We start from the raw sequence: 559,067 nt of genomic DNA, 5'->3' as shown, positions 1-559,067 counted from the left end.
TTATTTATTGTTTTGGGTCAACGATTACTACATTCATGCAAGCACGCACATATTATCAGTTGGTTTGGTTCCCTGGTTGTTCCAGTTGATGATACTATCTTACTTGTTCAACTTTTTTTCCCCACTTAATTGACTTAGAATACGATAAATAATTGGAATTATTGGTTCTCAGTACAGAAACATGAAACATTACACTCAATATTTTTTTTACACGGTTGGTATTCTTCGATTTCTTGGTCAACCTGAACATTCATAGCTTTTAAAATACCATTTGAATTTTCTTTGAGTTTTTGTGAATTTTTTCGTGGGGTTAATTCATATTTTTATTGTTGCTAAAGGTCTTAATCGACTAAAACCCAACCGTGTGAAGAAAAGCTGGGTGTATCACATAAGGCGGATCACGGAAGGCAGAAACACGAAAGACAAAATCACGAAAGGAGCCATTCAAAAATTTTAGCGGTTGAAATCTCCATGTTTTGTGTGACGTACTTTACGCATCTTCTCCAAGTCAAAATTGCATGAGGACGTGTGATCTACTGGTTGAAAATACCCGCCCAAGCCTATGTCAAAACTCTGAATTTGATCGTTTTTTCTATACGCATTTCAAATTTTGGCATGGAGTTGTATCCTAAAAAAATGTATCAATCATCACAGTTTGTGAACCTATGCAGAAACGGCGAGGTGTATTGTAATGGCTGTGATTATTTTTTTATATGAAGACATTTTTCAAATCTCTGTAATACTTATATTTTTTCTACTCATTCACTTAAGCAAATATTTAAACAATAATTCAAAGCCTTACTTACCTACTGTTCTACTCAGAAGCCTTGCTCTCCTCCAATTTGACCGCCACCGGTTGGGGAGCTGTTCTCCATCCGTCACTGTATCTGTCCAGCCGATTCTTAAGGATTTCCACCTCACGATTCCGTTTTCGAGTCATTTTTTTGACAGCATGCAATCTGCAAATATTCCGCAATGTGGGTAGTACTTTCATTCGGCACTACAAAGTGGACAACTTTTCAACTCACCGATGCACAATCCGTTCGTTGTTCTTCTGGATTGCTTTGCACCTTTCCTGCAGCATTTTGACCCCACGCCGGTACTGTTCGTTCTTCTCCGTTTCGTTGAACAGCTGCCGGTGGCCGTTTTCGCTATGAGGGTGACTAACGTTCGGCTTGGAAGGTTTACCACTGGTCATGGTAAGAATAGTCACTATTTTCTGGATTAAATAGCACAAACTTTTAGAGCGGTAGACGAAAGAGTTGTTTGCTGTTGGTTTATTTTTGTTTGTGCAATCAGCTGAGATTGACAGCGGAGAAAAATCCAAAAAAAAATGAGAGAGGCGCCGTATTCGGTCGTGAGCGACGTCTCTTGTCTTGTGAACTGTATGCCAAATGTGAAACGTGTAGCGTACAATGCTGAACAAGCATGCGCCTTTAAACATTGCGCGCCAAGGGGCCGTTCAAAATTACGTCCAAGATTTGAGGGGGGAGGGGGTTCCGAGTTTTGTGACAGGGGGAGGGTGGGGGTTCGTCTTATGTGACGTCCATGCACAAGAAAAAATCCTGAAAGTATTTTAGGAACAATTTTCATTTTAAAAACACATTCAAACTGTTACACTACTAAAAATCCACACATATTTATTGGCAAAAATCCATATATTTAACTCATGATGTATATCAGCGCACACATAACCATTCTACACGCGAACTGCTAATAAAATATATATCAAAATAAACTTTATGTGTGGTCTCGAATTAGCAATTATTTAATTTATGTATCGATTATATTAGGATGGAGCTATTGCAAAAACTTATAACCGTGACACATATATCTTATATAGATATTTTTGGCAGTGTAGTAAGGGACATAACTCATTATGTTATTGTAAAAATATTGTACGAAAAAGAAAAACCAAAATAATCTCCAAAATAAAAATGACACATGTACGTACAGGGGGAGGGGGGAGTCAATGATTTGTGACAGTTTGTGACAAAAGGGGGGGAGGGGGGTTGAAAATGCCGAAAAACGATGGACGTAATTTTTGAACGATCCCCAAGCATGTGTTTCCGCTTTTGGCTTCCGAAAACGATGTGTAAGAATTGAATTTCCTGGTTGAAAATTATTGTTTTGTAAGTAGGGGAGAGACGTTCAATATGCGCCCCCTAAGCAAATCTTCGAATTTAACGATGATAATGGTCGAAATTATGTACTTCCAATGTGTTTACCACTAATTTAACTTACCATCTATGATACGGAATAAAAATTATATTCCGGGAAAACGATTTTATTTCGAAGCGCTGCATTTTCGTGCAATTTCAAACCATGCGGGTTGAAACGCCCCACCCCGAGGCTAAAACGCGCCAGCCTAAAAATGTAAACAGAAAGCATAGAACTGATAAGAAAATTATTTTGAGCTTTTAGTGGAATGTTTCACCTGTCATAAGACGAGTTTGAACAATCCCATTGAATTCCACCACTTAATTGTATCCTGACAGATACGTATTTCGACCTCAACAGTAAGGCCGTCTTCAGTGTCTTGTACTTGACTCGACGTCGAGTCAAGTACAAGACACTGAAGACGGCCTTACTGTTGAGGTCGAAATACGTATCTGTCAGGATACAATTAAGTGGTGGAATTCAATGGGATTGTTCAAACTCGTCTTATGACAGGAGCATAGAACTGACAGAAGAATCAAGTATCAATTTATGAAAAGTCCTATTCTCGTTTCCACTGCAATGAAATGTAAATTAATTTTTTTGCTAAATTTTTTGCAAATAGTTGATGTGCATACAAGATATGTTTATTCTTCAATTTATTTGGTGGGCGCATGTGACCATGTGGCCAAATCACGATGTTCTGTGCACGGTACATGTATCACACTTCCAAGAAGTGAGATCTTACGGTCTACATGAGTAACCAACGATCTATCGAACTGCTTCGAATGTGATATATGCCCTTTGTGATACGTAGAATAGAACGTGTTCACATCATAGGTTCTTGATAGTCCAAGAAATCTCTGGATTAAGGCTATAAAGTCTATAGAAGCAACAAAAAATCGATCGGACGGTTTTAAACATGGTACATGCCCTTTATGACACATAGAATAGAATGCGTACCCAGCATAGGTTCTTGGTCATCCAAGAAATCCCTGGAATAGGCCTTTCGGTCTACACGCGGAACCAAAGATTACTTGGATGCGAAGTGGTATTACCTGTTGTCATGGGTTGTAGGTAGTCTACGAACTCCATACATTCAAGGTCTGTTGATTAACCTTCGTATTGGAGGCAGATATTGAAGAATAAACAAGTTGTGTGACCCCTTCTTGGTATATGTTTGTATTCCAAGTAGTTCTTGATGTTGTCACTGAATCCAGGTAGTCTACGAACACCATAGATTCAGGGCCTGGGGATCAACCTACATAATGGAGGCAGTTATTGAAAAATGAACAAGTTGTGTGACACCTCCATGGTATATGTTAGTATTCCAAGTAGCTCTTGTTGTTGTCGTGGGCTCCAGGTAGTCTACGAGCTCCATAGAGTCAAGGTATGTTGATCAACCTCCGTAATGGAGGCAGCTATTGGAGAATAAACAAGTTGTTTGACCCCTTCTAGGTATACGTTTGTATTCCAAGTAGTTCTTGTTGTTGTCATTAGTGCCAGGTAGTCGACGAACTCCATAGAGTCAAGGCCAGTGGATCAATCTCCGTAATGGAGGCAGTTATTGAAAAATAAACAAGTTGTATGACCCCTAGTTAGTATATGTTTGTATTTCAAGTAGTTCTTGTTGTTGTCGTGGGCTCCAGATAGTCTATGAACTCCATGGAGTCAAGGTCCATGGGTCAACCTCCGCAATGGAGGCAGTTATTGGAGAATAAACAAGTTGTGTGACCCTTCTTGAAATATGTTTGTATTCCAAGTAGTTCTTTTTGTTGTCGTGGGCTCCAGAAAGTCTTCGAACTCCATAGAGTCAAGGTATGTAGATCAACCTCCGTAATGGAGGCAGTTATTGAAAAATAAACAAGTTATGTGACCCCTTATTGGTATATGTTTGTATTCCAGTAGTTCTTGATGTTGTCGTGGGCTTCAGGTAGTCTACGAACTCCATAGAATCAAGGTCCATGGGTCAACCTCCGTAATGGAGGCAGCTATTGGAGAAAAACAAGTTGTGTGACCTCTTTTTGAAATATGTTTGTATTCCAAGTAGTTTTTGTTGTTGTCATTGGTGCCAGGTAGTCTACAAACTCCATAGAGTCAAGGCTTGTGGATCAACCTCCGTAATGGAGGCAGTTATTGGAAAATAAACAAGTTGTGTGACCCCTTATTGGTATATGTTTGTATTCCAAGTAGTTCTTGCTGTTGTCCTGGGCTTCAGGTAATCTACGAACTTCATAGAGTCAAGATCCATGGGTCAACCTCTGTAATGGAGGCAGCTATTGAAGAATAAACAAGTTGTGTGACCCCTTTTTGGTATATGTTTGTACTCCAAGTAGTTTTTGTTTTTGTCATTGGTGCCAGGTAGTCTACGAACTTCATTGGGTCAAGGCCTGTGAATCAACCTCCGTAACGGAGGCAGTTATTAATTGTTATTTATTGAAAAATAAACAAGTTGTGTAACCCCTTCTTGGTATATGTTAGTATTTCAAGTAGTTCTTGTTGTTGTCGTGGGCTCCAGGTAGTCTTCAACAGTGCCACAAAGGGGTTGTTCCAATTTTGAAACAAGCCAAAAGAGCTCTGGTTACGCGTGTAGATCTCAGCATCTATTCCAGAGTTTTCCTGGATCACCGTGAACCTATGCAATGGACGCATTCTATTAGTTGTACCACAAAGGGGTTGTACCACTTTTTGAAACTAGTCGAAAGGTCTCTGGCTACGCGTGTAGATCGTAAGGGCTATTCCGGAGTTTTATTGGATGACCATGAACATATGCAATGGAGGCATTTCATTCTATGTACCGCAAAGGGCCTGAACCACTTTTGAAACAAGCCGAAAGAGCTCTGGTTACGCGTGTAGATCTTAAGGCCTATTCCAGGGTTTTTTTTGGATGACCTTGAACCTATGCAATGAACGCATTCTATTATATGTGCCACAAAGGGGTTGTACCACTTTTGAAACAAGTCGAAAGATCTCTGGTTACGCGTGTAGATCTTAAGGCATATTCCAGAGTTTTCTTGGATCACCGTGAACCTATGCAATGAACGCATTCTATCCTATGTACCACAAAGGGGTTGTACCACTTTTAGAACAAGCTGAAAGAGCTCTGGTTACGCGTGTAGATCTTAGGGTCTATTCCAGAGTTTTCTTGGATCACCGTGAACCTATGAAATGGACGCATTCATTCTATGTACCACAAAGGAGTTGTACCACTTTTGAAACAAGCAGAAAGACCTCTGCTTACGCGTGTAGATCTTAAGGCCTATTCCAGGGTTTTCTCGGATGACCATGAACCTATGCAATGGACGCATTCCATTCTATGTACCACAAAGGGGTTGTACCACTTTCTACACAAGACGAAAGATCTCTGGTTACGCGTGTAGATCTTAAGGCCTTTTTCAGAGTTTTCTTGGATCACCGTGAACCTATGCAATGGACGCATTCTATTCTATGTACCACAAAGGGGTTGTACCACTTTTGAAACAAGCCGAAAGAGCTCTGGTTACGCGTGTAGATCTTAAGGCCTTTTCCAGAGTTTTCTTGGATGACCATGAACATATGCAATGGTTGCATTCTATCCAATGTATCACAAAACAAAGGTCCAAGCTCCAGGAGGTTCTCGAAAAACTTTAAAGCCTTGAAAATGATAATGAACGTCTTACTGTGCGTCATCAAGGATCTTTACCATTTATGACTTCTTGATTTCTTGGCGTACCAAGAACATCTTAAGGCCTCAGCCTTCAAACAATGGGACGACCATGATAACGAAAACAATTTGGACGACCCTAATACCGAAATAGGTAAAAGACACATCTTAAGACTAAAAGTGTGTTAAATATCAAACTTTGCTTACCTTAAAGATTGCAAACTTTTTTTACGCTCCAAATTCCAAATAGCGCTCCCTCCTTTTACGCACAAAATCACAAATAACGCTCCCTCTTCTTACGCCCTAAATTCGAAATAACGCTCCCTTTTTTTACGCTCTGATTCAATTTACGCTCTCCCGTTTTGGGCGCCAAATTAGGTTTTGCAGTACTAGATTTAAAATAGTCCGATAAATCTTAAAGTGACGGGTGTAGATCTTAAGGCCTAACTTCAGGGGTTTCTTGAATGACCCAGAATCTCTTACGATGGCTCATTCTATTCTAACCATCCATAAGGATGGTGTTACGCGTGTAGATCAGAGGACCTAACTCCAGGGATTTCTTGGGTGACCGCAAACCTCTGCCGTTGACTTATTCTATTCTTCACATCCAAAAGGGCATGTACCACATTTAAAACAGTCCGATTGATCTTTAGTTACGCTTGTAGATCTGAGGACCTAACTCCATGGATTTCTTGGATGACCGAAAACCTCTGCCGTTGACTTATAATATTCTACATCTACACATCCAAAAGGATTTATTGGATGCCCAAAAATCTATGCTGAAAAAAACTCGCATCTATTCTTGCTTTTTTTCTCTATTCTTCAATTTCACTCCTTGTACCTTGCACCTCTCGTTTCTCACTTCTCACATCACATTTATCAATTATCATATTCCTCTTAATGCTTTTTTACTCATTTCTCACAAAGTATCTCGCTTACTACTTCTCCCCTTCTACAACTTGCTTCTCGCTTTTCACTGATCACATCTTATTTCGCACTTTTTACTGCTTGCCTTTCGCTTCTCACTTCTCAATTCTCATTCTTTTTTCTTGCTTCTCCCACCTCACTCCTCAGTTCTCATATCCCAAATCCAGCTTACAATTCACGATTGATTATAAAACTATTTAGGGCTTTTTAGTCGAATTCTGAATTCCTACTTTTCACTTGTTGTTTCTCACTTCTCACTTCTCATCACTCATAACTTCTCACTCATCACTTTTGACTTTTATTTTATCACTTTTCAATTTTTACTTTTTTACTTTTTAATTGATAATATTTTAAAAATAAATTATTATCGGCACACGCCTTTCTCAAACTATGACATCCATAGTCAAGCACATTAGATGGGCGCGTTTTATCCTGCATGCAGAGGTTTTAATAAAATGTGTGTTTTTCTATGAAAAATGTAGTAAAGTTAACTTTTCAGTAACTTGGCACAATCTTTACTAATTTGTTTTTCCAGACATGTGCAAAGATTATTGATAAAATGTTTTTATCTAGTGGAAAATCCTTAAGGGAACGGAAGCTTAAATTTTATCAAAAGGCGGAAAAAAACAAATTTATTTTTAAAAATTTTATTATAGATGTCTTGACTATTATTTTTAATTTGTTGATCTAAAACATGTTTAGGCGTCAGCTGCCATCGGTTTTGTAACTTAATTTAGCCTATTAACCCAGAAAATGCAATGGCTCGTATTAGCTGACTGGCGCATTTTAAACCTAGTTCCCTATTCTTTGAGCGTGATTGCGACATTTTTTTTCTTCGGTTTCGTTGTGATGACGAGCGTTAGGGAAGAGCGCCGATAAAAAAAATGATTTGTTTTCTTATCGGTTTCGACTTGTGATGTCGAAGACGCTCTGGAAGCGCGTCGGATTAAATGATTTGGTCATCGGTTTCGACTTGTAATGTCGAAGATGCTCTCGAAGAGCGTCGGACTGAATGATTTGGTCATCGGTTTCGACTTGTACACGCTTAAAGTAAATTACATTATCGCATGAATAATTTCCACACATGACGACGATGACACGAGAGAATGGCAATCTGTGTGAAAATTATGTGTAAGACATGCACAGTCGCTGTGTAATGTCTTTTATTCTTTTAATATGTGTAAGAAACTTTGCTTCGAACTGTCAAGTCCATTTTGATCGCCATGATGACGGTTGCGTCCGGCATGCATCGCAAGGAAAATGACTTTTTGTGGATTTTCGTTATGTTTCGATACGATACAACTAGAATGTGCGATTATAAACATCGCACTTTAGTTTGGTCATATCGGAACAAATGGGGACTCCTCTGACAAATAGTATAAAAATGTTGCGATAATTTTCAATTCACATGAAAAATATAATTGAGGTTAGGTCCGTTTTCCGACCGCTCTCTCACTGTGTGAAATGAACTCATCGGAAATCGTTAACCGTCAATAACACTAAAATGAGTAACATGGCAGATACTCATAATATGTGTTGTTCCAGGTTAGGCCCGTTTTGTGTGAACGAAACACAAAATTGTGTGAATGACTTTAAGCGTGTATTGTCGAAGACGCTCTGATGGAAGAGCGTCGGATTAAATGATTTGGTCATCGGTTTCGACTTGTGGTGTCGAAGACGCTCTGGAAGAGCGTCGGATTAAATGATTTGTTCAACGGTTTCGACTTTTTTTTATTATTATTGTTGAATGGGAAAAGCCCGTTGAAGTGAACTCTTTTCGAGTTACTTCTTCAATAGGCATAAAACCCATTTTTCCTTTATTTTTTCCTCTTTCAGTTTACAAAAGTATTCAGCACTTTCCAGTGAGTTAAACTCTTTTAAGGAAGAGTGCTAATTTTGCAGATACATACAAACAAATTCATTCAAGTTATCAATCTTATTATTAGTTGTGTTGTGGTGTTGATGGTGCTAAGCGGCAGGCGATTGGCGATTGGTGGCGCAGATTGGCGGTGGGAGGCGATGATTGGTGGTGGGCGTGGCGTGGTGGGTGGTTGTAGGCGGCGGGTGGCTAGTGACGGTAGCTTGGAGGAAACAGAAAATAAAATTGTTTCAGCGGTGGAAGAGTCAATTTAAATAACGAGGAATGTTTTGTTTATAAGATGTCTTCAACAATTTCTTGAAAATCTTGGTACTATCGGATTTATACGACGTAGGCAGGGTGTTGTATAGTGGCGTTGTATACTGGCCTCAAAGGAAACTTGTTCTTTCCCATCTCTGTCCTTGGCCTGGCTAGATTAGCGGTTGCTAGTTTGTCTATAGAAGCGCGAATGTTGTTGGCAGTTCTTAATGTCATATTATGTTGTAAGGTGTCTGATATTGATACCTTCTTAAGAGTCATAAACTGTATTCTATATAACGCTCTTACTGGCAGAACTAGACCTGTGCGCCGAAGTATTTGTGAACGGCGGCGGCGTAAGGCCATTTTTACACCGGCGGCGGCGTCACGCCGTAAGCAATGTTCGGCGGCGGCGTGAATCGGCGTGAAGAATTTTGAGCTGATAAAAAAATCACACAGCAAGGTATATTATGCTTGTTATGAATTTTAGGGTTTTTGTGCAATTGCCAGCTACAGTCAGACTTATGGGGGAAACATCCTAATAGCTATAGCTTGTATCTTCATAACAAAAGCGTACATTGCATCATCCACTAGAACATTTCCGCATCTCTTCGGATATAAATCCAGAAATTCGTGTGGACATTCCTCAAGATATTCCTCAGAAAATTCAAGAAAGGAATTCCAAGAAATAATTTAGAATTTCCCTAATGAATTCCTTCAGAATTTCCACCAAGAATTTCCTTGAAAATTCTTTTTGAAATTTCTCCAAAAGTTCCTTCATGAATTTCCTTCTACTTTAGGGATTGCTTCGGAAATTCCTTTACGGAGTCTTTTGGGAATTTCTTAAGTAATTCATTCAAAACTATTCTTAAGAATTCCTTTGAAAATTCCTTTAAGAATTCCTTAGAAAATATCCATAGAAAACCCTTCAAAAAGTTCTATAAGAATACCTACAGACACTGTTTTAGGAATACATTCGAAAATCCATTTAGGAGAAAAACTTCGGAATTTGATTTAGTAGGAAAACAGTTCGCCACTTCATCTCATAGCTCCTATTTCCATCCCATCAAAAACAAAGCAATGGAAAGGAATTTGGGTTGTTTATTATTTTGTGATTTTTTTCAACAGTGAGCACGCATGTTGACAAGAAGAAGCGATGAATTTGGTGCCGTATTCCTTTGTTTAGCGATGAGATGGATAATAGGGTGGTTCAAAAAATCGATTTTGCTCCACAGTGCTCATCTGATTCTTTACCATGTTCTGATCTCCGAAAATTTGAGCTCATTTGAGTAAAAACTGATTTAGCACAAGTCGTTTCAAGTTTGGATGTAAATTAGTATAGGAAATTTATTTTTCATTATACTGTTAATGACGCTTCACAATCAAGCGCATGTTAAAAGAAAACCTACATAGCTAAAAGGAATACTCAACAGCTTTCACTCAGTGAAAACCGCATCTCAATTAATCGTTCCAATAATTAGTAATCGAATTAAATCTATACCGTGGTTTTCTGGAGCTAATTTAATAACTCATCAACAGGCAACATTGCTGCTCGTGGCGCGAAAGATTGCACACCCAAATTCAGGCTACTATGTTGCACTGCACATTTCAGTGATGCCCTCAAAGAAGTTTAACGATCATGACTAAAGATTCGCAACCTGTATTAAAATCGATTACTAATTATTGGGGCGATTAATCAACATGCGGTTTTCGTTGGGTGAAAGCTGTTGAGTATCCTTTTTAGCTATGTAGGTTTTCTTTTAACCTGCGCTTAATGGGGAAGCGTCATTAACAGTATAATGAAAAAATAAATTTCCCCATACTAATTTGCATGCAAACTTGAAACGGCTTGTGCTAAATCAGTTTTAATCCAAATAAGCTCAAATTTTCAGAGGACACTCAGAACATGGTAAAGAATCAGATGAGCACTGTGGAGCAAAATCGATTTTTTGAACCACCCTAATGGATATATGTACAGTGGGATGAAGATCGGAACAGTTCCCTATTTCTTTTTAGAAATTTCTTCAGGAATTTCTAATAGAAAATCTTCCAGTAATTCCTCAATTTTTTTTTCGGAAACTCTAGGAATATATTTTTAGTATTCTTTCGAAATTTCCCTCTGGAATTTATTTAGAACTTTCTTCAGGACTTCTTTCCGAATTTCGTATAGTAATCCCTTCGGACATTCCTCCGGATATTCCTTTAGCAACTCTTCCAGAAATTCCTGTAGACCTTCGAAAATTTCCTTTTTAATTACTTTAAGAATTCTTTCGGGAATCTCTTCAGAAATTCTATTGGAAAATCTTCGGAAATTTTGTTTGTAAATTCCTTCATTTGTTTCGAAAATTCGATTAGAAATTTCTCTAAATTCGATTTTTTTCCGGAACTATTCCTGCATTAATTTTGTATGGTTTACTCAAGGAATTTTCTAAAGGCTTCCTAGAAAAATTTCTGAAAATAAGTACATATTACAAATGCCTTTCCGGAAGAATTTCTGAAGAAAGCACTGGATGAATGTCCAAACTAATTCCTGGTGGCTTTTCTGGAGAGATTTTTGAAGAAATTCCTTGATGAATTGCCGACTCAATTGTTGAAGGCAGTGATGGGAAATGTCAAAAAAATGTCATGGCATTGCTATTACTAATTTTCTAATAACTTTTTCCAAAAGTCATTTACAGTTCGGATTTTTTGATTGACATGAAGTATTTAAAGGGTCCTAGAACTTTGTCGAACAGATCATTGTTCTGAATACAAAGTGTGAGTCATGAGAGCGAGATTAAAAAAATGTCACGGAATGTCATGACATTAATGTCATTTGACACTAATTCGACTCTTACGTCGCCAATATCATGTTTAGAGAAATTACCTGTTAGAAAAAGTTTTCGGGTCCTTTGAGGGCTACATGTTTACATGTAAAACCTAATTGTAAATAACTTGTGAAAAAAGTTATTAGCAAATTAGTCCCATGACATCGAAATGACATTTCCGTCACTGGTTGAAGGAATAACCAGAAAAGAACCTAAAAAGATTTTCGAAAAGGATTTTTAAATGAGTTTTCCCAAACAGCTATTGAAATTTACATAGAAATGTTTTTTTCTCCAGGAATTTCTTAAAAATCCGAACAGTAGTAAAACAAACTCAGTTTTGACTCTAGAAGCAAAACTACATGCCAAGAAAAACTCTCAAAGTATCGTGATTGCGGATATTCGAATATTCTCAAAAATTCCATGGCTGTAATGGATTTGACGCGCCCTTCCTAAAAAAAGCTAAAAAAAGATTGCGAATCTATTTATTAGTCTGTTGGATTACACTGTTGAAAGGAGATTCTCTCTATTCCGCGGGCTTCGCGCAAGTGTCTCTGCTTACGGGCCCACCACCTCCGTTTTTTGCCCTTCATACCGCAGTGCATTGAAAGCATAATGGTACTTAATTGAATTCGACTGTAATATTGGATGGAGCCGTATGCAGAGCAAGACTCAAGTCAGGATGGGTTATCCATAAATATTTACACACCAACTTTTAAAAATTTCTACATAATTCCTTCTAACATTATTTTAACAATTCCACTGGATTTTTTCCAGGTAAGACATTCCATTCCCTCGTAAATTCATATATGTAGTAGTTCTTTAAGAATTGGCAAAACATACTTTTGCATATAAACGATAAAGACGGATCCATAGAAAACTGGAAAACGATCCAAAAATAACATCTGAATGTTCCTTAAAATGCTACCATAAATCCAAAAAATAGTTCAGGAGATTCCATAAAAAATAATTTTTCGATCCATAACTACGCTGAAATTTAGCAATCAATTGGGAAATATGTTCCATTAACATGGTCAAGAAAAACAATACAATTCTTGCTATTTTCCCATGAACATATGACAAATGATCCATAAATCTTTGAAAAAGATCCATAAAAAACTATATTTTGATCCATAAAACTTCAAATTTGCGCATTTTTTTATCGTGATGATGATCCATAATTTCAGTATTATGATCCATAATTTTAGTCATATGATCCATAATTCTGGCCATTTGATCCATAACTTTGTTCAAATGATCCATATTTTTGGTGATATGATCCATACATTTTGATAAATGATCCATAGATTTTATAAAATGTGTGGATCAATTAATATAGTTTCATTGGCCTTCTTTCCAAGCATTATGGATCACATTATCAAAATTATGGATCATATGACCAAAATTATGGATCATATGGCTGAAATTATGGATCATCATCAGGACAAAAATTGCGCAAATTTGAAATTTCATGGATCAAAATCTTGTTTTTATGGATCATTTTTCAAAGTTTTATGGATTATAAAAATATTCTTTATGGGATCTCCCGAATATATATAATAAAATAGGATTTATGGTAGCATTCAGATGTTATTTACGGATCGGTTTCCATTTTTTTATGGATCGTGTTTACATATTTAGCGGTACAAAGTCAGGGCTGCCTTAAGAATTTCCTCCGCCATTTCCTTCCAAAATTCTAGGACGAATTTTCAGATATCTCCGTTCGTTCAGTTCCTACAGAGATTTAAAAAAAAAAACTCCTGTAGGAATTACCGATAGCTTAAATTTCTTAAAGAATTTCTTAGGACATTCCTCCAAGAATTCCTTCGGAATTTTCTCCAGGAATTACTTCAGAAAATCTTCCAACGGAGATAAATTCAGAAATTCCTCAAGATTCTAGGAATTTTCTTCAGGTATTCCTTCAGAACTTCCTCCTGGACTTCCTTCGGACATTATTTCAGGAAAACCAAGAAATTTCTTTGGGAATTCACTTGTCATAAGACGAGTTTGTACAATCCCATTTAATTCCACCACCTAATTACTGTTGAGCTTGAGCTTGAGCTTGATTGACTGCTCGTAGTTGCAACTCCATTATGACCAGATCAGCTGTTCTTGCACAGGGAACCAACAGATGTTTGCTTGGGACTAGCACACATCTTCAATGTACAAGTACTGCTGATCTCACTTGTTAAGTCATACTGGTGCCTGCCACGTCAGAATGCAAGTCAATGTAGGGAAGGAAGGAAATGATGATGCAATCACTCGCCGAATATATGTACCTCTGCACTTGCCTCGAGTTCATGCGAAATTTGTTGGAATTTTTTGGGTTAGGCTCGAGAGGCAGAGGTCCGTCTTGGTTAACGAGCTGCCAATGTGATAGATAGGAGAAAGCAACTGATGGAATTTCTAATTGGATGTAGGAAACGAGCTTTAATTCTAACAGATTACTGCTAAAATACTCAAGTTGAAGGTATAGGAATAGTAATGGAAACGGTATGGAAGTCCATTTCCAGTTCTAGCGATTGCTAGAACATGAGAAATATAGAGAAAGATACAAAGTAGGAGAATGGAACGGACCTGGGATTGAACCCACGACCTCCTGCGTATGAGGCAGAAGCAGTAGCCATCAGAGCATGAAATATTCATCTTCATGAAGCAACTTCGGTTCGAATTTTGACAAACGTCGCATGAATATTCAAAACATAGAATGACATAGTCAGACGACTACTCCACAAACTCATTCATTCGACTGTCACTAAGTGCGCTTACTATGTGCAGAAAAAACATAATTAGCACTGTTTATGTTGTTGTTTACCGTTGAAAGTGCCTCACGGATGAAAATCGGATTCAGTTCTATGTGATACAATACTTTACTCGTTTGAAACGTGTTCAAATTTCAGATAATTTATCAATGTGTAAAATGTGCATAAATATTCAATGACTAATATTCAACTGAATATTGACAGTCCAGAGCTGACTATGAATGTGTCTGGAAGTGAGCTGACAAGTGAAGAAAGATGGAGTTCACCAAAAAATTACGATTATTTTACACTCTGGTAGCCATATGACTGCCAAGCCCGCTACCATCACCTAATTACTGTTGAGGTCGAAATACGTATCTGACAAGGTACAATTAAATGGTGGAATTAAATAGGATTGTACAAACTCGTCTTATGACAAGTGAAGACATTCCACTAAAAAGCTCAAAATAATTTTCTTAACTTTGGGAATTGTTTATCAAAATAAATCAAAACCGTTATTTTAAGAACAATTCTGGCTATTTAAGTACAAGGAGAGTGAAGAAAATGTTCAATTTGGTGGGTGACGTACCCCATCGTGCTCCAGCTTCAGAAGCGATGTTACCATTATTGCATCTATAGCCAAGAAAGGACCCTCCTTAGCCGTGCGGCAAGACGCGCGGCTACAAAGCAAGACCATGTTGAGGGTGGCTGGGATCGATTCCCGGTGCCGGGATTCCCAGTGTGGGGATGCAATGCCAATCATAAGAAGAATCCAAGAAGATATTGCATGATCTAACAATTAACGCGCCAATGGCGGGTTAAAGCGACAGAAATAAAAGCAAACAAATCTGCTAAAGGTATTAATAGCTATTTAATTAATGACTGATAGGCCTTGGTTTGACAGATGCAAATGCACTGCATGCCGTGCTTTTGTGTTGGCCAATCATCGGCGTGAAGTACGAAGTTCGGCGGCGTGGAGCCAACCGGCGTATGGCGCGCCGCCGACACCTTGACCGGCGTCGGCGTACGTCAATAAGGGTCGGCGACGGCGGCGTGGCGCGGCGGCGCACAGTTCTAGGCAGAACAGAATTATTTGGGTCATCGTAGAGTAAAGCAGATAGAAAAAGATAAGGCTTCTTGAGTACCGTTTTGAGACATCGATCTTGCAGCACTTGTAGTTTTTTCAGGCGAAATTTGCTGGCGGTACACCATGTTGCAACCAGATATTGGACTCTGGAGTTGAAGAAAGCAAAGTATAGCTTCATTAACCAGTTCTTCGGAACAAACGGTGAAATTTTCCTTAATGATCTACACAAGTAACTTAGTTTTGCTTTGAGGTTGATGATGTGGGAAGACCAGCTCACGGTGGAGTCAAGAGCCAGTCCTAGGAAAGAATACGCTTTCACTTCTTATATTACTCGTCCATGTACTTCCAAAGGATCATTGGGAGGCAATCGTCGTCGAGAAGAATGCAGCATAATATATTTACTTTTACTTAGGTTTAACGACAGTAAATTCCTATTGAAATAGTTCTCCAGCACCTATGACATTAGGTGATTTGTACTTTGACGGCTTCACTAGTTGAACCTTGGTAAAAAACGGATGTATCATCGGCGAAGAGACGTATTTTCCCTTTTAGTGGCAACTGAGATATGTCGTTGATGAAAAGTAGAAATAAGACAGGTCCTAGGTTGCTGCCTTGTGGTACCCCCGTAGATACATAATTAAGATCACTTTTGTTTTCTCCGATTGCGACGTATTGTTGCCGATTGCTGAGGTAGCTATGTATAAGGTCTTTTGAAATGCCTCTAATGCCAAGAAGTTCCAGTTTTTGTAATAAAATTCGATGGTCGATTGTGTCGAAGGCTTTCTTTAAATCTATAAACAGAGTTCCAGCTATTTTCCCGTTATCCAAAGAATCATAGATGTCCTCCACAAGGTCACAGGTGGCAGTTAATGTACTAGATCCTTCCCGGAATCCATATTGATGGGTGTACAATAAGTTGCAGTGGCTAACATAGTTGTTGATCCTTTTCACCAGCAATTTTTCTATTATCTTGTTAATAACAGAAAGGCAAGAGATTGGTCGATAGTTGCTTAGGTTTTTCGGATCACCGGCCTTGAAAATTGGGACTACGCGGGCAATTTTTAAGCAATCTGGATAATGACCTGTTTGTATGATTTCATTAAATACATCCGTCAAAAGCATTGCGAAGAAAAGGTCATCCTTCACGAACAATGGACTTATCAAATCTGGCCCACAAGATTTGTTGAAGTCAAGATTGCTTATCAAAGTGATGGTTTCATTCACTGTCGCGGGGCGCATGTACATCGATGTGATTGTTCGAAGCGCTGGGGATTGACGCTGCTAAATTACTTCCCACCTGACAGAAGATGTCGTTAAATGCCGAACAAATCTCGTTCATGTCACATAACATTCGGTCTCCATAATTGATAGCTATTGTCCTGGTTCGGTGTTGATCTTTCCCCAGTTTATTGTTAACGATTTTCCATGCATCTCTGAGACCGCTTCTTGATAGTAAATTTTGGTAATAATTACGTTTTGCTTGCTTGCCTTTTACTGCACAGCAAACTAAACACGTGTGCTAATAATTCTCTAGTGTCGGTGTCGTCTGGAGTCCGCCTGTTCTTTTTCAAAAGATTCTCTTTTATGCGTATCAGCTTCCATATATCTAAAGTCATCCAAGGGCAATTTCCTTTGACTCTAGCGTTCATACGTACAGTTTTAGTGCATTGCGCTAAAAGCGTAATATACTTGTGATGTCGAAGACGCTCTTGAAGAGCATCGGATTATAGGGTTTGGTCCTCGGTTTCGACTTGTATTGTCGAAGACGCTCTGGAAGAGCGTCGGATTAAATGATTTGGTCATCGGTTTCGACTTGTGATGTCGAAGACGTTCTGGAAGAGCGTCGGATTAAATGATTTGGTCATCGGTTTCGACTTGTGATGTCGAAGACGCTCTGGAAGAGCGTCGGATTAAATGATTTGGTCATCGGTTTCGACTTGTGATGTCGAAGACGCTCTGAAAGAGCGTCGGATTAAATGATTTGGTCAATGGTTTCGACTTGTAGTATCGAAGACGCCCTGGATGAGCATTGGATTAAATGATTCGCTCATCGGTTTCGACTCTTGATTTCGAAGACGTTCTGAAAGAGCGTCGGATTGAATGATTTTCTCATCGGTTTCGACTTGTAATGTCGAAGACGCTCTCGAAGAGCGCCGGATTGAATGAATTGCTTATCGGTTTCGACTTGTGATTGAATGATTTTTCCATCGGTTTTGATTTTTGATGTCGAAGACGCTTTGAATGGCGTCGGATTGAATGATTTGCTCATCAGTGTCGACTGGGGATGTCGAAGACGCTCTGGAAAAGCGTCGGATTGAATGATTCGCTCATCGGTTTTGGTTTGTGATGTTGTGGATGGGAAAGTGGTGGATTGAAAGATGTGTTGTTTCTCAACTTTTTTGTCTTAAAAAGTCAAGCGACAGCGTAAATGATTTGATTTCTCATCGGTTTCGATATGTGATGTCAAAGTTGCTGTTGTAGAGCGCCGGATTGAATGACTTGCCCATCAGTTTAGGCTTGTGACGTGATTTGTTTTCTCATTGGTTTGACTTAATCAAGCTAAGATGTCGAAAGAACTCTGGAGTAGTGCCAAAGCAAATGATTCGTATTCTTATCGGTTTTCACTTGTTATGTCGAAGGTACTCGATTGAATGATTTGTTGTTCTTATGGGTTTCGAGTTAGCATGATTTGTTTTCGAAATCAATGATTTGTTTCTCTCAGCGGTTTTCTGCTTGTGTTGTCGAAGGTGCTCTTGAAGAGTATCGAATTGTTGCAGCTTTCGATGGTAAAGGTTGTGTAGACGAGGGGCGGATTGGTCGTGTAAAAGAAACGTTAAGGCGGTGAACCAGCAGAAAGCAACGATTCAAATTGGGAATTGAGTACGGATATTGGATTGTATAATTCGACTTGGCTGCAATTTAAAAAAAATTAGATGTAAATAGTTTATGAAAACCCCAAGTCAATGTTTTTTTCCTCTTTTTTGGTGAGAGAAGAAAGGGAATGTGAGGGTGAGATATATTAGAAAATGGATAATCCACTTCCAGCGTGCATTGATGACAGAATGCAAATATCAATCGTATAACGGTTCGGTTGCTAACATTGACTAGTGAATAGCAGGCCATGACTTTGCCTCCTTCCTCGTCGGACAACGAACGGAGTTACACGCTCAATAAAACAGCACACCAGCGATCACACCAACGGATAGCTCGTTCGGCGGAATTGGGCCACACAGTATAGACACGAATAAAGTAAGACAAGAGGAGGGTATAATATACTTGAGCTTTTCACAGTTGTTACTCGCTTGGATTTTATCCAAATCCATTATTATTTCATTTCGTGTTTCATTATGGATTTATCACCAGCTATGATATAAGTTTTTCATCTAATCCCATTTGAGATAGGGAAAAACGGCTTTGGCAGGTTTTGGTCTATTATTGGCAGTGGGGTTTTGTCGACCGAATTTTATGAAATTTGGCCACAATATTCTTTGATATGCAAAGAATGTTTAGGCTAAATTTGAGCCTAATCAGTCATAAAAAACCCCCGCCAATAATAGAACAAAACATGCCAAAGCCGTCATTCCCCAACTTAATTTAGGTGTTTTCTGTAAAATACAATTATCGGTGTACAAAACCCTTCATTGCCTTAGGCAACCACAAATACCACTCGTTGAGAAGGGAACAAGTGTCTCGTCTGCAGTTTTCTATCGCCTTATCGAAGGCGATACATTCAATCCAATGTTTAACCACACTCGCACTCGGTAAATACAATTGTTGTATCCTCATGGCCACTATGTTGTTCCAAACCACGAAGCAAGACTATGACAAGACTCATGTAAGTGCACTTTCTCGGTAAGTAAATCAATTTCGGAAGAACCATATAACATTGATAACGAGATCCCTGGGAAGCTTACCAGACTGATCAAAGCAACGGTGGATGGTGTGCAAAACTGTGTGAAGATTTCGGGCGAACACTCCAGTTCGTTCGAATCGCGCCGGGGACTAAGACAAGGTGATGGACTTTCGTGCCTGTTGTTCAACATTGCGCTAGAAGGTGTCATGCGGAGAGCCGGGTGTAACAGCCGGGGTACGATTTTCAACAGATCCAGTCAATTTATTTGCTTCGCGGATGACATGGACATTGTCGGCCGAACATTTGCAAAGGTGGCAGAACTGTACACCCGCCTGAAACGTGAAGCAACAAAAGTTGGACTGGTGGTGAATGCGTCAAAGACAAAGTACATGCTTGTGGGCGGAACCGAGCGCGACAGGGCCCGCCTGGGAAGCAGTGTTACGATAGACGGGGATACCTTCGAGGTGGTCGAGGAATTCGTCTACCTCGGATCCTTGCTAACGGCTGACAACAACGTTAGTCGTGAAATACGAAGGCGCATCATCTGTGGAAGTCGGGCCTACTACGGGCTCCAGAAGAAACTGCGGTCGAAAAAGATTCGCCACCGCACCAAATGTGTCATGTACAAGACGTTAATAAGACCGGTAGTCCTCTACGGACATGAAACATGGACAATGCTCGAGGAGGACTTGCAAGCACTCGGAGTATTCGAGAGACGGGTGCTTAGGACCATCTTTGGCGGTGTGCAAGAAGACGGTGTGTGGCGGCGAAGAATGAACCATGAGCTCGCCCAACTCTACGGCGAACCCAGTATCCAGAAGGTGGCTAAAGCCGGAAGGGTACGATGGGCAGGACATGTTGCAAGAATGCCGGACAGCAACCCTGCAAAGATGGTGTTCGCTTCCGATCCGGCAGGTACGAGACGGCGTGGAGCGCAGCGAGCGAGATGGGCAGACCAGGTGCAGAACGACTTGGCGAGCGTGGGGCGTATCCGAGGATGGAGAGATGCGGCCTCGAACCGTGCATTGTGGCGTCAAATTGTTGATTCAGTGTTATCTGTTTAGATGTTAACTAAATAAATGAAATGAAAATGAATGAATGATAACGAGATCATTATTTGACGTATAAAAATGAACGAGCTCAATTCAAATTATTTCGGCACCTTACAAACGTCAAAAGAATTAAACCATTGCACATTTGCTCATATTCTCCTTAACCTTACCCTTCTTGCGTTGCATAATTTACCAATGAACTTTTCCTCCCGTAGGAAGTTTATGACACATCGAAATATGACACAGAAAACAGAGTAGACCCCAATCAACCAACAAACGACTCGCATATTCTTTCAGCAACGTTGTCAATGGTTTCCAACTATAAATAGTATATGCAAGAAAAAGCAAAGTTTATCTACCTCAGTCTTGCCCCAGAAGTCTCGTACAGTGTCATCACCTTGAGCCATTGCAATCCATCCGGCCAGTCAGTGTAGCATCCAAAGCTCTCTGCATTCCAGAATCAATGTACTTATATAGGGAGCTGCAGCCAACACCGAGACAACAGGAAAAAATGTGATCGACTATCTCGATGTACATGTACCAAAATTTGAATGGCGCCAAAAGTATGCTCATATATCTATAATGCATTGAAAAGTGTTCAATCAAAATTGTCCCATTGTTGGCTACTCTACCGTATGTAATACACACCAACTAACAGGAAAAGCTGTTTGGAAGTGGCTCAAAGCGCTCCTTAGTTGGCTGAAAGTAAAATCTCCGAGAGGCAGAAAAATAACAGTTTTCTCACTCCGCCAATTGTACTCTATCCTGAAGGCATTCTTTTTCTTTGCCATTTCGTGAAGGGTTCCTTCAACGCACCCGTTCACGTACATTCCACTTTCGTACTGTAGTCCACGTGGCGGCGGAACCCGTGAACCGTATAAAGCCTTGCCGTGATTCATTGTTATGCATTTCCGTTTTTTCACATGGTTGCGGTTGAACTGGCGGTTTGTTTGCTGTTTGCTGCCAGCTGCTGCGGTGTACTCAAAAAAATGTGTAAAGTGCGCGGCTCGGAAGCGATTCCACTGTTGTTTTTACTTTGATAACTAATGTTTATTTTTCTTCAAGAAATACAAAAGAGATGCACAGTTTGCAGACTCTTTTCTGTAATTAGAAACACAGTTATGTTAGAAGTAAACATAGTTATGACTCGTCAAGGACGAGATACTGTATATGGCCTTACTGTTGATGTCAAAATACGTATCTGTAAATCGGTATACCAAGCGGTGGAATTAATATTTATAAATTTTATAACCTAATTGGGTACAAGTGTCCCAATAGCTGCTTGATTGGAGAGCATGCAACGAATCCCGAGCACTCCCTTGCACTCACCAAAGTGTTCATGTAATGTTTTCATCCCGGTCAAACGATAGACCTAAGATGTTCTCATCCTGGGAGGAGTGGTTCATCCTTGTTTTGGATCCATGGAAAGTATGCTGCATCTGCAAAAGAATAACTTGTTTCTTAAGTAATAATTCTGTTTAGTTGTTTGTGAAAAATATTAGTACGCTCTGTTTAGTTGAATAAGGTTTAGTCAGTTTTGTGAATATTTTTCAGACGAATAGAAGCAAGAAAAAAGTTACGAAATCCTAATAGGAAAAAATATCAGCCTTATCAATCTAAGTCGTACCATTTCGGTTCATATTCCACACAAGAATCTAAATATTTTAATAAACCAATAGCTTCCATCCGGTAACGAAAAAGAAGAACCTTCATTTAAGGGCTTGATAATCATATTTTATTGGTTGTAACTATCAATAATGAATGATTTTATTCTACCAAACGTTGTCTAAAATTCCGAACACCACCTTAAATGTCCTAAAATGCAAAATTTGAAAGTTATCTCATTGTTGCAATTTCAATTTAAAACGGTGTCACATCGTATTTATTATCCTAATAGTTTGCAATTCATGATGATAAAATCTTTTTTACTGTTTATCTTTGAGCAATAAAACGGCCTACTTTTCCATACCAACGAAATGGGTGCTTTAATGACCATTATACAACTCAAACGGGGTTGCATAAAATCCATTATAGCACTCATTTGGCTGCTATAATGAAAAACCAAAATCTGCACAGTAGTTACATGACAACATTTTGCTGTATTAGCTTGAGTAAGTATACAAATAGTGCATGCTCTTCGTCGCGTAATAAATGAAATAGTTTGATAGAGGGAAACTGTTCCGTTTTCCATCCCACTGAATATATATTCATCTCATCGCAAAACAAAGAAATACAGCACCAATCTCGTCGCTTCTTTTTGTTAACACGCGTGTTTACTGTTAAAAAAAAAATCACAAAAATAAGAAACCAACCAAATTCCTTTTCATTGCTTTGTTTTTGATGGGATGGAAATAGGAGCTATGAGATGAGGGTGGGGAGGGATGGAGTAAATTGGACTGTAAAATATGGTTCAGATTTAACATATTAAATCCCATTTTTCATCATTGCAAAAAATAGCGTGTACAACACGTTGCAAAACTCGATTTTTTTCCTTGACCTTTTGTGTAATAGTTGCAAAATAATAGAACTAGGGGTAAAAGGAGCAATAATTTAGCTTCTTTAGTCGTACGGTGGACAAAAATAACTCGTAACTGGTAAGCAAATAAGGAATATGAGAAAGTGGGGTAAAATCTGCAAGATCTCAATTCCCAATATCGTGCAGTAGACAGATCTCACATAACACGATTTTTGAGATCAAATGTGTCATGTTTTGTCGATTATTTGTAACTCCGAACTTGACGAATCACAAGATGTATTAAGGTAAAACGTGGTCTTGCAGCTTCGTACAGTGAACTAAACCACCTTTGCACGATTCCCTAGAAAGTTCTACGATTTGTGTTAAAATTTCAGCGCAATCCGTCAATACCGAACCGAGATATTGAATTTATTCGCGATATGGACATTTTTTTTCCATTTTGCAATGTGGATAGCCTTCTCGACATTGAGTGAAGTCATGACAGAGGTTTTAGAGACAAACTTGTTCCGTCTGAGGACGTCGGTAACTCGGGTCAGTTGGTCCACAATCGATCGACCGCGTCGATAACCAAACCGTCCTCGAACAAGATGTTGCGATGTTCGGCAGACTCAAGAAACCGACGGTGAATCATCTTTCACAGCTTGGATAACCATGAGAGAAAGGCTTATGGGATGATAACTTTTGTGAGAGGAAGGATCCTTCAAGGCTTCCAGATGGGTATCCCTTTTCTGACTTCCAGGACAATGGGAAGTAGCTGAGACGCAGACACTGTTTGAAGATCAGCAAAGGTGTTCGAAAAACGAGTGTGTTCGATATTCAGGATGTTGTTGAAGCCTATGGTCTTCATTGTTTTCGATGATTTGATGTAGGCCGTCAATTCGCCAGCTAAGATCTTCAACTCATCGTAGAACGCGTTAAACGTTAGATTGATGTTGCTACTATGCTCGATAATTTGATACTGCGTCCGCCCTCGTGGCCTCAGACGAGTGCTCAATCTACTATGAACGCCTCAGATTAGCGATTTTGTATTTTCTGCTGTGTCCGCGTTCATAGACGCAGGCCGGCCCTGTCACGCTCGGTTCCGCCCACAAGCATGTACTTAGTCTTTGACGCATTCACCACCAGTTCAACTTTTGTTGCTTCACGTTTCAGGCGGGTATACAGTTCTGTCACCTTTGCAAATGTTCGGCCGATAATGTCTATGTCATCCGCGAAACAAATAAATTGACTGGATCTGTTGATAATCGTACCCCGGCTGTTACACCCGGCTCTCCGCACAACACCTTCTAACACAATGTTGAACAACAGGCACGAAAGTCCATCACCTTGTCTTAGTCCCCGGCGTGATTCGAACAAACTGGAGTGTTCGCCCGAAATCTTCACACAGTATTGAACGCCATCCACCGTTGCTTTGATTAGTTTGGTAAGCTTCCCAGGAAAGCTGTTCTCGTACATAATTTTCCATAGCTCTATGCGGTCTATACTATCGTATGCCGACTTGAAATCAATGAACAGATGGTGCGTTGGTGGTGATGGTGCGTTCACGGCATTTATGAAGGATTTGCCGTACAGTAAAAATTTGGTTTGTTGGCGGCCGTCACCGAAGCCGGCTTGATAATTCCCACGAACTCATTCACTAATGGTGACAGACGACGGAAGATGAGCTGGGATATGTAGGCGGCATTAAGGCATGATCGCTCGAAAGTTCTCACACTCCAGCTTGTCGTCTTTCTTGTAGATGGGGCATGTAACCCCTTCCTTCCACTCCTCCGGTAGCTGTTCAGTATCCCAGATTCTGACTATCCGTTTGTGCAGGCAAGTAGTTAGCTTTTCCGGGCCCATCTTGATGAGCTCAGCTCCGATACCATCCTTACCAGCTGCTTTATTGGTATTTAGCTGTTGAATGGCATCCTTAACTTCCCTGAAGGTGGGGGCTGGTTAGCTTCCATCGTCCGCTGAACTGATGTAGACATCTCCTCCGCTGCCTTGAATTTCACTGCCTGTACTCTCAGCGAAATTCAAATGTTCCTCGTAGTGCTGCTTCCACCTTTCGATCACCACACGTTCGTCCGTCAAGATGCTCCCATCCTTATCCCTGCACATTTCGGCTCGCGGCACGGAGCCTTTGCGGGATGCGTTGAGCTTCTGATAGAACTTGCGTGTTTCTTGAGAACGGCACAGCTATTGCATCTCCTCGCACTCCACTTCTTTCAGGCGGCGTTTCTTCTCCTAAAAAAAGGTGGGTCTGCCGTCTCCGCTTCCATCTATAACGTTCCACGTTCTGCCGGGTACTTTGCCGCAGCGCAACCACTCACGCTGCGTCCTTCTCCTCCAGAATCTGTCTAGACTCTTCGTCGAACCAATCGTTCTACCGACTTCGTCCCACATACCCGACGTTGCTTTCTGCTGTATCGTTAATGGCTGCTTTGACTGTACTCCAGCAGTCCTCAAGAGGGGCCCCATCGATCTCACCCTCTTCCGGCAACGTTGCCTCTGCCACTGCAACGCGAATGCAGTGGCGTAGCCACGGGGGTGGTTTTGGACATAACCCCCCCCCCAGAGACAAACATTTTAGAAGAAATTTTTTTTTTCGAAAAAAAAAATGTTCGGGAACCCCTCCCCCCCCCAGACCAATTTTCTGGCAACGCCACAGCAGTGGCGACATCAGGTTGCTTCAGTTGCTCTAGGTCGTACCGCGGCGGTCGTCGGTACGGAACATTGCTGATGACGGATAAATTTGGGCGCAGTTTAACCATCACCAGATAGTGGTCAGAGTAAAGTTCGATCCACTTAGTATTTGGCCGTTTCTTTCCAATTACTGTGGCGTCTCTGGTGGTTGTATCGAGAAGTAAAATAAATAACATCGTGGCGAAAAGTTTGTTTAATTTATGGTGAAAGTTTCGTCACTATTGATGCACACGTTCAAAAGTTATCGAAAATGGAACGCGAGAAATAGGAACAAATGTTGCACACTCACGTTGGAAATCCAACATGGTCGGGAGGAATGATTTCAAAGTATCTAAAATTACAGAAATTTACTGTAAAAACTGTCAAACGTTATCGGGAAACACTATTGCTGGATCGCGTAGAACAAAACAATCGTAGAAATGGACATACGACCAGAAACTACTAGTGAAAGTCTGCAGAGCAATTCGGAACCATTTTGGGATTTCCTTGCGTGATTTAGAGAAAAGTTCACAGCACAGCTCAAATAATCTGTTGGCGCGAAGGTTTCAAGTCGTATGATGTCAGTATGTGTCCCAACAGGACCCTGGAACAGATCCTGGTTGCCAAACATTGCAAACGAGCAAGTTCTGACGAAAAAATACAATTGATGTATTTTGATAAGCGATGAAACTAATTTTAAAATTGTCTTTCAAATCCCGAGATACAAGTTTTACCTTGCCAAACGGAAGAGAAATACCCAAGAAAAATTCAAATATGTCGAGGCGAGATTGCTCACAAATTGATGGTATGTCAAAGCATCTGCAGTTGTGGAAAGAAAACTAAAGTTTTCATCACTGGAGCGACCATAAATGGGCAAATATTGCCATCCATTCAATCACACGACTGTCCGGTGTTGCTTTGGCCTGACTTAACAAGCTGCCATTATAGACGGGATGTAATGGAATGGTATGAACCGAATGAAAATGACGTTATTGAAAAAACTATCAACCCACCAAAATGCCCAAATTTTCGAAAAATATTAGGCAATTATCATATGGAAACTTGAGAAATGGTGCAAAACAATCAGAAAACCATGTTATATGGAGAAGTGGTTTGAAAAATTGGCAGATAAAATTGACTGTTCTACTGTGCAAAAAATAACGAGTGGTATTAAGAGAAAAGTCCGAGAATTCATCCGAAATGCCAATGAATAATTTTTCGATATTTTTTCCTTCAAAATTTACTAAATTCCCTGTATAATAAAACCTGAACCATCTTTTCATGTACTTCTTTGACAAAGAAATGTCTAATTTTGTGCGGCCAAATACTAAGTGGATCAAGCTTTAGATGTTAGCGTCACGATATGTCCTGACGTCGATAATGTCGGAGAAGTGCCGTCCATCAATCAGAACTGTCTGCAGTGGGATCTCCAGGTGTACCGATACGGAAGGCCGTGTTGGAAGTGCAGCACCTACCATATTCTGGCCATATTCTTGGAGGCGGCGAAATCAATTAATTAGTCGATCCTTAGAGCCATTGTTGTCCAATGGGATCAAAGGTGGACTGGGCGGAGGCTTAGATTTTAATATTTTGATTAATCTCTAGAACGGCATAACACAGTCTGGAGGGCGTGGATCATATTGGAGAAATCATTATTTGTTGCTTACCTGATGAGCTGTCGGTGCATGCTACTCCCGGGCCACCGACATCACCTGTTCGATGGAGCGTCTCAATAGCGCAAAACAACCCTGATTTCATGTGAGTGTTGATTGATTATGCGACGTACACAATAGGTTTGAAGCAAGCAAGGTGGATCGATCAGGTGGAAGATGATTTGCGAACCCTTCGTAGACTGCATGCCTGACGACGGGTAACCATAAACGAGGCAAACCAAAGAAATCTTTTGTGTTGTTTATTCAGTCATAATTGAAAGCTTGTCTTTGCCCGCGAAGCGAGCCCTTCGTATCCTCTGGAGTGGCCTCAGCCATCTCCAGCTCCTGTGGATGTGATATGTGACGGAGAGTAAACGACTCAATGAGCTCTACCTTAACTCTACTTTATTGAGTACTTACATACTATATGATCAGGTAACTATCGAGAGGTAAATATTCATAACTATTTACCTATATACGATAAGCTGTCTTGTTTTCATTGTCCTGATCTACCTTGACGGGTAGATGCTTTGAGACAATGTAGTGGAGTGGTAGATCACCACACCCGTCATTACATGAGTATATGTGTTGGAGACCCCTGTGACAGTAGCCACTAGGTTGAGCATTATGTGTAGTATCTTCGCATTAGATGGTGTTATCACTTATCAGGCGTAACATATTTTATTTATTAACAGACTAAGGCCGGAGTGGCTTGTGCTGTGTATGTATGTGTATGTATGTAGTTAGCCACCATCCTGGCTAGAGTCTTGCTCTGCATGCGGTTCCACTTGACAGTAAGGTCAAATTTCAATATGATTTTGCATTCAACATACTGCTGTATGAAGGGCCAAAATGGGGTGGTGGACCTGTAAGCAGAGACACTTACACGAAATCCACGGGAAAATGAGAATCTCCTTCCAGCAGAATGATCCAACAAAACGAATAATGAAATTTGCAATACTTGTCAAGCTTTCCACGGGATGGTTTGTTTGAAGAAGGGCGCGTCAACTGGTTAACAACTGTTGGAGATAAAAGTAATAGACGCGAACGACTTATACTTTCCTTCCTTGACTCCGATTGGCTACCACTTCATTGTCCAGTTGTAACTTCATTGATGCCCTGATGCACCCTCCCAACCCCATCTCATATATTTACAGTAAAACCAAAAATATTGTAGTTTAGGAAATTTAGGCATGTGTAGAGAATATATGAAATATTGATCTGGCAAAAAATCCTGGAAAGCTACTGTGCTCCAACACTTTAGACTGAAATATCCATTTCATCGTAAATTCAGGTTAAAACTACTTCCTGTAAGCACGACGTAATACGGTGGAGTTTTAGTTGAAGAGTACCGCTATCACTGGACTTCGGGCCTGTATCGAATAATCCCTGACGGCATACAAAGTCGTAAATCCACTGAAAAAATTTTTAATTGATGCCTACATACAACGAATAATATAGCATATGTATTATAACTAAAATAAAATATAAAATAATAATAAAATAAATGTATGTAATGTAAATGTATTATTTGGAATATAATGTATTCAATATATTTGCGAGCAAAAACATAAAATGACCATTCTAATGAGTTTGATTGTTGGTCCTTTGTTTGATTTTACAATTAATTGTATGTCAGTGAAAAATATGAATAATACAAATCATCTGATGAAGCAAAATAAATATGTATATGATTAAATATTATTTGTTGCTCTTCGTATCCAGTCAGAAATGTATTTGGAAGCTAAAAATGAAGGTAGTATGGTCGAGTTTTTGTTAAATCACATTAAGTACCGACAAAAACAACGCAAGTTTTCAAGCAGTAGTTTTTGTTAATCGCAATTGTTTTTCAACTCAGTAATAGCCTATTCAGATTACGAGCATTTACGAGATACATTTCGAGATTTTATATGAAATAAAATTAAGATAAGTGACATCAAGCTACTCTTTATCATGTCATTAAGCTCTTGATCTGAATAGGCTATAAAAGAAGACACTTCTATAAAAGATTTAAACATGAAAAGATATCAATATCACAAGTGAATCATAAAGGCGTTTGTTACGGTTTCGCAAAACCCATACCATACTTTATTTATGTTATATTTTTTTGTATGGTAGGGTTTGCTTTGTTAAGTATTAGCTGGTCAACGCGTCGAATCCTTATTAACTGTGAAGAAAATATTCCTTTGCAACTTCGGAATGCTTTTTTCCTCAGTCCTTTTTTCCAACCCAATAATATATCTATATTTATTTATATGTATGTCTAAATATAATAGAGTGCAATATAATGAACAATGTAAAATATTATTATCGATTATCTAGAGTGATGAATTATTATATATACAATATATAGTTTTAAATATTTTATAATTGTTTTGTTTTCTAGTTGTTGTTTGGTAATAATAATATAAAGATACGAGAAATAATTTAATAAATATTCATTCATTCATTTATTTAGTTAACATCTAAACAGATAACACTGAATCAACAATTTGACGCCACAATGCACGGTTCGAGGCCGCATCTCTCCATCCTCGGATACGCCCCACGCTCGCCAAGTCGTTCTGCACCTGGTCTGACCATCTCGCTCGCTGCGCTCCACGCCGTCTCGTACCTGCCGGATCGGAAGCGAACACCATCTTTGCAGGGTTGCTGTCCGGCATTCTTGCAACATGTCCTGCCCATCGTACCCTTCCGGCTTTAGCTACCTTCTGGATACTGGGTTCGCCGTAGAGTTGGGTGAGCTCATGGTTCATTCTTCGCCGCCACACACCGTCTTCTTGCACACCGCCAAAGATGGTCCTAAGCACCCGTCTCTCGAATACCTGAGTGCTTGCAAGTCCTCCTCGAGCGTTGTCCATGTTTCATGTCCGTAGAGGACAACCGGTCTTATAAGTGTCTTGTACATGACACATTTGGTGCGGTGGCGAAGGATTCTATAAGCATTTTCGACAAGAAAAAACTGGTACCGTTCACGCATTTTGCCTTTCCAATGCATAAAATGATTCATATTTGTGAAATGGAATAAAAAATTTAAAATATTTTTTTTACCGATTTTGTCACATACCCTGTTTTATCACCCCAAAATTCACCAGGGGGGTGATAAAATCGGGATATTACTGTAATACTACCAGCTGAATTGCAATGCCAAAACTGTCGACGTGTTGTTTGCTTGTTGAAAGCAGAAGATGAGAAGCACATTTATGAAACTGAGTCTACATTGCATGTATTTCCTTTAAAAGTTCGAGAAAATTATATCGCAAAATTTTACATTATTGTAAATATCTCGATATCATTCTACCACGTGTCCCTGAGTCCCTTAAAACAGAAAAAAAAATGATGTCGTTATGTTACTTATTCTATCGAAGCCAAACACTATGCATATTTGTAAGTGTCAAATAAGTAAGTTTTTCATAGCGATTCCCCATGATAACATGAATTCGTGGCTGCTGATAAATTTGCGAGAAGGTTATTAACTCGTCGAGGATGCAAATTGATGGTCTCAAAGCGCATATGGATAAATTCCTGATGATACGGGCTTCAGCATTTATTCGTCAGCACAAGATCATTTGTCAGCAAAGTATTGTTGTCCCATAGACAACAACTCTATGTTGGTGCCGATCTACCGAACAGACGTTAATGCGAAAGCCTCCGATATCATTGAAACCGGTGAAATGTAGAAAATATTGTACAAGTCTGTACTTGAAATATGGACACAAAGACATGTATACAATATAGAGTCAGCCCTTGCAATCACCGAGCGGCAACATACGTACTGCATACACCATTCACACAATGTCATATAAACAATCTCCTAAGAACAGGGCGCTCACAAAAAATAGAAAAAAAATTTGCAAAACAGGTAAATAATTTTTCAATTTACAATAAAAAAACATATTTCGTTACTGAATAGCAATATTAAGATGATCTTACTTGAATAGTCCAATTGTAGCCGTCCACTCCTTGAACCATGGTGTAGACTTGCATGGGATTCAAACAGCATCACTTCGCTTCACTGTCGGCTGCTCTTGAATAAGGCGACTCTGTTCTACAACGTAGAATCCCGATGGATGCCTCCTTAACCTTTCCCAGTACGTACATGTATCATCAATTTTGCTGAATCTTGTGCTGCATGAAATTCTTGAAACAGGTCCCCAGGGTGAGCTGATCCTTGTCTCCCATCGTTCAAAACAAATGTCGCTCGTCGCTATACTTTGGATTGAAATTGTCCAATTATGCTTTTTTTAAATTTATTTCACTTCATTTATTTTCTGACGTGAGGATAAAGTTTTGTAAGGCCGGAGTGGCCTGTGCTTAGAGATGTCGTAAAATTCCGATTAATCGATTAGTAACTAATCGATTACTCTCGATCCTTGTCGATTATTGAATCGATTAATCGTTGGAAAGTAATCGATTCAAAATTAATCGATTATCACAACGATGAATCGATCAATCGAGGTAATCAATCCTATTGCGACATCCTTATGATGTCGTAAAATCCTGATTAATCGATTAGTAACTAATCGATTACTCTCGATTCCTCTCGATTATTGAATCGATTAATCGTTTGGTAATAATCGATTCAAAATTAATCGATTATCGCATCGATGAATCGATTTATCGAAGTAATCGATTAATTTGCGACATCTCTACCTGTGCTGCACATAAAAGTTTTCTCCATTCAGCTCGGTCCATGGCTCCTCTCTCGAGACTCTTGAGGCTCTTCCTATCATGTACTTCGTCTTCGACGTATTGATGACTAGTCCAATCCGTTTAGCTTCGCTTTTCAGTCTGATGTAGGCTTCCTCCATCCTCTCAAAGTTACGTGCCATGATATCAATATCGTCAGCGAAACCAAATAACTGGACTGACTTAGTTAAAATCGTACCACTCGTGTCAATCCCTGCCCTTCGTATTACACCTTCAGAGCGATGTTGAATAGCAGATACGAAAGACCATCACCTTGCCGTAACCTCTATGCGTTACGAAGGGACTCAAGAATGCCCCTGAAACTCGAACTACGCACATCACCCGATCCATCGTCGCCGTGATCAACCGTATCAGTTTATCCGGAAATCCGTTTTCGTGCATTAGCTGCCATAGCTGGTCCCGATCGATTGTATCATATGCGGCTTTGAAGTCGATAAATAGATGATGTGTGGGCACGTTGTATTCGCGGCATTTATGCAATACCTGACGTATGAACGCCTGGTCTGTGGTAAAGCGTTCGCCTAGATATCCCGCCTGGTACTGCCCCACGAACTTTCTTGCAATTGGTGTTAGTCGGCGGCATAAAATTTGGGCGAGTAGCTTGTAGGCTTGTTCAGCAATATGATTGCGCGGGAGTTGCTACAATCCAGCTTATCGCCCTTTTGTAGATGGGACACACGACACCTTCCCTCCACCCCTGCGGCAGAACCTCATCCTCCCAAACCTTGGTAATCACCCAGTGCAGCGCTCTAGCCAGTGATTCACCACCGTGTTTAAACAGCTCTCCTGGTAGTTGGTCAACTCCAGGGGCTTTGTTGTTTTTCAGCCGGCTGATCTCCTCCTGGATTTCCTGGAGATTCGGAGCCGGAAGTCGCATGTCCTGCGCGCGTGCTCCTAGGTTCATTACCATACCCCCACCGTTGTCTGCAACATCGCCATTTAGGTGCTCTGCCGCCACCTTTGGATCACCTCACGCTTGTTTGTAAGAAGGTTCCCATTTATGTTCTTCCACATATCGGGCTGTGACACGTGGCCTTTACGTGAACGGTTCAACTTCTCATAGAACTTTCGTGCGTTATTATTAAGCGTAACATATCGAGTGCGCTTTATATTGATTTGTTCAAAAAGTTGTGTTATTGTTATATAAAGCCGTTGAAAAAAAAAGTTTGGTTCCTTTATCATAGCGACTTTATATAGGTTACCTTACTAGCTAATCAACTACTTCTTTTCATTGCTCGTATGAAGATGCAAAGATTGCCTCGGTCTCTCGTAGCAATTAGTGTAGAACTAGTTTAGCTCTTTTAATTTTAAATAGACTTTGAGGATGCGGTCAGCACAGTAGTTGGGTTTGAATTGATGAAACTCCAGAGCATGTACTGTACAGTGATAAGAACTAGCAACTACGAAGCGTACAGTCAATCAAACTAACTGTTAGAAAGATTTTTTTTATCCACGAGAATAAACATTCACACCTGCTCTGCCTTCGACAGAATAGTCGAAAATATAACAATCATTTCTATCTGATGTAATTGATTTCAACAAAGCCATTAGCTTTTAAATAGATTTTTGCCTCCCTCTCTAACTATAAATAACATGGAAAATGAATATGAAAATACCAAACTATATGAGCTGTATTATTTAGGTTCGACGAATATTCGTTCGGGAGCAAACCACTATGCGAAATAGCAACCATGGGCAGGGCGGTCTTCGTGAAACTAAGCTAATTTGATTTATTTTATTTCGGTAATCCCGTTCTGCTCCAGGAGTTCGAATGGCAAGTTCGATCGATTCATCCATTTGCAAAACACAAATATGAACAAAGGAATTTCCATAATTTCTCGTCGAACCCATTCGTTTGATCTGAAGTGTATCATCCCTTGTGGCGATACATTCCATATTTCATCCGTCTAACAGCCTACTTACGTTACAACAAACATCCTCCCAAATCTCTGCCATAATCGTCTACCAGTCCTTAAAGACTTAACCCATATCTCTCGTGACAAATCGATATCTAATGTATGAGAGATAACACACTCCGCACAGCCCACCAGCAACATCCCCACGCTTTCCCCCCTACAGCGAACGGAAAGATGCATCGTCGTGACAAGCAGTGCCACTTTGTGCTTTCTGTCTAGCGCAGCAACATCGAACACATAAATATGGGACAAACCGAGCATCGGCGATGAAGATGCCGACGACCGGCGAATACAATGATCATGATGTGATGGCATGTTATGCCCCCCATTCACATATTCACATGAAGGAAGACAGTCATATCGCTTGCCGTAACGTTTTATTTTTGCAGCCAAAGACCTTCTTCCATATCAGTCTGGGCAGGGAAGCGAGTGACGAGTCCTATAGGACAAAAGGGTGCATCAATTGGGGAATTAGTTGCCAGGCTTTGGAAGTCAACCTGGTATGAATTCAAATTGGGACAAACCTAGCGTTGGCGATATATATTAGGAATAAATCTTACACGCAAATGAAGGAAAACAGTTGCTATGAATTTGTGCAGAGCACAATTATGCTAAGGATCGATATTATATATTTAAGCATATGGAAATAATAGATGGATAGCCGTCAAGAATTTTGGAATTTTATACAAAATGAAACGCCCTAGCAGGACGCTCGATGATTTTTATGGTTATCATCACTATCTTTGCTTTGGGCTGATGGCGACTAGCGTTATATTATTCAAACCTTTTCTTTCTGATGATTCTTTCCCAAGAGGCATCAACACTTTCCTCAATCCTAAAGAGTGACGAGGAAAAAAATCCTTCGGGCGATGGATAGATGGGTGGATTTATGCTATAACATTTCTCCAGCAAGTTTCCCATCGGGGTTTTAAACGCCGTTGTTCAGAGCAATGGTTCTCAAACCATACGTAATAACAATAGAAGGTAGAATTATATCAGAACTAATCATCCCAGTAACAAATTGATTGCAATTTTTTTAATTGTATATTGTTAAAATCACACAGATTTCAAAGCAAATTTTAACAATTTTCACAACACTCTGTTAAGAAAATTATTTTGAGCATTACACTCTGACTCTGTTGTTCTTACTAAAACAAACTCAGCGTCATAAACTCGCCAGTTGAAGCAGGACTATAGAAATGGAGTATTGAACTTTTCCTATATGACTCTTCTCGTTTTCATGATGGTTGAATGTACATGTAAGATAGGTTATACATGCCGAAAAGTGTATACCAAGCTTAAAACGTCTGTTTTTTAACGGATCAAGATTGTGCAAGATTTTCATTCCGGATTTTAAAATATACACATCAAATGCTTGTTCTCCAATACGAAATTTTAACAAATGCTAGAAAACATAGAAGATCCCACAAATTATTTCCAGAATTTTGGATTTCTTTTAAAGTATTTTTCAATATTAAATACTAGTCGACCCGTCAGACGTTGTCCTGCATAGTAGGCGAAAATGCCCATGCAAAATTTCGATACGAATCTTAATTTTAGTTTTTCACGATTTACTCAACCTTACTCGTGATTTTCGCATGAGAAAATATCATATAAACCCGTCGGAAACGATAACGCACATATTTGCTGTAGGAATGGAGAAAATCAATTCAGCCGCACTTGCAACTCGTATGGCCATTAGCCGGAACACACTTTTCAGCTTTTCTCGGTTCCGCTTGGTTTGCAGTGCATTGCCCCAGGCAGGAACCCCATACTGCAGTATCGATGACAAGACACTAACTAGCAGATGCCTGCTGTTTCGTGGGCCGCCAACGTTTGGCATGATCCTCGCTATTGCATTCATTGCCTTCGCCGACTTTTCACAGGCGTAGTCAACATGGCTGTTGAAATTTAGCCGGTCGTCGATCATCACTCCTAGGTGCTTCAGTGATCCCTTCGAAGCAATCGCATGTCCTCCGACGATGATTTCCATCCGCTGAATCTCCTTGCAGTTGCTGACTAAAAGCACCTCCGTTTTGTGGTGAGCTATCTGTAGCTTAACTCCATTCATCCAGCTCTCGACGTTTTCTCAGCACTCTCGAGCACTGTCCGAATTGCATCCACTGTCGATACTTCTTTGCATGCATGTTTAACAGTCCACGCTCACCCTCCATACACTTCGTCAGCCTGTTTAGGATGCTCCTCTCCAGAAGTTTCCTAACTGTGTCTATCAGGCATATAGGCCTGGTTTGTACTGGAAAAAATTTTACCATTGGAGATTGCTTATGATGCCCAAGATCCCTACCCTCCTAACTTAAGGGTCCTTTGGACATCTTGTAGTACATGTACAAAGCTCTGCCATGAAACGAAACATATCAGCAAAAACAATCCTTCCAAATTCTGAGAAATTTATCATGAATTTTGAACTTTTTGTGGAAACTTTAAAGAATTTTATGTGAAATTTCCAAAGAATTTTCTATGGGAATCACCAAGGTTTCCCGTTGAAATCCAAAAAAAATATGGCATTAGGCAGAACGAACCATTAGGTCAAAACTGATCTGGCTGAAAATCATTTGACCGAGAAGTCGTCTGGCCCAATTGCCAAACAAGCTGAATAGCCCAAATTGTCTTTTATCAGAAAGGGCTATTTGGCCTAAATGTCATTAAGCCGTTATGAACATACAGTCGAAGGAGCAATTTACCCAAATGGGTAACTATTTTGTATGGCATTATATCCCCACTGGGACATTGTCGCCTCGCTGCTTAGTGTTCGTTCACCACTTCCACAGTTATTAACCGCGAGGTTTCTTAGCCAAGTTACCATTTTTTGCATTTGTATATCATGAGGCTAACACGATGATACTCCTATGCCCAGGGAAGTCGAGACAATTTCCAAACCGAAAATTTCCTAGACCGGGCTAGGGCTAACGGCGTTTTCGGCCAAAATACCAGTTCGGTCGTGTGTCGCTTTCGTCCAAATGATATTTTTCGCCAAATTGATTTCGACCTTTTAACAGTTTCGGCCAAACGTTCAATTCGCCAAATGGCATTCGGCCAAATGGCTTTCCACCGAATGACTTTCGGCTCAATGACTTAAATTTTTTTTCTAAACATATTCATGTGGAATTTCAAAGAATTTTACATGGAATAAACTGTAGAAATCCAAAGAACTTCCTTCAGATTCCGAAAAATCATGTTGAGACTTTTTTTTATGAAACTTAAAAGTTTCACGTAAACGTTCTGAAGAAGTGAAATGGAAATTCTGAAGAAAAAAACATGAAGAAATTCCGAAGTATTTCCCATGGATATTAAAAAAATCCGTGCAAGCTCCGAAGGACTTTCCAATGGAAATTCTGAAGACAAATTTTCATTGGAACTTCTGATCAATTTCCTGTGTTCACTCTTAAAATAGTCTTTTGTAATATTTTCAAAAAAATATAATGGAAAATCAAAAAAGCCTCCTTTCAAGAGGCTCGGAAGCCTCCTTTCAAGAGGCTCGGAAGCCTCCTTTCAAGAGGCTCGGAAGCCTCCTTTCAAGAGGCTCGGAAGCCTCCTTTCAAGAGGCCTGGAAGCCTCCTTTCAAGAGGCCCGGAAGCCTCCTTTCAAGAGGCTCTGGAAGCCTCCTTCAAGAGGCCCGGAAGCCTCCTTCAAGAGGCCTGGAAGCCTCCTTTCAAGAGGCTCAGAAGCCTCCCTTTCAAGAGGCCTGGAAGCCTCCTTTCAAGAGGCCTCGGAAGCCTCCTTTCAAGAGGCTCAGAAGCCTCCTTTCAAAAGGCCTGGAAGTCTCCTTCAAGAGGCCCGGAAGCCTCCTTTCAAGAGGCTCGCAAGCCTCCTTTCAAGAGGCTCGGAAGCCTCCTTTCAAGAGGCTTGGAAGCCTCCTTTCAAGAGGCTCGGAAGCCTCCTTTCAAGAGGCCTGGAAGCCTCCTTTCAAGAGGCCTGGAAGCCTCCTTTCAAGAGGCCTGGAAGCCTCCTTTCAAGTAGCTCGGAAGCCTCCTTTCAAGAGGCTCGGAAGCCTTCTTTCAAGAGGCCCGGAAGCCTCCTTTCAAGAGGCCCGGAAGCCTCCTTTCAAGAGGCTCGGAAGCCTCCTTTCAAGAGGCTCGGAAGCCTCCTTTCAAGAGGCTCGGAAGCCTCCTTTCAAGAGGCTCGGAAGCCTCCTTTCAAGAGGCTCGGTACCAGCTTCTGGGTCTTCCACATTTCTGGAAATTAACCCTCGTCTAGGCACTTCTGGAGTACCGTTTTGAACATATCCGGATATGCCAAAATTGCAGCTTTCAGGACCACGTTTGGTATTCCATCTGGACCGGGTGCTTTCTTCATTTTCAAACGCTTCGCAGCATCTGCCAGCTCATCATTAGACACTTGCCGACCCTCGGAATTTGCTTCTTCTTCTTCGGGAAGAGACCCTCCACGACTTCCTTCAGTATGACTGGGCACATTTCAGCTGGCGTCGACGGGCCTTTAATCTTACAACTCGGTACGCGTCACCCCAGGGATTGGCGTAAGTTTCTCGGCATAGCTCTTTTTAGCAATCTGACTTGCTGATCTTGATTACCCGTTTCAATGCGGTTCTAGTTTCCCGGAATGCCGCCTTGCGCTCCTCTCTCTCTCTGGTTCCGTCCTCACTCTCTGTGCCCGCCTCCTGGATCTAAGACAAGCAGCGCGTAGTGCACTGAGCCTCTCGTTCCACCAGTAGGCTGGACGCCGATTGCTCCTAGGCTCCAGTTTTCGCTGCATTGCGGCATCACAAGCCGCTACCATCCTTCTTATCAGTTCGGCCGCATCGTCCTTGTCGAAGGCTTTCGTCTTCCACTTCTGCTCAACGGCCATTCTTCTCCGTGTTATTGCATGGTTTCGTTGCCCAATACAATAGCGAATCGCCTGGTGATCGCTATGGGTGTACTATCGCTATGGGTGTACGCTAACTGTTCAGTTCATGTTCGCCATCAACGAAGGACTGCTGAACGTGACATCGATAATAGACTCCCTCCCGTCTCTCCGAAATGTGCTTACGGAGCCTTCATTGCACAGTCGTACATCTAGCTTCGCCACAGCTTCCTGGAGAATATACCCTTTCGTATTGGTGACTCTGCTGCCCCACTCCACAGCCCAGGCATTGAAATCACCTCCCATAATTCCCGGTCTTCGTCCGATCAACTTATCGGTTAACTGATCCAATATCTGGCTGAACGGTCCACCTTGGAGATGCATAGCAGCTGCATATAAAGACGCCGTTGATTTTGGCTAGCATGAACTCTCCACCACTTCTTGAATAGGGAATTTGACCATAACTTGTATTGCAGCAATTCCCGTTCTATCAGCCACCCAGTTGCCGTTATCAGGAGGAACTCGATACGGATCTGCAATTATTGCTTCGTCACGATGTTTCTGTTGTTGACTGCCATAACAGTTGCTGTGCGGTATCGCAGTGTTTCAGATTAATCTGAATTATATCCACAACTGCTGGCCTGCGATCTCCTTCTTATATGCAGGGCATTTGTAGCCACCCGTCTGATAGTCATTTCCGTCCTCTGGTGTGCATAGCATGCACTTGGGTCTTTGCGTGCAGTCTTTCGCAGAATGACCTGTTTCGCCGTATTTCCAACACTTGATGGATCTGTCCGGACCAGGGTTGTTAACGTTGATCAACGATTAACGCCGTTAACGTTATTTTATGAGCATCTAACGTCAACGGCGTTGCGTTGAATTCTCAGCAAATAAACGTCAACGTAAACGAAGCATCGTTGAATCAACGTCAACGCCAACGATGATCACATCGTTGATTTTCGCTCAGGAGTGAAAAAATTTCGGAGGCGTTGTCATGGCCAACGGGTTTGTCAACAGGTGAAAACTTCACGGGTACACATAAGGCAAATTAAACTTATTCTAAATTTGTGGGGAATACCGCTACCAAGAAAGTGTTTTAGCATAAAAAATAAGCTGCTGGATATCATCAAGGTAAAAGTCGTGGAATTCATGAACTTGAAGTAGTGCAAAACCACTAAAAGGTTGATTCCCTCTGGTCAACGGGAAAATCAACGCTGGACGTTAACGTTAATTAGCGAGCTACGTTTACGTTGTCGCTAACCAAGGGATTCAACGCTCGAACGGAGTTTCCGTTGAACGTTAAAGTTAACGTCAACGATTCAACGTAACGCCGTTAATCGTTGATTAACGTTAACAACCTTGGTCCGGACCTTTACAAGCTCCTGCCCGGTGTCCGAAGCCCAAACATTTGAAGCATCTCTCCATTTGTTTGTTCACTGGCGGGGCATTTTGACCATCCAACAGTCAATTTGCCTACCTTCAGAACTTTGTTAGCAGCGGTTACTGGCAGACGAATCATCGCTGTTTGTGTGCCTCCGTATGCTTTCCTGATTCGGATAGTCATTTGCACCTCACCCAGATTACACTGTGACTTTAGTGCATCTTTGAGCTCCTCTTCCGACGTGATCTCGTCTAGATCCCTGCACAATATTACCATCTCTGGAGTCAGGGATTTAACTTCCGCCTTTGCGCCCAGCGATTTTGCAATGCGCTCTTGCCTAATCGAGCTATCAACCGTAGGGTCCTCCTTTAGCTCGAAGAGCATCTCTCCGGTTTGTGTGCGCCTGGTTCTTACTACGTTCTCGCCTAAGTCCCTCAGCTCCGGATCCTCTCTAACCTTCTTCAGGAGCGCTGCATACGTCGTAGTGTCTCTGGCCTTGACGAGTACGGCTTGTCCTTTAGACGGTTTCTGACGCAGTGGAGGCTTTTGTTTCTTGTACTGCTCCATTTTCCCACATAGTTGCATTCTTTAAATCCTGTAAATGAATATGATCGATATCTCCATCCTAAGCGATGTCCAGCTATCGCTTTAACCTGTTGGCAGGTTAGATTTTGGTCGACTTCTTTTATTTATCTATTGAGGCTTCGCCGCTATCCAGGCCTCTGGATCTGCCTGTGCTGCGATGTCCCGCTGGGTTCCAGTCTAATGCTTGTTTACAGATATCGTTTCCGCCCCTACGTAGAGTGTGGCCGACCCAGCCCCACTTCCGATACCGAATTTCTGTTGTTATCGGCCTCTGGTAACAACGACGATGGAGCTCGTTGTTTGAGATCTAGTTGAGAGGCCACCAGGGCCGAATAATATACCGCATGCATCTGTTGATGAACACCTGCAGCCGTTGAGTGTTCTCCACTGATACACACCACGTTTTGCTAGCATACAACAGCACAGATTTTCGTTAGAGTTTAAAATTCGTATTTTAGTGCGTTCACTTATCTGCCTGTTTTTCCAGCAATTTCTTAAACTTGCAAAGGCAGCCCTTGCTTTCTTGACCCGTGCACCTATGTCGATCTTGGTACCGCCGTCTGACGCCATTTGGCTACCAAAATATTGGAAGCTTTCAACGTTCTCCACAGATTGACCGGCTTTGTGGGCAGCAGGGACTATGTCCAAGGGCTTGACGATCCCTCCCCAGGCCATCTGCGAGTTGTGGCGCCTGCCTAGGATGTGGTGGGGTTTGACAGTGGGCCCTGTTAAACCTCTATAAAAAGCTGCATGTATCCGCAAGTAGGCTCCGCCAAAGCGACCGTGTGCCGCTCAAAGCGCACAAGCCCAAGTCCTGGTGTTAGGTGGGACGCTAAACAGCAATGACACGACGGCCCTCCGACGAGACAGGAGGTTTGCGCAGGCCCAATAAGCCGCTTTTAAAAACAACTATTACGAACGACATAGAAGATAATACGACTCGATACAATCGGCAACGACCTAGGCGACGAATAAAGGATCACGATTGGAAGCTTGGAACATGGAACTGCAAGTCGCTAGGCTTGGCAGGTTGCGATAGGATAATCTACGATGAATTACATCCCCGCAACTTCGATGTCGTAGCGCTGCAGGAAATCTGCTGGACAGGACAGAAAGTGTGGAAAAGCGGGCATCGAGCGGCTACCTTCTACCTAAGCTGTGGCACCACCAACGAGCTGGGAACCGGCTTCATAGTGCTGGGAAAGATGCGCCAACGCGTGATTGGGTGGCAGCCAATCGACGCAAGGATGTGCAAGCTGAGGATAAAAGGCCGTTTCTTCAACTATAGCATCATCAACGTGCACTGCCCACACGAAGGGAGATCCGACGACGAGAAAGAAGCGTTCTATGCGCAGCTGGAGCAGACATACGATGGATGCCCACTGCGGGACGTCAAAATCGTCATCGGTGACATGAACGCTCAGGTAGGAAGGGAGGAAATGTATAGACCGGTCATCGGACCGGATAGTCTGCATACCGTATCGAACGACAACGGCCAACGATGCATAAACTTTGCAGCCTCCCGCGGAATGGTAGTCCGAAGCACTTTCTTCCCCGTAAGAATATCCACAAGGCCACATGGAAATCACCTAATCAAGTAACGGAAAACCAAATCGACCACGTTCTAATCGACGGTAAATTCTTCTCCGACATCACGAACGTACGCACTTACCGCAGTGCGAATATTGAATCCGACCACTACCTCGTCGCAGTATGTCTGCGCTCAAAACTCTCGACGGTGATCAACACGCGTCGGAGTCGTCCGCCGCGGCTTAACATTGGGCGGCTACAAGACGGTAGACTAGCCCAAGACTACGCGCAGCAGCTGGAAGTGGCACTCCCAACGGAAGAGCAGCTATGCGCAGCATCTCTTGAAGATGGCTGGAGAGATATTCGATCCGCCATTGGAAGCACCGCAACCGCTGCACTAGGCACGGTGGCTCCGGATCAGAGAAACGACTGGTATGACGGCGAATGTGAGCAGTTAGTTGAGGAGAAGAATGCAGCATGGGCGAGATTGCTGCAACACCGCACGAGGGCGAACGAGGCACGATACAAACGGGGGCGGAACAGACAAAACTCGATTTTCCGGAGGAAAAAGCGCCAGCAGGAAGATCGAGACCGTGAAGAGATGGAGGAACTGTACCGCGCTAATAACGCACGAAAGTTCTATGAGAAGTTGAACCGTTCACGTAAGAACCACGTGCCACAGCCCGATATGTGTAAGGACATAAACGGGAACCTTCTTACGAACGAGCGTGAGGTGATCCAAAGGTGGCGGCAGCACTACGAAGAGCACCTGAATGGCGATATGGCAGACAACGGTGGCGGTATGGTAATGAACCTAGGAGCACGCGCGCAGGACATGCGACTTCCGGCTCCGAATCTCCAGGAAATCCAGGAGGAGATCGGCCGGCTGAAAAACAACAAAGCCCCTGGAGTTGACCAACTACCAGGAGAGCTGTTTAAACACGGTGGTGAAGCACTGGCTAGAGCGCTGCATTGGGTGATTACCAAGGTTTGGGAGGATGAGGTTCTGCCGCAGGAGTGGATGGAAGGTGTCGTGTGTCCCATCTACAAAAAGGGCGATAAGCTGGATTGTAGCAACTACCGCGCAATCACATTGCTGAACGCCGCCTACAAGGTACTCTCCCAAATTTTATGCCGTCGACTAACACCAATTGCAAGAGAGTTCGCTCTACCACAGACCAGGTGTTCGCCATACGTCAGGTATTGCAGAAATGCCGCGAATACAACGTGCCCACACATCATCTATTTATCGACTTCAAAGCCGCATATGATACAATCGATCGGGACCAGCTATGGCAGCTAATGCACGAAAACGGATTTCCGGATAAACTGAACGGATAAAGCTAAACGGATTGAACTAGTCATCAACACGTCGAAGACGAAGTACATGATAGGAAGAGGCTCAAGAGAGGTCAATGTGAGCCACCCACCACGAGTTTCTATCGGTGGTGACGAAATCGAGGTGGTTGAAGAATTCGTGTACTTGGGCTCACTGGTGACCGCCGATAACGATACCAGCAGAGAAATTCGGAGACGCATAGTGGCTGGAAATCGTACGTACTTTGGACTCCGCAAGACGCTTCGATCGAATAGAGTTCGCCGCCGTACCAAACTGACTATCTACAAAACGCTTATAAGACCGGTAGTTCTCTACGGACACGAGACCTGGACGATGCTCGTGGAGGACCAACGCGCACTGGGAGTTTTCGAAAGGAAAGTGTTGCGTACCATCTATGGTGGGGTGCAGATGGCGGACGGTACGTGGAGGAGGCGAATGAACCACGAGTTGCATCAGCTGTTGGGAGAACCATCCATCGTTCACACCGCGAAAATCGGAAGACTGCGGTGGGCCGGGCACGTAGCCAGAATGTCGGACAGTAACCCGGTGAAAATGGTTCTCGACAACGATCCGACGGGAACAAGAAGGCGAGGTGCACAGCGGGCAAGGTGGATCGATCAGGTGGAGGACGACTTGCGGACCCTCCGCAGACTGCGTGGTTGGCGAAGTGCAGCCATGAACCGAGCAGAATGGAGAAGTCTTTTATGTGCAGCACAGGCCACTCCGGCCTTAGTCTGATGATAAATAGATTGACCGGCTACTGTGAAACTGGAAGGGGTCACCGTGTTTACATCCAACGCAACGATTTGGTTTTGTTGACGTTGATGACAAAACCTGCCGAAGAGAATTCATAAGACATTCTAGATGTAAAACCAATAAACATTTCAAAAACTATCCATTTATTTGGGCACCCCTGCCTCTAATGCGATTTGGAGTTTCAGATATCGCTGTTCGGGAGATTTTTTTTGTTCTTGGTAGGGTTTGATTGCTTTTATCCATCCCTTGTCGCGCGCGTGGAAGCTTGTTTCGGAGGGCATCAAGTTTTATGAACCAGATTTTGCGACAACAGTTTCTCTTTCCCTGCGGTTGTTGTTCGTAACTAAGCGTAAGGGTTTCATTTTTGATTCCTCTGCGAGATCCATAATGGTTATTTAGCGAAACCCAAATGTCCGTCCTGATGCTGAACTGGCCATCGATGACCGAATGGACAATTCGATTGCTAATGGACCGACCACGAGAGAGCAATAAATTTGATTTACTTGAGAATCAGTTTTGCTCAAGCGGGATGTAATGGGGATAGAAAATTACCAATTATGTCCACCAAGAAAGAACAAACTTCAGATGACAGTTATTTTGCGGATAAATAAGTTTTCTCAAAGTGCATCGAGGGTGGCAATAAAACTTGTTGCGCGCCAATTTGCCAGCGTGACACAGCAGTCGGAGAACAACAAGCCAGGGCAAATATTTAACTGGTTCTGCAATTCAATCATTCAAACTGCTATGAATTTTTTAGTAACTTTTAACAAGTTTTTTAATAGTCTGCAAGCAGCCCGGCGGCGCACATTCCGGTGAAGTTGCAGAATATCCTTTTTCTGTGTCATCATCGTTGTACCTATTTCTACACATAATTCACGAGATGCTGTCTCCTTCGGAAGGATAGAGGTGGCTCGGACCGGTACATTACTGGCACTCCATCAATTCAACGCTTGACAAAAATTACACGGAAACACCAGTGGCGATGGGTTGGCAAAGTTTTTCAATCTTTCTCCGAAGTTGATCAACGTGAAAGCATGTTTCCTGCGGGACAGCCTCAGTGAATGGATCTTATTACTGCTGTGATTTTAATCTACATTGAAGATTAATAATGTAGCACAACCCGTTACTGAGGAATTGTGTCAAGAGTGCAGTCGAAAATCAAAGTCAAAGGTGATTGTTCCTCCCCAAAATAAAATTACATTCCAATTTCCACATTTTAAATCAATGTTTCGCTATTCATATAATGAGAATCAAAGAGGCCAAACATTTTTTTCAAACAATGCCCTGTTTCAGTTTATTATCTAGTTGATAGATCATATATCCAATGGATATTATCCATCCATGATTGTTACAGCAGTGAGCGCACATGTTAGCGAACCGATGAAATCGGTGCCTAATTCCTTTCTTGAGAGATGAGGTGGATTTGTTTTAGGAGTTGAAAAATGGAAAAAAATATCCCAATAATTGATTATAGTAAATTTAATTATGTTTTAATGGGTTATGATGCTCGAGGTAAAACAAATATTTACTCGGGACCTCACTTAACCTTAACAAACGCATTCAAAAATATTCTGCAGTACTGCATACATCCACACATAGAGTCTACTTGTTTGCTAAAACAACCAGCCGAAAGTCAAATATTTGTTTTTCCAGCAGCACTTAGTAAGGCGCCACCCGTCTGCCGACCGCACTTCCGACTTCAAAGATCAGAAGATACAAATGGGCTTTAATTTACATCAGATAACGAGAGCTTACCCATTCGATGTTTCTCCTTTTGGGTAAAGTTGCACTCGCTCAGATATAACGGTCTTACTGTTTGCGGAGTATACCACAGAAAGCCAATGAATTTGTTTATTTTTTTCCCGACCCATGGAGTGAGGGTGAATATTGCCAACGAGGAAGGAAGTGGCAACCGTTCGCTGTGTTTGCCATAGGGCATAATCGTGGTCATTTTAAAAGAAACTAATTGTATCAAAAACGTGCACATCTTTTGCACGCTTGCCGGATGTGGAGCACGGTGCCCATGCCCAGGCAGCAGAAAAACGAAAAAAAAAATCCAAACTGCGGTTGGGCTAGACCGACTGGCGAAAGGACTGTATAATGACGGCTACGGTTTCCCGCGGCAAGGAGCTTATCAGAAATTAAATAACACTACTAAGCAAAGAGGGTGGCCGAGAATTTGTGGATGAATGCCGTTTTTGCTATGCGTTGCAGTGGAAACTTTTAGCGGAATTCTTCTTTTACTGGCATCGCATCCCACATCTGAGACATTGCCGCTTTACAGCTTAGCATTCAAAAGGTGCTTCCGAGATTATTAATTCCGAATATTCTAAGCTTAATTACCATCATTTAAAAATTCGTTGCGTTCAAGAAGACTCGAGGAAATCTCCTAAACTAAGACGAGATACGAACCCAGCTTCGTTTAGAGAAATATGTTTGTAGCATCACGGTTTACCAGTGAGTTATGATAGACTCCGCGAGTTGGCCGTTTATAAGGCCACCTATTAGTTGTTTCGAATGTGACTGACTATCGTTGTTGTTGGAAATAGAAAAGTATTTCACTGTCGATCATGGTTTACCGAACTCGCTATCAATTAACTTTTGTCATTAAAATTATTTATTCGCACTATCGATTCATAAACTTATTTAAGGTCAACTTCCCCAAAACCCTGGGGTTGACCAACTACCATGAGATCTGCTTAAATAAGGTGGTGAGGCACTGACTAGAGCGCTGCACGAGGTTCTGTGCAAAAGTGGATGGATGGTGTCGGTTGTCTCATCTACAAAAAGAGCGATAAGCTGGATTCTTGCAACTACTGCACAATCATATTGCTGAACGCCGCCTACAAGTTACTCTCTCAAATTTTATGCCGCCGACTAACACTAATTTTGTAATTCTGTGAGAGTTCGTGGGGCAGTACCAGGCGGGATTTATGGGTGAACGCTCTACCACAGACCATGTGTTCGCCATACGTCAGGTATTGCAGAAATGCCGCGAATACAACGTGCCCACACATCATCTATTCATCGACTTCAAAGTCGCATATGATACAATCGATCGAGATTAGCTGAGAAAACTAATGTACGAACAGGGATTTCCGAATTAACTGATATGGTAGATCAAACGCGACGATGGATCGGGTGATGTGCGTTCGAGTTTCAGGAGCATTCTCGAGTCCCTTTCGTGCCTGCTATTCAACATCACTTTGAAGGGGGTAATACTAAAGGCAGAGTTTGGCACGGATGGTAAGATTTTCACGATAACGATATTATGGAACTTCACTTTGAGAAGAATGAGGAAGTCTACATCAGACTGAAAAGGGGAGCTTAGCTGGTTCGGACTAGTCATCAACGGGTCCGCGACGTTAGGCATAAGTACGTTAGGCATAATGGACGTTAGGCATAACGGACGATAGGCATAATGTATGTTAGGCAGGGAATCAATTTTTCTTGGATGCACATGCAAAACGAGCGACAAAAGGGAACCAACGACAAAGCTTTGTTTTTGTCGGAGATAATAATGACAAAGACCCGATTTTTTTTGTCAGCAAGAAAAAGAAGACAATCTTGTTGCTAAACTTTTCATCTCATTATTTTGCTTTTATTTCTAGAGAAATTTCGGTTTTATGCTGTCACAGTTTCTGGTTTTATGGAAATATTCGAGATTCGAACAATGATTACTAAATTAGCATCGTATTTTCGGAAATATCAGAGCGCGCAAGGCAAATGATTCTTGTCATATTGTGCTCGGGTTCGGATAAAGGTTTGTCGCTAGGTGCGTTTGTCAGTAACAAACTCTGTTGATGACAAAGAGTATATTGTTAGGCGTTGCTCGAATATTGATTCCCTGATGTTAGGCATTATGGACGTTTGGCATAATTTTGCCTCCTTTATGTCATGGGCTGTTCTTTGGGTCATTTTATGCCTAACGTTATGTCTAACGGCCATTACGCCTAACGTACTTATGCCTAACGGGGTATACCCGTTATCAACTCGTCATCACATGATAGGAAGAGGCTCCAGAGAGGACAATGTAAGCCACCTACCACGAGCCTGCATCGATGGTGACGAAATCGACGTGGTTGAAGAATTCGTCTACTTGGGCGCACTGGTGCCCTCCGATAACAATACCAACAGATAATTTCGGAGACGAATCATGGCAGGAAGTCGTACGCCTCGATCAAATAGAGTTTTTCGCCGTGCGGATTTGACAATCTACAAAACGCTCATTAGATCGTTAATCCTCTACCGACACGAGACCTGGACGATGCTCGTGGAGAACCAACGCGCACTTGGAGTTTTCGAGAGAAAAGTGTTGCGTAACTGTCTATGACGGGGTCGGATGGAGATGGGAGTCGGTAGGTATATTGAAGGTGAATGAATCACTAGTTGCAATAACTGTAAGGAGAACCATCCATCGTTCACACCGTGAAAATCGGAATACTGCGGTGGGCCGGGTACTTGGCCAGAATTTTGGACAGTAGCCCGATGAAAATGGTTCTCGATAACGATCCGACAGGCACTACTACAATTTTGAAACAAAAATATGAAAAATTGCTGCAATTTAAGTTTTGCTTGACATTCTACCGATTTTGGACCAAATTTCAAAACGCTTAAAGGCCCAAAATATGTTTTTTTGATTAATAGGTGAACTTTTAAAAATCACAATAGAACATTTGTAAATTTTCCATGAAAATCTCTTTTTATTCAAAAGAATAAAATAAAAGCGATTTCAAAATTTCTTTTACTGTTGAGCTTAGAATCATTCGATTTACTTGCAGTATGTTGCTATTGAATATAACTCGATCAGTTTTTTTGACGTAAACTACGTCTAAGGGGAAGACTCGGATACAGGGTGACAAATGAAAATTTCCAAATTCGAGACCGTCACGAAATCATGTAAGATTTTGAACTTTAATAGCGCCTTCATCTTCCTATGGATTTTTGAGATTTATATATCAATCGACTCGGAAATTCTCTACCAATTTGTCAATAATATTGAAACTTTGGGTCATGAACGTTATAATAGGGTATCGGATCATTTTGGCAGCACCCTCTTTTTTTGTCCGCAAGAGTCTCGTTTCGGCCGTCGCCGTTCAGTGCGGTTGGCTTTTGGACTGTGCTTTTGTGCGGTGTTTCGCACAAAAGGTAGAACAATGGAGCCGGAGCAGTGACCGCGGTCGAAACAAATATAACAAAAATGCGTAATGTAGTACATGGTGTATAAAAAGTGATTCAAATAGGGGCATTTGTGTAGGCATGAGACGATCAATTGTTATCAATGCCAATGTCCTTGCTAGTAATGCAATCATCGCAATGTAATTGCACAAACATGTTTATGTTAAAAAACGACTTTGGAAAAATGTTGAGGTTTTTTTGGAAACTGAAAACTAATAAGGCTGTTACACATATTTATTAAAAATTATGGTCTACGCAAGGTCAAGGTCTACTGATCTCCGCAAAGTCAAGGGGGAGGGGGTAATCTTCTTCTTCTTCTTCTTCTACTGAATCGAGCGGCGTTTGAATGCAGAGGTTTTTGGGGCCGGGGAAGGTTCTTAAGATGGTTCGAGACCCCTCTTCTCTTTGAAACCTGGCTCCTATACAAATGAAACACCAATTTCATCATAACTCGAGATCAAGCAAATGGAAACAAATCTGGCGTGTGGAGGTTTTGGAAGGGGAGATATCCCAAGCAACCAAAAGTTCAGATTTTACTTAAATTTGTCCCTAACCGAACCAATTGGTTCACTTTTGGTTCACATTGAGTTCCTAGCTCCTTAACGGAACTTCAAAGTTCACTATTGCGCTCCCACCATACAAAAAATTACTTAAAATGTGAGCTGATTAAGCCAAAACATTCCGTCTTATCCGAACTTTTGGTTGCTTGGGATGTTTCTGTGGTGGTTTGCAACGCCTCCCCCTTCTGAAAAGGAGAGAATAAATCAATTTTAGGCAAAACAAAGTTCGTCGGCTCTGCTAGTAAAAAATAAATATTAAAATGGGAAACAAAAAATATAAAAAAAACTTCTCGGATTTGTTAAAGAATGTTTTGAAAGTTCTCAAAATTTACTGGATTTTTTTTGTTGCCCCTCAAATTGGTATTTTTGAGCAAAACAATCCGAAGGGGAGGGGAGACATATTTTAAAAAAATATTTATATCGGCCCAATAATAATTTGTCCGATTAAATGCGCGCCTGAATCAGAAAGATTTAACTTTGATTCAGGAAGTGTGAATGCACTTAAGATATTTTTATAATACGTGGGTGCAAACATGCGGTACTTATTGTACACGACAAAAAGCTTCGGAACGCATACGTTCTTGAAACGGGCTATATGAGTTACAATAGAGCTATCACCTCTTGCTCCCTGATTCAAAAGTCTTGCAATGATATTAATAAAATGGTTGCACGAATATTTTATCCATGGTGACATTCAGTGTTGGTAAAATCAAACTCAAATCTGAATCATCGAGGTTTCATGCACGAGCTAACTCGCCTGCGATTCTGTAGGAGGAGCATCGCGTTTGAGTTTCTCGGCCAGAATCGCATCGCTTCGCTTACTCCCCGAAAAATTATTTCGTAAAAAGCGTCAAAACGCAATCGAGGCGTATGTTTTGTTTATATATGCAATTATTAGTCATTGTTTTAGACAAAACACAGTTAATTCAATGCATTCAACAATGAAGAACACATGCAATGATGCAAATTGTGATTCGAATCATGAGCAAATCTCTGGTCCATGATTCTGATGGAATTTGACTCACGCATGATTTGAATCGCCGATGCAATTTGAGATTTTGAGATTTTACCAACACTGGTGACACTGCCAGACAGTGAGAGTTAGATTGTAATAACACACACACCCTAATTTCCTGTCCGCAACGTTTACTACTCGCGCGCATCACAACCAAAATAATTTGGTTTTGGTACATGATTGACATTTTATGATTTCTAGTGATGCACGAAAAACAAGATATGCCAATGATTGGAATATTTCTGAATAACAAATGTTGCAAACGGAAAAGAGGATGCTCTCCTATAGCTTCTTCTATTGAAATATTTCATCAAATGCTTCAAAACCCAAATGTAGGCAATTCGGATCCAAGAAAGGCATTATTACCACTGAGGAATAAATTTGGGTTTTCATAGTAAATTTTTAAAACAATTGTCGCATCCAACAATTTTAATATCTTAAGATATGCTAGTTCTGTTCGAACCCAGTGACACAAGTAATCAAATAAATTTTCTAAAAATTTTCATGCATGGTGGTACTACAATCCTTAATGAACAAAACTGCCTTACGTAGTTTACGTTGGGCGGTTGTGTCTTGTACATAACCCTTCTGATTTTTAATACGCCCCGGAGTTGTTGAAGAGTTGTTGTTACAATTTTGTACAAAGGGCCGACTTGGAAGACCTCTATTCGGAGCAAATTCCAGCTATCCAAGTTGGTAGCCAAGTTAGATTATGGTCAACTTCTTTTATTTCTTTATGGAGGCTACGCCGCCATGATGCTGGGTCATTAGTCTGAATGGTCACTAGGCCGAATGAAAAGTAAGAAGCGATATGTGAGAAGTAAGAAGAGAGAAGTGAGAAATGAGAAGTCAGAAGTGAGATCTAAGAAGTGAGATTTGAGCTGTGAGAAGTTAGAAATGATAAGTGAAAAATGATAAATGAGAAATGAAAAATGAAAATAAGAAGTGAGAAATGAGAAGTGAGAGGTGAAAAATAAATGAGAAGTGAGAAGTGATAACTGAAAAGTGAGAAGTGGGAAGTGAAAAGTGAGAAAGAGGGAAGTGAAAAATGAGAAGTGGGAAGGAAGACAAGTGAAGCAAGAAGGAAGGAAAAAGAAAAAAGAAGAAACAAAGCTTCAACTCTACGACCTCAGGGCGGATCGGAGATCAATGTATAAATTGGCACTTACCTGTATACTTGAAACCTCACAATCGTAGTCATTAATCTTCCTTTTTAAATAAAAGTTATTCAGCTGATGATGCAAGATTAGTTTATTAGGAAGATAAAAAATATGAAACGGGCAAGATGAAAACTTGGTTTGTACTTTCTATTTAAACTCAAACTAACAAAAAACCATGCGCAGAAAAAAATCGTTGGCTAGCATAGATGCGGCCGATCGTTGGGCGCCTTTGCAGGTCCCTCGTCGACTGGTCGGCCGTCAGGAGATTTCAAGGGAATAGAGCGTTGGGCTATATAGCTATCCACGTACCTGTGTGGTGTTCTCGTAGGTACAGAGCCAGAGAGGCAGCGTTCGGCTTTCTGATATGGATGTGGAGAGTCGATCGTTGTCTGGTAGCACTGGCAGCGGAATAGTCCGTTCGATGGATGAGGAGATAGTAGCGGCGATCCGCGGCCGAGGTAAGTCGAGAGTCTACCACGGCACACACGGTAAGATATGCAACTTTGTTGATGTACAAGAGGCGGCTCCAGTGTGGGTGAGGCTGGTTTCACTGCACTGTATCGCAGCGGTTGGGTATCGCCCGAGACGAGATGGACAGCGGCGATCCGCGATTCGTATAGGAATCACCACGGCACACACGGGGAGAAATTCCGTTTGACGTCCCTAGCAACACATATGTTCCACATATATCGGTTACTGCAACTCATATGTGACCAAATTTAGTCACATTCAAGTTGCTGCAACCATTTTTGTCTGACTTGTGCTGCTCGGGGTTCCTTGTGTATTGGGGAGAGCGATGTTGGACGTATCTGAGTAATCCCGAAAACTGTTGACGAAACGAGATGGTAGACACACTTGGTGCCAAATCACGCGGTTTCATCCACCAAAACGGGGTGGGTATCGTTCTTCGAAATGACTATTCGCCGAAGGGTGCTTCTCCGGGAGTGACGATTCGACCCTCGGGGGACTAGGCCGTATGGAGACGGACGGCTTGGAATCCGGAAGTCTTTGAATCCGGTTTGTTAGATCACTTTCACCACTTCAAGTGTGCCGTTTGGTATCTCGGCTTTTCTATCCAAAATGGATAAGCAAAAAACTTGACTTTTCTCGATCTTTAATTACCGGCGAACAACCCCCGATCCACATGTCCTCAAGCCTTCTATACTCCACTTGCTCCAGATTTTACGAGTCCCCTTGGACTCTAGCCGTTTGTTCATTACGGCCGTAAACTCATATGCCATGTTTCAGCACTCCCAATACCGCAGCCGTTTGTAGATCGCTGATGACTTCGAATTGACGGTTAGTTAGCCGTTAGTTAGTTAGTTAGTTAGTAGCTGACCTGTCTAGGGGATTAGTTTTAGAAACCTGGGTCGGCGCTTTTGTTAGTAGTCCTAGCTAGAATAAAAATTAATAGATAATTTACGGTGTGCCCTTCATCGCCATCTTTTCTTCGAACAGATATTAATTTCTGTTTAATATTAATTTTAGATTTCACTATGTTACTTAATGATGCCCTGTAATGATAAGAAAACCAAAAGCACCACTCTCACAGTAGTACTAACCATATATTGACTGAGATTCGAACCCTCTACCATCGAACACTCAGTAAGAGACCGGGAACGAACCGCATGAATAAGCCGGCAACATCATATGCCTGTGTTAGAGTAGCGTACATATGAGTAGGACTATAAATGAAATTTAAAAAAATTCAACAGTTCATAGTTATTTTGGGCTTCAGCTAAACAGATTGTGACCCATTGGTTACACGATTTTTGAAATTAAATTCAAAGTTTATCACTGGAAAAAAGGAGAAATGAAGAAGAAGCAAGGAAGAAGAAGAAGAATGGATAAGGAGAAAGGAAGAAGAAAGAAGGAAGACAGAAGGAGGGAGAGGTAAGATGGAAGAACGAAGAATGTATGAAGGAACAAAGAAATGGAAGATTCAGAGAGGAAGAAGAATTGAGGAAAAATAAAAAATATAAAAGGGAAAAATAAAAAAAGTGAAAGAAAACGAAATAACAAATTAAAAACTCTTATTTATCCACCTAGCGGTAATTGTGCCTTTGTCGCGCATTAGATATACTGATATACCGATATACTGATATACTGTTGTATCAAAATCGTATTGTGGCCATAACTCCCATAATCCAATCTGCTCAAATTTATATTCAAGTCGATTGGAATATTACACTACAGGTCTCCAGACCTTCTATCACAAAATGAGTGAGTATATAGCCTTTTCGTTACACCTTGGTGTACGAGAAAGGCAAAAAAGGAAGAAGAAGAAAAAGGAATAAGAAAGAAAGAAGAAGGAGAAACGAAGGAGGAAGAAGGAAGAATTATGAAGAAAAAAAGGGAGAAGGATGAAGTAAAAAAGGGGAAAGCAGAAGGATGAAGGAAAAGTTAAAAATAAAAACCCAGATTAATCCACCTAGCGGTGATGGCGCCTTTCTCGCGTAAAAGGTAATAAATGTAGCCTTTACGCTTACACCTCGATGATGTACAAGAAAGGCAAAACAGTTACACCGTCTAATGTTATGATAGAAAATTTACACTAGTAGACGACAGATGGCGCTGCCAAAAGTTTCTCGAATCTCCTATGTTCGAATTTTGACTTTCGGACAATTTAGTACTATGTACATAGTACTATGAAACTGAACGAAGAGCATACTTACGTCTAAATGCGTGCAACACGAGCATCTTTATAGTACGATGAAACTCTTAATGGGAAGCCACGGATAAAATATTCATAGATGCAAGGCATTTTTCATAACTCATTATTGTTCTATGTTACTATGTCTCATGACTGTTTTAATATTATCTATTTTTGCAATTTGCAATTATTATGAAATTCAATAGTGATCAACAGCGTTTTAGTCTCTGTCGGATGCAACTTGTTGCAAGAAAATCGATTAAGAGTTTCTATGTGAAAATTTGGCTAATGTTTTTTATGGCATTTTGTGCACACACACACGCACACACATACACACACACACACACACGCACACACGGACAGACAGACATTTGTTCAGCTCATCGAGCTGAGTCGAATGGTATATAACACTATGGGTCTCCGGGACTTCTATCAAAAGTTCGATTTTGGAGTGAAATGATAGCCTTTCGGTACAACTTAGTTGTACGAGAAAGGCAAAAATATACAAAAAAGTAAGAAAAAGCAAAGAAGGGAGAAGGATAAATTAAAATGAAAAAAAGAAGAAGGAAGTAGATAATCGGCAAAAAGATAAATGAAAATGGAAATAGCATGAAGAAAAAGACAAAAAGGAGGGTTGAAGGAAGATGAAAGAAACAATAAGTTAGAGGAAGGTAGAAAGAGAAAATAAGAAGGAAGTAGAAAGAAGGAGAAAGGAATAACTGACTTCTCAATTCCCACCTTTTACATTTCGTTTGGCCTAATGCCTTTTCGGCCTAATGGCCGTCCGGCCAAATGACTGTTCGGCCTTTTGGCCATTAGGCCTAATGACCTGACCCCCGGCCTGCTGCCACTGGAGAGTCGAATTGATCTTCTCCTAAAACCGTACTAGTATTTTTTGCCTTTCTCGTATACTAGGTATACGGTAAAGGCTATATGATCGCTCCAAAAACAAACTTTTTATAGAAGGCCCGGAGACCCATAGTGTTATATACCAATCGACTCAGTTCGACGAATCGAGGTGATGTCTGTGTGTGTGTGTGTGTGTGTGTGTGTATGTGTGTGTGTATGTGTGTGTGTGTGTGTGCGCAAAACTACTCAAAAAATGTCACTCATTTTTCGGGCACTTATCCTCAACCGATTTGCTCACAACAAGTTGCATTCGACGCAGAATCCTGTCCCATTGTTTCCTATTTGAAATTGGCCAGATCGGACTATGGGATCAGAAGTTATGGCCAAAATACAAATTCATACGAAAAAATCGCGTAAAAAATGTCACTCATTTTTCGGGCACTTATCCTCAACCGATTTGCTCGCAACAAGTTGCATTCGACGCAAAATCCTGTCCCATTGTTTCCTATTTGAAATTGGTCAGATCGGACTATGGGATCAGAAGTTATGGCCAAAATACAAATTCATATGAAAAATCGCGTAAAAAATGTCACTCATTTTTCGGGCACTTATCCTCAACCGATTTGCTCGCAACAAGTTGCATTCAACGCAGAATCCTGTCCCATTGTAACCTATTTAAAATTGGTCAGATCGGACTATGGGATCAGAAGTAATGGCCAAAATACAAATTCATACGAAAAAATCGCGTAAAAAATGTCACTCATTTTTCGGGCACTTATCCTCAACCGATTTGCTCGCAACAAGTTGCATTCGACGCAGAATCCTGTCCCATTGTTTCCTATTTGAAATTGGCCAGATCGGACTATGGAATCAGAAGTTATGGCCAAAATACAAATTCATACGAAAAAATCGCGTAAAAAATGTCACTCATTTTCCGGGCACTTATCCTCAACCGATTTGCTCACAACAAGTTGCATTCGACGTAGAATCCTGTCCCATTGTTTTCTATTCGAAATTGGTCAGATCGGACTATGGGATCAGAAGTTATGGCCAAAATACAAATTCATACGAAAAAATCGCGTAAAAATGTCACTCATTTTTCGGGCACTTATCCTCAACCGATTTGCTCGCAACAAGTTGCATTCAACGCAGAATCCTGTCCCATTGTTTCCTATTTGATATTGGCCAGATCGGACTATGGGATCAGAAGTTATGGCCAAAATACAAATTCATACGAAAAAATCGCGTACAAAATGTACCTCATTTTTCGGGCACTTATCCTCAACTGATTTGCTCGCAACAAGTTGCATTCAACGCAGAATCCTGTCTCATTGTTTCCTATTTGAAATTGGTCAGATCGGACTATGGGATCAGAAGTTATGGCCAAAATACAAATTTATACGAAAAAATCGCGTAAAAATGTCACTCATTTTTCGGGCACTTATCCTCAACCGGTTTGCTCGCAACAAGTTGCATTCGACGCAGAATCCTGTCCCATTGTTTTCTATTTGAAATTGGCCAGATCGGACAATGGGATCAGGAGTTATGGCCAAAATACAAATTCATACGAAAAAATCGCGTAAAAAATGTCACTCATTTTTCGGGCCCTTATCCTCAACCGATTTGCTCGCAACAAGTTGCATTCGACGTAGAATCCTGTCCCGTTGTTTTCCATTCGAAGTTGGTCAGATCGGACTATGGGATCAGAAGTTATGGCCAAAATACAAATTCATACGAAAAAATCGCGTAAAAAATGTCACTCATTTTTCGGGCACTTATCCTCAACCGATTTGGCTCGCAACAAGTTGCATTCGACGCAAAATCCAGTCCCATTGTTTCCTATTTGAAATTGGCTAGATCGGACTATGGAATCAGAAGTAATGGCCAAAATACAAATTCATATGAAAAAATCGCGTAAAAATGTCACTCATTTTTCGGGCACTTATCCTCAACCGATTTGCTCGCAACAAGTTGCATTCGACGCAGAATCCTGTCCCATTGTTTCCTATTTGAAATTGGCCAGATCGGACTATGGGATCAGAAGTTATGGCCAAAATACAAATTCATACGAAAAATCGCGTAAAAAATGTCACTCATTTTTCGGGCACTTATCCTCAACCGATTTGCTCGCAACAAGTTGCATTCGACGCAGAATCCTGTCCCATTGTTTCCTATTTGAAATTGGTCAGATCGGACTATGGAATCAGAAGTTATGGCCAAAATACAAATTCATATGAAAAAATCGCGTAAAAAATGTCACTCATTTTTCGGGCACTTATCCTCAACCGATTTGCTCGCAACAAGTTGCATTCGACGCAGAATCCTGTCCCATTGTTTCCTATTTGAAATTGGCCAGATCGGACTATGGGATCAGAAGTTATGGCCAAAATACAAATTCATACGAAAAAATCGCGTAAAAATGTCACTCATTTTTCGGGCACTTATCCTCAACCGATTTGCTCGCAACAAGTTGCATTCGACGCAGAATCCTGTCCCATTGTTTCCTATTTGAAATTGGTCAGATCGGACTATGGAATCAGAAGTTATGGTCAAAATACAAACTCATATGAAAAATCGCGTAAAAATGTCACTCATTTTTCGGGCATTTATCCTCAACCGATTTGCTCGCAACAAGTTGCATTCGACGCAGAATCCTGTCCCATTGTTTCCCTATTTGAAATTGGCCAGATCGGACTATGGGATCAGAAGTTATGGCCAAAATACAAATTCATACGAAAAATCGCGTAAAAAATGTCACTCATTTTCGGGCACTTATCCTCAACCGATTTGCTCGCAACAAGTTGCATTCGACGCAAAATCCAGTCCCATTGTTTCCCTATTTGAAATTGGTCAGATCGGACTATGGGATCAGAAGTTATGGCCAAAATACAAATTCATACGAAAAAATCGCGTAAAAAATGTCACTCATTTTTCGGGAAATTATCCTCAACCGATTTGCTCGCAACAAGTTGCATTCGACGCAGAATCCTGTCCCATTGTTTCCTATTTGAAATTGGCCAGATTGGACTATGGGATCAGAAGTTATGGCCAAAATACAAATTCATACGAAAAATCGCGTAAAAATGTCACTCATTTTCCGGGCACTTATCCTCAACCGATTTGCTCACAACAAGTTGCATTCGACGTAGAATCCTGTCCCATTGTTTTCTATTCGAAGTTGTCAGATCGGACTATGGGATCAGAAGTTATGGCCAAAATACAAATTCATGCGAAAAAATCGCGTAAAAATGTCACTCATTTTCCGGGCACTTATCCTCAATCGATTTGCTCACAACAAGTTGCATTCGACGTAGAATCCTGTCCCGTTGTTTCCTATTGAAAACAGGCCAGATCGGACTATGGGATCGAAAATAATACCATTTTGCCTTTCTCGTATACAAAGTATACGTAAAGGCTGTATGTTCGCTCCAAAACGAACTTTTTATAGGAGGCCCGGAGACCCATAGTGTTATATACCGATCGACTCAGCTCGACGAATTGGAGTGATGTCTGTGTGTGCGTATGTGTGTGTGTGCGCAAAAAGTCTAGCTCACTTTTTGGGCACTTATCCTCAACCGATTTGCTCGCAATAAGTTGCATTCGACGCAGAACCCTGTCCCATTGTTTCCTATTGAAAACTGACCCAATAGGACTATGGGCTTAGAAGTTATGGCCAAAATACTTTTTTTTTCATGAAAAAGCACATCAAAAAGTCTAGCTCACTTTTTGAGCACTTATCCTCAACCGATTTGCTCGCAATAAAATGCATTCGACGCAGAACCCTGTCCCAATGTTTCCTATTGAAAATTGACCCGATCGGATTATGGGCTTAGAAGTAATGGCCAAAATACTTTTTGCCTTTCTCGTATACAAAGTATACGTAAAGGCTATATGTTCGCTCCAAAAACGAACTTTTTATAGGAGGCCCGGAAACCCATAGTGTTATATAACGATCGACTCAGCTCGACGAATTGGAGTGATGTCTGTGTGTGTATGTGTGTGTGCGCAAAAAGTCTAGCTCACTTTTTGGGCACTTATCCTCAACCGATTTGCTCGCAACAAGTTGCATTCGACGCAAAATCCTGTCCCATTGTTTCCTATTGAAAATTTAGCCGATCGGACTATGGGCTAAGAAGTTATGGCCAAAATACTTGGTTTCATAAAAAAAGCACATTAAAAAGTCTAGCTCACTTTTTGGGAATTTATTCTCAACCGATTTGCTCGCAACAAGTTGCATTCCATGCAGAATCCTGTCCCATTGTTTCGTATTGAAAATTGACCCGATCGGACTATGGGCTTAGAAGCTATGACCAAAATTCTTTTTGCCTTTCTTGTATACAAAGTATACTTAAAGGCTATATGTTCGCTCATAATGTTATATATTGATCGACTCATTTCGACGAATTAAAGTGATGTCTGTGTGTGTATGTATGTGCGCAAAATAATCTCACTGATTTTTCAGGCACTTATCCTTAACCATTTCATTTCTTAGGTATTTATCCTCAACCGATTTGCTCGCAGCAAGATGCATTCGACGCGGAATCTTATCCCATTGTTTCGTATCGAAAACCGGCCCCGTCGGACTATGGGTTTCGGAGTTATGGCCAGTTTTTACAAGAAAAATTCTTTTTCTCTATTTAGGCATTTACTCTCGGCCGATTTACTCGCAACATTTGACCCAGAATCATGTCCGATTGTTTCCTATTAAAAATTGGCCGGATCGGACTATGGGCTTAGAAGTTATGGCCAAAATACTTTTTTTCATACCAAAAGCGCGAAGAAATTACTCACTCACAAGAAACGAAAAAGCACTATCACCGCTAGGTGGATTAATCTGGGTTTTTTATGGAAAAATCGCTAAAAAAATGTCACTCATTTTTCAGGCACTTTTCCTCAACCGATTTGCAATTGCATTCGACGCGACGAAATTTTGTTATGCCTATGAACAAATATGAAAAATAAGACCAATCCACATATTGGTGTTATTTTAGATTATTTCAAACCTTTTGAACGAACGAGAAAGGCACCATCACCGCTAGGTGGATTAACCTGGGGTTTTTTATAAAACTTCCAGAACGGTCCACAGCAATAATGTCTCGCCAGTTATGGCATATATTCACCCGAGCAGCAAAAGTCAGACAAAAATTGTTGCAGCAACTTGATTGTGACTGAATCCGATCACATATAAGTTGCAGTAGCATATGCAGAACATGTGTGCTGCTAGATCAGGTCACCCTTTTTGGGCACATTCACTAAGATACCCTGCATCAAGTCGACCAGGAAATTTGCTGTGACCCAGATATCACGAAATAATCGATTCAATATTTGATTCATGGCTTTGAGCATCTTAGCTGATATGCGATCGACCCCAGGGGCTTTGTTCGATTTCATGTTTTGGATGGCCATTTGGATCACTAGCAGTGATGAGGCCTGGGTATTAAAGCATGTTATACGCCGGCCCCTAGGCAGATCATGTCAAGATGATGATGGCCTGGTCGGAAACTTGTAAAAAGGCCTTCCACGCGGCCGCTTCTCGGATTATGTACAGCGCCAATCTTCAGATCTTCAACGGCGTAAGTTGAACCGTCGTCCAACTCTTTATCTTCGTGCCAACAAATCCGCGCAACGTGTAGGCAAATTTTGTATCACAAGAGCCGTGATGGAACACACCCATCCAACATTATCCTCGGATGTCATCCAGGACTACGGATCATCGTAATACTTCGGCCGATCCGCGTTTCCAATATCGAGATCCTCTTCAGGAATACGGTCATCCCATCGCTAGTACAAATACAGGTCAATTTACAGATCCACCACAAGTACGCTACGAAGAGAATTCGTTTTCATCAAAAGAGCAGCCAGGGGTTCTCAACACACAGCAGATAGCGGCGCGGCAGGTTGTGGGAAAGGGTCTGCCCATGTTCAACGGAAATCCAACAGATTGGCCGATGTTCATCAACAGTTTTAAACAGTCTACCGTTGCGTGCGGATATTCGAACGCGGAAAATCTCGTACGCCTACAAAGATGCCTCACAGGGCATGCTCGGGAGGCCGTACATAACCGACTTCTTCTTGCTGTCAACACGCTTCGGATCCTCTACGGGCGCCCTGAGCTGCTAATTAAGTCTCTTCACGAAAGAATAAGGAGAACTCCGGGTCCTAGACAAGATTGGCCTGAAACCATTCTTGAGTATGGACTGGCAGTCCAAAATTTCGTCGACCACCTGCAGGCAGCCCATCAACAGGAACATCTTTCAAACCCGATGCTAATGCAAGAGCTGGTGGAGAAGTTGCCCGGTTCCATGCGAATGGACTGGGCGGTATTTAAAGGAACGCAACCGCGAGCTACTGTTGTAACATTCGGCGAGTTTATGTCGAAGCTCGTAAGCTAAGCGCGGCTAGTGAAGTAAGTTTCGAGCTACCTGGGCTTCTAAAAAGCCAGAACGACGGGAAGCAACAGCGTTTAGCAAAAATGCAGGAGAGAGCGCGAATCCAGACACATTCCACTGAGGAGAATCCTCGTGTCCAACCAACGAGTGCAAACACACGAAAATTTCCGAAACCTTGCGCTGTTTGCGATCGCGAAGGGTATAGAGTAGCTGAATGTTCGAAGTTTAAGCATCTGAGTGTAGATGAGCGTTGGAAGACAATACAATGCAAAGGTTTGTGCAGGACGTGTCTACATAAACAACCATGGAAAGTGGCCCTGTAAGTCGTGGCGGGGATGCGGGGTTGAAGGATGTCAGTTAAAACATCACACCCTGTTGCATTCGTCATCTGTTTCAGCCAGTCCGACTCATTCGGTGAACATTTCCTCGACCCCGTTTCCATTCGGCCAAAATCAAACACTGTTCAGGATCATCCCGGTTGTTCTTTATGGAATCAAGAAGAGTGTTACCATATTTGCATTAGAGATGAAGGATCACAGATCACAATGTTGGAGGAAAAGGTAGCCAAGGAGCTTGGAGTCACAGGCCCTATAAGACCACTCACCCTACAGTGGACGGGGAACGTGAAGCGCAACGAGTGGCCTTCACAGGAAGTGTGCATGCAAATAGCAGGAAAAAATAGCAACAAACGTTTCGAACTTCGACAGGCTCGAACGGTGAGCTGTTTAGTCTTGCCCACACAACAGTTGAACTACCGTGAAATAAGCGATCGTTTTCCACATCTAAAAGGGCTACCGGTTGAAGGATATGATTATGTTCGGCCAAAACTGCTAATCGGTTTGGATAATCTTCGCCTTGGTGTACCGTTAAGACTACGTGAAGGGGGACCGCACGACCCAATCGCGGCAAAGTGTCGTCTTGGATGGAGTATCTACGGAAGTACATCAACCAATCCAGCAGCGACAGTTGCAGTCGACTTCCATACTGCCGCTGTAGCAAAATCTGAAGAGTTATTGACCGAGCAGTTACGAGATTACTTCACCTTGGAAAACTGTGGAGTAGTCGCTCCCACCGACAAACTTGAATCCGAAGAGTACAAAAGAGCGAGGCGGATACTCGAAGAGACAACACGACGTATTGAAACCGGATTTGAAACCGGACTTGAAACCGAACTTGAAACTTGAAACCGGGAGACCTATCCCATGGCCCTACGTCGTATGAAATCACTGGAGAAAAAGTTGCAGAAGGATCCAACAATGATGCAGCGTGTACAAGACTAGATGAGCGGTTTCGAACAGAAGGGTTGCATACACAAGATTAGCGATGCAGAGTGGGCTATACCGTCGATCGGCGGAGAGCCTGGTTTCTTCCTCTGGGAATTGTCACAACACCGAAAAAACCTGGTAAAATCAGATTGATTTGGGACGCCGCAGCTAAAGTCGAAGGCGTTTCATTCAACTCTTATTTGTTGAAAGGGCCCGATCTCCTAACACCTCTGCCGAGGGTTCTCAGCGGCTTTCGACTATTTCCAGTAGCTATTTCTGGGGATATAAGGGAGATGTTTCTCCAAATTAAGCTACAGCCGGCGGACAGAGATGCACAATTGTTCCTGTTCCGCCCCAGCCCTGACGAAGCGGTGCAGACCTACGCAATTGACGTCACGATCTTCGGCGCAATTCGTCAAAAACGTGAACGCCGAACAGTTTTCCGAATACTATCCTCGAGCTACAGTCGCCATCAGAGAACACCATTATGTCGACGACTATCTTGATAGCTTTAGAACAGTCAACGGTAAACGACGTCAAGTACGTTCACTCTAGAGGCGGTACAGATGGTAAACGACGTCAAGTACGTTCACTCTAGAGGCGGCTTCGAGATACGAAACTTCTTATCCAACAGAGCCGAAGTGCTGAGACGAACTGGGGAGATCGAACCAGAACCGTCAAAGGACTGCGCTCTCGTGCGAGCAGAAATCATCGAATCTGTGCTAGGAATGAAATGGCTGCCAGAGGACGATGTTTTCACCTACACGCTAGCATTGCGAAACAATCTGCAACCGATTCTGAACGAACAACACGTTCCCTCGAAACGAGAAGTTCTCAAGGTGGTCATGAGCTTGTTTGACCCTTTGGGCTTTGTGTCATTATTTCTGGTGCACGGTAAGGTATTGATGCAAGATGTTTGGGCATCCGGTATTGCCTGGGATGAGAAAATCGGCGAAGAACTTTTTCAACGTTGGCGCCAGTGGGTATCTTATTTCCCCCAGTTGGATACATTACGTATTTCCCGATGCTATTTCCAGGATCCATTCCCTGCAAGTTTCGATCGGCTCGAATTACACGTCTTCGTCGATGCGAGCGACTCGGCATATGCTTGTGTTGCGTATTACCGAAACGGAAAACGGAACAAGAGTAGCACTTATTGGCGCTAAAACCAAAGTGGCTCCACCAAAGGTGTTATCCATTCCGCGCTTGGAACTGAGGGCCGCCATTCTAGGAGTCCGAATTCTGGAGACCGTTCAAGGCTTTCATACTTATCCCATAAGTCGCAGGTTTCTCTGGAGCGATTCTAGTACTGTACTGGCCTGGATACGGTCAGATCATCGTCGATTCAACAAATTTGTTGCTGTACGAATTGGGGAGATACTTTCAGTAACCGATGCACAGGAATGGAGATGGGTTTCTTCTGGAATAAATTCCGCTGACTTGGCCACAAAGTGGAAAGCCGGTCCTGATTTCTTCTCAAATAATTCGTGGTTCACTGGACCACGATTTCCTTTTTTGAATCAGAACTACTAACTACCAACTAAATCTTATTATAACAGTGATTAAAACCTAAATTTCTTAAATTTAATATACGGCTAGATCAACAAAAATCCACGGCATATGTTGCCTATAGATTAGTGATTACCGTAACTAGATCTTAGATTAATAGCGTGAAATATTCTTAAAGGTATGTCATGCAGTAGTTGAATTGAATTATATTAGTTAAAACGAAATTATACTTACAATCTAGGATACCTACTCTCTATCTTAAGCTAAACCTACATTGCCTCTGGATTTGGTGAAGTTAGGTGTCTATAAGACCAATTGAAATCGTGAGTAGCTCATTCAGTTATAATAGCCTATGATAATAATATGTTCTATGCAGAGTAAACAAAACATAAACGGCATCGAGAAGTGATACGATTCTTGATATCGTAGGTCACCAAATTTGTGAGTAATGAAAAATTAAATTGAGCATTAAGAAACCGTTTTGAATAAAATATATTTTGTTGCTAAAAGCTTACCAAAGCAAAATCTGCGGTCTGCTATACGGATTTGGAAACCCCCACAACAGGCTCGATGAATACTACTCGGAAAATGACGTATAGGTCACTTTTTCAGATTACGGCAGTTTAGCGACGACCATGACGTGAAATTTTAGAGCTTCAGACAATGTGTGCGCAACTCTTTGAACCCGCCACGGAGACAAATCTTACACCTGGACTTAATATATATCGAAGCCATCAACATGGACCTTGACCTATGGTTGTATTTCCTATTCGAGGAAAGGCATTAGAGTTTGAGGAAAAACGTGAAGGCTAGATCATTTAGAAATGGGGCATATGGTTTGATCGAAAAACGTTCTAAGAATAAAATAAAAATTATAGTATTTTATTTCATATGAATAGCTGAAACGAATCATGCATCGTTATTTCGAAAAATTTGCGCACTTTTATTGCCAGTCGGCGCACACCTTTTTCAGTCAGGCTAGCTGATTCCACCAATTCTTCATGAGGCCAATGTCAATGGTGACTGTTCCTTTCATCTTTAGTTTCTTGTTTATAATCACCCAAAATTAATCTATTGTATGAAACTGAGGACAATTTGATGGATTCAATGCTTTTGAAAATGATCTGGACCCCACTACCGTTGTACCAATGTAGCTCTTCCTTGCTATAATGCCAGCTAGCTAAATTTGGCCAAAACGTGAACGGGTCATCATGGTGCTGAATGAAGGGTAAAATCTGGTTTTTGACGCAGATTTATTTTGCAGGACTGTGCACAATTATTTTTCTTCTTTCTCAATGCATGGTGAATATCTTGAAACCACGTTAGTAATAAACTTAAAAAAAGTAATATACTGAGGAGATCTGTTTACAAATAATAAAACGCTGTGAAAAACGTGCAGATGCGACCATTTAGAACGCCAGTATCTCTAAAATGAAGTGCCCTATATCTAAACGATTTAGTCTTTACGTCTGATATATTTATTCGCATTCATTTGTTCAGAATCTTGACGTGCACGTACAGAGTAGCTGTGTAAAAAATGTGGTGAAGATATCCTTCCATGGGATACTTTCACGTATTGTGCAAAGGTGTGTTCAAACATTGTAATTAATGCCCACACCGTACCGGGTGGTCAATACCTGGAATATAGGCAATTAACATTGATTGAACTTCACAGTTTGTTTGATCCGAATTAATTAATAGACGCTAATTAAATGAGGTTGGTTTGTTTTTCTCAAAGTTAGTATTACTTGATTCACCTTCATGCACTTCAACTGTTCTTTATTGCTTTAAGTTGCTGTCATGAAGTCTAGCTTTTGAACATGAAATTAAAATGTTTGCCTGGCGTTAAACTTCTTGTAACAGAATGTGTTTTTTGCTTGCTCACACTCTCCACAATGAAGAGGGAAGGCAAATCCTACCGGAGCAATAAATAAAGTTGAAAGCGAGATATCAGCTCTTTTGCCCAACAAAGTCAGCACCTAAATTGGCTGCCGTTCACCTTCCAATGCTTATTTGTTGTACATATCTAAGTTTCCATGACGGACTTCTGATGTGAAAGTTTCAGCTTTTTCACCAGCTTGGTAAACTTTGACCTCAGCTGGGAAAGTGTTTCCCAAGTCTGCAGATCGAATAAAAAGCTTGATTTATCCACCTACTAATGACACTGCGTTAGGGTACGTATAGACAGAAGTTTGAATGGAATGGAATCGGTTGTAATCAAATTCAAGAGCTAGCAAATGGGACAACTTTTTCCGTATAACATATGTTCCCAATGAACATAAAATCACATATTTTAGCAAAAATGTGTACTAAGTACAGGCCTCCGTTTAACCAAAGAGCAATAATGCACATTCCTTACCAGGTTATTGCGGTGAAGTCGAACAATTTGAAAGATATGTGACATGGCGAAGTGTTCATACACTCATATGAAATCGAACTGGTAATGAAACTACGAGTAAGTAGCCCGGTTCGAATTTATAACCTTTCAGTACAAACGGTTTTGTATGAGAAAGGTGAAACCAGAACAAATGCATCTAATGCTCTTTCAGATAAAGTTACGTGTCGGCAGGAAAATGTTCTACGATTTAATCCGACAGATGGGAACCATTGCAAACCGAGCCAGGCTTCCGGGTTTCAGTAATTTGAAAGAGAGAACACCGTTAGTAACCAGGTAGATAAAGTTTAAAATTGCAGTTTTCTATATACATGGAAAAGTTGACAGGTTTATTGTGGATACCAACTGGGACATTCAGAAAGGCAATTGTTTGATGCAGTGATGCGCGATGATGAGGTCCAGGAAATATAACTTGGACTAGTTTTAGGGATTAAACGGTTTTCTTATGTTATGCTATCAAAGTTAAAATGTGCAGATTAGGCTTGAGAACAACAAAATAAATGTAATGCTTTATTGCAGTTCTTGATAATCACATACATGACTTGATTATGTCCAATTTCCTCAACCTGTTGTAGTGGCACACCCGAACAGGGATAAAAATCTGTTTCCAGGATAGATGTCGGTCGACTTCTATGATTGATTTATGAAGGCTGTGATCCTAACTGAACGGCAAATTCCGTGATTAGTCCCTTGGAAACGCAATGATGATGTTATGACACCCAACTTCAAAAAGATGGAGTATATACACACACTAAGAAAAATCGACAATATTTATCGAAGACTGTATAATAAATCTTTTGAATATCAACATATTCACTGATCCGTTGACCATGGCGGTGTCATTGACCCAATTTATTAACCCGCCTCTAAAAGCCGTATGATCATCATTCTCATGCATCAGGATAAATTATGCATGCACAGTGCTTCACTTATCCTGCCAGACACAAATTGCCAATTCAGACTGGATACATTATTTAGGTTCTGCTCAGACGATGTGATTTCATCGTCTTTTCCCGCCACAGCTTCATCGGTTCATTCGATGGCCTAGAATTAGTCAACCGATGGTCTATTCGTCCCTTCCTGAAAACATGCGCATATGGAGATGTACAACATAAACCGGGCAGAGTCGCCGACAGCAACCAATTTTCCATTGTTGTGCTCTGGTTAACTTTATCCTCAACTTCGAGGCAAAGGTAGATATATGTACGTATGCCACGGAAAAGTACAATCGCAATAAAATCATTTTCGTTCGGTTCTGCTTTGTATGCAAGCAATCGCCGACGAAATGCGAAACCGCTTCCCTAGGAAGTGATAACTTTTCGACAAACTTGGCATTGATTCTGTGACACTCCACTGCCTCAGTTGAGGACAGAGATGCCAAAAAAAAACAGTTGATATGTTGAGGACATCTGATTTTTATTGCTTGATTAATTTTCAGGATATGATCGGGATTTTTGGTAAGCGTTGCGAGCTAAAGCGTGGGATTGCCAATTAGATTGCCAATCTTGAACTTGATATCTTTATCATTTTCTATAAAAGTATGGCTGTTATAGCTGAACTACAATTTTTATTTTGATATTATTTTAAATATTTACTGCCTATTCAATTGAAATTATTAGAATGGCATCTCTTCTTATTTAAAAAGTTAAATCACAATATGACTATTGAAATATGTTGGCACCATTCGAGCTTCCTGCCGGTTCATAAACTGTTAGACATTTCTTCGCGTGAACTTGGCTGTTTCTCGACTAAAAGTGTTTCATTGTATTCCTACTCGACAGCCCCCTAGTTGGAGTTGAAGACGTTTCGTACTTCACGTATCCGCTATTTGACTGCACAACAAAGTTCTTAGTTTACCTTTCCGGACTAGTTCGTTCAGGCAGGCAGCACACGATGAGGGGTTCTTCTGCTTCTGGCGACTCCACCTGGGCTATCATCTATGCGCAATCGGCGCTAGAAGGTTGAGAACAGATTCTAATCTATATTCTTCTTGGTCGGAATAAGTGCGACGCCGCACCGCAATCTCACTCATGTAGGGCATGCGGAGAACGAAAAAAAATGTATGTACATATTTGAGAGCTATCTGCTGCGTGGAAGCGGTTTCTAATTATCATAAAGCAAATATCGACTATATATTGGTCTCCGTGGCTAAATCCAGTGACAGTGGCTTACCGGGTGCGCTCAGTACTTGAGGATCTTCCGTTGTGGTGACAACGCAGCACTGATCGTGGATCTTTAGATCCTTGTGAAGTTTAATATTCAGTCCGCTTGGTGAGCATCAGTGAGCATTATAATAGTGAATAATAGTGACAAAGTTTCAAAGACTGCAGTATAAAAGTGTCTATATCTATATATCAAATATATGATTGATTGTGCAGAAACAAAATTATCGACAGAGTACGCTATAGTACAAAAGAGTATCTTCAAAAACAGTGGAAATATCTGGATAAATCACCTAAAATATGTTAATGTGGCTTCGGATTCCTTTTCCACACATGCTGAATGATGTTATTTAAACATCGTCGTTCCCTGCTGGAGGTATCTATCTATATTTTAAATGAACAACGGTTGTGATGTCTGGCTTTCCTTTACACAATGGCATATTACACAAACAAAAATTGTAAGCAATTTAAAAGAGTGTGATAATTAAAAAAATTAAACTTTTTAGGCGTGCACAAATTTCTGTCAGAAAATGCAAAAGATCTTTAAACCTATAGACAATAATTTCAATAAATTCTTCTCCTTCTCCATTCACTAAGCCAAAGTGACGGTCGAAAACTAGTTACATCTGAAAATCAAAAAGTGACGCTTATCGTTTGGCGATTGAATCAAAAAAGAGTTCGTATGTTTTTGGAAGAATTAATATTTGACTAACTCAGATTAATCCTAACTACAGGGTGAGTAGGGTTGTTTATCAGTAAAGTAAATGTACATAAAATTGTAACGCAAGCTTCAAAATGATCAATCTTTGATATTAGTCAAAGATTATTCATTACAACTTGTAACTTTGGGCTGAAGGGAATTTTTATTTTTTAGCGGACACATACCCTTAAACTTTTTTTTTTTTAAGAGGAGCTGGCACGCACGATGCTGATTTCTAATATTTTTCAACTTTTTTAATTTTTTGCGTAAATCATATTTAGAGGTTAACAGCTCCAGTCTATTCGATATGCTGCCGCTAAGTTATATTTTTAGGTGTGTGGTCTGAAATATTTAATAACCATTTTTATTGAATAACCATTATTTTGGTTGAATCAAAAGCAAACTCATAAAAAATCACCAGCAATAATTGTATAAAACATAACTGTATAAAAAATGTTATAAACATAACTTGAGAATATTAAAAAACTCATTATTTTCAAACACGGTGGGCGTCTTCACTTCACACTGTCGCCGTAGTGCCGTGACGAGCTCTTCGACTTCTGTGATCTCGTCCAGGTTAAACCCTTAGATTCACCTCCGTCGTGAGTGCCCTCACCTTGACCGTCTCGCCTAGGACGTCCTCCACCAACTTCTTGAAGGCGGAGCCCCACTTCAGCTCGAGGATCATCTCGCCCGTCCGGGTAAGTCTTATTCGACGTACGTAGCTTGACGTCACTCCTCATCGCCTTCAAGACGACCGAGTACTTAGCCTCGTCCGTCGTGATGACTAGGGCATCGCCCCTGGAGCGATTGGCGCCTACCCTAGACTTCTTGCTACCCGCATTCGCCTGGGCCTTCTTTTCGGCCCTTGACGTCTTCGGTTTCCTCTTGTTCTTGACCAGGGTCCAGGAGGCGTCATCCCCCTCTATTTCCCTGGTCTGGTGCGGCTGAGAGTTCTCAGCCTGCCGTAACCCCTTACCACCGTCTTTCCTGGGTGGACGGACCTTTCCAGGTCCTTTCTCCCCCGGTTTTGGAGGTACCTGGCCGGGGTTCAGCTTCCCATCCCCATTTCTCGTGTTCGGGGTAGTAACCCTCCGCGTTTTGGGGCGGCCCCAGGGAGCTCATCTCCTAGAGACTGTCTCTCCTGTTTTTGTGTCTGCTCCGTTGGAGGTCGGTTCGGCCTTCCCGAGTCCTTCCGCGAATCCTTGGGCCTCAGTCTGGGTAGATCTCGATTCCACGATTTCACGAGTTTACACTTGGCCGTCCCGACCGCCCTCTCCAGCTTGGCGTCCAACAACGACTTTCGAAGTTTCAGTAAGCTCCTTTTGAGGTCCTTACTGATATTATGCTTCGATTATGCAAAGTCGATGATGGTGTCCAGCTGTTCCGTTGCCACCTCGAAGGCCAACAGTCCATCGCGTTTGCGGTTCATCGTCCCCACAAGCCATGGGCCGTCAATAACCTCTACCGGCGTAGTCGAGGAGAAGGTTAAGTGACCCACGCTAGCGCTGCGCACTGAGCTGCCGACTATTGCCTCTGGCCTCCTAGGCGGAGACCTGAACAACCCACCTCTTGCGAAGGGGTTGTCGCCTACACTACTACCACTAATTGAAGAACTGACTTGGTTTTGATCCCACGAGTTGCTCGGGAAAAGAGGTCCACCACGCCAGAGCCCAGCATGACGCGGTAAGGGACAATTACTGTGGACGGTGCCCATGTACCCCACATGCTCCGTTAAAGGCCTAGCTTATTATTTCCCTCGGCACGGGTCGCTTAACGCCTTGGCATTAGGGGTTAGGGACGATGTTCCCGTTGGTCGCACCCACTCACTCTTGCTGATGTCAGAAGGACAACAGTGCCCAGGCTGCACTACCAGCTAAGTACAAAACCCTTAGCTGGCGGTCGATTGTCATCGGAAGACCCGTGGAAGCGTGAGATTGGAACTTGTGAGGACCAGAGCTGTGTAGGTCGCTCCTTCCCAGATGTCAACTCACCATTTCGCAGTGATGTCTGTGTGTATGTGTGTGTATGCTGTGCGCACCTACCCAGCAAAATGAAGTAAAAGTGTCAACAATATGCATTCTACGCAGAATTTTGCCCCATTGCTTCCTATTAAAAATTGGCCCGATCTGACTATGGGCTCGGAAATTATGGCCAAAATGCTATTTTTCATTTTATATGATTGCGTAAAAAATGTCATTAATTTTTCAGGCACATACCCTTAACCGATTTGCTTGTAACAAATTGCATTTGAAGCAGAATACTCTCCAATTATTTCCTATTGAAAATTGGCCACATCGGTTTGGCTCAAAAATTTCAAAATTACTCCAGAAGCACCAGGTTCTCCAAATAGATATGGAGTTCAGATCAATAAGTCTACTATGACAAAAACATTCTGTACAACACCGCCGTCAACCCATCAGGCCCACACAAGTTCTAGAGCCTTAAGATATAAATTGCAATTCATTCATTCCTGAGCCAGGCATTCTAAGTTTTCGAAACTGTTCCGGAGTTCAGATAAATTAGTCTACCAGGTCAACTACGATCTTTACCACATTCAACAGCGCTGTCCAAGGATGTTTTCGATCATTTAGTAATCTGCGTTCGATCATTTAGTAGTTTGTCAATAACTCATTCCAAAGGCTTAATTTCAAAATGTGTTGTATGGTGGACTTTTAGTGCGAAGGTTTTTCTACAACTCTACTTAACAGGTCGATGTTCGAATTCCACTGCTAAAGGAGTTACGCTGCTAGTTGCTATACTTCTACTAAATGATAACAAAATATGCAATCATTTAGTCTAAGTTACTGCTACTAGCGCTATAGCTCCGTTATTAGTGAAATTGAAACAACGAACTGTTAGGCAGAGTTGTAGATAAACCTTTGCACTAGAAGTCCACCATACAACACATTTTGAAATTTAGCCTCTGGAATGAGTTATTGAAAAACTACTAAATGATCGAAGGCAGATTACTAAATGATCGATAACATCCTTGGCGCTGTCGGTAGATTTCCAAACTCTTAGCTACATCAAGTTTCCACGGGGAAGAGACATTTCTTAAGTCTCTAATATTTGATGCCCTAATTGCGTGATTTTTTTTCTCTTGGCATAAGACGAAGTTTGTACAATCCCACTTAATTCCACCACTTAATGGTACCTTGATTTTTCTTATAAACATGCTCTGCTACCTTAGATCTAAATTCGTAATGCAACCCCTTATCGTTTTCTCTCTTCGTCTCTGTTCCTCGAACATTACATCTAATGATCTTTTTTGTTTGGCCTACATAGTTTTTTCACATTGGGAACAACTTATTTTAAAAACGCCTGTCTTATTCAACATTTTTTTTTCAATGGATCCAAGAAAGGTAGTTTACCTTCTTTTTCCTCCTCGAAGGTAAATTTTATGTTCTTATGCACGTTGTTTATATTGCTTCCAAAATACTCGGTAGATCCTTTCGGTTGATGATGCAGAAGATGTCGTCGACGTATCTCCACCATTTCTCGGTACCGCCATCGGGGGTGACAATGGGTCTGGGGGGTGAGAATGGGTCATCGCTCTCACCGGCAGCCTGGAGGTCGGATAGCAAAATCGTTCAAAAAGGTCTCTTATATTTTAGTCTTCTTGCCCTCAGATACATTCAATCTATTCTACAAACATTCTAAGTAGTTGAAACAGTGACCCATTCTCACCCCCATTTGACCCATTGTCACCCCCGACGACGGTAGTATTCCTTGTTTCTGTAGGTTGTTCTCCTAATTCGCCATGAACAGTTCTAGTCTAGTCTAGTCTAGTCTACCCATACACATCTCCTAATTCGCCATGAACAGTTCGCACAAAAACTCGTGATAGCGGTGATAGCGGATTTCCCATCAGTGCTTCCTTCGTCTGTTTGTAGTGTAGTTGCTACGAAATGTGAAGTAGTTCTCCGTCATGCATAGCCTTAACAGATTTAGGTATATCTTAACCTTTCCTCGCCATGTTGTTTCCGTCCTTTGTAGTAGTAGCCAATCCTCTAGAAGATTCAGAGCATCTTTCAATGGAACGCTAGGGAACAATGCCGCTGCGTCGAATGATATCACTATGTCCTCTTCTTCGATGTGTCCTGATTCCAACAGCTTCTGGGTGAACTCCTGGGTGTTGATGACTTACCTCCACCCCAAATAAAATGCCTCGGTTGCTGCTTTGTCTGACCGTGTGTGAAGTTGTTTGAACAACCATTTGACAGTTGGCGGCTCGGTTGAAAAAATCAAAGCGGTTTTATTTTGATTTGAGCTGTTGGGGCAGATTCAAAGTTCGCCGAACATGTTTGAGCATTTGTATTGAAGTCGCACAAACCCCCATACAGTTGGCGCATCGGTCGTTCGTGTGTGATATTGTTGGTCGAATGAACGAATGGTCGATTCTTGACTAAACGAGGGGTGGAGTTAATGTTCGTCAAATTGCTGAACCGTGTGTACGTACCATTAGAATCCTCCTCTAATCAAAACTCAGTAATAAATTTAAAATATTTTTTTCTCAAACAAGGTTTTCTCAGTTCTCCAAACTGTTCCGGAGCTTAGATCAATTGCTCGTCATCCCATCTGGCCCGCACATGTCTTGTCGAGTGCTTATCAGCTTCAGACCGCTTTTGGCAAACCGAGTTCTTTAACCAGCATAGGCAGGAAGCAGCAAAGAAATTTTCGAAAGCATTCTCGGAGGAATTTTTGGAGTACTTGCCGTAGGAAATCGCTGAGGAATTTCTGAAGGAAATCCCAGAGGAATTCCTGAAGAAAATCCCAGAGGAATTCCCGAAAGAAATCCCGTAGGAAAACCCGGAAGAATTTTAGAAGGAATTCCCGAAGGACTTCCTGAAGGAAATTTAAGAAATTTTCGAAGGAAATCCCGGAGGAATTCCTGAAGGAAATCCCAGAGGAAAGAATTCCTGTAGAAAATTCCGGATGAATTTTCGAAGGAATTCCCGGAGGACTTCCCAAAGGACAAGGAATTTTCAGAGGAACTGAACAAACAAATAAAGAAGTAAAATATGAAATATTTTTAGAAATATAAACATGATATTCTAATTACAATGTTCAATTGCTAATATAAGCAAAATCCCATTACAAATTAAGTTTTATGTCATCGGAAATTTTTACTGGTTCATTTTCGGATGAAAACACACAAAAAAAATTAAGTCCAACAAGAAAAAGTTTTTGTTTGACTGTACTTGCTTAACGACTGAAGGTTGTTTAGCTTTAGGAATTTCGTTTAGCCTTAGCAGTCTGTAAAAGAAGCTAATACGAGTTTTCCTTTACATCCAACGGTTTCGGTTTTATATTAAGCCTTTTTCAAGGAAACTAGCCTCTATTCCTTCAAAAAGGTTTAATATGAAACCGAAACCGTCGATTGTAAAGGCAAACTCGTTTTAGCTCCTTTTACAGACTGCCAAGGCTGAAAATAATTCCTAAAGTGGCAGCAAATTTCCATGAAAAATTAGAAATTTTCCATAAACAATTAGGAAATTGCCAATAAAGAAATCAAGGTATGAGCAATAAATAAATTTAAAATTTCCACAAATAAAACAAAATTTCCATAAACAATTAAGAATTTTCCACAAAACAAAAATAAATAAGTATTTATACAATATTTCCATAAATAAATAAATATTAATTCATATATGTTCTACCAAAAGCGGCATCGTTTTTACGGTCATTATAAGGGAAGGATTGATAGTTCGACCTTTGTTGCCTCTAGACAGTCTTGCAAAATGTCGTGACCATCACCAGATGATCAGATATGAAAACAAAAACCACCACGCTTTTCAACGATGTTCTTTACTGACAATCACTGCAAGCGCATCGTGACATGTAGAAGCTGACACGTGAGTACCTTCGGTAAGCGTGACACCCAGATTGACAACCACAAGCTGAGAGCCATAAAGAGCATCAGGTCGGTCAGCTGTCAAAAGTGCAGGTGAGCACCGTTATTGATTGATTTTGATGTCGTTTGATTGGACTGACGTCGTTTGATAAATAGATAAATCAATAGTTAAATTAAGGGTTCATTCACAAATTACATAACGCTAAAATGGACCCTCTCGTAACGTATTTTGTATGGGAGGGTTCTGAAATTTGTATGGGCCGTATTTGTGAATGGCTCTAACTAAGTTTTTACCAATTTGATCCAGACTATCTTTTGAAAAGGCCAAATTTTTTATTGATTTTTTCAAATGGATACAATCAAAAACGACGCATCCTACAAAAAATGTTATATGGGTGACTATCGCAAAATCAGTCAAAGTTTCTAATAAAGATATCGGAAACAATTCAAATTGAGCCCTACACTGAAAAAAATCAGTTTCAACAGTTTCAAAAATTAAAACTCGATTTGCGAAAAACGCTTTTTTGATTTGTATGAAATTGTGTCTCAAGATAGGTGATTATGTTCCCTACCAACCGTCCATACATCGCAAGCTGGGCACTTTGAAGGAAAAAAGTTTTTCTAACAAAACTTTTTCTTGTCGAAATTATTTTCAGTGTATTTTTATCCGTTGCGATTAGTTACGACCTAAATATTGTACTCTGCTTGACTGTACAGGAATATTTAAATATAGGTATGTATATGTAAAATCCACTGGCACTCCTTGACACTGAGAAAAAAAATCAATTCCGACAAGAAAATTTTTTTGTTAAAAAAAATTTTTCCCTTAAAAGTGTCAAGCTTGCGATGTATGGACGGTTGGTAGGGAACATAATCACCTATCTTGAGACACAATTTCATACAAATCAAAAAAAGCGTTTTTTCGCAAATCGAGTTTTAATTTTTGAAACTGTTGAAACTGATTTTTTTCAGTGTAGGGCTCAATTTGAATTGTTTCCGATATCTTTATTAGAAACTTTGACTGATTTTGCGATAGTCACCCATACAACATTTTTTTGTAGGATGCGTCGTTTTTTAATTGTATCCATTTGAAAAAATCAATAAAAAAAATTTGGCCTTTTTCAAAAGATAGTCTGGATCAAATTTGGAAAAACTATGTATGTACTTTTCTTTTTACAGCACCTCTTAAAATATTGAGCTTGAGTTTGAGCTTGATTGACTGCTCGTAGTTGCTACTCCATTATGACCAGATCAGCTGTTCTTGCACAGGGAACCAACAGATGTTTGCTTGGGACTAGCACTCATCTTCAATGTACAAGTACTGGTGATCTCATTTGTTAGGTCATACTGGCGCCTGCCACGTCAGAATGCAAGTCAATGTAGGGAAGGGGGAGGAAATGATGATGCAATCGCCCACTGCAAGCCGAATATACCTCTGCACTTGCCACGAGTTCATGCGGAATTTGTTGGAATTTCTGGGTTAGGTTGGAGAGCCAGAGGTCTGTCTTGGTTAACGAGCTGCCAATGTGATATATAGGAGAAGGTAACTGATGGAATTTCTAATTGGATGTAGGAAACGAGCTCTATAGTTCATTTCCAATTCTAGCAGATTACTGTTAGAATACTCAAGTTGAAGGTATAGTAATAAAAATGGAAACGGTATGAAAGTCCATTTCCAGTTCCAGCGATTGCTAGAACATGAGAAATATAGAGGAAGATACAAAGTAGGAGAATGGAACGGACCTGGGATTGAACCCACGACCTCCTGCGTATGAGGCAGAAGCAGTAGCCATATGACTACCAAGCCCGCAGTCCTACGTCAACTCGCGGTTATGTTGAAAACATTACCCATTGCTCGTTTTAAGCCGAAGTGAACCCCAATGCAGTATTATATAGCCCACAAAATTCAGGAAAAGTTGCTTCCTGTCATAAATATCAATTGAATAATGCAGTCGTACGCATGTTAGGCCGGGAATGGGGTAAGAAACCCTACTTGTCCACTGTAATCATATTAAAACCCACCAATCAATTTGTACAACACTCAATATTTTTTCCACACGCGTAGTGTTCCAGCTTGGCCCAGTTTCTGCATAAAAAGCTTTTTACATCTCCTTGTATGAATCATTGAGAATTAATTTTGCCTTACATTTACTGAAACATTCTTAATAGCACCTCTTAAAATATTGCACAAAAAGTCAATATAAACAATAAGAACACTTAAATGTTCCCAAAAATTCTATTTTGGCTTCATGCATTTTATCACAGCAAACATCCATTAATTCCGCTAAGTGGATTATTCCATTGCTGTCGAGCGTTGATTTCGAACCAAACACCGCATAGGTCAAGTGATCATCACGATAGTCAAGATGACAAGGATATAACAAAAACAACATCAGGAAAATTTTCCTATCATTCATGCTGGTGATCACAGGCAGAAGAAGTGAAGACATGGTGAGTGACCAAGCGCTAGTTGCTAAAATGTCACTTTCATGGTGATCGTTACACCAAGCATGTGAGATCCACATTGAGCATCACAATTGAGTACTTGACACATGACCTGGATTTTGTTATTGTCACGCTTTGCGTGACTTGTACGGTGACACTTTGCAGCACTGCACAGTGTTTTCTAACCCAGGAATTCGTGATCGAAAATGTTTTGGCTATGAAAAGTTGATTTTAGAGGCTCAGTGACTTCGGAGAAAAGTTTCAGTATGTTAAGTTCCATATTTTGGAAAACATTTTTTTAATTAATCCCCCTAAAAGCCAGATGGAAATTCTCTTTCCTCCAATTGTGAAGATACATCATTTGTGTCTTCGAGAAAGTTGCTACGAACAATTTTGCTTCATAAACTTTAGTTCTATCTGCTAGTCGAGATATGGGTCGTTATTTATGAACCACCCCAAAATCAGATTTTTCACGATACTTCGTCTATATTTTTTAGATTTTTCAAATGTTCTACAAAGTTGTCCTACGCGATAAAAAAATGAACCTGTCTAAGACAGTTTCTTCTTATTTTCAATATTGACGAAGTTATTGACGATTTTTTGTTCAAAAATGAGCATTTTGACATTAACTGCATACATGTAGGGGCAAAATGGGGCAGAATTTTAATTAGGAGATTGAAAGTATAACTCAAGCACTAACGGTTGCATGGTAACATATATGTGACTTGGCTTTCCGTAAGTACCGTATGGATATGTTTTCTTCTTCTTCTTGTTATATATAAATAATGAATTGGTCTCTATTCCGCATAACTAAGAAACGGCTGGGTTCAAATTTCTTCATCACAATTTCCGATGGGTTTACATAATATTTTCTTATGTAAAAGTCACGACTTAAGCTGAAAAAATATAAAAAATTCAAATTAGAATTTGTATGGGTATTTTGTATAGGCACATCACAACACGCATTCTCACCTACTGTGAAAGATAACGTCTGCCGGGTCATCTAGTTCATGATAATAACACTTACGCCAGACCTATGTCTTGTCTTAATGTTCAAATTTTGAAAATCATTATCGAATCGACGGATATTTTACAGAGAAATACCACTATATCGGGATATTGTATTTCCAGAGAATTCTAAATGAAAAAAAAACTGAAATTTTTGGAACACTTTTCTGTTGACCTGTTTTGCAATATTGTGATGTTTTAGACGTAGCAAACCGGCTTTTTATTATTCCGGGATATTTCGAAAAGTAATCGATTGTCATTTTCAACCAATCAGCAACCGGTACGATTCTGACAGAAAATCGGTACGATTTTTAATGACTACTTGGCACATCCTATCCTAGGGTAAAACAAGTACCTTCGAATTGTTTACATAAAATTATATTTAAGCTTATGATGTTTGAGGCGTCATTAACCATAGCTTCCATTCAATAAAGAATACTGATTTACCCGATACTGCAGTTCCTCTCATCAACATTCCTGGCTGTATGGTGATTTCTAAAATAATACAATTTGCCCAAATACACTGGGGTCGCTTTTTACGTTACTTTTTGATGATTTTTTTTAATTACGCGTTGTTTCTTCCCGCGGAATTTGAAATTCATGTCAGTTCTGTAAAACATAATCATTTAGAAAATTTTGTATTTGGATAAATCATAGATCTGGCGTAAGTGTAAAGACTAAAGATGACCCTGTAGACGATGTCCTGCACAGTAGGCGAGAATGCGTGTTGTGATCTACCTTTTTAAAATTTCCATACAAATTTTATTTTCAATTTTTCATATTTTTTCCAATTTTAGTCGAGATTTTTACATGAGAAAATATTCGGTAAATCCGTCGGACATGTTGATAAGCAAATTTGCCGAAGAAATGAAGAAAATCTATCCAGCTGTTTCTTAGTTATGCACAATACAGACTAATTTATTTTTATATATAACAAGAAGAAGAAAAAGATGTTCATACGGCACTTATGTCAAGCTATGTCACATATATGTTGCAATGCAACCATTAGTGCATGAGTTATACTTTCCATCAACTAAATAAAATTCTGCCCCATTTTGCCCCTACATGTATGCAGTTAATGTCAAAATGCTCATTTTTGAACCGAAAATTGTCAATAACTTCGTCAATATTGAAAATAAGAAGAAACTGTCTTCGAAAGGTTCATGTTTTTTATCGCGACGGAGATCTTTGTAGAACATTTGAAAAATCTAAAAAATATATTGACGAAAGTATCGTGAAAAACCTGATTTTTGGTGGTCGTTCATAAATAACGACCCATATCTCGACTTCTATAGCAGATAGAAATAAAGTTTATATAGCAAAATTTTTCGTAGAAACTTTTTCTACAACTTTCTCAAAGACACCAATGATGTATCTTCATAATTGGAGGAAAGAGAATTTCCATCTCACTTTTAGGGGGATTAGTCAAAAAAAAAATTTTTCTAAAATATGGAGCTTGACATACTGAAACTTTTCTCCGAAGTCACTGAGACTCTAAAATCAACTTTTCATGCCCAAATCATTTTCGATCACGAATTCCTGGGTTAGAAAACACTGTGCACTGCCTCTAGATATCGAGATCTCCTCTGCATCTCCAAGTTTGTTCAAAGGTATATTGATTTTTTTGAAACCATTTTTTTCCAAAATACGCAGATATTCCGACTTGCTGTGCGTATTCATGAACGATTTTTGACATGGAATTCGACAACGTATGCAATCTTGGGATTCGGGGAGACTTGATCCGTTTTCTATGACATCTACTTAATAAAAAGCTTTTCGAGTCAACCCTTCATCAAATATATCAAATCTACATAAGAATAGCTGCCTGAGAATAAATTTATATCTCTTTGATTTATGTTTCGCCAAATTTTTGTATGCGTGACAAACGAGGAAATCAAGAGTAATCATATAGAGGCAACAACTTAAACTCCAAATATCCTAAAATTGTGATGGAATGTTGGAATTTTGACCAGTACAGATCATTACCATATTTTTGGTTTTGTTCTTTGAAAAAAATATAGCATTTGGTCAAAATTAGGAGAATTTGTTCAATTTTTGCGTGGCTACTTAAAGAATCTTTAGGAGGGTAAATAACACACCGTCCTGCAGAATCAATAAGCTTATCAATCTAAAATATAACTCACTACATAACGATCATTTGTCTAGACTCTAGAGGATCTATACTATAGTATAGATCCTTTAGACATATAATCGATGCTATACTAAAGAATACGCTAGAACAAAACTACTTTAGTTCTCTGTAAAACAGTTGGGTGCAAGTTTGCCTACCTTCCCATACAGACAGTTAGGTTCCATACCCGGGGGCTACTTTTGGATTTTTGATTTTCTAAAAACTAGAAGAAAAAATGCCAAATTTAAAACAGAAAGTTGCCATCCAAATATCAATAAGACATCTGAATGGTGGAAATAACAATTTGTGAGTAGTTTACGTTATAATTCTTGTTTCAAAATGTCCAAAGTAGCCCCTGATTTGTCAAAAGAAGCCCCGCATGACTGTACCAAATGACATTTAAGCAACAATAGTGCTTCAATCATTACAACCCATTTAAAAATAAAGCTATTGTAATACACGGTGTAAAAAATTGGATTATTATCGAAGTTTAATGTACCTCTGTTTTTTTTCATAGAAAGTTTCACAAAAAGTCAATTGATAACCCAACAACGGATCAATCATTATAATTTACCCTCAAAATTGATTATATACACATTTTCAGTCTTTTTGCCTTTCTCGTATCTATATGGATAACCTATCTTGACCTATCTTGATCTTGAATAAAATTCTGAAAACATTTTTAAAGTTCAAGCGTTTCCAAAGTATTTTTAGTGTTATTTTTTATGTTTTGAAATCTTAGCTGAAACAATAATCTATCTCTGGCATCAATATTGTTCTCTCATGAATATTGTTTTTGTATTTCTATCTTCTGACATTTTTACTGGATGACCTGCCCACTGAAGTGTGCCGTATTTTATGAGATTCAGAATGTTTTCTCCTTTGATGATGGATTTTGCTTGTAATTCATGCGAATGAGCCACATGTCTTTTTTTGGCCTCTCGCCGAGTATTGTACGTAGCATCTTCCGCTAGAAAAAACTGAAAGTATCCTAGGCTGCTTTTAACGTTTCATGTAATTTTCCACCCGAAGAATTGAGGAATTATAAAAAGCGATTCTCGTTTCCATCTGAGTTCTTTTTCTTCACCTGTACAGTACGAGATCTAACTTAGACCTAAAACTGGTTATGTACGCCAGAGGTGACTCTTTTTAAAGCAGACAATATTCATAGGAAACGTCATTGCCAGTGTTTACAGCATTGTTAGTGTTTGTCAGCATTTCGAAGGTAAATTTTGTTTATACAGCTTCAAACATATCCTCTTTACTTTCTTAGCACAAACAACACTAAGCTTATCTCTGTTTCTGCATGTAATTATGTAAGGTACCCTGGGCAAGTGAAAATACGGGGTAAGTGGGTACTATAGCTGCCGATTAGTCGGTGAACGTTTTTAATGGTAACAATATTCTAGAAAGAAGAAGCAGAATTATCAACGATGTCGCCTGACACAAAAAAAAATTGAAATCAAAATCATTTGCGGCACCATACTAATGGTATTGTTTAATCATGACTTCAAGCTACTGGCAAAATCTATTACTATTATTTTAATTCAATGGATTTCCAACAAAATAGTCGTTTATAAATTCATCATTGATGTGGAAAGTGAAAAATTTGAGCAATTAAATAATTGTGTGACATCGAAAACGATTTAAAAGTTTTGATTAACACCAAAATCTGCAGTTTTCACGTGCCCTTAAGTTTTAACATACATGGGGCAAGTGGGACATATTTGAAAAACATTTTCGATAGAGCCATTTTACCTGTTTTAGATTGTTTTCTAGTTAAAAATAACTTCGACACTCATATATCACATAGATCTGAATCAAATGCAGTTGATATCGTTGGTTTCGTTGTTAAGAAGTAGTGTACAGTTGATTTACCGAAAGTGTATTTTACTTTCTGGAAATTATCTTCCTCGTGGAAAAGAGCAATGGTTATAATTATGCGAAATTTTTCGTTTACAGTGAAAACAATCTATTTATTCTACAATAGATCAATAGGTTTTTTCTTGTGTTTTGTTATTTTTTAAAATCGCATCAGTTTAACAGATTTTTAGATAAATAAAGTGCATAAATTGGCCATTTCGTTCTATTACAAATTTACTACACTGCGCATCGCTTGAATAAAAACGTTCCTTTTGAATTTCTAATTTATGGAATAATTTATATTCTAAACAGAGAAACATTCATTCGAAAAGTGAACAAAGATTTGCTCATCTCTTCCATCTAACACATTTGGCAAGAAAGTAAGCTAATGGAAAGCCAGACAATAACCAATTGAACAGTAAACCGGCCGTTGTCTTGTTTTTATATTTGCTAACATTGTAATCCCTTTCTTTTTGCAAAAACAAAAGTCTGACAAGCAATAAACCTCCATCCATGATCTGAAATACTACGACTCAGAAATTACATGAACATTATATCTACATTCTTCAAATTAGTTTCGTTCGACAGTATAAAACAGAATAGGTCCCACTTGCCCCGTTTGGAGGGGTAAGTGGGTCCCACAGGTAAATTTATTTATGTCACCATCAATATTTCTGGAACTGAATAAATGGCTAACAACACGTCTACACTTCAACAACGGCAGCATATAATGATGTATCCGTGGTTAATGTCCTGAAATACCCTGTTTTCTAAGTATACGTTAATGATTTTGCTGAACTAGCGATTTTTAGGTCCCACTTGCCCCGGGGTACCTTACTTCATCTTGGCAGAGCTTATTCACACTACCAGTATGAAGTACATTGTTACGGATAGAAATAGAAATAAGAGAATGTACGTACAGGAGATGATTAGAGGCGTTGAAGGAATAGTTCAAATTGGAATGCTTGTGAAATGGGACAACGATCCCTAGTAACATCGTTGTACTGATGTATAATGGTTTCATAGCACACCTGAAGAGTAAATCGCTATCTTCAAAAACATTATAAAATCATAATTATTACTTGGGTGCAAAACGGTTTTTTACAGCTTACCAGATTACTGCTCATAAAAGTATGAATGACCCACACAAATATGGAATCATTCAAATGTAAGACAGTTGTACTTGTAGCAACAATATAGCTTCCGTAACACTCCATCCAATAGCCTATTTCGGACATGAAGCGTGGTAATTATAAGAAGCTAGAAGCAAACCAGTAAGGTTTTAAGGTTTTCAAGCAAAATGTGCTGCGAACAATGTTCGGTAAGGTTATTGTACATGGTATGCATCCCACAAATGATGAGTCACTGTATCTAGAGGAAAATATGAACCCTTTAAAATATGGCAGACTGACAATGGGCTGGTCTCATAGTGCGAATGTCGGAAGAAAGAAATGTGAATACAACATTCAATAGAGAACCATATTTGGGCTGGATAATTTCTTAAAAAATGAAAATAACGCAAAAAAATAATAAATACATAGTTTAGCAAATCTTGAATTACAGAAATTGATATTTTTCAAATATTTAGATCTATTTCAAGATAGGTTTTCTACTCAAAAAAGTCTACAAATGTGTACATTTTCAATTTTGAGAATTAATTTCAATGATTGATCCGTTGTTGGGTTATCAATTGACTTTTTGTAAGGTATTTTAGGAAAAAAAAAACTATAAAATCACTTTTTAAAAAAAATCGCCGAAAAAATTTTAAAACACCCTGTACCTCATTTCTAATGAACTTGTCTAACTTTATGTTAGAAAAAAACAGAGGTACACGAAACTTCGATAATAATCCATTTTTACACCGTGATAAGTTTTTGGTAAATAAATCGCACCTTAAAGAAAGACTCAATTAATTTCTGATTATTATGTTGAATTAGATTAATTTAAATCGTCATCGTCACTAGAATTAGGGTCGAATCCCAGGAATTTTTCATATGAAAATTCATTGACGTATGCCGTTCTCAGCATTTTAAGGTCGATCATTGTGCAGGATACTGTTAGATCATTTTCACGTTACTATAAGGGATGATTCAATTATGACGTCCACTACTTTTTGGGATTTCTAGACCCCCCTCCCCCCTCTGTCACGCTTTTTGGTATACCTAATATATGTAGTGTCACAAAATCTCAGACCCCTCCCTCCCTAAAACCGCTGACATCATTTTTGAATGAATAATGCTAATGCCAAACTACAGTAAAGTGACAATAAATATAAGCGCCCAAGGGGAGCATAATAAAGTAAGTCACATAATAAATTGTGATTTTCGACCACAAATGCTTACCACAGTTTTTGTATTAAACCTTCAAAATGTTCGTTATGCTTCTCGACTGCTCCCTTCCCTCTGAAAGCTTGACATATTTTGTGAATGCCCCCAAGACACAGAAATGAACAGAATACATGCCTAAAGTTCTATCGGCACCACCTTGATAAAAACATGAACCGTTAATACTGCCTGGTTTTGGCATGTGGTTGCTTTGACGGAAAACGAGTGGATTAACTTCATATGAGTCCCGTAGCATTTTTGAAAAAAATGTTTTGATAAATTTCGTATTAAATTTTATCGATGTATTTAATAGTATCGAAAACATTATAATTTTTAATGTCATACCGAAAAAAATCAAAAACAAGCGTGTTAAATGATCATGCTTAAGGTTTCCAATTTGTGCTTTCAACCGCTGTTTCCTGACCTTGATAGTTTTGCAAATAGGACTTCTACTATGTACTTTATTATCTTGTTGAAACCATAGTCTCTTAAAACTCGTGTTTAGGGGGGTAATAAGGAAACCGTAAGGATCATGTCATTACTTCGTATTAAATCATAAATAAACAGAATGAGTTTTACACAAGCTCAAGTACCATCGATTCGGTGCGATAAGAGAATGTAGCGCGCAAAAAAACTGAGTGGGCGTGTCTCGAAGTATGTTTCATGAGACTCATGAAGTCGGGTTGGGGTGCTCGGGAGGTCTTTGAGGGAACATACGAGGGCTAACAGGCTAGCGATATCATTAGCTAAGGCGTCTCAGATACTAGAAACGATTCCATAGCTGCAGCGGGAAACGTCAAACTTCGGACTCCGGCAAATCACATGCGAAGGTGGGAACAGATCTGTAGATCCATATGGCTGGGCATATCGTTCCAGAGTGCTTCCCGTCTTCCATAGCTGCGTGGAATTAGAAGCCACTGGTCTTTTCTGACGGTTTTCGTCTGACTGACGAAGCGTTTTGGTTAAGTTGACCCTGGTACGACATTGACTTTAACGGAATAGAAATGAGACAGAAAGGTGAGACCTCGGTGCATGGAGCCGCCGAGTACTCAGTAAACCACATGTCGTATAACAAACTGCAAACAAAGTAGCATTTGGGTCTGTCAAAAATCAATTTCTCATTACAGAGGATACTTTAAAAAGTTGTTGGAAAAAGTTGTATTGTATGCATATATGATGGTTTTACTGTAGTGAAAATTATTCGTTATTGAGTCAATTTTAGCTTTTCTCAACTTGTACTCTTTGTAGTGCCCAGACGAAACAATTTCAGTTCAAAATGGCATAAAGAAGTTTCAAGCAGCGGAAAAAGATTCAATCGCTTCTCCACATCTCGATATTGAAGGGATTAATGAGATAAGGAGAGATCGAGAAATGGAAGGAAAATTGAAATGGGTACTAGATGAAAAAAAGAATGAAAAAGAATGTTTCCCACCCGAAAACATTCTAGGCAGGACAGAGAATCCAACTCACCTTCTCCGGGTTGGCAATCCTACGCAGTTGCTTGCAAGGCTAACTGGAGACCCGCTGTTACATTCCTTGGCTTTTCACAATGCCCCGGGATCCAGGCGAAGGTTGTCGGTTTTTGTATGTATGTTGACAAGAATGGCTTGAATCTATGGCATGGGCGTCTTGGGGGTTTCAGTCGAAGAAACGTTGCATTGTTTGGGAAAGCTATCCGACACCGTTAGGTTACCACCTGTGAGTCCTAAGCCAGTCCCTAGATGAATAACTTTGTTGCTGGTCCTGTGGGAACGGAAATGAGATAGAAAGGTGAGACCTAGGTCCATGGAGCCGCCGAGTACCCAGTTAACCACATATCGTATAACAAAGTCGCATTTGGGTCTCTCAAAAATCAATTTCTCATTACAGACGATACTTAAAAAAAATGATTGTTGGAAAAAGTTGTATCATACGTATCATATACGATGGTTTTACTGTACCATCGTCGGAGGTGACAATGGGTCAAATGTGGGTGAGAACGGGTCACTGTTTCAATTACTTAGAATGATTGTAGAATAGATTGAATGTATCTGAAGACAAAAAGACGAACATATAAGACCTTTTTGAACGATTTTGCTCTACGACCTCCATACTGCCGGTGAGAGCGATGACTCATTCTCATCCCCCAGAACCATTGTCACCCTCGATGGCGGTACTGAAAATTAATCGTTATTGAGTCAATTTCAGCTTTTATAAACTATAATCTTTGTAGTGCCCAGACGAAACAATTTCAGTTAAAGAAGTTTCAAGCAGCGGAAAAGATTCAGTAGTTTCTCCACATCTCGATATTGAAGGCGCCATCAACATAAGAAGAGATCAAGAAATGGAAGGAAAATTGAAATGGGTACTAGATGAAAAAACCTCGTTGCTACGAAAAATGACAACAAAACAAATGTCATCTCAACGTCACAGAGAGAGAGAGAACCTTGAGCAAATATATGACCAGAACGATTCTATCACAAACGCCCGAATGGCATAGACCCGAATTTCATTCGCCCAAATGACAAACGCCCGAATGTAACATATGCCCGAATTTCATTCGCCTGAAAAGACCGTTTGCCCGAAAGGACCATACGCCCGAATTTATTATAATTAGAAATACAGTCGAACAAATGAATCTATACAATTTCGTCGAAAGACATTTCGTCGAATGACATTTGGTCAAAAAGACATTACGTCGAATGGACATTTGGTCGAAAAGACATTTAGTCGAAAATGTATTTTTAATCCACTAGATACGCAGGACATTTGGCCGAATGACGTTTGGTGGAAAGGACACTACGTCGAAAGGACAATTGGTCGAATTGACATTAAGTCGAAATCTGATTTAAGTATGAAAAATCTTCGTACATTTGGTCGAATGACGTTTGGTCGAAAGCGAGTTTTCGATATATTGGTAAATTTAGTCTAACAATGTTCCGTCGAATGGCTATTTGAAAGAAAAGAACTTTAGTCAATAACAATAAAAAAAAATGATTTATTCGGGTTTTCTGAAAGTCGCATAATTATTGCTTCACTATTGACCAAAGAATGATGGGTCCATAAAAACAATAAATAATACGAAAACGGTGAATATCCCGAGAATATTTCCGACTACGATGAATCTATACCACCTGGTCAAAAGAAATTCAGTCACAATTTCACCAGAAATTCATATGACCATTTGGTCGGAATTAAATTGTCGGATAATAATAAACGAATTATGGTTGGAAGACAATTTCATTCTGAACTAATTATTGTATAAATATTGAGTGAAGGAAAGAGTTTCAATGAAAAGAATAAGAAAACCATTTTCATTCGACCAAATGTCCTTTCGACTAAACGTCCTTTCGACGAAATGTCATTTGACCAGCTGTCAATCAACGAAATGTTCCAAAGCCGACTACGATGAAGAAGTAACATTGATATCATTGGTTTTTGGCTATGTGCCGGAAATGGAATGGAGGCTATTTCACCATCAGTACCTAATATTTTGCTATTTCTGTAGGTTTTCAATTTTTCTATAATACACCAGTTTCCAGAAGTTTCTTTAGCTCAGGATATACGTTTCTTCCGCTCTTTCGCACTTCCGCTGAACTTCCTCACGTCGACTGAATTCCTCTTATCAGTTTATCCATGAATCTTGTGGATTATTTATTCAAATTCAACCAAAAATCTATTGACGAATTATCCATTTAACTAATTACCTATTACCGACTAAACACTTCCAACATTCGACTAAATTTCCATTTGACTAAATTTCCATTCGACTAAATGTCCCTTCGACCAAATGTAAATGTCTAAAAATGTCATGACTAAATGTCATTCGACTAAACGTCATTCGAGGAAATGTCATTCGACGAACTGTCCCAAAGCCGATAAAAATTGTTTTATAAGTATGATTTCCCTCTGAAGTTAATGATCCATAACTCGATAACTAATCAGAGAACAAATCAATTTCAGGCGAAACAAAGCTCGTCGGGTCTGCTAGTGATTAACAAGGAAGAAAAAATATTCTCTTAGAAAAAATATTCTCTTAAATATACATGCTTTAAAAGAAGATGTCGAACATGTGTCAAAAGGTTGATAGGACAAAAGGCTGAAAGTACAAAATGGCAAAAGTCGAAATGACAATATTTCGAAATTCCAAAAAAATACTGGGACGCATGTCGAAAGTACGAAAAAATAATATATTCTATGATCACCTTGATGAAAATGTTTTTTATCAAAGTAGATCTTTATCTGCATAATGCCGATCGGCATGAAAGCATAATGATGCTTTCTTTATGGCTTAGGCTGTTCTTTAGTGACGTCTATTATGCCTAACGACGTATACCATAAATTCGACGTATACCATAAATAAATATTCGGCTAAAATTGAATTAAATCGCATATCCAGAGAGTGAACCCAAACTTATGACCGGTGCACCATATAGTGGATGAACCCAAACTTTTAGATGATGCATACCATGCACTTGAGTTGAACATTTTGATTTTTAAAAATAAATATTTTTTTGCGCCGAAATTTTATCAATGCATCTTAAAGATGACTAAAATTGGGCTCCGTTTCACTTTTTATTTCGAAATTTTGTGGGCTCAATTTTGAGAAAAATCAACATATTTCTACAACATAAATATAAGAAAAAGGTGTATCTTAATGTAATATTTTAGCACAAAAAAAAAATTGAAAATTGTTAGTTTAAAAAACCTACGATGCTAGATCTACTTATATTCTTTGTATTGAGCTAACAATACCCGAAATCGGATGCAAGACGGCGAAAATACGGCAAAAACTTTTGCCCATATTTTCCGAACCCAATCTTCTGGCCGGTAGTGTATGTGCGTGCCATAAAAGAAAGAACCAATCTATCATGTGCTTTATTCCGGACAAATGCGAATTAAGATAGAATAAGTAAGTAATTACACCCGATTCTTTTTTACACGGGGGATGCGTTCCGTGTAAAAAAAGTTTTCAGTTCAAAATTTGAAAATCCGTGTAAAAAAAGTTTTATGATTTCTCGACGAATCATGGAAAATGGAGCAACTTTGCAAACATTTTGTATGGGATGTTTTTTACGCGGCCTTCTAAAAAAAAACCAGTGTAAAAACAGAATCCGGTGTATTCACGCTTTGTATGATGTTAATTAAAGAACAACTCAGCGTGACTAAATGATTGGTACGGGCATTTGATACATTCGGTTCAATAGTCCATTCGGGCAAATGGTCCATTCGGGCACATGATCCATTCGAGCAAATGGTCTTTTCGGGTGTTTGATCTTTTCGAGCATCTGGTCTATTTGGGCGAATGGAATTCGGGTTTATGTCATTCGGGCATTTGTGATAGAACCACGTTTATTCCGTACATCAAGAAGGCTCCGTTTCCATTTTTGGCTGGTGCATACGAGGTATATTTGATTTTCTGTAAAGCCGCCACGAGAGGGAGACCCACGCCCACGTGACCTCGTGAACCGATCGATGACGGAAGAGCGATCCCCCGATCAGCATGAGCATAACGTTACGATCAAACGAGCATGACGCCACGATGAAAACATTAAGGTGTGTGACAAAAAGACATACCCAGCCTTGCTTTCGCTCATCTACAGATGCCACTATCTATAGTCGCCATTAACAATCGCAAAATTCTGGATAGACCCTTGCAGCTCTTGCCATACATATTTTTGTTTTGAAAAATTTAAAAAATATAGAAATTAATTTGTAATAAATAACATACATGGAAGGGAGGGGATGGGGGTTTCGAAAAATCCAGAAAAATATCTAACTTAATTAATGTACGGCCCCAAGATTGGGTTGTGTAATTTTATAGATGGATGGTAGATGAACTGATTAATTTCGTACTTACCACGATACAAGTTTGATGAAATTTTAAATAGCCTGAAACCACATGCAGTCAGCTAAAAAATGGCATAGTCGAACAAACCTAATATGCGCACCATAGATTCTAGTCTGTCTCCACACCCTATCGGTGCATTGATTTCCTCCAGTAAAGTTGCATAAGGAAACATTTTCCAACAACTCTGCCATCGGGCAGTATGTTTCGTGAGCTTTCCACTTACATAACCTTGACCAAGTTTGCGATAAATGGTCTTGAGCTAGAATAAATATCGTTTAAACAGTAGTGGAGGGTAACACGCGATGTTCATGTTGGCAGAAGTGCAATTCCTGCTATAGCAGCCCAGCAGCAGTGACAGAAATACAGCATGTGTGGAAATTGGCTGGTGGAACCGTTTTAGAAAGTGGTTTCTAATGGACGACTAAAGACCAGATTTTGACCGCATCCGTCGTGGCCGTGGGGGGTTGTTCGATTGAATTTTAAAAACTTTCTAAAAGAATCACCCGTTGCGAGACCATAATACCGAGGCGAAAAGAAAGAATCACATTGGCTGGTGAGTTTTCAGAAAGGACAGCGAGCGTACTAAATGGGTTTCAATTTCTGGACTGCTTATTGGATTACCGTAAATTGAATCCGGGAGACTGTGAACGTAAAGTAAGTGAGAGACGATGCCGCTGCTGGGACAGCTGAAAATGTTACATAATTGTGAAAAATGAGTGGGTTTCGAGACAAAAAGTGATTTTTTGTGCTGCTGATCACCAAGTTCTGATAGTGGTTTTAGCTTCGGTGTGAGGGCGAGTGGTGTGACAAAAATCTCGATAAAGAGCGCTTTTGCGGTGTGTAAACTAAAATAGATTTTGGCTGGGGTGAAAGTGATTGTGACAAAAGGATTTAATCTGATTAGTGTTCGGTGGAAACAGTTAGCCCGTGAACAGCGGACATCATGGATGCCAGGATAAGAGGATTGCTGCTGCTCATTTGTTGTGTGGAATTTGTTCGATCGGAAGGTAAGTTTGTGGTATTTGAAGGCAGATAGTTTAGGTATTAAGCGAATGAACTTTAATTGTGATCATAATATGATTATCATATATCATGTTTACCTTTGGGATGCGGAGGGCAAGTTGCTGTGGCACAGCCGGTGGGCTTGGGAGTATTTAAATTGTATCTATTATTATCTACTAAAATAGGTGTTCAATTATTTAGCTACATCGTCCGTAGATGTATTAGATCCTTCATTATAATTTGCTAGTGTCCCAGTTTGTGCTTTCCAGTACCAGTACCTACTGCTTTCTGAACCTTTTTCAGCCTGGGTTTAATATTTGACCATCATTGTTGATGGAACGTTTGTTCTCATCTACTTTACCGCAGGCCTTCAAACGTAGAGGGGAAAATGCAGAATTTGTTGCTCTTATTATTTCAACAGACTACTGCTTTAAGGATGATGTGTTAACATTTTCAGATAATTGCTCATGTACCTAACCATTGCATTGCGAACATTTCCACATGTCCTATACAGGTAATCTAATTTTTGTCTTTATTTGAGAGTTCTTTAATTTAAAAATTAAGTTCAACGCTAAGGCAATCTATTAGAATTTGAATTTCAATAGTTTACCTATAGTGTGCGATCTAATACATGATTTTAAATGCTACGCAATAGTGTTGAGAAGCAATAAAGTTTATATATTTCACATTTAAACCTTCATGCAACACTGTCGAATGTTCTCACTATATCAAGAATTATCAAAATTTAGACTTTGCTTAGAAATAAATTGGATTTCTCTGTAATTGAGATTATTTCTGCTTCACATATTTTTTTTTGTATACACTCCTATGTTGGACGTTTCATTCGTTATTTGATGTTATTTCAAACCAGGAGGAGAAAGGCGTATTCAAAGCCTATTAAACTAATAATTTCAAACCCAGGTAGATTTAATGGAATTGTAACCACAAATCCTGTTTTAATTGTGGAGAATTATGGAACAACAACTAATATACCGCTCTAACATATACTGGCTATACAACACTAATAAAGCATTGATGCGTGTTAAATGTGGCTCATCCTCGTGTCCACATGGTCTCTCTTGCAAAGTTGAAACTCGACCGTTTGGTCGGCGATCGCATAGCGAATTTTAATTTTCTCCTTATTATGACCCATTTAGCAATTATTAATGAGAATGTTTAAATTATTCATGAGTGTTACAGTTCATGAATGATGTTGGCTGCTGACCGGAAGCGGGCCTTGTCCGAAATCCTGTGTCAGCCTCAAACTCGACCTGTCGCCAACATCCCAACTGCCATGGGAACACTCCAATCTGCCTAATCGAGGTAAACCTCACCGCCGCCGAGCATTCCGGGATCCGCGTGCTGAAATTCTAATACTGTTGCCGTATAATTAATGTCGGTTGTCTCGGGCGCAGCTGTTTGAATTTGACTCCGCAGTCGGCACACAATAAGGCCTGTCAGAGATTTCGGTGTGGCAAAATTAAACAAGGGTCAGTTTCAGCTGGCATGAAATAGGGCACCAACAAACTGATCGAGTGCGAATTCGGCATATTGTGGCACTTCGCGCTCCATTAGTTTACTTTTTAGGCAACTGCTTGGCGGTTCAATATTTGGTTAAACTTTTCGGACTATCCGACGGAAACCGTACACAGTTTATGTCAAAGTTTTTATTTGTTCACCAGTTGGGGTGGCGAATTTATGAAAATAATTATTTCAGCTTGGAGTGATTTATTATTTGTATTATTTATGTATGATGTATAGCAGCAGTGATAAAAAGGTTTTGCTAAGGTTTTCGTTAGATTTTCTGATTAAAAATGTTCATAACAGATTAAAAATTCTTCTTTTGTACACTATGTGTGCTTGGAGGCTATATAGGATCACTCCAAAACGAACTTTTAATAAGGGCCTAGAGACCCATAGTTAGGCTGACCATACGTACCGTATTTAACGGGACAGTCCCGTTTTTTAGACCTTGTTGTGCTGTCCCGTCGTAATCTAAAAAATCCTCAATTTGTCCCGTTTTTTCATTGATTCTTTCAAAGAGCTACAAAATATTATTCAAACAAATTCAATATTTAGGCAGGAATCTAAAATCAGGTAAATAGGAAGTGTTTTTTCTGTGTTTTTATTAGAGAGATTTGCAGCTCTCGGCTGACTCATCTCGCAACAAAGAAGGTAGATGAAACCCATGAAAAAATGTGAGATGTTATGTTATTAGTGTGGTTTTTAAAAGAATGAAATTCTTCCGAATTTCTAATGTTTTTAGTTTTACGAAAAGCTTTTCGATTTTTCAACGAAAATTGTATGGAATTTTCAGAAAAAGTCGATTCAAGTACGAGACACTGAAAACGACTCTAACTGTTGAGGTCAAAATACGTGTCTAGATACAATTAAGTGGTGGAATTAGATGGGATGGTACAAACTCGTCTTATGACAAGTGAAGACATTCCACTAAAAAGCTCAAATAATTTTCTTAAGAAAGATAGCTTTTTCACGAGAAATCCTCTGGAGTTTCAACGGGGTTGCCATAAACTGTCGGCGGCGATGACATAGGGGAATTGTGGGTAAAATGAACAGGGGGAGGGATAATATGAACAGTTTATCGTTTTACGAAAATTTTGGTTAAATTCGGTACAAAATATAGGAGCACCCTTCTGTCTATGTATTTCTAACTATTTGAACCACCCTACAGCGATGGAGAACTGTCAAATGTGAAAAAATAAACAAAAACACAATACAGCCAGCCGGTAATAAGCGCAATGTAAAATTTTACTGACAGAAAGTAATGTGTTTGGGCTACTTCCAAGTGAAATAACATTCAAAGTGTTAAGAAAATTATTTTGAGCTTTTTAGTGGAATGTTTTTCACCTTTCATAAGACGAGTTTAAACAATCCATTGATTCCACCACTTAATTGTATCCTGACAGATACGTATTTCGACCTCAACAATAAGGCCGTCTTCAGTGTCTCGTACTTGACTGAGTCGAGTCAAGTACGAGACACTGAAGACGGCCTTACTGTTGAGGTCGAAATACGTATCTGTCAGGATACAATTAAGTGGTGGAATTCAATGGGATTGTTTAAACTCGTCTTATGAAAGATTCAAAGTGTGTTAAACCGTGCAATCTGAGCTATTTTAAGGATATAACGTGAACAGTAAGTTTTTAAATAACAAATACTTCCTATATTAGTATTTCAACCTAGTTGTTGAGTTGGGGTAAAATGAACAGCTATTGATGGGGTAATATGAACACCGTGAATCATTTAATTACAGCGATTTATTTTATCTTCAGATGCCACGTGTTTACAAACGAAAAACCGAGAGGCAGAGTTGGACGGAAAGCCAAATGATCGAGGCGTACGGTTGATTGTGGTGTCTCGGCACGAGCTGCTGGCAAAACATATCAGATTCCAAGAATCACTCTGGCCCGGTGGGTTAAGCGCCCAGTGGTGAAGAAATGCTTGGGGTCGAAAAAAAAACGTCTTTACGGAAAGCCAGGAAACTGAACTGGTACAACATTTGTTAGATTTGGAGTCCAGGTTCTACGGGGTTACGATGCGAGACGTGCAGAAGCTGGCTTACGAACTAGCCGAGAAAAACTCACTGCAGCATCCGTTCAATCACAAACGCAAAATGGCAGGAAGAAACTGGTTGGATGCTTTTCTGAAACGTAATCCGATACTTTCTTTCCGGAAGCCGGAAGCAACATCTGCGGCTCGTGCAAGAGGGTTTAATAAACCATCGGTAAATGCCTTTTTTGATCTTCTTCAAAGAACATTTCAAAAGACGCAGTTCCCGGCGTCACGCATATTTAACGCTGACGAGACTGGAATCAGTACGGTAATTAAGCTTTTAAAATTTTGCTACTAAGTAAAAACACGTTTATATTTTAACAGGTACCACCGAAAAAGCTCAAGGTTGCTGCTATGAAGGGCAAGAAACAAGTAGGATCAATCACCTCTGGCGAAAGAGGAGCACTGACTACGGCCATAATGTGCATGTCGGCTACAGGACAACATCTTCCACCGTTTATGATTTTCCCCGTGTTCGCATGCATGGCGGTCTCAAAAAGGAGCACCGAATGGAACAAAGTTTTGCTGCAGTCAATCCGGCTACGTGAACAGTGAAATCCTTGGTTGGATCACTTCATCGTACACGTCAGCCCATCGAAGAAAAATCCTGCGCTCCTCATAATAGGGCTCCCATACGAAAAATTTGACGTTTTCTGCAAGAGCTCGTGCAAATTTCATCGACATTCTCGTGTTACCACCCCACTGCAGCAACAAAATGCAGCCATTAGATGTGGCGTTCATGGGGCCTTTCAAATCCTACTACGCACAAGCATCAGAGGAGTTCATGCGTCGTTTTCCGGGACGAGTAATCACCCTTTACGATGTCTCTGAACTGATGGGAGAAGCTTTTCTAAAAGCCGCTTCTGCTAGTGTGGCAGTAAGCGGTTTTCGGAAGACTGGAATTTGGCCGTTTAACAGGCAAATCTTCAGCGACCAGGACTTTGCCCCCTCAGAAGTTACAGATCAACCAGAAACTGTAACTGTTACGTTGATTACTGTAACGAACCCGATGATAGTTGACGCATCTACAGTGCAACATGTTGCAATTCCGGTTGATTCGGCCAACGCAACTGGTCTTACTAGGAGCCAAGCTGATCCAGATGGGCTTTCAATGATTCAAGCAAATATAGAAGAAGCTGATGCAGATTTGGTTACACCGGTGTGTGACACTTCTGTAAACTCAACATTCATTACCGTTTCATCTCAGGATCCAGAGCTCGTCGATGAAGACCCGGCTTGCGAAATGTTTCCGATCTCATCGTTTGATGTAACACCGGCGCAAATTTTACCTTTGCCAAAAATGTCTTTTCCTAGGGTAACGAAGCGGAAGCGCAAATCGGAAAAGGCAGTCGAAATAACTACAGATGAATATCAACAAGGATTAGCCACATCTGAAGCAGCAAAAGCTATAAAATCGATTACTAAGGGCAAACAATCATCGAAAAAACGCACTAAGAAGGATCAGTCTGAGGAAATACTCGAAGACACCTTACGTTAACTATGCGGTGCTTGCTTTTCCAGATCGGTCGACGGTTTTGGATGGATCAAGTGCCTGCGCTGTTTGCTATGGTTCCATGCCAATTGCAGCAAAGATGATATTTTGGATTGCCGCTTGTGTATTTAATTGATTATTTACGATTCGTAGTATACACTGATTGACAGAAATGTTTTTTTAAATTTAATTGTTTTTGTTCATTAGTCAAACAATGAATTGTTATTGTTATTTCAATTTTATGAATCAATAAAGGCCATGGTAATGTTACACTAAAGTTTTTTATTACCCTTTCCTAAATTTTATATGAGACGATTATATAAGTCCTCGTTCCCTACACTTTGAACTTTTTCCTTCAAATATATCTATTAAGGAAGGGTATAATTTCATGGCTAATTACATCCAAAATATCCCTTATGACACATAAGCTGTATAATAAGCATATTAAAACCAGTTATCTAACACTGCTAACACAATAATTTTAAATAGTGTTCATTTTACCCCCAGTATCTGTTCGTATTACCCCCTTGGTATGTTAATTTTACCCCCACTGTGCATGTCCATACTACCCCTCCTATTTGTTCATTTTACCCACATGTTTGAGATTGCATCCATCGAGGATGACTTTTGAAATAAGATAAAAATCAATATTTTATACTTTATATCACACAATTAGGCATCGTTCTTCATGAAAAATTAATCCTATTTTGATTGTGTGACACTAATTATGTACTAAATTGATTCTAAAAGTAAAAAATAACAAAATTGCTTATGGTGTTCATATTCCCCCAATTCCCCTACACCTCTAACTACGGATGACCCACCTTGCTATCTGCGCACCTCGCCTTCTTGTCCCTCCGGATCCCTATCAGGAACCATTTTCACCGGTTTATTGCCCGACATTCTGAACATTGTGTCACCTTAGCCACTGAGTGATTCTTTTGAAAATGAAAATATTCATTTCATCATTAGGAAATATCCATTAATTACGTAACACATTTTCAATCTCCCTCCCCTATGTCACACTTTTTGTATGAGGTATCAAAAAACTGTATGGATTGTCACACTTTAGGAAACCTCCCTCCCTCTCTAGAACTGGTGTTTTAATCCATACAAAGACCACCGTTGGTGAAATAATTATTTTTCATATAAATATTGAGGCTGTTTACAAACTACGTAACGCTGGAAGGAAAGGGAGAGGTCAGTCCGTGCGTTACGATTCATACAAACCAATTAAACCTTCCATATAAAAAGCGTTACGAGGGAGAGGATGCAGGACCGAAATCTTCAAATTTAGCGTTACGTTATTTGTGAATGAATTCATTCTGGATATTCCTAAGGACCATTTGGTGGCATCCCGAGCAGAGGAAAATAGCTCAATAATATCAAATTTTGATAAGATAGCAAAACTAGATATGGATTTGATTGATATAAGAGATAAAAGATCAGACGACAATATCAAAATTTTGCACTAAAATATCACAAGGAAATCATGTTATCACCTGTCATAAGACGAGTTTATACAATCCCATTGAATTCCACCACTTAATTGTATCCTGACAGATACGTATTTCGACCTCAACAGTAAGGCCGTCTTCAGTGTCTCGTACTTAACTTGACTTGAAGAAAATGATCGCAGCTTACACTATTTATACTATGCGTAGGTATAATAATTTATCTAGGTACTTATCTTACTACGGTGCTTATTTCTACTCGCTTGATGCGTATAAACTTGAAAAGCCAGGAGCTACCATTTCCTTGATCTTTATTCAACAACCGCGTTTGTACCTGTCGGTAGATTTCCAAGCTCTCAGCAACATCAAGTTTCCACGGAGAAGAGACATTTCTTAAAATTTTAATGTTTGATGTCGTAATTGAATGATTTTCCTGATATACATGTTCAGCTACCTTAGACCTAAAATCATAATTTAATCCCTTATCAGTTTCCCTCTTAGCCTTACTTACTTCTGCAATATATTCTTTGAACCTTACATCTAACGATCTTTTTGTTTGACCTACATATACTTTATCACACTGTGAACAATTAATTTGATAAACCCCGGCCTTATTTAACATTTCTACTCTATCCTTTGTGGAGCCCAACAGTGTCTATGTCCAGTATATGATAATTTTGATACCTCACCATCCCTCTCGTAACTTATGGAAGGTTTATTTTTGTTGTACGGATCGTAATGCTTGGGGCTTGGTCTGACTTCCCTTATTTATTTACATAATTTGTGAACAGTCCATTAGGAAAGCGAGAAAGTCACTATCATTACTACAGGTGTCTTGCACATATTGGATACATAACGGATACACATATTTCTATTTTTGTTAGATGGATAAAATATTACTCGATTATCCGAGCCATTTTCTCCGGTTAATCGAGCCCCGGATAATCGAGTTCGGCCTGTACTGCATATAATTGAATGTGAATTGATGAATATTAATGTCCTAATGTGTTATTATGACCTTTCAAATGCAATATTTTATGTACATTTCATAGTGAACGAAAATGGCATCATCACAGCTATGTGGGGTATTCTAGTTTTTTCTAATTTTAGAAGGAACATCGACCATATTTTGGAGTTCATGTGGGAAAATCTTTGAATTGTCCTTAGGAAATTCAACGGAAACTCCATATTTTTAAATTTCTCTTACAAATAATTTGGATTTTCCTGCAAGGTTCAATGAAATTTCCATGTTAAATTCTTTAAAACTTTTGCGAAAAAACTGAAATTTCAGGGCGATTATTTTGAAACTATTAAGAAATTCTGCAGAAGTTTCATAAGAAATTATTCAATAAACTTGCTGCTATTTTCACGGATTATCCTCGCAGTTTCCCCGAGTAATCATACATTTTCTAGAATAGCTTAGGAAAATTTTCATGAAATTCCACTTTAATTACCAGTAGATATTATGAGAATATCTCCGGAATTACCATTGAAAATGCATTGAAATTTGTTTTTGAAATACCGCCATCAGGGGTGACAATGGGTCTGGGGTTAGAAAGGGTCATCGCTCTCACCGGCAGTCAGGAGGTCGTAGACCAAAATTGTTCAAAAAGGTCTCTTATATTTTATTCTTCTTGCCCTCAGATACATTCAATTTATTCTATATGATTTCTAAGTAGTTGAAACAGTGACCCATTCTCACCCCCTGCCCCTCCATTAGACCCATTGTCACCCCCGGCCACGGTGCCGAAGACTTCCCATGGAAGAGTTATTCATGGGCCCTTCACACTTATTTGGAAATATGTTCCGTGTAACGTTATTGTTTTTTCTCACTTTCATTCCATACTCTGGTGTGACGCAAGCTTAATCACTTCAGTTTGCTTAAGCGACTTCGCAAACTGTGCTATAGTTTGTTAGCAATTGTACCTTCCAAGCGTACTTTTGAAAATACCTTCAGGATCGATTTATTAACCTTCCTGAAAAGACCCTCTTTTGAAGAAAAAGAAATTCATGGTTTCATTCATGAGCCGATTGGTCTCACCGTAGAGCCAGTAGTCCTCCGTCTACAGATGAACCATGTTGCCCATGTTGGTTGCTGTAGTAACATAAATACTGCCAAAGATGTGGTTGATCGCCACAAGATCACCATGAGTTGTTGGTGAACTAAACCAAAGTCAAGGTACGTTTGGTTATGGACGATAAGGAAATGGTAATAAATGTGCACAATTTGTCTGAAAACGTAGGGTAAAGTGCCCAATAGTGACCCTCCAACCGTTTTTGCATTTTTAAAGCATAATGTAAAGATTTTACTATGAAACTCCATCGGGAGAACCAACGGTCCTATGATTTGATTACATGCATTGGAAATGCTATGGAAAGTAAAATTAGATGATTTTTTACGATTCTATAAAAATAAACACGAAAGTGTTCATTATAGGAATATTTTGGGGGTCCATAATACGGGAGAAGAAAGTCCCGAAACGGAACATGAAAATCAAATGAAGTGTCTGGGAAGCAATTTCCTATTATGGATCTTCGGGGTCTACTATAGGTGAATGCAGTTATACTTTGAAATGTCAATGTCCCAATAATTCTCAGGGCCATCGAAGGTATGTACGGACAAGATTTAGTACCTCAGTCATGTGGCGTAAGTCAAGCATGCCACCATAAGCCCCAGCCCACCAATCGGCCACATCAGCTATACTAACTTTACTAACCCTATTCAAATGAACTGAAACTAACATGAGCTTTCAAGTGCATGACTGTCCGTTGGTCCTTAAAGGTCTTCCTCAGTCCGCTTCGTGGTTGAAAGTGTGTCCCTTCTAGCCGGTTAAGCGTCGACCCTGATAATAAGAGGTGAGCTAGTTAGGGGCCTAAGGACGTCCACTGCCCAGACGTAGGGACCTTTTGTCCTTTTCGTTTTTTGTCCCTAACCCGGAACTGTATCCACTGTATTTCATCCAGGAAGCACGTGCACCGAAAATAAAAAGCGTTGGGATAAAAGACTGAACTCAACAATAGGTTAAAAGCAGCACAACGTAAATCCAGCTACGCTAGTGTGTTAAATCAGCCTGCTGGTGAAGCACAGTTCGTAGGTTTAAACCCTCAACAGCTGAATCAACTCCTTCAACAAGAACACAAACTGTGAAAGATCCAGTGTATCCACCCAGTCTTCCAGCTCCACTGTTTGATCACCTCCAAATACGGACAAACAAACGGATGGATGAAAAAGCGGGAACAGCAGATACCAGGAATATAATACTACGGTCTTTGACTGCTGATGTTGATGCTGCCCTGAAAATGGACCGCCGATCGTCACCGTTGTTGCTACTGATGCTGGATACTCTATCGTTTCAGAAGCGGATGCAATACAATGGAGGAACAAGGTGCTGGACATGCTAGTTATTTAGGTCCTGTTTGTTCACTCACGAGCTGGAATAAGCAGTTACTCCTTCTGCATGAAGGCCTCTTGGTTGAACGCTGGATACTTCGGTTGAAGGTTCGGTTCTTAAAACATGAAACTGTTTACTGTGAACATGTTTATTTTTCCTTATGTGTCTTGAGCAATGAATGAACGCATGAACTCAGAGAGGGCCATGGTTTTAATGGGTTTTTGGGCGTGGCTTTTCTGGATGTTGTAACGTGTCTGCTGTTTGTAGGTTCAAATAATAATGTTGGGTGCAGGGAAGAGGTTTTTGTTAGTTGGCAAGTGTGAGCCGGGGTATACTTGTAGTGGCTCGAGGTTATTAGAAGAGCAAATAATAACCAAATTGCCAAAACTACCGTGATATTGCCGACATTGTACAGCTTCACAAAGATACAGGGTATCAATAATCTTTATTTGCAGTCTGCAAATGACACGGGCAGATGACACGGGCATTGGATGCTTTTCCACTTACTTGCAAAATGGAATATTTCTCCGAATGCTTCCAAAACTCAGCTTATAATTTTCCGACATAAGCCGAGAGCTACTGATTTGAAATCTTCTAGAAAACATATTGTCACTATGACTGGGGTCCAATTAATTGGTATAGGAAAATTATATAGGACTTCTACTAGATCAAAAATTAACTTTCAAAATCAAGTGAAGGCATTCAACCGAATGTAACAAATATTTGAAGTGTCTAGACACCTTGGAACAAAAATCAAAGCTTTATTTTAAGAACAAATTTTGATTTATAAACAAATGTTTAGACCAGCCAGAGGATCGAAGTGTGCCGCGCTAGAAATCAGACTTGATTTTTTTTGTTGTTAGGCTAAATTGTTTTTCTTCATAGTTTAAAAAAAAGAGGTTTACCAGGCTTGGAAAAAAGTACCTACCAAATGAACTTCTCACAACATCCGGAACGCGTGTGATGTGATTGACCAGTGACTGAAGTGTGAAAAACTACCACATCTAGAGGCAGTTTCAACCAAGGCCACTCATTGACAAGCCAGTCCTGGAAGTGTTTTCTCTGGCTCAGTTACATTACACAAAAAGAATTAAATTGGTGAGATTGTTTCATCATATTTAGGGAGGAGGTTCGGTTATGGGCACCCCTACGTATCTTTTGGCAGATAACAGGTGCTGTCATGCTGACAACCGTTATTAGTTTGCTATTGTAACATGATGTTTTGTGCTCAATATCAAACCGGAAGGGGATCTCTACTTTGAACTCGGAACAACTATTTTTTTTACGAATAAAAACAACACGAAAGTTTTTTTGGCCTTTTTCGAAGTGTCATAAATTGAAGTGATTTAATTCAAAAAGTGAGTTCCAATGCATATTTATACAGTAAATTTAATCTATTTTGAGGCTCAATAACAATTGCCATTAAAATTTTAGAGCGAATTTCTTTCTTCATTTTCCAAAAAGGCTGCGAAATTCGGTTGTGGGCACCTTTATTGGTTCGGTTATGGGCACCCTTATTTTATTGACAAATCATTCAATATCGTTTTAGTTGTCCCCTAACTTATTTCAAATGACGTTTTAATGCAGTTTTTATACTTATTATTTAGACATAACTGACTGAAATAATGAGTTAAATTCATATTTTTGTTCTTTTGGTAGTTAGGCCGTTACAAATATTTAATTTAAATTATGTCCTACTGGTCTCCGAAAGGTATAGGGGGGGGGGAGGATAATAAAAAATAAATATTAAAATGAAAAAAAAAATCAAGAAATCCTCAGATTTGTTAAAGAATGTTTTGAATACCCTCAAAATTAACCAAATTTTTTTTCGTTGCCCCCTCAAAATATTATTTTTGGGCAAAAAAATTCGAAGGGAGGGGGGACATAATTGTTTTTAAATATTTGTATCGGCCTTTTATATCCACACTTTTTGGAACAAATCGTTGACCGATTTGCTTGCAACAAGTTGCATTTGCATTTAAGGGCAGCAGGGACTATGTCCAAGAGCTTGACGATCCCTCTTCAGCCCTACTACGAGTTGTGATGCCTTCCTAAGATGTGGTGAGGTTTGACAGTGGGCTCTGTTGAACTTTTATTAAAAACTGCATGTATCCGCAAGCAGGCTCCGCCAAAGCGACCGTGTGCCACTCAAAGCGCACAAGCCCAAGTCCTGGTGTTAGGTGGGCCGCTAAACAGCCCTGACACGATGGCCCTCCGACGAGACAGGAGGTTTGCGCAGGCCCAATAAGCCGTCTGGAAAACCATAATTACGAGCAGTATAAGAGATAATACGACTCGATATAATCGGCAAAGACCCAGGCGACGAATAAAGGATCACGATTGGAAGCTTGGAACATGGAACTGCAAGTCGCTAGGTTTCGCAGGTTGCTACAGGATGATCTACGATGAATCACATTCCCGCAACTTCGACGTCGTAGCGCTGCAGGAGATTTGCTGGACAGGACAGAAAGTGTGGAAAAGCGGGCATCGAGCGGCTACCTTCTACCAAAGCTGTGGCTCCACCAACGAGCTGGGAACCGACTTCAAAGTGCTGGGTAAGATGTACCAACGCGTGATTGGGTGGCAGGCAATCAACGCAAGGATGTGCAAGCTGAGGATTAAAGGCCGTTTCTTCAACTATAGCATCATCAACGTGCACTGCCCACACGAAGGGAGACCCGACGACGAGAAAGAAGCGTTCTACGCACAGCTGGAGCAGACATACGATGAATGCCCACTGCGGGACGTCAAAATCGTCGTTGGTGACACGCAGGTAGGAAGGGAGGAAATGTATAGACCAATCATCGGACCGGATAGTCTGCACACCGTATCGAATGACAACGGCCAACTATCCATAAACTTCGCAGCCTCCCGCGGAATGATTGTCCAGAGCACCCCGCAAAAATATCCACAAGGCCACATGGAGATCACCTAACCAAGAAACGGAAAACCAAATGGACCACGTTCTAATCGATGTTAAATTCTTCTCCGACATCACGAACGTCCGCACTTACCGCAGTGTGAATATTGGATCCGACCACTACCTCGTTGCAGTATGCCTGCGATCAAATCTCTCGACGGTATACAACACGCGCCAAAGTCGGACGCCGCGGCTTAATATTGGGCGGCTACAAGACGGTAGACTAGCCCAAGAATACGCGCAGCAGCTGGAAGTGGCACTCCCAACGGAAGAGCAGCTAGGCGCAGCGTCTCTTGAAGATGGCTGGAGAGATATTCGATCCGCCATTGGTAGCACCGCAATCGCTGCACTTGGCACGGTGCCTCCGGATTAGAGAAACGGCTGGTATGACGGCGAATGTGAGCAGTTGGTAGAAGAGAAGAATGCAGCATGGGCGAGATTGCTGCAACACCGCACGAGGACGAACGAGGCACGATATAAACAGGCGCGGAACAGACAAAACTCGATTTTCCGGAGGAAAAAGCGTCAGCAGGAAGATCGAGACCGTGAAGAGACGGAGCAACTGTACCGCGCTAATAACACACGAAAGTTCTATGAGAAGTTGAACCGTTCACGTAAGGGCCACGTGCCACAGCCTGACATGTGTAAGGACATAAACGGGAACCTTCTTACGAACGAGCGTGAGGTGATCCAAAGGTGGCGGCAGCACTACGAAGAGCACCTGAATGGCGATGTGGCAGACGAAGATGGCGGTATGGTGATGGACTTGGGGGAACGCACGCAGGACACAATTCTACCGACTCCGGATCTCCAAGAAATCCAGGAAGAGATTGGCCGGCTGAAAAACAACAAGCCCTTGGGGTTGACCAACTACCAGGAGAGCTGTTTAAACACGGTGGTGAGGCACTGGCTAGAGCGCTGCACTGGGTAATTACCAAGGTTTGGTTCGCCGCAGGGGTGGATGGAAGGTGTCGTGTGTCCCATCTACAAAAAGAGCGATAAGCTGGATTGTAGCAACTACCGCGCAATCACATTGCTGAACGCCGCCTACAAGGTACTCTCCCAAATTTTATGCCGTCGACTAGCACCAATTGCAAGGGAGTTCATGGGGCAGTACCAGGCGGGTTTTATGGGCGAACGCTCCACCACGGACCAGGTGTTCGCCATTCGCCAAGTACTGCAGAAATGCGCGAATACGACGTGCCCACACATCATCTATGCATCGACTTCAAAGCCGCATATGATACAATCGATCGGGACCAGCTATGGCAGCTTATGCACGAAAGCGGATTTCCGGATAAACTGACACGGTTGATCAAAGCGACGATGGATCGGGTGATGTGCGTAGTTCGAGTTTCAGGGGCATTCTCGAGTCCCTTCGAAACCCGCAGAGGGTTACGGCAAAGTGAGCCTGCTATTCAACATCGCTTTGGAAGGGGTAATACGAAGAGCAAGGATTAACACGAGTGGTACAATTTTCAATAAGTCCGTCCAGCTATTTGGCTTCGCCGACGACATAGATATTATGGCACGTAACTTTGAGAAGATGGAGGAAGCCTACATCATACTGAAGAGGGAAGCCAAGCGGATCGGACTAGTCATCAACACGTCGAAGACGAAGTACATGATAGGAAGAGGTTCAAGAGAAGACAATGTGAGCCACCCACCGCGAGTTTCTATCGGTGGTGACGAAATCGAGGTGGTAGAAGAATTTGTGTACTTGGGCTCACTGGTGACTGCCGAAAATGATACCAGCAGAGAAATTTGGAGACGCATAGTGGCTGGAAATCGTACATACTTTGGACTCCGCAAGACGCTCCGATCGAATAGAGTTCGCCGCCGTAACAAACTGAAAATCTGAATCAAAACGCTCATTAGACCGGTAGTTCTCTACGGACCCGAGACCTGGACGATGCTCGTGGAGGACCAACGCGCACTTGGAGTTTTCGAAAGGAAAGTGCTGCGTACCATCTATGATGGGGTGCAGATGGCGAACGGTACGTGGAGGAGGCGAATGAATCACGAGTTGCATGAGCTGCTGAGAGAACCATCCATCGTTCACACCGCGAAAATCGGAAGACTGTGGTGGGCCTGGCACGTAGCGAGAATGTCGGACAGTAACCCGGGGAAAATGGTTCTCGACAACGGTCCAACGGGCGCAAGGAGGCGGGGTGCGCAGCGGGCAAGGTGGATCGATCAGGTGGAAGATGACTTGCGGACCGAGACGAATGGAGAAGACTTTTAGCGTTTAGCGTCATTTAGCTATTTATCGCCAGGATTTTTGTAATCATAAAAATGACTGATCACGACCCTCAGTACGCTAGACTGACTAAGCTACGAAGGACCTCCGTCGGCCTACGCAACTTATTGGCTACTGAATGATCCCGAGATTCCCAAATTGGACGCATAGTCGAATCACTCACAGTCCATTTTTCAAGCCAACCCTTCCACATGTGTATAGTACACGTTGAGATTAGAGGAGCGTGAGTATGTATTTATAATGTCTGGTGGCTACACACATTCTTCATCAGCAATTGTACTGATCAAATGGCGTTGTGTGTGCTATTTGCCAGTCGGTCGTCAAGCTCAGACCCAACCGCCTTGCGTAGACAAGAGTACGCAACTCAGGCTATCCAGGTTTTTACGCTAGCCATAAATTACCAAGGGGTGAATCAAATTTGACGTATGCCGTGAACTGAATTTTAAAAATGATATCTTGGTAGCCATGAATCAGAGTCTGAAGATCTGTCATGTTTACTTCCACCAAAACATGTTATGAAAATCGAGTTCAAGTTTTCGAGGATAGATTTGTATTTCGTATGGTTTTAAATATGAAACTAATTTCATTATATCTAGGGAAATTGCAGAACTGAATATAGAATACGAAGGTTGCAATCTGGAAACTGCATTTAGGAAATCCGAGAAAGGAAACTGCGAGGAAATACGAGAAAGCAAGAACGGAACATTATACATATCTGTTCCACCGGCTCGTTTGAATGACCACTTCAACAGATGAAAACCGTTAACCAGCACGGTTGGCTCGATGGTGGAATGAGTTTAAGTTGTTTTTGGGTTATGTAATCAATTGTCGCAAGCACTAAACAAATAAAGTCCAGATTGTTTCGCATTGGCCAATACACTATTATGAGACCTCGAATTTTCTCTGTTTGATCTGGATGTGAAATGCGAAGTTTTCTTAGAATCACGAATCATGTGATGAGCCATGCCTCTTCTGTGCATGCGTGATTAGTATCCCCATGTGACATTATCCTTGGTTAATCTTATTTAATATGGCTATCAATTAATACCTAATAACCCATTTTTCTTGTGTAATTGTTCCCGTACTAACTGTCTCATTCAATTCAATAAAATGAGTGCATCTGCACTAGTTCAATAAATTATGTTCCGGCAGTAGAATGATCTTCGCAAACTTGCTATTAATATTGATTACCAATCGATTATCAACAAATCAAATTTAAATAAAATTGTTACAAAATATGCAGTCATCCTGTGAAAACACACAATGAAAGAACAAAATAAATTACGTTGTACAAATGATGTAGCAGCAATAGAATGTGATGGTGTTATATTATTGAAATTGTTGCCGAGATGACCAATGATTGAAAAACATGGGAAAACATTATGATTTTTACTCCAGAAACATGCCAAGTTTATTTTTATGGACACCTAAAATGAGTAGAAGAATTGAAAATATGTTTTAATGGAACAATTGATTGAAAGATCAAACCATTTTCTGGGACTCGTTCGAATTGTGAACAAAATTATGACAGTTGTAATATTTTCATTGAAAATTTTAACTAGTCACAGATTGCTAAGATCCATTTATAAAAATTATAGTGGACACAGCATATGTCAAAAGGGGTGATTCAAAGCATTATGGCACTTTCGCGTAAAAAGCATGACTATCGCTTCTGCCTCATACGAAGGAGGTCATGAGTCCAATCCTAGGCTTGTCCCCTACTTTGTATCTTTCTCTATATTTCTCATGTTCTAACAATCGTCAGAACAGGAAATGGACTACCACACTGCTAGAATTCGGAAATGAACGGAAAAGCTCGTTTCCAATATCCAATTAGAATTCTATCAATTGCTTTCTCCAATCACATTGACAACTTGTTAATCAAGACGAACCTTTGCCCGTCAACCTCACCCGAAAATTCAAATAACAATCCGCATAAACTCGCAAGTGCAGAGGTATATTCGGCTTGCAGTGGGCGTGTGATTGTATCATCATTTCCTCCCCTTCCCTGCATTGACTTGCATTCTGACGTGGCAGGCGCCAGTGTGACCTAATAAATAAGATCACCAGTACTTGTACATTGAAGATGAGTGCAAGTCCCAATCCAAGCAAACATCTGTTGATTCTCTGTGTAAGAACAGCTTTTCATTTATTTTTTCGGGCAGGGGGAAAAGCCCTGGTCAAAATGGAGTAGCAACTACCGGCAGTCAATCAAGCTCAAGCTCAAAACTCAAGCTCAACACGGAACACCTAGTCTAAGAGATTAATGCATGTATGTAATATATAATTAAACAATAAAATTAGTTTAAACAAATAATATTTGCTGTCATTATGCTATGTCCATCTGCTCGGGATTGTATAGGGTACCTAATTCTTTGTTTTGGCTATAAAAATACAGTGGTAAAAAAGAAGTAAAAATATGTGTCATTAGCTGTGTACATAGAAATAGTTTGAGATATTAAAATCGACCATCAACATGTACCTAAAGCGTTAATTACGTACATACAAGTATATGTTCATGTTGTTTAAAACGTCCGTTGTGATTGACGGTGACATCGTTAAAACAATTCACATGACAATGGTAACGAACTTTGTCACAAAATCAAAACCTGTTCCGGATTTATGGAATCATTCACGATCTGTACTATGTGCAGTGCACCAGCTGTCAGCGTGAAACCACAGAGAAAAATGTGTTAATTGGCCGGGCAGAGTTTGGTTGTCGGTCGAATTTTCATTCCTATATGGTGATAAACTGTCGATTTTGCGGCGGAATGGTTGAAATTACTTTTTGCCTCTCTATACCCTCGATTACCGGAAACAAAAAGAAATCTACCATACCATGCATCAGCCGGCATGGATTAATAAATTTTTGCAAGGTTTGTGATGCTCCACAATTACGGCCCCGTCATCCTTCTGATGGTGATAGGCGAGTGAGGGATGATATACCAAAATGATACTTGAGGATAAACCTATAAGGAACAGACAATTTGGGTTTTTTTTTTACAAAAGAGCCTTGAAGGGGTTGTGTTTAAACACCCAACCAATCTATATAAGAATTGGGTGTATGTGAAATTGTTAAATTCTTCCTTTCTGTTCATTTTTGCCCTGAGCTATTAGCAATTACATGTAAAGCTGAAAATAAGTTTCCCTGTTTTTGAATTATTTCAAGAGTATCGTTGCATTTATATCCACGGCAGTGGCGTAGCCAGAAAATTAGTCTGGGGGTTTTCTGAACATTTTTTTCGAAAAAAATTTTCTTCCAAAAGTTTTGTCTCTGGGGGTTTTATACCCAAAACCACCCCGTGGCTACGCCACTGATCCACGGTAATAGTTGATCGACGTTCCAAAAATCATACAACCTAATTTTTTAAATTTATATCATAATTCGGTAAATCTTTAATTCTGTAGAGATCTTTTTTAGCCATATTTTCCTTATTATGTGTATCCAGGGCATTCAACCTTCATCTCCCCCTTATTCAGCAGTCATGTGGCGCTGTTCACGTTCGGAGTTCTTGTTGGCAATAAATTTTACATCAACAATTTGCCCGTTGTAACGCGGCGAGTGGCCCCAGCCAATTAATTCTTCATTCGATATGGTAATTTCGGCCGGCGTGCTGGTAGCAGTCAATTGGATTACAGGCGAGACTGGGTGAATTATGCGAGGATTCGGTTATCGACACATACACGCGATATGCGTTCGGCAGTGCTTGAGTTTTTTGTTGTGTTGCTCAAAGGATCTTCGCATTAGTATCAATTATCGCTTTTATCGCCACATAATTCAGCTCATATGTATTCAACAACAGTACTAGGAGGATGTGGTAATTCTCTTCTCATTAAAAACTCTTCTGTAAGCTCTTCCAACGCCTTCATCGGCATAAAATATGGTTTTGTTATCCATTAAATCGTAAATGCTGTCAAACAGTGTATGATGCTTTTGTTTTTGGCACTCCGCAAATAAAAAAATCCATTTTATGTCTACATCCATTTTCAAAAGTCGTAATACTTTTTACGGATCTATTTTATCGCCTTCCAATTTGCAGGAAACTGAGCATTGTTGCACAATATACACTCCTTCAATAAAATTGGTGCCCTGATGACATTCTTCGCTGTTCGAAATCGAATCGGATCGGAGAAAAGCTTACTCAGGTCACTACCGCTCGCTAACAGATGAGGTAGCACAATAGAACAACACTGTTTTATTACAATCCAATTTCCACTCTCTATCATCCATCCGTGGCAGTGTTTATTCGTTGGTGAGATGGAACTGATGATGCAATGATGGGAGTGTCTAATAGTATTTTATTATTCTTCCTGTTTCCACCGTGTAGGGTTATGCGCTAATTCGTCCATGGCGCTAGCATTCGTCATATCAAATTCTAAATCACTAAATACTCGCGAATCGTAAACGGAAATAATGAACTAATCATCTGACGAGATAGGAAAAAGTGTACACTACGATCTGCATTCATTTAAATTACATTCCGGTGTTACTTACTTGAAATACAGTTAAATTTAACTTTGCGGCAGTGACTTTTTCACAATTTCCTACGTTATCCGTGCGACGAAGGAAAATCCAGTTCGTTCACTGCTGTAGAAGACGTGCAACACCGTCACCAAAATCAACGTAATTCACTGATTTTCACCGCACTTTTTCACATAAATTTCTCACTGCGCACTAAATAAAAGCAATGTTTATTGCTGAAGTGAAAACTAATTGAAAAATAACTACCGGAAGGCGTTCAAATGATCTGTTTTTTCAAACTTTAGAGCGTTTGAAATTTATTTTCTTCGTCGCCTTGTTTATAGTCGAAAAACGCGTTGCCAAACTGGCGGTTTGAACTGAAATAATCTTATGTTACACATCTGATAATACATCATGCAGTCAATAAAAGTAGGTTTTTCAATTATTTTCCGCTAGTGTAATAAAAGAAAAGTCTTCCAAATAAATATTTTTCATACACACTCGTCATTCACACTAAAATTTTCCACTATTCCAAAAGTTTGAAACACGAGAAATAATTTCATAACAGAAATCTGTTGGCAGCACTACCCACGTACATGTGTGTTGGTTGTTTGACAGGCTGAGGCATTTAACTGAATGGCAGCACAATCGAAACCATTTTTATGCGGTCGAAATGGGATTGCACTAGGAAATTTTTGTTAACTGGAACCGAAATAAACTTTCAAATTTGACTCTCAAAATGGACCGAAATGATAGTTATTCTGCATAAAGTCACAAATAAGTCGTCCAGTTATCCAAGAAATGGCTTGAGCTCAGGAACAAAGATTTGCAGTCCTGTTTTAAGTATGGTACATGCTCCTTGTGGTACAGAGAAAGGATACGTAGATGATAAATTTTCCGGTTTCAAATATGGTACATGCTCTCTGTAGTACAAAGAACAGAATGCGTTCACTGCATATGTTCTTGGTCATCCAAGAAATCCCTGAAGTAAGGCCTTTCGATCTACACGCGTAACTGAAGATCAATTTTCCGGTTTCAAATATGGTACATGCTCTCTGTAGTACAAAGAACAGAATGCGTTCACTGCATATATTCTTGGTCATCCAAGAAATCCCTGGAGTAAGGCCTTTCGATCTACACGCGTAACTGAAGATCAATTTTCCGGTTTCAAATATGGTACATGCTCTCTGTAGTACAAAAAACAGAATGCGTTCACTGCATATGTTCTTGGTCATCCAAGAAATCCCTGGAGTAAGGCCTTTCGATCTACACGCGTAACTGAAGATCAATTTTCCGGTTTCAAATATGGTACATGCTCTCTGTAGTACAAAGAACAGAATGCGTTCACTGCATATGTTCTTGGTCATTCAAGAAATCCCTGAAGTAAGGCCGTCCGATCTACACGCGTAACTGAAGATCAATTTTCCGGTTTCAAATATGGTACATGCTCTCTGTACTACAAAGAACAGAATGCGTTCACTGCATATGTTCTTGGTCATCCAAGAAATCCCTGGAGTAAGGCCTTTCGATCTACACGCGTAACTGAAGATCAATTTTCCGGTTTCAAATATGGTACATGCTCTCTGTACTACAAAGAACAGAATGCGTTCACTGCATATGTTCTTGGTCATCCAAGAAATCCCTGGAGTAAGGCCTTTCGATCTACACGCGTAACTGAAGATCAATTTTCCGGTTTCACATATGGTTCTTGCTCTCTGTAGTACAAAGAACAGGATGCGTTCACTGCATATGTTCTTGGTCATCCAAGAAATCCCTGGAGTAAGGCCTTTCGATCTATACGCGTAACTGAATATCAATTTTCCGGTTTAAAATATGGTGCATGCTCTCTGTAGTGCAAAGAACAGAATGCGTTCACTGCATATGTTCTTGGTCATCCAAGAAATCCCTGGAGTAAGGCCTTCCGATCTACACGCGTAACTGAAGATCAATTTTCCGGTTTCAAATATGGTACATGCTCTCTGTAGTACAAAGAACAGAATGCGTTCACTGCATATGTTCTTGGTCATCCAAGAAATCCCTGAAGTAAGGCCTTTCGATCTACACGCGTAACTGAAGATCAATTTTCCGGTTTCAAATATGGTACATGCTCTCTGTAGTACAAAGAACAGAATGCGTTCACTGCATATGTTCTTGGTCATCCAAGAAATCCCTGGAGTAAGGCCTTTCGATCTACACGCGTAACTGAAGATCAATTTTCCGGTTTCAAATATGGTACAGGCTCTCTGTAGTACAAAGAACAGAATGCGTTCACTGCATATGCTCTTGATCATCCAAGAAATCCCTGGCGTAAGGCCTCCCGATCTACACGCGTAACTGAAGATCAATTTTCCGGTTTCAAATATGATACGTGCTCTGTAGTACAAAGAACAGAATGCGTTCACTGCATATGTTTTTGGTCATCCAAGAAATTCCTGAAGTAAGGCCTTTCGATCTACACGCGTAACTGAATATCAATTTTCCGGTTTCAAATATGGTACATGCTCTCTGTAGTACAAAGAACAGAATGCGTTCACTGCATATGTTCTTGGTCATCCAAGAAATCCCTGAAGTAAGGCCTTTCGATCTACACGTGTAACTGAAGATCAATTTTCCGGTTTCAAATATGGTACATGCTCTCTGTAGTACAAAGAACAGAATGCGTTCACTGCATATGTTCTTGGTCATCCAAGAAATCCCTGAAGTAAGGCCTTTCGATCTACACACGTAACTGAAGATCAATTTTCCTGTTTCAAATATGGTACATGCTCTTTGTAGTACAAAGAACAGAATGCGTTCACTGCATATGTTCTTGGTCATCCAAGAAATCCCTGAAGTAAGGCCTTTCGATCTACACGCGTAACTGGAGATCAATTTTCCGGTTTCAAATATGGTACATGCTCTCTGTAGTACAAAGAACAGAATGCGTTCACTGCATATGTTCTTGGTCATCCAAGAAATCCCTGGAGTAAGGCCTTTCGATCTACACGCGTAACTGAAGATCAATTTTCCGGTTTCAAATATTTTCTGATTATAAAAATTTGATTCTATCATATGTACCACAATGGATATATTACATTTACAAAATAGGCCTGTAGATCATTGGTTACGCGTGTAGACCTGGAGGCCTTCACTTCAGGGATTTCTTGGATAACCGTAAAGATCTTCCATACGCAGATTCTGTTATATGTACCACAATGGGTACATTACATAACAAAATAGGCCTGTAGATCATTGGTTACGCGTGTAGATCTGAAAGCCTTCACTTCACGGTTTTCTTGGATAACCGCGAACGTCTTTGACACGCAGATTCGGTTATATGTACTACAATGGGTACATAACATTTAAAAAACAGACCTGTAGGTCATTGGTTACGCGTGTAAACCTGAAGGCCTTCACTTCAGGGATTTCTTGGATAACCGTGAAGATCTTCCATACGCAGATTCTATCATATGTACCACAATGGGTATATTACATTTACAAAACAGGCCTGTAGATCATTGGTTACACGCGCAGATCTGAAGACCTCGACTTCAGGTATTTCTTGGATATCCACGAACGTCTTCGATATGCAGATTATGTTATATGTACTACAATGGGTACATAACATTCAAAAAACAAGCCTGTAGATTATTGGTTACGCGTGTAGACCTGAAGGCCTTCACTTCAGGGATTTCTTGGATAACCGTGAAGATCTTCCATACGCAGATTCTATCATATGTACCACAATGGGTATATTACATTTACAAAACAGGCCTGTAGATCATTGGTTACGCGTGTAGATCTGAAGGCATGCACTTCAGGTATTTCTTGGATAACCGCGAACGTCTTCGATACGCAGATTCTGTTATATGTACTACAATGGATACATTACATTAACAAAACAGGCCTGTAGATCATTGGTTACGCGTGTAGACCTGAAGGCCTTCACTTCACGGTTTTCTTGGATAACCGTGAAGATCTTCCATACGCAGATTCTATCATATGTACCCCAATGGATATATTACATTTACAAAACAGGCCTGTAGATCATTGGTTACGCGTGTAGACCTGAAGGCCTTCACTTCAGGGATTTCTTGGATAACCGTGAAGATCTTCCATACGCAGATTCTATCATATGTACCACAATGGGTATATTACATTTACAAAACAGGCCTGTAGATCATTGGTTACACGCGTAGATCTGAAGACCTCGACTTCAGGTATTTCTTGGATATCCGCGAACGTCTTCGATACGCAGATTCTGTTATATGTACTACAATGGGTACATAACATTTAAAAAACAGACCTGTAGGTCATTGGTTACGCGTGTAAACCTGAAGGCCTTCACTTCAGGGATTTCTTGGATAACCGTGAAGATCTTCCATACGCAGATTCTATCATATGTACCACAATGGGTATATTACATTTACAAAACAGGCCTGTAGATCATTGGTTACACGCGTAGATCTGAAGACCTCGACTTCAGGTATTTCTTGGATATCCGCGAACGTCTTCGATACGCAGATTCTGTTATATGTACTACAATGGGTACATAACATTTAAAAAACAGACCTGTAGGTCATTGGTTACGCGTGTAAACCTGAAGGCCTTCACTTCAGGGATTTCTTGGATAACCGTGAAGATCTTCCATACGCAGATTCTATCATATGTACCACAATGGGTATATTACATTTACAAAACAGGCCTGTAGATCATTGGTTACGCGTGTAGATCTGAAGGCATGCACTTCAGGTATTTCTTGGATAACCGCGAACGTCTTCGATACGCAGATTCTGTTATATGTACTACAATGGATACATTACATTAACAAAACAGGCCTGTAGATCATTGGTTACGCGTGTAGACCTGAAGGCCTTCACTTCACGGTTTTCTTGGATAACCGTGAAGATCTTCCATACGCAGATTCTATCATATGTACCACAATGGGTATATTACATTTACAAAACAGGCCTGTAGATCATTGGTTACGCGTGTAGATCTGAAGGCATGCACTTCAGGTATTTCTTGGATAAGCGCGAACGTCTTCGATACGCAGATTCTGTTATATGTACTACAATGGGTACATTACATTAACAAAACAGGCCTTTAGATCATTGGTTACGCGTGTAGACCTAAAGGTCTTCACTTCAGGGATTTCTTGGATAACCGTGAAGATCTTCCATACGCAGATTATATCATATGTACCACAATGGATATATTACATTTACAAAACAGGCCTGTAGATCATTGGTTACGCGTGTAGACCTGAAGGCCTTCACTTCAGGGATTTCTTGGATAACCGTGAAGATCTTCCATACGCAGATTCTGTTATATGTACCATAATGGGTATATTACATTTACAAAACAGGCCTGTAGATCATTGGTTACGCGTGTAGATCTGAAGACCTCCACTTCTGGTATTTCTTGGATAACCGCGAACGTCTTCGATACGCAGACTTTGTTATATGTACTACAATGGATACATTACATTAACAAAACAGGCCTGTAGATCATTGGTTACGCGTGTAGACCTGAAGGCCTTCACTTCACGGTTTTCTTGGATAACCGTGAAGATCTTCCATACGCAGATTCTATCATATGTACCCCAATGGATATATTACATTTACAAAACAGGCCTGTAGATCATTGGTTACGCGTGTAGACCTGAAGGCCTTCACTTCAGGGATTTCTTGGATAACCGTGAAGATCTTCCATACGCAGATTCTATCATATGTACCACAATGGATATATTACATTTACAAAACAGGCCTGTAGATCATTGGTTACGCGTGTAGATCTGAAGACCTCCACTTCTGGTATTTCTTGGATAACCGCGAACGTCTTCGATACGCATATTCTGTTATATGTACCACAATGGGTACATTACATTAACAAAATAGGCCTGTAGATCATTGGTTACGCGTGTAGATCTGAAGGCTTTCACTTCCGGTATTTCTTGGATAACCGCGAACGTCTTCCATACGCCGATTCTGTTATATGTACTACAATGGGTACATAACATATATATGTTATATGTACTACAATGGGTACAAAAAAACAGGCCTGTAGATCATTGGTTACGCGTGTAGACCTGAAGACCTCCACTTCAGGTATTTCTTGGATAGCCGCGAACATCCTCCATACTCATATTCTATTCAATGTTTCACAATGTACACATATCATATTCAGAACAGGCCAATATTAATTGAATTTATGTTATTTTTATTTAACACGGTATGATACCGCATAAAAACTAATTTGGTGTACTTGTAGAAATCGCACACCAATACCAACAGATTTATTTGATAGCAATCCATCGAGTTTCAGACTGGACGAATGGAAATTCTCATGGACGTAAACAGATTTTCATAAGACAAATTTGAAAAATTTGAAGGGTATTTTGATTGCCGATTCTCAATAAACTATGATTTGTTCAATGCGCTAATAGTACACAATGAAAACTAGGAACTCTAAAATACGTGTTACATACAACTTAGTTAGAGTAAGTAGTTGGGTTGGCGTATAAATTAGATTTGAAAACCAAGCACTACCTACTACGACGGGAATTAGCTCACTACCCTAGTAGTGGCGCATCAAACATGTTATGCAGCAGCAGCAAGGTGGGAAATGTTCGTTATTCTGAAATTGAATCACATGGTTCCGTATTACTATGAATATTGCTGTTCAGCACTATATGCTGTTCCACACGAAACGTGTCGGTGAAGTTTGTTTCATTATTAACTGAAAATGTGAGTTCCTAATCCTTATCAAACTATTTTTTTATTAGCAAATAAATCAAAAATTCTATTTGTTCTCATTTGTCTGACAACATTCTCAAATAAAACAAAAAGAACGAATATCAACAGAATGGATGACTTTGGCAGGATTTTTTCTATCATTATAAGGCGGATTATTCGAACCCATTCCACTAAAAGCTGGACAGAACAATTTTTGTATATCATACAGTTTTGATTTCAGAATTTTTGAATACAGAAAGAAGAAAAAATACAAAACTGTATGAAGAAATTAGCATGGCGAGTAAAAAGTAGAACGGCGAATAACAGATTTCAACATAGTTCTCTAATAGAACCTAATATGGATACACATTTTGAAGGTTTTAATGCACTCACTGTTTTCAAATCTCACAATTCTGTATTAGTTTATCTGTATGAAAAGCTTACAATTTATGATTTTGAATATGCCATGATTTTATACATAATTGTTTAGGCAGCCCTCACTTTGTGCGCTAAAATAGTCATATAATCCTCAAACCCAAGTAACACAAAAACATCATTATTAGTGAATACCTAAGAATCATGTTGAATGAAGGTCTGGAAAAGGAAACACAAAACATAGGTACTTAGTACTGTATGGTATAGTACATATAGTACTGTACCACATTCTTCAGACTTGCTGATAACATGTTGATTTTTGACATTTATTCGGTTATTCAAGATGGTTTGTTTTACATTCTCACAACATAAAACATATTCACAGGATGGTTTTACGAACATGATCATAACATGTACATTTTTCGACATATGTTGAGTAAGAAAATATATCCTAAGGATGTTTAGCTAAAATAAAGCATTTTATTTTTTTAAACATATTTTAGGATCGAAGCAACGAACGTTTCGCAACGACCCCCTAGTAGACGAATCTAACTCAATAATGTCAATTGTTGACAAGATAGCAAAATAAGATATGAACATGATTAATAGGATAGGTAAAAGATCAATTGACAATATCAATATTTTGCACATGAGGATATCAAGTTATGCTATTTGTAATAAGTGATCAATATCATGTGCCATTAGTTTGTTCTTATTCATAGCATGTCTTGATATTTAAATGATATTTCGGTGTAAATTTCTGATACTGATGCCTGTTCTTTTATGTCTTATATCAATCAAGTCCATATCATATTTTATTATTCTGTTCGTGGCTTCTGTCCGGGCCCTGTTGTTTGTCAAGAACTCGCCATACTGTTATTTTGTTTGTTCGAGAATTTGTTAACAGACAAATTCCTCAACTATACCTGAGCAGCACACATGTGACATAGAGAGTTCTGCAACCTATATACAACTGAATTTAGCTACATCTAAGTTGCAGCAACAAAATCGGTTTAACTTGTGCTACTAGGGTATGTTTTTTGCCATAGTTCCATTATTCTTCAATCAATGGCGCTTGAATTTAGAAGAAGTAAAATGAAAAGTTTGTATTCCCCCTCGCATATAACAAAAAGTTCAGCTATGCTGTCCACCTGTAATACACTGAGGTCGGTATTAACATGGTTTGTATTTGGTTATTTTTATCCTTTGGTTGACATTGAATTGACCCATGAAAAAATGCACAAAAAACGAAGAGAATCGGTTGGTATTTGAAAAGAAGTGGAAATTATAATAGAATGAGAAATTGATAAATTCCATCCGCGTAAAAAGCGACTCCAGTGTAAGCACTTATCACATGATCGTTTTGGATTTACAAATCTAATTAATGATGGCTCACTTTGAAGCGTTAGGTACGATGTTTTTTTCTACTTTTTTTCTACCGATGTCCAGATGCAAATTCTGTCTTCAACTACTGTAATCGAGAATGCGATTTTATTTTATTAAGATTTTACGGAATTTTGTGACGATACAATAAACAATAATAAGAATGTCAGCACTTGTTCAGGCGTCACATGTAATACTAAGTTGTATCTTGAAGCTCCAATATAAATCTCATCTAATATGTTTCCTTTATGGTAATTCCCCTTCTACTTGATTCCTCTGATAAGCAAAGTAAATTTTTCACGTCTCGATTGATCTGTTTTTATTACATGAAAGACAAGATAAATTTCAAAATGGCAACGTAGAATACGTTATCTTTTTTCTCCAAAACCGCGAATACCATTTTAGCTCTGTTTCGGTTTCACGTCTACAGTAAGCTGTATACAGTTTCGCTGCCGAATCTTTTGGCTATAACTTATGATGGATGCTGACAATCGTCACACAGTGGTGCGGTTAGCCATAATCGTATTTTTTTGCTCACTGAAAAATCTCATGAAAGGTCAGTTAATTGTTAAAACGTGACTTTCGATTATCTTCCATAGTCGATCTTGAAAAGAGGGGTGAATAGAAAATGTTCATCATTTCGACACGTAGAAGTATTTCGAATTGCGAAAAGAAAGCTAATTTCATTCACGATTTTACCAAACAGTACCACACTGCATCGCTTCTGCTGTTCCGTCGGACTTTGCTTTCAACAGGGTCAAGCAGGAGCAAGTTCCACACTATACGCCACTATTTGAGCTAAACTTTTATTTCCCCATCCAGCCGTGTATCGCCGCATTTGCATTTGCCCGACAATGACAACCCTATCTCTCCGATACTCAGTGCCTTCAGCGCACTAAGATTGCGGTACACGTTCCAAGGGTTGCGTCGCGGTTTTCTTGCTTGGGAAAAATAAAATTATGCTAATGAGGGTGGGCGGCGCAAAATGTGTGGCTGCTGATGCTTGCTGGGTGTGAGTGTCTATTCTGAGCGAAGATATATTTCTTTTCCTGCCATCAACCGCGATGTTGTAACTCTGGGACGTTGGCACTGGCAGCAACAGCTATGGGTTTCCGTCCGGCGGCAGAGTCTACCAAGTGTTAAGATCTTCCGCTTTCTTGACTTTCCTTACTTCTGCTAAATGGTGCAGAAGTGAAAGTAGTGCATGGATTTATGTGGAGAACTTTTCGGAGCTAAAAGAGCTGTCGGAAATAATGGGTCAGATTTTCTATGTGAAAGATCTTTGGCTACCGTATGGATGGTACGGATTACTGGACGACGCAGCGGCATATACAGCGTTATAATAAGGAGGGACAACATTTTGTTCTCAGTGGAACTTAATTACGAAATACATACTGTAGATGTTGTAGAAAAATAATGCTGGAGAATCAACATTTATTTTGTATATGAGACCAAATAATATACTAAGAAAAAACACAGTGTTTTATCACAAATGTATAACTAAATGAAGACCACTTCCCTGTGTCAGATAGTTGGATGTGCATTTTGTTTCAACCCTTCAAGACTATGCGTATCGAAATCAATATACAATACTAGAAAACTCTATGATTATATAGGGTAACGGTTCGCCACTTTATCTCATAGCTCCTATTTCCATCCCATCAAAAACAAAGCAATGGAAATGAATTTGGTTTGTTTATCATTTTTTTGTGATTTTTTTCAGCAGTGAGCACGCATGTTGACAAAAAGAAGCGACGAATTTGGTGCCGTATTTCTTTGTTTAGCGATGAGATGGAGATCGAAGCAGTTCCCCTACCCAGCATGTTATTAGAAAAATGCATGAGCATGAGCATGAGCATGATTGACCGCCCACGGTTGCTACTCCGTTATTGCCAGGCCAGCTGTAATTACACAGAAAACCAATAGATGAAGTTTGGGACTAACATCATCTTCAATGTGTAAGAACTGATGACCCAAAATAAGCAATACCAGAGCCGGCCGTGTCCGAATGCAGGTCAATTGAGGAATGGGTAGGAAAATGTTGACATGATACTCGCTTTGATAGAAGCCGACGAGTCATCTGCACTTCCACGAGAAATCAATGGGATGTTGGATATTTGAGGGTTCGTTTTGGTAAACGGTATGCCGGGTATAGCGTGTAGTTTGATCAATTCAAAACATAATCGAACGAACACTAATTATTTTAATTACCGACCGCACTAAGTAGAACAAAATTGTCGATGACCAGCCGATCTATCTGCTAACCGCACAAAGCAGAACAACTTTTTCGATGACCGGCCGATCGTTCTGCTCACTGACGCGAACTGAATCTTTACTTTCTAATTAATTTACTCACCCGCACAAAGCAGAACAACATTTCGATGATCGGGCGATCGTTCTGCTAACCGCACAAAGCAGAACAAATTATGTAATGACCGGCCGACCGTTCTGCCTGTTCTCGCGAATAATCTGCATATCTAATAAAAACGCACTTTGATCTATTTTCTTACCAACCTAATAGGTATTTTCTACTAACAAAATGGAAAGCGAGGTAGATAGTTGACAAAAGAGATATATTTGAAATATGCATTGAGAAGAAAGATTTGAATATAGGGGAATGAAAATGTTAGTGTGTGGTTATTGTTGCTACTAGAGACCGAGAATGCCTCTGCATCTCCACAATAACCATGGGAAGGAGGTTGTGTTAGTTGGGTGGGATAAACAGAACTAATAGGAACGGATTTCTCAAAATACAACATACAACATTATTGGCATTCTGACTTATCGACCGCACAAAGCAGAACAGAACATTTTGGTGATCACGTGATCGTTCTGCGTACTAAATAAAACACGATATGACGCGCACTAGTTTTAGATATTTTATTGTTTATCCATCGTAAGGGTAAACAATCAATCGCACAAAATGGGTGATTGCTTCTTTGAATGCGAGGAAAGTAGAAAATGGGAGGGCTCCAATAGGAAAGTTGATTTTAGCGTTATCACAATATCCTCTTGAACCGATTAACTTGACCGATTACTTGTGCTGCCCAGTAAGCAAAACGATCCATCCAGGATCAACGAGCACATAAAACGAAATACACAATGGTTATTTGACTTGTACATAAATTACCACTATTTTGTTTTTGTTTAACAGCAATTTTAAAGACATAAGTGCTTTTAACGCGGCGAACTATTGTTTTAGGGTACATACTACTAGTTTGACACTGACACTTTACGCTGACAAATTATTTGCAAGTAAGTTATTAGACGATAAAATTATAAACAGAAGTTAGTGTATAATCTTGCTAAAATTTGTTTTGCTAAAGAGGAAGTTTGACTTTAATTGATTTGGTTAATTGGAAGATGCTCTCGTAAAATAGAGAAACATTAAGAAGCAACTAGACGAGATTTATAAGAACGAGGAGATTGAAGTATTGAGAATGAGTCGTTAAATACGAAAAACGAAAGTGAAATCATTAGAATGAAATGGAAGAAATGAAGCAATTAAGCTTTTTTTAGGATGTTATGTTTTTATCGGTGCTAACAACAAAATCATCATCAAAGAGTAAATGGAAATAAGATTTGAAAATCATTTCAGCAAAGTAAAAAATAGAGATGGTTGTTAGGTGCTTGGTAGATTCGTAATAAAGATGTGTTAATATGAAGAGCGGTATTATTTTCAATTACAGATAAAAGACCATAATTTTTATCTTTACTGAAAGTTTGATACATTTTAATATTTATTAATTTGAATATGTTTCGGGATAATATTCAGGCAATTTGATAAAGTCAAGAAGATTGGGAGAGTGGAATAGGAAGCTCCCTTAAATAATTTACTGCTGATTTAGATCTGCGAATGGCTTTTTACGCACCTAATGGAACACCGACTTTATTTGTATTAGTTGAAATGTTCAGCATTTTGGGGTGATTTGCTTTGATCTCTAATATTGATCAGAGCAAAATCAAATCAAATGTTTGTATGGTACTTGGAGTATAATTGAATTTAAGAATTCAGGTATGTTAATGATTCTGAAATTCTGAAAAAGCAACATGTTCATAACATGGTAAAAGGGCCAGTGAAGCGACGAAAGAGAATCAAAAGAAATCAAAATCACAATGAGAGGGCAGTTATAGTGGATGGTCTTTTTCTCGGCCTCGTTTCCAAAATTCGATTCGAAATACTGACCACAGAAAACACCGTTAGGTTCACAGTATTAATTTTTGTGTAAATTTACATTTATTTTCATGCACATATTTGGAGCATGAAAATAAACGCAAAAATGAGTCAGATATTAAATTTACACTGATTGAAAATGTAGTCATGAGAAATTACATGACATGTAGATTTAATTGAATCTTTCAACTCGTTTAATTTTACACGATCGTGTAAATTTAAACGATGGTGTAATTTGACATCTCGTTCACTTTTTTCTTTAATTTGGGATTTTCAACAGAAAAATTCTATTAACTATTAACAGTATAGGGCACATTTTGAAAACCCAATTATGCATATAGTGTCGCCCTTTTTAAGAATATTTGTGGATGGAAAATAGAATACCTAATATATGCGAACGCAATTAAATATCAATTCAATAGAATGGAAGCTTGAAAAATGTGTGATAGTATTATTTAAATAAAATGGTGAGTTTCATAAATTCATTTATTTATTTATTCAATTACACGATACATGTTCTAATAATATCAGCAGTATCAGCCTCTCATTTCTTTAATGTTCGACAACGCAGAATAGGAAGAATACTTGCTGTCCGGAACCCAAGTGTGTATTCCAAGTATGTTCTGCCATCGAAATTTCGAACACTTTGATCCAACAAAAACAAGACAAAATCAAACAGCGAAAAATACGGATAGATTGAATTAAAGTCCCTAACGCAGATGCCTTTTAAACGACTCAAAAGATTTGTACCGAATACGATTAAAATCCTCACTCGAGAAATGCACATATGAAAATTGTTGGCACGCGTAAGGTTGATAAATTTCGCCACACAACTTACAATTAATCCTCCCGAAACAAATGAAGCACCATCTCACTGAGCGAAAAATACCAAAGTGCACTTGCGGTATCTGCTATTTATTTTCTCCTTTTGTTACTGTTATTTTACACGACGATTGAAAATTAAATCAATATTGATTGAAAATTCGATGTATATTCATTTATTTTTAAAGTAGCAGTTGAAAAATACTCTACTGTAAAAACGTGTGGAATAAAATTTAAAATTATATGTTTTTTGATGCTCTAATTGTGTGCATTAAAATAAACTCAATTTTCAATTGAATTCAAATTTCAATTAATTAATTATTACAGCTATTATAAAACCTACTAAATTTTCAATCAAATTCTCGATTCAATCAATTTATTATTACATCATTTCTTATTTATGTAGATTTAATTATTTTTTGCTGTGTTGTGTATATATCGTGTCGTTTAGAAGCTCTAAAGTAAAAGAGGAAAATAAAACTATCGGTAACTTCTCGGGAGAAATCTATGAATGGGTATACAAAAATATAATGTTGCCAAATATCACATAATTTCAGCACAATTGCAACTGGAAAATCATAGTTCGAACGTTTTCTGTTTTTAGGCGTTCTGGAACCATCCATTTAGTCAGCGTTAATGCCACAACAGGAGCTTCACTAGCAGTAGCTGAAATCGGAAATTCTTCAAGAAAAAAAGCGTTACACTTAAAGGGCATTTTACACCTCCCGTGAACGTGAACGTGAACAAACTGTTTTGATAATAACTTCTTGATACATACTCAAATCGTGAGGGAATCATGTTCAAATGAAAGGCAGATGCTGCATTTAGTAGTGAGATGCGTAAAAACATGAAAAACTTCAATAATATCAGATTTATGAGCATTCCACGGTCATGCCTGTGAAATCATCGTGAAATCGTATCTGCGGTGAACTCATCGCAAGTGTAAACGCGACGGTGAACATGAACGTGGAGCTGTGGTGAATTTAAAAAAAATACAAGGAGAATAGATTGATTTGGATTGGGAGTTCACACCGACCGAGAGTGTTTACTGTTCTCGTTGAATCGGTTTCGGTGGGTTCCTGCTTGGTGTGTCGCTGTCGCTCATTTTAATACTCGTATCGGTTTGGTCGGAAGGAAACTAACTCAGTAGTTTCTCATAAATGAATTGTGTTTCTTTTTTATTATTTGGTAATATTATTTTTTTCTTTTTAAATATTTATTTTAATACTTCAATCATTCGTATATTCAATCGAGAAATTTATATTTTCATAGATAGATTACTTCATTCATAAATAAATTAATTCATTCTTCTTTTTCTTCTTCTTCCTCTTCAATGGCTCTATATTACCACTGAATCTTGGCCTGCTTCTTTACTCAATATTCCATTAACATTTCCATAGTTATTATTTGATGTTTTTATTCTGTACCCGTCCATTGCATGGATATGTCTTATGTTGCAAGTACAAAGATACGCTATGCCCAGTGAGTCGAGATCGCCGAAAACCCGAAAACAATCTTTTAGACCGCAACGAAAATCGAGAATACTCCGCCTTTGCTGACAAGGCTAACTAGAAACCATTGTATTTATTCATAATTTTTTTTTATTTTATGATTTATATTTGATGTAATAGTTAATTTATATACAAAAGAAATACGACTGGAAGATTTGGTTTTTTATTGGTGTTTTATTTTTATTAAATTATATTAATTTATACGGGTCTCCAGTTAGCCTTGCGAGCAAAGGCGTAGGATTCCCAACACAAATTCCAACGAGTTTTCATATTTTTTCTATATTTTATCTTTAGGAAATTTCTCTAAAATTGTGTTCATCTCTTCACTGTGGATCCATAGAGGTGCACTAAATATGACAATAGTTAGAAATTTAAGGGATTTAGGGGTCAAATAGGCATCAAAGTGCATTTTATGTGAATTTTTCATGTATTCTGTAAAAATAAATAATATTTACAGATAATTGTTGATATTATTTTCCAAAAATGTTGTACAGACATTGATAAATGTTTGTGAAACAATAACTAATGAAGTAAATCATTTCGCAAATGTTTTGTTTTGTGATTTATTGGATAAAATACGATTTTTAAATACTTCTTGATAGAGCCGATGTCGAACATTTCCAAACCATACCCGATCGCACAACTAGACAAGAGTTATCATATTATTTGAGAGTCGATGTGACAATAGATAGGATGGGATCGGAAATATTCTTTTCTCATGCCTTTTCGCCCAAATTCCTCTATGCAATTATATAGCTCAATAATTTGTCAATTATACTATGAAAATAACAAATACTCGTATATTGCATTGAAAAAATTGATTCGAGGGGTTTTTGAGGTCAACAAGCTCAGAAGCTTATTTTATGCGATGCACACTAAAGAGCTGAGCAGAATTTGTTATTAGGCTTTTGTTATTGACCTTTTCAATTTTCAAATAGAAGAATCCGCATAAAAAAGGGAACGAGCAACGTTCATCTTCTTACAAAGCACACCAATAATGAATCAATAACAGCTTCATTGATGCAAAAATCAGCACAATGCAAAAAAACTTGAGTTTTTTGGAGGTTTCGAAGGTACTTAAGAAGTAGAGTATAAAGCAAAGCAGTTAACTTCCGATCAGATCAGTCACCTTTTATTTCTCGCTTCCAATTATAGTTTTGCACTATTGACACCCAACAACGGATAATATTTGACAGAAATACGCTGGCTATCGGTTTTAGCGTATTGCCATCGATGTATGCACATCGACATAAGAACTTTTTTTCGGTTTTTCGAAAATGATGAACGTCAGACTAAAATTTAGCAATTCGAAAATAGCAAAAATTGCTTTTTTCTTATATCTTTAATAATGCTTCAATGCTAGCAAACGCAACATGTACCATAGTACCGTTCTTACCTTATTTTGATAGCATTACTCCGCTCCTATTCGTCTCGATCATAGCAGAGGCTCTACGAACAAGGATCACCAACACGATAGGGGTCATCATTACGTCGAAATGGAAATCGGCGATAGAAAAATTGTACTCCAAAAACTTCTCTATATTGGATCGCTGAAAAATTTGACGCAGGAAAAAAAGTTACGTCCGATTTCACGCGTGGCACTCTTCGATCCATAGATAAGGAATTCTTGAAGTGAAATCCCCAGCATGTTATTAGAAAAATAATTAAAACATCAATTATTTGAAAAAATGTATTGGGACTGGAAAAATGTGGGGATTGAACCGATGACCCATATCGAGCGAAAGTGATTGCTGAGTATTTATTACTTTTTTTTTTTAACATTATTAGTGTGTTTTTTTAATTGTAAACTAAGTTCAACACAGAGTATTTATTACTGTTTGACGTATACAGGGTACATACATACTTTATCAGAAACTGTATGTATGAGATCGTCACACAAAGTCCATCCGACATGGAAGTTAATCGCAACACCACCGAAGGAAAGTGGTTACCCCAATACATTTTCCGAATTAAATCATTTATATTATGTGTTTATCCACATCGAGTTTTCAAACATTGTAATTCACTTTCATTGATAAAATTTAAACTTGAGTCACCACGAGTGCGTTGGTCTATGCTCTTACTAACTGTTAATAATATGATGATAGTGTTGTCAATATCATATTAAAATGCGCCTCCATTCAGTGTTTTAAAACTTACAAATAAATGCAACGTAAAATGAGAATATAGTGTCAAATATCATTCTCTGCTTTTGCTCATCGAGCTACTGCTAAATTATAGTCTTTGTGTTTGCCATTCAAATTAAGAATGATATCAATCAGGGTTTGAATCATATCTGTATACACTCTCGATAAGTAGCATACCAAGAGAAACGTTTTTCAATAGCTGTTACGATAATGAACTGATTCGGGGGTGAATTTCTATCTATAAGCCACGATTGCGGGGGGCACCGGTTCTGATGATGCATTCGAACTTGTTTTACACAGCTGTCTCCAACAAAAAATGATAGAGAACAAATCGTTTTATTAAACCCCCTCAGTGGGGGCCGCCTATCCGAATCAGTTTTTGCCTTTCTCGTACATCATAGTTGTACCGAAAGGCTATATGATCACTCCAAAAACGAACTTTTGATAGGAGCCCCGGAGACAAATGGTGCTATTTTTTTTCCAACTTGTATACAAGTGCGATAGTGTTGTTTTCATGTCTTGTTATGATACGAAGAGATTTTTGCCTCTCTTTTATCGTTGTTTGTTATCTATTGAAAGAGATTTCTGCAAACCCTGATATCAATATCAGAATTCTTTTCATCGTTTCCTTCTGGAAAGTTCTCCAATCTAACACTATTGTACAAGAACTAAATTTGCAAACTGTATTCAACTTTCTACGTTCGTCATAATGGCGGCTTTCTACGTTCGCCATAATGGCGGGTGAAATATTTCTGACAATAACTGCTTCCGACGCCGAACTGCATTCGACGTTATCGTGTCTAAGCAACTATTTACACTTTGTTTAATTACGATTTTCAGAGGAAAACGTTCTGATACCTACCTAGGTTCAACAGTTTCTCCAGTTTCAGAACATTATTTGTCATTGGGCATTTTTATTTTGTAGGTTTAGGCGCTAGTGGCTGATGCTCTCACGAATAGCTGGTGCAGCAATACTTGGCCTTAGGGACCGTACACTAATCACGTAAGCAATTTTTCTAGGTTTTTCAACGCCCCTCCCCCCATGTAAGATGTTTCCTATACAAATATTTTTTTATTTATATGGACCGTAAGAAAATGGCGGACCTCCTCCCCTCCAACCATAAGTGCTTACATAATTAGTGTACGACCACTTACCAGGAAAGTGACCTGATTTTGAGAAAAATTACTCAGACCAAGCAGAGCGAACAGGTTTCGATGACAGACGATTGAATCCCATACAGATCACACGAATGCGAATTGTCTTGTTTGTAGTTCTAAACCTCGTTTAAAACGTCCAACTTGAGGCTATTCAAGAGGACTATGAGAGTCGTCTCAATTTGTTTATACCGATGGACTTTGCTTGTCTTTCTTGGTACTGTGTGAGACCGAAACGATTAGCGCCGAAACATACAAAATACAAATACCTACTTAATGAGAAATGTTCCGAAAATGGTGAAACTTTTTAAACCTCTAGTTTAAAATAGTTTTTTTCTGAGAATCCTAAATAAACAAAGTGAAAATAGTTGCTTAGATACGATAGCGTCGAATACAGTTCGGCAGTTACTGTCAGAAATATTTATAGCAGCCACCATTATGGCAAGCGTGGAAAGCTGGATTTCACAAGTAAAAATGATGGGAGGAGAGGTGCGTGTCAGTTTAGAAATCATCGGCGGCGACGTGAATCGGCGGGGCAATATTTTATTGCATCCTGAGAATTTTTGAAGGATTTCATCAAGACTACTCAGTGATTGACCAGAATAGGAAACAGGCGCAGGAAACCAATAGATGGAAGCATGGCATTTGCTCTCCAACCTCAATGTGCAGTGCACAGTCCGAGAGCTCTAGTTTATTAAATGGTCGATAACGGTGCCGGCCACGTCCTCCCGGTCTATCGTGAATGGGGAGGAATTATTGGTGCAAGGAATTTTGGGGTTATTTTCTACTGCAGAGGTTCTTCTTGGTTAATGGGTTGCCAATGTGATAGTAATGAAATTGGATGCTGAAATAAGCTCTTTCGCTCATTTCGAATTCTAACAGTTACCTGCTAGAACTGAACTAGTGTCAAGTTGTAACTATAGTATAGAAGATAAAGATGGTATTAAAAGCCCATTTCCGATTCTAGCGATTGCTAACTAGAACATGAGAAATATATGCAAAAATAAAATAGGATGAATGGCACGGGCCTGGGATAAATAGATCCCACAACTTCCTACGTATGAGGCAGAAGTGGTAGCCATCACACTAAGTTTTTGTTTCTCGAGCTCGGAGCTGTAGCTCAGTAAATTTCAGAACTGAACTTCGGCAGAAAATTTGTTTTATTACTGATTTTCGGCAAAATATTCACCGTATCTCGGCAAATGAAACGTCACTTTTACTGAGATCTCGGCAAAAATCGTGTTTGCTGAAACTCGGCGGGAAAATATACAAAAAATGCTGAGATCCCGGCGAGAATTTTTAAGTGTGTATAACCACCAAGCCCGTTGTAAATGTCCTCTTCAGACATTCCCCGGAAAATTCTTAAAAATTTTCTAGACAAATTCTCCGAATTTTTCTCAGCATATTCTTTAAGATTTGCTTCCGTTAAAATATCTTTGACAGTTCCTACGAAATTTCCTCGAAATTTTCTTCAGAAAATTGAATTCTTCAGAATTTTTTCGGTAATTTTGCATCGCCATGTCCTTGGTAAATTTATCGAATTTTCTGTGGGTACTTCTTCGAACTTTGCTGTTCAAATTAATCGGAATTTCTTCGAAAAAACCTCTAAGATTTTCTCGGGAAATTCTCTGGAACATCCTCGGTTAGTATCTATCTATCTATCTATCGGTTAGTATTAGTATTAGATTAAATAATGTAGACTTCAAAAAAATTTCAACTGGCATGAGAAATTATAGAACTGCGGCGTGCCGATGCTAAATGTGGCACCGGCGCAAAGTCAGAAACTGTCGGCGGCTGCGGCTCTAACGTGAAATCTGGGGTGGCATTGTGCACATCGACTCGAAACTGGCAAACTTTCATACGAATGACCTATGACCCTGGGCTGTGATGCGCTAGCGAAACATGGTTTGTATCAGTGGAGAACAGTCAACGGCTACAGGTGCTTATCAACAGATGCCTGCGGTTCATAATTCGGACCTGGTGGCCTCACAACTGGATTTCAAACAACGAGCTCTACCGTCGTTGTCACCAGAGGACGATTGCAACTGAAATTCAGGATCGGATTGGGGGCTCGGTCGGACATACCTTACCTAGGGGCGGAAACGAAATCTGTAAACAAGCACTAGACTGGAACCCAACTGGACATCGCAGCAGAGGCAGACCTAGAGACTTATGGCGGCGCAGCCTGAGTAAAGATATAAAAGAAGTCGACCAAAATCTAATTTGGAAACAGGTCGCCCAGAATTGAACTACTCGGGGTGTACTTGAGAAGAAAACGTTCAGAAAATTGTGATAAACAAAATTGATATTTAGCGCAAATCTGACAAGTATTTAACGTAATGAAAAAAATCAACATATTTTGAAAAATTATACATTGCGATTTGCATTTCAAACCCTTTTGGTACTTTATGATCAACAAGCAAACAAATGGCATCTGAATTTCTCATCCTGAAATTCTGTGTTTGGTGGGGAACGATTTGTTTTTGATTATTTAGCATTAGCATTAGCATTGTTACGGTGTAATTCGTAGATTGGACACTAGTGATACTCATGTTTTACTTTTGAGATCCTTATCTAGAATGCTATCAGAAAACGAGAAGGGGAGTGGTCTTTGATTCCAGTCTTTAACAAAAATAACAAAAGCATGAGGATTACTACTCCTGGCCACGCCCATCTTCACCGTAACTAGGGAGAGGAAGGAAGTGTTGATGTAGTACTTACTTAACGAGTGGCCACCGACTTAGCGACACCCTCATAAGTACCACGGAGTTGGATAATGAGGAAGGTATTCGTTGGGTCAGGATTTGCCTGTAGCTGGTAATGTAACCGTGGTAGATTTTACCCCGTAATATACCACGTAAAGGTATCTACCCAGCATTACGGGTATCAGGAACGATTTGTTTTTGATTATAGAACATTTTTAGTGGCGTTTTGGGCGATGTTCCTCCAGTTTACCCGAACGTTTAGATTCAGTGTCCCCATGGACGATTCCACCACGTGCAGCTCGCTCGTGGCTATTATATAAACGAAAGTACTGCTGAAAAGCACCAGATCCCTATTGAAAAATTTCGCGGAAGAGATAAAGAAAGGCGTGTGTCTTTGATAAGTGAACGTTTGGAAAAGACCTTCTGTTCAAGTTTATTCGGTATCAATAACCGAATAAATTATGCACGCTTAGCTTTAGAAAATCAAAAATATATTCAAAATAGACAACAATGTCCTTTCAAGTAGTAACTGACATCTATTCGGTTCTATGTTGTTTTCGCTATTCGTTCTTCCGACATTTACACTAAGCGACCAACCCACTGAAGACTGCCGTGTTTTATAAGATATTTTCTTCATTGTACACTTGATGCAGTTCATAACTTATGCGTCTGCCCCACACACCGTTTTCTATTTTATCTCCAAGTATTGTACTCAGCACTTTTCGCTCGACAACCCTGAAAGGTTTTCACGGTTCATGTTCGCGAAGGACCACTGGTTGAATCAAAGTTCAGAGCAAATTTCGTTTCCGTCCGCATGTTGCGGGACCTAAGCTGGTTATATGTAATTCGTAGAAAGTCCTGTTCGCAGCAGCAATACGACTTTTCACTTTACTGGAAACGCCATTGTCACATGTCTCAAGCGTTCCAAGGAAAAAAAAACTCTTCAACAGCTTCAAATTACTCCATCAAATACTACATCAGCTTCAACACCACTATAACTCCCTCTATCTCTACCCGCAACCATGTACTTTGTCTTGGTAGATTTAATGGTTACTCAAGCCTATTCTCGACGCCCCCCTCTTCATTGGGATAAACGCCCACCTTCAGACATTATCAGCCACAGCTTAGTTCTGAATCGTACGATGAACAGATTTCAAACATTTGATCTGTTGAAAACCTGGTAGTAGCCGACAAAGAACTCCTTAACCGGTCTCAGTCTTGTATGCCTAGTTCAGAAGGGTGATCCCTCTGTAATTGGCACACCCTCGTATGTCTTTTTTCTTCTGCTCTACCGTCTTGTTAAGTACTTAGGTAATTTGTGCACGTGTTGAGTGTGCCATGCAAATAGTCATTTCTATTTGAGGTATACTTCTGCACTTGGAGGCAATTTTTGTTGATACAACGAGCATAAGCTCTCTATGAAATAAAAGGGCAATGTGGAACAAAAAATCAAAAGTGACGGCGTTTTGAAAAAAACATTTTATGTACTTAATATGACGAGATTCTTAATATTAAAATGTGCACGCCATTGAACGGATTTCCCAAAACTTTTTCCTCGTTGACGCTCAATCTACTGCGAAGATTTTTTTTAACAGTAATTTGTAATAGCACCGCATAAATTATCCATTGTTCTGAGAAACGGCATTTCCCACAAATTCATTATAGCAATACTGAGTTGGCGAATGCTTTATTCTTGTCTACTGTATCATAAAATTAAGATGAATTCTGTGATATTCTTATTTTTACAATGCATTCAAATTATAATCAATTGTTACGATATCTAATAACACACATTGAAGATGTGCTTTAATCTGCAGGGGAAGATGCAAATCAAATACCGGCATTTTGCAGCTCCGTTTAAAATATATATCCACGACAGAAAAATAAACAATATGTAGAAACTTGCCTTTTAGACGTAATAAAAGTACAATAAAAAGATAATTCCTACAGTTACAGTTAATATAGTCACATAAAGAAACTAAATAATAAATTTGGGTGTTGCAATTTTTTTCTCTCGTTCCAGCGATCGCTATTGAGCAAATACTGTCTCTCTGCTGCCAGGAAGGTGAGGAATGGGGCACCCAAAACAGACTATGTTCCAGCTTTAACAACACCCTGGAAATAGTGCCAGGAGAGCTGCGAGGCCTGTGCCTATCGACGGTGGAAATCTGCTGCTCAAAGCAGCACAAGATCTACCAATGTACAGCGGGCCAGATTGCCGCCCGGCAGGGCCTCAGCTGTTCCCTCAAAGGTGAACACACGGGTTCGGAGTTCTACACGGTAAGTAGGGAGAGTGTCCATCAAAGCGGGGTATTTTGATAATAACGACAACAGCTTCCACCGGTAGGACTGCTGCGAAGCTTGCAAAATCGGGCTGGTGGTGGCGTCGACTTCGAGTAAGTGCTCCGTGGAGCCCTTCGCCTTCGGCAGTCCGTGGGATGAAGTGTACGATGGATGCTGTAAGGATATCAAACAGGGAGAGGACACGTTCATTCTGAACGAGGAGGATGAAAGTAAGTGTGGGCTGAGGATGCTGTTTGCACGAGCTAGTTCACGCGGTTATTTCGACTATTACCTAAAAAAATACATACAATAATAATGAAACTACAATCATTTATAAAGCATGCCATCTGTATGTCGCTTTGGATAGTTCTTTAAACAGGTGTTTATTTAGAACGGACAGTTGATTTGTGTTCCAATTTCGACACTTGACGCCGCTGTTATTCAAGTTACTGCATCTACTGCATGGCATTTATCCAATCAATGTTGTGACAGTTCATCAGTCTTAGTTTGTAATTGATTTCCTCGATCTAATTTAGTCTTTCATATAACTAATGGCTTATGTACAATTTATTACATTTTCGACTGTGTTACTTCTATGCCATATTAGAGATTTCACTATTATTATATAGCTGTTTTGAACTGCCAATCAAATGCCTCAAGCTTAGGGTTCTCTGACACTCTTGATACAATTATATTTCATTTCATTTCATTATTTCCTCTTTCTCACTTGCACATTTTTCACCTTTCAATTTCGTACAGACAATCTTTGTGGCCGCTTTGAAAATTTATGCTCGCAAATTTGTGAAAATACGGAAGCAGGTTCGTACATGTGCCGTTGCCATCCTGGATACACTCTACTTGATGATCGAAAAACCTGCGTCCAAATTACCTCAGAAGATGAAAATGAAATTTCTACCGAAGATGCCGGTAGTTCTGAGTTAGTATTTCCTTGCCAAGAATATGTACTTTTTCTCTTATTAGTCCATTATCTCCTCTCTTGGATGCAACAGCTGTCGCCGAGGCTACGAGAAAGACCAACGTACAGGTGAGTGCGTTGATGTGGACGAGTGTGAAACCGGGGAAGCCACATGCGATTCGAGCAATCAGGTCTGTATGAACGTCGAGGGCGCCTATCGATGTCTGGACATTAAGGAGGTCAAGTGTGATCCTGGCTATCGGTACAGTCGCAAAGTAGGAAAATGTGAAGGTAGGTCCTTAAACGTGTGGCATCATTATCGAACATTATAATGCTACACTTGCTATCGCAAACGAGCACATGTTCCATGTTGACACTTATCTTTCATAACTATTTGTTACCTTTCCACTTGGTGCGGAATTGCTACACACTTTCTATCTCATGACACTCTCGTTTAGATATAAATGAATGCTTAGAGCAAACTGATAATTGCAATAGGGAAAGTCAGCACTGCTTGAACGGGCGCGGAAACTATACTTGCCAGAACAAGGCGGTGGAGAGGTGCCTGCCGGGCTTCATCTATGACAGTGCCAGCAAGGCATGTGAAGGTTTGAACATTGCTTTTTTTCACTGCGACTGATGCACAGCCAACCACTCCTCGCTAACTCATATCATGGTTTCGATTTTTCTACTTCTGGACTTGTTGGCTTTCAAGTGCACTTCTTCTGTGTGACGTTTTGCTTTCCGGTACAGGAGGAAAAGGTTTTGATCACACTTTGCTTTTGTTGCGTTCTTTGTAACAGATATCGATGAGTGCGAGGACCAAGCTGCCTGCGATGAGGGTTTCCAGTGTGTCAACATAAAAGGATCATATGACTGTATTGCTGTGGTGAAAAACTATCCACTGTAAGTAATCTTTGGCCGGGTATGCAATGTGACGGGGCCATCGACTGCGACAATTTAATTGATGAGGTTTTGTGAACTCTTTCAGTCCACCGAAGAAAAAAGTGGAACCATGTGCACCTGGTTTTCGCCGGCATAATGAACAGTGCGTCGGTAAGTGAGGGATCCAAACGGATTTGTATTGTGTGTTCAATCAATATTTAATCAATCCTCTTAAAAATACTTTGATGGCCACATCCACTTAAAGAATTAATCGGTGATTCTAGAAAATTACAATGCCTGTTGGCAATGCAAGGTGTTTATCGGAAAGTAATAAATGAGAATTGAAAGTATTATTTTAGGTGGGGAACCACTTAACAACATCCAATCAACGGGTATAAGATTCCCTAACATTTCGGTAATCAGAACTCTAGAAATTTGTATAAAGTATTGGTATATACAAAAGTCTACAAACCTCGTACCACGTGTGTATAAAACCTTATCGAATCAGCTTTTTTTTCATTATGACTAGCATTAATATTGATGATATTGATAATGACTACCATCTATTATAGCAAGGCACTTGCTTGTAGCACTGGTCATACCTGAAAAATGATTTGATTCTGTAAGAAAACTCAAAAATGTGTGGGGTTGTTCTACAGCGTCTCTGCCTGCACTGATTTGTAGATCATGTTAAATCCATGTGATTACCAGAAAATCTTCGCGAAGGAATGTTTGTGTTAACAGTAATAAGAACAAGTCTTCGTTTCCTAAATTGATCCAATAGATAAGAATAATAGCCTACCCAGTTCCATGAAATGTTAACAATAGGAAGTTGGCAAACTTACTTTTTCTATTAAAAAAGTATTCAATCGGGTGCCCGATGGTGTCATTTTTTTAATCTATTGCGTTCATTTGACAGGCTCAGGGGTGTATAACACTTAACGGAGCCGGGACTTTTTATGATTTTTACAAACTATATCATTATTATTAACAGTAAGGGGAAACGGACGTTGACCAAGATACTCGTGACGACACATCGCGATACCCCAAAACACTTCCCTGTTTACTTCGGGCCACAAGGGTATCCAAAAGTTGCTCTCTGGAGTCGTCATTTTCCGAGCAATTGATGGTGTCATATAATGGTTTCATAAAGCTATTAAATTTTCGATTATGTCTCTCCCTCCTCGATTTTTTCTATTAAAAAAGTCGATTGAAAGGGGCAATAATAATGTGGATGTGGTAAAGTAAGCGCTCCCTTCACTACTACCGGAACAATCATCGGTGCATTTACACCGAAGAGTGCCTCAAGAAGCGTCTTTTGTCATTCATAAGAATACACAAACTATCAGCTCTGTTTTGGCTTGATCTAGCGTCCTGCCACTAAGCTCGAAACGTGTTGGAGTGGTACCGAGCTAACGGAGTTAAATTTGTGCCAAAATATAAGAACCCACCAAATTCACCGGCACTTTGCCCAATTGAAAAATTCTAGGCAATTGTGAAGACGAAACTTCGCAAACATCCCAAAATTAGTAAAATAGAGCCTGAGTAGAAGAAAATTTGTGTGAAAACAACAAAAACATTGGAAAAATCGTTGCACAAAATAAGATCGGTATAGTGAAAAGGAAAATGCGCGCATTCGGAATGGGTGATGAAATCGAATAAAACAACTGTTTTACATCATAACTTAATTAGAAGTTTTTCATTCCCTGAAAATTTCGCAGAAATCCGGTAATCGGTTTGGTTTTGGTAAGTAAATATGTGTGTGCCATTTTTATCGAATACATCCTTTATACACACGAATCAGCACACCAAATTTTCCTTTCTTGGATAGGGGAGATCGGGGCTGTTCGACCGAAGGGGCAAGTTGGTCCAGTGGCTTTTGTGAACAGACTTTTGGGCGCAGTGGCAAACATATATACTGATTCTGGTGGGGTGATAGGTCGCCCACGTACGGACGTAATCCCAGATATTTTTCCGTTTTTCCAGGGTGTTTCCAGGGTAACCTCACTTTTGTGTTTGTAAATCGTGATTGTTCTCGAAAACATCCAGAGGGGTATGGTTGGCCGAATTCCGTGTTGGCTATTTGGCCGATTTGAAAATATAGTAAATGCCAATCGACACAAATCTTAACCGATTCCTCAGTAAAAGCAGCATTGAAGGTAGAGAAAATGATATCAAACGGAAGTATACGCTGGCGTAGTGGAGTAGCGAGAGTTATAAAAAGTTGACTAGTAATATTAAAAAGACTAAACAGTAAAGAGTTGAGATTTTTTCACGTAAGTATACGCTGGCGGGGAAAAGAGAGTAGCGAGAGTTGTGAAAAAAAAAATGTTGAAAAGACTAAAAAGTAAAAAGTTGAGATTTTTTCACGTGCCTAAATATTACAAAATTATAAACACTAAACACGGAAAACCCTCTTCTATTTATTTGATGTATTTCACTTATTTCGACAAACTTGGCCATCCTACCCCAGCCTTGGGGCCGATTTTTCCCCCAAATTTGTTTGTTTAGAACTTTTTTCTCAATTTGTTTTAATCGATGAAATATGTCACTAAGGTGCCCAAAACTTATATATTTATGACAATGAAAACTGTTTTTCGAAAAGTCTATCCAGACAGAGTTCAGAAATTTTGAAAGCAAAATTCGGCCAACCAGCCCCGGTCTCCCCTAATTACTTGATACTTGATGGGACACATGACCAACTGGAATGAATATTTACCCCGAAATTTTAATAAATACACCAATATTGTTTCGAAAAATCAAATGACTTTCCACCAATTTTGATAAATCCTGAAGAGGCTTCCAAAAAATCATATGTGAATTTATGAAGGCATTCCTCACTTTGAGAACTAAAATCGTCAAATGATCCAAAAACTCTAATCAACAGTTAGTTTGGTGATTAATGCATGTAAGTGAAACCTGCCGAGAAAGATCCATAGCTCAGAAAGTCAGACAATTATATTGATCATTTATAGATCATTGTTCCGATATATGGGCAAAAAATACATTATTCCTAGAGAAACCCCTTAAGAATTTTTTTTCAAGGTATTTCCAGATGAAAAAATTGGAAAAAATAAATAAATGAATTTGTGAAGGGTTTGATGAAGGCATTTTTAGAAGAATTGCCGAAGGAATTCCTAGAGGATTTTCCAAATAAATTCCTATAGAAATTCTTAAAGTATGTCTGAAGGAATTTCAAACGAAATCCTAAGAGAAGTTCGGAAGAATTCGTTGAACAAGAATTCTTAAAGAAATTTCCGAAAAGATTTTAAATAGAATAAAAAAAATATAAAGCACAAGTTTAAAATAATTTCTGCAAGGGTGGTAAAATACCATTCCCTAGGAATATCCGAAGCAACTTCTAAAGAAGTTACTGGAAGAACTTCCAAAGAAATATCTGGAACAACTCAATAAATAATTTTCGAAGCAATTTTTGAAGGAATGTAAAATTTATCAAGGAATTTTTGAAGGAATAGCTAAAAAATGTTTAAAGAAATTTGCAAAAGAATTCTTGAATAAATTGCGAAGAAATTTTGAAAGTAATTTTCAAAAGAATTTCTGGAGAAATTCCTAAGGGAATTTTCGAAGAATATTTTTGCCTTTCTCGTACACTAAGTGTACCGAAAGGCTATATGTTCGCTCCAAAAACAAACTTTTTATAGAAGGCCCGTAGACCCATAGTGTTGTATACCAATCGATTAAGTTCCTCGAACCGAGGTGATGTCTGTCTGTGTGTGTGCGTATGTTTGTGTGTATGTGTGTGTTTTTTTTTTTCTTCCTAAACAATGGAGGGGGAATCTGCTCAACAGACATCCTGGGTTGACCAGGAAGTGCTGGGTTAGGGGCCACCTCCAATGAGGGAGGCAGGGCTGCATCCCCGACCAGCTAAACCGTTTCCATTGCCGCCAAGCCCATCGTCCCTTCGGTACTACCAGAAAGTAATGCTTCAAAGGGGGGCCAGTGCATGACGCACCCTCGAAGTTAGCTGCGTGTCCTTGCAGCATCGAACATCGTGACTCGCTTTTTTAGAAGAACACCATGGTATCGTGCCAGCGCATTGCCGGCTTTCCAGGTGGCCTTACCACGCCCTATGTCCTCGGAAGGTGGGCAGGGTCGACTTCGCGCCTGCTTCCCTCTGCACGACTGGTATCAAGAATGATGATGCCGCGTGCACCCCAAATTGACCTTTCTGCGATAGGGCCTATTCGCCAGCACACAGAGGGACTTGCCGACGCGAGGCCTACGCCTGCCCCAGCCTTGACGAGGACCCCTTTCCGTCCTCGGGCTCGGAACCCGCCCGGTTGACCGACGCCGCGAAAGCGACGATACCATGTTGTTCTTCGCGCGGCCACTTGTTCGATAAAAGGATCGAGTTCGACCACAGAGCATGACCACCGGTATGACCCATGAAGCCGACTCCGATTCCTCTTATTTGCGCCTGAACTAGCCATCCTTGAGTCCACGCGCCACCTTCTGTGTAGCTCCGAGACGATTTGGGCGATAGCCGATAAAACGGCGTTCCAGCCAACTTCGTCTTTACACATCCTCCGAACTAGGTTGTCCGGGGTAGTGTCCAGACCACATGTGGCAAGCATGTGGTCACGCATTGCGCGAAAACGTGAGCACACGAACAACACGTGTTCCGCCGTTTCCTCTAAACCTGCGCACATCAAACACTCGGGCGAAGCCGAGCAAGCCAGCTGCTTTACCTGCACTTTGATTTTGCAGCACGCTTAAACGCCGGGCACATCGAGCCCCCCATGGGGTGCTTGCTGTTCACAGCTTTGCTGGAACAAATCAAACAATTGGGAGGGTTCGTGCAGCATTGTGCCTTATGTCCCTCCAATCCGCAGCGTCGGCAGAGATTGCTTCTGTCAGGGCCTTTGCAGTCCCATTGCTTGTGCCCCGGTTCCAGGCACTTGAAGCAAACTTCGGGTTGCTCGTATATGCGCACAGGGCATACCGACCATCCCACCTTGACGCTCCCTAATGCAGATAGCCGAACCAATGCTACCTGCGTCCCTGCCGGACCTTTCCGTAGCCGAACGGCTGCGCTGAGCGTCTCCACTTCACACTGTCGCCGTAGTGCCTTGACGAGCTCTTCGACTTCGATTATCTCGTCCAGGTCTTTAACCCTTAGATTCACATCCGTCGTGAGTGCCTCACCTTGACCGTCTCGCCTAGGACCTCCTCCGCCAACTTCTTGTAGGCGGCGCCCTTTTGCGAGACGCCCCGCTTCAGCTCGAGTATCATCTCGCCCATCCGGGTACGTCTTATTCGACGTACGTCGGCGCTGAGTTCACCGAGCTTGACGTCACTCCTCATCGCCTTCAAAACATCCGAGTACTTAGCCTCGTCCGCCGTGATGACTAGGGCATCGCCCCTGGAGCGATTGGCGCCTACCCTAGACTTCTTGCTACCCTCATTCGCCTGGGCCTTCTTTTCAGCCCTTGACGTCTTCGGTTTCCTCTTGTTCTTGACCAGGGTCCAGGAGGCGTCATTCCCCTCTATTTCCCTGGTCTGGTGCGGCTGAGAACTTTCAGCCTGCCGTAACCCCTTACCACCGTCTTGCCTGAGTGGACGGACCTTTCCAGGTCCTGAGAAGGTACCTGGCTGGGGTTCAGCTTCCCAGCCCCATTACCCTTGTTCGGGGTAGTAACCCTCCGCGTTTTGGAGCGGCCCCAGGGAGCTCATCCCCTGGAGACCGTCTCCCCGTTTTGTGTCTGCTCCGTTGGAGTAGTCACCCCCGACGTACCCGCAAATACTTGAGCCTCAGTCTGGGTAGACTTTGGCACCACCGTCTTAGCTGGCACGCCTTCGGTCGACTCGACCTTGCTCGAGTCCGCGAATCCTTGGGCCTCAGTCTGGGTAGACCTCGACTCCACCGATTTCACGGGTTTACACTTGGCCGTCCCGACCGCCCTCTCCAGCTTGGCGTCCAGCATCGACTTTCGAAGTTTCTGCAAGCTCCTCTTGAGGTCCTTGCTGATATTATGCTTCGATGACGCAAAGTCGATGATGGCGTCCAGCTGTTCCGTCGCCACCTCGAAGGTCGAAAGCCCATCGCGTTTGCGGTTCATCGCCTTCACAAGCCATGGGCCGTCAATAACCCCTTTCGGCGTTTTTATAGCCGAGAGGAAGGTTGAGTGACCCACGCTGGCGCTGCGCACTGAGCTGCCGTCTATTGCCTCTGGCCTCCTAGGCGGAGACCTGAACAACCCACCTCTTGCGAAGGGTTTGTCGCCTACACTACTACCACTAATTGAAGAATTGACTTGGTTTTCCATTTTGGTCCCACGAGTTGCTCGGAAAATGAGGTCCACCACGCTAGAGCCCAGCATAACGCGGTAAGGGACAATTACTGTGGAGGCTGCCCAGGTACCCCACAGGCTCCGTTAAAGGCCTAGCTTATTATTTCACCCCCCTGGCCATGCATCCCCTCGGCACGGGTCGCTTGACGCCTTGGGATTAGGGGTTAGGGACGATGGTCCCGGTCTAACTCGCAGTGGCCATGGGGAGGGGTCGTCAAGCCCTTGGACAAAGTCCCTGCTGCCCCCGTATGTATGTATGTGTGTGTGTGTATGTGCGTGTGTATTAGGGTGGTTCAAAAAATCTATTTTGCTCCACAGTGCTCATCTGATTCTTTACCATGTTCTGAGTGTCCTCTGAAAATTTGAGCTCATTTGGATTAAAACTGATTTAGCACAAGCCGTTTCAAGTTTACATGCAAATTAGTATGGGGAAATTTATTTTTTCATTATACTGTTAATGACGTTTCCCCATTAAGCGCAGGTTAAAAGAAAACCTACATAGTAAAAGGGATACTCAACAGCTTTCACCCAACGAAAACCGCATGTTGATTAATCGTCCCAATAATTAGTAATCGATTTTAAGACAGGTTGCGAATCTTTAGTCATGACCGTTAAAACTTCTTTGAGGGCATCACTGAAATGTTATGCAATTAGCTCCAGAAAACCACGGTATAGATTAAATTCGATTACTAATTATGGGAACGATTAATTGAGATGCGGTTTTCACTGAGTGAAAGCTGTTGAGTATTCCTTTTAGCTATGAAGGTTTTCTTTTAACATGCGCTTGATGGGGAAGCGTCATTAACAGTATAATGAAAAAATAAATTTCCCCATACTAATTTGCATGCAAACTTGAAACGACTTGTGCTAAATCAGTTTTAATCCAAATGAGCTCAAATTTTCAGATGACACTCAGAACATGGTAAAGAATCAGATGAGCACTGTGGAGCAAAATCGATTTTTTGAATTTTTTGTATGTATGTGCGCAAAAAAATTACTTATTTTTTGGTACTTATCATTGACCGATTTGCTTGCAACAAGTTGCATTCGACGTGGAATCCGATCCCATTGTTTCCTTTTGAAAATTGGCCAGATCAGCCATTGCGTTCCGGAGTTATTTCCAAATTACAGTTTTTCCCAAAGCTCCCCCTTTGGAAAAAAAAAATTAAAATCGAAAAAAAAAATTTCGTTTGGAGCAAAAATGATAAGCAATGAATGCAAACAAATGGGAATTGTTGAAAATTATGGGATCTATCGCCCTAAAGTGTTATTTTTACCTGTCTTGTGTACTTTTATTAATACATTTTATGATGCACGAGAAGGAGTTTCTGGGAAATTTCTGGAAAAATTCCTTAAAATGTTTTCTAAAGTTTTCCCAAAAAAAATGCGCTAAAAAATTTCTAAAAAATCTCAAGAAATTTTAAAATAATTTATATAAAATAATGCATTTTCTGGAGGTATTTCCGAAAGAATTTCTAAAGGAATTTTCAAAGAAACTTTTGAAGAAGTTTCCAAAGGAATTTCTGAAAACATTTCTGATGAAGTTCCCAAAGATATATCTGAAAGAAATCTTGATGGAACCTCCAAATGATTTTATGAAGAAAATTTGGTTATAAGTTCGGAAGTAATTCTAGAAGAATTTCCGAAAAAATCCTAAAGTAATTTCAATAGAAGTAGGAATAAAGGAATTTCTGAAGTATTTCGCGGACGTATTTCTGATGGATTTTCACAAGAAATTTTCTCAGAAGCACCTAAACGAATTTTCAAAGTAATTTTTTAAAGGAATTTGCAAAAGAACTATAGGAATTTCTGAAGTAATTTCCGGGAGAACTCCTTGAGATATTTTCTATAGTCCTCAAGAATTTTTAAACGAATTCCTGAAGGATTCAGAGGTGAGCCAGCCTATAGGGCTGCAAGCCTATTTAATAAAGAATAAAAAACGAGCGATGGGTAATGTTTTTAACATAACCGCGAGTAGACGGAGGACTTGCATAAACGTAACGTATTTACATTTGACTTTTAACTTTTGGATTTATGGAGTTTGATTATAGGTATTGATATTGGAAACAACAATTTCCATGCTGTGTAGAATTATTAACAATTTCTTTATTCAAAACTTCCGGAAACAAAACCAATAATTAAATACATAATTAAAATTACTTTGTTTCTAACTATTAGGCCCTTGCTTACTCAAGCAAATGTAGGGAATTTATAGATTTCTTATTCATGATAGTAAATGTTTAAAAATTCTATTAATAAAATTCTCAGACTTGGGCGAAATGTGCTATTTTAGGGGAACTGTCCCGTTTTCTAAACAAAGAAATACAGAACCAATTTTGTTGCTTCCTGCTGAAAAAATCACAACAATAAGAAACAAGTCAAGAAGCAGTAACCCTACTAAAATGGATGATGTACTGCTAATACGTCAACGAAAAATTATTTATGTTTTGGCTCCAAAGTCCGAGTCTATGTTAAGTTTAATAATATTATTTCTCAGAAAATGAAAACCAAAGTATGAAATAATGTTTATTTAAATATTCTGCTGTAAATTATTTGTTGCGGACTTTTATTAAAACATGGATATTAACACATTTCAATCAATTTTTTATTGTCATCAGTGTAGTTGATTTTTTTTGTTGGGGCATCAGAACTGTTATAGTATAACCATGTTTAAATGTTTGTTTCATTTAGTACCAAGCACAACTTAACATGTGGTCAGTCATATGCCATAACTCGTACCAATCACTTTCTGTGGATGAGCAGACCAAATCTCTCTGGGCCAATTTTATTCTTCTTCATCCGGGAGCAAAAAGCACGTCAGTATGCGCTGCTGTCACAAATTGTAACGACTTGTACACGGCAGGCACTGCTTATTTTATACACAAAGAAAATCTTGCCGACCCGAAGGCCCGTGACTCACAGCATTTTGATGTCCGTCTTAGGAATGCATAGGATTGGTCACATAAGAAATTTTTGCTGACTTTGAAAAGAATTGAAATTTTCAATAGCTTATCGATAATAATCTTAACTTTCAAAGAAATCGGCAAACTGCTGGAGAATGTCCGGAAGATAAACGCGCTAATAACGTTCAAAATCTTCCCTTTCAGCGTAACACTCTCGATTTCCAAAAATCTAAATGACACCCAGTATAGTAAAGAAAGACGTAAGTCCTACGTCAAAATTATGGAGGAAGTTTTGAAGCAATTCCTCTTTGTAGAACTTTCTGGTTCTATTGCCTAATTAATTTTCAAAGAATTTGTGGAGAAATGTAAGAATATTAGAAAAGGCTGGCTCGTCTCCGAAATATTTTAAGGTATTCCTTCCTGAATTCATTAGAATCAGAGCTGCAAGAAATTACCATCATATGTAATCACAACATCACTAATGGTAACCACATATCCATCGCTGTCTCACTGCGCTTTTTGACATGGCATCATGACAAAAGATTACTCCAGAAAAAACGCAATTCAGAACGTATCAATGATCACCTTACAAATAACATGATACCCAAGCACAAGTCTAATGAAACTGGTTACAGCAACCTAAATGTGACTTAATCGGGTCACACATAAGCTACTATCATCTATGTACAACATGTGTGCTGCTCGGGTAGTAGCAAATTCCATTGTTACGACATTCGTCTACTGCTGTATATAGACAAATCTGCACTCTGCATTTGGCCGGGTTTCTACCAAATGGCACCGCGCGACAACAAAAAAATACCCATTTTTTCCCCAAGCTTTCGCTTAGCAGATTTAATTGACGACTTCGTCGAGTTAAGTACGACACACTGAAGACGACCCTACTGTTGAGGTCGAAATACGTATCTGTCAAGGTACAATCAAGTGGTGGAATTAAATTCCACTAAAAAGCTCAAAATAGTTTCCTTTACACGGAATCCTGTTCCATTTTTTCTATTGAAAATTGGCCAGATTGGACTATCACCTTAGAAATAATGGCCAAAATACTTGCTTTGCCTTTCTCGTGCAACAAAATTGTACCGAAAAGCTATTTGAGCTCAACCGCTTAAACCTAACGTTGGCTTCCTCCGCATCGAACTGCTATCGTTATGTAGTTTTTTTTCTCCGTGTTTGATAACAACGGCTGGAATGAAAGATATGCCAGCTCAAAAACAAATTTTGTGATGTTTGATCCAACCGTGAACCGAAGAAAGGGACAAAATTAGGGAATTTCGGATAACATTCGTGCTCACTGCTGACAAAAATCACAAAATTCAGAAACATATCAAATTGTTTTCCATTGCTTTGTTTACAATGGGATAAATTTCGGAGCTGTGAGATGAATTCAAGGAGCAGTTCCCCTATACACTGAAATTTCCAGTTGCATTAGCATTAGCATTGACTATTGAGCATTTCGCACTAATTCGTAGGTGGTACAAGCCAAGACTATTGTATGAGAGTAGCATCACTTTCATCCGTTACCACATATATTGATTTGGGACTAATCAATATCTCTTAGATGGAAGCAATGCACTTTCCAATAGTCTAGATCTGTCCTGGCCACGTCCTTGCGAATGCTGAGGGAGGGGAAGGATGGTTTGTTGGACACCTACTTAAGAAAGATGCAGAAAAGTCTACGACCTCTAATAGGTGCTACGGGAGGTTTTGGGATTGTGTGGAAGGTTATAACAGTAGGAATCGTGAAACAACGGAAAGAACTAAGATAGAAGTACAAAGTAGGGAAGGGGACGAGCCTGGAATTGAACCCATGACCTCCTGCTTATAAGGCAGAAGCGGTAGCCACTAGACCACCGAGCTCGTTATACTGAAATTTCCTGAAATTTTCATAAAAACGGGCACAGAAATTTTCTATTTTACTCCTAGCTCGTCTATTTTCGAGCATACACATTTTACTACCGGCCCCGGATCTCTAGGAAATCCAGGAGGAGATTGGTCGGCTGAAGAACAACAAAGCCCCTGGGGTTGACCAACTACCAGGAGAGCTATTTAAACACGGTGGTGAGGCACTGGCTAGAGCGCTGCACTGGGTCATTACCAAGATTTGGGAGGAGGAAGTTTTGCCGCAGGAGTGGATGGAAGGTGTCGTGTGTCCCATCTACAAAAAGGGCGATAAGCTGGATTGTAGCAATTACCGTGCAATCACATTGCTGAAGGCCGCCTACAAGGTACTCTCCCAAATTTTATGCCGTCGGGGCAGTACCAGGCGGGTTTTATGGGCGAACGCTCCACCACGGACCAGGTGTTCGCCATTCGCCAAGTACTGCAGAAGTGCCGCGAATACAACGTGCCCACACATCATCTATTTATCGACTTCAAAGCCGCATATGATACAATCGATCGGGACCAGCTATGGCAGCTAATGCACGAAAACGGATTTCCGGATAAACTGACACGGTTGATCAAAGCGACGATGGATCGGGTGATGTGCGTAGTTCGAGTTTCAGGGCATTCTCGAGTCCCTTCGAAACCCGCAGTGGGTTACGGCAAGGTGATGGTCTTTCGTGTCTGCTATTCAACATCGCTTTGGAAGGGCTAATACGAAGAGCAGGGATTAACACGAATGGCACAATTTTCAATAAGTCCGTCCAGCTATTTGGCTTCGCTGACGACATAGATATTATGGCACGTAACTTTGAGAAGATGGAGGAAGCCTACATCAGACTGAAGAGGGAAGCCAAGCGGATTGGACTAGTCATCAACACGTCGAAGACGAAGTACATGATAGGAAGAGGTTCAAGAGAAGACAATGTGAGCCACCCACCGCGAGTTGGCATCGGTGGTGATGAAATCGAGGTGGTAGAAGAATTTGTGTACTTGGGCTCACTGGTGACTGCCGAAAATGATACCAGCAGAGAAATTCGGAGGCGTATAGTGGCTGGAAATCGTGCATACTTTGGACTCCGCAAGACGCTTCGATCGAATAGAGTTCGCCGCCGTACCAAACTGACCATCTACAAAACGCTCATTAGACCGGTAGTCCTCTACGGACACGAGACCTGGACGATGCTCGTGGAGGACCAACGCGCACTCGGAGTTTTCGAAAGGAAAGTGCTGCGTACCATCTATGGTGGGGTGCAGATGGCGGACGGTACATGGAGGAGGCGAATGAACCACGAGTTGCATCAGCTGTTGGGAGAACCATCCATCGTTCACACCGCGAAAATCGGACGACTGCGGTGGGCCGGGCACGTAGCCAGAATGTCGGACAATAACCCGGTGAAAATGGTTCTCGACAACGATCCGACGGGCACAAGAAGGCAAGGTGCGCAGCGGGCAAGGTGGATCGATCAGGTGGAAGATGACTTGCGGACCCTCCGTAGACTGCGTGGCTGGCGACGTGTTGCCATGGACCGAGCCGAATGGAGAAGACTCTTACATACTGCACAGGCCACTTCGGCCTTAGTCTGAATAAATAAAAATAAATAACATTTTACAAAGGTCGAGAAAGGTACCATCACCGATAGGTGGATTAATCTGGCTTTTTCGAAGGGTAAACGGAAATCTGCAACCTAATACCTGAGAAGATAACTCAGGTATCGTGGGTAAGGCAATCGTAACAGTTGTTGCCCGACCCACCAAAACCAAAACCCTTTACACTAGCCATGATCGATATCATGTTTTCCTCAAGAATATCACATGTACAATACATAAAGCATCCAAAAAATTTTGGAATAGGTGCATCAAAACTTTTTTGTAGTGTAATAACTTAAATCATTTGATGATGTTCCAAATTCTGTCACCTGACGTTTGATGGGGTTCGATTATCCGGAGTATTTTTTCCTTCGATTTTTTATATTGAAATTTTTGAATTTCAATGTTATCATATATAATATGATTATTTTCACAATAGGGGATGTATCTAGGTTGTGAGAGGGGGGTTGAAAAAGGGGTTGTTTTGTATATTGAAATTTGACTATATTTTTCTTCCTTGTCGGGTTTTTTCATTACTGCAACCATTTTCTTATCTATTGTAATATATTCCCTTTTTTCTTGCTATGTCATTATGGCGTATTGCTATTGGAAGTGATCGTCATTGTTTAACTATCAGCTTCTCTCCAACACGTCTCAGCTTTTAGAATGAAATGCACCAACGGAATGGGATTTTTTTTACCAACCTCAAATGGTTCTACAAACCCTTGGTGAAGAACTTTCGTCTTGTTCGAAAAATTGCCGGCTTAACAGATGCTCCGAATATTCTTTTTTTATGTCCCAGAAGTGACACAGATCACTCTGAAGTTTCCTTATAAGCTTCAAATGATATCGACTCGGACAATGACCTGTAATGAGACCCGTATAAGTGCTTAGGTCTCTTTTAGATAATTCTAAGATGTTGCGAGTCATGGAAACATTTGGAGTGATAAAGCGTTTCGATTGCCTGGCATTAGTTGCGTTCCTAGAATTGGTTTCTATTTTCATAGATTCCCATACCTTCAGCTCCATACGAAGAGAAGAAGTTGGTAAGCTGCGAAAAAGGTTCCGGTCCTGTAAACCGACTTGATGATCCGAGTCTCGTCAGCATATCGGCTTTTACGTTACCATCTATTCCACAGTGTCCTGGAACCCAATATAGCAATCTATTGGTTCCGACAAGACAATTTTTGGAGGGACTACATGCATTCCAAAACTTGTTTTGAAGTGCATGTCGCCGACTTTAGCGCATTCAAAGCTGCTTGGCTGTCGGACATTATGCATATATTTGAGTTTCTGTAGTTCCTACGCAAACATAATACAGAACACTCTAGAATTGCGTGAACTTCCGCTTGGAATACGGATGGCCAACTTCCCATGGGAATCGATATGTCTATCCCAGGGCCAGTAACTCCTGCTTCCACTTGGTTATTCAATGTTGAACCGCCAGTATAAAACGTAATTGATCCTGAACGAAGTGTTGGTTCTCCATTCAACCATATATTGCGCCCAGAATCAATTACTTTGAACAGTCTATTGAAATTGTACTTTTTCTCCATCCAGTCTTCATTGTTTATTACTAGGGAGTTTATACTGAAGTTTTTAGAATGCTAAGATGACCCTTAAGGTCACTCTTCTCTTTCGTCTTTGGTTACCAGACCAACGAACCATAGGTAATTCTTGGTTTTACTATAGCTGAATATATCCAATGGATCATTTTCGGCTTAAGTCCCCATTTCCTACCAAAAGTTCGTTTACTAATCCATAGAGCATTTGTCGCTTTATTAATGGCGTGTTCTAAATGCATGTTCCAGTTAAGTTTGCTATCAAGAACTACGCCAAGGAATTTGACTGTATTTGAAAGTTCCAATCGTGTACCTTTCAATATCAGGTTGTTTAGGAGAATATCCTCCTACGCGTGAAGGGCACAATAGTGGTTTTGGACGGATTTACACTCAATCCTTCTCTATCGCACCATGTGGAGACATAGTTTAAAGCAGTTTGCATTCTGTTGGCGATAATGTCATTGTATTTGCCTCGTACTATTATGACAATATCGTCAGCGAAACCAATTACTTCGAAGCCCTGGGCTATAAGGTATTTGAGAAGATCATCTACTATTAAAGACCACAATAAAGGTGATAATACGCCTCCTTGTGGGCACCCTTTGATTGCTCTAACACTAATGTGAGAGTTTCCAAGGTTAGCTGATATTTCTCTTTGTTAACATTTCTTTAATCCAATCTACAATGCATTTATCGAAGCCACTATTTGATATTGCCTTTTATGGAATTATGAGAATGTATTGTCAAAAGCTCCCTCTATATCTAAGAAAGCAGCAAGGGAAATTTCTTTTGCTTCAAAAGATTTTTCTAATTTTGTAACAACTGCATGTAATGCGGTTACTGATGATTTACCTTCCTGATAAGCGAATTGGTGTTTGCTTAACGGTAGTTGGGTTAAATATGATGACTTGATATGTTCATCTATCATTTTTTCCATTGTTTTCAGTAGAACGGAGGACATTTGACAATTTGACTATATGCTTGTATATCAAAATCAAATTCATGAATTCAAATGAATGTTTTACTGTAATATTCATACAAAACATGATTATTTTTAGAAACATGAACGCAGCTGGAATGGAAGGGACTGAGGTATGGGTGTTCTATATAGCCAACAAACATTGGAAGCTGAAGAGGAGCTTGTTTCGTGGCAAATAAGCTTCTGCAGCTAAAAAACTAGCTTAAATTGTTTGTTCGGTCTTTAACCTTGATTCCATAAAGCACGTATTTTCTCTAGAACATGATCACGAACTTTTCGCTTTAAGAACTTCTCCATGGAAGTCCTTTTCTTGTCTTTTTTCCACCATGCAATTACTTGCTCGATTGTCAATTAAACTTTTTCTGCGTTTGACTGCATTTGAGACAAAATTTCCAAATTTGTCATTTATATCAATCCAATGTGGTTCAAAACATGATGAAGCAGTTGCTCATTCGACAGACGAAAACGTAACCTCGCCATCATAGAACGATGTGTTTCGGTGCAGAGCAAGGATTGCAGATTTATTGATTTATTGATTGATAATTAACGACGATAGACGAGAAGCATGAGGCTTTTTCGATCATAACAAGACTTGAAAACAAATTGCTTGACACCCGATATTCTGAAAATTCCTCTTATTTCCTATTCAGAAATTCGTCTGATTTTCTTGTATTTTTTTTATGGGTTTCCACAATTTATCTACATTTTCAAAAAAATTCTTCAAAATTTCACCGGAAGTTTCTTTTAAGTTTCCACCGGAAATATTTTTGAGGCTACTCGGAATGTCTTATGAATTTCCACGAGTAAATCTTCTGCAACAAATGGAAACATGACTGGCACCAAGTAGAGATAGCAAGTATCTGTAAATGGTTATTTTATGTGCAGATCATTGCCTATTTTCTTGATTCCCAAGAAGGGGTCTTTCTCGGACACGAAGTATACCGAAAGGCTCCAAAATACAAACATATTTTGCCTGCAGCGAACCAACGATAGAATCGCGGAGACTAGTTGCGGCGATGAAATCGCTTAGGTCGGAGGGAGCTTTCACATTGTTTCCTATCGAAAACTGGATGGATCGGACAATGGACTCGGAAGTTTCATTGCTTTCTGTTGAAAATTGACTAGATCAAACTTTGGGCTTAGAAATAATGGCCATAATACTATTTTTTTAACAAAAAGCGCATAAATAGTCTAGCTATTTATTGGCACCTATTCTTAATCAACAATTGGATTCAAATGGGAATCCTGTCTTACTATTTCATATCGCAAATTCGCTAGATACTATGGACCCCAAAGTTATGGCAAAAATTCTATTTTTCCATAGTACATCAGAAAGTCACCGATACCGCTAGGTGGATTAATCAGGGTTTTTCTTAAATAATTTCTAACTACACCACTGCAAATAAAATAAAACATAAGTTTTTCGTTATTTAATTGCAGATTTTTTTTTTCTGGTGATTCGATTACAATTATCCGGAGTGAAAAAATCGATACTCCGGATATTCGAGTCCGACTGTATTAGATTTGGGAATTATCGTTGAAGTGATAGAAAAAAAATAAATAATTTAATCCTACATGGAAAGTTCAGCGATCTGTGATGTGATTTCCGGTTTCCACATTGAACTAATTGACCTCTGTTTGCATACATTTTATAGATATTGATGAATGTACTGCTGATAAGTATGCCTGTGATAGCAACCAGGTGTGTACCAACGAGATCGGTGGTTTTCGGTGCGACTGCAAAATTGGCTTCATGCTTGATCAGGTCACGAACGCGTGCGTGGGTGAGTACAATTTGAACCTAAAATTTTAATAAAATTAGTAACCTACAGTACATAATCTTTAGAATCAATTCATATTTCAATCTAATTAGAGTTTAAAATTTTTAAATTTTATTTCGTTTCGCCCCGCCCATGTTGCAGATATAAACGAGTGTCAAATAAATGCACACGAATGCCTCCAAAGCCAACGATGCGATAATACGATTGGATCCTATACGTGCATTCGGTTGCAAAGCTGCGGCACGGGCTACACCCTGAATGCCGAAACCGGAAACTGTGACGGTGAGTGATTGGCTTTTGTTGGCGAATGTGAGAAAGGATGAAAAATATTCCTGACCCGTTTTTAAAATTAATCGATTCCACTTTGGCTAACCAGATGATGACGAATGTGCTCTTGGGCGGCACAATTGCATGCCACCGTACGAGTGCTTCAATACCAAAGGTTCCTTCCGCTGTCGGCAGAGGTCAAGGTATGCACCGAGTTTTAGTAGACCCTCTGGTACTTCCACTAGCACCAGTACCAGCACCACAACTACCACTACAACTACTCGCCCTGTTTATTACACGCAAACGAACAGGATTACGCCTCAATCCCCGTACGAAACAAACAATCGGCCGGTCGAATACAACCGGTACCTCGGGTCATGTGGCATTGGATTTGAGAGGAATGCCCTCGGGGCATGTGTTGGTATGTATTTGAATATGGAATCTGTATTAAACTTTTTTAATGGAATATGTTAACAAGAAGACGAGCTTGCTTTATTCCAATTGGCTTCAAGATTATTTTTTTGTATCTTGACGAATGCTTCTCAACAATATCGTCGTGCCAAAGAAATATGGCACACAAAACATGAGTAACTGTCAAGATATAAATAGGAAAGTGGAATTGAGTGGTCACAGACCTGATGCCTTTATCTTCCTGTAATCCATCTAATATTTTTTCTCAATCTTAACATGCCTCGCTGGGAAAACGTAAAGCTATAAATCTCTAGAAAATTAATCTATTCCTCAGTTTTAATTTTATACTTTTTTTTGTTGATTTCAACCCAATCATTAGACATCGACGAATGTACGCGAGACAACGCTTGCCGATCTAATCAAAGGTGTGTTAATGGAAATGGTTCTTATCGATGTTACGAAGTGTTGGTATGTCCAACTGGATTTGTCGCTAATCACGATGCAACGGAGTGCTTAGGTAGGTTACCTTCAACAGAATCGTTGTTCGAGTCTAGACACTCTAATTTTTAGAGCATCCATCATCTCTTTAAGCTACATTTAGGCATTGTAGAAATCACGTCAATTTGAAAAATCTCTAACCACCTGTAGAATAAACCAGGGAGGTCCATCTTGTGTTAAAATTGATGTCTCAAAACTAAAAGAAATGACCCTGTTAAATTTTATAAATTTTTTAATTGAAAAGTCATCATAATGTATGAACGCTAATTGTTGACAATTATCAAAATATTCAAATGCTATTTAATGGAAAATTCCACACGAGTCCCATTTGTAACGCTAGGAAATACAAAACGCTTATCGTCATTCTAACGTCTTTTTCAACAACACCCCCGTCAGATGTGGACGAGTGCAACACCGGCGAGGCCAAGTGCGGACCGGACCAGATATGCAAAAACAAACGTGGCGGATACGTCTGCCTTTGTCCGTCGGGCTACGTAATCGGTCGGAACCACCGGTGCGAGGATATCAACGAGTGCGACCTGCACAAGGGCAAGGTGTGTCCGCACAACTCCGAGTGCATCAATACGCTCGGCTCGTACAGGTGTGACTGCAAAGCCGGCTTCAAGAAAAACCGCCCCGAAGATATGGTCTGCACGGATGTGGACGAGTGCAGCGAAATACCCGGCCTTTGCCATCAACGGTGTATCAATTACTACGGATCGTACCGGTGCGGCTGCGAACCGGGCTTCAAACTTGCAGCCAACAATCGCACCTGCGAGGACGTGGACGAGTGCGTCGAGTACAAATCGAACAATTTATGCGTGGGGATATGCGAGAACAACCCCGGCTCGTACGGATGCCGCTGTCCGCAGGGGTATCGATTAGGACAGGATGGGCGTAGTTGTATCGGTAAGTAATGGAGCAGAAACTTGTATTTGCCTGTTTAATTGTTTTAACCCTTGGATGGCAGTAAGAATTGAATTTGTTAACGGTTTATAAAAAAAATATATGAATGGATTTTGCCTGAATGGTCCACAATGTACGTGAAATTTTCTGGCACAACTTATGGGGCGGGCCATAGGCATAAATATTGAATATACGTTAGACATAACGGACGTTATGAATTTGCAAGAAATAATATTTCTCCGAGAATAATATTTCCATTAAAATATATTTTCCCGAAAATACCATTTTTTGGAAAATAGTATTCCTCCAAAATTAATATTTCTTCGGGGAAACCATTTCTTCGAAATTAAATACTATTTTCACACGCAAAATGCGCATTCTAGCGCTGAGTATCATATGGGCGAAGCTGCAATTTTGGCGAGAATTGACTTTTTATTATATTTGAGTTCATCGCGTCCAATTCTATAGGCTTATCAGAAAGATTTTCGTAAAAAAATATCTGGGTAGTCTCTCTTCTCATTCCTAACTTCTCACTTTTCAAATGACCTATTCGGCCAAATGACACTTTTGGCCAAATGGCCCTTTCGTCCAAATGAACCTTTCGGCCAAATGACCTTTTCGGCCAAACGACCCTTTCGGCCTAATGTCCCTTTCGGCCAAACGACCCTTTCGGCCAAATGACCCTTTCGGCCAAATTACTTTCGGCCTAATGGTTTGTTCGGCCTAGTGGCATTCGGCCAAAGGGCTTTCAGCCGAATGGGTTTCGGCCAAACGACCCTTCCCCACAGGGTAAGGGTCGTTTGGCCGAAACCCATTCGGCCGAAAGCCATTTGGCCGAAATTTGCTTGGCCGAACAGACCATTAGGCCGAAAGTCATTTGGCCGAATGAGTCGTTTGGCCGAAAGGGTCATTTGGCCGAAAGGGTCATTTGGCTGAAAGGGTCGTTTGACCGAAATGGTCATTTGGCCGAAAGAGTCATTAGGCCGAAAGGGTCATTTGGCCGAATAGGTTTTGAAAAGTGAGAAATTAAAGAATTTGAAAAGTGAGAAATTAAGAGTAAGAAGAGAGACATCTCAATTCTCATTCCTCATTTTTTACTTCTCACTGTAAGAAAAGAGGAGCACGAAGTGATTACTGAGACGTCTCACTACTCACTTCGCGCTTCTCATTTTTGACAACGAGAAGTGAGAAATAAGGAGTGAGAAGTGAGTCGTCTCACTGCTCCTTGTCCAAATGTCCCTTTCGGCCAAATGACCCTTTCGGCCAAATAACCCTTTCGGCCAAATGACTTTCGGCCAGATGGGTTACGGCCTAATGGTTTGTTCGGCCTAGTGGCATTCAGCCGAATGGGTTTCGGCCAAACGACCCTACATAGGTTGCATGAACGGGATGGATCGATTCTGATTTTTTTTTCTAGGTTTGTAAAGAATTGGGAATTTCAAAATTTTAACGTTTGATAATTAATAGTTTCAATGGAATTGAAAAATTACTGGAGAGTTTGCGAGTCGATTGATAAGAAAATCTCGAAAATCCACCGAAAGGTAAAGAAGCTATTAGCGTTCGAGATCTTGCCTAATTTCGTGACTCGTAACTCCTGGTGTGCCGCTACGCTCAAAGCAAAAAATTCATTGCCATCAATGGAATATATTCCCGTCGACTGCAACTGTTTGCGCAAAAGTTATTTGTGGTGAAAGCTCACGTAAAAACAATGCGAGATTGCTAAGTAAACATACACAAACACACAGCTGCATGCGAATACCGAACAGATGATTCATCCATAATATCGAATTTTACATTCATGATTCCATTTTCAACCTCCAATACCTCGAGGGTTATTTATTTATCCGCCAGTCATTGCTATCCATTGCTCGTTGCAGATATCGACGAATGCGAAACGAGAGACGTTTGTAATGCCCGCAATGAAATATGCACCAACATTCGGGGCAGCTTCCGTTGTACTCGCATCGATTGTCCTTATGAATATGAAATCGACCCCGACAGGAACAAGTAAGTAATGACTACTTTCCGAGTGGAAATTTTATAGTGTTTAAAATAAAATTCAACGTTCAGCATTTTCTCTTGCATCGGGTTACATTTTGAAGCACTATAGTGCACAGAAAAAAATAATGAAAAGTAAACAACGCGTAAAACTTGAGATGCGGAAATTTACACTATTCTACGCGGAAATGGACCTCTTCCTAACAAGTTTGCTTACAACTTGCAAGCAATATTGACGATTCACGTCAAATATTGTATACATTTAGGCTAAATCACGCGTGGAATTAAGCTAATAATGGCGTTCCATTTATGTGCATCATCTTTAGCGTAAATTTCAGTGGATTTTTCTATCTGTGTATGCAATCGATTTGCTTCTTTGACTGTTCATCGTGATGTGAACTTTAATTTTATATCTAGGTATCGGGTATTCTTGCATCAAAAGAGCTTCCTTCCATATTCCTCGTTTATTTAACTCTCTAGCCAAAATTTGCTAAATTAATTTAATTTTGCTGAATATGTCGAAATTGTCTTCCTAATCAGTCGCTGCCGCCGGACCACCCGATACTGCCAACCGGACGACGTAGAATGTCTGAGGAAACCGTCGTCGTACTCGTACAACTTCATAACTCTGACATCGAACATGCCGGTGCCACCCACGGGACGGGCGTTGTTCAATTTGCGGGGACCCGCCTGGTACGAGTCAATCGACTTTGATATGAAACTGATCCACGTCGATGCACCGGCCAACGTACGCCCGGCGGACGAGGGATTTTTTAGGTACCTTCCTCTCATATCGACAAAATACACACACGCTGCGCTCTGACCCCGGAGCCGGATCGTTGCGCGGCCAGGTGGTGGCGCACTTAATTCTTATTTCCGTGCCTTTTCTTCTCTATTTTGCCAGCTTGAACAAACTGTCGAACGAAGTGCTGCTGAACCTGGTCAGAAGCATAGAAGGGCCGCAGGATATTGAGGTGGAGTTGAGCATGACGGTGTTCAAAGGCGGACAACCGTTCGGGTCGAACATCGCCAAGCTGTTTCTGTTGATATCAGCGCATGAATTTTAATGCACCCAAAGGTGAGGAAGCTCGTCGAGTTTTTTTTTGTGTTTGGCTTTTCCTGTGGAACTCATCCGTTTTAGATTTTACTCTATTTTATGAATATACATCTCTGGTAATCTCAGCTACTGCCGGGCAGAGTATTATTTGGAAAGAAATATCTTTTAATAAAGTAAATCATGACATAAAATAACGAACTTGAATTGTTCTGTTTGAGTTGATTATTGATAAGTAATAACTATAAATATTAATTATTTAGTCCAAACAGATCGCAAAACAAGATAAACTGATAGGATCGTATTAAATACTTATTACATGCTAACATTATCCTAAAAAATACGTACAGTTATTTTCGTTTTAATAAATATGCCTTTTAAACTTAAAATGCCCTTAAAATTGTTGTTCTTATGGAATACCATTAAAACTCTTTGTAAAGCAAAGGATCTTATTAGGGTTATTTATTTGACCACATTTGTACCAAAAAAGTGGGATTCGTTCTACCGTTGAACAAAGAAGTCATTATGCTCTTTATCCCAATCATGTAGCTTTTTAATAGATTGATGAGAACTCTATTGATAGCAATAAGAGCATTAATAAAACTGTATGATGGCTGTCACAAATCTATTATAAAACATTTTATAAAATATCCAATAAGCATAGTAATTGGATCTCGACGTATTGAGATGATGTTAGTGTATACAATTTTACCAATATCCTTGTTTCCGTATTTGATTTTGCTGACGAAGAGAAGAATCCTTATTCAAAAATGAAAACACATCCGTAAACAGAAGCCATACGTTAGAAAATAGCTATAGGAAAGGGTCGTCATGCATTACCAATAAATAACTTGTATTCACTTTTGACAAAACATCAAGAATGTAATACAAGCAAGTCCATTTGGATGATCTAATACTTATTTTATTCCATTTCAACAAGATAAACTTTTACTGTACGAATTCTATTTCCATCTCTTCTAATGATATACTCAGCAAACAATTTTCTCTTCTGATAGAATATCACCCATAACATTGTTGCGAGAAAAATCTATCGTAAAACTTTGTCTTGTCACCGGTGAACAACATCAATGTTGGTCCACTCTGCAGTCATCAAGTGAAATCAATCTGAAAGTGGATGATTCATCATAGTAGTTTCCTGCCTGTAATCGCATAAATGTCCCACCTTTGCTGGGTTTCCTATTCATATGGAACAAATATGCGATTATAGTCAGTTTTCCTCGGAAATAAGTTGGCTCGTATAGAGAGGTAAGCATAACTTCTCTCACCTTCCACCCTTAGAGTCGCCACACCAAAGCGGCCCAATCACTCGGTTCAGTACCTTTGTTACCAAGCACGAAAGAATTTCTTCCGATGTAAATGCCCACCAGATTGAACAAAAACCGTAGCAGATTTGCAGGACGAGCTGATGATGATCCGGAAGAAGAACTTTCGCCGCAACTATTTGCTGAACTTTTGAATATTGAACTAATTTAATTAAATCCGAGCTTGATTAATGACGAACGCAAATTACTGCTGGCTTTAGTTTATGCCACTAAGTTCTTCTTTTTAGTCGCGTGGATCGTAGGCAATCACAAATGACGATAATTGAGATGAATTGATTGTGACGAGTTCGCTACTTCGGAAGTCATTTCGAAAATAATAGAAACTGTGGTTTTAATTTGTGCTGACCCTGATCCAAAGGAGGAACATTTTGAATAGAGTTAAATAAATTTGGCATATCACTTCCGGTTAACTCATTTAGCTTTTTAACCTAGACCTTCAGTAATAGAATTCATCCTTGGAAAATCATGGTGGGCATTTGCACTCTAGTTTCATATAATTCATTTAAGAATATTAACTACAGGGTTAAGAGTTGTAATGCGTTTTGCTACAGATGCTCCATCCGGCAATTTTCTTCCAATTGACCACCAGTCAACCTGTTTGTCCGTTCTCACCTTCCGAGGGAGCAATCTCATTAGAGCGCCATTAATTTATGTTTTCTTCTATTTTTGTGGTACGTTCCCACGTTGGAAACTAGTGCGGATGCGATTTTCCACTGACCGCCCCGAAGTAGTGCTCTCAACGGAGGCCGGCAATCTGTCCCAGAAATCAGTTCAGGTGGTAGGCAGGCATCTCAGCTCGTTCCTCTTTCATTCCACCGCCGGTGATCCCTCGGCAAAGGCGAAATGAAGAATCAGCAAAATCCACGACTCATGATTGCGTTAAAGTAAACTAATTACATCCTGCTGGCTAAGTGAAAAGGTTCAGTTTGTCCACGGAGGTGGATAAACCTGCCAGGTTGTCGTCATCATCGTCATCGGCTGATGAAATGGCTTTTCTACATCGAGAAATCGTTCCGAAGCGTCTTCTTCCGCAGATTATGGTGATGTTCAGGTTGCTGACGGAATGTTCATCCGTTCAATTTTGTAGCCGCAATTTCTTTCCAGCGCTGCTACATCTCCTTCGCTTGCTCTCCTATCTAGAGCAACCGGATGGATGACGTGGCGAGATGGCAGTGTCCTGCTGTTGCTTACTGCTGGCAGGGACCAGTAGTGTGCGGTTGACAGCGCTGATAAATGTAACAGGATGAGCAAAAGTCATTTCCATAGTTTCCTTTTTGAAACGGGGTGCGATCTTCCGATGTTGGCTCAGCCACTTTAGTGGAGGAGTGTTCGAGTAGAATTTTTGCTCTTTTTTTCATAACGTTTACATAAAACTAATTTAATGGCAGATTAGATTGAAGTTCTTCGCAAAAAAATTGTCAACCTATTTTATAATAATTAATGAGAATCGGTTCTAAAATTCAAGCTAACATCTGACGATAATTTCAAATTTGTTAATAGTTTAGTTAAAAGGCTCCCCCAGATCTAAGCGATTTCATCGCCGCGACGGCGACAACTAGTCGCCGCGATTCTATCGTTAGGTCGCTGCAGGCAATGTTTGTTTTACGCTTCCATACAAACGGTGACAGAATCGTTGTCGCCAAGCGATAGAATCGCGTCGCGACTGTCGCGTCGCGTGTGTTTGGGGGAACCTAAATTCTAATAAAAACCGCGTTATTTAAAAAAAATATCCCTTTTTCCTAATAGTTCACGATAACTTTACCTGGTTGTGTAAATATTGCGACTACTACTACTACCAATTCATCGTTTTGAAGCGCGTCAAAGCGTATTAGGGTTATTCGTATGACAATTATATGATTAAAAATGACAATTTATACATTTTTAACGTAGAACTAGTCTGTCTTTTCTATATTGGGGTACACTTTGCGATTGCAAGACCTTCACGACCAGGGGGCAGCAGGGACCATGTCCAAGGGCTTGACGACCCCTCCCCAGCTGTCTGCGAGTCAGGGAGAACTGCGTAGGGCGTGGTGGGATTTAGCAGTGGGCTCTGCTAAAATCCCTCCCAAAACCACAAGTGCCCGTAAGCGGACTCTATCAAAGCGACTGTGTGCCGCTTCAAAAGCACAAGCCCAGGGAGGGAGTGCCAACTGGCATGTGGAGTGTCCCTACTTCGGTAGGGTAGTGCGTGAGCTGCTTTGGCAGGGAGTGAGCGATCTGTTTGTGCTGAGGCAGGAGTGTCATAGCGAGTCGCCGCCGCTATGGCAGCCTCGAAGCGCAGCAGAAGTCTGAGTATGGACTGCACATGCTAAGGTAAGAGTGTCGTAGCGTTGCTACCGCTATCGACACCTCGAGGCATGGCAGTGGAGTGTTAGAATAAGTTGTGGAGTGTACCTACTTCGGTAGGGTAGCGCGTGAGCTGCTTCGGCAGGAGTGAGTGATCTGGTTGTGCTGAGGCAGGAGTGTCATAGCGTGTCTCCGCCGCTATTGTCACCTCAAAGCGCAGCAGAAGTCTGAGTATGGACTGCACATGCTGAGGCAGGAGTCGAGGTATCCCATCGACACCTCGAGGCATTGCAGTGGAGTGTTAGAGTGAGCACCTGAAAAGGGTCACATGGAGCGAATGGTCTTTGGAGAAGCTGCTTCGGCGGCAGGGTAGCAGTGGGTTGTACCCACACACCTACAGTTGTGCACATGTGGTGCATGGGGAGTGTCCCTGCTTCGGCAGGGTAGCGTATGGTCTGCTTCGGCAGTGGTGTGATTGATCTGCTCGTGCTGAGGCAGAGTGTCGTAGCGCAATATCTGTAGGCCCAGGCAGTTACCGCTATTGACACCTCGAGGCATGGCAGCGGAGCGTCCGGAGAGCATCCAAGTAAGTCTCAAATGGAGTGAATGGGGTGCGAGTCAGTCTCGCGTGGGACGAGTGCCTGTGTGAGCGATAATGAGTGAGTACGCTTAGTACTGCCGTCCCCCCAGAAGTAGTACTGCGAGGTAGTTCCTGGGGGAAACGATGGTGGAGCCCAAGGGAGTTTAGTCGGTATTACCGGTATGGTCGAGTCCGACACTCCAGTACACTTCCGTGTGGTAGTTTGGCAACTACAATGCACGTGTACTGGGTTAGTGTGTAAATGCATTCTCCCTTGTAAAAAAAAAAAAAAAAAAAAAAGACCTTCACGAAAATATCAACACGGTTGTTTCATAAGGGCCAATATCGCAAACGTAAACAATGCCTTTTTCGTGCAAATTCCTCGACAACTAGGACCGTTCCCAGCTAACAACCACTTGGAACTGGTGTCGCTCCGCGCCTTCTATCGAACGGAAGTGGAAAATACCGCCAGAAGTCTCTAATCTCCCAGAAATCAGCAGAAGAAGTCAATGTTTACGTTTGCGACTTTCGCCCTTTTGAAACAACAATGTAGATATGATAGACTTTGAACGTTAATATCTCAGCTGTTTCTCGACGGATTTCCAATATTTTTGGACCATTCGATCACAGATGAGTCAACGCTTTATTGTATGGTTCTAAAAACCCAAATTTTTAATTATTAATAATTGAAACTTGGCAAACAGTTTAGAAATAGTAAAAGAACCAATCCCGTACATGCATCGCAAGCACAGACATCAAAATGAAGCAACTTGCGGTTTGGATCTAATCCTCAGTTCGAACAAGATTTCACGCAGAGCGTACGCAGCGGAGCGGACACAGCAGCACGAAGGCGCTGGTAGCATTTTCAACGGAAAACCATCGCATTGGTGGTGGTCGTCGGCGTCGGTAGTCATCATTCAACATCAACGAACCAGCATTTTTTGTGAAGAACGGATTGATTACAAAAATGGCTTCTGTTGGGATCCCGCGCGAATGGTGGCGTCTTAGCAAAAAGTAATCATGTGGCCGTCGGAAAATAACAGCACAAAGTGAAATTTAGACGCAAGGTTCTGACAAGCGTTTGATTGCAGTTAGTTATGGGGAAAGGTTTGGTTCTTCTCAGGACCAGCATTTTCTGGACAGAAAAGGTTGATTGCAAAAATTGACTGTTTCGGTGGCATGACCGTGATAGCTTAGTTGCTGTTATTGATTTCATCCATTCGAACAAACTTTTGCATCATCTCCCTCCGACGCGCGCTTTTGATTGTGCTACTTTTGAAGGGCAACTTTCTGTCGTCGCCAAACGATTAAGTTTGGCACTTTGAAGAAAATTAATCTCGTATCAACCTTTTATTTTGTATAAAATGAGTGTGTTTTCTCGCTCGTTCGCTTCGTCGTGTTGGGGTTATTTTCTCCCGGACCCATCATGGGACATATCGCGTCGAATCTGTGTCAAAAGGTCGAAGGTCAAAAGGTTGAAGGACAAAAGGTCGAAAGGACAAAAGGTCGAAAGGCCAAAAGGTCGAAGGGTCAAAAGGTCGAATGGACAAAAGGTCGAAGGGTCAAAAGGTCGAATTTGTGTCATAACGGTCAAAAGGTCGAAAGGACAAAAAGACAAGGAATGAGTAACGAAAAGAGAGACGTAAGAAAAGAGTAACAAGCATAGGTAAATGAGAAATGAAAAGTGAGAATTGATAAGTGAGAAATGAGTAGTGAGAAGTGAGAAGTGAGAAGTGAGTAGTGAAAAGTGAAAAGTGAATAGTGAATAGTGAGCAGCGAAAAGTGAGAAGTGAGAAGTGAACAGTGAGTAGTGAGTGTGAAGTGAGAAGTGTGTAGTAAGAAGTGAAAAGTAAAAAGGAAGAAATGAGAAGTAGAAAGTGACAAGTAAGAAATGAATAAGAACAGAGGAAGAAAAAAGAATAAAAGGGAAAGAAAGAAGAAGGAAGATGGAGGAGGAAAAAAGAAGGACGAAGGAAGAATGAAGAAGGGGAGAAGACACAAGGATGCAAAAAAGAAAGAAGCAAGTAACAGTGAATGGAAAAATAGAAAAGAAATAAGGAACAAAGAAGAAAGAAATAAGTAGGATGAAAATGTGAAGAAATATGTAGGATGAAAATGTGAAGAAAATAAGAAGGATGAAAAAAGGAAAAAAAAGAAGAAATAAAGAAGGAAGAAAGGAAGATGAAAGAAGGAAGAAAAGAAGAAGGAAAAAGAAGGGATGAAGAAGGATGAAAGTTGAAACAAGGAAGAGAGAATCAAAAATTAATAAATGATTGAAGAAGGGAAAAAGAAGGAAGAAATAAAAAACAAGCAGAAGCAGAAACAAGCAGGAAACAAAAGAAAGAAAGAAAGAAAGAAAGAAAGAAAGAAAGAAGAGAGAAGGAATGAAGAAAGAGAGAAGAAAAATAGAAGAAAGAAGGAAGAAAAGAGGAAAAAATAAGGAAAAAAGAAGGAAGATGGAAAAACGGAAGAAGAAAGAAATTAGGAAGAAAGATGGTAGAAAGAAAAAAGAAACAATAATAAAAAAGACGGAAGAAAGGAAAAAGAAAAAAAGAAGGAAGAAAGACGTTAGAATGAAAAAAGAAGTGAGAAAGAAGGAAGACTCAAGGAAACAAAAAACGAAGGTAGACAGAAGAAGCAAGTAACAGGGAAGGAAGAAAGAAAGATGGGGGAAATAAAAACAAAGAAGGGAGAAATAAGGAAGTAAAAAGGAAGAAAGAAGGAAGAAAGAAGGAAAAAAGAAGGAAGAAATAAGGAAGAAAGAAGGAAAAAAGAAGGATGAAAGAAGGAAGAAGAAGGAAAAAAGAAGGAAGAAAGTCGGAAGAAAGAAAGAAGGCCAATAAGAGTGAAGAAAGAAAGAAGGAAGAAAAACTGTTTCCTGAAAAACTGAAAAAAGAAAGAAAGAATGGAGGAAGAAGGAAGCTAGAAATAAGGAAGATGAAATATGGAAGGAAGAAAGAAGTAAGAAGGATGGAAGTAAGAAGAAAGAAGGAAGAAGAATTGAAGGAAATAAGCATATGAAGTAAGAAGGAAGAAGGAAAAAGAAAAATGAAAGAAAATAGAGGTTAAAAAGGAGACAAAATAATAAAGAAGGAAGAAAAAAGAAGGGTCTTTCTTCATTTCGACCTTTTGGCCTTCGATTTTTTTAATGCAATTTTTTTCGACCTTTTGACCCTTCGACCTTTTGTCCTTTCGACCTTTTAACCTTCGACCTTTTGTCCTTCGACCTTTTGACCTTCGACCTTTTGTCCTACAACCATCGCGGCCAATTCGGTCGCGAATAGAACGTGAAAGCGTCCATCGAAGGATGTTGCTCCCGACGAGGGAAGTGAAAAGCTTCTCTTGAGCAACAAGTACTCCTCGCTCAAGGATGGTGAAGCTGGAAATCTGCTGGGTACCACGAAAAAACGTAAAAAGCAACATCATTCCACGATAAATAACCAGAGCGGAAGGAGAAGTGCCTGCCGATTTTCGTGAAAGGGGACCCGTCGGACCTTCGCCCGGGGCCTGAAGTGCACTTTTCGACTGTGCGTCGAAGGTGTGAGGGAAGGTCTCACTACGACAAGGTGCTGGAGTACCTGAATGCGAAACGGTTCCAGTTTTACACCCACGACGTTCCTGGCAGCAAACCCATCAAAGTCGTGCTGCGTGGCCTCGATGACGTGGACGAAAAGGAGCTGAAGGAAGCTCTAGAGGAAAGTAGTCTGACGCCGACCAACATTTACAAAATCCGCAAGAAAGCTTCCAAAAAAAAATCGTCCAGCCCGAAGCTCGCCCCCATTGCTCGACGAATGGAACTTCCCGACAATCCCGCGTCGGCCAACCCCAGTCCTTCCGCCACTGCAACTCGAAGACTCGCAGCTGCTGCTGCCTCGGTCGGAAATCAAGCCAAGCAAAGCAACACTCAGGATTCCGCCAGCAACAACAAGCACCCTCTACCCCCGGAGGATTCCGCTCCGCTCTACACCCCGGGGCAGCTGGCCCCGATATTCAGCCAACTTGCAGCTCGGCTTCGAAGCTGCAAATCCCGGTTCGACCAGATTTACACTCTGGGCCTTTTCGTAATTGAAAGTGGCTACTAGGTTGGGTCTGGTTAATTGGAATGCTTGCTCGCTCAAAAGCAGAATCGTCGAGGTCAGCGATTTCCTTCTCCTGAAGACGCGGCTTTCTTCACCGAAACCCACCGGAAGCCCGAGGTAAGCGCCACAATTCCGGGTTTTAGGCTGGTGAGGTTCGATCTAACAAGTTCCAGAGGGGGAGGAGTGGCAATCGCCTTGCGGTGCAACATCGCCTGCCGCCTGCTGCCGGATTTCAAGAGAGCCACTACACCATCCTGAGCCCTGACAGCCCTACCCAGTTGACCCATATTGACGGGGCCCATGCAACACTCGACATCTTCCTCGCGAACATGAACGCTCACGTCTCCCAGCTGGTCGTCTAACAGGAACTCAGCTTGGACCACTATCCGGTGGTGGCGGAAGTTGGAACTTCGGTGAATCGGCACGAGCAACTATCACTAAGACGACTGGGGTTGGTTTCAACGATGCGTGGACAAGAACATCGACTACCAGTGGCATCCGGTGTCATCCGAAGACGTCAACGAGCAGCTGCACGCCATGCAGGAGGCGCTCTCCCAAGCCCGCGAGCAGAATGTACAAAAGGCCCAGCAGGTAAGCAAAACCCTGACCATTGATACACTCACACAGATTTGATCCGTCTGCGAAATATCACTCGCATGCAGTACCAACGTACGGGCTGTCTGCACCTAAGACCCGGTGCAATCGCATGACTAAAATTATCCAAACCAGAATGGTGGACCTCAGAAATAGTGATTTTCCAATAAGATCCGCGCTCTCCCAGACTGTGCTAAGCTGTTCTGGAAGTTGGCCAAAATTCTAAAATCCAAGACCACTAGACAACAAAGACTCTAAGGGTCGTTAACTCCTGCAGAGAAGGTAGCCAAAATAGGTCGCCATTTCAACAGCTCACATAATCTTGGACAGAACATTATCAGTCCACATGAAGCAGCCGTTAGTTAGCTTGCGAACAACATCCATCTGACCCCAAACGACTTTTCGGAGGAGTTAGAGATGTCAGCTGGCGAACTGACGGCCTAAATCAAATCATCAAAACACATGAAGGCCCCAGGCTCCAGCACCTTTCGCTGATCTTCAATTAGTGTATGCGACTCAGCTACTTCCCATCGTCCTGGAAGTCTGTGAAAGTCATTCCCATCAGGATGCCAGTCTTCTTTCAGGGTTATCCAAGCTGTTTGAAAAAGCAATTTACCACCGTCTACTCGAGTCTGCCGAACAACATAACATCTTGCGCGATGAGTAGTTTGGTCTCCGACGTGTCGATCAACCGTACACCAACTGACCCGAGTTACCAACGTCCACAGACGGAGCAAGCATGTCTCTCACACATCCGCCATGGCCTTACTCGATGTCGAGAAGGCATTCGACAATGTATGGCATGATGGTCTGGTGTACAAACTACATCGCTACAATCTTCCCAGCCACCTAGTTAAAATCATCCGCAACTATCTGTCGGCTAGGACATTCCGGGTTTCAATCAGTGGAGCGAGTTCCAATGCGCACGATATCGTCGCAGGCGTCCCGCAAAGTAGTATCATTGGGCCCATGTTGTTCAACATGTCCACCTCCGACATGCCAGAACCTCAAGAAGGCGGCACTTTGTCACTTTTCACAGATGACACCTCTATCGTCTAGTGGGGACGATTCATATGAGCGCTCGTGGCAAAACTCCAACGAGGCCTGGATGTCCTGACAGATTATTTCACCAGCTGGAAGATCTGTATCAACACGGCGAAGACCCAGCCCATCATCTTCCCCCACTCGATATCCCCCAGGCTTGTTCCGGCTGAGGACTGCAAAATTATCTTCAATGGCACGACAGTGGAATGGACCAATGAGGCCGACTACCTTGGCTTGAACCCCGACAGCAAGCTTATTTTCAGGCAACGGTGACGAAGTGCAACGTTTTGTTGAAACTACTGTACCCTTTGATCAACCGCCGGTCGTCATTGTCGTCATTGAAAAAAAACACTGTATATTACTAAAGATGAAGGGCCAAAGCGGCCAAACACTTGGAATGTATGATTAAATGTATAATTAAACAAAAATTGAAATGGAATAAAAATTAATTTTACTTCTACTACTACGCGCGCGTGCCATTTTGATCGAGATTCTGCAGAGAGCGATCAAATAAGATATCACGCAGAGCAATCGCATCGGAGTGGACACAGCAGCAAGACAGCTCTGGTATTGAAGTTTCAACGGAAAACCATCGCACTGATGGTGGCTGAAAATGTATTCCCAATGGTGGCGTTTTAGTGAAAAGTCATCGAGTGGCCGTAGGACTATAATAGCACGAAGTAAAATTCCAACGCAAGGTTTCGATAAGCGTTTGGTTGCATTCAGATCTTGTCATAAGACGAGTTTGTACAGTCCCATTTAAAAGATCAAAATAATTTTCTTAATGCATTCAGATGTTTGAAATGCTTATTGAGAAAAGAAAATAGGTCTTGCTCAGGACAAGTATTTTGTGGACAGAAATGGTTGATTGCAAAAATGGGCTGTTTCTTTGGCATCACCGTGGTAGCTTAGTTGCTGTTAGTGATTTCATTCATTCGAACAAATCTATTGCATCATCTCCCTCCGACGCGCGCTTGTGATTGTGCTACCGAAGGGCAACTTTCTGTCGTCGCCAAATGATTAAGTTTTGCACTTGGAAGAAAATTCATCTCGGATTAACCTTCTTTTGTAAAACATGATGACCCGGAAAAAATCGATTTCATTCCCAATGACTAACAGAAACAAAAACAAAGAATCTTGTCAGAAAATTTCACTTTCCGCCGAGGACAGCTGAATCGACAAGAACGCCATCTTAGTGGAAATTTCGTTTAGCTGCTTTACACGCTAACTTTCACCTACTCAGAGACTGAGTAAAATTGTATTGCTCTCTCTTTCTATCCCACGGAAATTTCCGTCAAAAGCAGGACAACTCAAAACTATGAGTAATCCTGCTTTTGACGGAAAATGAGTAAAATTTCCGTGGAAAGAAAAGAGATGGCAATACAATTTTACTCAGTCACTGAGTAGGTGAAAGTTAGAGTGTAGTGTTTGAATTGGCGCATTATTTAAATAAAGGATCTTTTCAGAGTCGTCATTATCGTTTGAACGGATACATTCGAAAACTTTTGCCGAATAGTCTATTTTTCAGGGTGAAGATTTTTCCCAACGTTCAATACCTCTTCTTGGATAACTAGTTTAAGTCTTGAAAAGAACTGTGTGTAATTAATTCTTGAAGTTCCTTTCAATTTGCCACCGGTGCACTATGGGGGATCCCCATACAAGCGAGCGATCAAAAATAAAATTGGACTTTTAAAGTGATTTTCCACTTAGTTTTAGCTGTGTATGGTCGAAATAGCATGAATATACAATTTCCAACCCCCCCCCTTTGGGGATCGTCTATGAATTACGTAATTATTTTTTTCATAGGTTCGATTAACGTGACAAAGCAAACCTATTTGGGAAGTTGAAATTTCGTGCGTTTTCTTAAGGAGAAGGAAGGGCTGTACAAAACTAAGTTCAGCAATTTATGGACATTATGGCGGCGATCATGTTAAATGACATTAATTTCATGACATTCCGTGATATTTTTTGTTCTCACTCTCATGCCTCACAATTTGTATTTAGAACAATTTGTTTGACAAAGTACTAGGATCTGAAGGATCATAAAGCATTAAATGTTAATCAAATAATCAGAATTGAAAATAACTTTTGAAAAAGGGTATTAGCAAATTAGAAATCGCAATCCCATGACATTTTACGTGTACAAGTTATTCAAAAATGAGATTAATATATTCTCAAAAATGTGGACATTCATTGTGGAATGTAAGAATGCTCCATTCTTCCGAAAAGCAAAATTCTTTTAATTTAAATAACAACACTATTTGAATTACTTTTGATTTGTTTTCATGATTTCTACAAGTTATATACAGCATCATTCTTTTTCTGTGTCAAGGTTTAAGTCTTCAATGATATTTTCTTCAATTCCATCAACGATGGAAGATGAGATAAATTCATCTAAAGTATTAGAAGATAAAGAACTTTTGAAAATCTTCAAATATTACAAAATTACGCATGGCATAAGAATAACTAAGTGAAAATTTTTTCCAACGTCTCCTCGTTATCCAAATCGAGCTTAAAATGGATCTGATTCATGTAAGGCACGAAGGAAAATGTCAACATTTGCCTCTCTTGATCATTTTCTTGCATTATGAGTTCTAAATTTCTTCAACTGTTTATATTGACTTTCCGCTGGTTGTTCAGCCAGTGAACCTCAAAGTGTAGATGAGTGAATAAATATTTCCCTACCATTAGCCAGACATTCATGAACACTAGCAGGAATTTCATACGCTCCGTTCTAACTAAGATATTGTTCGTCTTTACTTTTGCAATAAACATGTCGGGAATTATTGATTCCAGGAGATTTATAAATATTTACATATTATGAAATCTCATATTTAGTTCTCCATCAGTAGCTAATGAATAGCTCAGAAAATTAGGTTTAGAGAATGACTCAAACCACTCAAGCCCCAAACGCATTTCAGCGGAATGGCGACGGAAACAGTAAAATTTGACAGGAAATATATGAGCGAACTGTTAAATCCTTCCGTTACCGTTGTGCTGCATTGCATTGGGGGTTTTATTCATTTACTCCTTTGAAAAGTTAATTAAATGAGCTCAAATGGTTATAAATAAAGTCGAAGTTATTACCAATAAATGTATTTTGACCATACCCTTTGAGTGCATAGTTCAGTCTGACCCATTTTCAATAGGAAACGATGGGACTAGATTTCCTGTCGAATGAAACTTGTTGCGAGAAAATCGGACACAAATAAGTGTCTAAATGGCGATTGCGTTCTTTTGCGCACATACATACAGACGCGCATGCACACACATACAGACATCACCTCAATTCTTCGCGCTGAGTTAGTTGATATATACCACTAGGGGTCTCTGGCCTTCTATCAAACATTCGTTTTGGAATGAGCATTAACCTTGGAGTACGAGAGAGGCAAAACACGGTAAAAAACAAATGAAAAAAAAATCAGAGTGACTTAACTCTGTTAATTGCAAATACTGGCAAGAAATTCTTTCAGGACATTTTAGTCGAAGCTTTGTCCTTGATGTGTATCATAAAGAACCCGGGGATTCCTGAGGAAAAAAAGTTCTTCACTATCAAAGTTGAAAATAGCGTCGTTTTTGGAAAAAATATTGCTTCCGCATTTTTCAATTTTTTCACAGTGTAACCATTAGTGTTGCACACCATTTAAAAGCTTATACAATAACCTTTGTAATGATGTATTAACATTGAAGAAAAAACATTTAAAAAATATTTCAATAAATAGTTGAAAATAAAATATTTTTTCAGAAAATTTGCTAACTTTTTTACCCATTTCTGACTTTGCCACCTTATATCTTTGGAACTAGTGCACCTAGAGACTTCAAATTCAGAATTTCTCTTAATTAGAGTATTGACAATGGAGAGAAAATATTTTAAAATAATTCGGAAGACATGACATTTTCGATTAATGACCGCCCGAAATCCTATAGTGCGGTGCCATTGAAAACAATACACGTACGCTTCCATAGTGGGCAGAAATCGAACGTTGCAAATTAATATATTTGCGTTTGGTTTCGCACAACTTCCGATTCGGCTTATTTTTCCTTTATTTCGGACATTTTTGTGGATGGTGTCTTCTAGGATTGTGATGTCCACTGAAAGTCAGACGAGTGGCTTCAGCGTGTCGTGTTAATCCCTTTTCCACGGTTGGAGAACATAGTTTACCAACTGGGAGCTAATACTCGGCTTCTTGTTTCAGTTGGACTTCGAGCAGTTTGCTTAATTTTAATAAAGAGAAACAAATTATGATAACAAACACCATCCATTTCGTATAGCTACGTGCGTACAACCCGATTGGGTTGCACTGCATCTTTGAATTTTTCTTCTGCTCCTTCCTCTTTACACATTCTCCGTCTGCTTCGTCCTCTTCTCCCGTTGATTTTCCATGATCTGCCAGTCATCATCTTTGACGCGTCTCTTCAAGACACTGTGGCAAAGTCTTGCACGTTCCGCTGCTTTTGCGTGACTTTCGGCTGGAATACGACACAGACGAGTCCCTTCCTCGTTCTTCCAAAAAAGGAGTGATTCGATGAATCTTAGGTACCTGCTGTGACTCAACTGCTGAATGCTCCGCAGCTTCAATCAGCACCTTTTCAGCTGTACGGCTCTTTTCCACCGTGTTCGGTTGCTTTAACGCCGGACTTGATGCTCGTTACTAGAAGCTTGATCTTAGTGCGAACATTGTGCTTGTCCTTCACGAAGTCATAAAGCTCGTTGACTCGCTTCCGCACCTTCATCAGGTTGGACCTCCCAAGTTGTAGCTCCTCCTGAGTAGCACTACTTTCCGATTTTTTGGTGTCCTATTCTCGGATCCTGCCTGCCTGGTTCTCAGCAGTATTACTGGTACTCGCTTATGCAACCTGCGACATCACTGGAGTTTGAAAGTCTCGCTAATAAAGACATAAAAAAAAACACTGAAGTTCGCTGCAGCTCCCCACTATTTGCGAAAACATTCGCCACGCCTGCTTTTTCGTTGTTTGTAGAACTTGTTTCCATGGTTAAAGGGTTCCCCGGGCCGTTATCTCTACCTGTTCTTGTTGTAGATAGTCGCCTCTTATGATCCCATGGGTGCCTTTGAAAACAGTAAGGTCCATGCAAGGGCAGACTCCGGTGTCTTATAACACCGTGTTCGGCATAAATCAGGAATGGTTCATCTGAACCTACTACCCACCAGTAAAGGTGATAGGTTTCGAGCGTTGTTTACCGGGACGGAGGTAGATGAACCATTAGCCTGCTTGCCATTTCAAAAAGATGACATTCTTTTTTACTCAGGTTGGTTGTGGTTCATGGGCATGGAATAACTCGTATTATGACAAGTGAAGCCATTCCACTATAAAGCTCAAAATAATTGTCTATATCAGAGTGGGCCTGTCAACTTCAGATTGCACTGGGGTCGTTTTTTGAGCGTTTTTTCACGCGTTTTTTCACGACTTTTTTTCAAGCGGATTTAGGAATTTTCGCGATTAGAGGAGAGGGGATTTGAAAAACCCGGAAAAAAGGTTTACGTAATTAGTGTACGACCCCTAAAGTCCGCTGCGCAAAAATAATTTGATTTTAGCTTCCCTTCTTCCCTCCTCTCTTCATCATGCTTTTTGTATGAAATTGTCTAAAATTGTGTATGGATCGTCATGTTGTCATGTTTTGGATTACCTCTACTTCTAAACGCGTTACATTACATAGGGACGGACACTTCCAACCTACATGGATCCGGAAAACGAGGTGAGCGGATGGTGCTTCGACTAGAAGGATTGAATGGAGCATCACTACCAGCAGTTCCTTTCTTAATCCAGATGACCGTAAATCAGCTTCCCTGAGGGAGGAGGTCGATTCTACGCCCTCAAATTCAGGAATTCTGGGCACTTTGACAAGTTTCTACTCATGGACATTGCACAAGCTCATAAGCGCACGGTGGCTAAAATCGTCTTTTAAGCGCGTTTATTTAATAGTACCTTTGTTATGTAATTTAGCGTAATGACGTCTTCGAGACATTTTATCAGTAAATTTTATCCGCTTCTTCGGAGGTGTTTAACCTTATGATCAATCCCCCTAAAAGTGAGATGTAAAATTTATTTTCCACTTTACAACGTGCAAGATATATGACTTCGCGAGAGTTGAAGCAAAAGTTCTCCTAAAAAACTCGAAGACGCCAAGTCCTTAATTTCAGAAATTTTAGAGATTTATTGCTTTTTATGATAACAAGCTTTTATGATAACAAGGTTGAAAAAATCAAAATATCCATAACTTTCCTATCTACAACAAGTGCGAGTTTCCTTGCTTTAAAGTGTATTTCCCGGTAAACAGTTCATAAGCCTTTTTTCCACTAAACCGTTTGAGTGTTCGCTCAACTACCTATAACTAGCTATCCTATATTCTCCGATTTTACACTATATCTCTTTGCATGAAGTAAATCTCTGGTCTCGGTCTGCCACAACTCAACAAACAGCGGTCACGAGGAACAGCCGCTTCTGCCCAAACGATGCGAAGCGCCAACCAACCAACCAACCAACAACAACCCCAACATTTTCATCTGCAGAAACCCAAGACAGATGATGATGGTGATGATTACGGAGCTCCCTGGTGTCTCCCGCTTTGTGGCGATTGTGGTTCGGCAATGAATTTTTCTGTACAATTCCAGATTCGCCATAACGCACCACAAACGTGGCTTGCTCCCAGGAACTGTGCCAGCACAATCTGTCAGAACGTTGTCTGTTTTATTGTGGAATCTTGGAGTAATCTTTTATTCCACGCAAACTACCAGGGCGATTGCCGTATATTTGTAACAGAAAGCGTAAGTAATTCATTTAGCGATTGTAGCATCCTATCTTACTATCGCCAATAGTTAAGTCCTGAGAAAAATAATGAATGTGTAGTATGTTTAGTTAAATTAAAACTACTATGAAATGTTTTCAAAAAGTTTGTCTTACATTTTGGTACACATACAAACAGACGAATATCATCTCTTCGAACTGAAAGAAAAGTAACGATAGTTTATTCATACATAGAATCATGTTGAACCCCGAGTTAGCTTCATCTATATAGGTCCGCTAGAAGGTTCACACGATAAATGTTGCAACGCAAGCGAGGAGAGCAAGATTTTATATTTCCATCTTCGGAGCGGACGGAAACAATTTAGGAAATGAAGGAAAAAAAAGATTATTTTATCTTCTAGCCGAGTTTATCAAATCAAATATAAATTTTCCAAATGTCACATTTGTGATTCACAGTGGGAGCCAATATGGTGGGTTGTACTGCAAAAGGTTAGATAGATGCATGAAAGCGTAACTGTGGACTTCATCTGTGCTGCTTTGGCCTAGCAGAATAAAGCAATAGGTGAAGCCTCACGCGAGCCGGAAGATTTAATTGCGTCAGGGGAAAGGAGCTGAAGAGTTAGGATGATCCTCCAGTTCAACACGACAGCTATTTCGAGATTGAGAAATGAACGAGTAGCATGAAAGCTTTTCTGACTCGTTGACTGAAATGGGTCTCCTGTGAGTCTATTTACGATTTGAGCAATCGCTTAAATTTAATTACACAGCTGTCAACTCGGCTAGCCAGTAACAGCTTTATTACCTGTCAGCGCTAAAGTTATTTATCGCTGCTAAATGAGAGAAATAAAATGTACAGTTGAAAATTAAAAAAATTTTTTAGGCATATATGTATCAACATTTTTTTTCCATGAGAAATTTATGTAAGAAAAATAACTGAAAATACGTTTAAGAACTTCTTATTATTATTTTTATTGTTAACACAAAATTTGGAGAAGGGAAAAACCCCTTTGCGTGAATTTCTTATGAATTACTCTTCAAAAAGGAACAAAACCTTCTCATCTTTTCAAAAAACGTTACGAACTAAAAACTTGAAACTAACGGCTCATGCGGCATTTATCCATTAAGGAGCCAGATTCGAGATGAAAAACAGTAACAAGGAAGAATATCAATCGTACGGGGCTACAAAGAAAATCAAAAAAGGAGGCAGAATCAAACGATATATGAAATTTAATTTGAGAAACGAAAAATAAATTTTAATATAGGAAGATATTTTCTTCCTAAAATACCTCGAACCGATGTAGGTAGTTTTAAAATATCAGCAAATAATTTATTTCTAGGAGAAATGAATTGAGAACAATGAAAAATAATATGATCAATGTCTCCACAAAATTGTCCACAATCACACAAATTAGTATCTATGATATTTATTCGATATAAATGTTTATTACAAAGATAATGATTAGATATAATCCCAGAAAAAGTGCATATGAAATTTCTGCTAACAGATAAATTAGAAAACCATGATTTTTTATCTACTGTTGGTAAAATAGAATGACACAAACGACCATTATCACTAGAATCCCAAGATAATTGCCACGAATTCTTTGAATACTCTTTTAATTTAACAAAATATTAATAAGATGAAATATTACGATCGAGAACAACACCACAGCGAACTCCCAATTTGGCCAAATTATCTGCTTGTTCATTTCCATAAATTTTGCAATGAGCAGGAACCCGAACAAGTTTGACTATAAAACCCTGTTAATGCAAATTAAACAACAGTTCTTTAATCATTGATGATGAGTTTTTGATTTGTAATGATGAGATCTGATTGCATTGAGACAACTCAAGCTATCAGAGCATATTACAAATAACTCCGGACGTTCTTTAATTAAACTACATGTAAAATATATATCAGTTAATTCAGCAACAAATATAGAACAAGGATATCGTAATTTGTAATAATGAGCTAAATATTCATTATAAACGCCAAACCCTGCAACATCTCGAGATAAAGATCCATCTGAGAAGTAGAGTTTATCGAAATCTAGACCAACATATTTACGTGAGAAAATTATATTCGCAAAACGTAAATACTCATGATTAGGTAATTGTTTCATTTCTTCATATAATGATAAATCAATGAAAGCATGGAATGAATGAACTTTTATATTATAATTATAAAACCCAAGAGACAAATTCGGTATTATATTTTGAGTAATAGTATAATGAAATGAATCTAATATTCTACAAGTTGGATTAATTTCAGATAATGATTTCAATATATTAATAATTGGATGATTTTTTGAAAAACATTCCAATAAATATTTACAATTTAATTCACGAAAACGAATAGATGAAATATTTTTGCCTTTCTCGTATACTAAGTATACGGTAAAGGCTATATGATCGCTCCAAAAACAAACTTTTTATAGAAGGCCCGGAGACCCATAGTGTTATATACCAATCGACTCAGTTCGACGAATTGAGGTGATGTCTGTGTGTGTGTGTGTGTGTGTGTGTGTGTGTGTGTGTGTGTGTGTGTGTGTGTGTGTGTGTGTGTGTGTGTGTGTGTGTGTGTGTGTGTGTGTGTGTGTGTGTGTGCGCAAAACTACTCAAAAAATGTCACTCATTTTTCGGGCACTTATCCTCAACCGATTTGCTCGCAACAAGTTGAATTCGACGCAGAATCCTGTCCCATTGTTTCCTATTTGAAATTGGCCAGATCGGACTATGGGATCAAAAGTTATGGCCAAAATACAAATTCATACAAAAAATCGCGTAAAAAATGTCACTCATTTTTCGGGCACTTATCCTCAACCGATTTGCTCGCAACAAGTTGCATTTGACGCAGAATCCTGTCTCATTATTTCCTATTTGAAATTGGCCAGGTCGGACTATGGGATTAAAAGTTAAGGCCAAAATACAAATTCATACAAAAAAATCGCGTAAAAAATGTCACTCATTTTTCGGGCACTTGTCCTGAACCGATTTGCTCGCAACAAGTCGCATTCGACGCAGAATCCTGTCCCATTGTTTCCTATTTGAAATTGGCCAGATCGGACCATGGGATCAAAAGTTATGGCCAAAATACAAATTCATACAAAAAAATCGCGTAAAAAATGTCACTCATTTTTCGGGCACTTATCCTGAACCGATTTGCTCGCAACAAGTTGCATTTGACGCAGAATCCTGTCTCATTGTTTCCTATTTGAAATTGGCCAGGTCGGACTATGGGATCGGAAGTTATGGCCAAAATACAAATTCATACAAAAAAATCGCGTAAAAAATGTCACTCATTTATCGGGCACTTATTCTCAACCGATTTGCTCGCAACAAATTGCATTCGACGCAGAATCGTTTCACATTATTTCCTATAGAAAATTTCCTAGGTCGGACTATTGGGATCGGAAGTGATGGCCAAAATACAAATTCATACAAAAAAAAAATCGAAAATCGGAAATCTCATTGTTTCCTATTTGAAATTTGCCAGGTCGGACTATGGGATCGGAAGTTATGGCCAAAATACAAATTTATACGTGAAAATCGCGTAAAAAATGTCACTCATTTTTCGGGTACTTATCCACAACCGATGTGCTCGCAACAAGTTGCATTCGACGCAGAATCCTTTCCCATTGTTTCCTATTGAAAATTGACCAGGTCGGACTATGGGCTCGGAAGTTATGGCCAAACTACCTTTTTTTAATAGAAAAATCACAAAAAAAAATTTCACCTGTTTTTCGGACACCTAACCGTGATCGATTTACACGCAACAAGTTGCATTCAACGCAGATTCCTGTCCCATTGTTTCCTATTGAAAATTGACCAGATCGAAATATGGGATCGGAAGTTATGGCCGAAACACCATTTTTGCCTTTTATCTACAAAGTATACGAAAAGGCTATATGTTCGCTCCAAAACCAAACTTTTACAGAAGGCCTGGAGACCCATAGCGTTATATACCAATCGACTCAGCTCGAAGAACTGAGATGATGTCTCTGTGTGTGTATGTATGTGTGTGCGCGCACCAAAAGTGCGAAAAGTTTAGCTCACTTTTTTGGTACTTATCCTCAACCGATTTACCTACTTGCAACAAGTTCCATTCGACGCGGGATCCTGTCGTATTGTTTTCTATTGAAAATCTGGATGATCGGACTATTGGCACAAAAATTATGGCCAAAATACTTTATGGTATAAAGAAGCGCGTAAAAAAGTCTAGCTCATTTTTAATGCACTCACCCTCAATCGATTTACTCACAACAAATTGCATTGGACGCGGAATCCTATTCTATTATTTTCTATTGAAAATTGGCCAGCTTGGACTATTACCTTAGAAATTATGGCCAAAATACTTTTTGCCTTTCTTGGCTACAAAGTTGTACCGAAAGGCTATAATTTCTCTCCGAAAACGAACTATCGGATGCTTCCACACTGATACACTTCCCTCCCTCTTGATACGGGAGTTTGGCAGAAGGACGGTCATGAGATTTATATCATAACAAATATTGCCCCCCGCTCGCTTGATGGGAATGACATTTTCGTTTTCTTTTTGTGTAGTCAGAGCTTCAGTTTAACAAACATCCAAATGTGATATCCTTAAAATATATAACTGGGTAAAATAAAACAGGGATATGTACATCAAAAAGATTGGAAAAGGAAAAAAATGGTCGAAATTCTTATTAGCATATTCTTATTAGCGTAGATCAGCGGTTCTCAACCTGGGGTACATGTACCCCTGGGGGTACCTTCGCTGGCCCTAGGGGGTACCTCGGACAAAATTGCGTAATGGCGGACGTATTACATTTCCAATCAAATCTAATTGATAAAGTTTTGATAATTATGTATTTTTTATTTCAAAAATCTATATTGTATATAATATGCAATGCGATCAATAAATCCCAATTGAATCCTGCCTTCCACAATCAGAACAATGTATGAAGGGCAGCGGAACAAAAGATCAAACGAACAAAACGTCGAATGAACAAAATGATTTTTTTTTTCACTAAAGCTCGTTTGCTTCGTTGCAAGAGGATTAGAAGCATCCTTCTACACTTCTCGGAAGCCCTCTTTCAAGCAGCTCAAGGGGGCCTTCGCGGCTCGTAAGCCTCCTTTCAGAAGGCTCGGAAGCCTCCTGGGCACTTCAGAAGCCTCCTACTTTCAAGAAGCTCAAAAGCTTCCTTTCAAAAGGCTCAAAAGCCTCCTTCCAAGAGGAGCCTTCTTTCAAGAGGCTGGGAAGCATTCTCTCAAGAGGCTCGGAAGCCTCCTTTCAAGAAGCTCAAAAGACTTCTTTTCTAGAGGCTCAAAAGCCTCCTTCAAGATCCTTTCAAGAGGCTCGGAATCCTCCGTTCTAGAGGCTCAGAAGCCTTCTTTCCAGAGGCTCAAAAGCTGCCTTTCAAGAGGCTCTGAAGCCTTTTTCCAAGAGCCTCGGAAGGCTCCTTTAGAGAGGCTTTTTTCGACAGGTTCGGAAGCCTCTCTTCAAGAGGTTTGAAAGCCTCCTTTCAAGTGGTTAGGTTGGCTCCTTTCAAGAAGCTCGTAAGCCTCCTTTAAAAAGGATCGGAAGCCTCCTTTCAAGACGCTCCTTTGAAGACGCTCGGAAGCCTCCTTTCAAGAGGCTCGGAAGCCTTCTTCCTACAGGCTCGGAAGCCTCCTTTCAAGATTCTCAGAAGCCTCACTTCAAGGAGCTCGGAATTCTTCTTTCAAGAGGTTTAGCAGCATACTATCAAGAGGCTCAGAAGCGTCCTTTTAAGATGCAAAGGAAGCCTCCTTTTAAGTGACTCGAATACCGGCTCGGAAGCCTATCTGCAAGAGGTTCGGAAGCCTTTAATCAAGAGGCGCGGAAACCTACTTTAAAAGGATTCAAAAGCTGAAAGGAGCTTGCCTTCAAAGGCCTCGGAATTATTTTTTCAAGGAGCTTGGTATCCTACTCTCGAGAGGGGGTACCTCAATTAATGCAAAAGTTCTAAGGGGTACCTCTCAAGAAAAAGGTTGAGAGCCGCTGGCGTAGATGAAGTTGAAAACCGTACCGAGATCTCGCGTTTTCAACAAGATCTACAATATCTTTGCTTGAAATAATCCGGTTTTCATAGAACGGACAAAGAAGTTTTTCTTTTTTACTCCTAGCTACTAGCTCATCTACTTTCAAGCAAACACATTTCACGAAGGTCGAGAAAGGCACCATCACCGCTAGGTGGATTAATCTGGGTTTTCCTTGTAATTTTGAATCGAACCATATGCCAAGATATTTATAATCTGTAACTTGTTCAATTTTTTAATCATTGAGGTATAGATCAATTTTAACAGTTGAATGTTTACATGAAAAAAATATAAATTTTGTTTTTGTAGATGAAAAATTCAAATCATTATTATGTGCCCAAAGATCAATATTATCAAGAGCAGATTGCATAAAATGCCAACTGATTTCTCTATTTTTACCACTAATAGCAATGACTTTGTCAATAAAAAATACAACCATTTGGTATGATACACATCATGTCACTTGTGAATAAGTTATAAAAAAAGGGACTCAAACAAGAACCTTGAGGTAATCCGAAGTAACTATAACGAATTAATTTGGAAGAACCATTGTTAAGAAAATTCATAATTTTAAATGAAAATAAATTATATAAAAAATTAGACATCACATACAGGAAATTTTATAATTTATTCATTTTCATGAATAACAAATCAAGGAGAACCGAATCATAAGCACCACTATAGTTATAACATCAAGAAAAGTAGAAACAACATCTTGTTTCATATTGAATGAAAGTTGAATTTGTGAGGCTAACAAAGCAGTACAATCACGAGTACCACAACCTTTTCTAAATCCAAATTGAGAAGAAGAGAAAATTTTACTTATTTTTTCAGCCCATAACTCAAGACGATTAAGAATCATTCTCTCCATAAGCTTTCGAAGACATGATAATAAACTAATTGGTCTGCGATTGTCAACTAATGATAGATCTTTTCCTGGTTTGAGTAAATTAATAACCTTGATGGAACGCCATTCTGAAGGAATAATATTCAGAAACAGAAAGGAGTTATATAAAGATAATAAGGCCGATACAGATAATTAAAAACAATTATGTCCCCCCCCCCTCGGTTTTTTTGTCCAAAAAAAATATTTCGAGGGGGCAACCAAAAAAAATTGGGGTAATTTTGAGGATTTTCAAAACATTCTTTAACAAATCCGAGGAGTTTTATTGATTTTTTCCATTTAAATATTTATTTTTTATTGTCCCTCCAATCGACCTTTCGGAGACCAGTAGGAAATAATTTAAATTAAATATTTGTAACGGCCAAAATAAACTATGCCATCAATTGGTAAATTTAGTAAAACGATAAATTTTATATTATCTAAGCCAGGAGAGGTATTTTTTTGTAAGGGACAATGACAAATCCATTTCTTTCTAGGAAATTGGATCACATAGATCGGGGAAATAATTGATGCCTTTATTACTTTTGAAGTTTAACAACTGAGGAACGAAATCAGGACAAATTTTGGAAGCGAATTTTTCAATCCGATTTTCAGAATATTCTGAAATAACTGGAGGATTTGTAAAATCATAATTTCTCAAATTTCGGGTTACAATACAGTACAATACAGTAAATAATAAAGTATCTTTATCAAGATTTTCAATATTTTTTTTCCAATTATTTGGTTTTTTAATTTTGTAATTCGAATAAATTGTGCTTCAGCTTTACGATACAAAATATAATTGTCTCTAGATCCTACACGACGAAAGTTTTTAAAAGCCTCAAATTTTATTTTTTAATGCAATCGAACAATCATTATCCCTCCAAAAAGTAGGACGTTTATTTTTAAATGAACCTGAAAATGGTTTTCTTTTCTGTGATTTTCTTAAGCATCGAATCAACATTTTGGAAAAAGATATCATAATTTTCGAGAGGAAAAGAAGGGTTATAATTACTTAAAGACGAGTAAACTAAATCAGAAAATTTTATCCAACTAACGTGTCAACATAAATCAGGAGTAATGGATTGAATAGATGAATCATTATAACGTGAAAATGCAATTTTAATTAAAATTGGTAAGTGATACTCCATAATGAATTCAATAATAAGTTATTGGAACAAATTGATATGTCAATACATGTATTATGTGCAGGAGGAACAGCAATCCTGGTAAAAGAACCGTCATTAAGGATATTCAAATTAGGTTCATCAATCAAATCCATAATTAGCTACCTCTACCATTAGTTTTTTCACTGCCCCTGAATATATTATGAGCATTAAAATCACCCAAAATATAAAAGGAGATGGAACCATATCTAAAATGGATTTAAACTCAATCAGTGAAAAAGAACTGTTAGGAGGAATGTAAATGCAAATTATTGAAAACTCACTACCATTAAGTTTGATGGAAATTACCACAAATTCAAATTGCAAATTCAATGGTAATTTAAATATTTAAATTATATATTCTTGCGTATACCAACTAAAGCACCACCATAAGGAATGTTTCTATTCTTACGAATAATATAAGCAAGAATGTTATCGATCATTTAGTAATTTGCGTTCGATCATTTAGTAGTTTTTCACATTGGCGTAAATAAGGGGGGGCTAGGAGGGGCTAAGCCCTCCCTAGAAAAAAATTAGCCCCCCCTAGAATTTGATAAGTTAGTTAGCAGTGATATCAGTTTTCAACATATAGCATAATGAATTACCGAAAAAGTTTGAAGACTAAAGAGTTATCTCTCATATTCACTCTATCATACTTAATGAAATGAGTGGAAGAAAAATTAGCTTGTTTCTGAATTCTGAGAAAGATTCCCATCAGCATACGAGAAGGATTCTCATCAGAATCCGAGAAGAATACTCACTTCAATCTCTAAAGAATTCTTTTCGGATTCATCAAAGTATTCCAATCGTAATCCAGAAGAATTCCTACTGGATTCTTTCCAGTATTGTTAAACAATACCCTTGGGAATCTGTGAAAAATACCCTTTAAAACTCATGGAGGATTTGCTTTAGAATCTCTCGTTGATTTGCTCCGGAACATCTCCAGATTCGTTTTAAGATTGGTTTAGGAATTCATTGACAAATCAAAATCCTTCGGCGATTTGCTTCGTAATCCTTTGAAGATTTAATTCGGAGTCTCTCGACGTTTTGCAAATGATCTGCGTTGGGATCTCTAGACGATAAGGAATCCGGCTGACGATTAGCTTCGGAATCCCGCGAAGAGATGCTTCAGAATCATTCGACGTTTCGTTTCGGAATACATCGACGGTTTGCTTCAGAATTTATCATAGATTTTGTTCAGAGTCCCTTAACGATTTTTTTTTTGGAACCATTCGACGATTTGCTTCGAAATCCTTCGATGATTTGCATCGGAATCCCTCAACGATTTGCTTCAACATTCTTGGAGGATTCCCTTCGGGATCGCTGGAGGATTCTTTTCGAAATAACTGAAGGATTAATTCGGAGTCGCTCGACGATTTGCTTCGAAGTTCTTCGACGTATTGCTTCCGAATCCTTCGACGATATGCGTCTTCATCCCTGGAACATTGCTCATGAAATACCTGGAACCATCATATTGGAACTCCTGGAGGGTTTTCGACGAAATCCCTGGAATATTCCCCTTCAAATTCCTGAAATATTCCCGTCGAAATTCCTGGAGGGTGTAGGATCCCTGGTTCATTCTCGTCGGAATCCTTGAAATTTTTCCGTTGGAATTCCTGAAACATTCCCTCCGAAATCTCTGGTGGATTCCCTTCATGATCCCCGGAGGCTCCCATCGGTATTCTTGAAGGATTCATGTCGAAATATCTAGAGATTCCCGTCGGAGTCCCTGGAACATTCCAGTCAGGATCACTAAAGGATTCTCATCAGAATTCTGGGAAGATTCTCGGTGGAATCCATGGAAAGTTGCACTATTTTTTTTTTTCATTTGAGATAGATAGAATATTTATGAAGTATGCAAATATATCCACTACCTGACGCTAGTCGAGCGGAATTAAACATAGACTGTGAGTTGTTGCTCACACGTGCACACGTGCACGTGCTTGAGAAAAGAGAATAATATGAATGAGTGTGATGGATCCGCAATTGCCTTAGGTGGTTGGACTGCATTTGTCACATTACCGCTGATAACTTGATGAGATGTTAAAATGCTAGAGAATTTTCAAAAAGAGGGTCAATTTTGAGAAAAAATATAAAGGGGCTATAGCCCCCCCTAGGCGTCGGAGGTAGTTACGTCAATGGTTTTTCAATAACTCATTCCAGAAGCTGAATTTCAAAATGTGTTGTATGGTGGACTTTTAATGCGAAGGTTTCTCTACAACTCTGCCTAATGGTTCGATGTTAGAATTCAACTAACAACGGAGTTATAGCGCTAGTAGCAGTAACTTGGACTAAATAATTGGAATTTTGTTATCATTTTGTCTAAGTTACTGAAACTATAGCTATAACTCCGTTACTAATGGAGTTCAAACAACGAATCATTTCGCTGAGCTGTAGAAAAACCTTCGCACTAGAAGTCCACCATACAACTTAATTTGAAATTCAGCTTATGGAGTGAGTTATTGAAAAACTACTAAATGATCAAACGCAAATTACTAAATGATCGATAACATCCTTGATTAAAAGAAGGAATGTGAAATTTCTTAGATTCAATCAGCTATGTTTCCTGTAAGCAAAATAAGTCAATATTATAATTATTAATTAATATCTTTGATCTATCTTGTTTGAGAATAATGCTATGGCAATTCCATTCCATTCCACCCGACGACGAGAAAGAAGCGTTCTACGCACAGCTGGAGCAGACATACGATGGATGCCCACTGCGGGACGTCAAAATCGTCATCGGTGACATGAACGCTCAGGTAGGAAGGGAGGAAATGTATAGACCGGTCATCGGACCGGATAGTCTGCACACCGTATCGAATGACAACGGCCAACGATGCATAAACTTCGCAGCCTCCCGCGGAATGGTAGTCCGAAGCACCTTCTTTCCCCCCAAGAATATCCACAAGGCCACATATGGAGATCACCTAACCAAGAAACGGAAAACCAAATCGACCACGTTCTAATCGACGGTAAATTCTTCTCCGACATCACGAACGTCCGCACTTACCGCAGTGCGAATATTGAATCCGACCACTACCTCGTTGCAGTATTCCTGCGCTCAAAACTCTCGACGGTGTACAACACGCGTCGAAGTCGGACGCCGCGGCTTAACATTGGGCGGCTACAAGACGGTAGACTAGCCCAAGAATACGCGCAGCAGCTGGAAGTGGCACTCCCAACGGAAGAGCAACTAGGCGCAGCGTCTCTTGAAGATGGCTGGAGAGATATTTGATCCGCCATTGGTAGCACCGCAACCGCTGCACTTGGCACGGTGCCCCCGGATCAGAGAAACGACTGGTTTGACGGCGAATGTGAGCAGTTAGTAGAAGAGAAGAATGCAGCATGGGCGAGATTGCTGCAACACCGCACGAGGGCGAACGAGGCATGATATAAACAGGCGCGGAACAGACAAAACTCGATTTTCCGGAGGAAAAAGCGTCAGCAGGAAGATCGAGACCGTGAAGAGACGGAGCAACTGTACCGCGCTAATAACACACGAAAGTTCTAGGAGAAGTTGAACCGTTCACGTAAGGGCCACGTGCCACAGCCCGATATGTGTAAGGACATATACGGGAACCTTCTTACGAACGAGCGTGAGGTGATTCAAAGGTGGCGGCAGCACTACGAAGAGCACCTGAATGGCGAAGAAGCAGACGAAGATGGCGGTATGGTGATGGACCTGGGGGAACGCGCGCAGGATATAATTCTACCGGCTCCGGATCTTCAGGAAATCCAGGAGGAGATTGGCCAGCTGAAGAACAACAAAGCCCCTGGAGTTGACCAACTACCAGGAGAGCTATTTAAACACGGTGGTGAGGCACTGGCTAGTGCGCTGCACGGGGTCATTACCAAGATTTGGGAGGAGGAAGTTTTGCCGCAGGAGTGGATGGAAGGTGTCGTGTGTCCCATCTACAAAAAGGGCGATAAGCTGGATTGTAGCAACTACCGCGCAATCACATTGCTGAACGCCGCCTACAAGGTACTCTCCCAAATTTTATGCCGTCGACTAGCATCAATTGCAAGGGAGTTCGTGGGGCAGTACCAGGCGGGTTTTATGGGCGAACGCTCCACCACGGACCAGGTGTTCGCCATTCGCCAAGTACTGCAGAAATGCCGCGAATACAACGTGCCCACACATCATCTATTCATCGACTTCAAAGCCGCATATGATACAATCGATCGGGACCAGCTATGGCAGCTAATGCACGAACACGGATTTCCGGATAAACTAACACGATTGATCAAAGCGACGATGGGTCGGCTGATGTGCGTAGTTCGAGTTTCAGGGGCATTCTCGAGTCCCTTCGAAACCCGCAGAGGGTTACGGCAAGGTGATGGTCTTTCGTGTCTGCTATTCAACATCGCTTTGGAAGGGGTAATTCGAATAACAGGGATTAACACGAGTGGTACAATTTTCAGTAAGTCCGTCCAGCTATTTGGCTTCGCCGACGACATAGATATTATGGCACGTAACTTTGAGAAGATGGAGGAAGCCTACATCAGACTGAAGAGGGAAGCCAAGCGGATCGGACTAGTCATCAACACGTCGAAGACGAAGTACATGATAGGAAGAGGTTCAAGAGAAGACAATGTAAGCCACCCGTGACGAAATCGAGGTGGTAGAAGAATTTGTGTACTTGGGCTCACTGGTGACTACCGAAAATGATACCAGCAGAGAAATTCGGAGACGCATAGTGGCTGGAAATCGTACATACTTTGGACTCCGCAAGACGCTCCGATCGAATAGAGTTCGCCGCCGTACCAAACTGACAATCTACAAAACGCTCATTAGACCGATAGTCCTCTACGGACACGAGACCTGGACGATGCTCGTGGAGGACCAACGCGCACTTGGAGTTTTCGAAAGGAAAGTGCTGCGTACCATCTATGGTGGGGTGCAGATGGCGGACGGTACGTGGAGAAGGCGAATGAACCACGAGTTGCATCAGCTGCTGGGAGAACCATCCATCGTTCACTCCGCGAAAATCGGACGACTGCGGTGGCCCGGCACGTAGCCAGAATGTCGGACAGTAATCCGGTGAAAATGGTTCTCGACAACGATCCGACGGGCACAAGAAGGCGAGGTGCGCAGCGGGCAAGGTGGATAGATCAAGTGGAAGATGACTTGCGGACCCTCCGTAGACTGCGTGGTTGGCGACGAGTAGCCATGGACCGAGCCGAATGGAGAAGACTCTTATATACCGCACAGGCCATTTCGGCCTTAGTCTAAATAAATAATAATAAATAATAATTAGAATAAAACAAGTAGCAAAGACTAAACCAGTTGGTATTGAGGAAGCAAGGATACAAGGATTTAGGATTTTGCAATTTTTACATCTTAGCAATCTTGAACGAACACTATTCAAAAATACTGTTTACAATGTAGCCGCCACATAGCCAAAGTAGCGGTCTAAGAGAGGTGCTATTTGCTTAAATCTTTGAAGTTCGAGAAATTGAACCAATTGATTTTCCATAAGAAAATCAGTCATAACTGGTACTACGGCGACAGTAGAAGCATAAAATAAGCTAAAATGTGCTTCTGTAAGCTTTAAATGACCGTGTATTACACACCATATTTTAGTGCATCTTTACTTCCATCAGCCACTTCGGTTTGATACTTACCGGTGCTTTGGCTACTAGATCCAAGTAAACTGGATGTTGGTCACGCGAACAAGAGTGACATTTGCAATATTATACCTACCTACTTTTGAATCGTGATGGTTGACTGGTTTACAATAACATTAGGATAGTCGTAGACAAAGCGGGTTGGCATCTCTCTATCAGATTGCAGTTGTCAAGTAATACATAGGTACCTATTTAGCTATTTCAAGTTACTGTTCTCAATTGACCTTTCCCGTCAAAAATTTTTATTCTCTCACTCGATTTTTAGACTTATTTAAGATCAACTCTCTCAAAGAACCCATATTTTTTGAAGCCTCTAACTATTTTTAAAATAGCATAGCATAGCATAGCATAGCATATGTGATTGTACAAATCGTGGGTGGCTATACAATGCTCAATTCAAGCTCCATCCGGAATAAGGGCGAATGTCGCAAGAGAAGACTCTCCCCGTCGACCCCCTCTCCCTCAAACAAAAGTGACAAGCAGCAGATCTCTCTCTGGTTTATCATTTCAGAACGAAAGAAAACAATGCGAACTTGCATTCTGAGGTGATAAACTGCAAAGAAACCCCCTGCCTGTCACTTTCATTCAAATGAGGGGAAGTCGACGAAGAGAACCCTCTCCCGCGACACCCGCCCCCTTACCAGACAGAGCTTGAATTGAGCAATCTACTGTATATTGTCGCAAATTGGTGCTTGGGATTAGTACCTTTTCCTATACAGTAGCAGTTGTATACCTGGCTACGTCCTTACAATCACGGAAGGAAAGAAGGAATGTTAGTTCAACATCTACTAGTGAAGATGCAGGGCACCCCTACTACCTTCATAGATGTCTCAGGAAGGAACATTTGTGTTAGTAGGAAAGGTGAATAATAGGGAGCTCTATTCGACAATATAGAGCGTTTGTCAATAACAGTATATGCTGTAAAAGTAATAAAATATATTCATCAATTTACTTACGAACCGTCCTAAGGGAAAAACAAAACAAAACACAAAATTTCGGCAAATCGCGCGATCGTTCTGCCGTCCGAAACAAGAGCCAACACGCACTGAACTAATTAACTTTTTTATCGGCCGCAATGCAAAACACGAAATTTCGGCAAATCGCGCGGTCGTTCTAAGCCTCTAACTATTTTTAAAATCGTCGAAAATAAAAACCGAAAAAGTGCTGCACGTGTGATTTGTGATGATTGTGATTCACCCGATGTTCGTTCAAAATCGGGCCAATCCTAAAAAAACAGCACTTTTTTGATTTTTGTTTTCGATTTTTAAAATAGTTAGAGGCTTCAAAAAGTATGGGCTCTTTGGGAAAGTTGACCTTAAATAAGCCAAAGAATCGACTAATAAAACGAGATTTTCGACGGGAAAGGTCAATTGAACCACATAGCTGAATGAAATTTAGTTCACCTAGCTCAATGTGATTTATTATTCATTGAGCTATGGGGAGTCAATTAAGGAAAGAACAGGACTTGTATCGTTGATCATTGACAGTTCTATATTTGAAAATCTCGTAAAATTTTGTTCATATTCTGAGAAATGGCCTTGAACTAGTTTTCCTGCGGAATGAAGCTCATTCACGAATGAACGGACAAATAACTAGCCAAAAACTAGTCCGGATATAGCTGTTTTCATGGGCCATTACTCATGTGGGGTGTTTCCAGCGAGAAAAGTGCAACAGCCATATGGCTGTTGTTGTAGGAAGGAAACGAGAAACCATTGAGAGTGCCATCATCCGTAGCCTTCGGCCGGATACGTTACACGTCATAACAACCATGGCACGAGAGGACTGTTAGATCGAGTGGAAATGGAATTTGAAATGGAATAGAAATGCCTTTTCGGGGTCGATATGAATGTTGATCTGAAACATTGTAGTGTGGTTGAATGTGTAGGCATGTGATTCGAATATTTCTGGAAAGATGATGAACTACCGGAACAATAAAACAACTGTTTCTGTTGTACATTTGTTCTCGTTCTGCAGTGGAGGTCGTGCTACATCTATTGGATGGTCTAATTGAATATTCATTTCCAGAGCAATCAAAATAAATTGTGAGAATAAATCCAAACTTAGTTTCATTGAACTACTGGTTTATTCGTGAGTTTGTATCCGTGGTATATCGTCTATAATTAGAATCTGATGACAATAGTCCACGTGAATGATCAATTCTATTGAAGTTTAATATAGGGACACGGCAGGTATTTTCGTCTGTTCGTCATAGTCTCGAAAACCAATAAAAGAGACGCTTTTTTGTAAAACTCATACGTACCAAATCGTAAACTCAGGAGAAACGTTCTGCTATAGTGGAGTTCTAGCAAATGTACGTTGCTTTCGTTGGTTTTAGCCCCTACGACGATGGACGGAAATACCTGCCGTGTCCCTATTGCGCCAACATCAAATCCTCAGGATGTTCTGTTAGCTGCACACATTTTATCAAAAAGTTAAAGTTATCTACACTGCCTGTAATCGCATATCTGTCGCAAATGTATAGGAAACCCAGCAAAGATGGGACAAAATGCGATTACAGGGAGTGCAGTGTTGTCCTACACTTAGCGCAAAAATGGCTGCTCTTTGATTTTACACCATCTAAACATTAAATGTCGCAAGAGAGGATTCTCTTCGTCGACTTCCCCTCTGTTAAATAAAAAATGACAAGCAGCGGATTTCTTTGTAGGTTATCACCTCAGCACGATAGACAAAAATGCGAACTTGCATCCTGAGGTGGCAAACTGCAAAAAAAACCTCTGCTTGTCACTTTTATCCAAAAGAGGGGAAACCATTAATAAAATTCGGCTTCTTTTGGGGAAAGCTGCAAAAAAAAAAAATGGTTATTGACAAAAAAGTTACAGCCAAAACGATTTTTATTTTCGTTTTCAAAAGGGGGGCTGAAAAATAGTTAATGTAAGCAGACGTTACAGTTCATACAGCCTTACAAATATTTTTCCAATTTTTGTGGGCCAAAATCTATGTGAGATGCACTTTTGGAAGATCCATTTTCAAGCCAGTGACGCAATCCAAATCGGCGTCCCGCGTTTCGCAAGATGCTTACTGGATACATGCACAATAGTTTATCTAGCAATTGACCTTTCCCGTCAAAAATTGTATCTGATTTTATTTTCTTAGTCGATTTTTTGGCTTATTTAAGGTCAAATTTCCCAAAGAGCCCATATTTTTTGAAGCCTCTAACTATTTTTAAAATCAAAAACAAAAATCGAAAAAGTGCTGTTTTTTTTTAAGATTGGCCCGATTTTGAACGAACATCAGGTGAATTTTTCAGGCAGGTTCACACGTGTAGCACTTTTTTGGTTTTAAAAATAGTTAGAGACTTATAATAGTTAGAGAGAAAAATATGGGTTCGTTGGGAAAGTTGACCTTAAATGAGCCAAAGAATCGATTAAGCGAATACAAATTTTTGATGGGAAAGGTCAATTTCACATATCGTCAGATCTTGTACAGATTATGGTAGGTTTTCATACAGATCTGTAAGAAAATAGAACATCCGCTGTTGAGGTGTAACAGATAAAGTTTTGTTTACAGCACCTTCATTCTCTTCCATGACGTAAAGATTGATGAATTTTTTCATAAATTCCTGCATTTTGTTTTAAATTATCATCGAATTCAAGCCCCGGTTATCGCTGGACAACCAGATCGGCGAACAATAGTGAAGATTAAAAATATAAATCCCCCTTAATCGGTATGGATCATTGCAGGACAGTATTCATTCGTTTGTAGTTGCGTTCGTCTGTGACGATACGATGCTGTAATGGACTTACCTTCATCCGGCGGCTGACTGATGGCTGCAGCAGCTCTTGAGCGTTTGTATCGAATCGGCTCCCAGCCGTCCGCTTCGGAGCATTAAATATTGATCAAAATGATTAATTTCATTCCGCTGTTGATTGCAATCAGCGATGACCATCGACCATTCAGTCGGTTATCCATACCATGCAGTGTACTTCAATGTTACATCTTTTACACCAGCTGACAAATGAGAATTGCCTTGTGTAGGATACATAATTTAAATTAAACGATTTGTGAAACAGTAAAAAAAGAAAGTAGTAAGTAGTAAGTAGTCGTTTTAATTCAGATACCTATTTCTCAAACTGGATGTAAGTCAATTTTAGATTAAAGTACCGGTATTTATACCCTTCGAAAAATTGCCTGCATCGACTCTCAAAGTTGCACAGTTGTTTCAACAAAAAGGTTGTACCATGCATCACCAAATTTCGCCAGGCCAGCTTTTACAGCGCTTACAGATACTTTTTTTTCGTTCCCCAGTGTTTTAATTTCAATGGGCCGAAGAATATTGTTTTACTGCTTGGTTCCGGGTGACGCTGGTTGCCCACAGAAGATAAAATTGCGTGTGAGAACTCGTCTGCCATGCGATGGTGCTTATTATGTATCACTGTGTTTGCAGTTTGGAAAATTAAAAACATAAGCCACATCGGCTGCGGGCATTTCTTTCACACTATATATGAGTAATATCAGGAGGCATGCATTTTTAAAAATCATTTTAATTGGTTTATTCTGTTCACGCTTCATTAGCTACCATTTCAAAGGGAAGGGTGAGTTTTTACAACAATTCCAATTCATGGTGTTGCGGGAACATGATAAAAACGAAATCGGTTTGAAAATTAATTAATGGCTACACTTTGTTTTACGCTAACAACAATTTCCGTGAATATGACTCATTTTTTTTCTGCCTATGGGTGACCGATTAAAAACGTACTAAGAAGGTCCAGCCTTCAGTGACGATGTAGACTAGACTACCGTTACAACATTCAATGGAGATGTTAACTAAACAGTACGAATTCTCGTAACACTCGCTTCTAACGGTTATCGACACCTAATAGATGCTATAAGAAACTAAACGTAGGAATGTCCTCGTCCCTACATTAAACCTTCTACTGTGCAGCGTTGTACAAAAATTGGTTGTCACACATTTCTGTAATCCTAATTGTATTATTTTCTATTTATAAAAACCGCTTTACGAACATACTAAGCTTACTCCATCTCCCGACTGGAGCCCCACAATACTAGGTATCCGGTAATGCTTGATGGTGGTTGAAACCAAGGAAGAACGCCCGATTCTTGGCGCAGTTGATGTCGTGTAGCTCGTGCTCGCACGACATGACCGGGTCTGAGTTGGTCGTAGGGAAGATCACAGTGAAGTCCTTACCACCGTGGTCACCACTGATCGGCGTCTTGTGAATGCTGTTACTGCTGTGATGGTTGTTCCCATTCTGATGGTGATGCCGGTGCCACGGATGATGCCTGTGAAGAGTCGTCTGATGGTAGGCGTTCGAACTCGACGAGGTACTGCGATGGAGGGCATTTATGCTTCCTGTACTGTAGGTTCGCTCAAGGATGCCACCCCAGTATTGCTCCGGACACTCGATGTCCGGTCGAGGAGTGTGGTTTGCCGAGCGACATATCGTGGCCGGGGGTGGACCCGGCGGAAGCGGCAGTGCTGTCAAGTGTTGATCGTACTCTAGACTAATGCTACATTTTTCATCCAGCGAGGCTCTTCTTCTTGTGCACTGTTCAATAGGAGAATCAAATTTGTTTAAATAATTAATCAATAAAATTTCATAGGGTTTGTTCATGATGAATGATACGTCACTGAGATTTTTCAGCGCTTTGTATTCCAAACAAATATTTTTTTTGCGCATCACTTTCACTACTAACTGAGTTTCAATGCGTCCGAGTAATAAACGTTAAGGACGGGAACTGGAGTGTTTAAGTAATAGAAATTTTCAATCCAAATGTTATTTGTTTAGCCGTTTCATTAACCAAATTTGCATTTATGGGGATTGAGAATAAATTCTTTGACATAATTACCTTTGATGTTAACATTTCTTTGCAAATTCGACGAAATCTGGCATTCAAGAGCCAGTAGAGAAAAGGATTCCAAAAGCTACTACTTAACGCTATCCATGTGACACAGAAATCTATCGACGGCGGTATCTGGAATGAAAGTAAAAGAACATCGGATGCGTTTATGAGTCATCAACATCGAAAACAAACAACCAGCCACCCCGGCAACCCTTGAACGTAATGTGCGAAATCATCTCTCCAGTCAGACCGCGTTATGAATCCACTTGCCACAGTTCAACAAACTTTAAATTAGCGTGTTATTGTGCTCGCGCCCACAGACAGCGGTATGTGCATCTCGAAATAGCAAAAATGCACCCGAATGTAAAAATATGCAAACGCGCGTTGTTCGCTGGAGCAAATGAATTCCAATTGATCCCTCGGGTGCTTTCTCCAGTCTGCGTGGAGGCGACGACTTTACGAGTTTAACAGCCAACAAACCGAACCAAGGGGTAACAAATTTATGCGTCGGTTGAACCCACACCCTGATCCACATACCTACCTTCGATCCTGTACATGTTGCCACAATCTCCTGTATTGTCCAGGGTGTAATAATTACTATAAAACCTAATGATATTGCCGCCATTGTGCGTGAAGTTGAACCGTTCAGTCTCTGTTCGTGGTCAGCCAGCTGGAATGAAACGTGTGTTTACGAGAGAGAGATTTGAATTGTCTGTTGCCAACATGGAAGGCAGATGCAGTACATGTGATGCATAAGTAGTAGTTGGGTATGAACACTTGAATATAAGAATGAAGAGGATTCTCGAAGCTGCAATACCACGCTCAACAATAAGTTCTCGAACTGCAGAACCCGTCTCGAAGGGGAGTCACATGTTAATCGTTGATATGGATCTTGATGCGATCGTAGCTTGTCAGAAACAACTAAATTTTACGATGTTTTTTTTTTTCATTTGGCCAAATGCCGTTTGGCTAAACGGGTCATTTGGCCGAATAGTTGGAAAAAATCCTTAGATAGCGAGTAGTGAAATGTGGTTAATGAGAAGTGAGTAGTAAGAATTCATAAGAAGTGAGAAGCGAAAAAAGATAAATAAAAAGCGTGAGGTGACAAGTGAGAAAAAGGAAGTAAGAAATGAGAAGAGGGATGTTTCTTCTTCCGTCTTATTTCATCCATCATCCTTCCAGCTTTCTTCTTCTTGCTTTTCCTTGCTTACGTTTTACTATTCACTTCGAACGTCTTATTTTTCACTTCACTTAATATGGACCCAAATTTTTACTATTTGGCCACATAGCGTTCGGCTAAATGACACTTTCTGTCAATTGACATTGGGCTAAACGGCATTCAGTCAAATTACCCCAAACCAAATTTCACATTGATTTAAATCAAAAGCCTTTCTCTAATGAACCTTATCTATACTTAGGCTGACCATACGTGCCGTATTTAACGGGACAGTCCCATTTTAGAGACCTTATTATAATCTGAAAAATCCTGGATTTGTCCCGCTTTCATTGATTCCTCCAAAGAGTTCCTAAATTTTATTTAAACAATTTCAATATTTTAGGCAATAATCTAAAACCAAATACAAATAAAGCTGAAGAAACCCGTCAAAGAATTTTAGATGTTATGTTATTAGTGTTTTTTTACAGAATGCTATCCATGCCGTTTTGGATTTGCATGGATCGACATTTCTAAAAGTTTTCAACAGTTAATGATAGCAGGTGAAAACGGGAGATTTTTTCATTCACTTTCATTTCAATGACTTTTTTCTGCTTATTCCGAACTCCGAAGGCATTAAAATTTGGCCACTTCATCAGTGTATTGAACTGAACCGGTAGCTTGGTAGGCAAGTATATTCTGAAAATCAGGTCACGCCTCAACGTCAATAAAATTAAGTGAAAGAACAGACATTTTAGTTTTCAGATTAAGTTCATTTTCGATTTTTTTTCTTGTGGAGTAACAATTGTTTTTTGCCTTTCTCGTACAACAAAGTTGTACCGAAAGGCTATCATTTCGCTCCGAAAACGAACTTTTTATAGAAGCCTCTGAGACCCATAGTATTATATACCAATCGACTCAGCTCGATGAGCTGAGCACATGTCTGTCTGTCCGTGTGTATGTATGTGTGTATGTGCGTGTGTATGTGTGTGCACAAAAGCTATAAAAAAACATTAGACAACTTTTCGTATAGAAATCCTTAAACGATCGCAACAAGTTTCATTCGACAGGGTACAATGCCTTGTTGATCACTATTGAATTTTATAACGATCGGTCATTGCGTTTAAAAGTTATGAAGAAAATGGTACATCGGACTATATAAACCCCATATAAAGTTGGTGTCTTAACTAAATGCGAGAAAGGCACCACCAACGCTAGGTGGATTAATCTGGGTTTTTTTTTCAAATTTGTAAATAAATAATATTTGAATCAGCTGAACAAAATCGAGTTTAAAGCAATTTCAAACCGAGGGAAAATTTGTTCGGATTTCGGTCCTCACGTACTTTAAGGCTAGTTTACAGATCAGGAGCTTGTCTGAAAATTTCGCTTTCATATGTGTGCGCGGGATCTATGGGATTCCGTTATAGAAATTTAGAATTACACCCCGCTTTAAAATACAATCCGACGGAAATCTCCGAGAGTCCGAGCTGTAAACCAGCCCACAAATTAGCCAGGATTTGTTTTATTGTATGAGTCCCACCTTTTTGGAAGCAATGGACAAGATTCCTGAGGTGTGAGGCTACTTTTAGCGACATTTAAATCAATACCGATCAAGAAGGACTGTGACTTAACTAGATTTGACATTTATTCACATTCGCCAACCATATTTATGGAAATATCAATGTACTTTTCCTAACGTTCTTTTCTTGTTGAGAATCTTGTTATTCCTTTTCGCAGATTTTCCCTCAATTATTTTCATTATAAAGGGTTTTAGCACGAAAAACGCATAATCCCACCATATCACTCTTTTCGAATTTGTCCGGAACCATGTCCTGGTGATCCAATTGTATCAAAATTAACTTCTGATACTGGTTAATAATGATTGACCACGTTTGCATAAACATTCTGGCTATTTTTATCTATGGTTTTAAGAAAAATGACCCGTTTTTCACACAATTTTCTTCAGAAAAAATATTTGAGCTCTTTTAGTGGAATCTCTTCAAATGTCTAAGACGAGTTTAGTACTTTAATTTATTTATTTTATTCTATTTTTAATTCCATTTATTTTATATCCTATTTAATTTCACTACGTTTTACAGATACGTATTTCAACCTCAACTGTGAGGCCGTCTTACGAAATACGTATCTGTAAAGATAACAAAACGTAGTGGAATTAAATGGAAGGTACAAAACTTGTCTTAGACAGTTGACAATTTTCTTGCAAATCCTCACTATTGAGTGGTTGCTGTTACTTGTGCGATAATCGCATTATTGTAAATTTATCGGTCCTTTTCAGGACAACCATTCTATCCAGGGAAGGTTAAGCCGAGACGAATTTTGTTCAAAGTGCAAAGTATTCGTTTGGCGACGGTAGAAAGTTGACGTCCGTAGCAGAATCACAAGCACGTGTAGAAGGGAAGCACTTCAAAAAATAATTCCCATTGTTGACTCCAGTATCAGTCAAGTGAAAGTTACACCCAAGATTCTGATTTGGCTTTGTTGCTTTTAGTGATTGGGAAGGAGCATTATTGAAAATCAATCGATCATATTCATTCGGACGTTGTTATAGAAGAGAAGGTTAAGACGCGGTTGTTATAGAAGAGAAAGTTTGAGGGAGAGCCTGCAAAACATTTTTCGCATGGATGAAATCAGCAGCAGTCAACAAAAAAAAAACATGTGAATGCCCTCCGCTCGCTTTCAAATCGACTTCTATAGCAACATTCTTCATGTCTGCCGTATTCCAACGGAACTATCAAATCTATACTTTCGCCTCTAATTCTATCATGAACATGTAAGTCTAAGTTTGGAAGATAATATTAGCATTTCCATATTCTCATGTGAATGTTTTTTTTTCACTGACGCGCGTTCGTGATTCTGCTACCGACGGCAACTTTATATCGTCGCCAAACGAATAATTTGCACTTTGAACAAAATTCGTCTCAGCTCAACCTTCCCTTGTATAGAATGGTGGTCCTTTGAAGAAAATATATCTTGACCTAGCTTTCGCTTCTATAAAATTGTGGTCCTGAAAAAAACCAATCAATTTTCAATAATGCTCCTTCCCAAACACTAACAGCAACAGAACCAAGTCAAAATCTTGAGAGAAAATTTCACTTGGCTGTAACTGACACCATCCACGCGAATAAGTTTTTCCAGTGTCTAGTTTGTAGTAGATAAGATCAGGTCTATAAAGTGTAGGAAACAATATTCACTTTACTTCATTGTCTTATTTGCATTTAGTTCTTATCCAATTAAATTATACTCATTTGTAGTATATTTTGTTTAAACGTGTAGCGAGCGACCTAAGGTTGTAAGATATTTTGATTCCATCCAGCAAGAAACTTTTCGGGATGATCGTGTGCGAGCGAAATGACAATCAGTTTGCTGAGTATTGTTGCGACGAACGGTCGAGACTAGAAATCTCGGTCGGGTCACGACAATGACGCAGCCGGTAGAATTACGATTTTTATCTGTTAGAAGTGATATAAGGAAAACAATCAGGTAAATATAAGCGTAAAATGGAGACAAATAAAAGAAAATGCTAGCGTCCCCGGTAGGCTCCCTGACGGAAGGGCAGTGGAGTAGGCCGGGTGACAGAAAAGTGCAAAAAAGAGAGCACAATGGAAACAAAAACAAAGATGGCTAGCGTTCCCGGTAGGCACCCTGACGGAAGGGCAGTGGAGTAGGCCGGGTGACAGAAAAGCGCAAAAAAAGAGAGCATGCACAATGAAAACAAATACAAAAAAAAAAGACAAAGATGGCTAGCGTCCCCGGTAGGCTCCCTGGCGGAAGGGCAGTGGAGTAGGCTGGGTGATAGAAAAGTGTAAAAAAGAGAGCACAATGGAAACAAAAACAAAGATGGCTAGCGTCCCCGGTAGGCTCCCTGACGGAAGGGCAGTGGAGTAGGCCGGGTGATAAAAAATTGCTAAAAGAAAAAACATTAACAAAAGATTAAATTTTAATACTGAATTAGAAAATATACTCTAGCAAATCAATATTTAAAGATGGATTTTCAATTTGAATCTCGTTTTTGGAATTGACATCGGATTTAGAGATGTTCATTGGACTTGAACTGTATTGGTATTGGATTTGTATTGAATTGGGATGAGAATTCCATTGGATCTGGATTTGATTTGATATTTGGATTGTATTTGGACTGGATTTTCATTGGACTTGGATTGGATTTGCAATAGATTCAGATAAAATTCGAAAGAATATTTGAATAGGCAAGATTTGTGTTAGATTGGATTTGGACAGGATTTGTATTGGTTTGGATTGGATTGGATTTGCAATAGAATCCGATTAAATATAGATTGGATTTAAATAAAATATGATTGAGTATTTCAGTGGATTTGGCTAGATTTAGATTGGATTTGAATTGTATTTGAATTTGGATTGGATTCGATTTGGACAAAATTTGAGTTGAATTTGGATTGGATTTGATTCGAACTGGATTTCGATTAAGTTTGGTTTGGATTTGGAATGGACTCGGATTAAATTGAATTTGAACTGGATTGGATTAAATTTGGATTGGGTTATGATTAGATCTGGATGAGTATTTATTTGGATTTGGCTAGGCTTTGATTGGAATTAATTCGGACTGGATTTGCATTACATTTGGATTGGATTTTAAATGGATTTCGATTGGATTTGGATTAAATGTGGATTGGATTTGAATTGAATTTGGATTTTTTTTGTTTCTTTATTAAAGTGATTTTTAAGTAGGACAAAGTTTATCACTACAATTGAATTTGGATTGGATTTGTAATGAATGTAGTTTGGATTTGGATTGAATTGGATTTGCCATAGATTCAGACTAAATTTAGATTGGATTAGAATTGTATTTGAATTTGGATTTGGATTGAATTTGGATTGTATCTGATTTGGATTCAGATTAAATTCGGATTGGATTAAGAGGCTTGAATGAGTTTTTATTTGGATTTGGCTATATTTTAATTGGATTTGATTCGGACCTGATTTGGATTGAATTTGGATTGTACTTGGATAGGATTCTGATTATATTAGATTTGGATTGGATTTTGATTCAGATTGAATTTGGATTGGAATAAAGATTTTATCTGAATGAGTAACTGAATTTAGATTGGATTTCCAATGGTTTCAGATTGAATTTGCATTGGATTTGCAATAGATTTCGATTAAAATTGGATTAGATTTTGGAGTATATTTCGTTGGCTATGGCCTATTTGGTATATTTCGTTGGCGTTGGCTATTAGATTTTAATTATTTCATTGGATTTGGCTAGATTTGGATTGAAATTTAATTGTTCTTGGACAATTTTTTTTGAATTTGAATTTGGATTTGGATTGAATTGGGATGAGACTTCGGTTGGACTTGGATTTAAACAGGGATTTGGATTGACGTTGGATTGTATTTGGATTGGCTTAGCATTGGTTATGGATTGGCTTCGGACTGGATTTGGATTAATTTTGGATTGGATTTAATTTGGTTTTGGATTCAAATTAAATTTGGATTGGATAAAGATTTAATTTAGATTAGATAAAATTAGATTTAAATGAGAAATTGGATTTTTTTTAGATTGGGATTGGATTAGATTTAGATATGACTGCACATTTTATTAAATTTGGTCTGGATTTGGAAGAAGTTTAAATTGGATTGGATTTTGATACGATTGGAATTGGATTTGAATTGGTTTTCGACTTGATTTGGATTGATTGTTTGATTTGAGTTGGATTTGGATTGCATTTGAATTGGATTTGACCAAAATTGAATTTGGTGATCTACAGCTTTTTCGGCTTCATTGTGTTGTGTTTCAAATAATTTTTGCATAAACTTTTCGTGAAATTTTGAATTATACGTACACAACATTCCTGTAGAGTAGAGGAGGAGAAGAATGTAGTAGATAAGATCAGGTCTTAAAGTGTAGGAAACAATATTCACTTTACTTCATTGTCTTATTTGCATTTAGTTCTTATCCAATTAAATTATACTCATTTGTAGTATATTTTGTTTAAACGTGTAGCGAGCGACCTAAGATTGTAAGATATTTTGATTCCATCCAGCAAGAAACTTTTCGGGATGATCGTGTGCGAGCGAAATGACAATCAGTTTGCTGAGTATTGTTGCGACGAACGGTCGAGACTAGAAATCTCGGTCGGGTCACGACATAGTTCTGACGCGCAAGTCATTCAGTTGGCGCATCCAACTTTCTGCGGCCACTAAGTTATTATTATTTGCTTTGAACCTTGAACAAAATTCATCTGGCCATAATCTTCCCTCGTATAAAACGGTAATCCTGAAAAGAACCGATTTACTTTCTATGCGCATTTCCAATCACTAACTGCAACAAAACTAGAGCCAGAACCATGTAAGAAAATTTCACTGGAGTGTTGCTGATGCGATATCCACTCGAAAATTTGCCACTGAAACCACCGTCATCGGAGCTGGGACCGCCACCAATAGCAAAGTACTGTCCGCTCTCCTTGTCCACTCATGATGGATTCTTAAACAGAAGAGAAGATTAGGTGGTGGGCCATATCCAAGTAACAATTTCTATGCTTCTTGGATTTATCTAATTCTTATTGCGGACTTATGACAGCAATAATCGTAAGTAATTGCTCAGTTTTTTAAGCACTCTTATTGCTATCAATAGAAATCAAAAGATTTATTAGAATCTGCTGAAAAAACTTCAAACGTCAACTGCCTATTGATCATATGAACAGATCTATAGATGTGATGAAGAGTTATTACGCTCAATTACAACGCTCAAATAAAGCTCCAATTTTTGATCATAATGAGGTAAAATGAATTACCTCCATAAGAATATTTGCATTGCGAAAAGTTTATGACGGTGTTTAATAAAAGTAAAATTTCATGATGGCCATATTGAAAATAGAGCATTTCGAAGCCAGTGCAAGCCGCAGCCTAATTTCCCTTTTTGTATGTGGTTTGAAAAGGGTTTATTAATACTCTTATAATATATAATGTTCTTAAGAAAACCTGAATCCTGCTTTAGTACGCTTGGATGTGAACAGTTTTCGTTTGGGCCAAAAGAGTTTTTATCAGTTTCCCTGCATACTGACAGCACACACGTCCGCTACTAGACATTTGCTGGACTATCCTCCCGCATACCTCAAGTAACAAAATTTGTTCTATACACGTTTTTAAAGGCACATTCATCACATAGTTGCATGTAGGGTAAGACGGTATAATGCGCCCCACCTGGCCAAAACGCCCCCTTTGATTTCTAGAAAACTATAACTAACTAAGGGTAAAAATCAGTTGGTACCTTTAAATATTTGTAAAACAATCATACTATGTGAATGTGGAAGTATTTTGTATTACATAATGAAAATAATAGCAAAATACAAAAAGTGACAGTTTTGATGTAACTTTTATTGTTTGTTTGCTCAATATTCTGGAGCGATGCTAGCATATTGTCCGCAAAATTTGCACTGGAATACTCAGTTGGGCAACAAAATAACTTTTCTCAGTGATTAATGTAATATAAAATTGCTTCCATCTTCAAAAATGTAAAGGATTTCGAAAATATGTTTCACTGGTCAAAACGCCCCAGTGTAGGCAGGACGGTATGCCCTTACCAACTGGACACAAGCGCAGCGAGCCTGCAGCAGTTGCTTCCAAATTATATGGAAAATATTAAAATGCAATTCATTAATAAATAAGGTGTTTGCAAAAGTTGCCACAGTACATTCAAAGTTAATTGCCTATGTTCCGAATATTAAGCCACCTGGAGTGGAAATTAATTACTATGTCTGAAACTCAATTATGCATATGCACAACATGTGTTAGATTAAGTTCAGAAAAGGTATTGGAGGGTAACCGCTCTTTTCGGTGGGGTTTGATCCCACGAAACCAGTACGCTAGACAGGTGCTTTCCCTACTAAGCTATGAAGGACCTCCGTCGTACTCCGCAGCTTAGCGGGTACTGATGAAACCAAATTTCCAGCACCGGGCACGTATCCGAGCTCTTGAAATACATTTTCAGAACTAACTCTCTCATTTTATTGTTGGGTTGGGTCATGGGATTTTCTTTTTAAAAAATCTCCAGTCTTCAGGGAAAATAAAAAAAAGCCGTTTCCATAATTAAATCAGAATAATTTCCCAAGAAACAAAAGCAGGAATAAATGCCACAGCTAGTTTAATTGCTTTCGGCGTGATGCCAGAAACGCCGCCGCCGACGATTCTCAGGCTGATGCATAACTCCACAACCTTTTTCCAACATCAGGAAACATTTGTGCTGCATTCTTATTGAATAGGTTACCGAAGATTCTTCCAAAACAAATAAATTGTAAGCCGAGCCTCAAGGAGGAAATTGAAATGTAAAATGTGTTACGTGTAATGATTCCATTAATGACCCCTTGATTCATTGCTCGGAGAACAATTGCACGATAAACGAGAAAAATAGAGTTCACAGTAAACGATCTTTTGCAACATACCACAGCGCACAAAATGTCGATATTTCACGCGCAAATGTCTTCTAAAATTGGCTCAGCTGTTTGTTGGTTCGTTTCCCGCGGTAATTACAATACATTTCAGTTCCCAGAGATGCAGGTCACGTTCCCATAGTCAACGACCTCTTGAGGTGAACGGTTTGAGGCGTGTGGGATGCTGCCGTGGAGAGCCCACATAGCGGACAACAAGCAATATTCGATGAATAACGCTCATTCCGACCATACCTTGCAGCACTCGTGGGAACGACAGGACAGGGTAATAGGAATAGTATGGATGGAAGCGAAAATTGTAAATTTATTCATGTAAGAAATCATCGTTTTCACGCTTTACGATCTGCATTCTGGAATGGTGCCCGGCAGTCAGGCAGGTGGTCCTTTTGGTTTCGCTCCTTCCCAAAGCATCCATTTCCTCCTGCAAATGACCGCTTTTTATGGGGTGCCATCGAATTTCAAAGAACTAGACTTTGAATAACATATATTCGTTGGTACTTTGTGTTTCGCAGTCGGTGGTCCAAAGAGTTTCCCGTAGTCAAATCTTTATGGCACCATTACTCCGACCCAGCACGATGCATACCTCCATCCTTCTTTATGTTAACATGGGGAATTTATCTCCAAACGGTTCATCTGGGTGTCTTTTTGCTTAAAACGAAGACGATTTTTCTCGTTCAAAGATTTCGATATTCAAACAAAACGAATCTAACCGCGTAACAATCATCCGACATAATAGACTTCTGATTACTGAAAGAATTTGTGGGAAACGGTTTGAATGCCGTACGCACTGGGCTGACTCTGCATCCTGATTTATCTCACACAATGCCGATAAGTGGAGCAAAATGTGCCAAAAGTGTGAAAAAATAATCCCTTTTTTGTGACACACTTTTCACCAGACGCTAAGCCCTTCTGAAATCATAGCAAGGATTGCAAGCTGTGTCGCCTGAGTCTTTCGAGGTTGGAAATAAAAGCTGAATAATTTCCTGTTGTGAATGGGAACAATACTATAGATTGTCTTGTTGGTTCACTGTTCTGTTTAAAAAAGAGATCCAAGAATTACGTCTCGAGAAGTTAGACATTCATTTTTTGGTGATCTGGATCTGCATAAACGTTCATCATTTTTTTTTATCTGAAGGCATAATATAATCTACGAGTGCTTCCTAATGGTGGTTTTGTCCTGGTTAGACTTAATAGTGGGTATCAAGCGCAATCGGAAAGTGCGTCATACTATTCAGATAGAAAAGGCTGTTACTCGAACGGCAGAAGAAAAACAAGATTAATGGCCATCATGTTGTTGAATAAGCTTGTTACAATAGAGAGATTCTGGTAACAAAAATTTGACGAAACTGACAGAAATGGATTCAGAATGTTCACAAAGTATGCAGCCGGTGGTTGAGAAAATAGTGTCAAGTAATAAATCATTCCCAAAAGTATGGGACTTAGCATTCTGCTATTCTCGTACACCAAGGCGTATTGAAAGGTGATATGTTCACGCCAAAAACTAGAGATCTTTAAAATATTTATCAATAAACTATCCAATGTTGGGTTTAGGTTTCCTTAAACAACGCATAATTTAGCTTACAGGAAAAACATCATAGGAAAGTGCGGTTCGGAGGTTCAATTCGGAATATCCTAACAATAAAATCGTACCAAGAAGGGTTAATTTTACTATGTTACTAGAATGGTAGTATCATTGGTAGTTGAATCAATTTGTTTTTATATTAAATGAAAAATCCCGGGATAACAAACTATAGTATGTAATACCAAATGATTGACTACCTTTATAAAAATCAAAACAGCGAAATACATAAAATGAACAGGTAAGAAAAGTCTTCTAACCTTGTTCCTAAATGGCGAGAAACAAGTAAATTTCAATTGCAAATTATTCCCAATGGAACAACACGGGGCTTGTCCAATTTGACGATAAAAAGTTGAGTAAGAACTGTTTGCCAAATGCGAAAACAGAGCAGCTCTGGAATTTCTAGCATAGCGAAAAACAACTGACAAAATATTGGCGAGTATAATGTTTCATAAATTTATTCGCAATCGCTCGTCTCACGTCGTGCCCCGTCGCTCCGACCCGAGAATGTGTATTTGCAGGCGCCTCGCCGCCATGAAAGTGCGTTGTTCCGCTCGCCATTGGAAAAGTCAGGCATTCGAGCATTTTTTTTTTCGTTTCGCGATAGGAAGCCATACGGGTGCGGTTAGGCGCAGCAATGCCACAATTTATGAATGCTTCTGTGTCAAATCGGAGTCAGCATTTTGTCGGGTAATCGGAATGCACAAAATGGGTTTTTCGATCATTGAATCTGAATTGTTCGATTTTGGATGCGATACTGGATTCCGTTGACAAATGACATTAAAAAGTAATGATCAATCAATTGAATAATTAAATATTTGTGATATGGGGTTGGTGCTAGACCTGTGCGCCGCCGCGCCACGCCGCCGCCGCCGCCGCCGACACTTATTGACGTACGCCGACGCCGGTTAAGGCGTCGGCGGCGCGCCATTCGCCGGTTGGCTCCACGCCGCCGAATTTCGTACCTATTTCACGCCGATGTTTGGCCAACACAAAAAACACATTATGCAGTAGATTTGCATCTGCTGAACCGAGGCAACCTATCGAGCATTAATTAAATAGCTATCATATCTTTAGCAGATTTGTTTACTTTTATCCCTGTCACTTTAACCCGCTTTGGCGTGTTAAATGTGAGGTCATCCAAAAACTTCTTGGCTACAGATTTACAAATCAATGAGCGTGGCGATTAACTTCTAATCTCATATGTAACTTTATGTGGAATATCCTCATTCTGTTCGCATTGGGTGGTTCATCATCTTGGTTGGAATGCTACATATCTTAATTAGTCCAGTGCTTACATACTCAGTTTTTATTTATACAGCTCGGCAAATTCCACACAGCCGTTAGCCCAGCAAAATAAAAACTGATATCTCGGCAAAAATAACGTTTGTTAGCTGGTTTTCGGCAAATAATTTGCTGATTTTCAGCAATTTTGACAGAAATCTCGACAAAAAAACACGTTTGCTGGGGCTCGGCTGTGCGAATCTCGGTAAAAGTTCAACAAATTGCTGAGATCCCGGAAAAAAATCAAGTGTGACAAACGCGGCTACAAATCAACACCATAATGAATGTTGGATTTTGATTCCCAGTCTGGTATGATTTTTTCAGCTTCCCTGGGCATGGAGTATCATTGTGTTAGCCTCATGATATGCGAAAGCAAAACTGATCTTTTGGCTTCTGGAGCTGGAGCACGAGAGCCTTGAGGAATTTCTGAATTTATCTCCGTTGTAATTTCTGGAGAATTTTCTGAAGGAATTTTTGGAGCAAATCATGAAGGAATTCTACGAAGAATATCCAAAGAAATTGTTTAAGAAATTTAAGTATGTCAGTAATTCCTTTAGGAGATCCTTTGGAAATTGCTCTAGGAATTCGTACGGAGATATCTTGAAATTCGTCCTACAGTTTTGGTAGTTGGTGTTGGAAATTCCGAAGGAATTATATGATTAATTTCCGAGGGAATGGAATGTCTTATGAAATACCTGGAAAAATTCCAATGGAATTGTTAAAATAATTTCCGAATTTTGTAGAAATTTTTAAAAGTATGTATGTATATATGTGGTTATCCATCACCCTGGCTTGAGTCTTGATCTGCATGCGGCTCCACCCAATAGTACAATCGAATTTAATTACCATTCTGCTTTCAATGTACTTCTGTGTGAAGGGCAAGAAACGGAAGTGGCGGACTCGTAACCAGAGACACTTACGCGAAGCCCGCGGGATAGAGAGAATCTCCTTTCAGCAATGTAATCCAACAGACTCATAAATAGATTCTCAATCCTTTTTGAGTTTTCCGAGGGATGGCTTCTTTGAAGATGGGCACGTCGAGTCCATTACAACTGTGGGGAAGTGTACCCATCTACATGAGTAGAAATTATCAAAATTATCAATTCCAAAAAAGAATTTCTGAAGGAATTATGGAATGGTCCGAATCTGAGACGAGACCGGCAAAGACAGCTTCTTTTTCCTTGTTTTGACACTTGTTCTTCTTTTTATCACAGTTGATTATCGAGTTTCAACTGTTTCCTTGACTGTTTCACCTAAGCCCCGGGTGGACTCTTCTGAGCACAATAAAAGTGTATACAATTCACGAATTAGTAAATTCATTTTCATAAGCATTTTTATACCGGGAACAAAACACAAGTTTCTAACTGATTATTAATAAGCTAAACGGATGATTTGGAATACTCGTTTAAGTGAAAAAGTCTTCGTAAAACAAAATTCATGTGGAATATTTTATTTGGGATACCAATACTTTCACACAAAAAGCTGCTGGTTGCACCTGACAGTTCGTGACAGCAGTTGACTGGCAGCAGCTGAAGTTACATTTTTCCCTCTTTGCAAGTCCCGTCCCAGGTCAGTATGAATCTTATATGAATTTTTGAAGGAATTTCCAGAATAATTCCTTAAGAAATTTCTTAAGGTCCTAAGAAGTTCCGAAGCATTTTCTAGGGGGAATTTGAAGAAAAGCCTGGTTTCATGTGTGGAGAGTTTTTTAAAGGACTTCTTGAAGAAATTCTTGATCGGATTACTGACGGAGTTTTTGAAGGTATTTAAGAATGAGTTACTTTATGACTTACCGAATTAATTCCAGAATATTTTTCCTATGGAATTACTTAAGGTATTTATGAAAAAAGAAATCTGTAGAAATTTTCGAAGGAACTCGTGGAGGAAATTCCCAGAGAATTCTGGAGAATATCCGAATATCTGCAATCTTGATATTTTGGGAGTTTTTCTTGGCATGTAGTCTTGATTCTAGAGCCAAAACTGAGTTTGGTTTACTACTGTCCGGACTTTCGAAGAAATTTTTTGGAGAACTATAGGAATTTCTGTGTACATACCAATAGCTATTTGTTCGGTAAATCCATTAAACATTTCTTCGTAAATTACTTTCAGAATTCTCTCGGTCGGGTTCGGGTTTACAAAATGTGAAACCCGACCAGCTCTATGGTTCACCTTTTTGAAATTCATTCAAAAATTCTGTTAGAAAATCTTTTCAGATTCTCTTTCGGTTATTCCTTCAAGAATTGAATCGGAAATTCCTCTAGGAGGTAATGTTTTTCAGAAATGTCGCCAGGAGGTCCTATGGAAATTCCTTCAATAAACTATACAAAATTCATACAAGAATAATTCCGGATGAATTCTTATTTGGAGGAATTTATAAAGGAATTTTCGAAGAAATTTCCAAAGGCATTTGAGCGTTAAACTTATTTTTAATTAAAAAAAACACTTAAACAAAGGTTTAAAAAAATTAAAGGAATTTACAAACGAAATTTTAGAATTTTTTCCAAAAGAATGTCTGAAGATATTCTCGAAAGAATTCTTAAAAGAATTTTAAAAGAAATTTTCGAAGTTCTACAGGAAGTTCTGGAAGAGTTGCTAAAGGAATTTCAGGAGGAATGTTTGAAAGAATTCCTATAGGAAATTCAGAAAGAATTCCTGGAGAAAGTTCTAAATAAACTCCAGAGCGAAATTTTGAAAGTATACCAAAAATATCTTCTTAGAGTTTCCGAAGAAATTCTTTAAAGAATTACTGAAAGAATTTCTATTACAAATTCCTAAAAGAAATTCTTGAAGGAATTAAAAAAAAAACTAAATCAAATTATGAAGGCTTTCTTTTAAAGGGATTTCCGGATGTATTCCGGAGGTATTCCGATGGAAATTCATGAAGGATTTTCCATGGGTATTTTCTAAAGAATTCTTAAAGGAATTTCCGGAGGAATTCCTAAAAAAGTTTTCGAATTAATTTCCGAAGAAATTCCCAAAAGACTCCGTAAAGGAATTTCCGAAGCAATCCTTAAAGTAATTTTCAAGGAAATTCCTGAAGGAGCTACTACCCGAATAAATTTTCAAGGGAATTCTTGGAGAAAGTTCTGAAGGAATTCATAGGGTAATTCTAAATTAGTTCACTGAATTTCTTTTTGGAATTTTCTGAGGAATATCTTGAGGAATTTCCAAACGAATTTATGAATTTATATTTGAAGTACTTTCCACTGAATTTATGTGCTGTGATGCGGCAATATCCTTGTGGAGGATGTAATGTAAACTTTTGCTGTGGAGATACAAGCTATAGCTATTAGCATGTTCACTCTATCAGTCTATCTGTAGCTAACAATTGTACAAAAACCTAAAATAAAATAAAAGCATGATAGGCCTTGCTGCGTGATCGATGGTTTTTTTCTCAACTTAAAATCATTCACGCCGATTCACGCCGCCGCCGCCGCCGCCGAACATTGCTTACGGCGTGACGCCGCCGACGCCGCCGCCGCCGGTGTAAAAATGGCCTTACGCCGCCGCCCTTCACAAATACTTCGGCGCACAGGTCTATTGGTGCTTCATTCCACCCTTCTGTTCAAAACGTCATTCTGGGATCTATGGTTTATTGTTCACTTTACCAAGGATCTCTCTGCAGCACGGAAATATTCCTTTTCCGTTATCGCGTGATAATTGAGATATTTATCAGTATTGATCCTCTCATATCCGCTCAACCCATACCAATTCGTCAGCAGAAACACAGGACAAGCTTGGATTAAGTATAATGGATATTTTTCTTATAATATTAGTTTATCAATTATTAGTGTCTTTTTCCTATGTATAGTGGATCTTCAGGTCCATTACTCATTAATCAATAGCGGGGGTCCATTTGACCCTAGCACACTAAAAACAAAACTTTACGATGCGATGGGATAAAAATCTGAAAAATTCTGACTTTCCTAACTTCGGTAAAATGAGGTTCGCTGTGAAAATCAGCTTCCAGCAACCTCTAAGAGAGGTGACACATTATGCATTGGGCTTTATTTTGACCCAAGATTTCTTCATAGTGCCTACAACTTAGATTTCATCCGATTTTTTTAGTACCAAACGAAAGCTGTAGGTACCTAGAATGATGCCCAATGGTGAATTATCCAAATTGAATCTCCGGGCAACCTGTACCAGAAAGATATTGTTCATCTTACCAATTAAGCAGGCACCTTAATTTGGAGTTTCGTACTATGCAAAAATAGGATCGTTTTGACCACCGCGTGATTTTATCAAAATTAAATTTATTGGCTTTTTTCCGTTAAAATTATAACCTAAAATTGCTTACGAATTTGTGCTCTGATAATTTCAATTCTATTTGCTATCATATTTACATCATTTCTGGGGTCGCCAGTTAGCTTTGCGAGCAAAAGCGTATTATTGCTAATCTTGGTAGTTATTGTCTGCACTTGCTGAGGCCAAAGGTCCTCCTGTTGGCGAAGGAACGACAGTCCATAGAACCAAGGAGTATCCGGCGAGACATCTGGCCCATTCTTCCACTTAGTTGCGAGATCAGCCGTGTTTAAAACGTAGAGAACCCATCTCCATTCGCGGACATCTGTTGGTGTGAGGATATCGCCAATGCGAATGGCGTCGAATCTATTGTACCGGCGATGTCCAGACCGATTCCATGCAAGCACGGTACTTGAGGTACTACTCCAGAGGAACCGTCGACGAATAGAATAGGTGTGATAACTATGTACTGACTCCAGCATCTGAACTCCCAAAACCGCTGCTTTCAGCGCAAGGCGAGGGATCGATACCTTGAGAGGTGCCAGCTTGTTTTTCGAGCAGATCACTGCAGCATGAATTCCATTTTCCGATCCGAGACGGTAATATCAACGCAAGCGTCGACGAGCACATTGAGTTCTACTTTGTCAAAGTTGGTGGGAAACGGAGCACGAAAATGGCAGCGAGGAGTCCGCATAGTGTCCAATTGCGGCAAGTAGTTGGTCAATAGACGCCAACAGGAATAGAGCTGTCTCCTGATTTGTTCATCTCAACCGATTCAGACGCCGAGATGTCTTGCACCTTGCCGTGGATTAAGAAGAAAGACAGACAAAAAACCCAAGGCTCAGATGTTTGGCTGTGATCAGCCCTGTCGTCGTAAAATATGAACTACTTAGTCGCCTATTTTTAAAGGGGCGCTAGTACAACAAAGGTGGTTATGAGGGCGCATATTTAAAACTACGAATTTCAGTGAAACTTTGAACTGAAAGTTCGGTTCGTTGAATTGCAAATCTTCCAACCTCATTGGGAGCACACGGATCCTCGTCGAAGTGCTGAAAGACAGCAGATTCGGCATCGTAGCGTTGCAGGAGGAGTGTTAGAAGGGATCAATAATGGTGTGAACGTTTACAGGTAATCATACCTTAGTAATCATACCTAGTTGGTTCGGCAAAGAGTGCATACAGATTCGGAAGAAGAAGGGCGCAGTGTGGACAGTCGCGCTGCAGCAAAGAACCCGGAGGAAGGTAGAACGCAATAGACGGAAACGGAGACAGCAGACCCACCCCTTCCATGAGAAGCAAAGCTGCCTGGGAGAAGTAGAGTGCGAGGAGATGGAACAGTACCGTTAAAAACGCCAGTGTCCACTGTGCAGGGATAAGAATGAGAGCCTCCTTGCATATGAACATATGGCGATCGAAAGGTGGAAAATTTAATGGCGCTGAGAACATAAGCAGTGAGAGGCAAGTCAAGGCAGTGAGGCTGTAGGCAGCAGAAGAGATGACTACGTCAGTTCAGCGGACGATGGAAACTAACCAACCCGCACCTTGAGTGAAGTTAAATATACCGTCCACCACCGTCGTCCAATGTGCGCGGTGTGAACAATGAATGGTTCTCCCAACAGCTGGTACAATTTGTGGTTCATACCTTTTAAAAGGACAGACAACAGTCAACGATGTATACACTTTGTAGCCTCCCGCGGAATGGTATAAGCACTTTCTTCCCCGTAAGAATATCCACAAGGCCACATGGAGATCACCTAATCAAGAAACGGAAAACCAAATCGATAGCAAATTCTTCTCTGATATCACGAGCGTCCGCACTTACTGCAGTGCGAATATTGAATCTAACGACTGGGCGGTACAATACGGTAGACTGGCCCAAGATTACGCGCAGCAGCTGGAAGTGGCACTCCCAACGGAAGAGCAGCTAAGCGCAGCGTCTCTTGAAGATGGCTGGAAAGATATTCGATCCACCATTGGAAGCACCGCAACCGCTGCACTAGGCACGGTGTCCCCGGACCAGAGAACGACTGTTATGTTATGTTTCAGCGAATGTGAGTAGTTATTTGAGTAGAAGAATGCAGCATGAGTGAGATTGCTGCAACACCTCGATTTTTCGGAAGAAAAAGCGCCAGCAGGAAGATCGAGACCGTCAAGAGACGGAGCAACTGTACCGCGCTAATAACGCACGAAAGTTCTATGAAAAGTAAAACCGTTCACGTAAGGGCCTCGTGCCACAGCCCAATATGTGTAAGAGCATGAACGTGAACCTTCTTACGAAGGAGCGTGAGGTGATCCAGAGGTGGCGGCAGCACTAAGAAAAGCACCTGAATGGCGATGTGGCAGGCAACGGTGGCGGTATGGAAATGAATCTGAGAGCACGCGCGCAGGACATACGACTCCCGGCTCCAGGAAATCGAGGAGGAGCTCGGCCGGCTGAAAAACAACAAAGCCCCAGTAATTGACCAGCTACCAGGGGAGCTGCTTAAACACAGTGGTGAGGCACTGGCTACAGCGCTGCAGTGGGTAATTTCAAGGTTTGGGAGGATGAGGTTCTGCCGCAGGAGTGAATGGAAGGTGTCGTGTGTCCCATCTACAAAAAGGGCGATAAGCTGGATTGTAGCAACTGTCGCGCAATCACATTGCTGGACGCCTGCTACAAGGTACTCTACCAAATTTTATGCCGCCGACTAAATCCAATTGTAAGAAAGTTCGTGGGGCAGTACCAGGCGGGATTTATGGGGGAACGCTCTACCACAGATCAGGTGTTCGCCGTACGTCAGGTATTGTAGAAATGCCGCAAAAATACAACCTGCCCACTAGATCTGTTTCAAAAGTTTCCTAAAATCGACCGGTCTACTGGTATTCACAATTCTTATGCTAAGATAGACTTCTGGTGAAAATTTCAGTTCAATTGGTTGGAATTTAGATGCGCTTCAAATCGATTTAGTGTTTTTGGCATAATTATGCCCCTGAAAAATATAACTCTGAGTGCAAGAGTAAACTCAAAATTTTGGCCGGGCCGCTGCACATGGAGTAGCTAGAACAAATGGCTGGCCAAAAACCCTTTCTCGTTTTTCGAACTTTTGCATAGTATTATATTTTTAGAATATTCTTCAATATTATCTCCATTATGTGTCATTGAAATTTTTACGTTTGTTCCTTATAAGAATTAATGACAACCTATCAAAAATCATGTTAATTTGATGGTTTTTAGCGTGCCGTAAGACAAAGATCGGTTACCACTGCTGACTAATCTAAACAACACATATAATGTTAGGTTTATAGTACACAAAACATCATTTATAGACTGCCCTAGGACCTCCATGAGTTGAAATGAATTATATTCAACATTAAGATATTATTTCATAAACATAAATAACATGGAGTTTTTGACATTTTTCATTATTAAAAAAGTAGAAGTACTCTTTCGTATTCCGCTACGAGATTGTACACACATGAAAATATAGGCTTTCATCTTTCCATTGCGGGTTGAAGATCATCCGCACTCGTCCGCAAATGAATTTGCGAGTAACTTTAAAATAGGTTGTTTTCATATTTTCCGCCATTGTTTTCAGCAGTACATAGGCAGAAAAATTCCGCAGATAGCTTTTTCTGGTTTTCGAGGCATTTGACACATAGACATGATTGAATACAACAATAACATACTCTGTTTTTTTGTTATTCATTCGTTCATTTGGTAGGCTCAAATGCTGTAGGGCGTTACGGAGCCAATTAAAAAAAAACTTTTTAATACACTTTTGTAACCTAACCCTCAAATAATAATGTTAGTTTGGGGCATCTGCTACTCATTTAAAGCTCTACAAAGCATAGCAAATACTCTATTATCTTTCATCTCCTTCTCACTAACCAATCTTATGAAAAATCTAAATATCGATTGTATTGAATTTGGCGATTGCATTAACAACAGATATGTAAAACTCGATATAACTTAAATACATAATAGTTGATATTATTAGACAAGTTGAAGCAAAGAAATAATATGGGGTAGGGGATAAAATGAGCAAGTACCACTTCAAGCTAAATAGAAACAATTCGAATAAGCAGTCTACTTGGTCTTAAGTGAAGTAACCATATGAGTAGGGGTGGTGGAAATTCGCGGCAAAATTTTCAAAATTTCGCGGACAGCCAATTCAGAAAATCTAAAAATTCGCGGCCATTTCGCGGTAAATTATATTTCGGTACAAAAAATTAAAAAAGACAATGTAGATTCCATATTTATTTAAATTGTTGCATTTATCAATTATTTTTTTAAAATTATATCTTTGCATTACTGGTCAAAAGTACTTAGTTGGACCGCAAGACCACGCAAAGCAGAGCATCGCGTGTAGCTTCTATTCATTCGTGTTGTTAGTCCGAACCAACAGCCCAAACAGCGCTCGGTTGGCAGTTTGGCGCGCACATTCCGAATAATTGTATAGGGTAACCGTACCCTTAGTGGAGGTAGCACCAATAGTGGAGGTAGTGGGGTTTTAATGAGATTTATCATATTTATACACTTTACGATGGTTTTAGTTGATGCGCCGTGGTTAAAATATCCTGTTCAATGAAACTTATCTTAAGGTTTCACTTGAAAACATATTAAAACCCATGATTTTCCTTAACAAAATTGACTCCCTTGCACCTATAGTGGTGCAACTGTACCAATAGTGGCGAGTCTCATAAGAAATCAATGGATAGCACCACTATGGGAACCAAAATTAATTTTTACCGCCACTGAAGGAACAGTGTACCCATAGTGGTGCAAGCAATATTTGGTAATTATTGATGTTAAATGACATCTATCTCATTTTTGTTAGCAAATTTATTAGTTTATCTATTGACTAAGATATTAAAGCTGTAAATTTTCCATAATTATCAATTTAAAAAAAATATTTTCTTTTGTGGATCTACTAATACCTCCACTATTGGTACCGTTACCCTATTCTTTGAGGCAAAATTGACTTTTTTTTTGATTAATTCTCTTATTTAGGATAAACTTTTCTAAAAAAATCCATATTTTTAGGTCTCCAACTATTTTTAAAATCTATATATATATAAATGAATTTCTGTCTGTCTGAACCTTATATACTCGGAAACTACTGAACCGATCAGCGTGAAAATTTGTATGCAGAGGTTTTTGGGGCCGGGGAAGGTTCTTAAGATGATTCGAGACCCCTCCCCGTTTTGTAAAGGGGGGCTCCCATACAAATGAAACACCAATTTCTTCATTACTCGAGATCTAATCAGAGAATAAATCAATTTTAGGCGAAACGAAGTTCGTCGGGTCTGCTAGTTTGAAATAAAAACAAAATTGTTCTTCAATTTAATTTTGGCTCAACATTCGACCAACTCGGACCTTGCACTTAAAAAAAAAATCGAGTCAAAAAATGCGTTGTTTGTCGAGTTGGTATTGACTAGATCAAGAAATCGACTGAGGCAATAGAAAGGAATAAAATTATTGACGGGAAAGGTTAATTTCGCGGTTTTTCGCGAAAATGTTTAAATTTCGCGGCTAACATCAAATTTCGCGGATTTCGTGGCTTCCGCGAAATCGCGAATTTCCACCACCCCTACATATGAGGTAACCTTGTACATAGGACCAAAACAGGAAACAGAAAGAAACATTTCCTCTCCAAAAATAATCAATACTATGTTATTGTAAGATGAAGATGTTTTAAGCAAAAAGTGTATGAACGATCCATAAGGGTGCAAAAACAATACGATGCAACTGATGTTAGGGGCCATCCACAAAGTACGTCACGCTCCTAGGGGGGAGGGGGGCTCCGAGCAGCGTGACGACTCATACAAAAATTTTAGAGGTGTGTGACGAAGGGGGGAGGGGGGTCGAAAATCGCCGATTTTTGCGTGACGTACTTTATGGATCTTCCCTTATGCATGAGTAATCAGTGTTGATTGTACGTTCTGGGTAGCTTTCGCTGCTAAAAATATAATAAACTTGTGAAATAGGAGCTGAAAATATAATGTTTTGTTTTGAATCGATTAATGTTTACCTTTCTGTAATAGGCCCTTATCAAATGCTACGCGAGATTTTTCATTTTCCACGTTTCCCACGTGAATTAAGGACAAAAGTGTGTGAAAAATAAACTGTCATGGAGCTGTCGCTTCTGTATCAGTTTATAATTTCATTTTGAAAATATCAAGAAAGGTCATTTCTCACTGGTAGGTGAATTTGCACCTGTAAAAATGTTCGAAAATCGATTGTTACTATGTTTTGCAACATAAATGCAAAACCTACCAGAAAACGCCGAAATATAATTTTGGCCAGGATTTTGGTCCAGTTACCCCTTAGTGCGCTGAATAAAATCATAAAGCTATTTTCAATTCGTTATACTCGTTATACACATTTTTCTGTTAACGCTTACTATATAATGTCGACAAATGCGTACTTATTTTTCTTTTATAATAGGGGGAATGACGGGGTTTTTATGACTGATTATGCTCAAATTTGGCTTAAACATTCTTTGCATATCAAAAATAATGTGGCCAAATTTCATTGTGAAGTCTTTTTGAACGTCTTTCGTCCCTTCGAAACGCGCAGAGGGTTACGGCCAGGTGATGGTCTTTCGTGTCTGCAATTCAACGTCGCTTTGGAAAAAGGAAATACGTATGGCAGGGATTGACACGAGTGGTACGATTTTCACGAAGTCCGTCCAGTTATTTGGTTTCGCCGACGACATAGATATCATGGCACGTTACTCTGAGAGGATGGAGGAAGCCTACATCAGACTGAAAAGCGAAGCTAAACGAATTGGACTAGTCATCAACACGTCGAAGACGAAGTACATGATAGGAAGAGGCTCCAGAGAGGTCAATGTAAACCACCCATCACGAGTTTCTATCGGTCTATCGGTGATGAAATCGAGGTGGTTGAAGATTTCGTGTACTCAGGCTCACTAGTCCCCCGTTAACGATACAAGCAGAGAAATTCGGAGACGCATCATGGCAGGAAATCGTACGTACTTTGGACTCCGCAAAACGCTAAGATCGAATAAAGTTCGCCGCCGTATAAAACTGACTATCTACAAAACGCTTATTAGACCGGTAGTTCTCTACGAACACAAGACCAGGACAATGCTCGAAGAGGAGCAACGCGCACTGGGAGTTTTCGAAAGGAAAGAGCTGCGTACCATCTATGGCGGGGTTCAGATGGTGGACGGTACGTGGAGGAGGCGAATGAATCACGAATTGCACCAGCTGTTGATAGAACCATCCATCATTCACACCGTGAAAATCGGAAGACTGTGGTGATCCGACGGGAACAAGAAGGCGAGGTGCACAGCGGGCAAGGTGGATAGATCAGGTGGGAAAGATTTGCCGACCCTCCGCAGACTGCGTGGTTGCGCGACGTACAGCCATGGACCGAGCTGAATGGAGAAGACTTTTGTGTACTACACAGGCCACTCCGGCAGGGGAAGAAGGCGGAACAGTAAAACCCTACCCCGATATGTGTGACATCTGGATTTGGTTCTAAATGTAAACAACAGTGTTAATTAACTACTACCAAAAGATATTTTCGTTACAAGATAAAGATTGTCGCTTCAATTCCATTTGTTCTGCTGTCCCAAACATGTGTGGTACCAATCTGTCAAATCGTATGTATTTTTCCTTCATTGACATTTAGCACCCTATCTTCGCCAGCAAAAGATGTTCCGAACAGCGACGACAGCGACAATCTTTATCTTGTAACTAAAATATCTTTTCTACCACCTTTTTTAGGCATAATTTTTTTTCGATATCTTATTAAAACCAAACACTCAATCATGCAACTATATAACGATGTGGTATGCTTGAGATACCTGCTTGATTATAGCGACTAGGGAAAGAATTTATTTTCAGTATATTCATTTATTTGGTCTACATCTAAACAGATAACACTGTATCAACATTTTGACTCCACAAGACACGGTTCGATGCCGCAACTCTCCTTCCTCGAAGACTCCCCACGCTCGCCAAGGCGGTTTGCACCTCGTCTGCCAATCTTGTGAGCCGCGCTCCACCACGCCTCTTCCATGCCGGATCCGAAGCGAACCCCATCTTTGCAGGGTTGCTGTCCGCCATTCTTGCAACATGTCCTGCCCATCGTACCCTTCCAGCTTTAGCTACCTTCTGAATACTGGGTTCGCCGTAGAGCTGGGCGAGCTCGTGGTTCATTCTTCGCCGCCACACACCGTCTTCTTGCACACCGCCAAAGATGGTCCTAAGCACCCGTCTCTCGAATATTCCGAGTGCTTGCAAGTCCTCCTCGAGCATTGTCCATGTTTTATGTCCGTAGAGGACAACAGGTCTTATTAACGTCTTGTACATGACACATTTGGTGCGGTGGCGAATCTTTTTGATCGCAGTTTCTTCTGAACCCCGCAGTAGGCCCGACATCCACAAATGATGCGCTTTAGTATATCACGAATAACATTGTTATCAGCCGTTATCAAGGATCCGAGGTAGACAGAATTCCTCGACCACCTCGAATGTATCTCTGTCTATCGTAACACTGCTTCCCAGGCGGGCCCTGTCGCGCTCGGTTCCGCCCACAAGCATGTACTTTGTCTGCATGTGTACAGTTCTGCCACCTTTGCAAATGTTCGGCCGACAATGTCCATGTCATCCGCGAAACAAATAAATTAACTGCATCTGTTGAAAACCCGGCTCTCCGCATGACATCAAAGTTGAACAACAGGCAGTAAAGTTCATCACCTTGTCTTAGTCCCCGGCGTGATTTGAACGAACTGGAGTGTTCGCCCGAAATCTTCACACAGTTTTGCACACCATCCACCGTTGCTTTGGTCTGGTAAGCTTCCCAGGGAAGCTGTGTTCGTCCATAATTTTCCATAGCTTTACGCGGTCTATACTGTCATATGCCGCCTTTAAATCAACGAACAGATGGTGTGTTGGGACCTGGTATTCACGACATTTTATAGGATTTGCCGTACAGTAAAGATCTGGTCCGTTGTCGAGCAGCCATCAACTAAGCCGGCTTGATAACTTCCCACGAACTCATTCACTAATGGTGACAGACGACGGAAAAAGATCTGGGATAACACTTTGTAGGCGGCATTAAGGATGGTGATCGGTCGCAAGTTCTCACACTCCAGCTTGCCGCCTTTCTTGTTGATGGGGCATATAACCCCTTCCTTCCACTCCTCCGGTAGCTGTTAAGTTTCCCAGATTCTGACTATCAATTTGTGCAGGCGAGTGGCTAGCTTTTCTGGGCACATCTTGATGAGCTCAGCTCCGATACCATCCTTACCAGCTGCTTTATTGGTCTTTAGCTGTTGGATGGCATCCTTAACTTCCCTCAAGGGGGCTGGTTGGCTTCCATCGTCCGCTGAACTGACGTAGTCATCTCCTCCGCTGCCTTGACTTTCACTTCACTCAAATGTTTCTCGTAGTGCTGCTTCAACCTTTCGATCACCACACGTTCGTCCGTCAAGATGCTCCCATCCTTATCCCTTCACATTTCGGCTCGCGGCACGAAGCCTTTGCGGGATGCGTTGAGTTCTATCAGAACTTGCGTGTTTCTTGAGAACGGCACAGCTATTCCATCTCCTCGCACTCCGCCTATAACAGGCGGCGTTTCTTCTCCTGAAAAAGACGGGTCTGCTGTCTCCGATTCCGTCTATAACGTTCCACTTTCTGCCGGGTACCTTGCTGCAGCGCGACTAGCTAAATCCTAGTTGTTCTATAAATAAATAAAAAAATAAATAAACAAGCCGTTCCCGTTACCCACTTTACCCCACCTGTTCACTTTACCATCGTTACCCCTTCTCTCTGTGCAATATGTACAATGTTGCAGGAAGTTTTTAATGCTACCCAATGCTATTTTAATTTCAACAGCACTTCTCAGAGCTTTTTGTACCTATTGATCCCGTTACATGTGCCTCCGTTTTACGTTGGAGCCATTTGCAAAGAAAAATTCCGCCGTGCGGTGGAGACCCGGCAAGCAGAGGGGGCCGCACTTGACAGGTGTCCTGCTCGTTTGGAACACAATTTTATATGGGAATGACAGATGAATTTTGTTCCAATTCTGACAGTATCGTCGCCACTCTTAATTACATACACTCTGCCTGCAAGGACACCGTTCTGGAAAATAACCTTCAGAAGGTCTCGTTTCCACGTTGCTATACCTTGAGCATTAACAAAAAGGATGGTAGAATCTTTGAATTCTCCATTTCCTCTCAATAATTCTCCTCATATTGAATTGAGCAATCAGTTCGATTACTCATAATAAAATAAAGCAAAAGGGGTCTAGCTCTAGCCTAAGAGATTTGATTCATGCGACGAAGCAAATAATCCTGCCAATTGTGGTATCTGCGCTGTTGAGTTTTTAGCTTTTTTTGTGTAACCTTCGGGGCCCAAGGTTTCATTTCAGATTGCCAGGAAGGGTAACTGCTGTATTTTGCTGGTATCTTTTACTCGCGAAAATCAATGTTTCTCCTATTAGTCGCAAGTTTTATTACTGCGCATCTGGTGCGCTGCATAGCGCATCTGGTTGCAAACAATATGTACTACATGCGCAATGATGCGCTATAAGTTGAAAGCGAATAAAATCAGTTTTCGCGAGATCGAAATGGATCAATCAAGGTATCTCATTTAGCACTCTCCGCATCAAAACAACGGCGGCACTGTATACGCATATGTATTTCTATTCATGTGCTTTTGACAGAACATGTCTACGGTGGCACGATCTGTTCATTTCATAGCGGCGGTTTTGCGGTCCATTCTAATTTCAACTGAAACAATAATAACAATGAATCAACAATTTGACACCACAATAGTAGCAATAGTGAAATGCAGGTGCCAGGAGATTCATTGTTGGTTAATTTACCATTCACATAATAATTTTATCTCATGAAATGCCCGTTATGTGTATACAAAACTATGTTGATTAACTTAAGCGTGCAAACGAACCACCCGCTCAGAGTCTTCGTGCGGTTCGTGTTGCCTTCCACGGCAGGTAAATCAGATGGAACAGTTCAAGTCTTGTCAACACGGTCGTCGGTCGGGCGTGCGGTTCGCGTTGTTTGTAACTATTTCGTGATAGTTTTGAAGAAAAAACAGAAATAACAGTTACATCAGCTGAATATAGACTGTTTTTCTTCTTTAGTAGTGTTCAATTGAATTTATCGCGCAAGTAGTTGCGGTCGTGTGGTGGGCTTTTTTTTCAGTGAATTGAGGCTTATTGAATTTAAATGTGCACTTCGTTTTGCTGCGGAAAAAAGAAATGAGAAGAAAGTATTATTTAAATCCTGAATCAGGATTTCACAAAGTGAAAGTGAAAGAAGGCTAATTTTTATTTCAGTGGTTTAGCAGTATGGTGTGATTGTACCGTATGGTACCACATGGATTACTGCATGAGGAAGACCTGTGCGCCGCTGCGTCATGCCGCCGCCGCAGCCGGTGATTTTCTCACGTCGCCGCCGCCGTCGAAAATTAATCGGCGAGCCGCCGCATGAATATTTTTCACCACGCCGATGGCTATTGAACGAGTATTACACCAGTAAGTTAACGAGTTTCGTACTGAACTTTTCTACTGGTTCATCCTATTGGAAATACATATTTTCAGTCAATTTCATGTTCTTCTTCTTCTTCATTGGTGTAGTCTTATGACAAGTAATTTAATTTGGAAACTCGAAAATATTCTTTTTTTTTAAGGAACTCTGTGTGACGATGGACAGGCCTATAAACATGAACAAGTCTAATATACTGTTCTTCAGGCACATGACAGATCGTAGCAGCCATCGCATGCAAGAGACACATTCGCGGTCAGTCAATTCTTCCTTCATCGCGAGGTCAGTCGCGAGTGTAAGCAATGTAAACATGATGGGTGATTCGTATGTGCGATGTTGAATTGCACAAACTCCATTTCAAAATACTTCAAATTTTAGTAATTCCGTCGAGAATATAGAAGCCCATCGAGAAATCCGCCCGAAGTTATTTCAAGAATTTATTTAAAAAAAATCTTATTCGAAACAGGAAATTCTTTTCGAATTTCTCCTAAAAATACTTCAATTCTTTCAGATTTTTTTCGGTAACTTTTCCATGATGTCCAATGGGAAATGAATCAGAAATTTCGTCGAAAATTCCCCGCTCGCGGAAAACTGGATATAAGGTATTTTATGAGACGTTTCGCGGCGGCCCGATAACATGTAATTTAATGTTTTGTTTTGGTATGATTCTGTCTGAACATCTCGTTATGTCCAAACACAAAATAATTTTTCTAACTTTTAATTTGTTTTAATAATGTTTTCTTCAGCATTTTATACTAAGAATGCAATAGAATGAATAATCTAGCAACACGTATTGGAAATGGTATGAAAAGCTTTGTTCTTAAGCTCTAGAAACCAAAAATAAAAACTAGGTAGAATTGATGATCCGACCCATTGGAATATTCAGCGTGAATTAACCAAACAAACGGGCTCCCACTATTTGTCAAAGTAGATAAGCGCGAGAGAAACAGCTGCTTCGATCTGTCTCATAAAATCAAGGGCCTCATACGCCTGTCACTGGCGAACAAAGCTCGTGTACTCTGCATCGAAGCTTAGAACCGGTGTTAGGGCGCAATCGTTAATGTGAACATTTAATATTTTGTTAGTTACTGCAAATAAATTATTTTTCGAGTCCCTATAATCAAGCATGTATCTCAAGCATACCACATCGTTATATTGCTGCATGATTGAGTGTTTAATTTTGATAAAATATCGAAAGCAAAAGTGTGCATACAAATTGCCTTGCCATAACAAAAGGTGGTAGAGAATTAACACTGTTGTTTACAGTTTAGAACCAAATCCAGATGTCCCACATGTTGGGGTAGGGATTCAGTGCTCCGCCTTCTCCCCCTGCATAAAATCCCTTATAATTTACAGAGGAGTTTTCATGTGGATTCCAGAAGATTTTTTTCAAGGAGTGTTAAGGGAAATTTCCGAAGGTATTACTGACAAATTCGAAAACGATTTTCCAGGTGGATTCTTGGACGAATGTTTCGGAAACTACGTGGAGGTATTTTCTGGAGAAATTCGCAATTGAATTTCCGTAAGCATTCCCAGAGAAAAATCTGGAGAAATTTCTGGGCGTTTTGTTTTGTGGAAATTCTCGAAATAATTCATGAAGAGTACTTGGAGGAACTCCTATGAGAATTTCAGAAAAAAATCCTTGAGAAAAACTCTTCAGTGTTTTATTATTGATTAACCTTTAACAATAATAAATGGCATTATTGAAAGCAAGTTTTCAAAAACATTTCATTTTTATTTCATTCGTAATCTAAAAACATATGTTTGAGTTTACATCTTCTTCTTCTTCTTATTCTTCTTTTTATTGGCATTTCATCCCCACACTGGGACAGAGCCGCCTCGCAGCTTAGTGTTCATTAAGCACTTCCACAGTTATTAACTGCGATGATTCTAAGCCAGGTTACCACTTTTGCATTCGTATATCATGAGGCTAGCACGATGATACTTTTATGCCCAGGGAAGTCGAGACGGCTAAGGAGGTTTGAGTTTACATGTTGTTTATTATTTTTTAATTAAAAAAAAACAAGCTGAGAATCGAACTTAGGTCTGCAAATTATAAGACCTTTCCGTCAACACTCAACTGTTTCCACTTTTTGAAACAAATGTCGCTCAAAGTAACATGTTATGAGTTCTGACAATACAAACATATGGTATCGAACTCATTGTGGTGTGTATACACTATTTCTTAGTTTTCATACCATGCGATATGACAAACAAAAAGTTTGATGTTGCATTTTGAAGCTGCCTTGAAGAACTACCTATGCGGTATGTTTTCGTATGTTTGCATCCTACCATGGTTTGAATCCAAAGAAAAAATCTATCACTTCAAGACAAAATTTTCAAAACGACTTAACTGCTTTTGTAAACAAATATTCAAACGACGATTTGACGAATCTGATAGCTCTCTGATACCAATAGGTAGGTGAAGGTTTCCGCTACATGTTGATGGTGTTGGTTTGCGTGGGAGAGCTATCAGGTTTGTCAAATCGTCGTTTGAATCTTTGTTTACAAAAGCAGATAAGTCGTTTTGAAAATTTTGTCTTGACTCATCATGCCTGTATACACTCTCAATAGATAGCAAACCGTGACCGTGAGACGCGGCAGCTGTTACGATAATTAAATGATTCTGGGGCTACAACTACAATAAATTTCTTTTAATTTGGCAATTGGCAATTTGGGGGTCTCCGGTTTTGACGATGCATTTCAACTTGTTTTACATAGCTGTGCGAAAAAATATGGTCCCCAACATAAAATGAGCGAGAACAACGCGATTTATCAAACCCCCTCGGTGAAGGTCGCCTATCCGAATCAGGTTTTTTTTCAACTTGTATACAAGTGCGATAGTTTTGATTTCATGGCTTGTTATGATGCGAAGAAGGTTTTGCCTCTTCTTTATCGTTGTTCGAAAAGATATTTTAGTTACAAGATAAAGATTGTCGCTTCGGTTACTCTTGTTCTGCTGTCCGAAACATGTTGGGTACCAAACTGTCCAATCGTATGTATTTTTCTTCATTGACATTTAGCACCCTACGCCAGCAAAAGATGTTCCGGACAGAGACGACTGCGACAATCTTTATCTTGTAACTGAGATATCTTTTGTTGTTCGTTATCTATCTTATCTATTGAGAGCGATTTCTGCAAACCTTGCATCGTACCGGAATCGTTGCTAGGGTGGTGAACACTTTTCCTTTTGATTTATGTTACTTCATGTAAATTCGTGTAGACACAAACATTCACTCACATAAAAATGCAGGAGTTCTACGGTTATGAAGGTGTTCGGCCAAATATATCGCGCACAAGAAAAGACAAAAGACACGAAAAATAGACAAAGTTTAAATTGACGAGAGTCTCTGAAGTAATCCTTTAAGATTTCAATCGTAAATGAAGATCTACCAGACTGTTTCAAGTATGGTACATATTCCTATGTATGATAGATTTCCCCAGGAAATGAATGGGACAAGGCCACATAGTATTTTAAGGTCCACAAAAAACATGTATCATATTTGAAACTTCTCGAAAGACCTTTGATTACGGGTGTACGCCTTAAGATCTCACTCCCGAGATTTCTCGCTTACCTTTTCAAAAGGACCTAAGTAACATTTTTTTCAGAAATTTTCTTGGATATCGCAGAACATATGCTGTGGTCATATTCTATAACAAGGACCATAAAGAGATTGTACCACTTTTGGTTTCAAAAGTCGATAGAACTTTGATTATGCATGTTGACTTTAAACCTCACTCCATATATTTCTAGAATAGTGCAGGATATATGTAGTGATTCCATTTTATACTAAAATCCACAAAGAGCGTGTACTTTTTTTGAAACTTCGATTCTAGTCGATAGAACTTTGGTTACGCGTGTAGACCCGAGGTCTTTCTCCACAGATTTCTTGTAAACTGAGACCTTACTCCAGAGATTTCTTGTTCAATTCTGAGGTATGTAAAAATATAATATTGCAATTAAATTGGAGCGAGCTTAAAATCTGTTGAATTGACTCAAGTAACACATTTCTATCAAATCTGGTTACAGTTACTTGATTGTGACCAAATTCAGACATATAGGTACACTCAGGATACTGGTCGTAAGACGATCATACGATTCTCTTTTGAAATTTCGCCACAAGAAAATGTTTTCATTTCCATACGATTCACTAATTGAATGCATTTTATACGACAATCTTATGAAAAAAATTATTTAAAAAAAAAGTGTAACCTGGTTTCGAACCGTGGATGTCGTGATTAGGAGGCGTGAGATCACACCACACGCCCACCAACGCTTTAGGGAAACGTTTTGTTGGATATACAATAAAAAAGATTGATTTGACCGAAATATGATCCTAATATTTTCATAGTTCAATTCTTATGAAACATTCTCATAAGTTTGGTCGTATGAAATACTTACGACCAGTATGCTCAGTGTATAAGTTGCGACACCTGACTTGGAACATATGTGCTACTCGAGGAATTGTGTTTTACTTCCGAAACATACAATCTATCGCAACACTACCACCATATTAGCTGCAGATAAAATGGAACACAAGATTGTCTCTATTCTCTGCATATGGAAACAAAGAGTTATCGCTATTCTCTTTTGTTGTTTGTTTTTTTTTTTTTAATTTTTCAGCTACAATTAAACTACTTGACACATCCACACATATCACGAACACAAAAGCGAAAGGCCACAAAAACACACTCTCATATTCCTTTCGTGTGGTTTCAGTCAGGAGAGGCTTAATTCAATAACAAAAACATTTCAAACAGTAACCATAGAGGAGTGTATAGCGTCAACGCATCTCTCTGACGGTTTTGTTCATGCTCTAGGTTCGAATCCTGGTAACAGCCATGGGAGGGGGAAGGGGGTGGGGCATTTTAAAGAGACTGTAAAGGTGTTCGGCCGTACGGCACACTATTTTTTGTACACACATACACGCTCACATGCACACATATAGCCTAAAGAGACTAATAGAAATTTTTAGATTTGGGCAAAGCTTCTTAGTTGTCGACCAAGTGTGACTAAGAAGGACGGCAGGGCTGCCTGTGATCCACTTCATCCCGAGCACTGACTCGGTAGTTTCTGCACGTATTAGAGCAAAGTCTTTGGATGAATCTGGCTCGATCTCCCCAGTTCGCCTTCATTCGACAAAAAGTTGCGTATTGAGTGGACAAGTTTGACTTCGTTTATCACCTGTGTAGCTTCGTCAGCTGTAATGAAGCTGTCCAGGTTGTCGTCCACATAGTGGTGCTCGATAATTGCCATCGATGCCCGAGGGTACTGTAGAGCGTACTGCTGGGCGTTTGCATTCTTGACGAATTGCGTCGCAGACGGAGATCACGTGGAACCAAACATGGTGACATCAATAGCGTAGATTTGGACCGGCTCCTCGGGCTTGTGGCAATATACAAACATCTGGGTGTTCTTATCGCTTTCTTGCAATTTTATATGCAAAAACATCTCCCTGATGTCCCCTGAAACTGCCACGGAAAACAATCGGAAGCCGCTGAATACTTTTGGCAGAGGAGTTAGAAGATCCGACCTTTTCAGCAAATACGAGTTGAAGGAAACCGAACGTTTCCCGGCTTCTTCTGATTGATGACGATTCCTAAAAGGAGGAACCAGGTCTTTCGATTATCGATGGAGTTGGCTTCTGACTGGCTGACTTTGCGTACATAAACGCTGCATTTCCTTGCAACTTCTTCTCCAACGTATTTATTCTACGAATGGCCATTGGATTCGGGAACTCCGGATCGTCAACTTTTCATAGGAGATTAGATTAGAAATAAGTTTTTCTACGCCTCGCTGTATCCACCAGTAATTGCCTCGCTCTTTTGTCCTCGTCTGATTCGTCTTCCCTGGGTTAGTAGTTCCGTTTTCTTCCATCGTAAAAAAAACCTGAAGCTGTTCGTTTGGCGGATCATTCATGGTAGACGCCGCAGCCGTGTGGAAGTTAACACTCGCTCTGGGTAGCATCTTTCTTGTTGCGCCATATTCTGCCCAACCTAATCGGCATTTAGCTGCAAGATTGTCCAGTCAGATTCACAGCTTCGGGCGTATTCCTTTTAGGAGCGGAAGGCGTGTTGTCATTTGCTTGTAATTTGAACGCTGCGCCAGGAGTAGAAGACAGCTTACGGTTCGCGCATTGCGTAGTTCGTAGCGCGCTCTGCTGTGTTTACTCGCTATTTCCACGTTCACCGCTTCCGATCTTTGTTCATTACTTGTCACGTTACCAGTCCACTGTAGCGTGAGCAGTTTTCTAGGCCGGAAACACCAAACTTGTTAGCAATCTTTTCTTTCAGTATTGTAACTTGTGAACCTTCGTCTATGAAGGCGAAAACTGCGAGACTTTTACCGTTCCCCTGAGCCACGATTGGGAGAATTCTGAAAATCGTTTGCCCGTCTTCTGTAGAATGTCTAGCAAGACATCTTTGAAGGCGAATAAGGTTTTCCTAATCCGAGTACCCACACGCCGCTGTTGACTGCTCGAGGCTGCTGATGAACATCGCCCAGTCCACTGGATTACCACTGAAGGTCGGCAGATCTTTGCCAACGACCTGTCTTGCGGCAATTTGTTGCGAGTTGAAGACCCCTGGTGGCTCATTCTCCGTCCAATGATGGGAATTCGGCGATCTGTCTGGATGATTCGATGATGGTTCTCGATCTACCCATGCCGAACGACCTCCATTTCCAGGAACGAAGGACTGATGATTCACCGGCGGGGGATTTGGTATTGCGCTGCACCGGATGGGTGTACTTGAAGTTGGTTCTAGCTGATGACGCCTTTGTTGTATATTAACGCCTACGTCAGTGTTGTCCTACACTCAGTGCAAAAAATATGCTCTTTGATTTTACTCCCTCTATTAATTGCACTTACTTAGTTCATTATTGTTAGGAGGGAGTAAAATCAAAGAGCATAATTTTTTGCACTGAATGTAAGACAACATTGGCCTACACAGTGGCGTAGCCAGAAAATTGGTTTGGGGGGGTTTTCTGAAAAAAAAAATTATGAAAAAAATATCTTCTGAAAATTTTGTCTCTGGGGGGGTTTATGTCCAAAACCACCCCCGTGGCTACGCCACTGGGCCTACGTCATGACCCGGAACGTTATACCGATGAATTGTCGGAGGACATAAGTATACCGACGCGGGAATACTTGCAGTTTCCTTGACGACGACGTGAATTGTTGGAAGGACGAATTGATGCACTTATCAATCCACAGTCACCAAGCAATATTTCGTTTTAATGAACATTATGCAGCTAAGTCTGGTTCTATAATGATCATTTAGCTGCATTCAGCTGCACAAATCCCCGAATGAAACAACTTCCAGAATGTTACATTTCCCCGAATGCTTACCTCTTTTTTGGTACAAATCGATGAGTATCCAGTTAGCCATGCGAGCAAAGGCGTAGGGATAGAATTACCAATCAAGAGATTGCGGTTCAGCCTAAGATGCTATCAGGTGGGGAGCATTCTCGGTTTCTTGAGCATAGTGTATCCATGATTGTACGACAATTCCAGGAATGCAATTTCCCCGAATGTAACAATTCTCCGAATGTAACATTTCCTCGAATGGAACAATTCTCTGGAAACATAGTATCTCTTACAAACACATCTTCGCAATCGTCTGTATGCGTCCAAAAAAAAGTAGCGTTTAAAGATACGTTCAAGTGTGTCTTATTGGACATATCCTTTGGTGAAGATGGGCGTGGCCAGGAGTGGGAATCCTCGCTTTCGTGATTTTTATCTTAGATCGAAATCAAGGATCACACCTTCCTTGATTTCTGATAGCATTTTTAATAAGGATTTCAAAAGAAAAACATGACACTAGTGTCCAATCTACAAAGTACACCGTAACTATGCTACGCTTATCAGCTCAATATCCTTTCGTAGTATTAGATGTTCTTGATCCTCCAAAATGTGTTTTTTAAATTATACAAATATCAGGGTAGAAAGATTTCCAAGGTGCTTTTTGATCTATAATAATCGAACAACGGCTGTGTTTTTTAAAAAAGCAGAATCGCAAACGGCAATTCGGATTGAAAGCGTTTTTGGTAAATATTTTTTTTTATCTTCGATTCTTCTTCCTGTCCTGTAAATACCTTCTTAAGAAGCTTGAGGCAATGGTTGATGTGAATCGTTTTAAACAAAAATATTGCGTTTGCTCGGACTAAGGCAATGGTGAATGTGATTCCTTCTTTAAAAATAATGCATTTGCTCGGACTAATGCAATGGTAAATGCGTCGCTTCTTTAGGGAGTGTTTCCCCAGATTATTATTGTTATTATTCTATCTTCAATAACACGTATCTGCCCGAAATAAGATAATATGGATGTAATCCATTCTTTAAAAGAAATCATTCCCACGAAGTAAGGCAATAATGGTAGATGCGGTCCCTTTTTCAGAAATAGGCGTTAGCTCGAAATAATGCAAATATGAATAAATTGAGAATGATAATAAGGATGAATGTGCTCTCTAATTATGATGCCAATTCGACCAGAATAAGGAAAAAATATATAAGCAATATGTATTGAATGTATAATATTTTATCGAACAGCATTTTGCCGAATTCATTTTCTCAGAATAGCATTAGGCTTTTTTTTTAATTGTTCTAAAAATTAGCTTTTTCTTGGATAAATGTAGCATACCAGCAGTTTTGAAACATATAATTGCTCTATATCAATCTTTTATTTTATCTGGCAAGCGCGCTCCTATAGTGAACGAATTATCTCCTCTTCTTGCCTTATTATGGACAGACGTTCTTTCTCGAGACGCTTTATACTGGATAGATGAGTTTATATAAAGAAGGCATTATCTCCTAGCATCTCCTAGCATTACATCGGGTAGACGGGATCATTTGAAGAAGGCACTGTCTCATTGATTCACTTTATGTCAGACAAACTGATAGAAATATAACGTCTGAACAGTTAGAGTGATTACAGGGTTCATAATGCTCACTCAATCTCAGGAGCACATGATTTTCCCTCACGACAGTTTTCGGGGAGAAATCGCTTTTCGGGAAAGAAAACAGCCTGGAGAGTGATAACAATTTTCGCTCACTTCGATTGCCGCTGAACGTTGGTTTGCTCTTTTCTTTCATATTCAGGTCTTTTCGTGGCATCATCAATGCAAATGGTAGTAGCTTATGGGGAACAAATAACTTAACGCTTTCATACATATAGCGTGGTGGTGTGACTAGAGTAAGCGCATCCCCACAGCTATTATTGTTACTATTCTGGGTTCAAATCCCGGTGCGGCCATACAATTTTATAATTGTTCTGCGATTATTCTCGCGAAAAGTGGGTGAAAAGTAATGAAACGAGAAAGGATTTTCATCTAATAGGCAAGATTTTCGGTTATCTTCCAATGCTTATTCTAGAAAAAAGATTGATGGATGATAGCTGATCCTCAACATAAACAACGAAAGAAAAATTTCTCCCTTGGCCCGAAAAATGCTTGCTTTGATCTCATTGAAATGAAAAATCGAAACCTTGAGTGATTAGCAACGAATGAGTTTATAAATGTACAAAAATACAACGCTCACTATGATAACATCTCCCCTTGATTTGGTATTTATATAACACCTAAAATATTCCGGTCTTCATTCAGTTTCGGTCCAGGTAACGCTTTCGTCAGGATATCTGCTGCTTGCAGATTGGAAGCCACATGTTCTAATTTTATCGCTTTCAACTCAATTTGTTCTCGAACGAAATGGTGTCTGATATCGATGTGCTTTGTTCTCGCCGAATAACCCATCTCTTTCTCAGCCAAACAGATCGAGCTTTTGTTATCACACTTTATGACCAAGGCATCGTCGATGTTGTACAGCTCACGAAGAAATCCTCTCCACCAGACGGCTTCTTGAGTAATTGTTGAAAGAGCCATGTATTCTGCTTCAGTGGTCGATAGAGCCACCGTGGTTTGTCTCTTGGAGCTCCATGAAACAGCTCCGCCACTCTGGAGAAACACATATCCGCTTACCGACAGTCTCGTTTCTGGATCGTTTGCCCAATCAGGATCGCTGAATCCGAAAAACGTCGAATCTGCCTCCCGTCTGTACGTTAGCTTGCACTGTTTGGTACCTCGGATATATCGTAAAATTCTTTTGGCTGCTGTCCAATGCGGAAGCCCTGGGTCACTGCAAAACGAACTGACCACACTTACAGCGTGACTGATATCCGGCCTCGTGCACTGTGCGATAAATTGAAGACCTCTAATCAGCTCACGAAATGGTATCTGCTTCATCTTCTCTCTCATTTCGAGGGCTCATCGTCTTCAGTAATCGCTGGTTCACATCCAGCGGAGTCGATACCGGGTTGCAATCACTCATATTAAACTTCTCGAGTAGCTCATCGATGTCTAGTTCTTGATCGATCGAAATTGTGCCATTTGCCATGGTGACTTGCAACCCCAGAATCTGCTTTACTGGCCCTAAGTCATTCATCTGGAATTCGGCACACAACTGACGCTTCACATCGTCGACCAACCCTTGGTCGTTGGAGAACAAAAGAAAGTCGTCGACGTACACTGCTATGATGATGATTTTATTGTTGGTCACCTTGTGGTATACACACGTATCGAACTTTGAGCGCTTCATTCCCATTTGCTTCAGTTTCTTATCCAGTTTGATATTCCAAACTCTGCTTGCCTGCTTAAGCCCGTACAAAGCTTTCTTCAATCGGCAAACTTTCTTTGACGCTGTCTTGCACTGGAATCCCTCAGGTTGTTCCATGAATATCTCCTCGTCGTCCAGATCGCCTTGGAGAAATGCTGTCACAGCGTCCATTTGGTAAACGATGAGGTTCAACTGCGCGGCCAGCGCAAGCAGATGACGAATCGTGGCGAAGCGAACAACAGGCGAGTAAGTTTCGCTGTAGTCCACTCCTTTCACCTGTGAGTAACCCTTTATCACCAGTCTTGCCTTGTACCGGTCGATAGTGCCGTCCGTGTTGGTTTTGATCTTGAATTCCAATTTATTTTTCAAAGTCTTCCGTCCCTTTGGAAGATCCTCGTTAGCACACAATGCGTGGTATTCTGATTCCATTGCATCAATCCATCGATCACGATCCTCTCGTTCTAACGCTTCTTTCACTGTTTCAGGGTCCTTGGTTATCTGTGGAATAAATTCCGGCGAGAGATAGTTTCTGATACCGATGGAACGATTCAACTTGGATTGGGCGCTCCCGATCACTGTGCACAGTATCATCATAGTCGGCTCCTCCATGGTGATCACCATCCATGATTTCTGGCTGATCAGTTTCCTAAAAAATCATTGGTTTATCGGTTTCTTCCGCAATCGATACCTTCGATCGCGAGCGCTCATCAAGAATCACCACATCACGGCTCTCAAAAACTTGCTTGCTTTCAGGGTTGTACAATCGATAGGCCTTAGAACACTCTGAATAGCCAATCAGAATGCATGGTATTGACTGGGTCCCATTTCGCACGCTTGACCTTCGGAACATATGACATAGCTCTTGCTCCAAAGACACGTAGATTTGATAAGTCCGGGTTTCCTCCCGTAAATTTCTCAAAGGGGGTCATCGGGATACCCTTCGTCGGCGAACGATTGATGAGGTAGACAGTTGTCGATGCTGCTTCTGCCCAAAACCGTTTGTCCATCTTTCCTTCGAGCAGTAGACATTTAGCTCGCTCCTGATTCGTCCGTTTCATGCGTTCAGCTAGCCCGTTTTGCTCCGGATTGTGAGGCACGACGAATGCCATGTTTACCATGTTTACCAACATACTCTCCGCCGTTGTCAGTCCGCAGGCACTTCAATTTTCTTCCGGTCTGGGTTTCGGAATAGGTCTTGAACTCCTTCAAACGCTTCAAACACGTCCTTCTTGGATTTCAGAAAATAGACGAAGGTCATTCGACTGGCATCATCGATAAAGGTGACGAAATACTTGTTCCCACCAAGTGAAGGCTTCTCCATTGGATCACCTCGAGGACCTCTCTCGCTTTTGAGCCTTTGAACTTGAACGGTGACCGTTGATGCTTCCCTTCGACACATGAAACACAGGTTGACATCTTTCCATTCGGAGTTTCCATTCCTGTCACCATGGCAGGTAATCGCTTCACGCTGTCTACGTTTAAGTGGCCCAACCGTCGATGCCAAAGCTCCAGATTGGTGGCAGGACGTGCCACACATGCACTTGATTGACCAACCTGATTCAGTTGGTATAAGTCATCCTTCTCACGCCCCGTAGCGATAACTTCTCCCGTAGACTCGTGTTTGACTTCACACGCATCTTTGGTGAAATTGATGCAATAGCCTTTCTGACAGATGCGACTTACAGATAGAAGGTAAGGTTCACTGCAAGGTCTTTTTTTTTTTTTTTTTCTTGAGCAAGGGTAAACGGAAATCTGCAACCAGACACCTGAGGAGGTACTCAGGTAGTGTGGGGGTGGGTATGTCATGTAACTCTTACCCGACCCACTAAAACCAAAACCCTTTCGCCAGTCCGTACCCCCGGCCCGCAATTAAGCAATACATCAGGGGGGGACTATTGAGAACGCTCACGCCTATGCTAACGCACTTGACGTCAATACACACAACATCGACTTCAAGGGTGGCTACCTCACCACCCGTCGATCGCAAGCTATGATAGTAACCTAGCGGTCCGTATCATAATCTCACGTTGGAGACGAGCACCCCGACAACAACCACCGCGCGCGAACCGCAATGACCTCTATATCTACATACTGAGGTCCCGCAGCCCACCCGCGACATGTTGGTTGACGGGGTGAGCAAAATGTTCACTGCATCACAGGTGCCCTTACTGCACTCGTTGGTTTTGTTCAAGACGCCACCACCGCTGCAGTTTCGACATAATCTGTTGAGATGCTGTGTTCACCGCATTCCATATAGCTTCTTCCCGGCACATCCTCTCGACGAGGTTGTCCGGGGTTGTATCCATACCACTAATGAGCAGCATGGTATTGCGTTCTACCTCGAATCGCGGACATGCGAACATCACATGCTCTGCCGATTCTACCTCACCTACACATTCAGGACACTCCGCAGAATCTGCGAAGCCAAACCTGTGTAGGAATTTCTTAAAGCAGCCATGTTCAGACAATACCTGTGTTAGGTGGAAGTTGACTTGACCATGCTTCCTATCAACCCAGTTGGACACATCTGGAATCAGTCTGTGGGTCCAACGACCTTTGACTGCGGTGTCCCATGCTCTTTGCCATTTGAGCAACGAAGCTGCTCTCTTGACACGTCGCACTTGCACCGAGTCCCTTTCGTTGTAGCACTCCACATCCTCCTCTAGGAGTGTGTCTATCGGCATCATTCCAGCTATAACGCACACCGCCTCATATGATATGGTGCGATATGCGCTCGCGACACGTAAGCACATCAGCCGGTGTACTCTGATCAATTTCTTTACATTGTACTCGGCTTTTAGTGCTACGGCCCATGCCGGCACGCCATAACGGATGATAGACAATGCTACGCCAGCTATCAGCCTACGCACTTGACTATGCACCGCCGATCTGTTGGACATCATTCGTGATAAAGATTTTATCGCCAATGAAGCCCGCTGACATGCATAATCGACGTGGCTCGTAAAATTGAGCTTATCATCGATCATCACGCCCAGATGCTTGAGAGACCTCACGGAGTTAACTGTGCAGGTCCCTACTCTTATCCTCGCCTGTTGCAGCCCATGACGGTTATGCACTACCACAACTTCTGTCTTGTGATGTGCAAGGGACAACCGCCTCGAGTTGAGCCATTCCTCCACTCTGCCAATCGCGTATGAAGCCTTCAGTTCGACTTCGACGAGTGTCACCTGCTACTTCTAGCATTACGTCATCCGCGAAGCCTTCTATCTTCACTCCGGCCGGAAGACTTAGGCGTAATACTCCATCGTACATAATATTCCACAGAACCGGTCCGAGGATCGATCCCTGTGGAACACCCGCGGACACTACGATCGACTTTTGACCGGCATCAGTGTTGTATAACAGCACCCTATTCTGAAAATAGCTTTTCAGTATCCTGCACAGGTAATCCGGAACTCTCAATCGGTGCAGGAGTCAGCAATTGCTGCCCAGCTAGCATTGTTGAACGCGTTTTTTACATCGAGTGTAATCAACGCGCAGTACCTAATACCTCTTCTGTTTAGACCTCTCGCTATCTTGGCCGTATCCGTTACCGCTCGAATTGCTTCGATGGTAGAACGGCCCTTACGGAAGCCATACTGGTTGCTAGATAAGCCACCAGCACACTCTGTATAGGCCGACAATCTATTCAGAATGACCCTCTCTAGCAGCTTTCCAGCTGTGTCGAGTAGGCAAATTGGTCTGTATGCCGAAGGATCCCCGGCTGTTTGCCAGGCTTCGGTAATAGCACCAATTTCTGCCGTTTCCATCGATCTGGGAAGTTTCCTTCGTCCATGCATCTCTGGAGGCAGCTCCTGAACATATCTGGATTGGCAAGAATGGCGTGTTTAAGGGCCAGGTTTGGAATACCATCCGGGCCTGGCGCCTTATTGAGCTTAAGTTTTCTTGCGGCTACGATAAGCTCTTCGTTAGTCACTAGCGGTACCACGTCGACTGACTCGTACGGTGTAGCGGGCCAGTCCGATGGTTCATGTGTCGGAAACAGTCCCTCTACTATACTGGCTAACAGCTCTGGGGATCTTTCAGGAGGTGTGCTATTGGTCCTAGACATCACTATCCTGTATGCATCGCCCCACGGGGTGTCATTCGCCATCCTGCACAGCTGTTCGAAGCAGGCTCGCTTGCTACATTTAATCTCGTAGTTCAGGGCTCTGCTTGCTGTCCGGAATACCCCTCGTCTATCGAGTCGCTCAGCGTCTGTTCTAGCACGTCGCAACCTTCTTTTAGCTTTAAGACAGGTTCAACGAAGATCTGCAATCGTGTCAGACCACCAGTACACTGGTTGTCGATTTCCTGGGGGCTGGGTCTTCCTTGGCATCGCCACGTCGCAAGCACGTGTAAGTACTTCCGTCAGGTCGTTACCGCTTAGTCCTGTAGTCCTCCTCTCCCAGCGCAGCGCCTCCACCAACAGCTCTTGGTTGAACTGTGACGTGCGCCATCCGGGATCCGTTGCACCACCTCTTCTGGTCGCTAGAAGTATGACCCTCGTGGACCATCCATCTCGGTTCTTCAGTCCATCCTGCGCTGCAGAAGGTGACATCGATACATGAATCACCGCTCGGTCCTCTGAACGTTGGCACTTGACCTTCGTTCAGCAGAACTACGTTCAATACCGCTAGTGACTCTAACAGGATATGACCTCTAGCGTTAGTAAACCGGGAACCCCAGTCCACTGCCCACGCATTGAAGTCACCTGCTACAACTACTGGTTTAAGGCCAGTTAGCTTCGCCGCAAGAGTATCAACTACCCTAGTGTACTGCTCTATACTCCATCTAGGAGGACAGTAGCAGCTACAAAAGTAAACACCGTTTACCTTTGCTATGACGAAACCCTCATCGTTAGGCGAAGATATTATCTTCTGGATGGGGTAGCGCCCACAAGTCCAGATTCCCACCATACCGGACTTGTCCGCAATCCAGCTGCCGTTTCCAGCAGGGATGCGGTATGGGTCGGACAGCAAGGCAACATCAGCTTTACACTCGATAACCGACTGTTGTAGCAGCAGCTGGGCCGCCTCGCAGTGGTTCAAGTTTAGCTGTGTTACTTGCATGTCTGGACCCTTCTAGAGGCCGGACAGGCCTGCGCACCAGTGAGATGCCTGTTGTCTGCCCCCGTAGGACAGATCAGGCATCTCGGTGCAGCCTGGCAGGTGCGAGCCTGGTGGTTTTCGGCTCCGCACCTACGGCACAGCTTACTACGGTCAGGTCCCTTACAGTCATAGGACTTATGACCGTGGCCAAGGCAGAGGTCAGGCCTGATTGGGTTGGCTTGTGCTCAGCGAGCACACCGACCAACCCACCTTCAGTTTTACCTTATCCAGCACCTTCTTGGTCTCCGCCATAGGTTCTTGGCATGAAGCAACCTGAATTCCCGCAAAGTTTTGCGTAACCGAATCGCGGATTCCTGGATCTCGACATTACACTGATCCTTCAGTGCGTCTACCAGGTCTCCGGCTTCGGTTATTTCATCCATGCCCTTGCACTGGATGTTCAGGACTGGGCACAGGGCTCTAACCTGGACCCTGTCACCCAGGACCTCTTCCGTCAACTTTTTATACTCGGAACTCTTCCGAGTAGCATCCCGCTTCAAGACGAGAATCATCTCGCCTTTGCGCGTTCTTCGGATGCAGTTGACATCCCCCCTAGACTAGAGAGCTTCTCGGTGCCTCTCATAGTCTTTAGGACTTCGGCGTAGCTTTTATCGTCAGCCTTGACAATGATCGCTTCACCTCTATCCTTCCGCTTGCCACTCCCACTAGAAGGCGCACCCTTTTCCTCACGGGCTCTACCCTTCTTGGCGGTGGCTGGATCCTTTCCCTTGGTCGCACTCCTTGCGACCTGCTGGCGGCTTCTTTTCTCCTTTTTAGGATTCACTACCTTTGTCCATGGTAGATCTTCCTCCCGGCGGTCCTCTGGTATCTTCCTAGGTGGAGGTACCATTTTCCTCTCGGTCTCCACTCGGACCTTTTCTGCGGTCCGTGCCGAGGCTTTATTAGCTACTTTCAGGTCCGCCTCCTGCGTTACCCTACTGAGCTTAGGAGTTGCTCCGCTGTTAGCCATACGCCGTTTAAGTTCTGCAGTCTGGCTCTCCGCCAGCTGCTTCCCTTCTGCAAGGAGCCGAATCTTCGATTCGGCCTCCTTCGAGGCCTTCTTGGCTTGGCTAACCGCCAATTCCTTTTCTTCAGTAAGAAGACGGATCTTGTGCTCCGCCTCCTTACTGGCTTCCAGCAAGGACTTCCACTCCGACTTCGCCTCCACGACTAGAGCGCAGAGGGTTAGTACGGCCTGTTTTAAGTCCTTACTATAATTCACTCGGTTGTCCAGGAAGGACATGATTACGTCCGAGACGTCCGTAATCACCTCCATCGTCTGGACTCCATCCTCACCGTGGTTAGTCATCACCGAGTTAATGACTTTGGTCAGAGTGGGGCCGTCCATCTTAACATCCACCGGCACCTCCCAGACAACCAGAAAGCATGCATAATAGAATTGTTTTTCTGTTATGCGATGCCTATGCACACAAATTTCATCGCACACCAGTCGCGAAAACGCTTTTTGCGTTCAAAAGTGGAGGCGGTATATGTGTATTTCTTATCCGATGTTGCACGGCAGTGTATGCGGTATGCACGATTTTAATGCGAGTTTGTTCGTTATACATTCCGATGTAGTTTGTGATAACAAACTCTGTTTGACAGATAATCCGATTTCATTTGAGTTTGTTTGCCGGAATATGCGATATCAACATATGAATCTGGAATAAACTCGAAAAAAAGCCTACTGTGCGGGAAAGTTTATAAATAGACTTATGAGCTTCGCACTACAATGCGATTTTGATGAAATTTGGATCGCTAAACGATTTTAATCGTACATTCTTATGCGATGTGTGGTTGTCTGGGCTCTTCCGACCCACCACGTGCTCCGCCATCGCCTCCCCGGCGATCTTTGGGGTGACCGATCAAGGCCACTGCGCCTGGCGGAAGGGTTCTCCTTGTCGCCATTCGCCTCACCTCCTTCCTTCGTCGTTTTTGAAATTTTAATGGGAAACTCATGTTTGTTGGGCCCCCTCGCGGCTACTGTCGAATCCTGCTGGTGTAGTCACCTTCGCGATCCCATGGATATCTATACATACCTTGCGGCATGCAGGGAGGCCATGCGAGAGTTGACACTTTCGTGTTCAGAGCCAGATCAGCGCTAGTCAGGAAGAAGCATCTGAGCCTACTCCCACTCAGCTACCAGCTGAGCCACAGGATTGTACCGCGTGCCACAAGGCCTGCCACGGTTTTAGGGGACGGAAGACAGCCTGGCCATTAGCCCATTCGCCGTTTCAGGTCGGTGTCACCCGGCCTTACTAAGAGAATAGAATAACCAGACTACCAGCCCTTGCGTTCACAATATCTCAATATCCAAAAACAAGACCAATAACATGCAACCAGTATACCATAATCAGGATCTTACTGGGATCAATCCTGATGTGCCAATGGCACTCCCTGGGCTTGTGCTTTTGAAGCGGCACACAGTCGCTTTGATAGAGTCTGCTTACGGGCACTTGTGGTTTTTTGGGAGGGATTTTAGCAGAGCCCACTGCTAAATCCCACCACGCCCTAGGCAGTTCTCCCTGACTCGCAGACAGCTGGGGAGGGGTCGTCAAGCCCTTGGACATGGTCCATGCTGTCCCTACTGTCCCTGCTGCCCCCTCACTGCAAAGTCTGGAACACATAAAACGTTAGTGACATCTAGGCTACAGCACTCACCATCCACTTCAGCGTTTAGTTCGACATGGCCTACGGCCACAACCGCTATCTCGGATGCGTCTGCCACGTAGATAGACTGCGACACCTGCTTTGCGCCTACAAGAGCAGCCTTGTCCCTACACATATGGTTTCCAGCTCCAGAATCTAGTATCCATTCTACTACTGATCCATTCTGCTTCTTACATGCCAGCAGTGCCTTCTTCTTCACGCCTCGGAAGTTCTTTTCGTTCTTGAAACTCGGTTTCTGTGGGCATTCCGACGCGTAGTGCCCAAGTTTCTCGCACTTGAAACATTTCATGTTTGATTTGTCCTTTTTCTTGACCACTTGTTTCGGACACGGGAAACCAATTTCTTGAAGTTTCTGGCTCGTTGTCGAAATTTCTTCCACATACTCTTCAACGGATGAACAGTCTTCAAGCTCCAATATCATCAGCTTCCGCAGCAGACTAATCTTCCTATACTTCCCGCTGTCCTGGAACGCCGTTCGGAGACTTGTCTGAACCAGACTGTAATTGTACCTTTCGATACTCAGGCAAATCGTCGCTAAGGCACGGTCCGAGAGGTCGTCACTGATCTGAACGTTGTCCGGAGAATTAATGGCACGCCAGGTTCCTTCCTTTATCATTACCATCCGCATTCCGAACGCCCACGCCGCATAGTCGTCACGGCCTTTCAGCTTCTCCAGAGATTGATGGGACACGCTGTTGAATGGAACTCTCTGCTCGCACGCTCTTGCTTGCTGATTTCCTCCACCGTCCACATTCCTCAGAACAGTTGACTTGAGCAGAATTACGAACATTTTCAATCGCAACGTCGTCTTGAGGTGGTAATACTCCATCTCCCTTTCTTCTTACGGACATGTTTCTGAAAAAAAAACTTCTTGATAAAAAATTTCACTTTCGGCTTGTTATCGGCCGGTTGCTAGGAGCTATCCTGGGCTCATAACCTGATAGAAATATAACGTCTGAACAGGTACAGTGATTAGCAACGAATGAGTTTATTAATGTACAAAAATACAACGCTCACTATGATGACACAAACGAGTTCATTTAAAATAAAATCATATAATATCATAAAATCGCATTCAGGGAATTGTTACGTTCGGGGAAATTTATTCGGGGAATTGGTTTTCGGGGAATTGTCGTACAATCGTTTGCAGGGAATGCATTATTTTCGGGGAAGTGCTACATTCGGGAAAATTGCATTCGGGGAATTGTTACATTCGGAGAAATCACATAAATAAAGTTAAAAAAAACATTCGGAGAAATTACATTCGAGGAAATCGCATTCGGGAAATTGGTTTTGGGGTTTGGATAGTACGACAATCCCCAAAACGCTTTTTGGATATCCCCTCATATTTACCGTGTTTAAGATGCCCATAACACAAATAGACTTAAATTATGGAGGTTAGGCGAAAAAAGTGTCAATATTAGATAGGACGGTAGGAAAATCGAAATTTTCCACATTTTGATGAAACATCTTTCAGCGAGGCAAAACGCCTCAAGTGGGACTAACCCACAATGTACTACGCGTCTCCACGCACGGTCCATACCAAGAATGCTGATTCGCTGACGCGTGGTACTTTGTTCTTTAAGAGTTGCCAGCTAAAAGGCGTTTTGGTTCATAAGTTTTCCGACAACGAAATATCACCACTTTTTTAAAATGTGAAAACTGTTGCATGAGATAAAAATACCCATGAAAATCTTTACAGCTAAGACATTAGAGCAGTCTTTGCTTAAGTAGGGCAAATTGCCCCGCTACCTTCCCCTATTATGATTTAGAATTGCAAAAAATGCATTCTAATGCCCCTCGTATTACACGTATTAGCAACATAATAGCTAGATGTATCCATTGCACTTCGCATGTACAGATTGATTCATCTGACTGACGTTTATTGTAATTAACGAAATCTGATACCGATTGGCTGACTCTTATCTGTATCTTCCTCGTATCATCGCCAGATCAGCTATATCATCAGACAATTCAGCTGAAATCAATACGACCGTGGCAATTATCCTCCGTGCGTGAATCGCTCATCCAAAACCACAGCTGTAGTACGTATTCCTTGTGGATTTATTCCAATCAATTTGAGGGTAATGTACGTAGATGTGGATTCATTATACGAGCCTTGCAAGTGGTATCGATTGTACCCATAAACGGTACAGCGAATTTGACTTTAATGAGAACGGACGGTTTTCCGTGTTTTCACCAACTGTGGTTTAATTATTGTTGCTGTAGTTGCCATTGGTTAACATAGCGTACAAGTGTTTGCACACGTACGCAGCACACCATAACCTATAACAATAATTAGAACGACAATCAGAATTACATTGCAATTATCGCCCGCTCGATGTCCGACCTAATGTTTATTTACACGTTGAAATCGTCCTGCATTGTTGTGCGGTGTCGAACAAGCCACGAGGTCATGTTTTTCTACAGATGAGACAGTCGACAACGATCGGCCGGTTCAGCCAATGTGCATCAGCCTCTCGTTCGAATTGTTATTTACGGGTTTTCCTATGGAGCGACGTCGCCATGCTCGTATTGTTGCGGATGAGGAATAATAGTTTTTCCGTGACAATGAAGTGAATAAATTGATGCTATGCCCACGGGGTACCGTCGTAAGAGGATTGCTTATTATTTAGAGATTATTGCATATTTTTCTCGTTCTTTATTTTGAAAACATTTTTTTTTTCATTTACATAAACAGCAGCAAAATAAAATTTTCCATAAAGAATTAGAAATTCCATAAAAAATAGGAAATCGCCAATAAAAAAATAAGCGTATAACCAACAAGTAACTATAAAATTTTCATGATTTATTAAAAATTTCCATACACAATAACGAATTTTTCACGAAACAAAAATATATTAGCACATTTAAAAGGAAAAATTACAATTATAATAGAAGAATTTAGCAAAATGTTCGATTAAAAAAAATACTGAATATAATAAAAATCAATATTTGCAACGAACAATTACAACATTTTTCACAAAACAATTATTTTTCTCACAAGAAAATAAAAACTATCCACAAAAAATCAAAAAGAGCACCCTGATTTCTTAATTGCCAATATCCTTATTTTCTATGGAAAAAATCTATTTTTTTAGGGGGGGTTAAAATTTTAATTACAATAAATAATAATTCAGAAAACTGATATCGTTTAGCGTTCTGTATCACAAACAACAGTATTTAAAGTTGAAAGTTGAGTTCTATTTGTACAGTTCAAAAGCACACTATAGTATGGTGCTTTCGCAAAACTATCTGCACAATTGCACTGATTTGAGACCAAACAAAGCAGAGGGAAAGTAATCTGCGAGAGGTTAACAATATGTGATTAAATTATATCGGCTCCGAGAATCAGAGGAGAAATGGTATGCAGGTGTGTTTTTATATATAATACGGATCGAAGCATGTGTGATTGCACAAAAAGCGACACCTACCTTTTCCGAGAACGACAAGGACGAGGGCGTCGCAACGGAGATGGCCGTAGGAGTTCCGGCGCAGGACGAGTTGTTGACCGTGCCGATTTCGGTCGTCGTAGTTGTTGTGGCTCCTCCACCGCAGCCGCCGTCTCCGGACCGGTCCCCGTTGCCGTCGGAGTTCGCCTGCTGCATCGAGGATAGAGCGGCAGCGGCCGCACTAACGGCGGCTGGCGTCGTTAGTCTGTATCTATTGGCGTGGAAACTTGACCCGTAGCAATACATCAGCACCATCGTCGTAGGAAAGTACAGCGCACAACTGGACAGTATCCGGTAGGACGATTTACTGTAGAACGGTTCGCACGCCAGCAGTCCGGATTTGTTGAAGTAATACCCTACGGAGAGATGAATGAGACGGCAGGACAGAATACTGGGTCAGCAATTCCGGAAGTTGTGGGAAATTCGATTTCGGTGTATTTCTAAATATCAAATCCAAAAATAATTGTTCTGTAGTAACTCAATGCCCTGCCTTTCACAATAAGTTTTATCGATACGAAAATATGTCTCGACAATGTGGGAGCAAATTTATAATATGAAATAAATTAGTTTGGAGCAAGTTACATATGAGATGTTCTCATTATGAAAGCGAAGTTTCAGTACTGGTAATTTTAAGGGAGGATCCACATAGCAATTATTAAAGTTGATCTCTTCTCCTGGGGGCATTACAACCTCTAATGGGCTCATTGCTTCATAAGAAAATATTGGATATATTAAACTTTATTCACATAAGCCAAACACAATTGATTCTAGGCAGACATAATTTTTAATAAAAGAGTTTCGAAGTCTTCGGTAAAGGAGAAGCCCCCCGGAATATAAAACTAAATGCACTCGCGTTTCGAAGGGCACCCCGTTCAAAAAAGGAGCCACAAACAACTGTCATTTTTATTATTTCAGCTTTGCTACTGGACTACTTTGCTGCTAGACTACTGCATTAGAGGGGACTGATCTTCGTTTACCTTCCAACAATATGCATTAAGTCTATATACTAGAAATACCCTACACATCTAACTTTACCCGGAGTGATACCTTTAGAATGTTTCCATTATTTAGAAAACTATATTGCTTGCATCGGTATGAGGAAATATATACATACTTATTAGAGGTTTAATTTTTTTTGTTTACAAATAGTATTTTCACATGTCGAGTGGATCTTATAATCCTTCGTTTTCAATTTCAATTTTGAATGTTCCACTTAATTACGTGCCATTGGAAAAAAAATGCTGTTGGTATGCCAACTTAATCATCGGTTTGAAACAAATTTAATCGCATTCAACTAATAAAATACTGAAAGGTGTGCCTTCATGTGTCGAACAGATACATAACAATTAAAAACATATCTCTATGGAGCACCAGTGTACAGAAATGACGAGAGAAATATTCAACTTACCTTTTGGTAGCACCAAAAGTCCAAAACAGGTCAAACATAAAATCCACGTTATACTCAATATCGCTACACAGCCCTGGAAATAATAAAAAAACGGTTGGTGAATGTGCACTACAATACTCAAACAATTGAACAGCTGCGAAACAGAAAAAAAATCCAAGAAGTACTGATCGTAAAAGTGTCCAACTGGCGATGATGATGGTGCATGATGGCGTGTCCGTTTTCTGATTTAACCAGTGCTGAGCTCACATGAAACAAAAGGTATCCAAGTGAATGAAAAATCAATAAAACACAGCCCCATAAAATTTCGCTACTGCAATCAAACTGCCATTGCCAGATATTGCGTTATGCCCTTTGGCACCTTCCGTTTTCATCTTATTTTTTGGGCACTACTTGTCGCTTGGATCAGAAACTACTCTCGAGAAAGATTGCAAGGAGAGGAGGAATCTAACACAGCGGCGATTTAACCAAATTTTGATGTGTTGAATGCCTACACCAAAGTACCGCATTTGGTAGATATTTTGAAGCATGTGGATTGAAATTTTGTTGCCTACCTACATCGAATGACTCCTTCCGGAAAGCTTCCAGTTGGAAAGAAATAGACGAGTATAAGCATGAAAACTGATCTCTTTCCACTAATGTTGGTCGGTGACTAATTGATAGTGAAAACCAAAATTCACATCCATAAATTCATTAAAAACGGGCGTTAGATGACAGCATTAATTCTTGTTATTAATAAAAATAAGAATAGTTTCAATATTTTCCATACACAATAAAGAGTCACGCAGAATTGGGTGGGGCTATTAACTCTTTTTCACTGGCACGCTACATACACTTTGTCGCTTTAAAACTTAGTTCCCAGTTCTCACATAATGAAAAATAGCATGTTATATGGTCAGAATCATTATTACGATGTAAAATAAGGCATCACATTTTATGCTACGGTTATCGAATAAGTTTCGGTCGATTCAACCATGCACGCAAAAAAAGCGTTCATGAATTCGTGAGCTAATAAGTTTACGGTGTATTTTTTTCGGGAACAACAGCCACGATTTCGAGAACATTCTGGAAATCGTGACTATTGTTCCCGAATCCATGAAATAAATCACGGTGTATTTTTGCTGGTTCATCAATTCGGGAACGCTTTTTTGCGTGTGACTACTCGAAATTACCAAATGACTGTACCACGCAAATAAAGCACGAAAGGTATATGAGAAATTAAACCGTTCACAAAAGGGCCACGTGGCACAGTTCGATATGTGTAAGGATATACACGAGAGCCTTCTTACGAACGAACGTGAGGAGATCCAAAGGTGGCAGCAGCACTACGAAAGCCACCTGAATGGCGATATGGCAGACAACGGTGGCGGTATGGTAATGAACCTGGGTGCACGCGCGCAGGACATAAGTCTTCCGGCTCTGGATCTCCAGGAAATCTAGGAGATCGGCCGGCTGAAAAACAAAAAAAAAATCGTGGGGTTGATCAACTACCAGGAGAGCTGTTTAATCTCGGTGGTGAAGCACTGACTACAGCGCTGCATTGGGTAATTACCAAAGTTTGAGAGGATGAGGTTCTACCGCAGGGGTGGATGGAAGGTGTCGTGTGTCCCATCTACAAAAAGGGCGATAAGCTGGATTGTAGCAACTACTGCACAATCACATTGCTGAACGCCGTCTACAAACTACTCTCCCAAGTTTTATGCAGCCGACTAACACCAATTGCAAGGGAGTTTGTGGGGCCGTACCAGGCGGGATTTATGAGTGAACTCTCTACCACAGATTAGGTGTGTCGTATCCCCACACATCATCTAATGCACGAAAACGGATTTTCAGATAAACTGATGCAGTTAATCAAGGCGACGATGGATCGGGTTATGTATTACGCAAGGTGATGGTCTGTCGTGTCTGCTATTCAACATCGCTTTGGAGGGAGTAATACGAAGGGCAGAGATTGGCACGATTATTTATTTTTTATTATTATTAACGTAAGCCACCCACCACAAGTTTGTATTGGTGGTGACGAAATCGAGGTGGTTGAATAAGATCTCCGATAACGATACTAGCAGAGAAATTCGAAAACGTATCATGGCAGGAAATCGGACTCTGCAAGACGTTCCGATCCAATAGAGTTCGTCACCGTACCAAACTGACAATGTACAAAACGCTCATTAGACCGGTAGTCCTCTACGGACACGCACACGAGACCAGGACGATGCTCGTGGAGGACCAATGCTCACTTGGTGTTTTCGAAAGGAAAGTGCTGCTTACCATCTATGATGGGATGCAAGTGGCGGACGGTACATGGAGGAGGCGAATGAACCACGAGTTGCATCAGCTGTTTGAAGAACCATGCATCGTTCACACCGCGAAAATTGGAAGACTGCAGTGGGCCGGGCACGTAGCCAGAATGTCGGATAGTAATCCGGTGAAAATGGTTCTCGTCAATGATCTGACGGGTACAAGAAGGCGATGTGCGCAGCGGGGCAAGGTGGATCGATCAGGTGTAAGATGACTTGCGGACCCTCCGTAGACTGCGTGGTTGGCGACGTGTAGCCATGGACCGAGCCGAATGGAGAACGAGAAGACTTTTGTGTATGGCACAGACTCTCCGGTCTGGTAATAAATAATAAATAAACCATATCTTTGCGTAGTTTTTATGGATTCTCGATCTACAGCCAGCGTTGGTCTGCATATTAGTTCTAATTTTTGAAGAAAAAATAAAACATGATGAAAGTAAACGTCACATAAAATGACAAGCAGAGGAAAAAATGGAAGAACCCGAAACATCTCCGGTGGCCAAGGACCTATCTGAGGTTTTGCATGGCAACAGTATACCAGAAGAGTGTCCGCTTCTGATAATACCGATTTCATCAAAATCGGATTATTCTGCGAAAAGTTATGCTGATTGAAATTTGGACAAAATTTTACCTATCTCAACCGTTTTGTCTAACCCCTGTAAATAAATAAGATGTTCCCCAGTGATGGTCTTACGAATCCAAGCCTTGCATTTCTTAGGTCATTGCTCTTGACAAAACGACGTCCTTCCTAATAGCTGTCATCCACACGAAGCATGATGGCTTCAGATGCCGATATGCGACTTGACAACTTAAATCCCGCTTTGGATATATCGTCGGATTTTTTTATATTCTTTATTTAAGTGATTTTAAAATTAAGTTCATCACTAATCGTCGGATTTAATACTCGTTCCAATGTACCTTTCGGCTATTCGGCCACATTGAGAGTTGATGTAAAGTCAATGTCAACTTCTCGCAACGAACAGCCTAGATAGCCGTGTGGTGTAGGCAGCTGGTTATCTGGCTAAGAATAACATTACGGATTGCCTGTTCCAGTCAGTGGTAAAAGTCCACCGTACAGGTGACCCTCAATTCTCGGTGTGATGCGGCTTTATGGTTACCGTGCCTACGAATGAATGTTTACCCGAGTAGACGAAAATAGATCAATAATATCAAATTTTGATAAAATAGCAAAATGAGATATGGACATGATGGATATAAGAGATAAAAGATCAGACGACAATAACAATATTTTGCACTAAAAGATCATGAGGAAATCATATATGCTATTTGTAATAAGTGATCGATATCAAGTGCCATTAGTTTGTTCTTGTTCATAGCATATTTTGATATTTAAATGATATTTCGGTGCAAATTTTTGATATTGTTGCCTGTTCTTTTATCTCTTATATCAATCAAGTCCATATCATGTTTTGTTATTCGGTTCATGGCTTCTGCCCGGGTAGGGAGGTCTTATAAGAACCTTACCGCAAGCGGAGCTTGTGAAGTACCCCTTCACAGTATTGAGCCCTCGCTGCGCTAACCGGAGCTATGGCGTAGTTGACCTTTTGCTTCTCCGAGATAACCGTCGACTCTTATTCAATCTCAACTTGAGGTTAAATAAGGGTTTGGTTATGAATATGTTTTTACTTAGTGTTTCAACAAATTGTCACCTATATCTATTCGCATAATGCGTTTTTCCCAGTGTACTCTGTGTTTCGTCTTTGACGTTTGGGTTTGGCTACTCTTGTTCAATCGGACTGCTGCAATCTGACGTGTCTGACAATCTGACGTGACTGCGTGTAAGCTACTGTATCGAAGTGGTAGCCCTCGAGGAAACCATCGCTAATGTTCTTTCTCGCAACCTGAAGAGAGCGCTTGCTAGAGCTTTTTGCGCTTATATCTATTGACAGTGTGCTCCACTAAACGGTGCCTCAATATCACTAGCAATGATTATATCATTGTAAAAAAAACTTGTGGACTATAACCGTTTTCAACAACTAGTTCTCGATAAATGGAGAAGTAAAATTGGTGAGCAAGAATTGGGGTTAGGGGCTATCAAGAAATATCATTTCGTTGTCATGGAACTAATTTGTTAATAAATGTTTTAAGAAGTTATTTATTTTATTTATTGTGTTTTTGTCCAATGACCTAAGAGATTATTTCCAAGGGCTTTACGATCCCTGCTGACCGTCACGTCGATGAAATCGCTTGGGTCTGGAGGAGCATTTAAGATTTCCCCAAACACACACGATGCGACAATCGCGACGCGGGTCTATCGCTTGGCGACTGCGAATCTGTCGCCGTTAGTATGGAAGCCTAAATAACATATTGCCTGCAGCGACTAAACGATAGAATCGCGGCGATTGGTTGTCGTCGTCACGGCGATGGAATCGCTTAGATCTGGGGGAGCCTTCATTAGTTCTTACAATCGCACCACTTGCCAACTTAGTGGAAACGCATGGTAATTGCTTGCCTTGAACCACTTGAAATGAACTTTTATAAAATATCTAAATAATTGAAACGATCCAGGGGAAATGACAGCTTTGGCAGGTTTTGTTCTATTACTGTCAGGGGGGGTTTTATTGACAAAATTTTATGAAATTTGACTACAATATTCTTTGATGGTCAAAGAATGTTTAGGCCAAATTTGACCAGAACAAAACCTGCCGAAGCCCTCATTTCCCCCAGTTGAAATATGAAAGTAAAATATTTTATTAGGAGAGATGCTTTTGATGTTTGATAACACAGGGGAACAAAATTTAACCTTTTGCGGGTCCTCAGAACCAATTGATGTGTCTTCAGTATATTTAGGCTCGCTGAATCCGAATCTGTCCTCAGATATGCTCTAACACGTCAAAATTTTGAGATATAGCTAAATTAATACCGCTAATTTGAAGAAATTGGCATTTTTCGAAGGACTTTCATAAAGTATATTAACATAATTTTATATCAATCAATACCTGAAACGGTAAAAGCACATCTGATCTAATGAATTTCCATCAGATTTGCACGTTACAATGTTTTCTATTCGGTTTTACTTGAATTTAAGTTCAGTGAATTTAATTTAAAAATATTCCATGCAAGTTTGTTTCAAAAACTTGCATGCAAATGCCATCACCACCAGTTCGAAGCTTCCAAAAATTCCACAACATGAGGCCAGAGGAACTGGGATAAGAAAATGTTAAATGAAGTATAGAGATACTAGTCAGTTCGTAAATATATGTTTCATTGGACTTTTAATAAAATATCCACGTTTTTTCATTTTAGGCTCAACATTTCTCCTCCTTCTAAAATGTTATTCTGCTCGATTTCTGGTTGTTTTTTTTTTCGATCGATCAACTTCCACTAACCACACGTAATCTGTTAACATGTTGCAATTGTGTTGTGCTGGAATATAGTGAGAACATGATGATCCATAAAGTTCCTTTCTTTTAATCAACAAGGAAAAAGACCGGAGTGCAATTTGAACGTATTCAAATCCTCTACTAGATCCCCTACCAGAGCATTCAAGCCACATTGACTAATAAAATACATTTCAGCACTCGGAAAATAAGTTGAAACTTAACCATTTTGTAACTTCATCGTAAATTTTCTCATTCATGTCGTTGTTTTGTTAAATTATAGAAATATCAGAGTGCAGAATTGGCGGATCATCCAACCATATGCTCGGGTAACTGTAACATGTTGAACAGCACACAAGTGGAGCGGAGCCCAAGTTTTTTTTTCTAGCGCATAACTTTGCGTCTTTGCGCACATAACAAAGCTTGATAAAACTATTGAACTTTTTCCTTTTTCAATGTTATAAGCTGATCATAGTTTAAATAAATTGCATTGGAATTATTGCAACATCCACGCAGCATTTTCAACGCGAATCAAATAAAAAGTCCCCCACGCACGAGTAGGTTGTTGACGTTTTCCGGTTTCTGTTGCGTAGCCGTCAACATCGCTTCAGCTTGTATGCAATCATACACAAGAACGATCGAAAACCAACTTATCGATTCGTTGATTGATTTAGCTAATTGATAGTTTTCCGCCCAAATTTCTATCATAGGAATATTGGAATGATCATAAATAGCAAGAACAATCAAAATATATAGAACTGCGTACAGTTCTCGTACTTGCTTTATTCGAATGAACATAATAAAGGAGCATAAATTGACATAAATTGAATAATTAAATACACCATATCACTTGTGCAATAATTGAATATTTATCGCGCCAGAGGAAATACAATATCATATTTATATTCAATAGAAGTTACATCAATGAAAACATATTATTTTTTTGCTTGGACAAACTATTATATTGAATTCTTGTTACTTTCCTCTCAAAACCGTTCACAGAAAATAACCAGGCTTGTATACAAGGTGGCTTGCATAAAACATATTTTTAAATAACTTTCACTAACTAAAATTGCAGATAAATCACACTTAATATGTTTAACTTGTTCAAAATGCACCACATTTCGAAAGATTATATGTTTGTGATCCATTTTTGACCTTGATTGACTAGTGATTCTTTCTATAGGGTTAACGATGGCTGTTTCAAAATGCCCAAAATCATTGATTTTACGACATTTGTTGAGGTATATCTTAAAATCTCGACGTGTTAGTGCAAATCTGAAGTCAGATTCGGATTCAGCGAGCAAAAATCTACTAGGGACACATTATTTTGTGTTAGGGACAAAATCTTGTTGAGCTGTGTAATCTAATAAACACGTACCTATTTCTAGGTTTCCCTCTAGGTCATCAATCCGGTTGAAAAACAATCAATTACGACTTATCACATACCACTTAAAATAACGCCACCTTCGGGTGCAGAGCTAATGTTGTACAAATACAAATCCCTACGATAATTCCATTGTCTGTTCCTGCTTCGAAACCTTTTTTTTTACAATGTGAAAACGATGCCATCTTTGACGACGCGTGCTGCCGCCGGCCTGATTGTTCACTTTCCCATCATCCCTGATTCCACCGGGAATCTCTTCTCCACTCGAATACTAAACCACCAACCGAGGCAACCGAGGCCCAAATAAAATAGAATTATTTACTGCCCGAAATCCCGTTCGATCCCCAGCGTAATCTCTTTATCGGAATTGATGATGAAACAATAATAACAGGCTCCGGGCTCTTGTAGTCGGCTGGTTATCCCTTCCTCTGGCTATACCTCCACAATGTCCATATACATACCAATATGTAGGTATAGTCAGGGGCTTGTGAATCTGATGTCGCTGTTGAAAGCATAAGTCGAACAACCGGCAATGGCACATTTATCGGGGTGAAATAAGATCACTTACCATGATTTCGAAATTGCATGCACAAACAATGGGGAAAGTTGAACAAAATAAGGGATGAAATGACCGACCTCTAGTAAAAGCTCACTGATGCGAGTAAGCTCTTTAAATTCTTCAAATGTTTTTGAAAAAAAAAACAATCAAAATACTCAAAAGTAAACTATGATGGGCACATCAATTGATTAGACTTGTATGTAAATGTAAATGATTTTTAGTGATATCGTGAAATTATATAAACTATATGCTGGGAACGAATATTCTAAAATTTTCTTACCTAATAGTAACGAACGAAAGGAATGCTTCTCACATACAATGGTGTGAACCATAGAAAGCTCTGTGAATCGTCTAATACTTAGTACATTTATCGCAATTGCCAAAGAAGCTGCCGTCGCATTTTGTATTGCTTTCCCCCATCTGCCTTGCCTGCTCCCACTTGCTGAATTCCGTTGGCGGTGGTCGTGTTGTATGCTTTATGGGGAAAGCGTTTTGCGTTCGATCGACAACAACGCTCCTGTTATTGCCTATTTGGCTCGGTTTTTTATGACTCCACCACCGGAGTTAGAATCCTTAACAAATGTGAGTGGGGGCTATCATCGTATTCCGGCTAGACGTTTACACGGTGCTACATTAGTTCTAAAGCTGTTATATGAGCTAATGTGACAGATTTTAATTGGTGACTGAAAATTTACAGTCTAGAGAGTTAGGGTTTCTTATAGTGAAATATAACATTCATTGGTTTTATTGTCATAAAATGGTCTAATACTATTCCACTTCATTTAATTTTACTGAAGTCAGTTTTCACGCGTTTAGGTATTCCGCGTAAATTCCAAAAAGGCGTATAAAACGACTTCAGTGTTAACTAATTTTCAGTGGTTTTTACGTTTCGCGCTTCGCGTAAATCCCAAATCTGCGTGAATCATAAAATTCGTATATAAAGATTCGCGTAAAAAATAACCAGCGATAAAAAACGAGTAAAATTGACATAAGTGTATAACATTTGGCACGGCAAATGTTGGGTAAAGCGTACCATTGGTACTTCGGGTACCTGAAGGAATAAAATAGACCCTATCTAGCGGTCCTTAGCCTCTTACCCAGAAACTCCTATCCCTACCTGGCGTGGTGCTGGCCGGGATACGAGCAACCTTAGGTAAGATCGAGTAACCAACCCCGGTGGGAACCGTATATTGTGGCGTCAAATTGTTGATTCAGTGTTATCTGTTTAGATGTAAACTAAATAAATGAAATGAATGAAAATTAATGTATAGCATTTTATATTTGATTCAATACAATGCTTCTATTTCCAAATAATTCAAAATATTTTTACAGAATCTACATTAAAATCAATGGCTATTTGAATTAAATCAGGATAAAATTTTGTTTTGACCAATTGAGTCCTAATAAATTGGTAACACAGTGTATTAGAACAAGATATCATCTACACGAGAGGCATCAGGAAATCTTTTCCGCAATGTTTTTTTTTGCATTATGGAATACATTGCTTCTAGCCGGCAGTAGATTTAATCATCAACGTCGATTTGTCTGTATTCAACTGAAATTATGTTACACAAATAAAAACATTATCTCCAAACCGAATGTGGTGAAAAACTAATGATTATTGTTATGTTTTGTTTAGTTCAGAATATTGATCAAGGGGTAATAAATATTCCATACTCTTAGCTTCTACTAAACTGGTTGGAGAATCTACTTGGATGAAAATACGGGCTTTGGGACAGAATGTCGAAAGACAAAAGGTCGAAGGACAAAAGGTCGACGGACAAAAGGTCGAAGAGACAAAAGGTCGATGGGACAAAAGGTCGAAGGGACAAAAGGTCGAAAGGACAAAAGGTCGACGGGACAAAAGGTCGAGGGGACAAAACGTCGACGGGACAAAAGGTCGAAGGGACAAAAAGTCAAATGGACAAAATTTAAAAATCTATAATTCTGTATACATGAAAAATACTAAATATACGACAAGTTTGAAAACATGTTTCTGAAAAAAAATTTAGCTTGTTACAATTCCCAGAGATTTCTCCTTCTTTATTTCATGGGCAGTTCTTTAACCAATTTACGGTGAATATTCAACAGCCAGGGCGAGCATTGTATGATTTTGAGTAGTTCTCGAGACGATAACTGAAAAATTAAAACTTATTAGATCGTGCTCTTGTAACACGTGTCGCTTCGAGTGCATGTTTGATGAGTGAAATACGTTGGTTTTGGTATCTTTGATTCAGTGTCGTATAATTAGTTATTTCACCAACGCGACTTCCTATACATTCCTATACATTACATTCCGATGTCGATCATGGAGAATCAGAAGTCTCTTGTATAAATGTGTGTCAAATTCATTTTCCACTCATCATCATGTATTAGATGGGAATATTATTGGTTTTAATTCAACGTGACGTTATTATTGGTTTTAAATAAGAAATAAACACTGAATCATGTACACAAAGACTGGCCTTAAGCCGTACACAACAGTTTACATTATGCACATTATTCGGTGATTCAACCGTACGAATCATTTTAACACTCAAACATGCGTGATGTTGTATATTGTTCAACATTAACGAAAAATCTCTCTCATGGTACACAGCATGAACGATCCTGCATTAGTGTTTCAGGATAAAATCATGATTGTGCATATGCAAGCACTCGGAGTATTCGAGAAACGGGTGCTGAGGACCACCTTTGGCGGTGTACAAAAAGACGGTGTGTAGCGGCGAACAATGAACCACGAGCAAGCCCAGCTCTACGGCGAACCCAGTATCCAGAAGGTAGCTAAAGCTGGAAGGGTACGATGGGCAGGGCATGTTGCAAGAATTTCGTACAACTACCCTGCAAAGATGGTGTTCGCTACCGATCCAGCAGATACGAGACGGCATGGAGCACAGCGAGCGACTTGGCGACTTGGCGAGCGTGGGGCGCATTCGAGGCTGGAGAGATGCGGTATCGAACCGTGAGTTAACGTCGTTGCCGACCGGACTTTGTGAATTTCCATCGACGTTCCCATCGGTGTCAGCATTTTGGAGTTGGGAACATCGAGGCGCATCAGCAGAACCAGGCGAACGATATCGAGGGCGATCATCAAACCTGTACCTACCGAGCCAGTGCAGACTTAGCATACTTGTAATGTAGTTAAGTTAAGGATAATAAATCAGTTGGTTGTGTACAGTGAAGGTAGTGAAACGTTTATTTTTTTTTAATAGAACTCCGTGTTCTCGAATTATTAACTCGTGTATTGTGGCGTCAAATTGTTGACTCAGTGGTTTCTGTTTAGATGTAAGCTAAATAAATGAATGAATGTGCTTATGCATATTGCTTATTAGTGGTAGAGTTTTGTGTAGAAATTAGAGTCTGTAGGTCGGCTATCTGAATCGCTCGAAAATGGTCTTATATTACATTTTCCTTGTGCTGAATTCGTTGAAAACATGGACCAATCTGACCCTTATTTGGCCAAGTGTCACCCCCGATGACGATACTCACATCATAGTTTTCATTTGTTTTGTTCTCAATACTATGGCTTTTCAATTTTAACCAATTTTGTAATTTCGTCCTTTTGTCCTTTCGACATTTTGTCCTTTCGATCTTTTGTCCATTCGACCTTTAGACCCGTCGACCTTTTGTCCCTTCGACCTTTTGTCCATTCGACCTTTTGTCCTTCGACCTTTTGTCTGTCGACCTTTTGTCCCTCGACCTTTTGTCATAGATTCGAAAATACGTATATAATGAATTGCACAGTGGAAACACATTTATTGAAGCAATTGTACAAAAAAATGTGAAGCTATTCGAAAAATCTGTCAAATACTGAAGCAAATGCGTTTCAACTTCGACAATTAATCTTTTGTTGATTTTTTTGTTTAAGAGATTTTCGGCCCTTGCCAGGTTCATCTCTAAGGACAATTAATCTCCGTGGAATAATTTTCTGTGATTATATTGTTTTTTATCATATCAAAAGCCGAAATGAAATGCGCAGTACAGAAAATCGTCAATACTTTATTGTACTTGATGGTTGGCGTGAGTTACCAGACACACAACATACTAAGAGAGGAATACTAATCGAACGGAACAAAATGTAATTATTGAATATTATGTGACATTAAAAACTTTTTTACAGCAGACAGAATTCTGGCATTACATAGACTAACACCAACTAGCATTATTATATATATGCTAACACACCCGTTTTTCATGAAAACCATTCAAATAAACGCATAGAGCTAAAACAGCTTCCAGAGCGCAGCAATCCGAGGCAAAGCGAAACACAATCCACTCCAAAATTGATACACCACTAGCTGTTCCAATCTGCCAAGTTCATGATTTAGCCATCTTGGATAATAGTATGGGAGAGCCAGCGGGTTTGTTGTCGTTTTGCACTGAAAATGACTTTTTCACCCCGCCTTCTTCTCTTCTTGGCAGCTTGGAGCACCATTTGATCCACTCCATACGCGAGGAGAAGTGGATGAAGGCTGTCATCAGAGGAAAAGTAGAATCTCAAAAATTTAACACGGCATGGTATAGCCAATGGAATTGAAAATAATTTTAAAATTACAAACAGAGAATTTTTTGAAAATGATTCATTAGGCGGGATTAGAAATTCAATAAACATTAAAAGTACTACCATCTCCGGAATCGTTTCAAGAAAAAACTTCATTGTCATTAACAATCAAATTATTATATGTATAATGTTGATAATCAAAATTCTAACCTCATGCTATAAATTATTTGTAAAGAAATATCATTTTGAAATTTTGAAAATTATTTTGAGAGCTGCATCCCATACCTCGCTGTGTTTTTTTTCATTATTCTACTTTTTCTTGTGATGACAGAATTCATTCTTCTCCTAGCGTATTAATATTGCATTTGATAGAAGGATATTTACGCAAAATTGTAACCATGGTTACTATCATGATATCGCATCCAACACAGTAATTATTATGTATATCACTTTTCCTTTTCAAAACGAAACGAAATGAAATAAATATTATGTTCGAAGGAAATTATTTACACATGATTTAAAATTTGACAAAACGAAAAAAATTTTCGAGGAAGCTGTATCGTAGTACAGTGATCGTTCGCTAATTAAGACGACCTCACCCCAACTAGCAAATGCCGTTCGCTAATTGGGGCGGTTTGACAAGCGTCAATGTTGTTTACTTTTTGCATTGAACAAAAAAATTTTACGCGCCAGGAAATATCAATCCTGCCAAACACGGAAACAAAACGTCAACGCGTTTTGACATCACATTCTGACGTTTAGCTGCTTTTTAATTGGGTTTCGCCCCAATTAGCGAACCCCAACTAAAAAGCGCCCCAACTAGAAAAACCCCAATTAGCGAACGTTCACTGTACCTATGTCAAACAGACATGTATGTGTTTGTGCATGTATGTGTGTATGTGTTCAAACTCTTATACACGGAAGAAAAAAGTACCCAAAATTGAGTACTTTTAAACTTACTTTTGAGTTATTTTTCTCTTCGCTTTCATCCACTCTTTCTTTTGTTGTCAAAACAAAAGAGCCAAACAATCCAACGACGCCAGTTCAATACGGGAAGCCAATGTTGAGTTTTATTACCTGAGGTCGAAATTGAGTGAATTAAACTTAAATTTGGGTCAATAAATTTTCCGTTGGGTACTTTTTAACATGGGAGTAAAGGCAAACTACTTCGACCCTACTTACTCAATTTTGGCTTCCCGTACGGATGTTCGAGGTTGGGTGAATTAAACTCACTATTGGGTAGTTTATTTCTTCCGTGTAGGCACACTTTTGAAACTTTTTTATTGCCAGACTAATGTCGAATTCGTTTTTAAAAGTTCCAACCTAGGTCAAAGTGTTTTTATTCGCTCAGGTTGGAACTAGGTTCGCACTAGTTCCAACCCCAAAGCTGTCGGGTTCGCACTTTGTTGTTTCCAGCCCGGTGGCATCCCTATTTCCACATAACATAAGTGGATCTTCGAACAAAATCCTATCAAAAGTTGACCCCTTTCGGTGGGCCAAAACTGTTATAACGAGCGTCGGGAACATCGTTCTGTCATTCTCAAATGTAAACAAACACTATATGATCAGAAAATTAGAACACTTTTTTTCAAAGAGTACAAAGATCAGGATAGACATCCGATGTGTGGAGAAATTCAGTTTTAGCATGCATATATTTTAAACATTATCGAGAAATGGGAGATAATATCCAAAACAAATTTCTTCTGCGCTTCTCACAGCAATGGACAAGATATAAAACCAATATAGACATTTTCTTTATATAAAACAGCTATTTTCAGGCGATTTTATAACAATATCTTTTTTCTACCGATTACTAGTATCGAAAATGAAATGATTCTAAAACCGGTTCAATAAGTTAGTGTATGGATTGAAGAAAATTGAAGTTTTTTCAAAAAGTGTTAATTAAGATGTCGTTCCAAACTGTTATACATTAGAAACTAATCTTTAAATATGCAGTTTTCGGCTTTTTCAAAAGGATGACGAGGGATACACCAATGTTGGTTTCAAATTGCAAAAATGAAATGAGAAAAAAACCAAACAGTTTCCAAAACTAAAGTTTTATTATTGACTAGATACCATTCTTGTTAATACTTTTATACCGTATAGACTGCAATGTTGAATATATGTAAATCCTCTAATCTAAATCATAAACGAAGTATACGAAAGCAAACTCGCGGGACGGCGTCGCTGTTTCAACACTGATTTACTTAATACCCAGCCAACACAAAATCGCATATGTTAGCGAATAAGTGTACAAGGTGGAGGCGATATAGGCGCATTCCTCCATTTAACTGCATGCAAAGTGTACGTATATGGCCTCCACTTTATACTCTTATTCGCTATGATATACGATTTTGTGTTTGCTGGGTACGCTTTAATTGAGCATTAGGTTAGTTTGAATAACTTGACAAATTGCTTGATAATATTCTGGTAATAACCTTTCCAAATTTGTACGAATAAGAGGAAACATTGATTACATTTATTGTTCAAACAGCAAAACACTGATATCATGAACCAATATTGTAATACTTCATTCAAAAAGTTGATGTTACTGTAGTATGATAAATCGAAGTTTTATGTTCAAAATATTTCATAGTTAATTACACAATTTCAAAAGATTAATCGTATAATTATGTTAATAATCAATTTTATAATAATCATATAATTTTATAATGATTGTTACTGACCTTCACGAGTTGATATTGAAAGGAACAGTCGATTCATGGAAATATCGAGATGTGATATAGAAAATCCTTGGAAAGCTGTTTGGAGGGACCATCACAGTAACCCACAAAATATTGTTTTCATATGGCATAATTTGCTTCCATGATCCGATATCGAGTCATAGAACATCATGGAGGTTTGACTGTAATCATTTTTATATTCAATGAACCAATGGTCTATGTTAACTATTTGAGGCAACGAAGTTCGATTATTTTATTTGACAATTTTGCATGGTTATGCAGAAAGAAAGGTTTTAGCTCAATAACAGAGAGTTTCTTTACTAGAGTCTAGAGTTACTAGAGTCTTTACGCACAGTCTTCTTCATCTTCTTCTGTGTCTAGTGGGCTTGGTAGTCATATTGTTACCGCTTCTGCCTCATAGGCCATGTCGTTTCCTTTTCTATCCTATACCTCCATCTTGATATTCTAAAAGTAATTGCTAGAACAATTAATAAACGAAAAGATAGTTCCCTACATCAAATTAAAATTCCATCAATTGCATTATCCTGCCACTTTACCAACTCGTTAACTAAGGCGAACCTGTGCTACTCGAACCTTATCCAAAAATGTCAATAAAGTCCGCATGAACTCGTACATTAGGCTTGCAATGTTTGACTTTTAGAGTTGCATTGCTGCTTACTTTTCTGATTCACAGTGCCCGGTAAACGGTGACATCAAGATCAACAAATACAAAACGAGCTGTCTTTCCTCGAAATCGGTGAATTTTATTACCAACTAGTCGACCCGGTAGACGTTCTACTGCAAAGTAGGAAAAAGCGTGCGTTGTGAACTACCCATGCGAAATTTCCATACAAATCTCATTATTTTCGCATAAGGATGTATCATATAAGCCCGTCGGAAACGACAACGAATCTGCTGAAGGAATGAAGGAAATCCATCCGTTTTCGAGTTATGCGGATACGATTTGATTTTTATTATTCAGAGATATTATTTACATCAACATCAGCACTTTAAACTATCAATATGAAAGTGTTGGGTTATAAAACTGTAAAACAATAAAAAAAATTATTAAGCCTTTTTTGTGGATTGTCTTTACCTGTCATAAGACAATTTTAGTATTATTCAATTTAATTCCACCACGTTGTAATCTAGAAAAATATTTGGCCAATTCTGGTGTGAATAATAATCAGATAAACAGTAAAAATCACGCGACCCCTTGCTAATTCAATACTGTTATACCATATCTTTTGACGTTTCGATGTTCCGTATAACACATTCAATCTGTTATAAGGGTACAACTTTTGCTACCAGAGTTACACATATGTTATGTGCTATTTCACACAATAGGTTTGTTTTGCAGCCAACATTGCGCGACCGTATCCCTCTGACAGTTCTGTATCCTACACACTTAGATTATATTTCGCAGTTCGGTAAAAACTTTGACGAAATATTTCGGTAAACATGGGATATTACGGATTTTTCGGTAAACTTGTTTTATTTTACCGAAATTCTGTAAAAAAAACCATTGATTTGACATTCTTCGGTAGTAAAATTACAATTCGTACGGTATTGACAAAATATCGCCGAATACGGTAAGAACATTACCGAACAATTCGTTAAATTATATCAAAACTACCGAACTTCCGTAAAATAACATTAGGGTTCATTCACAAATTACATAACGCTAAAATTGACCATTTTAACCCCCACCCACCCCTCGTAACATTTATTGTATGGAATGGTTCTAAAATTTGTATGGGCCGAACGCTCTGACAGACTCCCTCCAACCCCCAAAAGCGTTATATAATTTGTGAATGAGCCCTTATCTGTCATATGGTGTTGGCCATTTCCAAAAAGTTGTTCGAGATTAGTAGTTCTGCTGTTAAAGGCTTTCGTTAAACTTCGTTCAAAATGTGCATAATATTACTACTTATGGAACAGGTTAGTAGTTGTAGAAGCTATTTACCTTCAAGTGCGATTAAAAAATATGGATTCTTTTCATATTTCAGATTTATTTTTACTAGGCAACATTGTTCCGGCGATTCTTAGCACAGACAAGCAGGCTTAATAGAAGGCGGTATGCTGCAACATCGGCTGCTTCATTGAATGGTTTTTCAATCATATTCACAAATAAAATGATTGTGATGGTAAAATAATTACTGATTATTATATATTTCTTAGAGAACTGATAATTTTCTAAAACATCCGAAAGAAATTAAAACAAAAAACAACCGAATTGTTCGGTAGGCATGGCATTCAAATTACCGAACGTACGGTAATATTTGACGGATTGTGAAAGAATCCATTTACCGAACTGTACGGTACTTTTTGACAGATCATTGAAAATCCAACTACCGAACGATCTGTAATTCTGTAACCAATTACCGAACAGACTACCGAACGTTCAGCTGTTGAAAGTTCGGTAAAAAATTACAGTATACTGTAAAAAATTCTAAGTGTGTAATGAGAATCAAATTTACACACTTAAATCTAGAATTTCAGCTCGGTAATATTATTAACTGATTTTATTCGGTAAAAGAAAAAAATAACCGAGAGCTCAGTTAATTGATAAGATTTTACTGATTTCTGCATTAATTTTTACAGCTGTCTCAGTAGTTCAAAACAGAATACTGAGTTCCGGTAATAAGTATTACCGACCTACTCTGTTCTAAGAAAATGTTCTGCGCTTGTCAAAAAATAAGCCGATCACTCAGTAAAATCAAAAGTGCTTTACTGGACACCCGTTCAAACAAATACCGAGCTCTGTTTCCGACCACATGCCTCCTGATGTGACGCCATTTTTACGACTCGGAATCGGATCAAACAAACAGAAGGGAGAATCGAAACTGTCTGTTTATTAAAATAAAATGCGCGGTAAAAATCTTTTTCCGGGAATTTTGTGATATTTGTTATTGTAGTTGAAATTAATCCGGTACTGTTGTCTAGATTCAGTTTTAAAAATAATTGTTGGGGAGGTTACGTATTCATAAGTGAATTCAGGTTTTCCTCACAGATGGTGTCCTAAATTAGGTCGGTGGATGGAATTATGTAGTTTGGGAATTCCTTGAAACCCGTTCACAAAATCCGCTAAGAATTGCCAGAAAAATATTTTGAGGAATACCGAATAGAATTATTTCTTATGCAGAATTTCTTTGAAATTCTTCCAAAACTCTTTCGTGCGTTTCAGAATTTTCTCCGGGAATTCTGCCAGAAATTACTTCAGAAATTCTTTCTTGAATTTTTGGCGATATCTTTCATATTTTTCCAAGGGATCCTTTCGAGATGAATTCTTTTGAAAATTCTTCTAGGAATATCTTTCAATACTGTTCCAGGATTTTCTCAGGACTTTCAAAATCCAATAGGTCTGTAAATTCAATCAAGTCCTTATTTTATTGATGTGGAATAATGTTTATTTTTAATACCTAAATTGTTAGAATTTTAGAGAATATTTTTAAATATAATTTAAATATTTTTAAATATTTATATTTAATTTAAAATTTTCACAAGATAGTGTATAACGAGTTTCGCTGGATTTTTTATTGAGTCTGGTTGAAATTCCACTGGTTATTTTTACTGAAGCAAAGAGGTTTAACTATGATCAAGTTGGCCATAGGTCCAACCACATTTATTCACAAGATTTGAAAAATAGTTCATGACAAATATTTAATACCAAAAGCAACTTCTTATTATTCTTCTTCTTCTTCTTCGGCATTACATCCCCGACTGGGACATTGCTGCCTCACACCATAGTGTTTATTAAGCACTTCCACAGTTATTAACTGTGAGGTTTTTAAGCCAAGTCACCATTTTTTCATTCGTATACAGTAATATTCCGATTTGGTGAATTTTGGGGCGATATAATAGGAAAAGTGACAATTTTTTTTTAAATTTTTCAGTTTCTTTTACAAATAGGTATGAATCAGTTTATGGAATTCTTCCAAATTATGGAATGGAAAACGTGGAATTCTTCCAAATTATTTTTAAAGAATATCCTTTACGGATTCAAAATTTACCATGAGATTTTTGTAGGAACTTCCGGATAAATTTCTGGAGCAACTTCCGGATAAATCCTTGATAGAGCTTCTTATTACTTATACAAATTTATTCTGTATGGAGCTTCTAATAACTTCTAAAACTCCTGACGAAATTTCCCGAAGATTTCCTGTTGGAACATCCAAAGGATTTATTGAAGAAACTTCCGGAGGAATTGCTGGAGGATTTTCAGGAGAAATTCTTGAAGAAGCTTAAGAAGGAATTCTTGTAGGAACTTCAGAATACATTCCGGAGGGATTTTCTGGAGAATTTCCTGAAGGATTCTCCTGATGAATTTCTGAAGGATATTCCTTAGGAATTACTGAAGTATTTATTGGTGTTCAGGAATTCCACCGTAATTCCTAAGAATATCCTTCAGAAATTCATCAAGAAAATCCTTCAGGAATTTCACCAGAAAATCCTCTCGAATTTACTCCTGAAGTTCCTACAGGAATTCCTTCTTGTTTAGAAATTTCTAAACAAACTTCCGGAGGAATTCTTGGAAGTAGTTCTGAATGAATTCTTAGAGGATCATCTTGAGATATTGCTGCAGAAATTTCCGAAATAAATTCTGGAGGAAATAACAGAGAAATTCCATAGTATACTTCCGGAGGCATTCTTGGAGAAGCTTTCGGCAACATTCTTGGAGAATCTTCCAGAATAATTCCTGGAGAAACTTCCGGAGGGATCCCTAAAGAAGCTTCCACTGGAATTCCTGGGGGAATTTTCGAAAAAATTTCTGGAAGAACTTCCGGATGAATTCATAAAAACAACTGCTGGAGGAGTTCGTGAAGGAATTACCGGAGGAAGTTCTGGAGGAACTTCCGAAGGAATTCTTGGGTGAACTTTCGCTGAAATTCGTGGATGATCTTATGGAGGAGCTTGTAGAGGAAATTCCAAAGGAATTTCTTGAAGTTTTTAGGGAAATCTTTGAAACTTCCGGACAAATTCGTTGAGGAATTTTAGGAGAAATTTCAGAAAGAATACCAGAACGATTTTTCTCAGAGAAAATAATGGAAGAATGACCAAAGATATTTATAGAAGAATTACCAAAGGAATTCAAGGAAGAATTTTACGAAAGCGTGTATCAAGTTTCCTCGGGATTTGTTTTAAGAACATTTTCCTGTAGTAATTTACCATGGAAGTTCTGAGAAATATCTTTTTAACACCAAAACAATTTCAATTTCTTGTTGACATTTGTTAGAATTTTCTATGGAAATTAATTGAGACAAAATTCTTGTGGAAATTGAAAAGGATTTTTTTGTGGGAGTTCATCGGAAATTCTTTTTATTTTACACGAAAAATCTATTGAATTTTCACTGAAAATTCTTTTAAAAATCCACGGAAATTCAAAGAGTTTCCGACGGATATTTAGAGGAATGTGGAATGATGGAATGGAAATGCCGAAAAGATCAGATGAATTCAGAAGGAAATAAGAAAAAAATCAGCTCAACGGTTGAATAGATTAAATCTAGTCATAGAAGAATTCTGTCTATGTTTGCTGCATGTTAGATCGGTCATTGCGTTCCAATTTAATGGTCGAAATACCTTTTCACAGACACGCCAAAATGACGCCGCCGCCATGAGGTCTAAAATGCATTACAGTTATCAATCGGCTAATGTGAATGTATTTTTATATTAAATATAAATTTTGAGATTCTAAGCCTGAGACAAACACTATTATACCCGACTAGTTAGTCATAACAAAATTTTATCACAATTATATCAATATGTGTTACAAATAACAAAACTTGCAATAATTTTGTTATAAATTCTCTGCCAAAGATGGAGGAAATAAAATGTTATGATCGTCATTTTTTTTCCTCGTTTGTCGGGTGAAGATCACTTCGTTCAGATTTTAGGACTATTGTGATATACCCTTTTGCTGTGAAATACGCAAGTTATCTCAGTAACATGTTTGTCACTGAGATACCTTGGTATCGACTGAACTCAAGACCATCTATTATTGATGAATTGAGATCCTGATCCTGATCGTCATAACATGATTATAACATAATGTGTTATGTTTATTTCTACCGACAAAAAATTGCCTACATTTTTGGTAGATAAGAATTGGAAAAAAGTGATGTACCAACTACAGTATAACTTGAATCTACATCCAAAGTTGAACCAGCTGGACAAACTTAATTGCCTACATTATGGATAATCATAAATCTTTCCAGGAACATAATTTGCTATAGTACAAGCTTATTTTCACCCCTTTTATGTAACACAACGAGTTATATTTTTGTTCAATTAATAACATATTTAGTAATAATTTTGTTAAAACTAGAGAGATTTTGTTACAATTTTTGTTATTTTAACTACTAATGGTACATGTTTAAAAACAAACGCTGTTATAAAAAACTGCTGTAACAGAATAACAAGGTCTGTTACTATCTACTGGTCGGGTAACTTATGTAATATTGATTAAGTTTACATATAGAGGTAGCAGAATTTATAAGTAATAAAATTGTATTTTCTATTCGCTGGCTTATTGATTGTCTTCAAGTATCTTCAAATAAGTATACAAGTCTTCAAATATTTTGAAAAGTCTTCAAAATGTCTTCACGAAATAAATGTCTTCACGGAGATTCAAATGTCTTCAAATTGAAGACATGTCTTCAAATCTGGCATCTCTGACTGGATGTCCTGGATCATATGTTTCAAATCAAAACAAACACGATGCTACGCACACCAACATATCCAATGACAGATGGACCTGAAAATGTTTTTTATTAAGTTTTCAGGGTTGGCACTGACCCAGGTTTAAAAACGAATTCGACATAAGGCCGGAGTGGCCTGTGCAGTACACAGAAGTCTTCTCCATTCGGCTCGGTTCATGGCTGCACGTCGCCAACCACGCAGTCTGCGGAGGCTCCGCAAGTCATCTTCCACCTGAGCGATACACCTTGCCCGCTGATGTTTGTCTTCCCTCTTTCTCTTGATAGAACCGTATAATGATCTTTTGAAAACGTAGGAATTGTCATAACAACTATATCTCCAGGAACAATATTTGAACACTTTGCTCCTCTACGACTATCCGCAAATTGATTACTTGATAATTTTGGCAAAGCATCTTTCTTGTGTATATCTGATCGATCAACTTCTTTTCTTGACTGCCAAAGACAAGGAAATGTGCCTCTATATTTCCTCCCAATAAGAAGTTCAAACGGTGCAATTCCAAGTCTCCAATGCGGTTTTACAGTGTTGTGCACATGAACATTAGAGTGGGGCGAGGTTGGATGGAAAACGCAAACTTCGCCCGATCAAGTGAGATCAAGGTTTTCTGAATCGTTTTGGGACCCCAATCAACTGTGCAAAATATGGGCTCGATTGGTTGTAACCTCGCATGCCGCATCGCGTTTTAAATTTACATGGAAATTAGTATGGGAAAACGTACTTTTTTACATTTTTGCACTTAGCGGCTTCAAATAACCATCAATCACGTGACTCAATACGTTAGCATATAGCCTGGAAGATGCCGAAAGACTTTGCTGAAGAAGGCACGTAGCTGGAAGGTCTACAAAAAATGTTATTACGTTTCGAAAATTGATTGCTTAAACCATATGCAAGAAATCAATGTTTCTGCCAGCACTACCGGACAACCTGTAATTGTCAGAGGGCAAAACCCATTTTCCTTCTAGTCGGAATTTTTACTTTGTCAAATCATTCCGAATATCTCCCATTAGCTTCAAAGTCCTATAAAATCAATAATTTTGAAATAACACTCAGTTAAATTATTGCTCCACGTAGTACGGCAGTGCTGGCAGAATAAACGATTTTTTGCATATTGTTTGAACACTCAATGTTCGAAGCGTTATAACTTTTTTCGTGGACGTTCCAGCAACGTGCCTTCTTCAGCAAAGTTTTTCGGCATCTTTTGGGTTATACTTTAACGCAATGTGCCACTTGGTTTACGATGAACTGAAACCTCTAGCAGTAGAAATGCAAAAATATACGTTCTCCCATACTAATTTCCATACAAACTTCAAACGCGATGCGGAAAGCGAGGAAGCAACCAATCGGTCCCAAATTCTGCACAGTTGTTCATGACCCAGAATGGGTTCGAAAAACCATTGATTTGAAAAAATGACCATGACGCCCCACTCTAGTGAACATATGTGCAGTGCATCTTTCCAGTTTTCACCGTCTTGCTAGCTGCAGAAATTGCCTTGATCAAACCTTTGATTTTGACGTTCAACTCCGCCATTTGATTGCGGGCAGAACGGAATTGATTTTCTAACATTAACACCTTTGTCAAGCCAGAATTGAATGAAATCACTACTCTGGAAAGGAGGTCCGTTATTACTTTGTATTACGAGCGGTAAACCCCAAGTCATGAATATTTTTGATAAAGCTGAATGTAGTTTTGGCATCTTTAATTCTCATTTCAACAACGGACAAGTAACAAGTAAAAATTCTCCAGCGCCACACCCAGGAAGAGAAAGAAAATCAATTAGAAGTACTTCCCACGGCCCGCCTGGGAGCTGACGACTTGATAAATGTATCGGTGGATTTTTTCTTGAAATTGTCAAACAAGTTTTACAGCTTTTAACAAATAACTCCACATCATTACCCAAACCTGGCCACCAGAAAAATTTTCGCAAAATTCTTTTCATAGTTGCACACCCAATGTGGCCTCGATGAGCGGTCAACAAAACCTTCTGTCTTAATATTTTTGGTAGAATAATCCTTTCCTCTTTCAAAATTCTTGGTCCCATTATACGAAGCTCTTTTCGATGTGCTTCAAAACGATTGAGATATTTTGGCCATTTTCCTGAAATTATTGCTGCTTGAATTTCAATTAATTCTTCATCCTTTTCCGCAGCTAGATCAAAGTCCATGTAATGTAATGCCCTGGCCACCACAAATCTTATGTATCAAAACCAAACTTTTTTGTACATTTTGGGGCCCTCACAAGCTGTCGGCCCCGGTGGCCACTTCCGGCTAAATCCGGCCCTGGATACAGTATTTATTTTTAATTATTTGAAAGGAAAAATTACAAAGCGCATCTGGAAGACCGTTGCAAAATGGATTCTGGTTTGGAAAATCACAAAGCGCTGCAAAATGGATTGTGGCTTATAAAATCACAAAGTGCGTTGGTACGACGGCCGGAAAATGGATTGTAGTTTGGAAAATCACAAAGCGCGCCTGAGAGACTGCCGAAAAAAGGGTTAACAATCTAACAAATTCCTGGGTAAGCCCGGGAAGCATAGATTTTTGGTTAAAATTAATTTAGTTTAAAACTTAAACAATTGACAGTGTAAATAAGACCACAAGTTAAGCTTATTCTAACGAAATCTGAGAGATACCCGACCAGTTAGTCATAACAAAATTTTAACACAATTATATCAATATGTGTTATAAATAACAAAACGTGCAATAATTTTGTTATAAATTCTCTGTTCAAGATGGAGGAAAGAGATTTTCATGATCGTCATAACACGAATCTACATCCAAAGTTGAACCAGCTGGACAAACTCAATTGCCTACATTATGGATAATCATAATATTTTCAGGAACATAATTTGCTATAGTACAAGCTTATTTTCACCACTTTTATGTAACACAACGAGTTATATTCTTGTTTTATTAATAACATATTTGGTAATATTTTTGTTAAAACTAGAAGAGATTTTGTTACAATTTTTGTTATTTTAACTACTAATGGTACATGTTTTATAACAACCGCTATTATAAAAAACTGCTGTAACAGAATAACAAGGTCTGATATAGGACCGGATTTAGCCGGAAGGGGGCCCAGGGCCGTCGGTATGGGGGGCCCCAAAATGTACAAAAATGTTTGTTTTGGTACATAAGATTTGTGAGGGGCCAGGGCCATGCCCCCCCAGCCCCCATAAATCCGGCCCTGGCTGATATAAATCTGTTACTATTCACTGGTCGGGGAACTATCATATGCGACAAAGATGTTTGGGAGGCGAAATAGATTACAAGTTTATTTGGGGATTTACTGACTTAGTAGTCATAGCGGAAATTCGCGAAATTAAAAAACGTTGCCAGCTTTCGCAAAGCTATTAGTTTGGAGTTGTTGGATAATTTTACTAGTTAGCATATAAAATCGCTTCGTAATCGCTTCGTCGTAACCAATATCGCTTCCTTTTTAAATAAACATCATTTTCTGGGCGGTTGTTCGTCTTACGAAAATGACTTGAAAAAATAAAATAAACTGCGACTTATGCTAAAGGATTTTTTGTTCCTTTTTCTGTGAGAGAAGAAAGGGAATATGGGGTTTGAGCAAGTTACCATCAGCGTGTCAATCGGTGAGCAGCAAGCCATGACTCGGCCTCTTCTTGGCAGATCTCGGTGGCAAGCACACGCACCGACGGAGAGCTGCTGTTATCGCATTTCGCTCCAGCCATTTGGAGCCACACAGCCAAGATGAATACACAGCCAGGTGGCCTGCCCAATTTATGGACGAGAAGAAGGCGGGGTGAAAAATTCATTTTCGGTGCAAAACATAAACAAACCGGCTGGCTTTCCCATACTAAAATCCAAGATGGCTGAATCGTGAATTTGGCAGATTGGAACACCTAGTGGTGTATTCATCTTGCACACAGCTGCTATAGCTGGTCCCGATCGATTGTATCATATGCGGTTTTGAAGTCGGTAAATAGATGATGAGTGGGTTCGTTGTATTCGCGGCATTTCTGCAATACCTGACGTACGACGAACACTTGATCTGTGATATAGCTTTCACCCTTAAATCCCGCCTGGTACTGCCTCACGAACTCTTTTGCGATTGGTGTTAGTCGGCGGCATACAATTTGGGAGAGTACCTTGTAGGCGGCGTCCAGCAATGTGATTGCACGGTAGTTGCTACAATCCAGCTTATCGCCCTTTGTGTAGATGGGATACACGACATCTTCCATCCACTCCTGCGGCTGAACCTCATCCTCCCAAGGCTTGGTAATTGCCCAGTACAGCACTCTGGCCAGTGCCTCATCACTGTGTTTAAATAGCTCTCCTGGTAGTTGATCAACTGCAGAGGCTTTGTTGTTTTTCAGCCAGTCGATCTCCTCAGATTCAGTTTAATCAAAGTTAATTGCCTATGTTCCGAGTATTAATCCACTAGACTTGGACATTAGTTTACAATGTTCTGAAAACTCAGATGTGAATCATGTGAATAAGTACATTATAAGGAAGATTTTGATTTGGAAAACGTATTGATGAATAAAGGTTGCATGAAGAAGAAGACGTCGAAGGGATTTTTTTTAAACTCAAAAATTCTATGAGCAACTTAATTAAAAACGGTTAGCAGTACGGGGTTGGACTTTTCTTATACTGTGTAACAAGTGTGATATCACAAAATAAAATTTAAAACCGAAAAATTGCGTTTATCATGCAGTAGAAGGATAGTTCAACCACGTACTGCTCACCGTTTTTAATTAAATTGCTCCTAGAATTTTTGAGAAGAGTTTTTAATAAACATTTATTCGTCAATTGGAGGTAACCACTCGGGTCGGGATCGGGACTGAGCATGATGACCGATTGACAAATAGCTCACACAACCTAACTTGATCAGAACAATTGCTGATAAAGAATGTGTTTAGCCGCCAGACATTGTAAATACTCACGCTCCTCTGATGTGAACGTATACTATACACATGTGGAAGTGTTGGCTTGACAAATGGATTGTGAGTGATTCGATTATGCGTCCAATTTGGGAATATTGGGCTCATTCAGTGGCCGCTTAGTTGCGAAGGCCGACGGAGGTCCTTCGTAGCTTAGTTGGTTAAAGCACCTGTCTACAGGTATGGGAAAAATCGGTTCATTTAGCGCTAATCTTTCACTCACATCTACACACAATCGCAAATTAGACAACTGTACACGAGCCCTTCCAAAATTTTCAATTCCGATTGTCTGCCGTTTGGCTTCAGTTAGTAACGAATCATGCCAAAAAACAAACAGGCAAAATTCGTCACGGAATCTTTCCCACAGATAGCAAATACGCTAGCAGAAGAATGAATTCTGTCATCCAAAGAAAAAGTAGAATCATGAAAATAATATCACAGCGAGGTATGGGACGCAGCTTTCAAAATAATTTTCAAAATTTCAAAATGAAATTTATTTACAAATAATTTATACCATGAGGTTAGAATTTTGATTATCTACTTTATACATAAATTAATTTGATTGTCAATGACAATGAAGTTTTTTCTTGAAATGATTCCGGAGATGGTACTACTTTTAATCTTTATTAAATTTCTAATCCGGCCTAATAAATCATTTTCAAAAAAATCTCTGTTTGTAATTTTAAAAATTATTTTCAATTCCATTTCCTATACCTTGCTGTGTTAAATTTCAGTGATTCTACTTTTCTTCTGATGACAGCGTTCATCCACTTCTCCTCGCGTATGATGCATAGCCGAGTATGTGTTCATTCGGTTCGTAAACGAATGGAATCGCAATTGAGTGGTGAGTGAGGAATCGGCAGAAAGAATCAGGCCGCAAAACGAATAGGGGAAGAGGCCCCAAAACGCCCCCACGAGGCAAAACGCCTTTTGTGGTTTCCCTCATATTTACCGTCATTAAGATGGCCGTAACAAAACTAGATCTAAAATTTTGTAAGTTAGGCGAAAAAAGTTTCAATATAGTGTCTTGGAAGGTCAAAAAAACTGAAAATTTCCACATTTCGAAGAAACATCTAACATTTTGGCGAGGCAAAACGCCCTAGTGGCACTAACCTACAATGTACTTGCATCTCCACGCACTATCCATACCAGAATGCTGATTCGCCGACGCATGGTGCTTTGTTCCCTAGGAGCTGCCAGCTAAAAGGCGTTTTGCCTCATGAATTTTCCGGCAACAGAATATATCAATATGATTGAAATTTTTGACAATTTTTGAAAGGTATCAACAACTATCTTGTTTAACTGCTGCATAATATAAAAATACCCATGAATAGCGTTACAAATGAGACAATAAAGCAGTGTTTGCTTAGCTAGGGCATATTGCCCCCCCTCCCTTCCCCTAATTAAGTATAAATTGAATCAATCTTCTGAGTCCAACTCAGTGTTTTTTGCTGCACTCTCTTCTACACATCGGTTCATTCTCATCTGTCGATTTCTTTTCGCACTATTTGTGGTTTCATTTCTTCCTGCTGGGGGCACTCGGTAGGTGTGAATCGTTTGTTGGTTCGCTGTTGGGTTGAGTAGCATTCATTTTGCAATCGTGTGTTCGCTGATGGACAGGGATTTTAGATCGGTGTGGTTCGTGTGGAGAGTGAGTTTTCCCATAGCTGCCTGTCTAGCGTACTGCGGGTCGTGGGTTCGAGTCCCATCGAAGGGAAAGTGGTTACTTACAATACATTTTTCAAATGAAAATTTTCCACATAATGTACATATTCACATCTGAGTTTTCAAAAAATTGTAAAATTTGAAATTGTTTGATTTGAATGCAAGGGTTGTATTAAAATCTTCCACAATTGTATATGCCAACATTTTAACCAATTTCTGTAATTGTCTTATGCAAAACTGTATTAAAATCTGCTGATTGGGTGTATGCAGTAAGCAAAATGACATAGTGCAGTGATATATGAGCATGTTGGTAATAATGGGCAATGCACGGAAGTTGATTCAAAAGTATAAGATTACTATTGCGCTGTTCATACTAAATCGAACCACACAGTTTGAAAGTGTGATGGTTCCAAACTGTGATCAAAAGTGTGACGGTGTCGATTACAATGGATTTTGACATCGATGAATGTCAGACGAAAGCAATCGGTGTGAGAACCACGTGCTTTTGTTTTGAAAAATTTCTTATGACATTTTCGCATTTTGCAACTTCTTGCATTTTCTACTTCTAAATGATGTCCAAGGTTGCCAGTTGTGCAGTTTTCATAATTCTTTTCTTCAGGAAATAATAATATTTAGTGGGATTCAAGAAAAAGAAGTCGGCAACTGTGCAGCCGCAATATAAAAGTGTGATTATCGAAGTCCATCGATAATCCATGTTTCAAGGCAAAAATTGAAAAATTGATGAAGGGAAAATTAAAATTTATATTTTTAGTTTAAAATTGCTGTGATCCGAATATTTAAGTGTTATTCTTTGCATTCAGCATGAAATCAATCGCAAAGGACATCTACATGCGAATAAAATGACGAAACAATTTTATCGGAAGCTGCGCCAGAGGCGGAGAAAAAGCTCTGTGAACTGTCAACCTACGTCATCATGCACTGGTCTATAATGTCTTTCCTGTTCGCGTGACTAACATCTGGGTTACTTCGACCTGGCAGCACAAGTACCGGTACTGCAAGTGCCAAACCGATGTTGGTGATGGAATTAAACATGCACTACAACTTGATGTATAAATTATGGCCAATTGATGCTTGTTGAAGCCTGATTTGACAAAATAATTTAAATGACTATAGCGCCACTAGCGTTCTAGTACTTATGATTCTACTTGCACGGACGACGTTTCAAACTAGGATGTTTCAAATAGCAATCACAATAAAATACATCAAGTACTCCGTGCGCCATTTACTGTCGGACTATTATTTGCATAACATCTTTCGGCAAAACATCTCCAAATCCCATGTCCTAACACAACCAGTAAAAAAAAAAGAAGACCAAATACTATGTCAGATGATGGGGGAACAATTTTCGACGTTCTAATCGTTGGCGCTGGTCTATCCGGGCTGTGTGCTGCCAAGCGGATTCGAGACAAATGTTGCTCCCAAGTAAACTTCAAGCTGCTGGAGAAATCCACGAGAGCCGGCGGCCAGTTTGATGGCTTCCAGTCACGATGGATCACCAGCAATAATTTCCACATCATTGACCTTTGTCGAAAGCTGGACATTGAGCTGTGTGAGCTCGCTCAAATGACCGGTTTGGTTCCGTGTCGAACAGAGAAGTTACGTGATATTGACCCATGGCAGGGAATGATTTTCGGAACACTAGCAAAGATTGAAACTCAGCGGTTGATGACGGAAATTGACTCGTGTAGCTCAACAAGGTTCATTGTCGACGACCCGCTGAATATGGATACTTTTTTAGAGCGAAAGCTGCTGTTGGATGAGTCTAAAGATTTCTTCCGGTTCATAATAAAAATCAGCTGTGGCTTCTATCCTAACGAACTATGCGTGACGGATTGGTACAAGTTTTGTCGTTCGATGTCATCCGTCAGGAACGTGTACGAGACTCTGAATGTAAGTGGGACACACTTGGTGGCTTTGTTGGGGTGGAACGAGCTGGTGGAGAAGCTACTGCGAGCAATCGGGGAGGACAATATTGCATACTCGAGCATAGTAACTCGAGTGGAACTTACTGCCGAGGAAGATCTCGTACTGGTGACTGATGGGAATGGATGCATCTGGCGGGGTCGAACCGTCATTTGTGCCACCCCATGTGATGATTTGCGGCGAATCGATTTCGCTCCTTCTTGTCCAAGCTTCTTCAGACAGCCGAATCCGAACGCAAATATAACACACGTGAGCAACTTCAAGGTTTATTACGAATCATCCATTTGGAAAGATCATGGCTTTTCGGGAAGCATATTTCTGCCTTCGTATCGGATTTTATGTTTTGAACGGGAACAAGGCTTACTGGAAGGGTCATTTTTCCATATGGAAAATGTTAGCGAGTTTGAGGTAAAACATGCCATTCTGCACATCCTGAGCTTGAATATGAAATGCCGTTCCCTGTTGAACGCTGTACATTTTGAGTCAAAGCGGCAAATTTTACCATTTTACTTCGAAGTGCCCCCGACGTTCCATCGAAGAGTGATATTCGCTTCATCGAACGCTAGCTGTTGGTATCGAGGGTTCATTAATGGATCTGTACAAGGAGGTAAGCTTGCATCGTGTTCACATATTTTGTACATCATAAATCGAGCTTCGCACGCCTGATCAAACAGCAATTGGCTAAAAAATTTCAAATAAATATTACTGAATAGTTTTACCAGAATTAAGAGTTTCTTTGCTCTAATTTATCATGGATTATTATTTATAATCCATATTTAAATAAAATGAAGCCATGAGTGATTTTTATACAGATTGAAGAAACGGTTCAGCAAATTCCCCAAATTGAAGCGTCCGAAGCTTGAACATCCACGTTGTTTCTATCTTGTTCTGCTGTGTTGGGCTCAATAGACACACTTTAAGCATTTCGATCTTTATTTACTTCAAGAATGACGAAGAAGGTTCTAAATTGGTTTTACCCTTTTCCTGCAGGAATCAAGGCAGCCATTCTGGCACTACTTGAAGTGCGACCGCAAACCATCACCTACGAGGATGTTACCGATATGCAGTGTATCCACTTCAAGTATTTTCAACGGTGCTCCAGTTTGGAGCGTGTTTGGTATTCGGTTAATCTTTCCAGCGTTCGTCGATTTGTGGCCGTCGCAGCGACAATGATGGCCGCATTTGTTATGCTGTTCGGAATTACCAAAAATGTAACCGGAATAAGCGAATTCGAGACTGAATAATTGACTTGATGGTGATAAATATATATATATCATACTGATTAAATTAAATCATGAAACCGTACACAAATCGCCCTCAAGCGTACATTATTTCATTTATCGTAATCACCACGATACCGTTCTATGTCTAGCGGGAGTGGTAGCTACCACTCTTATAACCAGACATCTAGCAGCTGTCGGCACCAGCTCATTGGAGGCAAGCCATTGCTACTAATAAGTCGTCGTTTATAATTATTGCAATTAATTAACGGACTTCCGCTTAGCATCGATCCCTTACCGAGTCCTTAGAGCTGACGTGATGGCTATGATATGGAGCACGGATGGCATCGGCTGCCAGCTCGGTATGCCGGGCTCTCAGTCGCAGTGATGAGTCTCACACCAGTATCAAAGTTTTATATTGGATGTGAACTACTAGACGATTCCATGAAAGGCTTCAATGATTGCTGTTTTCATATTATCATCAAACCTTTGGGGTTAGTTTCAATTATATAGCGGAAATGTACGGCAATATCACTCTAAAAGTTTATAAACATATCGGTTGAAGTACTTCTTCTTCTTCTTATTGGCATTACATCCCCACACTAGGACAGAGCCGCCTCACAGCTTAGTGTTCATTAAGCACTTCCATAGTTATTAACTGCGAGGTTTCTAAGCCAAGTTACCATTTTTGCATTCGTATATCATGAGGCTAACACGATGATACTTTTATGCCCAGGGAAGTTGAGACGATTTCTAATCCGAAAATTGCCTAGACCGGCACCGGGAATCGAACCCAGCCACCCTCAGCATGGTCTTGCTTTGTAGCCGCGCGTCTTACTACTCGAAGTACTACTAAGCCTTAAATGAACCTAATCAATTATTCTTTTCTATTACATGTAAATTCAGCAATAGACACATCTAATACTTGAAGTTAAGTTTCATATGATTTAGCACTCTGAATGCCAATCACTTTTTCTCATCAGTTTGCAAACATCATTCTAGACAATTCTGAAGGAAGTGAACAGCATTTATGACAATCGCTACCATTCGAATTGATAACTTTGGCACAAGTTTGCTGAAATTATAGTATTTATCATGGATAGAAGTTCCTTTTTATCGAGTTGAAATTCAAAGTTTTGAAACTATTATGAAAACACGAAAAAACGGTGCGAGTAAATTAATTTATTAGAAAGTACAACCAGCAGTGCGGAAACAACTTTTCAAACAATTAGTTAAAAAAACCTCGGTACCCGGTCCTAGGCTGAACTGACTGCTGGAAAAATCAAGTTAGGAGTTTAAATACGTACTAACTCTTCTTGAACTGCACAGATAGAAAAATGCACTGAAATTTACGCTAAATATCATGCACATAAATGGAACGTCAATACTAGCGTAATTCCACACGGGATATAGTCTGAATGTATTCAATATTCGACGTGAATCGTCTATATTGCATGCAAGTTGTAAGCAATCTTGTTAGAAAGAAGACCATTTCAGCGCAAAATAGCGTAAATGCCCGCATGACAAATTTTACGCGCTGTTTACTTTTCATTATTTTTTCTGTGTGGTGAACAATAGTAGTGAGAGGAACACACGGAAGTTCTTATTACTGAACAAATTCTCTTGCTTGAAATGGTCTTGTAGACAGAGCTAAATCCCGGGTTTTCAATGTTTTACTGGTGATATTCTAGAAGCAAGACAAGGATGTGGCTAGGGCTCCGATGCATAGCCAAAAACAGTATCACTGTTCTGTTTTCTTAAGAAAGGATTGATTTCCTGATATATTTTGTGCCAGCGCGGGACAATTTTTTTTAAATCCTTGTTTTTTTTTTTTTTTTTGTAAAATTCCGTTTATTTGTCGAGTTGGTTTAGTAAAAAATATACATATTATTATTTAAACAGCGACTTCAAAAGCAAAATTCAGTTCTTCTACATCTATCCTGTCATTACAACTATCGATGAAGGTAATACAGGCATACCTCGATAGTACGTACCCTCGATAGTACGTACCCTCGATAGTACGTACCCTCGATAGTACGTACATTTTACCTCGATAGTAAGTACACAAAAAAAAATTTTTTTTTCGTTCCATTTTCTGTACGATTTTAGTAAAAAATTTAATATCCTTTTATCATGGCACATGCGGGGGTCCTTCATATGTTACGTAATAATTTCACAACTGATTTAAACACCATCGTGAGCTTATAACGAATTTAGTAGCAAAACTTTGAAAAAGCAGCGTGTCATAAATGTTTCCCAGTCTTACATAACACATATTATACTATCATTTTAAACAATTGAAGGAACATCTGAAACAGCTGAGCGATGCGGAGCGCTTCCAAGCTCTCATAGAGCTGAATATCAGCAAGAGGAATTCTTTTGTATTGGACGCGTTCGCACACGCACTCGCGTGAGTATGTCATCGGCATAAGAGTGTTATCAGCAATAATTGATTAGCTATCCACTTAATTAAAAAGTTATTATGTTTATGAATTATTCGATCTATCAAGGAAGTTAGTTCCAGTTCTAGAACCCTTCCCCATGCATTAATTCACCTGATAGACCAGAAAATATTTCCCCGAGGAGTAAATTAATTCCATCATGGGAATAGTGATTCATAAAATTGAATTTTCGACGACTTGTTCTGCTGTTTAATTATGTTTACAGTAAGTTTGGTTCCATTCTATCCACTTGTCGGTAACATTATTTTTCTTGAGAAACAAATTAGCACTAAAATGAGGAAAATTTTGGTCGAAAATTTCCTCTGAGACGTCTTACTGGGATTTCCGAAGAAGTTTATCCTGGAACAGTAGTTCTCCTAAGGGTTCTTCCTGGGATACCTTGGTAGTTCGGTCCAAAATTCCATACATGATTTAACTTGATATTCTATCTAGACCTGTGTTATGAACGTAAATCTCTCTGATTCAGTTGCAACAGCGTCTTCTTGGACGACATGCTCCGTGTACGGCTGGCAAACTGCTTCGAATGGAATTATGCTACGGTATCATCAAAGGCCTGGTGCAGAGGTTTCTACTATATTCAGAGTCCCGCCAGTAAACCTTCCCAAAAAAAAAAGAATTCTTTGGAAAATCTTCGAGAATACCTTCAGAAACTCCTTTGAAAAATCTATTCGGGATTCCTTTGGTTGTTCTTTCAAGAAGTTCTTCAGCAAAAACTCTTCACAAATCACTATTTATTGAAGAAACCATACGAAAAATCGTCCGGAAATTCGAAATCCGAAATTCATCTGGGAACAAAAATTAAATTTCATCAAAACCAGTGCTGGAAATAGCTTCACGAGTAAGAAAAGAGTGTAATTCGCGTGAACCTACTGCACTGCCTGAATTTTTTCAAACGCTTGCTTTGTTCGCGAGTACGGGCAGAGCAAAGACAAAAAGCAGGACAGTATTTTTTCGCGAGAAAAAATCAAGATCACGAGTATTTGTGGTTACTTCGAATAAAATGGACAAATCTTACTTAACATAAACGCAAAAACAAATGTGTTCTTGCTCGAACATCCGTGAGAATCATGTTCCGAGGTTGGTTTATGACATTTGGCAAATTAACCCAAATGACTCGCGAAGCTCTACGAACATTTTTCGGGGTTCGCTTTTCTGTTTTCTCTGCGAGTAATAGGTAGGCAAGAAAAGGCAAAACAAGTTTTCCCGAAAATTTGGAAGGCCTAATTCTTGTTTTCTGAACAAGGTTCACAGATTTCCACCACTGGTCAAAACTCTTTCGGAATTACCTACAAAATTCCCTTAAAATTCCTCTGAAAATTATTTAAGGGATTCTCCCGGAAGATCCTGCAGCCATTCTCAAAATTTCTACGGTACTTCGCTTAAAATTTCTATAAAAAATCATCCGAGTATTTTCCGAGATTTTTTTCCATGAATTCGCAGCAATATCTTAAAACAACAACCCCGAAAATTCTTCGAGAATTCTCACACTTTTTATTCCAGAAATTCCTCCATGTATTCTCCCAAAAAATCCGTTAATAATTTCCCCGGAAATTACTTCAAGAACTTCTTCAGAAATCTCTTTTAAAGTTCCCCCGAAAAGTTATTCAAGAATTATCCGGGATTTCGTATCGGAGTTCCCACAGAATTTTCTCAAATTATTCTGCAGAAAATTCCTTCAAGAACTGCTCTGGGAAGTTCCTTTTTCAGGAAGAATAGGAGTATCCGAAAGGATTTCCTGAAGAATTTCCTAAAGTAATTTTTGAAAAAAATCGAGATGGATTTCTTGGTTTGAGTTTAAGTTTAGAAAAATCTTGATGGATTTACCTATGGATTTCCTGGAGATACTCTCGAAAAAAAATCCTAGAAGAATATCTAAAATAAATCTTATATATAAAAATGAAATGGTCTGTGTTCGTATCCGCATAACTCGAAAACGGCTGGATGGGTTTTTTTCATTTCTTCAGCAGAAATATTTGTTATTTATAGTTTCCGACGGGTTTATATGATATTTTCTAATGCGAAAATTACGAGTGAAGTTGAGCAAATCGTGAAAAACTAAAATAGAAATTCGTATGGGAATTTCGCATGGGTATTTACGCCTACTATGCAGGACAACGTCTGCTGGGTCGACTAGTCTAGGATAAATATGAAAATAAGAAGTTTTTTGAATGAATTTCCTAAGGAATTTTCAGAGGAAAATATTTTTGAATGTCAAAATAAATTTCAAATAAAGTTTTAAAATAATTTCAAACTAAAATACGGAAAAACTCTAGTAGAATTTCAGAGGGTGTTCTTGGAGTAATTCCTTAGTTTCCTGAAAAACAAACCCACATTTTCAGAAAAAAGTATCTTTATGTTTGACCGAGAATGTGTTGAAACGTGGCTATGTTGCCAAAAATTATCCCACGTCGCACTTTTTGGCCAGAGATCCACGCCACGATCCACGACAGACACCACCCCAATTCATCAAGCTGATGTGTTCGCCGTCACATCAAGCTGATGTGACGCTCAGTGTTCTCAGAATATACATCTGTTACAGCCTTTCAGTCCATTATTGTCTGTTTTTGCTTTGCTAAGCAAACTTTTAAAATCTGTACGGATAATTTGCAGACACCCTGTATGTACGAGAAAATTAAAATAAATTAGAAAATTAGAAATCAGTTTATTTGTTATCTTTATACTCATCTTAGTGTAATGTATTTATGTTAATTACGATTACGATTACGATTACGATTAAAATTACGAATCATAATGAAGATTCCTCCTAATCAACGCGATGCGTTTGTTGCTATAGCTAACAGTTTGTCGCTTTGGTGAGGAAGCGTCAATGGAGCCAATAGAATCACAACGACAGTGACAGTTAGGGACAAGCTTAAAGCTTTTCATTTACATAAAATCTATAGGTGGAATCCATAAAATACGTCACGTAAAAATGTTGTGATCCACCTCCAATCGTCACTTTTTGTAGTTACATGCATAATTATGCATGATGTGTAACATATTTTTTATAACGTTACGAATATCACGTAATTTATGGATGTTCCGAAGCATTAACATACAATATTTCTTAAAAACAATAGCCTCACATTTGCAAGGACGATTATTTTGCGCAATGCTACATGTAGGCACCATTTCAAGAAAAATCTTAGTCATGCTGGTCCGTTGTGTACTATATCATATATAAATTTGCTTAGAATACAGAGCCTTCTATCGAAATTTTGGCTTCCGAGCGGTTTTATAAACATTACACCACTCCCAAATAAAAAGAAAGGCAAAACAAATTTTTTTTTGTTCGGTATTTTTTGCTTCGATAGTACGTACGCTTCGATAGTACGTACACTAAAATTACGGAGGTGTACGTACTATCGAGGTATGCCTGTATAGGTAACTAAATGTTTCAATATTATTAGCTTTGTTCTGGAAGGTATTCCTTCAAGTGATGGTCTAATCAATTCGTTATAATTTTGCCCTGCCCTTTCTGCATACGCCAGTGATAGTTTTTGTTGAAACTGTCTGTGTGCTTCACGTACTCTTGGGCAGTCGAAAAATTTGTGTTCAATAGTTTCAACCGCCGAGGCACAGTGCGTGCACTGTTCTCCGTTTGTTCGCCTAATTCTAAACAGCATCCGTCGATGTGGAATCTTGTGGTTGACCCACAAGTATAGTGCAGCTTTTTCAGCAGATGACAGTCCATGCATCGAAATATTCTTCCACACATTCGGCCAATTATTGTTCGGGTTTTCTATTTGTACTTTCGGCCTATCCGTTCTCTCGATGTAGAAGCGATGGATGAGTTGTGCACTGGGGTGTTGTCGGATTTGGAGAGGGAGATTTGTATACTTGTTAAGAATCAATTTCAAACAGGGTAGGTCAGAAATTGAGTTTGCTGTGGGGGGCACATTCTGATTCATTAGATGGTTGTAGTACGGAAGGGATTCTGCCTCAGTCAAATGTCTGTTAAGGAGTAGCGAATTGCATTTTAATGTAGGCAGATGAAGCCCCAATCCTCCGTCTTTTCTGTCCCGAGCAAGTTGTTGCATGGGGACGGTTGCAAGCATCCCGCGAAAAAGGAATCTTCGCATAGTTGCCGTCAGCTTTGCAAGGTGGGCTGTCGTTGGAGCCAGCTGTGCAGCGATGTACCACATTTTCGAGCATAGGAAAGTATTTAGGAGTGTTGTCTTCTGTAGTAGTGTTAGACAGCGTGTAGAATGTAGCCAGATTTGCCGAGAGAAGTTAGTCAGCAGAGTATCCCAATTCAATGAAACCATTTCTCGTATCGAATTGGAAAATATTATTCCGAGAATTTTAATTGTGGGACTCGTGCAAAGCCACGGGACAGTTAGGGGATAATTTGTTGTACCTACATCAATTGCTATCGTTTTTGCTTCATTCAGGCGAGCTCCAGCCACACGTTCGAAACGCCTAAACAAACCTCTCATTTCGTTGATCTGGTCTACACTGGTCACTATCGCGGTGATATCGTCTGCGTAAGCAACAATGAGGTCCCCAGCGCACACTTGTTCCAGCTTTTGCAGTAGAGGGTGAAGGTAGAGAACAAATAAGTGCATGGAAAGGGGATCTCCTTGGCGCACCGACCGCTGTATCGGAAAGGGTGCAGACAGATGACCATTAATCAGCAATCGCGATGATGATGCTGTTGCTATGTTGGAGAGAAGATCCACTAGATCTCCATTGATGCCCAACCCTCGCATTGTTTTAAACAAAAAATTCTGGTCCACTCTGTCGAATGCATGGTCCAAGTCGAATCCAATCAGCTTGGCGGTTCTTCTGCTTGATTTTAGCTCAGCAATTTTATCTTTTACAGCTAGAGTTGCTTGGAAGATGTTTTTCCCGGAGTTTGAGCATTTTTGTGATGCAGTCAGGATATTGTTGGTGCGGAGTACATTATCCAGACGATGTTTAAGAATTCGTGACAAAATTTTATAATCGAAGTTAATCAAGCTGATGGGTCTGTACGAGCGAGCAGTGTCTCCCGCACCTCGTTTCTTTACCAGCACAATAACTCCATCGACAAACTGTGCTGGGAAGTTCGAACGCAGAGCTTCATTCATCACCAAATTCAGTTCACGGTGAATAACATGGAACGTTCGCAGGTAGAGCTCCTTCGGTAGGCCGTCTGGTCCGGGGGATTTTTTAGATGCGCTTGTTTTGATGGCTAGCAGAATATCGCTCGTTGTGATGTCGTTCATGCAGGCTGCATTTACGTCGTCTTGCTCTGGGATGACTCTCTCGCATCGGAAAGTGCCTTCCTCCGGTTCTTCTTCCACCGTCTCTCGTTTGTAGAGCTCAGAGAAGTATTTCACCATATGGTCTCGTATTTCTTCCGAATTGTTGATAAGTTCGTCCCTTTCGTTTCGCAGCTGGTCAATTGTAGTTTTCCGTCTTGTTCGCTCTCCGAGCTGGAATGTGGAGATCGGTTCGCCGGCAACGTAGGATTCGTTTATTCGGTAGAACATTTCCGAAAAACGACGCTGAAGCAGAAGCAATTCCGCTTTCACTCTGTTGATAGTAGTGAGCATGTTTCGGTCGTTGTGGTAGCGATCGTATGCATGTCTGAGCAGCTCGTAAAGCCGAGTGTGTTCGCGATGAAAGTTGTCAAAGACAATTTTTGATTTCCATCGGAAGAACGATTTGACTTTCGGCTTGGCGTAGGTAAGCCACCAGGCTATCCACGACGGAAAGTTGCGTCGTTGGCGAGTCCAATACTGCCATCGTATTTGCAGTTCGTTGATGTTTTCAGCAGTTAGAAGATGAGGACGGAGAGACCAATAGCCACGTCCATGTTCTCTATCCGGGAGGGGAATGCATATTCTCGCAGTTACAGCTTTGTGGTCCGAAAAGCAGCAAACATGAACCGCTGTTGCTCTTAGCTGGTCTCGAAGACTACCGCTTACATAGATACGATCGAGCCTGGACGAAGAGTTGTGTGTAATGTAAGTGTATCCCATTTCACGTGATCTCAGCTGTTGCCACACATCATGCAAACGAAGCTGTTGAGTTATGGCTTGAAGTGCGGGGCTCGAGTTAGAACCTGTCGCGTCGCATTGCCGAATCACACAGTTGAAGTCGCCGCTCAGGATAATGTGATCTGTGCGGTGCCGAAGATAGTAAGCGACGGTGTTAGTGAAAAAACGCTCCCGCTCCGCGCGAAGAGCTGAACCTGATGGGGCATACACATTACAGAACGTGGTGTTGTGCACACGCAAAGCGATCAGTCTACCGTCCAAGCTTTTTTCTATGTGTGAGAATTTTATGTGTTCTTTCAGAGCTATTGCTGTTCCTCTCCTTGCGTGATCTACGTTACAGACGACATTGAAGCCAGGGATAGACAGTTCTTCATTTTCAACTTCCTGCAGGAAAACTATGTCTAGGTCGGTTATACGAATAAACGTACGGAGTGCGTTTATTTTGGTTGTGTTCGTTATAGTGTTTATATTGACGGTGCCGATATTTACGCTGGTGTGCTCCATTACTTTTGCGAATCATCCCCGGAGCCTCGGCTGTGTTCGTTGTTACCGTCTTCGTGCCTCATCTTTTTTCCCGGAGGAGGTGATCGTCGGCTACGTAAACGGCGATTGATGCTTGAGCTGCGCGATGTCTGCGAGTTGTCCGTTTCGTTGCCGTCCGCTTTGCGTAGATCGTTGGTCGTGCTGATCGGGAATGAGGTCGGTGCTATCTGGATGGTAAGCTGCGACGGGGCAGGTACTGAAGGGGGTGCCATTGCAGCGGTAGGTGGTTGTACATTCGTACCTCGGGTCTCGTTCGGTTTGGCAGCATTCTGACGTGCCGTACTCGTGCTCGGTTGTTCCGACGTTTTTGACGGGAAGTTGTTCGGCCTTGCCGGTTTCTTTTGTTGAGCGGGTTGCTTCGCAACGTTGGCATATGATAGATCCGCTGTGAGCTTCTGCACCAGCAGTTTTTTGTTCTGTACACATGGTATTCCAACATGTACAAACTCTTGGCAGTGTAGACACGTCTGTCTTTGTCCCCTGTAACTCACCGCCGTATCCTCACCGCGAATAGTTATGAGAGAGGGGATGTTCTTGTTTACTACCATCCTAGCGATACGCACACCAGTCTTAATACCACCGAAGGCGGATCGTTCATCCCACAGGAGATCCCGAACGTTGATGATGTCTCCGTACGCGGAGAGAAACTCGGCGATTTGTTCGTTGCTGACGTTGTTGGAGAGATCGTAAAGCCGCACTTCTACTGCTCCATCTTCCATCACAATTCGCAGCTTGTGTGGTTTCCCCTCAAACAAAAATTCGTGTTTGTTGTCGTGTTGTCGTACGATGGTCTCTGCGAGCTCCAGGTTGGTGACCTCCACGAATGTACACCCAAGCCGCTTGCTTGGCTGGAGGAGAAGAACGTTTTCTCGTGTCAGACCGAGTTTATTCCCGATGAATTTATGAATTTCTTCATGGGAAAGCTGTTTCGGAAATTGCGAGTAATCGACGCGAAATGTATTTTCGCGACGCGGCGACGTGGTGAACGCGGATAGCAAAACTACGATAGTAAACGGATTGTTGAGTACAGTAAGAATAGTCCGTGAACGACTTCCGAAATTCGCTCTTTCGATACAATCGACTGATCGGCTTGGAAGTTGAGCGCTAACTAAAACTTTAAAATTTGATAAATCCCTCTGGGACTCGCTTGGCCCACCTCTGTTGGGAATGAATATGTTCAACTTTTTACAACGGTGCGAGTTCCTGCACCCAACCGGCGGATGTTAGATTTTCTAACAACTCTGTATAAGAATCTACCAAAACCTGTATAAGAACTGAGCATATGCGAAATTGTTAGATTCTTATACAAGTAATTGTATAAGAATCTAACAATTTTGTAAGCAATTTTTGTTTGAGAGCTTCCATTTTTTGCATAAGAATCTAACAATTTCGCATATGCCCAGTTCTTATACATGTTTTGGTAGATTCTTATACAGAATTGTTAGAAAATCTAATAACCGCCGGTTGGGTGTGAGGGTTAAACTTATTTGTTTTGATTACATGATTCATTTAATTAACATTCAAAGTGTTCGTATTATTAGTTTTATACAATTAGGCAGAGCGCTCTAATTTGCTTAAAATGCCTATATCTTACTCAGGTTCTTTATTATTCCCCGTAAACTGACAGACGATTCATCATATTTTTTCCATTAGCTTCAAACAAAAAAAAGATCCGATTTCATGTGTAGTTTTTACTGAAATAACACGATATGAGTTGAAATTGTTGAGCTAGGGATCCTACATTCAGAGATCTTGAGCCAATCGAGCATTGAGAACTGTCAGAATCTAAGCAAAAGAACCATTGTTATTTTTGCCTTTCTCGTACAACGAGATTTTTCGGCTATGCAGTCTGATTTATTAGAACATTTTTTTTTGTCTTTATTAACGAGAATTTCAGCCCGTGGCTGGCTCGTCTCGGAAAATATTATTTTTACATTAGTTATTATTCATATATTTTTTCTTACTTCCAGTGAGAACTGGTGAATTTACTATTACTATAGGATCATTTAATTCGATCTCGCTATCATTCTCGGTTTCTTCCGTACCGCCGGTCTGGCAACGCTGTCTCCGAGTTCGCCGTTTTGGAGTATTCTCGCTTAACTTTTCAAAAGGTCCTAAGTAACATTTTTTTCATGAATTAATTTGAATACAGCAATCAATAGCTTTCGTGTTGTTGTATTGATTGCGCTATTCAAATTAATTCATGAAAAAAATGTTACTTAGGTCCTTTTGAAAAGTTAAGCGAGTATTCTCTTTTCGATCCACTGACAGCCGTCGCTTGTTTGCCGTGTGTGTTTCGGCGGACTCACTCTCTGATTGATCAGCATTGCTATTGTTGGAGATGGTATTAGGTATGTCGTCCTCACGTTGTTGATTGGTTTGTTCGGATTTATTTCGTTTCGTTTGCTTTTGATGATTTATTTGATTGACGTGTTCGGGAGTATCCAACCGTGGAAAGTCCGTATTGTTAAGTAGGCTGATAGTGTTGGAATCCAACGCAGCTTCCGTTGTATTGGTTTGGTTTACCTTCTTGTGTTTTGGTTGCTTTTGGTATGTGATCAAAGTGACGTCGCCATCATTGGTCACGTTTGAGGGAATAGGTTGAGTGAGTTGCATTCTCACTACGCGAACGCCATTGTAAAGGCCAGGGAAATAATGCTTCCACACTTCCCTGGTAATGGAGAGAATAGTACCGTATTTCCGCAAGTGCTCAACCAGCACCGAGTGAGGTGTTTCTGGTGGTAAATCATGGACACGTATATTGATCGCACGTCTACGTATATTGGTATTTTATAAACACTGTCGCCAGATTGAAGAAGATGGAGCAAGTGATGAGTGGTTTGATATCTTCTGGCAGTATCCATATCCACCATTTCCATATAGACACAGTTTCGTAAATTATGAAATTGGACATTTATCATGTCTTTTTGTCCAGTTTCAGTTCTTCGCACATGAATTTGTGCACCACCGATGGATCAGGACGTTTAGGCAAAACACTAAAATCAATAACCAAAGTGTTCTCTCTTTTTACACCCATTTTTTCACGGATAGAGAAAACGCGACCGATTCGTGTAAGGCGAGGCTGTCAACTGAACATATTTTTAAATTTTCTCCAGCGTTTCGTCATCGGGCTCGATGTTTTCTTCCAGGACCAGGAGAAAAAAAAAATGATCGCTTTTTGTTAAGTGTGAGAGCAAACAATTTTTTCCCTGAAGAAGACATCGAACCTGATACCGAAACGTTGGACAAAATTTAAAATTTTTCTGATACATCAGACTGTATAGAGACGGAAAGATACAAATGACGTTGATGACAATATGAGAAACCCTTGGAGAAACCTCTTTTCTGCGTCTAAACTAAATTTTTTACATCTTAAATAAAATTATCATCAGTAACAAACAGAGTAAAGCCCCAAACGCAATACAACGGAACGGCGACGGAAACGGCAAATTTGACAGAAAATATATGGACTAATTGTCAAATTTTCCGTTTCCGTCGCCGTTGGGTGAAATACCACTTATCAAGCCTCTGGAGCGATGCTTTGTATGTGACGGGGCCCTCCTTAGCCGTGCGGTAAGACGCGGTAAGACGGGCGGCTACAAAGCAAGACCATGCTGAGGGTGGCTGGGTTCGATTCCCGGTGCCGGTCTAGGCAATTTTCGGATTGGAAACTGTCTCGACTTCCCTGGGCTTAAAAGTATCATCGTGTTAGCCTCATGATATACGAATGCAAAAATGGTAACCTGGCTTAGAAACCTCGCAGTTAATAACTGTGGAAGTGCTTAATGAACACTAAGCTGCGAGGGGGTTCTGTCCCCAGTGTGGGGATGTAATGCCAATAAGAAGAAGAAGAAGAAGATGTGACGAAAATCGAAAACCATTAATCAATATAATAAATTTTCAAAACCCCGTCGAATGCAACTTGAAAAGCGGATAAAGATAAGTGTCTAAATGGTGATTGAATTTTTTGCGCACATACATACAGACTTGCATGCACACACATACAGGCTCACCTCAATTCGTCCAGCTGAGTCAGTTGGTATATAACACTTCCATCAAAATTCGTTTTTGGAGTGAGCATACACATTGGAGTACGAGAAAGGCATAACACGGTAAAAACTAATTGAAAAAAAACCTGAATAATCCACCTACCGGTGTTGGTGCCTTTCTCGTGCAAAAAATACTAAAAATATGTACGTGATGAACTTATCTGTAAATTAAGTGATGAACTTATCTGTAAATATAAAAAATCACGATAATAAAGCTTTAAAAAAAAATAGTGAGTGCTTTTTAGCATGTTTTGCGCATAGAAAATAGTATTTTAGACATAACTTCTGATCTCATAGTCCAATCTGGCCAATTTTCAATAGCAAATAATGGGACAGGATTCTAAGTCGAATGGAACTTGTTGCGAGTTGCCAATGGGTCTAGAAAGTTTCCAACCCGAAAACATCCTAGATCAGACCGGGAATTGAACTACGCCTTTGCTCGCAAGGCTACTGGAGACTGTCGTATTCACCCCGCGAACAGCCGAATGAAGGACACAAACGAATAAATACGGAGCACAACCGTTCGCTTATAACTTCGTCAATAGACTGATTCACTCATACCAGTTTTCGCTTTTCCTCAAATTTCTGTCCACCCAAACTTCAGATACCATCTATCTCTTTCACACTCATATTCACCCAATCATTCATTCTTATACACGCATGTCACATTCGACAATCTGCTCATAGACTTTTATGCTTTCATTCTGCCGCTTTTGAAAATTGAAAGCTCTAAGTTGTAGGCTGAGTAAAGATGCATTAAGCTTTTCGTTGACATCTATACACTAAAGGAATTGTTCATGCTCTAAATTTAATATAAATAATCAGGTGGTCAATCGTATTCACTACAGAGACCAAAACATTATCAACTAAATTCAATTTAAACTAAATACGAATTACGGCTCCGTGATGACGCTATGTGTCACCGAGTAAGCCAGGTATATAGAAAAAGTTTCTAATGTACAATTATCTTGCTACGAATGAAAAAAACTGAGATGGTTCTATAAATGGATACGTTTGATATCGAGAAATCAAGCCACGTGTATGCAAACAAACTTTCTCTTGCCAATTGCACACTTTGCCAGCCTTATATGAGGATATGATGTACGAAGAACTTTTGATTACCGTGTTTCATTAAAAGTTCCCCTAATGAAAGTGCATGCAATTACCCTTCAGTGAATGTCTAAAACAGTATTGCATTTAGAGACTGACTACCAGATGGAACCGGATCGGTTTAGCTACCTCCCAAAGTAAGTCCAAGCAGCCAGATGTGGCGAATGCCGGTGACTGTTGCTTCTTCAGAAATTCAATTTAAATGCACCGATGATACCACCATACCATCCGAGCTCGAACGATGATGAAACAAGAAAATCAGCATAGAAAAGGCAAGCAATTTTGTTGCTCCGAACAAACTTCGATGCTATCGAATCTGCGTATCTTCTATCTTAGCTGCCATGCCATAATAACTGAAGGCCTTCACCGCTCAATCAGCTCAGCTGTTCTTGTTCTTTCTTTTCGATGCAGTCACACAAATTTCCCAATATAGCATCGGTTTCCGTTCCGTTATGGGATTGTGCTCAGAAGGCGGTAAATCTCCCGTTAAAGAAAATTGATCTTCCACCTCAACGAACCTGTCGAAGACGATATTGGCCTTTGTGAACTTCCCGACTTTTGGAGCCACACACCCCCGAAGCATCTTCCTTCACTATAAAGCCTATCGAGAGCTATTTTCGATGTTAGGGCGAACTTGAAATGTACTCTGCGTGACAGGAATGCTGAGGAGGTGGTCCTCATATGTGGAAAGCGGTTTTGGAACGGATTGTGAAGATTTCTAGAAATATGCTTACATTTAGAATGAAGTTGAGTTGGGTGTTGTCGTACTGTTTTGGGTTTGATGGAGGAGCAAAGGGCTGACCGAATGAGTAGTATGGGTCACATTTTGCACAGATCATTTAATATAGTGAATGGGGAAGCAAATCGAAATGTGTTGTTCTGGTTGTTCCTATTATTTAATCCTCCTCGTGTGAGGTAGGCAGTAGAGTTATGGAATTCGTGTAACAGATGATGATATGTAGGAATAAATTTCTTTGAATAAAATATTCGTTTCTGAATTAAAATTTCCTTCGGAATACTAAATTGGACCGAGCTTAGTTCTGCCAACCTTTTCCATTTGCTACTTATAGAATATTCAATGAATCTGCCAGTCTCAAGCACAAATCAAAAGAATAAAAGATCCATATATATTATAAACGCCCAGGAAGTGTATTTGATTATTAGAACTATTATGAAGTTTGGATCCTAAAGCTTGCATTAGCATACATGCAATATAATTCAGACACTGTTGTTCTTAACTTCAATTCCCAATATTAAATGCTTTCAGAAATCCAGAAGGGCTTTGAGTGAAGGGAATGAATCGGACTAGCATCCATGCGGTGGGGTAAATAAATTTCCGAATATTTCACCACTCATAATTCATCCTCTGTGTTTGGATGTAAAAATCTCCCAGACAAACCGATATGGTTGACGACCTATGATAAATAGCAGTCAGTACAATCTTGCACGCATTAACTATGATTGATTGTTTCAAAGTTCGCCTGATTTGGGACGCAGTGTGCCATCTGTTCCGTGCCATCATGGCTCTTATCGTGGCAGGAGGAGAACTACATTGTTTGCCTATATTTAGTAGAACCTTGCTTGCGTAATAGACGAACATCGCCCCCATTACGTCGACTATCCACATCAACGCAAACGGCACAGATACGATGGACCACAGCTCAGAAGGGTCCAATTTTTTCGTCATTAGGATATCACACTTCCTGTCACTGTCGGATTCGTTTACTTTTGCGCTTCGTTTATATCACGAAAGATGGATCGGTGATTTCCTGTCAAGGTTATCAAGACATTCGTGGGGCAGCGAATGATTGTTCAAGTCGTTTTCTTTTTTTCAAATCAAGGGACAGCAGATGACAAGACGAAAGTGATTTTCTTTTCTTTGAAAACACTAAAAGCATTTCAATCCGTTTCTTATGTTTGCACATTTGGATTTCCCGTTTGTTCATAGCGTGTACTTCGTAAGCTGTTTACATTCTCTGCTCTGCAAGTGACTTTCGAAATTCATCACTTGTAGTGGCAAAGAGGTCTTCCGGTGTTTCGTCGAACATGTTTATAAAGGGTGTTCAAGATTACGAAGTTTCAAGGATAGATATTGGAATCCATAGATGAGTTCGTATATTTAAGCGTGAACCAAGTGCACATGACATCACACCCCTTAAGTGAACTCTTGTTCTGGAGAAGTATTTATCATTCTGACAGTGAAATAACCATGGCATGAAAGCATAAAACTTGAATGGCTAATTTTTTGATCTTGTAGCTTAAGAAAAATTTGCCTGCAGTGTATTTCCTGCAAATGTGTGGCTGCCATGTTCCACTTTTATCTTTCTTAGATAACAAAGCTTAAAATGTAGTGAAAAGTGCCGTGTATTTTGTTATGAATACGAAAACAACATTCTACACGCTCGCATAATTTAGGATCGAGTTGACAAGCCATGCATGCTCGGATAGTGTTTCCACAATGGTGTTGAGTAGCCGCCGCCGTCGCCGCACGTGCTTTATCATGCGGTCGTTTGTCGTTGTTTAGCTAGCCATCGTGTCGGCCACATTCATCATCACCATCAACAGCATCATAATCCTTGGTGTATGGTAGACGTCCAGCACCCGTCGTCACGGATTCTGTTCGGTTGAGTGGAGTTTTAGGGACATCCAAGCGGCGGGCTAGACCTGGTACGGCCTCTTCGGAGTTCCATCAAACGAACGGGCATTTGCTTTCGCAAGTCAAACGAGCCGTATCCTAACTCGTTTCACTTTCACACTCAACATTGTAGTAGGGCGAATATCGGATGTCATTGTGCTGCAGAATGTGCAACTAATGCCAGGGCACTACTCGCAACTCTGACGGTTATTTGTTGTTCTTTTGACTATGAGCAGACTACGTAGGTTTTACTGAAAGCATCCAGTTCTCGTATGCATGAGACACTGGTGAGCTATGTTTACAAATTGGCTGATCAAGAAATTATCTGGTTGGCTGATTAGGAAACTCCGTTGGGGAAGATTAATTGTGTTACCTACATTGATTCGATGATTTGTACATTGTTAGTGCCCGGTGTTATAACGTTGGGCTGAAGTTTCGCAACCTTCGATGACCATACTAATTTTGCTCACTCACTCGTATTTATTGTTATTTCGAGGTTACTTGTCATAGACGGGTTAGTACTATTCCATTTAATTCCACCACTTGATTGTAACTACACAGAAACGATATTCGACCTTATTCGATAATTTTCTGACGAATAAAGTTATCATTTTCCTTAAGTCGAGGATTCGTATCAGTCGTACAGTAGGGACACTGAAGACGGCGTTCCTGTTGAGGTCAAACTACGTATCTGTAAAGTTACAACTCGTTTTATGACAAGTGAAAACAATCTACTAAAAAGCTCTAAATAAGTTTCTTTAGGACCGACAAAAAAAAAGAAAGTAACGAATAAATCAGCGAAAAGATCAATGAGTGACGGATATGTCCCACAAGTCAGCGGTTCTCAACCTGGGGAATACGTACCCCTAGGGTACCTCGAACAAAAGTGCGTAATGGCGAACAATTTCAAACAAAAATATTGGAAAAGTATTGTTTTGATTCATGTTTCGAACACAAAAGCTCATTTTTCACTTCAGAGGTCTCTAAGGCGCATGTCCCCAACACCTATTTTACGGCAAAACTCATAATTGAAAACCATGCAGCTCAGCCGGATTCTAACGAATTTTCAAGCAATCTTCTGGAATCTTGTAATCTTGTAATCTTGTAATATCAACGCACCCTCTGACCATAGCCTATCTGCGTTGTATTTAAATACCGCTGAGCGAAACGTCTACTGGGCAACACGTTCGGTGTGCACTGCACTAAGATCTCCTTAGATGCAACCGGACCGAGATCTTACTTAAGGCTCCCAAGGGTCCGTTTCGTTGTGATATGTTGCCATAAAATAGAAATATATGCACTTGCTTTTCTAATCTACGGGAATATTTAAATTTACTAATGATATTGATTAGTGACAAGTAAATTCATTCATCGATCAGATTAGAACGAGCTCAGTGCAATTAAAATATAAACGCAATACTTATCTGCAATTCACAGAAGATGTTGGGATTGTCCTTGAAGTAATCACGTTGTGAACACAGCCTTCCTGTATTGACGGTGGTTGTTATGAATATCTTCATCATTGGTCGTCTGGAAAGAGGTAGATAAAAGAATTGGGCCGCTTTCACTCACCGGCCCGCAAAACATTAGTAAGTAATTAATCTTACTACTAAGACAAAAATACAGTTCTAATAATTCTGTCTTATTAATGGATATCACACATGCCCATCTGATACTCAACTTAACCAAAAACATATCCTCAATACTTAATAAAACGATAACTGTATATAGTTTCTATTATTGTCCATATATACCTACTATTCAATCTAGCATTCCAAATCGGATAAATTAATTCAGTTGCTAACTAAAAGCTTATCCTCAACGCTTTGGCTGTCAATAGTCTCCACAATATGAACCTTAAAGGTTATAACTTTGTTCAATCCTACATCTGTTTAAGGGTATGCGATAACACACTTTTGCTAACGAAACGAAACGAAACGAAATTTAAAATGTCTATGTTGATTCGGATCGAAACGAAACGAAATATAGATTTCTTTCGAGACTTCGAAACGATACGAAATCAAGGTTCATTTAATTCGAAATTTTTCGAAACGAAACGAAATTTTGATTTTTTTTCCGCGGAATTTTTATTGAATTGGTTTTACATTATGTACGCAATTCTGATTTAACTTTTTCGAAGTCGAATAACTGTTTTGCGACCAAAAGAGTTGTAATAACTGAAGAGGCAATCTGTGATAAATCGCCACATTCTCGCCGCATACATATACCATTGGCGATAAGGCAATACCCCAGCATTTGTGCCGCTTTCATAGGAATTCATCGTGGAGCGTGTGCTCCTGAATCTGATCAATTTTATATCAGTTTTATATAAGTAAGTATATAAAAATAAAGAAATTGTGGGATTTTCATATACGGATTCAAATTTCGTTTAAAACCTTAGTTCACTTAAGAATTATGTAATTATGCTGAAGCATACTTCATATTATCTTGTCAGCATGGTTTTACAGTATTGACTTAGTCAAAATTTTAAGACGAATGCTTAGATTTGTTTTTATTTAGTGAGATACTTAACTATGTATCCACATCTTCCAGGCGTAAAACGTAAAAATTTCAAGGAAATTCAAAAATTTCTTCAGTGGAAGCTAGATATCAAATGTGAGCATGTTTTGAGACACTAACAGACTACTTATATGCATGTTTGTATGCGTATGTGTGCAAATTCTGAAATTTACTAACATATAAATCTCGCTCATTTTTAAGGTATTAAACAAGATTGGCTTTACACAATTAGGCATCTATAAGGCGATATATATGTTATTATTGCGATTTAGTTAGTTCTGGATTAATTAATATCGAGGTCTCCGGAAATTAGGAGTATATGTATATGCCAGCGTTACGATAATTACTAACAATGTTACAACAGCTATTTAACCCTTAAATGCGCAATGTTGTTTTAAAACAACAAACCGAAAATACGTTTAATGTTAATGATTTTAATGGTAGTTTACACTAAAAATACTTTCGACGATTTCTAAAAACCCAACCCATGAAATCCGCCTTTTGGTAGGCAATTAATTTGTCACTTTATACGTTCAATCGCGGTGGGAAGTTCAGTACTTTTATCTCGTTTTAAATACTGGAGTCTGACAATATTTTCTTACGACTTAGGAAGGGTCAAAATTTCACTGTAGGTGGATTAATCTGGGTTTTTTTTCTACGTTTTCCAAAACGGCAGCGAAATTCGGTTGTGGGCACCCTTATTTTATTAACAAATCATTCAACATCATTTTAGTTGCTTCCTAACTTATTTCAAATGACGTTTTCATGCCGTTTTTATAATTATTTAGACATAATTGATTGAAATAAGGTACACAGTCTAGCTTTCCATTGGTATACAAATGTCGGCATGAGATCAACTAGGGCCAAAGTTATGGGTCAAAGACAAAAGGGTGCCCACAACCGAACCTATTCCCCTATTCTTGGGATACAAAAAAGTTATTCTTATTGTATACTTGCTTCGGAGTTTCCAATTCATGAACAATAACGATGCTGGTCAATAACGGTGCTTATAGTCAATTTATTTATTTTATTTATTTTTTTATTATTTATTATAAAATATTTATTGTAAACGAAGTTATTTTGAAAACAAGAAGATGAAAACTGTGTTTCACATCAATGCATCGCAAGATCAATGTGCTTCGTTTAATAATCTTCTACAACACGATCGATTCCGCACTAAATAATTTTGTGCTCTTTGATGCAGACATTAGTTTTATCACTTCGCGTTCTCCCACACTAGCTGGCGTGATCAGCATCAACATGATCGATTGCACACTGGTTAAACAAATTTCTGCTACGCGAGGTAAATTTTTATCACTTCGCGTTCTCCCGGACTAGCTGCCGTCCCATGACCAGCAGCAACACGATCGATTCCGCATTAATATTGTGCAAATAGTAAAAAATATCACAAAATTTTAATCATGGAAACACTGAAGACGTTTTATAGAAGAAAACTACTTACGTATTTGTCGACTAAGAATGGGGTTAGTTAGCTGTAATAGAAAAATTTGTATAACCTAAAGTTTTGAAAACAACTTAACGATTTAGTTAAGCGGCGCAGCCAAAAAAATTTTATAATATAAAGTATGGATTAGTTTAAATTCGTTTCGAAATTCCGCGGAATTCCGTTAAATTTCGTTAGAAGCTAGTTTTTTCTAGCGAAATTTTTGTAATTTTACGAAACGAAACGAAATCAAGAAATCAGATTTCGCCATGCTCAAATTCCGCGAAATTCCGCGGAATTTCGTTTCGAACCACCTGAAACGAAATTTTTCGAAATACCGCATATGCTTACATCTGTTTATATTAAAACTCAATCCTAACTGCCCCGAAACCGCTTTCAACACATAACTGCCCCGAGCACAGCCACTACATGCGACCCACAGGACCCCAATCGAGGACGGCCTACACTATACCGTTGTGAGCTTACACCCTCTCCTGGGCTGTGCGACGCTGAAAACATGCTCCTAACGTTTGATGCCTAAAAATAAAAATAATTAAACTAATTACACTAAATCTTACACTTTTGATCGAACCCGGCTGACATTCGCGTTAAACAATGTGTTCCATGAGTGCTGATCACTCATGATAACGCCCCGAATCGGCGAATAAAATTCAGTTTAACGCAGAGTTTAAACCCTCTCTTGCGCTAAGTAATGCTGAAAACCTAACTTCTAGGAATTTGATTCGTAGAAACAAATTATACTGAAATTGGTGCGTGGCAAAATAAGTTATACTATTAGCTAATTTAGTTAAACCCTGACTATCCCACCCACATTATACTGGCCCATTTGGAGTCATCCAGTGGCACTTGGTCTTAGCATTCGTTTTCTTTTTAAATTCTATAACAATTCACCACGCTTACCCCATATTAGTAATATGTAGAACGAATGCTTGACTATTACTATACTAAGTATAGTAAAAGACCGGAAGTAATAATTGGGCCAGCCACCACCATTTTCAAGCAATCTTCTGGAATCGATCACAAAATTCCTATAGTTTTAGGAACCGAGGCTAATTCTTGTGGAATGGCCATGGTTTCGGATATATTCCAGGGAGTACTGAGATTACCTAACCTACCTTCATGATTTTACAAAACAAGCACACTGTCGGTGGTTTTCGATCGAACTAACCACCTTTCGGGTGTTTCGGGAACCTGCGCCTTCTGGGCAAGTGACCAATATTAGAACCCATCTTGAGAGATGTCAAACTTCATGACTCCGTAAAATAACATTGAAGCACATTTAGACGACTTTCGATCGAACTGATCACCTTCCCGGTGTTCTCGGAACCTGACTCTCATTGTTCCTGAGCTGTTGGATGGCAGCACTCAGTATCTGCTATCTCCATCTTAGTCTATAGAGATCTACGTTCTGGCGGGTACCTTGCTACAGCGCAATCGTTAGCGCTGCGTCCTTCTCGTACAAAATCAAAAAGGGGCTCCTTCGAGCTCATCATCTTTCCGAAACGTTGCCTAGAGATGTTGCACATTGGCGACATCAGATTATATCAGTCGCTCTAGGTTGTACCGATGCGGCAGTAGATATCAACCATGTGGCCAGTTCGATCGGAATCTGTCAAAAAGTGGTTCAGTGTAATTATTATGTAAAATCACCACTTCCCCAAGAGAACCAGGCCCTGGAAGTACCCAGAGGGTGGCCAATTCGATCAAAGAACACTGAAATGTACTCCAGTGTACTTGTTTTGCAAAATCATGAAGTTTGACATGTCGCAAGATGGATTTCGAAGCCGATCTGCTAGTGGCCATTTCTTCCGGGATGGAGGTGAACTCAGTGCTTCCAGGAATATATCCAAAACCATGAACATTCCACATAAATTGACCTCGGTTCATAAAACTATAGGAAATTTGTGGTAAGGCGTTTGCATACGCTTTCTCTATGGATAAATGATTGATCTAAGTTATCTCAAATTTAAAAATCATAAAACTCGACAAAAACATTTTTAAAACCAGTTTAAAATTATCAAACAATCAAGAACAATATCCTTATACGTTCTACATGTAGCAGTACTGATGCGCCAACGCGTGATTGGGTGGCAGCCAATCAACGCAAGGATGTGCAAGCTGAGGATTAAAGGCCGTTTCTTCAACTATAGCATCATCAACGTGCACTGCCCACACGAAGGGAGACCCGACGACGAGAAATAAGCGTTCTACGCACAGCTGGAGCAGACATACGATGGATGCCCACTGCGGGACGTCAAAATCGTCATCGGTGACATGAACGCACAGGTAGGAAGGGAAGAAATGTATAGACTGGTCATCGGACCGGATAGTCTGCACACCGTATCGAATGACAACGGCCAACGATGTATAAACTTTGCAGCCTCCCGTGGAATGGTAGTCCGTAGCACATTCTTTCCCCGCAAAAATATCCACAAAGCCACATGGAGATCACCTAACCAAGAAACGAAAAACCAAATCGACCATGTTTTAATCGACGGTAAATTCTTCTCCGACATCACGAACGTCCGCACTTACCGCAGTGCGAATATTGAATCCGACCACTACCTCGTTGCAGTATGCCTGCGCTCAAAACTCTCGACGGTGTACAACACGCGTCGAAGTCGGACGCCGCGACTTAACGTTGGGCGGCTACAGCCACAATATCAAAATTTTGCACCGAAATATCATTTAAATATCAAGATATGCTATGGATAAGAACAAACTAATGGCACTTGATATCGATCACTTATTACAAATAACATATCTTGATATCCTCATGATATTTTAGTGCAAAATATTGATATTGTCGCCTGATCTTTTATCTATTATATCAATCATGTCCATATCTCATTTTGCTATCTTATCAACATTTGATATTATTGAGCTATTTTCCTCTACGCGGGATACATTTAGTTTAAATCGCCGTTATAAACAACTTTTTAAAATAAGTGAAATTCAAATGTAGATCAATATTTATAGAAGTTAGTAAATTTGTTACTAACATTCTTTTACTCTATATATTTTCCACCGGACCGACTAAAGAAAATAAATTAAATAAAATATGATATTTGGTGATGATTTTAAATATATGAAATTTTGTTCAACCATCGTTTATGAGTGACCCCTAAACATGAATTTCATACACAAACATCAAAATAAATGTTGTTAAACATTTTCAATTATGTGGTAACATCATTTAGAATTGTTCTGATGTTCGATTCCATAACGACTCGATGTGTCGGTTTTACCCTCATGTGGTGTCGATCTTACCCGCACCCCAGCTGTTTGGACTGGAAGATGGACTGTTCGTGTTTTCATCATAAATCAAATTCTATCAAGAAATATTGTCCTGAGACCTCATGGACTGATGCATGAAGAGCCAAAGTATGCTTGTATGAAATTTCTAGACCGGAAAATTGCTTTATAGATTGGGGAACTGTAAAGTTGCTTAAGGTGTCGGTTTTACCCACTTTTGCATAAATTTTGATAGTGAAATACAAATATGTTGTAGTTTACATATATGTATCTTTAGTGTCAAATTTTGCTAACCACTCGTTAAAAAATTACACACTAGGTCAAATTGTTCAAAATAATAGCAGTTTTTGTTTTGGAAATATCTGAAAAACAATTGGGCAAAACCTGAGCATATGCGAAATTGTTAGATTCTTATACAAAAATGTAAGCTCACAAATAAATATTGTAAGAAAAGTTTGCAAAATTGTAAGGTCTCATACAATATTTTATAACGTTCGTTTCTACTTGCGTTTATTTTCAATCTCCAAATATGTATGAGCAACAAAATAAACGTAAAATTAAATTGCATTTCTGGCTGTGCATTACTGATAAGCGTTTGGGTTTTAAACTGAACTTCCATCACAATTTTGATTACACGAACAACTTTAGTAGAAGACGGACACTTACTGAATCTTACAGGTTACGTAACCTAAAAAATTGAGTCCAAAATGGTTGCCACAATTGCTGTCCCAGCCTTCACCTCGCGTTTTCCATGAACAAACGACAATATCTAGACAATAAGCACATCTGGAATCCATTTTTCGTGTGTGCTGCAAGAGAGCATAGGTAAAAAACTGCTTCTCGCTACTGCCTGTCGCTTGCTTTTGGAGTTACGTGCCCCTGAAAGCGCTATTTAGTTTTGAAATAGGATTTCAACGCAATTCACTTTAATGCCACTAAGCGGTTGAAGTTCAAACTAATCTTGCGTTAATAGAAATTGTATTTATATAATAAACAACTTTGCAGAAGATGACTTATTTCTTAATCTCACAGACTGCGGGATATACAAGCTAACAACTATTTCTTAGGAATTGGGGAAATTTCTTCAGAAAACACATTTGGAGATACATTCTTTCGGAAATACCTTTGGAGAACCCGTCCGACATTATTTTGAAACTCAAAATTGGCGGAACATCTTTGTTTTTCAGAATGCTTAACTACTGTTCAGTGTTCTACGCGCGGTGCGTCGTTTTCCAAGAGGAGTACCGCGTGTAATTATAAGCAAATGCGTTTTGCTTCCTTCAATATGCAAAAAACACATGGAAACTACGACGAGCAGCAATGTCGAACCCATTGAACCTAACTTCATGCCTAGGTTATTTTCTCGGTCTGCATCGCTCGCTGTCCGTTTGCCGGCCCATCGTGATGATTCAATTTTTCTATCACCACTCATCGCCAATCGTCATCGCATCTGATCGCAAACCTCCACGGGGATGACAAGCTACGCCATCTTTGTCACATCTTTTCTGAATCACCAATACGAGTGCACTGCGAATGCAACATAAACAATTGCGAGGGTGAAAATGATACAAAACGAACAAAGCCATAGACAGTACCTTGTGCAAATAGCATTCTAAATAATTGAGCAAATAAGTTGAACATTCTTAAGTTTGAAGCATGGAATCGAGTGTAAAATTGTTTTAATTGATAATTAGTTTATTTTTTTCTATTTTCTCATGATTGTATAATGTTGCATTATTGAGTGATATGGGCGTTTTGCATCATATTCTCCTGTAAAAACGAAAACATTCAAAATTCACGCACATACTATTGCAAAATAAATCAGTATTGGGGTGATTTGACACTGGGGGATAAATTTATCCCCCAAAAAAGAACGAACAGGCAAACCTGTCAAAAACCATAGTAAAAATTGGATGTCGCTCCTCTGCAAATCTCCGAATTCTGATGGAGATGAATCGAGGCCGATGCATAAACAGTACGAAGAGTACGAAACATATTCACACACCGGAGTCACTCACCACATGGCGATGAATCGAATCCGAAGCTAAAGCAGTACGAATAAAAACAAAACATATTCCTAACAGAGTAACTCGGCCGCTTTAGGAAGATAGATATTGTTCTGTTCATTCGGGATGCATCGTTCATCGTTCTGCTTCGATTCCTTTCGCCAAATATGAGTGAATGCGAGTTACTTGATGCGATTTCCAGTAACCCTGCCGTCGACTAGCACTAACTGCAAGGGAGTTCGTGGGGCAGTACCAGGCGGGTTTTATGGGCGAACGCTCCACCACGGACCAGGTGTTCGCCATTCGCCAAGTACTGCAGAAATGCCGCGAATAAAACGTGCCCACACATCATCTATTCATCGACTTCAAAGCCGCATATGATACAATCGATCGGGATCAGCTATGGCAGCTAATGCACGAACACGGTTTTCCGGATAAACTGACACGGTTGATCAAAGCGACGATGGATCGGGTGATGTGCGTAGTTCGAGTTTCAGGGGCATTCTCGAGTCCCTTCGAAACCCGCAGAGGGTTACGGCAAGGTGATGGTCTTTCGTGTCTGCTATTCAACATCGCTTTGGAAGGGGATTACGAGGGATTAAGCAGGGATTAACACGAGTGGTACAATTTTCAATAAGTCCGTCCAGCTCGTTTGCTTCGCTGACGACATTGATATTATGGCACGTAACTTTGAGAAGATGAAGGAAGCCTACATCAGACTGAAGAGGGAAGCTAAGCGGATCGGACTAGTCATCAACACGTCGAAGACGAAGTACATGATAGGAAGAGGTTCAAGAGACGACAATGTGAGCCACCACCGCGAGTTTGCATCGGTGGTGACGAAATCGAGGTGGTAGAAGAATTTGTGTACTTGGGCTTCCAGCAGAGAAATTCGGAGACGCATAGTGGCTGGAAATCGTACATACTTTGGACTCCGCAAGACGCTCCGATCGAATAGAGTTCGCCGCCGTACCAAACTGACAATCTACAAAACGCTCATTAGACCGGTAGTCCTCTACGGACACGAGACCTGGACGATGCTCGTGGAGGACCAACGCGCACTTGGAGTTTTTGAAAGGAAAGTGCTGCGTACCATCTATGGTGGGGTGCAGATGGCAGGAGGAGCGGTTACTTAGCCATTAAGTAAAGTGCAGGGCATCAAGTGAAGTGATGGCGTCCGTTTTACCGATGAGCAGGAAAATCACGTACTACACCTTGAACTGCCTGCGTCGTTTTGTAACCGGAAGCCGCGGAAGTCAAGTCAATCCTTCATCATATTCAGCGAAAGAGAACCGCATGTTGTTGAAGTCTTCTTCTACAGCAGGAAAATTACCGGCGAATAGAAAGGCCTGCTCACAAATTACGTAACGAAATTTTATATCCCTTTCCTCTCTTGTGTATCACCTTTTGTATGGATAATTAAATTTATTCGATATGAAGCGTATAAGAACTGTACTGCCATTACCGCGTTACGTAATTTGTGAACTTTGGCTAGAAATCGGGAAGTTTCCGAAAATGGTAGTAGGCCTCTAGTAGGCAGAAAGTCGTGTAAAAGTCGTAAAAAAAATTAGAGTTTCTTCGCATGTATTGTTTTTTTTCATTTCAAGGAATTGAAATGCTAAATCAGCTTTAACGATTTTAAAAACCGGGTAAATGATTATTATTAGTTGTTGCACTTAAAACATATTGGAATGAACTAATAATAAATATTTCAAATGCATTTGAATTCTATTAATGAGTGCATATAAAATATAAGGGTAGCAGATTTTCTCATTCTATGTGCAAGACCAATAAAATATATTTGCAAAGCTTGATTGCAAAAATTTATGTGCAGTGCACATATATTTTAGATGGGGAATTATCTCAGTGTATAATGTACGTACAGGTGCGTACAGTACTCTTTTAAGATTGCAAGAGAGTTATATTTGATGGCACATACGCAAAGATGGTTTCTTTCCGAATAGTTGCAACACAGTGAAATGTTCAGTAGTGAAACAAGTTGTGCTGCTTGGGTAATAAATAATAGGGGAACTGCACCTGGAATTCATCTCATGGCACCGATATTCCTTTCATCAAAAACATGGATGGAAAGCAATTTGATTTGTTTCTTGTTTTTGTGATTTTTCCAGCAGTGAGCACGCATGTTAACAAAAAGAAGCGTCGTTATTGATCCTGTATACCTTTGTTTCGCGTTAAGATGAATATATGTTCAGTGAGATGGAGATCGGAACTGTTACCCTAATAAAAAATAAATTATTTATTGCGGTGTTTCAAAAAGTCGCATAATTATTGCTCTAGTATTGTCCAAAGAATGATGGATTCATAAAAAGAATAAATAATAGCAAAATTTAAAAAAGGCTTCCGTAAATTTAAAAAAGCTTCCGTATTCGTTTCTTCCGCTGCTGATTGAACTTCCTAATGTCAACTGAATTCAGTTCATCCTTGTATCTTGTGAGTTATTTATTCAAATTTAACCAAAAATCTATTGACGAATTATCCAATTAACTAATTGCCTATTACTAAGCACTTTCAACATTCGACTAAATTTCCATTCGACGTTCTTTCGACTAAATGTCCTTTTTAAGTAGCTCTTCATTACTGACAACGTTGACTCACATATAAACTCAATCTAACTGAACAATGGAGCTAGCATACTGGGCCTGCCAGTAATGTGACGATTCAAACAAAACTCAAAGATGTTACGTAAGGCAAATACGCAATGGAAGGTATTTGTAATCAATCATAGGTTGATATTTCCATCTTTTGAAAATCTCGGTGTAAACTTTCTCTCTAATCACAAATGAATGGCCCTGATAAGGACGGCCGCAAAGCAGCCCCTTGGGCTTTCAATTAGCGGACTCGAGTTCCATCCTCATGTGAAGCCTTTTTTTAAATTTTTCAATCTTAACAATCAATTCGTAACGCATTTGATGCGTTACATGAAAATAATATATGAAATCATGAAATAAGCTCATGGTATATTCTCATGCCATGAAAATGTTCGGGATTACTGGAATCATGAACTATGTTCCCATTTTTCGGAACGGATTTTTGCCCGTAAGTCATAATGTTTAAATTAAAGGTTTATCATGGTGCTCGACTCAGTCAAATGGACGCTATTTACGTTTAAAATCTTCCATTCCAGCGTAACGCTTTTTTTTTGTGTAACCCGTTGGCAGTCTCTAATCTAATCTAATCTAATCTCATACTTGCGTAGCCTATACTTGAGAGCATCCTGGAAAATGACGGTTTCTATATTCCGTCATTTTTCTTTTCTTACGGCCAGGCCAACTACGCAGTATGTGCCGCAGAGATGATTCCGGAATATAAGCAACTTTGGAATAATTGAGTATCCGAAGTACTCTCATATCCCGGAATCGAGGGGAAAGGAAGAAAGCGTGGACCTCCCGTACCAAACGCTTTCATATAATGATGGTATCTATATATACATATATATATATATTATATACATTATCTCCTTATTATATTAATTTGTTAAGAATAAGTTTCTCTTTCTTTTTTTCTTTTTTTTTTCATGTAACCCGTTGGCAGTCTCTCGACTCAAACTCTACTCCGGGTCCATCCCTGTTATTCCCCACGGTAATTAAATTTGCTTCTATGAGCCTCTATTTTAGATCAATAACAGACGTTCCTAAGCCACGTTGCTCAAATGGTCACTGTTTTAGGCCTGATCCAAATAGTTTTATTAAATAGTCCCCTTTAATAACATCACTGATCACCGTTTTCACCATAATCACTATCTTAACACTGGGTCTATTCCCTGTTGATCCGGTGAATAAATTTGCTTCTATGAGCCTCTATTTTAGATCAATAACAGACGTTCCTAAGCTACGTTGCTCAAATGGTCACTATTAAGGCTTCATGACAAGTCATTAGGAATGGCTGCCTTGCGGCTTACCAACATAGTCAAACAATCAACCACCCTACCCACCCTGATATGCACAGATAAATTTAATTCATACATTGCCTACATTTCATTTCATTTATTCAGACTTAGGCCGAAATTGCCTGTGCGGTATACAAGAGTCTTCTCCATTCAGCTCGGTCCATGGCTACACGTCGCCAACCACGCAGTCTACGGAGGGTCCGCAAGTCATCTTCCACCTGATCGATCCACCTTGCCCGCTGCGCACCTCGCCTTCTTGTACCCGTCAGATCGTTGTCGAAAACCATTTTCACCGGGTTATTGTCCGACATTCTGGCTACGTGCCCGGCCCACCGCAGTCGTCCGATTTTCGCGGTGTGAACGATGGATGGTTCTCCCAGCAGCTGATGCAACTCGTGGTTCATTCGCCTCCTCCACGTACCGTCCGCCATCTGCACCCCACCATAGATGGTACGCAGCACTTTCCTTTCAAAAACTCCGAGTGCGCGTTGGTCCTCCACGAGCATCGTCCAGGTCTCGTGTCCGTAGAGGACTACCGGTCTAATGAGCGTTTTGTAGATTGTCAGTTTGGTACAGCGGCGAACTCTATTCGATCGGAGCGTCTTGCGGAGTCCAAAGTATGCACGGTTTTAGGCCACTATGCGTCTCCGAATTTCTCTGCTGGTATCATTTTCGGCAGTCACCAGTGAGCCCAAGTACACAAATTCTTCTACCACCTCGATTTCGTCACCACCGATGCCAACTCGCGGTGGGTGGCTCACATTGTCTTCTCTTGAACCTCTTCCTATCATGTACTTCGTCTTCGACGTGTTGATGACTAGTCCGATCCGCTTGGCTTCCCTTTTCAGTCTGATGTAGGCTTCCTCCATCTTCTCAAAGTTACGTGCCATAATATCTATGTCGTCGGCGAAGCCAAATAGCTGGACGGACTTATTGAAAATTGTACCACTCGTGTTAATCCTTGCTCTTCGTATTACCCCTTCCAAAGCGATGTTGAATAGCAGACACGAAAGACCATCACCTTGCTGTAACCCTCTGCGGGTTTCGAAGGGACTCGAGAATGCAACTGAAACTCGAACTACGCACATCACCCGATCCATCGTCGCTTTGATCAACCGTGTCAGTTTATCCGGAAATCCGTTTTCGTGCATTAGCTGCCATAGCTGGTCCCGATCGATTGTATCATATGCGGCTTTGAAGTCGATGAATAGATGATGTGTGGGCACGTTGTATTCACGGCATTTCTGCAGTACTTGGCGAATGGCAAACACCTGGTCCGTGGTGGAGCGTTCGCCCATAAAACCCGCCTGGTACTGCCCCACGAACTCCCTTACAATTGGTGCTAGTCGACGGCATAAACTTTGGGAGAGTACCTTGTAGGCGGCGTTCAGCAATGTGATCGCGCGGTAGTTGCTACAATCCAGCTTATCGCCCTTTTGTAGATGGGACACACGACACCTTCCATCCACTCCTGCGGCAAAACTTCCTCCTCCCAAATCTTGGTAATGACCCAGTGCAGCGCTCTAGCCAGTGCCTCACCACCGTGTTTAAATAGCTCTCCTGGTAGTTGGTCAACCCCAGGGGCTTTGTTGTTCTTGAGCCGGCCAATCTCCTCCTGGATTTCCTGGAGATCCGGAGCCGGTAGAATTATGTCCTGCACGCGTTCTCCCAGGTCCATCACCATACCGCCATCTTCGTCTGCCACATCGCCATTCAGGTGTTCTTCGTAGTGCTGCCGCCACCTTTGGATCACCTCACGCTCGTTCGTAAGAAGGTTCCCGTTTATGTCCTTACACATATCGGGCTGTGGCACGTGGCCCTTACGTGAACGGTTTAACTTCTCATAGAACTTTCGTGTGTTATTAGCGCGGTACAGTTGCTCCGTTTCTTCACGGTCTCGATCTTCCTGCTGGCGCTTTTTCCTCCGGAAATCGAGTTTTGTCTGTTCCGCGCCTGTTTATATCGTGCCTCGTTCGCCCTCGTGTGTGTGGGGCAAGACAGCCCTGTTATATACCACTCTATATTATATACTGTTTATGCCGTCTCGGTGTTAATGCCGAGCAAGCAGCTAAGCATCGGCCCCCTCAGTCAGAGTGCAACAGTGATCCGAGTAAGGCGATACCTCCGCCGAGTGCAATGATGCGCAATGGGTGATTTCCTGGCGCAGCAGCAGGTCACACATTTGGCGACAGTGGCAGGTTTTACTTCTCATTTCTTTGTTAGCATCAAGTGGAATAATGTTAAAACAATTATGCCTAATTATAATACTGCGTCATGGAAATCACCCACTGCGCAATCTAAGAGAAAAAACGTCAATTCCTGAAAGAAAAAGGAAGTTGGCTTTTTGTGTTTATCTTGGAAGCGGTAGTGCGAATAGGGAGAGTCGCGGTAGCGTGTTGGTAAGTGGAACGAAGAAGACTCGAAATTGTTTGCGTGTTTTGAGGACCGCCAATAAAAGATTAAATGATTATGTTTGCGAGTTTTGAGGACCGCAATGGCGTGTTTGGAGGACCGCCAAGTAAAGATGAAATGTTTTGCGAGTTTTGAGGACCGCAATGGCGTGTTTGGAGGACCGCCAAGTAAAGATGAAATGTTTTGCGAGTTTTGAGGACCGCAATGGCGTGTTTGGAGGACCGCCAAGTGAAGATGAAATGTTTTGCGAGTTTTGAGGACCGCAATGGCGTGTTTGGAGGACCGCCAAGTAAAGATGAAATGTTTTGCGAGTTTTGAGGACCGCAATGGCGTGTTTGGAGGACCGCCAAGTAAAGATGAAATGTTTTGCGAGTTTTGAGGACCGCAATGGCGTGTTTGGAGGACCGCCAAGTGAAGATGAAATGTTTTGCGAGTTTTGAGGACCGCAATGGCGTGTTTGGAGGACCGCCAAGTAAAGATGAAATGTTTTGCGAGTTTTGAGGACCGCAATGGCGTGTTTGGAGGACCGCCAAGTAAAGATGAAATGTTTTGCGAGTTTTGAGGACCGCAATGGCGTGTTTGGAGGACCGCCAAGTGAAGATGAAATGTTTTGCGAGTTTTGAGGACCGCAATGGCGTGTTTGGAGGACCGCCAAGTAAAGATGAAATGTTTTGCGAGTTTTGAGGACCGCAATGGCGTGTTTGGAGGACCGCCAAATAAAGATGAAATGTTTGCGAGTTTTGAGGACTGCAATGGCGTGTTTGGAGGACCGCCAAGTGAAGATGAAATGTTTTGCGAGTTTTGAGGACCGCAATGGCGTGTTTGGAGGACCGCCAAGTAAAGATGAAATGTTTTGCGAGTTTTGAGGACCGCAATGGCGTGTTTGGAGGACCGCCAAGTAAAGATGAAATGTTTTGCGAGTTTTGAGGACCGCAATGGCGTGTTTGGAGGACCGCCAAGTTAAGATGAAATGTTTTGCGTGTTTTGAGGACCGCAATGGCGTGTTTGGAGAACCGCCAAGTTAAGATGAAATGTTTTGCGTGTTTGGAGGACCGCAATCGCGTGTTCGGAGGACCGTCAAGAAAAGATTAAATGATTATGTTTGGCGAATTTGGAGAACCGCAATGGCGTGTTTGGATGACCGCCAAGTAAATATGAAATCTTTTGCGAGTTTTGAGGACCGCAATGGCATTTTTGGAGAACCGCCAAGTTAAGATGAAATGTTTTGCGTGTTTAGAGGACCGCAATGGCGTGTTTGGAAGACCACCTAGAAAAGATTAAATGATTATGTTTGGCGAGTTTTGAGGACCGCAATGGCGTGTTTGGTGGACCACAAAGTAAAGAATAAATGGTTTGTGTGTTCTCAAAACCGCCAAGAAAAGTTGAGATATTTTGCGAGTTCTGAATACCGCAATGACGTGTTTAGTGGACAGCCAAGTAAAAATTAAATGACTTACGTGTTTGGAGAACCGCCAAGTAAAGATAAAATGATTTGCGTATTTTGAAGAACGCCGAATAAAGTAAAAATGATTAGGACCACAATGGAGTATTGGGAAGCTAGCCAAGTGAAGCTGAAATAATTTCCGTGTTTTAAGGACCCCAATGGGACGACGTCAAGAAAAGTTGGGATTTTTTCTGTTTGTTTTGAGAACCGTAATGGCGTTTTGGGAAGATCGCCAAGTAAAGTTGGAATGATATGTGAGTTATGATGACCGTCAGATTGGAAGGAAGGTTTGCCAGTTGGAACGCAGTTCAAAGCATGGTGTGCGCGTTTTGAAAGGATTACCGTACATAATTGAAATAGTTTGATGCTGAAAAACTCAAGGGTGTGTCAAGAGCACTAGAAAGCACAAAGCATGTTCCTGAGGAGACAACAATGGGGCGTTGATCCAAAAGTATCTGCTACGTTTTGACTAGGCAAGTCATTTGATCATTTCTGTTAAATTAATTTGACTTGCCAAAGGTTTCTGAGAGTGAGTTGAACGAAGGAGTTTAGACTTTCAAATCAAGCGACTTGGTTAGTTCACTTGCGCAATCTAAGCTTAGTTTAAAATTACCAAAGACTCACCTGTATCAAATATCTAGTTTGCCTCAGCCTAGCAGCCAAAGTATCGGTACCATAAGTGCCAAAATCCATAATAATCTGCCAAATTCTGCTTATTGTAGCATGGTTTGATAAAATGCTTCTGATGAATACGGTGCTACTAGAAGCCTATGCTTCTACTGGATCGCCGAATAGGGAGAGAGAGAAAGTAATATTGGAATTTCGAAAGTTGTGGATGCCGCGATGGTGCTTTTGGAGAGACTTGATGGCAAATTGCAAAATAAAGTACTAAGCTTAGCAATTGTGATGTCCCATCGCGAAGTGCAACTTGGTGCAGCTAATATCGAATGTCAGTAATAATATTTAATGTATCTTCAACCATGTTGGTTAAGGTTAAATCATACCCAAATTTTAATATTGGAAGCCTAATGCTTTAAAAAAACTCGCTCATAATATTGAAGAATGCATTATGCTTGAGTTTTATTTCATGTGAAATCACGATGTTTCATTCCAAAAATGATTAAAATCAGCCGAGGTCTATGTTATATTTATACTTCAAAATTATCTCTTGTCTTATGAGAAGAACACTGCATTTACAAAGTGAAGCATAAGCATGATAACCTTACATGTCGTAGTTGCTACTCCGTGATTGACCTGAACAATCGCAATTGCATAGAGAGCCAATTGCTGAGGCATGATATATGCATTCCAACATCAATGTGCACAGGGGTCTCCAGTAGCCTTGCAAGCTAAGGCGTAGGATTGCCAATCCGGAGCGAGTTCGATTATCGGTGCTATTGAAGAAGAAGAAGAAGAAGAAGAAGTGCACAGCTTAAAAGCTCTAATGGTGGTTAATAAACGGCGGTGGCCACGTCCTTTCGGGCTACCGAAGATGGGAAGGAATTTAGGATGCCCACTGCAAACCAAAACCACTTCTGCACTCGCCACGAGAATTTTATTGGAATCTACGGGGTAAGCCCTATGGAAGAAATTCATCCTCATTAACGGGTTGCCAATCTAATAGTAACAAAAGGGTGGAATATTCAAATTGGATGCCGAAGCGATGGTTTCTAACCGTTACTGCTAGAATTAGTCAAGTTGTAGATAAAGGATAGAATATGGAAACGGTATTCAGTACATTTCCAATCTTTGCGATTGCTAAAACATTAGAAATATATGTGGAAAGAAAAAGTAGGAGAATTGAACCTGAGATTGATCCCACGACCTGCTGCGTATGAGGCAGAAGTAACGAGCATATGATCAACTTGGCTTACATGTTATGAGCACATCTCAGAATAGAGTACATAAATCCGTATCATGTTCGTTTGCTATGGCAGTTAATACACGAATGTAAGATTTCGGACAAACTAGCAAGATTAGTCAAGGCGAGTTTGATCGGGTAAAACGAGTGTTTCAAATTACATGAATGCTTCCGATTCTTTCCGGAACATTCAGAGCTACGCTTTGGTATAGATTCACTCTATTAGTATGATTTGTATAAGATCCGTTCAGAAATGTCAGCATTGGTGCTTTGACACGTAACTTTAACAAGATGGAGGAAACCTGTTACAGTCATGAACACGCGAAAGCCGATGTACATGACAGAAAAAGACTTAAAAGAAGACAATGTAGCTGCACCACGAGTTTGTATCAATGGTGATCAGTCTTGTCTAGGGATGTTTGTATTATTCAGATACAGTTTCATATAACTTTTTCTGATATTTTGCAAGCGCTGATATATCTAAAATATCGTCTCAAATTTGAACAGAATGTGGCACATAAAGTGATATCGAAACATATTTCTAGAGAATGTGTGTGTGATTGAAAAACGGGAGTAAAAAGAGCGGATAGGAAATGCCGAATTTGCTTATCTGCTATACGATGCCGTTAATTTTGCTTGAGTAAGGAATGAAGGCTTTTGAAGGAATGCGAGGATGCACAAGAAAGCGCCGAACTGCAAGCGTGTTTTATCCATGCGAGAGAGCGGGTGTTTATGACATCCTAGCATGCGATATACAGGCAAGAAACCCAAATTCGGACATAGTGCGTTGGATTTGCACAAAGATGCGCTAAACAACGCATAAGTTAGTTTGACAAATCAAACTTCGAGAGAAAGTTCGGAGCTGATATTATGGAGGTTATTGAATTCGTGTACTTTGTTTCACCAAAGATCTACGAAATCAGTACCAACAAAGGAATTCGGAGACGTATCTGTAGTAGGGATTGAGACGGGTATGGTAAATGACATGAACCGAATGAAAGGGTATATACATTAGAAATTAGCCCTAGATGGGAAAGTGATAGATGAGAGAATCAGCCTACAGTTTTGTGAAATATTTCGTAGGAGAAGGTCGTGGTGTTGAGTTGCTGTGATTTGCCCAGCAGCTGAAGATGGACACGATAAAATCGTAGTAGAAAGTCATACTAACTTTGCACTCCATAAGACGCTCCGACCGTATTAACCACCTACAAAATGTGACGGCCCTCCACAGGTAGAAGACCAGAACAATACTCGTGGAAGCCCAACTTGCAGTTGGAGTCTTGGAGCATATGGAAGAGGTGAATGACCAACTGTTGGAGGAAACTTCATCTGTTAAAACCGGAAATATCTGATCATTGCCTGAATGTCGGGCAATATTCCAGTGGAAATGGTTTTTGATTTCCTTGACCTTTGAATGCCATATTGCGTGCGGCAGTTTAATCTTTATAGTGGTATTATTACCAAAAGTTACAGCTCAATAATACATTTGCAATAAAAGAGAAAAACAAGTTATAATTGCAGGAGACTAATGAAAAATCCGGAGAGAAAGGGGGATGTGTGGGGCAAGACAGCCCTGTTATATACCACTCTATATTATATACTGTTTATGCCGTCTCGGTGTTAATGCCGAGCAAGCAGCTAAGCATCGGCCCCCTCAGTCAGAGTGCAACAGTGATCCAAGTAAGGCGATACCTCCGCCGAGTGCAATGATGCGCAATGGGTGATTTCCTGGCGCAGCAGCAGGTCACACAGTGTGGTGTTGCAGCAATCTCGCCCATGCTGCATTCTTCTCTTCCACTAACTGCTCACATTCGCCATCAAACCAGTCGTTTCTCTGATCCGGGGGCACTGTGCCAAATGCAGCGGTTGCGGTGCTACCAATGGCAGATCGAATATCTCTCCAGCCATCTTCAAGAGACGCTGCGCCTAGCTGCTCTTCCGTTGGGAGTGCCACTTCCAGCTGCTGCGCGTATTCTTGGGCTAGTCTACGGTCCACGGTTTGCAGACTATCCGGTCCGATGACCGGTCTATACATTTCCTCCCTTCCTACCTGCGCGTTCATGTCACCGATGACGATTTTGACGTCCCGCAGTGGGCATCCATCGTATGTCTGCTCCAGCTGTGCGTACAACGCTTCTTTCTCGTCGTCGGGTCTCCCTTCGTGTGGGCAGTGCACGTTGATGATGCTATAGTTGAAGAAACGGCCTTTAATCCTCAGCTTGCACATCCTTGCGTTGATTGGCTGCCACCCAATCACGCGTTGGCGCACCTTACCCAGCACTATGAAGCCGGTTCCCAGCTCGTTGGTGGTGCCACAGCTTTGGTAGAAGGTAGCCGCTCGATGCCCGCTTTTCCACACTTTCTGTCCTGTCCAGCAAATCTCCTGCAGCGCCACGACTTCGAAGTTGCGGGCATGTAATTCATTGTAGATCATCCTGTCGCAACCTGCGAATCCTAGCGACTTGCAGTTCCATGTTCCAAGCTCCCAATCGTGATCCTTTATTCGTCGCCTAGGTCTTTGCCGATTATATCGAGTCGCATTATCTCTTATATTGTTCGTAATTATTGGTTTTCCAGGCGGCTTATTTGGCCTGCGCAACCCTCTCGTCTCGTCGGAGGGCCATCGTGTCAGGGCTGTTTAGCGTCCCACCTAACACCAGGACTTGGGCTTGTGCGCTTTGAGCGGCACACGATCGCTTTGGCGAAGCCTACTTGCGGATACATGCAGCTTTTTATAGAGGTTTAACAGGGCCCACTGTCAAACCCCACCACATCCTAGGCAGGCGCCACAACTTGCAGATGGCCTGGGGAGGGATCGTCAAGCCCTTGGACATAGTCCCTGCTGCCCCCATTGCCTACATACCTCCACCATCAAAGTAAATCTGGACTTAGTTCTAAGTTCAATTTATGCGGCGGTATGATGATATTATCACCTTGCGCTAATTTAGCGAAGATATATAAGCAAGTGAACAAAGTGAAAAACTTAAAGGTGCAGCCCAATCGGGTTGTACGCAAAGGTGACGTAGAACTACGTGGCAGTTTTCGTGATTGTCTGCTGAGATTGAGTGAGCATTACGATGTAGCATTGGTGATGTATATAATTTTTAGACCAAAATTTGAAAAGGATTATAAAATAAAATTTTCAAATAATCGATGACGAACAATACTCTCAAGCGATCACATATCCAAATTATCAATTGATAAAAACTCGCTAGAGAGTAAAAGTCGTTCGATAATTGTATCTCGATTCGAAGCATTGCATTGGTAAATGCTACTTTTGAACTTATTTTCCTAATGCTAAAAGATCACTAAGTTGAAAAGCAGGCCAAGTTGCAGTTGGAATGTAGTGCCATGTAAGAAGAAGCTTGCGATGCACTTACGAGATTGACTGATTCACTAAAACCGATTGCTAAACTGTTAGCAAGTGTTCAGTAGTAAATAATCATACATAAATATTGTAACACACTGGAGTCAGGAGTCAGCGGAGGATAGGGGCCGCGTAAACTAAAACAATGTAATAAACCGCATATATTCCAAAATATGCCTAAATGAACCGCGTTTAGCCCGAAATTCTAGTGAAAAAAATGCGTAAAAAGCGATTTGTGTAAAAATAAACCGCGTAAAAACGACTTCAGTGTACATCGGGAATAAAGCGTTGAATCTTCGTTGATCGAGTGGTCCAAGAAAATTTAAAATCTATCGAGAAACAGCTGAGATATTAACGATCAAAGTCTATCATATTTTCGTGACGTTTTTCGATTTTTTTGCAATCGTAAAGATGTATAATATAGAAAAGACAGACGTAGTTCTACGTCAAAAAAATCCCCCCAGTAAGGCACTATGCCGACGACGTCGCCGGTTTCAACACTCTGCACGTCGCCGGTAGCGTCATATGCAAGCAATCATTGATCAGCAGCAGACAGTGATGTCGATATGAACTATTGTGAAATCGCAGCGGAAACATGTAAAATATCGATTAATTTAATCAATCTTTTCCTAACGCAATAATAATATCTAATTGATTCTGTTTTGGGGTGCATTGTAAAAATTGATAAATCGGGGCAAAAAATGATCTTGTTATTGGTGCGTTTGAGCAGCTGGCAAGAACGGTAGAGGATGTAAACATAAACAGCCAGCATCGTGAAAACATAATTCATAAATATTCTACCTCTGAAGCTGATGAAAAGCTGATGCTTTTCTGACAAATTCCATCAGTTAATCCCATACTTAAACTGTATTTAATAATACTGCTTCTAAATTGGGCTGAATTCTTCCGAATGCGTGCAATGTTTACTGTTGTCGGATGTTAACAAAAAATGAAGCCCACGTGTATGCTTACTGAATTGGTATTGGAAGTTTCCACCACTACAAATCCATGGTTGTTGATTTTTATGACACAATCACATAGCAATTTGAGTGTCACAACGCTTCACCTTAAGGCCTGATCCTAATAGTTTCTATAAAATAATCCCTTCCAATTATTATCGTTTTCACCACCATCATTATCACAATTACTATTGTCACTGTCATCAAATATATCTTATTTACAGTCATGAACACACATACAATGAATCGATCATATAAGAACCGACACTTCCACTAGCTTTCATTGGACCGAATATTTTAACTATTTCTAGTAATTTCCACTTCTAGCACCTCAACTCAATATTGCATTTCCTTCTTCATAATCACTGCGAACATGTTCCCATCCCGTTTAAATCCACTCTACCTTCTACCTAGCTTCTACTGTCATTATGTCAACACCACCAATACCGTCTTGTACATTAACCTTTTCACTAACACTTGCATAACCATACAACATCACCATTATTATATCAACAACCATCGTTTCCACAATTTCAACGAGATCAGTAATCATCACTACTATCCCTACTACAATGTTAACGCAAACAAAAACCAGTCAGTCATTTTTTTTTTCTAAATTTGCAGTTTTCATCGAACAAATGTAGCTCAAAAAGTTCGTTCAAAAATTAATTAGTTTATCATCTTTCGCGATAGTTAGTCTTATTGTAGATATGATGACAAGGAGGTAGAAAACTTGAATAAAAATGTATTTTGAAACAATAATAAACGCACTAGATTTTGATCGAAATCGAAATCGCCTCCAAATAAGATTCAACAGGCAATGAGTTTCCAAACATTTCTTGAGCTTCGAATTGTTTATAGGGTTAGGAAGTCTTATGGTCGATCTTTACGTCTATCTATTGTCAATCTATTGTCAATCTAGTCATAATTAAGTCAAATGTTTCGCACTGTGTCATTTCGCTTATCACGTTCAATTCGCTTATTACTCTGTTTGCTTTAGCTACCTCATGTTTCTTACGTTATTCAGTTCAATGCTATACTGCCGCTAACCGCAAGTCGAGCACATCTGTATATGGGGCTCCATTTACAGATGTGTTCGACTTGCGGTTAGAAGCAGTATACTCATTGTAGATTATGTTGCGTTTTGATGTCAGTATATTGTCTCTATTGCTAAAGGTCACCTCTTCTCAGACGAGTATCCTAGTTCAAGCGTATAAGTAAGTGCCGCTTAAGAGTTAAGCGAAGGTGAAGAAATGGTCTCTAAGTTGTCTAATCGTCTCAAAGCCTTACACGCAAGCGTAGCATTACTGCAATTGTATGGGTCGTGGTCAGCTATAGGATTCACTCTATAGTACAAAGGCAAAGTACAGCTTCATCACGCCTATTCCCTATCCATTGGAAAAAATATCGAGAATGAAGCCAATGTTAAATCGTTTGCATATTTACATTACAGATAACATATCCGAGGGGAGGGTTCCATTCCAGCGTAACGCTCTCGATTCCGAAATACTGAAATGACACACCCGGTATAGTGAAGAAAAACGTAAGTGGTCCTACGTTAATAATCCCGCCTGATACGCTCAAAATCAGACAACTTTTCAGATGTTCTGATGTTTGTTGAAATTATGTACACGTATTTTACATGTATTTTACATGTATTTGTACATGTATTTTACAAAAATGTTCATTTTCAATCTCTAACATAAACAAACCAGAAGTCTTGTGCGAAAGATTCACTTGAGTTCTGGCACGTGCCCAATTTAAATCCAGTGTAAAAGTACTTGAAATCATCTTTATACCTAATTTAGATAACTTGTCACAAATCGAAGATAATTTGCCACATCATCTACCCAGTATAAAATGGAAAATAAGCGATTCATCATCTTTCAGTACGTTTTTATAGTTCGTCGTAAAATCCTCAAGACACATGCTGGCAATAAGTCTTGCTTCGGAGATTTTGGTCTAGGGCGGTTTTAACACGATGCCGACATCGATGAAGATGGTGTACCGCAGTAAAACACCAGAGAGCATTATCACTTCAACTTAATTAAACCATAAATCGTGTGTTACCCATTGCACAACGGGTACTCCGTGTTTCATCGATGCTATGGTAGCGTCTGTCCCTCTTGGGCCCATGGCTGACTTACAAGCAGATCCAACGGAAGCATTCCAATTTTGCTTCTGTGCATGCCCGAACTGCAGTCGCCGGAATACTAGCTACTACATGTTTTCTCACTGTTGCTGCCTGTACGCTATCCGAATGGCACATACGTAGTCGGGCTTACATATTTACCCAGCCCGGATCCGGTCATGGGCTTCATGCACGACTTCGGCGGCCCACCGATAAGATCCGGAAACAATAATTTTATTGTTTTCGAGAATTCTGCCCCTTCGCTGAATGCGGCTGACTGGAAAATCTTTGCAGCCTTTAGTCCTCCGGTATGTCTGGTCGTTACGAAAAAGAGAAAATGGAATAACATTCCACCCCTAAATACTCGAACATGAGGAACGTGCCCGGAAACAGTAATCGTGCCATGTAGCTCGAAGCGAAGGACCATAACATGTTTTCACTTTACCATCGAGAGGGATTCCCTTTCTCGCAATAGGTATTGTGCGAGATTTGGATTATAAGCTTTGGGTTCCATTGGAGGTTGTGACCTGATTATAGTGTACCGAATGTACGACGAACAGCGTAATCCATATGGAGTCAGGAAGCAACTTTTGAGACGTTTTCTTGTGAGGAATTTTAATTTCATGTCTTCTGATAAGGAAGAACGCGAGCACGATGTAGTCGATAATCGTTTAGTCAAATAGATAACGTTAGGAACTGTTAATTGAAATATTCCTAACTCGTTCTATGTTTTATTTTGATATATGATTTAACAATAAAAAGACGCTATTTTCTGGTAATGGGTTCAGGATATAGTCATTGAAAGCAACAAAGTCAAACAAAGTGAATGTTAAAAAAATCCGGCTCCCCTCATCAATATTCACCAGTTGGACGTCAATTACGATTAAAAAAGTTTCGAATATATTTTGATCAGAACTGTAATACTCACTTTTTTACTGGACCGCTTATGATAGATTCGAGGATGCAGCACGCACAAATACCGGTCGACCGCCATACAGACTAAGATAACAGCACTTTGTTGTGATAAAGCTCCACGTAGCAAGGCCTGTGAGTGTAAAAGCATTTCAATTCACCTGAACTGATCATAAAGCTCAACTCGTCGTCATTTACCTGAATTTGGCAGAAGATTTCGCCGTAAGGCCAGCAGTGTAGTAAGGCAGGTAACGCCCCGAAGGGAATGATCAGCAGACCGATCGCCAGATCGTTCAGGGCCAGCGATGTCAGTAGATAGCGCGGCTGCGGATGAATATACGCTGAATATCGGCGGCTATTGATGACTACGATCACCATCAAATTGGCGCTAATCACCAGAAACGTGAGGAACACAATGAACAGAGCCTGTAGGACATCCAGAGCGCCTATGTGGGCGAAGAAACCGCTGGCGAAACTTTGTTTGCTGCAACTGATATTGTTTATCGCTGGTGCCACGAGATGTTTGCCAGCTTTCAGATCCATTACAACTGTGGCAACATTATCTCTGTGAACAAAGATGCAGAGTAAAGGGTTTCATTTAATAATGTTTTATAATTGAAGATTTACAACTTTATCCGCATCAATTTCCTTTAGCCAATGGTGCATACATGATTTGTTCAATTAAAATGCAGCAAAAGTAACGCACTGCAAGCGATACGGTTATTAATTTGCTACATTCAAAACGGAGAAGACCTACAAAACGTCCTCTTTCTAGGCATCTGGAGCACCATTCTGGAACACATATTAAAGCTCATGACTCAAGTACTAATGCTGCCTAAACAAGTCAACCATAGATAACAAGTAAATCCTGTTCGCTGTGGTCAACATGTTCCCCCTTTACATCATTGTTCGCAAATGGCCCCCGCCTGTCGGTGAAATGAACAACAACGGCACCAGTTAGTGCGGCAGAGTTGGTCTAGTCTGCTTAAACCATTCACTTGGTGTGACACAATCTCCGGAATCTTTCAAGCCTCACCTACTTCTCACTCACCATTGGAACCGTTTTGCTTGGCTCTTCATGGCCCGATGCGGTCAGTAGCATTCGAGTTGGGAAAACGTGCTATGCATCCCCGCTTCTCCACCCGATCAGTAATATAAACAGAAGGGTGGCACACAGCAAACAAAACCAAGAAGTGAAATGATTCTTGGGCAAGTATCCGAATATCAAATGCCTGACATTTGCCCGAATGATATTTATTCAACTGTAACAAATATTCGACTGACAATAGATTTAACCAAATGGCGCTAGTTCATGGATCTTCCTGCTCATTACATTAATTAGCAATCCAGTGGAATGGTTGAACACGAATTCGTTCTGGTCCTGCTACTTCTTGGATTTTATATTCCGTATTCGCTATGTAAATGCAAAGTAAAGTAGAACTTTTGTCGAAGGTTTTTATTTTGGTAAAATTATTTAGGCTTTTATAAATAGTTTTTGGACATATTAGACAATTGACATGCAGATGACGTTTTGCAACACTGCACAATTATGTGTTGGGCGAAAATCGTGAACTTTTGTCGTTACCACTTTAGGGTGGAGAGGAGAACAGTGCATAACGCACCCACGAGGCAAAATGGTTAAACTCATAAAATCATGCATATAACCTTTTGTAGGACGTTTGTAAAATTATATTATTATTACTATTCAATTCATTATTGTTAGTTTATCATTATTAAGTTGTTATTGAAACAATAAGCAAAATTCCTTCATTTTCACTAAAATCTAACGATTTGCGAATCATTCACCTCACCCGTAAGATTATCGTTCAGTCCATTAAGACAGAATAAACAACCATGCGTTCACCATTATTTTACATGAGATTGAGTCAGGAAAATGGGAAGCTTACCAGACTGATCAAGGCAATACTGGATGGTGTGCAAAACTGTGTAAAGGTTTCGGGCGAACACTCCAGTTCGTTCGAATCGCGCCGGGGACTAAGACAAGGTGATGGACTTTCGTGCCTGTTGTACAACATTGCGTTAGAACAGCGGCTCTCAACCTGGGGCACATGTACCCCTGGGGGTACCTTCGTTGGACCCAAGGGGTACCTCGGACAAAAATACGTAATGGCGGACGTAATACAATTCCAATAAAAACTTATTGACAAAGACTTTGTGTTGTACATAATATGCATGGCGATTAATAAATTAAAGCCTAGTTGATCTTGCCTTCACAACAAACCCAGTGCATGAGGGGCTAAAGGACAAAAGGTCAAAAATGCACAACGACAAACGAACTCATTTTGAAAATCTTCAATGTAATATATCTGATCGAGACAAAAAATGTTGAATGATATGTAAAAAATAAGCTTCTTAACTGAAATTTACAATCTAAAGTTTCGGAAGCCCCGATTTGAAAAACCTAGAGGACTTTATGATTTTCGTCAAACTAAGTAGCTCCGATGCATGAGGCTCGGAACCTTCCTTTCAAGGGACTTTCAAGAGGCTCGGAAGCCTCCTTTCAAGAGGCTCGGAAGCCTCCTTTCAAGAGGCTCGGAAGCCTCCTTTCAAGAGGCTCGGAAGCCTCCTTTCAAGAGGCTCGGAAGCCTCCTTTCAAGAGGCTCGGAAGCCTCCTTTCAAGAGGCTCAGCAGCCTCCTTTCAAGAGGCTCGGAAGCCTCCTTTCAAGAGGCTCAGAAGCCTCCTTTCAAGAGGCTCGGAAGCCTCCTTTCAAGAGGCTCAAGCCTCCTTTCAAGAGGCTCAGAAGCCTCCTTTCAAGAGGCTCAAGCCTCCTTTCAAGAGGCTCAGAAGCCTCCTTTCAAGAGGCTCAGAAGCCTCCTTTCAAGAGGCTCGGAAGCCTCCTTTCAAGAGGCCTGGAAGCCTCCTTTCAAGAGGCTCGGAAGCCTCCTTTCAAGAGGCTCAGAAGCCTCCTTTCAAGAGGCTCAAGCCTCCTTTCAAGAGGCTCAAGCCTCCTTTCAAGAGGCTCAGAAGCCTCCTTTCAAGAGGCTCGGAAGCCTCCTTTCAAGAGGCTCGGAAGCCTCCTTTCAAGAGGCTCGGAAGCCTCCTTTCAAGAGGCTCGGAGCCTCCTTTCAAGAGGCTCGAAGCCTCCTTTCAAGAGGCTCGGAGCCTCCTTTCAAGAGGCTCGGAGCCTCCTTTCAAGAGGCTCGGAAGCCTCCTTTCAAGAGGCTCGGAAGCCTCCTTTCAAGAGGCTTGGAAGCCTCCTTTCAAGAGGCTTGGAAGCCTCCTTTCAAGAGGCTCGGAAGCCTCCTTTCAAGAGGCTCAGAAGCCTCCTTTCAAGAGGCTCGGAAGCCTCCTTTCAAGAGGCTCGGAAGCCTCCTTTCAAGAGGCTCGGAAGCCTCCTTTCAAGAGGCTCAGAAGCCTCCTTTCAAGAGGCTCAGAAGCCTCCTTTCAAGAGGCTCAGAAGCCTCCTTTCAAGAGGCTCAGAAGCCTCCTTTCAAGAGGCTCAGGAAGCCTCCTTTCAAGAGGCTCAGAGCCTCCTTTCAAGAGGCTCAGGAAGCCTCCTTTCAAGAGGCTCAGAGCCTCCTTCCAAGAGGCTCGGAAGCCTCCTTCCAAGAGGCTCAGAAGCCTCCTTCCAAGAGGCTCGGAAGCCTCCTTCCAAGAGGCTCAGAAGCCTCCTTTCAAGAGGCTTGAAGCCTCCTTTCAAGAGGCTAGGAAGCCTCCTTTCAAGAGGCTCAGAAGCCTCCTTTCAAGAGGCTCAGTCCTTTCAAGAGGCTCAAGTCTCCTTTCAAGAGGCTTGGAAGCTTCCTTTCAAGAGGCTCAGAGCCTCCTTTCAAGAGGCTCAGGAAGCCTCCTTTCAAGAGGCTCAGAAGCCTCCTTTCAAGAGGCTCAGAAGCCTCCTTTCAAGAGGCTCAGTCCTTTTAAAAGGCTCAGAAGTCTCCTTTCAAGAGGCTTGGAAGCCTCCTTTCAAGAGGCTCAGGAAGCCTCCTTTCAAGAGGCTCGGAAGCCTCCTTTCAAGAGGCTCAGAAGCCTCCTTTCAAGAGGCTCAGAAGCCTCCTTTCAAGAGGCTCGAAGCCTCCTTTCAAGAGGCTCAGAAGCCTCCTTTCAAGAGGCTCAGAAGCCTCCTTTCAAGAGGCTCAGAAGCCTTCTTTCAAGAGGCTCTGAAGGCTCCTTTCAAGAGGGCTAGAAGCCTCCTTCCAAGAGGCTTGGAAGCCTCCTTCCAAGAGGCTTGGAAGCCTCCTTTCAGCCTTATTAGTTACACTTATTTTTTATTGCGGCGATAAAAATAGGGATACCTCAATGAACGCAAAAGTTCGAAGGGGTACCTCTCAATAAAAAGGTTGAGAACCGCTGCGCTAGACGGTGTCATGCGGAGAATCAGGTGTTACAGCCAGGTGTTACAGCCAGGGTACGATTTTCTACAGATCCAGTCAGTTTATTTGTTTCGCGGATGACATGGACATTGTCGGCCGAACATTTGCAAAGGTGGCGGAACTGTACACCCACCTGAAATGTTAGTTGGACTGGTGGTGAATGCATCGAAGACAAAGTACATACTTGTGGGCAGAACTGAGCGCGACAGGGACCGCAGTGTTACAATAGACGGGGATACTTTCGAAGTGGTCGATAAATTCGTGTTTGTCGTGAAATACGAGGCGCATCATCTGTGGAAGTCGGGCCTGCTACGGGCTCCAGAAGAAACTGCGGCCAAAAAAAGATTCTCACCCACACCAAATGTTTTTTTTTCTTGACTTTTTCTTAAAGACTTGCAAACACTCAGAGTATTCGAGAGACGGTTGAAGAACAAAAGGTCGAAGGACAAAAGGTCGAAAGGACGAAACGTCGGAAGAACAAAAGTTAGAATTAACGATTGTAGGACAAAAGGTCGAAGGTCAAAAGGTCGAAATAAACAAAAGTTTGAAATAAATAAGAAACTGAAACGGAGAGAATCAATCTCGTACAATACAAGTTTAATTTATTTCTTAAATTAAAAATCTTTTTATCTCTTGATATTCATATTATGGTTTCATAGTAATTAAACCTTCTTTCAAAGTTGCTAGTTCTTCAACTTTGATTGATGAGTATTACTTCTGCATGAAGTGAAATGAATTTCACAAAATGCTTTAGAATATACTCAACTTTTTTTTTATTCGTATATTTATTTTGCAGGCACTCTGTGCTCTTAACCGCTACTGTGCCGTGATCTACTGTGGTACTCTGCTGAACAGAGTCCACACAGAATCTATTTTTAAATGTCCATAATTCGTTATTGTTGTCGTTGCCAGTCCATATCATCGTGAGTCCATTGTGTTCATTTGTCCATGTGGTGAGAATCCAGTGATCGTTGCTTTGTTCGGTTGCCATTAATCGAAGAACGTTGGAGGAAAGCCTCCGAGAAGAACAGTTTTGTCAGTCGTCATCAGGCAGCCGTGTCGGTGAGGCGCGTTCCCCAAAACGCCACCGTACGGACTGCGCTTCTGGCGACTGACAAGGGTTTGGTGGAGGGGCTGGGAATCGAACCCATGACCATTTGCTTATGAGGCGAACGTGTACCCAACTACGCTACGGGACCCCCTTATATACTCAACTTGTTATCAACTTATTCTTGATCGATTTGTCCTTTTCGATTATTAGTCGTTTTCGACCTTTTGTCCCTTTCGACCTTCTGTCCTTTTCAACGTTTTGTCTTTCGACCTTTTGACCCTTCGATCTTTTGACACAAATTATCGAGAGACGGGTGCTTAGGACCATCGTTGGTGGCGAAGGATGAACCACCCAAATCGCCCAGCTCTACGGCGAACCTAGTATCCAAAAGGTAGCTAAAGCCGGAATGGGTACGATGGGCAGGGCATGTATCAAGAATGTTGGACAGCAGGGTTTGCAGAAATCGCTCTCAATAGATAACGAACAACGATAAAAGAGAGGCAAAAACTGTTCCGAATCATAACAAGCCATGTTAACAAATTTATCAAACTTGTATACAAGTACGAAAAAACAAAATCGGATAGGCAGCCCCCACAGAAAAATGGTGATTTTCGCTTTGTTTTCGCTCATTTCGTAGCTTAGCCGTGTAGAACAAGTTGAAATGCATCATCAGAGCCAGTGCTCCCCACATTTGGAGCTTTCTAAAATAAATTTATCATGGGGTATAACATCCCGAATCAGTCCTCTATCATGACATCTTGCGAAAAAAGTTTCTTGCGGTATGCTACATATCGTATATGTATACAGAGATGATAAGTGAGAGACTTGCTCTTTCTCTTTAGGATTCAATCCCTGATGGACAGCAACCCTACGAAGATGGTGTTTGCTTCCGATCCGGCAGGTACAAGAAGGCGTGGAGTGCAGCGAGCGAGGTGGGCTGACCCGGTACAGAATGACTTAACTAGCATGGGGCGCAATCGAGGATGGAGAAATGTGGGCTCAAACCGTGTTTTGTGGCCTCAAATTGTTGATGCGGTGTTATCTATTTATATGTAAGCTGAATAAAGGAATGAATGCTGTAACATTTTCATACTGTGTAGTGTAACTATAAGCCTACACGGACAGATAAATCAACCCAAACTTTGAGTTCAATATACGCACTGATGAGAATACCGCAGAAAAAATTTACCCAAATTTGGGTAGTTTTCCCTTTCTTTCCCATGATTGCTATCAAAACTAGAGCAAGATGCAAACACCTCACCGAGGTTGCTCAGCCCAATAACCCAAATTTGAGTAAATTCAATATTCTCTATTTTGGGTTGATTAAGGTCCGCTTTGGATGAATTAAACACAGCTTTGGGTAAATTATTTACATGGGATTAAAGGCAAACTACCTAGTGCCAGAAAAGAAATTTTACTCAAATTTGGGTTATTGGCCCAAACCACCGAATACTCATTCTACTTGGTTGGCATGTGTACAAAAATACATTGAGAGAGTTAGTTCGGAAAATGTATTGCGAGAGATCGGCTGGTACCTGGTGCTGGGAATTTGGTTTCATCAGTAGCCGCTAAGCTGTGGTGGACAACGGAGGTCCTTCGTAGCTTAGTAGGGAAAGCACCTGTCATGCGAACTGGGGTCGTGGGATCAAAGCCCACCGAAGGGGCGGTTACCCTCCAATACCTTTCCCGAACTACATCTATCACATGCTGTACATATGCATAATCAAGTTTCAGACAAATATTTATTATTACTCTAGTTCTTATAACCACTAAGCATATTTGAATCGTAGACAAATAATTAAATGCTTTCTGTTAAGTCATCTAGAAAACGATATAGATAACATTTTCTTGACTTTTTAACTAGATACTCTGAAACTTGAAGCAAAACGTTTAGAATTTCGACGTAAATAATTGTCATGAGGAAAACTTTTCGAAACATTGCATGACATTGTTGTTCAGTCTGGGAAACACCATTCAAACCTCGATTCAAACTACAACGAAAGATTTTTTAGAACACTGGCGCAACGTAGAAGTCTAGTAGCCCGCATCCGGAACCTCTTCTCCGTGCTAACTGAAATGGAAGGGCGCTGATTAACCGCCTTTTTGTCGTGTTAAAATGTTCAATCTTTGTGTCATTGTTCGAATCGGATGTGACATCTCAACGAAGAGCTGGTTTATTTGGAAAGACAACCAATAGCGTTTTGACAGTATACGAGACCATTTTCGGTCAACCTAATTGTTTGTCTAGCCGTTTGGAAATAGGATCACAACTAAGGCAAACCAATCAAACAGACAAACTAATACACAAGAGCACTTCAGAAGGGCGTAACATACCGGCATTTTTTCAACTTGGATCACGCACGGCCACTAGCACCTCAGAAAATAATTTATTCGGCGTTGAACCAGCAAACACATTTTGTATAATTCGGAGCTTCTTTATCACAACGGAGCCATTTTTTTCTAGGAACTGGAACAACTAGCTCCAAGGTTGCTCACGCTTACATTGACCAATTGATCATGTTGTTGTAATCCACAGACCGTTTCAAGGCCGTGCAAAATAAAAGTTCCGAGGACGTCAGAAAATTTTCAATCTCAAGAAAGAATGGCGCTAAGAACGACTGCGGGCGTTATGAACACCTGAAACACCAGGGGCCAACCGCAAGGAATGCATTATGTGTTGCAAGATTTTATTCCGATTATTTTTTCCAATGTTTTGATTTACATAACATTTGGCAAGTCGCCAGAGCAACACATGAAGCAGTACCAGTTACTCAGATCTGTTACTTGCATCAAGGTAATATATATCATAATACGGCTGCTCAATTTTCTACTCTAATACTTAAGGAACACTAATAAAATGGGCTTTTGTATGGAACATAAACGTCTTTAATAGGTCTTTGGCCATTCAATTACGACTATATTTCAAACGGCGAAAATCGGACGGCTGTCATGGGTTGGGCAGATAGCTAGTATGTCAGTAAAGATTTAATCTATAGTATGCAGAGTGGATCAGGTAGAAAATGTTTTGAGGACCCTTCGAAGGCTACATTGTTGCCGACGTGCAGCTACAGATGGAGTTGAGTAGAAACGGCTTGGTATGAGAGTTGGCCTATATATCTTGCCGTTTACATCGCCATTCCGCTGAATTGCGTTTGAACTTTAGCCTCAATAAACATTTATTTCATTTTTGTTGGGAATTGTGGTTTTTAGCGCGGCCTACCAAATATTGTTATCAACTTTCATACTATATGAATGTTTTTCGAATGTTTTCTTAGCTTTCGTGCACACCAGGGAATCGATATTCGGGCAACGCCTAACAATATATTCTTTGTCATTAACAGAATTTGTTACTGACAAACGCACCTAACGACAAACCTTTACCCGAACCCGAACACAATATAACAAGAATCATTTGCCTTGCATGCTTTTTTATTTCCGAGAATACGATGCGATTTTTGTAATCATTGTTCGATTCTCGAATATTTCCATAAAAGCAGAAACTATGATAGCATAAAACCGAAATTTTCTCTAGAAATAATGCAAAATAACGGGTTGAAAAGTTAGCAACAAGATGATTGTCTTTTTTTTTTGTTGCTGACAAAATGTTTCGGATCTTTGTCATTATTATCTCGGACAAAAACAAAGCTTTATCGTTGGTTCGCTTTTGTCGCTTGTTTCGCACGCGCATTCCAGAAAAATTGATTCCCTGGTGCACACACATACATCCAGACGAAAACAACCAGTTTGTCGAGCTTAGTTGATTGGTGTATAACACTCTGGATCTTCTAGCCTTTATCACTAGGATTTATTCGCCAAAAAAACTTACGCGGATACAACGTGCAGAAAATCGTTGTAACTAAATTTTCAAATGGCTTTATTTCACTGCTTTTCCAACCGATTTTCTCAGTTTTTTTGTCATCAACCTATTAGCTATCTCTCCTAGATATCTTTCTTGTCTTTCACTTGCATCTCAAATCTAGGCATATGAGATATGAGATGTTGCAAAATCTCCAAATTGTCCTGGAGTTTGAATAAAATGGTCTACCTAATCATCCAATGCTTCCATCATGTCCCCAGTCGCGGAATCAACCCAATTATGTCCTCCGAGTATTTATCTTTCACTTGCGTTACCATTCCAGGCATTTTAGATGTTGTAAGATCTCCAAATTGTCCTGGAGTTTGAATCAAATGGCCTACCGTATCAAACAAGGCTTCCATGATGTCTCCTGCCGCGATATCAACCCAAATATGTACTCCGAGTATTTGTCTTTTACTTGCGTCTCAAATACAGGCATATGAGATGTTGTAAGATCTCCAAATTTTCCTGGAGTTTAATTCAAATGGTCTACCGAATCAACCAAGGCTTCCATGATGTCCCCGGCAATTTGGTGGACTAAGAACATCGCATTTTTATGTACAAAACATGTGCATGGGCTCTGAGGACGCGATTGAATAAAAACATCTGCTGGGGACATATTTCCAGGCGGGGTTGATTTGGTAGACTATTTGTCTCCACTCCAGGTCAATTTGAAGGGCCTAAAAAATATCATAGACATAGATCCAGACGAGGCTGATTTGGTAGACTATTTGATTCCTACTCTAGAGCGATGTGGAGGATCGCAAGTAAAATATAAATACTAGGAGAAAACAATTAGAGTGATACCGTTGCTAAGGACATCATGCAAGTCGTGGTTCATTTGGTAAGTAATCTAAATACACTTAGTGGACATAATTGCGTTGATATCATGGCTGAAGACTCTAGGACAATTTGGAGATCTTACAACATCTCATGGGCCTGGATTTGTGACGCGAGTGAAAGACAAATACTCGGAGAAAATAATTGTTTCAAACTCCAGGACAATTTGACGATCTTTTAACATCCCATATGCATGGATTTTGGGTTGATACCGCGGAAGTTAAACACTCAAAGAACATAATTGGGTTGTTACCGCGGTTGAGGACATCATGGAAGCCTTGTTAGATTCGCTATTTTGGAGATTTTACAACATCTCATATGCCTGGATTTGAGACGCGAGTGAAAGACAAATACTCGGAGAAAATAATTGGGTTGGTACCGCGGCTGGGGACATCATGGAAGCCTTGGTTGATTCGGTAGGCCATTTGATTCAAACTCCAGAACAATTTTGAGATCTTCCAACATCTCATATCCCTGGATTTGAGACGCAAGTGAAAGACAAATACTCGGAGGACATAATTGGGTTGATATCGTGGCTGTAAACATCATGGACGCCTTGGTTGATTCGATAGACCATTTTACTCAAAATACAGGACAATTTGGAAATCTTACAACATTTCATATGCCTGGATTTGAGAACCAAGTGAAAGACAAATACTCGGAGAAAATAATTGGGTTGGTCCCGCGGCTGGGGACAACATGGAAGCCTTGGTTGGTTCGATAGACCATTTTACTCAAACTCCAGGACAATTTGGAGATCTTACAACATCTCAAATGCCTGGAATTAAGACGCAAGTGAAAGATTCACGAAGGATATAACTGCTTTGATTCCGTGGCATGGGACATTATGGAAGCCTTGGTTGATTCGATAAACCAATTGATTCAAATTCCAGGACAGTTCGGAGATCCAAGAATATCATAATACATGTTTCGTGTATTGTTTACATTTATTTCAACAAGTTCACAGAACACAATATGCTTGAAAACATTTTCTGAAGCTTCATAGATCCATAAGTAACATAAGGATCGTAGTGTGCCAAGTTCGCGGGTGAACGTGGAAAATTTTTGCTCTCGTCATTTTTGTCTGAATTTTATTAAATTTTACCTAAAATACGTGTGTCACCTAAAATACGGAAACGGCAAACCTCCTTTTTTTCAATTTCTTACATAATTAATGTAACTTTTAAATATCAATAATGGAATCCATAAGGGTGAACAATAGTCGAAAACTGAATAAAAACATACTTCAACCCCACACAAAAGAAAGTACCTAATGAAAAATTAACGACATGTAAAATGAATGTAATTTGAACAAATAACCTCAAAAGCACAAATTGCATGACACTGAAGATAGGTTCTGTTTGAAATTTAGCAAGGTAAACCTCGTGACCAATATGAAAAAGTTTAAGAAATAGAAATATTTGTAATTTTTCTAAAATATATTCAAGTAAGGAAGTCCAATTTTTTGTCCCGCGTTGACACATAATTTATCTGGTCACTTACTAATTTTTGGCCTGACAAACTTCGCTATGCTGATTTGATGCATCGACAGAAATAATCTTACGTCAATTGCAAAATAGAATGTGTAATAATCTTATCGGGAGGATTTAATTTTGATTCTCATAGTTTTCCAGCCTTATAAGAACAAATTTCTCTGTAAAGAGATAAACACTAGGAAAATAAAACAGCTGAAACCGGTATATCCATTTGAAGGGATGCACGATCGCACGTACGCAAACTTTGTTCTACATGAAATAGAATGAATGAAACCATTCGGGTAATCGTCTTTCGGAAACACAAACATTCGATTCTTCACCACACAATCACCCCATTACACGAAAAGTTTGCCCACTTTTCGCCCAACGGCCAACAACTCTGCCAAACAAATGTGGTACGAGACGTCGTCGGTCATCGCAAGATTCCTCGGAACGAGAACTACCGCCACTGACTGCTCTTCTGCGGGACGACTGGCGGTACATTTGCGCTTCGCAGTGCCCCGGTGTGTGGTCTGCCGCAAGAAAATGAAATTAATTTAATTGTTGTTGGCTTTTGCATGCTCCGGTCCTACATCGGTCCCATGCAACAAGAATGGAAACAAATTGTTTAGGGCTCGACGTCCAATCCAGCAGAGTCGGAAAATGTTGACCATATACGTCGGGGTTGAGTCGAGCCAGGTCTCGTTGAAAGCTAAAACTGTCGAGTGAGTACATCACGCTGAGATGGCAAGATGTGGAGTTTGGTTGCCATGTCGGTAACAGTAAGTGAAATAATTGTACAAATTGATTCGAAATAGGGATTTATAGAACGTTGCTGGGTGGCACTTATTAGACAGGGTAAATAAATTTAGGTAAAGAAGGAAAAACATACAGTGCATACGTTTTTGGATTTTGTTTTTATTTTTAGAATTAATTATTGTAGTTATAATAATCGGAATCATTATTTATCACGTTCTTTTCCCATTACACTCAGATTTTCATATTATTTCATGAAACAACGTCAATTGAACTGTAAACATTTTCTTAACATCGAACTCATCAAACATTTCTTCGTATTACATTTATGCTTTCGTCAGATATCTAATCTGGTAAACGAAAAAATTGATCCGAGTAATTAGCAATTTCCCACTCAATATTTCGACAGTCATGTACCAAATTGCTTGACTTTATATCATACCTTTTCCTGGTTTCGTTTTTCCATGACAATTCAAACGTACTGGTAGCTATCATTCAGTCGGGGGCCTTTCCTTAGCCTAGCGGTAAAATGCACTGCTACAAAACAAAAGCGCGCTGAAGGTGACTAGGTTCGATTCTTCGTCCGGAGATTATCTGGATTTCTCTGGGCATAGAGTATCATCGTGTTTTCTAATACAAAAATGGTAACATACTAGTTCCTATCTCTAAATTTTTTTAAGCTACCAGGCGGCAATTTCCTAGCTAGGGATTGAATTCCAACAAAGAAGAAAGAAGCAGACACTGGCCCTCACCAACCCACTAGCAGTGCAAGTTTGTGTTACTCGTATTGACCCATTGGACACCGACACATGCCGGAAAAAGAACCAGAGAAAACCACCCAAACACGTGTGTGCAGCTTCCGACAGAAGGACGCCGTAATATTCTAATATGCACCGAATTAACCAGAGTCCAGACCTCACGGAAAAGTGAATCGATTCTGCTGGAATCCACACGTGTAGGTTTGGTACGTGCCCTCATAAATCCCGGAGCTTTTGTCGGAAATCCATGTTTCTTATCATGGCACCGTTTGGCTCTCTTCCGTTTCTGAAATCCGTACCTACGTACGTAAATGCTTATGATAGCTTTCGTGCTGTCTTGGATGAATAGTGTTTTTCAGGTGGGAGGAAGTCATCGTTGTTCGGCTAAGGTGTCATCAGATATTCTGGCTGCCTTTCATACCCAACATAAGCTTGCTATTAGTCGTACACCCGAATTGGGGCACATTTAATGAATTGTAAACATTTGCTGCATATCCTGTTCCTTGGAGTTTGTTGCATTCCACTAGCAGAGGCAATGCACGGGAACACACAGCAATAACGTTGTGGGTTGTTAGTGTGAGTATTTTTGGGGCTATGAGCTTGTTGGATGTTTAATCACTCATAATTGGAAATTATCTTCATAATCCTGTAGGCATGGTTTCCAAAAGTATCATGCTAAGCTGAAAGGTTTAAAGATTGAAAGCTTGAAGTGCCGTGTGCAAGGAATCTGCTTAAAAGGTACTCGCTGTCCACAATAACGAAAACGAAAAAACTGCTGCATAGTGCAGAGCTTAAATATATAATAATAAATCCTGGCTAATCTACAACCAATGGAAACAGCATTATCTCAGATAGATTGATTTCGAGGATTAAAATTAATTTTGCAGACTACGTGAGTCTAAAATTGGTTTACTACACCCAACAAGCGTAAGTAAAAGTTTTCTTGCAATTCTGTACATATAAGAACCTACCAAAATCTGTATGAGATTTGAACATATGTGGAATTGCTAGTTTATTATACAAATATTCTAAAAGATCTTACAATTTCGAATGCTTTTTTCAAAATACCTGTATAAGAGCGTTTTATTTTCATAATCTGTACTATCCGCCAATTTCCAAATTTTGTAGATATCCAACAGTTGTTTTGGTTTCCATCGCTTACAAGTCTGACGACAAGATTTCAGAACACGCGCGCCTTCGAAAATTTTTTTTTTCTTCGTAAAACAAAATTTATGCGGAATATTTTATTTGGGATACCAATACTTTTTTTTTATAATATTGTTTTATTGGTCAAAGTTTAGTAATTAATTATATTTACAAAGTCTTCTTAGCAAATTAAATTTAATTTAAAACTCAAGTCTCCTACATCAATTATATTGTTACTTTCGTTAACATGAGAGATGTATTCGCAAAATACATTTAAAACTAGAATTCGTTTTCTTCTATTTATACCGTTTAGGACAGGTCTTATAAGCTCATCGAATGAAAGATGTCTCCATCCATTCAGGATACTACCTATCTTACGCTGTAGGATTGACCAAGCGAGCTCCACTCGAGGACATGAATGGAACTTGTGTTTGATTGTTTCTATTTGTTGGTTGTTGCAATGGACGCAATTCTCATCATCTACTCTTCGCATCACGAACCACAACCTCCTGTGTTCTATCTTTTCATTAATCGCTAAATACAGTTGACTCCGTCTCGACGATGTGATCTGCTTGTCTGCAATGTTTCGCCACATGCGGGGCCAGTTGGTGTTAGGGTGATTTCTCTCGATTTTTGGCTGCTCAGTACGTTGTATAGAGCATCGATGATAGGCCGAAGGATTCTCCCGAACAAGATCTGGTAATTGTGATATGCTTGCTACAATTTGTCTGATATCGGGAAGATCCAGTGGAATTGGCTGTCGAGGGTTTGTTTGGACGATCAGAGAGCTGTAGAAAGGTATCGATTCTAGTTCCTTCAGGTGTCTGTTGGTTGCTAGGGACGGACTTTTCAAGGCAACCACATGTAAATTAAGCCCTCCCTCCTCTTTGCTACGTGCTAACTGCATGATGGGTATTCGAGCGGCGATCCCATTCCACAAAAAAGTGCCCATTGTGGAGGTGATTTTTGCTGTGTGCACCGCCAGCGGCGGCAGAATCGAAGAGAGATACCATATCCTCGATGTACCAAATGTATTCAACATCGCTACTTTTTGGTTTTTGGAATTAGCAAAAGTAATTCTCAAAATCTTGATTGAGTTTTCTGTCTGAAGCCATGGAATATTAATTCTACCACCCTCGAGAAATCCCACGTCTATTGATATTGTTTTGCGCATATTAAGCTTCGCGCCTGCTGCTATCTCAAAATGCGCAAATAATTCTTTCATATCTTCGATGCATCTAGCTGATTTTGTAACCACACTGATATCGTCAGCGTAAGCTACAATCAGATCATCATCTCCACATACACGCTCGAGTCTGTACACCAGGGGATGAAGGTACAATACAAATAGGTGCATGGATAGAGGATCTCCTTGCCTCACCGAACGTTGGATGTCGATCGGTTGAGACAGATGCCCGTTTATCATCAATCGAGATGTGGAGCTTTCCGCAATTTGGGAGAGAAGAGTAATCAGATGTTGGTTGAAGCCAAGTGCACGCATGGTCTCGAAGAGAAACGAGTGCCGTACTCGGTCAAACGCGTGATCAAGATCGAAACTCACCAGTTTTCCAGCAGAACGACTATGGCGAAGACTTGCTATTCGGTCCTTCAGTGCAAGTGTCGCCTGGAAGATGTTCCGTTCCGAATTCGAGCATTTCTGCCCGTCACTCAGTATGTGATGTGCCTTCATCACTCTCTCCAACCTGGTTTTGAGAATGCGGGAAAGGAGCTTGTAGTCCGAGTTTAGTAGCGAGATTGGTCGGTATGATCGTGCTGTGTTGTCTCCACCACGCTTTTTGACCAGTACGATAATACCGTCAAGGAAAGATGCAGGAATGTTGCCGTTGAGGGCTTCATTTAGCAATAGATTGAGCTCCCTGTGAATGATGTCGAAAGTTCGGCTATAAAACTCCAGAGGAATCCCATCGCAGCCAGCTGATTTTCTGGGTGAGCTCGCTTTGATGGCAGACAGTATCTCCGCCGTGGTGATTTCACTTGTACAAGCTTCGTTTGCTTCGTCGTTCGGAGGAATGTTGTTTTCGCAGCCAAAGTTGTGTATTCCATCACCCCGCACGGGTTCCGTTGGCTCGGCATACAGATGGGAGAAGTAGTTCACAAGATGGGCTTCTATTTCGTTCGGCGCAACTATGATGTCATCTTCTTCGGTTTTCAGCTGCGTGATAACAGTTTTCTTTTTCCGTCTCTCCCCTAGTTGGAAAATTGAGATTGGCTCGCCCGCTACGTAGGTCTCGTTGTTCCTCATAAACATGTGGGTGAAATTACGCTGGTGGGACAGCATTTCAGCTTTCAGTCGGTTTATTGTGGTAACCATTGCTGGGTTCTGGTAGTAGCTATCGTACGCAAGCCTCAATTCAGCATATAATCGCTGGTGTTCATTGTGGAAGTCATTAAATGCAGCTTGTGACTTCCATTTGAAAAACGATTTTATTTTCGGCTTCGCGTACGTTAGCCACCATTCCATCCAAGAAGGGTAGTTCCTCCGTTGCCGTGTCCAATATTGCCATCGATGTTGAAAGTCTTCCATGTTCTCATCAGTTAGTAGGTGGGGGCGCAGGGACCAGAAGCCGCGACCATGCTCCCGTCCAAGGTGGGGTAGACACAGTCGGAGTGTCAACGCTTTATGGTCGGTGAATGAACAGACATGTGTATCGGCCACCCGTAATTGATCACGGAGACCGCTGCTCACGTAAATTCGATCGAGACGGGATTGGGCGTTTCGGTTCACGAAGGTGTAGCCAGGTTCTCGTGGATGCAGTTTTTCCCATACATCGTGCAGCCCTATTTGTGTACGGCCATTTTGAAAGTCGGACTTGCGTTCGGGCTTGATGAGTCGCACGGCCGAAGCACGCAGTTGAAGTCGCCTGCTAGGATGGTGTGCTGCGTACGATGACGGAGGTAGTAGGGAAGAGTGCAACTGAAGAATCGTTCTCGCGCGGCCCGATGCGCCGTGCCGGAGGGAGCGTAGATGCTGCAGACAGTGGTATCTTGTACTCGTAGCGCAGTTAAACGGCCATCCAGGCTTTTTTCGACGTGTGAGTATGGAATATGTTCTTTTAAGGCAATTGCTGTCCCTCGTCTCGAGTGATCCACGTTGGCGATAACGTTGTAGCCGGGTAGCGAAAGTTGCTCATTCTCTACCTCTTGCAAGCATACGTTGTCAAGCCATTGCACAGTGTTTTCTAACCCAGGAATTCGTGATCGAAAATGTTTTGGCCATGAAAAGTTGATTTTAGAGGCTCAGATACTTAAAAGATAAAAGATACGATAAAAACATGAACCTTCCGAAGACAGTTTCTTCTTATTTTCAATATTTGACGGTTTTTTGTTCAAAAATGAGCATTTTGACATTAATTGCATACATGTAGGGGCAAAATGGGGCAGAATTTTAATTGGGAGATTGAACGTATAACTCATGCTCTAACGGTTGCATTGCAACATATATGTGACATAGCTTTCCGTAAGTACCGTATGGATATGTTTTCTTCTTCTTCTTGTTATATATATGAAATGAATTGGTCTGTATTCCGCATAACTAAGAAACGGCTGGGTTCAAATTTCTTCATCACAATTTCCGATGGGCTTACATAATATTTTCTTATGTAAAAGTCACGACTTAAACTGAAAAAATATGAAAAATTCAAAATAGAATTTGTATGGGTATTTTGTATAGGCATATCACAACACGCATTCTCGCCTACTGTGCAAGACAGCGTCTGCCGGCTCATCTAGTTCATGATAATAACACTTACGCCAGACCTATGTCTTGTCTTAATCTCCAAATTTTGAAAATGATTATCGAATCGACGAATATTTTACAGAGAAATTCCAATATATCGGGATATTGGTATTTCCAGAGAATGCTAAATGAAAAGAAATAAACTAAAATTTTTGGAACACTTTTCTGTTAACCTGTTTTGCAATATGGTGATGTTTTAGACGTAGCAAACCGGCTTTTTATTATTCCGGGATATTTCGAAAAGTAAATAGGTAAAACAAGTACCTTCGAATTGCTTTCATAAAATTATATTTAAACTTATGATGTTTGAGGCGTCGCTAACCATAGTTTCCATAAAGATTACTGATTTACCCGATACTGCATTTCCTCTCATCAGCATTTCTGGCTGTATGGTGATTTCTAAAATAATACAATTTGCCCAAATACTCTGGGGTCGCTTTTTACGTGACTTTTTATTTTTTTTTCAAATACGCGTTGTTTCTTCCCGCGGAAGAAGTTGGGAGAACCATCCATCGTTCACACCGCGAAAATCGGACGACTGCGATGGGCCGGGCACGTAGCCAGAATGTCGGACAGTAACCCGGTGAAAATGGTTCTCGACAATGATCCGACGGGCACAAGAAGGCGAGGTGCGCAGCGGGCAAGGTGGATCGATCAGGTGGAAGATGACTTGCGGACCCTCCGTAGACTGCGTGGTTGGCGACGTGTAGCCATGGACCGAGCCGAATGGAGAAGACTCTTATATACCGCACAGGCCACTTCGGCCTTAGTCTGAATAAATAATAATAATTCTTCCCGCGGAGTTCTGTAAAACATCCATCCATAATCATTTAGAAAATTTTGTATTTGGCTAAATCATAGTTCTGGCGTAAGTGTAAAGTCTAAAGATGACCCTGCAGACGTTGTCCTGCACAGTAGGCGAGAATGCGATCTACCTTTTTAAAATTTCCATACAAATTTTATTTTCAATTTTTCATATTTTTTCCAATTTTGGTCGAGATTCTTACATGGGAAAATATTCTGTAAATCCGTCGGACATGTTGATAAACAAATTTGCTGAGGAAATGAAGAAAATATATCCAGCCGTTTCTTAGTAATGCACAATACAGACCAATTCATTTTTTATATATCGAGAAGAAGAAGAAAAAGATGTTCATACGGCACTTATGTCAAGCTATGTCACATATATGTTGCAATGCAACCATAAGTGCATGAGTTATACTTTCAATTACCTAATTAAAATTCTGCCCCATTTTGCCCCTACATGTATGCAGTTAATGTCAAAATGCTCATTTTTGAACCGAAAATCGTCAATAACTTCGTCAATATTGAAAATAAGAAGAAACTGTCTTCGAAAGGTTCATGTTTTTTATTGCGACGGACATTTTTGTAGAACATTTTAAAAATCTAAAAAATATATTGACGAAAGTATCGTGAAAAACCTGTTTTTTGGTGGTCGTTCATAAATAACGACCCATATCTCGACTTATATAGCAGATAGAAATAAAATTTATATAGCAAAATTTTTCGTAGCAACTTTTTCTACAACTTTCTCGAAGACACCAATGATGTATCTTCATAATTGAAGGAAAGAGAATTTCCATCTCACTTTTAGGGGGATTAGTCAAAAAAAAATTTTTCCAGAATATGGAGCTTAACATACTGAAACTTTTCTCCGAACTCAATGCGACTATAAAATCAACTTTTCATGACCAAAACATTTTTGATCACGAATTCTGAGTTAGAAAACACTGTGATTGGCTGTTTACGAAGTTTCGAAGAGCGTTTATTTTCGTTGGACTTGTGATAGTGTTAATGTTTATAGTAGCGACGTAGTAGGACGAGAGAGACATTTTATTGTGTATACTCTTCATGCTCCACGCCATCGATGCGAATTTTCTTTGACCGGCGGGTTCGCCTGTTGCTCGAGGATGTTGAAGATTCGTCGGTTTCGGTACCATTATTCTTACTTGGTATTGCTAAATGAGCACCGGGTTTTCTGAAGTAATCAGTCGGGGTGTTGGTATTCGGAATAACGAAAGCTCTCGTCGCTGTGTTGGTCAGCGACGATGACGTTGATGCTTGATGCGTGTCTGCATCGGGAGTAGCAGCTGGAATTTGCGTGATGGTGTTTGTTGTCGATCTAGAGGTGTCGTCTAGATTCGGAGATGGTTGCATTGCTGGAAAGTGTTCTGATGAAGCAAGCGAAGGCGCAGCCGGCGTAGTTAGTGGACGAACGGCTGGTTTAGTGCCGGACGGTTTTGTACCAGACGGCTTTTTTTGTGTCTGTTTCGGTGGCACTTGTTTGGTTACGTTTGCATAACTTTTCTGTAACAGCAACTTTTTATTTTGGACGCATGAGATCCCTGCATGTGCTTGTTCGTGACAGTGTTTACACGACTGAATTTGACCCTTGTAGACAATATAGGCCTGTTCTCCGTCTATTGTTACCCACGAATCAATGTTTTGCCTCAACACCATCCGGGCCGACCAGATACCGAGCGGCACACCTCCATACTCATACCCCTCGCCCCACGTCAGCTCGCGAATTGAGAGAACAGTTCCATAGTCACTCAAGTATTCGACGATAGTCGCCTCCGAGACATCCTCGGGCAAATCGTGTATTTTTACTTCCACACTTCCATCTTCTAACGTTATTCGTAGCTTGTACTTCTTCCCTTCACTCTCCACTTCGTGTTTTTCGTCGTGCTCTTCGACCACTTTCTGTGCGATGGCTAGATCGCTGACCTTCACAAATGCACATGCTCCACCTCTATGGCATTGTAGTCTTTGCACTTCTTCCTTCCTTAAACCGAGCACTGTGCGACAAAATGCGTGCAATTTCTCGTACGACGGCTTCAAGGGGAAGTTCGAATAGTCGATTTTGAATGTATTTTCACGCCTCATCGCGAATCATAACACACGCGACGCGGCAGACCGATGATTAATTTGATAGCTCTGTTTATTTCGATTGCTTGACTTCAAAACGATTAACGTAATCGTAAAAAAACGTCTGATCATCTCAAAAGCTGAGCGAGAACTGGCATTTTCAGACAGTTGGTAGATGATGGTCTATTACGATGCACTAGAAAAGGGGTATTTGACTCACCAAAAACAAAAATGGATTCATACATACTTTCATACTTTCTTACAAAAAAAAACACACGGTAGAGGCATGTTTTCAAGTTCTGAAAAATGTAATCTTGTTTTTTTTCTGGATGCTACCTGCGTTCACACAAGAAGAGAAGATTTTCAATTGTAGCCTTCGCGTGTCTCTATATATAAACAATATTCCCAATAAAGTTAATTTTCTGAGAAGAAGAAAGAACGAAGGATTTTGCTGTAGAAACCAATCAAACAATTCCGAATCCATGTTTATTCGTTTACACTGCCCCAACAGTAATGCCGTTGCAAATCCTACTCCTATGAGATGGCTTACCAAGTAAGCCCTACCTCGTGATAGGTGGTTGGCCGATGAAGAGTTTGCTTCTCCGGAGGAAACACTTTCCTTCCATTTCCGAATCTCGTACAACGTGTTTTGCCATCGGTTGACAGACTGTATCCTGATAGGTTGGCGTGGTGTGTTGCGAGCGATGTGTAGAACAAACATTTTCGCTTGGTAAAATGCCCTCCAGACATGGAACATTCAAACAACACCTTTCTTAACTGCTTTGGTGTAATCAGAGTGGGTGGGTGTATGCCCAAGTTAACAATACTCGCTCTTGGGAAACGGTTCAGTGCAGCATAATTGATTAAAATGTTTCACAGATGTGAAAATTATTTTGTCGACAACTTGAACTCGTATTTGTTATTCACGACTGGAAATTCGAATGTGCGATATGTTGCGGGGAATGGTTTAGAACGTGTCTTTGGATTGTTAAGATTGTTTTAACGTTATCTCCAATAATATCTTATAACTCGTAACTCACGCTCAAATAGCTATTGTTGCAAAAATGAAGAAATTTATTCGTGTCAGTCGTATGATACTTATTTATCTATAATCAATTTTTCACAAACTTAAAATGTCTGAGAGTGACTTATTCTTACTCATAGGCTTATTGTTATCACCAATGTCGGACCTAAACTAATATTACAGACTATAACAATTTACTTTATTACTTATGCAAAATCCAGATTATTTATTGTAAGCACATTACAGGGTTGTTTTATACCATCGTTTCATTCCCAGCCAATTTCAGCGACATTGTTGAAGCAAATGTAGATGTTAGTTTGTATGAAGGGTAACTGCTCCATTATTTATTATGCCAATACATACAGACCAAGTTTGGGCTTAATTTTTTTTGGCTTTTTATCTTTATGCGTGCTCATAACTTGAAAAATACGGAAAATAAGCATCCTAAGGAAATTCTACTCCACGCCAGAAACAGTTACCCTACTAAACCTGCAAGGAAAGTCAAAATTAACTTTGCCTTGAAGAACGAGAATATGTGCTGATGAATTTACTGCCGAGGAAAGGATCAATCCAGGCAAACTCGTTGATTGATGCCGGACAAACAGCTACTTTTGAAGTAGGTATCCAAGTCAACATTGTCTCAGTCTGGTCGAATGCCTACTTTCAAAGAAGGAATCACATCCACCATTACCTTATTCTGAGCAAATTCCTACTTGTAAAATCCTTACGTGGGCTTTTGTTACTTGCTTCTGTTCCATATGGCATTCGACTACTCTCTCCCAGAATAATATTTAATTTGGGTTTTCGCCTGCTTCGATTTCGCTTACAGTTTTGAACGTTCACCACAGTTTTAACCGTTAGCTGATTACGTCCCGAGTAATCAAATTCCGCAACATCACAATGTTACCATTACTGTCAGAACCATTGGGCCAGACTCTACATTCTTCTCCTCACAAATAAAAACGAATATCACTTATTTATGATGTAGTGTACACTTTGAAAAAAATACAGACGACGATACTTTTCGAAATTGTTACAAGCTATATCCAATAGGAGCCTAAATGTGTGGTCCAAAAAACATAAATCCTTTGTGTTACTAATCCAAAATGAAGTTGATGGTGAATATCTCAATTTGCAATGTCCACGTCATGAAAAGTACTTTCCTTAAACTTGTAATAACGGCATGTAAAACACCTTGATAGATCAGTGTTTATCGTAGATAACTACTTCAAACGACTAGGATGTAGGCCGACCAAACTATTATAATCTGCTGCCCAAACAGTGCTCATTTTTTTTAACTAAAATTTTTATAAACAAACGGAAAATTGATCCGATCAATAATACATCTTTGTCAAGAGACCAAGCCATAACATATTATTAGACATATTACCGACACTTGATTTCTTGTCATGCAATAAAAATCAGACTAGCATTTTTTTAAGTTGCGCTACAAACAGTGACTATAATAACAGTGTCGTCAAGTATTAGAATTAGAACATAATCGTCTGTCAGTTCCATACAAATGCGCGTTCTAAACGAGCAGGAGACCTGGCGCATGACGTTACTCTTCTTATAGGACTCTAGCGCTACAGATCTTTTACTGTCTCACGTTTTCCCATCTCGTACTATGGAACTGTTCCAGACACGCATTTTTATATGGTGCTTCAATAACAATCGAACTTTAACCTTTAAACTATGCGCTATTGGGATTTTCCGGACTGATGTATTTCTATCTAGCGCTACGGAAATATTCCGAACTCGAATTTTCATTTGGTCGTTTCGGTAATTTACGCAAAAATGACCCGCATTTTTTAAATTTTTCGCTTCGTAACTGTTTCGGGCTCGCATTCTCATTTAGTGCTTCCGTAACAACCGGACTTGAATCTTTTCAACTTGCGCTGCGGAACTTTTCCGGACTCGCATTTTCTATCTGGCGCTACGGAACTGTTCCGGACCCGCATTCTCATTTGGCGCTTCGGTAACAACCGGACTCGCATCTTTTTTCAGGTGGGGGAAACTCGATCCCCTTTTCTAATTTCCGATGTATCACAGCCAAAAATTAATAAAAATACGCGATTTCCACACAGACTCTCTAAGAAATACAGTATTGAACTTTAATGATGTATGACAGTACTTAAATTATTGTTGTTATTGATATACAATCGATGTGGAGGCTGTTTTGAGTGTGAGTGTGTGACGTATCACAAGACAAAGATGGACAGATTTACTCACTCTTGTTTTGCGACGCATAACCTCGGGTTAAATGATGCACAACGTTGTGAGTTTTGATGCTTATTTCTGCTCCTCAAAAAAAAAAACTCTTGCTCTTGCTCATTTTCTACTCGGCGAGGAGTTTTTGACAAGCCTGCTTTTTAAAAGGGATCACATCCACGATTGCCTTAATCCGGAAAGTGCCTACTTTGAAAAAAAGAGATCACTTCCTCCATTGCTATAATGCAAGCAAACGCCTACTATTGAAGAAATGATCACATCCACCATTGCCATATTCCGAACAAAACCCTACCTTCATCGAAGATATCGGTATTACATCCACCATTGCCTTAACCCAGACGAGTGCATCCAAATAGATGCGTTATTTTTTAAAAAGGAAACATAATAATTCTTTGCTTTCACTGGACAAACCATCCAATTGGGGAATAACAATTATCAATGAATAATACTCAGAAAATTAATGCTTTGAATGGAATGATTATATCTTATTGCCTTTCTCGTACAACAAAGTTGTACCGAAAGGCTATCATTTCACTCCAAAACGAACTTTTTATATAAGCCTCGGAGACCCATAGTGTTATATACCAATCGATAAACTGAACACATGTCTGTCTGTTCGTGTGTATGTGTGTGCACAAAAGCTATAACAAACATTAGCCAACTTTTCGTATAGCAATCCTTAACCGATTTTCTCGCAACAAGTTTTATTCGACAGGGGTCAAAGCCTTGTTGATCACTATTGAATTTTATAACGATCGGTCATTGCGTTTAAAAGTTATGAAGTTATGGTACATTGGACCATATAAACACCATATAAGGTTGGTGTCTTAACCTAATGCGAGAAAGGTAGCACCAACGCTAGGTGGATTAATCTGGGTTTTTCATATTATTATCGACCGGCAGTGATGTCCTACACAGTTGGCAAAAAATCTGCTCTTTTATTTTTCACAATTTTTAACAATCAAATAAAGTACATTTAGTGAGTGCAACTAATAGATGGATGTTTGAGTTTTCGAAATGCCACGAAAACTACTACTACACGGACGTCTCTGTCGGTCGGTGTTATATTCACTATTCCGGTTTTTATCCGCACCACTTAGTCAAGCAACGATTTTAGTGGATACAAAAAAAATATGCCATGTGTTCTTTATGCCAAACGACTCTAATTTTCGACGCTGTTCACAATTACGGCAAATGACCGTTATACCAAATGACCTTATGCATTGTGACTACTACTTGAGCATCGTGTATTTTTCATGGTGAGGTCTTGACTGCTCTCGGGTTACTTAGATTGTAATGAAAAGTGAAGCAAATTCTTACAATGAATGCCTCTACTGTGATAGATTGTTTGGTGCCGATTTTTTTGTTGGCTTGGATGTTTATTAAACTTTAAAATATGAAATTTTCATTGTAACATTTTCCAAATCACAATGACAGTGCATGAATCAGCTTGAAAGACTATAATGCCCCATATTTGTGATTGTCGTTTGACCTGAGTACTGAAATAAGTTTGTGAATAAAATCTATTATACATTTTTCTATCCACTGACATCGCAACCTACAACAAGAACATTGCCGCCTCGCAACACCTGAATCATGATATAGGGGAAACATATCAACCTATCTGTTGTCTAGGAAAGGAAGCCAAAATCATGTGACCGGTATCACTGTATAATATTCATTTCCTGGAACCTATATCTACCTACGTGAGAAGTTGATGCAGCAAACTGTTGGAAACGATCTGTATCTAAGGGAAAGAGCCTTTCGAGTTTACAGCAGTGTGGGCTCAATCTCAATGGGAAGCAAACTGAGTCCAGAGCAGGTATCGGCTATAGTGCAATGCTTGCCCTGTTTGTTTGTGTTGGCATGTTATTGTTGTCTTAGGAAAACACCGTACATAGAGGTAAAGCAGTGAGATTAGTTACAATGTAGACACTTGACTCAAATACTGAAAGGTGAGTTAAGTGGCTTGGTCATGAACAGTCTTGAGTAAAATTATCCAATTACTTTGATTACCAAGAATATATTATCTTGTCAATATTGATATACAACACATACATTTTTTTTTTAAATTGCAACGCCATATGTAATAAATCCTATTACCACAGAGAACAGACGTTAAAGCTGCACTCGCTATATTGTGATTACTTTTTACTGTTCATTTTGAAATAACTTTGGAATGTCGCCGTTATCCCGTGCAGAATCAGCGCTAGCGTCATCAAAAAATGCCACTGTGCGCTAGTGTCGTTACGTATCCAAGAGCATACTAGCGCCATCGTGTTGTCAAATTGAGATTGTGAGTTGCAATGTCGACGTCGATGGCGTTGAAGTTCGGTGTTTTTTGACGTAGAACTACGTCTGTCTTTTCTATATTGGGGTACACTTTACGATTTCGAAAAATCAAAAAACGTCACGAAAATATGATAGACTTTGATCGTTAATATCTCAGCCGTTTCTCGATGGATTTACAATTTTCTTGGACCATTCGATCAAGGAAGAGTCAACGCTTTATAACCGATGTACATTGAAGTCATTTTTTACGCAGTTTTTGTACACAATTCGCTTTTTATGCGATTTTGTTTTAACTAGAATTTCGGGATTTCCATAGCTCATTTAGACACATTTTGGGATTTACGCGGTTTTTTACGTTGTTTTAATTCACGCGGCCCACATCCTCCACGTAAAAACCGACTCCAGCGTGTTACAATATTTAGGTATGATAATATTTTGTATTGAAAACTTGCTAACAATTTAGCAATAATAATAATATTTAGCAGTTTAGGTTTCGGTGAATCAGTCAATCTCGTAAGTGTATCGCAAGCTTCGTCTTACATAGCACTACATTCCAATTGAAAGCTTTATATGTCCGATATTGCATGACTATTCAATATGCATCTTGTGTGACAAATACAATGGATACACTATGCTCGGGGTGTCGTGAATGTTTCCCTCCCGAAAATATCCTAGATTGGATCGAGAATCGAACTCGCCATCTCCGGTTTCTGAACTTTGTTCGCAAGGCTAACTGGAGACCTCAAGCCAGCATAGAAGTCAAATTAATGCAACTTACAGGGCTGCACCAGCTGGTGCAGTTCGTTTCTGCTAGCTTACACGCGCGTTTTCTCTCAAAACCTTGGGGGTGTTTGACGGCAGCTTCTCGCTTACGTCTATTGATGCCAGTAGAGAAGCTCGGAATCTTCTTCACTGCTGCAGTGGATGTGTTCTGGGAAACTTTCTTCGGTTCGTTTTTGCAGATTCCTATGTGTCCAAAGTCCGACGCAACTCACATGAAGGAATAATAATTATTATCAAACTTATTTATCGCGTCAATTCTGACTTCCTCCATAGGAAGACCACCAAACGCCATTATCAGCCCAGCTTTCACGATGTGATTTTCTATAACGAGCCACCGGGGTTTTAGACTGAGAAATCATAAAATGAGTACTAATTTGCTCTGACCCCAACATCTTGATAATTATATCTATGACCAGAGTGCGTAATGCTCACTCAATCTCAGGAGCGCAAGATAAATCTAGACCAACATTCGAAAAGGGCGTAACTGTTACGCCCTTTTCAAATGTTGGTCTAGAAATAACTCAACCTTGGCTTGAAAAACGCTTGCTTTGGTTTCTCTCATCGAACAGAAAAGTCGAAAACCTGTACATTATATAAAGCCACGTAGTTCAACGTCACCTTTGCGTACAACCCGATTGGGCTGCGCCTTTGAGTTTTTACACATGTTTTGTACGAAATTTTGTTCGAGCCTCCATGTCTGTTCCCTGTGCTATTACTAACTCTTAAAGGCTCCCCCAGACCTAAGCGATTTCACTGCCGCGACGGCGACAACTAGTCGCCGCGATTCTATCGTTGGGTCGCTGCAGGCATTATTATATTTACGCTTCCATACCAACGGCGACAGAATCGCTGTCGTCAAGCGATAGAATCGCGTCGCGACTGTCGTGTCGCGTGTGTTTGGGGAACCTTAAAAGAAATTACAATTTTCAATTATCCTCAATTCTCGGTAATGCGTTATCAGACAGCTACTAGTATACGATTTTTTCTATTATAATCTAATGGAATTTCGGAAGAACTTCCCTCGTTTATACGGAAGAGTTTCCCTCAGTAATTGGGAAGAATTTCTCATAAATATTGGAAGAATTTCCCGTGGAATTCCTGACGAAATTAGGAAGAATTTCCCGTGAAAAAATGGAAGAATTTCCGTGAAAATTCGGAGTAATTCTCGCGGAAATTCGTAAGTATTTTTCTTGGAAATTCGGTGGAATTCGCCCTGGAAGTGCGAAGGAAATTCCCGTGAATTTCCCGTGGAAGAAAAATCTCTCCTGAAAGTGCGAACAAATTCTATGGACAATCAAAAGTATTTCCAATGAAAATTCGAAAAAATTTCTAGAAAATTAAAAAATTTCTAGTGGAATTTCTCGGTAATTCAAAGGAAAGTTTCTTGGTAATTCGGAAGAATTCTCCGTGGAAATTCGGAAGAATTTTCCGCGGAAATATGAAAAAAATTTCCTTGGAAATTCAGATATTCGGGGATATTCGGAAAAAATTACGTGAAAATTCGGAAAAAATTTCCTTGGAAATTTTGAAGAATTTCTTGTGCGATTTTGGAAAAAATTCTCATGGAAATTCGGAAGAATTATCCGTGGAAATTTGGAAGAACTTTCCGTGGTAGTTCGGAAGTTTTTTGAGGAAATTTGTAAGAATTGTCCGTGGAAATTCGAAAGAATTTCTCGTGAAATTTCGGAAAAAATCCCGCGGAAATACGGAATTGGAAATTTGGAAAAATTGCCCCTGAAAATGCGGAAGAAATTGCCGTGGGAATTCGGAAGAATTTGACGAAGAAATCTGGTAGAGTTCGTGGAATTTGGAAGAATAGTTCTGTGTAAATTTGAAGGAATCGCTAGTGGAATTCCAGAAAAAATATGACTTAAATTGGAAAGAATTTTTAGAGAAAATCCAGAATAATTTGCTAAGAAAATTGGAAAGAATTAGCGATGGAAACTTGGATGATTTTCATTTCTGAATACGTAATGGAAAAACGAAGGATTTCCATCGATATCTATCAATATTTCTTGTGAAAATTTGGAGGAATTTACAGTGAAAAATATCAAGAAAAGCTTGTGGAGAAAAAAGTGAGCCTGAAAAAACCATTTGCAGTTTTTGGTTACATTGATAAATAGAAAAAATTTAAATAATATAAAATGATAACGAATTTGAAATTCTATCGTAGTAGGCATTGGTGTACTAAGAAGCTAATGAGAAGAAATTTGAAATTGAATCTCAGTAGGCTGACAGAGAATTCTAGATGTTAGAAGGTGACATAGAAAATAAATGAAGATCATTCAGTGTTCGTTTCTCGAGGCGTGAACACGCCATTTGTTTGCAAGTGTCCAACGCTTATTTTCAACAAAAAAGCAAGTTGGAGAACGGATTTGCTTGGCTACAACAATGCTGAAGTAGGATTTTCTGTAGATATTCGAAATAATTTTCCTTGGAAAAAGTGCGTTGGATATAAATTAGTAAACATGACCAAATTACATTATTATTGGATTGGATTTGAACCAAGCATTATAGTAGCGATTTCTACATCTGAAACCAATCGGGTTCATAATTATAGGAACACAAATCATTGAAGAGCTGAAGATCTACATATTATTTTGCATTGTGCAGAAACGAAGCTGCATCACAATAAACAGCATTTAATTTTTGCGATAAGAAGAAGGATGCAATAATTTCAAACCATAGAATATGTCAGATTTAACATGCGGTGTACGTGTGGATTCTCTGGAAAATAGGTATAATAGGAAATAGGAAAATAGAACTCTATTGTAGCGTGGGTGAGTGAGAGATGTGAATTTTGCTGAATAGATTTTAATGGAACCGTAACAATAACCGTAACATAATCAATCTGCACTACCGCTTTGGTTTTGTGTAGATGAAGAATCGAAGAACTCCTGCTGATCGTGCCTTACAGTTAAATCCAATTATACTAAAGATGTATCACAGAAATTCATTCAAGGTTTCATCTGCGATAGAAATCTTCAATTTGTTCATGCCCCTGTTTGTGCTTTGTTCAATCCATAAAAGGAAACTGAAAGCACCGTCAGCATTGCCCCACTGCCTATAACAGAACGAAAAACGGATACTGCTATAAGAACTATGTAGACTGTGATGGTGCTTTAAATAATTAATGGAAAATAACTGAACAAGAGAATATCTAAGCTAGTGTGGCGGGTTGTCTAAGCGAAACTAGGACGCACCGAAAGACTCTCGCAAAATTTAACATGTTTGGTCTACATGCAATATTAATTTGGAATGTCTTACCCGAGTAGATAGACAAAACATGATTATCACTCAATTGTAGCAGCATCAGTTATTTGTAACAACTGTTGATATAAATGAGTGACGAAAAACTATTTTAACATTTTTCCCTAATCAAATAATCGGGTAACGAAGGTAATGTTAGCCTAGGGTAATGTGACCAGACGTCTCGCGTTTCGCGGGACTCTGCATTTTTCAACTTCGTTTTACAAATTTATTTCAATTTATACAGCCTTACAAATATTTTTTTTTTTTTTTGGGCCAAAATCTATGCGAAATGCACTTTTGGAAGATTCATTTTCGAGCCAGTGACGCAATCCAGATAGGCGTCCCGCGTTTCGCAGGACGCTTGCTGGTCACATTAGCCTGAGATGTACCGTAAATTAAACTATAATTCAGCCATAATCAAGGAATGTAATTGTCGCAAAAAAATGCAAAAAAAAAGCAACAAAAGAGACTAGCGATAACTTTTTGTCCTCTTTATGTCTAAGCATTGATAACTGATACTGTTTTACCAAAAACATTATCAAAACCAACTAATTTTCAAAATGCGCTTGCCGTTCTATTTTTTTGCAGTTTGGGACAAACGCTTATTGCGAGTTGAGTTTGTCCCAATATTTACAAGAGAGGACAATGTTGTTGTCATTGGAAATGTTGTTATTTTACATCCCCTGGCCATAATACATCGTCGTCAGATATTTATCATTGCTTAATTAACAAAGTGTAGCATATTTCAGTTCCATTACGCTAGAATCATGCACTTCTCCAACTGATAAACGCAATAAACTAGCGTGAAAAATAACTCTGACTCGGCTGGTTTGTAAGAGTAAGTAAGAGCAAAATTATTGCAATGACCACCAATCAATCCTGAACGTCCACTATGTGGCTCTCCGGGAGTTCCGGAGTATCCGAAATAATTACCAATGCGAGGAATTCGTCTCATAATGCTAGAAATTTGTATAAAGCAATTGATTATGACATAATAATTGATTATGACACTTGTCATAAAAAACTCGTCGTAAACTCGTCTTATGACAAGTGAAGACATTCCACTAAAAAGCTCAAAATAATTTTTTTTTTGATTATGACAGTAAAAGTGGTACATGTACATTTTCAAAATCATTCTAAACGGCAGAAAACTATCTTGAAATTCAAAATAGGAATAAAATCTGTTGTGAAAACAGTCATGTTGCCGAATTTTCTTTTAAATAAGCTGATATTAGTGGGTGGAACTGTACATGTACCACTTTTTCTGGCAACGAAATGGCCATTGTGATATATACCAGAAAATAAAATGTGCATATCTCCAGATTTAGTTGCCAGAAATCACTTTTTCGTTATTCCCTTACTAGATCTTTGCAAATAGAAACCGTTCGTGTAAAAAACTTAAAATTGACAAAAATGGTTTATGTACCACTTTCGCTGGCACCGGTTCAATTCAATGCAAATATAAAGGCTCCCTCAGACCTGAGCGATTTCATCGCCGCGATTCTATCGTTGGGTCGCTGCAGACAATGTGCCATTTACACTTTTATACCAACGTCGACAGAATCGCAGTCGCCAAGCAATAGTAACGCGTCGCGACTGTCTCGTCGCGTATGTTTGGAGGAACCTTAATGGTGAGTTACTGGTAGGAGAGCAATTTGTGCTCAGGAAATCCAGGTAAGTAATCGCGCGATTATACAAATGTCCGGTTCTGTTGTGTGGGTGGGTAAATTAATAAGAAAGTGAAACAATCAGTGCAGGTTTGTTCGTGTTTTGTAGGACGTAGAACGCGTCCATGTTTTTTCATTAAGCAGAACGATCAGCCGGTCATCAAAATTGTGTTTTGCTTTGTGCGGTAAGCAGAACGATCGGCCGGTCACCGAAATTTTGTTCTGCGTAGTGCGGGTGTGTAAATTAATTAGAATGTTAAAGTTTAGATCACGTCCAGACATGTTTTCTTCGGGAAGCAGAACGATCGGCTGTTCATCGAAACTTTTTCTGCTTTGTGCGGTAAGCAGAACGATCAACCGGTAACCGAAATTTAGTTCTGCTTTGAGCGGCCTTAAATTAAGATTATTAGTTTTGTTTTCATCGATCAAACTACACGCTATACACGGCATACCGTTTACCAAAGCGAACCTTGCCACACTCCCTACCCCATATATCCAACATCCCAGTGATTTCTCGTGGAAGTGCAGATGACTCGTCGGCTTCTATTAAAACGAGTATCACGTCAACAGTTTCCTACCCATTCCTTAATTGACCTGCATTCGAACACGGCCGGCGCTGGTATTGCTTATTTTTGGGTCACCAGTTCTTATACATTGAGGATGATGTTAGTCCCAAACTTCATCTGTTGGTTCTCTGTGTAATTACAGCTGACCTGGCAATAACGGAGTAGCAACCGTGGGCGGTCAATCATGCTCATGCTCATGCTCACTTTCGCTGGCACCGGTTCATGTTTCGTGAGAAATCAACACAAGGATTCCTTATTATTTTCAGGTGAAAATGAGCTAAATTCCTGTGCTACAAAGCAGCGAATGTGCATTAATCGTTTGTTATTCAAATTAGGAGTAACTTAGATATATCTTAATACCTCTCCTACATGATATTCAACCCTAATGAATAGTCCCTTCAATAACGAGATAGGAATGGTTCACTTTAGCTAGTCAAACGGAGAACGAACAATTCACGTTATTATTTATATTTATACCAGTTCATTAAGTTGCTGAAATTGTGGATGATCCAGAACTCCCGATGAACCACTCCGAGGGCACTCAGAGAAAATAAGTTTTTTATGCATTCAAATTTCACAAACAATCGGTTTTAAAATAGTCTTAGCTTTTTAAGACAAGACGTCGAAGTTTTCTGGGACGAAATTCAAGAATCGTTGTGGCCACCAGGGGTCAATGAATGATTCTTGCATTGATTTTGCTCTGGCATTGCAACAACAAACGTTTTAGATAAAAGTCGCATCTTTCTGCGATAAATTACCGAAGACCACTTCACCGGATGTTCCGGAACTCCCGGAGGACCACTAGATGGCTACCAGGGGTCAAGCAAGCGTCACTCAGCATCGATTTTTCTGTTATACTGCGATTACGGAATATGATGAAAATTTAGCATCTCGCTGGAATGAATGGATGGACGAAATGGTGATTTTGCACGTATTCCTAAATATGGATTATCCGGATGTTCACCTGGCGGCCAATGCACCCCAGGGAGCTAAATTGTCCTTCTTCCTAATGCACTTATTATCGAGAACAATTTTGTTCAATTTTGTTTCATTCAAAATTGAAAAGATGCTTTGATACATCATCACGAATATAGAAGTTCTGGAGTGATGCTGAACTTTTTGGGGTGTTACAATATTTAAAGCAGGTGTTGCAATACTTATGTTTGTTGTCCTTTGTTGAAGGAATTTTAATTTTAACAGTGCTTCTCACCTAGATAAGTTAATTACCTACGCCTAATATAAACATGCTAACACAAAGGACGGAAGCAGCATGGCTAGTAAAGGTGAAGATGTTCCCAAATCTGACAAGGTTATGCATAACGGAAAACTACTTCAAATTCTGTGGAAGCTTCTGCAAACAGATGAAGGGTGCACCGATGGGGTATCCGCTATCACCGTTTTTGTGCGAACTATTCATGGCGAATTTGGAGGACAACCTACAGGAACAAGGAGTACTAGCCGAGAAATGGTGGAGATACATCGAAGACATTTTCAGCACCATCAACCGGAAAGATCTACATACCTAGGATTTTTCAAGCAATAAACAACGTGCATTAGGACATCAATGAGAAAGAAAAGGAAGGTAAATTACCGTCGTCAAAGGGACAAATGCAACATTAGATTTCGAGATCTACAGGAAGCCCACCAACACCATGAGAGTCATCCCAATTACATCGAATCATTCGTATCAACATAAAATGGCAGCATTTCATCCAATGATCTACAGGATGCAGACGATGCGAAGACGGAAAAACGAAGGACTTACAACATATTTTGGAAACAGCGAAAATCAACGGGTATAAGGAGAGGACAATACAAGCAATCATCAACAAGAAGAACAGAAACCTACGGAGAAACTTACTGACAACACTAACACCGATAGATGAACTGCTAAAGAGAGTATCAATCCCCTACGATGAACACCTTACCAATCAGCTACGCTATCGATTGAAGAAATTCGGCATTGATTTAGTATTTTCCAACAGAAGCAATCAACTTAAGACTTTGCTAGGCTCCACAAAGGAAATGGTTGCTCTTGGCTCTTCCTTCAAGTTTAAACCTAGCATTAAGCGCAACAAGCGAGTAGAAGTAAGCACCGTAGTAAAATAAGTTAATGTACCTACGCCTAGTATAAATAGTGTAAGCTGCGATCATTTTCTTCAAGTCGAGTCAAGTACAAGATACTGAAGACGGCCTTACTGTTGAGGTCGAACTACGTATCTGTCAAAGATACGATGAAATAGTGGAATTAAATGCAATAGTACAAACTCGTATTATGACAAGTAAAAACATTCCACTAAAAGCTTAAAATTATTTTCGTATCGACTAATTATTACATTTTGGGTTTAATAGTTATTGTACGTTGAATTGAGGACTAGACCCGACGGTTTGAAATTGCCGGTCCATTGAATCGACGTTGAAATTGTCGGTCGATGAAAGAGTGAGAGGCATGCCTTTTAAATTTACACTTTCTATTCACTGCTCGCATTGGCGTGTTACCGGCGGGTAACATTGAATTAATTGAGAAATTATGATTTCGGGAAGTCAGGGATATACATGTTCAGTTAGCTGCTGCCCCAACGGTCAATTTGGATGAATACGCAATGCATGAACCGTCGATGAAAGCGCTAGGCGCACCAGATTGCAGCAGAGCATTAGTGATTAATCATAGATTTAATCATGATTAATGAATAATGGGTAATTTAATCATTATTCATTAATCATCATCATACAAAAATACTATTCAATCATTAATCACTAATCGTTAATCATAGATTTTTACATTTAATCATTAATCACTAATCATATTCATGACTCTTTCTGGTTTATTCATTAATCATCAACTTTTAATCATAGCATACATCGCTTTTATTCATTAATCTTTAATCATAATCATACAATTTTTATACCTTTTAATAACACAATTTGATAGAAAGGTTACTTGATTATTGATCAATATGCAAATCATATAATTTGATTATTCATAATCATTAATCATTAATCATATCGATCGTTAATCATTAATCATACACATATTGTGTCAAAATTCAATCACGATCGGTAATCGTTAATCATACTTCAAACGTTTTATTCATTAATCATAATCGTTAATCATTGCCAAAAATTAATTTAATCGTTAATCATAATCATTAATCATTGAAAAATGAATAAATCATTAATCATAATCTTTAATCATAGAGCTGAATGATTTAATCATAACAAATTTAATCATTCATTGGAAGCTTTATTCATTAACGCTCTGGATTGCAGCAGCAAAATGGGTAGCTGAGTGGGCGAGAAATCCACGAATCGAAATCAAGGCGAATAGGAGAAGGTGATAATTGGCGTTGGTTCGGATGACGGAAAGTGACTCGCTGATCGGGAGAGTAAACGGCAGTACAGTCGAGATAATCAAACCGGGAACATCAAGATTCGTCCATACGAAGAGTATAGCGGCCATTGCGAAAAGTGATTCCACTCCAAGCCATCGGAGTTTAAACAGTTTTCCCGGGCGGGTACGTCCCAGAAGGGTAATAATTCTGGAACATTCTTCGTTTCCTGGTCCACAGTCTACGCGGTCCGAGGGCTCCTGGCCGGAACGAAAAATTAGGGAAGTAATAACCCCAGTTTGTGTCCACGTGCTAGCTGAGCCACTAGTAGCTAAGTTGCTGAGTCCGTTCGTTGCCGCCATCGTCAGATCGGGACCGGTTAAAAACACGAGTTTGAGCTCGATCCACCCCCCTTTCCTCGGGGGTTCAGTCAGAGACTGACTGAAGCATCGACCCGCAGTTCATCCGCGGTCTACCATCCGTCCGCGATTCCGCGGTCTACCATCCGTCACCACCCCGCTGTGAATCCAACTCCGCCGCCCCCAATCCACGCCGGGACGCCATCTTAGAAAATATTCCCTGTTCCACATTCGCTACTGCGAACATTCTCGGGAAAACTCCATTCCTCAAGCCTCACCGATCGCCAATCGAGATCTCCGTATGGTAATCACCACTCCGGAGGCACGGGAATCGTCAAGAACATCGACGAAACCGGAACGCCTAGACGCGGCAATCGTATCTCGACGGAAGCGCCTCGCCGGCGTGCTACTTTTATGCAACTTCATCGCCACTGTAGAAGACATCAAAACGCCTAGACCCCGCAATCGAATTTCGGCAGAAGACGCCCCGCCAACGCTCCATTTCATCGACACCGAAGTCTTCACCATCCATTAACATCAGTCCCCACTTCTACCGAGAATGTAATAAACCGTTAATGCGTGAGTAGCCCTCTTTTGTGATAGGTTCTCATAAACCGAAAACTCTACCTCGTCACACGCCCTGAGACCCGGAGCCAAAAGAGGTCTTTTGCACCCACCACGGAGGATGCCGATGGCTGTAGACCAGCAGCCAGGGGTTTGATGCCGGTTTCCTTCTGAAATCGAGTTTGTGGTTTCGGGGTTAAAAAGAGGCCTTATAGGCGTAAAGCATACGGAAGATCCTTGCACTGTTCCCGCACTTTCATCGCTGTTTATTTTGATTAAATTTGACAGCTTACCCACGGGCTTTTGCTGTCGACTCTGAGCTCGGTAGAAACAGTAGAATACAAAGCTTTTGCAAGTGAAAATATTTGCAAGAAAGTTTCAAATATTTATAAACACTTTCGATAGACGGAAAATGTGATCTAATAACACATATTGCACATGCATTGTGCCAGGTATTATGCATTTACAATTACACTGTTTCATTTATTTATTTATTTTATTTCGTCAACTAACGTGGACTAGTACATATACATGTTTGTTTTTGTAATGCCATAGTATTATTAAATAATAGTTTTTTTTAGTAAAGTGATGTATAATTTTGATTTTGAATTCAGATTGCTGCATTTCTTACGTTTGTTCTTGGAAAATATTGTTTAACGTTATGCCGAAACATTGTTAAGCCAATAGCTCCACAGTGTTGATTGTAAACAGCCATCATTCGGTTGAGAGGCTCAAATTTGGCGTAATTTGTTCGGCAGTGGTTGGATAAAAATAATGTTCTATGTCGAAGTAGCCGTGAAGGTCTTGTCTTGTCTTGTAGCCGAAAAGGTATGTAAAAATTAAATTTCGATAAAATTTCAGTTGAATCAGCACGTTGAGAAGCTATATCGTCAACAAATGAAACCGTTGCAAATTCTCGACGCTCTTTCAATGTTTGTATATTTATAAATATGCAACGTGCTTCATAAGATGGAAAAAGAAATGATATCCAACCTAATTTACAAAGAGCGTATAATAGAAATTGTTTTTGTACTGACTCTATTCTTTCTTCAGTATAGATCGTACATATGAAATAAATTGTGTTTTGATTGTGTAGGGATCCTGAAAGTTGAAGCAAAAACGCTTGATAAAGCCTAGCATATTTTTAGCTTTGTGAATGATTATTTCATAGTGATCAACAAGATTTAGTTTCGAATCTAAAATCACTCCCAAATCCCAAACTCTTTCGTGTCTTTGTCCAGTATTGTTCCCTAGCACAATTTGTGTATTTGGTGTTATTCTTTTTCTGCTGAATGATATTATGTTGCAACCAATAATTAAAATGTTTGTAATACCATCTGCATCAGTCGAATGCAAGGACATTCTCCCTAGATTGGAACGGTGATTTGAAACAACCCAAGGCAAAAATTCGTTGAAATCCATCCTTCGACTAAATCCACAATATCAAGTATTTACCACTACATTTTAAAGAAAAGAAAAACGAAACCTGAAAAATGTCATAACGAAAAAAAGGACTTCTAATATCAGCCATCCATGGAAAGTTATTGCAAGTTGTACTGCTTTCTCTCATCCGGTGCTCATATTGGCTGCCCATATGAACGGGCCTCAATTGTTTTTGAAAGACGACATGTTTTCAATGGGCATTTCAGGATATTTTCGTTGTTTAAATTGGAATGAATGAAGAATCTATTAAACGTTCCATTGTTCATTAGCTAGTAATAATCAATAAATAAAATTCAAAATACTTTGTGGAATGTATATCAAACATCCATTGATTACGCAATACACTTCGAATATCTTTCAAAAGATAAGCAACATATTTTGTTTCCCAAGGTGGCTTGTTGATGTAGGAATGGATGTTGGTTGAATGGGGTCTGTGTATGTGGGTATGTGCCCGAGGGGAAATAACGTAACTGTAGAAAAGTTTTAATCAAGTGGTGGAATCAAATGGAATAGTACTTACTCGTCTAATGACAAATGAAGACATTTTCCTTAAACACTCTAAATAATTTTCTAAATAAAAATTGAGGTAATTAAATTATTAATTGCTTCTCAAAGTCGACATGAGTCTCAAATTGACTACAAAGTTGGTGTGAATCGTACTTGGAAACAGTGAATGCAAAATTAATATTTAATTCCATTATTCCGACATTCACCACACTGTGGATAATTGAGGATCCCGCAACTTTCGGCACAAACTTTTGATAGGAAAATTTGCAATTTGTACACTGATGGCATAGCAGCGCTTATTTGCTGCTACGATTGTACTTATTCAGGAGGGAGACTCATTCTGTTTGGAAACTCAATCGCTGCAGACTATGACGCAACCAAGACGTTCACAAGGCATCATTTGTTCGTTAGTTGCTCTCATCAAGGAAAATATTTTCGGCTGATAAATTCCCAACTGTGAGATAAAGTTCAATGATTATGACGTCGGGTGCTTGAACTGATGTTGGTCCTTCGTCTGCTGGGAAAAATTGAGCGTTGGTAGACCATTACCGATGGTTGAAATAGCGCTCTATTGCCTGTTGAATGAATCTTATTTCAAGTCTCAAGTTGACAAAAATATACACAGCTAATACAAAATAAGAATATTTACAGGTGCGCGGAACGCAGGCGAATCCTATAAAAGCAGAAAGTATTTAGTTATGTCCTTCACAATGCAAGGATACGTATTTGTACTAAATTCACCATGGAATACGATGTGTTTTTGGAAACTGCACCTTTCAGTTCCGACGGACTTTTTATCTGCACTATGTTTGCTCTTCCATAGAACGTTATGATTTCGAAACTGATTTTTTATCGAATAAATTTCAAAAGTGTACTACCATTAAGAATGTACATAAGGAGGATATACACTTCTAAGCTAAGCAACTTCTTCTAAGCTCTTGATAACATCAAACCGAAGAAACAATTTATATTCAAATAGGAGAACTGTTCCGATCTCCATCTCACTGAACATATATTCATCTCATCGCGAAACAAAAAAAAGCACCAATTTCGTCGCTTCTTTTTGTCAAAATGCGTGCTCACTGCTGAAAAAAATCACAAAAAAAATTGCTTTTCATTGCTTTGTTTTTGATGGGATTAATATCGGAGCCATGAGATGAATTCCAGGAGCAGTTCCCCTAGTAAAGTACGCAACAATTCCATAGATATTCAACAGTAAAAAGCGGCGCTCTATTTAGCCATGCTTGGAATACCATCTTCCGAATATGGATCAGTCGTTCTATTTTCGATGGAATCTCAAATGATATTTGAAATGATTAAAAAAAAACTAGACAATTAAGATTCCAAAAGTACGTTTCTGTATGACCGAGAAGTGTAATTTGTGTTATCTTGGTTTTTTCGACCTCAATCTCCAACCATATAATTACGCTACTATCTCAATTTTATATCCTCCTATACACAGACAGAGGAAAAAATTAATGAACCTGGGGTTGAAAGGTGCGTTGAAAATGCTAACGATTCTCGCCAGGGATGGTTGGCCATTACACAAAGGGCTACTGCATGTCGCCTCAAAACTGGACACCATTCTACTTGAAAATTAGAAGAATTAATCCGTTTCAGCCAAAGTTAATTGCTCTCGAGGATTTCGTTCTTCAACCAGGGTCTCAGGGTTGGCTGGAAAAGGTTAAATAACTTCGTTATCCCGACCGATGCGTGGCTTTTGTCTTGAGGCGCTTTGAAAATGCTTTTTTTCTGGATAAAAGAGGAACCGAAGTGGAAATTGACTTTGCGTTTCTCTTTGCTTCCAGACAGAATGGCTTGGTAGCTGAAGGCGTTTCCTCCTGGAAGAAATGAAGTTAGATGCCGCTAATGGAGTGGTTTCCGATGTCAACTTGCGTATTGGCAGTGCGATAAGAGGTGTGGAAAATTGAAAGCTCACTGGAAAATTAGCCAACATCTTCGGGGAGCAGCTGCAAGAGGAAGGATTTCCTTTTTTCAACCCGCAAGGTACATGAAGATTGCTGCTATGATTGCTCGACTGTGTATTCAATTGCGTTTACGAGATATAATTGAATTTATTGCCGATAAAGCGATTGGTTTGCGGTTTGTGAGATTGTGTCATTTTTTTGCGGTTTCGATGATTGCTGTTTGAGAAAGTATTGGTGCACAAATGAAATAAAAAATTGACTTTAAATCTTTCAATTTGTGTCACTCAAAAGAAAAAAATGAGTTTAATGCCGAAAATCTGTTAATCGTGATTATGTATTCCGAGTATTTATTGCAACTTCAAAGGTTGAAACTTCAAAATGATAAAGTGGAGGTAGTTTATAGAAATTTCAATTAGAGACAAAAAAAATTAAAACTGCGGAACTTCAAAAATGCTTATCAGGTTTTTAAATTCCTTGAAATTCAAACGTAAAAAATAGGCCAATCCCTTAGATTTTTTAGATTTGTGTGACGACAGTATGTTACCGGTCAAAGTGCAGTGTAGATTCCTGTGAAATCGTGAGCGTTAGATTCGCCATATTCGAAACTCGTACAGAACTAAATTGCAGTACGTGACACCAATCGCGAAGAGAGTTTGCATGTTTATTTGAACTAAGTTGAAGAAAAAATGCTCCACACGAAATACCTCCCCAGCCATTGTCCCAAAATGTGTCCCAAAGCATTTCTCACATTTTTACAATTCAAAATGAATGAGAAAAATCTTCAGGAAAAGTAATACTTTCCCAATTGTCTACTTATAGCGGCTGCCTCCTTGCCCAATCGAAGCGATAGTCAAAGCATCCGAGAGCAGTTGCACTCGTTCCATTGTAAGGCAATATACACATCATCGAGGCAATCACAAACGAAATCGGGAAAAAAGTGTTAAGCTTGCACTAACCCAGCCATGAATATGATAGTGGTGGCAGTACGGTGGGTTGGTTACAGTTTTATGGTCCACCGTAAAGAATCAGAGCAAGTCAACACACATTGACTTTGGGGCACGCTATCCGGCGTCAGTGCTAGAGATGGGGTGATGGCACGAAAAAGCTCGGTGCATGTGCCATGAGTAAAGTAAAAAGTGTAAATGAGCGAGTAAAAGGCAAAATGGGTAAGAAAATCAGTTCTCGTTGATCTCAAAGGACTCTGATTGGGAGGTAGGGTTACCGTTTCTGGTTTGTACCAATTCTTATTTAACTTAAAATCATTGTTTTTTCTTCAATAGCTAACACGTATATCAACAACAAAAAACGAATAGATAAAAGTTCTTGAATCGTTTCGTTAGTTAGAAAATACTAATAAAGTTGGAGGGAACAGATACCCTAGTCTAGTTCGATTTTTATTCCATCGTATTCTTATTGCAAAGGAAAGTCGTCTATCAGTAGTTCAGTTCCTCTCGAGCGTTGACTGCCATCCAATGTTCATCTAAAATGCATCAACGATTTGTTCCGCCATGTATCGGCTCCTGACTAAGTGTGGAATCACATTATCACCTCATTTTAGCTTGCCTTATTCTTTCTCCATTTGGAGTGGGTGTAATCACTTATGTACATGTAGAATTAGGTCAAAATGTCTTTTAGTGTAGTTCAGTGAGAGTTTCAAATAGGGATATTCTGCCACATGTTTTCGTGCCATTTATGTTCTGCAAGGTACCAAGTAAGTTCATATGACGTTATGTAATGTCTAAAAACGCAAGTTTTGAATCTGCTGTGTTGAACTTAAAAGTTTTCCATTATTTAATCTAGGTATTTCGTTCAACTGTAATAAAAGCAAATTCAAACTGATATTTCTTTTTTGTTTGTTCGAGAGCAATTTAAACGAATATGTCATTTAAACGATAAACCAATTTGGCATTTTGCTGCCAAAGTCTTTTGGCCGAATTGGACTTATGACAGATCGTTTGGCAAAACTGATCATATGGCTAAAAATGTCATTTACTATAAAGATCCATTTGATGGATAATGCCATTTAGCCGAGTAGGTTATACGGCCGAAAATGTCCTTTCCCCAAAGTAAAAGGGAAATGTGCGAAGTAGGAAACTGAGAAGCGAGAAGTGTCATTCCTTAGCCGTGTGGTATGGCAACTACATCATGTTAGCCTCATGATACACGAATGAAAAAAACAGTAAGTTGGTTCGAAACCTCGCACATAATAGAAATCCCCTTATCATTTGTGATTTCAAAGTGTTAGATTAAGGTATACCGGGGCAAGTTGAAACGGCTTTTCTAAAGTTGAACTTTGAAGTGCTATGAAAAAATCGCTTTTCATACATTTTGAATCCGTTCACGTTGTTTTGCTAGTTCGGGCCAAAGATTATACATAAAAAATAAGCAACCTCACCTAATTTTTTATAAATATTTTGTATATTGAAATTGCTTTTTATGTGCATCGATGCGCGGGCAAGTTGAAACACTGCGCTACATACAAAGATAAGCCATTTTTTCCGTATTAAAATCACAATATATGTACTCAGTAAGACTCAAGATGCACGAGGTTGTAATGGTGACTAAATTCGCATAAGAGTCACATGTAATTTTTTGATAATTTTGATTTTCTTTCTAGAAACTAGCTTAAAATTGTCTCCTCCTTATCAGAAAAACTGATAACATAGCAGGCTTTGTTCTAAACATTTCAAAACCAAATCCCAAATTGTGTTGCCTCATCTTGATATTTACTCGCATAAAAGTCACATTCCAGATATTGATATTCTTTTATTAAAAAAATAAACCTAAATATGGTCCATTCAATTGTCTCATATCAATATATACCGTGGGACATCGAAATCCTTACTCTCTAGACTAGACTATAGAAATCGAATGCAAATGAAACGTTGGTCATTGTCAAGGGGACATGAAGGCTTCTACTTTTAAAGTGTTTTCACATTCACACATAAAAACTACGAAAAACATGAGAAAAATATGAATTAAATCAACTACTCCTGAATCGAAATCTGTCCACCGCGCACGGATTTCGAATCAAAGGATCATAATCCGTACAGCTGTTTTTAAACTAAATATTTAAATTGAAGCAGACTGATTGTTCAAAATACCATTGTAAATAGTTCAATACGCACCTTGAAAAGCGATCCCTTCGATTTGTAGTCCGCTTATCTTACGTAATGATTCGCAATTAGCAATAAAAACATAGTTACTTCTGGTGCAATTATGCTCTACCCGTAGAACAATGGCGGCAGAAACTCCGCGTTATGTGGGTGGCGACTTGTTTTTGACTTTTGTTGTTTTAATTTCAAAGCCTACTTTCCATTTCAGTGCCCTAAAAGCTTACTATCAAGTATCTGAATTTTAGAAGAAAAAATAATTGCGAGGGAGACGTTTTGAATCGTTGTTTCAACTTGCCCCGCACCGCACATTTCTATTTGCCCCGATGGGTTTAAATTGCGGAGCAATTTCAAACGACCGAAATTCAAAAATTAAAACGGATCTCCCATCGATTTTCCATAATCATTATGCTTGTTCAACGTTGAATGATTACCTACTGTGAAAATTTGAGGAAAGCACTCTTCCAAACATCATTTTGAGACCTGTTTTATTGGCACGTCAAAAAGTTGGTTAAAATTTTGCGAAGGGCGAAAAATAAACATAGGCAGGGATTGCGTTTTTGTAGCTGCAATCTTCCGGGAATGGCAGTCAGAAGGTGCGTTCAGGGGAGTAGTTTGTTGTAAAAAATGATCAGGTCATTGGGTCATTTCCTATCCAAATTACAGCTTCCGTTTCAACTTACCCGCATTTCAACTTGCCCTGATGTACCTTATGCAGAAGGTTGAAACTGAAAAAATTAAAAAATGGTAACTTTTCTTAGTTTAAACTGTTACAAATATTTAGTTAACTTTTTGTCCTACTGGTCTCCGAAAAGTCAAGGGAAGGGGGGATAATAAAAAATAAATATTAAAATGAAAAAATTAAAAAAACTCTTCGGATTTGTTAAAGAATGTTTTGAAAATCCTCAAAATTATCTGAATTTTTTGTTATCGCCCCTCAAAATATTATTTTTGGCAAAACAAATTCGAGGGGTGAGACAAAATAGATTTTAAATATTTGTATCGGCCTTATAATGTTATTAATATATCAATATCATTAGTATTGCAAACACATTAAAATTGTACAACTAACACAAATTAAATAAATAGTTTTAAGAACACACGTGAACGAAAGTTCCTGCAGGTATTCCTCCAGAAGTTCCTCCAGGAAATCCTCCAAAATATTCTCCAGGAGTTCCTCAGAAAGTTCCTCCAGGATCATCCAAGAACTCCTCTGAAGGTTTCTCCAGGAGCTACTCCGAAAGTTGACTCCTCCGGAAGTTCCCAGAAAAAGTTCCTCCAGGAACTCCTCCGGAAGCTCCTCCGGCAACTCCTCCGGAAGTTCCTCTAGGAACTCCTTCGAAAGTTCCTCCAAGAACTTCTCCGGAAGCTCCTCCGGGAACTCCTTTGGAAGTTCCTTCAGGAACTCCTCCGGAAGTTCCTCCGGGATCTCCTCCTGGAACTCCTCCGGAAGTTCCTTCAGGAACTCCTCCGGAAGTTCCTTCAGGAACTCCTCCGGAAGTTCCTTCAGGAACTCCTCCGGAAGTTCCTCCGGGAATTCCTCTAGAAGTTCCTCCGGGAACTCCTCCGGAAGTTCCTCCAGGAACTCCTACGGAAGTTCCTCCGGGAACTCCTCCGGAAGTTCCTCCGGGAACTCCTCTGGAAGTTCCTCCGGGAACTTTTCCGGAAGTTCTTCCGAAAACTTTTCCGGAAGTTGCTCCAGGAACTCCTCCGGAAGTTCGTCCGGGAATTCCTCCGGAAGTTCCTCCAGGAACTCCTCTGGAAGTTCCTCCGGGAACTCCTCCGGAAGTTCCTCCAGGCGCTCCTTCGGAAGTTCCTCCGGGAACTCCTCCGGAAGTTTCTCCGGAACTCCTCCGGGAGTTCCTCCGGGAGCTCCACCGGAAGTTCCTCCGGAAGTTCTTCCAGGAACTTCTCCGGGAACTCCTCCGGAAGTCATAACTAAATAAAGCTAAAAAATCCAGAAGTTTCTTTAGGAACTATTCTGAAAATTTCCTGCAATAATTACCTATTTCCTGCAATAAGTCCATCAAAATTTCCATCGAATTCTCCCTAGAAAGTCTTTATGTAATTGGTTCTGAAATTCTCGCCGGAGCTTTTCCAGAAAGATTTACAAACTACTTCGCGAGCTCTACAGAAATTACCTCGAGAATTCTCCAGAAATTTCCCCTTAGTTCCTTCTGACATTTGCTTTTTCAGGGAGAAATCATGATACAACTTTTGAGAGAAATTCCGGTTGAGTTACTAAAAAATTTCATAAAGCAATTTCTGGAGGATTTCTTGATAAAAGAAATTGCTAATGACTTCTTGGTATGAATCCCTGATATTTCCCGATTGACTTCAAGAAGAAATGGTTAAAAAAATCATTTTTAGGGGTACAAGTATTTTCAAAGGAAGTTCATGAGGAATTTCCAAACAATTTTCACATGAAATTCTGAAATAACCTCAGGTCGAAATAACAAAGGAATTCTAGTAGGAATTTTCGAAGGCACAGTTGTTTCCTTTAATACCTGAAGAACAGTTCTCATGTCATGTTTGATTTTGCCCGAGCATATACTTTTTGCCATGTACCATTCAATGAATTCGATTTACAGACTTTATTGAAAATGAAAATAAAAGCTGTATAATTGGTCGGGGTTTAGCGAAACTGCCACAACCACCTTTTTGACTGACCTGTGATATTTTGTTCGTAGGCTTATATTCATCTGAATTCATTCATACATTTGTTGCTGGATATCCTCAGCTACAGTTGCAGGGATATCCAAAACAATTTGTTATCAATTGTAAAATGGGTACAATTCAATGGCGCTTGGGAACATTTGGCAGAACCTCGACCAATTGTAAGTTGGTAAATGTCATACGAACTTGGCTGAAAATATTTTTACATATAACACTGAACTGACGTTATAAAGACGTTCCACTAGTTTATTCAATTTATTTGTATCTCGACAGGTACGAGTTTCGATCTCAGCTATAATGTTGTCTTCATTTTCCCATATTTGAACTTTATTCGAGAGTAGAGATAGATTAATACAATTTTTAGAGCGGGTTCCAATTGAGTCTACTTGTGTCTCGTTCAAGTAGCTAATTTTAATGTGAATATAATATACAATAGTGTATTTTCTCTTAAGGTATTTAAATTAGACTTATATTTCATACATGTTTTCGACTGACTAATTTGTCTGAGATGTTTTTAATATACTATAAAAAATTTGACGGATAATAAAACTACTCAGTGTGTTGAGAAAATTCCATCTAAAAAAAGGTATGAAATTTTAAGCAGTTCTTACGAGTTTAGACACCGAAATGATTCAAGTATTTGTCAATTATCAATCAATAAGCTCAAACAAATTCATTTTGTTGTCACCTCCTTGAAAATGATTGAAATTTCAATCCAACGACGACAATAGATTGATACGTAAAAAGTTCGAATGAAAATATAATATCAAATTAAGTACCACGATGAGCTCGCAAATAACGATAAAAAGAAACCCACATTAATATATAATGATCCAATTCCGGAGAAACATTCAAAATCACATCCGATTGAAAGCGTTTCGTTAACCGTCGAAGTATCGTAAGCGCCAATTTGCTTACAGTATTGTGGTTTGCCGAGAAAGCAAACAGAAAATCCATCCCGTCAGGATTTGCCGCTTACGCCACATTGTCACAACACGGGGGCACTGACTGTTGTGAAATATTCATGGCAACAAATTTTACGAATTCCGCGTACAATGCTGGGAATGTGCTGTTGCTGTTTTCGCACGCAATGGGGTTCAAATAAATTGCAACGAATCGCCTTGATAGCAGAACCCGTATTCAAACATTGTGGTTTCGGTTCCCCAGTGATGGATGTTGTCGATTGAGGTACAATGCAATCGTGTTTTTTTTTCGACAAAATGGATTTATTTACGCATTTTCAACCAATATATTTGGACTAGGCAGTCCAAAAAAAGTTAATAAATGTTTGGTAACCATTCATATTTAGTACTTTTATTTATCATTTAGTCAAATTTTATTATCAGTGCGTTGAATTCAGTTTTTAATAAATGTTCTTTAATGATAAATATTAACTTCTGATCCATTTAGTAAGATAGTTATCATCACTACCCACAGAAGATAGAATTGTATGAAATAAAAGTTTTATATATTTTATATAATAATGCGATGTACAGCCTTAAAAAAAAGCTAGATACCCATAGGCGTAACTAGAGTCCCGGTCTAGGGGGTGGGGGGGTGCATGGCTCCAGCTGGTGAGGGATAGTATTTTAAGGAGATAAAGAGCACTAAATGCGTAGGATGTCTGGATGCTGCTCATTTGCCTTGTTGTTAACATCACTCAATATGCGAAAATTTAAACTGATTTCTGATAATGGTGTGATTTAATCAATACATGTCTAATTTTCATATTAATTGTACTAATTATAGATATATGCGTGGTGTACACTGAGGATTCTTAATCGTGATGCCCTATAATCATATCTGATTTGTGCGTATTTCATTGTATTTTAATGAATTACACACAATGTTTTCTAAATCAGCTTTGCAGTTTTTGGATCTCTTTATTAACCTTTGCTTATGATATGCGGAAAGCTTCGAAAATGTTTAAATAAAGGGTCCGCACTTTCTTCCTTATTACATGGCAATTGTAAGGGTATGCGATAAGACACTTTTCCTGACGAAACGAAACGAAATTTAAAATTTCTGTGTTGATTCGAAACGAAACGAATCGAAATAAATATTTACTTTCGAGATTTCGAAACGATACGAAATCAACGTCCATTTAATTCGAAACTTTTCGAAACGAAACGAAATTTTAATTTTTTTTCCGCGGAATTTTTGTTGAATTGATTTTACATTATGTGCGCAATTCTGATTTCATTTTCTTAAAGTCAAATAACTGCTTTGCTATCAATAGAATTATAGTTACAGAAAAATCAGTCTGTAATAAATCGCCGTGTTCCCGTTTAGCATTGGCGATAAGGCAATACCCCAGCATTTGTGCCGCTTTCAAAGGAATTCATCGTGGAATGAGTGCTCCCGAATGTGATCAATTTTATATCAGTTCAGCTTTATATCAGTAAGTATGTATATAAAAATATAGGAATTGTGTGATTTTTTTGTATTCTGATTCAAATTCTATTTTAAACCTTATTTCATTATGTTTATGCTGAAGCATACTTCATATTCATTTATCAGCGTGGTTTTATGGTATTGAGCTAAATCAAAACCAGAATATACGAATATATATATAGTATATGCAGATAGAAAATTGTTAAAAGCATAGATTTGCTTGCTAGACGAATCCTCTGCACCTTTCTAAAATGCACAAAGATATGTATGTCTTTCAGATTGTGTTTCAAAAATGTGATCGCAAAGTTTTTACGACGACAGTTTGCCAGGAATGAAGAAATCATACAAAACCTTGCAACAAAAGGATATCATTTCCTTCCAAATTCAACCTTTTTATAGGAGGCTCGAAACCCATAGTCTTTTATACAATCAATTTGACGAACCAAGCTAATGTAGTGTATGTCCTTGTATATGTGTTTGTGCATATGAAGCATGCAAAAATTGTTATCAAATTTTCATCTTCAACCGACTTCAATTGAGTGCAAGAAACAGCTGCTATGGACAGTATGAGCCGGTCACGCCCTTATAGTCAATTTAGGATTAACATAGGAAAGTTAGTTTGATACTTATTATTATAAGATTATAAGAGGAATGCTCTGCATCTCCGTGAGCGTCACGGGAAATCTTTGGTTTGTTGAAAAGGTAGTTCATGTGAAGCCACCTTGGCAAGCGACTAAATATTTATTGTAAGCGAAGTTTTTTTTTGAAAACTCGAAGACGAAAACCTTCCAACGCAAATTCATGTGCTTCGTTTAATGTTCTCCTTAGGGCTAGGGGTTTTATTTTTCCCGGGAATCAACTTCTATCTATCGTGAAGAATGGCTTGAAATAATAATTTAGGTTAAAAATATACATTCGACCTAAAAGGATTGATGCTTGCTGTTCTGTTCGAAAAGCGGTAACTCTTCCTGCAAAACGAGTTCAAGAGAAAAAATATGCTGTGTCCGGATGACCTCCGCTATGTGCTACATTTCCATAATGTTCACATTCATCTTTAAAAAAGACGACATTGAGAGGATTTGTTCTATCATTTGTATTGTCGCCGGAGAGTTTCTAGCATTAACCATTCTAAAACTCGACCATAATTTTATTTAATACTAACAATCTTTTGGCCAAGGTTGATTGAAATACCGCTTTGATTAATATTACGGACATTTGAGCATATTTCCTCTTTAAATTTAGGGTATTTGAAGTAATATTTGAAAATACATATTTTAGAAAATAAATTGAAATCCCCGGCATGACTGTGCCTCTTTGATAAAGTTGTACTGACCGTAATGAACTTAATGAACGTTAATAAAGTAATAAAAAAAAGTTGTATTGATCTGATTCATGTCTGATTACATTAACACTCTAAGCCTGACGTCTTAATTATTGAGTAGGATCACTTTTGAAAAAAAAATGGGATAGAATAGTTAAAGATTTTTTTTTTATTGTCTTTATTAATGAGGTTTTCGGCCCTTGACCGGTTCACCTCATTAGTTAAAGATATTTTTCGTTTTCTATTGGACATTTCTAACAAAACACCGAACACGTTTTATATAAGAAAACTAAATACCTACGTCGTTGACTCAGAATGGGATTATGTAGTATAGGCGTTAATGGATTTTTTATAACGTAAAGTTTTGAAAACAGCTTTATGATTTTGTTCAGCGGCGCAGCCAAAATTTTTGATAATACACGACCGCACGAGGCAGTATGGTTGAGGTCTAAATTTGTTTCGAAATTCCGCGGAATTCCGTTAAATTTCGTTATAAGCTAGTTTTTTCTAGCGAATTTTTTGTAATTTCACGAAACGAAACGAAATCAAGAAATCAGATTTTGCCATGCTCAAATTCCGCGAAATTCCGCTTAGGCAATTGTATGATGTTCCGATTTTTGAGAGCACTTTGAAGGTTGCGAAGCCCGTGTATTAATTACGTTAAAGCTAACAGGGAAAGGATGAGGTAGGTTATTTTCTCACGCTCCATAAAAATAAGAAATATATTTTGAATGAAAAAAAAAATTATATGGTGAAACCGTGAATTGAAAAGCCCAAAACCTATCATTGTGAGAGTTTAATAATCCTAATATTTTCATACTGAGCAATGCAGCTACTGAACCTACCAAATAAAAAAACTAGCTAAACAAATCTTAATATCTGCACAAATTTTTAAGATGCTGTAAGATTTTTGTTATTTTTTTTGCTTTATAATTCTGAAAATATTTTATGATTTTTTGAAAAAATCGTTCAGATTCGGAAGGTGTTATTGAAGTATTGAATAAAGGCCACCTGAAAAGCGAATTTTAATGAGATTTCGTGAATAACAAGTGGCGACAATAGAATTTTCTTACATTTTCGGATGTCGAGTGCATCCATCATGCACCCTAGTCGCGAAGTAGCTGAAACATCCGGAAAGGGGAGAAAATATGACTGTCGCAGAATCTCACTTATGTTTTCAACAGAAATTTTGCCAGAAATGCGAGAAATTATTGTAAATTTTCGCCAGAGTTTTAAATTTTTGTAATTACACATAGTTTGCGGAAATTCAGAAGGACCCCAAATGAACAAATCTCGAAATAATTCATTTTTTTTTTAAATTAATATTTTTTTATTATTGCTAAATTCGTTACGTTTCAACAAGTCTTCAAAAGAACTACCCGACTAGTTAGTCATAACAAAATTTTATCACAATTATATCAATATGTGTTACAAATAACAAAACTTGCAATAATTTTGTTATAAATTCTCTGCCAAAGATGGAGGAAATAAAAATTTTATGATCGTTTTAACATGATTATAACATAATGTGTTATGTTTATTTCTACCGAAAAAAATTGCCTACATTTTTGGTAGATAGGAATTGGAAAGTGAGGTACCACCTACAGTATAACTTGAATCTACATCCAAAGTTGAACCAGCTGGACAAACTTAATTGCCTACATTATGGATAATCATAATCTTTCCAGGAACATAATTTGCTATAGTACAAGCTATTTTCACCCCTTTTTATGTAACACGAGTTATATTTTTCTTTAATTAATAACATATTTTGTAACTTTTTTGTTAAAACTATAAAACATTTTTTGTTACAATTTTTGTTATTTTAACTACTAATGGTACATGTTTTAAAACAACCGCTGTTAAAAAAAACTGCTGTAAAAAAATAATAAGTTCTGATATAGATATGTTACTATCAACTGGTCGGGTAATCTTCAATATTCCGCAGCTTTATATCTGTTCAGATCTACGTTATTCGAGCTCAAAAGTAAGACTGGAAAAGGCATATCTATTCAGTTACAAGAGACCGAGTTTTGTTGAACAGTGAAAACTAATCATCTGGACTTGTAAGGACATTCTACTAAAAAGCTTTTTAAGAATTTGACCATCTGCATTTGCGGCATTTGATTCTCATCTCTAATATTTCTTATCTCTATTATTTATTTCGGAAAGGTTTACAAAAGAATTATCATTTGAACTCTCATCGGCTGGAGGAGAATACAAAAATGGGGACAGTCTCAGTGTTCCCCTTGAGTAGGCAGTCACGACTATTATTTATTTAATTATGGTCCAAAAATGTTCCAGCTTCGATTAAATCTAATCGTAGTTGGATATCCGAACAGGAATGTATATTCTTCTAAGCAATCTTGTTTCTTAACTAGGTATAATCATAAACCAGAATGTTATCACGCTTTGCAAACATTTAATTAATTTTTTATTACCAGACTAAGGCCGGAGTGGCCTGTGCAATACATAGAAGTCTCCACTTGGGGTTCATCCAAAAACACGTGATCGCATATTAGGGGAAGTTTGATGCCCAAACTAAGTGGTTTTAGTAATTTCAATGTTTGATGACACAAAAAATTCTTCACAAATAATTTGAAGTTGAAAAACATGTATGATGGTGATTTTGGTCATAGCTCCTGAATTGGTCAATATTCAGTTAACTTAAAAAAGTAATATTTCCGAGGATTTATTACCTAGTTGAACATACATGACCTTGCTCGGGGTTGTATTATCTTGCATTCCAACTGTCAATTGTTGAAAGCATTGCAGCGCCGCAATCTAGATCATTTTTTGTGAGATCGCATTGGCTTTTCTTCCAACTCGCCCTAATTTTGTGTTTTGACAATTTTTCAACGTTCCCCGTCAAATTTTCAAGCTGACCTTGACCTTGTAAATCGGTTTAACCGTTGGTAAGATATAATGCCTCGAAGGATAAGCAAATTCATGTTATATAGAGATGATAGTATATTTGGTACGTAAAGGCAATCAAACTCATCAAATGCTTTAGCCAAGCAAGCCTTTGGCACAGCAGAGTGCGATTGAATTCGCATTCTATACCGTCCCGCCCAGTCCGTTGCTGGGGGCATGGAGTGCGATCCTCTCGTTTAATAAACAATGTGCACTCGCTTGGCTGTGGATATACAACAGTAAAGCAAATGTGGAGATTGGGCAAATCAAGCATCCGAAAGATATTCAATTTGCAAAAAGAGAGCTAACCGCGGTGGAGGTTGGTACTCGGATTCTGATGGCTTTTCCGCAAACGTGACCTTTAAGTGGTCTTGTTGTGTAGGGGTTATCACGCCTATCTAGAGAGTAGGAGGTTGAGGTTCGAGTCCCTCCAAGACACGTGGATTCTTTTTCGCAAATTTCATATCAATTTGTCCATTTCGAAACATATGCTGTGCATATGCACAGCCAAGATATTTAACAAAAAAGTATATTTGTAACAATCTACAAAAGTAGGCATTGCCAAAAAGGAGTTTGTGATATGTTTTAGCATGAGAATTTGTTTATACAGGGCGGACTCGATTATCCGGGGTGTTGAAAAAAAACTTCACTCCGGATAATCGAACCCTTCGGATAATCGAGCCATTTTTTTGTTGCAGAAAAGATAACTTTTGTTCAAATAATCTTTATTCCAGTAAAATTGAAGCTTAAAAAATATCCCGTTGGTTTGTGCATGGGTTCGGACGGTTTTGAGCACCGTTAGAGATGTGCGCCGATCCGCAAATCGTCAGAGGCAGCGTTTGTCATACTTTGGTCGGCGGCGTTTTCGACCTAAAGCCAAATACAGACCCTATTTGACAGACGCCTAAATATCGAAATTTTAGTAAAAGAAATTGTTTAGACCCCGAAGCCAACGATCCGTGTAAAAAAAAATCACAAAAAGTGAAGAAATGTTGAAGTATTATGAGAAAATAAAAACCATTCTATTTTGGAAACATTCGATTTTGGCAACATAAATGTTCCGAACGTGTTGCCAAAATCGAATGGGTTTTGTAATACACCATAGGACTCTGTATCATTTAGCCACCGGTGGTGTGAAGCGCCGTGGCGATTTTTTCTATTGCGTTTGTTACCTAAAGATTTTTCAGAATATTTTTAAGACATTAACAGGAGAATTTTTTATTTTCGCCGGAAAAATCTAATCCCTAGGAAATTATTCCAAACTTTTCGGATTTTTGACGGGAAATACCAAGGGGCAACTAACTCTAAACTTTCGACAGTATCCAGAAATACTAACAAACACTAGCGAAAAACTACGTCATATCAACGGTAAATTGATCGAAGGGCACTGGTTGAGAAAGCATGAAAACGACGCCACCCAGTGAATACAGTAAACCCAGTTTTATGCAACACATAATTTCAGTCTGTTTTGAATTTATAAAACAATCCCTGATCAACTATTTCTATTAGCAATACTTTTGGAACAATCTTTTGGGCTCCTGTTTTGGTTTTATGGAATTAGAGATATAAAATTTAGTTCGAGTGTCTTCTAGAATCTGTAGGAGGTAGAAAGCAGACGTTTTCAAAACGGGGGAGCACTGTGTTTCATTAACTAGCCAGCCAACGCCATAACAACCGAACTAGCAACCGTATCGTTGTTCGACGAAAATCATGGATACTAGAAATACCACGAAATACTATTGCGGGACGATGAGTAATATTTTTGCAAAGTTTACAGTTGGTTGCCCCTTTGGAAATACTCTGAAGTTTCCACGGAGATTTCTTTGAAATTTTCACGGGAAATTCTTTAGAGTATTTTTTTCCAAAAGCAGATTTTATAGAATTTCCACATAAAAATTGGTATTTGTAATGGAATTTTTTTAAATGTCACGGGAAATTGTTTCAAAATTTCAAGGGAAATTGTTCAGATATTCTTCGGAATTTCCACAGAAAATGTCACTTGCTGAACAAGTAATACGGCCAAAAATGTCGAGGGTTTGTGGCCCATCGGTTTTCTCGTCGATTGACGAAAGTCATTCGGTGAAAATCCTTTTTTCATGTGCCACTTGACCGAATAACATTTTATAGCAAGAGTTATCTAGCCAACTTCCATTAGGGCGAAACGGTCGCGCCAACTGCTAGCGTTATATGCGTAGCAGTTGGCGCGCTGTAAGTCCAATTAGATTTTAAATTTGAATGTTTGTGCACACGTCCCCAGTAATTATATAATATGTTATAATTGTCTTTCCGTACTAAGAGTCGCCTATAAAAGGCAATTCCCCAATCCATCTAATGTACAGTGTTCATAGTAACCTCCGAGCAGGCACGCTGCCTCTCGGAGGCAATAAATCAGCAGTCCAGTTCAATCAGTAGTTCTTTATTCGTCGCCCAGAGAATCAAACCGATAATAAAAAACATCACAACGTAGGGTCGTCCCACCCTATACGAAACAAGTTGTTTTTTTTTTGTCCGAACATGGCGTTTGTCCGAAAATGTCGTTAGGCCGAACGGACCAAAAGGCTGAAATGTCATTTGCCATATCGTCATATGGACAGAAATATAACCTCATTCGGCTAAACGGCCCTTTCTGCTAAATGAGCGATTGTACGACAATTCCCCGAAAACCAGTTCCCCGAATGCAATTTCCCCGAATGCAATTTCCCCGAATAACAACTCCCCGAATGTAACATTTCCCCGAATGCTTCTCTTCTTTTTGAGTGCGGCACAAAGCGATTGGAGAATTTCTGATCCGGAGGTTGCGAGTTCGATTCTCGGTTCGGCGTAGGATAGGATGCTTCCGGGTGAGAAGCATTTTCGGCTCTTTGAGCACAGTGTGTCCATTGCACTTGCCACACAAGACATTCATGTAACTGGCAGTCACGGGAAAGCATTCAATAACTGTGGAAATACTAGTAGAACACTTAGTTGAAAAATAGCCCAAGGCGAAGTGAAGAGATATTGCTTTCTTTAAATGTTTTAGTATCCTTGTTATGATGAATTAATCTGCCCAGTTTAAAGCAAAAGGAAGTGACAATGTCTTCCTCAAATGAACACATTTGCCCAGTATAAGGTAAAGAGGATAGATAGTCCCTTCTTTAAATAAACTCGTTTGTCAATGAGACAGTGCCTTCTTTAAATGATCCCGCCTACCCGATGTAATGCTAATGGAGGAGATTGCCTTCTTTAAATAAACTCGTCTAATCAGTATAAAGCGTCTCGAGAGAGAACGTCTATCCATAATAAGGCAAGAAGAGGAGATAATTCGTTCACTATAGGAGCGCGCTTGCCAGATATAATAAAGGATTGATATGGAGCAATTATATGTTTCAAAACTGCTGCTATGCTACACTTATCCAAGAAAAAGCCAATTTTAAGAACAATCGAAAAAAAATGCCTAATGCTATTCTGAGAAAATGAATTCGGCAAAATGTTTTTCGATAAAATATTATACATTCAATACATATTGCTTATATATTTTTTCCTTATTCTGGCCAAATTGGTATCAAAATAAGAGAGCACATTAATCCTTATTATCATTCTCAATTCATTCATATTTGCATTATTTCGAGCTAACGCCTATTTCTGAAGAAGGGACCACATCAACCATTATCTTACTTCGTGGAAATTATTTCTTTTAAAGAATGGATTACTTCCATATTATCTTATTTCGGGCAGATACGTGTTATTAAAAATAGAATAATAACAATAATAATCTGGGGAAACACTCCCTAAAGGAGCGACGCATTAGCAAGTGCATTATTTTTAAAGAAGGAATCACATTCACCATTGTCTTAGTCCAGGCAAACGCAATATTTTTAATTAAAAGGATTTACATCAACCATTGCCTCAAACTTCTTAAGAAGGTATTTACAAGACAGGAGTTTAATTTCGAAGATAAAAAAAATTTACCAAAAACGCTTTCAATCGGAATTGCCGTTTGCGATTCTGCTTTAAAAAAAACACAGCCGTTGTTCGACTATTATAGATTAAAGCACCTTGGAAATCATACTACCCTGATATTTTTTAAATTTAAAAGCAGATCTTGGAGGATTAAAAATATCTAATACTACCAAAGGATATTGAGCTGATAAGTGTAGCATAGTTAAGGTGTACTTTGTAGATTTGACACTAGTAATACTCATGTATTTCTTTTGAAATCCTTATTCAAATTGCTATCAGAAATCAAGGAAGGTGTGATCCTTGATTTCAATCTAGGATAAAAATCACGAAAGCGAGGATTACTACTCCTGGTCACGCTTACCTTCACCAAAGGATATTGCGCTGGTAATGTCCAATAAGACACACTTGAACGTGTCTTTAAATGCTGCTTTTTTCAGGCGCATACTGTCGATTGCGAAGATGTGTTTGTAGGAGGTACTATGTTTTCGGGGAATTGTTCCATTCGGAAATGTTACATTCGGGGAATTGTTAGATTCGGGAAATTGCATTCGGGGAATTGTTACATTCGGGAAATTGCATTCGAGAAACTGGTTTACGGGGAATTGTCGTACAATCAAATGAGCATTTCGATGATGTTTTTGTGCCAGATGAACTATTCGGCCAAACGATTTTTTCGGCAATATGAGCAGTTCGGCCAAACAACACTTTCGGCCGTATAACCATTTCGGTCTAACTAGGGAAAGGGGGGCAATATGCCTAGCTAAGCAAACACTGCTCTATTGTCTTATTTGTAACGCTATTCATGGGTATTTATACATTATGCATCAGTTAAACAAAATAGCTAGTTGAAGCCATTCAAAAATTGTCAAAAATCTCAATCATATTGATAATATTCACATTTCAAAAAAGTGGTGATATTCTGTTGCCGGAAAACTCATGAGGCAAAACGCCTTTTAGCTGGCAGCTCCTAGGGAACAAAGTACCACGCGTCGGCAAATCAGCATTCTAGTATGGATAGTCCGTGGAGACGCAAGTACTTTGTAGGTTATTGCCACTAGGGCGTTTTGCCTCGCCAAAATGTTAGATGTTTCTTCAAAATGTGGAAATTTTCGGTTTTTCCGACCTTCCCATGCACTTTTTGAAACTTTCTTCGCCTATCCTCCATAATGTCAGATCTAGCTTTGTTACGGACATCTTAATCACGGTAAATATGAGGGACACCCCAAAAGGCGTTTTGCATCGGAGGGGCGTTTTGGGGACTCTTTCCCTACCATTCCCAAGCAGCACAACTTGTTTCACTTCTGAACATTTCACTGTGTTGCAACTATTCGGAAAGAAACATTGCGTATATGCCATCAAATATACCTAACTATCTTGCAATCTAAAAAGCGCAAGAGGTGGAGCCTACAGAAACAGATTGTCCTTCACTTTACCACAGCACCATTCAACGCTTCGAAGGGACTGCATGTTGACTCACCATAAAAACCATACGATTATGAAGTTTTGTACTTGATTGCACCATCACAGGAAAAAAATGTGAGTTGTCAAAACGTTGAACGATACTAAATTAAACATGAAGACCAGGGATAGAATCCTGAAGAGAATGAACAAGCCTCTCACTTATCATCTCTGTTTACATATACGATATGTACACTGCAAAAATTCCACACATTTTTATTGGCAAAAATCCATTAATTAAATGCATGATTCTAATTAGTGCACACATAATCACTCGCCACGCGAAGTACAAATAGAATCTTTAATCAAATAAAATGTATATGTGGTCTCTAATATGCAGTTATTGAATTTATGTGTGGGTACAAATTGCATATATTTGGGTCATAAATTGCAAAAACTTATGTGTGCGACAAATATATTCAATATAAAGAATTTTCTCGGTGTAGCATACCGCGAGAGACTTTTTTCGCAACCTGTCATGATAGAGAACTGATTCGGGAGGCTACACCCTATGATAAATTTCTTTTAGAAAGCTCCAATCGCCGGGATCACTGGCTCTGATGATGCATTTCAACTTGATCTACACAGCTGTGCAGTAACCAACACGAAATGAGCGAAAACAAAGCGAGAATCACCATTTTTCTGTGGGGGCTACCTATCCGATTCTGTTTTTTCGCACTTGTATACAAGTTTGATAAATTTGTTATCATGGCTTGTTATGATTCGGAACAGTTTTTGTCTCTCTTTTATCGTTGGTCATTATCTTTTGAGAGCGATTTCTGCAAACCCTGATGAAGACACACTTAACTTATCTGCAACTCAATTTAAACAAACAATTAAATTTTAAAAGACGCATTGAAGTTACGTGGCTAAAAATATGCAACTTAATGATTTTGTTTCGTGTTTGCAACATGAAGTGCAGTATTCTTTGGTTGTTTATTTCCAAATGTCAAACACGTACTGCATTCCAATGTTAATGAAACATTGATCACAATTCGTACGTTTTGCCTTTCTCGTACAACAAAGTTGTACCGAAAGGCTGAAGGTTTACCCCAAAAAAACAACTTTTGATAGAAGGACCGGAGACCCATAGTGTTATATACCGATCGACTCAGTTCGACGAATCGAGGTGATGTCTGTATGTGTGTGTGTGTGTATGTGTGTATGTGTACAAATTTTGTAGACACACTTTTTGGAACTTAGCATTACCCGATTTACTCGCAACAAGTTGCATTCGACGGGGAATGCGGTCCCATTGTTTGCTATTGAAAATTGGCCCGATCGGACATTGCATTTCGGAATTATTGAAAAAACATTGTTTTTTCCCAAAATGATAGAAAATATTCGATCTGTTCCCCTAAAGAGCTTTTTTGACCTTTCTTATGTGATTTTTTCAGTACATTTTACGATGCACGAGAAAGGCATCATCGCCGCTAGGTGGATTAATCTGGGTTTTTGACATCTTGATGCAACTTTGATGTGCTTCGATGTTTTTCCAATGCTTTTAAAGCAACTGAATAGAAACAAGGTGCTTTTAGGAAAATGTTGCGTGTGCTACTTGGGTTTCGTCCGAATTGTCATTTTGTGCTAAATGGCCTATTACACCAGACTACTTTTTCGGCCAAACGACATTATTGGCCATATGGCTGTCTCTCCGAAATGATTTTCGATCAGACGAGTTTCGGTCTAATGATTTGTTCGGCAATGACATGTCCGACCAGCTTTGGGCTTTATGTCCTGCGGCCAAACGGCCCACTCTTTTAAAAAAATTGACTTCAAAGTGAAATTCTTTGGGTTTTAATGAGAAATCCTTGAGAATTTTCACAGAGAATTTAATAAAATTTTCAAAGGAATTTCTTTAGCCTTTCCACAAGAAGTTGTACAAAATTTGCACGGATATTTTTTATGTTTATGGGAAATTGTTCGGAGTTTTCTGGAATTTGCAACTAATTTTCTGTAAAGAGCACCCATTATCTATAAATTCCACGGAAAGCTCTATCAAATTTTCAACGAAAATTTACTCAGGATTTGAACTGCAGTACTTTCGGTAATTAGAAAGAAATTCTAAAGAAATTTCGAAGAAAAATTCTTCGGATTTTCAACAGAAGTTCTTCTTAGTTTTTATAGAAAGCTTTTTCGAAATTTCAACGGAAAAATTGTATGGAATTTTCAAAATAAATCCTCTGGAATTTCGATTTTTATACGGAAATTTCACTGGTTCTTCGAATTCTCCACGATACATTCTGCGGATTTCTGCATTTTTTTCCGACCTGTATTTCTAATCGCCAAAAATCGCAAAAACATTATTACCATTTGAAATCTTCTTTAATGGCATTTACATTACTTGTTACATGAACGCATTTTTTTTATTCTTTATTACCGAGACTTTCAGCCCAAGGCTGGCTCGTCTCGAGAGTGCAAATTAATTGTGAAGTTTTTTCTTCCAGAAAGACGGCATACCGGGACAGGATTTTCCTTTTATGCAAACACTACGCTCAATATAACAGAACAATTTAACAATAAGAAATATGTCTCTTAGACGTCCCACTTCTTATTATTTCTCATTTCTCATTTTTCACTTCGTTTTTATCATTCTTGACACAGAAAATAAAGAATGATAAGCGAGCATAAAGACGACCGTTTTTCGCTTTTCAATCATCATTAATCGCTTCACACTTTTCATCTTTTCACTATTTTTCAGCCAAACGACATTTTCAGCCATGTGACCGTTCAGCAAACTACATTTACTGTCGAATGACACATTTGGCCGAATGAGATTATTATTTTTTTATTAATTTGCCCAAAATGATTTCGGGCAAACGACCCTTCCGCTATTTTCCCATAGGAGAATGACGAAAAATATGAAGAAAATCGTGAAAAACATGAACTATGATTTTCATTTGAACATTTTGTTGTGAATAACAGTTCTTAATAAAAATTTGGATATCGTGTTCAAAATCTGCAAAACACGTAGTTCTTGTATGGCCCATTATGATCCAATAAACATTATTCAAAGATGTAGTAAAATCACTTGTCGACTCAACAAGTCGAGTCATGTACGAGACACTGAAGACGGCCTTTTAATACGTATCTGTCGGCCTATTAATACGTATATGTCAAAGGTACAATCAAGTGGTGGAATTAAATGAAATTGTACGAGCTTGTCTTATGATAAGCTTCCTTTGATAATTTATCTTCTTTGTCATATATTTTCCCAACTGAGCCTAAAATATGAAGACAACGGTGAAAAATAAGGATAGCACATCACACTCTTCACCGGTTTGCTTCGTATAACAGTTTAAGCCCTTCTACGAGCATACATCTATGTAAACGTGTTCACGTAATCCACTGTAAATTACTTCTTCAATCTCACCGTAAACACTGTGGCAAGGATAACATTTTAACACCACTTGTAAGTAAATAAATTCAAATGACTTCAAGCTCCTACGTCTATTCCCTTCATGGCAGACCCACCAGAATTTGCCAAGTTCGCTTAAGTACTGTTTTAATCAGATTCAACGCAACTAGCAGCACCAGCGAAGCATCCCTCTTCCGTGAAATAGCTGTCAAGTGGCTCATGAATGTTTTTCTTCCCTATTACAACTGCAGCGGCACGTCCTTAAGATGAGAAGGTAATTGAAAAAGTTTACCGGGATTATTTGTCACCTCTTCGCACACGGGTTGACGGGGCTATGCTGTGCCACGGGCTCAAGTGTCTTTGTTCGAACTTGACTCACTTGCTGTCGCGAAATTATAGAAATAATCCTACAGTTTTACGAGAAATGTTTTATGATGGAAAACATGATGCGATAAAGCAAACTCAACGGAATCATGTCATGGTCTTTGCAGAAATTTCTTAGCAAATGTGAGGTTTTATTCTATTTTGAAGAATTTGATTCATATTTTCCAGGTCCAACGTTCACTTGTTTTCAGTTCACGAAGCTAAACACGCTTCATTAATACATGATTAGTACATAACTGAACGAACTTACGAAATCAAAGCTATCATAAGAGCTGATTTTTATGGCTTTAAAATTTAAAAAGGGAAAAATTATCGAAAATGGCTGCTTATCTAAGAGTTTTTTCACTTTCCCTTAACAAGATATCCTCGAGCGGTAAGTCAACCAATTGCTATCACTTCATTGCTCTTCGTGAAGACGGATAAGACTCTACATCAATTCTATAACATAAAACATGTTGAACCACACTAATAAATTGATAAGGTCACGAAAATCGTTCTGCAACACATCAATTCAAATCCATTCGATATCTGAATTAAAATAACTTATATAACTTATTTGATTAATTCGAGTTCAATTCGCGAATTGAGACAGAGCCTTAGGGGTCGTACACTTATTACGTAAGCAATTTTTCTGGGTATTTCGACCCCTCCTCCCCCCATGTAAGATTTTTTCATACAAATGATTTCTTCTTTATATGGAGCGTAAGATATTGACCGACCCCCTCCCCCCATAAGTGCTTACGTAATATGTGTACGGCCCCTTAGGTGAGCCAGATCCATCAACATCGTTTGACGTGTCCCTTGGCATGGATGCATGTTGGGAAAGCGGATGTTGCGAATGAGATAATTTCACGCCTTGGTGGCTTGTGTGGCGACATGAATAAATTCACGGCTAATTAGTTGCACTACCACACTGCTTAGCACTACTGGAGCTGGGGCTGCTGGCGCGCATCAGACAACAGTGCCGCATCATGTGCCGTCGGAAAAACCGCGGAACGGCTGTTCTGGAGGTAATGCGATTCCGGAAACGATGCACGGGCGCTTGGGATTTAAGGAAGTGGTTTTCAGAGTGGTTCTTATATCTAAACAACAAACCGAGAGTGTTGGTTCGCAGCGTGTAGTTCATGCTAATGAAACAAAGATAGAATACATTTATACATGAGTAGATTCGTGGTTTAATCCTTATTATGTGGTTTGTTTGCATTTTGAATGAATCTGTATAATGCAGTAGCTTGTGCTCCAGTGACGATAATGATTTACATATTTAGCACAGTAGGAAAATGGAAATACATGCAAGCATAAAGATAAGTTATCGTGATGGGTTTAAGAGACATCAGATTAGACATAAAATGGTTAAAAGACTATTATTCTTCCATTTACTTCCACTATTAACTTTTTATGTATCAACAAGCAGATACGCATTTCGTTTCCTACTTGGAAACTTCTTCAGTGTTTGTTATCGACTAACACTATCGACTAAAATAATTAATCATAAAATGGTAACAGTTCTGCTATAAAATTCTTTTTAATATTCTATATTTATATACATATATATCGCCATTACATTGTAGATCAGTGAGAATTTGGAAGCATTGAGATCAAGAACTAGTATATAAACATATGAAATATATTAAATTGGATTATTGGCCAAAGTAAGATTTTTTTTAACAAATCGAATATAGTGTTGCCCAACCTTGATGCTAAAGAGCTCCACTAAAAGCCAGTCAGATCTGACATGCTTTTAAAACAAATGATTCTCGAGCAGTCTTTCAAGGGATGGGTCACACCGAAGAAGATGCCAACAGCAAAAAAATAAACTGTTCAGGGCAGCACTCAGCGGAAACGCGAAACAGTTTCCCTGTACTGCTGGGGAATGACCGTTTACATAGAGAGTTGGCATTTGTGGGGTGGGGTTAGGAATGAAATATGATTTTTTTTTCTTCGATGTCTTGTTTTCTTCCGCACGGTCGTTTGGTTCTGATGACAGTAATTACGGTTAGTGCTGTGCTTTATGATGGTTGAAATTAGATATATTGGAGAGAATCAAGAAGGATATCGTCCGCTTCCGTTGGAGGAAAGCGAAGGGGAACATTCGAGGTTTTTAGCTTCAGGGATAAGTGTGTCTTAATAAAATTTGCGCTTGAATTATATTGCAGTTTGATTGTGGGGATACGGGTGATATAGCATTGTGTCGTCAATGATGTGATTCTTAGATTAATTCACCTGAACAAACTGAGGTCTTATCTTAATAAATTTTCCTGAAACAAAGTATGTTCATGAGTTTTTGTCCTGAGCCATAAACATTTAAATAATTAATCCTGTAAGATGGCATAGTTCAGGGTAAGTTGAGAACATATTTGTATGTATAAGGCTTACAATAGTAAATAAAATGTGTATATTTGTATTCACTTTACTCCTTTCTTCTATTAGCAATCAGTACTTAAGTAGATCCTTAATAAGATTTAACTATTTAGTGTAGTATTTGAAACCTCGTCCGGGTCTTGACAGCGTTGTTTTGAATTGTAGACAACCATTGAATGTAGGTCTCGTAGCTATTTTTGAAGAGACAAGGTCACATGATCTTTCGAAAGCGCACAAATCCTGAACCCTAGACAACTAAATAAAATATTGATTTGAGCAGTATGAACATGAACTCAAGGGAATAAATTCCTTACGATGTACAAGTTCCGCAAATGTAACTTGGGCTCGCTTAGGCTCGTGAAGATCCGCCTCTGTCCGGAAAGGTCCGTGATAGTTATGAAGAAATGTTAATTTCACGAGCACTTACGAAGTGCTGTTAAAGTTAGCGAAAGTCTTTGAAGGTCCAAGAAGATTTGTAAAGATTCACGAAAGTCTGTTCAGGTTCGTAAATGTTTGCAAAAGCCCAGGAGAGTATAACAGTATAAGATGACCCGCAAAAGATCTTGAAGCACTGTAATCGTAACGTTCCTTGAAGATTCGTAAATGTCTCTGAAAGTCCAAAAGAGGTCTGTGAAACTCTATAATGTAGCTACATAGCCAGGAGTTCTTGGACCGTCCTCTGCTGCGATGTCCGGTTAAGCACTTGCTTGTAGATTTCGTTTCCGCTCTTTCGTAATGTGTGGCCGACCCACCTCGATTTACACTTTCGATCTTCTGTTGATGTCAGAGCGCCTTTGCGCTAGTATAGCAACATCATTAGTCAAATCGAAATCGTTAGGTGCTTTATAGTGATAGTCTGCCAGAGGATCACTTCAGCGACTATCCGGATGGGTCCGGACAAATATCCGTCATGTAGGACTCTGCGATTCGATGAGGTCGACAATTTTGTCTGGAACTCATTCGCGTCCATGGTCCACAGATTTTCGTGGTTCAGACGAAAGCTTTTTCGTAGTCAATAAAAACCAAATAGAGGATGATTCGGAGCGTGACAATATGCTCCACATATGATCTTTCGGGACGGAGTCCTGTATGGTGATCTACCACTACACTGTCCTTACACTATTCTATCCACATGAGGTAGTTTAGGATAATAAAACCAGTCAGCTCATCGATGGATATATTATTAGAATTACGGTCATCGGGGGTGACAATGGGTCAAATGGGGGTGAGAATGGGTCACTGTTTCTACTACTTAGAATACTTGTAGAATGGATTGAATGTATCTGAAGGCAAGAAGACTAAAATATTGACGGATTTTGCTCTACGACCTCCAGGCTGCCGATGAGAGCGATGACCCATTGTCACCCCTCAGACCCATTGTCACCACCGATGGCGGTATCTACCTCTTTATAGTCACCGTAATTGGAAATAATGAAGTAGAGTTAAGGTAGAGCGTCTGGTGTTACCATTCTGGATGGGGTATTCCCCCAACACATGAACCTGATAGGTTGGCAAATGCTGGGTAAAGCGTACCATTGGTACTTCGCGTACCTGAAGGAACAAAATAGACCCCATCTCGCGGTCCTTTGCCTCTTACCCAGCTACTCCTATCCCTACTTCCTCGTGGCGCTGGCCGGGTTACGAGTAACCTTAGGGAAGATCGGGTAACCAACCCCGGTGGGAGCTATGGTCGTATGCGGACAGGGGAGGGGGGGGATTAGTTCCTCTCCGGGGGTAAAATTCTTACTGAGCGTCTATTCTCCATGTTAGGAGCGGTTCACAACAGCAACTGTTCTCCATGTTAGAGGCGGTTGATCATCGTCCGAGTGCCAGCGAGGGTCTTTAAGTGAAACTGTGCACCATGGTCCACCAGAAATAAAAAGGAATAGTCCTCCGGAAATTTAGGGGGTTTGGTGTCAGGCCCTGCAAGCCAGCCTTTAAAAAAAACAACGCAACGAACAACCAACAAGAGAGTACGGACCGGAACCATCGGCGAAGACCACTGCGACGGAAAGGGACTAGCGATTGGAAACTGGGTTCGTGGAACTGCAAATCTCTGAGCACACGCATACTCGCCAATGTGCACAAGGACCGTGGATTCGGCATCGTAGCGCTGCAGGTGGTTTGTTGGAAGGGAGCAATGGTGTGAACGTTTAGAGGCCGGTTCTTCAGCTTCAGCATAATCAACGTCCATAGCACACACTCCGGAAGCACTGATGATGATAAACACGCATTCTACGCGCAGCTGGAATAAACGTACGACAGCTGCCCAAGTCCCGACGTCAAAATCATCATAGGAGATTTGATCGCTCAGGTTGACCAAGAGGAGGAGCTTAGACCGACCGGAAGTTCAGCGCTCACTAGTTGACGAACAAAAACGGCCTACGACTAATTGATTTCGCCGCATCCTAGAATATGACCATTCGCAGCACCAACTTTCAACACAGCCTTCCGTATCGGTACACCTGGAGATCACCACTGCAGACTGAATCACAAATCGACCACGTTCTGATTGATGGACGGCTCTTCTCTGACATTATCGACGTCAGGACATATAGTGGCGCTAACATCGACTCTGACCAGTATCTGGTGATGGTTAAACTGCGCCCAAAACTATCCGTCATCAACAATGTCCGGTACCGACGACCGCCGCGGTACGACCTAGAGCGACTGAAGCAACCTGATGTCGCCACTGCATACGCGCAGCATCTCGAGGCAGCGTTTCCGGAAGAGGGTGAGCTCGATGGGGCCCCTATTGAGGACTGCTGGAATACAGTCAAAGCAGCCATTAACGACGCAGCGGAGAACAACGTTGAGACGAACTCGACGGAACGATTGGGGGAGAAGGACGCAGCACGGGCGGTCGCGCTGCAGCAAGGTACCCGGCATAACGTGGAACGTTATAGACGGAATCGGAGACAGCAGACCCACCTTTTTTGACTGCCAGTTCAGCGGACGATGGAAGCCAACCAGCCCCCACCTTGAGGGAAGTTAAAGATGCCATCCAACAGCTGAAGACCAATAAAGCAGCTGGTAAGGATGGTATCGGAGCTGAGCTCATCAAGGTGGGCCCGGAAAAGTTGGCCACTTGCCAGCACAAACTGATAGTCAGAATTTGGGAAACTGAACAGCTACCGGAGTGGAAAGAAGCGGTTATATGCCCCATCTACGAAAAACGCGACAAGCTAGGAGTGTGAGACCTTTCGAGCGATCACCATCCTTAATGCCACCTACAAAGTGATATCCCAGATCATCTTCCGACGTCTGTCACTATTAGTGAATGAGTTCGTGGGAAGTTATCAAGCCGGCTTCTTTGACGACCGCTCGACAACGGACCAGATCTTTACTGTACGGCAAAGCCTTCAAAAATTCCGTGAATACCAGGTCCCAACGCACCATCTGTTCATTGATTTCAAGGCGGCATACGACAGTATAGACCGCATAGTGCTATGGAAAATTATGGATGAGAACAGCTTCCCTGGGAAGCTCACCAGACTAATCAAAGCAACGGTGGATGGTGTGCAAAACTGTGTGAAGATTTCGGGCGAACACTCCAGTTCGTTCGAATCGCGCCGGGGACTAAGACAAGGTGAAGGAGTTTCGTGCTTTTTGTTCAACATTGCACTCGAAAGTGTCGTGCGGAGAGCCGAGTGTAACAGCTGGGGTACGATTTTCAACAGATCCGGTCAATTTATTTGTTTCGCGGATGACATGGATATTGTCGGCCGAACATTTGCAAAGGTGGCAGAACCGTAAACCCGCCTGAAACGTGAAGCAACAAAAGTTGGACTGATGGTGAATGCATCAAAGACAAAGTACATGCTTGTGTTACGATAGACGGGGATACCTTCGAGGTGGTCGAGGAATTCGTCTACCTCGGATCCTTGCTAACGGCTGATAACAATGGTAATCGTGAAATACGAAGGCGCATCATCTGTGGAATTCGGGCCTACTACGGGCTCCAGAAAAAACTGCGGTCAAAAAAGATTCACCACCGCACCAAATGTGTCATGTACAAGACGCTTATAAGACAGGTATTCCTCTACGGACATGAAACATGGGCAATGCTCGAGGAGGACTTGCAATGTGAAATGTCATGTGTCATGTGAAATTCTACTAAGATGACCCAACGGAGAACGGCACTTACGATGGATAAGGACTCAATGCTAGTGCGTTTGGACTCTCTAAAAACTGTTCATTAAAGAAAGTGGATATAGGGTAAGAATGCGTTGAAATGAATGAAATAATGATAAAGCAAATTTAATTCGTATTTTGAAATAATTGAGAAAAAGAAAAAATCTTAATTTCGGTGTTTGGTAACCCTATCGCATGAATATGCGCTTCAATTCAAATGACATAAAAACATTAAGAAGAAGAATCCATTTCCCCTCCGCTGTGTTGTTTACTCGAAGCAAAAAAAAAGAAACAACTGAAAGAAGACGAAAACAAATCGGTTCCTCCTTCGCTGTTTCCCCTTCGTTGATGCTGATTGGTCGGGTCTTGCCAGCTCTCAACTATAAAACACGAGACCATTACTTTATTGAGCTCAGAGGAACGCTATCATTCCAGTTCGAGACAGCAACACGTACGGACGTGTTTTTTGCTCGCGCATTTTTTCGAAGTGTTTTTTCTCGTTCGTTCGCTGTTTACGTTTTCGCTTGTCGCGTTGGCGTTATTTTCTCCCGGACCCGTCATGGGAGACTCGGTGGCCGATTCGGTCGCTGGAAAAGTGCCTAAGCGCACAGCTCTTGGAGGCGCGGGTAACCCCTCCAAGCAGCTTTTGCAGAGCAACGTGTTCTCGCCGTTGCCGCTTGATGACGCCGGCAATCCGCCGAAAAAGAGGAAGAAGCAGCAATCGCAGCTGCCGCATGTGCAACCGGAGCGGAAGGAGAAGTGCCCGCCCGTGTTTGTGAAGGGCGATCCGCCGGATTTACGCCCAAACATTCGCCAGCTGATCGCTAAGGGGCTGAAATGTACTTTTCGGCTCTGCAGCGAGGGCGTGAAAGTGATGCCGGCCAACAGGGACCATCATCAATCCGTCGTGGAGTTCCTCGAGGTCCACAAGTATGAGTACTACACTCATGACCACCCCGGCACGAAGCCGCTCAAGGCTTTGCTGCGAGGACTTCACGACATGAAGGAGGAAGAGCTCCAAGCAGAGCTTGAAAGTTGCGGACTGAAGCCAGTAGCCGTCCACAAGATCGCTCGTCACGACAAGGCGAGGAGATATCGCGACCAGCTTTACCTGATCCATCTGGAGCACGGCTCCACTACCTGGAAGGACCTGAAACTGGTTGGCGTTATAAATTACACCGTCGTTGACTGGGAGCGATATCGGCCAGTGCATCGCGATGTCACGCAATGCACCAACTGCTTCAATTTCGGGCACGGCACCAGGAACTGCCGCATGAAGCCGCGCTGCAACAAGTGTGGCGAACCCCATCCGACGGACGAGTGCGACAAAATGGAGGTGGCCGATCCCAAGTGCGCCAACTGTGGCGACAAACATCGCGCCACCACAAATGGCTGCCCAAAGCGAGCCGAGTTCCTGGAAATCCGGAAGAAGGCTTCCACCAGGACTATTCCGAAGAAGAACCGTGTTCCCATAATCAACGAGGTGAACTTTCCAGCCATCCCGGCTCCCCGTCGTGTGATTCCGTTACTCCCACCGCTACAGCCGCACAAGCGACTGGCAGCGGCAGCGGCATCGGTCCAAGCTCCAACATCGTCGGCACCATCCACCAGCGAATGGCCCCCGCCTCCTCCTCCTGGGTTCCATCGGCAGTCGGAGAACGAAGCCGTCCCATCGGAAGAATCTGCTCCGCTGTACACTCCGGAACAACTGATGCCGATCTTCGCGCAGCTCGCCACTCGACTGCGCGGCTGCAAAACCCGCTTCGACCAGGTCTTCACTCTTGGCATGTTCATCATCGAAAATGGCTGCTAGGGTGGGCCTGGTCAACTGGAACGCTTGCTCGCTCAAGAGCAAAATAATTGAGCTGAAGGATTTCCTTGAGGAGAAGGAAATAGACGTGGCGTTCATCACCGAAACGCACCTAAAACCGGAGGTGAACATCAGCATCCCGGACTTCCGCATCGTGCGACTCGACCGGCCGACCAGGGGAGGTGGTGTGGCCATCGCTCTTCGCTTCAACATCAACTGTCGTCTGCTTCCAAGCTTCCAGCTCAGTGTCATCGAGGCCATCGGTGTCGAAATCACCACTTCGGTCGGCACAATCGCGCTCATCGCGGCGTACTGTCCAACGCAAGCCAAAGCCGGCGATGGATCATCGGCTGCCCTTCGAAGGGACATCGTCAAGCTGACGCGGAGGCAAGGCCAGTATATCATTGCCGGCGACTTGAATGCCAAACATCAAGCCTGGGGCAACAGTCGCGGCAATCGAAACGGCACCATCTGGAGCAACGACATGGAGGAAGGCCACTACACGATCCTGAGCACGGATTCCCCCACTCGGCTGAGTCGGTCCGGTGCCCACGCAACGCTCGACCTCTACATCCCAAGTAACATTTTAAGTTTTATTCCGCTCTAGGAATGGTTTTCAAGATAAAATAATAAGATCTAACAATAAAACCCGCTATTACATGACAACCTTGTGATGACCACTATAACAGTACTAGTTTATTCGTGGACGCTGTAGCGCCCGTGTCAAGTGTTTTTTTTTATATAAACAGTTCATTAATTAATGCATTAAAAAAATCAAAATTTTCAACGTCTGTTGTCTGTGATTTTTTTAATCAAATGCTGTGTCTGGTTGTCTAAGGTTGTCACTGGTTTTGTTTTCTGCAACTGATAGTAAAAAAGAATTAAAGTGTAAAATATTTTATTTTTTTGTGAGAATTTTCCCGCGTTCTGCGTCTGGTTGGCTAGTCACCGGACAGACAAACAGGGCTATTATATATATGAAGATATGTCCAAGTGGCCCTCTCTAGATTACCACTATAAACCTATTATAAGAGTATTTAGAAATCCTTTTTAAACCACTCGCAAAAAAGGGAATTTGGCTGTAGCCGCTGTCAAAAATGTTGCTTATAAAAAGGGAAACAAAACTTTGCTGGAAAATGACAACAAAATAAATTGTTGATGGCGATCATGATGAGGATGACTATAAAATAATTTTCTTTCAGGATTGTTTTTTAATTTACTTCTATCCAAATTAGGTGCGCATTAAATTTCATGGTGAAAGCACCCTCAAAATAATGTAGTTCTGGACATTTAATTTGAAATAATTATAACAACAATATCGTAGATCTCAATTGAATTAATTGATTTTTCACCCTAATATATTTGTTATGCATGTAAATCACAAAAAAAGGGTTTTACGCGGTGGAAACATTGTTCAATCATGAATTTCAGGGATAAATTGCTGTGACTTAAAATACTTCTCCATTTTCAAGATGGCCATCTCAAATTTATATCATGAAAATGTTGCTCTTATTAAACACCGTCATAAGCTCTTTGCAATGCAAATAACCTTATTGGGGTAATCCATTTGACCACATTACGACCGAAAATTGTAGCTTTTATCGAGCTTTGAAAATATGGTTTATCACGCTCTTTATCACTACCGTAGAGCTGCTTATAAGATTAATAGGCGTTTGACGTTTGAAGCTTTTTCAGCATACTTATAAGAGATTTATTGATAGCAATAAGAATGACAATAAACCTGAGCACCAGGCTGTGGCGAATGCTATGATAAATCCGCTATAAGAATTAAATAAATCCAAGAAGCAGGGAAATTGTTACTTGGGATAACAAACCTGAGTGACCACGTCTCGCAGCCGGTTGTATACCAGGAGCTCAGTTCGGATCACTATCCGGTGGTGGCGGAACTAGGCTCCTCGGTCAATCGGCACCAGCAGTTACGGCGGAACTACCACCGAGTGAACTGGCAGCGGTTCCAGCAGTGCGTCGATAACACCGTCGACTACGAGGTGCGACCGGAGACGCTGGAAAGTATCGACCGCCAGCTGTGCGCTATCGAGGAGGCGATCACGGTGGCCCGAGAGCAACACGTACCGACAGCTCGGCAGGTAAGCAACTCCTTAAACATCGATACACTCACCAAAGATTTGATTCGATTGCGGAATGTCACTCGCAGGCAGTTTCAGCGTACTGGACTGCCTGAGCTTAAGGCACGCTGCAATCGAATCACAAAAAATATCAAGGCCAGAATGGTGGACCTCAAAAATAACGACTTCTCGAATAAGATCCGCACTCTCCCAGATTATGCTAAGCCGTTCTGGAAAATGACCAAAATTCTAAAATCCAAGCCTCGGCCCATTCCACCTTTGATCCCACTAGACAATAATGGCTCTAAGGATCGCTTGATAACTCCTGCAGAGAAGGTCGCTGAAATAGGTCGTCACTTCGTCAGCTCACACAATCTTGGGCAGAACATCGTCAGTCCACACGAAGCAGCCGTCAACGAGCATGCTAACAACATCCATTTGATTCCCAACGACTTCTCGGAGGAGTTGGAGATCTCAGCTGGCGAATTGACGGCCTATATCAAATCATCGAAGAATATGAAGGCCCTAGGCTTCGACAGCATCCTGAATATCGAGCTCAAACACATGAGTGCGCCGTTCTTTGAGCACCTCTCGCTGATCTTCAATCAGTGTCTCCGGCTCAGCTACTTCCCATCGGCCTGGAAGTCAGCGACAGTCATCCCCATCCGGAAGCCTGGGAAGGATCCTTCCTCACCCAAAAGCTATCGTCCCATCAGCCTTCTCTCAGAATTATCCAAGCTATTCGAAAAAGCTATTTATCATCGGTTACTTGAGTCTGCCGAAAATCTCAACATCTTGCTCGAGGAACAGTTTGGTTTCCGACGCGGTCGGTCAACTGTACACCAACTGACCCGAGTTACCAACGTCCTCAGACGGAACAAGTTTGTCTCGAAAACATCTTCCATGGCCTTACTCGATGTCGAGAAGGCATTTGACAATGTATGGCATGATGGCCTGGTGTACAAACTACAACGCTACAATCTTCCCAGCTACCTGGTGAAAATCATGAACAATTACCTGTCGGCAAGGACATTCCGGGTCTCAATCAGCGGAGCGAGTTCCAATGCGCACAACATCGTCGCAGGCGTCCCCCAGGGCAGTATCCTCGGGCCCCTGCTTTTCAATCTGTTCACCTCCGACATGCCAGAACCTCCAGAAGGCGGCATTCTGTCTCTGTTCGCAGATGACACCTTCATCGTCTACAACGGTAGAGTGATCAGAGCGCTAGTGGCAAAACTCCAACGAGGCCTGGATGCCCTGACAGAGTACCTCACCAGCTGGAAGATCTGTATCAACGCGGCGAAGACCCAGGTCATCATTTTCCCCCACTCCAAATCCCCCCAACATGTTACGCTTGAGGATTGTAAAATCACCCTAAATGGCACGACAGTGAAATGGGCCAATGATGTTGAGTTGACCCTCGACAGCAAGCTTATTTTCAGGCAACAGGTTGACAAAATGGTGACGAACTGTAACGATTTATTGAAACTACTGTAGCCTTTGATAAAACGTCGGTCATCATTGCCCCTGAAAAATAAACTTGCTGTCTACAAGCAAGTCATCATTCCAGTGATCAAATATGGCATGTCGGTCTGGAAGAGCTGCGCTAAAACCCATTACCTCAAACTCCAACGGGTCCAAAACACGTTCCTGAGGATTATCCTCAACACCCTCCCAGGACAAGAACATCCGAGGTTCACCGTCTGGCCGGAATAAAACCTTACATGAACGCTTTGGTGAGTGTAAAGAAAAGTTTAGGGTCCGTTGCTTGCACTCGGACCAAGAAGCGCTTAGGGCGCTAGTTCCAATCTAGGTTATCAAATTTTTATTGTAAATATTAGTGTACATAGTAGTTAGGTTATCAAATTTTAAAAAACACACTAGCGCCTCCTGAAGGCCGTCATGATACATTATATTTTAAAAATTAAGTAGGAACATAAAAATAATAATAATAATAATAATTAAAATTGAAGTTGGAGGGCCAAGCCGGCCGATCACTGTACATGTCAAAAATAATTGTTGAACAAAAAATGTGTAAATAAAGAAGAATTTTACTACTACTTACTTTATTGAGCTCATCCACTATTCGGAAGCCGCATACGGAGCATCGGAGGAAAGGCTACTTCACTCATCCAGAGCGTCATCGGACTTTTGGCGGCAGCGTGGTGATCGGCTTGTAACAAGCCGAATCCATCCCCAACCCGGCGGCAGTGAAGAGAAGTGGTGACTTCTCGATCGTTTCGACATCGGTTGGCGTCAAAGCAGTGACTTCTAGTCAAGGCAGCAGGGTGACCGTCCAATACCTCCCACGCTTCCGGACACCGATCGTTTTGGCGTCGTCTGGCAGCAAAGAAGCGACGTGAGAAGCCAGAGCAGTAACGCGACGGTCCACTACCCTGACGTCAGCAGACATCGCATCAAACAATCAAACAAACGGCCCTTTTTCAGGGCCAACAGTAATCGAGGAGCGAACGGTCCTTATCAGGACCAAGAGTAAGAGCCTTCTTCGGTCGAAATGAGGACGCCCGACTAAGTGGACACCTGTTTTTCAAAAAAATCGTAGTGAGCCGATGCCAGATACGGCCGAAACAATGGAGGATCCGTATGCTTTGGTAGAAGGAAAGAATTCGTTTTTTGATACTTTCTTTTCTTTAATTTTCATCGTGAAATACGGAGAACTCTTTGAGTCACAGGAACAAATTGCTTATAATACCAAATAAAAAATACCTAAACATTTTCCCATTTTATTCTGTTTGGATAATCACCTGTCATCAGGCACATCTTTCCTCTGTTCAGCGTTGAAAAACGGCGTTCCTGCAAGTGTATTGGTATCCAATTTGACGTATGCCTCGTCGTCCATCAAAGTACATTGTACCAGAAAATAATCTGCGAGTTGATAAACTAATCAAATCCATCGTACGGAATTTCAAAGGTTTTTCCAAATTTTTCATGTGTGTTACAAAAATAAACAATGTCTTTACACATTGAGCGAAAATTACTAATTTTACATCAGGCTTTAACCTTATTCCTGTGGGGTTTGAGTAAAATGTTTTCAGCGTGTGTTTATAGATTCACACCTCAACGTGTCAAGCGGCGAGCAGCAAGCCATGACTCTGCCTCTTCTGATCAGATCTCCACGGCGTGCACACGCATCCACGGAGAGTCGCTGTCATAACTTGGGGCTACACATTTTATCTAATTTTGTTTATCCTGTCGCTGATTTCATGAGGTGAGTGTGGTTAACTTGTGGAATTCAAGTGGTTAAAGTGTTTTTCTTCTTATTGGCATTACATCCCCACACTGGGACAGAGCCGCCTCGCAGCTTAGTGTTCATTAAGCACTTCCACATAGACCTGTGCGCCACCGCGCCACGCCGCCGCCGCTGACACTTATCGACGTACGCCGACGCCGGTTATGGGTCAAACACAATTGATACGTTTGCGTGCGTTTTGACAGTTTTCCCATGGGAAAACTGTCAAAACGCACGCAAACGTATCCATTGTGTTTGGCCCATTAAGGTGTCGGCGGCGCGCCATACGCCGGGTGGCTCCACGCCGCCGAATTTCGTACTTCACGCCGATGATTGGCCAACACAAGAATCACAGTATGTAGTATGTTTGCATCTATTATTGTGATAGCCTCGTGATATGCGAATGCAAAAATGGTAACTGGGCTTCTGGAGCTGGAGCACGATGGGACACGTGACCCATCAAATTGAACATTTCCTTCACTCCTCCTTGTACTTAAATAGCTAGAATTGCTCTGAAAAAAAAACGGGTTTCATTTATTTTGGTAAAAAATGCTCAAAAAAAATTCTTGGTTCTCCTGAAATAATGTCCAAAGGACATCCTGGAGGAAGTTCTGAAGGAATAATTGAAGAAAATTTAGATTTATCCCCGTAGTAATTTCTGAATGATTTTCTGATGGAATCCCTAGAGAAAATTCTGAAGGAATTCTTGGAGGAATGTCCAACAAAATTCTTAAAGAAATTTAAGAATGTCGGGAATTTCTTTAGGAGTTCTCTTGGAAATTGCTCTAGGAATTCGTACGGAGATATTCGAAATTTCATCCTAGAATTTTGGAAGCAAATGGCGGAGAGAATTCCGAAGGAAATACTAGATGAATATCTGAGGCAGAGTAGAGACACTTACGCGAATCACGAGGGATAGAGAGAATCTTCTTTCAACAGTGTAATCCAACATACTAATAAATAAATACGCAATACTATATTTTGATGAACAATACCCAAATACATTCGTGGGTTTACTTGAAATATTTTCCAAAGGAAGTCTTGGAGAAAGTTCTGAAGGAATGAACCTGAAGAAATTGCTTAGAGTCTTGAAGAATTTCTGGATCTATCTTCGTAGTAATTTTTGGAGGATTTTCTGGAGGAATCCCTGGAGAAAATTCAGAAGGAGTGTCCAAAAACCATCTTGAAGGATTTAAGAATGTCGGTAATTCCTTCGGAAATTATATCTGATATCTGAAAATTTGTTCCAGAATTTTGGAAGGGAATGGCGGAGAAAATTCCGAAAGAATTACTAGATGAATTTCCAAGGGAATTAAATGTCTTATGGAATACCTGGAAAAGTTTCAGAGGAATTGTTAAAATAATTTCCGAAGGAATTTAACAAAAGTATGTGTGTATGTACAGTTATCCATCATTCTGGCTTGAGTCTTGCTCTGCATGTGGCTCCACCCAAAATTACTATCGAATTCAAATACCATTCTGCTTTCAATGCACTGCTGTATGAAGGGCAAAAAACGGAGGCGACAGACCCGTAAACAGAGACACTTACGCGAAGCCATCGGAATCTCCTTTCAACAGTGTAATCCAACAAACTAATAAATAGATTCGCAATCCTTTTTGAGGTTTTCGAGGGCTGGCTTCTTTGAGGAAGGTGTGTCAAATCCATTACAACTGTGGGAAAGTGTACCCATCTACATTGGTAGAAAATTTTATTTCCAATTCCAAAAAGAATTTCTGAAGGAATTCCTGATGGAATTGTCAAAATCAATCTTAGAAATTTTTTTATAAGAATTTCCAGAAGAGTTCCTTAAGATAATTCCTAAGGTCCTAAGAAGTTCCGAAGCAGCACCTAAGGGATATTTCAAACAAAAAGCCGGGTTCATTTGTGGACGTTTTTTGAAGGAATTCCTAGAGAAATTCCCGATGGAATTCCTAACATAATTTTTGAAGGTATATTAGAATGAGTTTCTTGATGTCTCACCGAATTAATTCCTGAATATATTTTTTAGGGAGTTATTTAAGATATTTACGAAAAAATCTGTTGAAATTTTCGAAGGAACTCCTGCAGTGAATTCCCAAGGAATTCTTGAGAATATCCGAATATCTGCAATCTCGATATTTTGGGAGTTTTTCTTGGCATGTAGTCTTGTTTCTAGAGTCAAAACTGAGTTTGTTTCACTACTCTCCAGATTTTAGAAGAAATTCTTAGAGAAATATAGGAATTTCTATTTAAATTCCAATAGCTATTTGTTTGGGACATCCACTAAAAAATCCTTCATTTAAAATTCTGTTCGAAAATCTTTTCAGGTTCTCGTTTGGTTATTCCTTCAAGAATAGAGTCGAAGTTCCTCCAGGAATTTTTTAAAAAATCTCTTTAGAAAAGCCACAGAAATTAATTTGGACAATCATCCACGGATTCCTTCAGAAAACCTTCCGGAAAGGCCTTTTATTTATTTTTCAGAGACTCCTTTGGAACTTCCTCCAGGAAGTAGGTATTCCTCTTGAAAGATTTTCCACGGGAATTTTCTAAGGAATTCTTAAAGGAATTTTCAAAGGAACTCCTAAAAAAGTTTTCGAATGAATTTCTAAAGAAATTCCCAAAAGACTGCGTAAAGAAATTTCCGAAGCAATCCCTAAAGTAATTTCTAAGGAAATTCCTGAAGAAACTTCTGAAGAAATTTCGGAACGAATTTCCGGAGAAATACCCAAATAAATTTTTAAGGAAATTCTAAGAGGAAGTTCTGAAGGAATTCATTAGGGAAATTCGTTTTCGAATTTTCTGAGGAATATCTTAAGGAATTTCCAAACGAATTTCTGGATTAGTATCCAAATTACTTTCCAATGAACTTATGTGCTGTGATGCGGCAATATCCTAGTGGAGGATGTGATGTAAACTTTTGCTGTGGACATACAAGCTACACCTATTAGGATGTTCACCTCATCAGTCTGACTGTAGCTAGTAATTGTACATAAAAATAATAAAGAGCATCATATGGCTTGCTGCGTGAAACTTTTTTTCTCAGCTAAAAATTCTTCACGCCTATTCAGGCCACCGCCGAAGAACATTGCTTGCGGCGTGACGCCACCGACGCCGCCGCCGCCGGTGTAAAAATGGCCTTACGCCGCCGCCGTTCACAAATATTTCGGCGCACAGGTCTACTCCACAGCTATTCACTGCGAGATTTCTAAGCCAGGTTACCATTTTTGCATGCGTATATCATGAGGCTAACACGATGATACTTTTATGGCCAGGGAAGTCAAGACAATTTCCAATCCGAAAATTGCCAAGACCGGCACCGGGAATCGAACCCAGCCACCCTCAACATGGTCTTGCTTTGTAGCCGTGCTTCTTACCGCATGGCTAAGAAGGATTATGCAAATATACAATTAATTTTGTATCGGGCTTTCGATAAGGTATTGGAGATTTCTGTGTTTCTACGCTGAAAATTCAAATTGCATTTTTTTTCAAAGTTGTTTCTAGCATTCTAATTTTTGAAAATTTAAAACGATTTCAGATTCTGAATAATTTGTCCTTGTTTAAGAAAACAATATTTTTTTCTCTCTCAGTTTTTGTTGTTTTGTTTTTTTTTGTTTTCTTTTTCTTGTCTCAGTCTTATTGTTCTGTGCACCATGAAGCTCTGGCCTTTCGGAAGATGCTCCCTGAAGAACCATAACTCGAGCACGACGCTACGCTGCACCAGTCATGTCAAATACCCAGATGAGCAGCTGAATACCTCAAACCTAAATCCCAACCCCGTCCGTCCTTACATTATTCTGCCTCAGTTCTCGCTTTACGTTAACTGCATCTACATTCGCCCAAACAGCTGCTCTGATATCTACAAGAAACACGTGAATTCTATTAGCCAGATACTGAATCGTGTCGATTCCTGCGACGTCATTGTTTGCCTCGGAGATTACAATCTGCTGAATCTAGTCTGGCATTTCGAAGATAAAGTTAACAAATACTTTCCTATCAACGCGTCAACTGATCAGGAGCTTGCCCTATAAGAGTCCTTGTTATCCTCCGGTCTGCATCAAATCAATGATATTTTGAACGCGAACGGTAAACTTCTTGACTTGGCGTTCGTAAGCGATCCAATGCACCATAGATCTCTCCGAGTTGCCATTTGCTCTTTTAAAAATTGACCCTCATCACAAGCCATTAGTTTTAACCGTTGACGCCCGTTCTCGCGATGAAAGATCAGTGCCGATATCTACCGTTGACTACGACTTCAAGAGGTGTGATTAACATATCGGAAATGCACGGACCTGGACTGGAGTCATGTTATGAATTATACCTCAATCGACGATTCTGTTACCGCGTTCCTAGGCACCATTGAACAGATCATCCAAGAAAACGTGCCGGTCAAAATTTTCCGATCATCTAAGAAATATAATCAACCCTGGTGGACGCCACAGCTCCAAAATCATCACAATCTTCTGCGGAAATGCAGGAAGAAGTTCATCCGAAACAGGATTGAAGTGAACGCGGCTAATCTGCGTTAAGCTGAAGAAGAATATACTCGTATGCAGCATTGTCGGTTCCGTGAGTACATGGAAAGCCTTCAAGCAAATTATAATTGATCCTTCATCATTCTGGGCCTACATTAAAAAACGGAAGAGGTCGAACAATATCCCTGTTGACGTCACTTATCGTACGCTTTCCTCTCGATCATCTGACGCAACAGCAAATTTGTTTGCCAGCTTCTTCCGCTCAGTACATGACGACAATCCTCCTCCATTGGATCAAAGCTACATCGAAAGTCTTCCGTCGTAGTCCGTCCAGCATCCTCAAGTCACTTTTAACAATGCGGATATTTTTGAAACTCTCAGCTCGCTTGACACATCAAAAGCACCGGGACATGATTACTTACCGCTTACTTAATTACTGTGCTTCATGGCTGGCAATGCCCATTGCTTCAATTTTCATGACATTCCCTCTGGAGTGCCGCAGGGCAGTTTTCTAGATTCGCTTATCTTTATTCTTTTCGTCAATGATCTGTGTAACAACCTGAGCTCCGGAAAATAGCTTTATGCGGACGATTTGAAAATATACCGTGTCATAAAATCGCTCGTAGATTGTTGTGCTTTACATACTTATATAGTAAATGTTGCAAACTGGTGCAAGATCAATGGTATGCAGATGAACCAGACTAAATGCAAAGCCATAACATTCATTCGTTGCCGATCTTCTTCTATAACCTATGACTATTGTCTGAATCACACAGCGCTTCAGAGGGTTACATCGATCAAAGACCTTCGAATCGTTCTCGACAGTAAGCTTCGTTTTACGGAACATTTATCAGTTACCATCGCTAAGGCAAAAGCTATGGTTGGATTCTTACGGCGGAATACAGCACAGTTCGAAGATGTCCATGCTCTTAAATCATTATATTGTGCATTACTTCGGAGCATACTAGAGTATGGAGTGCAAATCTGGGCTCCGTATCATTCCGTTCACATTGAACGCATCGTGAGAATACAAAAACGCTTCATCAACTACGCATTGCGCCGCATACCATGGAACGATCCATCAAACCTGCCTCCATACCGGAATCGTTGTGCTTTGATTGACTTGCAACCATTAGCAGACCGTCGAGTGTTGCTTCAGAGGATGTTTATTTGCAACATCGACTGCCACAACGAAGTGTATTGATTTTTCGACTTTAATGTAAGCAAATTATTATTTTTTTTTTTTCAAATAGGATCAAGTCAAACAATCAGTCTATGCAATTTATAAGTTGAAGACGATGTATAATAAATAAATAGAACTTAAAGGTATTAAACTAATACAAAATTTTAAGGTTTCATTACAATGGTTGTATTAAAATAACGGGCTTGGTAGTCATATGGCTACTGCTTCTGCCTCATATGCAGGAGGTCGTGGGTTCAATCCCAGGTCCGTTCCATTCTCCTACTTTGTATCTTTCTCTATATTTCTCATGTTCTAGCAATCGCTAGAACTGGAAATGGACTTTCATACCGTTTCCATTTCTATCCTATACCTTCAACTTGACTATTCTAGCAGTAGCTGCTAGAATTGGAAATGAACCAAAAAGCTCGTTTCCCTTCATCCAATTAGAAATTCCATCAAATGCTTTTTCCTATCCATCACATTGGCAGCTCGTTAACCAAGATGGGACCCTCTGCCACTCGAAACTAACCCAAAAATTCCAATAAATTCCGTATGATCTCGTGGCAAGTGCAGAGGTATATTCGGCTTGCAGTGGGCGAGTGATTGCTTCATCATTTCCTCCCCCTTCCCTACATTGACTTGCATTCTGACGTGGCCGGCGCCAGTACTTGTACATTGAAGATGAGTGCTAGTCCCAAGCAAATATCTGTTGGTTCTCTGTGCAAGAACAGCTGATCTGGTCATAATGGTGTAGCAACTACGGGCAGTCAATCAAGCTCAAGCTCAAGCGCATTACAATGGTTGTATTAAAACATTCCGAAATTGTGTAGCCAAAATTTTATACAGTTTCTGTATGGTTCTTCTGTAGAACTGTACTAAAATTTGCTATCCACTGGTTGGGTATACCCAACTACTAATACAGAACCGTCTAAGACGAATTAAGTACTGTCCATTTAATTCCACTCGTTAATTTTCGTTATCTTTGCAGATACGTATTTCGACCACAACTGTGTGGTCGTCTTCAGTGTCTCGTACTTTACTCGACTACTCGAGTCGAGTCAAGTACGAGATACTGAAGACGACCACACAGTTGTGGTCGAAATACGTATCTGCAAAAATAACGAAAATTAACTGGTGGAATTAAATGGACAGTACTTAATTCGTCTTAGACGGTTTAATACATTCCACTAAAAGAGCTTAATATATTTTTCTACTAATACAGGTTAGATGAAATCTTTGAGCTGCGGGAGTACTATCTTAGCACTAATTTTGGTAACAGTAATGCCTAAGTCGACGAATGGCATAGCCCGCATAATGAAAAACAGCATGTTATATGGTCACATTTTATGCACGGTTATCAAATAATTTTCTGCCGACTCAACCATAACTACTCAACATTAACTCTAAATGTCATTATATGACATGCTGTCCCCAAAATGTTCTTTATTTCCAGTATTACATCTCAACCTTTCGACATACGGTCGAGCGAAAATTTTGCTGGCGGAAAACGCCGATTTTTCATAGTGACATAACTCAACAACCCATTCAACATATTGTTATTTGTCGAATAACCGAACCACAAACTGTTCAAACAGTTGACAACCTTAATTGTAAGTGTCGCTACAGTGAAGCATAATGTTGTCGACCGCAAGGGAAAATATCCATGTACAGTTCGTAATTATGCGGGAGGCCAGTTGAAGAATTCGAGTAGTCTTTGAATGGCATTGAAATGGGGAAGAATTTAAACTTTGCCCCAGTAAAACCACAACCAACACGGTCCGTTTAGTCCAAAGACCACCAAATTTGCCTTGGATCGTAAATCTACGAACCAAAAGTTTACCCATTTACAACTTCCCGTCTATTAAATCACTTTCTAAAAATAGAGAAACAATTGTTTTATGCATTCCCATCGGTGGCTGCCCTACCCAATCGTTCTATGCTGTAAAATGTGCGACCCTGAGTTACACAGCTCGCTCGCTAGCGCCGAGGAGTGTGCATTCCTATTCCCTAGCTGGGTTGGGCAGTGATCGCATTATTCGGCGAAGCTGGTACTGTGTAATAAAAAGTTGCGCTGTTTATCAATTTGCAAGCTCGGCAAAGCTTTCCCGTGGTTCTTCTAAGAGGGTAGGTACGGCATATGTATGATCTATCGCAGTGGCTGGGTGCTTCTGGCTGTCGCGGTTGTCCTGCTTGATGTTTATATTGTATACATTTTCCTCGCCGCCATAGTTATGCACTTCGGTTGGCTACCTTCCAGTTGCAAACGATAGGGTCTTCCCGAGGAGAATGAAACTGTGGCGTATGATTATAAACGGCTTCCCAAGTGTGCTTCAATGCAAGAAAGTTTTGGCAGGTTTCGAACGAACGCCATGATTGCTTTATGAGGTGCAAATCGAGAATTGTTGGAAGTTGTTCTCTATTGTTCATGGTATGGTGGCTAGTGTTGATTCTAAAATGAGTAAATAAGCTAAAATTTTATAAGCGTGTGATCAATAAATTGAATGAGATCGATGAAACCATCGTATGTCAGATTGCCTAAAATCTATGTCTGTGTTCGTATCCGCATAACTCGAAAACGGCTCGATGGATTTTCTTCATTCCTTCAGCAGGTACGTTCGTTATCGTTTCCGACGGGTTTATATGATATTTCCTCATGCGAAAATCACGAGTATGGTTGAGTAAATCGTGAAAAACTAAAACTAAGAATCGTATGGAAATTTCGCATGGGCAGTTCACAACGCGCATTTTCGCCTACTATGCAGGACAACGTCTGCCGGGTCGACTAGTCTTATATATAAAAATGAAATGGTCTGTGTTCGTATCCGCATAACTCAAAAACGGCTGGATGGATTTTTTCATTTCTTCAGCAGAAACATTCGTTATAGTTTCCGACGGGTTTATAGGGTATTCTCCCATGTGGAAACCAAGACTAAAGCTAAGAAAATTGTGGGGAAAACTAAAACTTGAGTTTGTATGGGAATCTTTGCATGGGCATTTGAAAACGCACATTTCCGCCTACTATGCAGGACAACGTCTGCCGGGTCGACTAGTTCTTAATAAGAACAATCAAAATCTTTTTAAAAATTGGGCATTTGCAATATCGCTAGATTATGGATATTGTAAAGACTTTAAAATCTTGCAACCTTGCACTATACAAATCTTGAATGATTGCCGATTGGGCTCCCCCAAAAATGTATGATAAATTGACTCGCGATCAAACATTTTGTAATAAACTTACGTGAAAGCGTATGCTTTCGTGTAGTGGGATATTTTTCTATATGACGCTGCTTTGACTTAAGACTCTATGACTCCCTCTCTTTATGTATACCGATTAGTACCCCCCTGGAATAGGCGTTGCGGAGATAGCGTCACATGTTGAATACCTTTTTTGAAATGTATTCCTCCATACCTAATTTCATTCTAACTAAAGTAACCACAGCATATGCTCTCACATTGATTCAATTGCATGAAGCTTCCGTGTCAAGCACATATTAGCATAAGCCACACCAGCCGTATGGGATGTCTTTATATCTGCCGCCAATATTACCGCATGTGTTCCTCCCTCGGACGTCCACTTTCAAATCCGATTGCCAGCATACTGCTGAAGTTTCGTCAGTTCACCCATAAAACCGTCCTTTTTCCATCGAATAAAAGTGAAAAAGCAATGTCATAAAAATCCGTTTTCTTCAACTCGCTCTCCTTCTTCGCTGTCGTCTGGTTAAAACGTGGTGCGTGGGGCGGAACGGCTCGTGGGAAAGTCACACATTTTCAATTCACTCAGTGGTGAAGTGCTTGAAATGCTGAAGCCAGGAGGAGGACAGAAAAGATAAACTTTGGCGAATTTATATTCAAATAAAACCGTGCCATGTCTTGGAAGAAGTATCAAGTTACAAGAAGTTTGAAGATTTCCCCTTTTTTGGAATTATACGAACACGGGATATTTGATGTTGCGAGAGAAGAGCGGCTATTACGGTAGTCAATTCAGAATATTTTAAGTTGATCGTGAACATGTCTTCTCCACACGTCAGATTAGTCGCGGTATAGTATATGTTTTTACTGACATTAAGTAGATAAGTGTGCTTTCGGTTTTTTCTTTAGAATATTTAAAAGGCTCAAGCCACTGCCGTAGGGTAAGTAATGGCTTAGAGTCCTTAATGATGGATGGTGCCTTTTCATGTTAATTTGGTCCAACTAATCATGATTGAATGAACTTTAAAACAAAAATTATTAAGATTTAGCTCCTGATCCTGTTATGATTTCTAACTGCCCACGGAAAATTTGTCGATGTAATAAGGATAACTGCTAATCTTTGGTTTAATTTCACAATGAACAATCAACAAAACAGGTTTCGCGTGCTAGGCGAAACGGTATCCATAATAGACTACTCTGCAATGCGGACCAGATAGCTGGAACAAACACGATAGCTTTCGTATTGGTATTCCAGAAGCAGCAGAACATGGTTCATGGATTGACAATGGACTTTCTGCGTGCAAATCGGATTAGTGCCTTCAGCAGACCGCGACAAGGATCTAGGAATAATCCCAAGGTTTCTTCTTTTTCTTATTGGCATTACATCTGGAACAGAGCCGCCTCACAGCTTAGTGCTCATTAATCACTTCCATAGTTATTAACGGCGAGGTTTCTAAGCCAAGTTACTATTTCTGCATATCATGAGGCTGACACGATGATACTTTTATGCCCAGGGAAGTCGAGACAATTTCCAATCCAAAAATTGTCTAGACCGGCATCTTGATTTGTAGCTGCGCGTCTTACCGCACGGCTAAGGAGGGCCCAAGGCTATTCTTGGTAATACTTGAATGATGGTCGGAAGAGTGTGGAACTACTATAATTTGCTTTTAGATGACCCACCTTTTGCCGACATGAATCTCCAAGCTCCAGAATGCTAACTAATTAGGAAAGAAGCGGATACGAATTTGGTGGATCTGTTGAGTCAAAGTCAAAGAAGTCAAAGTAATTTTCTAAAAGCATTTTCACCTCGCTAGCTCGATGTTGTCAGATTCAGGTCACATGCACGATATAGTTGGAAGTGAGAAGTGAGTAGTGGAAAGTGAGAAATGAAAAGTGAAAAGAGAACAGTAAGAAAAGAACTTGATGTTGTCAAATTCAGTTCACATGCACGATATAGTTAGAAGTTAGAAGTACAAAGTGAAAAGCGAGAAGTGAGAAATGAGAAGTGAGAAGTAAGCAGTTAGAAATGAGAAATGAAAATTAAAAAAATTAAAAGTGAAATGTTCGAAGTGAGAAATGAGAAATGCGAAATAAGAAAAGATAAATTCGAAGTGACAAGTGAGAAATGAGAAGTGCGAAATAAGAAGTGAGAAGTGAGTAGGGACCGAGAAACGAGAGGTAGGAAACGGGATTATTTCTCTTTCCTTCTTTTTTTCATTTCCTTTATTCGACTTCTTTCTTCTTCTTGTTGTATATCTTTCCACTCACTTCTCATTACTGAATATCTCGCTTCTCATTTCCCAATTATTATCTCTCACTTCTCACTTCTTGCTTCTGTTTATCTTACTCACAGACTACTCACATCGTACTTCTCACTTCACAACTATCACATCTCACTTCTCACAACTCACTTCTCACCACCACCATGTCATAAATCTCATTACTCAATACTCACTTCCGTCTCAAAGTTCTCGTTTCTCTCTACTCTGTACTAATTTCTCACTTCTCAGTTCTCGCTGTACACTATTCACTTCGAATACCTTACTTCTCACAATACCTCACTTCTGATCTTTAATCCAGAAATACTCGGGAAACAGTTCGAGTACTCTGTTAAAATATTCATTGCCTTGAGTTTTGAGCTCACCAACTGCGTGATTTTTGATCACCGCTAGTCGATGGTCCAGAGGTGTAATAAGCGAGACTTACAAAAGTGTACCCGCGCTACAGGATTAGACTGCAAAATTATCTGTAGCTCAGCAAAATTTTTCTTGCCTGCTTGTAAATCAATCTCTGTATCCATATCGTAATGGATAATAAATTCATGTGGGAACATCCACATACGTAACGCTTAGAGGGGGAGAAGGGTTGCCCGAAGTGTGACAATCCATCCAAAAAATGTGGAAGCTTCATACAGGGGGGGTTGAAAATGGCCAATTTTTGCGTTACGTAATTAATGGATCTTCCCTGTCCTTTTTCTTTCTTCAGGATTTGTTTTAAACGACAACGTCTTTTGCGACGCAACTCGTCATCTCCGATGACGATGATGCGTAAAAACAACTCATAGTCGAGCTCTCCCGGCTCGAGGTGGTCAACGAGCATATTGCGGTAAAGTAACCCGAAGTCAGAGCCAGACACCGATAAACGTGGCATTCTGATGCGGTTTGTGTGAATTAATGTGGAAATGATAAGCTGAATATTGATTAAACAATCGGAAAAACATCTAGGTATATAGGCATTTCAAACGCCAACAATCTCCGAACAAGTTTGATTGGAATTGATTATTCCTATTTCTTGGATGGCCGAGAACATATACTGTGAACGCATTTAAATCTTGGTATCATTAAGACCATGTACCATATTTGAAACAGAATGACTGACCTTTGGTAACGCGAGTAGACTCAAAAGCCTTAACTCCAGGAATTTCTTGGATGGCCGAGAACATATACTGTGAACGCATTCTAACATTTGCATCACTAGAGCAAGTCGAATGAAAATAAAACCTTTGGAATACCCTACCGCAACATTCATGTTTGCCAAAAATACTACGCCTCAAAATACATCAGATCTTATATGGAAAAATATACTCAAATATAACTGCACACTAGCGCCGTCTTTTGGAAGAAGTGCTTATTATACCGCTTTGGAGTCCTGGAAATCATGAACAACTTTGCCGAATACAACTTGAGTGTAGGTACACAGGATCTCAAGATAGAGCCATATTTCACACATATAATAATATTGTAAGCACACTAGCGCCACCTATTTGTGAAATTCTTAAATACTTCTCCAATCACAGGGCAGTTCATTCCCATTAGACGATCGTTGCTAAAGACATCATCTTTACAAATTCTAAATTTGTTCGACAAAAATATTTACAGTGTACAACATTCCATATATCGGAGTATCATGAGTAATCTAAAATAATGGGTTCATACATACCAACACCTAGCGGTCAATTTCTAAGCTAATCAATGCCTCATATCAAAGCACATGCCTTCCTGCATAACCTTTTTGAAAAGGTGCATTTCAAAATGGGTAGGATTTTCAGATATAAGCAAAATAAGCATAAAACATCACTGTTTTCGTTCCCTTTTTAACGAGAACCCCTACCCGCGAGGTACCCGCCCTCCTATGGCCAATCTTAGGTAACGTTCTAAAAGATGATTAAATTATCTTTGGAAACAGCCCAAAACATCCGAACAACCAAAAAGTTATAACAATTTCAATTTCAATTTGGGGTCAAGAGCACAGACAACGTAAGTAAGTTTTTTTGAGCACAGACAGAAGGGGTTATCCTCACCACCGCGATTCTAATCAAAAGCCTCTAATTTCGCACCAAAAATGTGACCAGTGTGGATAATTTACAGAAAAGTTTTGATTTCTGGAAAACTGGACTGTCCGTGACGCCTATCTCCTCACGCATCCTGGACGAATTTTTGGACGCCTACCGCGAGCCAACTACCTTTCAACCATAGACCTCACTGAGGCATTTTTACAAATCCCGTTGGCTCGGCAATCGGGTAAACTTTGAGGGGCGGGGTGGTATGGTGGAGAACCTCTGGAACTTGCGGTAACTTGGACGCTTCGGAGGTATTCCATCAGAGCCAGCAGGTGGGTCGAGGCGGACAAGGTCGCATCACGGTGATAGTCGAATGTGGCGGAGGATGATAGCGGAAATAACGGTAACTGAACGCCAAAGATGGGCGGCGGCAAGACAGCCCGGAGAATGTTGATTCCCAATGAAATTAAAAGAAGCCGGGAACAACTGCGATGGCGTCTTCTTGAAAAAAGAATGGCGGTCGAGCAGTGGGTTGACGGCGTCGAAACTCGCGTGATTCAGCGACGGTGATCTCGAAAGCTTATCGCAACCGTGTCGATTCCATGGAATGGCCCTTGGCGTCGTCATTGTACGTATGATGGCGGCCGGGTGTATCAGCCAGAGGTTACGAAAGAGGTACGGAGTGGCTAGCTCCGGGTACGCGAGGCCCACTTATCACGGGAACCAGCAATGTCTGCACGGTGGCGGCAAAGACTCTCGCCGGATCAGGTTCGCCACGATGGTTCCAAGATATTTACGGCAACTTAACAGATGTCAATCTTACTTTCTAGCAAAGCGTGCTAAAAAAACGTGCTTACTCGGGAAGGAATTGGTCACTTTACAGGGTCCGGCTATTGAAGTGCTTCATTCGAATAAACAGATAAATTAACCAAAATAAAAACATTTCATTCAAATTTCATTCGATTTCACAAGAAAACATATCACTTTTTGAAAGTTCATGGGGGTGACAATGGGTCTGGGGGGTGAGAAAGGGTCATCGCTCTCACCGGCAGCCTGAAGGTCGTAGCGTAAAATCGTTCAAAAAGGTCTCTTATATTTTAGTCTTCTTGCCCTCAGATACATCCAATCCATTCTACAAGCATTCTAAGTAGTTGAAACAGTAACCCATTCTCACCCCCATTTGACCCATTGTCACCCCCGACGACGGTACGTATTTTGTATTATATTACTTTTAGACTATCGACAGACATATGATTTCCGCACAATGATTTCCGTATCACGCTGTACGCGTACAGTGACAAGATGACACACATCTTTTCTTTCTACAATATATCTATTTGACAGTTTGTTTTGAAAAATTATAAACTGTTATTATAGTTTTTATGAGTATTACACAATATTTACCCATATTTTTTTTTAACAAATTGTGAATTCGCGTCAGCAGTTTATTCGTCGATATGGAAACGTCATTGTTTTCCAATTCTTCGTATAAGTATATTAGCAGAAATATGCGAGTTCTTGCAAATATTCCGCTGGGCAATTATTTCTGCGGACGTTAATCACTATATTCTATGGTTTGGGGTGATTTAAGCATCCATGAATTACGTATCGCTTGGAGGTGGGAGGGTGGTTTGCCCGTAGTGTGACAATCCATACACAAATTTTAGAGACTTGAAAAAACTTTTAGAGGGGTTGAAAATGGCCAATTTTTGCGTTATGTAATTAATGGATCTTCCCTCAGTGCAAACGGCACTGATCGTTTAATTCATTTGGACATTTTGAAGGATAAAGCCAGCACCGTTCAATTGGGTCATACATCCTGTAACAGGTTTATTCGGACACGGGACTCCGGGTTTTTTAAACACTTATTTACTTCACGCTAGCTACCGTTTATTTCTGCACTCCACTTTTACCTCCACGAGATCCTCCTCTCCAATCTACGAAATACTCCGTTACCACACAACGCAACGCAACGCACGAGATCCTCCTCTCCTCTCCTCCCTCCCTCTGCAAACACTACAGATCCAATTTTGAATTTGTACAAAACATTCTTCCCATCTTAAAAAAGTAGATGCTGACTAATAGGAAATCAAAGATTCCGCATACTTCCCAATCGCCAGACCTCATTCCAATTAAAACCCATGGGATCCTTGCACATCATGTTCGAAATCACGCGATGCAGAACTCAAACCATTGAATATCATGCAAAAGTGACGGTAGATCTTCCCGGAAACAACCCAAGAAATGGCAAAATCAATAGGAAAGACATCTTCAGAGCGTAATTGTAGCAAATAATGGGCTTACGAATAATTATTTTGCCAATGTTGAGAAAAATATAATCCGGAATTGCGGAAAAACGAATTTTACTCAGTCAGCTTGCAAATATTTGTTTTTATTTCATATGTCAAACGGCGTATTTGACATTTCAAAACAACAAATTATGTTCTGTTTCGTACAATACAACGGTCGAAGGGCAGGGTACGGAAATCATCGTGCTATCGTGATACCAGCGTGATTCTGGGTGACAGACATATGATTTTATGCTGTACAGTGATATTGGTATCATATATGTGTCACAAGTATTACTCATTTATGTAGCAGTTCAATTGCCGGACCCTGTACTTTTTGATGCCACTTGCTTCATCGCTTTACATCTACTCCTCGCGTTCAACAGCACCTTTCCACTAAAAAAAAATCAATCGCTCTCTTCTTCCTTTCTCACATTCCACTGCTCCATTTCAGTGGAGCTCGACACCCACTCGGCGCTGGTGCGCCTCGCGCTTATATCGCCTGCCCATGGCCCATGCGCATCCAATACAAATCGACAGTTAGACCTTTAAAAAAATAAATTTTACAATGTTTGTCCCTATTTTCCCGTAATCGTGGTTCAGACTAAATATTAATTGTTACCCGCCGGTAACAACTTGATAAAGAAACAAATTTCAACTAAATGGCCAAACGGCATTCGACCAAATATAATTGTGTTCCCTATCTGGAACCCGCCCTAACTCGATGGTCCCTTCAATATCGAGTAAGGGAAAGTTCGCCATAATAACAAAAAAATAAGCTCGTACCTATAGTTGTGTGATAAGTAATCTTATTTTCTTGGTTGAACCACTCAGGCCTTAGACTGAACAAATAAAAAAATAATAATAATAATCAGTCTATTGATTTGTCTATGTTACAAATCAGCATTAGCGGCAAGCCTTCTTATGCTGGAACAGAGTACAAACATGTCAATTATAATCCGTTTTGTTTATTCTACTCTGATCAGGAAATGGGATTAATGATTTCAAATGTTCAATAAAACATTTTCTTCCAGCGTATATTCTTCTCTTCAGTCTAAGGGGACTACCTAGTAAATAAAAAAATGTTTTTTGTCAACGAATGAATAATGTGAGCCACAAAAAAAAACTTTCATGCAATCCAACGATACTTCAGGCATCGCAAAGCTGAGATGCAATTATATCTGCAGGAGATTGTGAAAGAATCATCTCTTTGTGTTGCGCCCTTGCTCTTTTCGGATGCCACAGCAATAATCTTCGCCAGAAAGCAATGCAATGCAGATGAGTTGTGCTGTCGTAGCTTTATTAAGCCTTCTCAGCAGAAAAACTTTTCTTGTCAGTGACTTCATTAAATTGTTCCGGTAATTGTGTCTTTCAAGTTGACCGACGGATTTCGGCGTGACGAGTGGCTTGAAGTAAGAAAACATCACCCTCTAGAGCTAACAATCTCATTATGAATATACTGGATCGGGATTTAGCTTGGCAGTACGATGGTTTCCGTTCAATCCCACACTTTTTATTCAGCGATACATGATGAGTTAGATTGTTGCATACTTCTTTAATGTTATTACCTAATGCAAAATGGTGATCTCATTGCACCTTAATCCACACCTAGTTTCTTTCGTAGATGAAAGGTGTCGTATCATCACCACCTTTTGATATCAGAACTTTTCAAAGCAGTAGTAAATCTATTCATGTAGCTTTTCATAGCTAAAAATTGAATGCATCACACAGCAAAACCACATTAACAGCACCGTGAGAGTGAACATTATTTTATTTTCTTGTAACCTTCATGTGAAACGTGAGCGCTAGAAGAACACGGGTGCAATTCCATCCTATTCAGAGTAAGGAGATTATGATTTATAACGAATCTATGTTACACCGAGTCTTCAATTCGGAAAGGAAGGTAAGTCATATTCAAATACCAGCTCAATGCGCAGAGGATATTAGTGAGTGAAAAGGATTTAGTTACAAGTGAACGACCACCATGTAAGAATTAAAGTATCCAATAATGATTTAATGACTCTAATGAAACAGTTTATTAGAGTTGCTATATTTTATTCCAAAACTGAGTAGTTATCAAAATATTCAAATGGGAAAATTAAGCAATGTGTGGGCATTCCCTTATGTATGTATATATGAGCATGATTTTCCAACATATTCGAGATTTTATTATCACGATGTCTGCGTAGATATTTGAGTCTTTGTTATTTATATAAACTCCATATTACAAAAAAGGAGATTTAAAGAAAATTCCTAGATTATATTAAAATCTTTGAGTTGAAATAGCTTGTAGATACGAATGGTTTAGGGTCATTTGGCCAATAGCCGTTTGGCCGAATAGTTGAAATGATCTTTATCTTGAAGTCTGAAGCGAGATGCACGAAGTAAATAGTGAACTCAGAAGTGAGAAATAGGATGCGCAAAGTGAGTACAGAGAAGTGAGAATTAAGTGCTGAGAAATTAAAGTGAGTACTGAGTAGTGAGATGTGTGCAATAACAATCAGAGGTGAGAAGTAACAGATGTGATAATTGATAAGTGAGAAGTAGGAGGGAGCAGTGAGACAGAAGTGAGGAGGGAGAGATTTTAATTTTAAGATGTGTAAAATAGTACAAAAAAAAGGAGAAAAAAGGAAGAAAAAAGAAGAAAGGAGGAAGAAGGAAGTAGGAAGAAGAAATGAGGAAGAAAGAGAGAGGAAGTTGGAAGAAGGAAAAGGAAGAAAGGAAGATGGCAGCACGAAGAAGAAAGAAGAAAAAATAAAGAAAGAAGAGATAAGAAGGAAGAGGTAAGAAGAGAACAGGAAGACGGAGAGGAAGAGGAAGAAGAAAGAAGGAGGAAAGAAAAAGAAAGAAGGAAGAAGGGAAAATAAAGAAAAGAGAAGGAAGAAGAAAGATGAAAGGATGAAGGAGCAATGAAGAGGAAAACAGAATAAGGAAAATAAGGAAGGAAGAAAAAAATAAAGAAGAATAAGGTCCTTCCTTAGAATAAGGAAGAAAAAAGGAAAAAAAAGACGGAAGAAGGAATAATGTAGATGGAAGGAAGAAAAGAGAAAAATTAAGAAGAAAGTAGGGAGAAAGAAGAAAAAATAAGGAAAAAGAAAATAGCAAGAAAGTAGAGGGAAGAAGGAAAATGAAAAAGGAATAATAAAAAACGATGAAGAAGAAGGAAGATCGAATAAGGATGACGAAAGAAGAAAGAAGAAAACGGGAAGAAAGAAGCGGGAAAAAAGAAGAAGGAAGGAGGAAAAATTAAGAAGAAAAAATGCAGAATGAAGTAAAAGCAAAGGAAGGAGCAAAAAAAAGAAATTAGATGACATGGAGAAAATAGTAAGAAGGAATAAGGATTAATTGCACAATTTTAGATTCTTGCATTTCATTATTAGTTCTTGTTTCTCGTTTCTCATTTCTCACTGTTCATTTCTCACTTCTCATTGCTCACTTCTCACTTGTCACTTGTCGCTCGTCACTCGCCGCCTGTCACCTGTCTTGTGGTGGTGACATTCAGTTTCCCAAGCTGCCAATGCTGCTTTTCCGCCAGCTAAGCGACGGAAGCCGACAATCCTGGGAAAGCGTTTCTGACACAGTCTGCAGAGGGCATTATTCGCTTGGTCGCATAGGCTATAGTCGTTACCACTGCCCGTAGTTTTCTCTAGATTGCTAATTAATTTATTTGCTGTAGAGGCCTTGTGCCGGAATGATAGTACGCCTGCTTCGGCGCCTGCAGCATCCGCCGGTGTCAACGGAGATAGTTCTGATGGCACGATTAAAGGTAGGTTTTGTATTGGCGACTCGCTTCCATGTGGGGCGGTTGTTTCTGGACTTTCGTCGGGAGATGAATGTAAGCATGTTGATGCTGATCAAACAATCGCTTTAAACCTGGTGGTCGCAGACGCTTTTTGGGGACATTTGGTAGCAATCGTAATTAGCCTTTCTGGTCATATCGCTGACGGCAGCTCGGATCTTTCTGCGGGTGGATTTGGATTTTTTTTACCAATGTGTTTATTTATTAGGCTCAGCTGTTTCATAAAAAACTCTCCGGAGCCGAGAGCAAATAATTACTAATTTAATTAATTTATCTTAATTCTTCTTCTTCTATCTTATATATATATAAACCAATCTATGTAGAGTAGAGTGGGGCAAGAGTACGCACTTAGTTTTCAATCGATCATGTGGCCTTTATGAAGCAAGCTTCTGCATATCAAATCAGTGTCGATGATTCATATACTCTTCCTTTATGTTACCCAGTGGAAAAAATATTGAAATTATTGGGATTCGTTTTAGTAGAACCCTTATTGCAAGACAAGTGAAAAACGCACTCTTACCCCACCGGTGGGGTAAAAGTGCGCATCGGGTGGGGTAAGAGTACGCATTTATCCAATCATGTGCTTTAAGTATATATTAACACAAATAAAAGTTAATAACATTTAATTGATGTTTAATGAGCATATATTACGGAATGTTTAAAGATTACGTAACTCTTAAAGGGGGAGGGGGTCCTAAAAATGTGCACTTTCATTCGAACAACCATTGTTTTTATATATACAAAAAACTACAGAGTAAAAATATATATCAGGTTTCGCGTGGCGTATACAAAGGCATTTTCCTTAAAGAAAGCCACCAATCACGTAACGTAAAATTTGGCTATTTCATCACTCATCCCCCCCTATCTTACACTATTTGTATGAATCCTCTAAAAATTATATGGATCGTCACATATCTCGCAACCCCTCCCAGCTAAACGTTGCGTAATTTATGAATGTTTCTTTTGATTAAATGAAATTATCATTTAGATGAAATTGTGTTTTCGTACTATGTTTAGTAAAATAAGTCCTAATACAATTTCATTATTTCGCTTCAGTGCTTTGTTCGCTAATTCCGTTCTAACACCGAATTACTTCAACTTATCCTAAAAACTTGTGATAAATTCGAATTCTGTCCCTTTTTTTCTTAGTTGTGGATCTTTACGCTTTCGAAGAAGTCTTATTTCGGCCGGAGATACGGGTTTGACATCATAACTTGAAGATTCATATGGGTACTCTTGCCCCACCGATTCCTGCGTACTTTTACCCCACAGTCCCAAAAATTATTCAAGTAATGGTTTTGACTTCTTGGAAAACTAACCGGATTGGTGTTCTGTACCATAAAGTACTCTATACAATAGGTTATTGAAATGGTATAATGTTCACCTGATTGAACGTATATATGGTAATGAAATACTAGTTGCGGAAATCAAATTATTTTTAGCAAAATGACCAAAAAGTTATCTAACTCCATATCTCCCTTGTTGTTTATTCAAATCGTTTACAATTACACATGATAATAGTTGGCCAGAATACCTGTCAAACTGATGCAGTACTGCTAGTTTATCTTTTTTTATTACTTCAAAAAATCGAAAACGTACTCTTACCCCACGCGCACTCTTGCCCCACTCTACTCTATGTATGTTCGCTAACTACTTCTGAACCACTTGGCCGATTTCAACCAAATTTGGTACACACATTCTCTATCCTCAGGAGAAGTTAACAAAGGGAGTGGAATGGCCATTTGGAAAAGGGGGAGGGGTGGTGGGAGGGGTTTTGTTTAGAAAACGAGAAATTATGTGTAACTTTCGACTCCCAGAACCGATTTCAACCAAATTTTGTATGGGAGGGTAATTTGAGAAAGGGGGGTGGGGTCTGGAGGGAGAGGTATTGTTCAGAAAACGGGCTATTCAGTGTAACTTCTGAACCCCTGTACCGATTTCAACCAAATTCGGTACACAAATTCTCTATCCTAAGGAGAAGATAAGAAAGGGGGTGTAATGGTCATTGGTAGAAGAAGGAGGGTAACGGGGAAGGGGTTGTCTTTATAAAACGAGCAATTCAGTGTAACTCCCAACCCCCTATGGTCTTGCTCGATTTCAACCTATTTTGGAACACCCATTCTTTTTCTTAAGAAGACGATGATAGGGGTTAGGGATGATATTTAGAAAACGGGAAGGTTATGGATGGACTGGCATTGTACAGCTCTCAATCACCTCAGTGTAACTTCTGATCTCCCCTTAATCGATTTCAGCCAAATTTGGAACACACATTCTTTATATTAGGGAGACGACGATAGTGGATTGAGTATGGAAAAGGGGAGGGTGTGGGTGAGTGGTATGGGTTAGTTTTAGATCAACTCCACCATTCATCAAATCAATGTGTTTCCTTCTGAATAGTTAATGTAATCCCTTCTTTAATAATAGATGTTTGTCCGGAATCAGACATCGGTGGATATTTTTCCTTCTTTAAAAATAGAAGTTTTGGCGAAAAAGTCGATTTTGGATTTGGTTCCTTTTTCAAAATCAGTTAATGCCTTCTTCCGTGATAGCTGGGGACAAGAATCCATCCGATGGCCTACTGCTAGATAAATGAAGCATGTATCCTTAAGTCCGTCGTAGAAAATTCTTGCCTTCATGGCGGCTAATTCCATCGATGGAGGAATTCTCTTTTCGATTTCCATAAATTCACCACGGACTCCAGTGGACAGGTGATCCAGGCCCAATTCCGAGGGAAACTTTTCACGGACAACACGATCAACTTTCCCAAACAATCCGAGCATCTGCGACAAGCTCTCGTCCGTAACCTCCGGTGGCAGATCGAATACTCGGACGTGCCGCATATTTGTTGCTGCGATTTGCATTCGAACTTCATCCGACTTCCCACTCGAATAAACAAACATCCTCGGGTCCATGTTTTTCCTCATCGATTCCTCCATTGCATCGCGCGAAATAAATTTGATGTACAGCGAATGATCGTGTGCCTAACAAATCTGTATGCTTCAAAAAGCAGGCGATTTCAGCCCACGATGGCCGCGGACTACCGACTGGGAAACGGAACTGGACTGTATTAATGAATACTTTATCACCCATTTCGATGTTTTAGTGCCTCTTCAGCGACAGAGACACATCACCGTAGAACGAAAGAATGTAAACGTCCGATAAACAATTGTTAGATATGAAAAAAAACAAATCTATATACATAAAAATGAATTTCTGTCTGTCTGAACCCTATAGACTCCGAGACTACTGAACTGATCGGCGTGAAAATTTGTATGCAGAGGTTTTTGGGGCCGAGGAAGGTTCTTAAGATGGTTCGAGACCCTTCCCTCCTTTGGAAAGGGGGGCTCCCATACAAATTAAACAGAAATTTCTGCATAACTCGAGAACTAAGCAGAGAATAAATCAATTTTAGGCGAAACGAAGTTCGTCGGGTCTGCTAGTACTGTATAAAGCAAAACTATTCCGTCTGCACTCGACGACGACAGCAACTGAACTGTGGATTTGGGATGTTTCCCAGTCGCGAATTGAAAGATGTCGCGTAAATCAAGATATAGATATCTTTGGGAAGCTCCATTGCGACCAGGAAGAGAGTGACCGTGATAGCGGATCCTTGGAGTACCCCGGTTTCTTTCCATCGTTTTGTATTTTTGATTCCCGAGTAGGACTTGGAACGAGCGATTAGACATGAAGTTCTTGACTAATTGTAGTATTGATTGTCGTTCCAACTATGGTACACCTACCCTATGTTATAAATATTAATTCAATATACTTGTAGCTGACAATAGAAATAACATTTATAATATTTATTCAATGTCTTTCTGTCTGCTAAAAGAGTCGGGGTTGGGTTTCTTCAACGATCGCAACAACATATTTGCATTAAATTAATTTGAACAGCATATTCTTCAATTATTCCATTCTTTTTCTACAAAGTCATTGAAAACACTTGTAATGGCCTTAAATATGTTTCACTAACTTCAGCGTAAGTATCAATCATATTCTACTAGAAACTAACCCCCCAAATGTTCAAGAACACTTCTTAATTGATGGCGACATTTGAGGCTCTGGCTTTCAGTCTTTTGGGCTCAAAAATAGGGTTTTATGTTTTCATCCGACGTTTCGGACACATGTATTGTGCCTTTTTCAAGGAGTTAACTATGTTTCGTTTTGTTGTCACATTTACTCCTAGTAAAATTGGCACCAAATAGAAAAGTGCACCAAAAGTTTCTGCGAGCCGGGTCAATTCAAATTTCTACCCTACCTCACACAAGACGAGGCAAAGAATTGTGGTGACAAATAGGTCCTATGCAGAGGGCTATATATGACAAATATCCATGTGAACGCATTCTGTTCTTTACATCACTGGAGGAGGTTATCTATAAAGAAATGTTTTAGAAGACCCTGCCGCAACATTCAAGTTTGCCAAAACTACTACGCACCATAATACTACAGATCTTACAAGGAACAATACACTCAACTGTAACTGCTCACTGGTGCCGCCTCTTGAAAGAAGTTATTCCGGCTACCGCTTTAGTGTCCTGGACATCCTGATCAAATTTCCCGAATACAATTTGATTGTAGGTACTAAGGATCTCAAGCTGCAGCAATATTTCACACATACAAGAACATTACAAGCAGAGTACATTTCAAGACAGTACATTCCCACTTGACGAACTTTGCTAAAGACATCATCTTTACAAATCACATTTTTTATGATAACTATATTCCATATATCGGAATATCTTGTGCAGTCTAAAATGATGATTTCATATATACCACCACCTATCGGCTTCGAAACCCCTTCCCGCGAGGTAACCGCCCACGTATGGTCACGTATGGTCCTGAGAGATGTTTAAATTGTTGTATTAAAAAAAGTTATAATAATTTCAATTTGGGGTCAATACGACTCCAGAGCACAGACAACGTAAGTTTTTTTTTGTTATTTCCATAATACAGTGCAAGTATCAAGCAAGTGCAAGTGCAAATATCACGCGTGTGCTAAATGGTCGAATAATTAAGCTTAATTCACAATCCCAAACCCATGCAAATAACAAGGTTAGAAGAATCGTACTTAAATGTACATAAAAGATAAAATTCAAATTAAATCTTTATTTTATATGGTATCTGCATTTTAATATTCTGTCTTACGACGTTCCACCTTATTTAGAAAAGTTACACACATATATCATTCTTAAAGACGACGTGAATATGTGAAAAAGTTTCCGCTTGAAAATCCTCTCCCTCCATAATAACACCACATGTAAGGTGTCACGAAAAACTTGCGCTGATGTTTGCTTCCGTGGCATTTGTTAGTGTCAAAAATTTATCGCACTTGTCGCATTACCATTTCAAAGGACCCACAGCAATTGGATCGCCGAGCGAGTCGTTCGTTGGCAGCGGTGGTGGGCGGCGTTTATGCCATCATCAACCGAACGTCACGAATGATTAATCTGAGACATTTGTTATCACTTTTGAACAATTGGGCGTCACGTTGTCGAGCAGATGATTGTTTGAATGGTGAGCCGCGGGAGCTTGGGAAATCCTTTTCTCGGCAAACTGTCGCCATGCTGTGCTGAGCGTGTATTGAGTCGGTTAACGAGGCTCGTTTGAGAAAACGAACGATTCCTAATATTTGCGGGTTGCATGAAATATGGCTCACACTGATCCGGCCTTGTGGTACTGGTGAAGTCGAAGCTGGTGACTGCCAATTTCAATTTCAGGACATCAAATTTCTTTTCGGGAAATATTATATGAAAGCCAGCAGTAGTTATGAGTGTTATGACAAACTTGAAACGATGAAAGAGTGGCTGACATTTGTTTTAGAATATTGCATATTTGAATTCCATTTCAGCAAGCATGTGTTTTTTCGCATTCTGGTAACCGAGAGGAAACCGAGCAGCACCACAAGATTTGAGGAGCAAGCGAATTCACGGCATATGTTTGCTTTCCCATGAGAATCGTCAGCGGTAGCAGCAGAAAGGCTCCCAGTAGAAAAGGATATATTTTGGTTTTATTAAAATGGATGACGATTCCAACTTTATGTTTGACAAAATAAGTATTCTATATTGGACATCTCCATTCTTACGTTGAGAAGAGACTTGCAAGGAGAAAAAAGCAACGTGACATTTGTTTCGCAATGACCTTCTATCATTGAATATATAGAGAATTGTTGTATTAGTTTATTTAGTGACATGCCTACACTTGCAGCAAAACGAGAAGGTACTATTCCATTTGATTTTTCAGTAGAGGTTGATATACATAAGTCAACCTGACTGAAAAGTTTCAAAGTGGTGTATTTAAGTGCAATAGTACTAACTCAGTACTAAACGCTCCAAAATAACTAAAGAGTTCAATAAATGATCTGCTAATCCAAAAAAAATATTATAATTTTACGAACAAATTTTCGTTCTAATTAATCACAAACCGCATCGAATATTCCTAAGCCCAGTAGTATTCTATATCAAATAAGAGCATAAGTAGATATTAATATGTTTTCGTGCTCTTTTTATGAGCAAAGAATCATGAGATGGAGAAAAGGCTACTTAATGTGCATACGTTCTGTCGTATCCTAAGCAAAGTCTGAAAACATAGGGCATAGAAAAAGCAAAGAAAACATATTTTGATTTCGACAACAAATTGAAATCATAATTAGTTTTCAAATATGAATCATCATGATTGATTACATATTTTGATCTCATTTTTATGTAGATTTCTAAATTGTATAATCTGACATCAAACTGTTTACTTATTTTGTTGTAGGAACCAGTATCAAATTTAGTTTTCGATTTGCTCTCATCGATAGCAGGAATTGTTTTAAATTTGATGTCACAGTAAGATTTTTATGCTATACATTTTGTTAATTTTAACCGTTAAAACGACGAAACGATTTCAAATTAAGTAATCATATTCGGCGATTTCACAACATCAAATCAAATTATCGATTTGCTCTCAAGCTTTGCTCGGGATGCGTACACCGACAAAAAAAAAGTTTTTCGTAGGATGGTTACCATCGCAAACGCATCATTCAAGTATTTCGGCGAAGACCAAGGATGTAACGGGACGAGTTCGGTGAGCTCAGTGACTACCACTTGTGTTTAATAACCAGAAGTCGTGGGTTCAAATAACAGCTGGGACGTATGCGACCAACCGTTTTATACCAAAAGACTTCAATTGACGCCTGGACGTTGTCGTGACCCGAACGAAATTTCTACTCTCGACCAGTTTTCGCAACAATACTCAGCAAACTGATTGTCATTTCGCTCTCACACGATCATCCCGAAAAGTTTCTTGCTTATAAGATAAGACCTGATCTTATCTATTACATTTTTCTCCTCTACTCTACAGGAATGTAATGAACGTATAATCCAAAATTTCACGAAACGTTTATGCAAAAAAAAAATTGAAACGTAATACAATTAAACCGAACAAGCTTCAGATCGCCAAATTCAAATAAATACTCATTAAAGTATCTTAATCCAAAACATATTCAATCTGAATCCAATCCAAAGTCAATCAAAATTCCAATTCAAATCCAAGTCCAATCAAAATCACATCTCAATTCAATCCAAACCCAATTTAAATCCAATCCGAATTCAATCCAAATTTAGCCAAAATCCAATCCAATCAAAATTCAAGAACAATTCAAATCTATCCAAATCCACTGAAATACTCATTCAAATTCAATTAAAATCCAATCCAACTTTAATCTGAATCTATTGCAAATCCAATTCATGTCCAATTCAAATCCAATCTAATCCAATTACTCATTAAAATCTAATCTTTATTCCAATCCAAATTCAGTCCGAATCAAATCAAATTCCAATCTAGCCAATTCTAAATAACTCATTCAAGACTTTTAATCCAATCCAACGTTAATCTTATTCCAATCCAAATCCAATGCAAATCCAATCCAAGTCCAATCCAAAGTCAATCAAAATTCCAATCCAAACACAAGTCCAATCGAAATCACATCCCAATTTAATTCAAATCCAGTTCACATCCAATCCAACTTTAGTACAAATCCAATCTAAATTTAATCTGAATCTATTGCAAATCCAATCCAAATCCAAATCCAAACCAAGTTCAATCAAAATCTAATCAAAATTTGTTGTAAAGCCAATTCAAATTCAATCCAAATCCAGTCCGAATCCAATACAACACAAATCCAGCCAGTTCAATTACTCATTCAATTTGAATCTTCATCCAATCCAAATTTGAGCTGAATCTAATCATAATTCAATGCAAATTCAATAAAAATTCAGATCCAATGGAAATTTTATCCCAATCCAATCCAAATTTAATCCAAACCCAATCCAAATCTATAGTAAAACTCAATCAGTCATTCATATCTATTTATCCAATCCAAGCTTAATCTGAATCCAATCCAATTCAAACCCAATTTAATCCGAATCCAATCCAAATCCAGTCCGAATAAAATCCAATAAAAATCTTACCACATCAAAATACTCATCCAGATCTAATCTTAATCCAATCAAAATTTAATCTTAATCCAATTCAAGTTCAATCCAAATCCAATCCAAATTTAATCCAAATTCAGTCCGAATCAAAACCAATCAAAATCTAGGCAAATCCAAATAAATACTCATCCAGATCTTATCTTAATCCAATTCAAATTTAACCTGAATCTCATCCAATTCAAATCCAATTTACTTCAAATCCAATCCAAACCCAATTTGAATCCAATCCAAATTTAATACAAATCCAGTCCGAATCAAATCCAATCCAAGTCTAACCAAATTCAAATAAATATTCATCCAGATAAAATCTTAATCTAATCCAAATCAAATGCAAATCCAATCCAAATTCAATAAAAAAAATTAGTCCAAATCAAATCCAACCCAAATCCAAGTACAATTCAAGTTTAATCCAAATCTAGCCAAATCCAATAAAATAAATAAAATCTAGTCATAGCCAATGAAATACTCATTCAAATTTTGTTTAAATCAAATTTAATTTTGATCTAAATCTATTGCAAATTCAATCCAAATTTAATCTGAAACCATTGAAAATCCAATTCAAGTCCAATCCAAATCCAATCGAAATTACTCATTCAAATCTAATCTTTATTCCAATCCGAATTCAATATGAATCCAAATAAAATCCAAACTTAATCCTAAACCAGTCCGAATCAAATCCAATTCAAATAAAGCCAAATCCAAATGAATACTCATTCCAGTCTGTTAATCCAATCCTAATTTAATCTGAATTCAATCCAAATCCAATGCAAATCGTCTCCAAGTCCAATTCAAAGTCAATGAAAATTCCAATTCAAATCCAGATCCAATCGAAATCTCATCCTAATTCAATCTAATTCCGATTCAAATCCAATCATCATTTAGTCCAAATCAAATCCAATCCAAATGCAAGTACAATTCAAATCGAATCCAAACCTTGCCAAATCCAGTGAAATACTCTTTTAAATTTAATTTAAATCCAATCTAAATTTATTCTGAATCTATTGCAAATCCAATCCAAGTCCAATCCGAATCTAATCCAAATCCAGTCCAAACCAAATCTTATCCAAATTCAATACAAATCCGGTCCAAATCCAATTCAATACAAATCTAGCCAATTCAATTGCTCATTCAAATCTAATCTTCATCCAATCCAAATGTAACCTGAATCTAATCATAATTCAACACAAATCCAATTCAAATCCAGATCCAATGTACGCCTCATCCCAATTTAATACAAGTCCAATCCCAATTTAGTTCAAGCTCAATCAACATCTCTAAGCCCAATGGAGGATTATAGTACGCTATGCACGCGATCGGACGTGTTATGATTTAGCTCCCGTCATTTTCTTTGTGGCACTTCTAAATTTTCATTTATTTTTTCGAGAATGCAATTGAAAAGGTTTTTAGACGCGTTTCTCTTTTCTCTTTTGTTCAAGTCCTTTTTATTGAAGTTCGTTTATTTGGTAGGCTCAGGCGTGTATAACACTTTACTTAGCCATAGTTCTTTGTGATATATACAAACAATATTATTTAATTTTTCATTTATTAAGAGAGGGGTAGAAGCCAGCGTACTCGCGGTGACTCGAGGATAGTTTATGTTAAAGTGCTTGTGAGGTATCAGTGGGTAATTACGGAAAAATAACTGACAATCTGAAAGTCACGATAATAAAGACAAAAAAAACTGACAAAAAATTCATTAACGTTAGTGTTGTACAACCACATGGCGCATCACATTGCCCAGGCTTGCACACGGAAGGTCTCCGGCTCCGCTAGGTTCTAACAGCAAACACTTTTCAAAACAATACAAGTAGAGCTCTTTCGTAGCCTACATAAATCGTTGAAAATTAACTGTAAGTCGTCCTATTAACGGATAATGCTGGTTTTTATGAACGTCTTCAGCAGTGTTTTCACTTTTTTTTTCGAAATGCGAAAGATTTGCAATCCGAATATGGAAAAAGGAACAGCATATTCCACTTCCCATCTTGCCTTGTCTTACTGAAGCGATGTAAACGGTAGTGTTGTAAGGCTTAGAGCATTCTGGAAGTTTCTCACATGTTTTCTATATAGCAGTCATTTCTTCAAGTAGATTCGAAACTAACAGCAAAGCGACGGTTTCATGCAGTAGGCATAACTAAATATCGTTTTTGTCATTTTATGCAACGGAAAATAGTAAAAACCCTTGTATGAACCTGACAAAGACCCAAATGGAAATTATAAAATTTTATGCTAATTTAAAATTTAACAACTTTTTGAAAAATTCCCATAAATACTTGAATTTAATCTTTACATGTGTTGATACAATATGATTTGCTTAGCGTGTTTAAGAAAAATAAATTGTATTTTTCTTAAACACGCAAAGCAAATCATATTGTATCAACACATGCAAAAATACGAATGAAATTGAAAACAATCACAAAAATATTGAAGTTCTATTTTTGAGTGAAAATTTTATACCGTCGTTTCTGAACATTTGCGGATTTCGGTGCCAGAAACTGTTGATATCAAGACAAAATTTTCAAAACGACTTACCTGCTTTTGTAAACAAAGATTCAAACGACGATTTGACGAATCTGATAGCTCTCACACGCAAACCAACAACATCATTAGGTAGAGGAAACATTCAGCTACCTATTGATGGCATTAGTTTGCGTGGGAGAGCTATCAGATTCGTCAAATCGTCTACGTATATTATGACCAGTTGGATACAAGTAGGGGGAAGGGACAGTTAATATATTTTACTCATTGGCGTAACTAAGGAAAAATTATAGGGGGGGCTAACTTTTTTTTATTCTTACAGTCAAACACAAAAAAGTTATTGTTTTTGTTCAACTGTACGCAAGTTGGCCTACCAAACAGTGACGACTTGAGCTAGACTAGACGCATGTGCTAGGGAGTATGGGTTCGATTCATCCCGATAAGGAGGAAACTTTTCGTGGTCGAAAAATTCTCCACTGGTCCACTGGGTGTTATGTGTCCTGTCCGTAGTCTCATGCTAAGTGTTAAGTGCTCAGTCTGTACGACCTCTGGTCGAAGACGGTTTTCCTGTCTTTTCACATTTTAGTTACCTCTCCTTGAAATTTCAGCATGAAAATACTGTTCCAACTCCAACATGTATCTCGTCAGAGTCCCAAAATGACTGTAACCATGCTCGTCCTATCTCTCACCTTGGCTCATTTCTCATTTTGGCAGCACAAATGTCAATGCATAGGTGATAAGCACATCTAAAAAACATTTTTGTGCGTACTGAAAACGAGTTGTGTTTTAGCGTTATGTGCCTCCGGAGGTGTAATTTACTTCAGAAATTAGATTCGTACGCAATTCACCTTAAGCAATTATATGTGTGACTGAGAATAAAGGGAGCATAATATCTTTCGTGTTTAGCATTTCTCACCCAAGATATATCAATTTTTCGAAGTTAAAAAACATTATAAAATATATTCAACTCACTGTAGAGAGAGATGATAAGAATTAATTATTTGCAGTTACGCCCAGATATGATCAGAGCGCTAGATATGTGCCATACTCATGCAAAAACCTAGGAATTCTAGAGGGGCTAACTTGATTCTAGGTGGGGCTATAGCCCCCCCTAGCCCCCCTGTAGTTACGTCAATGATTTTACTTTCTTTTTCGTTTCAGAGAGCGAACAATGGCGCTTAAACCTAGGCCAATATGCCAGGGCAAGTTTAATAGCTTCGTCCCATCCCAGGAAAATCATCAATGAAGTAATATAAATTTCTTAGCATGATCACTCCCAACTTTTTTACGCGCTTCTTGAGTAAAAACATATTTTTTCTTTCTTGTATAGGTTATATGTTCGCTCCACAAACAAACTTTTTATAGAAGGCCCGGGGACCCATAGTGTTATATAGAATTGAGGTAATGACTGTGTCTGTGCGCACTCACCTGACAAAATGTAGCCAAAGTGCCACTCATTTTTCAGGCACTTATACTTAACCGATTTGCTTGCATTCGACGCATAATCCTGTCCCATTGTTTGCTATTAAAAGTTGGTCATATTGGCCATCACTTTTGATACCATTATCCGACCCGGCCAATTTTCAATAGGAAACAGAGCACGTCGAATGTAACTTGATGCGAGCGTATCGGTGCCTAAAAATAGGCGAGACATTTTGCGCACACTCACAAAGGTATTCATTAATCAGGGTTTGCAGAAATCGCTCTCAATCAGGGTTCATAATGCTCACTCAATCTCAGGAGCACATGATTTTCCCTCACGAAAGTTTTCGGGGAGAAATCGCTTTTCGGGAAAGAAAAACAGCCTGAAGAGCAGGCTTGTAAAATGTCATCTGCATGTCATTTGACTAATTTGTTCATAACTTTCTTTAGAAGCCAAATTTATTCCATAATTTTAGATGTACTCATTGGGCTTGAATAGGGCTATATTTTTGTCCAAGGGTACATTGCTCTAAATATAACATCTGAGGCTGGAGAGTGAAAACTCTCCAAAATGTCACGTGTCATTTGACATAATGTCATTTGAATGACATTTTGCCTCCTACGCCCCAGATTACATATTTACAGCAATGTCTTATTAGACAAAGTTGTAGGCACATTTAAGAGCTACAAGTTCGTCATACATCATGAATTGATAGCTACCTTCTGAAAAAAATTCTGGGAAAATTATACAAACGAATGCAAATGACATTTTACAACACTGCTGAAGAGTGATAACAATTTTTCGCTCACTTTGATTGCCGCTAAACGTAGGTTTGCTCTTTTTCTTTCATATTCGAGTCTTTTCGTGGCATTATCAATGCAAATGGTAGTAGCTTATGTGGGACAAATAACTTAACGCTTTCATACAGATAGCGTGGTGGTGTGGCTAAAGTAAGCGCATCCCCACAGCTATTATTGTTACTATTCTGGGTTCGAATCCCGGCGCGGCCATACAATTTTGTAATTGTTCTGCGATAATTCTCGCGAAAAGTGAGTGAGAGGTGAAAGTAATGAAACGAAAAAGGATTTTCATCTAATAGGCAAGATTTTCGTTCATCTTCCAATGCTAATTCTAGAGAAAAGATTGATGGGTGAAAGATGATCCTCAACATAAACAACGAAACAAGATTTTCCCTTGGCCCGAAAAACGCTTGCTTTGGTCTCATTGAAACGAAAAGTCGAAACCCTGCTCTCAATAGATAACGAACAACGATAAAAGAGAAGAAAAAACTGTTCCGAATCATAACAAGCCATGATAAAAAACTTGTCAAACTTGTAGGTATACAATGAATCGCCTGCTTTGAGCGTGCTTACAGCGGCACACTAGGAGTTAAGGCTCCCCCAGACCTAAGCGATTTCATCGCCGCGATGGCGACAACTAGTCGCTGCGATTCTATCGTTGGGTCGCTGCAGGCAATGTGGTATTTACGCTTCCATATTACCGACGACAGAATCGCTGTCGCCAAGCGATAGAATCGCGTCGCGACTGTCGCATCGCGTGTGTTTAAGGGAACCTTTAACTTTCTGAAATCAGTATGGCGAAAGGCATCTAAGGTTCGATTTCTCAAAATTAAGCACTTTAATCAAAACAATATTTGGTAGGCGTAGTAGCGGACACTATTCTTCATAACCAGTACCAAATAGTTTTTCATGAAAAGTTCCTAATTTTGAGAAAACTCGCGTTAGATGTCTTTCGCCATACAAATTTCTGGCGGTTAACTCTTGCTGGCTATTTGGGCATATACGATAGCGCCTGGATGTGGAAGTGGCGGGTAGAAAATCAGCCACTGCCAATAATTCATTGCGAAAAAAAAACAGAATCGGATAGGCAGCCCCCACAGAAAAATGGTGATTTTCGCTTTGTTTTCGCTCCTTTCGTGTTGGTTACTGCACAGCTGTGTAGAACAAGTTGAAATCTCGCTTAACTTTTCAAAAGGACCTAAGTAACATTTTTTTCATGAATTAATTTGAATAGCGCAATCTACAGAAAAACATGAAAGCTTTTGATTGCAGTACTCAAATTAATTCATGAAAAAAATGTTACTTAGGTCCTTTTGAAAAGTTAAGCGAGAATTGCATCATCAGAGCCAGTGCTCCCCACATTTGGAGATTTATAAAAGAAATTTATCATGGGGTATAACATCCCGATTCAGTCCTCTATCACGACAGCTTGCGAAAAAAAAGTTTCTCTACATATCGTGTCTACATGTATACAGAGATGTGAGAGACTTGCTCTTTCTCTTTAGGATTTAATCTCTGCAATTAATCGAACTGAGTCGGTTGATATATAACACTATGGGTGTCTGGGCCTTCTATAAAAAAGTTTGTTTCTGGAGCGAACATATAGCCTTTACGTATACTTAGTAGACTTAGTATAGAATGGCAAAAACCAAAATCCGGACGTAGCTCCATTTTTAAAATCTATCAGTTGGACTCCTAACTTTGTGAAATATCAATGGGTTATGGCAGGTCTTCAGTTAGCCTTGCGAGATGGGGAGTTCGATTCTCGGTCCGTTCGATGTTGTTTTCGGGTGGAAAATATTTTCAACTCCTTGGGCTTAGTGTGCCCGCTATTACATCAGTTTGGAATTAAAAGTTACTAATTTCTCTAAAGCGCTCCTTAGCCGTGCGGTAAGACGCGCGGCTACAAAGCAAGACCATGCTGAGGGTGGCTGGGTTCGATTCCCGGTGCCGGTCTAGGCAATTTTCGGATTGGAAATTGTCTCGACTTCCCTGGGCATAAAAGTATCATCGTGCTAGCCTCATGATATACGAATGCAAAAATGGTAACCTGGCTTAGAAACCTCGCAGTTAATAACTGTGGAAGTGCTTGATGAACACTAAGCTGCGAGGCGGCTCTGTCCCAGTGTAGGGATGTAATGCCAATAGGAAGGAAGGAAGGAATTTCTCTAAAGTTTTTGGAAATATTTCTAGAAGTCCATGTACATTTTTATTTATTTGGGATAATTTTAAATTCAATAATCGCGTGGCATAGTTTCTTTAATGGAAATTTTCCAATTTATTATGGAAATGTTTATTCTTTCTGGAGAACTAAATTTGCTCCCATTTGACAACAAAAACTATCGATATAAGTAGAAATTAAGAGGCATACATAAAGGCAATTAAATATGGTATTCTGCTACGATTTCTGATGAGAGTCCAGCTCAAGGCACTGGCAACTGCTGTGGACATTTCCGGTCATAAACGCGGAAGCATAAATAATTAAATGTTGTATAAATTTTATAGTCGTAGCGTTTTTGCGTTTTGCATGGCAGCCACTCTTCTATGTATGCCAGTTGCGGTGGACAAGATACGGACCACTTTTATCTGCGTCGGAAGGGTATGCCATTCACTATGATGCCCTCACCAAGAGACCTACGAGAGGCTATCCGCGGCTTCCGAGAGTAATTTTGTTTCATTCATCACAAGCATTTTGATGTTTTGTCATTTATTCATGCGAATGATTGAGAGTGGAAAAGTAGGTCACGAGGGTAACTTGAAACTACTAGCATAAAACATTTTGAAACGACGAAACAAATAGGAGCATAAATAAATTCCTGGTGTTTAAGTGCTCTTCAGCGTATTCTCCCGAATAAAATGTTTACACTCTTGGGAGATAACAACATGATTTAAATTACCTTCGTCTCCGTTCTTATAACCAGTACACCATCATCTATACGTATAAGAGAAACGCTATCTTTTCAACATATATTTCGACTGGAATGCAAAAAAAAACATTTCCCCCATCTTTGATCACATCTCTAAGCGCTAAATGGCTTTCTGTCGCAACTACGAATGGCTAAAGTTCACATTCATTCACTTCACGCCATTTTCTATCCGATGTTCGCGTGAAATCTGCGAAAACAAGTGAAACAAAGAAGAAACAAGTAGAAAAACAGTCTCCAGGAAAAAACATCCAGTGCGACCTGTTTTTGAACAAATTTTCCACCATTGATGCCACGAAAAATGGAGATTGGAGATTTATCGTGCATCGCTTGAGACCGTTATTGTGCATCTCGGTCACATCGCACTATAAATACAGTGTTTCCTCCGAAATAGCCCGTCTGCAAATCATTTATTTAATAGCAAATCATTTCTTAAAAGAGGTGGAGTAGCCAATGGTTAAAAACCTCCATAATAAACAAATAATTTTAAAAAATCGTTCATTTAACGTTGTTCGTTATCTATTGAGAGCGATTTTTGCAATCCCTTCTACAAATAGTTCACTCTTCAAAGGTATACGGACAAAAATCCGAAGAAACAAAAAAATACTAAATTTCCAATATTACCTTTATAAATGTGTAGAATTTTTAAATGAAATTTTAAACCACTCTTAAGCATGCATTGAAGTTCATTATGATTGATCGAGACTAAAAACTTTTCGAATCCTACCGCGTCGAAAGGCAGTCTCGGGCACTGTACCATGCGTCTCCATATTCCTTTCAATCCTTTTGGTTAGAGTTTGCAGAATCCGTTAAAAAATTTTTTTTCGATGCGCATGCAAAATAAGCGACAAAAGAATACTGATGCATTTTCGATGATAGGGTGAGACGCCCCCCTAAGGTAATACATAATTATATTATTACTTTTCATCGCACAACTGTCATTTTTATTTTTTCACGCATGCTGCGACGCAGCAAAGCTGAATCAACAAAAATGACAGTTGTCCGCCGCCTCCGTATCGAGTAGTGTGTCCCGAAAACGCGAGCACTTTGAAACTTGGATTCTGTCAGGAGTGATCTTAAGAACACATAATGAAGCGTTTTTTTAAAGTCATGAAAAAAGGGTTCCAACAAGAGCTAGTAGTAGCCACCACGATTCGAAAGACGACGGAGGTCCTTCGTAGCTTAGTTAGTGAAAACACCAGTCAAGCCTAGTGAGTACTGACTGCCGTAGTCTGAAAAAATGACGAATACGCCATTTTACAAAAAATTAGTTAGTGAGATTTTTAATAGAAAAATGGAAAAGATGTAGGTTATAATTTGGCGCATACGTAACTTTTTCAGATTTCGGTAGCTGAGAAGTTCGAATGGTTCGAATCACATCACAGGAGAGTGGTTACCACCAATAAATTTTCTAGATAACTAAATAAATATTCGAATAGAATCTGCCACATGAAGTGGATATGCACATCGAGTTCTCCAACATTGTAATTAATGTCCATGTCAGGTGATCGATATTCCCCGAACAAGCAAATAACTTTGGATGAACTAATCTTGAAAGTAATATCATTTTCATCCTTTGCTGACTTACAATTGTGTAAGAAATGTATTTAAAAAATAACGCATAATGGGTAGTTTGCACTTTATAAGCACTGTGCAAATAGATAGGAAAGGAATGTTTCCGCTACTAATATTTCTTGGGCAGTACGAACTAGCAAAATATTTCTTCTCATTATTCCGCAAAGAAAAGTAACATGTCTCTCATACATGAGCAGCTGTCAAATTTACTTTAGTACCGTTTTGTATCGAATTCACGGATGCTTCGAAAGCCAAGCACTTTCGTTGTTATTTCTCTTTTAGAATTACCAGAATGAGTGTTGTAGGTTTATTATTACAACGGACGAAGCTACGACAATAAAACATCAATTTGATTAAAATTTCTGGGTGTCCGGATTTACAATAAATTGTTTAGATTGCCGGTATGCTCTAAAGAGGTTACTAAGTTAACGGTGTAATGATCAAGTTAATACCATAAAAATTGAACATGATATGTTTGCAAATTTATTATTTTATCATGTTTGGATCATTATTTGGATTATTATCATCCCAATCGGAATATTGTCTTCTAGAGATGGGCAAAACGGATCGCTTAATTGGATGGATCAGATCTGGGTTGTTCACTTTGATGATCTGATCCCTCACTCTTTTGACCCGATCCCTGAATAATTTCACTGTTTGTCGTTAAAAAGCCTATATGACAAATAAAAAGTACATACAATAAACTTTTCCTTTTGTCATTTTCTTGAGAAACAGTAAGATGTGTTCTGATCTGTTCTTTTTAAAAATGAGCTACGAATCATTCACTCACGTCAATGATCCGTATCATTTTAACGGTTCCGGATCTGAACTGAACGCCCATCTCTATTGTCTTCTTTCAACATGAGAGTTTTACAATGGATGCAGATATTAAACTTCAAGAATACAAACCATATAGCATTATTTTTTATCCATCTAATTTTATTTTTGTGTCTATTACATGTTTCTGAGACCATGCCGTTGAAGGCTTGGAAATAAAAAAGTGAACAACACTGTTTTCTTTACACCTTGTGAGATAACACTGCTTTTTTAATCGATCAAGTAATTTTTACTTAATTTTCCATCCAAATGATCGATAAAAGGCTGTTATAAACGAGTTAAACATCTCGTCCTTTTTTTTCTTATTTTTTAATAATAAAAAAACAGGTCGACAAAAGCCAGAACATCCATCTATAAACATACACAGATATTGCAGAGCTATTCAAAGATTTAACTGGGGTCATCACAAAAATGTAACCAGTACTTAATCAAAAATTAGCAGACAAATGAAAACAGGTGTTGAAACAGGTTGCTGAATGCGTCGTTTAGCATGTGCAGATCCTAATTAGTCCCGTGGGAAGATAAAAGAGAAGATCATCTTAAACGTAAGTAGAAAAATTGTAACCAATTGCCCACGTGAAGTTGGTCTTAAAGATTCTTCGAAAAGTAAAAGCTTTTGCTCAGGAAGATAAATATCAAAGAAAGTCTAGATGTTGCATGGAAGTATATTTCCCAGCCAATTGGTTCGGGCAAGTATTGTTGGGACAGACGAAAGCAACTATGAACTAGAAAACCCAAGGAGATGGTATAACTCGTTTTTATGAAGGTGAGCGACTATAGCAAACAAAAAAATACTCAAGCAACCGCTTAGCTTGAAGGTGGATCCCTCATGGCGTGGGGATGATTTCCTCAGAAAAGAGGTAGCAACATTGACAGAATCGATGGTTAAATAATTGGGGAGTCCAAAGGGGAGTTCTACTTACGAATATGAACGAGACTTCAAATGAATGAATGGGGATGTCAATTTTTCAAAACGAAATGACCCAAAACAATATGAAATAACCCAAAAACACATTTTCAAGGTCGCGAAATATTTTTTAAAATTCGATAGACTGCTTATTAGAAGTTGTGAATGAAGAGATTTTTTTGTTCTTATATAGGGATGTGTTCAAAAACGTCCTAGACGGGCAGAATCTATAATTTGTACTGAATTATTTACTTGAATTTCTTTGGTTGGTTTCCCCACGAGTTTTTGAAAGATTTTTTTTTTCGATGAGTTTCTTTTTATTTGATCCATTTTGTTCTTAACAATTTTCTCATATTTTTATTGTTCAGCCTTTTAGGGCTGCAGCAGCTTTAGTTTAGTTTACTTTGGTATTTAGCTTTAGTTTACTTTGGTATTTTGGTTTCGTTTCAATGTGATTTTTTTGTCTTTATTAGCGAGACTTTCAGCCCTAGGCTGGCTCGTCGTCGGAAGAAAAGAGTATTACATTTCAATTAGATTGCATCAAAGATGTTACAGTCTTTCAGGAAATTTATCAGCAGTCTTTCGCTGACAGTGTCGATATCGAGTTGGTGATGTAGTTCGCTGTTCTCGCCTCCTCATATAGAGGGCAGGTGTTGAGGATGTGACAAAGTTAAAATTCCAAGGAGGGTTAGGTGGGTAAGGTTTGTGTGGCCGGTGCGTAGGCGGGACAGCACTACCTGCTCGCGCCGGTTGGGGACGTCTTCACCAGGGAGCGTAGTGTTTTTAACCATTCGGCAGACATTCCACTGCCTCCTCCACTCGTTTGCCCATGCCGTGTTGGTTTGGTGCTTGATCCACAACTTAACGTCGTCGGCTGGGACGCTACGACAGAGGAAGGGGCTCGTTCTGCTGATCTGCGCTAGGGTGTCGGCGCTCTCGTTCTCCCGGATACCGGAATGGCCGGGGACCCACATCAGGGTGATGCCGTCGTGCAGTACTTGTTGGCCTGGATGAAGGGGTGACGATTGGTTGCAGATGCCAGGGCCGCGAGCACGATTGCCGTGTCGGTGACGATGAGTATCGAACCGCTACTCGGCAGGGACGCTGCCTGGAAGACGGCCGCAGCTTCCGCCGAAAATACGGAGCACATGTCCGGTAGTCGATGAGAGGTGGACGGTTTGACGGCTGGACGGCTTGTAATGACCGCATCTGCCACACGGAGGCGCAGAGCTCGGTCGCTTCGGGTTCTCTCTCTGGAGATCAACTTCATCATGTTACCTCTTACCTTGCAAGCTTCTTTCGTCCTTTTGTTGTGTTCTGCGAAGGTCATGTGGCGATCCACCTTGATCCTCAGTAGTTTGACGGATGATTTGGTGGGGATGGTTGACCCGTTCAGCTCGATGGGCTGGCCGGGGCCGATGGTTGCTTTGGCATATGTGCATTCTCACGCACTTGTTGGCTGACATTACAAAGCCGTTTACCATTTACCTACCTTGCTGACGGCGAACTGGATTCTTCTTCGGAGCCATCTTGGGGTGCTTGCTGACGGCGATAAGAAGTATGTCGTCTTTTTTTTTTTTTTTTACAAGGGAGAATGCATTTACACCACACGGAAGTGTACTGGAGTGTCAGACTCGACCATGCCGGTAATACCGACTAAACTCCCTTGGGCTCCACCATCGTTTCCCCCAGGAACTACCTCCCAGTACTACTTCTGGGGGATGGCAGTACTAAACGTACTCGCTCGTTCTCGCTCACACAGGCACCCGTCCCGTGCGAGACTGACTTGGGTGCTCGCTCTATCGCACCCTCAAACACACCCTACATACTCTGTTGCACCTCTGTCATGCCGTGCGGGTCTAACTTGTGTGCCCACCCTTCTCATGCCATGTGGGTCTAACTTGTATGCCCACCCAAACCCTTGATTCATTCTCATACACTCCATGCTTGCACACACGCTAACGCTCCTATGGGTCTGACTTGTGTGCCCACCCTTCTCATGCCGTGCGGGACTAACTTTTGTGCCCACTAACTAATTCTATGCCCACCTTTATCGTACCATGTGAGACTGCTCACCTCTTTCATTCAGTTCGCGCTGACACATACTACTCGAGTCATTCGACCTAACACTCCCTCTGGCATCCCTTGTGGGACTCTTCGCTTAGGTTCCCACTTCTGACATACCATGTGAGTCTGACTCACCTCATTCATGCCATATGAGACTAGCTCAACACGACTCGACTCATTCCTTCCGTACCATGTGAGACTGACTTGGATGCTCCCCCACACTCCTCTGCCACGCCGCGTGGTATCAGTAGTCGTAGGAACCAACATTCCTGCGCTACTCCCAGCGCGGCGTGTGCAGTCCATACATACACCTATTCATTCACCCTTCTGCCATGCTTCGAGGTGACGATCTCGGTTGCCACCCGCTGCGCCATTACCTCTGCATGGGCAGACCATTCACACACTTCTTCGCGTTCGGCACTTTCGCTCTAACTTACCAATCACAAGTTAGTCATGCTTGTCGATTGTTGCTCGGCGCGCCAGATTCTCTGCAAGCTGCAGGCAATCTGAGTGGTTGCAGTCGAGACTGCGTTCCACTTCTCCACCGCTTGACACATCCTTTGGATAAGATTATCCGGAGTTGTGTCCCGGCCGCAAGCGTCTAGCATTGCTCTTCTTCGACGTCGAAACGAGGACATACGAACAGTATGTGCTCTGCAGTTTCGTCAACACCTGGGCAGTCAGGGCAGACGGAGACCTCCGCGTGCCCAAACCTGTGGTGGTACTGTCGGAAACAGCCATGGCCTGACAGGAATTGTGTCAGATGGAAGTGAACCTCCCATGGGGTCTCCCCACCCAGCTTGATATGTTAGGAATCAGCCAGTGGGTCCACCTACCTTTCGAGGAGTTATCCCACTCGCGCTGCCATCTGGCAACCTTAAGTCACCCTGGTACGCCTGCGGGCTCCTCTGGTGCCACGTAGGTCAAAACACTCCTCGTCCTCCCGGATGACCAGCCCGATTGGCATCATACTTGCTATCACGCAGGATGCGTCGCGCGATACCGTGCGGTAGGCCGATATCACCCTGAGACACATCAAGCGGTAGGTGCTCTCCAGTTTCTGCAGGTAACTGGTTACCCCAGTGCTTTTGCCCAGGACGGGCCGCCGTACCTAAGAATAGATGCGGCAACGCCTGCCAGTAGCCTACGTCTACTGGCGCACACCTTGGAGCCGTTGGACATCATCCTCGATAATGCCGCCACAGCAGTAAGAAGTATGTCGTCTGCGTAGATGAATATGTGCACGTCCTTTGGCAGATCGGCGAATACTTCCCCCATTGCAACCAGAAACAGCGTTACAGCGATGGCCGAGCCCTGGGGCACCCCGATTTCCTCCGTCATGGGTTTGGATGCGTAATTCCCGAGAAGCACTCGTTCAGCAAAAAAATCTTGACAAAATGGAGTAGGTTGCCGGAGACGGCCCAGAGTGCCAGCTCCACGGAGGCTGGGGGTCCACGCGCGGTTGTAAGCGCGCGATATGTCCAGGGACACCAGCTCGACGTGCTTACCTTGGGATGTGGCGTCTTCAAGTATTTGCCCCAGGGAGGCGAGGTAGGTCACTGTGCCGCGTTCGAGTCTGAAGGCATGCTGCCGGTTGTCGAGCTTTCCCGTTGTTTCCAGATGGTGGGTCAGTCGCCGGTTCACCATTCGGTTCATGATTTTGGAGCCGACATTTGTTAACGCTATTGGGCGATAACTTTCCGCCGCGTTCGCTGGACCTTGGTTTTTTGGTAGCAGAACTACCAGACTTGTTTTCCATTCTGCGGGAAGGTGCCACTCCCCAGACAACCAGAATTCATGCATAATTGAATTGTTTTTCTGTTATGCGATGCCTTTGCGCACAAATTTCATCGCATAATAGTCGCGAAAACGCTTTTACGTACAAAAGTGGAGGCGATATATATGTATTTCTTATCCGACGTTGCACGGTAGTGTATGCGATGTGCACGATTTTTAGGCGAGTTTGTTCGTTATACATTGCGATGTAGTTTGTGATAACAAACTATGTTTGACAGATAATCCGATTTCATTTGGGTTTATTTGCAGGAATATGCGATGTCAACAAATGAAGCTTGAATAAACTCGTAAAATAGCCTACTGTGCGGGAGAAGATATAAATGAAGTGATGAAATTCGCACCACAATGCGGATTTGGTGAATTATGGATCGGTAAACGATATTAATCGTGCATTCTTATGCGATGTGTGGTTGTCTGGGTCATCCACTCCTATTGATCCCCTCCAGAAAAGCAGACTTACCGCTTGGGGGTAGGTTTTTATACATGGAGTACCCGGTAGAGTCCGAGAGTTGCTGTTGTTCGGCGGTACGACGAAAGCGGCGATGTTCGACGCGGAAGGTGGGTGTTTCCGGGTATTTGGTGTACGATGATTGCCGGTGAAAATGGTCGGCTAGTGCGTCGGCGATGATCGTAGGGTCACGGTGCGTGACGACGTTGACGGAGAGGGCGATACCGTTGGCTCGTCGTTTTCCCTAAAAACAATTTATCCGCCTCCAGAGCTCGGTTGCGGATTGGTCTGGATTTATACCAGGAAATCCGACCAAGCTTTGTCCTTGGCCTCGCGCTGGTTGCTTTTTTGGTGTCGTCACACCACCAGTGGACGGCTTTGCGGCCCGGGATGGTGCGCTCCGCGGCGTGCAGAATGGCGTCGGAGAGTTCAGTCATGGATGGTTGCGGGTGCTGGGACAGCTCGCGTTCGATCTCCCTCTGAAAACTGTCCCAGTCCGCGTCGATACCGTAAAGCCATCGTGGTCTTCGTGTGATGTTGGTGGGGGCACTGTCTAGGGCCAGGAGGATCGGCGAGTGATCGCTACCTCTGGGGTCCCCATCAGTGGACCAGAGAAGCCTACTCACTAATCCGCTCGAGGCCAGCGAAACGTCAACAGAGGACTCCGTGGACCCTCGGCGGAAGGTAGGAGTGCCGTCGTTGAACAGTATGAGGCCGGCTTCGGCCGCGGCGCTGGATATGGCGTTTCCTCTGGCATTGTTCTTTCGGTTACCCCAGGATTGGTGGTGGCCATTCACGTCGCCCAGGACGATTACGGGGGATGGGAGATGTATACTCACCAGTGTGTTTTGTAGATTCGGCCGTTTGCCGCTGGGAATGTACATCGAGACGACCGTTACTGGGAGGGGCCATTCGATTCTCACTGCTAGTGGCCTGTCGGGTGGTGCTTTGAGCAATTGCCACAGATTTGCTCTGCGCTGGGCACCTTTTTCCCGTGCGGCCAAAGTCCCAGCACTGATAGCACTGCATCGGATTGAGATAGTAATTCCGTGTCGGGCAGCGGGTCCATCCGAAATGGACGTGCTCGGGAATTACTGTGCCTGTTAGGGTAAGCACGATCGCTGGTGTGTTCACCAACTTACCTTTGGGGTTTTTGCGCATGATCCTATGAATCTCCTTGACGCCCTGGTATTGGAGTTCAGCCAGAATGTATTCTTCCGGGAGATCAATCGCATCGATGCAGGATACGACACATCGGACGGTGTTGAGGTGCGGGTGTTCGATGACAGAGACCAGCGTGCCGTCGCTGAGCTTGCTTTTTGGAGTAGCCGCTGGTACTGAGCCTTACTGAGCACTTTGAGAACGTAGGAGGCGCCACGGTTTTCTTTCGATGCGCCGTCGATGGTTCCACCGAGGAACGCTTCGACAGAGCAACGAATCAAAAATGGGTTCGCTGGGAGTGGCTTGTTCTCACCATGCATACGTAGGAGATGTAGCGGTCCGGATATGACGGTCGGGTCCATGTAGGACGGTAGCCTGCGACCAGTAAACTGGCCGTCTCGCCGATTATTCACTGTGCCATTATTGGGTTCCCCTGGGTCCCCTAGGCCGAAGGAGAGGCCCGTGGCAGCCAACTGACACGGGTGGTTGAAGCACACTTGAAACACGAATACGCGACGTGTGCGCGCTGCGGAGGTTCGAAAATCGAACGCGACCGCACCAAACACCACGCGTCTCCACCGGGAGGCTAGAAAATGCACTGATCGAAGAGTACTCACCGGATGTGGCCGCGGTCCGATCGGTCCGATTTTGGGCTATTACGCACTTCGCCCTGAATGCGCTGACCAAATTTCAGCCGCCGCAGGCGACGGGAAGGTGTCTTTTCACCGCACTAAAAATCGCCGAAAAACGCGCGTCCTATCGTCCGAATGGGAGCGTCACCAGCCGAATGACGTCACCGAAAAAACGTAAAATCGGAAAATCTCCGGAACCGGTGGCCGGATTGGGTCGGGTCCAAGGCTGAGGTCCAGACCATCCTTCTCCTAGGCCCTGACCGAGTTTCACTCCGAAAACTCAAAAAAAAAAAAATCAGCTCAAGATGGTGTAATGTCCTTCGTGCAGGGCTCGTTGGAGGATGTTTCCATTTTGGCTCCACCGAGTGTTCCTTCTGGCTTGGTGCCTTGCATTGAGGTCACCAACGATGGTATGCCGGCCGCACCGCCGAGTCTACTTTATGATATCTTGCCTCAGGGTTACAGTGTTGTTCCGTGACCGAACGCGAGACAGTTGCCATATTGCGCCACATCGCGTTTCTTCAGGAGGTATCTCTACCACTCCATAATTATGTGGAAGAGTGCCCTAACTTACCGAAGTTCCATCATGGTGGGAGAGGCCCTCTCCAGATGCACCAGGTACAACACATCCCGATGCTCCTTCCATTCAGCCCGCTTTATGGGAAACACTTTAATTGATTTTTGGTTTGTTGGCCCGTACTTCGTCGACAATATCCTCCAGGGTGTATTCCGGAAGATCACGAATGATGACCTTCAGAGGCTTGGCTCCTAGAAAATCAGTGAATAAAACTCACATTTCTGGGCCAGCAGGTACTTGCCGACATCCTCGTAGTCGGCTGCGGTGGTACAGATGATTTTCGTACCCACGCAGCACAGCTTCAACAGAGGGTAAATCTATTTATGACAGACTCTGTGCGAAGCATAGCGATATCCTTCGTCGAGGTGAAGAGGCGTGGAATCTTCATTTTGGCTGAGATTTGTTCCACCAGCAAGGTAGCATACTCATTCTTCGCTAGCTGTCTGACGCTTATCACTGACGGGTCGGTATCATCGTGACACGGCCGCTTAGAGCCACTCAGAATTTGCTGTCGAATGTTTTTGATTATTTTGACTAATCTGTCAACATGAAATGCAGTTTTATGTACACTATAGCATATTTGATATATATGTTTTTGTGAAATCAGTCTGTATCAAAATGCAAAATTCTGTTCAATATAATAATCTCAGTGACGAAAATTCTAGTCAAAGCGGTAATTATTAGCTTGACTAATGAGCTAGTGATAAATTTAGCTTGACCGCTCTCCTCCATAAATACTAAGACTAATGATAGAAACCGCATTTCATTGCAACGTATTTCACGAGAAACTACTCCTAAAAAATAAGCAAGCGCTGCGTGCTCCGACCGTGCGATGAGGCTTCCAAGTGTTTATTTGTTTATATGCAGCTTGTTTTTACTATCAGATAGAAAAACTCCAAACCCTCAGAATGCGGTAGTTTCCAGGGTAGCAGAGCTTGGGGGCAATTTCAACTTTCGTTCGCAGAAGACAACGATGCTGATTTGCTTTCTGCACTCGTCGTCGGGAAAATGTTTCTCGTTCCGAGTGCTGTCCGTGATTTTTAAAGTGTTGTGGAAAATGGATTTACGAAGCATTAGTGACGAGAAAATCCGTACGAATCGCATGTTAATGTCGCAACAGTCTGTCTAAATGTCTGGATGAACTTTAAAACTATTTAACGATTGGACAGTGTACTACAAGCTTAGGAACCATAATGGGTACATGTACAGTCTTAACAATGCATTCTATAAAAAGGTCTCTTACAGTCAATTTAAATGCGACAAAATGTTTTAAAAATAGCAATATCGATTGACATAAAATCGGAATTGATTCCAATATGTTTCATTCAACCAAAATTTTTTCAAACGGATTCGATGATATCATAGAGACATCGCACCCTCGGGGCAGAATGGCCCAACTCATAAAATCTCTCATATAATCTTTTGTAGGGCATTTACGAACGAATACTACCATTGCAATTAAAAATTAGTTGTTTATTATTGAGCGGCGGTAAAAAAAAATAACAAAATCCCTTAATTTCCAATTAACTTTAACGATTTGTGATTCTTTCACCTCACCCGTAAGATTTCCGTTCAATCTTTCAAGGCAAAACAAACAACCTTGCATTCACCTTTATTTCATATGCATTTGAGTCATTCCACCACGAGCCGCCAGGCTCAAAAACTTATTTTAAATGCGTCAGTAAGACACAAAAACGTGTTGTTTTGGATCGGAGATCATCGTGAAATGTAGCTGGTTTTGTCAATTTTGCATTTGCATGTTGATACATCGAAAAAGTTTAAGGACAAGCTTCCCGGAATCCAAAACTAAATGCGTTTTCAAGGACACACCAACAATCAATATGAAACTGGTGATTTTTTGTGGTTCCTGTTTCGCATACTATGAACAATCCTCGGTACCCAGAAATGTCATCGCAGTATGCAGTATGTAATCTATGGGTGGCCCTTTAGAACAAGATTTAGCACTGCTGTCATAGCAACACTTCGTTGAGTTGTTTTGCAGCAAATAGAAACAATTTACGGAAATCTGTTCTTGGCTGTTTTTAAGCAAATGATTTGAACATTCGTTTGGGCTTATAAATACTAATTCTGTTTGTTTTTTCAGCTGAATGAAGACTGAGTGTGTAGCGTAGCAGAGGAAACCTGTGAACATTTATTTTTATACACTACGGCTATAGGATCCCTGCTAGGAACTTGGCTGATATTGTCAGCTTGTGGTTTATATACCTTCGTATGGTCACAGATTGAAACCTAGGGACACCGGGAGTTCTTGCGCAGTCCTGAATGGGAAACAGCATGTACTCCAATCTGCTGGTCTGAATAGGCAGCTTCCGGGATGGGCACGAGAGGCCTCTTTTCTCAAGGGGTCTTAGGGTAAAATTCCAATAAAAACAAGTATTGGCACTTAACCTTCATAATTTATTTCATGACCGTCCGGCGCTAATGATAGACTGCACGATGATTTATTTCGTCGACATCTATAAAAGTTGGACATCTTTTTTTTTTATTTATTTATTTATTAAAGAGGCTTGCAGCCCTAGGCTGGCTCACCTCTGAACATCTTCGCTGACTAGGCATCGAACCCCACGAGGATGTCATTGGGTAGGAATAGTCAGGAAGTGCAACGGAAGCCGGTTGTAGCAGGTCGACTAACGAGATGAAATTTGCTTTAGCCTTGGGCAAACGTGGATGCTTGAGAGAGAGAATAAAACTCTGAACGCAATGTAACGGAACGGCGACGCAAAATTTTACAAAAAATATATGGGCTAACTTCAAATACTCCCGTTACCGTTACCGTTCCTTTGCTTTGCGTTTAGGATTTAATGGTTCACGAAAGCCTAGGCTAGTGTCTAGTACCTCGACAGTGAGTATCGTTGAGCATTAGGAGTATCAACATGTACAATAGAAACTCAGTCGCCAGATGGATGGTGCTCGAGAATTGGAGAATCATGTCAAGCAATACTTTTCTTCCTTCATCCTTGAGACAATGATGTTAGTAAGCGGGGAACCAAAAAACCCGCGGTTGACCTGGGGTTAGAAGGATGGAATATGGGTGTTTGGGCTATCAACCCCCATGGACATCGCTGAACTACTCTGCTGCTAGCTGGTTGAACGATATCTGCACTGCGCAGTGAATCTCAATAATTCGACGGACGTACGGATGGGATGAAAGAGCAATGCTACACACTATCCATTTGACCATTGCTGCTCAACGACGATCAGAGAACGCAGTTTGCCATCGGTTCTATTTCTACGGCGAAACACACTGGTGGCGACTTCAACAACAACCGATAGACGCAGTTCGGGTGGATATTCTCTTGCGCTGACCAGTATGATTACCTATCTCGCATTCATGACGTCACCGATGTCGATAATCAGAAATAGGTGGATGGATGGGTTAATCTGATAGACATCGGTGGCAGTTCCACTCCGAGCAAACGACGTGTGCGGTTTATATGATATAGAAAATACATACGCTAATTTTATTAAAAATTGAAAAATAGTTGAAGTTGAGAAATAACGTCATTTTTCGGTTAGAAGAAGCTCAATATCGAGCGTTTTTCTGGGGGTTAATTGTTCATCCTTTGTCGATTTGGACGCAAACTTCTCCGATAGTGCTAGGGCAATTGTGTTATTCCTGAACATTTTTTGGTGGAAATCGTGCTTTCGAATCTGTTTGTGTCGGGAACTTTTAGGTTGACTTTTGGAGCCTAGTCGCGAGTGTAGTCCTTCTTGCGACCATCCAAGGTAGGCCCCGGAGCGGGCAATGAGAGTTTGGGTTAATTGTTTTAGGATTAATTATTTTGGACAAACACTGAATCACGTTCGCTAATTGGGCGAGTAATATGAGCTGTGACAGGAAATCGATGCGTTTACCAACCTAGCCAACCGGGCTTATCGTGTCCTAATGAAGAAATAAAGCATCTTAGACTGGGCTAGACAGTTATCGAAGTTCAGGGCCGATATTTGCCAAGTGCTATAATTATTTTCATCGACTACTCTCCAGAAGGTCCCAACGATCACCCCAAGTATTGGCCTGGTTAATTTCACTTGCTGGTTGGCAAATAAGTAAGAGGTTGTTCGGTCTTCCGTAAAGTGAAAAGTCAAACCCGAAAGAATGTCCAAGGTCGTGTGGACGTCGACGCCACAGAATGATAACTCGTGTGAAGTTATTTCATAGATAGTTGTCACTGACCCATAATACTAAGCTTGAGATATTTACATATTTTCTGTAAAATGAGCTCAAGTTCAACCTAAAACGAAAAATAATAATTAGTTGAAGAGAAAATTTAAAATATCTGATCGTGCAAAGATATCAATATCACCGTCATCCACCAATGATAAACAAACAAAAATATTGATACCCATGACGACGGTGAATAATTAGAACAAATTTAAATTTTCTGCATGATTGCTTAGTTTTACTGGGTACCGCTTGGTACTGGCATATTTAGTACAGTGGAACCACAAAATGAGTACTAATTTGTTCGGACCCCAACATCTTGATTATTATATCTATGGACACACCATTCGAAACGGAAGCAACGCACTTCTGTCATTCTTATTATTCCACGCCTGCTGCGACGCGGCTGCTGTGGCAGTTATGGAAAGTGTAGAAATGAGAATTCCCTGCAAGGTGATGATTGCCTTGTTGTTGTAATCGCATTGTTTATGACAAGTGCAAGTAATAAGTAAATCTTGCTAAAAGTGTTAAGAGTTTGAGAGATTGAAAAGATTAAAGCGAATTGATGAAACAAACAATTTCCTATTCGCGGCAATCAGCTTATTAGCCAGTTAATGTTTCGTTCTATTGAGCCTTCTCTATTGACAGTTTGTGTACTTTATTTTTTCTTGCTGCTGTGTCCGTTCCAAAGACTGTATCCACCAGAGAGCACGAACTCTATTTGCTTGATGTACCGAGATGAGAGCCCCCGCTATCTGCATTACTCCGTGGGCCAAAGCAGAAATGTTGAAATCACAAGCCTCGTTGATTTTGAGATGACTTCCGCAGTATAAGTTGATGATTCCCAATTTGAAAGTGCTACTACAGCTCAGAAGTAACAGTCCTTGTGCCTTCAAGGAGCTAGATGCAAAAATTAAAAAGTTGTCTCATAGGAACATGACACGCAGAGAAATATAAGATTTCATTTTATTTGAAATAAGAGCATCAACATAACTGATTAAAAAAATCTTTTTTTGTTTCTTACCAATTGATTATAACTTTATTTTGTCAATGGATTGTTTCTTTACAGATGCGTATTTTTAACTCAACAGTAAGGTCAATAAATACTGGGTCTCTGGGACAGAGTTCAAAAAACGTATTTGTAAAGTCACAATCTTCAAACGGAATAGTGCTAACTCCTCTCAAGACAAAGGGAAAAATGTATGTTCAATTTAATATTCCTCGTCAAAGACCTCGTCCTCTATTGCTGAATATTTAAAACTTTATTTGTTCCATGAAAAGAGCTACATATTTTCTGCGTGCATGTGCAAGACGGGTAATAGAAATGCTTGAGAAAAATTATTGTGGAAGCAAATTGAGGTATCGCAGAAACAGTTGCTCCCAAGGGTTGAGTTTAATGCAAATTTGAAGAGTCTTCAAACTAAGAGCAACTTTGAGATTTTGACTTGCCTTTCATTACTTCCCACTATTAACCGTAGGATTGTTGCTGCAACGAGAATTGTGTGTTTTTCATTGCGAGTTGCAGCTCAGTTGATCTATGCTACGTATTCAAGTTTGGAAAGGTGAACCAGGATTAACAAATTTCTGTTTCATTCATGCTTATAATGATTTTCGTGTTTGGAACAGATTGCGAACAGCGTAGCACGCAAAAAATGTACGTTTGTGGAACTTATGTTTTTCACTCTTGTAATTTATTGAAGTGCAGCAACTCAACAATGCCGTAAATTATTTCCACTGTCAGAGCTATTTGTCATCTGCCACACCAACGAGAAAAATGCAAATGGATTTGTGATTGCGATAGTATTTTTCTGCATCGAAAAAGCACAATGCACCAGAAAAAAAAATCATAATTGGCGTAGGACAGCCATATAATTGAATTAAGCAAGAAGTGAACTCCATTTCACTAGCTTTACCAGACAATGACTAGTAGGGTTGTTGCCATGAATTCGTAAGCCGTAAAAAAGAGCACTCTGCGCTAAGAAAATCCAAAATCCTAACGGACAGCACACCACGTCACCGTCTGGTCGAGGAAACGGAGCGTAAACGAGTAAGGAAGAAAATTTAATTTTAACTGGATCGTAAAAAATTATATGTATAGTGAGACTTGCGGCTATTTGAAGTGTCTTTTTTCCATCCCCGGAACAATAAACTGAAATCACAATTTTCTATTCGTAGGTCGAGATGTGTGCTAGCGATAGCACAATTTCCGGATATCGTGGTCAACCGCAGCTGGAGGATTTTAGAATCTTGTTATGCAGCAAAGGAATACATACAATAGAAATAATGGAGCATCATACAGGGGAACGGTTTGCCACTTCATCTTATAGCTCCTATTTCCATCCCATGAAAAACAAAGCAATGGAAAGGTATTTGATTTGTTTATTATTTTTGTGATTTTTTTCAGCAGTGAGCACGCATGTTGACAAAAAGAAGCGACGAATTTGGTCCCGTATTTCTATGAGATGGATGTATGTACAGTGAGATGGAGATCGGAATAGTTCCCCTAAGTAATAATAGTAACACCTGGCGCATGACTTTTTTGTTGTTTCAAACTGAATATCAAGTACTACTCTGTGCATATGAATTCCATAGCTCAGTATAGTGAATTTTGAATTTGGCTTTATTTCTGATTTCAAGAAGAGATTTGTCCCACGTGTTTTTGAAACTATTGATCGACATTGATTGGCTGGGTTCTATTCCCGGTGCTGATCTACGAAAATTTCGGTTTGGAAATTGTCTCGACTTCCCTGGGCATAAAAGTATCATCGTGTTAGCCTCATGATATACGAATGCAAAAATGGTAACTTGGCTTGGAAACCTCGCGGTTAATAGCTGTGGAAGTGCTGAATGAACACTAAGCAGCGAGGCGGCGATGTCCCAGTGGGGGATATAATGCCAATAAGAAGAAGATAGCTTCGGTCCGATTTATGACAAACATCACAAGAGGAGGATTGTACAAACTCTTATGACAAGTGAAGACATTCCACTAAAAAGCTCAAAATAATTTTCTTATCCAAATTAAAATAATTTAACATTTTTCTTTTTTTTCACTCGACAGTTGATTTTCTTTATGCTTGCTTTGATGATCCTAGTCAGAAAATATTTCACATTCTTCTTTTTGCCCCATAGTCCAAATTTTCTATCTTTTGATCCTTTTTTTACACCATCATTCATAATTTACATCTCTCGATAACGTTAAACTGGTTAACTTGGATTAAGTTCTTTTTGCCCTTTGTGATATCTTTAATACATCAGTAAGAGAAAAAAAGTAGAAGGTTGTATCAAAGACACGACCGCAAATTGAACGTAGAATTACGTATAATACGATAGTGGATTCGAAATTTGATCATCAACATTTTGTGCATATTCATGCCGAATGGGCAATGCCGAAATGTAGGCAATTTACTGAAAAAGGGAAATTTCAACACTATCTGACGAAATAGAATTTTTCAATTGTGAAATGCATTGAATAAATCGTTTAAAATAGCTGTATGAAATCTTATAGAGTTTACTGATTGATTCATACCAAAATCTATAGAATCTGTTGAAAAACGGCTGAGTTATTGGCTTTCACTTCCTGACCACTTTTCGTGACGGTCTCAAATTTGAAACTTTGAAATGCCCCCCCTACCTTACCGAAAGACGTAATTCTACGTCAAAACAATTCTTCCCATGAGCTAAATCACGGATTCTTGACCCAACAGAGATTCTTATCGACCAACCAACACCAGAGCTGGATTTTCGATTTCGGCCACTGGCCAACCCACTCCAGGATTGGATTTCCTCGACCCAACTAATCGAAATTCCAGCAATTAACCAACCCACTGCAGGATTGAATTTCCTTGTCTCAACTAGGTCCTTTTTTTCACACCTTACTTTAAGTTTTTACTTGTCGATAATTAGCAAAGGCTGGGCTTGTTTATGCCTTCTTGGGTTAAGTTCTCCAGGCTCTATCCAGGCAATCCCTCTACAATCATTCCGATTGCGGCCGTCGACCAATCTACTCTAGAATTGGATTTCCTTGACCCAACTAGGTCCAATTGTGATTTTGGCCACCGACCAACCCACTCCAGGATGGGATTTCCTTGACCCAACTACTCCAATGGCGATTGACCCAACTAGGTCCAATGGCGATTCCGGTCATCGACCAATCTACTGCAGGATTGGATTTCTTAACCCAACTAGGCCCAAAGGCGATACCGATCACCGATCAAACCACTCCAGGATTGGATTTTCTCAACCCAACTAGGTCCAATGGCTATTCTGGCCATCGACCAATCCACTCCAGGATTGAATTTTCTTGAACCAATAAGGTCCAATGGCGATTCCGGCCATCGACCAATCCACTCCGAGATTGGATTTCCTTGACTCAACTAGGTCCAATGGCGATTCCGACCACCCACTCCAGGATTGGATTTTCTCGACCCAACTATATCCAATGACTATTCTAACCATCGATCAATCCACTCCAAGATTGGAGAGGATTTTCTTGGCCCAACTAGGTCCAATGGCGATTCCGGCCACCGACCCGGGCAGAAGCCTTGAACAGAATAACAAAACATGATATGGACTTGATTGATATAAGAACAGGCAACAAAATCAAAAATAAGCACCGAAATATCAATTAAATATCGAGATAAGAACAAACTAATGGTATATGATATTGATCACTTGTTACAAATAGCATAACTTGATCTCCTCATGATATTTTAGTGCAAAATATTGTTATTGTCGTCTGACCTTTTATCTCTTAGGAGAAGAGGCCCCAAAACGCCCCCGATGCAAAACGCCTTTTGTGGTTTCCCTCATATTTACCGTCACTAAGATGTCCGTAACAAAACTAGATCTAAAATTATGTAGGATAGGCGAAGAAAGTTTCAAAATAGTGCATGGGAAGGTCGGAAAACCGAAAATTTTCACATTTTGAAGAAACATCTAACATTTTGGCGAGGCAAAACGCCCTAGTGGCAATAACCTACAAAGTACTTGCGTCTCCACGGACTATCCATACTAGAATGCTGATTCGCCGACGCGTGGTAGGGGAGAACGGTCCAAAATGCACCCCTGGGGCAAAATGGCCTCACTCATAAAATCACTCATATAATCTGTTGTAGTACATTTATGAACGTATATTAGCACTACAATTCATAATTAGTTATCCATCATTGATCTCCATTGGAAAAATCTAGCAAAATCCCTTCATATTCACTCAAATTTACCGATTTGCTATTCTTCAACCACATCCGTAAGATTGTAGTTCAATCCATTAAGAAAATACAAACAACCATGCGTTCACCATCATTTTACATGCAATTGAGTCATTTTAAACCACCATTCAGGCGTTTTGCCCCAGGCCTATTTTTAAAACATTTTTTAAATGCGTTAGAAAGTCATGAAAACCTTATTGTTTTGAATAGGAGATCATTGTGAAATGTAGCTGGGTTTGTAAATTTTGCACCTATACGTTGAAATGGTTCGTTATTTTTGTTTATATGGGCGAAAACATTTAAAAAGTATAAGGGTGCATTTTGGACCTTTCTCCCCTACGTTGTTCGCTAAGAGCTGCCAGCTAAAAGGCGTTTTGCCTCATGAGCTTTCCGGCAACAGAATATTACCACTTTTTTGAAATGTGCATGTCATCAATATGATTAAGATTTTTGATAATTTTTGAATGGCATCAACTAGCTATCTTGTTCAACTGATGAATAATGTAAAAATACCCATGAATAACGTTACAAATAAGACAATAGAGCAGTTTTTGCTTAGCTAGGGCATATTGCCCCCTTCTCCTATATCAATCATGTTCATATCTCATTTTGCTATCTTATCAACATTTGATATTATTGAGCTATTTTCGTCTACTCGAGGATCAGCCCAGTCTAGGATTGGACATTTCGCATCCTTTTTTTTCACACCATGCTTTAAATTTTCTACTTGTCAATAATCAACAAAGGTGATCTTGGTTATGCTTTCTTGAGATGGGTTTTCCAGGCTCAAAATCATTCCAGCATCAAAATCAGAAAATATATTTCTCATCCTTCTTTGTTCTCACTATGCTCTACATTTTCTACTTGTCAATGATTATCAAGGCTGATCTTGGTTATGCTTTCTTGGGTTGAGTTTTCTGGCTCAAAATCATTCCATGGATCTCTATTGTGGTCTTTAATCGTCGATGATCTTCTTAAACAACTGGAGGCTCGAGGCTTCGAAATAGTTGGCTTCGCGGATGATATATATTGGTGAGAAGAAAATATGACTGTGTTATTTCAAACCGAATGCAAATTGCCCTAAATTTCATCACACTATGGTGTAAAAAAAAGGATTAAACATAAATCCTTGAAAGGCCACATTGGTGGCGTTTACAAGGAGAAGAAATCATTCTTTTCCTACTTTAAAATTGAAAGAAGCAGATTTGAAACTTTCAAACTCAGTCAAGCATCTTAGAGTTAGACTTGACAGTAAGCTGAATTGGAACTTATATCTTGAGGAAGCATTGAGTAAAGTGACAAATGCTTTATGGATAAGTAAGGTGACGTTCTGTAAAAAGTGGGGACTAAAGCCAAAAATGATTCAATGGATTTATACGGCGATTGTGAAACCCAGAATTTCATATGCCGCATTAATATGGTGGCCAAAAACAAAAGAAAGGGTGGTTCAGAAAAAGTTGGAAAAACTTCAAAGATTGGCTACTCTTTCAATAACTGGTGCAATGAGCAGCACGCCGAATAAAGCGCTAGACTGTTTGTTCCACGTGCTACCATTGGATCAATTTATTCAATTAGAAGCAGAGAAGAGTGCTTTGAAGTTCAAAAGAGATTCAAACCTCTTTGAAGGTGACTTAACAGGGCATCTTAGTATTCTAAGCAAAATAAGTATCAACTCACTGATCACAAAAAACGATGATTGGATGAGGAGAAGATACAACTTTTATCGATGTTTTAATGTGATTAATGTTGAGTGAAGCATATGGACAAATGGTGGACCAAATCTTCGTTCGGGATCTATTGTGTTTTATACCGATGGTTCAAAGCTGGACAATCAAGTTGGAGCAGGCGTGACTAGCCCAGGGATAAATATTTCGATTCCCATGGGTGTGGGGTTTGAGTAAGTTACCATCAGCGTGTGCTTATACATTAACACCTCAGCGTGTCGATCAGTGCGCAGCAAGCCATGACCCGGGCTCTTCTAGTCAGACCTCCGTGGCGTGCACACGCACCCACGGAGAGCTGCTGCCATAACAATTCGCTCCGGCCATTTGGGGCAACATATTTTGGCAATCCTACCAGTGAATTCCACCACTTAATTGTATCTTGACAGATACGTATTTCAACCTCAACAGTAAGGCCGTCTTCAGTGTCTCGTACTTGACTCGACTGAAGTCGGCCTTACTGTTGAGGTCGAAATACGTATCTGTCAAGATACAATTAAGTGGTGGAATTCAATGGGATTGTATAAACTCGTCCTATGACAGGTGAAAACATTCCACTAGAAGGCTCAAAATAATTTTCTTATCAATCCTACCAGGTTATTTGTTGGATCCTGACGCTGATTTCAAAAGGTGAGTTGAATTCAATTTGTTAATGTGCTAATGTGTTAAAATTTTTGATGATTAAAAAAACACAAGGCAAATGGGTTTGTATTGCTACAAAGCGCGTCTGGAAGACCGCTGGAAAATGGATTGTGGTTTGAAAATCACAAAGCGCGTCTGGAAGACCGCTGGAAAATGGATTGTGGTTTGGTTTGGAAAATCACAAAGCGTGTCTGGAAGACCGCTGGAAAACTGGATTGTGGTTTGGAAAATCACAAAGCGTGTCTGGAAGACCGCTGGAAAATGGATTGTGGTTTGGAAAATTACAAAGCGCGCCTGGAAAAGATGGAAAATGGATTGTGGGTTTTAAAAATCACAAAGCACGTCTGGAAGACCGCTGGAAAATGAATTGTGGTTTGGAAAATCACAAAGCGTGTCTGGAAGCCTGTGTAAAATGAATTGTGGTTTGGAAAATTACAAAGCGCGCCTGGAAAAGATGGAAAATGGATTGTGGTTTAAAAAATCACAAAGCGCGTCTGGAAGACCGCTGGAAAATGGTTTGTGGTTTGCACGTCTGGGAGACTGCCGAGAAAAGGGTTGACAATATAAAAACTCAAAGGTGCAGCCCAATCGGGTTGTACGCAAAGGTGCCGTTGAACTACGTAGCTGTACAGGTTTTCGACTTTTCTGTTCGATGAGACCAAAGCAAACGTTTTTCAAGCCCAGGGTGAATCTGTTTTCGTTGTTTATGTATTCTGCGGTCCTGAGATTGAGTGAGCATTACGAACCCTGGTGATATATATATATATATATATATATATATATATATATATATATATATATATATATATTATGAGGTGGAAAAAATGGAGTTTACTGGGGAAAGTTTTCTGAAGTCTAAAAGAGTTTTTCGAATTGTTTAAGGTTAAGGAGAACGCGACTGATTCGATCGGTGGTTTTACACAGAATGAATTTAACTTTATTTAATTCTTAGCTTTACACCTATTTCTAGTAAGGCACCTCCTAAAGCTATCTAGGGGCTGTAAAGAGAATGAAAAATAATAATACGAGGAAATGTCCCAACTTTTATGATCGCCTTCCGTTCTCGCTCCGATGTGATGACACGTGTGCTGCGGTGCTTGGGAGAATTACTGGATGCGATGCGACAAGTGTTGATTAATCAACCAGTCAATCGGTGCGTACGGGTGACTGGTTGGCGTTGCGTTTATGGCGGTGATAAATGTTTCCTGATCTGTCAATGCATTCGGTACTAATGCTGAAGATACGTTGATTGTGGTAACGTTTGATAATTGTCTTTCCTTCCGTTGACTTCGGGTAGATGGTTGAAGACACGTTGTTTGAATTTATGAATGCTGGAGAATATTTGTTGTATGTTTGGTAATGGACGTTCCTTCCGTTAACTTATATATATATATATATATATATATACAAGCTAAGCGTTAATTCGCCGAGACTTTATAAAAAAATAATTTATTCACTAAATTAAACTGAATTCTACAATGTCACACTAAAAACTGAACTTGTCACTCGTTTATCGATCACTTTTATTAATTAAATCTGCTGATTCCGCAATCCTCCGGGTGGCGTGATTCCGATGCAACCTTTGTTCCCACGGCTTGTGGAATTTTGCGTGGCTCATCGTTTACGGCTCCGCGCTTGCTATGGGCTGGTTCTGGGTGTTCGCTGTTGCTATGGCCAGGTGAATGTGTTGGCGTTGGATGGTGACCGGAACCGACATAACGTCTCCCCTAAGTGTCAGGCGTCCTCGGTTGACCTCAAAGAGTCATCGGTGAATGTGAATTTGGCCGGAAAGAATAGGTTGGCCAAACTAGATGGGTTGTCCTTTTGTTGATTAACCGTTTTGTCTGTTAATTTTCCGTTCGCCGAACCTGAATTGCTACAAGATATGTGTAAAGTGGTTGTATCCTCATCTTTGGTACAAGGTTGACTTCTGTATCTGCGAATGCAGAAAATGATTAGGGTTATCGAAACGAGGAGGACAATGAGCACTCCTCCAATTGTCTGTGAGCTAATTATGTGAAATTTAAGCCTTCTGATCTCTTCCAAACTGTTGAGATTCATCAGATGCAGTTCTTTTACGTCCGTATTTTGCTTGGTTAATAATATCTCTTTTCCAAAAATTGGTGTAAAAATTCTTGTTGGTCGGTAGGTTTGGGGTTGCTTTTAAATGTGAAGTTCTGCACTGTAACTGTGCAGTTACCTGTTTCGATGATTGTTGGTGTTGAAACTAGACGTGAATCACCGCATGAATCTTCTATGTATATTGTTGTGTCTGTGTCGATCAGGATGGTTCCCAGGCTGATTTCTTTGATGATTGGTTGCTCCGGTTGATTGTATGTTGAACATTTGGCTTTCCGGTTAGTGAGTATGTTGAATACGCAATCGTCGTTTACTGGATTAGTATTGTCGCAGATGAAGCACTTTTCCTTCTGCTCGTAAAATGTGTTGATGATAGGCCACATAGCGGATGTTTGTATCGATTCGTGTTCCGTTTGTGTTGATGGGTTCCAGTTGCATCAGTCTGTACTGCTTCTGCTCGATGATAGGAATTTTGATGATTATGATTATATGGTTGTTTTGTAAAGAGGCGATCGATAAAACAAGCCTATACATTTCGTCTTCGAATTTCATGTTGATTTGTTGATTTTCTAAGAACTTCCAAATATACTCTTTATCTTTTGGACTAAGAATGTTTTTGTTCAAGTGATTAGATTTAGAGAAACTAACTGTTCCTCCAGATCTTCTAATGTCTTAATCAAAATATCTAGATTTAAAATAAGGTTGATCTGTTCTAAATCTCTGCTAACTCTTGAATTATCTTCATCTATTTTGATAGAAATTGACCTTAGTGTTTTGGAAACCTTGTTAACTGTTGATTGAAGCAAGTTATTTATTCTGATTTGTTTCGCTTGGTTTTCTATAATTTTGTTGTTGACTTGATCCTGAATTTCAAAGTTTTGGTTGATTAAATCTAAATCGTCCTGATCCGGGTTACCGGCTACGAATTTAACTACTTTTCCTAGAGCGTTTACAAGTCCTCTTTTGTGTCTTCTAGGGTAAAAACTATTCATTTTCTCATATGCTTTCCTAATCTTGAATTGAAAGGCTTGTTCTAAGTGGTCTGTGATATTAAGTTTAGTGGCAAGATTCTCTATATATTCGATGTTTTGCCTGATGTGTTCTAAATCAACTTTGTGGATAAGTCTCTCATAGCCTACTCGTATTCTGGCAGTGTCTAATTTGATTGTCAGTAGTCCGTTTCTTGTTGATACATCGTGAAAGGTCGTCGCTGTAGTCAGTGGTATAAGTCTGAAAGGAGTTCGAGAAAATTTATCTCTTAATTCGTTTTTTGTGAATTTTTATTCCAAATGAATCTTTATAAGTGAGGTCGTTATTTTCTTGCACTCGTGAGGTCTTAAAAGGTTCTTTGTCTTTTGTGATACGTTGTGTAACCTTGATGTATACGTCTTTACCGTTTACCAACTGTTCTGGTAATGATTTTCCTTTATTTTCTTCCTCTACTTGTCTTTTCCTTTTTTCCATCATTACCAAAATAGCTGATTGTGTCTTCTTGTAGTTTTGAAAAATATCGTCAGCGTTAGTCTGGTTTTGGTGGTTAAAGATAACTTGTCTTGGTTTGTAACCTGTAGCTGAATGGACTGTATTATTATAGATGTCTACCAAGATATTCATTCTGTCATGTAGTTCCAAATCTTTGTGTCTGTGGTTTAATGTCCGAAAAAGTTCTATTAACGTGGAGTGAAAACGCTCCACTATTCCGTTCGAGTTACTGCAACTTGCGTGGTGTATCTCTATATTTAAGTCTTGTAAGAAGCCTATGAAATCGATAGAAGTAAAACCAGGTTCTTGGTCGCAAACTATAACATCTGGTCTACTGAAAACCTGAATATGCTCTGTGATTGCCCTTTTCAGATCAATAATTGTTCTGGTTTCCAGAGCGATCACATTTGCGAATTTTGAAAAGCGTCCACTACTGTTAACATTTTTTGCCTTTTATGAAAAATATGTCGATATGTATTTTTTGAAATGGTCGAATCGTGTTGTTGGTTCTTTGAATTAATTTTGGGGCTTTCTGTCGTACTTGCATTTCTTGCAGATAGGACAGTTGCTAATGTAAATTTTGAGCTTTTGTCGATTTCCGGAAAGAAATAGTTCAAAAGGATTTGTTGTTTATTTTCTTTTGTTCCTCTATGTGCGTACTCGTGGACTTTCCGCACAATTTCGTCCTGTTCCTCCGGGAGTCTAACATCTTGTAAGAGTACCTGTGAAATATAGATCTTGAAAATTTTGCTGTGAGAAAAGTGTTTTCGGTATGTTTCTTAGATGATCTGGGTTAATGGTATGGGACAGTAAATGCAATTAGTTCCGTTTGGGTTAAGTTTTTCTTTGAGAATTTCGACAATGTTTTCTTCGTTGAAGTCTGGTCTTGAGATTGTGAATCTGTGGTATTTGGGAAAAATCTGTTCGTGAAAGTCGAGTTCTTGTGAATGGATTTTGAATATCAGTTGTGTTCTAAACATGTTAGTCGGTTTCTCTGTCGTCCAAATGTAATGGTCGTCGCTAGTATCTGCTGAGTGTACAGTCTCTCCGTCACTGTTGTTTTCGTCGTGTTCGTCCTCTGTATTACTCTGGTTGTTGGCGTTGAGGTCGGTCTGCTTAATTCTTGAAAGGGCGTCTGCTACGACGTTCTCTCGTCCAGGTTTGTAAATTGTTTCGAAGTCGAATTCACTGAGGTCTATTTTCCAACGTATAATTTTTGGTTAGCACTTGTCATGGAATATATTAATGGCTGATGATCGGTAATTAACTTAAAACGTCGCCCGTAAAGATAGGGCCGGAAATGTTTTACCGCCCATATATGATGGCTAAGAGTTCCTTCTCCGTGGTACAATAATTTTCTTCGGCTTTGCTAAGTGTTCTAGATGCATAGGCAATAGGGCGGTCTTTGCCAATTTGTCCTTGTGATAGGACTGCTCCGATCGCAAAATCGCTTGCATCTGTCGTCAAAATAAATTCCTTCTCAAAATCGGGGTAGGGCAAAATAGGGTCCATAATCAGAAGGGATTTACATTTTCGAAGCATTGGGTTTCTTTTGCAGTGAACTTGAAGTCTGTATCGTTCCGCAGTAGTTGTGTGAGGGTTTTACCATCTTCGCGAAGTCTTTAATAAAGCGGCGATAGTAACCAATGGTTCCAAGAAATTGTTTTAATTCTTTTTCAGTTTTCGGAATGGGCCAATTTTTTATCACCTCGATTTTATCACTGTTCGGTTTGACTCCCTGTTTTGTAACGGTATGACCCAAAAATTGGACTTCTGGTCTGAAGAAGTAACACTTGTCCAACTGTATTTTCAAACATGCATCCTTTAATTTTTGAAGTATCTTTCGAATATCCTTCACGTGCTCTTCGAACGAACTTGAGAAAATTATTATGTCGTCCATGTAAACGAGACAACATACCCCAATAAATTCCCTAAGAACGGAGTCCATGACCCTTTGAAACGTCGCTGGGGCGTTTTTAGGCCGAAGGGCATTCTGGTGAATTCGTATTTTCCCGAATTCACAGAAAAGCCGTTTTTCGAAGTCTTTTTATCTAGTTGAATTTGATGGAATCCAGATACTAGATCAATGGTAGAGAAATATGTTGCTCTACCAAGCTTGTCTAATATTTCCGATATCTCCGGTATTGGATATCTATCGGAAATTGTTTTATCATTAAGTTTGCGATAGTCGATGACTAATCTAAACTTTTGACCCCTGATGCGTCAGCTTTTTAGGGACTACCCAAACAGGTGATGTATAGGGCGATATAGATTCCTTAATAATCCCGTCCCTCAACATCTGTTGTACCTGTTTTGCACTTCAGTTTCAAATACTTGTGGATAGCGGTACGATTTGGTATGAATCGGAATGTTATCGACTGTTCTGATCTTATGTTTAATCTGATGAGTGAATGACAGTTTCTCATCTTCAAAGTATAAGATCTCTGAGTTATCCGAAATGATTTTTCTAAAGCCTCTTTCTCTGGTTTGTTTAATGAGTCATCTTGTATTTTAAATTTGTTTCTCTTTGTGTTTTCCGGCTGTTCGATTTCTGTGAAGTCATTATTATTGAAACTGATTTCATTGATGTTGATTTCTAAGTTTGTCTTGTTGGGGTTCTTTACGGCTACGAAAGCGGAATTCCTTCTACTATTGTAAATACCTGGCAAGATAGAAAAATTTCCCATGTTCCTTTCCTCTCCTATAATAAAATCCCCATCATTTTCTATTTTAATTTTAATGAACTGGACTTCTTGTTCATTAAGATTAATTTTTGTGTTTCAGGAACCTCTTTTTCAATTCGATAGTTTTCCTTCCAATTTTAGTTTGTTTTTTCCAATGTCTAACTGTGCGTTTAAATCGCGCAGGGATTCATATCCAATCAGTCCGTCGAAGAACTGATGGAATTTAAATACGTAAAATTTCAACTTTTTCTTTGTTGAGAATGGGTCAAACGAGACAGATTTATTGATTTTGAAAGTACCGTTAATATTTACCACTTTGAGACATTCTTCGTTCTTTGCGTTTTCCAAGTTTACATGTTCAGGGGATATGTAATTTTTGTTAGCACCAGTATCTATCAGAAATTTCATTTCGCCCTTCGTAGTTTGTATTGTAATATATGGAATGAAGTTATTCATCCCTTTGTTTTTCTGCAACCGGCTATCTGAAAATTTATCTCGTCTCCAACGAAATAGTCATCATCATCCGATTCGATTTTAGATGTGTTGGCTTCGTTTTCGACTGCATCCGGTTCTTCGTCATGCTCATCTAGATGTTTTCTATGTTTTATTTCATGATTATTGACTTGCATTTTTGAAATGTGGGATTTCATCGAAACATCTTCATCATGATTATTGAATTTCCTGAATTTTCCAGAGTTTGGTTTCTGTTGGTTTGGATTCTGAGTATTGTGATTATTAGTATTCTGAATTTTTGGGTTCTCATTTCTGTTCTGGTATTTTGTGTTTGTGTTAAATCCCGATGAGCTAGATGAGACTTGCCGAGTTTCCATTTTCTGCCTATGTGAGGCATTCAGAATGTTGCACGGTTATGTCATGAGCTTCCTCCAAGGATTTTGGTCGGTAGCTTCTGACATACATAGCTAGGTTTTCCCCATTGAGTCCGTCAATGTACCTAGTTAAGGTGATTAAGCTAATGAGCTTGTTCACCGCTTCGATTGAGCCTTTATAGTCGTCCATCTGGACGGCTGTGGTTTTAATTGCCGTATCAATGGCTTTGACTTTTTGGAAATATTCACTAAGTGATTTTTTTCCTTGTTTTGCGTAAAATAATGATTGCAAATGGGACGTGATGTCCCTTTATCGCCGAATGCGTTTAGAAGAATTTCTTTGATCTCCTCCCATTCCGAGGGGTTTTGAAGCTATCAGCACTTCTCTTGCTTCTCCCACTATTTTAGATTTTACTGCACGGATTATGTGCTTGTATGAAGGTTCTAGTTCGAACTCTTCAAAATTGATCTAGTGCCTCTTGCGTGTCATTAATCCACGCGATGGCTTCTTTTCTATTTCCATTGAATTCGGAAATAATTTTAATTTGGTCGGGTATGTGGAAGTTTGTGAAAGGATTATTTGCCTTCTTTTTCAAATCATTAATTGTTGAAACGAGTTCTGCTTGGATGTTGGTTAGCTGTTGCACTTGCGCAATCAGCTGTTCTGGGGTGATTGAATTTTGATTGCCCTGGGTGTCTGTCATGGTGTTGTATTCCCTAAGCTTTCACTGAGCAACGAATAATGCACACACGAATGATATGATACCTGTTAGCTTTGTTTCCGCGCACCGTTATTTCACTTATGAGCGTGTTCAATTTGTGCACTTGTCGAGGTAAATTAGGGAAGATTGTATTCGAGCTCAATATGCCCTTTCGCTCAAATAATCTCACTAATAGATCACTTTATAATAAGCACTTGTAAAAATGTTTTAATGATTACTTACAGTAGGATAATCAGCATCCTCCTGGAGTTTTAGGTGAGTGTAGATCTTCCTGGGGTTGGTTCTATAAGTGGATCCGCCTTCGCTCTGGATACATGCAACTCAACGATATGCCCTCGCCGATGGTTTCCCGATGTACCAGTTGTTCGCACTGAACTTTGCTAAGTTGGGTTTCGTTACTCCGAACACTTTTCGATGCACTTAATTTCCACTTTTTCCGTAGACTGCGCCAGCTAAGCGTTAATTCGCCGAGACTTTATAAAAAATAATTTATTCACTAAATTAAACTGAATTCTACAATGTCACACTAAAACTGAACTTGTCACTCGTTTATCGATCACTTTTATTAATTAAATCTGCTGATTCCGCAATCCTCCGGGTGGCGTGATTCCGATGCAACCTTTGTTCCCACGGCTTGTGGAATTTTGCGTGGCTCATCGTTTACGGCTCCGCGCTTGCTATGGGCTGGTTCTGGGTGTTCGCTGTTGCTATGGCCAGGTGAATGTGTTGGCGTTGGATGGTGACCGGAACCGACATAACGTATATATATATATATATATATATATATATATATATATATATACACTTAACTCATTTCACCGTATTCGGTAAATTTTACCGAAATCTCAACAGCAGAACTGCTCGGTAATTTATTTTACAGATTTTATGTATTTTTTTTCCATTGCTCAACTGTCAAAATCACCGAAAATCAGTTTAATTATTTACCGAACAGTTCTGTTGTTGAGATTTCGGTAAAATTACCGAATTCGGCGATTTATTTAAGTGTGTATATTTTTAGACCAACATTGAAAAGGATGATAAAAATGATGATGTATGAACAACACTCTCAAGCGATCACATATCCAAATTATGGTGATGAAACCTCATAAACAAGGAATCCAATTGGCAAAACAATGACAAATACGGTTCGTATTAGATCGCTTGGGCCAAGTAGGAACGTGTGAATTGTTGCGTGAAAAATTCCAATAAGTAACGCCAATTTGCAGGAATATCTGAAAAATCCCAATGATCGCTAGAACTGTCTCCGAACGCCGAACAACATATGAGCAGGTTGAAATCGCTGTTATTTTGCCTGTCTTGGTAAGATAGTTCACACGCTATCAGCCAAGCCGTTCCTGGGTGGACGTTAGGTAAAATATCAGCGATTTCAATTTCGTGTTGTTCTTCAATGGCCCTCTGCTTACGTTTCAACTTCTATTCAATTTTCATACTTGTCGCTCGCTTGCGATAACTTTCAATTCTGTGCTTCATCGTGCTTTACAAACATGCTCCCTTCCACTTTGAGCTTAGGTAGTTCGATCTCACCGATACAAGCCAATGAAAATCAATCAACAATATATCCAAATTATCAATTGATAAAAACTCTCTAGAGAAAGAATTGTTCGATAATTGCATCTCGATTCGAAGCATTGGTAAATGCTACTTTTGAACTTATTTTCCTACATAACATCACAACACAATGCCAAACATCCGATTGAACTGCATTGTTGACATTAAATTGGTATTAGCTAGGTTTACATTTTAATGACAATTTTGTGTTTATTATTATTCGATTCCAAAATTTGGAAAGTTATCGCCTACTTTTCACACCTGAGAAGTTATCAAATGATATTTCCAATAATTATCGTATGACAACCCTGACTGATAGTGTACCGCTGCAAGCATCATCGACGCAAACTGGAACAGGGACTGAGCACCCGCCACTACGTCAGTTTAAACCCCCGGTGGCTCATAACAGAAAAGCCCATCGTGAAAGCTGGGCTGTCAGCAGACCCATCTGTATAAGGATGCCATATACAGATCGGACTGGCTTGCAGTTAACGGCAGCCTAGGAATCAGCAAAAAACGAGCCGGATAAAGTTTCCCAGAACGCATCCACTGCAGCAGCGAAGAAGATTCCGAGTGCCTCTACTGGCACCAATAGACGTAAGCGATAAGCTGCTGACAACCGCCTTCAAACTTTCGAGAGAAAACACGCGTGTAAGTTAGCAGAAATCTGCACCAGCTAAAAGCCCTGTAAGTTGCATTTATTCGTCGTCTATGCTGGGTTGAAGTCTCCAGTTAAGAGCGGAGCAGAATGGATACGTTTGCGTCCGTTTTGACAGTTTTCCCATGGCAAAACTGTCAAAACGCACGCAAACGTATCCATTCTGCTCAGCTCTTTAGCCTTGCGAACAAAAACGCAGAATCCGGGGATGGTGCGATCGATTCTCGATCCGATCTAGACACCCTGGGCATAATGTATCCATTGTATTTGCCACTCAAGATACATACTAATGCAATAGCCGGCGTAGAAAGCTTTCAATTAATAACTAAAGAAATTCTAATAAATTACAAAGAAAAGAAGGCCAAGTTCTAGTTGGAATGTAGTGCTTTTGAAGAAGAAGTTTACGCTGCACTTTTGACTGACTGATTCATCGAAACCGTTTGCTAAACTGTTAGCAAGTTTTCAATAGTAAATAATCATACATAAATATTGTAGCACACTGAAGTCGGTTTTTATGCGGAGGATAGGCCGTGTAAATTAAAACAACGTAAAAAACCGCATAAATTCCAAAATATGTCTGAATGAACCGCGTAAATCCCGAAATTCAAGTGAAAAAAAATCGCATAAAAAGCTAATCGTGTAAAAAAACCGCGTAAAAAACGGCTTCAGTGTACATTGGGTATGAAGCGTTGACTCTTCCTTGATCGAATGGTCCAAGAAAATTGAAAATCCATCGAGGAACGGCTGAGATATTAACGATAAAAGTCTATCATATTTTCGTGACGTTTTTCGATTTTTTGCAATCGTAAAGTGTACCCCAATATAGAAAAGACAGACGTAGTTCTACGTCAAAAATCCTAAGGTGGGTCATGGAAGCATTGATTTTGGTTAAAATAAATTTAGTTTGAAATGTATAACTTGGTACACTATGTACATTAGACTACCAGTTAAGCTAGTACTTACGAAATCTGAGAGGTATGGAGATCTATCGTATGCTACAAAGTTGTTTGGAAGGCTTAATATATTATCTTGAAGTTTACTTTGGAATTTACTGACTTAGTAGTCGTAGCGGAGTTACCCGTTGGATGAGATATCCAACATTCACGAAGCTTAAAAACGTTGCCAGCATTTACAAAATCATAAGTTTGGAGTTATTGTCTAATAGTACTTGTGGGGTTTGAATAAAATACCTTCAGCGTGTGTTAATAGATTCGCACATCAGCGTGTCTATCGGCGAGCAGCAAGCCATGATTTTGCCTCTTCTAGTCAGACCTCCGCGGCGTGCGCACGCATCTACAGAAAGTCGCTGTCATAACTTCGTTCCAGCCATTCAAGGCCCCACAATGTGGGGCCCACATTTTGGCGATCCTGCCGCTGATTTCATAAGGTGAGTTGAATTCAAGTGGTTAAATTGTGACGAGTGATATATTTCAGTTTGCAAAATCACAAGACGCGTCTCGAAGACCGTCGGAAAATGGTTTGTGGTTTGCAAAATCACAAGACACGTCTGGAAGACCGTCGGAAAATGGTTTGTGGTTTGCAAAATCACAAGACGCGTCTCGAAGACCGTCGGAAAATGGTTTGTGGTTTGCAAAATCACGAGACGCGTCTGGAAGACCGTCGGAAAATGGTTTGTGGTTTGCTAAATCACAAGACGCGTCTCGAAGACCGTCGGAAAATGGTTTGTGGTTTGCAAAATCACAAGACGCGTCTCGAAGACCGTCGGAAAATGGTTTGTGGTTTGCAAAATCACAAGACGCGTCTCGAAGACCGTCGGAAAATGGTTTGTGTTTTGGTAAATCACAAGGCGCGTCTCGACCGTCGGCAAATGGTTTGTGGTTTGCAAAATTAGATTGCGCGTCTGGAAGATCGGTGGAAATGATTTGTGGTTTAGAAAACTAAGCCGTGTCTGAAAGGTGGCCGGAAAAAATGTTTTGTAGTTTGTGAAACTACAAGGTGCGTATGGAAGAACGGAAACGGGTTACGATCAAGAAAAGCGAAAAGTCCTGCGAGCATTTATTTTGATTAAACAAATTTAGATTTCATGAAGCTACTTGGCGACGTACATGAGACTACCAGTTGAGCTATGATATAACGGAATCTGAGAGAAATTTAGAAATATTCAATGCGGTACTGTTCTAAACTGTTCGGAAAGTCAAATATATTATCTAAAAATTTATCTTGGAATGACTTAGCAGCCATAGCGGTATCATCTGTAGGAGCAGATATCTTGGAATTTGAAAAATAATTAAGTTTGCCGTATTTTACAAAGCTATTCGGAAGTTCAAATTTATTATGCGTAAGATTAGTTTGGAGTTATTAGCTAGCAGTACTAGTTGATGGCAAACGTTTGATGGTGTACTATACGCGGAACTAAAAGATGGATTAAACGTACGGATTTGGATTGGATTGGATTTGGTTTGGATTTGGATTGGATTTGGATTGGATTTGGATTGGATTCGGATTGGAATTGGATTGGATTTTGGATTTTAAATGGATTAGCATGGATCTTGTTATCTTTATTAGGTTGTTCTTAAATCTTATTAGTAATGAAGTTCTACACCGCTTAGTTTTGGATTGCGTTTAGGTAAGATTTGGACTTGGGTAAGACACGAAAGTGAAACAATGTTTAATCATCGAAAAAATGAATGCCCCAGAATTCGTTCGCGTGCGTCAAATTTAAGTGCGCGCTCGAATTTCTGGTGAAAACAGGTAAGAAGAGCATAATATTTTGACGCGCCGTAAAAATTTTCTTATTTACGGTAATCAAATTTCAGAAAATATAGAATCATTGTGTTTTTTTAAACTAAATTATTAAACACATTGTTGAACACATTTGTAAGCGATTTTTGCAAAATATTTTTACAGATATGAACAATATTTTAAGTTATCAACATGGCTGTTATTGCACTATGGGTAGCCTTCGAATAAACTGATGGGCAAAATGAATTGTTGCACAACATAGGTCGAAAATTAGCTTCCGTAATACAGTAATACTTAATAGCAGACTATGTTACAAGTTTTCGGGGTCGTTAACCGGTAAGGTCCACGAAATCTTTTAATTGAAATTTGTTTGAATATACTTTATAAGTACTTATAGCTATGATATATACAAATGCGTTATCAAAAATATGCCAAATATGGGATGTGATGCTAATGCTATGCAGGATCAGTATGACATCAACATCTAAAACTTATATTGAAACAAGGGTCTTATTTTTTCATGCTCAATTTCATTCACATTCTTGTTTTCGATTGAACGCTATGTACGCATTTTCTTGTCAAATCAAATGAGGTAATTTTTAGAATGAATCGGATTCATTCGAAAGCAATAATTGCATTGGAGATCTATTTACATACAATGTTCTTTTGGAGAAGTATGACATACGATAAATTTTAATAAAATGTATTTGGTCAGAAGTAACAGTAGAAAATCTAATCGTTGCTTTAGCACCATTCAATGGAATAGAAATTGCCGTAAGATGGTCGAAAAGACACATTTTTCAAACAACACACATTCATATGTGTATAGTCCATATCACCTTTCTTCACGTTAGACATGATCTCATAAAAAAATAGAAACAATTTGATTGGAAATATGTATTTAATGTCATCTGTTTTCCCATAGTTCATACATTTTGATATAAACATCATGTTTTTTTTTGCAATGCCATTATAAATCAATTAAAAACCACGAAGACTTATAGAAATTATTTGTAAGATAAATTGGGGACCAAAATATTCGGCCTTATAGCAGTTCTCAAAAAATGGTTTTATGGGACTCTTCAACCACATGACCAGTAATAAATTTAAAAAGTGTTTGACATTTGAAGATTTATTACAAAACTTATAATGGTTTTGAAGTTTTATAAAACTTATAATGGTTTGAAGTTTTATAAAACTTAAATCAATGAAGTCCTGAAATTGTTATTAGGGGCCAAACCGGTGCCCCCCGCAATTGGGGCTTATTAAAAGAAATTTATAATGGGTTGTAGCCCCCCGAATCAGTTCATAATCGTAACAGCTACCGAAAAACGTATCTCACGGTATGCTACCTATCGAGAGTGTCTGCAGACATGATAAGTGAGAGATTTTCTCATTCTTCTTTGGATTCAAACCCTGGTATTTGACAAAATCTCAAAATTTATTGTTCTCCATTCACTACACAGATCCAAATCTAATGGCTGTGATAGTTTGGTGGGACAAAATAGGGACAAAAATATTAATCTAGATTCGTCTTTCGCAACCCATCATTGATCAGCCCACGACCTTCCTGGGAGTCGCGGCCCACAGTTTGGGAACACATGTTCTAAGCGGTTCTTAGCAAGTTCAATATCGATATGTTGAAGGTCAGCTGGACGGTATAAGACATTTAGATTATTGCTACAATATAAAATGTTTCTTGTGAGATCAATAGCATAACACTAGGTACCAATTTAGTTTAACATTCAACTTGCATTTTAACACTGACTTGCATTTTGTTGTTCTGCGATTAAAAACCACAATGATTAGATAAGTTTATTTTGGAGTTCAGTTTTCAAAGGAAATCATCGGTATCTCAAAAGCAATATGTTCATCTTTGTCTCGCGTAAATAACTTTAAAAAAATCGTTGTGTTCTATGCTAGAGGATTTTTTTGCCTTTTTTAATGAGAGAAGAAGGGAAATGTGGGGTTTGAGTAAGTTACCATCAGCGTGTGATTATACATTAACACCTCAGCGTGTCGATCAGTGCGCAGCAAGCCATGACTCGGGCTCTTCTGGTCAGCCCTCCTTGGCGTGCACACGCACCCACGGAGAGCTGCTGCCATAACAATTCGCTCCGGCCATTTGGGGCCACAGAATGGGCAAATGGGCAACTGTTTTCCAAGCTGAAGTTCAGGCAACTCTTGAATGCTCTAAATTACTCTTACGCAGAAATTATAGGCATTCAAATATTTGCATAATGTCTGACAGTCAAGCAGCATTGAATGCTTTGAAATCAGCAACATGCAGATCTAAACTCGTTTGGGAATGTGTTCAGTCACTCCAAACCTTTGGTAGTCGTAACATAGTGAACCTATTCCTTCCTATTCTTTCAAACCACCAACTCTAGAGTTCGATTTTTCTTAATAAATATGGCGATTCTGAAGGTCACCCAATCCTTTCTAAAGTACGGTTTTTTGTTTGTCTAGGTCCGGTAGCGCTTGGAGCCCCGACTAGCACACATTTTATTGGCCTAGCTGGATCCACTAGTGCGTGAATTCACAACAAGTAAGTTCGGAGTTTTTTGTCGAGAATCCGCGCACTACTGAATCAAGTAGATTTTTGCGTAGGTTAGTTGAATTAAAAAAATCATGAAAATGTCAATGAATTTTTAGAAATTTCATGGCTTTTACTCTTTTAGTAAACCTATGAAGGTTATAGAAGCTTATGGAGCTTAAAAAATTAGATACACCATGCAACTAGTTGATTTTAATTGCGCCAAGGTCCACATAATTTACCTTCTATAAAAAATATCGCGTTTTTATTCTTTACCACTTGATACGGATACTATTAGTAAGTATTCTTCCTTTCTACATTACCAATAGATATTCTTCAATATGTCAAGTCAACAATGAAAACCCTATTTTCCTTTTTCTGCATTTGCACATCTATGCGACATACTGAAATAAAGGAAAAAAAAACTCTCACCTTCGTAAAAAAAAGCTCTGCTAAATCCATGCTGATCCTATACGACATTGCACGGGGAACAGGCAAAAGGTTGGCTCTTACAGGGAAAATGGAAAAGTCACAAACAACGAGCGAACAAGTGCCATCTTTGCAGTGCTTCCTGCCACTTCTGGAACGCTGCATTACTTTCTCTGTTTCACATTGTTCCTTGCTTGGTGTCGCGCTTCCATTGTGAAGGTATCTGCTGTGTGTCTATGAGGGAATATCGTCAAATATGCCCTAGAACTCCTGTGATGAGTATGAAATACTTTTTATAGAAGTACCGTGGAAAATCAAATTTCGGACACGCTCAAACTTCGGACGCTTCAATTCGTATGGGAAATTTTCTGAAATATTTCATCGAAATGTTTCGTCAAACTGGATCGGAAGGACTAATAGTTTTAGCTTGTTTTAGTATAGTTACATTCTAATAAGACATGTTAAAACAATGCGACGAAATGATTAAAAGACAGTCTGAGCTGTGCAGTGCGAATTATTTTCAATTATTCTTCCCGGTACTGTGTAATCAGGTGTCCGAAGTTTGAATCTTTGTGTCCGAAATATGAATCCAACCTCGCCGGTGTCCGAAATTTGAAACAAACAGACGCCGGACATTTTCATAAATTGCAAACATTCTTCGTAATATCTTGCACATATTAAATGCGCAGTTCAAAGATGAATACTATACTTAGTGATAGCAATGGTGATTTAAACGGTGTGACTTAAAATGTCAGTAAACAGGATGATTTTATATCAGGAAGTTCTTAAGCGTCCGAAGTTTGAGTTTGCACGGTACACTGATTTGGCACCTAAGTTATACAATTATGCAAATCTTCTGAATATTATTTAATGTAAATTACGGCCTAGATATCGAGATCCAATTTGAACTATTTTTTTGAACAACAAAAATTTTAATTTCTTGAAAATTTTAACAGCCTGCTGATTATGCTAACTTTCACCACTGTCCCTACTTACACCGCAAACATTTTTTAATTCTTCCACTCTTGGCAGAAGAAGCTCATCCGACTGTCCGTCGGCAAGCTGACCGGGATCGGAATCTATTCGCCTGCTAGTTCAATCCGACGAAGGCAAGCACCAAGGCGGTTCTGGAGGGAAAAAAATGTAGACATTTTGGCAACATCCTGTAAATTAGACAGCCAGCGTAATATATTTTATCGTGGGCACGCCATGCCACGGCATACGGTCTAGCAAACTGCCCTACCGAAGGATAAGACGCAAAAAAAATGAAATAAAAAGATACAGATACCATGAACTGCTTTAAACTTACTACGCGACTCGGTCGAATGAGTCCTTTCATCCAATGAGAAGATCTAAGAGTGGCATTATCGTCACTGGAGACACAGAGCGTTCGCTAGAACAGCAACCTCTTAAAGTAGCATTGTTTGTCTATGGACTATGGTGTATTGTTCGCCCGAGTAAAAATATCCAACGATTGTTGAGTCAGTCATCAGTTCTCTGGCGAGATTTAATTTGTTGAAGAGACTCTTGTTACCTCGTTAGTCCCTTCTCATCAATTACAGATTTGTTATACGTTTTCTCTACCCGGGATCAGTTTTCTTCTGGACTGAATTGATTTTTGAATTCATTCTATCCACCCACTGAATCCACCCTTGTGACGGCTATTAAATTTTGATTTGGTAATCTGAAACAGCCGTCGCGTCGAAAATCATTAATGATAATCTGTTTTAGAGGTTGGTCGTTGGTGGAAATGTGTGTGTGTTTTTTTTATTTTTTATTTTTGGAGCTTGTTTAATGGATTGACTTTGCAATTTTCAGTGAGTAGGAACCATTCCATTTAATTCCATCACTTATGAATTTTGATCTCAACAGCCGAGTCAAACTAGACTGCCATAATCTGAGAAAGTGGCGTAAGCGGCAAATTACAACATGCATGCTTTCCATTTTTCTGTTAAAGAGCTCGATGAGTACTTCTCGATAACACCATTTTTGGAAAATGGCGCATTCGTCACTTTTTAGATAACGGCAGTAGAGGCTTCACACAAGTGTTACACCGCTGGTCGTAGGTCACATGAAAAACTGGTTGAAATATTTCCTCCGATATACAGTGCAAGGATTCTATGGTCAAGATGATATATTTACATTCTTTCATCATGTTGCTAAACACGAAGATATGTCAAAGGGATGTCGAAGTTTCCCAAAATTTCAGTTTTGGGATCCTTTCACTCAAATACGCCCTTGCGTGAAAGAAGCGAAAAGTAAGTAAAACGCAAAAAACAAATCGGCGGGTACTTGACCTTAATTTCAGTTCAATCCAAGTGAAGTGCCTGTTTCCGGGGATTAAACCACCCGACTTGGACATTAATTTACAATGTTGTGAAAACTCATATGTGGATATGTACATTATGTGGAACATATTGATTTGAAAAATGTATTGGAGGTAACCACTTTCCCTTCGATGGGACTACTGAGGGTCGTGGGTTCGAGTCCCATCGAAGGGAAAGTGGTTACCTCCTATACATTTTTCAAATCAATATCTTCCACATAATGTACATATTCACATATGAGTTTTCACTTAATTTCAGTGTTGGATTTTAACCCGCCACTAGGTTTCACCAACTAAAAATTTATGTTATTTTCACTCACCCCGGGATTATGATAAAAACACTCAAATTTTATTTCTTCCACGAAACAGCACATGTTGGGTCGATGCAGCTGTTTTTCAATATCGTTATCAATATCAATTGTATTTATTCATTATCCCAATAAATTATCTAGAATGGTTTTTGAAAACGTCATATGTCCCAATGAGAGACTCTTTTTCATAACGCTTTCATTTACTTTATTTCCCTAAAAACTATGCTTGTTTTTCATTTGTTGTGTAAGGCGAAACTATTTTCTACAGATCTCTGCTAAAATTGTTTAGGGAGGATTCTTGTGGAATAACAATCTTAAGCTCGTTCATTTCGCTTCTAGATTCAAGAATTTCTATATAGAGAGTTGAATTTAAGTAAAGTTAAGTCTGTCGAGGTAATTAAAGTGACTGGAGTGATATTTTACGTGATTAAGATTTGTTTTTTTTTCTGTTTGTCCTTTTTATTTTTCCTGCTGTCGGTGTAGTTTACTAGTTTAAAAGTGATTTGTACTTTAGTAGATTGAGAGTTCGACTGTTTATGTTAAACTATTTTCAAGTTTTCGGCTTTGTGATTTGTACCTACTTTCACATTTATATTTTTTAGAATTCTATTTTTTTGAGTTTTTTATACACTAAAATAATTTCGTGAATAGGTAGAGAACCATTTGGGCAGTACCCTTATTCCGTCCACCACGTTCATTACTCGATCGCATTACAACCGAGGTACTTGATTTTAGTACATGGTTCGTTTCTGTCGACATCTAGTGATGTACAAAAAGTCATGCCGTTTGGTTGGAACGCGGTCGAGTTATGAACGTTGCGGACGGGAATAGTGGTGCTGCCCAAATGGTCCTGCCCTATATTCATCTATTTTTGATTTTTCAACATATTTAGAGTTCAAAAACTCTTATTCAAAGTCGACTTATGGCAACTTTTTAATTTTCGGAGTATTTTTTTTATTTTCCGTGTAAATAGTTGGATTAATATTTTAGAGTTTATCATTTATTACTATAGCCTCCTATTGATTAAGGCTAGTTGTGGAAAAATACGAAACTACAAACATTTCACTCTTTAAAGGTATACAAGGTTGAACAGTGAGTACTGAACACACACGAAGGAACAAAAAATACTCAATTTTCAATATTTTTTAATGTTTTTTTTTTCAAAATTAGCTTTAAATTACATTGCATTGCATTGTAGTTTCTATTATTAATTGACATAAAAAACTTTCCGAAATCTGAGGAATGGAAGATTACAAAAATCTTCTTTGATGGGCTAATGTTAGTTTCGCGTTGGAGCCGAAGGGAAGGCTTCATTTAATCACGGTCATAGCTTGCTCATAGCCGTAAAAAGCGAAGCCGTGCGGAGGTACGTTGGCCCTTGCCCAGAGAGGAAGATCTACCCGGGAAGCGTCCAGCCGCTATCCACTTCGCAACCGGCCATATTTGCGTGAGCTTATTAGCTGCATGCCATCCTGCAGCTAGCGGATCTTCATTCACCGCCATCGCCACGAGCAAGTATGTGACTAGTGTGTAGACATGCCCATGATCTAGAAACATTTCCATTACCATACCAACCGAAAAAAGTGTTCAACCCGAACCAAATAAGCCTAATGAATTATTGAAAAAGTAGATCGATTAGTTCCGTTTTAGTTTTTTTTAGTTGGAGCAGTCGCTGCAAGATCATTCCTGTTTGCTTTTCCGTTTCGTTCCGTTACCTGAGTCGATCAATCGCTTCGCCTAATTTCTACCGGGAAGGGTTGGAAGGGTTTTAGAGTTCTACGGGTGAGTAAAGCAACTTGGTAGTTGGTCAAGATTGAGAAAGCATTTGGCGCAAAGCGTAATATTAGGTTTCAGGCAGCGTCCGTTCGGGTGACCCTGAGGAGAGAAGTCGAGAATTAGTCGGGCAAACCATTCTGGTTCGTTGAACTTCCGGATTCCAGAGGTGGTTAAGCTACCGGTATGATTGAACTTTGAGCTGAAGCTACAAACGGTTACATTGGCGCCCAACGAAAAATTAATATCTTTCTTTCCGTTGGATCAAATTAGATCAAACTCTACATTACATTAATTGATTTTTCTTGAATTGGTTTTTGATTGCATTTTTTTTCTAAGATTTTTTTTTAATCTTTATTAAAGTGTTTTTCTAATCTACAGATTAAGTTCAACACCGTTTTCTCTAAGATCAATTATTTTATATTTTCATAGGTTAAGTTAAATTTGATTTTTTGGGTTGAATTGGATTGAATTTTGTAGTCTAAGTATAATATTTTGAATTTCTTTATTGTATTTATTATATTATTTCGATTGCTCATAGCAAAAATGAAGAAATTTAATTCACGACCGCCCAACACCTCTTGGAGGAAAGCGTCGATTATGAACTCTTGTATTGTATTGTATTGTATTAGCATATGCGCAGCCACTATGGAAAAGCATCCTGGAAATGTCGGTTGTATTCCGAACATTTTCTTGTCAACATTAATATTTGCTGCATATCATAAATATGAAACAAATATTTAAATGGCCAGGCCCACTGTGGATGCTCGAAATTGGGAGATAATTCATAACTCACCTGCAATCAGATTACTCAGTTATGTATAACATGATAAACGGGGGGATGTTTGGAAAGGTGTCGTTGGGAGGGACATTGCTAAGAAGGTTAGTGTCCCTGCTTGCTGATTTAACTTCCAGGGATGGGACATAGGTATTTCTTCCATTTGTCCTAGTTCTCATGCTTAGGCTAAAACGCCGTTACTCGCTCGAGGTCAATTATGAACTCTTGAAGATAGAAGAGAATGCTTGCAGGAGAAAAGACGTTGATTGCAAAGATTAGTAAACGGAGATAAGCCGGCGTATCCTCCGATATGGAAAATTATGGAGAATAACTTAAAAATCGAGGAAAGAATCGCAGAAAAAGAAGAAGTATTGAGCAAGAAAGTGGATCGCGCGTCAGTATCCAGACCTAGTAGAAGACCGAACCATTTACGCAACAACGGTTGACGACGTAGGAACAAATGTTCAGGATGATCTTAGTTACCGCATTCTAGTAATGGTTAAAAGGTATAAATTTGAGCTGAGAACAGTGAACTAGATAGTGAACTTGATAGCGATCATGAAAATCGAGCTGAAAAAGGGTTTAAGAAAAAAAGAGCTGGATCTAAACCCAACGGAAAAGCTATAATTAGAAAAAGAACCAGAACAAAGGAATGAGTTAATGAAATAAGTAAGAAGAAAGAGCCGGAGAAGAAAATAGAAGATAGAAAAGAGGAAGATAAAGTTCAAGTAGAGAAGAATGAGAGTCATGAGGTTTACAAATGATGAAGACGTACACTTGAAAAAAGAAAAACTCATATTTCAAAGAGGTCAAGAAAAACTAAGGAATGAAGAAACGGGAAAAGTTAATCGGTATGAAGATGAAATTAGACAGTAGATATACGAAACCAAAATGGGAGAAGAACTCGGAAGGACTACGAAGATTATGACGCTAGTGGAAAAACTATTTTCTAAAATGCATAGATTAGAGTCAAGTAGAAAGAATTCCAAATCGTAGTCCCGAAGACAGAAATCGGCACTGCCGAAGGGAATTAAGGCGGAAAAGGCTTGAAAAGATCGAAAAAATTTCTGATGATGGATATAATAGCAGAAGGAAAAGTAGCTCAAGTCGTAGAAGGTCAAGTAGAAGAACAAGCTGTAGGAGTTCTAGTAGTCCAGAGGAGAAGGTCAAGAAATGTGAGTAGCAGAAGTAGGCGCAAAAAAATGGCGGCAGAAATTCCGCGTTTGATGGGTGGCGATAAGTTTTTGATTTTTGTTGTTTTAATTTCAAAGCCTACTTTCCATTTAAATGCCCTAAAAGCTTACTATCGAGTGTCTGAACAGGATAAGATAAATTATTTCTAAATTAATTACCTTTAACCCCCTTTAAATTTATTCATGTCTCATGAGGTGGACGGATTTCGTCCCACACGGTAGTAACTACGATTATAAACTTCTTTATAGAAAAGAGCAAATTGGCCTTTCCGCAGAAGTGGATAATCAAGCCTTTAGAAATTGAGCGTCAATAATTCCAGTAGATTGTGCAACAGATGCCATTAGTGTTTTCGATGACGAAAACTTTTCAACAGATTTCCCTCAAAGTTACGACTGTTTGATGCCTGGAAATCGAGGAAAACTGATCCAAATGCGTTTCATAAAAGTGCACGCAAGCTTTTCATGCACACACCTAAAAAATAAAAATTTGTTCATTTCTAATGAAATAATTGTAACCAAAGACATGTTTGGAATTTCAATCATAATCATGACATTTTAAGACAGGTTCCTAACATCCATCTTTAAACAAATATATAGTGGACACAGCAAATGTCAAGAGAGGTAAACCTTTACGATACCAGCAGACGAAACGACTGAAATTTATTTTTTAATTTGCTCTCATTTCATTAATGATCAACCGATTTTAACGAAACAGGCATGGTTGGATAGTAAATTAATTATATTTTCAGGAAATGGCTTGAGGGCTTAAATTTTCGTAAAAGTTCCGGATTGAGGCAAAAACCCCGTGGGGTACCTATGGTAACCCAAAATGTAATTTTTCCAAGAATCTCACGAAAAAATGATTTTGTTCATGAAAAATCTATGAATGGTGAATCTAAATGCAAGCATATGTTATATTTGAGATTTCCAGGACCCAGCAGTTGGTTCCGGGTACATGGCTGCTTGATATCGGTTCCGGTAGGGACCTAAAGTGGACACTTCCGAAATGGATATATTGGAACCGTTTAAATGCCCAAATGTCTTGAATTCACTCACAAAAGCAAAAGCAGCTCATGCCTTATATTTTAAAGTGTGTCTGATCACCTTCAGGTGGCCAACCTGGAGCCGGTTCCGGTGGGAACCCAATGAGGACAATTACGGATTTGATCATATTGGTGTCGTGCGACGGCTTAAAATTCGGGATTTTCCTCAAAAAAGCGACTAGAACTTATGCCGAGTATTTCCAAGTGAGTTTGGTCACCTTTAGGTGGCCAACCTGGAGCCGGTTCCGGTGGGAACCCAAAGAGGACATTTACGGAATTTGGCAAATTGGTGCAGTTCTACGGCTTAAAATTTGGGGTTTTTCACAGATAAGCGAATGGAACTTATGCTGAGTACTTTCAAGCAATTTTGGTCACCTGGTTCCGGTGGGAACCCAATGAGGACATTCACGGAATTAAACATATTGGTGCCGTTCGACGGCTTATAATTCAGGATTTTTCACGAATAAGTGATTGGATCTCATGCTGAGTACTTCCTAGTAAGTTTGGTCACCTTAGATTGGCCAGCTTTGAGCCGGTTCCGGTGGGAACCCAATGAGGACATTTCTGGAATTGATCATATTGGTGCCGTTCGACGGCATAAAAATTGGGATTTTACTCGAATAAGCGATTGAAACTAATGCTGAGTACTTCCGAATGAGTTTGGTCACCCTCAGGTGGCCATCTTTGAGCCAGTTTCGGTGGGAACCTAAGAGGAAATTTACGGAATTGAACATATTGGTGCCGTTCGTCGGCTTAAAATTCGTGGTTTTTCATGAATAAGGGATTGGAACTCATTCAGTGTGTTTGATCTTCATGAACTGGAACCTTGAATCGTTCCAGTTGATGACCCAATGAGGACATTTTGCAAATCGAGCTTATGGGTGCTAGAGCTGTGCGCATATTGAAATGTTATCGGCGGTGGCGTGATAGACCATTTTCAGTCAGCGACGGTGGTGTGACGAAGTTCCTCCAGGAATACCTCCGGAAGTACCTCCAGGAATTCCTTCATAAGTTCCTCCAGGAATTCTTTCGGAAGTTCCTCCAGGAATTCCTCCGGTAGTTCCTCCAAGAATTCCTTCGGAAGTACCTTCAGGAATTCCTTCGGAAGTTCCTCCGGAAGTTCCTCCAGGAATTCCTCCGGAAGTTCCTCCAGGAATTCCTCGGGAAGTTCCTCCAGGAATTCCTCCGGAAGTTCCTCCAGGAATTTCTCCGGAAGTTCCTCCAGGAATTTCTCCGGAAGTTCCTCCAGGAATTCTTCCGGAAGGTCCTCCAGGAATTCCTCCCGAAGTTTTTTCATCATTACACGTTTGTTATAATCACGCGAATATCAATATCATACGAAAATGCTCAATCCAGTATTATTGAAACAAACAACATTTTTTACCACTGTAATAATTCGCTGATTGGAGTTTCAAATTAGTGAGGTATCCGCTTCACATTTCTTGTATGCGCTTATTAGTGAGGTATCCGCTTCATGAGATAGCTAAATGAATGCTCCAAACTCAAATTCATTCAAGTAGATTTAGAATTGAATCAGCTACGTCTTCTTCTTCTTCTTCTTCTCCTTCTTATTGGCATTACATCCCCACAATGGGACAGAGCCGCCTCGCAGCTTAGTGTTCATTAAGCACCTCTAAGCAGTTTCTAAGCCTAGTTACCGTTTTTGCATTCGTATATCATGAGGCTAACACGATGATACTTTTATTCCCAGGGAAGACGAGACAATTTCCAATCCGAAAATTGCCTAGACCGGCACCGGGAATCGAACACAGCCACCCTCAGCATGGTCTTGCTTTGTAGCCGCACGTCTTACCGCAAGGCTAAGGAGGGCCCCAATCAGCTACATATGGAAGTGCAAGAATCCACCAAAAGAAAACAATAGCATCCTCACCAATTATGAAGAAACTTCTTATCTGCAAAAAAACAATGGGGATATAAAATTGATTCACTCGTTGTTTCTTCTCCTTTATAAACGTTTTATATGCAGTTCAATACTAGTCACTCGTTGTGTACTTTTTTTCCTCAGAAAAGTAAATGAGGAATTGTACAATTATAAGTATTGTCATGGTTTTTACCCCTTTCACTCACACGCAGGCATACTAATGGGGAAGATTTTGTTTAATATCTTTTCTTAATAATGCATTGAAAAGATTATTTTCTTACAATTTACGTATTGCACTTTTCCAGAGGCTAATTGTCATTTTGCTAATTTTGTTTTCCATTAAAAACTTTAAAATAAAATTTTAAAATTCAGAGACCGTTTTAAAGGTTAAGGAATTACCTGTTATCTTAAATTTCATAGGAAATGTTTACTATTGTCATTTGATTCCAAAACAATTTTGTATGAATTAACATCTGATTTCTGATCTGATTAATCTTAGTATCTCATCCAAAATAATATGAAATTTAATTCGCGTTAATTAATTTTGTTACTTTAGAATTTTATTGAAACACACTAGTTACATAGGTAAACATTTTTCCTTATCAGGAATGTAAGAAAATGGGCCATCCTCCTTCCCCAAGTGGGATTAATTCACGGACTTTAGACATCTTACTTATCAAACCAATAACGAAAAAAAATGAAATTTGAGAGAATGTTCTTCACGATGACATTCGATGTTCATAAACCATGATAAAATTACATCGTTCTATGTTGAAATCATGATATCGCTATAAATACTTCATCTGTATGCTTGGCTCTATTTGTTGGACAAGGTTTTCTTTTTTTATTAGGAAGATAAAACAAGTGTCTGATACTTACATTCTCCAGGGCTCCAAGAATCCAACTAATTATTATTCACAACTTTTTTGCCACTTCACAAATTTTATCTCCATTTGGTCACAATTTACTGTACGGCAAAGAAGAACAACAAATGTGCATTTTCCACCGGCACCAAAAGATTCTTCTCAGCAGAATATATGTCTCACAATTTGTCTCCACTACTCAGTGTCAACGGTGCAAAGCAAATGACACTTCATTTAGGATCAAACGATGCATTTCACTTTCGTAATAGCCCGGCTAGCAGAACAACATTAATTAGACACTTGCTTGTGTAGGAATACACGAAAACTCGTCGAAATATTTCTTATATTGTAGGGCGAGAACTTCAAAAACAAGCAGAAGTGGTCCACTTGCAGCTAACCGCATACAGATTACCGCTCATCACTTGCAGAGTTAACACATCGACCCGATCCCCTGCACCAAATAAATCCAGAAGCACAGTTCCGTTTCCTTACCGGATCCAAGACACGCCAAAATTAAATTCCAAACCTTAATCTCTCTCCAACTTTGTCTCCATCGCCGATGGAGCAACATCATCCCAAGACAGCGCTCCCGACTCGAGACCCAATTTCCTAAAGTTACACATAATTTATATTACCCTCACTTTGCTTAAAGGATTTTACTCTCAGTTTCTTCTTCCTTGCGTTGGCACTCGTTGGACAGCACTCTTCAGTTAGCGTACCGCAATCGGCGGTCTGTCGGCAGGGGTCCGTTTCCCGGTTTTTGTTTGGTATCACTGGGAGGCAGAACGCGCACCCTGCGGTCACACATACGCCGGCACACATACACATCCAGTACCACCACCAGCGATGAGCGTTTTAAAATTTATTGCATGTGACTTTTGCAGCAGACGACTCGACGAGGGTGCTAACATGCAGCCACACTCCCAGCTGGGAGATGTAAAAGGCTACTGACCAACTCTATCAGGAAAAGCCACACTGACCTTCCCGAAGGAAGTGCAATTCCAACGGACTGACTTGGCACCAGACAGACAGACAGACTGTATCTGATTATGGAAAGTATCGGTGACCCGCAGTACAGAATCGCGTCCAACACGGCCGGCAGTCAACAAACGACTAAGGTGCCAACTACAGATGCTGCACGTTGACTTCGCAGTACGCATGGTATGCTTCGGCACACGTGCTACTCACGATTCCGATTGCGCCAAGAAACGATTTTCCGGCGATGCAATCGGGGAGAATGTTTTGAGAGCGAAAGTGTTTTTCTCGTCGTTTCACGGAGAAATCCAGCCTGTGCGATGAAATGTCAGCTGTTTTGGGGGGTTCCTTCTCGTTGCTTCTGATATTGAAAATTGCTGGCATTGTGGAAAGGATATGGTATCGGCATAAAGGGGATGCTTGTTAGAAATATTTTTGTTATTGCATGGGGGATTTTATTAGGCCACTTCTTTCCTCAATATTCTTGGAATATCAAAACATGTTATGAACAAGTTTCAGAATTCTCCAATAGAAATTTTTGGATCCGACCAAAACTAATGAATTCATCAAAGTAACGAGCTTTCACGGTTCTATCCTGCATACAGTTTTACTAAATGAAGGCATACGAAATTTATTGACTAGAAAAAAATAACCTGAAGTGCAAATTTTGATGTATTTTTGAAGCGGTATGTTCAACCAAAAGAATTTTAGGATAGGTATTTAACGACATCAATGATGATAATGATGCGATGGTGTTTGATCTCGAATCTATATAAAAGTGTGTAAACCAAGTTTACACAGAATTTCATCAAATTAAATTTTCGAATTTTAAAGCTTTTGGGCTAACGGAGCAAAATGAATAAAGAACAGAATGTTTTTTTTTACCTGAAGCAAAAATTTCTTCCTTTCCCTGGCAGTCGGAACTATATTTCCAAGGTCCTAACGACCCTTTCCCAGGTCACTGCACTACGAGTTGTGAAGCTTGTCTAGGATGTGGTGGAGTTTGACACTATACAAAGCTGCATTTATCCGCAGGTAGGCCCTAACAAAGGATAAAGCCCAATCAAAGGACACTAGCCCAATCTCAACTCACTAAAAGCTTGTTTACCAAGAAGATACAACTCACAGCAGCGTCTTTTTTCCCATTTTAAGGGTAGCTGATCATCGTGCGAGTGCTAACGAGAGACTCTATACAAAAGTGCACACCATGGTCCTCCGGAAATTTAGGGGGTTGATGTCAGGATATGCAATCAATTCTTTAAACAAGCAAGTCAAAGAACAAACAACAAGAGAATACGGATCGAAATAATCGCCAAAAACCACAGCGATGGAAAGGGACTAGCGATTGGAAGGTCATATCGTAGAACTGTTAATCTCTCATCGATTAGAGGTGCATGCCCCATGTAAAGTTTTACGTTTATTTTTCCTTGTTAAACCAACTCAGACTCGTTCATTTCGTCAACGAACCGACTGGAGAGCAGAAGCGCGCGAAAAAGTTTATGTTCCGTTTCCAAAACTTTTATTTGGTTGAATTAATTTAACTCTAAGGCAAAATTAGTGAATTAGTTTTTTTTTTAAATAAGTGGTGTTAAATGTCCTTTGTTTTTCTTCCTAGCTTAGTGGAACGAGGTCCAATTGATTGCGTATTCTGCTCAAATATTTTTATTAAACCGAATCAATATTAAAAACCCAACTTAATTCACCGAGTAGTGATACAGCCTTTCTCGTATTAATTCAAGATACCAACCTTATATGGCGCTAATATGGCTCGGTTCGATGTACCATTTTCTTCATAACTTTTAAACGCAACGGTCGTTATCATATTCAAAAATGATCTACTAGGCTTTGCTCTCTGTCGAATAAAACTTGTTGCGAGAAAATCGGTTAAGGATTACTATATAAAAAGCTGTCTAATATTTTTCTTAGCTTTTGTACAGACAGACATGTGCTCAGTTCGTTGAGCTGAGTCGATTGGTATATAACACTGTGGGCCTCCGGGCCTTCTATAAAAAGTTTGTTCTTGTATTGAAATGACTCAAAAAGTTTGTATTGAAATGATAGCCTTTCGGTACAACTTTGTTGTACGAGAAAGGCAAATATGTAATTAAATTTATTTAGTACTAGCGATTCTTTAATCAAAGTGATTTTATGTCGGACAAGCAAAGTGAGGTCGAATATTCCACGTCGTTCAACATACGACCATAGCTCCCACCGGGGTTAGTTACTCGATCTTCCACTATGATTTGAGTGGGTCAAACGCAAAGGGGTGTAAGTGACAAAAACTAAATTTTGGGAAAAATGAGTGCAAAGTTTTTCAATATTTTTTCGTTCCATACGAATCATATTGAAGTTCAAAAAAAATATAATTTTCTGGAAATATTCACATTTTTTAATAAATCACGTACAAACTATATTAACATATTGCCGTAAAACTCTAAAACTACAAGCCCAAGCTAACAACAAGCTGCCCTTTTGAAAATGTGATACCGCCGATCAAAGTAATCGATTGTCATTTTCACCCAAGCAGCAACCGGTACGATTTTGACAGAAAATCTGTACGATTTTTAATGACTAATTAGCACATCCTATCCTAGATCATAACTTCATGCAAATATGCTCTCACTGGTATGCAGAATATTATAAGCCTTTATTGTTGCACACAATGTTTAGTTCCAAGGAGTTGATGAAACAATGAACCATGCGTCTCCATATGCCTGTATGCTTATATGACGAACATGTTTAAAACTTGTAAGCAAAAATAGTAATAGGGTAAGACGGTATAATGCGCCCACCTGGCCAAAACGCCCCCCTTTGATTTCTAGAAAACTATACCTAACTAAGGGTAAAAATCAGTTGGAACCTATGAATATTTGTAAAACCATCATACTATGTGAATGTGGAAGAATTTTTCTATTACACAATGAAAATAATAGCAAAATACAAAAAGTTACAGTTTTGATGTTACTTTTTATGTTTGTTTGCTCAACATTATGGAGCGACTCTAGCAGACTGTCCGCAAAACTTGCACAGGAACACTCAGTGGGGCAACAAAATAATGCTTCTCAGTCGTTAATATGATATAAAATTTCTTCCATCTTCAAAAATGTAACGATTTTCGAAAACATGTTTCACTGGCCAAAACGCCCCAGTGCACAGTGTGCAAATTTGAGCCAAAAAACGGACGCAATTCAACCACGGTATGTGCATATCTGGAGATTACCTTAAAAAAATCACAAAAATCCAAAGAATCTGATGGTGCCGACCCCTTTGCCGTTAGAATACTGGAAGTGTCCTATTTTGTCCAATTTCCCCTACAAATAGAGGATTTTGCTAATGCATATGTTCACATCAATCGAAAAGACAGGGAAAACCTTGACTTGTGTTATGGAAATATCATAATAGGCCTCCCATATATTTTTGAATACGGATAAGTGTCTCATTTTGTCTAATACCCCCTATAAAATGCTTCAGATAATACACATTTAAGATTCGGAGAGATCATCAAATTAGTTACTGTCAGTTATGGAATTCAGGAAGATGAAATAGTGTTATCCTCGGACAATTCACTGGGAATATGTTTAGTGTCTGTTTTTGTCTGATGCCCCTATAATTTAAAAATAATTTCAGAAGTATAACATCAAATCAATTTTCATTTTAGGAAAATGTACTAAGATCCTTGAAGACTATTGTAGGCATATCAAAAGGCTATTCCTTTTTTGCAGGGTCCCTTCAGTGTCTCATTTTGTCCAATATCCCTTATACGTTGAACCGTTTTTATTCAATTTATCAGAACACACAACTTGAAAGCTAGAGGAAATTTTGTGAAAATCGGCGAATTATCTGGATATTGAAATGTGACTTTTCCTAGGGGGATGAATAGTGTCTGATTTAGCCAGATATCCCCTATAGGTAAATGAAATTTCAAAATCAGATAGAGCAAATCAATTAATAGCTCTGAAAATTATATTAGCATCCTTGCTTACTTAGTGGACATATTAAAGCGATTTTTTTTCTTTTTTAGAGTGCATCGTCCAGTGTCTCATTCTGTCTAATAGCCCCTATACATTGAAATTCTTTTAATGCACAAAAACATCAATTAAAGTTCTAGAGAATTTTGTGAATTGTGCTAATTTTAGCAAATCACTTGAATAATAAAATAAGGCTATAGCCTCGGCCTATGCTAATTAACAGGGAGCTGGGTAATGTCTGATATATAGTAGAGTAAATCAATAAATAACTTAGAAAACTATATCAAGATCCTTGCGTATTATAGTGGACATATTAAAGAAAGGTTGTTTTTCTTAAGTGCACCGTCCAGTGTCCCATTCCGACAAATATCCTTCTAGGAAATATTTTAATGCATACGAACACACAAATCAAAATAACTAAAGAATTTTGTGAAAATCAGCAAATCATCTGGACAACAAAATATTCTTCTTCGTGTTTCTGATGAGAGTTCTGATGAGAGATATGAGAACAATAAAAAGGAATAAAATGTAGTTCTTCTCGTTCATTTGTTTAGCAGTTTGTGGCTGATTTTGTCACATACTTTTTTTTAATTTTATTGTAATAAACTAAACATATCAGATCACTATGAATTTGAGTTATTTTCACTTGATTATTGTTGAATATTTTATTGTCCAGATGATTCGCTGATTTTCACAAAATTCTTTAGTTATTTTGATTTGTGTGTTCGTATGCATTAAAATATTTCCTAGAAGGATATTTGTCGGAATGGGACGCTGGACGGTGCACTTAAGAAAAACAACCTTTCTTTAATATGTTCACTATAATACGCAAGGATCTTGATATAGTTTTCTAAGTTATTTATTAATTTGCTCTACTATATATTGGAACTTCATTCAAATATAGTGGATATTGTCCTAAATCAGACATTACCCAGCTTCCTGTTAATTAGCTTAGGCCGAGGCTAAGGCCTTATTTTATTATTCAAGTGATTTGCTAAAATTAGCACAATTCACAAAATTCTCTAGAACTTTAATTGATGTTTTTGTGCAATAAAAGAATTTCAATGTATAGGGGTATTAGACAGAATGAGACACTGGACGATGCACTCTAAAAAAGAAAAAAAAACTCGCTTTAATATGTCCACTAAGTAAGCAAGGAGGCTAATATAATTTTCAGAGTTATTGATTGATTTGCTCTATCTGATTTTTAAATTTCATTTACCTATTTACCTATTTACCTGGCTAAATCAGACACTATCCAACCCCCTAAGAAAACTCACATTTCAATGTCCAGATAATTCGCCGATTTTCACAAAATTTCCTTGAGCTTTCAATTTGTGTGTTCTGATAAATTGAATAAAAACGGTTCAACGTATAAGGGATATTGGACAAAATGAGACACTGAAGGGACCCTGCAAAAAAGGAATAGCCTTTTGATATGCCTACAATAGTCTTCAAGGATCTTAGTGCATTTTCCTAAAATGAAAATTGATTTGATGTTATACTTCAGAAATTATTTTTAAATTATAGGGGGCATCAGACAAAAATAGATACTAAACATATTCCCAGTAAATTATCCGAGGATAACACTATTTCATCGTCCTGAATTCCATAACTGACAGTAAATAATTTGATGATCTCCTTGAATCTTAAATGTGTATCATCTTCAGCATTTTATAGGGGGTATTAGACAAAATGAGACACTTATCCGTATTCAAAAATATATGGGAGGCCTATTATGATATTTCCATAACACAAGTCAAGGTTTTCCTGTCTTTTCGATTGATGTGAACATATTCATTAACAAAATCCTCTATTTGTAGGGGAAATTGGACAAAATAGGACACTTCCAGTATTCTAACGGCAAAGGGTCGGCACCATCAGTTTCTTTGGATTTTTGTGATTTTTTTAAGGTAATCTCCAGATATGTACATACCTTTGTTGAATTGCGTCCGTTTTTTAGCTCGAATTTGCACACTGTGCAGTGTAGGCAAAACGGTATGCCCTTACCAACTGTACACAAGCACAGCGAGCCTGCAGCAGTTGCTTCCAAATTGTATGGACAATATTGAAATGTAATTCACACCTGTTTGAATGGACATATGTTGGTTTTTTAATGTCAAGCACATAAGGATTTGTAACCTTTTTATTATGGTATAGATAAAATACTAATGAAGGGCTATGAAGCGTGTTTGATTACGGTGAGGCGTATTGCCCAGGCACTTTTAGAAATCCAGTTTTTCGCGACTTTTCAAAAAAGCTTTATTACGTGTTCTCAGTAATATTTTTATATGACTACTCACAGGTGATGCATTTGCGACTTGTTGAACTACCAAATAACACAAAGTTTGCATAAATTACGTTGAAAAGTAAAAAGTTTTCATAGGTATTGCCTTAGGGGGGGCGTATTATACCGTCTTACCCTATATCTTCAGAAGTAAAGAAAATACGAATTTGGCATTTTCGACAAAGTTTTCCAGAAGAAGTTTAGCTACAACTTTTGTGAAGACACGAACATCGTATGTGAAGTGGGAAAATATATTTCATCTCACTTTTAAGGGGATCCATCATTAAGCTGAATACTTCCTAAGAAGCGCATTAACTTACTGATGAAATATCTGGAAAGCAAAATTAGGCTAAATTGTATAAAGAAAGTATTATTAAATAAACGCGTTAAAAAACGATGTTCGCCATTGTGCATGAAAGCAATAATATGGATCACTTCTTTGTCTTGAGTGCAAAGACGTATAACTGCCAATCTGCATTTAGACGAGTTTGATTCTTTTTCCTATTTAGGATAATTCCGGCTGGGAAACATTCTTGATTCTCTGGGCATAGCGTTTTCATTATTCCTCACCTCAGGATTCAATATCATGCAGCGATATGCACAGAATAGGTACCAATATTTATTGTTAATAAGACCCTGTAGTAAAAAAGAATTGTAATATCAAGCCAGAAAAAATTCAGTATAATGATAGAGTTTCGTTGTGCAACTACATTAAGTGCTATTTAGCATTCAAAATATCATTCTTGGCAAAGGTGGAGAAAAGGCATACTATTTGATGAAATACGAGAAGGAAGCGTCTTATCATTCAAACGAGAACTGTAAATCTGGTAGTATTGCAATAATATTTATTTCATTCCAATATTGCTCGGAATACCTATTCGAAATAAGATACAGAAATCTTCAAACACATCAAATCATTTAGGATACAGCGTGCTAGCAAAGCAGCTAACATGTGCAAAACATCCACTGAAGTATGAGGAAGGGTAATACTTCATTTCCCCATTAGCATAGGGGAGGACATTTGCGAAACCATTTGGTAGTAAAAATAGATTATTTTTAATACCATTCGTTCCATTCCAGCAGAAAAAAGTACAAAATCGAGTAACGAACAACCGAAATCAAGATCTCTAAAGGTGGTCATTTTGTATGAATACAGCTGATTGGGTATTTTTTCTGCCAATGGGTATATTACCTTTTGATATTAGAATTCACAAACAAACAGACGCAACTCTTCATTTCAATCCATCTTACGTGGATTATTTTGCGCGATTCCTCCTGTAGAGGCGCATTTGGCGATGTGGTTGTATGCTAGATTGTCGATTCTCGGTTCCGGTCTAGGATGTTTTTGGGTTGGAAACATTCTCGATTCCCTGGGCATAGTGTATCCATTGTACTTGCAACACAAGATACAAACTCATGCGATGGCGGGCATAGAAAAGCTTTCAAATAATAACTGAGGAAATGCTAATAGAATACTAATTTGAAAAGCTAGGCCAAGTTCCAGTTGAAATGTAGAGACATAGAAGAAGAAGAAGAACTTCTTCCAGGAATTCCTCCGGAAATTCTTCCGAGAATCCCTCCGGAAGTTCCTTCAGAAATTCCCCGGAAGTTCCTTCAGAAATTCCTCCGCAAGTTCCTTCAGAAATCCACCGAAAGTTCCTCCAGAAATTCCTCTGGAAGTTCCTTCGGAAATTCTTTTGGAAGTACCTGCAGGAATTCCTCCGGAAGAGTATCTAGTATCTAGAAATTCCTCCGCAAGTTCCTCCAGGAATTCCTCCACAAATTTCGCTAGAAATTCCTTCAGAAAATCCTCCGGAATCTCCTCAATAAATTCTTCTGGAAGTTCCTCCAGGAATTCATCCGAAAGTTCGCTTAGAAATTCCCTTTGAAATATCCACGTCTCGCTTCCCAGAACTTCCACCAGACATTACCATGTGAACTCTGAACATTATTTTTGGAGTTACTACAGTAATTCCAGATCTCTTCATAAATTACTTCGAAGTCTTTGCAGACATTTTTTTTTATTATCAATTTTATTTAGAAGTTCACGTGGCAGCCCTCGAGAGCCACCTCCTACTCACATCTCGGGAATTCTTCCGTAAATTCCTGCAAGAACTCTTGAGAAATTTCTTGAGAAATACAAATTCATCTGCCTAATTCTCCAGATATTCTTCCCAAAATTTCGTCAAAATTCTTTAGGAATTATATCCAAAAATTCTCCTAGAAATTTCTTTGGAAATTATTCAAGGAATGCTCCCGAAAGATCCTGCCGGAATTCTCAAAATTGTTCCGGGTTCTTCCCTTATAATTTCTACATCAGTTGACAACCGCTTCTCTCAGACGACGGACGTTTTTCATTTCTCGCTTTGATTCGGTTCCAATCTTCATAATGAGTATTGCGCGCAAAAATACAGTGGTGATTGATTTTAACATTCTGCCAGAAAGGCCCAATGCAGTGAAAGTTCACCAGTTTCTGGAGAAAGAAATTCAACTCCAACTGTCGGAGACCGAAAATATTCAACTACACAATATACGTATTTGTGTGTATATTGAATTTAAGGATAGTCAAGCTGCTGCTCGCTGCCAAAGACTGCATAATAACAGGCATGTTATTTATCACGGAGACAAAGGCTTCAAGATACCAGTGTACGTGGAGGGGTGAGGCTATACCGGTGCGAGTACACGATCTTCCGCCGGCGATGAAGCATACCACAGTTATTGCGTTCCTGGAGAAGTATGGCGAGGTCTTGTCCGTGACACGAGAGCGATGGAAGAAGTTTTCCCCGTGAGTTTATAATGGGATATGAAGATAAAGCAACCCATACCGTCTGTAGCTACAATTTCTGAAAATGTCACCCTGATAATATATCCGGGGCATTCCAAATATGCCTGAAATGTCATAACACGGCCCACCCAAAATAGAAATATTCGGATATAACGCAAATTGCCAATAACATAACCCAACAATCTTCAACTGACGAACAAAAAACAAAATGAACGCAACTACTGCAGATCCGAAATGTAATCAAAATCCTCCAACACTCGATACCGATAACTTCCCCCTATCATCTGTAATTTACATTCATCACAGCACACAGAAGTCATCCCACCAATAGTACCTACAGTTTCAATACCGGACCAAAATAAAACCAATAGTAGTGAAGATGACGATGACGGCAACGGAGACGAGAACGATAGTACATCGCCACACGAAGCTGATGGCAATAACAAGCGACGGATGTCAACAAAAGCGCACGAAAGAACGAAAAAAGATGTGCTCTAGCCAGGGTTCCCAGAACGACTGCGCACCTAGTGGATTTCTGGATAAGAGAAAGTCCAAAAAGTGATTTTTTTTATTAAACATTTTTATATTGTAACTATATAAGACTAGTATTTCGGCTCCGTAAAGCCTCCGGGCGTTTGAGCCTTCCAAATAAATAAATTAATTAAAAAAATAAATATAATTTCTACAAAAAATCTTTCAAAAAGCAAAATTACTCAAGAACTTCTCCAGAAATCCCTTTATATATTACCCGAGAATTTATTTAAGAATTCCTCGGGAATTCGTTTCGAAATTTTCACAGAAATTTCTCTAGCTATTCTGCAGACAATTTCTCCAAGAACTACTCCGGGAAGTTCCTTTTTCAGGAAGAACTTCCGAAGGAATTTTTGTAGGAGTATCCGAAGGAGCTCCCAGAGGATTTTTTGAAAAATTTCTTGAAGCAATTCCTGAGGAAATTCGCGATGGAGCTCCTGGTTTGAGTCCCAGGAGGATTTTCCGATGGATTTCCTGGGAAAATTCTCGAAAACATTTTCTGAAAAAGTATCTTTCTGTTTGGCCGAGAATATATTGAATCGAAAGGGATCTAGTGACCATGTTGCCAGAGATCAGCGCCATGCTAGTTGTAGTTGTGAGTAGATCACCATCCAATGATATAAATTCGATGATGGAGCAATTAGACTTGCAACGACAGTAACAGTTCAGGGCTACCTTAAAGCTTTTCATTCGCATAAAATTTATTTAGGAAATCTATAAAATACGTTACGTAAAATGTAGTGACCTATGTATCAACCACCTCCAATCGTCGCTTTTTTGTAGTTAGAGGAGATGCGGTTAATATGCGCCCCATAAGCTAATCGCTTAATTTAATGGTGATTTCCTCCGAAAATATGTATTTTCGAAGTGTTTATCAATAATCTAAAATATCAGTCATTATATGGTTCAAAAATTTCCATGTAATGCCATAAATATTGCAACAAAACGACTTTACTCCAAAATTCGAAATTTCAATCCAATATAAACGATGTTGGGCAATATGCCCCACCCAAAAATAATAATCAAAATATTTCAATATTTTTCACAAAAGTTTTCTAACTCTTCTGCACAAAATTTGTGTTAACTCTATTTTTCCAGTTAGTCAATGTCTCACACTGTGGTAATAAGTAGAAAATAATTTTTGTATCTAAAGAAAAAGCATTGAGGACAGACACGTCGAAATTGCGTTGGATTGAGCCAAAATAACATTTTATTTTTAAAATTTCAAATACTGAGGTTTTTCGTTTGCCGGCATTAAAATGTTTTTTTGGCTTAGCTGCTTACGATTTTAAGACACAATTTGGGATATAAACCAAGAAAAGGAGGTGGCGCATTTTGTACATATTTCTCCTACATGCATAATTCTGTACAATGTGTAACATATCTTTAAAACATTACTCCTACAAATATCACGTAGCTTTAGTATGTTCCGAAGCATTAAAGCACAATATTGCATAAAAAACAGCCTCACATTTACAAAGATCATGATTTTGCTCAATGCTACATCTCGGCACCATTTGAGCTTGAGCTTGAGCTTGATTGACTGCTCGTAGTTGCTACTCCATTATGACCAGATCAGCTGTTCTTGCATTAGGGAACCAACAGATGTTTGCTTGGGACTAGCACACATCTTCAATGTACAATTACTGGTGATCTCATTTGTAAGGTCATACTGGCGCCTGCCACGTCAGAATGCAAGTCAATGTAGGGAAGGGGAGGAAATGATGATGCAATCACTCGCCCACTGCAAGCCGAATATACCTCTGCACTTGCCACGAGTTCATGCGGAATTTGTTGGAATTTCTGGGTTAGGTTGGAGAGGCAGAGGTCCGTCTTGGTTAACGAGCTGCCAATGTGATAGATAGGAGAAGGTAACTGATGGAAATTCTAATTGGATGTAGGAAACGAGCTTCATAAGTTCATTTCCGATTCTAGCAGATTACTGTTAGAATACTCAAGTTGAAGGTATAGGAATAGTAATGGAAACGGTATGGAAGTCCATTTCCAGTTCTAGCGATTGCTAGAACATGAGAAATAAAGAGAAAGATACAAAGTAGGAGAATGGAACGGACCTGGGATTGAACCCACGACCTCCTGCGTATGAGGCAGAAGCAGTAGCCATATGACTACCAAGCCCGCTTCGAAACAAGAGAGATCACGCACTGAACTGATTAATTTTATTACCGGCCGCGTAATGCAGAACACAATTATTCGTCTGACCACGCGATCATTCTGCTGTCCGAAATAAGAGAGATCACGCACTGAACTGATCAATTTTATTACCGGTCGCGCAATGCAAAACACAATATTTCGTCCGACCACGCGATCGTTCTGCTGTCCGAAACATGAGAGATCACGCACTGAACTGATTAATTTTATTACCGGCCGCGCAATGCAGAACACAATAATTCGTCCGACCACGCGATCGTTCTGCTGTCCGAAACATGAGAGATCACGCACTGAAGTGATTAATTTTATTACCGGCCGCGCAATGCAGAACACAATAATTCGCCCGACCGCGCGATCGTTCTGCTGTCCGAAACAAGAGAGATCACGCACTGAACTGATTAATTTTATTACCGGCCGCGCAATGCAGAACACAATAATTCGGCCGACCGCGCGATCGTTCTGCTGTCCGAAACATGAGAGATCACGCACTGAACTGATTAATTTTATTACCGGCCGCGCAATGCCGAACACAATACCTCGCCCGACCCCGCGATCGTTCTGCTGTCCGAAACATGAGAGATCACGCACTGAACTGATTAATTTTATTACCGGCCGCGCAATGCAGAACACAATAATTCGGCCGACCGCGCGATCGTTCTGCTGTCCGAAACATGAGAGATCACGCACTGAACTGATTAATTTTATTACCGGCCGCGCAATGCAAAACTCAATATTTCGTCCGACCACGCGATCGTTCTGCTGTCCGAAACATGAGAGATCACGCACTGAACTGATTAATTTTATTACCGGCCGCGCAATGCAGAACACAATAATTCGCCCGACCGCGCGATCGTTCTGCTGTCCGAAACAAGAGAGATCACGCACTCTCAATGCTACATCTCGGCACCATTTTAAGAAAAATCTAGGTCCTGTTTGTCCGTTGTGTGATATATCAAATACAAATATGCTTAGAGTACAGAGCCTTCTATCGAAATTTTGACTTCCGGGAAGTTTTATAATCCTTCTGATACTCCTAAATAAACAAAAATGCAAAACCAGTTTTTGTTTGTTCTTTTTGCTTCGATGGCACGTACAATACAATGACCTAGGTGAAATCCGCTATGTTTCGATTAAAAAATTAGTAATTTTTGTTCTTATGTTTTTTCTCCGTGTACCTTTGAAGAGTGCAATATTTGTAGTTTAGTATTTTTTACAATTAACCTAATACAATATTAGGTTGTGCTGGTTAATGACATACTCTGAAATATTTATTTAACTTCTTACACGGAATAATTAAAAATAAGTTCTAGAATTTTGAAAACATTTAAGCATTTATTGAGAATCAATTATTGAATTTTAATATGATGAAAAAATGAACAAAGGTAAATAGCAGAGCATTAGTGATTAATCATAGATTTAATCATGATTGATGAATAATGGGTTATTTAATCATTATTCAATGACAATAATCATACAAAAAATACGATCTAATCATTAATCACTAATCGTTAATCATAGAATTTTACATTTAATCATTAATCACTAATCATATTCACAACAATTGTTTTGAGTTTATTCATTAATCATCAATTTTAATCATTGCATACATCGCTTTTATCCATTAATTCTCAACCAAAATCATATTATTTTTATACTTTTTAATGACCCAATTTGGAAGAAAGGTTACTTGACTATTGATCACATGATTTGCATTCAATTCGATTGTTCATAATCATTAATCATTAATCATATCGATCGTTAATCATTAATCATGCACATATTGTGTCAACATTTAATCACGATCGGTAATCGTTAATCATACTCCAACATACTTTTCATTTTTCATAATCGTGAATCATTGTCAAAAATCAGTTTAATCGTTAATCATAATCATTTTAATTGTTCAAAACGAATAAATCATTATTCATAATCTTTAATCATAGAGCTGAATTATTTAATCATAACAAATTTAATCATTCATTGGAAGCTTTATTCATTAACGCTCTGGTAAATAGATCCAAGCAATTATTATAATCGATACCAAAGCTTAGTTTAGCTTATACTGACTGTACATATCAATGGTTTCTACTGCGTGATTGAGCTGGTGCGAATTGCACTTCGATCCAAGTAAATAGTGGTTGGGATTTACCATCTATTCTCGAAGTGCACATTCCAGCAGCTCTCAAATGTTGATCAATAACGGCGCCAACCAAGTCTTTACAGTCAGTTGGGAAAGGGAGGGAATGTCAGTGTGTGATAATTGTTGCTACTAGAGACCAAGAATACCTCTGCATCTCCACAATTACCACGGGAAGGAAGTTCTGTTAGTTGGGTAGGATAATCAGAAACATAGATCGGGATTAACCATGGAAAGTTATGTGACCTATGCAACATCCATTTTACTAATTACGACGGATATTTTTTTATACAACAGTATTAGTATCTTCTAACCATATTTTTTAGAATTCGCGTTCAATTGTTCATCCATCGTAAGAATAAACAATCAATCACTCAAAGTGAATGATGGTTCTTTTGAATTTGGATTAACGCGGGGATATGCAACACTCACTCACGGCAAATGCTGGGGAAAGCGTACCATTGGTTCTTCGCGTACCTGAAGGAATAAAATAGACCCCATCTCGCGGTCCTTAGCCTCTTACCCAGCAACTCCTATCCCTACCTCCCCGCGGTGCTGGTCGGGATACGAGCAACCTTAGGGAAGATCGGGTAACCAACCCCGGTGGGATCTATGGTCGTATGCTGACAGGAAGGGGGGGTTGCTCCTCTCCGGAGGTGCAAATCTTACTGAGCGTCTGTTCCATGTCAGGATCGGCTCACAACAGCGTCTGTTCTCCATGCTAGGAGCGGCTGATCATCGTCCGGGTACCAGCGAGGGACTTTAAGTGAAACTGTGCACCATGGTATACCGGAAATAATAAGGAATCGTCCTCCAGAAATTTAGGGGGTTTGGTGTCAGGCCCTGCAAGCCAGCCAAAAAAACTCACGCAACGAACAATCAACAAGAGAGTACGGACCGGAACCATCGGCGAAGACCACTGCGACGAAAAGGGACTAGCGATTGGAAACTCGGTTCGTGGAACTGCAAATCTCTCAACTTCATCGGGAGCACACGCATACTCGCCGATGTGCTCAAGGACCGTGGATTCGGCATCGTAGCGCTGCAGGAGGTTTGTTGGAAGGGATCAATGATGCGAACGTTTAGAAATAATCATACCATCTACCAGAGCTGCGGCAACACACACGATCTGGGAACAACTTTCATAGTGATGGGCGATATACAAAGGCGTGTGATCGGGTGGTGGATGTGCAGGTTGAGGATCAAAGGCCGGTTCTTCAACTTCAACTTCAGCATAATCAATCATAATCAGTGTCCATAGCCCACACTCCAGAATCACTGATGATGATAAGGACGCATTCTATGCGCAGCTGGAACGTGAGTACGACAGCTGCTCAAGCCACGACGTCAAAATCATCATAGGAGATTTGAACGCTCAGGTTGGCCAAGAGGAGGAGTTTAGACCGACTATTGGGAAATTCAGCGCTCACCGGCTGACGAACGAAAACGGCCTACGACTAATTGATTTCGCCGCCTCCAAGAATATGGCCATTCACAGCACCTACTTCCAACACAGCCTCCGGTATCGGTACACATGGAGATCACCACTGCAGACAGAATCACAAATCGACCACGTTCTGATTGATGGACGGCACTTCTCCGACATTATCGACGTCAGGACATATCGTGGCGCTAACATCGACTCTGACCACTATCTGGTGATGGTTAAACTGCGCCCAAAACTATCCGTCATCAACAATGTTCGGTACCGACGACCGCCGCGGTACGACCAAGAGCGACTGAAGCAACCTGATGTCGCCACTGCATACGCGCAGCATCTCGAGGCAGCGTTGCCGGAAGAGGGTGAGCTCGATGGGCCCCTCTTGAGGACTGCTGGAATACAGTCAAAGCAGCCATTAACGACGCAGCGGAGAACAACGTCGGGTATATGGGTCGAAGTCGACGGAACGATTAGTTCGACGAAGAGTGCAGACAGATTCTGGAGGAGAAGGACGCAGCGCGGGCGGTCGCGCTGCAGCAAGGTACCCGGCAGAACGTGGAACGTTATAGACGGAAGCGGAGACTCGCCTTTTTCAGGAGAAGAAACGCCGCCTGGAAGAAGCGGAGTGCGAGGAGATGGAACAGCTGTGCCGTTCTTAAGAAACACGCAAGTTCTATCAGAAGCTCAACGCATCCCGCAAAGGCTTCGTGCCGCGAGCCGAAATGTGCCGGGATAAGGATGGGACCATCTTGACGGACGAACGTATGGTCATCGAAAGGTGGAAGCAGCACTACGATGAACATCTGAATGGCGCTGAGAGTACAGGAAGTGAAAGTCAAGGCAGCGGAGGAGATGACTACGTCAGCTCCGCGGACGATGGAAGCCAACCAGCCCCCACCTTGAGGGAAGTTAAGGATGCCATTCAACAGCTAAAGACCAATAAAGCAGCTGGTAAGGATGGTATCGGAGCTGAGCTCATCAAGATGGCCCCGGAAAAGCTGGCCACTTGCCTGCACAAACTGATAGTCAGAATCTGGGAAACCGAACAGCTACCGGAGGAGAGGAAGGAAGGGGTTATATGCCCCATCTACAAGAAAGGCGACAAACTGGAGTGTGAGAACTTTCGAGCGATCACCATCCTTAATGCCGCCTACAAAGTGATATCCCAGATCATCTTCCGTCGTCTGTCGCCATTAGTGAACGAGTTCGTGGGAAGTTATCAAGCCGGCTTCGTTGACGGCCGCTCGACAACGGACCAGATCTTTACTGTACGGCAAATCCTTCAAAAATGCCGTGAATACCAGGTCCCAACGCACCATCTGTTCGTTGATTTCAAGGCGGCATACGACAGTATAGATCGCGTAGAGCTATGGAAAATTATGGACGAGAACAGCTTTCCTGGGAAGCTTACCAGACTGATCAAAGCAACGGTGGATGGTGTGCAAAACTGTGTGAAGATTTCGAGCGAACACTCCAGTTCGTTCGAATCGCGCCGGGGACTAAGACAAGGTGATGGACTTTCGTGCCTGTTGTTCAACATTGCGCTAGAAGGTGTCATGCGGAGAGCCGGGTGTAACAGCCGGGGTACGATTTTCAACAGATCCAGTCAATTTATTTGTTTCGCGGATGACATGGATATTGTCGGCCGAACATTTGCAAAGGTGGCAGAACTGTACACCCGCCTGAAACGTGAAGCAACAAAAGTTGGACTGGTGGTGAATGCGTCAAAGACAAAGTACATGCTTGTGGGCGGAACCGAGCGCGACAGGGCCCTCCTGGGAAGCAGTGTTACGATAGACGGGGATACCTTCGAGGTGGTCGAGGAATTCGTCTACCTCGGATCCTTGCTAACGGCTGACAACAACGTTAGTCGTGAAATACGAAGGCGCATCATCTGTGGAAATCGGGCCTACTGCGGGCTCCAGAAAAAACTGCGGTCAAAAAGATTCGCCATGTGTCATGTACAAGACGCTTATAAGACCGGTTGTCCTCTACGGACATGAAACATGGACAATGCTCGAGGAGGACTTGCAAGCACTCGGAGTGTTCGAGAGACGGGTGCTTAGGACCATCCTTGGCGGTGTGCAAGAAGACGGTGTGTGACGGCGAAGAATGAACCATGAGCTCGCCCAACTCTACGGCGAACCCAGTATCCAGAAGGTAGCTAAAGCCGGAAGGGTACGATGGGCAGGACATGTTGCAAGAATGCCGGACAGCAACCCTGCAAAGATGGTGTTCGCTTCCGATCCGGCAGGTACGAGACGGCGTGGAGCGCAGCGAGCGAGATGGGCAAACCAGGTGCAAAACGACTTGGCGAGCGTGGGGCGTATTCGAGGATGGAGAGATGCGACCTCGAACCGTGTATTGTGGCGTCAAATTGTTGATTCAGTGTTATCTGTTTAGATGTAGACTAAATAAATGAAATGAATGCAACACTCACTGCGAAAGGGTGACAATGTAACAAAGTTTATTTGAAACTATGCAAAAAAAATCATCATCATTAAAACTAAGGCACCTAAGCAGTAAAAAATATCTCAATAATACCTAATTATGTTGTGATTTCTTATTTTGTTAAGAGCCAGCCCTACATAAGAGACAAAACACCAAAAGAGTATGTAATACCAAATACTAATATGCATAATACTTCTGGCATAACATACTCTGCAATTACAATACCAAAAACCTAAACATGTTATGCCTGAAGCACTTTGCATATTAATCCCTGGCCCCACCTTCTGGTATTCCACCTCTTAAGCAAGGCGAGTTCATAGTAACTTCTGTTATCAAGGTCGTCGCTCCTACAAGGACAGGCAACTCCATTCAGAATCAAATTATTAAATCTGTTACAACTATTTTTGTGTGCATTCGAAATTATATACAACTTGGAGAAATGACGTGCCTAGTGTGATTAAGATGAATTCAATAGTGAACAATAATTGAAAAACAGCTTAACATTATTTAAATCATGTTGTAAAAGTGAGCTTTTTTCCTGCTTAGGTCAATTAGAACGAATATGCATTACTCACATAGATTAAACGATATTCTACATAGGTCTACAAAAAGAGTGAATACGCTCGAAACCGAAGTTTTCAAATATCATAAAACATTATAAATTAAATCTAAACAGATAAGTATTACAGTTTACAGCTGTTTAGCACCCTAACCAGAGGTTTGCAATATGCTCGGAAGAAATTGCTCAAGACCCCCATTTCCAACCGCAAAAGCTCTATTACAATCAAGTCGGTTGGTTCAAAGTAGATTGTATTGGAAACAAATTGAGATATAGGGGAACTCACAGCTCCCATGTTCATCCCATCAAAAACAAAGCAATGCGATTTTTGTCTGCAGTGAGCATGCATGTTAGCAAAAATAAGTGACGAGATTGGTGTTTTGAGATAGAAAACCGATCAGTTTCCCTAATTGTCAATTGAAGCTGAACAGTTATTAGATGTTAAGTTATGACGAATTACAGTTTTTCATTTCTCGTATACAAAGTATACATAAAGGCAATGTGTTCGCTCCAAAAAAGAAATTTTTATAGGAGGCCCGAAGCCCCATAGTGTTATATACCGATCGACTCAGCTCGACGAATTGAAGTGATGTCTGTGTGTATGTGTGTGTGTATGTTTGCTCGCAATAAGTTGCATTCGACGCGGAATCTTGTTCCATTGTTTCGTATTGAAAATTGGCCGAATCGGACTATGGGCGTCGGGGTTAGGGCCAAAATATATTTTTTTACAACAAAAAATCCCACTCACTTTTTAGACACTTACTCTTAGCTGATTTACTCGCAACAGGTTTCATTCAACGCAGAATCTTGTCCCATGGTTTCTTATTGAAAATTGGACAGATCGGACTATGGGTTTCGAAGTTATGGCCAAAATCCACTTTTTCACATGATAAACACGTACAAAATTCTCACTCATTTTTCAGGCACTTATCCTTAACCGATTTGCTCGCAACAAGTTTCGTTCGACGCGAAATCCTGTCCCATTGTTTCGTATTGAAAATTAGTCGAATCGAACTATGGGATTCGAAGTAATGGCCAAAATACATTTGTTGACAAGAAAAATTCTCACTCATTTTTTAGGCACTTACTTTTAGCCGATTTGCCTGCAACAAGTTGCATTCGACGCAGAATCTTGTTCCATTGTTTCGTATTGAAAATTAAACAGATCGGTATTAAACAGATATGGCCAAAGTTTATTTTTTTGCCTTTTGCCTTTCTCGTATACAAAGTATACGTAAAGGCTATATGTTCGCTCCAAAAACGAACTTTTTATAGGAGTCCCGGAGACCCATAGTGTTATATACCGATCGACTCAGCTCGACGAATTGAAGTGATGTCTGTGTGTATGTGTGTGTGTATGTGTGTGTATGTGTGTGTGTGTATGTGTGTGTGTATGTGTGTGCGCAAAATAATCTCACTCATTTTTCAGGCACTTATCATTAACCGATTTGCTCGCAACAAGTTGCATTCGACGCGGAATCTTGTCCCATTGTTTCGTATTGAAAATTGGCCGAATCGGACTATGGGCTTCGGAGTTATGGCCAAAATATATTTTTTTACAACAAAAATTCTCACTCACTTTTTAGACACTTACTCTTAGCTAATTTACTCGCAACAAGTTTCATTCAACGCAGAATCATGTCCCATTGTTTCGTATTTAAAATTGGACAGATCGGACTATGGGTTTCGAAGTTATGGCCAAAATCCACTTTTTCACATGAGAAACACGTACACAATTCTCACTCATTTTTTAGGCACTTATGCTTAACCGATTAGCTCGCAACAAGTTCCATTCGACGCGAAATCTTGTCCCATTATTTCGTATTGAAAATTGGCCCAATCGGACTATGGGCTTCTGAGTTATGGCCAAAATATTATTTCTCACAAGAAAAATTTTCACTCACTTTTTAGAAACTTACTCTTAGCTGATTTACTCGCAACAAGTTTCATTCAACGCAGAATCATGTCCCATTGTTTCGTATTAAAAATTGGACAGATCGGACTATGGGTTTCGAAGTTATGGTCAACATTATTTTTTTACATGAGAAACGCGTACAAAATTCTCACTCATTTTTCAGGCACTTAACCGATTTGCTCGCAACAAGTTGCATTCGACGCGTCCCATTGTTTCGTATTGAAAATTGGCCCAATCGGACTATGGGCTTCGGAATTATAGCCAAAATATATTTTTTTATAAGAAAAATTCTCACTCACTTTTTAGGCACTTACTCTTAGCTGATTTACTCGCAACAAATTTTATTCGACGTAGAATCTTGCCCAATTGTTTCGTATTGAAAATTGGCCCAATCGGACTATGGGTTTCGAAGTTATGGCCAAAATTCATTTTTTACATAAGAAACACGTACAAAATTCTCACTCATTTTTCAGGCACTTATCTTTAACGGATTGTCTCGCAACAAGTTGCATTCGACGCGGAATCTTGTCTCATTGTTTCGTATTGAAAATTGGCCCAATCGGACTATGGGTTTCGAAGTTATGGCCAAAATTCATTTTTGACGAAGGACTTACGTCTTTCTTTACTATACTGGGTCTCATTTAGATTTTCGGAAATCGAGAGCGTTACGCTGGAAGGGAAGATTTTGAACGTTTCTAGCGCCTTTATCTTTCGATGGATTTTAAGAATTATATATCAATCGACTTGGACACTCTTCACCATTTTGCCCATTTTATTGAAACTTAATATTATTAACGATTAGCTACTGAGAATTTCAATTCTTGTCAAAGCCAGTCAAAATTTCATATGTAACCAATCCCGTGCATTCCTAACACGGACATCAGAATGCGGTATGTCACGGTATGTTCGGGTCTACCGGAAGATTTTCTTTGTGTATAAAAGAAGCAGTGCCTGCCGTGTGCGAGTCATTACAATTTGTGACAGCAGCGCGTACTGACGTGCTTTTTGCTCCCGCATTTTTCGTTTCGTTCGTTCGTTCGTTCGTTCGCTGTGTTTACCTACACAGCGACAGCATACAGTCACCAGCGGTAGAACTGCCGGTGGGTGGGTCTGCGAATATGCATAAAAGAAGTGGGCGCATTTTTTTGTCATTCTGTGCTTGATGATGGTCGGATGCAGTGGTGTCGGTTGCGATGGATGCAATCGCCCATCGCATCGCTCGGGGTTCACGGCTACAGGCCGATGATGGCTGTGGCAGCGAGGGCAGCGGTGGTGGATGAGGAAGAATAAAATTAGAGAGATTTGGTCTGCTCATCCAGGTGATGGGTTTCATAATCCATATGATCCCGGGATGGGTATGAGTCATGTCATATGACTGACCATATGTTAAGTTGTGCTTGGTACTGAACCACACGTACATTGAAACATGGTTATACTATAACAGTGCGCTGATGAAAATAAAAATTCGATTAAAATAATTACTTTCATTTATTTGCAAAAGGCATTAGCAATTAAAGATGCACAATCAGCAATAGTGTTAATATCCATTTTAGATTAGAAAATTTCGCTGTCTTACATGTAAATGTTTTAAAAAAGTCCGTAAAAAATAATTTCCAGAAGAATATTTAAATAAACTTTATCTTATTTTTTGTTTTTCATTTTCTGAGAAATTGTATTATTAAACTTGACGTAGACTCGGAGTTTGGGATCAAAACATTAAATAATTTTTCGTTGACGTATTAGCAGTACCTCCTCTATTTTAGTAGGGTTACTGCTCCTTGACTTGTTTCTTATTGTTGTGATTTTTTTTCAGCAGTAAGCACGCATGTTAGCAAAAAGAAGCAACGAAATTGGTGCTGTATTTCTTTGTTTGGAAAACGGGACAGTTCCCCTAAAATAGCACATTTTGCCCAAGTCTGGAAGTTTTATAAATACAATTTTTAACTTCAAATAACTTCAATAAGAAATCTATAGATGCTCTACATTTGCTTGAGTAAATAAGGGCTTAATAGTTAGAAACAAAGCAATTCTAATTATGTATTTAATTATTAGTTTTATTTCCAGAAGTTTTGAATAAACAAATTGCTAATAATTATACACAGCATAGAAGTTGTCGTTTCTAATATCAATACCTATAATCAAACTCTATAGATCCAAAAGTTAGAAGTTAAATGTAAATACGTTACGTTTATACAAGTCCTACGTCTACTTGCGGTTATGTTGAAAACATTACCCATTGCTCGTTTTTTTTAACAAAAATTCTCACTCACTTTTTAGGCACTTACTCTTAGCTGATTTACTCACATCGGAGTAACTTTACAATCGGACTATGGGTTTCGAAGTTATGGCCAAAATTCATTTTGCCTTCCTCGTATACAAAGTATACGTAAAGGCTATATGTTCGCTCCAAAAATGAACTTTTTATAGGAGGCCCGGAGACCCATAGTGTTATATACCAATCGAATCTGGTCGACGAATTGAGGTGATGTCTGTGTGTTTATGTGTGAGTGTATGGGTGTGTGTCTGTGCGCAAAAAATGTCACTCATTTTTCAGGCACTTATCCTTAACCGATTTTCCGCAACAGATTGCATTCGACGCACAATCCTATCCCATTGTTTCCTGTTGAAAATTGGCCGGATCGGACTATGGGCTCGGAAGTTATGGCCAAAATACATTTTTCAATAGAAAAATCGCGAAAAAATGTCACTCATTTTTAGGCACTTATCCTAACCGATTTGCTCGCAACAAGTTGCATTTGACGCGGAATCTTGTACCATTGTTTCGTATTGAAAATTGGCTCAATCGGTCTATGGGCTTCGAAATTATGGCCAAAATACATTTTTTTTACAAGAAAAGTTCTCACTCACTTTTTACACAGATAACAGACATCCAGGCTAGAACAAATTTTACTCAAAAAGCTGTGTAAATCAAAGTACATTAGAATACTGACTGTGGCAATACGTCGTTTGGTGGCGCTTAGGTGTCATTCATGGCGTCCCCTGCATAATGAAAAACGACATACCATGCAGTCAAAATTACATATGCGTTATAAGATATATTGTCACTATTCGCTTCATTGTTAGCATACAATTTTAAGCTTGATTTACCATACCAACCCTACATCAACACTTACTGTTAATACATACCATGCTGTCGATGTGTAATTATATAGTTCTTCAATTGTACATCTAAAATTTTGTTCGGAAAAACGACCGGATTTAAATGTTAATTATACTTAACCGCCTATTACTCGTATGGTCATTTGGCCGTTTACAATCTGAGCTACTGTTGAAACAGTATATGAGACTGTCCATTTATGGTTAACTACTATTAGTGAGACCATCGATACAGTAACACATATTCTCTTCAATTATAACAGATGCGGTCTAAGTATGGTCCATGATTATGCGGGTCATGCGTAATAGCTGTCATATTTCATCAAACAAACATAGCGCCAAAATGATACCAAACATGCCTCTTCCAGCACGTGATAACTGTTGATGTTCATTTTTCATGCACTATGGAACCAACAAGGTGAAAAACAAACTCTGCAAAACGCATTTTCGTACCTTCAAACAACCTTATTCAATTGCCAAGTAAAGTTTCTAATGCCACTTCTTTTTTTTTTTTATTCATTTCTTTATTTGGTAGGCACTCTGTGTTTCTTAACCGCTACTGTGCCGTCAACTACTGTGGTATTCTGCTGTACAGAATCCACACAGAATCTAATTTTAGACATTCGTTGTTGTTATCATTGCCGGGTCCATCTCATCGTGAGTCCATTGTGTCCTTTTGTCCGTATCGTGTATCCATGCTCGTTGCATTGTTCGGTTGCCGCTTATCCGGGTACGTTGGAGGTATGCCTCCGAGAAGAACAATTTGTCAGTCGTCATCGGGCAGCCGTGTCGGTGAGACGCGCACCCCAAAACGCCACCGTTTGGGCTGCACCTCAGGCGACTGACAAGGGTTTGGTGGAGGGGCTGGGAATCGAACCCATGACCGTCCGCTTATAAGGCGAACGTGTAGCCAACTACGCTACGGGACCCCCAATAATGCCACTTCTCATATTGTTTATTAAATAAATGCTCATAATAGTATTTTCAGATTGCAATTAGTTAAAATTGTTAACTACTGTCAAAGAGAGATAGTGTTCCAAATAATTGTTTACTGCCGGAAATGCTAATTATATTCTTACTTATACACAACCTGAATTGAATAACTAAACGGGACATGAAAAATTGAAGAATCATGAATATACTTTAGCTCAAAGTATGGCCTTTTCATCCTTCTAGTGCTTCACAGCTGGCTGCTACGATGACTGTGGCCTAATGGAAAGGATGGTAAAGATTCAGAAGAAGTAACAATAATGAAAATACAAACAAAGGCGGTAGCTGCTGTTCACAAACCAAGACAAAATTTTCAAAACGACTTATCTGCTTTTGTAAACAAAGATTCAAATGACGATTTGACGAATCTGATAGCTCTCCCACGCAAACCAACACCATCAATAGGTAGGTGAAGGTTTCCGCTACCTGTTGATGGTGTTGGTTTGCGTGGGTGAACTATCAGATTCGTCAAATCGTCGTTTGAATCTTTGTTTACAAAAGCAGATAAGTCGTTTTGAAAATTTTGTCTTGAAACGAAACATCTCAGGGAACATCTATAAATTTCATAACGCTTAGAGGGGTGGCCTGAAGTGTGAAAATTTATACAAAAATTCTAGATACCTAATTCATATACAAAGTGTAACATAGGAGAGGAAGTGTCATACATGATCGTTTTGGCGTTACGTAATTAATGGACCTTCCTCATCACAAAACGAACTATGCGCTCCATGATGGCAGAGAAATCGCTTGCGTAGTGTGAGAAAGAAACATCACATATGGAATTGAAAACAGAGTGAGGAGGAGGATCTGTTGTTTATGTCTATGGTCTATTTTGACAGCTTCTTGATGAGAGAAACTATGCGATGCCAGCGCCTCCACGTGATTGCCACTTGTGTTGCGTTTCAAAATGTCCGTTAAATTCCTTACACACGATTGAGAACGGACTTGTATGTCTGTTCTCTGTGCTTTTTAGGCTCTTACTCTTAGCCGAAACACATACAAAATTCTCACTCATTTTCAAGCACTTCTCTTTAACGGATTTACTCGTAGCAAGTTGCATTCATTCGGAATCTTGTTCCATTGTTTCGAATTGAAAATTTGCGGAATCGGACTATGGGATTTGGAATTATGTCCAAATTACATATTTTTACAAAAAATCTCACTCATTTTAGGAACTAACCTTTAGCCGATTTACTCGCAACAAGCTGCATTCGACGCAGATTTCGGTCCCATTGTTTTCTATCTAAAATTGACCGGATCGGACCATGGGCTCAAAAGTTATGCCCAAAATACTTTTTTTTCATGCCAAAAGTGCGTAGAAACTCACTTGAAAAAACGAGAAAGGCACCATCACCACTAGGTGGATTAATCTGGGTTTTCTCTTATATTTATAAAAAAACAGAAATTACTTATGTGAGATTTTGAAGATTTTACATGCTTTCTGAACTCTCTGGCAGCGAGATAATTAATCGATAACAATCGAGAAAAACAAAATTCAAAAAAAAATAGCTGTTTTATAATTTGTATTACCCAAAATGTGTTTAGATTGATTTTAAAAAGAAAAATAGTGATTTTGAGCAAGATCAAGCATGTGGTTCTTAGAGAGTTAATCTCAAGCTGCACAAAACAATAAATGGCTTGCTATGATTTGAAGCTTCGAAAGGTTACACGAAATTCCTACAGCTTAGAAAAAAATATTTAAAAATATTTATAATTTCGGGTATAAACTTTTAATGACATAAAAAAGTGTCGAATTGTAGGATAGTCCATTTGTCGACTGATTACCACCCTCCGCCCCATAGTGCGGTGAAACGACAGCAAACAAGTACCTGAAGAGAACTCTTGAGAACATAGCCAGCCGGCCGGTAAAAGCTCTCCCACGCATTGCTCTCCCTTCTCTTGCTATCAGTCGATGGCGATGTTTAAATCAGCTGTTTTTATACCATCGATGTTATGATACGCTTTCGACGGGTACTTCCTTATTGCAAAAAAAAAGTGTTCGCATTCTATTCCCTACTGCCCCACACCCACACGGCGCTTTGAAACTAGCGTAAGATCACGCTCGAGAGCACACTGTACGGAAATGACTCCGGAGTAATTTATGGCCAGTAAGACCATACCGCACGTACCGAAATTAACTGGGAAGATTTATTAGAGTCGATGTGCTATACGATGGGCTCCCATAAACGGAATGCATCCATAGGCTAACACAGATCTGCTATGTCTCGCAGAGAATTATGATTGTTTTTCGGCTGAAAAAGAACTCACATTGTAGGGTTCAACGGTTGGGAAATTCTGATTTCAGATGATAGATGAATGGGATGCAAATTGAAGGAAACCAAAAACGCTAATAGATAACGATAACACCAATGTATTACAATGTTACAATGTTCCAAAAGGATGATAGTGGATTTATTTGGGAAAGTTTGAGAAATCGTCTACAATTATAAAAACCCAGATTAATCCACCTAGCGGTGATGATGCCTTTCTCGCTCGTTCAAAATGGTTAATAAACATATATGAAAAGTCTAAAATAACAATTGGTGAATAAGACTTATTTTTCACATTTGTTTATACCAGATGAACCGGCCTAAGGTCGAAAATCTCGTAAATAAAGATAGATTGAATTGAAAATTCACATTTGTTTATACACATTGTAATAATTGCTGCCGGATGCAATTTGTTGCAAGCTAATCGGATGAGGTTAAGTGCCCGGAAAATGTGATGAGGTTGTGCAATTGCACAAATCGAGTTTCAGACATAGTATAAAAATTTGTATTTTGACCATAACTTTTGAGCCCATTCCCCAGTTCGGCCTGATTTTTAATGTGAAACAATGGGACAGGATTCCCCGTTTAAATAATCGGTTCAAGATAAGATTTCGAAAAATGAGTTAGATTTTTTTTGCATCTGAAAAATCCGTTTTGAAGCCAGAATCCAGCTGAAATTGTTGTTTTGAATAATATGATTCTTCATATAGATAAAAATTCAGTTGACCATCCCCGTCAAAAATTGTATTTCGTTTCATTGTTTCAGTCGATTCTTTGGCTTATTTAAGGTCAACTTTCCCAAAGAAAATATGGGTTCTTTGAAGCCTCTAACTATTAAATCGAAAACAAAAACCGAAAACGTGTGCACGTGTGACCGGCCTTAAAAAATCACTCGATGTTCGTTCAAAATCGACAAAATCGAAAAAAGATTTTAAAAACAGCACTTTTTCGATTTTCGTTTTAAATTTAAAAAATACTTAAGCGAATAAAATTTTTGACGGGAAAGGTCTATTTTACTAATGAGTAGTTCCGTTTTGTCATTATCATTCAAACACTTTTCAACAAGATTTATAAATTTGATCTGATTTAAAAAAAATCTGATCAGAATTCTACTGGGGTTGCTTTTCTTTATATGGAAAGCATTTCGCAGTAATTATGAATGTATGGTTAAAATTGATTATTTTGATTTCTAAACTGATCCAAAACTATTTATCAGATCACTCTACAGATAAACTATCCAAGTACAAAATCTGATAGATTACGCGTGACAGAGCTAGTGTTACCAAAATCAGAATTTTTGAGCTCATATTGTGCAATAATTTACATCGTAATGATTACATACCTGATATACTATCAGAAAATCGAAAATCGTTGCTTGCCTTCGTGTAATTTGTTATGGATTGTGGCAAGGATGTTTTCGATCATTAGTATTGTGCCTTGCAACAAAATGACAACTTTCGTGATCATTTTCCAAGGCTCTCAAAGATGTGAAAAATTTCTCCGCAGTACAAATAGCACGAGCTATCCAAGCATTCACCGCCGGAAAGTACCACGTGGCGGCCAAATTAAAAAAAATATCGAATTGGCTTTTTTTCTGGAGGTATGTTGTTCGTAGGCGCGTATTTTTCGTTGCGACCAAAAATGAGCGGAGGAGTAGATTTTTTTATGAGCGGTTTTATATAGGTTCGATAATTTAGTAGTTTGTCAATAACTCATTCCAGAGGTTAAATTTCAAACGTGATATGTGGAGGACTTCTAGAGCGAAGGTTTTTACAACTCTGCCTAATTGTTGTTTCTATGGCACTAATAACATAGTTATAGCGCTAGTTGCAGTAACTTATTATACAGACTGATCGAAATTTTGTTATCATTTAGTATTAGTAACTAGTGCTTTAATAGTACGTTCAGATTATGAGCTATATCACTTGATATAGAGCATCTTGACATCAATGTTTGTACATCTAGTTTTCACTGGAAATAATGCATATGGCATCTCATGTCAAGATTCGCTATATCAAGTGATATAGGTCATAATCTGAACGTAGTCTAACTCTATTATTAGTTGAATCAAAACAACAAACTATTAGGCAGAGCTGTAGAAAAATATTCGCACTAGAACTCCGCTGTAACACGTTTTGACATTTAACCTCTGGAATGAGTCATTGTAGTTTGTCAATGATCGAACTAAGACTATTAAATGATCTAAAACATACTTGGATTATAGAAAAGTTTGGATACTTTTTCTACTGACTTCCTAAAATAGAAAGTTTTCTCCGAATCCTTCCAAAACTCAGTTTCTCCTACATAATCCGAGTGCTTTACAAACGAAATTAATATCCTATGGAAAGAACCACGCGAATAAAGTTGATATAGCCATTTAAATGCGAGTGTTCGGAATATGAGTCATTTTCGGGACTTGAGTCAAAATGGTTTATATTTTTCAACGCCCGATTAAATGCCACCGAACCAAAGCACAGCACCTGGTGCGTTACCGCACGTATGCACAAGCAGCCGATGTCTTGATGCAGTGAAATAGTTATTTATTGCAAATCGCTTAGCCTCTTGTTCTTCGAACACTGCCCTCTCAAGAAACAAAGATAACTCAGTGGTAACGAGATAGGCTCTCAATCAGAGGATTTAAGTTCGGTCCTCGTGTTAGCCATCTTATTTTTTTCAAAACTCATATTTTCTAGGAGTGTGGTATAATATTACGCATTGAATTGAACATAATTGAATCCTGATTGAATCCATCTGATTATTTGGGATATTTGAAAGAATTCAGGTCTGAACTTTAGATGATGAAGGAGGTAGGAAATGAAACATAAATGCATAAATTGAGAATCGATATGTACTCAACAGTTTTCTTTAATGATTGTTAGCAGAAACAAAATAGCCTTTGATTTACCTTGGTAGTAATTAAACTTGCCCACCGAGTTTCAATAGAGAGTAAACATAAGTGGAAAATTATATTCGATTGCTTCAATGCACAAAGAAAAGATGCCTTTGAATAGAAAAGACAAAATTTTCAATCAAATTAGAAGCTTGCGAGTTTATGGGGCAGCAGACGCTATATCCAAGGAATTAAGACCGGGGATTTCCCTCTGCGCGTTATTTCCGCGCAGCATCCAAATTTTTCTTTTTTTTCCGTAATACTCATGAACCAGTTTCCCCAAATCTTATTTGCTCGGATCAACATTCAACCCAGCTGAGCTAAAAATAGAACATTGTCGCACGCAATGCGATGTGTGTTGGTGATGCTTCATACGGCAATATTCATCCGACGGCAAGAGACTGAAGCGACTGCGCATGCGTCCCGCGTCTTCCCGCACACCAGCTGCGCTCACATATGCTGATTGAACGCCACAAAGAATGCTGCATGCATATGCGTAAAAATAGAACAGAAGCACGGCTTGCCGCTGATGCTACGATGGTTAAGCCGACCGATCCACAGTGGCGGAAACCCAGACAAAACCCAAAACAAATCGTTCTTTCGTGAAGCTGATATTATTTCAAATTTGCACATTTAGTGAATGATAATTCCTCAATTTGTTAATTGTAGTTAGTAAATTTAATTTTTGGTGACTTGGTTCAAGTTGATGGTGTAAAGTATCTCCTAAACATATATGTATGGGAAAATTAAATTTGACTGAATTTTGTATCGGGAAAGATTCGGAAAGAACTGATATGATGCATTGAAATATATATTTTGTCACTTAACAGTGGTTAGTTTGGCGAATTGCGCCTTGCTGCACCAAAGCGGGAAATTTACTGTTTCAAGGTTAGAATTAAGACGCTGCTGTGATCCTAAGTCATGGGCTTCCGGAAGTCTTTGGATAGCATAGCATATGTCGGATAACTATTTAAATTTCAAAATGAATTCAGCGTTACAAAATTACTGTTGCTAAATTTTAAGCGCAATCGTAGGTTTAGTCGAGCATTTGTATGGGGGACCACCACTGCGCGACGGCACATTGCCATTCCTTCTTTTAGGCGCATTCGAATGGGAGAGCGTTGAACGTGTTAAACAAAGCACGATGCTTTTTGAAATTGCTATATGAGGACTGAGGAGTATTTACAGGCTGTTATATAGGGTATTTGTGCTTTTCTTAGCGCTTGATAGCAATAAGACATGAGAAAAGTTATGTCTAACGTTTAGCAGAGAAGAGGATTTTTAATTATTGAACGGATATCCTATCGTAAAAAGGTCACCCCAAATTACTATTTGGTAATTTGCATAGGGCACCCGTAACCTGAGGGGTTCTTATTGATAATTCCCATTATTATACACATATGTGTCTACTAGTTTGGATGTAATTATGCAATTATACCAATATAATTTTGCATTAACATCCTCAAATTAATAGTGAATCTACTTTTATCTCAATTAAAGAAACAGCGTATCCAAGCGATTTCAATAGTTCATCTATTACAGCATCATTACTGGGCGCGAGTGTTTTGATCATCCTCGCAGCGCTGTCATTTTAGTTTAGTCACTCTTTTTCGCACTGGTCACTATTTTTGGTTGGTGGTTTGGTGGCTACATTCCGTACAGGTGACGTTTAATAGTTCATCAAATAGCAGCACTGTTATCGCGCTACCAAATTTGATCACCTGTCCGCTGCGCTACTGTTTTAGCAGCGCGTTTAGTAGCGATCGGAAAAGTGTCAAGTAATGATACTGCGCTGCCAAACGGCTTATACTCACCACCGGCAATCTTGCTCTAAGTTAATGTATTGAAACTGTATACTTTAATAATCAACGGTAAAAGCTAATATTTTCTTTTCTCGATCCATTAATACTTCCAGAATAGGAATCGGTACCCTAGCAGGATAAACTCTGATGCTTATAGAGGTAATGAATATATGACCAATTCGATGATTTATATTAGTATGTATCTTGTCACATGCTATGTGTATCGATGGTGCTGTGGTGTAGTAGCCGCTTCCCGATCAAGAGATCACGAGTTCGAATCCAGATTGGAGCATTTTGCTTTTTTTTTGCACGTAAAAACAGTTTTTTGGCCATAACTCCGAAACGCAAAGTTCAATCGATCTAATTTTAAATAGGAACCAATGGGACTGCATTCCGCGTCGAATGCAACTTGTTGCGAGCAAATCGGATAATGATAAATGCCCAAAAACGTGTCTCACATTTTTGTACACATACACACACACACACACACACATACAGACATCACCTCAATTCGTCGAGCTGAGTCGATTGGTATATAACACTATGGGTCTCCGAGCCTTCTATAAAAAGTTCGGTTTTGGAGCAGTTCTATAGCCTTTCCGTATACTTAGTATACGAGAAAGGCAAAAAAATAAAGGTGAATACCTACCTAAACCTAATTGAAGTACAAAATGTTTCATTGCTTGTTTTGGATTGGGATTGCTATGGCAGCTTGTAACCATGGAGCACCTGATCGACATCGAATTGACTGATGACGTTGCAATTTTCGCCCAAACGGCAATCGGATGTGCAGAGTAAGTTCAACGACTTTACCGAGCGATGGTTTGGCAGGTTTATAAATCCAAAATGTTTATATTTTCTGTAATAATGCAATTATGCCTAGAAGGTAGACTATTGGTTAGAGTTCCATTGTTGGTAATTTCACTCTATGTTACTCGCAAATAAGTGTATCTTATCATAACGTGACTTAAATTTGAAGCTTTTTGATTTAAATCTCCGAGACTCGCATGGCACTGGGTTACTCACGCAGTCCCGCCGCTCTTATTAACTTCAAGCGTGTTTTGGTAGATGTAACACTTTTTACAACCGGGGCGAGTCCCGGAAGGTTAATGTGAAAAATACTGTTAAAAAATCTATCCTTGTTCGCCTTTTCCTTATACCTATACGTCACGCCAACGAGTTTGACCTACTTCGTAAACTCAGTACAAGAAAAATAGAAATAGCTCTTACGTCAATCATACAATCAGTATATGTGTACTCAACCCAGCAGATTTCAACTCAAATATATCTGTCGTGAAATAGAAAACAACAGAAGAAACTAAACCATTTTTCTACAACTTTACAATTACTTCCTTTCAATTTATCCGTCCAATTGTTAGATCGTTGTGACAAATAAATTAATGAAAAACTTTGTAATTGACTCTTACTAGACCAAGTTTAGATACTGTCAGTGGAAACACATCTCACCGCTATAACATTGCTACAAAAGTCTAGAAACATTGTCAAACCAAACAACAGTGTGATAAATTACAATGATACGCAAACCCCTAAATAAAAACAGCTCATCGGAATAGCATGAACAGTTGTAACAAAACTAAACTTTATTGGGTGTCTCCTTCTCATAGAGAGCTACTGATTTTACAAGAAACTGCACAACAAAGAAGTAATCCTAACAATGGTAATAAATCATCTTAACGTAAGGGATTAGCACGTCCGATTCTACTCTCGTTACACTCAGTACTCTCCCGGAATACAGAATTTGAACGTACACGCCGCCGTCTGCCCAGACGTGTCGCACCGGCAGGTGTTGCATTGGAACTTGAAGCTCTTGCCTGGATTACAGGAAAAACCGGGCGCACCGGGAGCCACATCCGACACGGGTAGCTCATCTTTGACTTGCCGCTTCTCTTTGATCACTGGTGGCTCGGAGAAGCAGAACTTCTCAGTGCAGGCAGCGACTCCATCATCGGTGCAGAAGCAATCGTTACAGTCATCGGCATCTCTGAACGTGGTTCCAGGCTCACATTCCCGCTCTGCAGGCTTGACAGCCTCAGTATCGCGCCTAATTTTTGTGTTAAAGCAGAACTTCAGCGTACAAGCTGCGATACCATTATCCGAGCAGAAGCAATCGTTGCAGCCGTCGGCGCTCTTGAACGAAGTACCTGGAACACATTCCTGCTTCGGTGGTTGGACAGCAGTATCACGCTTGGTTTTCGAATTAAAGCAGAACTTCAGCGTGCACGCTGCGATACCATTTTCCGTGCAAAAGCAATCGTTGCAGCCATCGGCACTTTTGTACGAGGTCCCGGGAACACATTGTTGTTTCGATGGTTGGACAGCAGTATCTCGCTTGGTTCTCGGATTAAAGCAGAACTTCAGCGTACAAGCTGCGATACCATTTTCCGTGCAAAAGCAATCGTTGCAGCCATCGGCACTTTTGTACGAGGTCCCGGGAACACATTGTTGTTTCGACGGTTGGACAGCAGTATCACGCTTGGTTTTCGTGTTGAAACAGAACATCTGCGTACAGGCAGCGATACCATTTGGTCCGCAGAAACAGTTGTTACATCCATCAGCCGCCTTGAAGGACGTTCCGGGTACACACTGCGAAGCAGGTTTCGACGCTGAACGCCGCTCCCGTGGAGGGCAGGCCTTCCGTGTGCAGAACCATCCAATACCGTTTGCGGCACACTTGCAGCGATTGCAGTCCTACGAAAAGGAGAAGCATTATGATTTGTTAGTTTCATCACATACTAGAATTGCTTTACCTCCATCTTCACTTCGTTGGGCGTGCACACCTGTCCATTTGTATGCACCTGCTCCTCTTCCTTTTCAGCGACCGCTTCTGGCTGGGCATTGCTGCTGACTTCCTTCAACGCCGTTTGTGCTTTGGGGTCGTCACTTTGCTCGTCCGGAAGGCAGAACTTTCTCGTGCAGGACATAAGCTTGCCATCAGCTGAGCAGCGGCACGTGTTGCATTCCAGCTTGAATGTGCTTCCAGGTGCACATTGTTGGCCGACTCCCAAGGACAGTGCTTAAAATAGAAGAAATGAGGAAACAATGAAAAAATATTCGAATATGTATATTTTTAATTTACTGATTCTGTATCGATTGTGCGAATGAGTTATTGAACGGCTATTTAGTCTTACAATTTCACAACGAGTTTATTATCTACCCGACGTTTCGACACGGGAATTGTGTCTTTTCAAGGGGACTTATTTGTCGTCGTGTGTTTAGTCTAACTTTTTAATAGTTAGGTAATCATTTAGTTTTGGTTTTCTGACAAACTTTGACGTTTTAAGTGAACAACGACGCTCAAATTATTGCTGTCGGTAATATCCAACAGAATCCAACAAAAGCGTTCATCAGGTATCCTCCTATATTTCAAGGTGCCCAATCATACACCTCTTTGAAAAACCATCGTAGCGTAGACAGTTTCCAGCTGACTACAAACTAACCAATGAATGTCCCTAACAAATATTACGGTTTGTGCAAATTAGTCAAATGACTGAAAATATATCTCATGATTACTCAAGGTGTTGTACTTTTCACAACTGTGCGGGCTCCGAAAGTTTAAAATCTCTTTCCCGAAGAATCTGTATTTATTGACACCTGTAACTATTTTAAAAATGGGAAACAAAAAAATTAGAAAAGTGCTGCAGTTTAAATCGACCAAATTGACATGATATTGGCTCGGAAGGTGTCAGGCGTCAAAAAAGATGGATTCTTTGGGAATGTTTAATATATGAAAAATCGATAAAAAAAATTGAGACGGGAAATGTCAATTAGGTAAATTCGACCCTATATGAGCAGCGACTCATTTGTTACCAAATGCAGTTGTATATCGGTAACAGTGTCACATACATACATACATGTGTAGCACACGGCACCCTACAGATTGATAAATGAATTTTTATCAGGCTAAGCCATTTGGCGAAGTGCCATTTGGCCGAATGTCGAGGGCCACAAGGCCGAAAATTGTTTGGCCGAACATACCATTAGGCCGAAACTCGTTGGACCGAAATGGACTCAAGGCCGAGAAATTTGTTCAGTCATTTGGCCGGAATAGTCGTTTGACAGAAAGAGTCATTTAGCCGAAAATGTCATTTGGCTTTAAGGGACATACGGCATAAAATGTCGTTTGGCCGAGAATGCCTTTTGTCCGAAAAGATCATTCCAATGTGAAAAGTGTGAAATGATGAACGCTCGGGAACTTATTTAAAAGGACGTATGTGATTTTTTAAACAAAGATTCAAACGTCGATTTATTCAATCTGATGGCACTCCCACGCAAACCATCATCACAGACAGGTAAGGTGTCGTACACTAATTACGTAAGCACTTATGGGGGAGGGATGGGGGTCTCTTCCATTTTCAGACGCTCCATATAAATAAAAAAATATTTGTTTGGAAAAAATCTTACATGGCGGGAGGGGGTGTTTTAAAACCCAGAAAAATGCTTACGTAATTAGTGTACGACCCCTAAGGGAAGCCTTCTGCTACCTGTTGGTGATGTTGGTTTGCGTGGGAGTGCCATCAGATTGGACAAATCGAAGTTTGAATCTTTGTTTACAAAATCACATACGTCCTATTGGGCTCCACCCCAGTACCCCGAATGCCATTACCCCGAAGGCCACTATCCCGAATGGGACAGTACCCCGAAAACCATTACCCCGAATGGGACACTACCCCGAAATCCATTACCCCGAAAGGCCAGTACCCCTAAAACATTTCGATTCTGTAGCTTTCCAGTATCATTTTTCACACTCACAGATATCGATGAATCCAAAACGACAATCTTTGCAAAGAATAAAAAAGAGTTAGAGTTACTTGGAAAAACGCATTGAAGATTTAACCAACTGTTTAACCAACAATGTTGATTTTTCATCTAATTAACTTAAATTGTCATTCCACCCCATTATTACCAAGAAAACTACTATTCTACGAAATATAGTAAGGAAGTGATAATGTCTCTTTCAATAGGACGTGTTTGCAGAGGGGATAATGCTTTCTTTAAATGAACGTGTTTGTCCGGTATAAGTTGAACAGAGGAGATGATGCCTTCTTTGAATGAATGCGTCTGCCCAGTATAAGGCGGATAGAGGAGATAATGCTTTCTTCAAATGAATGCGTTTGCCCGGTATAAGGCGATCCGAGAAGATAATGCCTTCTTTAAATGTACGCGTTTGCTCGGCACCAGGCACACAGAAAATATCATACCTTCTTTATACGCTTGCCCGGTATAAGGCGATCAGAGGGGATAATTTATTTACTTCGCGGATGACATGGACATTGTCGGCCGAACATTTGCAAAGGTGGCCGAACTGTACACCCGCCTGAAACGTGAAGCAACAAAAGTTGGACTGGTGATGAATGCGTCAAAGACAAAGTACATGCTTGTGGGCGGAACCGAGCTCGACAGGGCCCGCCTGGGAAGCAGTGTTACGATAGACGGGGATACCTTCGAGGTGGTCGAGGAATTCGTCTACCTCGGATCCTTGCTAACGGCTGACAACAACGTTAGTCGTGAAATACGAAGGCGCATCATCTGTGGAAGTCGGGCCTACTACGGGCTCCAGAAGAAACTGCGGTCGAAAAAGATTCGCCACCGCACCAAATGTGTCATGTACAAGACGCTCATAAGACCTCTACGGACATGAAACATGGACAATGAACAAGACATGGACGAGGAGGACTTACAAGCACTCGGAGTATCCGAGAGACGGGTGCTTAGGACCATCTTTGGCGGTGTGCAAGAAGACGGTGTGTGGCGGCGAAGAATGAACCATGAGCTCGCCCAACTCTACGGCGAACCCAGTATCCAGAAGGTAGCTAAAGCAGGAAGGGTACGATCGGCAGGACATGTTGCAAGAATGCCGGACAGCAACCCTGCAAAGATGGTGTTCGCTTCCGATCCGGCAGGTTCGAGACGGCGTGGAGCGCAGCGAGCGAGATGGGCAGACCAGGTGCAGAACGACTTGGCGAGCGTGGGGCGTATCCGAGGATGGAGAGATGCGGCCTCGAACCGTGCATTGTGGCGTCAAATTGTTGATTCAGTGTTATCTGTTTAGATGTTAACTAAATAAATGAATGAAATGAGGGGATAATGCCTTCTTTAAATTAATCCTTTTTCCTTGTACAAGGTACACAGAGGAGATACTGACTTTTTTTAATGAACACGTTTGCCAGGTACAGGGCACACAGAGGAGATAATGCCTTCTTTATGCGTTTGCGTTGTATGTGGCGAACGGAAAAGAGGATGCCTTCTTCAAATCAACGCTTCCTTCCGAAGACAAAGCGCTTTTTTTCTATATCTGGCGACCAAATACACCGCGTGACATCTCTCATTGAAATTACCAAATTACAGTACTGCTCTTAATCACTCACTCTCTCTTATTCACTCACTCACTCTTACTCACTCATTCACTCTTGCTCACTCTCTTACCATTCTTACCACTTACTTACTCTTACTCGCTCACCACTCACTTTTACTCATGCACTCATTCTTACTCACTCCTTCCACTTACTCACTCACTCACTCACTTTTGCTCACAAGCTCATTCTTACTTACTCACTCACTCGCTCTTACTCATTCATAAACTCTGTTACTCACCCACTCTCTCTCACACACTCACTCTTACTCACTCACTCTAACTCAGTCACTGACTCTTGCTCACTCACTCTAACTCACTCACTTACTCTCTTTTTCTTTTTTTTTTCTTCCTAAACAATGCAGGGGGAATCTGCTCAACAGACATCCTGGGTTGACCAGGAAGTGCGGGGTTAGGGGCCACCTCCAATGAGGGAGGCAGGACTGCATCCCCGACCCGCTAAACCGTTTCCATTGCCGCCAAGCCCATCGTCCCTTCGGTACAACCAGAAAGTAATGCTTCAAAGGGGGGCCAGTGCATAACGCACCCTCGAGGTTAGCTGCGTGTCCTTGCAGCATCGAACATCGTAACTCGCTTTTTTAGAAGAACACCATGGTATCGTGCCAGCACATTGCCGGTTTTCCAGGTGGCCTTACCAGCCCTATGTTATCGATCATTTAGGGAAGGTTCGATATTTGTAGCTTGTCCCTCATACAGAAGCGATTTCAAGAATGTTGTATGCCGCGTGGACTCAGGATTGCGAAGGTTTTCTACAACTCTGCCTATTGGATTGTTGTTACAGAATTCCACTATAGACGGTGCCTAGTTGTAGCTTAAAACTAAATGATTGGAATTTTGTAATCATTTAGTCTAAGGCTGATACTATAGCTATAACTCGGATACCAGTGGAATTCAAACGACAATACTATTTGGCAGAGTTGTAGAAAAACCTTCGCACTAGGAGTCCACCATACAACACATTTTGAAATTCAGCTTTGGAATGAGTTATTGACAAACTACTAAATGATCGAACGCGAATTACTAAATGATCTATAACATATTTGCTTACCACGCCCTATGTCCTCGGAAGGTGGGCAGGGTCGACTTCGCGCCTGCTTCCCTCTGCACGACTGGTATCAAGAATGATGATGCCGCGTGCACCCCAAATTGACCTCTCTGTGCGATAGGGTCACCATTCGCCAGCCCACAGACGTGACATGCCGACGCGGTGCCTACGCCTGCCCCAGCCTGTGACGAACCCCTTTCCGTCCTCGAGGCTCGAGCAACCCGCCCGGTTGACTCGACGCCGCAAAGCGGTATCAGAACATCGGCTCCAGGGCACGTTCAACCTGGAGATTGTGCCATCTGTTCCACAGCCTTTTCATCACACACCTGACGGAAAAGGAAGGTTCGAACAAAAGGAAAGGAATGGGGATGGGAGAACAAAGGAATGTTTGGAAAAGGGCCTTGAAGAGGGCACACAACGCATAAGCTTCCAGGCAAGAAGCTTATAACTCCTACCAACGGGTTATGAACAACAAAGGGCATACTCTGAAGGTTCAGGTTTGACGTCAATTTCACTAAGTAAGTGTCCAAAATATTTGGAAGCGCAATTGTGCATAGACTGCCGGATATTAGATGATAAGAAGTTCCATAATCGGATTCACAACTATCACAAACAGATGATTCAACGCGTTGAATATTTGCCATGTGATAGTTCAGTCCGTCGCAGTGACCTGTCAAGGCCTTGGGACTAAGACACTCCGCAATTCTGTTAGACAGATTAGCTAAATAGCTTGCTACTACCGGAGATGGCTCCCGGATGTACAATTTTGTTTGATGACATGAATCCAGACTACTCCAATGCCATTTGTGCCCTTGGACCACCTCTTATTTGCGCCTGAACTAGCCATTCCTCGAGTCTACGCCACCTTCTGTGTAGCCTGAGACGATTTGGACGATAGCCGATAAAACGGCGTTCCAGCCAACTTCATCTTTCACATCCTCCGGACTAGGTTGTCCAGGGTCCAGTGTCACCACATGTGGCAAGCATGTGGTCACGCGGTGAAAACGCGGGCCTGAACAACACGTGTTCCGCCGTTTCCTCACTTACTCTCTCACTCACTCTAACTCACTCACTTACTCTTACTCACTCACTCTTACTCATTCGCTTTCTCACTCACTCACTCTTACCCATGCGCTCAGTTACTTTCACTCACTCACTCACTCTCTCTTACTCACTCAATCAGACTAACTCACTCACATTCACTCATTCAATCGTAGCTTCCAAGAACTGGATCATGCTTCATCCGAAAATCGGTGCTTTTACTATTAGCGACTAAGGAGCAACTTCAACCTTGTTGCCTTTGTAGCCTTGCTGACATGGGCAGCAGTTTACCGCATTGGGAGCAGTTGACCTCCTCAATCGTCAAATCTGAAACACATTCAAGTTGGCGGCCATTACCGCTCGCGGAAAATTGGATACTTCGTTCTATAAATGAAGTATAAACTTGAAATAAGGGCCTCTTCGGGGTACTGTCTCATTCGGGGTAGTGTCCCATTCGGGGTAATGGTATTCGGGGTAGTGGCCTTCGGAATAATGGCATTATGGGTTATGGAATTATGGGTAGAGTCGTGCTATTGAATAAGTACCCGAGAATGATAATTCAGAAGTTAAAAGTGAAAAATGATAAGTGGGCAGTGACAGATGAGAAAGAAGAACGGAGAAGTGAGATGTCTCACTTTTACTTCTCACTCCTTCTTTCTTACTAGTGATAAAAACGAAGTGAGAGATTTGGTGCGAGAAGTGAGGCTGCTCACGTACGTACTTCTCATTTTACTTTTTTTTCTCCGGTTCGGGTGTGCCACTGTGACCAGTTATTAGATCTATTGTAGCATTCTCCGTATCCTTAGTGTATAAGTGCATGTCGAATTACTTTACATAGTGAGCAGTTAGAAGTAAGAAGTGAGAGAACTCATTTCTAACGTCTTACTCTTCATTTCTCACTGTGAAAAAGGAGAATGGAGAAATCACTTCTCACTTTTCATTTCTCACGCTGTAAAAAATGTGAGAAGTGAGAAATGAGATGTGAGATTTTTTTTAGTTCAACACAGGATGAAAGGGAACTTGAAGAGTTCTCTTTGCGGGCCAACCTCGGGTCCCGTCGATGGTGATGAAGCAGAGCTGCATTGAATAGATGGTCGGCCGGAGGGGCCGCCCTGCGTGCCAACCAAGGGCATGGGTAATCGCCAGATTTCATTATAACTTTATCTAAATCTAATTAGGCCGTTACAAATATTTAATTACCTTTTTGTCCTACTGGTCTCCGAATGGTCAGGGGGGGGGGGGGTGATAATAAAAAATAAATAAAAATAATAAAAAAGAATAAAAAATAAAAAATAAATATTAAAATGAAAAAAATCAAAAACTCCTCGGATTTGTTAAAGAATGTTTTGGAAATCCTCAAAATCATCCGAATTTTATTTTGTTGCCCCTTCAAAATATTATTTTTTGGCAAAAAAAAATCCGAGGGGGGATACAAAATAGATTTTAAATATTTGTATCGGCCTTAATCCTAACATTTTAAAATCTTGGCGTAATAGTAAAATAATTTATTTTGTTGCCCCTTCAAAATATTATTTTTTGGCAAAAAATCTTGGCGTAATAGTAAAATAATAAAAATATACTGAGGGTCGTGGGTTCGAGTCCCATGGAAGGGAAAGTGGTTACCTCTAATACATTTTTCAAATCATTATCTTCCACATAATGTACATATTCACATATGAGTTTTCAGTACATTGTAAAAAATATACGGTTGAAGACAATTAGGATAAAAAGATGATACAATATACAAACTACGAGTTAAAAGTGGGCGTTCCGTTGTGAATAGGGTCTTTTTGGTGTAGGGCTGTTCTATGAAGGTTGTAATCCTGCTCTGCTCTCCTACGAATACCGCATACCGGCGGTTCCTGGTGGGTTTCCAAAAATCTTCAGTGCGCTGTTCTCCGGTGGTGCCTATTAGGCTGAAGGATGGGGGTCTAGATTTGGCTGCCATACGAGTTCCGATTTCATCAGCTATTTTCTGCCATATTAGATCCTTTATTTTTATTCAGCCCTTTCGCTAGAAAGGTTCAAAAGTCATTTAAATAACTGGCAAATTACAGAATCCGAATTTTATCGGAGGGTATCTTTTTTCCAGAACGTGGTAATCTTTCGCAAGCTTTGGCTAAAATGGCTGGAAACAGAAGGCATCGACCAGATTCTTGTTCCGTGCCAGTAGACACGCGCTACTGGGGGAGATCGGTGCCGGCCGACGTCGACGCAGGCTGCTTCTGCTGGTGTAGAAGGGAGGAGTCCGGAAGCCAGCCGGACGTAATTATTGAAAACGGGGGAAAGCAAGCTGGTTAAGTCCCTTGGGTTGAGGAGTGAGAAGTGAGAAGTGGGACGTGTCACTTCTCACTTATCACTGGCCATATGACACGTTTGACAAAATGGCGGTATTTTTGGCCAAATTCAATTCGGCTAAACAACATTTTCGGCCGTATGACGTTTTCTGCCAAATAATCATTTCGCAAAAATACGATATTTTGGGCAACATAACCTATTCGGCCAAATTACCAGTTCTTGCCTTTCACCCGTATGTCGCTTTCGATCAAACGACATTTTCGATCTAATAACTGTTTCGGCCAAATGTCCAATTCGGTCATATGGATTTTGGCTAGATGACTTTCGGCCATACGACCTTTCTTCCTCCATTCAACTCGGTCCATGGTTGCACATCGTCAACCACGCAGTCTACGGAGGATGCGCACATCGTATCCATCTGTCCAAGATACTTTTCCAGCTGCGCACTTCACTTTCTTGTGCGACACTCTGGCTATCGTTGCAGTTCTACATTCTGGCTACGTGTCCGGCCCACCTCAGTTACCCGATTTTCGTGGTGATGCGACTCGTTCTTCATTCGCCTTCACGAGCTTTCTACAGATATCCTATCTGTAGAGATCATCATCGAGCTCTATTTGATCTAACCGTCTTGAGAAGTCTAAAGTACGTACGAATGTATAAAAAATCCGTATGCAACGAATTGCACACACTTTTTTTGCAATGACGAAAATGAGCTTTAATGTGATAGATTTGCATCTTCACATGATCGCTTTTGCCAAAAAATATGTTGTTGCAGAAAACAATCAGTTTAGCTACATGTATTCGTGCCACATTGAATAGCTCGAGAAACCATGAAGCAATTCATGAACCTGCTTTTGGAAAGTTTTGATGTCAAGTCCATCAAATTATTTCATGTATTACACGCAGAGAATACACTACTTGATCACTCACCCAAGCTTTTTGAGCAAACCGTTTTATTGTTGGTTTTCTTTTGAAGCACCAAAATGAGTGTTATAATGGGTGATATGCAACTCATTTGAGAGCTGTAATCATCTTTAAAGCACCCATTTCTTGATATGGAAAAGTAGGCCGTCTATCGCTCATACACAAACTGTTAAACCAGGTATATCCGTATTCTTGATGTTTACGGACGAACAATACTTTCGAACGAGTTCAATTCATTGAAACCGTTTCTCCATTTGATTTTGCTGACGTAAACAAGAATGCGCATCAACTTTTGTAGATATAAAAAGGATTCAAACGTAACAAGAATATGGAGATTATGATCCAGATTTTTTTGTCTTTATAAAAGAGACGTTCAGTCCGAGGTTGACCCGTCTCTAAAATGATTTGGAATTGACTTTTGATGATCGGACAGAATAATCGAACCTGCCTCCTCCAGCTTGGCAATTCGCACCTCAACAATCAGTTTACTTATTCAATGTACATAGACAAATAATCTTTACTATGCTCAATAGGTGAATGAAGCAAACGAAATAAGGCTCATTTTGACGCTTACGTCATTTTTTTCAGATTAGAACAGCATATAATCAGCTCACAGTGAAGGAAATCAATCTCTTAGAGCGCTTCCGTGTACCGCCATTGCCCAGTGCAAAGCAGTGAGGCGTTATTGATAGATTTTGTTCTGCTTGTTTACAGTCGTCACCAACAATGTTCGGGATTGGGCCGGCTTCCACCACATGTTCTGTAGCGATAATTGGTAATGCAATGGAACTCCACGCGAACCAAGCTGCCTAGTGGTTGCGGCCTACCTACGACGGTGATAAGGTGATAAACCGCCGACATTAGCATACTGTGGTGGCTGTGGGCAGCTTGCGAACACAGAACGGGCCAAATGAAAAATAAAGTACAGCTAACTCTCCAGTGATTAGGTTGAGGGACGTCATACTAACGCTCCGGTTGTCCCTTGAAAGTTCTAGTGATGTATGTTAAGAAATGTCAGGAGCATTGACAATGGCAGAATATCGATAAGCATCCACTTGGGAGTTCTAAATTTAATGATGAAAACGATTCCAAAATCTATCTGGTTGTCTTATGCAACGGAGTTGAACTTGAAGGCTATCAATTCACTCTAAAAATAAAGTTCCGATAGGGAACACGAAGGATTCAGTTGATGAATAGAACAAGTCTATCGGTCTCTCGTACATATTATGTACAAAATCCTAGTCTGAGCAAATTATCTACCGAAATTACGAATGCATTGAATGGCATGGTTATAGAGCGAATGAATTTGAAAGTTTTCGTTGTTTGTTTTCAAATCGCTTATCAAGCACTCGAAACACGCTTCCACTTGGCACTGATATGTGCCATTTTAGATCAATCGGATTCTGGAATACACGAGTCAAAACAGCATTACGTTGGAATAGCATGACCTACACTGTTTTCTTTACGTTTCATATTCGTTCTTCAAAAGTTAACGGTTTGATTTTGTCGCTACTATTTCTGAGAGTATAAGTAGCCCTTAAGAAGGACTTACTCATCAGTTATTGATTCTTATTCTGTGCCCTACGTTCCGCACTATTTGGAGAAATCCTGTTCACCCATACGACGCATCGTGTCGGTGCGATAGTTTCTATGTGTAACGGACATTGTCCGTCTGTACATATTCAATAAGAAGAACCGAACGAAAGTCCTGCAATCATATCAAGTCAAGTTCGCCCGCCGCCGATTGGCCACTGTGGCGGCAGTAATTGGTTCGTGAACTTGACCTCTACCACCATCAACCGACAGTCGGTGCGGCTTCCCGGCTGGAATGAACTGATTCCATACGCTCCAACATCGATGCGCTGTCAACTGAAGCCGTTGTAGTATGCGCGATAATTAGAATATTTATTTGCGCATGTTTCTTCGTTCGACGAATTTTGGTTTACATTTGTTTCTCGGCTGTCCCTAGGGTCAAGGAAGTTTTTCAGTGCTTGTTGTAGTTTGCTCTACAATGTGTTGTAAATTTGAAACTATGAATTACAAAAAGTTTGAAGCTTAACACTTTTTAACTGGCTCATGAACTGGACGTCATATGGTCAATGTTAATTGTCGATCGAGCAAAAAGTTTCGCACAATAAGTAATATCAACTCAGTCTGCTGTCTAAAGATAATAAATAAGAAAAACTGTGTCACACGTTAATCATTACGTACACTTAATGGAACTCCCAAGAGGTCATTGCATTGTTACCAACTCACGATCATGTAGAATTGTAGAGGGACCGTACACTTGCAATAAATTAAGCAGCTTGTGTTTATGACACTCTGTTATATTCCAAATTGTTTTATTTTTTGTTGAAATAATGCGGAACAATATAATTATGAACATGAAAATCCAGCGATCAGGAAATGTATTAACTGAAAATGATCATTGAAGATAATTTCTTAATTTCACGCATATATTTTCCGTTGTTAAAATCCATGTGGGTTGACACTGTAGGGCCAAACGGCCGGAACGAAATGCAATGACAACAGCTCTCCGTGGGTGCACACCACCGTGATCTGACAAGAGAAAAGGTCGAGTCATGGCTTGCTGCTCACCGATTGGCACGCTGAGGTGTTAATGTACGCCTAATGCACGCTGATGGTAACTTACTCAAACCCCGCAGGCACATGAAAAGAAGATGCACTTTTTCTTTAGTAGATGGTGCTTTCTACAAAATTTAATATTCTGCTTTTTGATTATACACCGTCTAAACGATTTTAGAATCTTTATTCAGTAAGTGCAACTAATAAAATGATGTTTGAATTTTCTAAATGCCATGAAAATCTGTAAAAAAAATGCACATCAGTGCCACAGGAGCGCGTTGACAGATTGAGATGACATTTACATAATTTAAATATCCGTCTATTAGTTACACTAGAAAGCAATAGAAAGACCAGCTCCCGACTGCAGTGTGCAGCTATATGAAGTTCTGCACCATATTATGTCGAAAATATGGGACGACGATGAATTGCCTGCTAGCTGGTTGAACGCCCTCATTTGCCCACTCTTTAAAAAGGGCACAGACTGGAGTGCGTACGTATTCTGTTCAACAGATTGAGACCGCTCGAAGAGTCCTTCGTCGGCTTTCGGCAGTGTCGGCGTTCGGTTTTCGGAAGAGCCGATCAACGACGGATAAAATGTTTATTCTGAGACAAATCCTTGATAAATTCCGAAAGTACAAGTTGCAGACACATCATCTGTTTATTGATTTCAAAGCAACGTACGATTCAGTGAAACGAAATGAATAATGGCAAATTATGCTAGAACATGGTTTCCCGGTGAAACTGATTCGGCTGATTCGTGAAATTTCGATATCATTTGATGGATTGAAGCAGGGTGATTCACTCTTGAATTTACGGTTCAAAATAGCGCTCAAGGGAGCGATAAGTAGAGCTGGTGTGCAAAGAAGCGGTACCATTACAATATCGCTTATGCTCCTGGGCTTCGCGAACGATATCAATATTATAGGGATTTATCGCTGTGCCGTGGAAGAGATTTTCGTGTGTTTTAAAAGGGAGACAGCGGAGATTGGACTTGCGCTCAATACCAGCAAATCGAAGTACATGGTCGCTGGCAATCAACGTGGGTTCATTAGATGTGGTGGTGGCGAACGAAAACGACTGTATACTACTCTTATTCTTCCGGTAGCTTTATACGGCCATGAAATATGGACTTTGAAGGAGGCTGATTGGAGGAATTTCGAAATATTTTAATTTTGAGTGTAAGGTGCTCAGAGACAATACTCAGCGGTAAACAGGAAAACAGTATCTGGTCCTGTCACATGAATCACGAGTAATATCAGGTGTATTAAGGGCTGGATACTGTTAAGCTCGTACAACACGATAGACTACTGTGAGCTGGACACGATGTTTGAATGCTGGAAGAGCGTCAAGCGAAGATAATATTCAGTAGAGAACCTGGAAGAGGCCGTATGGTTCGTGGAAGGACGAATACAAGATGGCTTTTGCATCGGCGCTAAACTTCAGGACGACTGGAAGTTATTGGCACAGATTCGAGGGGGGGACTCCCTAATCCAAGATGCTCTACTCGGCGTAGGCAGTGTTGCATTCTGAACTGAACTGGATTCCGTGCTTTCAGTTTTGGATTCCGTTAGGATTGTCCTTCATATTTTTGAACGCAAACTGAACGCGTTCAAATGCAACACTGGGTGTATGCTCATCTAGGAGGAGCTGTAGCTCATCAAGTAAGTCTCACTTACTGAATTAAGATTTCCAATTAGTTTAGATGTTGTAAAATCAAAGAGCATTTTTTTTTGTATAAAAGTGTAAGACAAGACAACATTGATGAGTGAGAAATTGAAATTCACATTTTTAATCTAAAATCACTGTCAGTCGAACAATTAATGATCACTTGTCATAAGACGAATTTGTACTATTCCATTTAATTCCACCACTTGATTGTACCTTGACCGATACGTATTTCGACCTCAACAGTAAGGCCGTCTTCAGTGTCTCGTACGTAGTTCAAAATAATTATCTTAACAAAATTTAATGATATTCTTTGCATTCAACACGATATCAATCGCAGAGGAAATCTACAAGCGAATTAAATTTAAAAGAACAATTACTCCACCTAGCGGTGATGATGCCTTTCTAGTGCGTTAGCCCTTTTAAAGCGTATAAGAAAAGTTCAAAATATCACTGATAAGTGAACAGGCAAGGCGCGACTAACTCTAAACTTTCGACAGTATCCAAAATACTAACAAATACTAGCGAAAAACTACGTCGTATCTACGGTAAATTGATCGAAGAACCCTGGTTGGGAAAACATAGAACACAACGCCACCCAGTCTATACAGTTCACCTAGTTTTAGGCAACACATGATTTCAGTCTTCTTTAAATTCTTGAAAAATCACTGAGCAACTATTTCTATTACTAGTACTTTTTGAGCAACTTTTGGGGCCCACGTTTTGGTTTGATGGTATTAGAAACATAAAATGCGGTTTGAAAGTTTTGTAGAATCTGTAGAAGGTAGAAATCAGGTGTTTCCTATACGAGGGAGCATTGTGTTTCATCAACTAACTGACCAACGCCATAACAACCGAACTAGCAACCGTTTCATTGTTTGACGAAAATCGTGGATACTAGAAATATCACGAAATACTATTGCGAGACAATGAGTGATATTATCGCAAAGTTTAGAGTTTCTTGCCCCTTGTGAACAGGTCCTAATTCTTGCATTCGTTTATACTCATTGTAAAATTTCACGTCGAACGCAACTTGTTGCGAGCAAATCGGATGAGTATAAGTGCCAAATAAGTAATTTTTCCTGTACAGAATTTCAAGTTAGTATTTTGACCATAACTTTTGATCCCATAATCCGATCTGGTCAATTTTCAATAGGAACCAATGGGACACGATTCCGCATCGAATTGTTGCGAGCAAATCGGTTTAGGGTAAGTGCCTCAAAAAATGGCAAAAAAAAATTGCGTAAAATATCAGAAGGGTTGTGTACAAGACGCGACCACAAGGTAGACGTTGGATTACTTAAGGATATTTTTGTAACATAATACGCATTGTAGTTTATTATGGAATTAACTAAAGTATTATTGTTTGTTAAAATATGAGTATGGTTAAGTATCTGAGATACATTTTGATCAGACATGTTGTGGATTGTGGAATCTGGAGAGAAATTACTACCTACTAAAATTAATGCTGTCCAATGAGCTGCTCGAAGTAGCTTTAAGTTGTTTCCGTCCTGCTCGTTCTTTTTGTCAACAAATGGGCATGATAGGGATGGGAATAACTTCGAGCTACTTCGAGCTGCTCATTGGACAGCATTATTATAATCTTGAAGGAAAATTTCACTTTACTGCTACTGCTGCTATCGATGTGAATAATTTTCTGCGGCGTCTCTTTCTCTGACGCGTGCTCGTGATTCTGTCACCAAGCGATTATGATTTGCACTCTAAACAAAATTCTTCTGGGCTAAGCCTTTGCTTCCATCAAATTGTGATCCTGAGAACTGATCTATTTTCAATACCTACCCAATAACAAACTGCAACAAAACCAAATAAATATCTCAAGAAAATTTCACTTGGCTGCCACTGATGCCATCAATCCGAGTAAATATTTATAGCATCTCCCTCCGACACGCTTTTTTTTGTGATTCTGCTACGGACGGCAACTTTCTTGCGTTGCAAAGCGGTTAATTTGCACTTTGAACAAAAGTTTTCACACAACAACCTTTCCTTGTATAAAATGGTGGTCTTGCAAAGAAGCAATTTATTGATCCTGCAAATTCACAATCAAAAACTGCGGTGCCGCTGACGTCGACGATAGTCACATGATAGTTTGCCGCTTAACCGCCACAGATGCAGAAACCACCGACTTCGGGGCTAGGACCGCTACCAACCGCACTCACCGTGGATCATCGTACAGAAATGACGCGCGAGCGCGAATCATGGTCCTTTCTGTAATCGGAGAAAATGAACCGGTAGCTCATAAGGCCCGTAACTGACATCATTCTGATGTCCGTGTTGAAAATGCATGAATGGGATTGGTTGGTTCTGATATCTTTACTGTGTTGGACAAGAATTGAAATTTTCAATAGTTTATTGTAAATAACAAAAAAATCAATGAAATTAGCAAATTGCTGGAGAGATTCAGAGTCGATTGATTTATAAATCTCAAAAATCCATCGAAAGATAAAGGCTCTATTGACGTTCAAAATCTTACATGATTTCGTGACGGTCCCCAAATTTAAATTCTGATTTGACACCCATAGTACCTTCGGGTAAGACGTTGTCTAACGTATTTTGGCCGTAACTTCTGATCCCATAATCCGATCTATCTAATTTTCAATAGGAAACAATGAGATATGAGTTCTCGTTGAATGTAATATGTAGTGAGCAGAGCATAGCTTCCGATCCCATAGTCCGATCCGGCTGACTTTCAATAGGAAAAAATGGGACACGATTCTGCGTCTAATCCAACTTGTTGCGAGTAAATCGGTTAAGGAAAAGTGACTAAAAAATATATGTCATTTTTTACGACATATTTCGAAAAAAAAAAGTTTTTTTTAGCCATAACTTCCGATCCCATAGTCCGATCCGGCTGATTTTCAGTAGGAAACAATGGAACATGATTTTGTGTCGAATGCAACTTGCAAATCGTTTAAAGATAAGTGCCTGAAAAACGAGTAACACTTTTGTAATATTTTGGTACGTGGGTGCACACACACACCCACAGCGGCGGCCAAGAAGAAGAGGCGAGGCAATCGATTCTGCGCTGTAGTAACGATTGACGTCAAAAACACTTTTAACAGTGCCAAGCAGGGAGGCCATCGCCACAGCGGTGCACAATATGCGGGTTCCTGACTACACCCAACCAGCGGATGGCAGATTTTAATACAGTTCTGCATAAGAACCTTACAGAACCTGTATAATAATTGGGCATATACAATTTCGGAAGATTTTAATACAGTTGTTGTATTAAAATAATACAGATTTGTGTATAAAAAGCTTACAGAATTGTATATGCCCAGATTTTATACAATAATTGTCAGATTTGTTTTTTGGGTGTACTTGTGTAGAATTCTTGAAAGTTACTTCCAGAACCGGACCCTAGTTTACGAAACGAATTCGGGGCAGAAGTCGATTAGGGTTACGGCGGGTGTTCCGCACACACTTAACTCATTTTACAGTGTTCGGTAAATTTTACCGAAATCTCAACAGCAGAACTGTTCGGTAATTTTTATTACAGATTTTTTGTATTTTTTTCCATTGCTCAACTGTCAAAATCACCGAAAGCCAGTAAAATTATTTACTGAACAGTTCTGCTGTTGAGATCTAGGTAAAATTTTACCGAATTCGGCGATTTATTTTAATTGTGCAAGGTTCTATACTAGGCGCAACGCTGTGGAACATTATGTACAACGGAGTTCTAAAACTGAAGTTGCCCAAAGGCGTGAAGATCTTCGGATTCGCGGACGATGTCGTCCTTATGATAACCGGAGAGTCGTTGGAAGAAGTAGAAATGCTGGTGGCGGAAACGACCGACGCAGTTGAAAACTGGATGAATGGAGTCAAGCTGCAGCTTGCTCATCACAAAACAGAAGTGATGCTGGTTAGCAACTGCCGAGACATTACGTAGGACACGGTGTCTTTGTCCGAAGAGGCTTATTAAGAGCTTATTTTCGAAAAATCAGTATCTCTAAAACACCCACTACACGAAAGTATAGGTTTCACGTAGGTGCATTTTTAAAATGTTCTATCGGGGGTCATTTTTCCATACATTTTTGGGGGGTTAAATCGGCTATCATTTGAGATTTCTATGGAGTTTGCACCAAAAATAGTGAAAAAAATAAAAATTGTTCTAGATCCCCCGATAGAACATTTTAGTTCTACTATATGAAAGAGGAGAGCCTGTACCTTTTGCGTGGTGGGTGTTTCAGAGATACTGATTTTTGAAAAATAATATCTCCCCATAGAGGTACCGTGAGGAGTCAGTGACGCAAATACTGTCAGAGCTGCAGCGTCGATGGAGAAGGGACCAGCAAATAAGCATCGGTTTGGAGAAAAATGCAGCACAGTGAGCAGTGTTTGGTCTCGGGTCGTTGGGGCGCTAGCGAACCGGAAGTCTTCTACCAACCGGAATCGTCGGACCAACACGAACCGCCAACCTGCAGAAGAAAGAAGAAGGAAGTGCTTCGGGTATGTAGGGCTCCGCCAGTGCGGACGTTATCCATCACCAGAACTGTCAGACCACCGAAAGCGTCCCCTGCGATAGCCGCCGGTAAGTAGTCGGGGCCAGTGCGGAAGTTTCCTTCACCGGAAGTGGTGGATCACCCTCGACGCCAGGAGAAGTCAGGAGGATTCGAGTGAGGAAGTTTGTGGCACGACCGCCGAGGGATCGAGACAACGTAGCAGTGGATCTCACCAAGCCAGTCGGCGAACTAGCCTAAGTTAGGGGCCGGAAGTTTAGAAAAAGTGCATGAGCACAGCATCAATTTTATTTTCCAGCGGGATAAAGGCTCCCCCAGACCTAAGCGATTTCATTGCCGCGACGGCAACAACTAGTCGCGGCGATTCTATCGTTGGATTGCTGAATAAAAAGTTCCATTTACACTTCCATATCACCGGCAACAGAATCGCAACCGCCAAGCGATAGAATCGTGTCTCGATTGTCGCGTCGCGTTGTTTGGGGGAACGTTTTTGCTGGAATATTGTCTATCCGATACAACAGCGGTTCCCAAACTGGGGTACACGGACATTTGAAAGTACCCATTGAATGGGCATCAAGTATCCATTTTTTTAATGAATACTGAGATGTCAGAAAACGGATAAGTTTTTCGTAAACAAAAAAGGGTATTTTTAGCCCATGTCAGAGTTTTGATTCTGGGAGAAATAATGAGTAAATATTAACCATATCAGTTGGGGAGAAAATCATGATTGCAGAATTTAAAACCAAAAACTAGTAAGTTAGAGAATCTCTTATGCATTTATCTATCGGTGCCCGTAGATGCTGGAATTGGTACAGCCGCTGGCCGAGGCTGGCTGCAGTGGCTATTCTCAAAAAGCTATCTGGAATGAATTTACATATTCGATAACAGTTAATTAACATTTCAAAATTTTGTTTCGATTAGTATTATGATCATAACCTGAACTCAATGTTTCCATTTACATTAAATGGGACTTTTTTACCCATTTCTTAATTTTCAACCAAGTGGAAAATTGACCCATTTTATGAAATTTAGTGCATGTACTCATTAATGGGTAAACGCGATTTACCCATTAAATGAGTTATGCCGCTTTTGTTTGAAAATGGTGAGAAAATACCCATTAATGGGTATCTTAAAGCTTCCGTGTACAATTCCAATCAAAACATATTGACAATGTTTTGATAATTGCGTATTTTTTTATTTCAAAACTTTGTCTTGTACATAATATGCATAGCGATCAGTTAACCAAAGCCAACAGAATCCTGTCCTCTACAACCAAGGGCTACGGTAACAAAAAATCGAACGAATGAACAAATTAAATGCAATCTATGCGATCTACCTGATCGAAACAAAATGTTGAAGAATATGTTTGACAGGATGAAGACTTTTTTTTCGAAAAGCTCAGTTGTTTCGTTGCAAGAGGATTTGAAGCATCTTTCTACGCTTCTTGGAAGCATTCTTCCAGGCTGCACGAAAGTCGCCTTCTAAGAGGTTTGGACGAATCCTTTCGAGAAAACTAAGAACTTCGTTATAAGAAGCCCGTAGCCCTCCTTCCAAGAGACACAGAAGCCTCCTTTCAAGATGCCAAGAAGCCTTCTTTCAAGAGACCAGGAAGCCTCCTTTCAAGAGGCCAGGAAGCCTCCTTTCAAGAGGCCAGGAAGTCTTTTTTCAAGAGGCCAGGAAGCCTCCTTCCAAGAGGCCAGGAAGCCTCCTTCCAAGAGGCCAGGAAGCCTTCTTTCAAGAGGCCAGGAAGCCTCCTTTCAAGAGGCCAGGAAGCCTCCTTTCAAGAGGCCAGGAAGCCTCCTTTCAAGAGGCCAGGAAGCCTCCTTTCAAGAGGCCAGGACGCCTCCTTTCAAGAGGCCAAGAAGCCTCCTTTCAAGAGGCTAGCAAGCCTCCTTTCAAGAGGCCAAGAAGCCTTCTTTCAAGAGAACAGGAAGCCTCCTTTCAAGAGGCCAGGAAGCCTCCTTTCAAGAGGCCAGGAAGCCTCCTTTCTAGAGGCCAGGAAGCCTCCTTTCAAGTGGCCAGGAAGCCTCCTTTTAAGAGGCCCGGAAACCTCTTTTCACGAGGGCCGGAAGCCTTTTTTCAAGAGGCCCGAAAACCTCCTTTCAAGAGGCTCGGAAGCCTCGTTTTAAGAGGCCCGGATGCCTATTTCAAAGAGGCCCGGAAGCCTCCTACCAAGAAGCTTGGAAGCTTCCTTTCAAGAGGCTTGGAAGTTGCCTTTCAAGAGGCTCGGAAGAAGCCTCCTTTCAAGATGCTCGGAAGGCTTCCTTCAAGAGGCTTGGGACCCTCCCTTCAAGAGGTTCGGAAGCGATCTTCAAGTGGCCTGGAAGCCTCCTTTCAGAAGCCAGGAAGTCTTTTTTCAAGAGGCCCGGAAGCCTCGTTTTAAGTGGCCTCGCCTTCTTTCAAGAGGCTTGGGAGGTTCCATTTAAGAGACTCCGAAACCTCCTTTTTAAGGGGCTTTTCAAGAGGCTCTGGAGGTTCCATTTAAGAGACTCCGAAACCTCCTTTTTAAGGGGCTCGGAAGCCTCCTTTCAAAAGGCTCGGAAGCCTCCTTTCAAAAGGCTCAGAAGCCTTCTTGTAAGAGGCTCGGAAGCGCCCTTTGTAGAAGCTCGGACACTTTCTTTCAAGTGGTTCGGAAGCCACATTTCAAGAGGCTTAGAAACCTCCCTTCAAGAGGCTCGGAACCCTCCCTTCAAAAGGCGCAGTAGCCTACTTTCAAGGGGTTCGGGGCTCGGAAGCCTGCAATAGTCCTGTAAGAAGGCTTGATGGTTAGACTTAATGTGAATTGGAATGTTGCACGGAATAATAAACGTTTCAGCCCACTTTAGGAAGAGCCGTTAGGGATATACACTGTTAGTTAACTATGGGCTATATGCCGTTAGTTTTCAGGTCCATTTTCAGTTACGCTTATTTTCATTTACAACTAAACATAGGGGGTACCTCAATTATGGCAAAAGTTCGAAGGGGTACCTCTCTTTAAAAGGGTTGAGAACCGCTGCGATACAAAGCTAGAAGACTTTTTCTACCGAAGATGATTTTTTCTTGAGATAGCTTTGAGGGCAAATAATCCTACTTCGAAAGTAGTGCGATGGATTCACCAGGAGATGCGCTAAACAACGCACGATTTAGTTTGACAGATGAAACTTCGGAAGAAAGATGGGTTCGGAAGTCCCTACTTTCGAATTCTAATTTGGTGCTAGGCCTACAATACATTTGAGCAAAGTATCCAAACAATGTTTTTGCCTTTCTCGTATACAAAGTATACGTAAAGGGTATAGGATCACTCCAAAACCGAACTTTTGATAGAAGGCTCGGAGACCCATAGTGTCATATACCAATCGACTCAGCTCGACGAATTGAGGTGATGTCTGTATGTGTGTATGTATGTGCGTGTGTGTATGTGTACAAAAATGTGAGCCACACTTTTTGGTTCTAAGCATTATCCGATTTGCTCGCAACAGGTTGCAATCGACGCGAATTGTTGTTGTTTCCTATTGAAAATTGGCCCGACCGGTCATTGCGTTCCAAAATTATTTTAAAAAAACCTTGTTTTTTGCCAAAGGTCCTCCCTTGGATTTTTTTTCAAAGACGAAAAAAAATATTTTTCAGAGATTGCAGCAATGATTTCAAATGGCCGCAAATGGATATGAATTGAAGGAAAAAGTAAAATCTATCCCCCTAGAGTGCTATTTCAACATCTCTTATGTGTTTCTATTTTTTTCAATGCGCTAGAAAGGCACCACCAACGCGTAGGTAGATTTGTTTTTTTAGAAGGCTATACTCTTTTTGAGAAGCCCAGATCGCGGATCTAATTGACATGGAAACGCTCCTCTGCTTCAAACTTCCTCACTTAAATAAAATAAAATGAAGATGCGCTTTGAGCTCTGGCCTTTCAGCTCTGAAAAGCGTGTTCACTGTTTATTTTGAATTAAGTTGCGAAAAAATCAACTAATACTAATACAATATTTAGGCAATCTCTAATGAGAAATGTAAGATAATAAACACAGGCAGCTTTTCGCCGAGTATATTGAAAGTAATAATTTACCTCTCGATAGTTACCTGTTATATTGCTTATAGGTAACAAATAAACATAAAGTTCAGATTCAATACGAAGCTGCGCATTAATCTCCTACTCAAGTGTTTTGTCCCTGAAAGGTTCATAACACCTTTTGTCGCTCACTATTTTTAGAACACCAATCCCCACAAGGAATCGACGAAAAACTGTGAACTTGTTTATTTTACACAGCGAAACGGTTTTTGTCTTGTGGTTAGTAAATTGATCAAAAAATGAAACGATGTTCTGAAATGGTATAAAGTGTTTAGTTTTTCCAAACCAATCAATGGCTAATGGTGAATAGGACCGTTATCCTTTCTATTCCAACCACGTGGCCAGATGCAATCGTGCACTCACAACATTGGTATGCAATAAAAATGTAATATTTCTCAGCGAAACTGTTCCGCTCATCCATGTTAAATAATAAATTCGAACATTGTGAATGAAAAATTAGTCTAGTGATTCAAAGCTCTTAAATTTTCCCGTTTGGACTGGGAAACTGGGGTTTAAATTCTATTTCGATTCTCTCAGTTGTTTTTTTCATAATTTATTGCAAGAATGCGTTAATTTGTGTTGGCTGTTAATTAATTATCCTAGATTCCTTAGTTAATACGTTGAGCAATACAGTAATGGTAAATAGTGTTTTTGTATAGAAATCTCTCCGCTTCTTAAATACTAAGTAGCGGGGCGAAAACTTCAGATTATTGGAATGATGCCAGAAAAAAATAAAAGAAACTATTCTTGAAGTTGGCCATAGAACACTTTTAACAAATACATAGTACTTTTCAGTGATTTATTTGGCGTTTTAGTCTGCTTTTTTAAATGAAAACCAACCACATGGTTTCTTTTCAAATGATTTGAACACGTGTAGTTGTTTTAAATTTAAAAATAAAATAGACTGAAACGTCAAATAAACCACCGAAAAGAACTCCATTAGCATACCACACTAACAAACCGAATGCGTTGTAATAACCAAATTTGTCTATCAGTAAGTTGTCACAACATGCATACAAATTGCGAAAGCGGCACTTAACAGCTGAGAGAAAACTGTTACCAAAACTTTCGATTGTAAATCAGTAGTACCATATTAGCTCAATTATAGACTTTTTAAATAAATCCTTGAACTAACAACGAACTTTAAATTGTACGATTTACATTGCAATGTTTATCTCAATAAGCGATTCTACTTCGCATTTAAAATTAACTATTCGTGTTCAAATAACGTAAATGATGATCACCTTATCTGGAAGTTCAATGTTGAAATCTGTGTACACTTATAACTATATGTTTGTGGCTATCCAGATATATTATAAATCATTTCAGTGGCACTTCTCCCATCATCATAACCAGCAAACCGTAATGCATTTAATTAGAACCTAAGTAAAAAATGACATAAAAAACCTCATACCTCCCGTGACGAGCACTGCCGCAATTAACAACAATGATCTCATGGCTTCTTTTCCGCTGCAATATCGCTTCCTCCTGACTAGAATTCCCTTTTCCGTTGTAACTGGAACCAACTGCCTCGATTCTGAACGCCGTCACTACTACACGGTCCTTATGTTGGGAAATTATAGACACGATAAAATCATCCACTGAAAATCTGTTCCAGCGGCGTTTCCGAGTTCTCGCAATGCTTAGATTCTAAACACTCCACGCTTGCGTTAGTTGCGCGCTGAAGCACTAATCACGCAATATAGTAACTGTCGTCGTTTGCCGAAGCCGTCAGCTCCGTTTCGTCACCGATCTTCACTTTTGCACTACAACCGTCGAACTGATCCACCGATCGCGTTCGACCAATCATTTAAATACGTTATCAACTAAACCGGCGCGCCGGACAATCGTCGGGAAGCATGAACGAGAAGCGAGAAATCAGTCGAAACCGAAGCACCGAAAACGGGCGAAGAATCGTTGGTGTGTTGAGAAATCGAGGGAGAGGCGTCAACATTTGGACCAAGACAAAGCTTACTGTTGCTTAACTAATAAGAATGAATTTGCTCTGATTGGCTTTATTTTCCTCGTGTATACATATATGTGCGTTTATGTACGTTTAAGCTTATGTATTATTGTAGGTATGTGTGGGCGTGTGTCTAAACTTCATAACTCTAATTTCCGTGTTTAGTGTTCAATGCGCTTTTTTAGTCCCTGGTGTTACGTACATGACGCTTCAGGAGAGGGGCAAGGCTGTTAGTAAAATAATTCACATTTATTCAGTAAAATGAGTATCATCCTAGAAAACTGACTTCATAATGCACTTCGAGCACTCACTTTACTACAGTCATCTACAATGATGTGAGTAAGAGTACCTTCGTAAGAAAATGTTAAGGTCACTCCTGACGGAATCCAAGTTTCAAAGTGCTCGCGTTTTCGGGGACACACCACTCGATACGGAAGCAACGCACAACTGTCATTTTTGTTGATTTAGTTTTGCTGTGTGAAAAAATAAAAATGACAGTAGTGCGTTGCTTCCGTATCGAGTGGTGTGCCCCCGAAAACGCGAGCACTTTGAAACTTGGATTCCGTCAGGAGTGACCTTAAGCAATCCTAGGAAGGGAAAGAAATTTCCCAACTATTTGGCAGAGTCCCAGCAAAATGTTTTTTTTTCTAGATCTAAGTGAAAATTTCATTATTAAATACTCTACCGAGAATCAGCTAACAAACGTCAAATTGTATCGGTATGCTTTCCACATTCACTAAACCAATTTTTGCCAAGCTCATGAAAGCGAAATTCAATACGCGCAATTGCTGCAGTCTCACTGTTGCCTGCCTTCCCATATTGCAAGCACCCCATCGCAGCATTAATATTCCACCGGTTGACTCGAGCAAACAATATATGGCGCATCGAAGAAGCTCCAGATGGACAGACGGGTTATTGGGAGATTGAAGAGATCGTGCGTATGCTTTTTGCAGATGCTTGATCCGCAAAAATCACCGCCCAAAGAAAGACCGCCGCGCAAAAAATGGGAAACCGTGGGCCATTATCAGCACGGTTAGTAGGAAATGGCTTGCTTAACTGATAATTGATAGAGTATAAGTCTGCGTGATTGCTTTCAAGGAATTATACCAGTTTGAGTCATGTAGCATTCAACCATTCAACGTGTGCGCAGATTTAGTGGAGACGCTTGGTAACTGTGTCAGCAGGTTTATAATACTATTCGATGCAATGTCATTGATTTTCAACAATTCGTCTCCATCAAGTTGTTTTACATATTGCCAATTACAGTACCAACGGATCATCACCTGGGTGGTCCTGCTGGTTTCAATCGATTTGATTATGAAACGGTATGTTGCCAATCTGATTTGCAGCCGATAGGATGTTGACATTGTTGGCGTTATCAGCTTCCGAGAATAATACCAACATGACTTTTGTAAACAAATTAACGTTGCTGTGATGCCAACCATACTACATCAGAGACAAAACGGTGTCAAGTTATGATGCACGGTAAATTGCTATTAGAAAATCAATATTGTGGATTTGGATTAATGAAACACAACTTTTGCTGTTTACTTTCGGTAGCCAGTTCAACGTACCAGACGCATCCATCTGATTCACTCATATCAATGGCAAAGCGTGCTCTTTATTGCAGGCACGCGAAAAAACGGTTGGAATCAATGTAGTGTGCCTGCTTGAATTTGAAAAAGAAAAAGTAAAACAGGATCTACCTAACCGTTACTACCGAGATTGTCAAGAAGGTCAGTTCCCCATTGTTGTTTCATAAGGGCAAAAGTCACAAACGTAAACAATTACTATTTATGCTTTTTACACATTTAGTGCGGCCTTTCCACATAATGTCCACTTCTATTCCGTAGAAAGCGCGGAACTCTATCAATTTCCGTTGGTAGTTGTCTGTGAGCAATTCTTATTTTCGAGCAATTTGGGAAAAAAGTCAATGATTTACGCCATTTGGCCGAATAACACGATAGGACGTTTGGTCGAAACGATAATTATGTCGAAAACCCCAGTGGCCGAAATGGACATATGACCAAACTGGCAATTTGGTCGAAAAAGTCGTTTGACCGAATATGTCATTTAGTCGAAAATACCGTTTGGCCGAAATAGTCGTTTCCATGAAGGGCCTTTTGGCGGAAAGTAACATTTGACCAAACGAGTAAATTTAACTTATACTGCCGCTAAACGCAAGTCGAGCACATCTGTATATGGGGCTCCATATACAGATGTGCTCGACTTGCGGTTAGCGGCAGTATAGTGTGGAATGGGAAATGAAGAGTAAGAAGCGGGAAGAGAGACGTATGTGGAAGAGAAAGTGAGAAGTAAGAAGTGAAGCTTGGACACATTTCGTACAACCCAATGTAAATACCACAGATAGTCAACTCGAGCAGGAGCCAATATTTTTAGATCTCAACCCAATGAGAACTTGTCTATGAAGGGTAGGCAAACAGAGCACTGAAATTTTTGGGAGATAGGCTACCCGACTAGAAGGTCATATCAAAATTATATCAACCTATGTTATTATGTTATGCTTAATTTTTATAACAAAATTTGTTAGAAATATGGTGCAGGATGTTGTTAAAATATCTAAATTTCTATCAAAAATTACACTACTGGAAACAAAAAACTATCAAATTTTGTTACAATTTTATCATAAAAATAACAAATTTTGATAAAAAATTATAACAGAATCAGAAACAAAATATATTGTTTATATGCAGTTGGAATTTTTTACAGGTCGTGATAGGTCTCCAAATTGTGATCAACAATCAGAAATTTTTGTTTTTATATGTACAAGAATATTTTTCGAGAACATGAAACTAACAACATTGCAATAAAGGCAACCTTTTCAAATTAGGGGAAGTGGGGGTAGCACGCCCATAGGGGTTAAAACGCGCCACCCCTGAATAAGGTTAAATATCCCCATTTTGATTATTTTCAATAGTCTATACGATAAAGCAATGAAAAATATTGCCATTAGATACATATCTTTCATGAGTTTCTCTAGTTATACATGAAAAACTCGATAAAACGATTTTGCGTGTTTGATGCAATTCTAGCTCGGTGGAATTTAGTCTTTCTGTCGCTGTTATACATTGATAAATTAATAATTGAGCCATGAGCCATGCTGCTTACTCGTGTTCTTTATATTTCCACACGAAATCATCGTCAAAATGGTTTTAAAACGATTTTATGGGCCTTCAAACTTCTGAGGTCGGTGTGGGGCATTACGCCCATGCTCATTTCGTATGACCGAAACAGCTGAAACATTCGGTTAATTGCCTTAATGTAGGCAATTAAAATGAAAATCAGTACGATAAGCACATGCGCGTTTTAACCCATCCACTGGCGCATCTCACCCGCATGGTTTCAAAATCATTTTTTCAGGTGCTTTTAAAAATCAAATTTCTGTGCAATAAAATGGACAATTAGATATCTGTTATCGGTAGTCAGTCGCAGATATGCTGTTCTTCAGTATGCGCTGATGAAAACTGGCTGAAATGGTGGTTTTCATTGATAAAAATGGCATTTTCCTTAACGTGGGCGTCCTACCCCCAGTTCCCCTATATCTGCATTGTAATATCTATGGCTGGAGGACTTTACTACATCTATTTTAATTGCCTACTGTTGGGGGCAATTCGGTGTTAAGCATTTTTTTTAAATCATATTATGATAAAATCCTGTTACAACATATGAAAGATAATGCTGCTAAGAACAAAATTGTATCAAAATAAGTTATAAATATCACAATATGTTAAAATTGTGTTCAGTTTCTGTTATGCTCTTCTAGTCGGGTACTGAAACCATTGCTGATCCACTGAAGGCGAGGCTAGAAAGTATCGTTATTTGAACCCGGAAACGTTACAAATAAGGATTGGCGAAAAGCTTATTACTCAGAACTATTTTTTTCAATTTTATTAGTGACATCACAAAACGGGTACTTGCGTGTTTAGCTTTTGTTCCATGATCTGGATATTAGGTGGTGGTTTTGTTCACAGATAGCCCATCAAAGTAGGGAGGGGCGAGAGGCTATGGTAGCTCATGATGATCGAGAGCTTGCTGTTGATGTGGGGTCCGGTCTGGGCTCACGGCGATATAGCGAATCAGTATTCTTTTCTGTTGATCGATGGAAGCGGGAGTCCATTTCTGGAACGTGTTAATGCGTTGCCAATTTTGGTATTCGACGATCTTCTGAAGATGGCGGTCTGACGATAAAGGACTATCATGTTGGATCGCATCACTCAAATCGAAGCAAGATTCGAACTGCATCAGAAATCTACAGGATGACCATGATGTTGGCACAATGCATACACCAAACTTTGTGCAACTAGTTGCACAAAGATGTTTTTTTTTCAGCACGGGTTGTACGTTTATCCAACGAGACTTGCCGAGTTAGATAAAAGATAAAAGCTAAACAAATAAATTAACTGGATCTGTTGAAAATCGTACACCGGCTATTACACCCGGCTCTCCGCATGACACCTTCTAGCGCAATGTTGAACAACAGGCACGAAAGTCCTCACCATGTCTTAGTCCGCGGGCGATTCGAACGAACTGGAGTGTTCGCCCGAAATCTTCACATAGTTTTGCATACCATTGCAAGGGGGGCTGTTCTTGTCCATAATTTTCCATAGCTCTACGCGGTATGTACTTTCGCATGCCGCCTTGGAATCAATGAACAGATGATGCTTGGGAACTTGTTATTCACGGCATTTTTGAAGAATTTGCCGTACAGTAAAGATCTGGTCCGTTTTTGAGCGTCCGTCAACGAAGCCGGCTTGATAACTTCCCATGAACTCATTCACTAATGGTGACAGACGTCGGAAGATGATCTGGGATATCACTTTGTAGGCGGCATTAAGGATGGTGATCGCTCGAAAGTTCTCACACTCCAACTTGTCGCCTTTCTTGTAGATGGGGCATATAATCCCTACCTTCCACCGCGGGCGGGACAATAGGAAAGAGGAGCTGAAAGAAGAAAGGAAGCCAATTTGGGGTGCTTCGGGTAGCCGAGGCCCCGTCAGTGCGGACGTTACACGTCTACCGGTACTGACGGACAACCCCCGGCACCCAAGCAACCTCCTAGCGCTTAATAACAAGGACAACGTGGGAGTCAAGCGAATCGAAGGAAACCCTGCAAGTAACTACCATATGCCTATTCAACCCCAAGTCAATTCTCGTGACCTGATGCCGGTGCAAGCATACCATTTTCCACCATTGGGCGCGGAAGCCAGCAAAGCTGAGCTATACGATCTTCTACACAAATTCCGCTATGGTCAATCGGTAACTATTGCAGTGGGATGGTAAGAACTCGAAAATCACCTTGAAGATGTACTAAGCCGAATCCCGTACCCAATTGTTGTACCTGGTGACGTTAACGGCATGGGGAAGCCGCTGTAACAATGTACGTGTGTCAATCATCACTAGCCTTGCCAACCGTCGTGACCTAACAATCTTCCCCCACATTTTTCCGTTGTCAAGTCGAATCGGCAATCGATGTTTCTATGGTCTCAGCACCTATAACGAACCGTTTTCTCTGGTCGATAGACTGACCCCCGGCGACGTGATCATATCCCGATCACGTTAACGGAGGAAAATAACTTAACCCCCAGAATCCGACCAAGCAAACTGTACTGGGTTCCATAGGGACTTGAAAGCAGAACTAGATCGACTAGCCACCAATCTCAGCCCATGATTTTTCTGAAATGAAATGAAATCTGCTGTCAAAACACGCCGAAAAACTCTTTGTGCTGTTAAGAGGGCCAAGAAAAAACTTCCTGAAGATCATCCAGATAGGACTCTTGCCCTGGAAAACTATCAAGCCGCCCGCAACCAATGTCGACAGGTGATCCGAGACGCTAAAGATCACTCGTGGACCGAATTCCTCGATGGCATCAAGGAGGACCAATCATCATCCGAGCTCTGGAGACGAATCAACAACTTCCATGGCAAGAGATCCTATAAGGGAAAGGCCATCAAGGTCGATGGACCAACCACTAGAAATCCGTGTATCAGTACAGACGCATTTGCGGGCTACTTCCACGGCATCTAGTCAATTGATTTCCTGAAACGGCGATACAACGATTTACTGTGGCTCTTGACCAAGGTCAGGATTTTAACCTTCCGTTTACCATGGAAGAATTGGAATTTTCACTGAAGAAAACCTCAGGCAAGTCCTCTGGACCCGATGGCGTAGGCTATCCAATGCTAAATATCTTTCTGCAGGCAGCAAAGCCAGTTTCTCCAAGTAATTGATCAAAAGTGGGCTGCTGGATCCCTTCCAGACAACTGGAAACACAGTCTTGTAATACCCATCCCCAAAACAACCGGACACACCAACGACGTTAGCAGCTACCGACCGATCGCACTAACTACCTGCGTATCTAAAATCATGGAAAGAATGGTCAACCGGAGGTTAATGGAGTATCTCATCGCTAAAGAGAAATTGGACTATCGACAGCACGCATTTCGCCCAGGCTTTGGAACAGGTAGCTACCTGGCATCCCTTGGACAAATTCTAGATGATGCCATGAAAATTGGACACCACAGACATGGAGGCTCATACAAAATTTTGTTAAAAACGTGTGTTAAGCTCCTCAGCGCCGTCAACGCAGACTACCCGACATACAAACTCAAACTCACCAAGCGATGGCGTTGGCTTACACTACGTAAACAAGGTGATACTGTCATCTTGTGACAATTCGGAATGAACACTAGCGCTAAAAAGTGATGCTGGGTCATTAGGCCGAAGGTCATTAGGCCGAAGGCCATTAGGCCGAATTGTCATTAGGCCGAACGGTCATTAGGCCGAATGACCATTAGGCCGAATGCGAACTGGGGAGTGACAAGTGAGTAGTGCGAAGTGAGGAAGAAGTAGAACGGAAGAAGGAAGAAAGAATAAGGAAGAAGAAAGAAAGAAGAAGGAAGAAGGAAGAAGGAAGAAAGAAGAAGGAAGAAGGAAGAAGGAAGAAAGAAGAAAGAAGAAAGAAGAAAGAAGAAGGAAGAAGGAAGAAGGAAGAAGGAAGAAGGAAGAAGAAAGAAGGAAGAAGGAAGAAGGAAGAAGGAAGAAGAAAGAAGGAAGAAGGAAGAAGGAAGAAGGAAGAAGGAAGAAAGAAGGAGGAAGAAGAAAGAAGGAAGAAGGAAGAAGGAAGCAGCAAGAAGGAAGAAGGAAGAAGGAAGAAGGAGGAAGGAAGAAGGAAGAAGGAAGAAGGAAGAAGGAAGACGGAAGAAGAAAGAAAGAAGAAGAAGGAAGAAGGAAGGAAGGGGAAGGAAGAAGAAAAAAGGAAGAAGGAAGAAGGGAAGAAGGAAGAAGGAAGAAGGAAGAAGGAAGAAGGAAGAAGGAAGAAGAAGAAGGAAGAAGGAAGAAGGAAGAAGGAAGAAGGAAGAAGGAAGAAGGAAGAAGGAAAAAGGAAGAAGGAAGAAAGAAGAAAGGAAGAAGGAAGAAGGAAGAAGGAAGAAGGAAGAAGAAGTAGGAAGGAAGAAGGAAGAAGGAAGAAGGAAGAAGAAGGAAGGAAGAAGGGAGAAGGAAGAAGGAAAAAGGAAGAGGGAGAAGGAAGAAAGATGAAGAAGCAAGAAGGAAGAAGGAAGAAGGAAGAAAGAAGAAGAAAGAAGGAAGAAGGAAGAAGGAAGAAGGAAGTAGGAAGAAGGAAGAAAAAAGAAGAAAGAAGGAAGAAGAAAAAAGGAAGAAGAAAAAAGGAAGAAGGAAGAAGGAAAAACGAAGAAGAAAAAAGTAAGAAGGAAGAAGGAAGAAGGAAGAAGAAAGAAGGAAGAAGGATGAAGATAGAAGGAAGAAGGAAGAAGGAAGAAGGAAGAATGAAGAAGGAAAAAGGAAAAAGGAAGAAGGAAAAAGGGAGAAGGAAAAGGGAAAGAAGGAAGAAGGAAGAAGGAAGAAGCAAGAAGGAAGAAAGAAGAAGGAAGAAGGAAGAAAGAAGAGGGAAGAATGGAGAAGGAAAAACGAAGAAGACAGATAGAAGAAGAAAGGTGCAAGAAGGGAGAAGGAATGAGGCGTAAGGTGAAGAAAGAACTTCTCATTTTTCACTTTTTTTTTCTTTTTGCTAATTCGGCCTAATGGCCATTCGGCCTAATGACCATTCGGCCTAATGACCTTCGGCTAAATGGCCTTCGGCCTAATGGCCTGACACCCTAAAAAGTATATTACGGCAAATTTTCACAAACATTCTTAACACACTAGCACCGCGCAACGCATAACGACATACTTCAAAATGACCAGTAAAAATTTACAAAGTTTTACACAACTTCGCGACATAAGATGAACGTCTGTTCTCTGTGACCACGTCGAGATGGCGTATCTAGATCTTGTCAAGGCATACAATCGTACATGGACTCCTAAAAAACTTCCTCAATAGTCGTACCGCACAAGTTCTAGTTGGAAAGCACCGTCCAAAAACGGTCAAAGAATAAACTGGAGTACCACAAGCATCGGTAATAGCTGTTACCCGCTTCCTTGTGGCCATGAGCGGAATATTTCTGGTGCGCCCGGAATGCATCTACATACTTGTATACGCTGATGACATCCTCTTGACTGTCGAGGATAAGCATCCCAAAAGTATCCGGAGAAAGCTGCAAGCTGCTGTAACAGCAGTCACCAACACATGTGCCCTGCAAAATGTGTCAGAATTCACGTTTGTTAACACAAACATACTCCACCTTCCAACCCCATTAAAATTGATGGCAAGCCAATTCGCACCAGAAAATGTTTGATAATCATCGGCGTAATTATCGATCGGAATCTGAATTTCTTCAACCACTTCGGAAGGGTGCCTGCAAGAGCAGAGCAAATATAATACGCTCTATCTCTGGCAAGCGCACCAGAAGTGATCGTGCAACACGTCGCCGTGTAGCAGAGGCAATCATCGACAGCCGTCTCTTGTAGGTATTGGAATAACATGTCGAGGCTTCGATACCCTTATTGCAAAGCTTTCACCAACATACAACACCACCGTGCGTATACTGTCAGGCCTTCTTCCTTCCGGCAATCGCTGCCTGTGTGGAAGCCGGCGTTCTTTCTCTCCGACATAAAGCTGTAATCGCGGTCTGCTGTCGAGCTGTCGACTACCTTGAGAAAACCGAAGAAAATGGGCAAATTTGCTACCATGCTGAGCAGGCAAACCGTGCCTTAAACAACGTAGCCGGATCCACGCTTCTCCCGGTGGTTGGGCTCCTCCGAATCGGGCCTAGAAGCTGGAGAGCCAGAGAACCGAAGATCGATGGCTTTATCAAGTCTCACTTTCAAAGAAATCCGAACCCAACTGAATAACTCTGCTCGCAGAGCAAGATTACTTTTGACAGATATCAAATAATTTTTCATCGATGTTTTATTGAAATTACTAAGTTGGCTGGTGCTACCGGTTATGACCGGGTGATTTTTTTAATTTTCGAACTGTCACTTTTAAGATTAATTTTCCAAATGAGACAGACCCTAAGGCTCCAGGTGACGATATCAAAACCTGGAAAAAACGCATCGTCTGGGAAGCTTGGGCAAATAGCTGGCATCGGAACAGATCTCTGTTTCTTAGGAAAATCAAACCGACTGTCCTTGCATGACGAACTGGAATGAACAGAAGATCTTGTCCCGGCTTCGGATAGGGCACACCCGTCCTCTCACAACATGGGAGGCAATGGAAGTTTCCACAAAGTATGTGAGACATGTAACACCAGAAATGACGTTGAACATATGCTGAACAACTGCCCTACATTGGAATTTCCTCGTATGCAGAATGCGATAGAGTCAATTTCCGTCGCACCGTCGTACGAGAAACGACGCTACTAAACTTTCTAAAGGATGCCGGATTATACAACAATATCTAATCTAATCTCTGTGATCTAATTAAACTGGCAACCAAATACACTTCAAACTCAAAAATCTAAATCGGACAGAATGTTAACAAAATATTTGTTAAAATAAATTGTAGTTTACTAGAAGATACCCTTAAGACTCTTTAGCTTTTACTCAATATTTCTCGGGTACTTATTCAAAAGGACGTATGTGATTTTGTAAACAAAGATTCAAACGTCGATTTGTCCAATCTGATGGCACTCCCACGCAAACCAACACCACCAACAGGTAGCCGAAGGCTTCCCCAACCTGTCGGTTGTGATGGTTTATGATTCATCGTTGACAAATCGACGAATCTTTGTTTACAAAATCACATACGTCCTTTTTGATATTTCTGAGATTTGAATGAACCAACCTCGGGCTGAAATTCTAGGAACTTTTTCAAATGGGCGTAATTGATTCTAACCTTGAGTTTTGGAACGGCGATTGTGCTCTTTATTCAAACTATTTTGGAGAACTTTTGTGCCCAACAGAAAGAATAGATTCCAATCTATTCGGTAGTAACGTCAGTTCTGCGAAAGATGCTAAATTGAGAATGTATTAGCCGTTTCAAATTTCAAGGTCAAATACAGTTACGCCTATTTGAAAAAAGTTCCTAGAATTCTCAATAACAAAGAGATAAAAAAAGTTTCCTAACGTTACAGTTATGTTACATCTTTGTTGTACGAGAAAAGCAAACCCGAAATTTAAAAAAAAAATGACTGTGGTGTATGTCAATGAAGTGTCCCAAGGCCATTAAAATAAATAAATTTCTCCTGTTCACTGAAACTGGTTGGTTTTCAGTCAGTTTTTTTACATTTTTCAGAGTTTTCAAAGGTGCCCATAATCCATCCACAAAATTAAAATGTCTAAAAATGCGAAATCAAGCTAATTGGTGGCATAATATTAACTAGGGTCAAAAACACCAGAACCAAACTTCTTCCCCTTCTCTTCTCAATCAAGCCTAGTTTTGCTAATTTTAACTGTAAACATAACCAGATGGTTGTTGGAAGTACGTTAATTTGAGTCCAGAACCTTGAAATGATTTACATATGTAAATATAACCGTAAACCATGCCCACAGCAGCAGATTTTTTAATGGTGAATAACCCAATTGAGGCGTGGGGCCCTCCTTAGCCGTGTGGTAAGACGCGCAGCTACAAAGCAAGACCATGCTGAGGGTGGCTGGGTTCGATTCCCAGTGCCGGTCTAGGCAATTTTCGGATTGGAAATTGTCTCGACTTCCCTGGGCATAAAAGTATCATCGTGTTAGCCTCATGATATACGAATGCAAAAATGGTAACCTGGCTTAGAAACCTCGCAGTTAATAACTGTGGAAGTGCTTAATGAACACTAAGCTGCGAGGCGGCTCTGTCCCAGTGTGGGGACGTAATGCCAATAAGAAGAAGAAGAAGAAGAACCCAATTGAGGGGCTGGTTGAAACCAGTTTCACACACCCACTCAAGTGATGTGTTGAGGCGTTCTGAGGTGCTGTGCGTTCGATGTTTACAACAAGATTCTGATCCTAAGATCTATTAAAATCAACTGCCTGGTTGGCAGCCAGCATGAAAACAATCGTAATCAACGTTCAATTTAATACGTAGGGACAAAACCCTTCCATTCGAAGTTTGTTTCAAATATCATGATATTTAGGCAAAAGACTTCCTGCGTCGAAAGAATCCCTTCAGAGCCCCACACAAAGGATACGTTTGCGTGCATTTTGACAATTTTTCCATGTCATACTTGATGCTTGATGGGCTACTGCTCTTCGATGAACCTACGCCGAATGGAGTATCCTTTTCAACAGGGCTCGATCGTGGGTCAATCGCCTGTAGTCGCCCTGAACGTGGAGCGCCCTCAGGTCCTCTTCAACTGCAAAAAGCCACGGCCTTCCAAGAAGCCTACAGCCACTTCCGGGTTCTCTACTAAATATTATCTTCCGGCATTCGAACAACGTGTCCAGAACACCGTAATCTACCGTGTTGTATAAGCTTAACAACACCCATGTGACTACTATCAAATTGTACCCAAACATCTCCATTGTGCGGAGCTCTTTCCTTTTTAAAACGGAAGCATGGCATAAGGAAGGTCCTAAGATTTGTTCAAAAACCAAGACCGTTTGTATCGTGCCTCGTTCGCTCTCGTGCGGTGTTGCAGCAATCTCGCCCATGCTGCCTGCATTCTTCTCCTCAACTAATTGCTCACATTCGCCGTCATACCAGTCGTTTCGCTGATCCCGGGGCACCGTGCCTAGTGCAGCGGTTACGGTGCTTCCAATGGCGGATCGAATATCTCTCCAGCCATCTTCAAGAGACGCTGCTGGTCTTCCGTTGGGAGTGCCACTTCCAGCTGCTGCGTGAAGTCTTGGGCTAGTCTACCGTCTTGTAGCCGCCCAATGTTTAGCCTCGGCGGACAGCATGTTGCTTGTTGCATGTCCCTAGTAATATTTTGGTTGTATTCTAGTTTTATGACACTCAGTGTTGGTAAATATTCAAAATCTCAAAACTCATGGATGATTCAAATCAAGCGTGAGTTGAAACGCACCAACTCAACACCTAAAAACTCATGGATGAGTTGAATCATCCATTTGAATCATCGCAGGTTTTCTTTTGTTCTCCTTCGTTAAAAACAGTGAAATGACGTTTGTCGCATAAAATAATAGACACTGTTTTATGTATAAGCAATAAATTTCCCCCAAATTGATTTCAAATGTGTTTTTGAGCCAAAATGATTTTTTGGCAAATGAGTGAAATGATGCGTTTTAGCATGAAAAATTCAAGCGTGATGCATTCCTTTTAAAATCACAGACGATTTCATACGCACGGGAGCGCTCGTTGATTGAGATTTATGAGTGATTTTACCAACACTGAGACACTCTTGTAGAGTTAATTATAGTCTTTAAGAGCGTTATAAAACTTAAAATGTTACTTGGGAGTGGTCGGATTCAATATTCGCACTGTGGTAAGTGCGTACGTTCGTGATATCGGAGAAGAATTTACCGTCGATTAGAACGTGGTCGATTTGGTTTTCCGTTTCTTGATTAGGAAATCACATGTGGCCTTATGGATATTCTTGCGGGGGAAGAAAGTGCTTCGAATTACCATTCCGCGGGAGGCTGCAAAGTTTATGCATCGTTGGCTGTTGTCGTTCAATACGGTATGCAGACTATCCGGTTCGATGACCGGTCTATACATTTCCTCCCTTCCTACCTGAGCGTTCATGTCACCGATGTCGATTTTGACGTCCCGCAGTGGGCATCCATCGTATGTCTCGTCGTCGGATCTCCCTTCGTGTGGGCGTGCACGTTGATGATGCAATAGTTGAAGAAACGGCCTTTTATCCTCAGCTTGCACATCCTTGCGTTGATTGGCTGCCACCCAATCACGCGTTGGCGCATCTTGCCCAGCACTATCAAGCCGGTTTCCAGCTCTTTGGTGGTGCCACAGCTTTGGTAGAAGGTAGCCGCTCGATGCCCGCTTTCCACACTTTCTGTCCTGTCCAGCAGATTTCCCCCAGCGCTACGACGTCGAAGTTGCGGGGATGTAATTCATCATAGATTATCCTGTCACAACCTGCGAAGCCCAGCGACTTGCAGTTCCATGTTCCAAGCTTCCAATTCGCAATGGTTGTTTTTAAAAGCAGCCCAACCTGCACAAACCGCCTGTCTTGTCGGAGGGCCGTCGTGTCAGGTCTGTTTAGCGTCCCACCTAACACCAGGACTTGGGCTTGTGCGCTTTAAGCGACACACAGTCGCTTTGGCGGAGCCTACTTGCGGATACATCCAGCTTTTTATAGAAGTTTAACGGGGCCCACTGCCAAATCCCACCACATCCTAAGCAGGCACAACAACTTGCAGATGGCCTGGGGAGAGATCGTCAAGCCCTTGGACCAGAGCATTAGTGATTAATCATAGATTTAATCATGATTAATAAATAATGGGTTATTTAATCATTATTCATTAATCATAATCATACGAAAAATACGATTTAATCATTAATCACTAATCGTTAATCATAGAATTTTACATTTAATCATTAATTATTAATCATATTCATAATTGTTTTGAGTTTATTCATTAATCATCAATTTTAATCATTGCATACATCGCTTTTATTCATTAATCTTTAATCATAATCATATACTTTTAATACCTTTTAATAACCTAATCTGAAAAAAAAAGGTTACTTGCTTATTGATCACTATGCAAATCATTCAATATAATTATTCATAATCATTAATCATTAATCATATCGATCGTTAATCATTAATCATACACATATGGTGTCAACATTTAATCACGATCGGTATTCGTTAATCACACTCCAAACGTTTTATTCATTAATCATAATCGTTATTCATTGTCAAAAATTAATTAATTCGCTAATCATAATCGTTAATCATTGTCAAAAACGAATAAATTATTATTCATAATCTTTAATCATAGAGTTGCATGATTTAATCATAACAAATTTAATCATTTATTGGAAGCTTTTTTTCATTAACGCTCTGCCTTGGACATAGTTCTGCTGCCCACGACACACAAACCAATGGTCAATTTTTTACATATTTTTTCCAAATCGATTTTCTCACAACAAGATGCATTCGGCGAGGAACAAAACCTAGTTGAATAAAAACCGAAGCTCAACAAAACTAAAGGGAGAATAATTTGTTGACAAAGTTAATTCCAGGGGTCTTAACAATGATGTCTTTGCTATACAACCTAACCACGTTATGACAAGTTATGACCATATTAAATTATAATTTACGACGAACTCGGTAATTCCACATTTAGGTATATGTATTCATATTTATTATTTATTTTTTGCCTAGCGCTTGTCTTACTACAGCTTTAAGTGCGCATTCATCGATCACTAAAATTATACCAATGCCTTTTTCTTTTTGCTTTTCTCGTACACCAAGGTGCAACGAAAAGGCATATATTCACTTCCAATACGATTTTGTGATAGAAGGCCCGGAGACCCACAGTTTTATATATCAATCGACTCAGCTCGACGAATGAAGATGATGTCTGTCTGTATGTGTGTGTGCGTGTGTGTATGTATGTGCGCAAAATAAAACTCACTCATATTTTAGGCACTTATCTAGGCACGATTTGTTTGCAACAATCCTGTCCCATCGTTTCCTATTGGAAATTGACCAGATCGGACTATGGGATCAAAAGTTATGGCCGAAATACGATTCCTATGCAATAAAAACACACTAAGAAAATCTCACTCAAGTCTTTTTAGTATATACAATGCACGAAAAAGTCACAAATACCGCTAGGTGGATGAATCAGGGTTTTTTGCCTTTCTCGTATACAAAGTATACGTAAAGGCTATATGTTCGCTCCGAAAACGAACTTTTTATAGGAGTCCCGGAGACCCATAGTGTTATATACCGATCGACTCAGCTCGACGAATTGAGGTGATGTCTGTGTGTGCGTGTGTGTATGTGTGTGTGTGTGTATGTGTGTGTGTATGTGTGTTTTTTTTTCTTCCTAAGCAATGGAGGGGGAATCTGCTCAACAGACATCCTGGGTTGACCAGGAAGTGCTGGGGTAGGGTCACCGAGGTGAGGCAGGACTACATCCCCTGACCCCGCTAAAACCGTTCCATTGCCGCCAAGCCCATAGTCCTCTTCAATTTTACAACCAGAAAGTAATGCTTCAAAGGGGGGCCAGTGCACAACGCACCCCTCGAGGTTAACTGCGTGTCCATACGCTGCAGCACTCGAACATCGTAACTCAGCTTTTTAAAGAGAACACCATGGTATCGTGCCTTGCGTTGCCGGCTTTCAGGTAACCTTACTAATGCCCTATGTCCTTGGAAGGTGGGAAGGGTCGACTTCAACGCGCCTGCTTCCCTCTGCAATGACTGGTATCAAAAATGATGATGCCACGTGCACCCCCAAATTGACCTTTCTGCGATAGGGCCTATTCGCCAGCACAGAGGGACATGTACCGACGCGGTGCCTACGCTGCCCCTGTTAGCCTTGACGAGGACCCCTTTCCGTCCTCGGGCTAGAACAAGAACCCGCCTGATTGACCGACGCCGTGAACGATACCATGTTGTTGTTCTTCGCGCGGCCACTTATTTCGGTAAAAGGATCGAGTTCGACCACAAAACATGACCACCGGTATGACCCATGAAGCCGACTCCGATCCCTTGGATACCTCTTATTTGCGCCTGAACTAGCGCCATCGCATGAGTCCACGCACCACCTTCTATGTAGCTCCGAGACGATTTGGGCGATAGCCGATAAGCATTGTTCCAGCCAACTTCATCTTTTGCACACATCCTCCGCTGAACTAGGTTGTCCGAGGTAGTGTCCAGACCACATGTAATGGCGCAGCATGGTCGCACGTGCATTGCGCGAAAACGTGAGCACAGCGAACAACACGTGTTCCGCCGTTTCCTCTAAACCTGCGCAAGCACACCAAACACTTCAAGGGCGAGGCCGAGAAGCCAGCTGCGTTACCTGCACTTTGATTTTGCAGCACGCTTAAACGCCGGGCACATCGAACTCCCTCATGGAGGTGCTTGCTGTTCACAGCTTTGCTGGAACAAATCAAACAATTGGGAGGTTCGTGCAGCATTATTGCCTTATGGCGTCCCTCGAAATCCACAGGTAGCGTCGGCAGAGATTGCTTCTATCAGGCCCTTTGTAGTCCATTGCTTGTGCCCGGTTCCAGGCACTTGAAGCGCAAACTTCAGTGGGTTACTCGTATATGCGCACAGGGACATACCGACCATCCCACTTTGACGCTCCCTAACTTGACTACCTTGGAGGCGTCCGCTGCAGGTAACCGAACTAATGCTACCTGCGTCCCTGCCGGATCTTTCCGTAGCGAACGGTTGCGGTGGGCGTCTCCACTTCACACTGTCGCCGCAGTGCCGTGATGAGCTCTTCGACTTCGGTGATCTCGTCCAGGAGTCTCTTAACCCTTAGATTCACCTCCGTCGTGAGTGCCCTCACCTTGACCGTCTCGCCTAGGACTTCCTCCGCCAGCCTCTTGTAGGCGGCGCCCGCTGCAGACGCCCCGCTTCAGCTCGAGGGATCATCTCGCCCATCCGGGTACGTCTTATTCGACGTACGTCGGCGCCAGTTCACCGAGCTTGACGTCACTCCTCATCGCCTTCAAAACATCCGAGTACTTAGCCTCGTCCGCCGTGATGACTAGGGCATCGCCCTGGAGCGATTGGCGCCTACCCTGAGACTTCTTGCTACCTCATCATTCGCCTGGGCCTTCTTTTCGGCCCCTTGACGTCTTTCGCTTCGGTTTCTCTTGTTCTTGACCCAGAGTCAGGAGGCGTCATCCCCCTCTATTTCACTGGTCTGGTACGGCTGAGAACTTTCAGCCTGCCGTAACCCCTTGCCACCGTCTTTTCCTGAGTGGACGGACCCTTTCCAGGCCGTCCTTCCTCCCCGGTTTTGAGGTACCTGGCCAGGGTTCAGCTTCCCAGCCCCTTCACCCTTGTTCGGGGTAATAATCCTCTGCGTTTTGGAGCGGCCCCAGGGAGCTCAGCTCCCCTGGAGACTGTCTCCCCTGTTTTTGTGTCTGCTCCGTTGGGCAGTTCACTTCGAAACAATACCCGCAAATACTTGAGCCTCAGTCTGGGTGACTTTGGCACCACCGTTCGTATGGCACGCCTTCGGTCGATTCGACCTTGCCCGAGTCCGCAAATCCTTGGAGCCTCCAGTCTGGGTAGACCTCGACTCCCACCGATTTCACGGGTTTACACTTGGCCGTCCTGACTGCCCTCTCAGCTTGGCGTCCAGCATCGACTTTCAAAGTTCTGCAAGCTCCTCTTTGAGGTCCTTGCTGATATTATGTCTTCGATGACGCAAAGTCGATGATGGCGTCCAGCTGTTCCGTCGCCAATTCCTCGAAGGCCGAAAGCCCATCGCGTTTGCGGTTCATCGCCTCCACAAGCCATGGGCCGTCAATAGCCCCCTACCGGCGTTTTTTATAGCCGAGAGGAAGGTTGAGTGACCCACGCAGGCGCTGCGCACTGAGCTGCCGACTATTACCTCTGGCCTCCTAGGCGGAGACCTGAACAACCCACACACCTCTTGCAGAAGGGGTTGTCGCCTACACTACTACCTCACTAATTGAAGAATTGACTTGGTTTTCCATTTTGGTCCCACGAGTTGCTTCGGGAAAAGGGGTCCCACCACGCCAGAGCCCAGCATGACGCGGTAGAGACAATTACTGTGGAGGGTGCCCATGTACCCCCACAGGCTCCGTTAGAGAGCCTAGCTCATTGTTTCAATTCCCCTGAACCGCCATCCCTCGGCACGGGTCACTTGCAGCCTTGGGATTAGGGGTTAGGAGACGATGGTTACGTCTAACTCAGCAGTAGCCATAGGAGGGGTCATCAAGCCCTTGGACAATCCAAAATTTCTGCTGCCCCTATGTATGTATGTGTGTGTGTGTATGTGTGTGTGGTTGTGTGTTGTTGCAAAATAATCCTCTACTCATTTTTCAGCAGGCACTTATCCTAAACTGATTTGCTCTCGCAACAAGTTGCATTGGACATGAATCTTGTCCCATTGTTTCGTATTGAAAATTGGTTCAATCCGGACTATGGGCTTCGGAATTATGGCTAAATAGGCTATATTTTCAAAAGAAAAATTCTCACCACTTTTTTGAGGCACTTACTCTTAGCTGATTTACTTTACCCAAGAAAACATTTTGAATTCTATTTGGATTTATTCAAGTTTTATTGCAGTTTTATCAAGGATTCGCATAAACTGTAGAGTTTTTATCATAGATTTCATCTAGTCCATGTTACCAAAGTTTAAATTTCTTATATAATGGCCAGTTTTAAGGATATGCTCCAGGTCCATCTAAAGCTGCTCATTTGATAATTATGCAGCAAGAGCACTATATCCCAATTGGAAACAAAATAGTTTTTGAGAAAGTTTTATGGTACTCTTCATTGAGTAGGAACGATCTTGAAAAATGCTATTATAAAAGGCACTTCCTTAAAAACATCTCATGCTGTGAGTGGGAGAAAGTGCCTCTTGTTGAAGAATACATCAAATAAACAAACATTAACGTGCAAATTGGACGCAAACAAGTGAACAGATCAAAGACAAAAATAATGAAAATTTATCCCATATATGGAAACTCCATTTGCGCAAGCATCTAACCTGTTTTTCTATCGAAGCTTTCTCTATCGGATCATCAGCTGCAGTTTTCTTTTCTATCCGGATCAAATTTTACCACCAGCTCCATCAGCATGTCTTGATCTTCCATCCAGGCAGATTACATCGCCTCTCATTTTATCATATGATCGATAAATTTTCTTTAAAAATACATTTTCACGATTTTTTGGGCGTTCGTAATGATCATAACCAACTGGGTACAATACACAGGCGAATTTCTTTGAGTTTTCGGCAACGAACGGTTGAGCTACGCAAGCTTTCAAATACTAGCAAGTTAAGTAGGTGCATTTTTGAAATTCTTAACATATTGTTGCAAAATCGACCAAAAATCATTATTGAACTATCAACTCCACTGTTTTTTTTGGTACAATTTTAAAATAAAAATAAGTTTTTTAAAACCATAATATTTTATCTTGCAATATAAATAAAGGCGCATTCAATATTTTGTTACATTTATTCGGAAAAAGCATCTGACAAAGTGGTTGTGGTATGTGGAATTACACGATCACAATGCAATTAAGTTTCAATTGTTTATCAACATTATCATAATACCATTTTCATCATGGTATGAGATACTGTTCGATTTAGTTCAGACAACTTAATTCCAATATAAACAGAAGTATAAACACTGGATAATGGATCAGATAACGAAAAAGAAACATGCTGTCAAAATTCCTTAGTAATCCTAAAGGGTTTTATACTGATCTTTCATGCCATCATAAGCTCACTTTGATAAAACTAACAAGTTTTTTAAAGCGAACCTTGAAAAATGGTATCTTGAACCTTATTCTCAAGAGTGGGCCTCTTTCGTCTTACTCCATAGTGGTTTTTATGGCTGTCTTGAAGCAAGCTTGTCATGGACAATTGGCTTAAATGTGGTTTTAAGGCACCATGTAAGTCTAGAAGGGGTGTAATAGCTTCTGCGCAGTTGCATCATAAAATTAATTTTGCTACTTGGGTACTGGATTTCATTAGACGCAGAATCTTGTCCCATTGTTTCGTATTAAAATTGGCGGAATCGGACTATGGGTTTCGGGAGTTATGGGCCCAAAATACATTTTTCTAAATCTCTTAACTTTTCATTTTAGGCACATATAACCACACTAACCGATTTGCTCTTAGCAATAAGTTTCATTCGACGTAGAATCTTGTCCAATTGTTTCGTATTGAAAATTGGCGGAATCGGACTATGGGATT

At 40.1% G+C, this 559,067-nt stretch overlaps 5 protein-coding genes across 19 annotated transcripts; 2 read left to right on the top strand and 3 right to left on the bottom strand.

Annotated features, from left to right (window-relative positions):
* Positions 1–731: 731 nt before the first annotated feature.
* Positions 732–1,307, bottom strand: LOC134224066 (TCF3 fusion partner homolog). Its single transcript, XM_062703303.1, has 2 exons — positions 1,029–1,307; positions 732–959 (listed from the first exon to the last, which is right to left on the bottom strand). Exons 1-2 carry the CDS (start codon positions 1,196–1,198, stop codon positions 815–817), a joined length of 315 nt encoding a protein of 104 aa, XP_062559287.1. The 5' UTR covers positions 1,199–1,307; the 3' UTR covers positions 732–814.
* Positions 1,308–69,342: 68,035 nt separating this feature from the next.
* On the top strand, positions 69,343–159,420 carry LOC134226971 (fibulin-1). Of its 15 annotated transcripts, none has more exons than XM_062708131.1 (18): positions 69,363–69,457; positions 92,072–92,160; positions 92,279–92,513; positions 135,073–135,329; positions 135,397–135,562; positions 136,092–136,269; positions 136,343–136,539; positions 136,707–136,856; positions 137,052–137,154; positions 137,240–137,304; positions 154,033–154,161; positions 154,300–154,440; positions 154,535–154,846; positions 155,216–155,353; positions 155,731–156,243; positions 158,118–158,247; positions 158,779–159,015; positions 159,143–159,420. In XM_062708131.1, exons 3-18 carry the CDS (start codon positions 92,450–92,452, stop codon positions 159,303–159,305), a joined length of 2,943 nt encoding a protein of 980 aa, XP_062564115.1. In that variant the 5' UTR covers positions 69,363–69,457; positions 92,072–92,160; positions 92,279–92,449; the 3' UTR covers positions 159,306–159,420. The 15 variants fall into 15 exon arrangements, with proteins under 15 accessions (XP_062564114.1, XP_062564119.1, XP_062564115.1 ...); XM_062708136.1 differs by lacking the exon at positions 69,363–69,457 and adding an exon at positions 69,461–69,583; XM_062708130.1 differs by lacking the exon at positions 92,072–92,160 and having other exon boundaries at positions 69,343–69,457.
* A 34,761-nt stretch (positions 159,421–194,181) lies between these two features.
* Positions 194,182–481,240, bottom strand: LOC134226967 (5-hydroxytryptamine receptor 1D). The gene is made up of 8 exons (XM_062708117.1): positions 480,162–481,240; positions 321,445–321,811; positions 321,263–321,379; positions 247,000–247,072; positions 245,574–245,947; positions 196,064–196,192; positions 195,529–195,654; positions 194,182–195,227 (listed from the first exon to the last, which is right to left on the bottom strand). The coding sequence occupies exons 2-8, from the start codon at positions 321,787–321,789 to the stop codon at positions 194,724–194,726; spliced, it is 1,668 nt and encodes a 555-aa protein (XP_062564101.1). The 5' UTR covers positions 321,790–321,811; positions 480,162–481,240; the 3' UTR covers positions 194,182–194,723.
* Positions 276,305–278,301, top strand: LOC134224064 (amine oxidase [flavin-containing] A). The gene is made up of 2 exons (XM_062703300.1): positions 276,305–277,608; positions 277,992–278,301. The coding sequence occupies exons 1-2, from the start codon at positions 276,399–276,401 to the stop codon at positions 278,243–278,245; spliced, it is 1,464 nt and encodes a 487-aa protein (XP_062559284.1). The 5' UTR covers positions 276,305–276,398; the 3' UTR covers positions 278,246–278,301.
* Positions 481,241–514,001: 32,761 nt separating the features above from the next.
* LOC134226960 (uncharacterized) lies at positions 514,002–538,705 on the bottom strand. The gene is made up of 3 exons (XM_062708109.1): positions 538,320–538,705; positions 515,201–515,466; positions 514,002–515,141 (listed from the first exon to the last, which is right to left on the bottom strand). Exons 1-3 carry the CDS (start codon positions 538,360–538,362, stop codon positions 514,167–514,169), a joined length of 1,284 nt encoding a protein of 427 aa, XP_062564093.1. The 5' UTR covers positions 538,363–538,705; the 3' UTR covers positions 514,002–514,166.
* Positions 538,706–559,067: the final 20,362 nt, after the last annotated feature.

The sequence above is a fragment of the Armigeres subalbatus genome, chromosome 3 (genome assembly GCF_024139115.2).
Source record: "Armigeres subalbatus isolate Guangzhou_Male chromosome 3, GZ_Asu_2, whole genome shotgun sequence".
NCBI classification, from domain to species: Eukaryota; Metazoa; Arthropoda; class Insecta; order Diptera; family Culicidae; genus Armigeres; species Armigeres subalbatus.
The sequence above is the reverse complement of the archived record's forward strand: the minus strand, read 5'-3'. Positions and strand labels throughout refer to the sequence as shown.

Bases quoted from the DNA above. Each gene is read 5' to 3' on its own strand.
- LOC134226967 (XM_062708117.1), bottom strand. From the start codon at position 321,789: ATGGATCTGAAAGCTGGCAAACATCTCGTGGCACCAGCGATAAACAAT. The intron at 321,380-321,444 runs GTAAATGACGAC...TTACACTCACAG, and splicing joins AAATCTTCTGCCAAATTCAG to GCCTTGCTACGTGGAGCTTT. The intron at 195,228-195,528 runs GTAATTATGTCA...CCTATTGAACAG, and splicing joins AAGAAATGTTAACATCAAAG to TGCACAAGAAGAAGAGCCTC.
- LOC134224066 (XM_062703303.1), bottom strand. From the start codon at position 1,198: ATGACCAGTGGTAAACCTTCCAAGCCGAACGTTAGTCACCCTCATAGC. The intron at 960-1,028 runs GTGAGTTGAAAA...GAATATTTGCAG, and splicing joins AACGAACGGATTGTGCATCG to ATTGCATGCTGTCAAAAAAA.
- LOC134224064 (XM_062703300.1), top strand. From the start codon at position 276,399: ATGTCAGATGATGGGGGAACAATTTTCGACGTTCTAATCGTTGGCGCT. The intron at 277,609-277,991 runs GTAAGCTTGCAT...CTTTTCCTGCAG, and splicing joins TAATGGATCTGTACAAGGAG to GAATCAAGGCAGCCATTCTG.
- LOC134226971 (XM_062708130.1), top strand. From the start codon at position 92,450: ATGGATGCCAGGATAAGAGGATTGCTGCTGCTCATTTGTTGTGTGGAA. The intron at 135,563-136,091 runs GTAAGTGTGGGC...AATTTCGTACAG, and splicing joins TCTGAACGAGGAGGATGAAA to ACAATCTTTGTGGCCGCTTT. The intron at 154,847-155,215 runs GTATGTATTTGA...CCCAATCATTAG, and splicing joins TGCCCTCGGGGCATGTGTTG to ACATCGACGAATGTACGCGA.
- LOC134226960 (XM_062708109.1), bottom strand. From the start codon at position 538,362: ATGAGATCATTGTTGTTAATTGCGGCAGTGCTCGTCACGGGAG. The intron at 515,467-538,319 runs GTATGAGGTTTT...TTCTATTTTAAG, and splicing joins GGCAGTGCTCGTCACGGGAG to CACTGTCCTTGGGAGTCGGC. The intron at 515,142-515,200 runs GTAAAGCAATTC...TCCTTTTCGTAG, and splicing joins CCAACGAAGTGAAGATGGAG to GACTGCAATCGCTGCAAGTG.